The sequence below is a fragment of the Kogia breviceps genome, chromosome 3 (genome assembly GCF_026419965.1).
Source record: "Kogia breviceps isolate mKogBre1 chromosome 3, mKogBre1 haplotype 1, whole genome shotgun sequence".
Lineage (NCBI taxonomy): Eukaryota > Metazoa > Chordata > Mammalia > Artiodactyla > Physeteridae > Kogia > Kogia breviceps.
The window spans coordinates 79,381,094-79,957,809 of NC_081312.1; the positions used below are offsets into that span (position 1 = coordinate 79,381,094).

Here is a 576,716-nt window from a genome sequence, read left to right on the forward strand (position 1 = left end):
AGAAAAAGCTCAAATAAACAACCGAACCATACACGTAAAGCAATTAGAGAAAGAAGCACAAATAAAAACCCAAAGTTAGCAGAATGAAAGAAATCATAAAGATCACATCACAAATAAATGAAAGAGAAATGAAGGAAACAATAGCAAAAATCAAAAAACCTAAAAGCTGGTTCTTTGAGAAGACAAACAAAATTGATAAACCATTAGCCAGATTCATCAGGAAAAAAGGGAGGAGACTCAAATCAACAGAATTAGAAATGAAAAAGGAGAAGTAGCTGACACGGCAGAAATACAAAGGATCATGAGAGATTACTACAAACAATTATATGCCAATAAAATGGACAACCTGGAAGAAATGGACAAATTCTTAGAAAAGTATAACCATCCAAGACTGAACCAGGAAGAAATAGAAACCATGAACAGACCAATCACAAGTACTGAAATTGAGACTGTGATTATAAATCTTCCAACAAGCAAAAGCCCAGGACCAGATGGCTTCACAGGTGAATTCTATCAAACATTTAGAGAAGAGCTAACACTTATCCTTCTCAAACTCTTCCAAAATATAGCAGAGGGAGGGGCACTCCCAAACTCATTCTATAAAGCTACCATCACCCTGATACCAAAACCAGACAAAGATGTCACAAAGACAGAAAACTACAGGCCAATATCACTGATGAACATAGATGCAAAAATCCTCAACAAAATAATAGCAAACAGAATCCAACAGAACATTAGAAGGATCATACACCATGATCAAGTGGGTTTTATCCCAGGGATGCAAGGATCCTTCAATATACACAAATCAATCAGTGTTATACACCATATTAACAAACTGAAGGATAAAAACCATGTGATAATCTCAAAAGATGCAGAAAAAGCTTTTGACAAAATTCAACACCGATTTATGATAAAAATTGTCCAGAAAGTGGGCACAGAGGGAACCTACCTCAACATAGTAAAAGCCATATATGACACCCACAGTCAATATCATTCTTTTTTTTTTTTTTTTTTTTTTTGCTATACGCAGGCCTCTCACTGTTGTGGCCTCTCCCGCCGCGGAGCACAGGCTCCGGACGCATAGGCTCAGTGGCCATGGCTCACAGGCCCAGCTGCTCCGCGGCATGTAGGCTCCACCCAGACCGGGACATGAACCTGCATCCCCTGCATCGGCAGGCAGACTCTCAACCACTGTGCCACCAGGGAAGCCCCAACATCATTCTTAATGGTGAAAAACTGAAACCATTTCCTCTAAGATCAGGAACGAGGCAAGGGTGCCCACTCTCACCACTATTATTCAACACTGTTTTGGAAGTTTTAGCCATGGCAATCAGGGAATAAAAAGTAATAAAAGCAATCTAAATTGGAAAAGAAGAAGTAAAAGTGTCACTGTGTGCAGATGACATGATACTATACATAGAAAATCCTAAAGATGCCACCAGAAAACTACTAGAGCTAATCACTGAATCTGGTAAAATAGCAGGATACAAAATTAATGCACCAAAATCTCTTGCATTCCTATACTCTAACAACAAAAACCAGAAAGAGAAATTAAGGAAACGCTCCCATTTACCATTGCAACAAAAGAATAAAATACGTAGGAATAAACGTACCTAAGGAGGCAAAAGACCTGTATGCAGAAGACTATAAGACACTGATGAAATAAAGACAATACAAACAGATGGAAAGATATACCATGTTCTTAGATTGGAAGAATCAACATTGTGAAAATGACTCTACTATCCAAAGCAATCTACAGATTCAATGCAATCCCTATCAAACTACCAATGGCATGTTTCACAGAACTAGAACTAAAAACTTCACAATTTGTTTGGAAACACAAAAGACCCCGAATAGCCAAAGCAATATTTAGTAAGAAAAATGGAGCTGGAAGCTCCCTGACTTCAGACTATACTACAAAGCTACAGTAATCAAGACAGTATGGTACTGGCACAAAAACAGAAATATAGATCAATGGAACAGGATAGAAAGCCCAGAGATAAACCCATTCACATATGGTCACCTTATCTTTGACAAAGAAGGCAAGAATATACTATGGAGAAAAGAAAGCCTCTTCAATAAGTGGTGCTGGGAAAACTAGACAGCTACATGTAAAAGAATGAAATTAGAACACTTCCTAACACCATACATAAAAATAAACTCAAAATGGATTAAAGACCTAAATGTAAGGCCAGATACTATCAAACTCTTAGAGGAAAACATAGGCAGAACACTCTATGACATAAATCACAGCAAGATCCTTTTTGACCCATCTCAGAGAAAAATGGAAATAAAAACAAAAATAAACAAAGGGGAGCTAATGAAACTTAAAAGCTTTTGCACAGAAAAGGAAACGATAAACAAGATGAAAAGACAACCCTCAGAATGGGAGAAAACATTTGTGAATGAAACAACGGACAAAGGATTAATCTCCAAAATTTACAAGCAGCTCATGTAGCTCAATTAAAAAAAAAAAAAAAAAAAAAAAAAACCAATCTAAAAATGGGTGGAAGACCTAAATAGACATTTCTCCAAGTACACATACAGATTGCCAACAAACACATGAAAGAATGCTCAACATCACTAATCATTAGAGAAACTCAAATCAAAACCACAATGAGGTGTCACCTCACACCGGTCAGAATGCCATCATCAAAAATCTAGAAACAATAAATTCTGGAGAGGTGTGGAGAAAAGTGAACCCTCCACTGATGGCAGGAATGTAAATTGATACAACCACTATAGAGAACAGTATGGAGGTTCCTTAAAAAACTAAAAATAGAACTACCATATGACCCAGCAATTCCCAGTACTGGGCATATACCCTGAGAAAACCATAATTCCAGAAGAGACATGTACCACAGTATTCACTGAAGCACTATTTACAGTAGCTAGGACATGGAAGCAACCTAAGTGTCCATCAACAGATGAATGGATAAAGAAGATGTGGCACATATATACAATGGAATATTACTCAGCCATAAAAAGGAATGAAATTGAGTTTTTTGTAGTGAGGTGGATGGACCTAGAGTCTGTCATACAGAGTGAAGTAAGTTAGAAAGAGAAAAACAAATACCATATGCTAACGCACATGTATGGAATCTAAAAAAGCAGTAGTGATAAACCTAGTGGCAGGGCAGGAATAAAGAGGCAGATGTAGAGAATGGACTTGAGATCACGGGGAGGGGGAAGGTGAAGCTGGGAGAAAATGAGAGAGTAGCATTGACATATATATATACTATGAAATGTAAAATGGATGGCTAGTGGGAAGCTGTTGCATAGCACAGGGAGATCAGATCTATGCTTTCTGATGACCTAGAGGGGTGGGATAGGGAGAGTGGGAGGTGGGGTCAAGAGGGAGGGGATATGGTGATATATGTATACATATAGCTGATTCACTTTGTTGTACAGCAGAAACTAACACAACATTGTAAAGCAATTATACTCCAATAAAGATATTAAAATAAATAAATAATCTGATGTCTAAGGGTCTGGCTTTTAGTCAGCCTGAATCTAGGTGCTGAGATCCTCCCCTTTGGTGTACCGACAGTAACTGGCACATCCTCAACTTCTGGGAGTTACTGACCATGTAGTAGGCTGCTTGGACAAAGACAGAGGTTTGAGAGACAACCAAGACCTGAGGCAGGACTCAGTGTCAAGCTTTAACTACTACACAAGGCCATTCCTTTAAGACTGGGAGAGGTGGTTGTTTCATCTACTATATAGAAATCAACATAGAGGGTCAAGCAAAATGAAGCAACAGAGGAATATGTTCCAAATAAAAGAACAACCTAAGAAAACACCTTAATGAAATGGAGATAATTTACCTGATGAAGAATTTAAAGAAATGGTCATAAAGGTGCTCAATAAACTGGGGACAAGAATGGATGGACACAGTGAGAACTTCAACAAAGAGATGGAAAATATAAGAAAGTATCGAATAGAAGTCACAGAGCTGAAGTATACAAACACTGAACTAAAAAGTACACTACGTGTGTTCAACAGCAGATGAGATGAAGCAGAGGAACGATCAATCAACTTGAAGACAAGGCAGTGGAACTCACCCAATCAGAGCAGTAAAAAGAAAAAAGAATGAAAAAACAAATGAAGATAGCTTGAGGGACTTATGGGATAATATCAAATGGTTTCATATTCGCATAATAGGGCTCCCAGAAAGAGAAGACAGAGAGATAGGGGCATAAATCTTATTTGAAGAAATAATGGCTGAAAACTTCCCTAACCTGGGGAAGGAAACTGATATACAGATCCAGGAAGTCCAGAGGGTGCAAATAAGAGGAACCAAAAGAGAACCATGCCATGGTACATTATAATTAAAATGTCAAAATTTAAAGATTAGGTGAGAATCGTAAAAACAGCAAGAGAAAAACAACTTATTATACACAAGGGAACCCCCACAGAAGTCTATCAACAGATTTTTCGGAGGAAACTTTGCAGGCCAGAAGGGAGTAGCATGATATATCAAAATGCTTAAAGAAAAAAAATCTTCCAACCAAGAATATCCTACCTGGCAATGTTATCATTAGAAGTAAAAGAGAGATAAAGTTTTCTAGACAAGCAAAAGCTAACTGAGTTCATCACCAATAAACTAGCATTACAAGAAGTGTTATAAAGGGACTTCTTTAAGCTGAAAAGAAAGGGCACTAATTAGTAACAAGAACACAATAACAAATCTCACTGGAAAGGTAAATATATAGTAAAGCTAGTGGATTAATCACTTATAAAGCTATTATAAAAGTTGAGACAAAAGTAGTAAAAAAAATAACTATGATAACAATTAGTTAAGGGATACACAATATAAAAAGATGTAAAAAGTGACATCAAAAACATAAATGTTGTGGGGGAGAGTAATGATGTTGAGCTTTACAATGGGATCAAACTTCAGTTGTCATCAATTTAGAATAGGCTGTTATAGATAAAAGTTGTTATATGTAAGCCTCATAGTAACCACAAAGCAAAAACCTATAGCAGATACATGAAAAATAAACGGAAAGTAATATAAGTATACCACTGGAGAAAGTCAAACCACAAAGAGCAAGTGAAGAAGAAACAGAGAGGAACTATAAAAACAGCCAGAAAACAATTAATAATATGGCAATAAGCACATACCTACCAATAATTACTTTAAATATAAATGGACTAAATTCTTTAGTCAAAAGGCAGGTTGGCTGAATGGATAAAAAACAACACCCATCTTTATGCTGCCTACAGCATACATATACAGACTCACTTTAGATGTAAGGACACACACAGACAGAAAGTGAAGAGATGGAAAAAGATATTCCATGCCAATGGAAACCAAAAAAAGCTGATACTTAGACAAAATAGACTTTAAAACAAGGACTGTAATAAAAGACAGATAAGGGCATTACATAATGATAAAGGGGTCAATTAGCAAGAAGTTTTATTTGTAAATATTTATGTACCCAACTTAGATGCATCTAAATATATAGAGCAAATTTTAACAGGCCTGTAGGGAGAAATAACAATACAATAATAGGAGGGGACTTTAATAACCCACTTACATCAATGGATAGATCATCCAGAAAGAAAATCAATAAGGGAACATGGGCCTGAAGCTACACATTAGACCAGATGGAGTTAACAGATATTTACTGAACATTCCATCCAAAGGCAACAGAATACACTTTCTTCTGAAGTGCATATGAAACCTTTTCCAAGGTAGATCATATATTAGGCCACAAAACAAATCTTCATAAATTTAAGAGCACTGAAATCATGTTAAGCACCTTTTCTGACCACAATAGTATGAAAATAGAAATTAATTACATGAAAAAACTAGAAAATTTACTATATGTGGAGATTACATAACGTGTCTGAATACCGATGTGTCAAAGATGAAATCAAGAAAAAAAAAAACTTGAGACAAATAAAAATGGAAATGCAACATATCAAAATATAAGGGATGCAGCAAAAATAGTTCCTAAGAGGGAAGTTCATAGCGATATATGCCTACCTCAAGAAACAAGAAAAATCTCAAACAACCTAACTTTACACCTCAAGGAACTAGAAAAAGAAGAAAATCAAAGCCCAAAGTTAGAAGGAAGTGAAACAACAAAGATTAGAGCACAGATAAGTGAAATAGAGACTGAAAAGACAATAGAAAAGATCAATGAAACTAAGAGCTTGTTCTTTGAAAAGATAAACAAATTTACAACCTGTAGCTAGAATCACCAAGAAAAGAAGAGAGAGGACTCAAACAAATGAAATCAGAAATGAAAGAGGAGACATTACAACTGATACTACTGAAATACAAAGGGTCATAAGAGACTACTGTGAACACCTATATGCTAACAAATTGGACAACCTAGAAGAAATAGATACATTGGTAGAAACATGCAACTTACCAAGACTGAATCATGATGCAACAGAAAATCTGAACAGACCAATTGTTAGCAAGGAAATTGAATTAGTAATCAAAAATCTCTCACAAACAAAAATCTAGAACCAGACGGCTTCACTAGCACCAAACATTCAAGAAAGAATTAATACCAATCTTCTCAAACTCTTACAATAAAAACAGAAAATGAGAGAAGTCTTCCACACTTTTTTTTTACAAAGCCAATATTACCCTGATTACCAAACCAGGTAAGGAAGCCACAAGGAAAGAAAATTACAAGCCAGTATCCCTGATGAACATAGATACAAAAAACCTCAACAAAGTATTAAGCAAACTGAATTCAATAATAAGCATTAAAAAAGGATCATAAACCACGATCAAGTGGGATTTACTCCAGAAATGTGAGAATGGTTCATCATACACCAATCAGTCAATGTGATACACCACACTGACAAAATGAAAGATAAAAATTATACAATCACTTCAACAGATGTATAAGTGTAAAAGCACTTGACAAAATTCAACATCCATTTATGATTTAAAATCCCAACAAAGAAAGTATAGAGGGAATGTACTTCAACATAATAAAGGTCATATATGACAAGGCCACAGTTAACATCATACTCAATGGTGAAAAGCTGAAAGCTTTTCCACTAAGATCAGGAACAAGAAAGGGGTGAATATTCTCACCACTCTTCTTCAACATAGTACTGGAAGTCCTAGCTAGAGCAACCAGGCAAGAAAAGTAATAAAAGACATCCAAATTGGAAAGAGAAAAAAAAAAAAGAACTGTCACTACTTACATATGACATGATATTATATATAGAAAACCCTAAAGACTCCATCAAAAAACTGTTAGAATAAATGAATTCACTAAAGGTACAGGATACAAAAAAATCAATACACAAAAATCTGTTGTGTTTCTATACACTAACAATGAACTATCAGAAAGAGAAATTCAGGAAGAATCCTATTTATAATCATAACTAAAAGAATAAAATACCTAGGGATAAATTTAACCATGAAGGTAAGATACCTGTATATTGAAAACTACAAGATTAATGAAAGGTATTGAAGAAGACACAAATAAATGGATAGATATTCACTGCTCATGGATTGGAATAATCCATGTTGTTAAAATGGCCATACTACCGCAAACAATCTAGGGTCAATGCAATCCCTATCAAAATTCCAATGGTATTTTTCACATAAATAGAACAAAATCCTAAAGTTTGTATGGAACCGTAAAATACCCCAAATAACCAAAGCAATCTTGAGAAAAAGAACAAAGGTGAAAGCATCACATGCCCTGATTTCAAACTATATTTCAAAGCTACAGTAATGAAAACAGTATGGTATTGGCATAAAAACAGACACACAGATCAATGGAACAGACTAGAGAGCCTAAAGATGCTCTACATCATTAATCATCAGGGAAATGCAAATCAAAACCACAATGAGATATCATCTCACACCCGTTAGAATGGCTATTATCAAAAATACCAGCCATTACAAGTGTTGGTGAGGATATGGAGAAAGGTGAACACTTGTGCAGTGTTGGTGGGAATGTAAATTGGTGCAGGTTCTATCCAAAACAGTATGGAGGTTACTCAAAAAATAAAGAATAAAACTACCATATGATCCAGTATTTCCACATCTCAGTATTTATTTGAAGAAAACAAAAGGACTAACTTGAAAAGATATATGCACTATGTTCACTGCAGCATAATTTACAATAGCAATATTTGGAAGAAACTTCAGTGTCCAAAGATGGATAAGTGAATAAAGAAATTGTGGTATATACATACAATAGAATATTACTCAGCCATAAAAAGAATAAAATCTTGCATTTGTGACAACATGTATGGACCTTTAGGGCATTATGCTAAGAAAAAGACAAATGCTGTATAATCTCCCTTACACGTGGAATCTAAAATATGTATTTATATAGATCAAGGTCACAGATATAGAGAACAGACTGGCCGTTGCCAGAGGTGGGGGATGGAGAGTGGGAGAAATGGGTGAACTGTTTTTGGTTTAGTTTAAATAAATTGAATTAAAAAGTCAACATGGGTCACATGTTAGCCCTTTAAGAACTTGCGGTCTAATTCAAATTTGTTACCTATTACTTGAATAACTAGTTATTGACTATTTTGGAATCATCAAATATGATCTAAAGGTTTCAGTTTTACAGGAATCTTAGGCTGATACATTTGAGCACATGAGTTTTATAACAACTGAAAGCCTTAAACATCAGGGAATGTACACAAGAACAAGCCTCACTTTAGTATCCTGCAGGAGAGAACAGCCAGGGTCAACTGTTCACAGGCTTATCATTGCATTAGAGTTGTGTTGAAGAATTATTGCCAGAGTTAGGGTCTTTTCAGTGCCACTACCGCAGGGTGAGTGCAGAAATATTTTGATTACATGTATCCATCCATGTTAGCTACATATGTGATCCAGATGCTTGTTCTGCTCCATGGCCCACGTATCTCTTTAATGCAGAATACTCTCAATGGCTTTCTCTGAGGATAATGAGGATCCAGTCCTCTGGGAGTCTTCTGACTTTTTAATCTTATATGCTGAATCATTTTACAAAAGGGACCAACAAATTGGAAACTGGAAAGATTTTTACAAATAGAGACAATGTGAATGTTATTTTCAGTTGTGCCTCATTTCCACCTTTTAAAATCAGATTACTCTTTCTGAAGTGTCAGAGAGAGAGAGAGAGAGAGAGAGAGAGAGAGAGAGAGAGAGAGAGAGAGAGAGAGAGAATGACAGATCCAGAGCTGTAACTGGAGAATAAAATCAGGAACACATTTCTTATCATATGGTACAATTTAATAACAGTAACAACAAAAGGGGGGCTTGAGAATAGCAACAGAGAAGTTCCTTAGCTATCTGAACTAGTGGTACACAATGAAAATTTATATGAACCCATTTAAGAGCCTCATTTGATTTCCAAACAGTATCTGCCAATAGTGAAGTACAGAACAACTTCACAGCTGTTATTCATAACAAGCACTTAGCAAATATAAGAAAACTATTTGCCCATGGATCACGGGGGTTTTAAACAGATATATGTCTGGAAGGCAGAGTTTGTGCTGTAAATTTTATACAAGGCCATTAGAAATCTGCAGTAAACATCAGTCAGATTTAGCTGTTACTCCTACCTACATACGCAGCCTTGTGGTGAAGAACATGTGTTAGGACTTTTACCTGGAAAATCATTGTATTCACTCAAAGTAATAGAAATAATAAAGATTCAGATGCTCCTTGAGAGAACTGTGGATATATTGAAAGATGATGATGATTAGTGTTTCTATTAAGAATCAGGAACAAAAATAGAGGCTTATTTCTATTTTACATTTCTAGCTCCACGATGATGATTTTTGTTTAAGGCTTTGAAGACATTCAGAACATGGAGTCAATTATTGTATCTTTTGTTAAGTTGTATTTTTCAATTGCCTTGTCTCTCTCTTGCTCTCCCAACCCCACAAAAACAAGAGAAATAAAAGCAAACATCAGAATATGATGAGAAAGGAAGAAGTAAAAAATGTAAGTAGCAAGTCCGAGGTACTGAACTTTAACCCATGGAAGTGGATTTTATGTTCATAGTAGCCAAAATTTCTAGTAATTCTTGTAATGTATTTTAGCTTCTGGATCTATGCTATTATTTTAGCTTAAAGTATTGTTTACAAAAGTATGGTCTGTAGCATTGTTTAAAAAATTTAATGTACATTCAAAACACCTGTGTGTTATATTAAAATGAAGATTCTGATTCAGAAGATTCTGATCTGGGGTGTGGCCTGAGAGTATTTTTAACAAGTTCCAAGGTATACCTGGTGCTGCTGGTCCAGAGACTACATTTTGAGTATCAGACCTCTAGATCTGAGACTATTAGTTCCTTGAAAGCTTCAAGAAAGAAGAGTTTTATGGCTAGTAGACAGGAATCACTGAATATATCATCCTCTTGATGAGTCATAATTGACATTAGTTACAATTAATAGTAAAAGCTCTGAAAAACTTAAGGGTCTGTAAAAAAGAAAACATGTTTAGCTTTACTCCTGTGAGCATTTACTTAACTTAAATGGTAAATACCATAGCATCTCCCCGTCCACTCTTTTTTTTCTAACACATTAAAATCTAGGGGAGTTTGAGTTCTATGGTATACACTTTAGGAAATACTAGCCCAAAGAAGAGTACACCCATCTTAACTCATTACTCCAAAATCTATTTCTTGAGAAAAATTATTACATTGCATTTTTGAGATGAGAGGAAGGGGTAAGAAATGATGGGCTTATTGTACTTAGTGGGAAGAGTATCATTTTTTTCTAGAATGTATATTAACTCTTCTGAGATTTAGCTAGGGCAGGGCAGAAAAAAATGTAACAATGGTTAGTATGCTCTTTTCACAACTATAAAAGATATGATATAGGGGTTGGCAAACTGTAGTCCTCATGGTCATTTTTTGGTATGAAGCTAAAATGGCTTTTAATTTAAATTTTACATTTAAATATAAATAAATTTTATATTTAAAAAATTGATGTTTCACATGGAGAAAACCAAAAGAAGAATATTTAATGACATGTAAAGATTATGTGACATTCAAATTTCAGTGTTCATAAGTAAAATTTTATCCACACACAAGCCTGTCCATCTGTTAATGTGTGTCGATGGCTGCTGCCTTTGTAGGAAAGGGTAAGTTGTTGCAACTGAGACTGTGGCCTGAAAGTAAAAATCTATTTACTATTTGTCCCTTTACAGGAAAATAATGTGCCAGCTACTGCCATAATGGACCTGAAGGACATACATTTACAAAGAGGAAAGGGTAGAGGGTACATGGGCTTTTGATATATTATTCTTCCCCTTCCTCCCAATTTTTAAATTTAAAAATGTATTATCTGAGAATCAGTAGAATTAGGCCCTGTCTTATTTAGTAATGTTGTTGAACTAAAAAAAAAAATGTATAACAGGTATTTGTATGTAACTATTTCTCATGGTTAATACCCAATAGGAATTTATGTCAGGAATCCACATTTTTGTGTAATTACATCTTTCTGAAGAAGTATAGAGCTTGTGAAATGGAAGACCTCTGGTTCTGCAGAGCATCATAGTGGGTTTAGAATGTAAGTTTGACCCAGGAATTGTGGAGACTGAAAGACCTCTCTGAAAGAAAGAAAGAAAGAAGAATTTGGGCAGTCCTGCAGGAAAAGATGGAAGAGAGAGAACAAATGAATGAATGAATGAATAGAACATTATGAGTAACGTGAGCCCTTCAGAAGGGTCCTCAAAACCTACCAAAAGTCAGCGAATGACACGAATGCTTGGCAGGGGATTTATTGTGAAAAGCTGCAAAGGATGGAGCTTCCTAATGGGGGTGAGGCATAGCTAGAACCCAAGAGACAAAGGGAGATAGGGGAATTAGCAGGAAGTTTGGGAAGACACTGGGAGTCAAAAGCTGCATAAATGAGTGGTTCAAGACAGTCTCACCTATATCTCCAGAGGAAGGAAGGCGCAGCTGATATCTGACTTGCACAATCAGTCAATATCTGTTGAATGGTGAGCTTGCACAAGTTTTTTTAACTTTGATAAGTCTCATTTCTTCAACTGGTACATGGGGCCAAGAATACTTGTGAGGCTTAAACGAGATCATTCATATAAAGCTTGTAGCCCTGTATCTGGCACATAGCAGGGTCTCAACTAATGCTTAATATTGTTACCATTACTCTTATTTCATTGTTCTCAGCATACTGTCAAGCACATAGTAGGTGTTCAAACAGTATCTGTTGCATATAAATAGAAAAGTTATTTCACCATGACAAATGTTAACGCACTGTGAAATAACGTATACCTTTTAAAAAGTGCTGCGCTTTTACATTTTGATTGTGACTTAAAGGAATACCAGTAAGACAAATTGCCTGAACTGTTATGAAATTAGGATTATTAGAGTGGTAAGTTCCTTTTTCTTACAGTAGCCTTAACATTATCAAACCTATGAGGCCCTGGAGACACATTGGCCCTCCACTTCTGTAAGATATCACTCAGAAATATCACAGACCATTGATGACTATAATCAGGCACTCACAAGTTTGACTGAGACAAAGAGGCAAAGAAGATAGCAGAAAAAAAATCTATTCATTTAAGAAAAATGTAAATAAAGGAGCCACGTGAGGAAAATGTTCCTTTCTCCTCAGAGTATTTCAGAAAACTGAATATTCTACAACAGCTACTTCTTCCCTTTACATTTGAAGGCATGACAAGATCAAAAAGGAAAATGGACCTTTAGCTCTGGTATGTCTGTGACCTTCAGCAGAGGTTAATTGAGATGGAAAAGAAGTGCCAGCTCTTCTCCTGCATGACTGTAGCACACATTCTCAACCCTTTTTTGCATCATTATAAAGTGTTGGAGCTAACCATAAAAAAGACTGGACTTATGAAACTCCTCATAACTCAAATAAGAGCCAGAGAACTATAAAAGTTTGAATCCAGATTTTTTTTTACCTCGTTGTGTGTAGTGTGATTTTTGAAGTATGTTCGCTTACATTATCTCATTTGATTCTCTTAACAACTCTGAGGCAGGCAGGCGTAACTGCCCTCCATTTTATAGAGAAGCATATTGAAACTGAGAAATTAAGGGTTTCATCTACTTTCCCATTATTAGAAAGTGCTGAGATGGGATGGGGTCTTTCATCTCCAGGTCCACTGCTCTTTCTACCACATTTCCCTGTCTTGGTCCATGAATCCCCAGGGTAAAGGGCAAAGGGAGACTACACATCTCCAGGCCTGCATTGTGTTAGCCAAGGGCTTGGCCATCCTTATGTGAAACACATGCCAAGATGACATTTACCATGTTTGAATGTGCGTGTAAAAGTGACACTCAGCTTGAGGGAGACTGGGTCACATTTATGAAAAAGGTAACCACAGATGAAGTTTAATCTTGTTTGAATCATGTGTTCTTCCATGATTAGGGCACTATTTTATGAGATGCTACTATTTTTACTTTGAATCATATATTTGTTTCACTGAAAATAAACGTGTACCAGTTTTTAAATGTTTATATTTTCTGGGCATAGTTTGAAGTATTTTAAATAAAACTTATCTTGAAAATTATTATATTACAGAGTCATCTATCTTTTCTAAAGATCTGGAGCAAACTTGGTGTCTGACCAAGGTGCCCTCCACAGATAGCACTTAAATGACTTTATCTTCTTTCATCTCTATTGAGATTCACATTTGAGAAGTTAAGGGAATCCTGACTACTTAATGACTCTTGGATTCTCTCTTACAGAAATCCAGCCCAGATTTAAGGAAATCATTACGTTTTTTCTCATATTAAATATGAAATACATGGCCTATATCTAGATTTTTTGACAATTAAAAACCCAAATTGATTTGGAATTCATAAACTACATTTCCTTTTTTAAACATCTGGAATGTTAACATTTAAATCCTCTTATTTGAAGTAGCATGATATGTGAGAAAAGCATTGTACTAATACCTTCTTTTTAGTTTAAGGTTAAAACAGCATTCCTGAACTTTCTACATGCATGTGTGTGAGGCTCTGGAAGAAGGGGTACAGGAGGGAATGGGGACCAAAAGGTGGCCATAAAGACCAGGGAATGCAAATTCACTCAAGCTATTTGAGAAAAGCTGTTTTTACTTTTCTTTTGATTTGGAGACATGGATTACCTGCCTTCCTCTGATTATTCACTTCTCCCTTTGCCCCAGCAATCCTATTGCTATTTGAAGTCTGATGCACAGGAAAGCCCCACTGGGCCATGAAGAGAGAAATACAGTTTGCAGGTGCTCTATGTTGAAAGTAGGTGTTAACCTAAGCATTTATGAGGGAGATGTCCATCACAGAGAACTTTCTGAGCATCACAGTTTAGAAATTAGAGCCAGTTTACAGAATCTGAATAGGTACATCCCAGTGGAGAAAATGCTTCTTTTAACTATATTTTGGAGATTTAAAAAACATTACCGTCTGAAGCACTTGACAACACTGCTATAATTTTGAGTTTGTCGATTGTGTAATAATTCTGGTAATCAAGATCCAATCTATTTCAGAAAAGCAGTTTCTATAGCATGAGATGGGACTGAGGCTGAGAAGGGTGAATATAGATTGTCAGGCCTTAAGAATATCCGGGAATGTCTCTGATGGTATTTCTTTTACATTCTATAAACTTTTCAGTTAGTGGTTGTGCTAACTTTTCTGTTTCAGCATACCTTTCAAATTAATGAAGAAAATAAAAGTAATTCACAAAAAAACATGCCCCCAAGATATCATTATACCCACACATCAAATTCAGAACATCGCATCATAAATAACTTAATTGCTGCTTGCATTTTTAAGATTGTATAATGCAGGTATCCCTACTCTTGGGTTCATGAACTTTTGACATTGTTTTCTAAGCTTTATGTATATGTATACAATTTTGGGATTGCATATGTGTTTGGACTATAGCCTTTATTGGATTCTCAAAGGAATCCACCACCACCTGTACCCCCCAGAAGTTAAGAATCACTGATAATAAATAAGCAGATGAGTTTATCTGAGACTATTAAAACAGAAGTTCTTAAAGACTGTTTAAATACTCCTTCCCCTTATTTCCTGGCTCTTCTTTCAATCCTCTCCACTATGCCTAGTGTTGAGGTTCATTCTTGTTCTTATGCTCCTACGCAGGCATAATCAAGTTAATAATGAGAGACATACAGAATGGCTGCTTCTATTGGATGCCCACTTTTTAATTCTGAATAAGGTATCCACCTGAATTGTAACTCTCCTTCCTGATTTTGATAAATTAGTTGGACAACGAAGAAAGGAATTGAAGTTTTCTTCTTCACTCTCCTTCTTCAGCTAAGAGCCTAGAGCAAGCCAGTTTTCTGAATTTTAGGCCTGGACATGAAGCTATAGCAATCAAAAGTCAAAAGCACTTACTAACAGGAGCAAAAATCTATCCAACAAAAACCTCTTTATCGAGTATTCTAGATTTATAATCTCTTTGGCTTTTCCTATTAAAAAAAACTTCACTTTCTTAGGATCCCTATATAATACTAAAATAACACCATATTCCAAGCAGGCAGGAAGGGGAGGAAATATCTGCCATTGCCTGGGCTCCAATTGTGACACTTCCTATCTTTTGTATTTCTATAGTGTCCAATTTCTTTATATGTGCTCAGTGTGCATCCTGGCCCCTCTCTAGAGGGGATGGAAGGGCAGAAAAAAAAAAAAAAAAAAAAGAGGTGAGACCAAAAGGCTACATTTCAAATGAACGAAGATCTCTGCTTTTATATCTTGGTTAGGCTACATGGCCATCTCCCCTGCCACCCCCAGAAGTTGCTTGATCAGTTTTGAATTGCTGCCTTCATCTTGGTGCTAAGTGAAACTAAATTCACTTAAGGTTTTTGTGGAATTACGGAGTTGCATGCATTCACTTAGTGTAATCGGAATAATTTTAAATAAACCTCCTTGTATGAATAGCATATTTTTCTGAACATTCTTATAACAAGTTGTTTTGAAACTCAAAAGTACCAATGTTAATAACATCCATAATTATTTCTCTACAGCTTACGCTGTTATGTATTATGTAAGAAAAACTGGTAAAAAGAATTTAAAAATAGAGTCCTCAATTTGAATTAAATAAGTGACAGAGAAAATTATAGTGCTTATGTTGGGAAAGATGTTTTTCAGTTTTTTAGTAATGGCATGACTAAGAAAAAAATTGAACGCCTACATACCAGCATACACCATGGGTTTTAGTTAGGGAAATTTGTTTTAGCAAAAGACAACTAGAAATGATTTTTTAAAAATCCATCCTCTCTTCCATCTTACCCGCTTGGCAATACCTTAATTCTCTTAAAACCCAACATTCTACCTACTCCTGCCTGCACCAAACAGTAAAGATGGTTAGGAAAAAACACAGGTAACCTTATTTTAAATAGAGAAATTCTCATTGGCCTCATCTTAGATTTACATTTACTGGTTTTAAATGGGCCTTCAATAATCCTATTACATTTACCTGGTCAATTTATTCTTCTATTTTCTAATCTAAGTTTCACACCCACACTCTTTCCTTTTTCCTCCAACTTCTAACACGTGTCTCTCCTCCTCACTCTCAGCTAGTGATCTTACCAGTTATTTCAATTCAAAATTGAGAAATAAGAAAATTACTTCATCTTCTCACTATCAAATCTGCCTCCATATACCCCGCATTTTCTTCCTTTACACTGGGGGACCATGTTCCTATGTAAGGCTGACCCCTCCATTTGTACAAGGATCACATTCCCTCTAGACCATTCTAGGACTTCACTCCTAACAATTATCTGACCTTTCTCTTGTATCCTAAATTTCTGCTTTTCTACTGGATTATTCCTGATCAGCATAAATACAGGCTGTAATAGCTCCCGCTTAAAAAAAAAAAAGTACTTCTCTTTAGGCCTCACACCACCTCTAAATATTGTCCCATTTCTTCGCTTTCCCTTGCAGTAAAATCTTCAAAAGGCTTCTGTGTCTATACTCTCCATATCCATCGCTTCACGTCCTTTTCTCCTCAACCCACTCCATTCAGCCTTTTTTACTCAGCTGCTTCACAGAAACCATTCTTATCAGGATCCCCAGCATTCTCCTTCTAGCTAAATTCAATGGTCAGTTCTTAGTTCTCATCTTACTGGACTGATCAACAGAATTTGACACAGTTAAGCTGTCTCTCTTGAAACACATTCTTCTTTCTTTGGTTTCTGAGATACCATGCATTGCTAGCATTCCTGTTACCTCAGAGAGACCTCTCCTTTTTAGTCTCCTTTGCTGAATCCTACAACTCTTTCACCTCCAAAAGGTGCCCTAGTTCTTAACATTTTTCCTTAGCTTCCAACTCCCTAGATGTTTCATCCCTTTTGTGGTTTAAAATCTAAATGCTGATGCCTTCCTTATTTATATTTCCAGCCTCATAGTCTCCCTAAGTTTCATACTCATGTACCTCTCTACTCATTTTGACTTAAATGGTTGATATGTATGTCAGCATCTGCAGTAAAGAAAAGCAGAAAAATGGCCAAAACTGTATCTCCCAGTTAAGGACTGAATTTTCACCCAAATTAGTATGTCAAAGCCCTAAACCCCAAGATGATGGTATTTGGAGATGGGCTTTTTGGAGGTAATTAAGGTTAAATGAGGTCATGAGGCTCGTCATGATGGGATTAGTGCCCTTATAAGAAGGGACATGAGACAGCTTGCACTTTCTCTCTCTACCATGTGAGAACACAATGAGAAAGTGGCCATCTATCAGCCAGGAAGAGAGCTCTTCCCAGAAACCAAAGTGACCAGCACCTTGATCTCAGACTTTCCAGCCTCTAGAAGCATGAGAAATAATGTTCTGTTGTTTAAGCTCAGGATATAGTATCCTGTTATGGAAGTCTGTGCTGATTAACACATTTCCCTTTGCCTTCCAACCTGCTCCTCTCCAGGCTATCCCATTTTGATAAGCAGCACCAGTATGTATCCACTTTCTTAGGCCAGAGAGCCAGGAGGCATCCTTGACTCTTTACATGCCACCACACATTCCTCATCCACATTCACCAACAAATCCTATCAGGTCTTCCTTCAAAACATATCCTGAATCTTGACCATTTCTTACCACCTCAACTGCTACCAACCTAGCCCAAGATACTTACATCTTTACCATCAACTATTGCAAAGTCTCCTAGTGGGTCTTCTGCTCCCACACTCTTTCATATCTCCATCCCCCAAACGAACCCAATATTCTCCACACAGCAGGCAGAGGTATTTTTTTTAGAAAGGATAAATCAGAAAGTGTTACTTCTGCCTGAAAACTTCTGTGGTACCTTAGGATGTTCAGAATGAAATCCAACCTACCTGTTGGACTTTAAAATCATACCAAAGTGTGAGCTCGAAGGTCCTCCATAATCTGACCACTGTTTTTCTCTCCATCCTTATTTCCTTCTACTTTTTGATTATTTGCTTAGCTCTTGCTACATTTGCTGCTTCTAAATATGCCAGTCTTGTTCTTGCCTTGGGACCTTTGCGGGAGCTCTTTATTCCTTTTGACTCGCTCTTCTCTCAGAGCTTTGCAACACTCATGCTCTCACTTCTTTTAGGTCTCTGTTCAAATGGCACCTTTCACAAAGGTGTCTCTTGAGTGTTGAATCTAAAATAGACACTCCCCTGTCTTTCTCTCTCCCTTTCTCTGCTCTACTTATCTCCATTGCACTTATAATAATATCTTTATCAACTTTCTCTTCACCAAGGTAAGCTCCATGAGGGCAAGATCTTTGTCTTGTTTATCACTGAATTCCCAGTGCCTAGAAGAGCATCCAGGAAAGAGCAGACATTCAATAGATGTGTTGAATGAAAGAAGTTTTCAAATGTGTTTCCAAAGATACTGACATTGCTAATTACAAATTTTAAGGTCTGAAATCTGTTTTCAAAAATGTGTTCTTTGAATGAGAAGAAAAAAAATACAAATGGCACAACAGCCAGGACTAGTTCTTTGTAAGACAAGAAGATTCAGAGTGGCAAAGGTAGAGGTATCAGCAGAGCTTTACAACCATGCTCACAAAAAACGTGAGAAAGTAAGTATAGAAAACAAAATCACATGTGCTTTTTGGATCCTTAAGTGAGCAGTAGAGTGAAAGAGGTTGGTTCTACTGTGCAACCACAATTTCTCATTCCCACATCTTTTGAACTAGAGTTATTACACCTCGTTTGAGCTTTACTGAAGACTCTATTGAGGCTGCTAATGACTCCAGCAGAGAAGACCAGTTTGCTTCCTTCCCTCTTGCCTTTTAGCTTTCCATAGAGCCCCAGCTTTCCTGCCATTTATCTTCCTCCATCCTAAATTCCAATACTGATATCACCTCCCAGTAAGATCACACACCATCTCCAAAATGTAACTTCATATTTCTTACCAGGTTTTTATATTCGAAACTGAATACAATGGCATCCAAGAAATAAAACAGTAAGTTTAAAATACTGACTTGAAGAAACAACCAGGACTTTTCACTCAGGTGTGAAAATGTACTAATGCAAATAGAATAAACTAAAGCACATTTGACTTAATAAGCAGTGGATCCAAATGTTATGCTAAGTAATTTATCCAATCACAGTCTTCAATACATCTCTGGGCACTGTCTGGATATAACTGCGAATAAGAATAAAGAGAGAACAAGTACCAAAATATTAACTCTAAATTAGTCAGCCGTTCAAATGAGCGAACACTTTGTGGACTGTATTGACCATGAAACTGCACATCACCACCTTCCAATGACATCCTAGGTCAAGTGCTCAGAGGAACTAATTCTTTCCATGGTTGCTAGGTTGGCCTTGAGCAGCAAAAGGCAACTGGATTTATTTTATTCTGGTGGCAGCTCAGTGGGAACATAAACTAGCAATGCTAGGGAAGAGCAGGTCTACACAGAAAAGGAAGCTCCACTCATATACTATACTAAACCCTCAAATGCCAACTAGGCTTAACCCAGAAGCAATGAAAGTGGTAAACACTAACATTTTCAAAGAACTGTCTAATATTCATGGCAGAATCTATAAAAGGTGACTTTGAATAATTCCTTCCCAGCAAACCTGTAAAAGTTTTATAAAATATGCTGCAAAAATGACTCACAGTAGATGTAATTACTGTGCAACCTTGGAAACTGATGTAAAAAATTCAGCTGCCAGCTGAATTCAGCTGCATGTTAACAGCTACCTAATATATGGGTTGTTTGATTGGACTCTTTGGGCAAAACTGCAAAATTCCTAACCCATTGCTGCTATATATTTTATCAGGGCCAAATTTAGCTACTTTCATTTTTTAAAATGCCATTTTAGACATCACAGTGAATCAAGTCTGTGTTGCTTAATTGCTTGCATACATTACACTCTAATCCATTTCCCCAAACACTAATTTAACTAGTTATTATTTATTTTTATTTTTTGGAACAGCAGCAGAGTTCTGATGCTGGAACTATGAAACTTGGCAAAATCATTGCTTTCTTAACAAAAAACTAAGAATCAGCTGTGAAATTTCCTCCTCTATGCAATCAGCAACGGTTTCCCAGTTTTTTATTTTAAATGCATTCATCTTAAATTAACAGTTTGGTATTAAAAAAAGGTTCATTGCCCATATTGTTTTCAATCATAACATAGTATTTTTTTGTGGGTGGGGAGAAAAGCCAAACTGTACAAGGGTCACATGCCATATTTTCACCCCGTGCTTTATAGCTATCCTTTGGCTTTGGCTGAGGTGATCAGGTATATTGTCAGTTTAAGAGTTAATAATACCAACCAAATATGTCAACTTTTGAAAGATGTCCTCTTAATACAAAATGTTCACCCTATAACCATCACCATCCTAGGCTTTGGTCTTATGGGCTGTCACCTTTGGAAAATTGAATTAAGTTGAATTTCTGCAAAATTGTTTCTATGCTATTGTCACCACAGACGTTTGCTACTTAAATGACCTTAACAATACATGTTTTAGAAAAGAGCTTGACCCCCCCTACTTTATAATGGAATAAGTCTACCTCTTCTCCCCCTCCAAAATTACCTGTTTGCTAAGTTTACATATGTAACATTTTCTCTTAAGTGAGGCCTATCCCAATTGTGAGGGTTGATGAAGCCAACCTGAGGATTATAATCCAGGAGAGTCTTTTAGAAAGCTCCGAGAACTATTCTGAAGAGGTAAGTGGGGAGGGCAGTATATATGAGATTTTGGAGAAGGGGTACGTGCAATTAAGCACACATCTTGGTAGAAGATTACTGCTATTCATGAGGGACAGGTATCTTAGTTAATGGTTTTTAGTGCTTCACTATGTATGGGAAGATACAAGAAACTGGGTTCATAAAATTTTCTCCTGAAGATATCTAACTACTACAGGCCAGTTCTGCCAGTTTTCCCAGAGCACAGAAACCTCATACAGATCTTCACCCTGAATTCCTTTCAGGGTGTATTGTAGGTCAGCAACTGCAGTGGCCAATGACTTGATTCGTATAGAACAGGATGGTGGGCAACATTCTTTATTTTACAATCCCCTCCCCTTTTGGACATAATTTTGACCAAGATTTGGGAGGCATTTCATGACCAATTGGTCCCATAGCACTAGGAATGCTCATTCCCAGATCAGGGGAGGATTTTGTTGATAGGCCACTCAATGTGCTATTACTGGACTAGGCCCTGTTAACAGTAATCCAAAGCCTCTGGACCGCCTGTCTTACTAGTCTGTTATGGTCCAGGAAATGGTTCCCTCTTGTTGCTTCTTCCCATATCTAGAGTTACACTCTTACAATCATTGATCTTATAGAACTGTATTATTTGGTCAATCGTTTCAAGTTGCTAGTCATCATTATTTTTATCAGAGGCTCAGCCACACATTTAGTAATGCAAGAAACAATAATCTTGTAAAATAGGCAGGATACAGTAATATAGCTAGTAATATTAGTAAGGTCATAAGTAAGTATTTAAGCTAAGAACTTCCATTAGGTGCAGCCCAATATTTCTCCAGGTTATCTGACCTGGTCTGTTCCACACCAATTACTATCTTTACAGGAGATGATGCACTGGCATTGTACATAAAGTTCTGCATGTAAAAGGTGAGTGGTATGTCATCGTGACCCCTTACAGGACTGGGAAAAGAATGTTATCTTCTATGGAGGTACATGGCCAGTGCCAGAAAAAGAAATTGATCTTTATGGTTGAGGAGGTGTTTCTGCCATTGGCGAGGTCTGGTTAATGCTGCACAACTGTTGGGCTGCACCCTGCAGGCCTGCAAAGCCTTGTAGTTGTCCAGCCTCAAAACCAAGAAAGAGCCCAGAGATAGCAAGAGAGACATCAATGGAGACAGCAACAGAGACTTCAGTGGTTTATTGTAAGATTTCCTATCCACGTCAGAGGCAAAGGTCTTGGAGAGACACCCCATGGTGTACTGCACAGAGCAGGCAGGATGTGGCAGCAATCTTTGCTACTTGGGGGAGAAGAAGGCTACCATTTATAGGGGTAAATGACCTCAGGTGGGCTCGTTAGTTACCAGGGAAACCAGCAGCTGGGGCAGGGGGCAAGCACCTAGGCAGTTACTAATTAAGCCCTATGATTAAGAGGATTGCATAGTCATGTGAGTGAAGCAGAGCCTGGTCGAGCGCGAGATGTAAAGACCAAGAGAACAGCCACCTTGAAGGCCTCCCTACTTACCCTGCACAGCCCTTACAATCTTGGTCTGCCCCTTTCTGTGATACCCATGGGGTCAGGCATGTAGGGGTGCACTGCAACCAGATACCACACATGCACTACAGACACCAGCAGCTAGAGAGTAACAAGAGTAAAAACCTATTTGCAAAGCAGAAATAGAGACACAAACATAGAGAACAAATGTATGGACACCAAGGGGGGAAGCGGGGTGGGTGGGATGAATTGGATGATTGGGGTTGACACATATACACTACTATGTATAAAATAGATAACTAATGAGAACTACTTACTGCATAGCACAGGGCACTCAGTGCTCTGTGGTGACCTATATGGGAAGGAAATCCAAAAAAGAGGGGATATATGTATACGTATAGCTGATTCACTTTGCGGTACAGCAGAAACTAACACAACATTGTAAAGCAACTATACTCCAATAAAAATGTTAAAAAAAGAGTAAGCCAGGAGCTTATCGGGTCAATTTTTCATGGAAGTCCAGAGGAGTATGACAATGGCATCTCACTGTAGACATCACTGTAGCAATCAGACTGATTTCTCAGTGAGGCCACCATTGTCGCCCAGTCCGTGAACAGATTCCCTTGGCTCAGACAACGGACAATGTGTAAGATGTTTAAGAGGCACGATATAGGAAGACCATGACCATTCAGGTACTGTACCGCCTGTCCACCCTCAGTCTCCTCAACCAGGGCCAAATACTGGAGAGGTGGGCTAACAACAGTCCACAGGGTTAACATAATGGTGCCTTTCTCCACTAGGGCCCCTGATTAATTACCTTAGTTGTCTTAAGTGGGGCCTGGTAGAAGACAGTCTCTAAATCATTTTCTAATCCTATTCCTCGTGGGGTGGCAAACCCAAACCACCAGGGACTTACCTGCCAGTCACAGGGCCATTTTATAGTGTGCTCCCCTGGGTGTAGATCCTGAGGCAGGGCCCAAAGTGAGTTCTCGTCCTGGCATAGTTGGCAACAGTTCTTCGGTGGTCAGCCGTTGAACTTGGATGGTGTTGATCAGTTGCCTCTGGGTGAACATGACGTAGGCACTAGGAAAGTTGCTCCTGGGATGTTCAGTTATAGTTCAGATGGCTTGAGTTAGCCTCTGGTCCACAGAGGAGAGATCGGGTTTCCATCTCAATTGTTGCTAAGTAGTCCATTCATCCTTTCCATTAGCCCATCTGTAATTGTTTAGGGGTGGTGGGCCGGGAGTATATGAGTCTCACTCAACCAGATAACAGTCAAGTATATGATAGATAATCCAGGTCCTTGTGTTTTGTCTGTATTCACCAGTCATCCCCGAGCAGCCAGATGAGCCACGAGTGTGGGGCTGCTTCTTTTAAACTGGAAAGAGATTCTGAGACTCACAGGATATCATCATTATAAGGAAAAAGAAAGACATCTCTCATGGTAGTCAGCTGCCACTGGCTGCCGCATGCTAGCGGTCAGCCACCTCGGGATCAGCTCCCAACTTTCTGTTTCCCATCCTTATTTCCTGACATCTTGTCACTCACGGGAGTTTCCTCGGCCTCCTAGCTGGCTTGCTAATTTTCGGGCTGCACCCCGCAGGCCTGCAAGCCCTGTAGTTGCTCAGCCTCACGACTGAAGAAAGAGTCCAGAGACAGGAAGGGAGACATCACTGGCTTATTGGACAGGGGTCTTACATGCCAGAGGCAAAGGTCCTGGAGCGACATCCCACTGGGTACGGCGGAAAACAGACAGGACATGGCAGCAACCTTCGCTACTCTGGGGAGGAGGCTACCTTTTATAGGGGGAATTGTCTTCAGGTTGGCTCATTAGTTACCAGGGAAACCAGCAGCTGGGGTAGGGGGCAAGCACATAGGCAGTTACTAATTAAGCCCTATGATTAAGAGGATTGGATAGTCCTGTGAGTGAAGCAGAGCCTGGTTGAGCAGGGGATATGCACAGAGAGCAAGGGAACAGCCACCTTGAGTGGCCTGACTCTACAACAATGCACACTTGAGGAGAGGAAGGAGGCTCAAATGGGTAAAGAAAAAGACTTTATGTTTAAATTTTTCTTCTTTGGCCTTGAAATATGAATTTTATTTCATCATGAGTAAAAGAGTGGGTGGTAAAGAAATGCTTTCTAGGCCGTCTTCCAGACTGGTATTTAGGACTACTAGGCTTACCCACATAGAGTAGCCACATAAACTGAGCCCTCAGCCTAACACCTTCATTGCATATCCCTGCTTTATTCTAAGACTTAAATTGCAAGTGGGCAGGGGCTATTAATCTCTGTACCCCAATAAATGTTTCTCAAGTTGAATTTTGAGTTTTGTGTAGTTGAAACAATACCTCACCTTATATGGTTCACTCTGGTAGAAAACACCCTTTGATTTATTTATAGGAAACTAAAATTAATTTTGGAGAGAAGAATTTTTTTTAAACCATCTAAGAATTTGCCAAAGAGGGTAGGATCAATGGGGAACCCTTCAAGTATATTGATAACAATAAATGCTCTCTGCTTTTTACAGTTTCAAGTTTTATAACTCCAGGTATTGAAACTCAAATTGTTCTACAGATTAATTTCAGTTCTATATAAATATACTTGTAGATTCTGTATTAAATTGAATATGCCAGCATCAACTTAACCTATTTTGAGGATTATTTTAACATGCCCCTAGTATGGTAAAATAAAATGAATGCTGAGCTCAGAAGTTATTTTAACTGCAAACATAGCTTTAAAACCTTTAATTAGGGCTTCCCTGGTGGCGCAGTGGTTGAGAGTCCGCCTGCCAATGCAGGGAACACGGGTTCGTGCCCCGGTCCGGGAAGATCCCACATGCCGCGGAGCGGCTGGGCCCGTGATTCATGGCCGCTGAGCCTGCGCGTCCGGAGCCTGTGCTCCGTAACGGGAGAGGCCACAACAGTGAGAGGCCCGCGTACCGCAAAAACAAACAAACAAAAAACACCGTTAATTAGCTTAACCCTGTTTAGTTAAGTCACTGTGATCAGTAATTCGAAGACCCAAGTCTACCTAGCCAGGTAATCTTAGTCTAAAATTCTGAACAACCTAAACTGCAGAACTGCAACTTTACTTCAGAGGTCTGTAGAGTATACAAGATTTAGAAAGTTTTGAATTGTTCAGAAACTCCCAGAGTTCAGTAAAATTCTATGTCTACAAAGTCTAACTATCATACATCTCATCTCAAATAACTCTGGGTCTTACAGTAAAAAAAATAATCCAATTACTGTCAAAACACCATTAAGAGGACTTCTATATACTGGATTCTTAACATACACACTAAAATTGATGACAACGCAGAGCATTATTTAACTTTTGAAACCAATAATTGAGAATAATTTTACCAGCCCCAAACTATTAATCACAGAAATACGACATCTCACTTAGGCCCCCATTAACATTTTATAGAATTAAAAAAGATGCCCAGGCTAATGCCTGGGTTTCAGCACCAAAAAAACCAATCACGCAAACAAACATAACAAAACACAAAAAAAGATGATAATGATGCTCCAGTGTAACAAGGAAGAATGCAAAAAGAAGCCCTCCCTCCACTTCATTCAAAGTTCTTTTAAAAAATGAGGAAATGCTTGGATTCTGATGTTAAGGAGCACAACAAAAAGAATATTGAAAAACATCAAATTGTAGGACTCTTTTCCCATAGGGGATCCCATTATAAGTCTGCTGCTTGGGACAAGGCACTGGCCCATCTGCTCTGGTAAGGGAAGCTGGGCATGCTAGACATTGAAAAGCCTATCACTCTCAGCCATGAGAAAGAGGAGTTTAAGGGAAATAAACATTTTGCAAAAGGCAAGAGAGGGAAAGGTCCTGATCAAGGAAGGAAATATTTTCCATTTTTTAGAAGTACTAAGGAGCCAGAAGAATTAGGAGCGTGAATGGATGTGAAATCCCCTTGAGAGCCTCTATTTCCATATATGCCTGGATTAAGAAAATGTATAAAGATCAACAATAAAACTAAATGTATCTTTAAACTATGCTTTTAAATATGGGGGCAAACAAAAGCCTATTTATTAAAGAATGTGATACAGAGTGAAACCCCAATTATACTCTTTTTAAAACCACTAGGAATCTCAGAAGAGTAGCCGCAGACACAACAAGCAACGATTTACACTGGCACAACACTTAACAATGAACAAGAACACTTTTACATCCATTGCCTCAGTTGATCACTGTTAGCACCCTGAGTGTGCACAAGGTTAAGTTAGCATTTCCATTTTATGGAAAAGGACATTGAGGCTTTGAAGAAATTGCCAGTTGCTTTCAAAAAGATACCTGTCCCTCTTGATAAAAAAATGTTTGATCAAATTAAAAAAGAACCACATTCGTAGAGATGGAAAATTTATCAACAGTAGCCCGTACTAAAAGTTACATTTTACATTATAAGGTACTTCTTTTGTTTCATAATGGGGCTCTATGTCTTGTTTTTGTTTTTATAAAGCAGAAAGTTCAAATGCCTGACCATCTGCTTCCAAATCAGAAATGTGGCAACCCCTAAGTTTAGGGAGTTAAAGGGACTGGATCATATATAGCAGAGAATGATCTCAAACAGTCTTGCTCCAAATTCAGAACACTTTGCACTCACCTACAAGGTTTCCACAAAGCAATGAAGTCATCTTCTCTGGTCTGCTCTTTTCATGGTAACTTTCTGAACTGCATCAACTGCCCACATTGTGATGGAATTGTGGGTAAGGGAAGGAGGAGGGGACTGATAAGCATCACGACACTCTGGATTGATCACAAGGTATTAACTTTCCCTGTTTTTCGATGACACACTAAGTTCATACCCAAATGAGTGGAATTTGACCCTTTGAATCTAGTTCTCATTCTTTTGCTGGAGATTACACAGAGAAGTAAAGCCTCTATTATGTTTGCCGAATGACAATGGAATATTTAAAATACCTCTGAGACAGAAAGGACTTACCAAGGTTTAGTTCAAAACACTTCTCACTGATTTTTTTCACTCACTGGACAGTGTTTATCTAATACATGCAAAGAACTATAGTGGGTAGGGGAAATGCTCGAAATAAAGTTTTGATACTGATAATTCTTAAAATTTTATTTATAATTAAGAACCTTCTTATGACATACCTTTGACTTCCAATGTTTGACTCTGGAGCATAGGAACTGGCCTATACTTAATTTTCTCCTGAGCTAAATATCATTGCCTTGTAAAGGAGAAGAGAACATCTTAATCTCAGACTTTATAAAGAAGAGTGCCTGACTGGTGCTGTATAAACTTTCAGTATATTGTGTCCTGGAATATGCGTGTAGTACTATTTCAAGTCCTCTTTACTGATAATTTAACGCTGCCTCTAAATTTAATGCCTATTGCCTTTTCACCAGAAAGCAGTTTTTACTGATGATAATGATGATGGTCATTAGGGCCTTGGAGACTTTTTAAAGGATCTAAGGATGAATGAATAAATAAAAACCATGATGACTCATTCTGCACCCTAGGCCATTAGTATAACGCATAGCTCAGCAAAGTTCTTCCCCACCACAAAACTGCTCTATTTAAGTATGTGCTAAATTTCTTTTTCAAACAAAATGAGTATAATTTGCTCAGAAATGAGATTGTGGATTGTCAGCAAGCAAGTAGGCATGCTGCAGAAAGGAAATACATTTAACCTGGTTGATTTTTTTTTTTTTTTTCCTCTAAAACTAGTCCTCATAGAACAACCACAGATTCTGTCAGGCTCTATGTTTACTCCTTCCTTCCTGAATGAGAGGAGCTTGTTCTCTGCTACATTTTCATTGCTTTATCTTTTTAAATATATTAAAGAATGTCAAGTTGAATTTCCTTCTAATATTGCTTCAGGTTACGTAGGGAAAAAATAGGATACTGGGGCTTTGGAGCACCATCTTTTACATGATTAAATTAATACAGATTAATATTTCATATCATATTCATATTCATAAAAATGTGAATGCATAGACCCTGCCCTTAAATGCTAGCATACAGGTACAAAGAGATATGTCCAGAATTATTTTTTATGAAGATATATGTAGTAAGTATTTCTCCAAAACTAAAGTTGTTCCAAGGTGGTTTGTGATGGCCATTATGGTGTATTTTATTTCACAAAGGATTAAACTATGAAAATCCCAAGGCTGCAAAAAGATTTAGATTCAGGCACTGAGTTTCTTAGTATAGTCTCTGTTTTTCCCTTTATGAGCCAATTTCAAAGCCATTGATAGGCTTTCTAATGACATGTGGAAGCAGCTACTTCTTTAATTTCCATACACCTGTTTCCCCTTTCTTCTTGTAGCAGACCCTGGAGTAGTGAAAAGGACATGGACTCAGAACACAGATAACGAGGATTCTATACCTTACCATCCTCTAAGGAGCCAGGTGACCAATCTTGGGATGGTGATCAGAACCACCTGGGACTTAATCTCTTCCCCATATTATAAAGATAATAATACCACAGGATTGGTGTGATGTAATTGTTATTATTCTGTTTAGTCTGCAAAGAAACAGTCGCCAAAAGACTAAAGAGAAGCTACAGAAAGGTTCTTGCTTTAGACAGATTCTACATATTAAAATCTGTATTTAAACAAAATGAGCAGGGAGTTATTCACCTTATGAAATACCTAATATAAGAAATAATGCATTTTAAAAGCTAACTTCCATACAATGTTCAAAACACAATTCAATTTGCAAATATTGAATTCAGATTCACTTGTGTCAAGGCCTGAGGTACAACTGCATTTGAAAACCCACTGAGGGACTCTGCACACAATTTAGGCTAATACGATAAAGGAATAGTATATCAAATTTGGATTGATCATTCAGTTAAGTCTTATTTACATTACACTGGTCCAATGAAAACCAAAACTTCCATATGGGCCTGGGAAGAGTGGGAACTTCCCACTGCTATTCAAGTTGGAAATTAACCAGTTGGTAGGTTATGAGTTCTGACTCTTGACCATGACTCACTTAATGAGAATGAAGTGTGTCTTTTGGTTCAGACCTCTTGTTTTAATAGCCAGCCACATGGGGAAATATGCCAAGTGCACGTTGGTTGTTTCTGTCTCTTGGAAGGATGACTCAAAGCCATATTGGTAAAATGCCTTTGGAACATGAACAGTGGGGCTGTTCTTTGAGTCAGACCTGATTTGGGGGATGAGACTCTGGCTCACTCTGTATGTGTATCATGGAGTCAGATTTACATGTGGTTGGTCTGAATCCCATGAGTCATCTGTAAAGGATAGTATATTCATGGTACTGTGTACACAAACCTATTCTCTCATATGTATGTACAAATGTTTAATGTGTACAATATGGTCTGGAATATAATAAAGAGGGTTACAGAGCAGGAAAAATATCTTTAAACGCTAGAATCATTCATAGGGCAGTGAGAGGTTCACACAAAAGGCACAAGAGAGTGGAGATCAACACAGGAAGCAGTGGATTCACATCTCCCGCCTCACATTCACTCTGACTAACTGGACTGGGAGCAAATGTCTCCCACACTACTTATGTTATTCTCTCCCTCTCTCTCTCAAACTCTCTGTGACCAGCCTATATGATGTGATTCCACAGTCTGTACTTTCACCTCTCTGATAGTTCTCATACCTGCTTGCAGTACATGGGCACTAATGCTGTCTTTTTCGTAGAATATTCTAAACACAATGGTGCACCTTGGTTGTCTTTGGAGAGTCTTCTCCTTGCTTGTACAAGCACAGTCATCAGGTCTTCTAGAGTCCTGTTTAAATCAGGTGAGGACATAGATGGTGACATCCATCTTAAAGAAATGGAGATAGATAGATGCACTGGAAGTGGAACTGGAAGTCACAGCTTCACATTCAATTTGAAAATCCTCAGATATTTTTTACAAGGCAAAATGCTTCCTTCTAGATGGCTTATCTGCCACTGCAATGATGTGCCACTCAATAGCAGCATCTCTGGGGAGATGGGGAACTACCACTACCACCAGGATGCTTGCTACCTGTGTCCTTGGCATTGCCATGACACTCGTGTTCTTCCTGGAAATAAAAGAAAATAATCAGGATGTTGATGTCAGAATGGATCTGCTATAATTCAGAAACCGTATTAGGTTTACATATACACACCTGAGTAAGAATTTAGTCAATTAACTAATTATGTAATAAATGGAAACAGGTTAAATACAGGAGCTGTATAAAGTATTTTGGTTTACAGCTCTTAATTAATTAATTAATTAATAATTATTGCCCATAATTACCAATATGAACTACGAGTCCTATTATGTATGTTTGCATTTTGAATCTTTCTTTTAATGTCTTTGATAGAACCAAGAAAGAGAAAAGCTTAAAAATCATATTATATTCAAATATATATGTGGGCATAGACATTCAACTCAATTTATAACTTTACTCCCTGCATGTCATACAACTATAAATGCAAAAATATTGAAGAATTTTTACCTGTACAGATACACTCAGAATTAACCCCTTAAGGGAACAGTATATCATTTGTGGTGCCTTAGTTTGTGCTGTCATGCTTTTCATTGACTAGTCACAATTGAGGATAGTTAGAATAATTAACTGTTAGAAATAGTTTACTCTTTGTATTCCTTTGCATTTGAAAAAGACTTATGAGGAAAGAAGAATATTTTTATATTGAAAAATGCAATTTGTGTTGTATGTAAGAAATGTATGCTCATAACTACTATGATAGGTCCTTAGGTTTATTTTATCTATTTGCAATGGATTTTTGCAACTCTAGATTGGGAGTGTAGGAAAAAAGAGAATCAGTATAGAAACCTGGGATGCAACAACTTGATGCTTTAAATATCTCAGCATATCTAATTATAAACTTGCCACCTTCTCTACCAAATACATTTTCTTTGCCTTGGGAAATGTCATCTATCCACTCCATTGTCCAAGGCTGGAGAGCAGAGTCTTGTCCTTGTCTCTTCTGTCTTCCTTAGCAACTTCTCCCTACTTCATTTGAAGGAGCCCCAAGTCTTGTCATTTTTAACTCCTTAAATCACTTAAAATATGCCTATTCATTTCTGTCCCCTTACTTTTATTTTAATATAGGTCACTGTCATTTATATGTTGCTTGGATTTCTGTGAAGCCTCCTAACTGGTCTCCCCAATTCCAATCTTCAGTCTATTTGCTACACTTCAGCCAGAGTAATCTTTTTCTAAGATATATCTGCCTTTTTTAAAGAAAAGCCCCTGCATGCTTAACATCATTTAGTGACTTTTGACCTAACTTCAGACTCCTTAGCATGGTTTCCAAGGCCTTTCAGGTCTGGCCCCCGTGTACTTCAACCAACTCTGTCTGTCCCACCCCTCACTCATTGCTGAGCCATGTAGAATTAACAGCAGTTCGTCCACTCTCTGCTAACTTCAGTTTTGGAATTCTTTGCTCCCTTGATACAGAAGGCCCTGCTCCAACTTTGTCTACTTTAATCATGTCAACATTCCTGGATGTTAGGCCTCTGTTTCCCTGGGAATGTCTTCCCTGACCCTCTCATAGCCTCTTAAGCATGCTGTACATGCTCCAGTCACATCCATTCAGCGCTCAGCAAGTATCTGTCAGGTGTTTGCTGTGTGCCAGGCACTGGTTTAGGTGGTTAGGATATGTTGCTGAACAGAAAGAGATAAAGACCATTGCCTCCATGAAGCTTGCATTCTTCTAGTAACTTCATGGCAACTTATCTCACTGTTTTCCTGACTCTCTTCCTCACTAGATGAAGGCAAGGACTCTCCTGAGTTTACTGTATTACCATGATTGGTACAATGTCCAACTAGCAAACATTTGTTTAAAGAAATGAATAAATTGAGCAAATGCAAAGCAATATATTTCTTTTATCTTAGGTCATTAAAATTATTTTGAAGCCAGGGAAAACTTGTTTAGAAGTAAAAGAACCCAAACCTTTGACATTATTTGGGGAAATTTGCCAAATAGGCATATGAACATGTCTCTAAAATTAAATGTAATACTTTTTCCCCCTAAATTTGGTTTCAGTCATTGAGTCCTTCTATAACCTCTTTTAATTTCTAGGTCAATCTGCTCACTTTCTGACCAACAGAGTCTATAATGGAAAAATCAGTATCAAAGACAAAAACACTAGATGGTCTTCTGAAATAGAAAAATTAAACTGTTTGAACAATAGTATTAAATGTACACTTTCCATGGGCCTGAGATTACTTGGAGAAAAGATGTTTTTCCTGCAAACCTAAAACAGCCATGCTAAATTCTTAAGCTGTTCTTCAGAATTAGAAATAAAAATTTAGAAGACAAGGAAAGGGTTTTTGGTGTTTTGAAGCCTCATTGAGTTCTGTTTTTCCTAGATGAAAAGGAAAACCACAGCAATATTTTGCTTTTGATAAGAATATATCAGATGGACTTGAAAAATTCAGCAGTTAATTACTTATAAGATGATCTGAGGCAGGAAAAAATTTTAAGGTGACATAGAGTTGGCGTGTTTAACACTCAGGATTCAGGTCCCGTAATTCCTTAGCAAAAGAAGTGAGATTAATATGTGATTTTAAAAAATGGTCACTGCCTTCTAAACATATGTCTTTTTATCTAAACAGGTTAATATTTTCTGCCTCCAAGGTGCTTTACACTTACATACCTTCGCTATTCTTTTTCAAAGCACTGTTGGTTATTTCGTTTTTGCAGGGATCACGAGTCCACTTGATATTAGTGACTTACACTTTCCTCTGCTTTGTGAGTGTGGGTACTAGCCTTTTTGTATACCAATTTGCTTACACTGCAGTCTATGCTGGTAATACTGTACATTGCCTGACCTCTGAATGGAAAAATAATAATAAGTTAAAACAGTCATTTTACCTGAAGTCGGTAAGGCCATAACACTCACCCTGCTTTCAATTCACAGGCTCAATTTTCATCCACTCACTCTCGACTTTGAGAGGAAGGAATAATGACAGGTTACAGGCACTTTATTTCAAAATTCACTCACAAAGTTATTGACAAGCATCTTTCACAGAAACAGCTCTTCTCTCTGACCCTTGTGAGCTGTTTACATGAAAAATGCTCTTCGTTGTAGATTAATGAGAGTGGAACCTAATTCCACACCAAACATGTAGCAATTGCTTTAGCATCTCTGTTTTTGGTATGGGAACAAACATAGGGATAATTTGCCTCAAACTGCAGTCACTTCAGTCATAATAAAATCTCAGAGAATACTGTTTGCTTTCAACTTTCATTAGGTAAGCTGGGGCTGTTATTAAGGTACCAACACATAAATGTTATATTAGCACTTAACAGAAGCACAGCATTCTCCTCTAGGAGATAAATTCTACCCTTGTCGATATAATTCCACACTGAGTGCAGTAAAAGAGTTTGAAAAGATGAAATAGTGAGGCTTTGCACTTACAGGAAAAGAAATACCTTGTTCATTCAAGCTTAAAGGCCATTTTGCTGGCCCAAGGTGCTAGGGTACTGTTCAGAAAAAAAGTCTGAGAAACTCTCCTAGGTCAAGTCAAACATTGAGACAAACTTTCAGACATGTTCTCTTTGTCCAAGGTTGTTAAATCGGTCACTTTAAATTTCTGAATGCCTTCAACTGGCATTTCAACTCTGGGAAGAAATGTAAGAATTTAAGGCCAAGATGGAGTTCATTTCCAGAGAGCAAATGATAATCATTCTGTCTAAGCCACTGTACACACAACACCCACATACTTCTTTTCTTTTTTTTTTCCTTTTGAGTATGGTAAGCCCTTTTAAAATGTAAGGTATTGTGTATATCATTATGGTAGAGCTGTTTAAATTAAAACTGCCTTTATCCTTACTCTTACTACTATGCTTTTTGGGTCCTCTTAAAATAACTATCTCCAATTCAGGCCTAAGAAAAGTGCTGTCACACTTAGAAAAATAAAGACCATTTAGTCATCTAAAATGGAAAAAAAGGAAGGAGAGGGGCATCTAAAAGCATGGCTATTGCTAGGCCTACCTTTGCCATCATTTTTCTTCTTTCCTAGCCTTTCAAATTTCTTTAGCATACCATCATTCAATCATTTTAAGGTCTTTAAAGGAGTCTATTGTCATTTAGATTATTTAGCAACCTTAATTGCACAAAATAGTCTATTTTAACTACCAAATTCAGACCATCATGTTTTTCAGATGCCATGTGAAATGTAAATGTGACTATGTCCCTCTACATTTGTAAGAGACAATTAGAGACAACATATAACACGATTCTGCCTAAAAATGTTGGCAATAAGGACTGTTTGGCTTAAAGTTCTTTTCATAAGTTTAAATGTAATTATATTTGCCAATTTACATTACTATTCTACTAATCTGGGAAATCACTGTTATTCAGCCTTTCCCAGAAGGTTAATGCATTTCTGTCCACCCCTCCTTATATCCCTTGCATTCTGGTAATCCCCAAAATGGCCTGTGAATGTTTACTGTGTCCAGACTTGAGAAAACAAGTATTAAGTACATTTCTGCTGAAACTTCAAAGTCCATGGGTTTAACATATGTCCATTCATTTGTAACCAAGTTTTAAAGTGGTAGTTTTCATATATAATATTTACATGACCAAAACAATGGTTTCTTTTCAAGATCAAATTAAAATAATTTTCAATCCATAAATAAACAGTAATACATTTTTTAAAAAAACATAATTTGGGGGATAAAGTGAGAACTATTTTATATGCCCACAGTTTTAGATGCTGGCAAACATTGCATATGAAAGTTTATTTGGCTTCAAGAATTAGAGTGGGGTTTTTTTGATATATATATATTTAAGCAATAAATTTAGGACCAGAGCCAGCAGCTTCTCAACCATTTCATTGAGTGGAAATTCAGATAGACTTTTTAGAGAAAGTAGCAGAGGCCTAACATCTAATTAAAACACATAGTCAACTGCAAGCTCTTCACTAACAGAGAATACATTTTACATATTTCTGAATCCTCAGCAGGTAGCATGGTGCCTGGTACTCAATAAGTCCTCAACGAATGTTTCATGCTAACACTTTTCTGGAAGGCAATTTATATCGAATTTCCCAATGCTCATTCAATTTGACTCAAATTCCAAGTTTAGAAATGTAATAAAATAGAGATGTGCACAAAGGAAATAATTAGAGATATACAGGATGTTTACTGTAATGTTATGTATAATAGCAAAAATGGTTAACAACCAAAATATCCAACAGTGGAGTACTGGTCAAATAGATTATAGTATATCAGATAGTGAAATCTTTTTATAGATAACCTATTAAAAACCATGTTTGGAAAGAAAATTTAATTATAAGGGAAAATAAAATATATTGTGTGGGAGAGAAAGCAGATCAAAGAAGAGCAGGTACAATTTTTAAAAATGCATACACAATATGTGCGTGCATATATACATGCATACATATCTGAATGAGACAGAAAAAAATGATCTGTTATAAGGAAAAAAGACCAAGCCAACAAATGCATGTTTCTTGCAAACCCCTGCTGGCTTATAAAGATAGGTTTTGAGATGAGTCCTTATTTACTGAGTGGAGAGATCTGTGTGAGGATGCAAAGAGAAGAGAGGCTGGAGCTGAGGACAAGCCTGGCTCTGTGCAGCAGGACTAAATATGGGAAGGGATCTGTGGCAGTCGGCAGTTAATAGGAATTAGGGGCATGGCAAAGAACCCAGATGTCTAATGCAGATTCTCTATTGAGTTTTTCTGTGCAGTACATATTGTGTCCTTCTCCTCTGCCTCCTCCCGAAAACTTCAGCAAAATTTAATTTTTCTCTTATACTTTGTAAAGGTAGATTTTCTTTGAGGGGTGGCGACCAGGTGCTGAGTCCTGCTGAGGGACAAGAAGCAAGGCTGCCTGAGGGGCCCGCCCACATTGGGGATATCTTTATGAAGGAAAAGGCACCAAAATATGAGACAGTCATTAGCTGTGGGTACAGAAATAAGAAGGGGATTTTCATTTCCCTCTTTGTACTTTAATGGATTTTCCAAATTTCTGTAATGAATGTGCTTTACTATTATAATCAGAAAAAAGGTTTTTTTTAAAAAAATGTCAAATGAATAAGTAAACAAGTCAATAAATGAATGACTTTAAAAAGTGGTAGTTCTGGACTTCCCTGGTGGCGCAGTGGTTAAGAATCCGCCTGCCAATGCAGGGGACACGGGTTTGAGCTCTGGTCTGGGAAGATCCCACATGCTGCAGGGCAACTAAGCCCGCCAGCCACAACTACTATGCCTGCGCTCTAGAGCCCGCCAGCCACAACTACCGAGCCTGCGTGCAATAACTACTGAAGTCCCCATGCCTAGAGCCCGTGCTCCACAACAAGAGAAGCCACAACAATGAGAAGCCCGTGCACCACAATGAAGAGTAGCCCGCTCGCCACAACTAGAGAAAACCCGTGCGCAGCAATGAAGACCCAACGCAGCCAAGATAAATAAATTTTTAAATTTTTAAATTTACAAATAAATAAATTTATTTTTAAAAAGTGGTAGTTCTGAGAAAGACTCTGAAGTATACTCTCAAATGGAAATTGCTGTATTTACAATCAATATAAGAAACCCCAGAGCCTCTTTTCAGTTTTGGGTTGCCTTTGGAAATAAGACACTTGATTTTAGAATATACACACACACATATATTTTTGCCCAATGAGTTCTCCAAAGCCTGATTAGTCAAAAAATAAATTTGCTTACTTTATTTTCTTGAAAGAAGAAAAAGTTGGATCTTATTTTAGTAAAAAAATAATATATTAGTTGTGCCCACAGTTGAAAGTAATTTTTAAAATTCTATTTCTACGTATTTTCCATTAAAAAAGGGAACATAGCAAAATAAGCATGTGCATTTAATGAACTAATGAGTGCAGTTGTGCTGACATTACTGTTCTTCCAACTGTCACCTCCAATGCCTAAGAACATCGATACTCACCAGACAACTAGGGCTTGAATCCTGGCTCCACCATTTAACTGGCTGTGTGATCTTAGGACAGTTATTTACCTTCTCAATTTCCTCACTTGTAAAATGGGGATAACACCAATTCCCATCTCAGCATCATTATGAGAGTAATAGAAGCATTTTTAGATTCATCTACATGATCACCTTATATTTGGATACTGCCACATATATTTATGACTATGTTTACATTTGTGTTGATGCCAGTGAACACTGAAAGTACCAACAGTTACATGTTGCTTTTAGAATCCTTGCTCCAGTCTGTATTCCCCCCAGACAGTGTTAATTGCTCTGGGATTCTGGGTATCACTTAATTCCTACCTCTCTTATAGCTTGCCGGCATTGCCCTACCATTGTTTGTTTACATGTCTATCTACCTTACTAGACTCCACCCTTTGAAAGTGATGTTTGTGTCTTCTCTCCTTTTATATCCCTGACAGCAAACAGAGGCTTGAGCACCCAATCAATGTTTGCACTCAGTAAATTAAAAAAAAAAAAAGTACCAACGGTTAAAATGCTCATTTGCCACTAACATATACAAACATGGGCACTGACTATTGCAGTCATTCTTGTTCACTATTATTGCTCTCAGAGTCTTTTGTCAATTATAAGGACAAAACTCTGCTTTGTAGTAAAATTTCACCATTAAAAACATTTTAATAGAATAAAACTTTAGCTTCCTAACATTTAGTAAGTTGAGATTATGATTTGACATCAAGAAATTAATATTGCAGTACAGTAATGTACTACTGGGTCTTACACTAACAGGAAGAGAACTTAGGTGGACTAAACACATAAATGATGCCCTAGTGCCAAGTAGAGGCCAAATGATATCATGATATTCTGCTCAAAAGAAGGTTTTATAGTGGTTCACAAAGAAATAGTGGGAGAAATGAGTCCTTACCTGTCACATTGCAGTATAGCTATACCAGCCGGAAAAGAAGTCCAACCATAGGAGTCAGCACTTATTTGCTTAGGAGATACATTACGAGTCCTACTTTTTAAGTATTAATTTGCAGTAGTTCATTAGCAGTGTGTAGAAATAAATATATAATAGGATATCTGTTTAAATATATTTTTATTAATCCGTTAGGATTATTAAAATAATTGTTCTAAATAAAGATGTATATATTTGTGTAAATTATATAATTTTAAAATTAACTACAGCATATGTCACAATAAAGTTATGCCTTAATTATAGTTGTACTGGTTTTGTAGGTTTATTTTTATTTACCCTTTATGTTTTTGTTGTTGTATAGCTGATAAAAAGCTACAGGTAAAGGAGTTCATAGCTAGTTTTATAGTGTTACATGTACAAGTAACACTATAATAAAAAGAATACAGGCCACAACTGGACATCTGCAAGAACTTTCTCTTACTTTCTTTTTTTTTTTTAACATCTTTATTGGAATGTAACTGTTTTACATTTCTTACTTTCAAGAGTAAAAAGTTTGAGAAATGCTGTAGTAGAATAACCTGCTTTTCTTTGCAGAATGTTTCAAACCATGTTATTACCAAAAATAATGTGCAGATTTGGCTGAAAAGCTAATACTTTTGGCTTCTATTCAAGAAGTAGGATAGCTTTGTGGATGATTATTGACAAAGACAATAATAAGAGTGGTGAGGATGATTCTGCAAATCTAAAGATGAACATCCTACTCCCCATCGATAGGATGTGTGCTGATGTATACAGACCCATTGAGAATTTTCATCCACTTATGATAAATAAGATGCATTTTCAAGTTTCCAGTTCTACCTCTATAAAATGAACAATACCTATGTGATTGCTTTAGAAAGTTAAGGTGAGGAGCAAAGGAATGTGTGAAAGTTGAAATAGCAAGAGTCTGTAGCTATAAAAATGACATTATTATTTCATTAACAATCATCTCAGGGCCTATTTACTCTCTGAGTTCTTGTTGCTTTTGTTTGGGTGATCAGGCATAGGTTACGAGAGTTGGGCATAGGTAGTTCATTAGTTCTTGACTATAATAAAATACTATTGCTGAAACCTGATTGTTTGCAGAGGCTACACATCACTAAAACTCTGGGACTTTTTAGAGGACCAAAGAAGATTTCAAAGTAAAAAAAATACTGTTAAATCTCTTTAATAAATGTAAAGCATATTGGTGTAGATGCACAATGCAAAATGAAGACTATACCTCCTGAAGCTGGAGCCTACATTACAGAAACTGAGAAACAATTCCAGTGTTACCACCTGAGCTTCTGCCCTTGAATTGATATTAAGTAACCATATCACTCATTATGGCCTCTAATCTCCCTTGCTGATACCTTTTAATTTTTAAACAGTCCTACTTTATAAATCATATCCTGTTTCATGTGTTCTCTCAGCTAAAGAATTAATTTTGCAAGCAAAATATCTAAACAGTAAGCATAACAAGAATGAAACAGGTTAAAGCTCATTAGCAGCAGGGAGCAGATGTAGTAAGACTCTGCCAGTTCCCCTACATTTCCTTCTCAGCAGGGACTGGGCACCAAGCTGTGAGTTAGTTCTATAGCACAATGCTTGGCTGCTGTTTCAGCAATTGCACCTTATTGCTTCAATTATAATACTAAGAATTCACTTTGATTTTTGATTTCTCTTTGCAATAATAATGTCTAAAAGGACCCTGCAGAGCTAAAATGTAAAGTTAAGTACCAAGTGCCAGCTAATTAGGAGATTATAAAATTGTAATTGATAAGAAAATAATTATAGATTATAAAGTCATTTTATCTTTAAAAAAACATTAACTTCTTGACAAACAGAGGCACCAGACTCTGGATGAAATCAATAATTGCTCAAGTTAAATTTCCTTGAAATATCACGCAATATCTAACATTCAGTATAATGTTTTACACAGCTGGTAAAAGATAACTGTGTAAGGACCAAAGCAATAAATACAGTGATAAATATATAAACTAAAAGCAAATGAATTCTGTCAGAAAAAACACAATCTCAAATTATTAAACTAGGATTTCTTCCTTCATGTGCAATGTTAAAATAGAATCATCTTTTAGGAAACAGAAATATCAGCCTAATTGAAGTGCCTACAGAGGTGAATATTAGCAAGGCTTTATTTAAAAATCTTTTCTAGAGACTGGAATCCTTTCCTGGGGCTAAAAGTAGTACTTAGATGTGCCAAAACACTGTTGGAGAGACAAACCATCAGCATAAATTCACCTGCTAGATTCTGGATATCCAGAATAGATTGCTGGGACACAATTTGTTCAGCAAAATAAACACATGCTGTAGAATCCAATTCATGTAATTTCCAACAAATCAAACTGCAACAGATGTAAATGTAACAACTGATAAATTTATCTGTATATTCTTACAATTCTGTAAATTACTCTCAAAGCTGATGCTCTATGTTTGTTTGCTGTTTTTGTGTAGGTTTAGTTTTTGCAATGGATTCATTCAGCCACATCTGATAGACAAGATGCTTTTAGAAGAATGACATTAACAGTATTCTAGGAAAGCTACTCTAAACCTTTCAAAGAAAGAAAAAGAAACTAAGAAGTACAATACCTGGGGGAGTGGAACCCATATTCTGAATCTTCTAGGCTATGAAAATAAATTCATAATCCTTCTTCTGCAAAATAACAGGACTGGCATCAAAGCCTGGAGCAGATCTAAGCCTACAAGCAAGGTTAATTAAACTTGCCTCATTTCATGGAAATTAAAATGGCAAGGTGATGAGGATCATTATAGTATGAAAAGTTGACCTAAAAAGTAAGTCACCTATGTACTAAGGCTGACTGACTGCTTTGAATTGCTTGACCCATTTTCCATTGGAAAAGGAGAGAAATTGTGTTTCCTGACACGTCTTCTTTAATACAAACATTTTTGTGTATCTTCAGATACAACTGAGTCCTATGAGTTTATATCAGTTAGAACACACCTTTGGGAATGTGGGTTATTCTTCAAACTCAATAGGTTGTAGGTAACATTTGAAGTTGTGGTAACAGTCACCTAGGACTTGTGTGTCCTTAAAGGGTACTCAGACAATAGGTCACTTTGTGGTATTAGCATTTTGGTGTTCAGTTTCAGTAGCTCTAAACACAACTGAGCTCCTTTAGCCATCGCCAGCATAGATCGTGTGGGCAGTTTAAGGTTCTCCACTGGAGGTATGAAATTGAAAACTTCCAGGGATTTCTGCTTTAAGGTGTCACTAGATATTGACTAAGGGTAATGGAATTGAATTGAAAGAGATACATATGTAGAATAAATTGACAGAAAATACAGCTCTAATGTGGCAGAGAAACCCAATCCACAGCAAATCACACACAAAAACAACCAGTGCTGTCTGATATTCAACAGGTATGTAAACATGAACAACTGCTGACATTATTATCTACCTTTTGAAATAATTTCATCCCATCTGAAAAATCAAATGACAAGAAAAGAGTAATAACTACAAAGTCCTTGAAAGCTGCCTGACCACCAGGACTGAAGGGATGCTCACTGAAACACAGTTCTGCTGATTGGACTTGTATGAGGAGGAGACAACGGCAGGATACTCAAGGAACTGGAGTATAGCGTTCTAATGTGTGACACTGCCAAACAGAGAGGGCAGAGAAATGCTCTAAATTACTATTGAAGCAGAAACTAGGGCAATCTGGATTTCATTGTAGGTGACTATGACACTGGTGACAGAGCAGCCTGGTATGTAGCTACAAGGAATGGAGTTGTTGATCTTCAGTAAAAGAACAAAAAATTTCAGGCTGATTACTGCCTAGAAGACAGAGTTGCAAAAAGTGATAAACCTTTCAGGTGGTAGCTGCTACCAAATACATGACAATTTTCACATCAAAATTTCTGAGTGCAGAAAGTATTAAAAATCATAGAATTATTAAACTGTAGGATTGGACAAAGCCATAGTCATCATCTCTTAATCCTCTCATTTTGTAAGGGAAACAGAACTGCAGACAAATCTGCCTTGCTCACCAGTCAGAAGCAGAGTTAGCACTTGAAGCCACATCTCTGTATACTTGATCTAGCCATAAACCCTACTCAGAGTACATTTTAGATGCATCAGCTTTCAAATAGAGGTGTAACCTCTTAAACTAGAAGACAGCCTGTACACTTCCTTTGTATCTTCAAAGAAAATGTGGGGAGGGGTCAGTTTGCAAGGTATGAAATCTGTATACTCAATTAAAACCTTCAAGGGCTTATTAAATATATGACCCTGATGATAGCTTTGAAATTCTAATCCAGTTCTATCATTTTTAGTCTACCACAAAGGCTTATTTTGATCTTGAAGGACCCTTGGAGGTCATCTTGTCCAGCCCTTTCATTTCAAGGAGTAGGCTCTCTCTTAACTCACCTTCACAAGAGTAATCCTTTCTACTCTCTTTATAAACACTTCATTGATACTCATGGAAAGATGAATTATTTAGGCTTCTGGCTCTTCTCTAGATTCCCACCACTCTGTCCCTACCAGTTGAGTTGTTCATTTACAAATGATCAGTTGTCTTTATTCCAAACCTGAATATGCTACTTGCAATTGTTATTGGCATTTTGTACTTTCTCTTAAGTATTACATATTCCTCTAGAATATGAATGTAAAACAAAGCAGAGTTGTTTCTATAAAAATTAAGTTAAATATTCTGGGTAGGCTTTATAAAAGTGAGCTGTTATTTATAACGTTGTAAGTGTTGGTGAGGATATAGTGAAACTGGAACTCCTTTTCGCTGTTGGTGGGAATGTAAAACAGTGCAGCTGCTATGGAGAACTGTACGAAGGTTCCTCAAAAAGTTAAAGAGAAATACCATATGATCCAGAAATCCCACCTTTGGGTATTTATCCAAAAGAACTGAAATCAGAATCTCAAAGAGATACTGCATTTTCGTTTTCATTGCATCATTTTGACAATAGCCAAGAGGTAAGAACAACCTAAGTGTCCATCAAGGGATTAATGGATAAAGAAAACATGGTATATACATACAATGGAATATTATTCACTTATAGAAAAGAAGAAAATTCTGTCATATGCTACAATATGGATGAACCTTGGGGACATCATGAGAAGTGAAATAAGCCATTCACAGAAGGACAAATACTGCATGATTTCACTTATATGAGGTATCTAAAGTAGTCAAACTAATGGAAGCAGAAAGTAGAATGGTGGTTGCCAGAGGCTGGAGGAGTTGTTGTTCAATGGGTATAAAGTGTTAGTTATGCAAAATGAAAAAATCCTAGACTCTGGTGTGTACAACATTGTACACGACAGGCATCTTATTACAAGGTGTGGAAGGCACATGAAATTTAAACTAAGATTTGGGTTCAAAGCCTGACTCTAATATCTGCCTCATTAAGTTGCCTAGAAGATTAAATAGTAGGCTACCTGACTCATGGGAGGTGCTCAGTTTCCTTAAAAATATCATTGCATTGATTTACCATGATAACTGACAAGGAGGTACTATTATCCTTATTTTATAATTACACAGCTAATAATTTGGAAAGCCTGCATACAAGCCCACGTCTGTCTTTAAAGCCTGAGCCTTTCCACTATAAGACACTGTTTAATCATGGGGTAATTTTGAGTGGGATTTCAGTCTGAATGATTTAGCCACGTTAAGTTGTAAATGCACTGTCAATAGCTGAAAGCATTGATATTAACTGCTGAAGACGAACTGGACAGAATTGCCTAGTGGTCCATTTATAAGTTGGGGAATAGCTGACAGATGCAATGGTTTAAATTTCATTAGTGTTAAGTGTTTGTGCCTAGCTGTTTTTTGGGGGAGGTGGTCTATAATTACTTATGTCCTACTGCTTCTTGGGTCTACTTTTTTATTATTATTGATTTATTATATTTTATGATTTAAAAAGTAGTCATACAAAGTAATTTAATTTAAGGGAGTGTCATGGGCACAGTTCTACTTTTCACCAGTTAGAATTAGAATTCATGATTTCTGTCCACTATGATTTCAGAAAAATTGCTCTGGGATTTGAAGAAGCATTAAAAGCATGGTGTCAATAACAAAGTACTATTGTTATTAGTGTTGTTATTGTTCTGCTTTTCCAATTTGAAGATCATCATGGGTTGGAGATGACAGAAACAGAATAGGAAGTGAATGATGATGACTTTTTCTTTCAACTTTTAACTTTACGGTATGCTTCCCAACCAGTGAGATGATCACTTCTTTGTTTTAATTCTCACTCTAAAAGTTGCATTTAAATGACTTGTCGTGATTAAATTTTAGCATTGTCACCAGCTTTAGTTTATACTACATTTTAGTTTTTCTGTCACTATTCTTATGTTTGTACCACATAGGAAGGTAACTGTCTTGGTGTCCCTTTATCTATTTTTCTCATATTCCTTTAGCTTCTGAGATTCCATTCCAATGATTTAAGACCCAGAAAACCCCAAATCTAGAATTATCTTCTAAACTTGGAATTATCTTTCCCTGTTTTGACTTCTCCCTTGCATTTATTATGGCACTGATTATAATTTACAGTATATTTGCAAATTCCTTGAGGTACCTTTGTAATATTTTTCTCAAAAATAGTTTGCTCAAAATTTTGATGAATTTCAAGATGTATTATCAATTACTTTTTTTAAAAATTATTTATTTCTTTATTTTTGGCTGCATAGGGTCTTTGTTGTTGTGTGCGGGCTTTCTCTAGTTGTGGCAAGCACAGGCTTCTCATTGCAGTGGCTTCTCTTGTTGAGGAGCACGGGCTCTAGGTGCGTGGGCTTCAGTAGTTGTGGCGTGCGGGTTCAGTAGTTGTGGCTCATGGGCTGTACAGTGCAGGCTCAGTAGTTGTGGCTCGTGGGCTTAGCTGTTCTGTAGCATGTGGGATCTTCCCGGACCAGGGCTTGAACCCGTGTCCCCTGCATAGGCAGGCAGATTTTTAACCACTGTGCCACCAGGGAAGTCCTATCAATCACTTTTTAATGAAGCAAATGACAAGGAAAAATATAAATTCCATATAATAAGCCAGATTTCACTGTGTGTCAAAGGCATTTTACATCAAGCTGACCCATACCTTGAGGTATATCTCTTTGTCATAAAACCAACTAAGCCCTCCCTGGAGATAGCCCTTTTCTTTTTCTGTGCTGCTCTAATGGCAAGTCCTTCTTTAAGTAGCATCCCCAGAAAGAAGAATGAATTACTATTTTGCTTAAATAGTGATTGAAACAACCACCAGTTTTGAAGGACTTCTCTGATTCAGGCATTGTGCTTGTCAATTTGGAAATTCTATGAACATCTTCATTTCATAAATGATACAATCAAAGATGAGCATGGTTAACTAACTTGCTCAAGAAAGAGGCAGAACAGGGATACATATCAAAGTCCATTTCAAGTCAAAGTCTGTGCTCTTCCACCATGAAGAACCTCCTTGACACTCACTTTTCCCACTGCTAAGATGGATGTAACTTCTAATAAAGCTGGTGGGAATAATTTGTATAATTGATTTGTGCCCTGCCTTATTCTAGAAAGGATTTAAGACAGGAGTGAAACACAATCATGTACTCTGCTATGGTGAAAAAAAAAAGAGTTTTAGATTTTACAGCCCCAGTTTAGATTCCAGGACTCCTACTTGGTAGCTGTGAGAAATCTGTTTCCTCATTAATAAAAGAGAATAATACTACCTAACTCCTATTGTTGTTGTGAGAACTATAGGAAGTAACATGTAAAGCTCCTGGCTTAGTTGCTGGTACAAAGTAGATCATACATACTAGTTCCCTCTTCATTCTACCCTGTCCATTGACCATGACTTGCCTCCCTCTAAGAGGTGGTCCAATTTGAAAGCAGACTAGCTCTATTTTTCCCTATCAACAATTAATTTAAGTTTAATCATTATTTCCCAACAAGTGTCAACAGCTGGAAGTATCACTCCAAACTTTAGGGAAGGTCTTTAGTGACCACATCCTTCTTGCTACATAGGATAGAGCCATATAACCTGCCTGGGATTAAGTTTGAGTATTGGTCTTTACAGGGTTCTTTGCTGCTTCTTGATGTACACTAAGATACAGATAACTAATTGACAGTTTTATAAGACTATTGAATTTGAACATTTATAGCAACTCTACACAATTTTTATGCCTCTATAACACCAATATCATTCATTTATTTAATGACAGCATTTATTGAGCACCCACTATTTGCCAGGCACCATGACAAGAACCTGTATGATGATAAGGAATGAACATAAGGCAGGCAAGGTATTTCTATCCAGAAACCATCAACCTTGAAGGGGAGGGTGATGAAACAGATATATAAGTTAATACTGTAGCTCAAAATGATGTGCTATATTGAATTATATGAACAGTTTTCATATATAAAAGAGAGTGTTTCACACATTTGTAGCACTAAATGTTTATCTTCCATCTCAACACCAGTAACAAATACCAGTAGCAAATATAATGTAAGTGTTAAGAAAGTAAACATAATATCTATGATTAATTTCCAAATAGTAAAATATTTACATAAATTTGTATTATTGGGGGAGACCTTCAAGACGGCAGAGCAGTAAGACGTGGAGATCACCTTCCTCCCCACAAATATATCAAAAATATATCTCCATGTGGAACAACTCCTACAGAACACCTACTGAACACTGGCAGAAGACCTCAGACTTCCCAAAATGCAAGAAAATTCCCACGTACCTGGGTAGGGCAAAAGAAAAAAGAAAAAAAAGAGACAAAAGAATAGGGACTGGACCTGCACCAGTGGGAGGGAGCCGTGAAGGAGGAAAGGTTTCCACACACTAGGAGCCCCTTCACTGGTGGGGACGAGTGGGGGTGGAAGGGGGGGAAACTTCAGACCTACAGAGGAGAGCACAGCAAGAGGGGTGCAGTAGAGAGATTCCCACACAGAGCATCAGTGCGGACCAGCACTCACCAATCTGATACGCTTGTCTGCTCACTGGCTGGGGCAGGGGGCGGGGCTGGGAGCTGAGGCTCGGGTTTCAGGGGTCAGACGCCAGGGAGAGGACTGGGGTTGGCTGTGTGAACACAGCCTTCAGGGGGCTAGTGCACCAGAGCTAGCTGGGAGGGAGTCCAGGAAAAAGTCTGGAACTGCCTAAGAGGCAAGAGACCATTGTTTCGGGGTGCATGAGAGGGGATTCCTGCTCCATGTGCCCACAGAAAGCAGAGCACCGCCTAAACGAGCACCAGAGTTGGGTGTGAGCTGCAGCTATCAGCTCAGAACCCAGAGATTGGCACGAAACGCTAACGCTGCTGCCGCTGCCACCAAGAATCCTGTGTGCAAACACAGGTCACTATCCACACACCCCCAGGAGCCCGTGCAGCCTGCCACTGCCAGGGTCCCAAGATCCAGGGAAAACTTCCCCAGGAAAACACATGGCACACTCTCAGGCTGTTAAAATGTCATGTTGGCCTCTGCTGCCACAGGCCTGCCCCGCATTCCAATTGTGACTACCATACCTCTCCCTCTCCCTGGGCCTGAGTGAGCAAGAGAGCCCTAATCAGCTGCTGCTTTAACCCCCTCCTGTTTGGGCAGGGACCAGATGCCTGATGGTGGCCTACCCTCAGAGGCGGAGCCAAAACCAAAGCTGAATGCCAGGAACTGTGCCAACAAAGAGAAAGAGAAATTTCTCCATGCAGCCTCAGGAGCAGCGGAGTAAGTCTCCACAATCAACTTGATGAACCCTGCCTCTGTGAAATACCTGAATAGAAAATGAATGTTCCCAAAATTGAGGTTGTGGATTTTGGGAGCAACTGTAGACTTGGGGTTTGCTTTCTACATCTGATTTGTCTCTGGTTTTGTTTTTGTTTTTGTTTGTGGTATGCGGGCCTCTCACTGTTGTGGCCTCTCCCTGTTGCGGAGCACAGGCTCCAGACGTGCAGGCTCAGCGGCCATGGCTCACGGGCCCAGCCGCTCTGCAGCATGTGGGATCTTCCCGGACCGGAGCATGAACCTGTGTGCCCTGCATCGCCAGGCGGACTCTCAACCGCTGCACCACCAGGGAAGCCCTGTCTCTGGTTTTTATGTTTATCTTAGTTTAGATTTTAGTGCTTGTTATCATTGGTGGATTGTTTATTGGTCTGGTTGCTCTCTTTTTTAAAAAAATTATTATTTATTATTATTTTTAATTAAAATTATTTTTTTCCTTTTTTCTCTTTTTCTTTTGTGAGCGTGTATGTGTATGTTTCTCTGTGTGATTATGCCTGTTTATGTTTGCTTATACCATTTGTCCTAGAGTTCTGTTTGGTTTATTTGGTTTTGTTTTTGTTTGTTTGTTTTCTTTATATGAGTGTGTGTGTGTATGTTTCTTTGTGTGATTTTGCCTCTTTAGTTTTGCTTTTCCCACTTGGTATGGGGTTTTCTATCTGTTCATTTTTTGTTTTTTTTTTCTTCCGAGCCATGTGGCTGGCAGGGTCTTGGTGCTCTGGCTGGGTGTCAGGCCTGAGCCTCTGAGGTGGGAGAGCCGAGTCCAGGACACTGGACTACCAGGGACGTCCCAGCCCCATGTAATACCAATTGGCAAGAGCTCTCCCACAGATCTCCCTCTGAACATTAAGACTCAGCTCCACCCAACAGCCAGCAAGGTCCAGTGCTGGATGCCCCATGCCAAACAACTAGCAAGACAGGAACACAACCCCACCCATTAGCAGAGAGGCTACCTAAAATCATACTAAGTTCACAGACACCCTAAAAGACACCATCAGACGTGGCCCTGCACACCAGAAGGACAAGATCCAGCCCCACCCACCAGAACATAGGCACCAGTCCCCTCTACCAGGAACCCTACACAAGCCACTGAACCAACCTCAGCCACTGGTGGCAGACACCAAAAATGACAGGAACTATGAACAGGCAGCCTGTGAAAAGGAGAGCCCAAACACAGTAAGATAAACAGAATGAGAAGACTAAAAAATATGCAGCAGATGAAGGAGCAAGGTAAAAACCCACTAGACCAAACAAATGAAGAGGAAATAGACAGTCTACCTAAAAAAGAATTCAGAGTAATGATAGGAAAGATGATCCAAAATCTTGGAAATAGAATGGAGAAAATACAAGAAACATTTAACAGGAACCTAGAAAACTAAAGAGCAAACCAACAATGATGAACAACATAAAAAATGAAATTAAAAATTCTCTAGAAGGACTCAATAGCAGAATAACTGGGGCAGAAGAGTGGATAAGTGACCTGGAAGATAAAATAGTGAAAATATCTGCCACAGAGTAAAATAAAGAAAAAAGAATGAAAAGAATTGAGGAAGAATTGAAGACAGCCTCAGAGACCTCTGGGACAATAAATGCACCAACATTTGAATAACAGGGGTCCCAGAAGAAGAAGAGAAAAAGAAAGGGTCTGAGAAAATATTTGAAGAGACTATAGTTGAAAACTTCTCTAACATGGGAAAGGAAATAGTCAATCAAGCCCAGGAAATGCAGAGAGTCCCATACAGGATAAACACAAGGAGAAACACACCAGGACACATATTAATCAAATGATCAAAAATTAAATACAAAGAAAAAAATATTAAAAGCAGCAAGGGAAAAGCAACAAATAACATACAAGGGAATCCCCATTAGGTTAACAGCTGATCTTTCAGCAGAACCTCTGCAAGCCAGAACAGAGTGACAGGACATATTTAAAGTGAAGAAAGGGAAAAACCTGTGACCAAGATAACTACCCAGCCAGTATCTCATTCAGAGTTGACAGAGAAATTAAAACCTTTATAGACAGGCAAAAGCTAAGAGAATTCAGCACCACCAAACCAGCTTTACAACAATTGCTAAAGGAACTTCTCTAGACAGAAAACATAAGAGAAGGAAGAGACCTACAAAAACAAACCCAAAACGATTAAGTAAATGGTAATAGGAATATACATATCGATAATTACCTTAAATGCAAGTTGATTAAATGCTTCAACCAAAAGACACAGACTGGCTGAATGGATACAAAAACAAGACCTGTATATATGCTGTTTATAAGAGACCCACGTCAGGCCTACGGATACATACAGACTGAAAGTGAGGTGATGGAAAAAGATATTCCATGCAAATGGAAATCAGAAGAAAGCTGGAGTAGCAATACTCATATCAGACAAAACAGACTTTAAAATAAAGACTATTACAAGAGACAAAGAGGACACTACATAATGATCAAGGGATCAATCCAAGAAGAGATATAACAATTGTAAATATTTATGCATCCAATATAGGAGCACCTCAATACATAAGGTAAAAGCTAACAGCCATAAAAGGGGAAATTGACAGTAACACAATAATAGTAGGGGACTTTAACAACCCACTTTCACCAATAGACAGATCATCCAAAATGACAATAAATAAGGAAACACAAGCTTTAAATGACACATTACACAAGATGGACTTAATTGATATTTATAGGACATTCCAGCCAAAAACAACAGAATACACTTTTTTCTCAAGTGTTCATGGAACATTCTGCAGGATAGATCACATCTTAGGTCACAAATCAAGCCTTGGTAAATTTAAGAATATTGAAATCATATCAAGTATCTTTTCTGACCACAATGCTATGAGACTAGATATCAATTAAAGGAAAAAAACAACTGTAAAAACTACAAAAACACGTAGGCTAAACAATATGCTACAAAATAACCATGAGATCAAGGAAGAAATAAAAGAGGAAATAAAAAAATACCTAGAAACAAATGACAATGAAAACACGATGACCCCAAATCTATGGGATGCAGCAAAAGCAGTTCTAAGAGGGAAGTTTATAGCAATACAATCCTATTTCAAGAAACAAGAAAAAGCTCAAATAAACAACCTAACCTTATACCTAAGGCAATTAGAGAAAGAAGAACAAAAAAACCCCCAAAGTTAGCAGAAGGAAAGAAATCATAAAGATCACATCAGAAATAAATGAAAAAGAAATGAAGGAAACGATAGCAAAGATCAATAAACTAAAAGCTGGTCTTTGATAAGATAAACAAAATTGATAAAGCATTAGCCAGACTCATCAAGAAAAAAAGGGACAAGACTCAAATCAACAGAATTAGAAACGAAAAAGGAGAAGTAACAGCTGACACTGCAGAAAGCTAAAGGATCATGAGAGATTACTAAAAGCAACTATATGCCAATAAAACGACAACCTGGAAGAAACAGATAAATTCTTAGGAAAGCACAACGTTCCAAGACTGAACCGGGAAGAAATAGAAAATATGAAGAGACCAATCACAAGCACTGAAATTGAGACTGTGATTAAAAATCTTCAAACGAAAAAAACCCAGGGCCAGATGGCTTCACAGGTGAATTCTATCAAACATTTAGAGAAAAGCTAACACTATCCTTCTCAAACTCTTCCAAAATATAGCAGAGGGAGGAGCACTCCCAAACTCATTCTATGGGGCCACCATCTCCCTGATACCAAAACCAAAGATGTCACAAAAAAAGAAAACTACAGGCCAATATCACTGATGAACATAGATGCAAAAATCCTCAACCAAATACTAGCAAACAGAATCCAACAGCACATAAAAAAGATCATACACTATGAACAAGTGGGGTTTATCCCAGAAATGCAAGGATTCTTCAATATATGCAAATCAACCACTGTGATACACCATATTAACAAACTGAAGGAGAAAAACCATACGATAATCTCAATGGAAGCAGAAAAAGCTTTCAACAAAATTCAGCACCCATTTATGACAATAACTCTCCAGAAAGTAGGCATAAAGGGAACCTACCTCAACATAATGAAGGCCATATATGACAAACCCTCAGCCAACATCATTCTCAATGGTGAAAAACTGAAACCATTTCCTCTAAGATCAGGAACAAACCAAGGTTGCCCACTCTCACCACTATCATTCAACATAATTTTGGAAGTTTTAGCCATGACAGAGAAGAAAAAGAAATAAAAGGAATCCAAATTGGAAAAGAAGAAGTAAAAGTGTTACTGTTTGCAGATGACATGATACTATACATAGATAATCCTAAAGATGCTACCAGAAAACTACTAGAGCTCATCAATTAATTTGGTGAAGTAGCAGGATACAAAATTAATGCACAGAAATGTCTTGTATTCCTATACACTAACAATGAAAAATCTGAAAGAGAAATTAAGGAAACATTCCCTTTTACCATCGCCAACAAAAAAAATAATATACCTAAGAATAAACCTACCTAAGGAGACAAAGGACCTGTATGCAGAAACCTATAAGACACTGATGAAGGAAATTAAAGACGATACAAACAGATGGAGAGATATACCATGCTCTTGGATTGGAAGAATCAACACTGAGAAAACGACTGTACTACTCAAAGCAATCTAAAGATTCAATGCAATCCCTTTCTAACTACCAATGGCATGTTTCACAGAACTAGAACAAAAAAATTTTACAATTTGTATGGAAACACAAAACTCCGATTAGCCAAAGCAATGTTGAGAACGAAAAATGGAGCTGGAGGAATCAGGCTCCCTGACTTCAGACTATACTACAAAGTTACAGTAATCAAGACAGTACGGTACTGGCACAAAAACAGAAATATAGAGCAATGGAACAGGATAGAAAGCCCAGAGATAAACCCATGCACATATGGTCACCTTATCTTTGATAAAGGAGGGAAGAATATACAGTGGAGAAAAGACAGCCTCTTCAATAAGTGGTGCTGGGAAAACTGGACAGCTATGTGTAAAAGTATGAAATTAGAACACTCCCTAACACCATACACAAAAAAATAAACTCAAAATGTGTTAAAGACCTAAATGTAAGGCCAGACACTATGAAACTCTTAGAGGAAAACATAGGAAGAACACTCTATGACATAAATCACAGCAAGATCCTTTTTGACCTACCTCCTAGAGAAATGGAATAAAAACAAAACTAAACAAATGGGACCTAATGAAACTTAAAAGCTTTTGCTCAGCAAAGGATACCATAAACAAGACCAAAATACAACCCTCAGAATGGGAGAAAATATTTGCTAATGAAGCAACTGACAAAGGATTAATCTCCAAAATTTATAAGCAACTCATGCAGCTCAATAACAAAAAAACAAACAACCCATTTTCAATCCAAAAATGGGCAGAAGACCTAAATAGACATTTCTCCAAAGAAGATATACAGATTGCCAACAAACACATGAAAGAATGCTCAACATCATTAATCATTAGAGACATGCAAATCAAAACTACAATGAGATATCATCTCACACCAGTCAGAATGGCCATCATCAAAAAATCTACAAACAATAAATGCTGGAGAGGGTGTGGAGAGAAGGGAACCCTCTTGCACTGCTGGTGGGAATGTAAATTGATATAGCCACTATGGAGAACAGTATGGAGGTTCCTTAAAAAACTAAAAATAGAACTACCATATGACTCAGCAATCCCACTACTGGGCATATACCCTGGGAAAACTATAATTTAAAAAGAGACAAGTACCACAATGTTCACTGCAGCACTATTTACAATAGCCAGGACATGGAAGCAACCTAAATGTCCATCAACAGATGAATGGATAAAGAAGATGTGACACATATATACAATGGAATATTACTGAGCCATAAAAAGAAATGAGGGCTTCCCTGGTGGCGCAGCGGTTGGGAGTCTGCTTGCCAATACAGGGGACACGGGTTCGTGCCCCGGTCTGGGAGGATCCCACGTGCCGTGGAGCGGCTGGGCCCATGGGCCATGGCCACTGGGCCTGTGCGTCCAGAGCCTGTGCTCCGCAACGGTAGAGGCCACAGCAGTGAGAGGCCTGCATACCGCAAAAAAAAAAAAAAAAAAAAAAAGAAATGAAATTGAGTTATTTGTAGTGAGGTGGATGGACCTACAGGCTGTCATACAGAGTGAAGTAAGTCAGAAAGAGAAAAACAAATACCGTATGCTAACACATATATATATATGGAATTTAAAAAAATGGTTCTGAAGAACCTAGGGGCAGGACAGGAATAAAGACACAGACTTAGAGAATGGACTTGAGGACACAGGAATGGGGAAGGGTAAGCTGGGACGAAGTGAGAGGCTGGCATTGACATATATACACTACCAAATGTAAAACAGATAGTGGGAAGCAGCTGCATAGCACAGGGAGATCAGTTTGGTGCTTTGTGACCACCTAGAGGGGTGGGATAGGGAGGATGGGAGGGAGACGCAAGAGGGAGGGGATATGGGGATATATGTCTACATATAGCTGATTCACTTTGTTATACAGCAGAAACTAACACAACATTGTAAAGCAATTATACTCTAATAAAGATTAAAAAAAATAAACTTGTATGATTAAAACAAAAGGGGGGGGGTTTCAGATCTTTCCTCTTTCTAACAACAATGCAAGGACAGAGAAATTGGGACATTCACTAAATCTGACTTTGCTAAATGATCCCAACTTTACAAAAAAGACAGGGATTTTTTTCAGTTAACAAAGAAAATCATATCAACAGACATGCAAACCTAAGATGAATCAATAATATTTGGATACTCTTTAACGTCTGCAATTATGGTTTAATAATTTCTCATATATAAGTCCAGCTTTACATTTTTCTTTCTTTTATTTTTGGCTTTCACTTATTAATCTTGATGGTCATGGCAGTTGTTCCTTGGCAGTAATGAAGATAGTTGCATGGAAAGAACAGGAGGAAAGTGGTTTAAATAAGACTGCTTCAAAGAAGGACCATCATCATATACATATTTTTCAGACTAAGAAATTTTAGAGTTAGAATAATGCAAACAGTTTTGGTATAGAAATCACTAGAGAATTAGCTGGGAGTTTTTGAAAGGCTTCTGAGGAATTTTTCCACCTCATGGATGATGAAGAAAACATCAAGAAAAGTTAATTAGTCAATGCTAAACCAATATGTGACTGGGACAATGACACATACTTGTGAACAAGACTTTTGAGAAGGGAAGTCCGAAAACAAAACCCCTATATTGTGAATATGACCAAGGGGGGAAGAGGAAGCAAATAGACATGGTTCAAAGAAGCTCTCAGCAAATGGCATGCCACAGTGCTTCCTTCCAACTCTTACTTTGATGTTTCATCTTCATGAGGTCTCTAGAATATAATTGACTTTTGCTCAGAGCACCTAATGTGACATGGTTCAAATGAATACTCAATGCCAGTCTAAGAGGATGACAAGAAAACCTTGTTAAAAAGACTCATTTACTTGTTAACAGAGTTTTTCTATACACTTTTTTATGCTGCCCTCTAGGATTCATTTTTATTTATTTCCTCCTAAGGTTCCATATCTTTTATGACAGTCTTCTTATTCATGTTGCCCAGAAACAAAAGAGCCTGGGGTTTCCTGACACTGGTGCTTTTAAGATATGCTCTATTCCCCAGTTTTAAGCAAAAGTCAAAGGAAAAAGATAATATATGAGTACAGGGAGACCCGAAGCTTGACAAAGGATCCCCCTCTTTCTAGAGAGAGAGAAGAGCTCTTCCTCATTAGGAATAGAAGCCCAGAAGCCACAAGCTGACATCAGTCCCTGCAGCCCTTGGCTTCTTCAAGTCATCAGAGTATACAATAACAGCCCTATAGTGTCTGAAAGCATGAAAACCTCTCATACCCAATAATGACCTATTTTTCTGGCCATCTTTTTGTTCTAACACTATGCACAGCATGTGTTCGTGTAACCAAATATACTGATTTGCTATGAACCTGCATATAGGATTATAAAATTCATTAACTGAAGATCCTGTGAAAAGTAGATAATAGCTAACACTAACTGTATTCTATGTTTTGTACTAAGAATTTTCCTTGCATTGTTTCATTTAAGCCTCACAGTAACAGTACGTTGAAATGCTATTAATTTAATTGTTTTACAGAAAAGGAAACCGAGGCTTAGAAGGAAAAAGTCAAAAGTTTGGGTAAACAGGTATCAAAAGTCTTGCAGGCATTAAACCCACATTCAAAGCAGAAGGTCTGATTCAAATATGGAAGACAAGGAAACATTTAGATAGGTGGCCAAAATGCTTGTTTATCCTCACTGCCTTAAGTTTGGAGATTCAAATTCTTATGATGAGTTCTGAGGAGGTCTGATACTCGGCCAATATTTATAGGTAAATCTCCACAGATTATACAGATTATTAAAATATTTTTCAAACATCCCCTACAGGTTGGTAAAAGTGCCTGGGCCACACTGGCTTCTCATCCAGGATACTCTTGATATAACAACTAATGAGTTAATATGCCCAGTTAACCAGGTTCCGGAAACCTACTCTGACTAACTGATGCTGAGCCAGTCTCTCAAAGCCTTGCCTCCTGGTTACTGCTAGTGGCTCCCACGGGGATCCCCACAGGCTCGCTGGCCCTTGTCCTTGTCGCTGTAGGAACTTCAGTCCCCATAGGAATTTGAGGGAGCCAGGGAGAGACAGAAGAATCTGGAAGTCTGGGCTGGCTGGTGGGCTGGGGTGGGTACTATTGTAGATGTAAATATTTAAGATATCATCTCTGATTGGGAGACCAGGAGAAAAATGCAAGTATTGATAAAATGAGGTATTCTCCATTTAATAGAATAGGGTTCTCAATCACATTTCAATGGGATCTACAGGAAAAAGGAAAACTGGTCTCCAAATGCAGACACGAAATTTAAGGTACCACTGGGTATATATCTAAAAAACCAAAAACAAAAACACTGATTGGAAGATACATGCACCCCAATGTTCATAGCAGCATTATTTACAATTTCCAGGAATGGGAGCAACCTAAGTGTCCATCAACGGATGAATGGATAAAGAAGATGTGATATATATATATATATACACAGAATAGAATACTACTCAGACATAAAAAAGAATGAAATTTTGCCATTTGCAGCAGCATGAATGGACTTGGAGGGCATTATGCTAAGTGAAATAAGTCAGACTGAGAAGACAAATACTGTATGATATCACTTATGTGCGGAATCTAAAAAATACAACAAGCTAGTGAATATGACAGAAAAGAAGCAGACTTACAGATATAGAGAACAAACTGGTGGTTACCAGTGGGGAGAGGGGAGCGGGAGGGGTAAGATAGGGGTAGGGGATTAACAGGTACAAACTATTAGCTATAAAATAAGCTATAAGAATATATTGTACAGGAGGAGCGAGAAGATGGCGGAAGAGTAAGACGCGGGGATCACCTTCCTCCTCACAGAGACATCAGAAATAAATCTACACGTGGAACTTCTCCTATAGAACACCCACCGAACGCTGGCAGAAGACCTCAGACCTCCCAAAAGGCAAGAAACTCCCCACGTACCTGGGTAGGGCAAAAGAAAAAAGAAAAACCAGAGATAAAAGAATAGGGACGGGACCTGCACCAGTGGTAGGGAGCTGTGAAGGAGGAAAGGTTTCCACACACTAGAAGCCCCTTTGCAGGTGGAGACTGCGGGTGGCAGAGCGCGGAAGCTTTGAAGCCACGGAGGAGAGCGCAGCAACCGGGGTGCAGAAGGCAAAGCAGAGAGATTCCCGCACAGAGGATCGGTGCCGACCAGCACTCACCAGCCCGAGAGGCTTGTCTGCTCCCTCGCCGGGGTGGGTGTGGGCTGGGAGCTGAGGCTCGGGCTTTGGTCGGATCCCAGCGAGAGGACTGGGGTTGGCGGCGTGAACACAGCCTGAAGGGGCTAGTGCACCACAGCTGGCCGGGAGGGAGTCCGGGAAAAGGTCTGGAGCTGCCGAAGAGACAAGAGACTTTTTCCTGCCTCTTTGTTTCCTGGGGCACGAGGAGAGGGGATTAAGCGCGCCGTGTAAAGGAGCTCCAGAGAAGGGCGCAAGCCATGGCTATCAGCGCGGACCCCAGAGATGGGCATGAGACGCTAAGGCCGCTGCTGCCTCCACCAAGAAGCCTGTGTGTGAGCACAGGTGACTCTCTACACCTCCCCTCCCGAGAGCCTCTGCGGCCCTCGACTGCCAGGGTCCCAGGATCCAGGGACAACTTCTCCTGGAGAACGCACGGCGCTCCTCAGGCTGGTGCAACGTCACACCGGCCTCTGCCGCTGCAGGATCGCCCCGCATCCGTACCCTTCCCTCCCCCTGGCCTGAGCCAGAGCCCCCGAATCAGCTGCTCCTTTAAACCCCGTCCTGTCTGAGGGAAGAGCAGACGCCCTCGGGTGACCTACGCACAGAGGCGGGGCCAAGTCCAAAGCTGAACCCCAGGAGCTGTGCGAACAAAGAGGAGAGGGGGAGTTCTCTCCCAACAGCCTCAGAAGCAGTGGATTAAAGCTCCACAATCAACTTGAAGTGCCCTGCATCTGTGGAATACCTGAATAGACAGCGAATCATCCCAAGTTGAGGAGGTGGACTTTGGTAGCAAGATATATTATTTTTTCCCCCTTTTTCTCTTTTTCTGAGTGTGTATGTGTGTGCTTCTGTGTGAGATTTTGTCTGTATAGCTTTGCTTTCACCATTTGTCCTAGGGTTCGGACCATCCCGTTTTTTTTCTTTTTTTTAATTAAAAAATTTTTTCTTCTTAATAATTATTTTTTAATAACTTTATTTTATCCTACTTTATTTTATCTTCTTCCTTCCTTCCTCCCTCCCTCCTTCCCTTCCTTTCTTCCTTTCTTTCCTTTCTATTTTTTTCTCCCTTTTATTCTGAGCCGTGTGAATTAAAGGCTCTTGGTGCTCCACCAGGCATCAGGGCTGTGTCTCTGAGGTGGGAGACCAACTTCAGGACACTAATTCACAAGGGACCTCCCAGCTCCATGTAATATCTAACAGCAAAAATCTCCGAGAGATCTCCATCTCAACACCAAAACCCAGCTTCACTCAACGACCAGCAAGCTACAGTGCTGGACACCCTATGCCCAACAACTAGCAAGAAAGGACCACAGCCCCATCCAATAGCAGAGAGGCTGCCGAAAATCATAATAAGACTACAGACACCCAAAAACACACCACCAGACGTGGACCTGCCCACCAGAAAGACAAGATCCAGCCTCATCCACCAGAACACAGGCATTAGTCCCCTCAACCAGGAAACCTACTCAATCCACTGAACTAACCTTAGCCACTGGGGACAGACACCAAAAACAATGGGAACTACGAACCTGCAGCCTGCAAAAAGTAGACCCCAAACACAGTAAGATAAACAAAATGAAAAAACAGACAAACACACAGCAGATTAAAGAGAAAGGTAAAAACCCACCAGACCTAACAAATGAAGAGGAAATAGGCAGTCTACGTGAAAAAGAATTCAGAATAATGATAGTAAAGATGATCCAAAATCTTGGAAATAGAATAGAGAAAATGCAAGAAACATTTAACAAGGACCTAGAAGAACTAAAGAGGAAGCAAGCAATGATGAACAACACAATAAATGAAATTAAAGATACCCTAGATGGGATCAATAGCAGAATAACTGAGGCAGAAGAACGGATAAGAGACCTGGAAGATAAAATAGTGGAAATAACTACTGCAGAGCAGAATAAAGAAAAAAGAATTAAAAGAACTGAGGACAGTCTCAGAGACCTCTGGGACAACACTGAACACACCAACATTCAAATTATAGGGGTCCCAGAAGAAGAAGAGAAAAAGAAAGGGACTGTGAAAATATTTGAAGAGATTATAGTTGAAAACTTCACTAATATGGAAAAGGAAATAGTTAATCAAGTCCAGGAAGCACATAGAGTCCCATACAGGATAAATCCAAGGAGAAACATGCCAAGACACATATTAACCAAACTGTCAAAAATTAAATACAAAGAAATCAAATTAAAAGCAGCAAGGGAAAAACAACAAATAACACATAAGGGAATCCCCATAAGGTTAACAGCTGATCTTTCAGCAGAAACTCTGCAAGCCAGAAGGCAGTGGCAGGACATATTTAAAGTGATGAAGGAGACAAACCTACAACCAAGATTACTCTACCCAGCAAGGATATCATTCAGATTTGATGGAGAAATTAAAACCGTTACAGACAAGCAAAAGCTGAGAGAGGTCAGCACCACCAAACCAGCTTTACAACAAAGGCTAAAGGAACTTCTCTAGGCAAGAAACACAAGAGAAGGAAAAGACCTACAAAAACAAACCCAAAACAATTAAGTAAATGGTAATACGAACATACATATTGATGATTACCTTAAATGTAAATGGATTAAATGCTCCCACCAAAAGACACAGACTGGCTGAATGGATACAAAAACAAGACCCATACATATGCTGTCTACAAGAGACCCACTTCAGATCTAGGGACACATACAGACTGAAAGTGAGGGGATGGAAAAAGATATTCCATGCAAATGGAAATCAGAAGAAAGCTGGAGTAGCAATTCTCATATCAGACAAAACAGACTTTAAAATAAAGACTATTACAAGAGACAAAGAAGGACACTACATAATGATCAAGGGATCAATCCATGAAGAAGATATAACCATTGTAAATATTTATGCACCCAACATAGGAGCACCTCAATACATAAGGCAAATACTAACAGCCATAAAAGGGGAAATTGACAGTAACACAATCATAGTAGGGGATATTAACACCCCACTGTCACCAATGGGCAGATCATCCAAAATGAAAATAAATAAGGAAACACAAGTTTTAAATGATACATTATACAAGATGGACTTAATTGATATTTATAGGACATTCCATCCAAAAACAACAGAATACACATTTTTCTCAAGTGCTCATGGAACATTCTCCAGGATAGATCATATCTCGGGTCACAAATCTAACTTTGGTAAATTTAAGAAAACTGAAATCATATTAAGTATCTTTTCTGACCACAACACTATGAGACTAGATATCAATTACAGGAAAAGATCTGTAAAAAATACAAACACATGGAGGCTAAACAATACACTACTTTATAACGAAGTGATCACTGAAGAAATCAAAGAGGAAATCAAAAAATACTTAGAAACAAATGACAATGGAGATACGAAGACCCAAAACCTATGGGATGCAGCAAAAGCAGCTCTAAGAGGGAAGTTTATAGCAATACAATCCTACCTTAAGAAACAGGAAACATCTTGAATAAACAACCTAACCTTGCACTTAAAGCAATTAGAGAAAGAAGAACAAAAAATCCCCAAATTTAGCAGAAGGAAAGAAATCATAAAGATCAGATCAGAAATAAATGAAAAAGAAATGAAGGAAAAGATAGCAAAGATCAATAAAACTAAAAGCTGGTTCTTTGAGAAGATAAACAAAATTGATAAACTGTTAGCCAGACTCATCAAGAAAAAAAGGGAGAAGACTCAAATCAACAGAATTAGAAATGAAAAAGAAGTAACAATGGAAAGTGCAGAAGTATAAAAGATTATTAGAGATTACTACAAGCAACTGTATGCCAATAAAATGGACAACCTGGAAGAAATGGACAAATTCTTAGAAATGCACAACCTGCCGAGACTGAACCAGGAAGAAATAGAAAACATGAACAGACCAATCACAAGCACTGAAATTGAAACTATGATTAAAAATCTTCCAACAAACAAAAGCGGAGGACCAGATGGTTTCACAGGTGAATTCTATCAAACATTTAGAGAAGAGCTAACACCTATCCTTCTCAAACTCTTCCAAAATAGAGCAGAGGGAGGAACACTCCCAAACTCATTCTATGAGGTCACCATAACCCTGATATCAAAACCAGACAAACACGTCACAAAGAAAGAAAACTACAGGCCAATATCACTGATGAACATAAATGCAAAAATCCTCAACAAAATACTAGAAAACAGAATCCAATAGCACATTAAAAGGATCATACACCATGATCAAGTGGGGTTTATTCCAGGAATGCAAGGATTCTTCAATATACACAAATCAATCAACGTGATACACCAGATCAACAAACTGAAGGAGAAAAACCATATGATCATCTCAATAGATGCAGAGGAAGCTTTTGACAAAATTCAACACCCATTTATGATAAAAACCCTGCAGAAAGTAGGCATAGAGGGAACTTTCCTCAACATAGTAAAGGCCATATATGACAAACCCACAGCCAACATGGTCCTCAATGGTGAAAAACTGAAACCATTTCCACTAAGATCAGGAACAAGACAAGGTTGCCCACTCTCACCACTCTTATTCAACATAGTTTTGGAAGTTCTAGCCACAGCAATCAGAGAATTAAAAGAAATAAAAGGAATACAAATTGGAAAGGAAGAAGTAAAGCTGTCACTGTTTGCTGATGACATGATACTATACATAGAGAATCCTAAGGATGCTACCAGAAAACTACTAGAGCTAATCAATTAATTTGGTAAAGTAGCAGGATACAAAGTTAATGCACAGAAATCTCTGGCATTCTTATACACTAATGATGAAAAATCTGAGAGTGAAATTAAGAAAGCACTCCCATTTACCATTGCAACAAAAAGAATAAAATACCTAGGAATAAACCTACCTAGGGAGACAAAAGACCTGTATGCAGAAAACTATAAGATACTGATGAAAGAAATTAAAGATGATACCAACAGATGGAGAGATATACCATGTTCTTGGATTGGAAGAATCAACACTGTGAAAATGACTATACTACCCAAAGCAATCTAAAGATACAATGCAATCCCTATCAAAGTACCACTGGCATTTTTCACAGAACTAGAACAAAAAAATTTACAATTTGTATGGAAACACAAAAGACCCTGAATAGCCAAAGCAATCTTGAGAAAGAAAAATGGAGCTGGAGGAATCAGGCTCCCTGACTTCAGACTATACTACAAAGCTACAGTAATCAAGACAGTATGGTACTGGCACAAAAACAGAAATATAGAGCAATGGAACAGGATAGAAAGCCCAGAGATAAACCCACACACATATGGTCACCTTATCTTTGATAAAGGAGGGAAGAATATACAGTGGAGAAAAGACAGCCTCTTCAATAAGTGGTGCTGGGAAAACTGGACAGCTATGTGTAAAAGTATGAAATTAGAACACTCCCTAACACCATACACAAAAAAATAAACTCAAAATGTGTTAAAGACCTAAATGTAAGGCCAGACACTATGAAACTCTTAGAGGAAAACATAGGAAGAACACTCTATGACATAAATCACAGCAAGATCCTTTTTGACCTACCTCCTAGAGAAATGGAATAAAAACAAAACTAAACAAATGGGACCTAATGAAACTTAAAAGCTTTTGCTCAGCAAAGGATACCATAAACAAGACCAAAATACAACCCTCAGAATGGGAGAAAATATTTGCTAATGAAGCAACTGACAAAGGATTAATCTCCAAAATTTATAAGCAACTCATGCAGCTCAATAACAAAAAAACAAACAACCCATTTTCAATCCAAAAATGGGCAGAAGACCTAAATAGACATTTCTCCAAAGAAGATATACAGATTGCCAACAAACACATGAAAGAATGCTCAACATCATTAATCATTAGAGACATGCAAATCAAAACTACAATGAGATATCATCTCACACCAGTCAGAATGGCCATCATCAAAAAATCTACAAACAATAAATGCTGGAGAGGGTGTGGAGAGAAGGGAACCCTCTTGCACTGCTGGTGGGAATGTAAATTGATATAGCCACTATGGAGAACAGTATGGAGGTTCCTTAAAAAACTAAAAATAGAACTACCATACGACCCAGCAATCCCACTATTGTGCATATACCCTGAGAAAAACATAATTCAAAAAGAGTCATGTACCAAAATGTTCACTGCAGCTTTATTTACAATAGCCAGGACATGGAAGCAACCTAAATGTCCATCAACAGATGAATGGATAAAGAAGATATGGCACATATATACAATGGAATATTACTCAGCCATAAAAAGAAATGAAACTGAGTTATTTGTAGTGAGGTGGATGGACCTGGAGTGTGTCATACAGAGTGAAGTAAGTCAGAAGAAGAAAAACAAATACCATATGCTAACACATATATATGGAATCTAAGAAAAAAAATGTCAAGAAGAGACTACGGGTAGGACGGGAATAAAACACAGACCTACTAGAGCATGGACTTGAGGATATGGGGAGGGGGAAGGGGAAGCTGTGACGAAGTGAGAGATGGGCATGGACATACATACACTATCAAACGTAGGGTGGATAGCTAGTGGGAAGCAGCCGCATGGCACAGGGAGATCAGCTAGTTGGTTTGTGACCACCTGGAGGGGTGGGATAGGGAGGGTGGGAGGGAGGGAGACGCAAGAGGGAAGAGATATGGGAACATATGTATACGTATAACTGATTCAGTTTGTTGTAAACAGAAAGTAACACACCATTGTAAAGCAATTGTACTCCAATAAAGATGTTAAAAAAAAAGAATATATTGTACAACATGGGAAACATAGCCAATATTTTAAAATAAGCTATAAGTATATATTGTACAACATGGGGAATATAGCCAATATTTTGTAATAACTATAAATGGAGTATAACCTTTAAAAATTGTGAATCACTATATTGTACACCTGTAACATATAATATATACATCAACTATACTTCAATTTAAAAAATTTAAGGTAAAACAGTATAAACAATTCTCAAAATATTAACAAGTATATTGTGCTATGCTAAATAGATCACAAAATTATCACAAGTGAAAATCGATTATGGTTCAGAAACTCTGCCACTTGTAGTGAAGGGATAAAAGTCTCTAAAGCGGGGCTTCCCTGGTGGCGCAGTGCTTGAGAGTCCGCCTGCCGATGCAGAGAATACGGGTTCGTGCCCCGGTCCGGGAAGATCCCACATGCCGCGGAGCGGCTGGGCCTGTGAGCCATGGCCGCTGAGCCTGCGCGTCCGGAGCCTGTGCTCCGCAACGGGAGAGGCCACAGCAATGAGAGGCCTGCATACCGGAAAAAAAAAAAATCTCTAAAGCTTTGTCAATTTGTCAATTTTTGGATCAATATTAATCATTTACTTAAGCAAGAGCAGAGTCCTTGGTAGAGATTCTAAGGTTAATAAAAAGAGTAAAGTTCTGAAATCCAGTAAAGTTCCAATGATCATATCAGCTGGAATATTAGTTGGAACAGGTTTATACGTGTCCCATCGTTTTGGGGGAGTAGGTGGGCAGTGAGTTACTTATGCTGGGAGAAGAAGAAATGACAAGCAGGGGTTGAGAGTAAGGTACTAGCACAAACCTCCCAAATTCTGGGTAGTTGATCTATAGGATAAGCTTGTAACAATTTATGCATTCTTCTACTCTGAAATTCAGTGGTGGCTTTCTGCCATGTTTGAGCTTGCTTTATAAGGCACTTGACAATGTGTTGAAAAGAGGTTTGCTGAGTTATTTGTGTCCTTGCCTTATTTTTTCCACATCACCAGCAAGCAAGTTCTTAAGGGTAGAGATAGCACTGGCAATGAAGTATCCATTTAGGATGGACCTGAATTTTTAGCATTGTTTCTAAGAAAACTGCATTTTGAGCTAAATCAGCTAAGTTATAAGCGAAGTCCTGAGAATCTATATTTAGGTGAATTGTTTATTACTTGAATATTTTACCATTTTCAACTGGGTACCTCCTTTAAATCAAACATTTCTTTGGGATTCTTGAATGAATTATCCATTGTTTTTTGTACTTTCAAATTTTTTGTAATTGTAAATACAATAAATTCATAACCTAGTTACTTCTAAAGATTAAATTGCATTGGACTTTTCTCTTCAAAGGCCCAAACAAAGAATTCCTGGCCCCAGTCATAATGCTTGTGAGCACAGTCCTCTAAAATACAGGGAATGTTAATACTGTAATTCACAGTAGAGCTCTGCAATCTTTATCGTAATAAAACGCAACAAAAAACTCATATGACTGGAAGAATATTGCTGTCTAGTGTTGAAATGGATCATTTAAAAAATTGGAACTAAGTGCTGAACAGGGAAATCCACAATAAAAATGGCAGCAGTAAAGGGAAAAAACAGCTTTCATAAAGAATGTCAACATTTCCTTTCATATGGATGTTTCTGCTAAAATATGTTAATCTGATCATTTTGATTTACTGGTTTTGCTTAATATTTACAAAAGGCCAATCATGTAGAATTTTACATCTTGTAGTAGACATTCCATGGATTTTTAGTATAATCTCCACCACCCCCAAAAGAAAAAAATGATTAATGCTGTGGCCAGGGATATGAATGCTATAAAAATGAGACAAGATGGTAACACACTCCTTTTGTAAAGTGCAACTAGAGCTTCAAAATGTGGCCATGAATCTTACTTAACACATGGAAAATATATACATGCCTGAAGTATATGCAATTGATCTACCTCTGCTTCTGGATTTCTAGGTATTTCAGAATATTGTTTGAATTAAGGCATATTATCAGGCTGTGACTGTGTTTCACTTCCATAATAGCAGTTTTCCTGAACAACTCTTAGGCAATGATCTGAAAAATAGCCACGTGAAGTTCTTGGCTATTTGCTGGAAAAATGGTGAAGAGCCAAGTGAACTCCTAAAAATGCACATTGGGAGAAATTTTTCTCAGCTGTCAGCATCATTCATTCATTCTGGAAATAGTTATTAAATATCTGAAATAGTTGGGCTTCTCCTGAGCAGCCAGTTTGTTTTTATCTCATTGACATTACAGATTCCTTCACTGATGGCATTTCCCTTTTTGCATAGACTGCTAGAAAGCTCAGAGCCAAATCTGGCAAGGACATAAGACCTCATGGCACATATTTTATATTAAAAAAACCCTAATCTCACCCTTGCTGGTTTCATTTCACTGTAAGTTAACAAACATGTAGTGAGCATGCAACATGAATCAGGTACTCTACTTGGGTTTTCTCTCTCCAATTTCTGTATTTATTAAAGACAAAACTTTTACATTTTATGTGCCTTTCTAAGCTATTGAATATAGAATTCTAGGTTCCTAATTTTTAAGGGTACAGATTGCAGCCATAAGACCACACTTCTCCAAACTAGAGAATTAACTCGCCTCAATTCCTGGCAAGAAAGATGGTTTTCTATAAATTCCAATCACATCATATGGTTTGGTGCAAAATGAACTATCTATATGCATGAAGCTAATTGCTTAATAGCCCTACTAACATATGCTTTCTGAAAAAAATGTACACACACATACACATACAACAAATGTAATTGGTGGAATCCTTTGCTTAAAGGTCTCTGGAGTCTTAGCAGAAAGTTGTAAGCAAACCAAGAAACTTGCATACAGAATTATTCATTTATTCTACCCTTTGAGTCAAGTGAAAATCAGGAAGCACTATTCGTCTTGAAAAGCTATCTGGGTATTTTCTTTTAAAAGCAATTTCCTCAGGTGAACAAAAATGAAATGTGTTAAGTTTTTCTTGAGAGATAGTAATAGCAAGCATAACAGGATCAGAAGTATTTATCTGAAAAGTCATCATGCAAGAAAGTTGCCAGCTCAATAATTTTAAAAAGCTGAGTATAGGTAGTACACTACTCTAAGTATAACTAAGAAGTGATTATAAAAATATAAATGCATTCTTATAAAATAACATTCCAAATACTTTTAAATACAGAAATTATTTTAAAAATAATGTATTGTCCTCTTGATAGAATGGTATCAGAACATTTAATGCTCTCATTTCAAAAGTCCTTGCCTAGGAAGCTCAATCAGAAATCAAGATTCAACATCTCAATTACAGAATAATCATCTCCCTCACAGTTTCATAAAGAAAGCAATGTAACTGTATCATGGAGGTGAGAATTATCTCTTAATCATTTCTGTGTCCCAAATAAATACCTGGCACAGTGCTGAGGAATTATCAAGAATTCAATAAATGGCATTGGTTGAAAAAATAAATCAATGAAATGGTCAAAGACTGTTAGCGATAAAAGGCGATATTTAGATTTTTTTTAAGAAAGTTGAAGCCACAGTTGATTTAACTGCCATTTATTTAACTTGTGACTCAGAGAAAAACAATAAAGACTAGAGTCCAAATTTCTTGACTTCTAGACCAATTCTTTTTCATGTCATTATTTTTTTAATATAAATCAAGGATGACATTATCAGGCTTTTATCTGGAGAGTCCTTGTGTCATAAAAAAGGATGCAGTAATTCACTTACAACACAATGGCTTAATATAATTCAGCAAAATAGCTGAACATAAATGACTCTGGGGGAAGAAGAGCCTCTCGGAACAGAACAAGACAATGCTCAGTGGAAGGCAAAAGGAGAGTGGGTATATAAGAGAAGAAAGAGAAAAAAAATGTCTCTCAAGATGAGGGCACAAGGACTGGGAGAAAGGTAAGGGTCCAGTATTGTGATGTCATTATAATGTACACTCCAGGTAGTTGTTTTAATGCAAAATGGTTTTCTAAGAATTAAAAATTGAGCTCTTTAAAGAAGAGGTGCAGGTGAGTGGTTTCTCTTCCCACAGAAGTCTTGGCCTATCCAAAAGAAATGTTAGATCCCCAGGATGATTAACAAATTCTAGGGTTAGCATGTCAAAATGTAAGGTGGTAAGATGTTTCTTTGGTCATCTCAGTTCTTGCCTTGTGTACTAAACCACATCTAAATAGATTAAATAAAAACAGGAAAAATTTTTACTAGTCCAAATTAGATACTAGATAATAAAATGATTGGAATTTCTTGATTAGATTGTATCCTAACAAATGACAACATAAAAAAGATTATCTGAAAGAGGTAATTCATTAATACTTTTTGGAAATAGGTGAGTTTTGTATTGATTTGTTATTTCTTTAGTCAAATACTTATTGCATGCCCTCTATGTGTCAGCCATTATGCTAGGTGTTGGAAATATAAAGGTAAGCGTTGCTGTATGTTCCCTGCTTATAGATCTTATTCTAACTGTACATCATCGCAAAAGGAAAAGAAAATAAAAGAGTGCTGATTTTAGAGACTAAAACAACAACAAAACAGTATCTTCCTGAAGAAAGTCTGTGTTTTATGCTAGAAAATGTATAATATTTATTATGTACAATTGGCCCTCCATGTTTGCAGGTGCAGCATCCATGGATTCAACCAACTGCAAATCAAAAATATCTCCCCCTAAAATTCCAGAAAGTTCCAAAAAGCAAATCTTGAATTTGCCTGGACAGCAACTATTTACATATCATTTGCATTTTATTTACAAGTATTTACATAGAATTTACATTCTATTAGGTATTAAGTAATCTAGAGATGATTAATCCCCACCAGGGATTGATTCCAGGACCTTCTGCAGATAACAAAACCCATGGATGCTCAAGTCCCTTATATAAAATGGTGTAGTACAATGAGTACAGTGAACCCTCCATATTCGCGGGTTTCACATCCACAGATTCAACCAACCACAGATGGAAAACTTGACCTGCAGTTTGTTGAATCTGCGATGCAGAGAGCTGACTCTATGTTTATTGAAAAAAAAAATCACATAGAAGTGGACCCATGCAATTCAAACCCATGTTGTTCAAGGATCAACTGTATACGGGCAGATGTACATAGGTTATAAGTGAATTCGACCACATTTTATATAAGGGACTTGAGCATCCTAGAATTTTGTCAGCTGCAAAAGGTCCTGGAACCAATAACCCATGGATATCAAGGGATAACTGTACTTAGATAACATGAGGCTGCTTTAAATAACAAAGGCGAAAATTTTTATCTTTCTGATTATGTAATATATTATAATTGAAGGAAAAAGTTGGAAATAACAAAAAAGTATAAAGAAGAAAACTAAAATCACCTGCAGTCATACCAACATCTCCCCCCCTTTTTTCATATGTATATATATATATATATAAATATATATATGTATGTATTTTACAAGTCTCGGCTCATATTGTATAAATATTTTCATATTTTCTCTATTTTATGAACATTTCTATGTAACTAAAATTCTTCAAAACTTATATATTGTGTCTGAATTCCACTGTATCACTCTTTTTTTTCTCACCAAATTCTGGCCACATCTCTTACTATCCTTCACTGAATAACCTATCCTATCTACATTATTAGGAGCTTCTGTCATATTTGATTCACAGAAATGCTAGGGTTAATTTTATGCTTATCTGTTCCATTTTACTAATATAAGTGTAGATTCTGGCTGTAGTCATATCATGCCACTTAAAATATGGTGTTACAAAATATTTTCATATTTAATATATGATATTAATATATTTAATATATACTTCACCTTTGCTATTCTGAATCCTGACCATTTTAGAATAATTTCTGGATGTTCCTAAAATAATCCCACTAGGACTTTGATTGATGTGCTAACGTTACACCTATACATTAATTGCTATCTTTACAATATTCCCATTCAGAAGCATAATTCTTTACATTTATTTGTCTTTTTATATGTTGCTAGGAAAGTTTTGTAATTCTTTCCAGATAGAAGTCTTGTGCAATTTGTATTAAGGATATTACCAGATATCTTATAATTGTGATTGTTACCATGAATTTATTTTCCCTTTTCCTTACCCCCAAATCAAGATACTATTGACGGATAGGCATTTTTAAAGTATATTATTTATTTTGTATCTTGCCATCTTAATTAATTCTCTTTTTAGTTCAAGTAGTTTTCCAGTGGATTCACTTGGGTTTCTCCATGTTATAATGTGAGCAACATAAGTATATGTTTACTTAAGGTAGGAGTCTGAAAATGTATTAGAAAAGTCGTATTATGTCAGCCCATTCCCATTATCCCAATTTATCACATTCTTCTGAAACAGGATGAATAAGCCCTGGGCAATTTTAGGTATGTTTGATGTAAATTATATTGTATGTGATTAAATATTTCATGAAAATGAAAATTTGCTCTCCTTTTTTCTAATAAATCCTGTATCATTTCATTATATTACTGAATTGTCTAGAACTTTCAGAATAATTTTAAATTATAGTGCTATACTAGGCATCTTTGCCTTGTTCCAGATTTTGATGAGGATTGTCTCTACTATGCACAATATAGTGGCTGTTTTCTAGGCACATTTGAAAGGCTTTCATCAAGCATAAACAATGAATAGTAACTGTATTAATATATTTACTTCCAGTGGTATTGGGAAGACCAAGGATGATGGTCATACAGCAGAACTTTCATGTTACCTTAGGGAGTTTACCGAATGGAACACTTTCCCTTCTTTAATAATTCTTGGGTAAGCAATACTTCTTTGTGTCCTGAAGTAGTGACTGGATTTATTGGGACATTCAAACAAGTTTCCATCCTAGAATGTGCTCAACATAAATACATTTCCACTTAGGGGAAAAGGCTGTAACTCTCTAAGAAAATACTGTATTATTTTAGCTTGTTACAGTGACCTAACATCATTTTCTTTTGAGACAGAATAATCTAGCCCTAAGCAATCACTGGTATATTTTAGCACTAAAACAGCTGCTGAATACTGTGTAGAGCTTAATGAATTTTATTAACATTTGCATTGTTTCATAAAGGAACATTCTTTAAGATCTGTGATACTATCCAATCTAATATAATTTTTACATGGTTTTCAGTAGCTGGTCATTCAGTGACAGGCCAGTTTTTGCTCACAGGCTGATCCAGTTTAGCACTCACAGACAAGCAGCACAAAAAAATAGTTTATTTCCTCTTGGCTTTAACAAAGTCAAGGTCCTGAGAGGGAGAGTGGTGCTAATATATCTGAGCACTTTAGTGAGAAAGATGGAAAATTACTTATGGTGCTCAAATAAAGACTGCTTCAGGGTAAAAAAGGAGTCTGGAAAAAATCTGTTTGGTTACATAGCTTTGCTGGGTAATTCTTTCCCATGTCTGTGGGCAAATAAAATACAATTTTCCCCCACTTTCCATTATGGGAATAAAAAGGAAACATTAAGAGTTTAAAAATATATATACATATCTCTGACTTTCTGTAGGTAAAGATTGTTAACAGTATCTCATGTATTTCAAATGTATAATTATTTGATTCAGATGCCTTCTTATTTTCTAAAATCCATTTGAGAAATTTGTGCTCTTTTCTGCCAAAGATTTCATTAGATTCACAGATAGAGCAATATAACATTGTTAAACAAGGAGTGGTAATCTTTTTTAACCCTACTGTGGAACAATGTATAAAAAAGGCAAATGATTTCTAAGCACTTCCAGGGTGCCACTATTCTCCATTTGACCCATGTTAAAGGTTTTCATTACAATTATACTTCAAATGAATACAAAATCTCAATTTAATCCCAAGCTTAGGAAAATGAAACATATGCTCGGAGGTGAAAGGCCTAACGTTACCTAGTTATTTGAATGCACTGCATGTTCTTAACATGGATCATAAGCGAGCTGTCTTTTAATAAATCATTGCACATTCAAAACAATACCTAGCTACCAAATAAATGTCATAAACCTGATAACGCAGAAGAAATAAACAGAAACCTGTGTATTTAAACTATTGAATTCATGATGAAGTCTCACATGGTTCATGTCGATATTTTTCAGAACTCCTACTTTTCTTTTAAAACATAACCGATTACATTAATTAATCTGTAGGCGATCATTGACAATGAAATCTTGGGCATAGCTTTTTGATAATCTAACAGCACAATTTTTGTCAATGTCAGCCATCATTTTGTATCTTTAAAAATTCTACTTTTGCATTAATTGTCAGACTCCTGAGTAGTCTTTTGGTGGAAATTTTACATTATGTTTTTCAAAAAGGAGACCTGATTTCAATTAACATTTCCTTGACAAGGTAAAACAATAAATATTGTACATCTAAATTTTTATTTATTTTCCCTTTCATTGTTGGTAATCTAAGCTTGAAAACATTTTTCTTCTCTCTGATTTGACATTTGGCAAACATCAATCGTTCCTGTACTTAAACGTACTGTAGTTTACAGGTTGCTTTTGTTCAAGAACTTCAGCTTATATATTGCCTTAGTATGCCAACATTTATTTCTTTATTCACTAGCATGATCAGTTACTTAATAGTAACTGTCTTCAGAAATTAAGTGGGTTGCCTGGAAAAATTTTTTTCTGATACATTTGATTAAATCAAAGTTTGAATGCTCAGGACTAAGTTTAGAAATTTATTATTGAGCACCTTTATTTTATTTCCTCTGTAAGAGCATTACATTTTTAAAGATTAGTTGGATAAATATTCTGGTGCTCTTAAAACATTATTAAAAAAATTTGCTTCCACACAGGCCTTGCTTTTTTAAAACATAATTGTAATATCATTTGTTTGTCTCTAAATAACTTGGGGTCATATGAAATTACAGGAACACAAATTAAATTCTGAGGTTTAGTCTTCATGTCTTACTTTTAGGAATGTGTAATCTTTTTTGGGGGGCTGGGGGAGGATGGGTCATACCCAAAAGTCTAGATAAGAACTTTTATGAGAAAAATCTGTAGCAAAATACAGTGAAGAGAGTCATTCATTCACTATAAATGTAATTAGATTTTCCATCAATAGAAAGATATAACAAAATTTCTCCAAATATATAAAATTTAAAATAAGAAGAGAAAAATAAAATCTTCCTAGAATAACAATAATCACATAACAATATGACTATATTTTGCAGTGTTGCCCGAGAGGAAGTTTTCCTGTTTGGAGATTCAAAGTAATAGCTGATTTGCCTGTCAGTTTTTAATTCTGTCTCTCAATGCCTAAAAGAGTATAAAGGGAGAAAGGAGAGAGGGAGAGAAACAAACACTAATAATGAGAAAAGTGAGAAAAGATCAGCAAAGTTTCAAGGCTGCAAATATGATACAAAGTTCAGATTAAAAATTATTCCCAAATTTTACTGGAAAGCACTCATATATTTTATTCCATAAATAAAGGAAATAGAAGGCTTTAGTGACAACAAAATATTCATGCATTTTATTTTACTTAGACTTTGACTTTTTTTAAAGGAACAGTAAATATATGTAGAATATTTAAAATTCCATATCACTTCAGTTAGTGCTAGCCTTTTCCTTGGTTTATTTTTGGTCCTGAGATTTATATCAGAATACTATCTATGCCATTTCATCAATGCTTCTGAAATTGTCCTAGAGCGTTGGAGAAATCTGGGATCATCAGGGTGTATTTGGTCCACTTGTACTTGCCAGGGCAGTAAGAATGCAAGAAGTTTTGTCCTAAATCATACATAGACAGTCTGTTTGAATGGGATGTCTCTGGATAGGTCTAAGTTGTTTTGTCCTCTTGACCCACTGCACACTATTAGATATTTTGACTAAATAAAGCTTGGTCAACTTACTCTTCCAATATAATTACATTGTCTATTTCTATAAGAACTTTTAAAAAAGATTGATCTTATCAAAATTTAGTATAAAGTTTCTATTTCTTTAGTGGGATCACACTATCATTTTGAAAGCATATAATTAAACTCTATTTCCAATCATCTTTATGGATGTAAACTATCCTATCTTGTTTATCACTATGCAATGAACAAACATTGAATTTGACATGTGCAAGGCAGTGAGCTAGATACTGGGAATTTAGTGGTGTCAGTCAGTATTGGAGGTAACTTGATAAATTTATAACTTAAATGTAAATAATCTATTTTTTATAAAAACTTATTTTATTTATTTTTGGCTGCATTGGGTCTTCATTGCTGTGCGCAGACTTTCTCTAGTTGTGGAGAGCAGAGGCTACCCTTTGAAGCCTTCACGGTGCACGGGCTTCTCATTCTGGTGGCTTCTCTGGTTGCGAAGCACAGGCTCTAGAGCACAGGCTCAGTAGTTGTGGTGCACGGGCTCAGTTGCTCCGTGGCATGTGGGATCTTCCTGGACCAGGGGTCGAACCCGTGTCTCCTGCATTGGCAGGCGGATTCTTAACCACTGTACCACCAGGGAAGCCCAAATGTAAATAATCTTTAGTTCTTAATACCATTGTAATTTTTTTCACAGTAACAAATTCACAAATTGAAAAAACAAAACACTGCTGGACAATGTGTCCTAATTTTTAATTTGGAGAAAAGGTCACTACTCAAGGAATTTATATTACTTCCTAAGTAAAATAGTAAGTAACCTGGAGGTAATATCAGAGAGCTCCCAGCAGTGTTTAAATGCATAGTAGGTCTTCAATACTAGGGGTTCATAGTATTTTAAAAATAAAACAATGGCAACAGAAGTTTTAGAATGACTCAAACTATCATTTTTAACTTAGCAATTGCAAAAGTAAGGCATGACTATATGCATTCAGTATGCACTTAAAGAATACAAAAATATAAAATACAAAAGTAAAAAGTGAAGATCTCTTTTTCACTGGCTTTCATTTATTTCTAATAGTGCAAATGTGATTCTGGAATGGTGTCAAACATTTAAGAGGATGGTGTATTAACCATCCAGCAGTAACCCTTCCTGGAATAACTCAATTTCAAATTGAGGTAATAAAATATAAGTAGATGAATTATATCATTATGTCCTTTTGTCTATGGTTATATTAGAACATAATTTAAAGAAATCTATTGAGGGTAAAAACTTATGCAAGAGGCAAATGTAAAGATTCTTTAAGGGTACCTTTTTCCTTTGGCCTCCCATATGACAGAGGTGATATTGGGAGAGAACCATTACTGAATCTTCACTTTGTTCACTTCTGCATCCTATCTTTATGTACTGTCTGCTCCAAATATTGTTTTTAACTTTAAAATCCTCAAGACCAAACTGATAGCTTGGTCAGAAGTCAGATAAGTAAACACAAAGGCTTAGAAAAAGAAATACCCATCATATAAAATACAGCATTAACTGAAAGGTAATTAATGCTACAATTCACACATTGATATCACTAAATGGATACGTGGTAACTGAATAAATTACTTACTTTGCCAGTTACTGTAGAAATTAAAGCATTAAAATTCAGAAGTCAGAGTCCTTGTGATATCATTATACAATAAATATTTGGAATATTTCCATCTATCAATAATGCCATCTGTCCTATCCAATACAAATGGACTACAACCCACATGGCTCCTTTCCTCATTGATTACTCTGATGAATGAGATACCAAAACCACTTATAAAACCATCATATTATATGACACTGTCATTAAAAAGATATGTAGAAAGGAAAAACACAAGATGATACTTAATTTGAAACTGTCAAGTCAATTTAGTAAAGTTTTAACAACCAACATTATGATCTTAAGAAGTATCAGTATGTTGAATAATATTATGTCAGTCTGTATATATATATTTTTTTCCTAGCACCTTCAAAGAAAACCAAAGAACCAAAAAATGTCTGGAAAGAATATAATAGCTTATTATGATATGTTCAAATTACTAATTATTCCAATAAGAATATACTCAAATATCCTTTCAGGCATGGGTAATTAAATTAAAAACACCTTTCTTTCACTTTATAGAAAATTATAAAATGATCACTTAACTTCTGATAGCAAGTCATTGTTAAAGCAAAACTAGACATATTCCTCATACCTTACAGCCCTGGCCATAAATTTCAACTTGGCAAAATGATCTTTTCCAAACTCATTTCCTTCTTAGCTAAAAATGTAATCTCTTCCAACAGCAAAATAAAGACATACAATGTTTCTGTAGCAAATTACTCTAAGCAGCTCCTAAATTGACATTAATAAGCAGGAAACTAAATACTACTAATTGGAACACTCAAATTTTCTGTTTGATATGGTAATTTGCATTACATTTAGCTGTAAGGTGGGTATGGTTGGCTTGCCTAGAAATTACTTTATTTTTCAAAATCTATAAAGATGACCAGTATTTATTTTGCCCCTTAGCCACACTGAAAATATTCTACAGACTTTCCTTAGTGAAACTCTTTCCAAATTGGAACCCACATCTGTGGATATGTAAGAAGAAATACGTTATTAATAAATGTGTTCACTCTATATCAAAACTTAAGTTTAGCTTAAATAATATAGAAGTTTATATTGTCTTATTTTTAACTGGTATTGAATCCCAAATGAAGCCACTGAGGGTGGAGAGGGGAGGGAATCTGTGCAATAGCTCAAATTCACTTATGTCAGCCACAGCAAAAATTAAACAAAGCACAAAGAAAGCAACGTTCATAAGAATTCTACAGATCCTATGAGTCATGGGGAGAGGAAAGGCTCTCAGATATGCAAGCCTTAGACCCTACTGGATTTGGAGAAACTTCAAGTCATAACCAAAGTAAGAGGCAGCTCATGGGGATGGCTAGCAAACTCCACCTTGTTAGTAGAGGCAGCAATGAGCAGGCTCATTCAGTGAAAATGAGGCATCGCCAAACCAATCTTTGCCAAATCAGCAACAGGCAACATGACCTCTGTGTTCCTGTTGGAGCTAAAGAAACACTCCCACCTCTACAATTGTGAAAGCACATAATTTTAAGAGAAATTTCCAGTTTGAGACACTGATTATTATCTGTTACTGTACCAATGCTACATGATGCTAATTGGATCTTTACGTTATATTTTAATATCTGGCAGTGTAAGGTTTTCTTATTCTTGCTCTTCCTCTGTACTCTTTCCCTTTCAGTTTCTTCTTTTGGTAAAAATTTCCAGTCTATTTTTGCCTGCTTTATTTCTCTATATCTATTTCAGAATCATTATGTTAGATACATTCCCTATGAGACTTGATTTTAATGAAATTAAATTTATTTTTAAAATAAAAATATATAAAAACAGGTATCTTTAAATCATTTCCATTCATAACTATGGTATACCTTTCCAATTTTTTAAAGCTTCATCTTGCCGTAAAGATTTATGGTTTTCTTTATCGAGGTCTTGAAATTTCTTATAGGTTTTGATGCTACTGTACATTGTGTCTTTTTCTCCCATTATCTTTTTAAATTGGTAATTGCTGATGTTTAGAAAGTAAAAGATTTTTAGAATTTTCTTCATACCTAGCGATCTTACTAAACTCTAAACTTACTAAAACTCTTACTAGTTTTACTGGTTCTCGTGTCCCATGCATATACTAGGTAGATAATGTCACCTGCAAATAATGATTGTATTGCCAATGTAACTTTTAACGTTAAGAAAGAACAGATCCTTGTAAGTTCTTCCTAGAATAAATTCCAGTCACCAGCTTAATCAATTTTTCATTTAAACAGCCCATTACTTTCTGATGACACAATTGTATGAATAACGCTTTGATCTAAATTCAATATATTTCAGAAATGGCTTTTGATGTCTGTGGGATAACTAGGAATTACAACCCCAAACCAGGGTACAGATCTCACGCTGAAAAATAGAATTTCTGTTAAATATTTTAGAAGAATGGATAGATAAGGCCCTTTTAAAACGTCCTTGGAGACACAAGATAAAACTTACCCTAAGTGAGCAAAATATCAGAAAAATAAATGCCCATCCCCAGAAAGTACAGTGTGACATATGGGCAGAAATGTTTCTAAACAGAGTATTTTTCAACATTTTCTAAGAGCTCTAAGCTGCTCTTATAGAACTCTTAACTTATTGCTTTGGAGAATTAGGATAAAGTTAGTGATGACTATAACTTTCTATTAAGCAATTTTCTTTCTCAGTTGTGCACTGCCACTTGCGAGGGAGAACATAACAGCTCAATCAAACCTTATTATGCCGGATTTAGTTCAAACCCTTATGAAATACACTGAGAAAGACTTGATATTGTCTGGGGGAAACCTCTTCATAAATTGCTCTTCTGTAGACTAGAAATAAAATAGGTACTCTAGGTACCTCTTTATGTGTCCTTAAGTTCTTCTGCCAGGTATCCAGAGCAGTCATAATGAACTTGCTGCTCGTTATGTTAACAGTGAGCCATGAGAATGTGGGGAAGTCCAGTGCCTCTACGCAGAGCTTCCAGAATTTTCAGGGTGTGGCTCAAGGACACGGGAGCTTCTGTTTGTGTTCTGCCACTCACAAGTTTCATTGTGTTTACGTATTAGTGCAATTTGCCCAGCAGGGTACATGACTTCTCTAACCTAAAACAGGAAAAGGAAATTAAAGTGTGAAACCAGAAAATATACTTCTATCCTCATTCAAGCTGTTTCTGAGTTCTAACTTAACTGGGAAGAAGGAGATAATAATAACACCTACTTTGGTGTGTTATTCTGAGGACTAGGAGTAATGTATGTAAAACATCTGTTTTATAGAGTTTAGTCTCAGAGAGGCAAATCAATATATGGTAGCCATCATTAATATTTCTGAATTAAGACTGAAGCAAATAAAGATGCAGCTCTGAATAATTAACCATTGTATTTGTTTTACAGGGTGAAATTAATACAAGTATATGTGATTAATGCTTTTATAATATTATATGTCTTCATTCACTGGATGCAGATATCACTAGGACATTGTTCATTCTTGAAAAGTATTTGAAATAAGATAAGGAGAAAGACCTTGTTGTAAGGCTGTGTGTCCCTCAAGGGTTGCAATAGTTCAATGGGATGAAGGACTGTGGTGTTGGGGTCCTGAAAGAGGGTTTTCAATATGTGTGTATAAAGTTATCTGCACCTTACCATTTCAGAGACTAAAGACATAGGATTTTTGGCTCCTAACAGCTGATAGATCACATTTTCCTACAAATCATCCTCTATAATTGGACATGAATTATATAAGACCATTTTACAAAGCATCTGCTTTCTTTTCTGTCGAGACATCTACTAGATCTTGCTCCAAAAGAGCAAGGAGGATAATAAAGGCTCTTAACGCTCTGATTTTCATAAAAATTCTGCGAATTTTTTTCACTGCTGTAAAAAGTAAACATAGGAACTGTTAAGTATATATATATATATAGATGCCAAATACAGAGTGGTGATGAGTAAAAACTTTTTTTTTCTTCTCCATTCTTGAGGTGTGTAAATAATTTAATAGAGACTTTGCTGAACTTTTATCATAACTAAAAATTCCTCAATATTAAAGCTCAGTGAAAAATCTCAGTGCCTGGAAGACAAGGCAATCAAACCATGTGACAGTCCCATATGCAACTCCAAATCTGTCCTCATAACTGTCTGTTGAGCTCACAAAAGAGTCACACATGTAGCTATTGGAAGAATATCTTACACAATTTGGCACACAAGTTCTAAGATTAGCAGCTGAAGAGGGGGAGGAGGAAAAGATGAACATAATAGATTAACTGACACCCATCCACCAGCTTTCTAAATTGTTTGGAATGTTAAAAATATTGTTTTGATCAATCTATATATACACCCTCAAATTTGAAAGAGAAATGCAAAGCATGTTGTGGTTGAAAGAACAAATGGGTTTAAAAAAAAAACACTATGAAATATATGTCACTGAACAAGGGAGTCCAGCCAGCTCCCAAGTGGCATGTTAACATGATGAAAAGCAAATCCAGGATGCTGTGAATCAAAGAGGCATTGGGTCTATTTTTAAAGGGGCCTGTGTCTCCCCATCCTGTTTGCCAAGTCTGGTTTCTCTGGAGAGGTCCAGCCTCCAAAACAGGTAAGCTTCTAAATGTTCCAAGAGTTACCTACCCAACATTTGACTGCTTCCTGCCTTAAAAGGTCTTCAGCACTACATACATCATCCATGTTAATCACTAGACAAACAGAAGAGCTGTTCAACTAGTTCACTTCCCCTATTCGTGAACAGATTGTTTGAGACATAATATGAATACTAATTAATGATAAAATATCTGTGAGTGTTTTGAAATATGGACGAAGATAGCACTTTTAGAAAGGCGTCCAGAGAGAGCTTTTGTAACAAGCCCCACTGGTCATACGAAGGGTCAGGGTACAACTTGGAGATATGAGAGCAAAATTGGCAGGGATTTTGGCTCCAATTCAGTGGGAAACTGTGGATGATTTTTTTTTTTTTGGAATGGGGGGTGTAGGTTGACTTTCTTTTTAACCTTTTCCCTCTGTTAAATTGGAAGAGTTTAAAATGAAAATTCTCTTCACAAATGGAGAGAAAAACAGCCAGAATTCTGTCAGAGGTCAACTTGAGTAGATGGAGGAGTGAGATGTCTAAATGTTTAATCAGGATTATGGGTCTGTGCTCTGCAGCAAAAGAAATACAAGCAGGTAGGGTCTGTCCCGGTGCTGAGTGCCCTGGGCTGACTCATACTCTCTGATAAAAGGGCTGAGGAAAGTTATTTAAAAGAATGTGATCCTCTTCAATTCAGTTCCTGTTTTACAAAGTTTGCTTAGTCTCAGAGAAGTGTAGTCATATACATATGGGAAATATGATTTTATGTTAAAGGGCAAAGTGTTTTATTATATTCAATTACAAAAACCAAATAATATCCTTTGTACTAAAAGCCTAAGTTACTGCTAAAATATGTTATCTCCCCTCCTTTCCGTCTAAAATTGATTATTGTGTTTTCTCCCTAAAACCTTTTAAAACTTGCCCCATCTGGTCTCAGAAACTTTATCCTCTAATGCTAGTCTTTGTATTTTCCTTTAATCTTGATATCAAACATGAATGCTTAGATAGTGCTTTATAATCTTTGGGCTTCAGTAACTGCAATTTGTTCTAATGCCAAAGAAAGGAGAAGAGGATTATCTAAAATTAAACATAACAAAGTAATTTATATTTGACTGTAGACTTGTTTTTACTTGAATTTTAACAATGGATTACAAAATATTAGAAAAATTCATTTGTCTCACTCAAAGAAATGAAAATGTTTCATGAAAATCTGATTTGGGAAAATTAAAGTTGGCCACAGTTTGTGTTTCATGTCCAGCTAGTCCTTATCTGTCTGAGGATCAGACTTGGGATTCCTATACTTTACTGGAATTAGACGATTCTTTCCAAGACTGATTCAAGATTTGCCATGTCCCAAACCTTCTTGGAGACCCGAGAAATGATTAATTATTTGCACTTCAAAGGTTTTCTTTGCATTCAACTAAATTTAGAAAAAAGATATCAACAAATTTGAAATTATCAAAAGAGATGCTGTTAATAGTTGTTGCCTAAAGTGACAGTAAAGTCCAAAAAATAAAAAAGGAGGACGCATAATAAAGACAATTCACTGTAGATATGAATTTTGTGATACCACATATTTTATGCTTATTGACATCTATTCATATTTCTCTTTCTATGTATTCCCCTTTCCCCCACCTCCCAGTAAACTTGCTGTTAGTGTTTGAAGGCTAGAGCAAGGCTTTTCCTAAATACTTAGAAAAAAAGAGAAAGAATGCCTTCTGAGGTAACTGGACAAATATACACAGTGTCCTGGGGCAGGTCTTTTCTTGCTGATTGGTTTTTAGGGTTAGCCTGACCTCTTGATTTGGGACTTTTTATAGTGGTTCCCACTTCCCTAAAGCCGTCTTACCTGGAACTTCTCACCTGGACCACCCTTTACATCACAGAGACCAACTGAAAGCACCTACCCCTACATCCAGGCCCTGTGCCTAAGATCCAAACCCAGGCACAGAGTTGGAATTCTGTTTGCCAAGATGGTAAGACAGACAGTACACTTAAAGAAGACAGGGGCCATGTCATCTAGGTCTTCTGTGTGTTCCGAGTATCCTCATGTTGATGTTATGTTGTCCAGTAAATACTAGAGGTGGTGATGTTCTCAGAAGAGACAGCTAGTGTACCGATTTACATATAGCTACCTCAGATTTACCAAGAGCACTCAAAGTGCTGTTAGAACGTTTGAGTTGGCTGATTTCTACTTTCTACATATCAGAGGGTAAAATAGAAGTTAAAATTGTTTTATAAATAAAGTGGACATATAGAATCATTAGGAGCACAGAGTGTGTAGGATTTTCACCCTTTTTATGTTCTTCTGTTGTTCAGGCCTCAAACATTGGAATCGTCCTTGAATCCTTTCTTTCTTTTTATTTTTTACTCCTCACTTTCTATCTGCCAAGAAATCCTGTCAGTTGTACCTTCAAAATATATCCAGAATCCAGCCACTTCTCATGAAGTTCAATGTTACTTTCTTGATCCAAGTCACTATCATTTTTCATGTGGATTAATGAAATAACTTCTTAACTGGTCCACTGGTAGGACCTATGCTCAAGCCAGTGCCTAAGTGACACTCTTAACATATAAATCACATCAAGTCAGTCTTCTGCTCGAAACCCTCTTCGCTCCCCACAGTACTCAGAGGGAAACCCAAATCTCCCCCACAACCCCGCCTCCCTGCTTGTAAGGCCCAGCAAAATCCGACCCTCTCCTCTTACCTCTATGGCATTGCCTATTAGTCTCCTTGCTATTTCTCAAACAAGCCTCAAACCTTGACCACTTCTGCTTTATCGCATTTCCACTGGCTGTTTCTTCTGCCTGAATTGCCATGTTCCAGTAATATGCTTGGCTAAATCCTTCGCTTCCTTCAGGTCTCTGCTCAAAAGACACTTTTCAATGAGCCCATCTGTGACGACCTTATTTAATTGTAACTTCCTTCTCCCCCTACATCATTATCTCCATTCTCAATCTCCCTTATCCTGTTTATTTTTTGTCTCCCCTCTATGAGCATGCAAGTTCCATGAGAGCAACAGCATAGAACCCAGCACATAGTGAGTGTTCAATAAATATTTGCTGAAAAGAATCCATTTCAGAAGCAACACAATGAATGATAAGGAAGGGGTTTAGCCAAGAACATATACTGCAAGTCATGGGAAACACTGTAAAAACCAAAAAAAAAGAATAAGGAATATCCTTTTTCCAATTAATGTATACAATGTCTTAGTTTAAAATAAACTAAAAGATTAAGAAAAAAAGCAATCCATACTGTCATGCTTTATTTTAGATGAGCATAGAGAAAATAGGTAACAACTAGGCAAGCAACCATATTCGTTATTATAGAATAAGAAATGGTTGACGAGAAAAAAGTTTAGAATAACTATCTAATAGGATACAGTAAAGGATTGAGCTAGGTATGCTAAAAATAGTAAAATCCAAAAATTTCATTCCTTTAAGATTACATACCAAATATTAAATGCAAACTGTGGTCATTCCAAAGATATCCTAACAAGAGATTAACCTGATATTAATGGCTGAATTTTATTTTAAAATTTTGAAATTTTCTCTTAAGTAAGAGTATAAATCAGTGTTGCATTTCTACTTAAATCTGAGTGAAAATGAGCTCTGTAGAGTCAGGTATATTATCTCCAACATCTAGCACAGCAGCTATTCAATAAATGCTTATTAATTAGTAGACAAAGCACAAGTCAACATACTATCAGTATGGTGAATTCACCTTGTTTCTTCTTTCTCTGCTTAACTATAGAGCCTCCAATAACACATCATTAAATGAGGAAAAAGCAATAAAACATCTGCTTTATTTGCCTGTCTTTTATATAACTAAAAGAAATAAAACAGTAAGAACTGTTTTAAGTAAAAACTGTGCTAAGCATTTTATCTGCATAATCTCATTTGATCTTCACAAATTAATTGGCAGTTACTGTTATTATATCTCTTTTAGAGATTAATGAACTGAAACTTGGAGCTTGGAGGTCAAGTCACTCACTCAAGGTCATGCAGGTAGTACAAGGCAGACCTGGGACTCAAGTGTAGCGCTGTATGATGTCAAAGCCCATGCAGTCTTTACTAAGTCATATTACCTTCCATTTCCACTGTAATTTTTCTCATCTTTGACTCTGATTATCTCCCCCATACTCCCCAACCCAACCCAACCTAACAATGGATATGAAACATTTCTAAACAACATTTAGTAAAGTTTTTGAATAATGTGATATAGGTTGTCCAAAGTTCCAAAGAAGGATGCAAACTTTAGTGTGGTAGATAGAACTTGGGCTTTGGAGCAAGCAAGACCTGGATTATGTGCCTTTGGATAAGTTACCCTGTGAAACCAGTTTTCTTATCTGTAAAACGACAATTATGATATCTACATTACATGGTCCTTGAGAGGACAATAGCTAATGTATAAGAAGTGCACAATATATAAATAGTAACTGTTATTTAATATGATACCACAGACAAAGCACATGTTTTTTTTGTTTTTTGTTTCTGTTTTTTTAAAAAAATATCTTTATTGGAGTATAATTGCTTTACAAGGATGTGTTAGTTTCTGCTTTATAACAAAGTGAATCAGTTATACATATACATATGTTCCCATATCTCTTCCCTCTTGTGTCTGCCTCCCTCCTGCCCTCCCTATCCCACCCCAAAGCATATGTTTTGATAGTATATGGATTTGTTTTCTGTATATACTTGGTAGCTTAATTACTCAAGAATTATGGTAGTAACTTTTTCCTTTGATTTGGGCTCTCACTCTGTCTTCATAGTCAATGCTGTTGGTTTACCCATATGGGTGAATTTATTGCTTCTTATAATAGTCTGAGAAAGTATTAATAATTTAATACTAGTGAAAAGTTTGATTTAATGAGTGCTTAAATCATAGCAAATTATTATTCTATCAAGGTTTACATTTATATGTAGCATAAAGCTAATTGTGGTCATTCATTTATTTATTCAGCAAATTTTTACTGAATGCCTGTATGTGCCAGGCACTAACTGTTCGTTGGGGATACAATAAAAATATATCACCCTACTCTGAAGGAGACCCAGTCTAGTGAGAAGACCACTAGAGGGTCACTGAATCACTGGGAAGACCCATCAAAATGTATCACAGCAATTTAATAAAGAGACAACAAGTTGAGGCAGTGGCAGTGGGTTGAAGTACTTATATCTATTGATGCTATTCAGTAACTAGAACTGATGGAATGTGATGCTTGATGAGATACATATTTGGAGAGGGAAGAGTGTAAAGGGGGGAATCTAGGCTGACTCATGGGTTTCTAATTTGATAAGTTGTAAAAGTGATGTGCTAAACAAAAATACTTTCTCCTTAAAATCTAACTTATGGAATCATCAGTGATATTTCATTCAATAATAGAACAATGTAAGGGAGAATGATGTTAAATTTAAGTAGAAGAGAATAGAAAAAATAAAATGCTAGCAAATGCAACTCGTATCATCACTATATAAATTAGGTGTAATGATTTATGATGACAAAAATCACTGGGACTATAGGTAGAAATTTTAGATTACTGGTTCATGAATAACCTTGAATTTTTATTTCTCTTTCATTCTGTAGCAAATATCCAATATCTATGGCAGCACCAGTGCATTTAAAAAGCATACCAATGTCCTCATTAAGGTGAGACTCAAATGTGGTTCTAACCTTCAACTTTGAGACTGGTGCCCCAGAGGCATTTCAGCACCTGTGTGTCCAACTTGTTTCAACTTGCTGCAGTCACTTAGCAGGAGAACAGTCTATATCGCAAAGGATTATAATCATCGAATGGGTTTGGTCTTTAAAAAAGCTATTTAGAGTTTCAAGTGCAAGCTGCTTGCTGAACAAAAATCTTCACACATAATCAACCATAGGATTTCAACTGGACCTCAAGCATTTCACAAAGAAATGATATATCATTTGTCCAAAGAGAATAGAACACCTGTTTCTAAGAGTGATTTAAGTCAATAAGTAATAAACTAAATATTTGTTATGAATGCTTTATCGTGTCTAAATGACTGTTGCCCTTTTGGAGGGCAAAGTGTACAAAAGATTCAGTGACCTTCTGACTTGACAGTCAAATAACTACCATTATGTTCAGTCAATATAAATAATCGCGGTTGACAATGTGCTAATTGGCCATCTCTGGGCAGCTAAGTGTACTTTTGACCTTAATGAGAATCTAATCAATTAATACTTAAGGCAATAAAGACCTCTTGCTGATTAAATTGGACAGAAATTATCTTTTTTTTCAACAGGATTAGAGCTGCAAAGTGACAAACTTTTAATTTATGAAACTTCTTTCCTTTAATACCCCCTTATTCAGCTAACACGGTGAAACTGAACTATGAAATGTGACATCTTTGATTCAACTATTTATATTTAAAAGCCTTAAAACAAACTGTAATTCAGATACTAAAATGAGAACTTCTCATGTGCATCTGAATTATATATTAATCAACTGAATATGGTCAGAGTTGAAAGAATATACATGTTTTCCTAAAACCTTTAGGTACATATTAAAATTATAGAGAACATAATGAAATTTGATAGAATCATTTTTCAGTTTGGGACTCTTTTTCTGGGAACTACAAGATGATAGTAGCTAGCATTCCAGGGGCATAGTTTCCTTTTTTTTGTGTGTGTGTGGTACGCGGGCTTCTCACTGTTGTGGCCTCTCCCGTTGCGGAGCACAGGCTCCGGAAGCACAGGCTCAGCGGCTGGGCGGCATGTGGGATCTTCCCAGACCGGGGGCACGAACCTGTGTCCCCTGCATCGGCAGACAGACTCTCAACCACTGCGCCACCAGGGAAACCCTCCTTTTTAATTAAAAAGAAAAATGCTACTATTGGCTTTTATGAAGATATGGGAATGCTATTAAAAGGAAAAGTTCTTTACATTACAACAGAATTTGCCACTTTTAAGTCACAAAGTGGAGACTTCTCTTCTGTAATTTGATCGATATAAAGCAGCATCTCTTTATGTGCTCTGTAGACTAGGTAAACAGTCTCCGTGCTGAAATATGGCCATAATTTGTAGAAGCATCCAGAATTACTTTCTGTTTACAATGTATAATATCTGACTTGGCAAAGGGACAAGTTCATCATTTTAGGTTAAAAATTTGTCATTTGGCCACACTGACTAAAAATTTACAATTCCTCTCTTTTAACATTCTTTTCCTATGAGAGCATGTTTTCCTGTTTAAAGCTTTGAAACTCTTAGGCTCAGATGGTATATTTGAAAATGCATATAATTTATATAGGAGAGGAGATATAGTTCCTTTAAAAGATACCTAAAAAGCAACAGCTGTGTATCTGCAATAACTGTTTCATGGGGGTTTTAATACAGATAAATATGCAAATACATCATACTATTTTTAATATACCGGTTTTACACCATGTAGTGACTGAGAATAGAGCAAACATTCTGTGTATTTAGATTCATAGTGAGAAATATGCACCATTCAAAACTGTTATTGTCATACTGTAGCGAGTAATAAAAATGTATGTCTTAGGATAGTAAATAAAATAGTGCTAAATCATAACAAGGACACTGACAAAGTCCAGCACAGTAGTCGTGCAGATTACACTACCATGTCATCAGTACTGTTTCAAAAACTACAAAGCACTGCTCATTTTTCTCTACTGATGAGATGACATACAGTTAACATCTAGTTGTATTTCTCAAAATGTATTAACTAGCTGTATTTCTCAAACACTATTAACTAGCTGTACTTCTCAAACTAGTTAATATCTAGTTGTATTTCTCAAACAATAAGGCAGTTTAATCTAGACTCTGGTCTTTGAAGGCAGGATAAACTGGGATTCAAAATTTAGATGAATAATTCAGGTCATTAAATCAAGTTACCTATTTTGTACAGAAACATATGAGAAATCCATGATGGAGTTAAATTAAATCCCACAGGCTTATTTTGACCTTTCTCTGCTAAGCTTTCTCCTAATATTAACCACAATGACTTTTCCCCCATATTTATTATGAAAAATGTCAAACAGCACAAAGTAGCGTTATATAGTGAACATCCATATACATCATCACTATTAGCATTTCACTACACCTGCTGTATCATATATCTTTCCATCTACCACCAATTGTTTTTCTTTTAGATTTTGACTGCTTGTATTTTTTAAAAAAGAGTTTATTTTTGGGAGGCAGTTGTAGGTTTACAAAAGAATCGTGCAGAAAGTGCACAGTTCCCACATCTCCCACTCAAGCCCTCCTCCTTAGTTTCCACTACTAACATTTTGGATTAGTGTGTTACACTTGTTACAATTGATGAACCAATATTGATATATTATTATTAACCAATGTCTGTAGTTTAGTGTTCACTCTTGGTGGTATACATTCTATGGGTTTTGACAAATGTAAAATGACATGTACCCACCATTACAGTATCTTACAGAGTAGTTTCACTGCCCTAAAAATCCCCTGTGCTCCACCTATTCATCTCTTCCTCCCTAGGAACTCCTGGAAACCACTGATCTTTTTACTTTGAGGTTTTGCCTTTTCCAGAATGTCATATAGTTGGAATCACACAGTATGTAGCCTTTTCAGATTGGTTTTTTTCACTTAGTAATATGCATTTAAAGTTGATCAATGTCTTTCCGTGGCTTGATAGTGCATTTCGTTTTTTAATTTTTAATTTTATTTATTTTTGGCTGCATTGGGTCTTTGTTGTTGCGCACGGGCTTTCTCTAGTTGCAGCGAGCGGGGGCTACTCTTCGTTGCGGTGTGTGGGCTTCTCATTGAGGTGGCTTCTCTTGTTGTGGAGCACGGGCTCTAGGCGCACGGGCTTCAGTAGTTGTGGCGTACGGGCTCAGTAGTTGTGGCTCGCGGGCTCTAGAGCGCAGGCTCAGTAGTTGTGGCGCATGGACTTAGTTGCTCCGCGGCATGTAGGATCTTCCCGCCCAAACCCATGTCCCCTGCATTGGCAGGCAGATTTTTATCCACTGCACCACCAGGGAAGCCCTCATTTCTTTTTAGTGCTGAAAAATATTCACCTAAGGACATTTTGGTGGCTTCTAATTTTTAGCAATGACAAATGAAGTGGCTATAAACATCCATGTGCAGGTTTTTGTGTGGATGTAAATTTTCAACTCATTTGGGTGAATGCTAAGGAGCATGATTGCTGGATTATATGGTAAGAGTACATTTAATTTTTAAAGACACTGCCAAACTATTTTCTGAAGTGGCTGTACCATTTTGCATTCCCATTAATAATAAATGAGAATTCCTGTTGTTCCACATCTGCACGAGCATTTGGTGTTGGTGTTTTGGATTTAAGTTATTCTGATAGTTGTGAAGTGGATTTCATTTATTTTTAAAGCAAATTTTTATCTTGGGATAATTTTAGATTTAGAGAAAAGTTGCAAAGATAATACAGAGACTTCCTGTATATACCTCACCCCGTCTTTCCCAATGTTAACACCTTAAATTACCAGGTACACTCATCAAAATGAAGATAGATACCAACATTGATACATTGATAGCAAGTAAACTCCAGACTTTATTCAGATTTTAGCAGTCTTTCCATCAATGTCACCCTTTTGTTGCAAGATCCATACAGGATTGCAGTCAGTTCATCATATCTCCTTAATCTCCTCTAGTCTGTGATAGTTTCTCAGTCTTTTCTAGTTTTCTATAACCTTTACAGCTCTGAGGAGTATGGGTCATTTTGTGAAATTCCTCTCAATTTGGGTTTAACTGATGTTTACCTGGGATTAGACTGAAGTTATGAGTTTTGAGGAAGAATACCACACAGGTGAGGTGTCCTTCTCATTACATCACACAATGGGGTACGTGCAATGAACATAACTTATCAATGGTGATATTCCTTGATCTTTTGATAAAGGTAGTGTTTGCCAGATTTCTTCACTGTAAAGTTACTATTCTTCCCTTTTCATACTCTGGTCTTTGGAAGGGAGTTACTAAGATCAGTGCATACTTGAGGGTTGGGAATTACTTATATCAGTATGGACTCATGTATATTTATTTTATACTTTGGTGCTAAATTTTTTTTCCAGCTTTGACCATTGGAGGCTTGTTCGGGATGGCTCCCCGTCTACTTGATATGTCTCCATCCTGTTGTTTTTTGAGCACTTCCTTACTTTCTGATGCTATAAGACTCTCCAGGCTCATTTTGTATCCTCCCTGTTTCAGCTATAGAGTCACCCATTTCTTCAAGGAGTCCTGGTTCTTATTTGGGAGTGGTATTTAGAAAGCAAGATCCAGATGCCAGTGTGCTCACTGCCATTGGGGGTTCTACCACAATGATTTTTTTAAACTTAATAATCACTAAGAATGTAACATGAAGAAGCACTCTTTGAAAATTCAACTTTTCTTAGACACGTGAGAAAAGAAAAAAACTACCATTAATTGTTCCATTTTATCTAATGTCTTAGAAAAAAACTATACTACCTTCAATAATATTTTTATTTGTGATTTCACTCAGCCCTATTTGGACCTTTATAAAAATAATTTATTAAAAAATGACAGAAACATCAGAAATAGTTGTAAATGCTCATATATCCATTCAGTTTTATTAGTGTAGTGTTGTAGTCATTGTTTTGGTTTTTTTTAGCTAAAGAAACACTATGGTCTTTTGGTATAATTATCTGAACTTTTTTTTTTTTTTTTTTTTGCGGTACACGGGCCTCTCACTGCTGCGGCCTCTTCCGTTGCAGAGCACAGGCTCCAGACGCGTAGGCTCAGCGGCCATGGCTCACGGGCCCAGCTGCTCCGCGGCATGCGGGATCCTCCCGGACCGGGGCACGAACCCGTGTCCCCTGCATCGGCAGGCAGACTCTCAACCACTGCGCCACCAGGGAAGCCCTGTACTTCTTATTTAAAAAAATTAATTTTTGGCTGCATTGGGTCTTCATTGCTGCGTGCGGACTTTCTCTAGTTGTCGCGAATGGGGGCTATTCTTTGTTGCGGTGCGTGGGCTTCTCATTGTGGTGGCTTCTCTTGTTGTGGAGCATGGGCTCTAGGCACACAGACTTCAGTTGTGGCTCGCAGGCTCTAGAGCGTAGGCTCATTAGTTGTGGCTTAGTTGTTCACGGCATGTTGGATCTTCCCAGACCAGGGCTCAAACCCGTGTCCTCTGCATTGGCAGGCGATTCTTAACCACTGTGCACCAGGGAAGTCCCGTGTACTTCTCTTCTTAAACTTCTGAATACATTTCCTTAGTCTTTACCTACATAAGGTAACCAAAATGAATTCATTTACTAGTTACCTGACATTTGGGAGTGGTAATGGAGGATGATTCCTATATATAAAGACATTAAAAAACATACAGGCAAGTGTAGCATAATTATAGTTATATGGATAGCCCTATCCATAACAGTCAAATGGTATATCATCAAAATGGTCTTGTGTTTTGAGGAAAGAAAACTATACTGGGAATTAAGAAATGTGGAATATTCCCTATGTAGATGTATGTATGTTTAACCATGCTTCCTAAGAAAAAATAAACACTGAAGAATTATATGAAGGAAAACTCAAATTCCCTGAAATCCCACTACTCAGAGATAACCACTTTCAATCTTTTAGACCATTCCAATGTCCATTTAGACCTTTTTTTATTTATATATACCCACATTGGGCAATACACCAAGACAACTTAAATATAAACAAAAATATATATGTAACCTTACATGAGTGGGACCACATGATATTTGCTGTTCTGCTGCTTTATTTATTGTTAAGAATGGAGATCTGTCCTTATCAATAAATGTAGATATACACATATACCAGGCATTCTAATGCTGTATAACATCCCAAGGAACTATTATGCTATAATTCATTTATTAGCTTTCCTATTGCTGGATATTTAAATTGTACCCAAAGTATTGTTGTTATAAAATATATGGAGATCAACATCCTTGTTGTCAGAGTATAACCTTAGGATAAACTTCTAGGAGGAGGATTACAAGGTAAAAAGATATGAACACTTTAATCATGGATAAATATTGTTAAACTGTCCTTTGAAAAGGGTGATAAATGTACACTCTCATCAGGAGAATATTCTCTTAAAATCTTGTTATCTTTGTTTCTGAGTTTAAAACACCATATGGTTAAGTGAGGATTTCTTACTTGTCCTGCATCAGAAGTCTTTCCTCAATTCTGAAACCTCTTCACTCATGATCTCTTTGAGTACTGATTTTACCTTATTTCCCCTATTCTCTTCTTCCTGAGCATAATTGGACATGTTAGACCCCTCTTTCTATCTTCCATGTTTTTAACCCCTGCCTCATATTATCCATGACTATGTCTTGCTGTGCTGCATATGGGATAACTGCTTCAGCTCTATATTCAATTTACTATGTCTCTCTTTCAGCTGTGTCTAATCTTCTGCTTAATTCATTCCCAGAATTTTAAATTTTAATGATTATAGTTTTTTCTAAATGTTCAGTTTTTTTAAATTTTCAAACATATGCCCACTTTTAGTAGTCTCTTGTTGTTTCCAAATACTTCATATTATGTATCCAACAATAATGTATCCAACAAAATTCCTAGGGTTCTAAATCTGTTATCTTTTTTTGGTATTTATTTTTTGTTTGTTCATTTTTTGTCCTGATGACTCTTCTTTGTAGTAGTCTGTTCTTTGATGCATTCTGTTGTTATGGATGGTGAACTAATGTTTGGCATGGCTTTATCCATGCAATGCCTGCAAAGCCTGGGTTCAGTGCGCATTTCTTCAGAGGAATTTGTGTGTGATTCTGCCAGTTGCTCCACATTACCAGTTTACTAACTTGGGACTACTTGAAACTAATTTATCTGCTTGGGGTCTCCAGGACCTCACTGATCATGCAATTTCAAGTCCAAATTTGTTTCAGGGAAAACCTGTGTGCTTGAATTCACAGGGGAATGTATTTTGTTTTCTACTTAGAGCCAAAGCCAAGACACACAAGTTTCCTGTTGTCTCCTTTTTCTGGTGAGTGTATTTTCTCAGATCATCCTTTCAGAAATTATAGCCCTCGAAGAATGCTGGTTTATAGAGAGGCCTCAGATCCTACTCTTCATTTTATGGAGCACTAAAGGACTGTTTTCTGTCCTAAATGGCCATTCAAACACAAGCATTTTGGTCACTATGCTTAGCAAATAATTCTCATCATTTCAGGTTTAGCTTACCAATTTCTTTCCCATTTGTTCCCTTAGAGATTTATTTTACTTTCTTATGAGATCAGTCACAAAATTTACGGGATACTTTTGTCTGTTTTTTTAAAAAAAATATCCACCATTTTTAGTTGTATATTTTGGTTTATTTTTCAAACTACCTAGGGTTGCAAGAAACTCAGGATGTACAAAGTGTGGATTTAGAGATAAATAAGGAATACTCTTTTAGTATAAGTATATCCCAAATAGCACATGAGCCATACTTATACTAAGAGTATTCCTTGTTTATCTGAAATTTAAATTTGACTGGGCATTCTGTGTTTTTTTTTTTTTTTTTGCTATATCTGGCAGCTCTAGAATTTAATCCATCATATTGTCAGAAATGGAAGTCTGGGTTATGTTTTAATTACAACTGTGAGAAATCAGACATGGGTGACACATTTACTAAGTCATTACACATTTGAGAATATAATTTTTTCTCAAATATATCCATTTGGCTGACGGTCATAGTTTTTAACCTGAAAATTCTATAGACAATGTTCCAGCATCTTCACATTTGTAATTTGAAAAAATCTGAGTCCCTAAGTCTCCATCACCCTTTTAAGTGATCTTCTTTCTAAATGCATTTTTTATCCTTGCAGTTTAATAACTTAAAAAATGTCTTGATATTGGCCATTCTTTATAAGCATTTTCTAAAACAAATTGAATCTTTTTGATCTATAGTTTCAAGGTATTTTTTTTTCACTCATGGAGACTTTTCTTTGTATTTTTGAGGGTTTCATTTATTCTGTCCCCTCAGCATATAATAACCACATGTTAGCTTTCCACTTTTCTTCATATCTATTGATACTTTGGTATTTTTGAGTGCTTGACTCGTTATGACTTCTTATTGTTGTGTGAATTTTCACAATCCTGTCCTCAATCCTGTCTGGGTTTTCTACATTGCTGAGTCTCTTTGCTTTTTTAAATATATTGATTTTTTTTCTTTTGTTGTTACTTTCCTCCCAATTTCTTTCTTTTATTCTACGACCTTCCTTTTCACCTTATTCCTTGTCTTATCCCATATTTGATCTATTACTTCATAAAATCCAAGTTCTCAATTTTCTTGAGTATGCAAAGCAGTTGCAAGATTTTTATACTATTTTTGAACTGCATTTTCTTCCAAACTATCAGCTCTATCTGAATTTTATATGTTGTAGTTCTTTGCTTCCTTTTTTTTTTTCTTTTTGGTGGGAGTAAAATTTATTTGATAGCTCTCACTTCTGAGTGGGCCATTTTATCCAACCCTCTGTTATTCCAGAATAGTGTGGTTGTATTCCCCAAGCTGTTTCTTTTTTGAATGCCTAGGTACTCAGTAAATTCTTTGTTAGCATGTATGCAGTGGCCATATACCAATGTTCAGTATTATTTGTTTTGTGTCTCAGATATCAGAGGGGATGGCAGGAAGAGCGAGAGGATTCTATTTTTGATAGCCCTTCCTTCTTTCTCCTCATACATTAGTGGAGTTTGTAGGTGGGTAAATACTATGGGCTTCACTTTATTTTCCTATATAATTTAGATATTTTCCTGGTCTGTATGGTTGAACACCATACAGGTGGTCTGTATGGTTGAACAACACATTTTTTTCCACTGCCTCCCTGACTTTGTTGGCTTCTGTTTGCTGGTCTTGACCAAGCCAACTGCTCAGTAGAGATTATTCCCCATTTCACTCCTTCTCTCCTTTTGGACCGAGAACAGAAATGGCCAAACTCAGTGGCTCTTCAAGTCAGGGTTCCAGCTTATTTTATTGAAATAATAAGGGACTGGTACTCCTAAAGGGAATAGTCAACATATTTTTATTTGCCCTATTTTTACCCCTAATTTCTATCCCTCTAAATTTAGGATAAAATTGGAAGGGTATCAGTGAGTTTTCTAAAAACAATTTTAGGGCTTCCCTGGTGGCACAGTCGTTGAGAGTCCGCCTGCTGATGCAGGGGACACAGGTTCGTGTCCCGGTCCGGGAGGATCCCACATGCCGCGGAGCAGCTAGGCCCGTGACCCATGGCCGCTGAACCTGTGCGTCCGGATCCTGTGCTCCGCAACGGGAGAGGCCACAACAGTGACAGGCCCGCGTAACGCAAAAAAATTTAAAAAATAAAAACAATTTTATTCTCATATTATCTCCTCATTACACTACTCCCTAGAAGAGGAACTCTGTGTAGAAAGATCTTATTCTAATTTGACTTAAATTGTTCCGTATTTGGATAATGCATTTTTTTTTTTGATAATGCATTTTTATCCTTCCCTAGTTATAGCGGCGCTGGTCATACAATTTTTTGTTTTTACTTCTTTGGTTAATTTTTGGTAAGTTCTACAGAAACAAATTTTGTGAAACTACCTTTATGTTGCTTGCCATTTTTCCTCTAGTGGTCCATTGAAAAAAGCTATAATCTTGGGAAAGTCATTTTACTTCTTTACGTCTCAACTTGTAAAATGGAGGGGTAGCCAACTGACTTATGGGGTCTTGTACATTTCCATGGAGACATGAATCATTAGAGTATATTCACTATGATGTCAACATACAGAAAGAGCTGAACAACAAATCTAGCACTCTCTCCCTTAACTATTCCATATACAATTTACTCCATTGTTAGTATTCCTCCAATACTAACAATTTACTCCATTGTTAGTATTCTTATTTATAACTTCAAGTTTTCTTGCCTCAAAATTGGCCTTAGAGGGGGCTTCCCTGGTGGCGCAGTGGTTGAGAATCCGCCTGCCGATGCAGGGTACACGGGTTCGTGCCCCAGTCCGGGAAGATCCCACATGCCGCGGAGCGGCTGGGCCCGTGAGCCATGGCCGCTGAGCCTGCGCGTCCGGAGCCTGTGCTCCGCAACGGGAGAGGCCACAACAGTGAGAGGCCCGCGTACCACAAAAAACAAAACAAACAAACAAACAAAAAATTGGCCTTAGATATGTGCACAGACAGTTCATCTGCAGTAACAGGAGGAAGTCAGATATAAATAGAATATTAAATGTGGAGCAGGAGGGTGTGGGAATTTTCCTCTGATTGCTTCCATTATCTCTGTGAATTAAGATCATCATCAAAGAGTCAAGAGGAAGAAGAAATTGTTGGAGGTCTGGGATGAGAGGAGAAATTGTGAACTAGTGATCAAGGAGTTGACAGAGAGTGAATGGATTAGAGAATATAGTAAGATTTCTGGGTTAGCAGAAAGTGCTCAGTAATGGTGAATGCTCACAGATTTAAAGTATACCAGTCAGCATGACTGTGGTTTTTCTTTAGCTATGTTTAGGTGCTCAGGGGCAGGTAAAGAGTGGGCAGTAAACTGTATTAAACCAGGGCTGGTATTTGTCAGGTGAGCATAATGGGGGTGGGGAAAGTGCAAGGAATATGAGGGTAAGTTCATGGAGTGATCACAAAGATGGGTCATTACATCTATCCAGGGAAACAAAGGAAGGACAGCAGGGAGCTATGAAGGAAGGACAAGGAGGGACTGAGAAGAATTAAGAGATGTAGGATTAATGATTATATGTCCTGCAGTGGATTAGAATACTACAGGTAGTGGATTAGAATACTACAGGTAGTAAACTGGAAAGAGAGGAAGGGGCAATCAGTGTTAGATGCTTGAAATGAGACTATGGAGGGTTTGCTGTTATTGGTAAAATGACAAGGCTCAGTGTATAACCATGAGATTTAGTGTCTGTCAATGAAGAAGAGCAGGTAGGTACTGGAAGTACTATCTTGTCTACCTTGGAAGGATAGTGTAGTCACCAAGACTTGACAGAGAAACTGGAGTCAAAATACGTAAGGAATGAGGGGAAATAATCTGAGGGTTTGTAGATGACTAAAATAAGAACTTCTGTATAGATCAGTGGAACAGAATAGAAAGCCCAGAAATAAACCCATGCACCCATGGTCAATTAATCTATGACAAAGGAGGCAGGAACATACAATGGAGAAAAGACAGTCTCTTCAACAAGTGGTGTTGGGAAAGTTGGAGAGTTACATGTAAATCAATGAAATTAGAACATGCCCTCACACCATATACAAAAATAAACTCAAAATGGTTTAAAGGCCTAAATGTTTGACATGACACCATAAAACTCCTAGAAGAGAACATAGGTGAAATATTCTTTGATCCAAATCATAGCAATATATTCTCAGATCAGTTTCCCAAGGCAGAAGAAATAAAAGCAAAAATAAACATATGGGACCTAATCAAACTTAAATGTTTTTGCACAGCAAAGGAGCACATCAACAAAATGAAAGGAGAACCTACTGAATGGGAGAAAATGTTTGTAAATGATGCAACAAATAAGGGGTTAATATCCAAAATATACAAACAGCAGATACAACTCAATACCAAAAAAACAAACAACCCAATCAAAAAATGGGCAGAAGACCTAAATAGACATCTTTCCAAAGAAGACATACAGATGGCCAACAGGCACATGAAAAGATGCTCAACATCGCTAATTATTAGAGAAATGCAAATCAAAACCACAATGAGATATCACCACACACTGGTCAGAATGGCTATCATCAAAATGCCTATAAATAATAAATGCTAGGGCTTCCCTGGTGGCGCAGTGGTTGAGAGTCCGCCTGCCAATGCAGGGGACACGGGTTCGTGCCCCGGTCAGGGAAGATCCCACATGCTGTGGAGCGGCTGGGCCCGTGAGCCATGGCCGCTGAGCCTGCGCGTCCGGAGCCTGTGCTCCGCAACGGGAGAGGCCACAACAGTGAGAAGCTCACATACCGCAAACAAACAAACAAACAAAAATAATAATAAATGCTGAAGAGGGTGTGAAGTAAAGGGAACCCTCATACCCTGTTGGCAGGAATGTACATTGGTGCAGCCACTATGGAAAACAGTATGGAGGTTCCTTAAAAAACTAAAAATAGAGCTACCATATGATCCAGCAATCCCACTCCTGTGTATATATCTGGAAAAAGTGTAAACGCTCACTTGAAAAGATACGTGCACCTCAATGTTCATAGCAGCACTATTTCCAATAGCCAAGACATGGAAACAACCCAAGTGCCCATCAACAGATGACTGACCTAAGTAGATGTGTTTTATATATATAATATATACAATGGAATATTGCTCAGCCATAATAAAGAATGAAATATTGCCATGTGCAGTAAAATGGATGTTATGCTTAGTGAAATAAGTTAGTCAGGGAAGGACAAATACTGTATGATACCACTTATATGTGGAATCTAAAAAATAATACAAGTGAACCTATATACAAAACAGAAACAAACTCACAGACATAGAAAGCAAACTTATGGTTACCAAAGGGAAGGGGGGGAGGGGAGGGACAAATTAGGAGTATGGGATTAACAGATACAAACTATTATACATAAAATAGATAAGCAACAAGGATTTATTGTATACCACAGGGAATTATACCCAATATCTTATAATAACCTATAGTGGAATATAATCTGCAAAAAAACACGTGAATCACTATGCTGTACACCTGAAACTAATGCAATATTGTAAATCAATTATACTTCAATAAAAAAATAAAAATAAATAAAATAAGAACTTCTGCAACATTTTCCTTCTATCAGATTTGCAAAGACAAAATGTATTGATAGGTTCCAGTACTGGCCAAGTGTGGGAAGTGTATGGTACAATACTTTCATAGGCAGTCTGGCAATATTTGCTTTGATTCTCATACTTTCACTCAGCAATTTCATTATGGGGAATTTATCCTACTTAAATAGTTGTACAAGAATGTAAAGACATTTGTTAAAGAGTGTTCAACTGCAGAAGTGTTTACAATAGAAAAGAACTGTAAATAACCTAGATGTCCATCAATAGACAATCGGTGAAATAAATTATCATACACTCATCAATGAAATATCATGCAACCACGAAAAAGAATGAAGGGGGTGGTGTATGTAAAGATATGAGATAGTGCCCATGGTATCTCATTAAGTGTGTGGGTGGGGTAAGGTATGCACAAGGTAAGTTCTTTTTGTTGTTAAAAATTTTTTGTTTAAATTCCTGGATTTTATAAGCTTCTACAGGTTCTAAAATAAAAAAAGTAAAGATATTTTAGTACAAAATCAATAAAAGATAAAGACATTGGCTAAAATGAACCATTAAGATTTCATTAGGGTTTTGTGGAATACTCAAGTGACTTGGGAGCAGAGCTGAAGAATGAAGGCCATTGGAATTTGAAGTTCATCTCTAGCTGAACACCAACTGCCCTTCGAGACAGACACAGAGGACTCATGCATGGGTCTGGCCATAGGTCCACCCTAACTGCACCCACCTCTCTCCACATCACTCACCATGTTTCAGCCACCATTTTTTCCCTTGTTTTCTAATAGCACCAAATTTATTCCTACTTCTTGCCTTTGTGCTATTTCCACTGCCTTTAATGCTCTTAGAGATCTTTGCATGGTTGGCTTCTTCTTATCAATCAAGTCTCAGATCAAATATCACCTTTTCAGATAAATGCTCCACTTACCTGACCTCAAATTCATTCCTTTTATTTTCTTCATAGTATTTATCACTCTCTAAAGATATCTTATTGCCTATTTGTAATTGTCTGTAAGCCCCTGCTGACAGTAGGTACCTACTATGTTTTGTTCACCACTATACTTCCAGTATTCAGAATAGTACTTGGTGTATAGTAGGTGTTTAATATTTATTGAGTGAATAAATGATGGAACAGTTAAGAGATAGTCATATGTCTAATTGACTAAGCCTCATTCTTCTGTCTTGGTCCAGATTGGGCCTATAGGAAATTCCTAGGATATCAATTTCAAAAGCTGAATTTAATGGCAAACCTCTGTTCCAACTGAGTAAATATGGTAGGAAGGCTTGTTTTCTTGTTTGCAGAGGTAGGGTGATGAGGTGATGGTGGTGGTAGTGATAACAGAGGCGGTATATCCCATGCTTCACATACCATAGCCTAACTTCTGGGAATTTTCTGTCTCTCCTTCCACTCAACCCAATTCTAATTCCAACTGGGTTCACAACTTGGCTGAAACACTGTCATGTCTACAGCTTGAAATTACTTAGGCTCAGATCACAGCGAATTCAAATTTACAGTAAAAACAAGAGACCAGTGGCTATTTATTAATTTCTTTCCTAGCATGTACTTTCCTCTTCTTCCTTTCTAATATTCTGAATATCCAAACTATGACATTTGAATAATATTGACTCAGCTAATGAACTGAAGCTAAATTTAGGAATGGGCATGTAACATTGGCTTAAGCCAATGAATCCATACATTTCTATGGCCTTATCAATTGGAATAGAATTGAACATGTGATCTACACTGGATCAGTGCAAGTAATCCAGTATTTTTGATGTGAAAAAGAGATATGGATTCCCTCATTTCTACCTGTGCTTTGTGTATGGAGATATAAAGCTTGGAACTGCAACGGCAATGAGGAGAGAGATAGGAGCTGCTAGGAGATCACATCAGGATGGAGTAAACCCAGAGAAAGTAGAGCTGAGAGATGGAAACTGATGATATTGTGTGAATATAGGATCAAGCTACATCTGGAGTGAGATCTATTCATTTCTATATCCTGAAGACAAAATACTCTTAATGGACATCAAGGAAAACATAGATCTTAAGTTGGGTTCTATTTCCACGTCTGGGCATCTGGGGTACAACCTGTTGCAATGTCAATGCTCTGCCCAGAAACCCTTTTACTGTTTTTGTTTCTGTGCACTCACCCTTTGGCGTAATAGCCACATCCTCTTGGGCTACTAGAGTCACTTGGCCCACAAGTAGCAGAGACTGTGTAGTCCAGGGGTAGGGAAGTCTACTTCCCTTGCCTCGGTTGGGACAACTCTGCGGCATAATGTGTACTCTAGAGTTCCCCTGAGGCTGCACTGTGCCAGCCTTCCTCCTGTTCCCTGCCTGTGCTTCCCTCATAGATCACTTGCATACGAATTTTCATCTAAGGGTCTGGTCTAAGACACCTCAATGTGTGTGCCAGGGTCGATCACTGGCAGAAAAGTGTGCAATAAGAATATTAGAGGGCTTCCCTGGTGGCGCAGTGGTTGAGAGTCCGCCTGCCGATGCAGGGGACACGAGTTCGTGCCCCGGTCCGGGAAGATCCCACATGCCGCGGAGCGGCTGGGCCCGTGAGCCATGGCCGCTGAGCCTGCGCGTCCCGAGCCTGTGCTCCGTGTAACGGGAGAGGCCACAACAGTGAGAGGCTCAAGTAACGCAAAAAAAAAAAAAAAAAAAGAAAAGAATATTAGAACCATGATAAGTTTCTCTTTTGCCTAATTTGAATTGGCTCCAGAGAGAACAGAGAGAGCCTGACTGCAAGACAATTTCACAGACTCTTATCAAAAATTCAATGTTGAGTGTATTTCCCAGAATATCCAATGTTTTAAAACTTCAAATTTGTAAAAAACTGATAAGATTTTAGCTTTTTTAAAATAAAGAATTATTTTTTAAATACTTGAATTCTTATGTACCAAGGTCAGTGCTTACAGCATGATTCTTTCCCACAGTGTGCTGTACTCACCGTGGGGGATTTGCTATCTGAGTTGTAGGAAAATATACTGCTGTTGTAAGATATTCAACTTAGAAATTACTGACTGTGCCTTCAAAATTTAATTTGTGCTATGAATATTTTCTTAGTGAAAAACGAAAGAACCAGAAAAACCCCTGTGACTAATAGTTTACTGAGATAACACTCACATATGCTGATTTTAATGTGTGATTAGATGGAATTTAAAAACTAAGGGCTTTCTAATCTACTATTTATATAGAACCATGAAGGTTTTTTGGTTTAGGTTTTATATTCTTAGTCTCATTATATGTATAAATATGAGATGTCACGTAGCTGACATATTAAATCAGCATTACACTATTCATGGAAAACTAATCATTTCATTTTATAAAGTTGACTTATAGGTCAATGTAAGTTGTCAAAAAGTAAGAAATTTCAAGTTGGATTTTGGTGAAATTTTTCAAATAGGAGTAATTTTGGATAGTTAAAAAAGTAATAATGATGGGCCATGGAAACTCTTAAAGGCATTTGCCTTACTGTAATCATATGCTAGAAAACTTTGTGCTATTGATATTGAGGTATTTACTATTTATATGTATTATATATGTATTATAATGGTAATCTACCCAGGATTTTGATGTTCTTTCTGTAGACCATCACTACCTATAAACTGGTATAATTTGATTAGCTTAGATAAATAATCAGTAATAGGAATAGCTGCTTTAATTAAATAATATAATCTGGAAGTCATTTAGTTACTCAATGTCTTCAAGACCTGGATTCTTACATACTGCTTTCCATGACAAACTTAATATATTCTGTTAATAAACACTATTTGAAGTTCACAGTGGACAAAACTGATGGGTAAATAATAAGTGCTTCACCCAAGTTATATCATCTGGTGAGCTGTTGAGGGCACTGGACCTGAGAATTCTCAAATGAATATTAAGTGGTTAAGAAAGTCTTAGGGACATTTGAATAAAATGCTACTTGTAAGCAATATAAAAATTATACTCACCTGTCAATTTCACTAGTGGATATCATACTTTCAATAAAATACAATTAGGAAATTAGTCTTCAATCTAAGACTCATAATGTTGCAAATATCAATATAAAGAAATGTAAGAAAAAACACTGGCCTTTAGGGTTAGACTTAAGTAAAAATCCAGTTTTTTTTTTCCTACTGTCAAGTTGTGTGACCTTGGACCACCTAGTTAACATCCTTCTGAGTCTTATTTTGATTATATTAAAAAGGGGAGTAAAATATCTTCTATGGAAAGTGACTGTGAAGACTATGTGAGCTAAGGTATGGGAAAACACCAAATTTATAATTGACTCTCAATAAATGATAGCTATTATTGTTATTTTTATTATTGGTAGAAAACTCTTGAGTTAGAAAACTACTTATGGGTTGAATGCTATTCTTAATCCACAGTGATACCAGTGAAACTGGAATGGTTATTCGGATTTATGGATTGTTCACATGGCCTTACATGCAGTTGGCTACACTGTCATCTTCCATAAATTTTTCAGTGCCTCTTATGTGTATGGTACTATTTAGGCACTAACAGAATTCAAGAGATCCTTACCCCCAAATAGTTCACAAGCAAGCAGGGCAACAGATGAGCCTACAGCAACCTATATAATATAAGACAAAGTATGATAAGTACTCATGTTTTAAAATAAATGGTTGTTCTCTGTTTTAGGAGTCATAAAGGGGGAAAATGAAGGAAAACAGCAACCACTACCATTTTTTATTGTGATGTTAATACAGATGAGAAAGGGAAATCTTTGGCCATGCAGCTAACAAATGGAAGAGGCAGAATTAAAACCCTGTCCGTCCAATCCCCAAGTTGGTGCTTTCAACTTCTATACTAAACTGTACACTGTCTCAGATGCTGTTGTTTTCATACTGTATATCACAATTAATACTGGTTTCCTTGGTTTGGAATGGATACACTTCATTATTGTTTGGCTGCTTGCATTTTCCTCTGCAATTACACTTTGATGGTAATCCTTACACTGAATTTCTACCAGTTTCTGACTTGAAAAGCCAGCATAGAAAGAGTGACTGCGAGCAGTAAATGAAGCCATGCTGTCAGGACTGTGTGGCGAGAATTACTTCCTGTTCACGAAATCACTTTATTGGCAGTAGCTGCCTTTCCTCACTAATGGGCAACATTTTATTAAGATATTTCAATATGTTTCCTGCATTAATTAACTATGGAAATGGTACACCACCTTCAGGAGCAAGTATAATATTACTGAGAACTGAGTTCCTTGGGAAGAAAATTCCCAGATCTGCAATACAATAGACTATCTTGGACAAACTTTTTGTATCTCTGTGGTTCTCTTTATCTTCTTTGAAATTTGGGAATAGACAGTGTTGCTTAAACAATTCTGTCATTTAATTCCTTCTCTTTTGCATCATAATTACTCACATACTAATTTTATTTGCCTTATCAATGTAAGCTACTTCAAGGCAGTAGCTAAATTAGTATCTTGCATGTGACCAACAATTATTGGATGAATGACCCATAAAACTGAAATATTTCCAATGAATGTTTGTATGTTTAATGTTCAAGGAAAACAGCAGTATTGGATTATAATTCAGTACAGTGATGGAAGGTTTGAGGAGAAAACACTGTTTTCAGTTTCTCAGCTTTCCTTGAAGGCAGAAGTGTCAATATTTTTATGCTCAGATAAGAGTGGAATATACCACATGATGTTTAATTAGTGCCTTTGAGTCGGTATAAAATGAGAATGATTCATGATACAATCAGCATTTAAAAAAATTCCAAACTATAGGCTTTCTATGGCATTTTGCTCCCTACCCTCTTTTTCCTCCCCTCTGGGAACTTGAAGAGTCCCTAGAATGACCTCTTTAGATGCTAAGCTTTCTCTATAGCACTTTACTGTGAAATCTTTTTTCTCCTGAAAGCTGGAGGGAGCTTCCTGAATGATCGATTGGTGAGGTGTTCCCTGGACACACTGGTGCAAACACCATGCAACCACTGATTGATGTGCTCACTCTTTCACAAACACATTCATTTTCTCTTCTCTAACTCACACAATTTATCCATCCCATGATGCATTTATGCATCCATTATCACTGTCTTTCCATTTTTAAGCAGGTGAGAAGATGAAAAGTTAACACTTATAAGGTTATAAGGCTTATAAGGCAGGCCTCTCTTAAGTAAAATAACTGATCTTCACATATATCTAGAAGAATATTTCCCTAAGGGTTTCTTCTACTCTGATTAATCACAAATTTAAGACAACTTTGAATTATGAAAGAAGGTAGCGTGTGATGGGGGAGTGAAGCTAAACTTCTACTCTATACTTGGGTTGAGTCAGCTACTAACACCAGGGCTACATTGGGGGTAAGGGGACCAAAATTCTAGTTAGGGTCCTATCATTGCCTACGAGCTTGGGAAAGTAAATTTAACTTCTTGGAGTTCAGCTTCCTTATGTGTAAAATGTGAGGACTGAACTAAATGGCTCTGAAAGCTCCATCTAGCTACAATACTCTATGATTCCTTAACTGCCACCGACAGGTAGTAACATTATGAAGAAATCTGACACTAATGAGAAATTTAGACCAAAGTCAGTACACTTTTGGGAGGAGGTTAATCATGGTACAAATCATTAACGTGATTTAAATATGAACAACATGCCCACTCAGGAAAAATATAGACAATTTATAAAGTAATCTATCATATAACTCAAGATTCTATAAAACCAGAAAAAAGTCTACAATCCACATATAGTTTAGGGGCAAACATTAATCTTGTGAATATTTCTGGGTCACTGTTTACATTGGGGTAAGGAAGAGAAATTATGAGGGAAAGTAGAAATTCAGTTTAAAAACTGGCTAGCTTTGGGGTTTATAAACGAGAGAAAGCCTAATCTGATGCAAGGGAAGGTTGCTTTTGTTTTCCAAGGAGACTTATTTCCATATGGCTTATCACTTCAATGAACTGCAGAACAGCTCTTTCAAATCAACCAAATCAACACATTTTAACTTTTCATGAAATTAAGCATTTTGAAATGTTTTAACTCAAGGGCCTCCCACAATAAAATAACTTACAGTGTTATCTATAAGAAATTAAAATCACATAAGAAGGCTTAAAGAATGTGATCTAGGACATTCTGAAGCAAATGCTAAGAGTCTGAGAGATAAGTTTCTTCAGCGGGTTAAAACATACTGGTGAACATTATTTCTTCAATCATTAACTCAGGTAGTATTTGTTGAGCACTTAGTTGTCAGGCACAATCTATTGTTAATTTTGTTCACCCATATATCCTTACTAGAGATGACACAGATTCAGACAATAATTTGCATATTGTGGTATCAGTTCCCATGCTCCACCCATTTCCCTGTCAGAATCTCCCTTTTGAATAGTATTTTCTTCAAAGCTCTGCCTGACTTTTACTGAGCAATGGGATTAGTGCCATACTGCAGTAAGAAATTTGTTCATCCTTGGAGAGCACATTTGCACTACCCCATGATACAGGCATTTAAACGATTTTATTTGTTCACCTGTGTTGAACATTAAGGGGGTACATTTTCAGTCCAGGGATTTGGCTTTAAAACTCCAATTGATGTTAATGAGAATTGGTAATGAGCCCCTTTTTCTTAATTAGTGGCATCATACCTATGACTGTAGGAGGCATGGCTCAGATTTGGGGAGCTTAACGAGGTGATAACAAGGAGAAAATGTTTAAGCCTGGATTTTGGCCTGGTCCATACTTTACTATGCAAACATACTTTAGGAACTGATGCTTTAAAGTAAATTTATTACCTGGCTTTTATGGCCCTGTAGACCTTCCCTAAGAACAATCTGTCTTTTCTATACTCTTGTTCCATAGAGGAAGAGTGACACAGAAGAAGGTAAATCAAAGGAGCAAGAATATGATCCAATTTTCTCTCCTTGTTCATGCAAAGCAATTTTCATGTTGAAACAAACTATCTCTTTCTGTTCTGTTTGCCTCAATTAAAGAATACCACAGCTTATAAACCTCATTCCACACTGAGGGGCAAAATTCCTTTCTTTAGGTAAACTGAACCTCTAAATATCATTCAGGGTATTACAGGGATGATTTAAGGAAATAAGAGTCTGACTTTTATAGCATCTTTCCTTGAATATTATATGAGCATTCTGGTACGTGGGTAAAAACACAAGTTTTGATCTTGCATATTATATCTAATTGAGATGCTTCTTACTGCTACAGAACATGACCTAATCCAGGAAGAAGAAAATGATCACAGAATAATAAAATTTTCACTGTACCTAGCAAAGGACATAAAAGTTGGATTATTGATTTTGTTTGAATGATGGGCTGTAATTTCGTATGCCAACAGAGTGGAGCACAAATCCTGGCCTGCCAGCTTTCATTACTGGAACTCACTTTCTTGCCACCAAGTAACTTCTACCAAGTCACAAAATAAATCTGGATTTCTTAAATTACTAAAAATGAATCTCTTTAACCCCAAATATTTAATAGGAACTTCAGAACTATAGTAGATCTGCTTCAATTGGGAGAGGAAGGGAAATACCCAAATGCAGATCTGTTGCTATTTCTCTAGTTTGAAGTTATTCCATGCCAAAGATAAAGTAACATGCATGAGATTTCTAAATCTTTATCTCTTTGCTCCCTTGACATATTTGTTTCTGGTTCTTCAAACTAGTTTCATTGTGCTAGTTTAAAAATATTAATAATAAAAGTAAAAAGCTGTGCATCAAAACAAGAAATAAAAAGCAGGTAAAGGTCAAAATGGCCAGGTGTGATCACTGCAACTACTGTTTTGCTTCAGCTGTCATACATTGATAGACCCAAATCTGAAACCTGGATTAACTGTCTAACAATTAAATTTGACTGACTTTTAAGGGGAAATGTGTGGATGACAGTATAAAATCAATGGTAAACAGTGCAAAGGGCATAACACATCAGTTTGTCCATGATGCAATCCTTATGTACAAAAAATATATATTAGAAATCCACATGTTACTAAAGGCATATGGTATGCAAGTCACAAACTATCTCTGACTTATTTAAATGGCAAGACTTTTATCACACAAATGTACATACCAACAAAATTAGAATTTTACCCAATCAAGAGGAGCTGTTTGTATAATTCCCAATAATGGTCATATCATTAAAGGGCAAGTAAGTCTTAAATTTTCATGCATTGTAATTTTTCTCCCTTGCTCTAGTAATAACTAATGAAAACGTATCTAAAGTATAAGAATTAACAATGACTAAAGATGGTGAGCTTGCAGGACTACAGGAAACTGTAGAATTATATTATGAAATTCCAGATCTTTGGAATATTTTATACTCACTTGAAGAAGAAGTGGTCCCTATCATACAGAGGTTAATATAGTGGCTGAACAAATTAGAACTGTGCTCCATTTACTGAACAACAGGATGGCCCACGTACTTGCAGGGACTACAGTCTCTAATGTTGTCCCTCGAGAAAGCAGCTTCTTACAGAACCATATTCATTACTGTGGATGAAATTACTCCACTACCTGGACAAAATCTGGCATATTACAGGGAGTTAGGAAAGACTTAGAGAAAAATATCTAGATTGAAAAAGTTGAGTATTTAGGTTAAAAGAGGTTTGGGAATGAGAGAAATTTTCATGGTCACATTCCCTTTTCAAAGCATAAATTCCTTTCCTCAAAATAAAAAGAAATCTTAAAAATACTTAAAGAGATACATGGTATATACATCTACATTCCTGGGGGTAACAAAGGCATGGATAAATTATTTTATGTAAAAATTCTTTATGGTGGAATGAATAATTATTAAAACTTTTAAGACCTTCCACAGTTTTTATATTGGTTATTTTTTACTTCTCGTCTCTTTGCAGGACAGATTTATAATCTTGGTACTGCTTAAACAGAGTGGAGAGTAGAAAGTAATATGCTGCTCCAATTTGGGAGTTAAGAACAACATTAAAAATAGCTTATTAGTTCTGAATTTGGAGCTGATGATGTCTTTTCTACTATCATTTAAGTTTGTGTGATGTGTTAGGGAATGGGTAAAACTGGCACAACATAAAATTAGATGAAAATACTTACAAGCACAGCATGAGCTAATAGGAACAGCAGTCAACCAACTTCTGATAAAATTGTATAAGATATAACCTAATGGCTTAACATCTCCAGAAGACTAGAGCTTCCTGTGTCTTCAAACAGAAGGCCATGCCAACAAGGAGTCCCACAAAAGGGAAGACAGGCTTATTGTTAAAATAGATGACTCAAAATGTCAGTTTCTTTGATATTTAACAAACATCAAACTATGAGTTTGGGCTTATTTTTCCACTAATATTTATGTAACATGGTGGCCCAAATTTATGCTACATGCCAATACAGTCTCAAGGTTTTGAAGGTACAAGAAACACATTATGCAAAAGTTCCTATATGATATTTTATAACTAATATTGCTGAATATTTTTTACATTTCTCTTTTTAGAATGAAATTAGAGTAATGGTCTTTCAAGTATTATGTATTTAAACCTTTCATTAAGCACTTACTATGTATCATTTGTGGATGAATCTGTAAATATAAAGACAAGCAAGGTCCAGGATCCAAGAAGCTCAGAATAAGAAAGGAGAAGAGGAGAGTGGAGGAAAGCATTGAAATAATAAATATAATAAATATATTAGAAGTGCTTTAGCTGAGCCATTTGTAAAACTTTGTAATCATGCAGATAAGGAAGAAATTTTTCACTATGATTTTTAATTTTGCATATGGCATTTTACACTTAATTTTTAAATATGTGTTCCAATGTATTTCCAGTAAGTCACTTACTGTGGTGAGTTAGTCACTTTTGATTTGTATTACCAGTAGTTTTCATGAGTAGTATCAAGCAACCCACACATATATTCCATTAATCCCTCTTGAGAAGAAGGTCATTGTCATAAAACTGATGGCAGGCTGTGGACACCTGAAGGTTTCTTTTTGAGAAACGATTTTGAAAAATAGTGTCTCTATTTATAAAACTAAATTGAATCACCATTTACACAACCTCCCATACTAGACATACCAGCCCTATCTTTGGTTTCTCTATCTTTTTATTCCTCTTCCCCCAATTAATTGGTCATGGGTTCTTGTCAATTCTCCCTCAGACATGTCTCTTTCATCTGTCAATGTCCTTTCAGTTCCCACTGCCACTGCCTCAGTCCAGACTCCCACCATGTTTCCCTGCCTCTCTTGTCTCATGTCCTCCCAAACCCAGCTGTCAAGTTTTCTTTCCAAAAAACAAGGCCGATCATGTCACGTTCATATGTAAGAATTCTCTACTCGCTTTGTTGTCTGGAGGATAAAACTCAAACTTCTGAGGTTGGATACAAAGGCCTTCACACTTGGGCTCCAATCTACCCTGCCAGTACACTATGTGCCCTTGCCACATCCAAGACCCTGTACTTATTATCCTCATCCCCCAGATACACTAGTCTCTTTCACAGAAAGCAAAATTGTTCTCTCTCTTTGGAATTTCCCTATTTCTTCCTCTGGAAGTTTCTGAGACATCCAGTAGCTTGTCAGCTACTAGGTATAATCTTTGGTGTCTCTTTGAGCTGTCAATAGACTCTTGTCATCAGCATTCCCATAGTGCTTTGGAGCTTATTTTGTAGCTGCCTTTACCATTTTGCTCAGTAATTTATCAGCTTACTTGTCTGCTTCCCTTTATTTCTGCCTTATCTTACTCAAAATCTCTAGCTCCAACCCAATGCCTTGTGCACAGTTTTATACATATATACATCCATAAAACCAAATGAAACTATGGCATTGGTCTCAATGGTAGCACTAACAATATTACTATTAATAATACCAATCGCAAATACTTACATAACACAGTGTGACAGACACTGTTCTAAGTGCTCTACATATATTAGCTCATTTAATCCTCATGCCAATAGATACTATTATTACCTCCATTTATAGAAAGAGGAAATTGAACCATAGGGAAATTATTTGCCCAGGGACATTCAGGTACCCCCAAATTTCCATGAATAATGTTCACTGGTTTTAAAAGAAATAAACATATAAACAAACAAATGAAGATTTTGTGTCCAATTTTTTTTTTTGGAAATCCTGGGTTAAATAAACAAGTTTCTTTCTTGCAGACTTACAGTCTTTATTCTGCCAACAAGCATTGTGATAATGTAGAACTCCACTAAGGGTATGTGTGTGTGTATATATATATATATATATATATATATATATATATATATATATATACCCAGATTCTTTAGACACAGAACATTTTGGTGGCCAAGCATCTTGTGGACCTAGAGATCCATGAAACACACTTTGAAAAACACTGCTGGAGGGTTAGTTAAGTTGACATAATAAAATCTGTTATCAATTAATACTTGCATGCCTCTTTCTCTTCCTCTCCTCCCCCAGTCCTGAGCTAGGTCACAAGTTCTGTGGTTCTGCCTAAGGGCAGAGGTAAACAAACTGTCAAAGACAGTAGTTAGTTTCCTTTCTTCCTTCTTTCACTCAGATTTACAGAAACTTTAATTACATGTTAAGAAATACATACTCTTGATAATTTTTTTTTACTGATATCAAGTATAGTTCTTAATCTTAAATTATAGTATAAAGGTTTTTATGTTATAGCTAGAAAACTGCAGGAACTTTCTATGTCCAGTTGAGAAATGTATGTTAGAATTGTATCAATCTTCGATTGAGCTTCTATGTGTTTCTAAAGGCAGCAAGCGGGATGTGTACAGGGTTAGGAATAAAGAGACTTGGGTATGCACCAACTAGCTGCGAGGTCTTACTATATGCCTCAGTTTCTTTACCTGTATGCTAAGAATTTTTGAGTAGCAATCTCTCAATCTAATTCTAAAATTCAAATACATGCAAATTGCTCCTCCAAATTCACTGAAGCATAGAATAGAAAAATATTAACTAAATATCTAAACTACATTGGTGGGAGTTCTTTCTCCATGCTATAAAGAAACTTCTACCGAAGAAATTAAATATAAATAGTAGGTCGTGGAGAGCATCATCAAGAGAAGTGAAGAACAGGAGGAAAAATAAAATAAAATTTGTACTGCTTCCTTGGTAAAGACAATTTTTTTTAGGCTAGGGAAATGGCAGATTCTTATATTCTGGTGTAGAGGAACTATATGAATAAAACATGGCTGTGCAAATGAACTCGCAACCTTATTCCAAAGCACCATTCGGGAATAATACGTTTAATGTCTCATCAACTTCCCCAGAAAAGTGAGAGTAAACCTGTGCACACAGACAAAACAACCATAACAAAAACCAAGGTAGAAATAAATCTGCTATGGGGAACAGATTTGATCGACATTTGAAGGTTTTCAAAACTCTAAGTAATATGCTAGTCACTTAAAAATATTCCCACATTTCTGCTTTCTCCCATCAGTCTATGCCTTAAGATTCATCTGTCAACTTTGATGCATCGTTTTAAGTATCCCTCCAAGCCTAAAAATCCAGACCACAGAAGGGCCCTCTTTGCTTTGAAACTATCTGATCAATTCATAGATCATTTACCTGCAAGGATTATTTGGTGAAGGTAAAGCGGCACATCAACCAGCAGCATCTGAGGGCTTAGGCGGCAGAACGTCAACAACAAATTGTCATTGGCATTCCATTTATGAACCTTCAAACGGCATCAGATCTTTTCCATGGGAAACCAGATCAGGTCAGACTAGAGCTGAATATTTCTTAACAAGCTAACCATCAAAAGAATTTACGTTTTGAATAAAAAGGCTATCATTTGTTGATTTGAATATCAAAGGGATCCACTGCAAACTCCCAGTCTAGAAAAACCTCCCTAAGCTACACTAGACAGGTGTTTAATAATCTATTATTAAGGCACTATTTCAGGTTACTCAGAATTACAAAAAATAGCTGTAACTATGAAGCTGCAAATGGGACTGCACAAAGAAATGAACGCTATTAACATACTATTAACAATTCAAAAGAATGAGTTGACATACCAATCAAACTTGTTAATTGACTGTCAATGGCCTGTCCCTGAATATACAACATGACTGCATTATAGATTTCAAATGCTGACAGGAAGACAGTTCCATTTGCATTAACTTCATAAACTGATCAACAACCAAACTGCCACATACATTTATAATGGGAAGCTGAATCATTTCAATATTCATGGAGCTCTGTAATTGTAAATTAGGTACTGGCAAACAATACAATACTGTACATATTCTAAAATATCCTAAATTTCATTGACCTACTTTCATCCCAATTTCAAAAGACAGAAAAAAGTTTCATCTTGAAGTGATCATTACTTTAATTTATGGTTTGTGCTTCAAGCAAAATTTGTTTGCAACCCAATTTGCAACTATGGTTTACAGTTGCAGTCTAGAAGCATCAATGGTCTAGAAAATAGGAGGTATAAAAGGTGATGCAAAAGTGTTCCTGCCTTACTTGGGGTTTTTGAAAACAGAAACATGAAACAAGACGGTATCATACTTCCTTAGGTGACAGTCAAATGATCCATTATGACAAGATATCTAGCAAATAAACATTAACATAATGAAAAGGAGGCTGCATGTTAGTCCTGCACTGGGGCTTCCTCAAATCTACTTAAATAGACCTGCTGCTCTGAAACCATACTTCAAAATCTTCAATCATCCATCAGTTTGAGAATCAATAGAGTATAAGTGAAGATAAATGAGGGTTAAAGATTATGCCTAACAGAAGGCTTCATGAGAAATGATCTGAAATTCAGTAGTTATCAGGATGGAAATATTCCTTTCAAATGCTTTATGACCTCTTCAAAAATTAACACTGATTTTTTTTAAAAAAGCTGTTTCCCCAAGAGGTAACTGTTACTTTTGTCTCAGATATTTTTCTCTAATCATTATATAGGCATCACTTCTTCACCCACTAGAAGTCGCTCAAACTTTGTTGAGTAATCTTGGAGAATTTGAATGTCTCCTCATGATTTTGTATGCACCAGTTTACTCCCACTGGCTTCAGTAAAACCTGTATTAAAATTTTTTTTGACTTTTCAAATCATTGACTGTTGCTAAATAGTTAACCAAATGAGTTTATTAGTTAAGGGAAGGTACTGCTAAATAATTTGAATGTTATTCTTAGATAATTATTCATCCTATCAACTAGGTTGAATTTTGCCCAACTAAGCAATAAAAATTATAAACAATATTAAAAAGTAAATATTTTATTTATATTATATTTATATAATATGCATTATATTTATATATATTTATATTACATTACATTTATATTATTTATATTTTATATTTTTATATTTATGATATAAAAAGTAAATGATATAATGATATACATGTACATATAAATGAATAAATGTAAATAAATATATATGTATGTGTATATATACACATATTATATATCTGTGTGTATATATAATAAAATTTTAATTTTAGAATAATTTTAGATTTCCAGAAAAGTTGCAAAGTTAGTACAGAGAGTTCTTGAATAACCCGCATCCAGTTCCCCTTATTGTTAACATCTTACATTATCATGATACATTTGTCACAATGAGTGGACCAATATTGATACATTATTATTAAGTAAAGTTCATATTTTGGGGGAGTTCTTTAGTTTTCACCTAATGTTCTTTTTTCTTTTTATGCTGCAAGATCCCATCCAGGATACCACTTTTAGTCATAATATCTCCATAGGCTCCTTTGACTGTGACAGTTCCTCAGACTTACCTTGTTTTTGATGACCTTGACAGTTTTGAGTAGTACTTGTCAAGTACTTTATAAATTGTTCTTCGATTTGGGTTTGCCTGATGTTTTTCTCATGGTTAGACCGCAATTATGGATTTTTGCAAGGAAGACCACAGAAGTAAACTGCCATTCTCATAAGTAATATATTTTTATCTTTGAAAGTTCTCAGGATACTCAATGTACTTAAAATATAATATTTTGTTTATTTAGAAATAAAAGGCAAGTTATTTACATCAGTAATAATCTACAAAAGAGGTTGTGTGGATGTAACAGAAAGGCCACCATTACTAATTAGTGGAGTAGATGTCAAGATCTGTATTCACTGTAGGATTTAGCTATGTCTGGGCATGTCTACAGGACTGGTAGTTTGGGTTCAATACGGATCCATTTGCAAAAGTGGGAGTCAGGAGGTTACAGATGGGAGCGGAAGTACATCTGACCTAAGGGAAAACAGAGAAATTTACAAACATGTGTGTGTACGTGTGTGCGCACACACACACACACACACACACACACATACACACAGACAAGCTTGCCCATTGACCCTGGGCAAGCGTGTGTGTGTGTGTGTGTGTGTGTGTGTGCATGCACATGTTTGTGTGGCAGGGGGTGAATAGGGGTAGTGGTGATTTCAACCATATCATTTCTAAATTTTATGGCAATAAATATGCAAAAAGAGCATAAAGAAAAATTTAAAAGAGTCTGTTGATAGACATTAGAGGCTGTGGGCCTGCTACTTCACCACTGATAGAACGCTAGTAGTTTGGTAGCGATTCAGGAGAGTGTTGGTGACTTGGGAAAAGAATGGGTACCATTAGCATAAAATTCTGTGCCCTCATTTAGTGTCAGTAATGACACGAGCAGGTATCATCACCCTCTTGAGACAACATCTGTATAGCAAACCAGGAAAGGAGGAGAAAAAATAGTAGAAGCTCCATCAATAGCCAAGGGTATTAGTTTTTCATGTTTATGTAAGCTATTTCTTAGGAACATGTAACATCTTTGGGAAAAAAGTTACAGGGTGGGATTTTTCTCAGAGAGGGTAAAGGATCTAGTCAGAGATATACCAGATTAGACAACTGCTTATCTATAGGCCTGAAAAATATAGGCTAGAGCCAAAAGGCCCTGAAAGATCATTTATATTCTCTGAGTTTCCATAACCATGAAATAGGATCCAACATACCTCAAGAGGTTGTTGTGAGACTGTGTAGATGTGGGAATTATTTGGAAAGTATACGACTTCTTAAGTAGGTTCTTTGGGTTATATTCAACTCAGGTTTAAGAAATAGGGATTTACATAGGGATACAAGGGGCATTATAGGAAAAGAACTGCAGAGAAACGCCTCATGAGTACAGGAACTAAAGTCTTGTTTTGGATTGAAGGCAGTTTTAAGAACCTCTATAGCTGCTGTTCAGGAATTTTCTATTCATTCAAACAAATATACAGTTATTTACTTGGTCTCAGTTTTTCTGAGTGTGTATTTTCTCACTTCTCCTATAATTACAATACTTCTATGGATTGACTGGTGGTACTCCTAAATAATTTAAATGTGTTATTTAAATGCAAGCAATAAAGGGAACTTCTCCAAACAGCCATGTAACCCACCATTCCAGAGAGCTTCTCTTCCTGTTAGGTTCTGGTTTCTCATGGATTACAACTTTAGCTCTCCTATGCAACATTACGCTTCCCCCTATTTTATGACATCTTTTTATGCATTCTACCTTAGCAGTCTGATACTAGCCCAACCCATATCTTTTGGGGCAGGAGATTATTCTTGTAGCCTTTTAGTTTGTGCCAAGCCATTTGATAAGGTCACTGGATGGCGGATGGAATAACTAACATTGAGCCTTGGAAAAAAGTCACTGATAGTGTGAGAGATAGGGGTGGGGCTCATACTCTGCACAAGGAGCAGGTTAGAACTTTCTCTATAAAAGATGGACAGGACAGTGTCTCTTCGAAGGGAACTATGGACAAGGCAGCTTCCAAAAGAGTAAAAGACTAGTAGTGTAAGACATGAAAAAAGACACTGTGATAGTGATATCAGTTGGTTATACAAATTCTAAGCCAATACTCTAAAATCTCCTCCTCAGAAAATCACAGAATTTTAGAGTTGGAAAGGATATTAGAAATCATCTGGTCTAACCTTTTCATTTCATAATTTTTCATTATGTAAATGTATAATGAAGTATTCAGTTATATAATATGTAAAATTTTCACTATATAAACTTTTCATTTCATTTTTTAGTGAGAAAACTGAAGTCTGGGTTAAGTGTCTGCTAAGTGTCTGTTAAAGGCCAGAAGGTTTTTTAGAACAGAGCTAGGCTTAGAGCATAATGTCCCTCTTCTATCCCAAGCTGTCTCAGGAAGCTTAGAGATATGCTAATGTAGCAATAAACCCTTATCAAGATAGAAATTCAGTTTTCTATGAACCTTCTCACTCTTTTCTTCCTCCCATACTTGGACTTTTATCTTTCTCAGGGTTTCACAAAGATTTTGTTTTCACTAGTTGATGATATACATACCTACCCTTTATTTACCTCCCAAATCCTTTCACCTTCCCTTATACATTTACTGCCCCTAGTACTCCATAGTCTTCTTTTCCTTAAGGTTCCTCCTATGTGGTCATCCTTCTGTCCCTTTCCCTGCTTGAAATCTATTAGGCTGTGTTCTAATTTCTATCATATCTTTGTAGAGGGGCAAGCTTAAGCCAGTACTTTTTGTCCCACTTCTCTCAAAATCTATGGGGCAACTGACAGAAGAGAATTATTGGCTTAAGTGTGAATTATTCAAAGTGGAGATTTTGCTACAAATATAACTATGACTATGCATGTATACTGCACTTCCCATAAGGAGGTGCTGTTTTTTTTTTTTTTTTTTTTGGTATGCGGGCCTCTCACTGTTGTGGCCTCTCCTTTTGTGGAGCACAGGCTCCGGATGAGCAGGCTCAGCGGCCATGGCTCACGGGCCCAGCCGCTCCATGGCATGTGGGATCTTCCCAGACTGGGGCATGAACCCATGTCCCCTGCATCGGCAGGCGGACTCTCAACCACTGCGCCACCAGGGAAGCCCGAGGTGCTGTCTTTGACACATAACCTATCATATAAAGAAAGGATAAGTTCCTGTAATTAATGATACTAATTAATTACACAAGTAATATAACATAGATAATAAGATTTCAGTTATGAAGCACTGCTTCACAGGATCTCTTCTAGAATATGCTCTACAGCTCCCTTTTACATTTGCAATTGTGAATACAGTGACAATTTCGAACAGTTAGCTGATATACAGAAATAAGTAATGCCACGATGTTTACTATGCAGAATGCAGTCAAGAGCCTTGAAGCAAGGTCCTTCCCTCCTTCCTCCCCCACCCCCCTGCTAAAAAAAGGCAATAAGCAGCCAATTTCAGTCCTAAAAGAGCCACATGCTTAAGTTTACACAATCTTAGTATAGTTTCTCAGATGTTTCCTCAAAACTCACTCTACTTTAGTTATGGTTACACCAAGCTTCTTGTCTGTTTTTCTGCCCATAACAAGTTAGATGCAACAAATTGTAAAGAAGCAGGGAGGAAGTCACTAGACTCAGGCTCATGATAACAAGAAACGACAGCAGGTAAACTAGTAGCCAGGGAGGGGATATATGGGCTACATAAAGCAAGTACAAATACTCAGAAATCCAAGCAGGGATAAATAATCCTATTAACCTCAACCGCTTTTGGGAGAACTGCTTTAGAATAAAATAATTAATATTCTTCATGTGACCACAAATCTTTAAGAACAAATAAAATCTTCAGGAAATTCTTTTTATCATGCAGGGTAAAGCGAAATGTATTTTTAAAAGATTTCTTATTTAAAATATTTAATTAACATAAGTAATAAAAATACTTCATTTACATGGAATATTTTTTCCTCTGAATTTAGGATAAATGAAGTAGCTTTGTACAGTGGTTCCTCAACTCACTTTTGCTTTGATGATACAAATTTTCATTTATTTTACCTAGTTCCTTTTTTCTCCTTTCCTACCTCAAGAGGAGACTTCCTTACAACTGCATTATCTTCTAGTTCTTATTGTTTAGCCTCTGACTTCAGGCTACTCATTTGAGAAAGCCTCTCAATTCCTTCAGAGTATCCTTTTTTGTTTGTTTGTTTGTTTTTGTTTCTGGATGCACTGGGCCTAAGGATATCAATATGATCTGTAGAGGACTCCAGCAAAACTGTTACTTAGCAATATTCACATTTTTTCTGGAAGAACTCTAAGTCATTCTTTTCACTTTATATATTTTCTTTTTTTTTTTTTTTTTTTTTTTTTTTTTTGCGGTATGCGGGCCTCTCACTGCTGTGGCCTCTCCCGTTGCGGAGCACAGGCTCCGGACGCGCAGGCCCAGCGGCCATGGCTCACGGGCTTAGTTGCTCCGCGGCATGTGGGATCTTCCCGGACCGGGGCACGAACCCGTGTCTCCTGCATCGGCAGGCGGACTCCCAACCACTGCGCCACCAGGGAAGCCCTATATATTTTCTATATACATAATATTTTAACACCTACCCACCCTTATAGTTATTCACAGGTTAACTACTGATTTATGAAAAGAAATCCAGAAACCAAAGCCCACATTCTATTAAATCATTTCCTCTTGGAAGTCACTTCTGCATACCTTCTTGCCCCATCTCCTACCCACATGACTTAGTTTTTTTCTAGAATGGGATGCCCAAAATACATTCCTTATGCAGTTTAACTAGGCTTTTATAGAGAAATTTTATTCTTCCTGATGCAGCTCAGCGATAAAGCGTGCCTCCGAGCATGGTGCCCATAACCACACCACTGTCTTTGCTGTCATGCAGAACTAGAAACATTCAGCTAATCTGAAATCCGGTATTACCACGAAGTCTTTGTTGGCTTTAAGCACTTTTTCCCTCCTCTCAAATCTTGTTTTGCCCTGTATTCATGATGACTGTTTCTCATGTTGACTATCTTTTGCAGAGGCCACTGCATAATTTCTCAGTATTCTGTAGTTCCACCTTGATAGTCACAGATATAGATTTAATTACTCCAAATTATTAGGCATAAACTTTACATATATAATTGAAGGGCTTAAGTAAACCGATATCCGGATGAAGTAGAAAAGTAAATCTAGAAAGTTAGGGAAAAAGAAAACTCCTCCTTTGCACTACAGAAAAGAATGAAAATTTTAAGTTAAAGTGACCCAAAACATGGATTAAAAAAGTTTTCATTGGGGCTTCCCTGGTGGCGCAGTGGTTGAGAGTCTGCCTGCCAATGTAGGGGACACGGGTTCGTGCCTCGGTCTGGGAAGATCCCACATGCCGCGGAGTGGCTGGGCCCGTGAGCCATGGCCGCTGAGCCTGTGCGTCCGGAGCCTGTGCTCTGCAATGTGAGAGGCCACAACAGTGAGAGGCCCGGGTACCGCAAAAAAAAAAAAAAAAAAAAAAAAAAGGTTTCATTGAACTTACTGTAGTGAAAGAGAAGTGAATACCATGTATGTATAAAAGGTGATATAGGGTGGAGTCATATAATAAAGGGTACTCTTGAGAACTACTGTGTATGGCCCTTGCATTTATCTGTGTTCACTATCCTGGGAGTTTTATGTAAAATGACTAATAAATATGTTAGAAAGACTGCTTACAACTCAAGATTCTACAACAGTCAATAAGTTTATATACATTTGTACCATTTTTTCATTTCATTAGATACTTAAATTAGATTTGTTACTAGAGCCCCTTGCCAACTAAAGAATGTCACTCACTTGCCATCTGGCTCTACAAGAACTAGGTCACTAGCCACTGCAGATGTTGACTCCAACATATCCAGAAAGGAATTCAGGATGCAGATCAGGAATGAGGCACTCTGTGCTCTGGGAAAAACTGGCAGAACAGGCCTTCAGATAGTTAGATAGTTTCAGGAGGGAATTTTATGAACCTTGTTTTTTGCATCTTCTCATACCTAGGAAAGCACTAAAATCATTAACGAAGACATCTGCTCCTTGTGAGTAGTAGCAACTTTCTACTGAGATGTGTGCTTGATTGCACACATCCCCTTTGCCAAATCATATATACACTGACCTCGCTGCTACCTCCCTGGATCAGTTCCTCGGGATTATTTGAGAGGCTGTCTCCCAGGCTACAGTCCTCAATAAGTCCCCAAATAAAACTGAACTCACAGTTCTCAGGTTGTGCATTTTTTTTCAGTCAACACCCTTAAAATTTCCTATTTGAAAAGTGATACCAAATTTTTTCATGTAATCTCCAAAGTGCTTCAAAAATAAGATGAACACATTTCATACAAATTTCTAATTCTAATAGTGACTCAGAATACATTTAATCAACATTAACTTTTCCTAGTAATTTTGGAAAAATTGGAAAAATAGAAAAAATATTCCCATAATTTTTCCTAATTCTTTAAAAATTTTTCTAAGTGATTTTTTAGAAATCTTGATGAATAGCCACTTATGCAAAATTTTCTTTACTTCCTAATTGTACAAATATCTCTTTGTTTTCTTGCCAACCTCTAGAGAGATCTTTACCAAGATATTTTCCAGGAGTCTGCCACTAGATTACTCTCATGCCTACATGTCTTAAAGAAGAAAACTAAAATTGGAAAACCATGCAAAATTTTGCCCTCACAAATAATTAGAAAATTAAAATTTTACCCTTGAATAAGGAATACCCCTTTAAAAATATCTGAGTCTTGGGGAATTTCAGCTCAGGGTGGATAATTAAGTGCCCAAAGTAAGATCTCTATTTGACATGATAAGGAAAAAAGACACGAAAACTTTCTAATGAAGAGAGACAGCTCAATGGATTTGAACTCATTACTTTTGTAACTAAGGAAAATATTTTATTCGCTAGTTTATCATACCAACTACTAATAATACTCTACCTATATATCACAGTTCATCCAGCAATCTCAGACTTCTTATAAACATTTCATTACTCTTCACAAACCCCCACTGAGACTACGGTACCTGGGGATATTAAAGGTATAAATTGACTCTAGAAAGATTGTTTCATACTTTCTCTAAATTCATAAGAGGATAATACCAAGAAAATATTTTAAATGGAACATAACAGTTCATAATTTTTTAATGACCTTTTTTCTAGTCCATTCTGACTTTTCACTCATATGGATCAAGTCTCATTTTATAATTCAAGATTAAAGGAAGGATACGAGTATTAAAATAAGTATTTCTTATAGTTTTCCTTTTTCCTCTAGAGCAAGGAGAAAAAAATCTACTTCAAGAACTTATGTAGTATGTTTCTCCAATGCTTTATAAAAATAAAGAATAAAGCTTTGTTTGTTTTCTTTAGTACTATCTGCTCATTAGAAATTAGATTTCATTTGACATTTATTTCACCTAAATTTTTCTTTTTTCTACTACAGGCAATGCCACTCTTCCCTTTCAATACTTTCAAAGCTTTGCTCAAAATAGCATTTAAAGTTTCCACTCTGACCTAACCCAATACTTTAATATCTTTTTAATATTACCCTGTGGCCATGCATAAACTGTAATGGACTCTCTTTTACTCTCAGGAAATACAGGTATACAAGTGTTGCTTGAAAAATAAAAAGGTTTGCTATTTTTAACTTTAATTGTAGATAACAAAGAAATAAAGTAGCTTAAGCAGCTCCTGCATTTCCCAGTCATGTTGCTGAACTTACCCTCAGAGTCAGTGGGTGGGAACAGAGCAATAGTCATGTGGAGTGGCCTTTACACAAGGTATCAGTTTAACAAAACAAAGCACAACACACATATTCATTTGTGCATGTATTCATTCAATGAACATTTACTGAGCTAGGTACTGAGAACACAGAGATAAATACAACATAGTCAGGACCGTAATGGGACCCCAATATAATGCCAATACTGTGTGCAAAGGGTTCTTAGAGCAGAAAGGCAGAGTATCTAGCTCTTTGGGGGGTCAGGGAAGACTTCCTTGATGAGATATTTGGCCTCTATCATCTGATTATGAGCATAACATGAAAAGAAGGGTTTGGAGAATCCTCCTGAACATTCAGAAATGATTGAAAGTATATGTCAATGTTTATAATTATTACTGAGAGAAACAATTATGCTCTTCTAGACTGGGTCATGTTGTCTGTAGTCCACACAGTGAAAAATAATCCATCATGGTTACTAGAAAAATGACCAAACCTATGCTACAGGCTCTAGTGGTCAGAAAATACAAAATACAAAAACAGTACTGTTTTTTATGATAAACATGATAACTTTAAATTAAATGTAGAATATAATGAGAATCAAATAAGATACTTAATTCTAAAGTATTTTAAAAAAGGAAAAAGCACAATACAAATGTGAGAAGCCATTATTATGAAAAAGCAGTAAACTTTCAAGCCAGTCATAAAAAGCCAAAAAACTTCTTTTTGGTAATCCTTAAATTAAATTACATTTTTCAGAATGTGTCTCTTTCTTGAAGGCATCCACAATCTTCCACATGATGCCTAAGTGTAGCCAGACTGAAGTGACATTCTTTAGGCATTTCTTCAAAGAAAGGAATAAGAGCTGACAGATTCCTTTGCACAGGGGAAAAGGCATAGAAGGACAAGGTCTGGTGGGAATCTTAACATTACTCTCTCCATCTGCAAGATAGTCCTTCTCTGCTACACTGTGATAATAGCTTCTGAAGGTGTTAGCACCCATAAAGACATCTCTCTGTCTTTAAAAAAATTACATAGCTTTCACTTTTGGATTGAGACTAATCTGTTGTCTTTAAAAGCATACACACTTATCCCCATACTATGTTAGAGTTCAGTTTACAAATACTAACTTTCACCACTTGACAGGTTAAAAAAAACCTACATAGTCTTTCTTTAATGTTGCTGTCATATGACAGGTGTGGTGGCATTATCAGTATTTTGAAATAATTTAACAGAACACCTAAATTGCTTTGTTAATGTTGAAGAGTGTAGATGGCTACCTCAATAGTCCATGTTTATAGTTTCAACTGGTTGACTCTGAATACAAGTACTTCAGGACACATGTAAGGAATATATTTTTGTAAAAGTATGTGTAATATAAAAACATCTAGGCCCCAAATAATTTCTACATAAAAAGTAATCCAAAAGCATTTCATTATATCATGAAAGGCATGGACTGCTGTTCAGTGGTGTTTGCTATTGCACCAAATGCATAGTTATGAGAGTAGCCAATGGAGATGCTTATTATATACTGTGGACCACAACACCCCAAATATGATGCTTATGGGTCTACAAAAGTTTGAAATAGACAGTGTATGGAATAGGCAATCATACTATAGTATACATACACAGGAGAGCTATGGTTGTGGGAGGGAGAAAAAAAAGTATGGTGAGATTAAGTATGAAATTAGCTTGATTGGCTTTCATTGGTTTATAGGTAGATATAATGAAAAAATCGTTAAGATATATAAGGTATGGCTACAGACCCACTTTTAATCTGTGACAAAGCAGGAATTAAACTTTATTTTAGTTCTGAACTATCTGGATTTTGTACTTTCAATCTATTAATATAAATTTGATACTGTACCAGTCAAAAATCCATTCTGATCGGTCAGTTCCTGTTCAATAATGATTGCTATATTTTGAATATTATTCTTTGTTGGTGTTAAATACCTAAAAGAGGTAGACTGGACTACATACTTTCATTATGATTTTATTTAACAGTATCATATAAATATACCTTAAGAATTTGCTTATATAGAGAAGGCTGTATTAAAAAAAATCTTGTTACTTTACTAATTTACTCCAAACCCAAACTTCTTTGTCTCACTAGTTCTTGACAAATTTGTTTCTTTGTCTAAAATCTGCCTGCTTTGTTCGTTTCTTTAGGCCTTATTTCTATGAGACCTCTGTATGTATGAATTAAATTTGTTTTTTTTTCTCCCACGAATCTGTCCGTGTCTATTTCTTATTTGACCAACCAAGAAAACTCAAGAAAGGTAGCGGGGGGAATTTCCCCCTCCCTGGCAGGTTCATGCACTCAAGGGGTTTACTAAGATATATAAAATGGTTAGAGGACAGTTAAATGCTAAACTGGGTAGAAATAATTATGAAAATCAAAGATATTCAGAGGAATTTATAACCACTGTGGGGAGAGGTAGTAGAATATTTGAATGAAGAGGCCAGTCGCAAACTGGTCTTGAAAGAATGTAAGGATCTGGATAAAGAAAAGATGAAAAGTTAACAATCCAGGAAGTGGAAATGTTCATGGATGGTATAAAGGGCAGTGAAAACAAAACAAAACAGATAGCAATGAAAAATAAGGCTTCCAGGGGCTTGATTCAAAAAGCTTTGTAAACCGTGGTGAGTGGGCAGGGAGGAGATGCTGATCGGATTGGGTCAGATGCCCTGACCTGGACTGGGCCACTTTTACTTATGTGTGCCAAAAGTCACACACAAGGTACAGATGCTCTTTGCTGCTTTTCTTCTACCCTTGAAACTACATCTGTAAAAGAATTAAGGCCTTCCTCTTGGGTCAGCTAGCACTCTCTCTCTGTCACTCTGCTAGTTTTCTCACCCATCAGGCTGAAGGATAAGCCCTTCTCAAGAAAGGTACTTATTCCTGCCTCTCAGTCTGTCTGTCTGTCTCTGTCTTCCCCAATCCTACCAGCACTTAGCTTCCCAGGAGTTCTTATTACCTCAGGCTTTATTCTGGGATTTGTTTATGGCAATATCTGGCCTTTGCAGTGTGGAGAAGCTGGGTTTAGGCCTAAACCTCCAATTGCTCATCAGTGTTCTAGAATAATCTAGAAGTTCTGCATACCTTGCCAGTATTACATATAACTCATGTTCTCATTTGCCATTGCTCTTTGTATATTTATTTCCCTTGAGAATCTCTCGAGGGCAAGGTGTGAATGGAAGGACAGGATATGGGAACTCCTGGGTCTCTTAGGGCAATGCTCTCACAGGATCTTAATGCTACCAATTCAATCTAACAGAAGCTAGGCAAAATAATTTGAACTTGATGTAGTGTGTTAAAGGAAACTGAAGAGATTTTGAACAGTAGAGTATCAATAATAAAATAGTTTTGTAGTCATATTTGCAGGAAGAATTAGGAAGAAGGGAGATGGAGACAGGTGGACCAGATGGAACACAATTGCAGTAGTATAGATCTAAGGTAATAAGGATGGCAGTGGAAGGAAGGATGATGAAATGCAGATCTGAGAGGCATGATTAAGGAAAAAATGGCAGAACGTGGTGACAAATATGATACAGATGTGATGACGAAATATGCAGAAATGACTTGAAGGCTCCTATTTTGGAAGCCTGGAAGACTGGTGATTTTATAGCATTAAAGAGAACACTGGGGGGACTTCCCTGGGTGTCTAGTGGATAGGACTCCGTGCTCCCAATGCAGGGGGCCCACGTTTGATCCCTGGTTGGAGAACTAGATCCCACATGCATGCTACAACTGAGCCCGCATGCTGCAACGAAGACCCGGTGCAGCCTAAATAAATAAATATTTTAAAAAAATAAAATAAAACAATGTTTTTTTTTTTTTTTTTTGCGGTACGCGGGCCTCTCACTATTGTGGCCCCTCCCGTTGTGGAGCACAGGCTCAGCGGCCGTGGCTCACGGGCCCAGTCGCTCCGCGGCATGTGGGATCTTCCCGGACCGGGGCACGAACCCGTGTGCCCTGCATCAGCAGGCGGACTCTCAACCACTGCGCCACCAGGGAAGCCCAAAACAATGATTTTTTAAAAATAAAGAGAACACAATAAAGAGGAGAGTCTTTTTCTCTTTTTTTCCCCCCTTTTTTAAAGGGAGATGTAGAAAAAACTTAGTGAAGATGACTACAGGATATCTTCTAATACTGTATTTTTCTGAAATACAAGATTAGAAGGCACAAAGTTATACATGAAGTCATGCTACAGAACCATAAGGACAGATAGGCTAATTAATAGAGGGTATAAAAAAATAAATAGAAGGTCTAAAAAGGAACACAGGGCCAGTACCTGGACTTTGTGGGAGTAACAACAGGTAGGGTACATGAGGAGGAAAAGATAGAAAAAGCCAGGCTGGTAAGGTAGGAGGAGACCAAGGAAAGGCCATTAGTTAGGTAAAGGAGAATGATATACAATTAAAATAAGGAATATTAAGTAGGTTACATGTGAGACAATGCCAAGGTGGATGTTATCAACATGAAAACCACTTTTTGATTATATAAATCACTAAGCAAATGATTATATTGATGCATCATTTAAAATAATTCCTTCATATCAACCTCAAAGTCCTTTGCTGCTATTCAGACTCATTCCCTGTAGCCTATGAAAGTAGAGAGCACGTTGTAAGGATCACCTGAATGAAACCCCTTCATATGTTTGAAGACTATTAATTACTCTTGAAGTCATTCCTAAGTTAAACGATTTCAATTCCTTAAGACCTATACTCCTTTTTTTTTCACTGCTGTCCTATGAACTCTCCCAAATTTATTAGCTATTGATTGTTCTGATTATAGGGTCTGCCTAAATCTATAGGAGTAGGGAGAACCTACGCGATCCCTGAAATCTTTCAACACAGTGAGCTGTTTAGACTTATTAGTCAGTAAGGATAAACTTATTTCATTGAGTTTCAGCACTTCATTTTCTGTATTTTTTTTAAACATTATCAAGGGTATGTTGTTAAATTCTTAAAAATGTTAACTGGGATACAAGGTGTAATAATCCATACAGCTGTTAGCAATCCAAAGAATTCTATTCACTGGCACCAACTAGAAAAATAATAGATATGCAATAAAAAGAAACAATGGAAATAAAACCTTGTTATAATCTCACTATAATCTTCAGTCTAGGCTATGTTGAAGTGGAAAGTCATTTTCAGAGAAACAATATTGTTGACAGAGTGCACCCAGTCCTGCTAGTCTTGTTAGCTATTTTGTTATTTGTATAGTAAGGTAAAGGCAAAATAATTTCAAAGGTGAACAGAAACATCTGGGCTTTGGTTTCCAAATCCTGGAAGGAAGTAGGCGAGGTTGAATGCTACAGATTTTTTCCAGCCTTCAAAAACTGTACTTCAAGTAGTAGTATGCTGATAATACAGTTATGGCTATTTTTCAATAGTTATTTTTATACAGTTTTTAGACAATGCATTTGGTCCACAATAGTGGAAACTTTGTCTATTTTATTTCTTTAAGGCCATCGAGGAAAAGTTTCAATTATTTCTCAAATACCCTTTGATATCCTGAGGTACTAACTGTTCCTTCAAAATGCTCTTGCATATGTAGGGAAGAGCAACTGCCTAGAAGGATCCAGTTCACCACATATTTTTATTACGGTCAACTTTTCTCAATAAAGAAACTGGGAAACAAAGCCACTATTGTTGAGCTTCTAACACAGACAAAATACTTAGATATATTTTCATTTAATTCCCATAGCAGTTTTATGATATATGGATCATTTCCATGTTACAGCTCAGTAAACAGACTCAGAGAAGTTCAGTAACTTGTCAAAGATCACATCGCCTGTAAAATTGCAGAAGTGGGGGTTGAAGCCAAGACTATCTACCAACAAATCTCTGTTCTTTTGTTTTTATCTGATCAGACAGAGAGAAGGAGTGAAAGTTGAGATGGGGTATGAACATGCCTATGAAACCACTATCAGCCAAATATCAGGCCTTGCTGAAAAGGGTTAGTTCAGACAAACTTCGTTCACATGGTGGAGCTAACCCTTATCCCCACAAAGCTGCCCAAACCACAGACAGTTCCCTTAGGAGCAGAGGGAATTCAAACAGAGGTAAGTTGAGCCAAACAAACAACTAAGCATTAGCCATCCTTCCTGTTTTTTCTTTTTCCAGTTGGCTCCCTTGCTTTTCACAATTTGAAGACAAGCAGAAGGAAAACATATCTTTTGCAAATATTTCCTTAGGCAAGAAGATAAAAGGAGCATCCGATGAAAACACCTTCAACAATTAAACTCACTTCAAAGGAAAGCATCTGAATCAAGGTGCCATTTCAGGGGGGGAACAACAGTAAAAGAAGATGAGTGAACCCAGGCAGAGCATGACTCACCCATCTTGACCACTAGTGCAACACATATTGAGTATAACAGCAATGCATAGTGACTGTTTTTCTACTTCTTTAATCAATACTGTTAGGTACTTTGCAGGGCAAAGCTGATCTACCTTGGTAGTAGAATTCTCTTGCTCAGACATATGGGATGGGGCCTGGAAGAACTATATAATGGAAACTCTGGGGCTGAGGGCTGCCTATATTCCTCTCTGTGGACTGAAGAAGCAGAGGAAGCTATGTTGCAAGATGAACAAATACTGAGATAGAAGGACAGATGACAGAAGGAGTCCTGTTGGCTTCCAGAGGGGAAGTTTAGCTCAGTGTTCAAGGGCATGGACTCTATAGCCAGACAGCTATGTTTAAATGTGGCTTCATCATTTATAAACTACGTGACCTTGGGCAAGTTACTTAACCTTTTTCTGCTTATCTATTTATACTAGTACCTACTTCATAGAATCCCTGTGAGCATTACATAACCTAATATATGTAAAGTGCTTATAATAAGGCCTGGTACCTAGGGAGTAAGATGCTATGGACTGACTTGTGTTCTCCCAAAATTCATGTGTTGTGGTCTTAATCCCCAATGTGACTGTATCTAAGAGTTAAAGCTTTTAACAGGTAATTAAGGTTAAACAAGGCCATAAAGATGGAGTCCTTGACTGATAGGACTGGTGGCCTTACAAGGAGATCTCTCTCTCCCTCTTTCTCTCTCTCTCTCTCTCTCTCTCTCTCTCTCCCTTCATATATATACACTGAGGAAAGGCATGTGAGGACATAGAAAGAAAGCAGCTATTTGCAAGCTGCTTCTGGTCAGGAAGAGAGACTTCACCAGAAGCCACATTGGCTGGTATTAAGATCTTGGACTTCCCAGCCTCCATAACTGTGAGAAATTTCTGTTGTTTAAGCTGCCCTGTCTATGGTATTTTACTCTAGCAGCCTAAGCAGACCAATACACAAGACATAAATCTTTGCTCTCATTATTTTTCTGGTTTCAGTTCCTCGTTCTCGTTCCAGTTCCTAGTGATTTTCAGAGGGCTAGCCGATTCCTACCTTGAGGTTCTAGGAGATAGTACAGCATCATCATAGTATATTTCCTACTGTTTGCTTAAATAGTCTCAGTAGGCTTCTGTAATTGATAACCAAAGAGTCTTACCAATAAACGACACTGTAGGGTAGGGTAGACAAAAGTCACTTGTAGTTCATGGCTGGGATGAAAGTATCACGGAAGAGATGGAATTTAAGCTGGAACTTAAAAATGACTGAACTTTTAAAAGGTAGAGAGAGTGAAAATGCACTGATAACAGAGACCAGAGCACAGAGTTGAGTGCGCTGTGCACACCACAGCAGGTACACATCAGGCTCAATGGTAATAATCCAAATATGAAATTTGGATTATTCTATATTTTTCATAGCTATGGAGAACTATTTTCCAATGTATCTTAAACATATTAAATAAAGGCACAAGTCTCAAATTTAAATATCTAGATGCTGTAATAAAACCTAAGGCATTGTTAAATAGGTAAGGTAAAAATTATTTTTCTCTTTTGTGTTATGTTCAGTGAGGATGCAAATCCCATGAGTTCTCTCAATTTTATTCATAATTCTCATTGCAAAGCATCAGTTTTTTAAAAAGTTCAAGTCCTCTCAGATATCACAGAAAATTTGTTAGCTCTTCTGAGTCTTTGTTGGATAATTCTATGCCTTCTACTGATGAATGCTTCTTCAAATGTAATATTAAAATAGACAAACAATTGCCTATCTGTACCACTTCATTTACAATTCTGAGTGAAAAGGGCATCATAAGTCTTGTTCCCTTAAGCAAACTCTTATTTACAGATCTCAATGGTGAATTTCATCACTACTTTCTTTTAAAACTTTAAAGATAGTCAATCCATTGTAAAACAACTTATCAGTTATATTCCTCCAAATAGCTCATAAGACCCAAGAAAGACACTGCCTGAAAACTATTATTTAAATAGTGTCATTTAAATATGCATTAACATACTTTGACCCCAAATAGTTTTTTTAAATTCAGAAAACATGTGCTAATAATACATTTGTTAGTGTCATTTAAAATGTCCTAGAGGAGACATGCCTTTTGACCTGAGCAGGCGGCTGGCAGGCAGGGAAGTCATTTTCTTTTCTACGGCTTTTAGCAAAGTCATGACCTCTCAATTTTCATTCTTCTTTCCAAAAAATCGGCCCACTGTTCAGGTATCATCCCTTTTAGGAAGGCATTCATGAATTCCCAGCCTGGGTAGGAAAAGTTCTCATTCATTCAGTTATCTGTTCGTTCTTAAAACACTTATTTGCCTGTATGTGTCAGGCAAAGATTCTAAGCAAATAATCTCAAAGAGCTGATACAGTTTAAGGAGGAAAGCACAGTAGAGACATATACTGTAGATATTTCGGGTAGCCTATGTCAGCCTTTCAATACCCTTTGGTTAAGATATTGTCACATGCCACAAACTGTTTTTTTATTGTTTGTTTTCACTTAAATTCATTTCCTTGTATATTGTCTTCAATTAATAAAAGAACAACTTTGGTATTATTTTCTTGAAAATGCTTCAGGATTTAGAGAATATTCAAGAGTATAATATTATTCAATTCATCTTACTAGTCCTTGCTTCTCCAAGACAATCCCCAAATCTTCTGTTCTGTCTTCATAAAAAACGAATATTCCAGATCTTTACTTGCTTTTGTTATTCCTAAGGCATGATGCAATTTCTGCACATAGATTTTAAAAGGGCTTAGTCTTTACTTTTTTATTGGTTTCCTTCTTTCCCAAACTTGAAAAATAATGTATGATAATAACATAGATTTGACGTCAGCTAAAATTGAGATTCACACCCTTATTCCACCAGTTACTAGCTATGTGCTTCTGGACAAAATACACAACCTCTCTGAAACTCAGTTTCCATACGTGAAAATGGGAACAATAACATTCATCTGAAAGAATGGCTGTGAGGATTAAATGATAAATGTTTAGCTTAGCATGAAGAATATACTGAGTCTCTAAGGCTTTGCCCCTGGCCCCTGACCAGTTTCCTTATTAGGTCTGAACTACCTTGCAGTTAAGAATGGTCCAGCTATCCAGTGGAGCCAGCCTTCTTCACTCATTGTTCTCATTTACATTCTGGATGTTCTCTCCTAGTAGCCGTATGGCCTTTAAGGGGCATGTCATCTTTTTCCTGGCCTTGACATTATCACATTAACTCCCTTTCCTGGCCAGAAGCAAGCTTCATGTATCTTCCTTTTACTAGTCCAGTTCTCTCCACTTTTCTTGGTGCTCCTAAATGACTCATGACTCCTAGGGTCCATCCATCCCCTCCAACTCCAGGGTAAGATCCTATGGAACCCCATCATCAACACCAAAACACTTTCAACCTAAAGTACAACTAGTGGCCACCATTTCTGGCAAGAAAGGTTTACCTATATTCATCGGGCATATAGCATTGTGCACATGCATGCGCTCGAGCACACGGTCCAGACAACTTCTAATGCCTTGGAAAGCTAGTTTTGACACCTGTATATAAGATATATGCCACAGCAATATAAATTGATGGTGGGGAGAATTGGTTCTCCAAGAGTTACATTAGTGATTCTTCAGGCTCTATCTGTGCTGTGGTAATTTCAGATGCTTTAGTCTTTCATCAAGCATACATTTTAGAATCCATGAGTTTTAATCCAGTTCCAAGGGGCTAACAGGACCTAGGGACACTGTTTCTTTTCTGGACACAGTTCTGTTCTGTCAACAGGGAAGCTTTCCATTGTAAGAGTGATCTGATTACTAGTGGCTCTTTTTTCTTTTGTCATCTATTGTCACTCATCAACTGCCATGCACTTTCAGACATTTTGAGAGCTTGATGACATCCCACCCTAAAAATTGTTCACTGTGATCTTACTAGATATTTACAAATAATATATTTCCCACATAGTATACGTAAGAAGACATCCTCTGAATCATCTGTGAGGGATAAAATTACTGTGTGTGAAGGAAATGAAGTGATGCTTTTTTTTTTTAATTCCTAAGGTAAAATGACGATCATTCTGCTAAATTCTTATCTGAAATGCTCTAAGGAGCCTGTCTACATCATGGACTAATAGACTGCAAAAACTGTCTGGGCAATAAAGATGGTGGTTTAAAAATTAATGAAGAAAAAAAAAGAGAGAACACATTGCTTTATTTTATAACTTCAGAAACATTTTAGAATATAAATTATACATACATTATATAAATTATTTTATAACAGGTAATAGACCCTTACTTTTTTTGGGTGGGGTGGATGGTGAAGGTGGAAAAGTAAGAATAACTGAGGGAAGGAACACTTTCTTTTCCCCATAATCTTAGTAAAAGGACTTCAGAGCTTATATGGCAAGTTTGAGCCAGAAGCAAGTATAATGACTTTTGTATTAAAACTTATGACAGATATAAAAGGAACATTCTTGGGTGAGCCTTCAAAACCTATATACATTGAAGTGTATTAGAGATATCTACCCTGGTGGTGAAAAGAAAACTCTATTTAAAATAAGCATACTTTATTCCTTGCCTTGATTATTTTTTTAGTTGTTTCCCATTACTAACAACTTTTAAAGAATTTAGAGTAACCAAATATTTTTCTTTAAACCATAACTTTTATATAAAAATCCAATAAATATTAAGTAGTTACTTAATCTGTTTCCTTTATATTTAGAAATGAATACTTAGCCTCAAATTCTATGGATAGTGGTTTAGTTAACATTCTCATTTATTCAAGGAAGTTACCTATCTACCTTGAAATATCTACAATAGACCTCTCTATGACACAGGCTCAATGACATTTTTGGCTGACTCAATCATCATTTTATCTCTGATTTTCTTCCTTGAGACATCTTGCCCACCATAGAGAATCCTAAAGAACAACTCTAAAATGATTGAAGTTAATAGGGGCAGCTATTGAAGCTAGGGCAAAATGGAAAAAGCATCCAAACACCATTAATAATCTTTGAGGCATTAAGTGTATTAGAGAAGACAGGTCAATGAAAGTAGAATGGAAAATGAATGTAGTTATTTTCCTTAAGTCAATTGTACCAGGAAGAATATCACTTCATTCTCAAATAAACCATTGATTTGGGCTGCATCACAGAATAGGTGGACAGAGAACCATAGACTAGATATCCTTTTGTTAACTTGAAGATTACCATATCCTTTGATAATACAATGCATTTTCCAGGCAAGCACCAAGAACTGGATTGAGTCCAGGTGTAATGACGGTGCATTAATAAGCTAATTCCTTTAGCTTCCTCTTCATTTTCCGAGGCTCATTCGCAGAGTGGCAACGCCATTAACTCTGGATGCAGTGCTTTGCTCAGTAAATTCTTCTCGGTTAAATTCACTGATTGGGCCTTCTCTGCTCACTCTATCTCTCTGGAAAATAAATTCTAGTATGGTATCCTTCATAGGACACAGAAGAGGCACCATAAATAGTAGGAGAATATACTGACTGAGTGAACGAATGACTGAATAAACAGTTCATAAGACAGTGGAGTTAAACTAGCACTGCTAGGTTAGTGGTCACTAGGTAGAGCAACAGAATAAGCTTAAAAATACTGCAAAATTTGATCTGTCTATTGCATTACGCTGGTTAGTCAATTTAGAAAACTTTATATGAAAAATATAAAACTCTTATTAAAAATTTTGGGAGGTGGGTGGTGAAACATACATATTTTTAAAAGTTTTTCATCATTTGTCATAATATTCTGCAAAGAAAGCTAATAATTTCTTTGATTTTTGTTTGTTGGTTTCTCCTCTGAAGGTTATGTAAGAGTACTATGGCTTTGACATTTAGGGGAAAATGCTGAAGAAGTTCTAATCTAGGCAAACTATTGGGCACTGCAAGCACATTTCCTGCAAGGAAAGAAATTTCGCAGAAGCAACAGGTGCCTTTTTTTTTTTTTTCACAGTAGTCTCCATAGAAAAGACGATGATGGAAAAAGTAGTTAAAATGTGGCATCGACAATAAAAATGGAGTCTACAATCCCAACTCTAAATGCACCAAATATTGTACAGGATATCTACTTATGGGCACAATGCTGAAATTTGAGCTGAAATGTTACAACCCAGCAAACAGGCTTCATTAAAAAAATCTTTTTATGAGTCAAGAGATGATATATTAGAGAAACAAATGTTCACGAAAAACCTACCTTTGGACAGTTGGAACCATAAAGCAGTTATTATCTCTGATTATTAAAACAGTTTGTTTGAAAGCAATCAGTTTTGAAGAATACAGACAGGAGGGCAAGCTTCAAAACATATGAAGGCTATATAGAGGGCTATTATTTTACAAACAACAAATGATTTAAAATGTCTGAACTAACAATTATTCAGAGTCACTTTCATGTTATAGAACTCAATAAATAATACTTTTTAAAAACTTCACACAGTTCTTGATCTACTTATAATTGTAAGGCATTATTAGTTTCATGTGTATCATGTTTCCCGATACTGGGTGTTGAAAGATTTATTCATGTTGAGCTGTGCCCTAAGGTAATTTTAGTTTTCGTAAAACCAAATTCCACAATTATAACCATCTGAGAAAATGAGTATTCTCTCTATCTAACACTGTAGTAAGAAGAAACATTTTTATTATAAGCCTGATCCTCACAAGTGATTTTTTTTCATTTTCCTTAAACTCCTTACTTAAAAATATTTTTTCTTATTAGACCCTCAACGCACAAATGTTCAACTGTCATAAAAGGTCAGTGTTACTGAACTGCCAGCATTAATCTTTTGTTTGAAATGTATAAAGAAAGACAAATAAAGGAGACACTGCAAAATGTCTCTGTGAAGTAGAAGCAGATATTGAAATGATAAACAATATAACCTGCAAACACTAGTTAAAATGTTCTTGGGTAGAAGAAATTCCTAAATATCAAAGACAGTGGCATCACTGTCAGGTGCTCCATAAATAAACCATGGACAATTCCTGACATTGGACCTTTGCCTTCTTGCATTGCTATGCTAAATAAGCATGCTCTCCTTGCCTGTCTGAATTCTACATGCCCATTTCCAGAAATTCTGCTGCAGATAAGTAACACTGTCATGTTCATTTTGTCAACTACATGCCGATTATCCTTTCCTATCTGCAGTTTGGGAACATTATCAAGGTCAGAAGCAATCTCTCAGAAAACCTTTCCTAATGTGGCTGTATTTGATAATTTCTGTAAGGGGCTTCCATCAATAAACTTTGCAGAAACACACAGGTATTTTCCAAGATCTGACTCCTAGACCAGGGAGAAAGGAAAGACTTACCAGTAAGGCTTTAGAAATTTCAAACTAAAAAAAGAGTGAAGTCAATCATTCTGCGTCTTTTCATTTATTCACTGAAAATGCCTGCCGATACCAGAGGATGGCATATCCAGTTCTTTGAGATGCTTCTGCAATGACCCTACTTTCTCTACCTTTCTAACCTCTTCCTATTTATTTTATTTTGACAAATCGGTTATGAAGCTTTTGCAACTGATGCACATATCACAAAATTATTTCTGCCAAGCGTCCTCTGTGACCTGCCCGTGGGACATGACATGCTCCAAGATGCGTCACTCTATCAACCCGCATTTTTCCAGGACAATGCAAATTATGACAAATTCCATCATCCTGCATTATGTGCTTCATGCTAATCTCACTAATTCTAAAGAATCAGGAGGGCTTGCTGTTCTGCTGAAGGGCATACTGTCTGATTGAATGATAGGAAAACAACATTTGCCGTCCCCTTCTCACAACCCCAGCTGTGGCCACCACTGCCTCACTTCTGCCAGGCAACTGCTCTTGCTGTGTAACTTCCATACGAGAATTATTAACTTCATATCAACTGAGCTGTCTTACAGGAAAAATACATAATCACCAATCAAGATAGTTCTCAAGTCCAGAAAATAAAAGGCATTTGGTGGTAAAATGAAAAGAGAAAACATTTTTATGGACTGTTGGATACTCTATTCATTTTTAGCTATTTAAAATGAAGAGTTAAGATCAAACTTATCATTTAAAAAAAGCAGACAGTTTCTAGACTGGAATGCTTTTGATTGGAAGTTTTTTTGCTGCTGGGTCACTGCAAATGGCCACCTGAGAAGTCTTGAGTCAGACAGCTAACCTTGAGGACAATCCCTCTGTACTTCAGAAGGTGGCAGTATTACTACATGAAAGAAGTCTAAAGTCTATGTGATATTCTATGGCCACATTGCTGAAATAAACATGTTTAATTCCCAAAGAAACATATATTTTACCCGGTGGCATAATTTACTTATAACATTAAAACTCAAACATGGAGCAATTTGTAGCAATAACCATGATTATGCTGTTACTGGCCCAAATGTCACTGTCTAGATTAGGCTAAATGATACCTAGCACAGAAGAGCTTCTATGATTTATTTTTTATGATCATGGGTAGAACTTGCATGTTTAAAAGGCTCACCAGAAAACTGTCTTCAATAAATAAAAAAGGATGAAAAGATTGAAAGAATCTCATATTATTGTTTGGAGATGTGATTGTAAAAAATTGTCACAGGAATGAGGTAAATTTTAAATCTCAGACACTTCCCCCACCCTGCCAAAAAAAAAAAAAAGGTAAATATCTTGAGCATTTCTAATATTATGTTTCAGATTTAAAAGTATTTCACTGCATATAGCTCACCTTATAGAACAGTAAATTAAAATACATCTAAGCTGTTTTGCCATTTATGAGTATCTTCTGAAAATGTCAGAACAAAATAAAGACTATTAAATACATGTAATGCACTAAAATTGATAATTTTAACTAATTCTAGAAAATGCAGTAAATAGAAATCTGTTGATAAGTGTAAGGAGTAAAATATCCTATTCAAACCTTCAATAATTTACTTTTGGGGAATTATGGTCTCATGTGTAATTCCACCTGGAAACTACATAATATTATAGACCTATTTTGGCCATTATCAAGTATCAAATTGAAATTGCTATGCATAATCAAGGAAAAAAGAATGTAAACTGTACTATCTAAGGTAGAAAACGGATTTTACAATAAACACACATTTTACTAGTTTCTGAAGTAAGGGCAAATTTAAGTCAGCATTTATATTTCTGCTTTAATAAAATGCTGCCTTATTGGTTTAATGTTTTAGTGGGTCATTATAGAAGCTTCATAGCACACAGCACAAAATGACAGGAAAATATTACTAAGAAGAGACAGGAGGATCTTTAGCTTTCTACTTTACTCCCAGTGAGACCCAGACTCCTCAGAGGAATAGACAATGTGAGCGTGACTTCAGCAAAGGCACTGGGCACACCCTGTGCATGCTGTGGCTTGTTGACATGAACCAGGGCAGGCAGACACCAATAATACATGAAGTGCGGTTCAGAGGCAATTAGGATCAGTTGTCAAGGCCAGGCCATTAATGAAAGAACATGTCAGAGGAGCTGGAGACTTCAATGGTTGAGGGCAAGAAGGCGATTTAGTGTGACAGATCGAGTCCTTCCAATGTCCTCAGTGGTACATGCTAATACCAGCCTTAACAACCTTTTGTGGCAGTGTATAATGCGACTAACATGGACTTTGATTCAGCAAAATGACTGCTGCCACTGTTAGTCTGTCTCATTCGAACAACAGTAAAAGCATTGCTGCAAATAATTATCCACTTCCGTCCCTCCCTCCACCACCTAATGCATCGCCCTTTGTGCATGCCATAGTGTTGGTCACTAGAAGGTTGGGGTGTTTTTCACTTCTGGTTTATATGATACATGGTATTTTTTATTTGTTTCTTTGGTAGCAGTATAATCCTAACTAATAAATTACAATGGATTTCAGAAGGCAAAAGAAATAACTAAACTCATCCCATTCTCAGGTAATTTTCATTAAAAGTTCCCAACACAAGTCAAATGTGTCTAAAAGAAACAATGTCCACTATGTAAGTTACTTACAGGCAATAGGGGAAGTTGCTTACCTAGGCTCCAAAACCATTAGCAGAAAATTAACTTATTCCTCAAAGAAGTGAAACCAGGAGCGTTACAGAAAATCACCTCGCTGACATTTTGTTTTGTCTTTACAATTTGATAGTAATTTAAAATAAAAACCTACATGCCTATGACCTGACAATCAACAATGAGTAGGAAAAATTTTAAACACTGATTAGGTAAACAATAACAAGGGAAGCACAATATTCGAACACGGTTTAGCCTATAGATTTTTATGTTATGATAAAACTCCACAATATCACACTCTTAAATTGTTTTTATGTACAAATCCTGTAATTTTTAAATTTTTGGCTCTTCTTTCATATTTTCTGCTTATTTGGATAAGATATTCTTATGACTTAATGGAGGGTAAGTGGCAGAAGTTTTCTTATAAACTCTTAATGTTAGCAGTCCCTCCCAATTTTCCAGGATTTACTTCCAGCATCCCAGCTACAAAAGATGATGTTGTAATACCTTAGGGCTTAAGGCAGATAGCTCAGCCTTGTCTGTTTATGAATGACCAGACAGATAATAAGAAAAAAGGTGTTTAGGTAGAGATTAATGGGAATCATGCTGTCAGGGTGGTAACTTTTTGTGATATGTACATTTTTTTTCCTGGGTCTTATTTTTTCTTTTCTTCTGAGATAGTTTTCACTTCTTTATTTCTGATCTCATATACCACTGTTGTCTTTCTTGTGATTTTGCTCAATTCTCTTTGCTCACTCTTTTTTTCCAACCTCAGCAATTGCCACCCCTTTCCCCTACTTCTTGATTTGTTACCAGCTTATGTGCTTCCTCATATAAGCACTTTTTCCCTTTCTCAGAAAGCTTTCAGAACTAAGCCTTCAAAGGAGTACTAGGGTTTCCCTGGTGGTGCAGTGGTTAAGAATCCGCCTGCCAATGCAGGGGACATGGGTTCGAGCCCTGGTCCGGGAAGATCCCACATGCTGCAGAGCAACTAAGCCCATGCGCCACAACTACTGAGCCTGCGCGTCTGGAGCCCATGAGCCACAACTACTGAGCCTGCACACCTAGAGACTATGCTCTGCAACAAGAGAAGTCACCACAATGAGAAGCTCGCACACCACAACAGAGTGGCCCCCGCTCCCCAGAACTAGAGAAAGCCCATGCGTAGCAATGAAGACCCAATGCAGCCAAAAAAAAAGGAGTACTAGTGTTAAAAGTTCAAACATTCAAATGTTCATGCAATCCCAAAACACATTTGTATAAATAAATAATTATTTTAATAAAAATATACTTAGGCAAAAAGGTTACTGTGCTAAAAATATATTTCCTTTTAGTTGTATCCAAAGTAAACACACTTTGCAAACATCTGGCAGTGTTATTAAGCCATTATTACATTAAAAATATACTGCGAATGTAAATTGTCTACCTGGTCCTAAACAATAATGAATATATCCCCTTCTAGAGAAATTCAGTAGATGAATGATCAACTCTTGGTCAGTCTATGGGACATTTAGCTTAAGCTCAGCCCTCCATGTCTGGGTCTCTTTTGTGAGACAAGATCTTTCTGCAGCCTGATATGAGAGTATTTGATACCTGTTTTTCTCCCTGAACTGTTAGCACTATTATGATAATGGAACTGATTCAGCTGGTGACAGGAATGAGTTTTCATTATTTTTTCAGGCTCCTAGCCTTCATGACACAGAAATAGACCTACTGGGCTAAAAGTTAATAGCACAAAGCTAGGAATGACACTCCCCAGTGGCAGGACTTCAGATTTTGTTGAAATAACAATGACTATATTTATTCATTTGTATAATAAAACATTTCAAATCTATCAAAAGAAAATTCTGGGAAACCTCCTATTAAAAAAGTACAGTTTTTTTGAAGCGAGCAAATTTTTTGAGATGGCCTTTGATACTGTGTTCAGTCTCTCTCCTTCTTTTTTGAAAACCTGGTATTTGTCATCTGTCATAATGTGTTTACTTTGAGTACAACATTTTAAAGGTATTATTTTGCTTTCTAAAAACTCCTAGAAGATTTGTTTTCCTTACAAGCATAATTATATCTAGTTTCTTCAATCAGTGCTTCATATTTTAATAATATGTTGCCATTTGGGTACAGCTATAACCATAATAATGAACATGGGGTTCAAAGATCACTAAATATATAGATGGCATGAACCATTAGCAAGAAATATTCTACACCATAGAAATCACACATTAAAAAACCCTGAAATTCACTATAGAATTTGCTGTTAAGCAAGGCATCTTTCTTTGTAATTAACATAAATCTCTTTATAAAACATGCTAGTTTTAATAACAAATAGGGACATATTACAGGAAAAATAAGGAATAGAATACAAATAAAATTATAATATGAATAATTTAGTTCTCTCCTTCTCATATCTCATAATGATATTGTATAGCTATAATGGACCTAAACTGGAATTATTTCCCTTAAAAAATAGGTTTATCTTTTTTGTTTTCTATATGCCATTGAAATTCATATCATCTCTTCCACACAAAAACACATAATTAATCCTAATTGTTTCCAACACTCTGAAGAGAAGAAATGGAATTTGTGGTTTCTCTCTTTTATGTGTGTTAAGCCTTTCTGGCCACAAAGGCACCATTTAGTAAATTACTTCCTCCAAAATGCTGGCCAGTGGCCTCTTGGCCTGAAGGAGTTAATGCAGTTGCAAAAGGTGAGTCACTGAATTCCTCTGTGACAGAAAGATGAAACTCAGTGATTGCTCAGAGATGTCCTACTCTGCTATTGAATGATGATCCAGTAAGGAAAAAAAAAATCACTTCTCACACACAGGTCGTAACAAGAAAAATGAAGAGTATGCACTATGAATGCACAGAGGGGGTGGGTGTGAAAGGAATGTAATGGTGTTCCTGAGCGGTACAAAATTAAAATGAAAACAGAATGAAATCTTCCCTAGAGGTGATTTTCCAACTTTGTTATGACTTTTGTCAAAGATGAGCTAACTCTGTACTACTGTCTTATGATATTTGTCTTGGGTGACACTTGGTAGCATAAGGGAAGAGTACAGTTCCCACAAACCTTTGGCATTCCAATCTCCAGACTCCAAGTCCTACTCAGGTAGGAGAGAGCCCCACATCCCAGGTAGTTAAATCATTTGCTCCAACTTTGACCAACTCTGTCTTTCCCAAATAACTGTCTTTAGCATGGCCACACTGCCTAAATTTCCCCAGTTCCTGAATCTATTCCAAATATGGTCCACTGCTTCACTGCTTCAGAATGTTGCAATGCTACTTTCTATCCTATTCTCTCATTCTTCTCACCCCGCTCCACCCCATGCCAAAAGCACCTCTTCTCTCCTAGCTCCACCCTGTCCCCTCAGACACTTACAGAACTGTAACAGTTGTTACTTCCTTAGTCAGGACTAGGTTCTTACAGGAGTTATCTTTGAAGTTGTCTCTAGATTTTTGTTTTCCCCCCAACTTTCCATCTAACAACTCCTCTGGTGATTATTGGTGATTAATATAGTCTTTAGACAGTTCTCTGCTTTCAGACACTAGGTTCACAGTATTGTCCCTTCAAGATCGGCTAGGTTATGTCCATGAGGATTGAGCTGTAAACCTTCAAAAGGAGCCTCACTAATTGCAGCAAGATGTCCTCCTTGCAAATTCAACAGTATCTCCTGTTGGTTCTCTTTAGCTCCCTTTGTACTGCTTCACTCCTATCCCCCAGCCTTTTTTGGTCATCAACATCTTCTAGCTCTGATTTCATTAATTCAATTTATCATTGCTGAGTACCTACTATATGCCATACACTGTGCTTGAGATACAATAGTGAACAAAAGCAGGTATACTCCCTTTTGTATGGAGCTTAGTCTAGTAAAGGAGTCAAGTTTGACACAACAATCCCACAGATAAGCGTAAAACTGCAGTTGTGACACATGGATAAATAGATTAAAGGTGAGGTGCAAGGTGCTGTAAGAGTCTGGTCAGGAAGGTCATATACACTGACCTCCCACCTCTCCCTACATTATCATCAAGAATAATCAGATCCATGTTCATTTCAGTCCAAGCCTCCCAAGTCATTTTCATCTGACTCCATCTCCTACCCATCTCTGACCTCCCAAAGCCTTCCCTTGGGCCCTACAGAAGGCCCAAACCATCTCACAGCAATAAAATTCCCCATATCCACTATCCCTTCTCTCAAATTTCTCTTCACCTTATTGCTCACAGTGAAACCAGGCTATATTCCAAGTCCACATCTTCCCCTGAGGCTTTCAAAATGGAGCTCTTTTTTTCTTTCCCACCCCACACTCTAGGACTTGGGGCTGGTGTGTCCCTTCCAGTTCCTTAAAACCTATGGCCTCTTAGAAGCACAAACCACCAGCAGACTGTATCACCACTTCCCCTACTTTATATCGTCAAGCACCTATCACCTTATCACCGAACTCATTCATGGACTAAGAGAGCATCTATCTCACGGTCTTCCACTGTGCCATTACTGCTGTCATCCTTGGTGGCTTCCATGTTGAGACAGATAATCCACCTGCCTGTGGACTCTCAGAGGTCTGAATCATACACTTCCAACAACCTTTGTCCCCACTCCACCTTAACTACCCATTCCCGGGGTCATCAGAGTACAAACTCTAATGTAGACTCTAACGTGTTTATAAAACTACAAGTTTTGGTCCATTAGTAATCATAAAAATAAATAATCTTTGATTTGATTTAATGAGTTATAAACAGTTTTTTTTCTTTTAAGTATAACATAGATTAGATTTAAAAATATTAGCTTATTATGTTAAGTAAGGTAAACATTGTTTCATAAACATTTCTTTCAGTTACATGTCATATACGTATGAGCATTCTAAGTTGTTTTGAAAATCATATTATTTACTGTGTCCAGTCCAAAAAGTGTGAAAAACACTGACCAACTTCGTCATCACCAAAAACCAAATTACTTTCAAAATCATGATTTTAAACATCCCATTTGCTAACTACCACCTTCTAATTTTAGAGCTTACTTGTTCCAGTCTACTCCTTCTAGATTTTTTAGAAGACTTCCAATTCACTGACTCTACCATTTTTTACTGTACTCCTACCTCCCCCTTCATATGTTCTCATCCCTCCTTGCCTGTCTCAGATTCCAGGCTCTATTACTTTCATCATACCTTTAACTCCTTTGCCCTTTGCTACTCAGTTTTACTTTTTTGTCAAAACCCCAAAAGCTATACCCAACTCTCCAACTGCTTTGTGCCACCAGCCAAGCTGCTGAATGTTGCTGAAGAAAAACACATGATTGTGCAGGCAGGTACCACAATAAATTTATGATCACAGATTTCAAGCAGGCCTTTCTTGTTGTCCAGTCCTACTACATTTCCCTAGTATTTTAACTTTCCCATTCTCCTGGCAACAATTTTATTCCTCATCTTCTCTAAGCTGATCACCTGGCTTCTTATTTCATGTTCCCAGTACCAAATCTACAAACAGATGAGCCCACATATTGCACCTTACCTTAGATCACAATAGAATCATCCCTGCTTCTATTTAAGATTAACCACTCGACTTAAAGTTCCCATCCATCTTGCCAACACAAAGGCTTGGATTCTGAAAATACCATTTATCTGTCTTATGTGTTCAGTTTTATCCTCTCATTTGGATTATACCCATTAACATAAAAATACGCTGCAGTGACTTCCACCTGAAAAACAGTAATCTCTTGGCCCCAATTTGCAACTGCCCTATTTCTGTTCCTCTATATGGCAAAAATCTTTGAAAGTGTCGTCTATAACCACTGTCTCTCCTCCCACTTGCACTTTAACCAATAGCTATCAGGCTTTTCTCTCCACCAGTCTGTTGAATTCAGTCTTGTCTAAGTTCTCAACAACCCCCATTCTGCCAAATCCAGAAGTCAGTTCCCCATCCTCACCTTATTCTATTCAGAGTAGCATCTGTCCTGCTGCCTAATTCTTTTTTATTGTTCCCCACCGCCTCATTCTTTAAGTACTTCCTTCACTTCTGAGATACCATACTTGGGTTTTCTTTTTATCTCTAACAGATAGAGATCCATAAAAGGAGGTTAACTGATCTTATTAAGAATGTTGCAGGATTTGATCCCTCTCCTTTTTACTTTTCTGTCTTTTCTCTGTAGGTAACTTTATTCAGTTTCTAGATTTTAATCTCCATCTAAATGTTATGACTTTCAGTTTTATATCTATAGCCCTGCCCTCTCCCTTGAGTTCCCGGCTCATATAATTATTTACCTGCTTGATACAGCCACTTGGATGTGTACCAGATATTGTAAAGTTAACCTGCCCCAGCCAAAAAAGAAACAAAAACTCAGTTTTCCCTCACCCCCGCCAAACCTGCTCCTTCTCTACTCTTCCCTATCTCAATTTATAGGACTACCATTCATTTGATGGTCAAGCCAAATATCTAGGCATCATCCTTAATTCCTACCTTTCTTTTACCAACCATTAGCAAATTCTGTTAGCTGTACCTCCAGAATATGTGCTAGATCATCCCTTTTTCTTCATCCCTTAACCCCACCTCCTACCTCTTCAACCTTATCTCTGACTATTTTCTTTCTCACTCACTATTCTCTCCCCACGCCAGCTCCCTCCTGCCTCTTTCTCCAGATCTTCACACAGCTAATCCTTGGGGAAAAGACTTTCCCGACTCTCTAACCCCAAAGTGACACCTCTCCTAATTATCTATCTCTGTGTCCTAATTTATTTTCCTCACAGTACTTAGTAGAATTGGAAATTATTCTATTTGTTTGTATATTTAATGTCTGCTTCTCCACTAAAATATAAATCTATAAGACCAGGGCTGCATATTCAGCTCCTAGAATGTAGCTGAATGAATGAATGGGAGCTGACAGTGTGGTTGAGGTGGAAAGAGTAGTGATGGAGAAGGAATAAAGGGGTCAACACTATCGATTATGCACTTCTAAGAAAATATCACTCTGGTTGGAGAGCCAGAGTGATACCACGACCAATGAGGAAGCTGCTAGCATAATCTGGGTGAGTAATGATGGGAGCTTGTACTAAGACTCTGGGAAGAAATGGCAAGAAGTGAATGGATTGCAGAGATATTTAGGAAGAAGATCATTTGATATCCTATCACATTTGGATACGAAAAATGAGAGTAAGGAAAAGGGAGATTTGAAGAGTGTCACAGATTTTGTGTTTATGTGTCACCGACTTAGGGACATTGGGAGAGGCCAAGGTTTAAGGGAAAAATCATGAATTGTGGTTTGGGCATGCTAAGTTTGATTTCTCTTGACACATGTGGGAAGAGATGACAAAATGGCATTAGATATAAAAGTCTGGGGCTTGCCTGATGGTGCAGTGGTTAGGAATCCACCTGCCAATGCAGGGGATATGGGTTCAAGCCCTGGTCTGGGAAGATCTCACATGCTGCGGAGCAACTAAGCCCGTGCACTACAACTACTGAGCCTGTGCTCTAGAGCCCCCAAGCCACAACTGCTGAGCCCGTGTGCCTAGAGCCTGTGCTCTCCAACAAGAGAAGCCACCGCAATGAGAAGCCCGCTTGCTGCAACTAGAGAAAGCCCACGTGCAGCAACAAAGACCCAATGCAGCCACACACACACACACACACAAAAAAAAAGTCTGGAGCTTTCCATAGGATCCAGCAATCCCACTCCTAGGCATATACCCAGACAAAACTATAAATAGAAAAGATGCATGAACCTCTATGTTCTTAGCAGCACTATTTACAATAGCCAAGGCACGGAAACAGCCTAAATGTCCATCAACAGATGCATGGATAAAGAAGATGTGGTGGAATACTACTCAGTCATTAAAAAGAATGAAGTAATGCCATTTGCAGCAACATGGATGGTTCTAGAGATTGTCATATTAAGCAAAGTAAGTCAGAAAGAGACAAATACCATAAGATATCACTTACATGTGGAATCTAAAATACAACACAAATCAATATATCTACAAAACAAAACCAGACTCACAGATATAGAGAACAGACTTGTGATTGCCAAGGGGGAGGGAGGGTAGGGAAGGAAAGGGAAGGATTGGGACTTTGGAATTAGCAGAGGCAAACTATTATATATAGGATGGATAAATAACAAGGTCCTACTGTATAGCACAGGGAACTATATTTAATATCCTGTGATAAACCATAATGGAAAAGAATATGAAAAAGAATATACATATGTATAACCGAGTCACTTTGCTGTACAGAAATTAACACAACATTGTAAATCAACTATACTTCAATAAAAATGTCTGGAGCTCTAAGGAATGATCTAGACTAAGGAGATAAATTTGTGAGTCATTTGTATATACATAAGTGGTAACTGAAGTCATATGTATGGATGAGATTATCTAGAAAGGAAGTACAGCATGAAAAGAGAGCCTAGAGCTGAACTCACACACAAGAGCTCAGCATGCCCGGCAGCCTTCATGCCTGCCTCTGCTTTCATTCTTCTATCTGCACTTGACTTATCACCAGTTGACCTACCTTTTCATCTTGGCACCTCCTGACTACATGGCATCGTTCACACTATTACACAGAAAGCAGCACAGGGTAGTGGTAAAGAGCCAGAAAACCTATGTTCAAAATTTGGTTTCGCCAGATCCTAGTTAGTTACTTATCGTTTCTGTGCTTTGGTTTTCTCATCTATAAAGAGAGAATAATAATAGCATCTGTCTCATAGGATTATTGTGGGAAGTAGAATTCATGTGAAACCTTAAGAATAGTTTTGGCACATACCTCGTAAGAACTCAATAAATGTTAGCTACTATGATGATATGTGCCAAGGCAACTACCAAAGCTAGCTTCAAGTCATCATCACTGGCCTAGAACCAGGGTGGGTAAGAAAGGAGCTGGAGTGAGGGGTGAGTTGAAATAGTATTCAATAAGATAGTCAGGGATGGCCTCATAAAAGATAATCTGATGAAAAAGAAGCCAGACATTCAGAGGCAACATCAAACACAAATAAGCTTGGTATGCTGGATGGACATAAGTAAAAAATAGTCTGGCTGGAGAATGGGGAAAAGGGAGAGAATGACAGGAGAAGAAGGAGATGGGTTCTATCATATAGTGCTCATAGACCACAGTGAAGAGCTTGGATTTTATCCTCAACTTAATGTAAAGTACTGAATTATGTAATCAGATTTACATTAAAAATTTTTTATAGTATTATGGTAAGACCATGTAGCATGAGATCTACCCTCTTAACAGTACTGTTAAGTGTACAATTTTTAAGTGTACAATATAGCATTGTTATCAATAGGCACAATGTTGTACAGCAGATCTATAGAAGTTATTTATCTTGTATAGCTGGAACTTTTTATCTGTTGATTAGCAACACCTCATTTCTCCTTCCTGCCAGCCTCTGGCAACCAACATTCTCCTTTCTGCTTCTATGAGTTTGACTATTTTAGATACTTCATATAACTGGAATCACGCAATATTTGACCTTCTATGAATGACTTATTTCACTTAGCATAATGTCTTCAAGGTTCATCCATATTGTGTTGCATATTGCAGGATTTTCTTTTTTTAAAAGGCTGAATAATATGCTATTGTATGTATACACCACATGTTTGTTATCCATTCAGCCATCAATGGACATTTAGGTTGATTCCACATATTGGCTACTGTGGAACATGAGAGTGCTACTATCTCTTCAAGATTTCCATTCTTATGGATAAATACCCAGAGTGGGATTGCTGAACCATATGGTATTTCTATTTTTATTTTTTTGAGGAACCTTCATATGTTTTCCATATGAATACCATTTTGCATTCCCACTAACAGTGTACAAGGGTTCCAACTTTTCCACATTCTTGTCAACATTTGTCATCCTTTTCTTTAAATGGCCATCTTAATAGGCATGAAGTGGTATCTCACCGTGACTTTGATTTGCATTTCCTTGATGATTAGTGACATTACCTGCTGGTCATTTGTGTATCTTCCTTGAAGAAATGTCTATTTTAGTCTTTAGACCTATTAAATTCAGGTTACTAGTTTCTTTGCCTTTGAGTTGTAGGAATTCCTTATATATTTTGGAAATGTACCCATTATTAGATATATGGTTTGCAAAAATTTTCTGCTATTCCATAGTTTGCCTTTTCACTATGTTGATTGTTTCCTATGCTGTGTAGTAGCTTTTTAGTTTGATGAAATCTCACTTATCTTTGCAGATTTATATTCTTAAAAGTTCATCTTAACATTGTAAAGCAACTATACGCTAATAAAAATTTTAAAATAAATATGTCAAAAATTTCTTAGAAAAAATGTCAACTTGAGTACTATGTGGAGAATGAATGTTGGGGGAAAAAGGCAAGAGGAGAAGTGGGGAAATCAGATAACACAGCTGTTGTAAAACCACGGAGAAAGATGAAGATAGCTTGGAATAGGATTGTGAGGGTGGGGAAGAAAAACAGACTCTGACTCAGTTCTAGGAGTAGAAGGGGCAGGATTTGTTGGTGCATACAGTGGATGAAAGAGGAGACATGGAAAATCCCCAGGTTTTTGGCTTGAACAACTGGGTGAATATTTATGATGTGAGGAGGAAGACTGAAAAAAATGAGTTTGGGACATGGGTGGAAATTAGGTCAAGTTAGTAAACTGTTATGTTGCTTACTGTCTTTTACCCTACATGGTAAGTCTGGATATTACTCACATAATTCTGGTGACTGTTTCCTTACATTAGTACTGAGGATCAGCGTTCTAAAATATTCTTTGCAACATTTGAAGACTACAAAATCTTGATCATGATTTCCTGTGCCCCTGTAAGATCACAGGAGCATACAGCATCATTATGCTGGGTCCTATTCAATTACATTGCCTGCTTCATAGAGTACCACTAGTACAATGCAACAACATATTCTATCACTATCTCTCAGATTGAGAAAAACCATCTACTTTCCCAGTGTTAGAATTGAATGATCACAATGGAGTTAGTCTAGCCTATTTCTTGACCTGAGCAACAACAAAATAGTCTTGTTTCCAAGTCAAAACATTTTTGAAAGTGAGAGAAGGAGTTATTGATAATTACAGGTAAAGAATATGCCTGGGATTGTCCAGGCATATTGGGACCTATGGCCACTCATTTCATAAAGCATGATATTTTAAAAATGAAAGTCCAGAACAGCATATGGTTTCATTTAGCTAAATCAGGTGGTAAAATATAAAGAATAATATGAAAGGAAAATCAGGAATTCTGCATCTACTTAATGTTCCTTCTTTTCTTTGTCTTCTGTTTGATTGATTTAAATATATTTATTTGATTGATTTAATAACTGATGTTTTGAAATGTCTGGTTACATATCTGTGACTTAGATTTGTGGCACAAATCCAGATAAGGTACTCATTTCATTATATCATCCTAGGTCAGATACTAGTGCTTTAAAAATATAAAGAGAAAAATAAAATAAAGAGGATGCTACAGACATATCATCTATACATTCAAAAGAAAAACTAAAAGTATTTCAAAAACCAAAATAATAAAATTATAAAGATTAAAAAAACTAATTCTAACATTTATTGTAGTTAATAGATAACATACATATATTAATAGGTTTATTAAATATATGCATACAAAGGAAATATTGTTTACAATTAGAATAAGACATCATGCCTAAGCTAAATCAGGCTGAATACCAAATCTTTAGTAACCAAAGGGAAAAGGTTCCCCATAATGTAAACATATACTTGGGGGTGTTTATTTTCTCATTTCAGTTTCATTTTCAAAATATGCTGTATTTTCTGTGAAACCCATTTTTCATCTGCCCAATTACTAGCAATCTTTTTTCTACTATCAAAAATGATCATTTGTTTCTTTATTATAGTAGATAAAACATCCTTTCATTGTTTCAGCTCACAAGCTGCGCAGATCCTACCCACTGTTCTTGCCTCCAGCACTTCACATTATTGGTGTATTATTTCATGCATGCCCTACTCTTTTATCAATTGCTTTTGAAGTAATGTTAATAGACTAGAAAATTGAGACATTTATGAAGTATAGGCAGTGTTTATGAAAAAATCCATAAAATATGACACAGGCAAGACAAGATAAAAGCAGCATTTTAATAGATTATGGCAAAGGGATCCTGTCAGAGTTGACAACTGACTCCTTCGAGATCACTAATTTTCATGGGATTAATTCTGTGGTATAAAAAATGAAGTTAAATGTCCTAATTAATCTGTAAATAGCATACCCACAATTAAACCTTGTGGCCCCTTCTTGGATTAGGGCTGCAATTTTTGAAAAGTAATTATCTCATATTCATAATGAAGAAAGTTTTGCTGTTTTCATTTTTTTTTTTTTCTCATGGCATTGCAACTAAAAAATCCACCTGGATTTCAACTCGAACAGCAATCTTCTGATAAGAAAATCAGTTCACAGCTTGGTGTGCAGCCACATCCATTAGACTTGTAGGCGATATGATTATGAATGGTTTATAGATTAAGAAAATAAAATTTGGAGAAATGGTACAGGAGTGAGGTAGTGGAAGAAAACCTAGAGTTTCTCCATATTCGAGCAATTGTTCTTTATTCCACAACTTATAGCACCCAGAAAGGTATTTAGTTCCCTTCTGTTATGGAGGTGATAATATGTAAGGCCCTGTCTCTAACACAGGAGTTAGAAAGTACATTATGTAGGAGTTAGAGATAAAGCTGTTGTCCAGCTTTTCCTGACACTGTGGCAGGGTGCTCAAGAAACGTTGGTTCCATTTCCCTTCCTTTCTTCCCCTTTAATATTTGAGTTTTAATAATATGTAGTCAGATGGAAATAAAAATTTATGAAATATTATTTTTGAATATTTTAAAAAACAATGTTAACAATGCATACTAGCCTTTATGATTCACATTCATTATTTCATTGCATCCAGACAACAGCTCCAGAGACAAGCATTACTGCTACCACTTTGTTAAAAATAAGGAAACTGAGGCTCAAAGATTTTAAAAGAATTACCCTAATCATATGTATATGGTAGGTGATAGAACATATTCTTGCATCTAGTTCTCCTGACTTGAAATTCTATGCTTTTTTCATTATAAGAATACTGTGAGTTTATGTCTTTGCAATCAGAAATAATCTGTTGATACAGTAAAATATTCTATCAGTTCTGGTGAAGAGAAAATTATTCAAATCAGTGAGCTACCAAGTTAAAAAAGGGTTTAATGACTACTTACTTTCCATTTGGACATTCAGCTTTTTGGAGGAATGGGAATATATGGAACCATCTTTTTTTTAAGGAGGACAGATATTTTCTTCTTTGAATCCCATGAGAAAGTAGGATTGTGAAAGTTAATCACTTTTTTCATTGATCGTCTATGACCCTGGCAGTAGGTAAACTGTGGTTGTATTCTTTTAGAAAATAGTGCAGCAACATGGTATAATACTATTGTATTTGAGAGAAAGATCTTTTAAATTGCTATTACTTGGCAAAGTAGTACCAATATTAGGAAAGCAGATACTGACATTCTCAAGATGTAACAATGTCATTTTCTGATTGTTTGTAGTCTTAGTATAAATGGTTTAAATATTTTGGCTGAACTGATCAGTTGATGTGGTTAACATGATTAAATGACTTATTTATTTGATGCTTAACTGATGGAATCCATTTCACACCAGAGGAATCTTGCAGTCTACCCAAAATCTTTTGCATTTCTTATGAGAAAATAAGGAACCGAGAGACAGGAAGTGATTTGCTCAAGATCAATACAAGTTATGTTGCAGATTCCTGACTAGAACTCACTTATGATTCCAAGTCCAGGTTCCCTTCCAATAAATCATCTTATCTGATTTTATCGGACTATTATTCAGTCGAAACCTTGGCTATACATTGAATGGAACATTCTTCAACAGGTAAAACATTTAAGAACAGTTAGGCCCAGTATTATAAACGTGATTGCAAAGAGAAGTCCTAAGCTGACAGAAAGAGAAAATAAAATATGGCACCTTTTTCATCTCTAAACTCTCTAATACCAAGAAAACACCTTAAAGCCCTTGCCTTGGGTAAAAAATATTTGAAATGCCAAATCTGGTTATTAATTCATCTCGATGTGTGTCGGGAAGGATTACTAAAGTTAAGTATATTCTAAGCCTGTTTATACCCAGCATTACTCCTAAAGTTCCAGTAAGAGTGCCTATTTTTATTTTTATTTTTGAAGTGACACTAACCTGAGAAGAAAGAAAAAAACAGTATGTTTCAGCCATTCTTCAAAGCTCATCCATGAAGCTATTTTGATGTTTTTTTTTTTTTTAAAAAGGAGGCAAGCTGCAGCTAAATTAGATAGCTTCACTCTCACATTCTCTGAATACAAATAACAAAAGAACGTGATGTACTTACAGAGTTTAATAATCAAATTTGAAATCCTGCTTATTTATGCAGTTACTATGTCCTAGAATTGAAAATAGACAACCAGTCACAGAGGATCACTTTTAACATTATTGTCTTCACATCTTTATTTAAGTGCAAATGGGGAAGCCTCCCTGTATGGCATGGCACACGCGACAAGGAATTTTCACATGGCCAGCCCATGTGGTCAGTAATGCCACAGAGATAGGCATAAAGGTTTTTTATTTTTAAGTACTTAATACTCCTTGCTAAATAAATAAAGTTGGGTATCTCCGAGTCAAAGAGTTGATTCTACTATATATGGTGGGTGATTCATTTTAAATATCTTTAAATGGTACACAGTGACTCTTTTCTAGGGTATGTAATGCCTCCATGTAATTATCAGTAACATTTCTTATACTCACAAAGTGTTCAATATCACTGATAGAAGACGATGACCACAGTCTTAAAGAAAGTAGAAATATCTTTCATGACTTTAACTGCAACATACTCTGCACTAGCAAAATGAATATTTTCCAAACCACTTTTGTTTTAAGTTCCTGATTACTCCCATGACTCAAACCACTTAGATTTTATGTTTTAGATTACTCCCTTTTACATTCGATTACCACATCAGAAAGGTCATAATTGATTTGAGATCTACCATCTCTCTGCTTGCCACAAAACCACCTGTGTTAAGAGTTTGAGGAATTTTGATGCAAGCACAGAGGAAATTATAGATTCCTCGTTATTGTGCTTAGGCCATTTTTAAAACCTACTTAAATATCTCACATCAACAGGATTCTATATATATTTCTAAGAAAGATCAGTTACCTTTTATTTTTCAACTTTTATAAGAAATTCTGTCCTTTCTTACAGCCATCAACCAGAAGACACAAAGTAAAATAACATCAAAGTAGAAATAGAAAATTAGTATGGTGGAACAGAAACACATATATTGTTAGATCTCAAGGGTCAACGTGGTAAATCAAGTTGTGTAATTTTTTTGATGGTTATTCTGTAACTCTTGTGTTAGGTAATGGTATTGTTGGAACAGTAAGCCTTTAACATCTGTGCACTTTGGATCACCTTAAGCCAGCTGGTTCCTCTCAAAATTGCTCATCTTTTGTTCTTATTAAGTTCTGACCTCGGCCCCCAGCCTTAAGACAGCTATGTGCTTTCTGCAGCCAGGATATCCTCTTCAAAACTGTCAGACAATTTCAAATGATTGATGTGCTAGTCTGGTGCTCTGGTATTTTTCCCTTTTGTAAGTCTCCAGTAAATCTACAGCTCATTCTATAAGAATGCTAATTAGGTCTACTCTTACTTAACTTCATGCACATTTTTCTTGTTTTCCTGTATCTTTGGAGGCAAGCTTGAAATTTATAACACAGTGTGTTTCTAAAAAATTTTTTTTACAATATTACATACAAATAAAACACATTTTCCACCAAAGGAAACAATTAAAGCAGTAAACTTAGTTGACTCCCTTCCCTCCGGAACTGTGCTGCATCCACTGGACAAATCTGAAGCATATTTCCTAGGTCCACTCTGAAAATTAGAAATCATTTACTCACTTGCCTTTTACTCCTTTTCCCTGTTACTTCTTACTATTTTTACTCTTATTTGGATGGTGCTCTACCCCTTCCCTCATGATCAGAGGCAACTAGTACAGGAGGTCTTGGACTCCTTTATCTCTGAAGCCATTTTGGTTCTGCTCCAGAGGATCACTGAGGGAATCTCATCTCACAAAAGCCATGTGATTAACTGAGTCACAGTCTTCTATCAGGCAAAGCCCAAGCAAGGCAGAATCTGGCTCTTTTAGGTTGTTAAGCTTGCTTCCTTACCATAGAGATGTTTTCACATAAAGACAGACTTCCATCAGTCTCAGGGCATTAATTCTAAATCTCTTGGCTTAACACATATTGTACCACATTTCCCAAACAATCTCATGATTGATTGTCCTTTCTGGGCCTTGCATAACCCCTCATTTTGAGGCTTAGAACTGAATTTCTGGCTTAAACTTTTTGCTTTCATTCTTGACCATATTTGGATTTTTTCCTCTAAATAAGTTACCTCCCTAGTAAACTGCTGGGCAACTAAGGTTCCCAGAGCCCTATAACTATAAGGAACACATCCAACATATGCAACCTGAGTCCAAAAGTAAGACCCGGGTATCTTACAATGGATACCACTGGGTTAACAAACACAATTGGAATACAGATGGACAATTAGGAAAAAAAATATCTATTTAAAATTTACTTGTATGTAAGACAATATTCTTATTCTTAGAAAAAATACACACTGAAGTATATGAGTAAAAGATCATGCAACTAACTTTTAAAAGGTTCAGAAAAAAATGTGTGTGTACACGTATACACACATACATAAACACATTCATAATATATACATGGCATATATATATACACATATATATAAACACATACATACACATATGCAAAGAGAGAGGGAGAGAGAGCGAGTGAGCACACTCATCTGATAAAGGAAATGGGGCAAAATGTCAACAACAGGTGAATCTGGCAAGAAGATATATAAGTGTTCTATGTACCATTCTTATTTTCACAGTTCTTCAGTGAGTTTGAAATAACTGCAAAATAAAACCAAAAAGAAGCAAAAATTGTGCTTCAGAATGCCAATAGCTTTTACATATCAAGACAGAGTCAACTATGGTGAGGGGATGGAAAAGACCTGAGGAAGGCAGGGGAATTTGTGCAGGAGACAGAAATCTCTTAATTGAAGTGCATGGTGGTCAAAAAGAGAAAGAAAATACTTGGAAAACTAATAATTGGAAGGGTAATTCCTAAAAAGATGAGAGTACATTCATATGCCCAGAGAAGATTTCTTTATTCTTTATATACCATAAACATTAAGGAACTGAAATATTTGTATTTTATGGGGACGTGTAAAAAATGACTGTGTATTAATGTCTATGCTATTTGTACTTCTACACACTAAATGTAATACATCTAACTTGAATGTAACAATAAGAGGATCAACACTATGCATAGAGTTAATATGTGCTTATCTGAAACTTAGCAGATAAAGAAAGAGTGCCAAAATAAACAAGCTGAAATGAGAAGGGACGTTCAAAGTACATTATTGTGTTACTGGAACATCTGGTACTAACACTGTCAAGTTTACATATGTTCTCAAATACTTATTTATGTAACAATCAAATGCTAAGCATTCCAGCTGCACTTGTAAACTTTTTATGAACTGAAGTCATACGCACAAGCTCAGCTAAACATACTTGACAGAGGGAGGAGCGTGAGGAAACTGTTAACTCTCGGAACTGAAGTTTCATTGCAGTACGACCTTCTGGCAGTGTTATGGACCAGTGTTTGGTGTGACAACTAAGCTGCTGGCTCATGTGAGATTCATTTCATTCTAGTAAGTAGAATCAGAAATATCCAATCAATGGGTCAAAATCATGATTTAGCAGCTACCTTTTTTGGACATAAGTTAGTCAGGAAAGAAAATTGTATACAGATTAAAAAAATAAAGCAACATGATGATATTGAGTCATTAAGAAAAAACATATTTGATACTAAAGTGAAAAAATATTTTCCTCAACACATCCTAGAGCTAGCACAGGTAGGCTGATGGATTGTGGCAATGTATAAATTAGAAAAGACAGCATAAAAAGAGGAGGTGCTTTTGTATGGTAATCATCTGATATTGCTCCTAATGAAAATTAATGTGTGAAACTTGCCTCCTTAGCGACAGGATAAACAGTAACTATCTTAAACCCATTTTAAAGAGTACAAAGGCAAGAACAGAGGGAAATAAGTATTTCTACGCTGTTTTTCTCTTCTACTAACAAAAGAAACTGTATAGACATATTTCCCTAATCACTGTTTTGATCCAATTTCTAGAGTATGCAATATTGCAAAAAGGAACACACATAGTTCTTTATTTTATGAACAGAAGATCTAAAGTGATTTCTGCCAGGTTGAGGTTAAAAGGACATATTTTGTGGGAAAAATATGAATCTCCTCCCCCCTTGATCTGGCCAGCAAGATTCTGAAAGTTTCCTTTAGAATCAACCAGATGTTTCAGAGTGATGCGATCTTGAGGTGTGAAAATCTGGAATCTATGTGATCTTCCTGCATGTACTTTACTTATGCCAGCACTTGCAATCACAAATCTTGGGCCTAGAAAAAATCCTTTCTTTCCCCCATGTAGCTTTAGAATAGTGGCTTTCAACCTTATATATATATAAAAATCTCAAACCTACGCCCCTCCCTAGACCAATTAAGTCACAGTGAATCACACTCAGGAATCAGTCCCATGTGATGGTGCCAAGACTGAGAACACTGCTTAGAATGAGGATGGGCATTCTTTAGGGATCATGGGATTAGTTTTGCAAATATAGCATTTTTTTTTTTTTTTTTTTTTTTTTTTTTTGTGGTAGGCGGGCCTCTCACTGTTGTGGTCTCTCCCTTTGCGGAGCACAGGCACCGGACGCGCAGGCTCAGCAGCCATGGCTCACGGGCCCAGCCGCTCCGCAGCATGTGGGATCTTCCCGGACCGGGGCACGAACCCATGTCTCCTGCATCGGCAGGCGGATTCTCAACCACTGCGCCACCAGGGAAGCCCTTTGGTTTTTTTTTTTTTTTTTTTTTTTTTTTTTGCAAATATAGCATTTTTGAAAAATCATTTGGAAGCACTAGGTGCTCTCCATGCTCTGACTTTTAATAAGGTCTGGAATCTGGGATTATTAACACAACAGCTCCGATTCTTCAAAATATACCTCTTCTCCCATTTTGAGAATACCTTAAGGGCTGGCAGGGGAGGATAGGCAGTCTAGACTTCTAAGCCCTACTGTTTCCTCCATTTTAGCTGAAGAAGAATGGTAAAAGAACAATGGATTCTTTTCATGTTTGAAAAATTATGAAAAAAAGTAGTAAATTTTGCCTATAAAACTACATTGTTCAATCATAAAGGTGATGGAGAGGGTGGGGTTTAAGTGGGATCTTAAATCATAAGGAGAACAGGACTTAATAATGTTTTAAAAATGCCTTTTAGAACTTTTTGAAACAATGTGGCATATATATGCAAATTTCTGGGCAAACACTATCAGCCAATGGAATAACTAGAAATCAACTTCAAGAAGAGTGACTCTAAGTCCCCCTCTGCCTGGACAGTTCCAGGTTATACCTATTGTCTCAGAGTAGTTACTAATAGTACCTTCTTTGACGCTCAAAGCATCTTTTTTGGATCATAATTTACATTATAAGGAATTAGAGAGTTTTTATTGAGCAGAGAACTCAGTCTAAAAGTAGAACCAAGATACATGAATTACATATAGTAAGTACTTAACAAATATTAGCTGCTATAAGATTATTGTCATTATTATTAATTCACAAGCAACAGGTTTTAAAGACAGTCTATGTATGAAAAGGAAACAAAAATGCACACCGCAAGATTTCAATCATATCTACAATTGAATAGTTTTTCTCTACATTCTCACATGTGGTCATGTAGTGTCATCTTTGAAAATAGATGGCAGTCTTCTTACTCTTTTTTTGTATACAAAAATGTAATTCAAGATAATTACAAAAGGCTTTTTGTCTTCAAAATGTCAGAGGGATTTGTATAATGTAAAGATAGCTTTTAAATTATTACCAAATATGGCCTTCCTTACGATTATTATTATCCAAGTTTAGCAAATTACCTTCAATGCTTTGGGACAAGAAGGCAAAAAAAAAAAAAAAAAAAAAAAAAAGACAGGAATGGCATTTAGATCTGCTTTAAATACAGCTATCTGAAGTGTTCTCTTGTTTTGACTCATTCCAGAAGGAAAACTTAAAACAATGAGTAAATGAGTATAAGTTACAAAGAGACATATTTTAGCTCAACATAAGGATTTTTAAAATAGAGTTGTCCAACAGAATGGTTTGTTTCAGGAAATGATGAGCTCCTTTGCTGAAGATATCCAAATTGAGACTGGATAAGCATATGCCAAGGATGCTGCAGGAAACATTTCTGCACTGTGTGGGAGATTAGCCAACAGAAGATGATGTCTTAGGTTTCTTCCAATGCTAAATTTGATAATCTTATGTCTATTCCAAACATTAATAACTACTTTAATGATACAAACTCTGAGGGCCTGGTTAAGAAAATGAAAAAGAAGAAAAACAAACAAATAAACTTCTCTTGGGTTCCAGGGAAAGGAGGCTATATGAAGAAGCTTTTTTTTTAATGCTAAGATAAGAAAAGCTAGTACATTTAAAAAGTATATGCTTTATGATGCATGCAATTATTTTATAAGATTTAGTACAAACAATAAAGCATGCATTTCTACAAGTAAATGAACTGAAGAATAAGAAATCATTTGCTGAATTATTAAGTTACACCAAACAAGAGAATAAGAAGCTAGGCAGAAAGCCACTGAAGGACTTGCTGAGAAAGATTTTCTACAGTCTTACAGTCCTAGGGGGACAAAAACTATAGTTCAGAAACTTCCAAGTGGGAGAGATCTTGATTAAAAACTCCAGGATCTCAGTTAGAAACCCAGGTGTCCACAAACTAGAAAAGCAGAGACAAACAAAAGGTAGATTGAGCATCACCAAATCTGCAATTGAGTCCTAGAATTAGAATATGGTAATCTGTCAAGATTCTATTGGAAAACCATAGATCCATAGAGAAAGATAACATTATCCAGAGCCACTACAGTTTAGCAAACATAATATTTGATACAAATAAAAAAATAAGAAAACAGACATGACACAAAATAGGACAGGAGAAAAAATCAGATCAATTGATGATCTGTTTATTGGAATTATCAGGTTGGATAAAGAGAGCTATAATTAGGTTCAAAAAATAAATAACATGAAGAATTTATAAATTCTAAAAAATCAAATAGAAATTCTGGGACTAAAAATGTAATAACTGAAATTTAAAACTCAATAGGTGGGCTAAAGAGAATATTGGAAGATGAAGAGAGGATAAGTGATCTGAAAGAAATACCAGAAAGTATTTGGGTTGAAGTTTGGTGAATAAAAGAGGTGAAATACTAAAAAGTTTATAGCTTTAATATAAGATGAGTAAAAAAGTATACCTAATTGGCATCCTAGAGGAAAAACAGGACAGGAAAAAAAACTGAAGAAATAAAGGCCAAGAATTTCCAAAATGAAAGACATCAAGTCAAAGAAAACTGCAACAAGTCACATCACAGCAAAACTGCTGAAAAAAGACAAAGAAAAAAAATTCCAAATTACAGAAATAAGAATGATAGTTGACTTTTCAATGGTAATAATGAAAGACAGATGATGGAATGACATTTTCAAGTTGCTGAAAGAAAACCGTCATCCTAAGACTTCATACCCACCAAAAATATCCTCCAAAAGTGTAAGTGAAATAAAGACATTAGCAAACAAACAAAAAAGCAAGTGAAATTGTTGCCAACATATGCCCACTAAAATAAATACAAAAATGAGTTCTTCTGGAAAAAGAAAAATAATTCCAAGGAAACATAGAAATTCAACAGGGAGAGTAAAAACTGTGGGTAAATATAAATGAATACTGACCATACAAAATAGAAACTATGATGTGTTCTGAGGAATAAAACATAGATAGGACTAAAATGTTTGATAACAATAACGCAAAGAATGGTGATATATGGACTTAAATATTCTAAGGTCCTAGCATTTTCCAAGAAGTTTTATTAAATGTACGAAACTATATTAGGTTGTAATAAGTACAAGTTGTATGGTGTATTCTTTGGGATATGCACTAAAACATATAAAAGAATGTATACTTAACATGAAGAAAGTCTGATTAACCTTAAATAATGTAAAGAAGGAAAAAAAAGAAACACGAAACCAGTGAGAAAAGGAGAAAATATTGGGTTGCCCAAAAAGTTTGTTCTTTTTTTTCTGTAACATCTTACGGAAAGACCCAAACAAACTTTTTGGCCAACCCGATAATTAGATGATAAGTATAAACACAAATCCATGACTAATTAAAAGTAACTGCTCCAATTAAGTGGCAAATAGTTTCAAACTGGATTAAAATTACAGCTAGATGCTTCTTATAATGGATATTCTTTAAATATAAGAATAGAGAAAATTTGGAAGTAAAAGGATGAAAAAGTACATACCGTGGAAACACTAACCAAAAAAGTCAGTGCAGTGCATTTATTCTACTTTGAAAGTGGATGTATAGTAAAATGATATCCATCAGAAAGGGAAAACAATTCTAAACTTGCTTTCACATATCTTCAACTATCTAAAGCAAAATTGACAAAACTTAAAGGAGAACATAAGCCCATACAACCACCTCTCTCAATTACTGGTGAAGAAAGGAAAGAAAAAAAAAATCAGCAAAGCTATAGAAGATCTAAAGAATATTAAAAAAAAAATTAAAGTATAGTTGATTTACAATATTGTGTTAATTTCAGGTATACAGCCTAATGATTCAGGTTTTTGCAGACTGTATTTCAATGTTACATTCAATGTTACAAGTAATTATAAGATATAGGATTTAATTCCCTGTGCTATACAGTAAATCCTTATTGCTTATCTATTTTATGTATACTAATTTGTATCTGTTAATCCCATACTCCTCATTTGTCCACCCTTCTTCCCTCTCCCCTGTGGTAACCATAAGTTTGTCTTCTACACCTGTGAGTCTGTTTGTGTTTTGCATATGGATTCATTTGTGTTATTTTTTTAGATTCCACATATATGAGGTATCATATGGTATTTGTCTTTCTCTGACTTATTTCACAAAGCATAATATTCTCTAGGTCCATCCACATTGCTGTAAATGGCAATATTTCATTTTTTATGGCTGAGTAATTCCATTTTATATATATATATATATATATATATATATATATATATATATATATATATATATATATAAAACAACTTCTTAAGCCAGTCATCTGTTTACAGGTACTTGTGTTGCTTCTGTGTCTTGGTTATTGTAAATAGTGCTGCTATGAACACTGGGGTGCATGTACTAAAGAATACTTTTAATAAACCTTCCTTAATTGGCATACGTACAACCCTGCACCAAATAATAAAAGAATACATATATATATGAATCATTTACCAAAACTGATCATGTGCTCGGCCATAAAGCAAGCCTCAACAAATTGCAAGAGACTAAAATTATCTAGGGTACATTCTTTGACTATGTTAAGCTAGAAATCAATAACCAAAAAATTACAAATATATTTGTTTCATATTCCAAACTAAGACTATAACAAATTGGAATTAATTCATATTTAGTTTTAGTTAATTGCCAAAAAAATTTAAATAGTGTTTTAACTTTTCATAGATGAAATAATATATAGAATTGCTTTTTAATTATTTTTGCCTATATATCAGGTTCCCCTTTTAAAGATGTCACTATATATACTTGGGATCACTAACATGATAAAGATTATAGTTGAATTGAAAACTTTGTTATTACAAAAGAGCCAATTTGTCAACTTCCTTCACATATTTAGTTGATTGCCACAAAAACAAGAAAACATGTCTGCTAACTTTGATAGACTGACTATATGGTCCAATGCTAGCAGGTGCCCAATGAGAAATATTCTGAACATGCAGAATCTCTTTAGGATGAAAGAGACCATCATCAATCTTTATGTCACTCTGGTGGATAAGGCAATCTATTGAGAAAAGTACTTCTTCTGGCAACATAGTTTCTACACATACTTTGAAAAATAAACCAAATTTAAAGGAACAACATAAAACAAAAAACCAAACCAAACCATAAAACCAAAACCAAGAAAATCAATGTGGAAAGGATCTTCTCTTGTTGTAGTTCAAGGTCACTGATGGAACCTAAACATTAATTTCTTGTCCGTCTAAAAATTCTACTGAAGTGACAGTAGAAATATAAATCTAAAAATATATCTGTAGCAATGCTGCAAAGTTAGAGAGTACTACCAGCATGCAAGAATAGGAAGGAATTTATGGAAGGTATAAAACAAAATTGGGAAAGAAAGATTAAGAAAGAATTGCAACAAAGATGAGAATTTGCAGATCCAAAAAGGGAACAGGAAGGACATTATGGGCAATAAATTCTTATACTTTTCACCTCTTTGCCATTTTACCTGGGATTATGTGAGAATTAGTCCATTCACCCTTTCAGTTCAGTAAGCTGATCTTTGGCTGTTAAGTCTACTATATAGCCTGAGTGATTTTTTAAAAAAAATCACTAATCATTTCATTTTCATAGCAGCTTTTTTTAAAAAATTAATTTATTTATTTTTGGTTGCGTTGGGTCTTCGTTGCTGTGCACGGACTTTCTCTAGTTGTGGCGAGCGAGAGCTACTCTTTGTTGAGGTGCGCAGGCTTCTCATTGCTGTGGCTTCTCTTGTTGTGGCTCATGGGCTCTACAGCGCAGGCTCAGTAGCTGTAGCGCATGCGCTTAGTTGCTCCGCGGCATGTGGGATCCTCCCAGACCAGGGCTCAAACCCGTGTCCCTTTCATTGGCAGGCAGATTCTTAACTACTGCACCACCAGGGAAGTCTCTCGGGTTGGTTATTCTTGAATGTTTGCTTCTTGGTTATCTATTTATATTTGTAAGCAAGGATCTTGATTACTGAGCATTGTTACCGGGAGTGAATTTCAAGTGACAACATTCACCTGATTCTGAGAGTGACAATGACTACGTGGTGCTGGCCACATTGTCAGGCTGGTTTGTGTACACTGTATATCTTTGGAGTGGGTGTACTTCCTTGTCTTTTGGGGCCCATTAATCAGGGGAGACCCTACCTCATCAAAATCTCCTTTGGGACTCTCATATCTTATTTGGATTTCCAAATTTGTGGCTTCATCCTGTACACAGTAGAATCATCCTGAAGGCAGGACACTGGTGCAACTGTTCTACCACCCTAGCCAACCAGACATAACCTATTCTTCTCAGTTCCCTGCAGCCTTTTATCTTGGGCTTATTTATAGACTCCTTTTGTTCTGAAGGATATTTTCCATCTCTATGGAGTTGCAGGCTCCCTTTTGCTGGTATATGCCATTAATCTTATCCTATTTGCTTTATACCTCCCAGAAATTTGCACTTCTGATGGCACCCTTACCTGCTTTCTAAAGTTGCTATGGATTTATTATTGTTTTACATTTCTTCTGTCATTTCAATGAAATTTTGGTAGGATAGAAAGATAAAAGCTGTCAAAATGTGAGTCATCTCTCTTGAACCAATATATACATTTCTATGTCAGTTCACCTGAATTATCTGAGCAATTAAATAAATGTAATCTGATAGCACTTCCTAGTTACTGAAATGGGAGCCATCTGTCTTAATTCCAACTCTCCACTAATGTTTTAGTAAATTCATCCAGACTCTACTTTTTCAATCTTCAGCATAAGAAGCATACCCCATCCCTTCTCTACTCCTACCCTCTTTTGTATCTCCAATCTTTCTCCTGTGGGCTCTTCTTTTCTCTTAAAACAGATTTTAAATTTCCCTATTCCAAAAATATCTCTTCCATTTCACCTCCCTCCTATCTTTCACAGCCCTCACATTAACTCCTAAGCCCAAAGAGCAATAAACATTGCCAAACACTCACCCTTGAGGAAGGCTTCCTGGGAGTTCCCTGATCCTAACGCTACTATGGTCCTTGTCCTACCTCTATATCAACTCTTTAGTCTGAAGGTAGTGGGACAGTGGGGATTCTCTCAATGTTGTGTGGAAAGGGTACTAATGCCAAAGATAGAGAAGAATCATGGAAAATGATCAGAAATAGGAAGAAAAGAATGAAAAACAATGTTGAGGCCCTCATAAAGCAAACCTATGTTCTTTTCTTAGTCTTCATTTGCAGTAATGAATACTACTGAACCCTGACTCTCGTTAAAGGTATCTTCCCTAGGATTCCATGGTCCTACTTGAACTCTGTCCTCTTCCTACCTCTTGGATATTTCCTTCTTAGTCTGATGGGAGTCATATAGTGGGGAAGGTTTCTACAATAGGGAGGGAAATCTGTAGGAGTGTCAAAATATATATATATATTTTTAAAATTCATCAAAACTTTGAAGGAATAGATGGAAAACAGGACAAAGCGTGAGAAAACAGGGTTGGAAGCAATATGAATTGAAAGGTGGATTTAACCAGTTAGTTGGGAAACAAAGCAGAAATAACACTTGGTTTCAGAGCCAATGAGGTCTGAATAGGAAGTTGTAATCTTAGTGCTGCCTACGTGGTGGAATGGCTGGCAGATGTCAGGCTCTTAAGCCCTTAAGTGTAGCAAATCAGATGGACATTTCCAATCTTATCTGCCTAATGGGAAAAGAGCTTCTCATACATTGAGTCACTGTCCTCCACTGGTTCTGGGGGCAGATGGGTTAGCCTGCTCATGGCTGGATGCTGCTCACTGTGGCTACCTGGAATGGGCCTAGAGCAAGGCAGAGATCTTGGAGAAAGTACCAATTTCACTGCTTAATGCCACAATACTCTATTCTTTTATCCCAGGTCTACTAAGTCTTAAAGCATTCTCTCATCAGTAAATTCTTTTCTGCTTATTTACTTCTAGTGGGACTTGGGTTGTTCTATTGAAAAATTATTTTTATCTCAAAGCATGCCATGGAAAAAGTCTTTTAACTTTCTTTTGTTTTTAAAATATATGTCCCTAGTATAGTGTTCTGCATCAAAGTTAAATAAATACCTATTTCTAGAAAACTTCCTATAAAAAATTAACTTTTCTGTCAAACAACTGGAATTTCTTGAAGCATTTTATATTGTACAATCAAAACCATTTTTATTTTCTTTTTTCACTTTTAAAAAATAATTAATTAATTAATTATATTTTTGACTTGTTGGGTTTTTGTTGCTGTGCATGGGCTTTCTCTAGTTGCAGTGAGTGGGGGCTACTCTTCATTGCGGTGCGTGGGCTTCTCATTGTTGTGGCTTCTCTTGTTGCGGATCACGGGCTCTAGGCACGCAGGTTTCAGTAGTCGTGTGGCTCACGGGCTTAGTTGCTCCGTGGCATGTGGGGTCTTCCTGGGCCAGGGATTGCACCCATGTTCCCTGCATTGGCAGGTGGATTCTTAACCACTGCACCATCAGGGAAGCCCTTCTTTCACTTTTTAATTTGAAAGTTATATATTCCAAAATAATTGGAAAAGATAATTAAATATTAGCAAATTGTCCTGATTAGTCTTGTGCAGGCAAAACAACAACAAAACATCTGATGTTTGGTTGTTTAAGATTATGTCTGAAACCATTTATTTTAAGGATAATTAAAACAAGGCCAAATTAGAGAATTTGAAAATGACCATACACTGGAGGTATAGAGATGAGTTAAGGGAGTAAAAGGAAGAGTGTACTAGTTCCACGAAGATTCACTCTTTACCTCACTGCCAATGCCACTTTCTAATATTAATTTTTCTCTCCTCATATCCCAGAATCCCTTTATTTCTTAAGCCTTGCCATGAATGTATATCTCCATTTGTGAATTACTGACAATTGTTGTTAAGAAAGAGTAAGAATTGGTAAATAAGAGAGGGAAATAAAAGAAACCTGTGATAATAAACCATGCTAGAAAACATGAAAGCCACATAAATTTGAAAAACAACACAATCACTGTACCAATGGGAGAGAGAATGATAACGAACAGGTTTCAAATGCAGGGATATCAGAGCATGAACCTTGAATGAGGATTAAAGGAGATAACCAGAGAAGTGCCTGGTATCAGGCATTCAGGCAACTTTCCCTTCATGTAACAGTAGCAGTTACATACCTTGCAGGCAGGCAATGCTTGAAGGTAGTCACATATGCTGAGTTAATAGATGAGAAATCTTTCATGTTTTTCAGATAGAGATGGACCAAAATAATATATTTCAATTCCAATCTCTTAGATTTAATAGTAGCTGCAGAAGGAAACACATATCCATAAGTTTAGGAAAACTATGAAAATTATTAGTGATATCTTGAGTAGATTTTTTACAAAATACTTGCCATTTATAATATTTATATTCTTGACAATGGATTAGTGTGATTGCAGTGTCTGGTGATGGTATAATGCAGAGGTTAGCAAACTTTTTCTATAAAGGACCAGATAGTAAATATTTTAAATTTTTCAGGCCAAGAGGCAAAAATGAGGATATCATCTGGAACATAACAAATTATAGAAAATCTAACAAAATGTAGAAAACAAATTGCTTTGTTAACAAAATTCAAAATGGAATAATAGTAATTGAGATCATTAAAAAATACATGTCTACTAATAAGAAGAATGAAGTTCTCTTTTTTTTTTTCCTTTGGGATAACATTTCACTTAATAAGGGTTCAAAGTTAGTATTCCTTGGCATCAGTTGCAAATGTTCATTTGTAAAAATCCTTCTTAGCTTGTAGATGGTATCAAAATGGCAGCAAGCTGGCTTTGGCCTGTGGGCCTTAGTTTATTGACTTCTACACTAATGGTCTTTAAAGCTACCATAATTTGGCCTTTTATAAAAAATGAAATGTGACTTTAAACTTTAGGTTTTATGAAATAAAGCATCTGCAACTTACCAAGGTTTTTTTCCTGTATAAACTTCATGTTAATAAGATTAAATCAGTGAATATATTTTAAAGTGTTATCTTATGCAAAAAAAAAAAACCCATTGATTTTTATTTCAGAATACTTCCAATGAGTAATATCAATGATTTTAATACCTTATGTCTTAGCAAATGATAGCCAGGGTAAGGAAATAAACCATTACTGAAATTTCAATTAAAACAAATTGACCTAATTTCTGACCTCTTAAATTGCTTGTAATGTCCTCTACACTAGATCTGAGCTTTGTACACTTCCCAGTTAGATCCACTGAAATGAGATAAATCTTGATTGAACCAAGAAACTAAGAGGATTTAAGAAGATAAAGAGTAAGAAACCAGAATCACCATCTGTTGAGACTGAAGATTACTAATAAAACAGAAAAGGGCAGTAAAATTCTTGGGATGAACTGAATCCTGGGATGATCATTGACTTTATGGGACTTAATTATTAAGGAACTTGAGGGAAAGTACCTCTCTTTAAGGACGTTCCAGTTAGAACTTCTAATTTCAGGCAAAGAATGCTTAGAAGATAACTGAGCAGCTAATTATCCATAAAGCAGATAAAAGAAGTAGGATTTAATATATATTATATATTTTGAATAGAAGAAAATAGAAAACAAAATAACCTTCAAAGAGCCCCATATGAAGATCTTAAGCTGCTTTTAAAATTAATATTATTTCATTCTTATACAATGAAACATTAAGTCAAATATAATAATCAATTTGCTTCATGTACCAGCAAACAGCCATTCTTAGGATTCCGTATTTCCTTTTTTTATTTTTGTGGGCCACTAAGTTCACTTATTCAACATTCACTGGCTATATTCTTTCTTGAAGTACTAAGAAAAATGAATGTAAATTATTCTGAAGTGTTATAGCTTAACATGCAAGTTAATACTTAAAAGTGAACCAAAGTTTAAAAAAGGTAAAGGAAAATCCCTAAGCAAATATTAAAGATTTAGTATCAAAAGCTAAAAAAAGAAAATTCAATTTTTGAGGAATTTCTTGCTTCAAGAATTATGAAACATTTGACTATTGGAAGATTTTCATTTTTTGTACATTTCAAAGAAAAACAGACTGCTATTTTTCTGAGTTCAAGTAAAATTCTGTGGAAGAGTAGAGATTCAGCCCAGATGAGCTTTTCCCATTCCTTTCTGTTTGGTGATCCTTTGATAAATATGACACCCAACAGCATTTATACCTGGGAGACAGAGGATACCACTAACAGGCAAAGGATTTAAAGTTCCCACGTCAGAATCCTTCTACAACGTCTCTTAGTCTAGAAGTAAAGAGAATTAGGAACTTTCCTCACTCACATCTTTGGTTTAAACAGTGTCTGATAGCTGCAGAGAGATTTTGAATTGGAACTCATGTTACACAAAATGTATCTACATTTGGGATTGGGGCTCCCAACCCAAACCTATTCCTTGAGGAAGATGTGCAGGTTATAAGGGTTTCCTGCCCCATTTTCTGGCAACACCTGGCTGGTTTGCTTGCCTAATAATAACCCTTGGGATGGAGCTGCTTCCACTTGTGGTGTGTTTGGAGACACATATGTCTTTGCACTGCCATGTGGGAAAAACTAGGTGTCCTGCTAACATGCAGCTACTCTCAAACTACAGTAGATAACAGATAGGCCAAAAGGCCCACTATTATACACAGCTTCCCAGAAGTTGAAGCTCATCTGTTACTGTGGCCAATCTCTTTTTTCTGATCAAGTCTATACTGGGTAAATGTGCCAAGGAATGCAACTTTGGGACCATCAAGATACTCTATTGCTTTTTAATCCTTTGGAGATGATCCTTCCCATTATTCCCTTGTACTATCTAGGTTCATGACATTTTAATGCCAAGAGTTTTAAACTGAGGGATTTCCACATAGAAACCTAATTTTCATCCTAAAAATTAATTCATAAGAAAAAATTTTATTTATTTATGCACCTGTAAACCTCTCATTCCCAAAATGATTTGAGAAAGCCACTTGTGAAAATTTACCTTGCTGGTAACTTTGTTAGAATCTCTTGTCACACTAATGTTATAAACAAGAGATAATTGACCAAGACTCTGAAAGTGCTTAGTCTCTTGAATTTAGAAGACTATTTCAACTAGCCTATACTAAAACAAACAAACAAAAAACTGGGTTATGGATATTTGAGTGTGTTTTTAATATAATATTTTTGATCATTTTTGTATGTCTTGAACATCCCATAAATTTCAATAACAGTTAAAAGGCACACCATATTTCCCATATTGGTAAAAATAAGAGACATTAATAATAGCCAGTTTGGGCAAGTTTTAGCAAGTGTGAGTAAGCTTGAACTCATTAATAATAGCCAGTTTGGGCAAGTTTTAGCAAGTGTGAGTAAGCTGGAACTCTTATGCACATTTTAGTAGGCATATAAATTGGTTCAAACTTTTTGAATAGCAATTTAACAAAGTGTTCATAGTCCATATGTGTAATATGAAACATAAAATACAGCTTTTGGAAGACAACATGGTCTTCATGATCTTGAGATAAGGAAAGAATTTTCTTAAATGACACACAGAAAGCATAAACCTTAAAAGACAAGAAAAGGAATGAACTGTTCATCAAAAGACATCACAAATAGAGTAAAATGGGAAGCCAAAGTATCTGACACAGCTCACATCTAAAATAGAAAAAGAATTCTTACCAATTAATTAAAAACTATGACAGATAATCCTGTAGGAGAATGTACAAGAGACCTAAACAGACAAGTTACAAAAGAAGATATCCAAATGGCTAGAAAACATGATCAGAGAACTACAGATTAGAAATATATTGACATACCACTATGTACTCACTAGGACGGCAAATATTAAAAAGACTGACAACACAAAGTGTTGGTGAGGCTATGGAGCTAATGGAACCCTCATACACTGCTGGTGGGAGTTCAAATTGTTTTAAACACTTTAGAAAAACCAGCAATTCTACTCAATAAAAATGAATACACATTTGAACCAAAGATATGTACTAGAATATTCATAGCACTATTATTTGTAAACCCATAAAATACCCAAATGTCCATCTTGGAATGGATAAATATAGTACATCCACACAATATGAATACTTTTCAGAAAAAAAAAGAAAAAGGAAAGTAAAACCCTGACCATTTATACAACAATATGGATGAATTTTATAGCCACAATGTTGAGTGAAATGAAGTGGAAGAAGCCAGGCACAAAGAACACATAAGAATAAATAATAAATATTTACTTTATATAGAGCTCAAAAACAAGCAAAGCTAATTATCTGTGGTATTAATTGTGAGAATGGTGTTCACTGTCAGGAAAGGGAGAAGGAATAGTGACTGAGAAGGGCACAAAGCTGTGAGGAGGACTTCTGCAGTCTTCATAATGTTTTATATTTTGACCTGGGTAGCAGTTACACAGGTGTGATCACTTTGTAAATATTAACTAAATTGTATATTTGAATTGTGCTCTTTTTTGTGTGCTAATACTTCAACGAGAATGTAAGAAAAAAAGCAGTTTACGGATTTCCTAACAGAGATCCTCTCAATATCATTTAATTCATCCTGAGGCGAATGAACAGACGCATTTCTTCTTGCTTCTCAATCTGTACTGCCACCATCTTCTAATAAGTTTTGGTTGTATTATACCTGTGTTACTTAATATTTTATCTCACTGCCATTTCTGTATTACTGCATTTCTCTTTTTCCTTAGAGTGGAGAATGTAAGTCTGATAGCATCCAAGAGTCATTTTGGGTTGAAGTTTTTTCTGAATAATTTTATCCTTATTAACTGAAAACAATTTCCTTCTACTTTTCAAAAACTATTTCTCCTCTATACCACCTATTTCTATTCTGTTTATTTGAAACTGGGACTGCCCAGATTTTTCTTCCATGTCTCTCAATTTTTCTCCCATATTTTCCAAACTTTTTGTTATATATTCTGGGACATATCCTTGACAGGTAGGAAGTTATCAGATTATTAACTTATTCTTGTGGTTTTTTGTTGTTGTTGTTGTTGTTGTTGTTTTTTTGTGGTACGTGGGCCTCTCACTGTTGTGGCCTCTCCCGTTGCGGAGCACAGGCTCCGGACGCGCAGGCTCAGTGGCCATGTCTCACGGGCCTAGCCGCTCCGTGGCATGTGGGATCTTCCCAGACCGGGGCACGAACCCCGGTAGGCGGATTCTCAATCACTGCGCCACCAGGGAAGCCCCTATTCTTGTGTTTTGAACTATATTATATGCCTCTGAACATCACGTTAACCTCAGGTTAAATATACTTACTTGTAGGAATCCAAATAATTTTTGAATGAATTTATCAATATGTTTGGAAACATCTTAACTTTCACTGATTTTTAAAAAATTTCACTCAAATATGTTATTTAAACATAGTTAGTGAAAGAATAAAGGAAAAATAATGAAGACACTGCTTCTGGATAGTTAGAAAGGATTTTAAACTCTCCCTCCTCAAATCTTGTATAATGAAGACATAAAGTAATTAAATTGGATTTTTAAAAAATCAGTATGTCAATTTCTGAACATGACATTTAAAAGACATTCTATTTAAGGATGATGTTATTAATGTGTAACACACTTTAGACATGTCATTTTCCTATGAATGCCTTTAAATCAGCTTTCTTACAGAGAATTTTTGTTTTATGTCTGGATTGAAACATTTTTTGATTGTGTTAAAATGAACATATTTGTGGGACAAAAGCCAAGAAAATGTGTCACTTGGGGAAAGAGAGGAAAATATTTTGTTTTCTTTTTTTCTTGGGATATTTTTGTTTACAGAGTGAGCATAGGTTGCTATCAAACTTCCACATCTGAACAGTAGAGGTGACTTTGTCAGCATCACTTTGTTCCCAAAGTCAGTAGCTTTCCAAAACAGTGCAGTTGCCAGCTCACCTCTTTACTTACTGCTAAATTTAGACACTTTAACAAAAGTCTATTGTTCACTTTAAGTGGTATCATTTCATTTTTATGTACCGTTTGTCTAAGGTGAATTTATTTATAAGTAAGAATTAATGTTTTAAAGTGATTCTACTACTGAATTGCTTTAACAACAGTGAGAAATTATTTTCACAGTCACTAATTAAAAACTAAATGCAGCACCAGAATCCATCCAGTAAGTATTTGTTTTGCTTCAGCACTGAGAAACTATTATTAGAAATCCACTGGAAGTAATTTATTTTATAACCTATGACAAATGTCTACACTTAAATTTCTCACTTAAAAATTTAAAGCTAAGTAGCTTGAGAAAAATACCTGTATGTTTACTTAATCCTTCAATAACAGAATTAAAACATAGGTATATCACTGACTTCGGGAGAGGCCATATAGAACAGAGGCTAAAAGCAGAAGCATAAGGACCAGTTGCTTATGTGTATCCCACCAACTGACTAGTAGTATAAACTTGGCCTAGATAACTTCTAGTTAACCCAGTTTCATCATCTGTAAGATGGGGATAACAGTACCTAACTCACAGGATTGTTGTGATAATTGAGTTAATACAGGATCAGGCATATAGTAAATACTAAATAAAATTTAGCTAATTATTCACTCTTTATAGTGAGGAGATAATAGAAAATTGTCAGAAGATGCTAAATCAATAGAGATATTATTGTATTGTATAAAGTCATGTCATCTTCCAAAAGACCTATAAATAGAAATTCATAGGAGTAAGGGGAATATGAGGAAAAGATAGACACCCCACTTTTCCTTAAATCCAACAAAAATAGGATGAAGAATATAATAAAGATACGTATCAGTTAAATACAAAGCCATTCCTTCTTCTCACCATGCCTTCTGTTATTCTCAAAGCTTTCCAACAATTCCCTTTATGACTTCAAACATTTCCTGTGTCCTATCTCCCAAAGACTAAACATATACATGCAATCACATGAAGCTGAGGAACCTGTAAACCCTAAAAAGAGAAATAAAGGGTACCAAATGTAACAAACTCCTATACTTTTTCATCCCCTTGTGATTTTGCACTGGGTTATGTAAAAATTCCTCAGGTTAAGCTTCTAGTTCCCTAAGCTGATGTTTAGACCTGTTCTTTTTACAATTCATCCCAAACTAATATTTTTAATTTTTTAATTGAGGTATAGTTGAGTTATAATATTATATCAGTTTCAAGTATACAACATAGTGATTCAGTATTTTTATAGATTATATACCATATAAAGTTGTTATAAAATATTGGCTATATTCCCTGTGTTGTACATTACATCCTTGTATCTTATTTATTTTACATCTAGTGGTTTCTGTGTCTTAATCCCCTTACTCTATCTTGTTCCAGTCCAATCCTTCTTCCCAATGGTAATGACTAGTTTGTTCTCTGTACTGTGAGTCTGTTTCTGTTTTGTTATATTCGTTCTTTTGTTTTGTTTTTTGGATACCACATATAAGTAAAAAGACAGAATTTTGCCTTTCTGTGTTTGACTTATTTCACTAAACATAATACCTTCCAGGTCCATACCCGTTGTTGTAAATGGCAAAATTGCATTCTTTTTTATGGCTAAGTAATATTCCATTGTGTATATATATTACATATATAGGTATATATATCTCGCATTATCTCTATGCATTCATCTGTTCATGAACACTTAGTTGCTCCCATGTTTTGTCTTGGCTATTGTAAATAATGCTATGAACACTGGGGTTCAATGTTTTCAAATTTGTGTTTTTGTTTCCTTCAGATATATACCTAGGAGTGAATATTTCTGGATCATATGGTAATTTTATTTTTAATTTTTTAATATAAATGGTAAGAGTGGGCATCCTCGTCTTGTTCCTGATTTTAGAGGAAAAGCATTCAGCTGAAAAAAGAAAATCTAGGTTAAATGTATTTCTCTCTTTCTCTCCCCTATCTTTTTTGTATAATTATGGGTATTATTTCCACTAGACTCTAAATTCTGTGAGTGCAGAATAAACCTACTTCACTCTCTGTAGTAAACCCGGAACGTAGCATGGTACTTGGCACAGAATAGGCACTAAAAAGTGTTTGCTGAATACATGTTATGGAAAGAAGGAATCCTAGAGTTGGTCTGGACAAAAGAAGAAAAGGTGATGAAATAAAAAGGTGATAAGAGGAATCAAAGACTTAAAATTATTTATCAAGAAAGATAAATCAAATAAAAAATCATTTGCTGGACATACTACCCAAAGCAATCTACAGATTTAATGTGATCCCTATCAAATTACCCATGGCATTTTTCACAGAACTAGAACAAATAATCTAAAATTCATATGGAACCACAGAAGACCCAGAATTGCCAAAGCAATCCTGAAGAAAAAGAACAAAGCAGGAGGCATAACCCTCCCAGACTTCAGACAATACTACAAAGCTAACTAATCAAAACAGTGTGGTACTGGCACAAAAACAAGACATATGGATCAATGGAACAGGATAGAGAGCCCAGAAATAAACCCACACACTGATGGTCAGTTAATCTTCAACAAAAGAGGCAAGAATATACAATTGGAAAAAGACAGTCTCTTCAGCAAGTGGTGTTGGGAAAGTCGAACAGCCACATGTAAATCAATGAAGTTAGAACATGCCCTCACACCATATACAAAAATAAACTAAAAATAGCTCAAAGACTTAAACATAAGACATGACAGCATAAAACGCCTAAAAGAGCTCATAGGCAAAACATTCTCTGACATGAATCATACCAATGTTTTCTTAGGTCAGTCTCCCAAGGCAATAGAAATAAAAACAAAAATAAACAAATGGGACCTAATCAAACTTACAAGCTTTTGAACAGCAAAGGAACCACAAACAAAACAAAAAGACAACCTACAGAATGGGAGAAAATATTTGCAAACGATGTGAGCAATAAGGGCTTAATTTCTATAATATAGAAACAGCTCATACAACTCAACAACAAAAAAACAAAAAATCCAATCGAAAAATGGGCAGAGACCTAAATAGACATTTCTCCAAAGAAGACATACAGATGGCCAATAGGCACATGAAAAGATGTTCAACATCACTAATTATTAGAGAAATGCAAATCAAAACTACAATGAGGTACCACCTCACCCAGGTCAGGATGGCCATCATTAAAAAGTCTACAAATAACAAATGCTGGAGAGGCTGTGGAGAAAAGGGAACCCTCCCACACTGTTGATGGGAATGTAGCTTGGTCCAGCCACTATGAAAAACAGTATGGAGGTTCCTCAGAAAACTAAAAATAGAATTACCATATGATCCAACAATCCCACTCCTGGGCATATATCCAGACAAAACTATAATTCAAAAAGATACATGTACCCCTATGTTCATAGCAACACTATTCACAGTAGCCAAGACATGGAAACAACCTAAATGTCCACTGACAGCTGAATGGATAAAGAAGATGTGGTACATATATACAATGGAATACTACTCAGCCATAAAAAGGAACAAAATAATGCCATTTGCAGCAACGTGGATGCAACTAGAGATTATCATACTAAGTGAAGTTAAGTCAGAAAGAGAAAACAAATACCATATGATATCACTTATATGTGGAATCTAAAATATGACACAAATGAACCTATCTATCTATGAAACAGAATCATGGAAGAGAACTGACTGGGGGTTGCCAAGGGGGAGGGCATTGGGGGAGGGATGGAGTAGAAGGCGGGGGTTAGCAGATGTAAGAATTTATACATAGAATGGATAAACAACTAAGTTCTACTGTATAGCAGAGAGAACTATATACAATATCCTATGATAAGCCATAATGGAAAAGAATGTATTAAAAAAAAGAACATGTATGTATGTATAACTGAATTACTTTGCTGTACAGCAGTAATTAACACAATATTGTAAATGAACAATTAAAAAAATCACCTGAAACTAGTGCTACAAAATGATTGCTAAAAAATGAAATTGAAGAATCCTCATAGATAACAATCTTTAATATTGAGATTTTTTTCCTATGAATTGTTCCAAATGGGTAGGAACTAAATTCCATTAGTCCAAGCAAGGATACTTCCTTAGGAGTCAGTAGAAGATATTGAATGTATAAATTAATGGTTTTGAGGAGCACTTAAGCATGGCAAACTATACTATCAGATGATTACAATATATATTAACTATATTCACATTCAGAATGTGTTGATTTCAAAGAGTATAACACACAAATGTTATCTGGTAATATTTACCATTCTTTAAAATCTAGGGAAATAGAGTTGTGAAGGATGAGAAGAGTGTCAGCTTTCAAAAAAATTAATACAAGACACATGCATTCTGCATAAACTATTTATGTTAAGAAGCAACTCAGTCTTAATTTTAATATTACTTAAGCTCAGCTGTGAAATTTTAAATTCCTAAATTTAGATTTCTAAACTCTTCTGGCAAAATTTGTCTTCTTTGGGGGTTATTAAATCCATTAACCTTGCAAAGGGAAGGTTAAAAGGACTTCTGTAGGCTACAATCTCACAGCATGAAAGTGAACAGGCAGAAGCCTGAGTGAACTGCTGGTGGGGTTCAAGGAAAGGCTTACACTAGCAGATGATCAGTTCTGTTCTTGCTAAAATTTGGCAAAGAATTACACCGTGATTTCTTCAGATGACAGCATCATAATTCATTTAGCTCTCCCCCTACTTTTTCACAAAAAGGCCAAAACCCCACAGGAAATGTGAGCACTGACATTTTCTACCCAGGATCAAAAACTGACTATTTTGCCAGAAATTGAAAACAATATAGCTAAAACAGTAAATACATAGCAATGTGTTGAAAGAAATAGGCTGCTGGACTGGCCAGTGACACAATCCATCATTTCTATTTTAACTTGTGATACATAGAAAGGTTAAAAAAAAACAAAGATAAATATACGTTTGGACTGGCAGATTTCCATGCAAATATAATGAAAACCAAATAAATTTTAAAGAATCTCTTTGCATTAATTTACGGATTATGACCTAAAGATTTACACTAAAACACTGTGCCTTTAAGGCAAGTTTGATTATACATTTCTATCTGATTTCCAGGCAGTTAAAAGCTAGCTTAAGGGCCATCTAGAAGGCATGATTTCTTTTCTTTCCACAAAATGCTAAAGCTTCTTTATCATTCTGTATTCAGTCATGAATTCAGCTGCACAAGCCAAATGTAAAGATTTTATGGGGTGATCTATCATGCGAATTCGTGAACAAGAATACAAACCTACTCATGCAGTCACTAAGAGTGATTTCCATTTTTATGAATGAAAAAGAATCTTGTATAAACATTGTTTATTTAAAGTTTTAAATAAAGAAAGATGCAAAACAAAATGGGAGCATTTTGTTTTATATGTCAATATCTTACAAGAGGGCAAAGTAAGGAATCTGGCTCACATGATTCCCAAGACAGCAGTATCTCCTTTGCATTAAGTACGTAAATGAGATTTACGGCCACTGACCTAATCTTAGATGCCAAAATGTACAGTAGGAACAGCCTTCTGAAAAGCTTAATTTAAAATTATGATGTTAACAAAAGCACTTTAGGAAGCAGACAACACACCCGGCATACATGCACACAATCTAAGATACATGACTACAGAAAGAAGCCATGGTTATGTGCACAAAGCTTTAGAATACATTTCAGAGATAATTCAAACACACAGGTTTTACTTTTTTTCCCTATCACCTTGATGTTTATGAATTTCCAAATAAATACATTATCACTAGACAGTTGATTTTCATCACTAAAGATCACTTAATACCAGATATTCACTGATTCTGGTTTGGGGAAGGCTTAGAATTTAAATAAATAAATAAACCTGTTAATTGTTTTTCTGAATTTTAAAAGCAGTTTCTTTACTCACTAAGTACTAACTAAATTAGCACCTTGTAGAGAAGAAAAGGCTTGAGCTGCTGCAACTATAACACTTTCTTCACTGAATGAGAGAAAGGTGGCTATGATGCCGCTAATCCACTGGTAACCACTTGGAGATTTTCCTGAACTCATTGATTTTTGACCTGAAAAAGACAAAAAAGAAAGAATAAGAAAGAAAGAAAAAAAAAACAGTAAATGAAACCTATAATGACAGATGTCAAATCAACACTTTCCTAATATAGTTCCATAAAACAGAACTCCTGGGAGGAAAATAACATCCTGCAGAATAAAAGTTAAGTTAAAGAAACACATTCTTTCCCTTATCACTGGGTTTTAACAAGTGAATTATGCATAGTTAGAGGAGGTAAACATATAGTAACAAATGTTTTTCAAATGATTTCAAAAGTTTTTAACTTTTAAATATAGAGTTGAAGCTCTGAAATGTATTAATACATTTCAGGTATACATAAATATATCATCCCTGAAACAGATAAATTATGCTACTATGTAACTTGTGCATAGGGTTAAAAAGATTTTTAAAGAGTACCATTAAAAAATTGAAGTTAAAATGCAGGATTAAAAAGAACACTGGGTTTTATAATTTATCTGTACGTTCAATTCTAAATTCCTGTCTTAGTTCAGACTGTCCCAAAAGAGGGTCTAAAATAAGAACTTGGATGTAGGTAACTTATTTGGGAGGTAAATCACAAAAAGCTGACTGAGAAGGCATGGAGAGCAAGACAGGAGAGGAAAAGCCAACAATGCTATTGAGTGGGTTAATGATCTGAACAACCAAGGATCAATTCTACTGGGAATTCTCTGAGGAGCTCTGTAGAAGGTGGCTCAGATTGCTCATCTGAAGGATATCAGGCTGGTGTATTTATTCACAATATCCTGTCCCCCATTAGTTGAACGCTGCTGCAAGTGCCAATATCTCCCTCACTCTTCCACGCTTCCTTGGCACAAGGGCTGAGTAAGCTCCCTTGGCTTCAGAGGCAGCCCTGAGGCAGAAGAATGGAGAAATGCATATCCCAAGTTTTGGTAGAACATCGTTAGTGTGCCCAGAACTATTTGGCAGTGCGCGACAGCATGTGACAAGGGCACCAAAAACCTGTGCCTCAGATGCCAGGTCACCTACAAAAGTTATCACTGCATTACTTTGAATCAGCTCACAAGATGGAGATTAGTAAGACTCTTCATAAATCTAAAGTTGTTTTTGTTTTTGTTTGTTTGTTTGTTTGTTTTTGCGGAGCACAGGCTCCGGACGCGCAGGCTCAGCGGCCATGGCTCACGGGCCCAGCCACTCCGCAGCATGCGGGATCCTCCCGGCCCCGGGCACGAACCAGTGTTCCCTGCATCGGCAGGCGGACTCTCAACCACTGCGCCACAGGGGAAGCCCCAAATCTAAAGTTTTTACATTCTAAAATACATTATTATTCCTAATTTTAGAAATCTGAAAACAATCTAATTTATAAAAATGATTTATGTGTTCGTATAACCAATACAATTTCCTTTTTTTTGGTGTGTGAGTGTGTGTGTGCTTTCAGAAGAAATTCATGTTTAAACTAGGCAAAAGGATAAATTTGAAGTTTAAAGAAAAAGAAGCCAGTGATGCTAAAAGACAGAAAAAGAAAGTATCACCTAAATAGGTATTATGACAACTAATTTTCACATTGTTTCTATACTACTAAATTATTTAAATGTAAAATAATATAATTTGATCAGTTTTATTCTTTTTTATCTCAGTAAAGAACAATCTGGTTTGGATTAACTCCACATTTTTCAACTAGCTGCTTCAGCATCATGAACAAACACATTGTCTTAATTGTAGTTTTTTTTTTAAAGGCCATATATCATAGTGGTTAAAATTGCTCAGGCCTTGGGGTCAGATGCTTATGTTTGAATTGTCTCCCTGCAACTTACCAGCTGTGCAAGATGATAATAGTTATATATTTAGAGTTATATATTTAGTAATTAGTATATAGTATAATTGGCATATAGTTATATATTTAGTAATTAGTAATTTAGGGTTAAATTATATGATACGTATGAAGCCCTCCGAAAAGTGTCCATCTCATAATAACTGCTCCGTTACATTACAGATTATTATTATTATGTATTGCTAATAATCTACAAAAGTTAGGAGGTAAAAAGTCATTAACAGTAAGTTTGTAATTATGTGTGCATTCATATACAATTATACTACAAAGCAATACAGGAGAAAAAGACTGAGTAAAACATAAACTCACTATTTTGTAGAAGGGGAGTCAATGATTTCCAGATGAGAGGTGGAGTTTCATTTTGGTCTTCTTCCTCTTTGAGAGCAAGGATGTTATCCTCATTACAGTTCACCTCACATGAGCAGTTACCCATAAACAGCCTGTCTGAGGATGTCAAATGCTAAGAATAAAATTAGTGAGCAGAATAAGAAATGATGAATCAGGAAGCTAAAAAAAAAGATGAAATTGGATAGATAAATGCAGCTTACATTTACTCAAGAAAAAAGGAAAAGCAAGAAGTTTATCCATTAATAGGAAAACGCAATATCTGAAAATGGCAAACAGTAGATATTGGTGACACAATGTGGTCAATGACCAATGTGGAATAATAGATTACAATCACACAAATGACTGGTGTATTACAATCATGCAAAGGAGCAAAAGCATTATAATAAAATAGCATAGAGTTAGGTTGTGAATTGCTCAAAGAAAAGGAAAAAACATAATGAAGCTATTAAAGGCAAAAGGGAGGAAGTAAAAAAGCATCAATTAAAAACATTTAAAAAGTTTTAAATTCCAGTAGGAAAAAAGGTTGATCATGCAGTGGCAGGCCAGCATTAGAAAGTCATATGTTAGCACAATTACTATATAAGTTCAATTAAATAAATAAACATATAAACTAATACCATAGTCTAAAGTAGGACACAGTAATACAAATAAAAAAGCACTGAGCATACCTTTAGGAAACTAAATTTATGTTCAATCTGGGATAAATTTGTTATTGCATATTGGCACAATGGATCTAAATTACTATAGGTATCTAATGGGCATCAAATAGGTTTCTTCAAGTTTCCTAATTTTGAATCTAAAAATAGAATAGAGAGGAATACTTTTTTGAGATTCTGTAATTGCAGCTCGAAAAGAAACATCACTTTTTTTTAAAGATGAGAACTAAGGTTACATTAAAGAACAACTTTCATCAACTAATCCCAACAAACTATGCATTGAATTTCTAGTTTGGTTTAAAATAGGGAGACATACATAAAATATATCTTGAAGGTAAATTTGTATTTCACAATAGAAAATAAAGTACATTTTCTCCCAGTTTTTTTTTTTTTTTTTTTTTTTTTTTTTTTTTTTTTTTTTTTTTTTTTTTTTTTTTTTTTTTTTTGCGGTATGCGGGCCTCTCACTGTTGTGGCCTCTCCCATTGCGGGGCACAGGCTCCGGACGCACAGGCCCAGCGGCCATGGCTCACGGGCTTAGTTGCTCCGCGGCATGTGGGATCTTCCCGGACCAGGGCACGAACCCGTGTCTCCTGCATCGGCAGGCGGATTCTCAACCACTGCGCCACCAGGGAAGCCCTCTCCCAGTTTTTAAAAGTTGTTTCCAAGCGGTTTTTAAAACTGAGTTTTCATATTAAAACACAGTGTTCTTATGTGGGTTTTCATAATATGAACCTGAGAAAAAATGTTGAATGTTTTTCTGTAAAACTAACCAATAAACTTTAGAAAAGTCAAATTATTCATGCTCATCTGGTCTGTTTTTTTTTCAATAATTTTAAATGGAGGTTCAGTAATTCCATGGTTTATCTGATTTCTTTCCTTCAGATACAGGCAGATGAGAGGGCAACTTAGTCCAGTATTCCTGCCAGCCAGCTTTAACATTTATCTACTCAAGGCTAATCTCATTCACCTATACTTTCACCCACTTCTTATCCTCACTGGATAATACTGAAGAAAATTCCAGATATCATAACATCTCATCTGTATGTATTTCAGTAAGTAAATATGCAGAACTATTTTTTTCTTTATAAATATAAGTACTATACAATTATCACACCTAAAAGATAATTCTTCAATATCATCAATTATTTGGTCAATGTTCCTATCAAAATTTGATGAAATACAACAAAATGTAAGATATCTTAACAAATAGTACAATAAATGGTCAAAGCAAAATCCATACCCAATCTGTAGATGTGTCTTAATTTTTAAAATACATTTGGTAATTAACTGAATGTTGTTTTCACATGAATTATTATCAAGTAAAATTCTTAAGTATCCATTATTATTTAATTTAAAGTCTCCATTAAGCACTACAGGATTTTGACCTTAAGATTCAGTACTTGCCAATGAGTTATCTCCAATGTGTTCACTTTTTTTTTTTTTGAACAATCACCCTAACTTTTATTTGTACATGCACACAAACTGACATGGGATAATGCTACTTCTATGCCCACCACACAAAAGTACATGACGTCTTTCTGGATATATTGCTGCCTCATTTTCTATTATATACTGCCTTATGTTCCAACAACTACTTTATCTATAGTAGCAATGAATAGGTAAGGCCCTGGACTACTTTAAATCAATCACTCATCCTTTGACAGATTTAAAAAGTTGGCTAATTCACTTCAACTTAATAAATATTTATTGAGTGCCTAATAAATGCTAGGCTTCACGATGTTATACGTACTGTTATGTGAGCAATCAATAGGCAAGAAATGATCTCCCCTCTCATCAAGTTTACAATCTAGTCTAGTAGGAAAACTGTAAAAATATGCCAAAGCAATGCCCGTGTAACCTATTTCTAAAATTAGGAAATGTGATATTAAAAAAAATCCCTAACAACATTTGTTTCTCATCTGAAAAATGTGATTTTACTAAGAAAAAAAATGAGGAGAGGCAAAAAGCTTTGCATATAGGAGGCCGTTCAATTAATAGTAATGGGACTAAACTAATTAACCTAGGTTTTTTCTGGATAAGGCATTCATTACTTTTCCTGTTTAATAACAGTTAGCTGTGTTAAAGATGGGTTAAACAACTCCAGTAATTAAACCTGAAGTAATCTATTAAGATAAGTTTGAAACATCAAGTCTATGTTTTCTTATTAGATAAGCAAGATTAGATAGAGGTTTATGATTACTACTGATGATAAAGAGAAGCCAACTGAAGGCAGAACTGTAAGCATATACACTAAGCTCAAAGAGGATATATAAATTGCCAATCCTAAACTCATTAAAAATTGCTCTCTTTCTTTAGAAAAATATTTGCTCCAGGCTGAAAGCCCCATTATATGCAATGGAACTGAACCTTCACTTATAATTAAGGTTGGGTCAAAAGTCTAAACCAGAAATTCAAAATACACATAAATACTTGACCCGAATAAGGAAAATAAGTCTCCAGTTAAGTGAAAGCTGTATGTTTGAAAGTTCTCAGGAGACTCAATTACTACCCCCCATTCTTTTAGGAAACATAATTCAGGAGAGGCTTAAAAGGAAGTTAAAAACATGCTAGATTCCTAAAGAATTTATATTCTCTCCTTAGATATTCACTTATTTAGGCAAATAAATGACCAAGTGATAGAAACTGAATTGACGAAAAGAAGCAATTAAATAGTATATGAAAGAATACATTGTATAATATTTTCCTACATGTGGACCATGGTCTAAATTATAAATGAAATAAGAAGGATATTACTGGAGTATATAATTCTGTTCTGAACTTTATTTGGTTACAAAAAAGGTGTGAAATTATTTATGTATTATGTCACAGTTAAAGAATGTGCAAAAATATAGGCAGATATCAGTTCCTATTTTATTTCAAACTGAACTTGAACTACCTTTGGACCTAATCCAGGGAAACTACTTTTAAAACAGAGAAGCTTATTTTTGAAGTGACTTTAATCTTTTGTCTTTAGTAAATTATTAGAAAAAAGAGCCGTTTTTGAGAAGAAAATGTTTTTTTATATGGTTGACTTGGATCAACCACCCATACACTCACACACACATATAAGACAATCAACAGAGACTGTCAAATATGTAGCTGCAAAGTATCATACTAGATAGCATCTGCTTAATAAGGATAGATTTCTTGATATAATGTGGCACCTAACATACTAACATTCATTGTGAAAATACTATCAGTCAAATAACAATTTAAACATTTTCTATGATTAAACTAGCCATTTTCTAATTGATATTATTAAATATTACTATGATTATTTAATATTACCATTATTAAATATTAGCTAATTTCCAATATTTGAGACTGACCTACTTTTGGGGGGTACTGCATTAACCATTATTTCTTCTTGAGACATTTTTTTTCCTATTCTGTCCACAACTACTTTACTGCTTCCAAGGACTTACTTTGATTCCTCATCCCACTTTTAATATATTGAAAAGGACAAATATAACAATTAAAGCATCATACTAAAAAAAATATTCTTCTGTTTTCTCACAAAAATTCTGTATTTGCAACAGATTGAGAAGTTTCCCTCTACCTTTAACATGGAAGTAAAAACTGTATCTTTAGATTATAAACTATTAACATATTTTTAAAAGATTATTATGTAATTTTAGCACAAATAAGGAAAATTTAGAAGCAAAAAATATAGAATTCCTTCCTAACAAATTATTTTCCATGTTTCTTCTTGTCCTTTTTTACAGGTGCATAAATTTTACACATCTACATTCATATTATAGGCACAATTATACTTTTATCATTTAAAGATATATAATATGCAATTATCAATGTCATATACCCTGTAAAATAAATACTGTCAATGGATATATACTATTCCAATGAGTTAATGTGTTATAATTTAACTACTCTAGTACACAGAAAAAAGGCAAGTGTGTTCATACTTAAAATACTTAGAAGTGTACTTGGTATATAGTAAGTTCTACTTAGTGCTGGCTTTCATTATCATTATTATGTTATCATGCTATTATTATTGTAATTATCATTTTTCTTAGAGTACAGGAAAAAAATGAAACTTGAAAAGAATAAAGTGAGATATAAAATATTCAAATTAAATTGATATGTATATATTCTTATGAAATCCAAGGGAATCAACTAAAAAGATACTAGAAATAATAAAACTTTTGTAAGCTAGCTCTACAAAAAGAATCTATAAAGAAAACAGAAGCTTTCTTTATGCAAAAAATAACTCATTAAAAAACATAGTGGAATAAAATCATAATTATATCTAACATTTGTTAAGTGCCAGGCACTGTTGTGAATATTTTAAATTTACTGTATTTACTAATCTAACCTTCAAGACCACATTATGAGGTATATGATACCATATTTCATCAAATCTAAGACATCACTGTTAAGACTTACATCATAATTTCAAAGATGTTAAAAAATGGAAAAAAATGTGCCCTAGAATCACTAAGATACAGTATTATCATTCCTATTTTATAGAAGAAACTGAAAGGAGAGGTTAGAAAATTTGCTCAAGGTTACTCAACATAAAAGTGGAAGCACTTGAACTTTTTCTTGTTATACATAAATAAAACCATTTTTCTAAATTTACCTTGTATCCAGAAACCTTACAAAACTTAATTCTAAGGATGTGTCTATAGATCTGCTCTACATTTTCTACTTATAAAGTCATAATCTGCAAACAGTGATAACTTTATTTCTCCCTTTCCCTAACTTATACATTTATTTATTTTTCTTACCTTCCCCACTGGCTGAACAAAAGTGGTGATTTTAGGCACCCTTATCCTGTCCTTAAACTCAAATGAAAAGATTTCATCATTTCACACTTAGGTATGATGTTTTCTCTATCTATTGCAGATGATCATATGTTTTTGTCTTTGTTATTCTTTTAATATGGTGAATTCATTAACTGATTTTCAGCTGTTAAATCAGCCTTGCATTCATGGAATAACCCAACTTGGTCATGGTGTATTATTCATTTTATATATCACAAGTTTAATTTGATAATATTTTGTGAAGGATTTTTAAACCTATGTTCATGACGGAGATTGATTTACAATTTTCCTACCTCTTAATTTCAGTATCATTTTATTATTTCCAAGTATATTTAAAAAAAATTAGACTCATGAGTCTAATGCAAACCAGTATTAAATATCAAAACTGGTTAATGTCCTACAGGGCAGTAATACTGTAACTTTTGGGGTTATCTTTTTCTATTTCACAGAAATAATTCACATCCCTACTGGACAAAAATCTATATATTAATTAGTAACTTCATAGATTCTAGGCTTTAATCAGTAAATAGTAAGTTTATAAGTAATAAGTAATAAATTAAAGTTTATTTCCTAGAGAATAAATGCTCCTTGAGTGGGCTTTTCAGCAACACTCCAGAATAACATTGAAAGGACATATAGTCAGTCATCCTTCCCAAAACATTTTCAAAAAAAATGTCAATTATATGTAACAGAATGTAGATACTAACCTCATAAAATGAGTCCCCTCTTCTGTTTTCTTGAAAGGTTTCTGTATGAAGGAATCATAATGATGTCTTCCTGTTAAGATTTCTGGGACTGATTATTTGTGCCTTCATTCCTTTTATCTCTATCAGTGTTGCCACAGATTATCAAGTTTAATCATTTCTGAGAACCACTTCTCTGTGTTATGTTCATATTCTATTTAATTAATTTCTTTTTAAACTTTATTATTTGTTTCTTTGGGTTAAATTTCTATTCTTTAACTTATGATTATTGCTTAACTCATTGATTTTTTTGCCATTCTTCTTATACTATATATGTACATATTTGAGGCTATAAATTTCATTGGAAACACTGCTTTAATGTTATTTCACAATTTTGATATGTCAAATTTTTCATTAGCAATTTGTTCAAAACATTACTAATTTCACTTGGGGTTTATTCTTTGTGCCATGAGTTATTTAGAAATCTGTTTAATTTCCACATATTTATAAATTTTCTAGCTATCTTTTTTATTGTGATTAAAGACAAGTAACATAAAATTTACCATCTTCACCATCTTTAAATGTGTTGTACAGTAGTGTTAAATACATGCACCTTGTTGTGTAACATATCTCTAGAACCTTTTCACTTTGCAAAATGGAAACTCTGTACCCACTGAACAATTCTGCTTTCCTCCCCTACCCCCAGTCCCTGACATCCAACATTCTACTTCTTGTTTCTATAAGTTTGTGTACTTTAGATAGTTCACATAAGTGGAATCATGCAGCATTTGTCTTTTTGTGACTAGCTTATTTCATGTAGTATAATGTCCTCAAGGCTCATCTATGTTATTCATATGACGGAATTTCCTTCTTTTTTAAAGAAGATAAATATTCCATCATATGTATATACCAATTTTTGTTATCTGTTCATCTGTTGATGAACATTTAGGTTGTTCCCACATCTCAACTACTGTGAATAATGCTACAATGAATGCAGGAGTGCAAATTTCTTTTTAAGATCCTGATTTTAATTATTTTGGATAGATACCCAGATGTTGGATTGCTGGGCATATGGTAGGTCTATTTTTAATACTTTGAGGAAACTCAATACTTTCTTACATAGCTGCTGCACCATTTTACATGCCCAGCAAGAGTGCACAAAAGTTACAATTTCCTTGCATCTTCACCAACATTTGGTATTTTTTTGATAGTGGCTATCCTAATGGATGTGAATTGATATCTCATTGCAGTTTTTATTTGCATATCTTTGATAACTAGTGATGAGGAGCATTTTTTCTTCTGTTTGCCATTTGTAGATCTTCTTTGGAGAGATGTCTATTCAAGTCCTTTGCCCATATTTAAATTGGATTATTCTTATTGTTACTGTTGAGTTGTAGGTGTTTTTATATATTCTGAATACTGGTATGGTTTGCAAATATTTTCCCTCATACTGTAGCTTGTATTCTGTTGACTGATTCCATTGCTGTGCAGAAGTTTTTAAGTCTGATGTTGTCCTATTTGTTTCATATTCTTGCTTTTGTTGCCTGTGCTTTTGGTATCATATCCAAGAAATCACTGCCAAATGCAATGTGATGAAGCTTTTCCCCTATGTTTTCTCTAGGAATTTTATAGTTTCAGGTCTTATGTTTAGGCATTTAATCCATTTTGAGTTCATTTTTGCATATGGTATAAGGTAAGGGTCCAAATTCATTCTTTGGCACGTGGATATCTAGTTTTCCTAGCACCATTTGTTGAAATACCATGCTATCCTCATTGAGTAGCCTTATCATTCATGTTGAAGATCATTTAACCATGTATATGAGGGTTTATTTCTGGGCTCTCTATTCTGTTCCATTGGTTTACATGTCTGTCTTTATGACAGCACCATACTGTTTTAATTACTGTAGTTTCGTAATATGTCTTGAAAGCAGGAAGTGTAAAGCCTCCAGCATTGTTTTGCATTCTCAAGATTGCTTTGGCTATTGGAGTTCTTTGAGATTCCATAGGAAGAGTACTTTCCATTTCTGAAAAATAAATGCCATTGGGATTTTGATAGGAATTGCACTGAATCTGTGCATTGCCCTGGGTAGTAAGGGTAATTTAACAATATTAGTTTTCTAACCTATGAACATGAGATGTTTTTCCATTTATTTGTGTGTAATTTTTTTTAGCACTGCTTTGTAGTTCTCAGTTACGTTTATCTACTTGTTACGTTTATTCCTAAGTATTGGGTTGGCCAAAAAGTTCGTTCGGGCTTTTTCTGTAACATCTTAAGGAAAAACCTGAAAGAAGTTTTTGGCTAATCCAATATTTTATTCTTTTTGAGGCTATTGTAAACAGGACTGTTTTCTTAATTTCCTTTTCAGATTGTTTGTTGTTGGTGTTTAAAAGTGCAACTGAATTCGTGTGTTGATTTTGTATCTTGCAACTTTGCTGAATTTGTTCATTAGTTCTAATAATATTTTTGTGGAATCAAGGTTTTCTGCATATAAGATCATATTATCTGCCAATAGAGAAAATTTTACTTCTTCCTTTCTGAGTTGAATGCCTTTTATTTTTTATTGACTAACTGCTCTGTTTAGGACTTCTAGTACCATGTTGAATAGAAGCAGTGAGAGAGGGCATCCTTGTCTTTTTCCTAATCTTAGAGGGAAAGCTTTCTGGTTTCTTTTTATTATTGAGTATGAAGAAAGCTGTGGGCTTTCACCTACGGGCTTTATTATGTTGAGGTAATTTCCTTCTCTTCCTAGTTTGTTGAGTGCCTTCATCATGAAAAGGGTTGAATTTTGTCAAATGTTTTTTCTGCATCAATTAAGATAATCGTGGTTTTTGTCCTCCTTCTGTTAATGTGGTATATTATATTGACTGATTTTCATGTACTGAGCCACTTTTGCATTCCATGAATAAATCTCACTTGGTCATGGTATATAATTCTTTTAATGTATTATTGAGTTCAGTTTGCTTGTAGTTTGTTGAGGATTTTTGCATCAACATTTATCAGGGATATTGACTTATAGTCTCCTTTTCTTACAGTATCATTACCTGATTTTCTTTTCTTGCAGCATCTTTGCCAGGGTATTCCTAGCCTCATAAAATAAGCTTGGAAATATTCCCTCCTGTTCACTTTTTTGGAAGAATTTGAGAAAAATTGGTGTTAATTCTTTAAATGTTTGGCATAATTCTTCAATGACATCACTAGTCCTGTGCTTTTCTTTGTTGGGAAGTTTTTGATTACTGATCCAATATCCTTACTAGTTACAGATGTGCTTAGATTTTAAATTTCTTCATGATTCAGTCCTGATAGGTCGTATATTTCTAGAAATTTATTTATTATTTGTAGATTTTCCAATTTTTTGGCATGTGATTGTTCATAGTAGTCTCATACTTATTATTTCTGTGATACCAGTTGCAATGTACTTCTATTATTTTTGATGTTTGTTATTTCAGTCTTCTATTTTTCTTAGTCTAAAGATTTGTCATTTTTGTTGATCTTTTCCAATAATGAACTTAGTTTTGCTGTTTTTTTCTATCATTCTTCTGTTCTTTACTGTGTTTATTTCTGCTTTAACCTTTATTATTTCCTTCCATTAACTTTGGGTTTAGTGTATTCTTTTTCTAGTTCCTTGAGGTGTAAAGTTAGGTTGTTGATTTGAGATCTTTCTTTTTTTTTTTCCCCTAATCATCTAAAAACTTTCTTTAGGTAACATCAGTTTAAAACATTATATAAGTTTCATGTGTACAATATTATATTTCTACTTCTGTATACAATACCGTGTGCTCACCAGCAAAAATTTAGTTTCCATCCCTCACCATACAGTTAAGCTACTTCACCCATTTCACCCTCTCCCCCAACTCTTTCCCCTCTGGTTCCCACCACTCTTCTCTGTATCTAGCTGTTTGTTTCTGTTTAATTTGTTCATTTATTTTATTTTACTATTGAAAAAATATATTTCACCTATGAGTGAAATCATATGGTATTTGTCTTTTTACATCTGACTTAATTCACTTAGCATGATACCCACAAGGCCCACCCATGTTGTTGTAAGTGGCAATGTTAAAGCAGGCAGTTACCTAGATATGAGCATAGAAAGTGGGGCACAGGCCAAATGGCAGGAAACCATACAACCTGTAAACAATGGGGGTCCTTGGGCAGAAAAAGAAAATCAGAAACCTCCAGACTGACAGGAAACCACATATTTTGGGATGACAGTGTCCTAGAGGCAAAGAAAGGTGGGAAAAGTTGGGACTCTCCAGTGTCTGAATGTAACATTTTGCTCATTATGCTCTCATTATAATAAAATTAGCCTTGCAGATAAGAAGCTTCCATCATGCATCGATATCATGACATCCCTCCTCCCCTTGGAAGATGGAGCTGGGATGAAAATCAGGGAGTATGACCCCCACACCCCTCCCCACAATGAATATTCCACCCCTTCATTTCTATGGCCCACATAACTGGCTTGCCAAAGAAACTTGGGGCTGCTACTGACCTGAAACTGTCTGCTCTCCCCTTGAGAGTGTACTATCACTTAAATTAATCCTCGCTTTATTTTCTTGACCTCCCTGTGATGAGACAAGAACCTACACTCCAGTGTCAGCAAGATGTAGTATATATACCACATCTTCTTTATCCATTCATCCACTGATAAGCACTTAGACTGTTTCCATATCTTGGCTGTCGTAAATAATGCTGCTATGAACATACAAATGTGTATATCTTTTTGAATTACTGTTTTTGTATTCTTTGGGTAAATATCAGTATAGAATAGCTGGATCATAAGATAGATCTATTCTTAATTTTTGGAGAAATCTCCATACTGTTTTCCATGGTGACTGTACCAATTTACATTTTTACCTATCGTGTATGAGGAGACCCTTTTCTTTACATCCTTGCCAAGACTTGTTATTTCTTGCCTTTATGATAATAGCTATTCTAACAAGTGTGAGATGATATCTCACTGTGGATTTGATTTGCATTTCCCTAATAATTAGTGACATTAAACATCTTTTCATGTTCCTGTTGGACATCTGTATGTCTTCTTTGGAAAAACATTCAGCTCCACTGCCCATTTTTTTTTTTTTTTTTTTTTTTTTTTTCGGTACGCGGGCCTCTCACTGTTGTGTCCTCTCACGTTGCGGAGCGCAGGCTCCGGACACGCAGGCTCAGCGGCCATGGTTCACAGGCCCAGCCGCTCCGCGGCATGTGGGATCTTCCAGGACCGGGGCACGAACCTGTGTCCCCTGCATCGGCAGGCGGATTCTCAACCACTGCGCCACCAGGGAAGCCCCTCCACTGCCCATTTTTTGATTGGATTGTTTTGTTGTTGAGAACTATATGAGTTCTTTATATATTTTTTGGATATTAATGGCTCATCACATATATGATTTGCAAATATCTTCTCCCATTCAGTAGGTTGTCCTTTTGTTTTGTTCAACGTTTCCTTTACCATGCAGGAGCCTTTTAATTTGCAGTCCCATTTGTTTATTTTTGCTTTGGTTTTCCTTGCCTGAGGAGATATATCCAGAAAAATATTTTTCAGACTGATGTAAAAAAGCACACTGCCTCTGTTTACTTCGAGTTTTATGTTTTCAGGTCTTACCTTCAAGTTTTAAACACATTTTGAGTTGATTTTTGTGTATGGTGTGAGATAATATTCTATTTTCATTTTTTGCATGTGGCTGTCCAATTTTCCCAACACCATTTATTAAAAAGACTATCCTTTCAACACTGTTCTTTGCTTCTTTGTTATAAATTAGTTGTCCATATACATGTGGATTTTATTTCTGGGTTCTCAATTCTGTTCCACTGATCTGTATATCTGTTTTTCTCTGCTAACCCCATGTTGTTTTGATTACTACAACTTTGTAATATAGTTTGAAAACAGGGAGTGTGATACATTCAGCTTTGTTCTTTTTTCTCAGTATTGCTTTGGTTATTCAGGGCCTTTTGTGGTTCCATTCAAATTTTAGAATTTTTTGTTTTGTTTTTGTGAAAAATGTCCTTGGGATTTTGATAGGGATTGCACTGAATCTGTATACCATTTTAAGTAATATAGACATTTTAAGAAGTTAATTCTTCCACACCATGAACATGGAATATTGTTCCATTTCTTTGTCTTCTTCAGTTTCTTTGAACAATGTCTTACAGTTTGCAGTGTGCAGGTCTTTTACCTCCCTGATTAAATTTATTCCTAGGTAATTTATTCTTTTTGTTGAAATTATAAATGAGATTTTCATAATTTCTCTTTCTGCTAGCTCACTGTTAGCATATAGAAACAACAGACTTTGCACATTAATTTGTATCCTGCAGCTTTACTGTATCTGTTACTATTTCTAATAGTTGTTTGGTATAGAATTTTCTATATATAAAGATCATGTTATCCACAAATAATGACAGTTTTGTTTCTTCCTTTTCAATTTAGATGACTTTCATTTCTTTTTCCCATCTAATTGCTCTAGCTAAGACTTCCAATACTATGTTGAATAAGAGTGGTGAGAGTGGGCATCCTTGTTTTATTCTTTTTTTTTTTTTTGCGGGCCTCTCACTGTTGTGGCCTCTCCCATTGCGGAGCACAGGCTCCGGATGCGCAGGCTCAGCGGCCATGGCTCATGGGCCCAGCCGCTCCGCAGCATGTGAGATCTTCCCGGACTGGGGCACGAACCCGTGTCCCCTGCATTGGCAGGCAGATTCTCAACCACTGTGCCACCAGGGAAGCCCTTCCACTCTAATCTTTATTTTCTTCCTTCTACTGAATTTGGGTTTCATTTGTTCTTCTTTTTCTATTTCCTTTAGGTGAAAGATTAGATTGTTTTATTTGAGATTTTTCTTGTTTCTTGATGTAGGCTTGTATTGCTAGAAACTTCTCTCTTACAATTGTTATTGCTACATACCATGTAAGCAGCTGTTGTATTTTTATTTTCATTTGTCTTCAGATTTTAAAAAAATTTCTCCTTTGATTTCTTAATTGACACAATAGTTGTTCAGTAGTATATTTAGTCTTCATATAGTTGTGATTTTTCCAGCTCTCTTCTTGTGGTTGATTTCAGTTTCATATCATTGTGACCAAAAAGGATGCCTGATATGACTTCAGTCTTCTTTAATGTATTGAGATTTGTTTTATGTCAAACATATGGTCTATTCTTGAGAACGTTCCATGTGCACTTAGGAATGTGTATTTTGCTGCATTTGGATCCAATGTTCTGTACAAATCTATCAAATCTATCCAGCCTAATGTTTCATTTAAGGCCACTGTTTCCTTGTTGACTTTCTTTCTGGATGATCTATCCATTGATGTATGTGGGGTGTTAATATCCCATACTATTATTGCGATGTCAGTTTCTCCCTTTAGGTCTGTTACTAATTGCTTTATATATCTTAGTGTTCTTATGCTTTTTTTTGGTCTCAAATTACCCCTTTTTATGTTGTGAATTTGTTACCAAATTTAAGTAGTATAGTTATTTTTACTGCTTGTTTCGCCCTTCAACCTTTATGCTATATTAAACTGCTTAAAAACCTATTTTGATACAGAGTCACAATTTTCTGACTCTATCACTTTACTCAAAGTTTTGTGTACTTTTGCCTTTTTGTTTCTGGTAGAAGAGCTTCTTCCAACATTTCTTGTAAGGCAGATCTAATGTTGATGAACTTCCTCAGCTTTTATTTGTCTGAGAAAGACTATTTCTTCTTCATATCTGAATTATAACTGCAAGATAGAGTATTCCTGGTGGACCAATTTTTATTTTTCAGTATTTTGAGAATGTCATTCCACTCCCTCCTGGCCTGTAGAGTTTCTGCTGACATATGTGCTAACCTTACAGGAGTTCCTTTGTAAGTTACCATCTTTTTCCCCTGGCTGCCTTTAAAATTCTTTCTCATTGACTTCTGACAATTTTAATATACTGTATCTTAGAGAATGTCTTTTTGTGTTGAGGTAATTAGGTATTTTCTTAGCTTCATGGACTTTTATATCCAGTTCCTTTTCCAGGTTTGGGAATTTCTCAGTTATTAAAAAATAGCAACAACAAAAACTCTCTTCTCCTTCTGGGATGCCTATGACCTTATGGTGCCCTTCCTAGAAGAGTCAGATAGCTTTTGTAGAATTTCCTCACTTTTTAAAAGATCTTAATTGTCTTTCCTCTTCTACTTGTATCATTTCTGTAGTTCTGCCACTGATCTCACTAATTCTCACTTGCATGGTCTGCTCTACTTCTTTCTAATGCATTCTTCATCTTGTTTATTGAGTTTTCCAGCTCCAGAATTTCGTTTTGGTTTTTTTTTAGACTTTCAATCTCTTCGGTAAACTATTTATTCTGTTCATTAATTTTATTCCTACACTCATGGAACTGCCTTTCTGAGTTTTCTTATAGCTTGTTGAGCTTCTTCATGACAGCTATTTTGAATTCTCTATCAGTTAGCTTGTAATATTCCATGACTTTACTTTTGGTTTCTGGAGAAGTGTCATTTTCATTTTGTGATACAGTGTTACTGTGATGCTTTATGATGTTTGATGATTTGTTCCTCATATGAAGTAGTGAATACTTTTCTTCTTTAAATAAAGTTTTTTTTTTTTTTTTTTTTTTTTTTCCAATAACGGATTCAACAGGTTGGATATTAGAGGTCTTTCTTTCCTTGGTAGGCAGTGCTATAGCACAAGTTTTGGTCTTCCTTACTTGGGCTGCGTCTGGTTGTGCTTTAGAGATGTCACTTTCCATCCTCCACTGCCTCCGTCATTCAGCAGTGTAGCTTAGTGCCCTTTGTTACTGATTGTTGTTGGCGCCAGCATCTGTGGTACTGGGGTGGCAGGTGCTACTCCTGTGTTGGGGATCTCCTGAGTCACAGACTCCACTGCTGCAGAGGGAGGGGGTTAGATGGGGGTTGCTGGGGTTGTCAGTGCCTCTGCTGTGTCTGGATTTGCTGAGTTTGTGGCTGCCACTGTTGCAGGTGGGGAGCAGGAGGGCCTAAGTCGTGGTTGTATTGGCTGGAGAGATGGGGTCACAGGCCCTGAACCACTTTTGCCCAATTACCTGTGGCCACGAGTACTGCTGTGGCCAGGAGGACAGAGTTGTGTGTGCTACTCCTCTGTTGCTACTGGGTTCTCTAGGGCTGCAGTTTCAGCTGTAGTGGCTGAGGATCCAGGATAAGAGTCATTGCCTCTGCTGTTCCCTTGATTTTGCCTCCCCCATGTGCAGGAGCCCACCCACCTTTAAATGTACAGATGTGTGAAAATTCTGCAGTGTTCTGGTATGTTAGGCAGAACCACCTTTGCTGACTTGTGTATGTTTTACTGGTTGCAGATTAAAGGGGAGCAACAAAGGGGGTGTCTCACCTGACCATGATGCTAACAGCACTCTGTCTTTGTTTTTAATGTTTGTGTTTACCACTATACATTTCCCTCTTGGTACTGCTTTTGTTGCAGTTCATAATTTTTGGTATGTTCTGTTTTCACTCTGTCGCAAGATATTTTCTAATTTCTCTTGAGTGTGTGTGTGTGTGTGTGTGTATGTGTGTATGTTTTGACCCATGGGTTGTTCAAGAGTGTATTGTTTAATTTCAACATATTTGTGCATTTTCCAGTTTTGTTATTGATCTCAAGTTTCATACCATTCTGGTTGGAAAAGATATTTGGTATGATTTCAATCTTCTTAAATTTGTTAAGTAGTGTTTTGTGGCCTAACAAATGATCTATCCTGGAGAATGTTCCTTGTATGTTTGAGAAGCATGTATATTTTATTGTTGTTGGGTGGAGTGTTATTTTAATGTCTATTAGGTCCAATTAGTCTACAGTATAGGTCAAGTCCTCCGTTTCTGACAGTATAGGTCAAGACCTTTAATCTGGTTGATTTCTACATTATTGAAAGTGAGATACTGAAATCTCTACCATCATTGTGTTACTGTCTATTTCTCATTTCAATTCTGTCAGTTTGCTTCATATATTTGGGTGCTCTGCTGTTAGGTGTATATATATTTATAGTTGTTATAACGTCCTGGTGAGCTGCTGTTTTATCATTATAAAATGTTCTTTGTCTCTTTTGACAGTTTTTGACTTAAAAATCTATTTACCTGATATAAGTATGGCAACTCCTGCTCTCTTTTAGTTATCATTTTCATTGAATACCTTTTTTCATCCTTTCACATTCAGCCTATGGATAACCTTATATTTAAAGTGTATCTCTTATAAAGGACATATTGCTGTTGTTGTTGTTTTCAATACATTCAACCACTCTGTGTCATTTGGTTTTCCATGAGAATTGTTCCACATGTAGATGTAATTTTTGGTGTTTTGTAGATGGTGAGCTCCACATCCTCCTACTCCACCATCTTGATCTCCACCCTCCTCAATGTCATTTGGAGTTTAATCTATTTACATTTAAGGCAATTAGTGGTAGAGAGGATTCACTATTGTCATCTTGTTAATTGTTTATGTCTTCTAGTCTTCTAGTTATTTTGTCACCCTTTCCTCTTTTGCAGTTGTCCTTTGTATTTTGATTTTTTTTTTTTTTTTTTTTTTTTTTTTTGTAGTGACACATTTTGATTCCTTTCTCCATTTGTTTTTTCTTTTTCAGTACACGGGCCTCTTACTGTCGTGGCTTCTCCTGCTGCGGAGCACAGGCTCCGGACGTGCAAGCTCAGCGGCCATGGCTCACGGGCCTAGCCGCTCTGTGGCATGTGGGATCCTCCCGGACCGGGACACAAACCCGTGTCCCCTGCATTGGCAGGCGGACTCTCAACCACTGTGCCACCAGGGAAGCCCTCTTTCTCCATTTCTTTTGTGCATTCTCTATAGTTATTTTCTTAGTGGTTACTATGGGGACTGCATCAAATATCTATAACAATCTATTTTAAACTGATAACATTAATCACATATAAAACTCCACTACTTTATACTTCCTCTCTCTTACCTTATGTTATTGATGTCACAACTTATATCTTTGTATATTCTGTATCCTCTAACATAGTTTTATAGTTATAGTTACTTTTCATGATTTTACTTATAATATTCTATGCCAGAATTAGAAATAATTTACACACCACCATTACAATATTATAAAACTTTGTATACGTCTATATATTTACCTTTTATTCAAGAGCTTTACATTTTCAAATTCTTTAGTGTTGCTATCTAGTGTCTTTTTTTTCTCAACTTGAAGAACTCCCTTTAGCAATATTCATAAGAAAGGCAAGTCTAGAACTCTCAGTTTTTCTTTAACTGGGAAGGTCTTTATTTCTTCTTCCTTTAGACTTTTCTGTATGTTTAAAATTTTCCTTAATAAAATGTTGGAGTAAAATAAAGTTAAGAAATTTTCAAACAAAAACTTAGAAAAATTATTACTAGCAGACACACCAAAGCATAATAAAGTATGTTAAGGTTTTAACATAAATGTTATTAACTAGAGTTAAAATATTTATTTCTTAAGGATAAAAATTACAGTGAAATGGAAAATCCATAAGTGCACTACCAATGAGTTTTGACAAATGCATAACCATCATCCTGAAAGTATCTTCACTTTAATTTATGAAGGATATTTTTGCTGGCTACAGATTCTAGGATGATGGTTATTTTCACTTAGCACTACCAAGAATGTGACTCCATTGTTTTGGATTCCCTTTTTTTCTGTTTAAAAGTTAGGTTTCATTCTAATAGTTGCTTCTTTGAATGTAGCCTTTAAAAAAATGCATTTTGATTATTTTTCTATTTTTTTCTTTGATTTTTGTTTCCAGCAGTTTTATTATCACACACCTAAATATGGATCTCTCTTTATTCCATCTGTGGTTCATAAGACTTCTTGAATCTGTACCTTAGTGTGTTTAATTAATTTTGGAAAGTTTGGAACCATTATCTTCTCAATTTGTGCACTTTACCCATTATACCTCTCTTCTCTGACACTTTAATTACATTTTAGACCTTTCCACTGTTTTTATTTCTCAACCTCTAATGCGTATTTACCTTTGTTTCTCTCCATGCTTCATTCTGAATCTTTTCTTTTGACTTCTAATTCACTGAATCACTGTTTGGATGTGTCTACAGGCGTCTGGCAAGACTCTTAGCTTTTCCCTACCCAAATCCAACCACTCACAGCTCACCACCACTCTCTGGTATATGACCAAAAGAACCAGTCTTGCTACCCTAAATCTGGGTTTGAACCTGTCACCAGAGCAGCCTAAGATTCTCAGATCATGTTTATTTCATAAACTCCAATCTTCATTTCTATGGGCAATGAGGCAACTTCCCCCATCCCCTCTATTTTATATATTTGATTTGTTTATCTGTCTCATTCCATAGGATAAAAGCTCCATGAAGGAAATGAGTTTTGGTTGTCCAATTCACTATTGTATCCCCACTGAATGAACAGTGTCAAGCAAATAAATGTTAAGCACCAAATAAATATATTAAATGAATAAGTGGTATGCCACATCTCTTTTATGAGAAATCATCAAAGTGAAACTTTGTGAAAACACCAATCAGAAACTTTATTTTTTAAAACAACACCAAGAACAAAAAGCTACACGGAAGAACACAACTAAGTAAATATTAAAGAAAAAAAGTTAGTCAATTAGAATTTGAAGGGAGAGAAGGAAGTCAACTGATTGGTTATTTTTATGATCCTGCCCCAAACTGATTAAATCTATCATGATTTGGGTTCAAAATCTCTTCTACTGCCCAGTTTGATTCACGACTTCCTGACACACTGATAAACTGTTGGTACTACTGAAATCTATGCATTAGGGGCAGAAATGCGTTAAGTAGCTCTCTAAACTTGGGTGAATCTGACGCTTGATTTATTAATCTGCTCCAATGATCATTCACGGCAGCATTGGCACAGCGGTACCTAAGGCCAAAATCTACCTGAATCCCAAGTTACATCAATAAGGTTTATAGAATAAGGTTTTAAAACCTGCTGAATGCCTTGCTCCCTCCTACCAGATCAGTTTTCTCCTCTTTAGCTTGAGGGCAAAAGATGGGGAAAGGGTGGGGTGTGGTAGGAAAGTTGTGCTGAACCATATGTTGACTAATAAAAGTCATCCTTTATCTTTCTCCTTCTTTCGTCCCTCTGTAAGGAAATATTTTTGAGGTGGTATAGAGACTGTGGCAGCATATCTCCACGGCAGGGATCTTAAAATTTATACATGCGTCTATGAGCTGTGAGAGTAAATTCCCATGTACAATATAATCAAGAGGCCAACTATCCAAATACGTTTAGTCCTCCTTCCTTTCTTTCTTCCTTCCTTCCTTCCTTCCTCCCTCTCTCCCTCCCTCTCTTTCTCTTTCTTTCTTTCCTTCTATCTTTCTTTCTCTCTCTCTTTCTTTTTCTTTCTTTCTTTCCCCAAGATTCACTGCTTAGACTTTACTATAGGATCAACTAGATTTCAACCCACATCGTGGGTACTGCTTTCCCTTAAGTTATATGGAAAGTTTTAAAGGGCTCTAGTGCATCTCTTTCTACCGAGACTACTAAAACGCTGTAGAATAACATTTAAATACTCATTTAGCACTGATGAACTCATTTGCCTCATTTTCTAAATCAAATATTTTTAAATTAAAAAATATATGCTCATTGTAAGAAGTCACAATTACAGATATATAAAGAATTAAGCTTCTCTCTGTTTTTCCCCTTCATGCTCCCTTTCCCCAAAGAAACCAATATTATCAGTCTGGTTATTATGTGCTTACATCTTACTATCCTTAATCAAATATAATTGAATATATAAGCTCCTTGTCTCCACCACTATATTTTAGAAAACCAAGATCATATCCTACACATTACTTTTCACCTTGAATCAACAATATATTATGGCCATAACTTCAGTTCAGATTAGCCAAGCTAGTGAACTGTTATTGTAATCATAATGCTGGGAATAATGATTACTCATAATAACTTCAATTTAAAATCAGAATTAGAATTATGCTGTATTCTGTCCATAATTATAGTCAATTCCATGTAGGCCTAACAGTTTTTTAAATAGAGTAGGTGCTCACAGATATTTGTTGGATTGAAGAGAAAAATAAAAGCACAGAGATGATTTAATGTTATAATTTTTTTCAAGATATTTGATGAGGTTTCTAAAAAAAACCAAAATAAAATGAAAGACCAAGAATGGTCCATGAAATTATGATGCCTTTAAAAGTTACAACTAGTAGGAATATGAGCTTTTATAGTTATATAAAATATATAATTATCCCATGGGTTATTTCAACAAAAAACAAAATTAAGTACTAAGTGATAGTAGGGTACGTTAGTAAAATTGGGGCTAAATTTCCATGAACGTTGTCTCTTAATAAATGCAATGGCTTTGCCAATAATTAATTTGAAATATTATTTCTCATACAGCTGTTTGAAAAATCTAAAACAACTACATAAGGAAGGAAGAGCTTCTGAATTGTTAAAAGTCTTTATTCTTCTGTTAAAGGTTATGCATTTTAATATGATCTGTTGGCTGATTTATGTAAAGCTTTGTATTTTTCATTTTCTCAAGCCTGTCAGAGTAGTGATGTATGGTTCATTTTAGCATCAAGTTTGCCATAAGGAATAAAGTCAGAGCCCCGAAATTTTAATATATTTCCCCATTTTTAACCTGGAGCTTTTCATTATTCAGTTATTTTGTTTGGGATCCCATGTTTAGTTGATATAATTTTTACACTCGCATAAATATTTTTTTTTTTTTTTTTTTTTTTTTGCGGTATGCGGGCCTCTCACTGTTGTGGCCTCTCCCGCTGCGGAGCACAGGCTCCGGACGCGCAGGCCCAGCGGCCATGGCTCACGGGCTTAGTTGCTCCGCGGCATGTGGGATCTTCCCGGACCAGGGCACGAACCCGTGTCTCCTGCATCGGCAGGCGGATTCTCAACCACTGCGCCACCAGGGAAGCCCTCGCATAAATATTTTAACGTAAAGGTAACATTTAGATATTAATTATTATTTAATTATTTATTTAATTATTCAATAGAAATTATTCAATAGAAAAGTTTAAGGGTCATTATATATAAAGTGAAAATCTTAGTGATAAATTTTATACTAACAACCTGTGTAAAGGCTGTATTTTATGTTCCAGTTTGCTTGGAGCATTTTTGTCTAACAGGATAAAAGAAAAAGAAACAAGAAAGTGACTTTCATTAAATGGTATGCAACATGAAATGGAAGCAGGTGTATAAAATTCTGTAAGAAGAAAAAATGAAATATGAAAATAACAATCAGTTAAATTAAAAAATTCTTATTGCATAATTAGTTGCTGTTCTGGGGGTATGAAGATGAAAAAAGAAGAGTCCTTAAGAAATTTTTACAATCTAGTAGAAAAAGTAAGTCCTTAAACAACTATAACATAAGCTGCTTAAATTAATGGTCACAAGAGAGGAACAAAGTATTAGGGCAGTTCATCTGGTGTGGCTAAGTGCATAAGAGTATTTGAATTCAGTCATACATCATGGACAGGACGTAAACAGTTAAAAATGACAGATAGAATAAGCAAAGGCAAGGGAGGAGAGAAGCAGAAGGCATGGTAAGGGACTTTTCCAATGGTTCTGTATTACAAGAGCAAAGGTACATGTGGGGGAGTCCTGGGAGAAAGACTGAAAAAGGATGTTATGGCAACATGTCATAGCTAAACATCTTATTTATTGAGAAAACAATGTAGTGCCATTACGGATTTTGGGGCAGAGAAACAAAAACTAGAAAGAAAAATCTAATATGGCAATGAAGTAGAGTATGGGGAGAATAAAAGCAAGGAGTCCATTTAAAGAAGTTCTATCTTGTCCAAGAGTTTGGGCAAGATACAACTTTAACTAGAGAGATGGGCATGGAGACAGAATAGTATACAACAGGAGTCTCCAACCCCTGGGCCACGGACCAGCACCGGTCCGTGGCCTGTTAGGAACTGGGCCACACAGTAGGAGGTGAGCCGTGTGCGAGTGAGTGAAGCTTCATCTGCCTCTCCCCACTGCTTGCCATTGCTCACATTACTGCCTGAACCATCACCCACAACCCCAACTGTGGAAAAATTGTCTTCCACGAAAATGGCCCTTGGTGCCAAAAAGGTTGGGGGCCGCTGGTGTACAAGACATTAAAACTAACTTATAAAAGATTAGATAACCAATTGAATGTTCATGGTAAAGAAAAGATGATTTGTTTTTTCTGTGCCTGAGTTACTAGGGGGAAAAGAGTTGTGTTAAATAACAAAAAACAAGGAAAAGGTGAACTTGGAGGGGAAAATGATATCAAAGTTTGTTCATAATGAGCTTGATACTTACTGGCAGTCATGTCCAGCAGGCAGTCAGAAATAAGGATGTAGAGTTAAGGGGGAAAAAAAGATAGTAGTAGGAAGTCCAGAAAGAGAGTGCTTGAGAATTATCTGCATAGAGGTAAAAAGTAAACTGTGGGAAAAGACACAGTCTTTGTCAGAGAAAATACTGACAAAGAATAAAATGGAGCCATAAAAGGAACTTGAGGTATATATATATATGTGTGTGTGTATCGAATGTAAGAAGCAAAGAAGCTATTGAAGAAGACAGAAGAAATCTTGAGAGACTGGAAGGAAAGTCAGAATAGTACAATGACATATATATATATTATAGGCAAAAATTTCAAGGAGATGGTAGTCAATATTATCGGGGAAAATGATTAACAATTATGAAGACAGAAAAGACCAACATCAAAGTAATTGAGGTCAAGGTAGATTGCAAATGTATTATAAAGTGAATAGAAACTAAAGGAATTTAGGGAACAGATATGGACGGATTTTCAAAGTGGTATTCAAAGTATACATCTGAGGTCTCACTATTATTTGGGGTAGAGTGTTAATTAATTTGTTAATATGAGTTTAAGATAACAATGTGAATTTGATAAAACGTGGAAGAGTATCTGTCATTTTTTCCCTCTAGCATTTATTCATCTTTCTTTTGTTAATTATACTTTGTTTTCCCTCTACAGAAACCCCTTCTCTACTACCTGGGTGGGCTCAAGAGTAAAGCTGGTGACTTGCCCAATGCTTTACCCAATCCATTGAGATGTAATACAATTTCTGGGAAAGGAACTCTTACTTATTTCTTTCCTGATTCACCCTAAGAATGCCATCTCACAGCCTGATATTAAAAAAAAAAAAAAGTCCTAAAGGAGGCAACATTTAACTGATTAAGTTAGAACGATGAACCTGAAAAAGGATGTCTAAGCACATATACATATATACATAAAACTCTGATGAAAGAAATCAAAGAAGAATTAAATAAATAGATATTCCATGATCTTGGATAGTAGGATTCAATATTGTTAAGACGTCAGTTCTTTCCAACTTGATCTATAGATTCAATGTGGCCCCATTCAAAATCTTAGCAAGTTATTTTGTGGGTATCAAAAAACTGACTCTAATGTTTATATGGAAAGGTAAAAGACCTAGAATAGTCAACACAGTATTTGAAGGAGAAGAACAAAGTCAGAATCTGACATTATCTGACTTGAAGACATACTATAAGGCTACAGTAATTAAGGCTTTGCAGTACTGGCAAGAGAATAGGCAAACAAATCAATGGAACAGAATAGAGAGCTCAAAAATAGGTCCACACAAATACAGTCAACTGATCTTTGACAAAGGAGCGAGGCAATATAATGGAGAAAATATAGTCTTTTCAACAAATGGTGCTAGAACCATTAGATATGCACACATTAAAAAAATGAATTCAGATGCAAACCTTATACCCCTTCACAAAAATTAAGTCAAAATGGATAACAGACCAAATTGTAAAATGCAAAGCCATAAAACTCCTAGAAGATAAAATAGGAGAAAACCTAGATGACCTTGGGTTTGGTGATGACTTTTAGATACAACACCAAAGGCATGATCCAGGAAAAAAATAATTAATAAGCTGGGCTTCATTAAAATTAAAAACTTCTGCTCTGTGAAAGACACTGGCAAAATAATGAGTAGACAAGCCATAGACTCGGAGAAAATATTTGCAAAAGACATAGCTGATAAAGAACTATTTCTAAAATATATAGAAAATTGTTAAAACTCAATAATAAAAAACAGAGTTTGAATAAAAAATTGGCAAAAGATCTAAACAGACATCTCACCAAACATGATGTAGAGATAGCAAATAAATACATGAAAGACGTTCCATGTCATACGTCATGAGGGAAATGCAAATTAAAACAGCAATGAGGGGATTTCTCTGGCGGTCCAGTGGCTAAGACTCCACACTCCCAACGCAGGGGGCCGGGTCTGATCCCTGGTCAGGGAACTAGATCTCACATGCCGCAACTAAGAGCTCACATGCTACAACTCAAGATCCTGCACACCGCAACTAAAAGATCCCGCAGGCAGCAACAAAGATCCTGAGTGCCAAATAAATAAATAAATATTAAAAAAATAAAATAAAACAGCAATGAGATACCATTACACACCTATTAGAATGATGAAAGTCCAAAATACTGACAAAGCTGGCAAGGATGTGGAGCAACAAGAACTCTCATTCACTGCTGGTGGGAATGCAAAATAGTACAGCCACTTTGGAAGACAGTTTGGTGGTTTCTTGTAAAATTAAATATACTCTTACCATATAATCCAGCAATCACGCTCCTTGGTATTTACCCAACAGAGTTGAAAACTTATGTCCACACAAAAACTTGCACATGGATGTTTTACAAAAGTTTTATTCACAATTGCCAGAACTTCAAGCAACCAAGATGTCCTTCAGCAGGTGAAAGGATAAATACATTATGGTATGTCCAGACAATGGAATATTATTAAGCATTTAAAAACTTACGAAAAGACATGCAGGATCCTTAAATGCATATTATCAGTCAAAGAAGCCAATCTAAAAATGGCACATACCATATTATTCTAACTATACGACGTTCTGGAAAAGGCAAAACTATGGAGATAATAAAAAGATCAGTGGTTGCCAGGGGTTGGAGGTAGTTAAGTGATGAAAGGTGGAGCATGGAGGATTTTTAGGGCAGTGAAAATATTCTGTATGATACCATAATGATGGATACATGTCATCTATAGAATGTACAACGCCAAGAGTGAACTGTAATGTAAACTATGAACTTTGAGTGATTACGATGTGCAATGTAGGCTCATTAATTGTAACAAATGTACCCCTCTGGGGAGGGATGTTGATAATGAGGAAGACTATGCATATGTGGGTGCAGGGGGTAAATGGGAAATTTCTGTACTTGCCCTCCAATTTTTCTGTGAACCAAAAACTGCTCTAAAAAATTGTCTTAGGAAAAAAAAAAAGAAACGAGCTGTTAAGCCATGAAAAGACACAATGGAATCCAAATGCATATTAGTAAGTGAAAGAAGCCAATCTGAAATGGCTACATACTAAATGATTCCAACTACATGATATTGTGGAAAAGGCAAAACTATAGCAAGAGTAAACACATCAGAGGTTACCAGGGGTTAGAGGAAAAGGAAGGATGAACAGGCAGAGCTATTCTGTATTATATTATAATGGTAGATACAAGTCATTATGCATTTGTCCAAACCCACAGAACGTACAACACCAAGAGTGACTCATCATGTAACTATGGTCTTTGGGTAATACTGATGTGTCCGTGTAAATTCCTTGATTGTAACAAATGTACTGTTGTGGTGTGGGATGTTGACAGCTGGGGGTGCTGTGCATGTGTGGGAACTCTCTGTACCTTCTGCTCAATTTTTCTGCAAACTCTAAAAGTAGTCTGAAGTCAGCATAGGTAATACCGAAAAACTGCATTTTTTAATCAGTTATAAAACAACCAGTAAGAGTTAATGGTATTCTTCTTGATTGTCCAATAATGTTGAAACAATGAATATATTCAAAACAAAAATGGTGACGCCCGGTAGAATAAACTTGATTAGCTGAATACAGTGACTGCCTTTTCATCCTCATTTTCAAATTCCTTTGCATTAGGATACTATAGGCAGAGATGAAAGCAGGAACAAGAAAGAAGAAAATAAACCAGTGTGATGAAAGCGAAGAAATGTTACAGAAATGAGGATTTCAGATGAAGTAAAAGGGGAAAAAAGAAGGTACCAATCACAGAGATCATGGATTGGATGTGTTAACCAATTAATCAATGGTTCTATCAACTTCTGATAAAGATAAATATTTCTAAGAATAAAAAATGTAATGAAAAAAGTGGGACATAATAATTGAGAAAATGCTATGTGATTTTTAAAATATAAAAATACCAGCTTAGTAACAAAAATACTTTTCAAGAGTTATGTATATAATTAGATGTTCTGCAGTTGTCAGGTACTGGGGACACCTAAAGAAAAAAAAAAGGAAATACACCATATTTATTCAGCGTCAGTGAGTACTGCACCTTAAAGAAGTAACATTCTTTTCTGCAAGAGGGCAAATGGACAGAGAAGACCAAAGCAATACCAAAATAGTGTGAATATTGAGCTATTTAGGTAGAGATGAACATATAATGGCTAATGTATTTAAACAGAATTTGGTGGTTTTGATTTTTTTGTGTGTGCCCATGGCAGCAAAAGTAGCAGAGACCTAGAAGTAAGAGGCTCCTTTCAGTGGGTCTGAAAGATGTCTGGATAGATTAGCTTCATTCTCTTGAGGTTTACCAGTCTTTTGGTAAAAGGTCACCAATAGTCATCTTTCAGCCCAATTCAATCATCTCTTTTCAACCTTGTCTTTTCTAGTTTTTCTAGAAAAATGGCACCAAATATTATTCTCTACTTTTGGAAACTCTTGCTGATTGAGAGATTACTGGGGTTCCCATTTTTCTCCTTCCTTTGCCAATCATTGATTCTCTTGGTTCTTCAGATTCTCTATCATATATATGACTGGGGGTGTGTCTCAAGACTTGATGACAGAACACGAAAGATGCAGACTTCTTCCAATCATTTATGCCTCAAGGAGCAAAGCTTTTAATCACAGGGTATAATCTAGACCTTAACTATTCCACAAAACATTTTAAAATTGACTTCTGCTGTATTTTGACAATGTATTTAAAATAAAACTATCACACTTTTTGCTTCATTTTCCATCTTTCATTTGTACGTTTGTTCCCCTGTATATTTTTAGAAAAGCTTTAATTTGTCCTTTTCTTCTCCTCTTAAACTTTGTATAATGAAGATCCAATTTATCCTCAAACCTTCCCCCTAAGGCTGATGCTCAATAACCTAATTCTTAATTTTCTAGATGATTTAATATTTGGTTATACACCGTCCTGTCTTCTCCTTGATTAACGTATATATGATTCCCTTTTCAAGTGAACTGCAAACTCTTCAGCAATGTAATATCTTTTATATAATATAGAGCTCTTAAAACTATAAACATCTGCAGAGTTCTTAGTTACTGATTGAGGATTTGAAAAAAATCACTTTTTTTACCCTTTCATTTGTTGTTATAGAATTACATCTATAGAGACAATGCACATATATCAATTTTCTCTTTAAATCACTGTGAATCTTAGATTTACTTGCCTTGTCCTCCAAGTGCAATTCTAAAAAGCGTAGGTAAGCCACAGGTGCAAAGGCATCAGCTGAATGTGTGACTACTTCTGATGAATCCCTGAAATAAAAAAAATTTATAATACATTTATCTACTATGCAAAATCTGTTTTGTGGCAAGTTGCTCCTACTAGTGACTAGAAAAGACCCAAAATTCTCATTTATTTCCACTAGTATACTATTGTATACATATTTACTACATAATTAGTGATTAACATCTACTTTAAAAAATCCAATATTTAATCAGGGAAAAGATTGAGAATATTAAACTTTCAAAAATAAGTAAATAACTTTTCATATTTATGAGGACACACAGTTCAACTTTCAGGTTCACTCAAAGCTCTCCAAACAGTTTTACAACTTGCAACTTCTATTCGATTTCATTTTTACAAATTTGGTTGGTATGGGCTACCATTAAACAGTAGTGCTTTATCTTCATTATTCTTTTCATTTTCAAGAGGTAATTCATCCAGTGTTTCACACAAAATCTCAATTATCCTTCACAAAGGCAGTATTGGTGATGGTTTTAATCTCTAGATGAACTCTTCACACTGCAATATCATTGTTATTAAAATTGATTGTCTGACATAGCAATTACCACATTCAGGTAAAATAATATGAACTGCTTGCTGGCACCATATGGATACATGTAAATTAACTCAACTTTTATCAACGATACCCTGTAAAGCACACATGAATAACTAAGATTATGTGTGAAGTTCTAATAACTTATTATTTTTATTGTTATTTATTAAGAAAGCAAGTGTTTTTTGTATTTTAACTCAAATTCTAAAAGCAGAAATTTCTCATATCTCTTTAATGCCTTAGGAACTAGTCCCAATGTTTATATTAGTACATTGTTAGCACTTTAACCATTGTTGTTCAGCAAAATAAATTCTTACTTTGATTCTTTTCCACTAATGTAAAATATTTTTGAATTAACTTTTGTAGTGCAACATTATTTAGCGACAATAGAAGAAATCCCAAAAGACTAGGATCGTTATATTAAATTTTCATGAGCAAAATCTGTTTATTTTTCACTTGAAAGATCAGAGATAGAGAAAAAACAGTTTGTTGGTAAAAAAAAAAAAAAAAAATCAACTACCATTCATGAACCGGTAGTATAAAATACATATCTTGTTAGTGCTTTAAAAAATTTCATTAAAACAGACTTCTATGACTTTAAAAGAAAAATATAATAGAAATAAAACCATTAAAGAGTCGGGATCATGAAAGAAAGTAATAACCTGCCTTCACAGACTACCTAACCAAAAGATGCCTCAATGTATAATGAGCAAGAGGAGAAAGAGAAAGAAAAGAGGAGACCCTCTTGCTTTCTACCACCTGTCTCTCTGCCTTGTTAACTCTAGTCTAGTCGTCTTGTCTATTTACTTCAGAGTTGTCTCTTCTGGTCCCATCTTGGTTCCTCAATAGATTCAAGTTCTAGTTCCTGTGTATAACCTCATTCTTACATTAAATTTCCATCTCTATGCTCCCAATCCCAGCTTTGGAAACTGACCCTGAGCCTGAATAATGCCTGATGTAGGCAGCTTGGTCTTGATATCCTTGACAATGGGTACACCAAAACCATGATTAACCTGAACCAGTGATGTGTCAGTGGAAAGGGTTTTGGGCCCTCCTTTCTCTTGACAGTTATTCCCACTAGAAACAGAAGATTGACAGCAAATAGCTCACTTAATTGATACAATTACTGCATTCTGAATCAAGATTGTTATCCAGAGAAAATATATAACATTCTGAACACTAAATGAAGAGGAATATGGTTTTTATGGATTCTATTAAATCCATAATTTCTAATTGACTAACATCATTTCATTCAGTTATACAAAGCCAGAATCAACTGGGAGACAGATAATAGATTCAAATCAATGGCTTTTAGCTTCAAAACAGAATAATGCCACTATTGCTCTGCTTTTCTTTCATAAACTATCACCTGAAACTCAACTTTCAAGGGTCTCTGGTTTCTGTCTGCTTCATGGATTTCTCTGAAACCTAGAGCAGAATCTGCTGGAATATCCTCAGAGAGACCCAGAAAATTAAGAACCTCTACAACAGCAAAAATGCTTTCCAGTTGGCTACACTCCTACTCTTTCCCGATTAATATAATCAGAGCAGTCCCTTCCTCTTACACAACTGAGGTTTCTCGGTAACCGAGAGCTGGATCCCATGGTCCCTTTCACTGCTGCGTTAGGCTTATACCTAGTTCCGACTTCAAAAGGGCAGCTAGCTGAGTCAGGTCTGAGTCTCTCTTCCCTGACGACAGGCTCTCTCTCAAGTTAAGAGATCAGGCCCTAACACTCTCACTTCAAAACACTGAATTTTCTCTTGAGGCTCAGCCATGGTCTTGGTTCCTACTTCCCCTCTGAGAAGACAATGCACGCAGATATTTCCCGTGGGCTCACACTTATCCTCACAAGACATTTCCAACATCATTTCTGTGAAGGCTTGCCTGACATCTTCAAACAGTGCTAGTTTTCTGCTTTATGTGCTTTGGTAATGCATTTACAGACCTTTCATAACACATCCACTATATTATAATTATGTGTGTGTGCTTGTCTTCCTTCTTAGAGAGGGACCGGGTTTTGTTTATCTTTGTCTGCCTGTCTCCCCACACTCCACCTCTGGCTCAGTGCAGAATACACTGCCTTATTTTCAATTATTTGTTGAATAAACAAATAACTGTATAGTTTAAGTATCTTTACATTTACACAGTAACTACTGACACTATCAAAAACCCACACTGATTTTTCAATTATCTATCTTCACACGAATACGTACATTTTCATACATGCATACTGCATATATATGGATACATATACTTATATAAACATAAGCATACATGTATACCAACAATATATAGTTATCTCTAGCATAATAAAAATAATTATATAAATTTAAATACAAGGAAAATGGTTCATAAATTCTAATAAATTCCCAAGTGATACAGAATAGATATGAGAAGGCAGATAAGGAAAGTACTTGATTAATCCTCATGGCTAAATGCCATATTATGATGCTCTGGGCTGAGTTCTGCCTTGAATAGGTAGAAACGAGGGATAAGTGGGGAAAATTAGTGCATAGTGTTTTAATGATAGAATTTAGTTCTTCTTTTCATCACTCCTTCCTTCCCATTGTTTCTTCTATCCATCCATCCATCCCATACACAGCAACTCTGTAGCAGTAGTATATTGACAATTCAAAGGAAATATGGGGTTGTATCAAAGATTGACATTAAAATTGTGTTCATTAACAGTGAGAAGAAAATTATCACCTTCATTAATACATTGGGATTTTAGTTCTTACGGTTTTTTTTTTTTTTTTTCAAAATACTGGCTATATTCCCCGTGTTTTAGTTCTTACTTTTGATATGCATACACATATATTTCAAAGTAAGAAATAATAAGAAAGTAGGGTATTTTTAAAAAAAATTATTTATTTTAGGCTGTGTTGTGTCTTCATTGCTGTGCACAGGCTTCTCTCTAGTTGCAGCGAGCGGGAGGGGGGCACTCTTTGTTGTGGTGCACGAGCTTCTCACTGCGGTGACTTGTAGAGCATAGGTTCTAGGTGCGCAGGCTCAGTAGTCGTGGCTCGCGGGCTGTAGAGCGCAGGCTCAGCAGTTGTGGCTCATGGGCTTAGCTGCTCCGCAGCATGTGGGATCTTCCTAGACCAGGGCTTGAACCCGTGTACCCTGCATTGGAAGGTGGCTTCTTAACCACTGCGCCATCAGGGACGCTGAGAAAGTAGGTTTTTTATTTGAGGACCTACAATTGTCCTCTTTTCTTAAAGACTAGGCTGTAATTCTTTTTGTCAAGGCTCCTCAGGAAAAACCCCTCATTTTCTGATCTAAAAATTTGCATCTATAGAGGTGAGTAGTCACATCCTAGTTGATGTGAAAAGTAAATTGTAAAATGTTCTAGTCAAAAATTTAAAAGATTACTTCCACACAAAGACTGTTATACCAGTGTTTCCCAGAAGATTTTAAAAATGTTAGTTGGAATTTGGGGCAAAATGTATCTCATAATAAACTTCTAGAACCACCCTAATTTGTGTAAATTATTTCATTATACAAGAGATTCTATCTGTGTTTTTGAAAAAAAAAAAACACACCTAATTATAATCAAATCCCTTTGCATGCAAACGTTTATTTTTTCTCCTCACAGAGGTAGTCTCCTTTTTTAACATAAAATTTTGAAGTAGACATTTAAAAGGGGATTCCTAATAATCAACTTGCTGTATGCTAACTGTGGAAGATCGCTACTATGTCAAATATAACTGGAGAAATTATTAACTTTGTCCTCCCAAATACACTCTAACTGACAGGATCCAGTATGATTAATTGTCAATTGTTAACAAGTAGTTACCAGGTCTAAACTTATCTTTTAATTGTGTCACATGGAAAACTATCTCTAAATAAAATAACTTTAATTTATATACAGTTTTAGAATGTGCAATGCATATTCATTCACATCATCACATTTAGTGCTTATCAGATAGGTATGATAAGGACATTTTCTATTTTAAAGAGAAGGAAAGATTTTGTATATAGTAGGTGACATTCTTTTTCCATACAACTACTACAACCTCTAGTTACAACCTAAGAAAGGAATACATAAAAGTGAAATAGGATATTTAAAACTAAACAATAAATGAAAAATTAATTCCAAGATATTTAACATTTATCAGTGCCTACTACTGTGTGTTCTGAGAGTTCAGATATGAGGACAAGCACTGGAAGCAGTAACAACCAAAGCTTTTAAAAATGGAAGGATTTAGCAAAGTGGGGATAAATGGGAAGGCAATCTAGCAAAAAGAAATCGAATAAGAAAGTTATGAAACTGAGGTGAGGCAGAGCCTATGAAGAAAAAAATCGAAGAACACGCTTAAGCATAAGAATCAGATTAGTGATTAGCTGATAACTGAGTAAGAAATAAATGTCAGTTCTTCCCCTTCTGTTCTCAAGGTACATACTCATATGTTAGCACTTACAGTACTGCTGATTTGCCTCTCCATTCTTACAGAAGAACTTTTACAGAACAGGTTGGCAGCTTGCAGCATTCCCACATAATTATCCTCAACAAATGATTATCCAGTTCAATTGTACAGCTCATTTTGGCACTAGAGGGTTCTAATACACCTTCCCTGACATCCTTCTCTTCAATAGCATGATTAATGCCCATCATGTCATTGTCTCAGTCAGGTTGAGGTTTCTCTATCTACACAATGATGCGGTGAAAGATTCATTTTTCAGGTCTAAAGTACAATGATAAATAAACCTTATGGTTATGTAGTGTATAGCAGTACATTTCTTACAATTCTATGTTGTCCATAAAGACTTCTGGGTGTTCCAGGACCTCAAGTTGTCCAATAAACAGGAAGAGTATTATTCTTTGGCCTTCTTTCTCTTATTGTGCTTTTTATTTTTTTCTAATTTGGTTAGTCTAATAAGTATATTGCAAGTTTCCTATTATACTATAATTTCACCCTAGCATGGAAATATTTTTCTTGAATAACCAAACAGTATTATTTCATAGAAGTAATACCTAAGGCACAGTTCATTCAGTGAATTGTTTTGTGATCACTGAAGCAAGAAGAAATACCTCCCGTTTATGAACTTATTCTTCTGACTCTTATCCTCTACCATTTTGTGTCATAATTTTATGCAGATGTGTCTTCCTTCCACCCTTCTGGAGACAGGAACTATGTTTCAACATCAGTGGTGCCCAGTAGAATGCTTTTTAGACATAATAGGTACTTGATATATACTTGCCAAATATATTATTATTATGTTTGATGATTATTAATGGAAAAGAAGTTAGAAGAAATGAGAGAAGCAAGAGTGGGTGAATATTGCATAGGGTGATGAAAAGGTCTTGGCTATGTTTCCCAAGATAAATGTAATTTTTAGAAAATTCACCTGGAGTTGTCTTAACTTCTTAGAACATTCTTTCCCTCATTATTAATATGTATAAAGAAGTCACCTTTCAGTGTTGAAAATATTAAAGCTGTCCATTCGATACAATATTCTAGTCTTTCATCAGATGAGGTTTCTGAAATCAAGCATAATTCTGACAACATTTTCAAGAAGTTGAAGAGCTTAGGAAAAGCAAATAAAGTGCTCTCTTAGCATATGAGAAGAGTGATAAAAATTAGAGTATGGATAATAATGTTAACAAACTGAAGAAAGTTCCTATTTTTTGCTACATGAATTTTAACAATTTATGGCAAAGAAATCGCACTATTCACCATAAAACAGAATTCATTTAAAAACAAAGTTTATATGTAAAAGTAACCCCAAATAATTGAAGAGAAATGTTTAGTATTACCATTCTAAGTTATTAAAGCCAAGAAAAAGGAAAAAGAGAACGGAGTTAATGGAACCCACAGGGTACTGATGTGGCAGTTTATCAAATGTAGCTGTAATGAAAGATAAATAATACAGGCAATTCACACTTCATGAAAGGATAAAAGTGTCAGTGTGTAGGTACCAGTTTTACTGCAGGCCATAATCAGCAAGTAAATGAAAGTGCAATGTCTAAAAAGTTTATAGGCTTCTATGAAGGCCTCGTCTTGTCATGTATTGATTTAGGTATTCAGACGACTTCACTGGTATTAAACAAATTGAGTGTTTGTGAACTTGGAGGACATGTTCTATTTCTCTTAACAAAAGTTGCCTCCAGCTTAATGTTACATTGCTTCCATCACTTAAATTTGAGGAAGGGGAAGAAAATGCTGAAATGATATCTTACACAATTATTTTCTTCTTAAATAGAGGGCAATCCAAAGTGAACGTTTCATACTCTCCACCTTCTCCACAAACATGGACTCCGTACTTCTTAGAAAGCTGAAAATAGGAGAAAAAAAGAAAAAGAAAAAGAAAGAAAGAAACAGGAATCTTAAAATTAGTTAACAAAAATGCTGACTTAACTTATTTTGTCCTAAAAAATATCCACGCCAGAAACTTTAATTCCAAAATAGATTGTGAGCTACAGGAAAATAACTATATATTTCTGCTTAAAATATGTGTTTAAAACCATATGAAAAATGTTATCATAAAGCATAGCATTTTTAATAATCACCAAACCCTTATAAAAAGATGTAAGGGACCAACATTTTTGTGTATAATGAGAAAGCTTAAAGATTACTATAAAGTTTAGGAATGCCACTAGCTTTAGCTTCAAAGGGAGGCTAAGGAGGAAAGATACTAAGTAATTATGTAGTAAATGAGAATATATGCAGCCAAACTGTGCTTTCCCCTGCCCTTTGACCTATATGTAGAAGGGAAAAAATGTGTTTAGAGCATTTCTCAGAGACACAGAGAATGTAATCTAAGGCCTTTACTTGGGCCTGCGAGAAGTCATAAACATGGTTATTATGCTTAAGGTTATTATTAATAGTAAAGTTCCAAGGGTATCAAGAACTAATGAAGTTCCAACGCTGCAGACAAGCCCTAGGAAAGTATAACTCCCAGAAAGGTTGGGATAGCTTATAATGTTGTCTGATTAAACCTGAAATTAAAACACACAAAAAATAAGCAAAGAAACAAAAAAATTCCCTGTGCTTTGCATTGAATATAAGCTGTGTTATTTAAATGATCCTGATACTGAGAGTAAAATCATCTCTTATCTGGTTGGTACATGGCTGGAATCAGTGCTGGGGAGCACTCTCACTGGCTGTGCCATAGAATCTTTCTGCTCTTGTGCGGAGGCTTAATTACTATGATTCCATCTCCTTCATTCTGAATTTCATAGCTTTCCCTGCTTACAGTCTCTCCCAGCCCAAAGTCCTCATAGTCCAAAGGAAGAGCGATTCCACTGACGTTCTCTGTTACTGCCAGTGCTGGGACTGTGGCCTAAGTCTTCGGTTTTACCTGCATAGTTACACATTTATTTATTTGGTTATTTTTGTGGTCGTGCTACCATTCCAAATCCATTACATTTCAACTATTGACTACGTGCCCTTCGGGATTTAAAGCACACATCTATGAAAATTCTACGACTCCCTCTAAGGATCAATAGTAACGTGGATGACCTGTAAAGCCAAACAGCAAGAAAAATGAAGGAAAGAAAATGGAGTGGCATTTTCTATAAGAACTCACAAGAGCAAAGTAGATAAATGAAGTAGGGAATCAGCAAGGCAGAATTACGGCAGCTGGTCCTTATGAGAGCAGATAACAGGAATACATTACCGTAGTAAACCAAATTAAATTAATGTCTGCTTTGCAATAAAAAATGTAGGAATAATAATGAGATGTGGATTTCAGGGGTGTTTCCTTGTTCTGTCAGCTGGTGCCCGACCCCTTCTGTGCTGATCGCTCTTCACTGGTCTTCCCATTCTAGCAACTGTCTACCAAGTGAACCTTCTACCTTCACCTTTATGGACAGTCTTCTTTTGTGGGAGTATACCTTAACAATCACTGGCTTCCTTTTATTAGAAAATGTTTCACTGAAGCTTTGCAAAATTTCTATAATCTATCACCAAAGAATAACTAGATTTTTTAAAATTAAAGTTGGCATGGCTGTTATCCTACTGATATCCTTCTATTAGTCCCTAGTAAAAATAATGCAAGCTGTTATGTTAATCCAACAAGTACTAGGAAATCTAAAATATGAATGCATCCAGTGATATTTCCAGTTCATGTAAAATATTTCCATAATATTCATCCAATCAGTTCTTCAACAAATATTTATTGAACAGTGATTATTTGGCAGGCCTTGCTAGATGAAAAAGATCCAAAAGTAAACAAGACAATGTCCCTGGTCTCTGGAAGCTTCCTAAATATACTGCGCCTTATATTTTAATACCACAATATGATGAAACAGTGATGTCGCTTCTATATATAATATGTGCAATCTCTTCTCCCCACTATTACTGGTTCACCAGCATGGACACAGACTCCAAGTCAAGAAATTTGGGTAAAGAGCCCAGTGGTTTTTATGGCTGATGAACCAAGAAGTAGTCTGAATCCTTAGGATGTCTTTTGCAGCCCCTCTAAACTCTACTAGCTTCAAGCTCTAGCAGACGTAAGTATTTAGAAAATTCGATCTTTACTGGCTGACTTTTAGCCAGTTCCAAGTCTCTTTGATGTCCTGAGAGACCTCAAGAAGCAAAGTTTATGCTAGCCACTTTCTTTAAGCCACTTTCTTTATCTAAGACATAGCATCCTGTTAGAAATCAACATCCTGGTAGCACAAAAGCATGATGCATGCATGTGATTAAAAAAAGGGTCAGTTTAGGTAAGTAGAGAGAGAATCCAGATGTGTACATTCCAGAGACATATTTGTGGTACACAACATTCAATTTACTTTTCTAAAACATGTAGGCCAGTGTTATATCTACACTATTCACAGAAAGTTTCAGGTCTGTGTTTGGGTTTCAACTCAAAATTAGCATTATTGTATGCCAGCACTTAATCACTCCAAATACAGTTTTTACAGTTCACTTTGATAAGTTTCTCTGTCAATTTCATTGTAATTGCAAATACTAAATAGGTAACAGTTTTTCTAAGGTTTAGTTTCTCACTGAATTATCATGATTCTTTCCATAATTTAAGTACAAACGATAGTAATCTACATTGAAAAATAAAAAATATTTTTCATATCGCTATTTGACCATTAAGGTCTAATGTCCATTAATGATTAAACCATTGTTAAATAGTTTCAGTTAGTATGTAAAAAGTGGAAGTAGACAGTTGTTATCACTGTGACACCAAAAATATGCCAGATAGGGTACAAAACCATGCCTTTGTGTTTTACCTACAGAGATCCCAGAATGCAAAGAAGTTGGGATAAACTAACTGCAGATCAGAGTAAGCCTTTCCTAGATGAGTGTAGATCCATGGTAACTTTCCTAATGGGGGAACAGACAGAGTAGAAGCAAACCTCCATAGATGAGGGATGTCTATCAGCGTATACAAAAAGCCAAACTCTTATGGCCATCTGTGGACCTCTGTGATGGATTATTACAGTCCTGAGGAGACCCAGGGAGTGTGTATAGCCTGCCAGTTCTTTTTCACAGTCTTAACTAAGTGTACACAGTAGCTACATGCAGAGAGCTAGAGCCAGGGCAGAAAGGGGGAGAGAGATCCCTTTGAGAACACCTGCCCATCAAGTCTTTTTTACTGAACTTTCACTATACCAAGGATGGGTGACAGGGCAGGAAGACAGAGAGATTTCAGCCAAGACTTGGAAAGCCAGAGAGGAGGCAGGGAAAGGCCAAGAGTAGTAAGCCCTTGAAAAGACAAAAAAAAAAACCCCAAACTGGTAGCAGGACTTTAAAGCAGGGGGACAGGGTAAGGGGGAGAAGGAGAGAGAGATCTCTAGACTCACTGGAGCACAGATCACATGCCCTGATAAAGGGAGAAGACCTTATCCTGCTTTCAAAACATTTCAAACAAGTAGCAAACTGAAACAACTCAAACCAGACCCAGCTCAACTGGAGATTAGACTAAAGAGAATAAACACCACAAACTAGCTGTCAGACAGAGGAAGGGGTGTGACTTTTCTGGAGTGAATATTTACTTCAGTCTCTACTGTTCTTTTTTATTCAATATCTACCATAATATATATAAAACAAATTAGATAAACAGTGAAAAAGTTAAAAATGTGACCTGTAATCAAGAGAAAAACAAACAAAACAGAAACAGACCCACACATTAACCAAATATTGAACCCAGCAGATAAGGACTTTAAACATAACTACTAAAAATACATTAAAGATTTACTGGAAAAGATAGACAAAATTTTTGAACAGAGAGTAATTTTAGCACAGTTGGAAAACTAGGGATAGACAGCTGTAGGTTCATATTCTAGCTCCAGCACTTACTGAGTACTGGACCCAGGATGAATTGATTAAGTTCTCTGAATTTCCATTTCCCTAAGTAATACCTGCCCTTCAGGGGATGTTGTTATTAGAAAATATAATACACAAAAGCTTTTAACCCAGTGCCTAGTGCACAGGAAGCAGTCGACATATGTTATCTTTTCTCTATTAATTTGCCATTCCCTTGGACCTTCTGCTCTTTATCTATATACTCCCATCTTTGAGGACCATGACCCCTACTATATCTATTACCTCTACTGCAAATGGCTCTCGAAGTGAAAACCCTAGCCATCAATATTCGCTCCCCCATAACAAACGTTTATTAAGTGTTTTACTTGGAAGCATTGTTGTCTTACTTCAACGTGAGTAAAACACAGTTCTTTATTTTTTCCTCAAAACCTTCTCTCCCTGCTCAATTTCTGTTCAATCAAGCTTAAAATACTGGAGTAGAACTTAATTCCCTCCTTTCCTTCTGCCACCCAGCCTACATTTTAAAATTTTCATGAATTCATTTATTGAATCTACAAATATTCACTCAGTACTTATTAAGTGCCAGATGTTCTTCTATACACTAGGCCTATGGCAGTGAACGAGAAAATGTACGGCACTCCCTTCCATTCTAACATCCTTACTGATCACTTTGCACTTGAACTATTACAATAATCTCTTGTCTTCCTGCTTTATATTCACCCCTCCCAATCTACCCTACATGTTATCAACACACTAACTTTCCTTAACAATATGAGATGGCATTCAACCATTCAAAAACTTTTGGTGTTTGACAATTGCCTATTCAATGGAAATCAAGTTCTGTAAACTGAGAGTCAAAGACTTCAGCCGTTTGGTCCCATCATTCACAAGAATACCAAAACATAAAGCTAATACACTGAACGGGAAAATAAAGTAAAATAAAGGTTCAAAAGGATCTTGCACACTATTGTAAAACAGTTATACTCAAATAAAGATGTTAAAAAAATAAAAAAGAATCTTGACTGGTTGAAAAAAAAACCCAAAAGATTAAATCTTAAAAAGTGAAATATAATGTGATAAACATAAACCCCAACAGGCAATTTCCTTCTCTTCAACTTATAGAAATCACTCTTATTACTGCCTGTGGGATTGTCCTATGCTGCCTGGTGACATATTTCTGTATTGCATTACTATGCACCCCTTGAATTTAAAAGTTTCTCATGAGACTATAAGTTTCTAAATTTCTTAAACCCTCTCATAATTTTTTTCCTAGCAGTGTGTAGCACATAGTACACAATCACCAAATGGCTGTCTTCTCCATGGTCCAGATACCCTGTATACTCCCAGAAAATAGTCCAACTGGCATGTACTGACAGGTCTAGTTTCAGACAGAAAGTAAGCCATTCCCAAACAGAATTATCAAGTAAAAGGGAGGAGTGATACCGAGCAGGGCCCTATGGGCCTTCTGGGCACAAAGCCTTCCTGTGTCTCCCATTTCTGTGATCACAGGAAATAGCCTTCATTCAGCCTCCATGACCTTCCCTGAGTTCCAACCTGCAGATTCAAGCAGTTGTTAATTAGGGAAGGGAGGGGATATGAGACAAGGGAGAAACAAAACAGTCAAGAGAAACAATAGTGCAGCCTTGGCACAAGGTCCTGGTTCCCCATCAAAGGATACACACAATAATATCTTTGAGCTGTTTTGCAGATACTGAAACCCCCTCCAGGTGGGAGAAGTTAACGGTTAACGGTGGTATGCTGCCCACAAGCATGTATACCCCAGACCAGTTGGAACCTGAAGGTTGATGAGGCTGACTCCTACTTACCTTACCACCAACCCATGAGAAGAATGTCCATGAGCTGATCATGCCCTCTTTGAACCATTACTATAAAACTTCTCACTATCCTCTCCAAGTTGGGACACATAGTTTTTCGAGGCAGGAGCCCGCTGTGTCTCCCTTTATCTGGCAAAGTAATAAAGCTATCCTTTTCTACTTCACCCAAATCTCTGTCTCCAAGATTTGATTAGGCACCAGTGTAAAGAGAAGCTGAGCTTTTGGCATCAGGAAAAAGTTACTAATTGCTTTTTCTATATCGTTAGAAATAGGATAAAAATTTTCTATTTTTGGAACTCTAAAACTGAATAAAATTTACACATGGTTGTCAATGTTTTTCTTATTTCATTACCCACTGAATCAGGGATGTCACTCTTTTTCCCCCTGTTTTTAACCATTTGGGGAATGTTATATAGAAAAAGATTCAGATCAGATGGCCATTGGATATGATTAATACACCTGTTATTTTGTCTGACATCAGTCAAACTGGTCCCATCCTTTGTATAAATACAAAGGTATAAAGCTAACACAATCAATAAAATAAAATAAAATTTCAAAAGGATCACCAGCTGAAAAGAAATATGTTGCTGTTTTCTAACCAGTTAAATTATTTTTGATAAAATAATAAGATCATTTTTTACTTATTTCACATTATAATTTCCATTGTATATGAGTATATTCCTTGCTTCACATATATCTAAATTGTGCTGTGTTCTCTTTTGGATAAAATTTTTATGGAAGGTGAACATAAATTTTCTAACTAACTATTGTTAAGATAAGCGTTCTAAAACACATTTTGAACAGATGTGGCTGACTTGGGTCATTTCATGGCTTATAAGAATGCCCTGGAGTCTGAGCATTTAAAAAGTGAATTCCTGGGCTTCCCTGGTGGCGCAGTGGTTGAGAGTCTGCCTGCCGATGCAGGGGACACGGATTCGTGCCCCGGTCCGGGAAGATCCCGCATGCCGTGGAGCGGCTGGGCCCGTGAGCCATGGCTGCTGAGCCTGTGCGTCCGGAGCCTGTGCTCCGCAACGGGAGAGGCCACAACAGTGAGAGGCCCGCGTACCCCGCCCCCCCCAAAAAAAGTGAATTCCTAGTAAATGAAAAGGAAATTACTTATATGATTCTATTTTTTCTGGCACATTTATTCATACAGATAAATATTCATATTCATAATAACTCCATTTGAACTCTACTAATTATTGAACTGAAAAGGTTATGGGTATCATGATTTCCCTGTTTAATTTTTTTTATCCCTTTAAAAGACTGTAATAACCATAAAAAATTGTGAGAATTTCTTGTTAAATCAAGATATTTCTTCTTTTAAACCTACCTCATTTGCTGTTACTAATCTTAAAACTGACAAAAAAGAAAAGGCCAAATGAAATTGCACTTCCCTCATCCCTCCTACCACCTAGAGAAAACCATGAGGTTTAAAAAACTCACTACAATTTCATTTTATAAATGATGTATTTAACATAAAAAATAATTTCATGCTACATATTTTCATTCATAGCACTTATTAAAGAAGTATTTATTGAATGTCTACGGTAGGTCTGGCATTGTTTTAAGTGCTGGGGATAACAACAGGAGCAGACATAAATTCTGCATAAATCAGCTTCCTGTCTGGAGGTACAGACATGAAGTTAAACAAGCAATTACAATAAAGGGTAGGGATTGCTTTGGTGGATGCATGAGATGCAGTGGGAGTATAAAGCAGGGGACCTAACTGGAAGGAACTCAAAAGGCTTCTCAAAGAATATGAAGGATGAGTTAACCAGGAAGGTCTGGAGAGAGAGAGGGAAAGAGAAAGAGGGAGAGGGAGAGGGGAGAGAGAGAGAGAAGGTAGGAGAGAAGAAAACTGTTCCAGAAGGAACAGCATGTGTTAAGTCCCAGAGCACACGATGGATACTAGAAATTGAAGTAAGTTTGGCATAGCTGAAACATAACTAGACAAGTAATAGTGGAGAGGTGCGGCTGAAAAACTAGAAAGAGGACAGATGTTATGAGGCTTCATATGCCATACTAAGTTATTCTCCTCAGGTCATTGAGAACCCATGAGGATGTTTTAAACAGAAAACTGACCTGATCTCATTTGTCTTTCAGAAACATCATTCTGGCTGCACAGTGGAGAATGGGCTGGAGGGCAGTAAGTCAAGAAGCAGAACGAACTGAGAAGTTGCTGGAGGAATCTAGGCAGGAGGTAAAGCTTTCCTGAACTGGAGAAGTAGCAGTGAGGATGGAGAAGAGAGGGCAGATACTTTGAGAGAGATTTTCTAGGCTGAAATAAGTGACTGAAGAAGTGAAGAAAGTTTAAAAAAAGTAAGAAAAATTCCCAGCTTTCTGCATTGGGAAACTGGATGGATGGTGGTCCTGTTTACTGGTTTTTAGTATAAGTAGCAATGTGCTGGGACAGTGTCTAATGACCTTATCTTTTTCAAATTTTATGTAGCATGTGATACAACTGATGTCTCAAATCTTTGTGATTATTTTCCTTAGGCTTCCATGTTACTGTATTTTCTAAGTTATTGCTAGGCTTCTCCAACTCCTTTCCCTCCTGCTGCTCCTAAATTATAAATAGCCCTCATGATTCTCTCTATAGTCTTCTTTATCAATTTATTCCCTCAGATAGCTTTTGCAGTCCATGGGTTCAACCATCACCTTTATGTTATTCTGCTGCTGCAAATACGAACACTGTCACTACTAATTAAAGACAATTTGCTTTATGCCTTAAAGTTAAGAAAATGATGAAATTATCTTATTTAATCTTCAAAATGACTTTTAAGAATAAAAAAGAGCATAGGCTCTGAAATCAGATAGACTTAAAGCATAAATTCCAGTTCTGCAACTTCCCAGCTCTGTGACTTTGGAAAAATAACTCACCCTCTAAGTGATTCCTCATCTGTAAAATGTAAACACATTAGTAGTAGCAACACCATAGGCTTGTTAGATGGTTAAATAAAATAATGCATAAAAAGCACTTAGTACAGAGTATGGCACTTAGTAAGCACTTAGAAAATACACAGCTTAACTATAAAAGTAGGTAAAGCACATATTGTAGTGAGGCACGGTGAAAGCAGCATTGCATAACTGATTAAAAGCTGTAGCTTTGGAGACACACTGCCCTTGGTTCAAATCCTAGCTCTGTCACTTTGTAGCTACGTGATCTTAGGTCATGCAAACTCTCGGAGCCTCAGATTACTGATCTGTACAATGGAGATGACAACAGCATCTACCTCATAGGAGTGCTATTTTCAGCAATAAAACCATTTGGAAAAAAAAGTCTAATATACTACACAGCACATAATATATACTCAATGAAATGGCTACTAATTTTATTTTTCCCCTTTTCCAGAGGTGAAAACTAGGTTGATTTGCAAAGGTTATGTAGCTTAGAACTAAACAAACCCAGAATTTAAAGTTGTGTCCTGACTCTGATAAATAACAAAACCTTAGTCTTTAGCCCGAACATCTCAATTGTGTGCCAACCCCATAGTTTAAAAACATATGCCTTGGGCTTCCCTGGTGGTGCAGTCGTTGAGAGTCTGCCTGCCGATGATGCAGGGGACACGGGTTCATGCCCCGGTCCAGGAAGATCCCACATGCCATGGAGCGGCTAGGCCCGTGAGCCATGGCCGCTGAGCCTGTGCATCCAGAGCCTGTGCTCCACAACGGGAGAGGCCACAACAGTGAGAGGCCCGTGTACCACAAAACAAACAAACAACAAAAAAACCCCATATGCCTTTGGTGTATATGTTATAATTTAAAACTCAGTATGTTTAAGACCAAGCTTGTCATGTTCTTTCTCAACCCTGTTCTCCTCTGCAAAAATGTGTGCTTCTAATTTCCCCAATCATTACATGTGGATTAATCTTTGATTCTTCCTTTTCCAACTTCTGGCCATTTGGTGCTAATTTCTTTTCCATTCTTCCATCAAAATCTTTCTTTTAGTTTTGTTCTCTCTCTCCATCCCTACTGTCAGCAGTTTCATGCTCTAAGCCCTCACACCTGTTTCCTATAAGAGCACCTTAGACTCTTTTTTATTTCCAATTTCTTCTACTCCCAATCCAAGAATACTAAATTTAAATACTAAATACTAAATGCCAGACTAAATTTCCTGAGATATATTTTAATAATATAAATCCCTGTTGATGAGCCTTCTATATCTTGCTATTTCTTATCCCAAATCGCTTGGTCCATCTCTCAAGGCCCTTTATGATTGGGTCCTAAATTCCCACCTCACTTTTTTCTTATTAATCTACCAATACCAGCTCTTAGTTTCATTTAAACCAAGTTCCTCATTGTCCCTGCATGTCTTCTTGCCAAGGAATCTTCTTCATATTGATTCACTTTGTTGCCACCACCCATGTAAATTTCATCCATCCTTCAGACCAGTTTAAGTGCTGAGGCTTCCATGACATCGCCTTCAGCTACTCTAGGTCATGTGGTCATCTTCCATCTCTTAGGTCCCAATTACATTTATAGTAAATACCAATTTGGTTTTACCTGATCCAAGTTATTAGGGTCTTCCCCTCATTTATAAAATTATAAGTTCCATGAAAAATAACTCTTTGACTTATTTGTACCCCTTATAGAAGCCAGCATAGAACTGAGCACATAAGAAGTCTTTACAGGGCTTCCCTGGTGGCGCAGTGGTTGAGAGTCCGCCTGCCGATGCAGGAGACACGGGTTCGTGCCCTGGTCCGGGAGGATCCCACATGCCGCGGAGCAGCTAAGCCCGTGAGCCATGGCCGCTGGGCCTGTGCGTCCGGAGCCTGTGCTCCACAATGGGAGAGGCCACGACAGTGAGAGGCCCGCATACCGCAAAAAAAAAAAAAAAAAAAAAAAAAAAAAGAAAAAAAAAGAAGTCTTTACAAATACTTATCACTCAATTCTATTAGTACCACATGACACTGGCAGTTAAGAGTTCTTCTATAAAACACAATCAGAGAAATGTGAAGGACAGGTTCAAGGTCATATATTAGAACAGCCACTAACTATGGAGGACCTTCACCTCTTCTCTTTAACTACAGCTATTAAAGGGCACTACTGCCAGGTCAAATTCCTTAAACTAATCCTTTCAGAATTTTAGTCCCTTCCTCTAAATCCTGCAGTTAGTCCTCATTGTTTAGATAATTAAATCTGCACTTCAGTATTCAAAATCTCTCAGGATATGGCTTTGACTTCTTTTTTCAGCTTCCTCTCCCAGTACTCAAAATATACTCCAAACAGTTAAGCCAGTCAAAAATCCTATCCATTCTTAAAGTCCAGTATGGCTGTCAATTTATCTCTGAATTTACTCAGAATTCTCTCAACAACATATAATTTTATTTGAAATTCTATGGTACATATTTTTTACTTTTTTTAGCAAACATTTTGATACACCTTGTAATTTATATTTATAATAGTCACTGGATTCAATCATAGAATTCCACATATCCTTCCAACTCAGTTATGTTCAAAATTCAAAATATCCCCTCAAGGAAGTTCTACCTCCTCTTGACTTTCAAGGTCAGCTAAAGGTGTTCTTTCCCATAGTTAGCAGTGCAGGGAACAAGGTTTAAAATTCTGTCTCTCTCACCCACACTATCAAATCAACTTTAGTGAAATTCTCTTTATCTTTTGCTTTTTAAGTGATAGGTAGCTGGGATTGTAAATTGCTCTTTTGTCAAACCTGTAAGGAAGACAAGCTAACTCATATAAAACAGAACTTGAAATAGAGCTTTAAGCTTGAAATCAGCATTGCACATATCTGGCTTTAGCTCTTACAGCACCTAGCTGAGTGGTATACTCTTTAGTCAGTACGTATCTACTTACCTTTGACTCAAGGCTAGAAGTGCAATTTTCCAATTCGATGTGAATAGTTCTGGAAAAAGCAACCAGTTCTATATATTCACAATCTTTATATAATATGGTTTCATTCTTCCATTTAGCAGACAACTTTTACTTGGATGATCTTAAGAAATCTCCTGATTAAAGAGTAGCTGATTCTGGTAAAGACAGTGGATTGAATCCATCTACTCCCACCCCCTTCTAAAACCTTCATGGGAGGTATTTCATAAAATGGCATAAACTCAAAAAGATGCAGAAAAGCAGAGAGCAAGTGACAGGATCAATAAATTTAATAGAACCAAGAACACTGAATCCTAGGCCGACCAACAGTGGAGAATGCAGAGGACCAAACCAATTTACACAGTAAAATAACTCCTTCCTCTAAAACAATAAGGTAATGAGTTGGTGGCAGTGGGTACCTCTGGAAGTAAAGGGAAAATGTGAAAAGGACACCAAAATAAGAAGGGTTAATTGGCAATGTGTTTAACAAGCAGTCAGATCCTCAGATCCTTTCGCTCTAGGCTGGCAACTGACTGTCCTCCACCCTGGCAGAACATTGAAGGTTTATTCTCTGCAGAGGGTGAGACAGAGGAACTAGCCTGGAAGAAAGACACAGAAGAGGGCAGAAGTACTATAATAAAAACAGAAGGATTCAGTTAATGTATGCATACAAGATTCTGAGACCTCTAGCCATTTTCCTTGTTCAACTCCCAGAAAACAAAACAAACAAACAAAAATCCTGCAGCATGCGTTCACTTCAAGAGCAGACTAGAGAATCCTTTTCTTTGAAATCTAACTAGCTCAGATTAAATGACTTAGATATACTTCCCTATAGTGAAACTCAAGACCACAAAGCTCCATCCACACACTTAGTGCTTACCACAAAAATTTTAGGTCCCTACTCTTAAATATGAGTAGAACACCAAAGATTAGCAGAAACATCTCTAAAATGAAAGTTAGAGACCAAAGTAATCAATGGAGAAAAAGGACTATGCAGGAGAGAAGAAAAATTATAATAAGGATAAAGTATTATAGATTAAAAAAAGAACATTCAGAGAACAAAAATAAGCATTTAGAAATTAAAAATAAGATATGAAAAAACTCAATTAAAAAATTTGAAGGTAAAATTGAGAAAGTCTCCCAGAAAGGGGAAAAATCATGTAGGTAAAAATTAAAAGACAACTAAATAATAGGAACTCAAAGAAGCAAAAACAAAGGGGAGGTAAACACCAGTGAAGTAATTCGAGGAAATTTCCCAGAACTGAAATTTTCAAGCTGAAAATTCTACCTGTCTCAGCACAATGGATAAAAATATGCACACCCAAGACACAGCACATAAGACTTTACGATTCTTGGGGCAATAGAAATATCTTACATACTCTTACAGAGAGATGGAGAGAGAAATAAATAAGGTTGCATACAAATAGTCAGGAATTAGAATGACTTTAGGCTTCTCAACAGCATATACCAAGCTGCAAGGGAATGAAGCAATACTATCAAGATCCAGAGGGAAAATATTCCAAAAATAGAATTTATGACCTGCTGAAGAACCAATCAAATGCAAGGAAAGAATGAAGACATTTATAGATATGCACAGTGTCTCAAAACACTTACCTCCTGTGGACCATTTATTAAAATCTTACAGAGGTGCTTCACAAAAATGAGAATAAAACAAAGAAAAAGGAAGACGCTGGATCCAGGAAATGATGGATTCAACAAAGAAGAAAGGTAAAGGAGTCTCCAGGATTATGAGGAGATGATAGGATGACAGCCTTGTAACATACAAGGAAACTGGCCCAGATTACATACAGGTTAGAGGGCCCTGGAAACAACTTCAGGAGGAGGAAACTGAAAAACTACTTAACATGTCTGAACATCTGGCTAAGAGACTAGAAAATTGGCAGTGAGTACAGCACTGAATTAGTGATTGGTACATGGAATATTAAATAAGTGAATAAAACAAGGCAATTATTAATTCAAATAAAAAAATAAAAAGTTGTACAGGAAAGGTTTATTACCAGAGTTTATTATCTAACTCAATTGTGCTTTGAATTTTCATAGTTATCGTAATTTAAACACTGACAATTCATCCAACTGGAACTGGAATATAACTGTATGGGAAGATGGAATGAGGGAAAGAGTACACATATGTGATGGAGGCAAAGGGAGTAAAGATAGCTAAATCTGTATAATCTAGAGTGAGAAGTCAACAAAGAGTTCTAGAATTGGGGGAAATCATGAAGTAATACATAGACATGGAGGTAAAAATCAACTATAAGAGATGAAAGTAAGATGGTGAAATGAATGAGAGGCAGGAAAGACTCAGAGGGTTGCTTCCCATAGCAAAGTCTGAAGGACCATTTGAGAGTATTAACTTTGACAAACATTGTAAAATATCACAAAATAGGAATACTCTTAACAAACATTTAAATAACAGTCCAAAACCTTTAAAATTTGATGTAATTTTCATATTAAAATTCATCTCATTTTTTTGAACAGTGAGAAAATAATCGTGGGGGAGAAAAGCACAAAAGATAAAATGATTTTTGACTCCATTGTTCAGATGATAATTTTAGGAACCTGTAGAAATTTAAGAATCAATAACTAAAATGATTCCATAGTTAATTTAGAATAATAAATGTATAAGCCTTGAAGTTGTTGTATTTTCTGACCCAGAAATTACATTCCTAGGGATTTGTCTAAAGAAAGTAATAATCAGAAATGAACATGAAGATTTATTAGGAAAGATAATAATCACAAAATTATTTATAATAATTTAAAAATAAATAACATTATTTATAATAATTTAGAAAGAAATATTCCCAACAAGAGATAACTTGTTAAATTCACTATGCTATATTCATATGTAGAATATAAATATGATGGAATCTACACAGCCATTAATTAATGTATTTTCAGACAGATTTAGTTATGTGGGAAAATAAACACAGCATAATATTAGGAGAAAAAAAGGAAACAAATTATATGTATAGTTGAACCAAATTATGTAAATACAATATGTACAACTATTTAATGACATGAGCTTGTGTGTACAATGAACACTGTGTGTACAATAAAACAACATGGAATACACCAACATGTTAGCAGTGTGCATCATCGGGCAGAAGAACTATGCTTTTTATTTGCTACCCTATACTTCATCATATCTCAAATTTTCAGCAATAGTCAGGTATTGTTATATTGTTTTTTTAAAATTCCCATTTATTTACCAGTGGGAAGAGGGACGGGGGAGGGGCAACATAGGGGTAGGGAATTAAGAGCTACAAACTATTACATATAAACTAAGCTATGAGAATATATTGTACAGCATAGGAAATATAGCCAATATTTCATAATAACTATAAATGGAGTGTAACCTTTAAAAATTGTAAGTAACTATACTGCACACCTGTAACTTACATAATATTGTACATCAACTATACTTCAATAAGAAATAGAAAATAAAAATTCCTGTTTATCTCTATTCTTTATCCCCATTTTTTCCTTATCGCAGGCAAATATTTTAAAGTATTCCATGTGTATCTCTTGTCCTTGCAAATGTATTATTTAAATGTATTTAAATGTATACTATATTTTTAATTTATCTCAATGTTGCTTTTATTCATTCAGCACTTTGCTGCCATTCGCACATTGAATATATTTGTTTAACTGTAAATCTGTAGTTTGTAAGGTGTGCCTATCACATTTTAACTAAAAGCTCTCCTGGGAATGGACATCCATGTTGCCTCCAACAACCCCAACCCAACACCATCAAAACTAACCCTGCAAAGGACTAGTCTCACTCATGTCCCCTTAGGGACTGATAGGAGAATTGCTTCATCAAGGAGCATAGGGACATTTAACCTAGGTATTACAATATTTCCCTCTAGAATGGTAGTACCTGTCCACATTCTTAGAGGGGTTCTATAAATACCCACCTGCCAACAACTGGCATTATCCAGCTTCGCATTTTTGCCAAACTGGTACAAGTAACATCCCACTGTTGCTTTAATTTGCATTTCTCTGATACTAAATCAGTTTGAGCATCTCTTCTATCTGTATTAGGTTTTAAGACATTCTCTTCTGTATAGTGGTTCTCCATAGCTTTTGCCATTTTTCTATTAGGATTGCTGCCTCACAAGTTGATATACTCCAGTTAAAAATCCCTTGAGAGTTTTAAATATGACTCTAATTATAGTGTCTACCCAGTTCTCTGTGAATTTTGTAAGGCAGAAAAGTTTCCAAATTATTCTTTAGTAATGGCAAATTTTACTCATAATAGTAAACACTGCTAACATTTTTTTTTTTTTTTTGTCTTGTGGTACGTGGGCCTCTCACTGCTGTGGCCTCTCCCGTTGCGGAGCTCAGGCTCCGGACGCGCAGGCTCAGCGGCCATGGCTCACGGTCCCAGCCGCTCCGCGGCATGTGGGATCTTCCCGGACTGGGGCACGAACCCGTGACCCCTGCATCAGCAGGCGGATTCTCAACCACTGCGCCACCAGGGAAGCCCACTGCTAACATTTAATAGTAAACATTGTTAACATTCTTTAGTAATGGCAATTTTTACTCGTAATAGTAAATAAACACTGCTAACATTGCTAACATTTAACATTATAAATTTTACTCATAATAGTAAACATTGCTACCATTTAACATTGCCAGATGCTGAGCTAAGCACTTTATATATAATTTCATTGTTGTTACTTCCATTTTATATATGGGAAACTAACTAGATCAACGTTTCAGGTAAGCAGTAGAGTCAGGGGTAGGATTCACACCTGAGCTCCTAGGTACAGAGGTAACATGTTGATTGCTATCCCACACTGCCTCTTACCCTATGGGATCTGAAGGAACTATGAAAGGACTCTTGCCCAAAGGTATCATCTTCTCTCCACAACTCCTGCCACCAACTTCTCTGTAATTCTCACAATTAAATATTAATTCCTGCATGGGAAATCATTATAATATGCAAAAATTCCCTAACTTAAAAATATGAACCCTTGAATATAGCAATATATTCAAAGATTAATATATATTAGCAAAATTGACATTACGGTTAATAAGTCATGTCAACCCACATTACACAGTACATAAAAAGTGGCTCAGGGGATCTGAGGCAGGTAAACACACTGGGTTCCTCTAACTAACCTCCTTCTCCCCCACCCCTGCAAGTTCAAAGGTTGTCTGTTTTCTCCCCTTCTTTTGGACTCCTTCACTATTCATGAGAGTTGTGCCAACAAGTTGAAAAATGAACATGTGGTTGATCTTTAAAATCACTTAATGAGGTTAATCACATTATTCATAAAGATAAGGAGATACAGGCATTCCTTAAAATCTGATTTGTCGGGGCTTCCCTGGTGGCGCAGCGGTTGAGAGTCCGCCTGCCGATGCAGGGGACGCGGGTTCGGTGTCCCGGTCCGGGAAGATCCCACATGCCGCGGAGCGGCTGGGCCCGTGAGCCGTGGCCGCTGAGCCTGCGCGTCTGGGAGCCTGTGCTCCGCAGCGGGAGAGGCCACAACAGTGAGAGGCCCGCGTATCGCAAAAAAAAAAAAAAAAGAAAAAAAAAATCTGATTTGTCTTAGACAATGATGCAGAAGATGGGAGTCCTAGATAATAAGTTAAAAAATACTTTATAAATTCAGAAAGAAGATAGAGCTTGACAAATGACTCATTCACTTTTGTATTAGAATCACTGTACTATGTGTACATCAGGCAACTGATTGAGTCTCCTTTATGAGCATATGCAAAAATGAAAGGAAACAAAAAGAGAGCAAAAAACCTGGGCAGCCTGAATTAAAATGTGGATTGTGTCAGATAACTGTTGTAAATGAGCTGAGAAACAAATCTCTAACTGTATAAATATTAAGTACTCACTTTACAGAAAATTCACATACACAGATTAGACTATGCAGAAGCCAGAGAAAAAGACACTCAGATTGCTTTGCATAATTTTCTATAACTATCAGGGAAAAGAATTCCTGTTCAAAGTGTACAACTATCCATTTATATTCACCCCTCACTTTTAGAGCAATTTTAAACCATCCTGAAAAGCTACTTGTCAAAATCAGCAAAAATAATCACAGCAAAGCCCTAAAATCTCTTCAAACGCTGCTTCTGTTCTTTCCTTTCTCTCTTCCACTCCTGCAACTCCAATTACATTTATGATAAACTTCTCTTCCTTACATCTCATATTCTAGTCTCTATTTCCATTCTATTCTCTCTGTGCTTCAGGTTGGATATTTTACATTGCCCTATCTTCCAGTTCTTTAATTGTCTAAACAATTGTATCTAATCTACAGGTAAACTCATGTATTGTGTTCTTAGTTTTAGGTATTGCATTATTAAGTTCCAGAATTCTATTTGATTATTTTATATACCTTTCAAATATCCCCTCAAATAGTTCATCTTCCCACCCAGTGCCATAGTCATTGTCCCCAGGTCTGAAAACAACAATAGCAGATTGTAAACTCCTCAAGAACAAGGATCTTATTTACTTAATTTGTCATGTATATTTAGTGCTCACCACAGCATCTGTCACATAACAGGTCCTCAATAAATGCTAAATAATTTAAAGATGAGAGCGATGAATGGACAGACAGAACAAACAAATGAATGAAAGAACTAAAGAACTCATGTTTTTGCCAAAATCTTGGTAATATTATTGGAGCTTCCATTCTAGTGGAGTAAGGAGAGAGGCAACAGAAAATATACATGTAGACAGATAAATAAAATAATTTGAGGAGAACTACTTTAGCTGGGGTAGTCAGGAAGAGCTTTTGAGCTGAGGAAGTAGCATTTGAGCTGTCACATTATGAGAAAGCATTAACCATGTGATGGTCTGAGGAAAAAAAACCCTCAAGCAGAGGAAGGTCTTAAGGAGAAAAAGGGTAAATAAAGTGTGCTTAAGTATTAAAAGAGGCATATGTGGCTATGGCTCAGTGAGTGAGTTAGATACTAGGAGAAAACGAGACTGAAAAGATTGATAAAATGCTCATCATACAGGGTCTCAGTGGTTGTGATCTCACAGGAGTTTGGATGTTATTCTAATTGAAATGAAAAACCACTGAAACTTTAAGCAAAATAGTGATATATCTGATTTACACTTAAAAAAATCACTCTGGCATCTGTATGAATAATGGATCATAGCAGGGCAATGACAGAAGTAAGCAGACCAGTTGGGGGTTGATGGATTATTCCAGGTAAGAGATGATTATGGTCTGGTGGTAGCAGCAGAGGCAGTTAGAAATGCTTGGATTTGGAATATATTCTGGAGATAGAATAGACAAGATCATGTTAATGGGCTGGATAGAGTAGGTGAGGGAGAGGAGTGTAAAGAATTTGGATTTTAGCCTGTAGGCAATGGGGACTCATTTAAAGTTTTGAAGTGAGTGACACAATTACAGTAGAATATATTTGAACAATGATTTGAGGCAGTAGCAAAATAAATTCTTTGAGAAACAAAATGGAAAATAGAGGCAAATTTGGAGGTATCAGTAATACTCTAGGCTTGAAGTGACAGGCATCTGAATTAAGGCGATGACAAAGGGAATGGCAAAAAGTGATGGATATAAAGGCCACAATCAAGTTTGTAGAGATTTAATTTGCAGTGCCTTTGGGCACTAGAATTTAGCAGAGAAATATAGGCTAGAAATATTTGGGAGTTAATCAGAATAGAGCTAGTAATGAAAGCCATGTGAGTGACTGAGATCACCCAGGAAAAGTCTGTAGACTGAAAATGGAGACTAGAATAGGAACTAGCAAAAGAGACTAAGAGTGTCCAGAAGCAAAGGAGAAAACCTAGGAAAGTGTGGCATCATGAATGCTGGTATAAGCATTTCAAGAAGAAATGTTTATACCTGTCAAATAAGGACTGAGAAGTGTCTGTTGGGTTTGGTAAAACTGGAGATCATGGGTGACCTTGATCAGAGCTGTACCCATTTAGAGGTGGAAAAAGAAGTAAGATGCTAGGTATATGAGGCATCTGAGATGTGAAGAAGTACTATGAATACAGATAACACTTCTGAAATTTTTGGTTTTGAAGCAAAGAATAAAGAGAAGTGGCTAGAGAAATAACTAGACTAGAGGGAGGGAATCTTTAGGATGGGAGAGATGGTGGCATGTTTCAACAGTGATGTGAAGGAGGCCATAAAGAGAGAGAGGAGGAAGATACTGGAGGGGGAGGGTTGATTGCAAGGTCTCTAAGAAGGCAGATGCTAATGGGATCTAGAGCACAGAGAGTGGATTAGCCATAGACAGGATGAAGGACACTTCTCCCCATCACAGCAAGCAAGGATAGGTGTAAGTGAGCATCAGTTAGGAGTGGTGCTCAGAGGTGGAGGGATTCCCAGGATGATGATTTCTATTTTTTCTGTGAAGGAAGAAACAAGTCATCCTCTCACTGTGAGGAGAAAATATGAAGGGATTTGAAATTTAAGGAGCGGAGAAGGAATAAAATGACCATTATAGAGAATGGGTAGATTATTTTTCTGATGAAATGTAAGATTGCCAGGTCATGTGAGGAACTTGCTGAAGTTGAATAAAATAATTTCTGCATTTTTTTGTTTAAACATATATGATAACATACAGGTTAATTCACAATCAACATCATGGCAATCCTAAAACTTTACTTAACCTTTTCTACAAAGAATCTCTACATGCTTGAAACCAGAACTCACTTCAAATTTTAGAAGCAGCTTACAAAAGCTCTTTTGCCAAAGCTCCAGTCTCCCATTTCCAAAGTTCTCTTTCTTTCACCCTCATAAATTTAATTTCATTATTTATCTACACATTGTTTTTGCAGAAATAAAATTTAGTCTGATGGTAGTGAATAGATGTGAGCATAGATACGTTGGCCACAGAACAAACTGCTGGGAGAAGAGTCCTATCAGAAGGGCATGGAAAGCAATCATGTCCATTAGATAGACTTAAATAAATGACACCAAATTATCTAGAAATCAAATATAATTTGTCAGAATTATATAAGCATTACATTTTCATTTTAATCATTACTATTTCCCTGGCACATATTAGATGCTTAATAATGCTTAATAAAAGAAGGAATTAGCATTTTAGGGATTTCTAAGCATTTGGTACATATTGATAAGCCATAAAATAATCAAATACAAATAAGTCTGAAAGAAAATGTGAAACCTATACAGTTAGTGAAGAGTACACCTGCTAACAGTTCATATCACAGCAATGGTATTAACAATGTCCAGAGACAATTTTGATGAAGAACACGGGAGGGAAAAATGATAATAGAGGAGTTCACTTCTGTCACAGAAGTAGGGTGATTTTCTTTTTTCTACCATGATTGTAAAATAAAAAAAAATTCTAATAATTACACTATTCTAGCTAATTTAGCATTGCCATACTAATCATAACATTTGACCCCAATTCTAATAAAATATAATACAGTTAATAGAAAAGAATAAAAATAACAAAACCTTTCTTTAATATTTAGAACACATTCAGGATTTGACAATGATAAGGGCTAAACAATTGTAATTTGAAGCCTTGGGATAATTTATTTACTACTCTGCAAATTAATTTCCTAATTGGTAAAAAAGAAGAGGTTAGATTAGATAATCTCTAAAGGAAGTTTCCACTCACATTTCTGATGGAAATGCACCTGATCAGGTACCGATGGAGACTATCAGGTACTGTATAGTACTGAACAATGTCGATTTTAATAAAAGTAAACTTCTTGACAGAACAATTTCCTTTTAGGTATAGCTTACTTACTCTTTCAGTGAGCTCAACGAGCTGATATAACTTTTGTAATTAATTTTAAACATACTTTCATATCCACTAGAGGTTTAATATTTTTCATAAAACTGTATCATCAATGTATCTGAGTTTTTCTAAAAATTGACTGTATAATCATTATATCATGGCATTGTTTATTTTCCTGCTTTAGATGCCTATATTTTGAGAAATAGTATAAATTCTTACCTCTAAGAGATAAGGCTCCATTTGGTCCAGGGTTTTTCCAAGATGCTTATCTGGATCTAAACCTGCCAAGAAAGGTTAAATTTTTTTTTAGATAATGATTAAAATGGAGGTTTAAAGACACGTTTCCCTTCCTTTGGCTCCTCCTTGCCTAGGAAACCAGTGTATGTGTATTTTAAGGCAAAATGTACCTTACTAGTATTTACTTTTCTATTCCCCTTGGGTAACTGGTTTTCTTGCTCCTGAAAAATAAGTTTCATTCCAATTCATTTCAATTGCACTTCATCAACTACCAGACGCATTGTTTCAATCCCTTTTTCATTTTTCAGGAACTGTATAATTAGGATGGAAAAAAGAAGTATCATTTCAAAGATATGAAATTTAAATCCTTGGTATTTTTATTATTATTATTATTTTTTACTCATGGACAACAGCAAGAATTTTCCGACATTTCTATTTTATCTGTTTCAAACTTCTTATTTGGAGAATAAAAGTAGAAAATAAAAGAGTGGTAAACTGTATGCCTATATAATTAATTCACTTAGTAGCATATGGACACAAATAATTGTATTACCAAATTAAATGACAGCTCATTTCAACGACCACTTGTGTGACAGCGTTTTCCAAGAAAAAATAGAAACACTCTGAAAAATCATTATAGTACCAATAGCATTTGCATAATCTCTGATAAAGATGTTCAACTGATATAATAGCAGAGTTTATGTGGGTGATGGGGTATCAGGTAGACTACTGTGGACAACAGGAACTCTTCCCACATTCCAAAACTAACCTGCCAGGAAAAAAGTCACATGCCACAAGTCAGCTATGAAAGGAATGAATTCATTTTAGATATTTACATCCATAATACATGTATTAGCTTAGGTTCATTTAAATAGGCTATTTTTATTTATTATTGGTTTAAACCAATCAGTTTATTAATTATACAAACTGAGTAATATTTTTCTTTTTCTAGTCAAATGCCTTCTTTGTAACATGGTATTTCTTATAATCACATACAGAATAATAAAAAGGGAAGTCAGATAAAGATGAAGGATTCTTCTCCTACTGATATTAAATTACATTAATCCCAAAGGAAACAACTCAGACTACTAGCACTAGATGGATTATTTGACTCCTTTCACAGCAATCTTATTCTCAAGATGCATTCATTAAAAATCAAAATTTCAATTGGCTAGGTAAACACTTGATGACATAATTGTTGACTTTGTCCAGTTCCTTTATTCCTGTCAACCCTTGCAACCTTTGCAATTCAATGTTTAAAATGAGTAAGTAAATAAAATATTTGAGACAAGCACCTATGTAATCATCACCCAGATTTAATAAGCATTAACATCTTGCCCTATTTCCTCCACAACTTTTCTTTAAACACCACCAACATAATAGAATCTCATAGTATATCTACCCTTAATCAATCTATTTTCCTTAGCCTTCAGTCTTTTGAAGTTGGTATGTTATTTCCCAACTATGCTTTTATAATTTTATTACAAATGTACATATCCAAAACAATATTTGTTATTGTTCATGTATATCAAATTTTAACACGAATGATAACTTTTTACTTGTTTTTTTCAATTCACATTGTTAATGAGGTTTACTTAGAGTAATTACTATGGCTCTGGTCCATCCATTTTTACTGCTGTATTGTATTCCATTGTATGGATATATCAGAATTTACTTATCCATCTTCCAATAGATGCACAGTTGGGCACTGACTTATTTCTAATGTCTGTTTTGCCACTAGTAAGTACTTTCTATGCTGCAGTAAATATGCTTTTATGTGAAATTACTATTGCAATATATAGAGGAGAAAAAATATATTTAATTGCTGTTTTATATATACATATAATCTTCAAGTCCATTATATATTGCCAAATTGCTCTCCAAAGCAGTATTGTCATCAAGGAAATAGAATTCTTATTTCCCATAAGGTGAAAATAATTAATGTTGCCAGATTTTTCATCTTTGCCAATCTGAGTTATATAGACATATAAAAAATGTTTTGGATACTTGTTTTAATTTTCATCTTCTGATTACTATTAAAAGTAAACACTTTTTCATATTTCATTGCCCATTCATTCAGGGTTTCACTTCTGTGAATTGCTTATTAAAATCATTTGCCTATTTTTAATGCTGTGTTTTGATGATTCATAGCTCTTGATATATTCCTAATGCTAATCCTTCATCATTATGGGCACGGTAAATATCTTCCTAATCAGTGGCTTGTCATTACACTTTTTTTTATTGAGGGAGGGTCTCTTGATAAACATAAACTTTTTAACCTTACAGTAGTCAAAAGAATTGTTATTTAAAAATGTTTTTCCTTTGTATTTTAATAAACGAAGCCCATGGTCATAATGTTAATCTCTTATATTTTCATTTCAAAGTTTTAAAATTTTGCTATTCACATTTAGATATTCAATCCATGTAGAATTTACTTTCAGTTATCACAGATGTAGTGTTATAACTGTATCTCTTATTTACGGGTAGGTACTGTTTATGGAATCCCTTCCTTATTGATGTATATGTCACCTCTGCCAAACAACATTTCCATACATATGGAAATCTGTGTCATGTTGCCTACAACTTACTTTAAAATATTTCAGCATAACCAGTGACATATACAAGTGTCTGTTTTAATCTACACTCCGAGATGGTTATTTGGCAATTAAAGGACTCTAATCAGAACCCATAACTCCAATGGCTATAACTTCTAGTGGTACAATTATCTTTATCTTAGACCAGTAAGAGAAAGTTTGCTAATTAACATGTCTGTTAGGGCTTCCCTGGTGGTGCAGTGGTTGCGAGTCCGCCTGCCGATGCAGGGGACGCGGGTTCGTGCCCCGGTCCAGGAGGACCCCACATGCCGTGGAGAGGCTGGGCCCGTGAGCCATGGCCGCTGAGCCTGCGCGTCCGGAGCCTGTGCTCTGCAACGGGAGAGACCACAACAGTGAGAGGCCCGCGTAACGCAAAAAAAAAAAAAAAAAAAAAAAGTCTGTTAGAAATGACTTTTCCTTGTGAAATTTATTTAAAATATATATAGATTATGTAGTACTATGTGCAAGGCACTGTTATAAGTGCTCTGCAAATATTAACTGAATTCTCATAATAATCCAATGAGTGGTATTATAATTATCCCTATTTAATATATGAGAAAATTGAGGCACAGAGAAGTTTAGCGACTCTCTAAGATCACCCACTACCAAGAGATAAAAATGAAAATTCAAACCTAGGCAGTCTGGCTACACAGTCCAGGCTTTCAACTGCCAGACTATGTTGCTTCTCTATGATGGATTAAGGATGTTTCCATCTATACTTAATTTGCTAAGATTTCTTCGCTGTTCTCATGATCATACTTGCTAATTCTGCTGTTTTATAACATGAACAGACACCAAATTTTATACATACTTTGTCTATATCTACTGAGATGTGTTCTCTAACATCTTCACCAATACTAGATATTATTAAATTTAAAACTTTTGATAGGAAAAAATGATATTTATCTCCTTGGTATTTTTATTTGCATATCTTTACTCTTGTATGATTGAGGTGGAACATATTCTTCAGAAATTTGTTGCCAGATTTGTAGCTTTTTTTTTTTAAACTGTGAAAATGACTATTTTTCTAATAGACCACTCATCTTCTTTTCTTAATAATACTGAAACTTCTAAATCAAGGCCATTTATTTTATGAATTCACATAAGGCAGAATACTTTATTGGTGATTAGTCTTTTATTTTTGATGGATCTTGTCATGTATCTGGCAACTTGGGGAGTCTCATCAAGGTGCCAGCTTTTTGTTGTTTTCAATATTTTCTCCACTTTTCAATTTCATAAATTTTACTCTTACTTTTGTCACACTTCCTTACTTCTGCTTTCTTTGTGTTCATTCAATAGCTTATTTATTTCTAGCTTCTTGATTTGAATGCTTGACTCATTTATATTTACACATTTTTTACTTTTTCTTTTGGTCCAAATTATTTAATTTATTTTTTAACATCTTTATTGGAGTATAATTGCTTTACAATGGTGTGTTAGTTTCTGCTTTATAACAAAGTGAATCAGTTATACATATACAAATGTTCCCATATCTCTTCCCTCTTGCGTCTCCCTCCCACCCTCCCTATCCCACCCCTCTAGGTGGTCACAAAGCTCCAAGCTGATCTCCCTGTGCTATGCAGCTGCTTCCCACTAGCTATCTATTTTACGTTTGGTAGTGTATATATGTCCATGGCACTCTCTCACTTTGTCACAACTTACCCTTCCCTCTCCCCATATCCTCAAGTCCATTTTCTAGTAGGTCTGTGTCTTTATTCCCATCTTACCCCTAGGTTCTTCATGACATTTTTCTTTTTCTTAGATTCCATATATACACATTTCTTACTTTTTAAATAGAAAGATTTTAAGTACCAATTTACCTGCATCCCAGAAGATTTGAAAGTGACACATCTATTGTCATTCTGTTTTTAATATCTTGTCATTTTTATTGTTATTTAAGATTACTCTTGTAAGTGTCAAAACATGTTTGTTTACTTTCACTATTTTGTTGTCTTCTAATTTAATTGCTTATGGTCAAGACTGTAGACTTTATATGATAATTCTTCAAAATTTGGTGAAGCTTGTTTGTGACTTATAGATGATTAAATTTTATAAATGCCCCATTTGTGCTTGGAAAGTGGATCTGCTGAAAACAAAGTAAGATTTTATACCTAAACATAAAAAATCATGATCTTGTTAATTCTGCTGTTCATATCTTCTATGACCTTACTAATATTTGGTTTCCATGAACCATCAGTTTCAAATAAAGTGGTGGTTAAAACCTCCCATTATGATTTTGGTTTTAATAATTTCTTATAATTGAAAGTTTTGTTTTATACATTTGAGAGGTGTGTTGTTATGGACACAAATTCATAATTTCTAAAACTTCTTGGGAGGATTATTCCTTTATCAAGTACTGAGTGGGAGCCTGAGACGTTGTGCCGTTGTCTGAAGATTCTTCAATCACTATGTCAAGTGACACAGATGTTTCTCTTTCTTCATATGATGAAGATCAGGGATCTAAACTTATCCGAAAAGCTTGAGAGGCACCATTTGTCCCCATTCGAATGGCAGGTTTTGCAGCAGTCATTGCATATGGATTATATAAATTGAAGAGCAGGGGCAATACTAAAGTGTCTGTTCACCTGATCCACATAAGCGTGGTAGCCCAAGTCTTTGTTGTGGGAGCAATGACTCTTGGTGTGGGCTATTCCATGTATCAAGAATTCTCGGCAAAACCTAAACCTTAGAAGAGGAGATGCTGTCTTGGTCTTGGTGGTGCTTGCTTTAGTTAGACATCTCATATTGAGGTTACATGTTTATGTTGAAAATAAATTCTGTGGGTCGGACTATAATATGGTAATTTGAATATTGGCTTCCTTTCTTGCAGGCTTGATTTGCCTAGTGACTAGTGTACTAGCTAGGTCATTCAGGGGAGTCAGATTAGCACAAAAACATGTCACTTTTAAATGCACTTGATAGTGGTACAATGTCCACCTTCTTAAACTCTTCTGATAAAATTAGTTGTAAAGAGGAAAACATGCCAAACCTGAAGATGCTCCCAGTTGTTGCAGAATATCATATGCTTTTGATGTAATGTAGGAATCCTATTTACCTCAGTTAATTTAACTCTTTCTGACTGCCTTGTGGACTGAGTACTGTTTTTAAGGTCTCGCTGGCTCTTGAAGAACCCTTTCAGAACAGTGCACAGAATACAACATTATAAACCTCCCAGCAACTATGTGTGTGTTTTTAAACCAAACCTAAAGAGCTGGTAACAGCTGCTTTGAAGTAGTATCTGTTTTAGAATCATAGTTGTAAACATGAGAATAACTTAACTGTAGATCCCCGTTTAGCTGTTTTGTAATTGCAGAATTATAGTTTGCTGCTGTTATATTAGAATAATTTTTAAATGGCATTTTGAAATAGAAGTGTGTATTTTAAGTGCTAATGCAAAGGTAAATGAAAAATACTTTTTAAATGTGTGCAGTCTGCTTATTTTCTCTGAAAGAATCATAAATGTTAAACTAAATAAATTGCCTATAATGGAAGTGGAAAAAAAAAGTAGTGAGCTTTTCATCTCCACATATGACTTTTATCATATATTCTATTTATCAACATTACAACACCAGCATTCTTTTGTTAACATTTTCCTGATATACATATAACTGGGTTTTGAAAATTTTTATCCTATCTTATAAATACAAATTCAAAGAATTGATTTTAAATATTTTATATTTTTTATATTTTACAATTTTATTTTGTCTGGACCTGTTTCCATCACCTTATTATGCACTTTTTGTTACATTAAACTTTATATATAGATTTTTTCCTTTGCCACTTTCTGCCTCATACTGGATCAAAAAGGATATTTTGTCTGTTTGTTTTCTCTGCTGATTAGAAAGCTGTAGACTATATATGACAATCCCAATCTCCCAGTATATATACACTATTGATACTATGTATAAAATAGATAACTAATGAGAACCTACTGTACAGCACAGGGAACTCTACTCAGTGCTCTGTGGTGACCTAAAGGAGAAGGAAATCCAAAAAAGAGGGGATATATGTATACGTATAGCTGATTCACTTTACTGCACAGCACAAACCAATACAACATTGTAAAGCAACGTTACTCCAATAAAAAATTTTTTTAAAATGTGATCCTTTTCATCGGTCTCATATTAGTACAGTGCCTGGAACACTTTCAAGTGTAAGCTTTCAAGAAATGTTTAGTGAATAAATGCATGTTAATCTGAAAAATAAAAAAAAAAGAAAGCTGTAGACTGAATTTCTACTCTTCCAGTAATCACTTGTAATTTTTAACATTCATTCAAAACCACAGTATTTAAGTCTAAAGTATTAGAATATAAATCTAAGAATTTATTTTTTAATTTTTTTAATCTAAGAATTTATGTTTAGCTTTTTTTTTTTTTTTTTTTTTTTTTAGCCACGCCACGCGGCTTACAAGATCTTCGTTTCCCCACCAGGGATTGAACCCACATCCTCAGCAGTGAAAGCCCAGTGGCCTGACCACTGGACCACCAGGGAATTCCATTTAGCAACTTTTTGACCAAAACAAATTAGCATGTTTTTAACTAGACACTAAATAAGTTTTACCATTTAAGTTGTTATCACTGTGTTAAATTTTAGTTCCATCATTTTGGGCAAGAAAATGTAAGCTTAAACACATTTTACAGTGTCTATGCTCACCATTGTTTGTCATTCACTTCTCCTGGAATTCAATTTATTTCTGACTTAAGTCCATTCTTTATTTTTTCACTGAAGATTTGTGAGTGGTAAACTCTCCTAGTTTTTACCTGTCTGATAATGTCCTACTTTGCTATCTCCACCACATAACAGTTTAGTTGTAATATATTATTACTTCTTTAGGCTTTAGTTGCTCTTAATGAGATTTACGCTGTCAAACAGTGGTTCCCATATAAGGAATCTTCATTTTCTCTGTGCTAGACAGTACAATTTTCAGTTTACCTATGACATTCGATAATTTTAACACAAGGTATCTATTTTTATTTACACTGCACAGCACCTAATATGCACTTTCAATTCCAAAACTCATCTTTCTTCGAACCTAAAAAGTTTTCAGCCATTATATCTGTAAATACTGTTTTTCTGCCTTCTATTTTTTTCTGAAACATCTATTACACAAATATTGCTATTTTCCTATCTATCCTCCATATTTTAAAATTGCTCTTTCTTTCAGTGTTGTCTTCTGGGTGAATTATTTTTTTCTGCTTCACTCATTCTGTCTTTGACTTGGTTCATCTAGAGTTTATTCTGCCCACTATTTTGTTTTTTAAATGACTCTGTTTCACCCCAAATTTCTAATTGTTTATTTTTCACATCATACTGTTGCTATTTCATTTTGAGTGATTTATTTTTCTAATTGACTGCTTTTTCTTTCTTTTTTTTTTTTTTTGCGGTATGCGGGCCTCTCACTGTTGTGGCCTCTCCCGTTGCGGAGCACAGGCTCCGGACACGCAGGCCTAGCAGCCATGGCTCACGGGCTTAGTTGCTCCGCGGCATGTGGGATCTTCCCGGACCAGGGCACGAACCCGTGTCTCCTGCATCGGCAGGCGGATTCTCAACCACTGCGCCACCAGGGAAGCCCCGACTGCTTTTTCTTTAATGGATGTTTTATTTTTATCTCTTTGAGGTTCTCCCTCAGAGGGGGCACTTTCAGTCTGTTTCCCCACAGGACTGTGATCTCCCAATTGCTTTTGCCCATTTCCTGACCCTCTGTATTACAGCCCCACAGCTTCATTTCTGAATTATTTTGTATGTCTATTCATTCTTAATTCACAGAGATGTTTATAATGCTTTCCAGCACAGCTCTTTCATACTTTTCCTTCATATATTCATCTATTACTGCCATGGTTTGGGATGGAAATTTGGAAAACTCAAAGCAAGAATGTACAAGGCCAGCATGGCAGGAAGTCATTTTTTTAGCCACCCTTCCAATTCCTTGATTCTCATATATACTGGTCACATAGCACATACATATCACCTTAGCACTTACCATCAGGCTACATATTATTAAAATCATTTTAAAAGTCTCTCATGATTGAACCTAAGAATTTTATGTTTTGTGTTCTCTATAAGGGTTTGGGAGTAAATAAATGCCTATCTAAAAGGCATGAAAAGGAATTTAAGAGCATGTGATTTTATACAGGTGGGCAATGAAAGATCAAGCCAACAATCTTCCCATTTTCCTTGCAGCCTTTTAATTCATTGCAAAATCATCATGCCCCAGTTCTGAACTGTTAAAGTAGAGAAATAGCTGTAATACCTCATTTCAAAGACGACTGCATTCCATGATGTACCAGTAATTTGGCTTGCCTTTAGATAAGACAGTCAGTAAAATAAGTAAACATAAGTCACATTGGGCACATTTTTTCCACATGAATCTGTATTCATCACAGAAGTACACCCTGGTAAAATTATTTCAAGATTTTTGTGTATTCATAGAAATATTTTCAATTTATTTATTCCTAGGATAAGCACTGAAAATTCTATGGAGCTAAAACAATTAGAATAAATAGAAATTTAAAACTTTAAGGAAGATTTTCAAATATTTTTCTGAAATACATTATAGATTTCACTAGGAGATTATTGTAAAACTATAAAATAGCTAAAATAAAAGAGTTACATTTTTTTCTCAGGGTTAATAATGAAATAAGCTGCATGTATGAGTCATTATAGTTTGGTAATATGGTCTGCACCATGTTTGGTGAGGATGAGATGCTGTTACGAGTCGTGGTCTGACGATTTAGATCTTTCACACAGGGCAGACCAATCAGTAAGGATACTTCACATACACACATCAATAGATGATTCCAATGGACATGTAAAACCAAGGAAATGCAGGAGATGAGAAATAAACAATTTTGACACATTGTAAATTTATTAGAGGTTATGCCTGGTGATTTTGGTAGGCATCTTCCCATAAACAACGATTTAGGAGTTCTTATCTCAAGAGGTGATACTATTTAAATAGACTATAATTATTTTCCAAAAAATGTCTAAGTTTTAATAATGAAACTGCTTGTCTAGATTCCATATAATAATGTACATATTGTTCTGAATGAATCTTTCTACATGTTCTACTGTAGTTGGTAATGACTACTCAAGTGCTTTTCTCCTGATGCTGGTTACCCTGTGCAAGTGCAATCTGTCTTTGCTTCCATTTTTCTGTTCATTAGAAAGTGACAAGTCATTGGGGACCTCACGATCACTGCCCATAAGACGTGCATTTTCAAATTGTTTTTATAAAATATTTCCTTGGATAAGATCCAGAGACTCCAAGCATTTCAAGCTCCTGTCCTTAAGAAATCAATGGCCTGAAGCCACTCTGATCTCTGAGATCTCTTCTAAATTGGTATACTATTACATGTGGGATGATATTAGTCAGGAATGCAGTAGGAAGATTATTCATCCTACCCTAGAATACACTCAGATATGGAACTTTTTTCAAGAAGTTTTTTACTGCCTAAAACACTGATGTTTGCATAAATATTAAATGATATGCAAATGAAAACTGTAACTTATTTTTATAAATATAATGGATGATTGAATATTTAATTTTATTACACTTACACATTTTTTCACAAGTTTCTTCATTTAGAAACATCTTAGCATTGTATGTACAATTTGTATGATATTTAATTTCTCTAAATGGAATAAGACAATTATTAAGATAATTTTAAAACAAGCATCTGGAGAAACAGATCAGTTTAACATAAAAAAAAAAAAACCTGTTAGCTTATCTATAATTATGAAGCCCAAAGATGTTAATCTTTACCTCATGTATTTTGGCTTTGATATTTTCTAACTAGATGATATGCACAGAGAATTCTGACACTGAAGATCCTTCATGATTGAGAATGGAAAGTCAGGGTCAGATCAGTATCAATAAAATATATTTATCATTGGATTTATGCTTTAAGTGCTTTAGAGAGAAATATTTTACATAATAAAGTCAATGTTTGAGTTAAAATTTAACACAAAGCTTAGACAAAATAAATAACTTCTCAGTTTAATTTACTTGTTTTATCAACAAGTATCTACTTATATTTTTAAACTCAACTAAAGAAAGATGCTAATATACCAACATATTTGCTCTCAAATGATTCTACTGTATGGAACCACTTTAGAGTACATGAATATATAACACACCTCAGTAATTTTAAAATCCATCTTATATATTCATTTTATTTTCAATTTTTAAACAGTAGCTATTTAACTGGTAAATGCAGCCAGTCCAAAGGCATACTCTTCTTTTTCTTTGAATAAATGCTAGTATCTACACCCAATACAATTTGAAAATCTCTATCCTAATCTTTGTAATGTCTTCATTCCCATTTTATATAAAACTATATTATGTAAAAACCCTTTGAGGGACTGTGAAAAGCCTATGAAAAAGCCACAATGGTTCATGGGCTTTTCCCATGCAATTCAACTTTATCTAAAAGCTTCCATTTATCCTAGTCCTTGAAAAAGATGTTTCTTTTTTAGATTCATTCAATTTAGGTGTCTCTTCTCTAGTGAAGCCTGGGTCATGAATGGACATAAACCGTGCTTCACCAAAACCCTAACAGTCTGTTCAGTTTACCTCCTGAATCAGTCAGGTGTGGAATGTGAGTCTCAATGTGTCTAGCTCCCTTATGTAAACCTTTATAATCATTGAGATGGTAACATTTAATAATGTTTATATAAATATAAAGTATATTTAAAGTATATTTAACTCAAATACCTAGATAAGCTACTTCAAGTTACTAACAAAATTTTCTTCAAAGTGCAGAAAAATTTACTACAAATCCTGACACCTAATCATTTAATCATGACTTATAGACATTCCTTGATGGAAGCTGGGTGGATGAATAAACCCACAACAAGACCTAGGCACTGGATAACTCCATGCAGAATTAAGAAATTAATTAGGAGGAAGAACCATAATCTGCAGAGCTGACATCTACTTTACTTTACTTGCATGTATCAATGGGAAGCAATTACAATTCAATTAAAATATTCAATTTTATTACTTTACTGACTGACCTTGAAGTTAATGCCTGTTCTATTTAATTGTATCATCTATGAATAAATGTTAACCCTACAATGTTATGCCCCATTATTTTCAATGCATTTTTCAACTTCTCAACTGAATTATGTCAGTCAATTTATTGTCTACTATCATGAAAGCAAGTGGAGGTTTATTTCTTCAGGACAGCCCAATATATGATATGAGAGAAACATCACGAAATGTTTGATAACGCAACTTTTAACAGAATCAAGTAAAATGAATTGTGTTCTCAACTTTTGTAGCCTAGACTTTTACTGTAAAATCAGTAGGTGATATTAGAAAAGGTATAATCACTCTGAGAAAAAATTTAGTCTGCCTATAAATCTTGATAAATTTCAGTGCAGACAGGAATGGAGCATTCTGTGTATCTTCAAAAGTTAAACACAACCCCTCCCCGCCCCTCCTATTTTTACCAGGCTCACTGGCCATCAAAACAAGTGAATTTCATTTAAAAAGCTCTAATGTTTTTGTTGGTAAGTATAACCTTTCTGTTCCCAGACTTCAACTGAGCACACCATTATTCTACAATTGAGCACTTTATAAACATAACCACTATATTTGTGTCAAAAGAACAAAGAAGAAAGACTGATTATGTGATCTCTAAGGTAAAAATTAGCTCACATGTTTTGAAAGTTGACTATTGGGGAAGGATCTTATTTGAATTTCCAGGTTTTCCATTTCTACAATTAGATCACTAAAAGCTTAGCTATCTTAGAGGTTGTGTTAGGACTCATCTCAACATGTAACTTCTTTCTGAAATCTATGAACTGGTATTGTACTTCAGTGTATGTAACATAAAGGAGACTCAGACACTTCATGGATTCACTTTTGAGATCCATGGCACCCATGAAATGAATGACCAATAAATCATATTAAATATAATTATGCAGTTAATGATAATCAATACTTGCTGATGATAGCTCAAATGGTCCTTCTTCTACCTTTAAAATACTACACAGTTTTAATATAAAAAAATGAATAAGAAGTGAAAGATATGCGAGTCAAAGCAATTTTTAAAAGGGGGATTTGAAATATTTATTATAGAAATATCTTCCTAATTTTTCATATTAGTTTTCAACATAATGAGGACTGGAAAGTGAAAGAAGCTTGATATGAGTAGGGAGTGTTTAGAGCGGTGAAAGCTGAGGTTAAAAAAAGTAGACGGAGGGCTTCCCTGGTGGCACAGTGGTTAAGAATCCACCTGCCAAGACAGGGGACACAGGTTCGAGCCCTAGTCCGGGAAGATCCCACATGCCACGGAGCAGCTAAGCTCACGCGCCACAACTACGCTAGAGCCTGCGCTCTAGAGCCTGTGAGCCACAACTACCGAAGCCCATGTACCTACAGCCCGTGCTCCACAACAAGAGAAGCCACCGCAATGAGAAGCCCACGCACCGCAACGAAGGGTAGCCCCTGCTCGCCACAACTATAGAGAAGCCCACACGCAGCAACAAAGACCCAACACAGCCAAATATAAATAGATAAATTTTTTTTTAAAGTAGACAAAAGCCAAATCCTATAGGACCTTGCGTTTCATTTTAAAGAGTTTGTACTTGAATGCAAGGTCACAGAGAAATTCTAAGCAGAGGATGACATGATCCAATTAGATCTTTAGTGATCCAATTAGATCCAATTATTGATCTTTCTTTAGAAAGATCACTCTAGCTTCAGTTGAATTCCTTGGCAGGAAACAAGACTGATGGTAAGAAGGCAAATAAAGGGATTGCTGCAATAATTAGTGAGACAGGATGTAACAGACAAGCAATAGGTATGGAAGGAAGAGAACAGATTTGAGAGCAACATACAGTAGGTAGGATATATAGTACTTGCTGATAAACTGGGTATCGTGAATACAAGAAAAAGAAAAGGCAAGGATGATTTGCAGGTTTCTGATTTGCTCAAATTAAAAGATGGTGGCACCAAACACCATTTACTTCAGATATAGAGCAGAACACAAGAAAGTTTGGGAAGGAAATAAGGGGCAAATTCAATTTTAGACATGTGTTTGAGGTTTAAGGGAATCACCCAAGAAGAGATATTTAATTGACAATTAGGTATATGGGGTTAGAGCCCAGCATGGAAGTCTGAGCTGTGGATACTGATATAGAAATAGAAACCACAAGATGAACACTCAAGGAGAACTTGTAAAGTGAGAAGATAAAGTACAGGCAAGAGCTTTGAGGAATATCAAACTTTAATGGGCACTACAGTCAGAGAGATGTGCAAAATGGAAATGTGATCTGGTCATCTTCATTTTTAAATCCTTCATTTATACTTCTGGGCAAGATGGTTACATGAGCACTGGCATCCAATTCTTTCCTTTTCTTCCTGTGAAGGTTAATTTTATGTGTTAACCTGAGTGGGCCATGGGATGCCCGGATGAAACACTGTTTCTGAGTGTGTCTGTAAGAGTGTTTGTGGATGACAGTGGCATTTGAATCAGTGGTCTCAGTAAAGTAAATTGCCCTCTCCAATGTAGGTGGGCATTACTCAGTCTGTTAAGGGCCTAAACAGAACAAAGGGCAGAGGAAAGAGGAACTCACCCCTTTTTTCTTGCCTCATTGCTTGAACTGTGACATCTCACCTCATCTTCTCCTGCTTTCGGACTGGGATGTACATCATTGGCTCCCCTGGTTCTGAAGCCTTTGAACTTGGACTGAAATACACTACTGGCTTTCCTGGGTCTCCAATTTACAGACAGCAATTGTGGGACTTCTTAGCCTCCATAATCATGTGAGCCAGCTCCTCATAATACACTTCTTGTGTATCATGTTGGTTCTGTTTTTCTGGAGAACCTGCTTATTAACACATGTACTCTCTCCACTCCAAACTCCACTGAAAAGACCGCTGAATAAAGGAAGAGGAAAATATCAGGACTGAAACTGCCCAAAACTTGAACTAAATTTTGCTTGCTTGAGTGAAGTCGGAATCAAATTCAGAAGGAAGTCTATCCTAAGACTTTTCCAGTGAAACAATAACTTTCTAGAAAAAGAAGTACAAGCAACTTCAGAGAACCCTGATTATTGTCCATACCTTAGGTCTTGCACTGTGAGATGCCTACCTCACCTGGTTTTTATGTAACTTTACACTAACTGTGACCTATAACCATTTCTACATATTTACCTACATATGTTTGAGACATCAACCAATACAATATTAACTTTCTGAAAGAGATTTTGTCAGAAGACAAGCCCTACAAACTTTATAACATATTCTTGTTCCAAGCAGTTTTAATATGTAAATGTTGGGACCTCAGCTAAAACAGGAAAATCCCACTTTCCAACCATGGCAAATATAGAATGATACTGGTATTTTCTACACACAAATATCTGCTTGGGCAATATAGTTATTAAATAGTCTTACTACTAAATGGATAAACAGAAAAAGACTCAGACTTACCTTTCCAGAAGGAGTTTTCAGTGAATTGTTACATATTACCATGAAAGTTGTTTTAGTGTAAACTGCCTGACACAGCCATAAAGGTTACTTACTACAGAGGGATAACTTTTATAATAGCAGGCACTAAAATAAGATCTTATTTATTTGTGAATATTACATTTTGTATATGTTAAAGAATAAAGGGAATTGGTAGGGATGAAGGTAGAAAGACAGGTTTTAGAATTATAACATGGTAGATATTTCTTGGAAGGCTATAAATATATATATATACACACAAACACACACACATATATGTATACATACAAAGTAGCTTGGGATGGATAGAATCTTAATGTATTCAAAAATTCAAAGAACATATCCATACTAGCACCAAATAGGTATATGTCTAACTTATTTTTAGAACAGCCTACCTTACCTGGCAAAGGAAAAGATGTGCTAGACATAAAATGAACAAAATCAGCATTCATTTCCTCTGCTGTTATAATCTGTTACTTCACTTTACAGACTGAGCAAAAGGCACTCTATTCAGAGATGGGTAGCTGTGGGACTGGTAGTATTTGTATTCGAACCTTAAGGAAAGATTATATTGCATATACTCAGAATTTGATATTTAAGACTTGATTTTTTTTTCCTTCAGTTTAAAATGGTAAATATTTACAACACATTTGGGAGATGTTAAAAGTTTCAACTTTTGATGTTTCAACACTTGAGTTTAAAAATTCTGTGCTACAGTACTTTGTATAAAGGTAAAAATATATTTCTAGTAGCAATTTACACTTGAATGCACATTAAGTAACTTTTTTAAACAAAATATTTGAACAAAGTTCAGGTGTAAAAAAAAGTTACGTTAACCATAGAATATGACAGAATAATACAAATTGCTATTTTTTTTTTTTTTTTTTTTAGCCGTACGCGAGCCTCTCACTGTTGTGGTCTCTCCCGTTGCGGAGCACAGGCTCCGGACGCGCAGGCTCAGCGGCCATGGCTCACGGGCCCAGCCGCTCCGCGGCACCTGGGATCCTCCCGGACGGGGGCACGAACCCATGTCCCCTGCATCGGCAGGCGGACTCTCAACCACTGCGCCACCAGGGAAGCCCTGCAAATTTCTTTTAACCTTTACTGTTCAGCAATCTTTTCTAGGAAGACTATTGCAATGAATGATTTTAATTATGTCCATTATTATCCAAATGAATGACAGAAGAGTGCAAGGTGTGGAAGCAATAATTAATACGCCGTACCTTGGCTTATTTGGGCAGTTATAGAAGAAGAAACAGATTAATATAACATATAGGAATTACCGCAGGTGAGTATGTGTAGGAGTGGAACTCAGCAATTGGGATGTTGGCACAATTAAAGCTGCTTTCTAATTAGAATAGACATCTCTTAATGTTAATCCAAAGGGTGAAACTTTAAAAAGTACATGTTAAAAATTTGAAGAAAAAAAATGGTTGGCATCTCACCAAGAGGCAAGTAAGGGAGTTTAAAAACTATCCAGGCTGCTTGGAAGACAGAAAAGGACAGTGGCAATGAGAGACATATACAGAGTGCTCATTATTCGACAGGTCAAAAGAGAAATCTGTGGATAGTTTGGAAAAAAAAAACCAAAAACTGGAAATAATTCCAGAGTCACTTATGAACACATTGAAAGTATCTAGAATATCTTTTAACACTTGCCTTTTTTTCTGAATTAAATTCCAAAAATACATTGTCAGGGGAAAAAAAAGAATTTGAAAATTAAAAGGACAAAAGGGACCATGAGGACTAAGCAGACAACATGAGTGGCTGGACTAACTGCTGAGTTTCTCCCCATCAGTGAGGACTTGAAATGAGGACAAATAAAAGGATGAGAAGCAGCAGAGAAGTTTAATTCAGTTTTATTTGGCATTGACCTTTGCTGTACATGATAGTGGGGAAACGACTATTCCAAGGGCACTTTCTGAGAAAATCAGTGGGGCAGTAGCAGAGAGCAATCTCCTAGGAGGAAATAATAGAGCAACTTGAGAAATTCCACAGTAATAAATTACCATGACCAGATGGTATTCAACTGAGAGTTTCTGAAGGAAATAAAGTGTGAAATGGCTCAGCTACAGATGAGGATATGCAATGTATTCAGAAAACCAGCAACTGTTTCCAAATACTGCAATTTTTCTAATACGGTAGCTCTTCTGTAAGAAAGAAAAACAATCAAATTAAGATTTATAGAATTACAGACCAGTGGCTCTCTTGGTGATAATGGAGAAACTGATAGAGTCTAATTAAGAATACCTTCCTTCAACATCAGGATAAGGTTAACCTGCTAAGGTCAAATCACCCACTGAGTCTATAAAGAGAACACTGTTTCTCTCCATCCTATTAAACTTATCTGGAAATGTCAATAAAATACTAGATAGAAGTAAACCAGTAATGTAATTTATTTGGGAATTACATGAAGCTTTTAACAAGGTCACATGAAACTACTGGAGAAAAATAAGCACAGTCTTTGGGAGGAGAGGCCACAAGAGAAACTTCTGTCATTAACTGTAAAACCTGCTAAGTAATGAAAACAAGTTTCAGGGACAATTTTCTTCCCTAACACCGTGTTACCTTTTCCAGACACATATAGATCAACTTCAATTAAAAAAAAAAAAAAGAATTTCACTATACACAAGATGCAGAGTAACAGTAGGGAAGGAAGATGTGCTTCCAAATCAAGAAAAAAACAGTAAGAGACCAACATGCAATGGCAAAATAAGCACGTAACAAAATTTTTACCTAGCAAATGGAATCTGAATGCCATAACTTAAATTTCTCATCACTGTGCTCTGTGTAAGCATCAGATTTTAATGAAAACTAAGAAGTAATAAAGTAATGAGACTGATTTTTACATAGTCAAATGAGGGCTGTACCTTCAAAGTGGTCACCTTTGCACATGACATATGTTTATTCCGGTAGTATATATTTGCCCTTAATCAATCCATTTCCAAAATTCTCTCTACAGAACTGCCCTCAGAGCCAGTGGCATATTGTTCTGAAGTTATCCAATGGTGGCAAACCTCCACCCTTCAAGAGTGGAGCCAGAAGCCATTAGAGTAGGATGGAATTTCCTCCCCAAAGCAACCTTAGCTAGCCCCATTCTACAACCTCAGATGACTTCTGTTTCAGCATGAAGGAGCAGTATTATATTGGAAAGGGCAAGGGCATGCAGTAGAAGCTTGAAGAAATCCACACAACGGCCTGTGGCAACTTCCTATGAAACTATTTGAGAGCTCCAAATGTAGGAACGTTCTGATACCAAATCAAGACTTGTTTCACTACATAACTTCCACTTCCTCTTAGAATTGTTCTCTGAAGTCACGAAAGTACCAGCAGCCTTTCAAATACTGTGGATTGCTGTAAAAATCCCCATTTTCCTTGACCCAGTAACCTGCTGCCTTCACTTCAGGCTAAATATACAGCTCCTTTAAATAGTCCTCCTATGGCACCATTTCTCATCCTTTCAAAGTTCTGGTCACTCGCTACCCACTGAATTATAGCTGTTTCTGTGTCCCATCTTCATCCAATCTTTACCTTGTTTAAAGAAGCAATTTCTGGGACTTCCCTGGTGGTGCAGTGGTTAAGAATCCACCTGCCAATGCAGGGGACACGGGTTCAAGCCCTGGTCCGGGAAGTTCCCACATGCCGTGGAGCAACTAGGCCCGTGGGCCACAACTACTGAGCCTGCACTCTAGAGCCCGTGAGCCTCGGTGTCATCTCTAGATATTCTGATTTAATTCCTCTGGGGTGAAGCTTGGGCAAAGGGATTTCTAAAACCCCAACAGGTGACTCTGATGTGCAGCCGAGGCTGAAAACAATTGTTCTAGAAGTCTGACCTGGGTCCCTGATATAAGTGTCTATGGAGAGGAAAAAAGAAGAGGGGTAAAGATGTCTTTATTTGGCTGTAACATTCCCAAATGTACTGCACCAGGCTGTCCTGTATGATATATAAATTAACTGTCAGGATACCAGAGCATCGTGCACTGAAAATGTTTCTATTTGTCTTTATTATCAGCTTACAAACTAGCACATGAGGCTCAACATGTTAAGCACACTTCTGAAAAAATACAGCAAGTCATTTTGAATCAAAGGTCAATCCTTTGTATCACTGGGATATAAGGATCCCAAATAGGACTATGTTTCTTTTCCTTTAAAAAAATTTTTAACATCTTTATTGGAGTATAATTGCTTTACAATGGTGTGTTAGTTTCTGCTTTATAACAAAGTGAATCAGCTATACATATACATATATCCCCATATCTCCTCCCTCTTGCGTCTCCCTCCCACCCTCCCTCTATCCCACCCCTCTAGGTGGTCACAGAGCACCGAGCTGATCTCCCTGTGCTATGTGGCAGGACTATGTTTCTGTCCTGCCTATGCACTAGCCCCTTAAATTCCTTATATTGATTAGGAAGTATTATAAAAATGATATTGCATTTTTGATATTAATATTTTAAAATTTTTAAGTTGAAAAATATAACTTTGAAAAGATTAAAGCTAATTACTAGTAGAATGAATCCCTCCCAGAGCAACAGAGAACACTAAAATATCACACACAGCAAAAGGCAGAAAATAAAGGAAAACACAATAAATCATGAAAAATAGATAACATCAAATGGATAAAATTAGAAGAAAAATTAAGAAATAACTTATTGATTACACTATATGCTAGGTTATAAAGCATCCCCTTAAATTTTTAAAAAATTGATATAATCCTGAGTATGTTATCTGACTAAAATGTGATTGAGTCAGAAATCAATAATATAAAGACAAATAGGAAGCCATCATGTTTGGAAACTAAGCTATACTTGAAACTAAATCACACATTTCTAAATAACCAATGGATTAGAGAAGGAATTTCAATGAAAATTGGAAAGCATTTTGAACTAACTGATAATGAAAATACAACTAGAGCTACAATTACAGGAAAAATTATAGCATAAATATATATATATATTAGAAAACAAGGGTGAAATTTAGTGTATATGTATATATCAAGAAATTAGAGAGCACTTCACAATATATACAAATATATAATCATTATGTTATATACTTTAAACTAATAATGTTATATGTCAATTATACTAAACAGCAAATTAAACCCAAAGAAAGTATAAGGGAAGGAATAATAAAGACAGCAGTAGAAATTAAGGATCTAAAGAAACCAACATGTAATTTAGAAAATCAACAAAATCAAAGCTTGTCAATAATACAATCAATAAACCCCTACAAGACTGATAAAGTAAGGAAAAGAACAAATTACCAATTGGAATGAAAGAAATGACATCACTACCAATCTCACAGATGGTAAGAAGACAATAAGAAATAATAAAAGATTTATATTTATAATTTTCAAAACTCTGGACAAATTCAGAGAAAAACACAACTTACCAAACTGAAATAAGAAATAGAAAATCTGAACAGTCTTAACCTAACAAAGCAATGGAATCACTAATTGAAAACGTTCCCCAAAAGAAATCACCATGTCCAGATGGCTTAAGCAATAAGTGCTTCAAAACGCTGAAGAAAGAATTAATACCAATCTTACAGAAAATCGTTCAGAGAATAGAAAAAGAGGAAACGCTTCTAAGCTTTATGAGGCCAGGGTAACCTTATCACCCACATCTGTCATTACTAGGAAAGAAAATTATGGGTCAATCCTTCTTATTAACATACATGCAAAATTCCTAAACAGAGTATGAGCAAACTAAATTAAGCAATTAAAAAAAGGGACAATTCCCTGTGCAATGTTACACACCAATATATATAAATAAATACTGATCCAGGCTATAATATAGATAAACCTTGAAAACACTATTCCAAATGAAAGAAGCCAGTCATGAATGACCACATAGTATAGTATTCCATTCATAGGAAATATCCAGAACAGCAAATATATAAAGACATAAAGATGCAAAGCAGCTCTGTGGGGCTTAGGACTTGGAGTAGAAGGCTGGGAGGAAATGGGGAATGTAATGGGTATGGGTTTCTTATGGGGGAGCGGGTACAAAAATGTTCTAAAATTTGATTATGATAATTGCTGTACAACTCTGTGAATATACTAATAAACACTGAATTGTACACTTTAAATGGGTGAATTGTATGGCATGTTAATTGTATCTCCATAAAACTGTTAAAAATAGTTAAGTAAATAGTTAAAATAATGGTTATATGCTCAGACAAAACAGATGTAGAACTCATAAAAAATGGGAAGTGAAATGCAGGAAACCACGTGTAAAAAATTATTTTTAACTGTTCTCAACAATCACATTAATGGTGGTGGTATTAGCATGGTTATTCTGAGACTGTATCATACATTGTTAAAATTTTAATACCTATATTTATTACTAATGCCGAGTGCCAACATGAGTCTCTTGCAGTAGAACAGATTATTATTACTACTTACATACGGTAAGTAGGTAATACCATTCTGGCTCTTCTGGGCCCCAGGTCTTATCCCAGGAGCAAGGTGATGAGAATGAGATGGAATTTTTCAAGTAATTCCATCTTCTGTAGGTAAGGTATAAATCTGTATATTTACTTAGGTAAAAAGAGACAGTTGTTTTCCTTCTCCTTCTGAGAGCTTCTTTGGAAAACTAAAGGGAAAGACTTGTGTCTTCATTTTGCAACGTAAAAAAAATCTCTCTGGGGAGGAATAAACTAGTGTCTGCAGCTTTACAACCCAGGAGATGTCTCTTAAGGTCCTGGTCTCAACCCCCACCCCTGAAATGTAAACACAGACCTCCAGAGAAGTAAATCTCTCTGCAGTCCACTCTGTCTACTCCAACATACATTAAATTCTAATGCTTGTCTTTTAGCCGAGGTCCCAAGTTTCTGCAAAATTTGCTCAGAAAGCCCTAATTATGCAGAAACATAAGCCTATTTTCTCTACAACCCTACATATACAATGTGGTACAAAATAAATGAGAAATTGAGTTAAACCAAAAGACTGGACTGTCAAGTCAGATTCAAACAAATCCAAGACCTTATTCAGCATCAATCTTTACTGATAATTTAAAGAACAGAAATAAACAACACAGCAAATCAGGGAGAGGTCCAGGACTATCAGAACACACATCTTTCCAAGTCCTTCACTGTCACACTGGTTATGCTCTGGCCCAGGTTGGCATAAAGGGTCAATTAGAATTATAGCACCATTCTCCATTTCTTGCCCCCCAAAACCAACGTTTTCTCATTCACATTCAGTGCCCAGGGTAGTGACCAGAGATTACTGTTCAATTAAGTTGTGGATTCCATCTGGTTTGAGAATTTAACTATATCCCAGATATCACAGTGTAGGTTTTAACAGTCATTGGCTTCCAGATATCACTGTGCAAAATGCTCTCTTCAGGTCAACACAGTGTCACTCCTTTATCTGGCCAATCTCAATCAATGCACCATGGAAAGATAAATCCCCTTTAGATCTATCTGTGGTACCTGGGCCATTAGAAAACAAATATAGGGGTCACACTGTCCAGTAATGTCCTACCACAATCTAGGCTAATGGTAGTATTCCTGTATACTGGCATCCTTAGCTTGGCTTCTGATACTCCTTTGCTATTTAAAAGTAGCAACTTCCGGGGCTTCCCTGGTGGCGCAGTGGTTTAGAATCTGCCTGCCAATGCAGGGGACACGGCTTTGAGCCCTGGTCCAGGAAGATCCCACATGCCACGGAGGAACCAAGCCCATGGGCCACAACTACTGAGGCTGTGCTCTACAGCCCGCGAGCCACAACTACTGAGCCCACACTACACAACTACTGAAGCCCGCGCGCCTAGAGCCCGTGTTCTGCAATAAGAGAAGTCACCCAATGAGAAGCCCGTGCACCACAACAAAGAGTAGCCCCCACTCTCTGCAACTAGAGAAAGCCTGCGTGCAGCAACGAAGACCCAACGCAGCCAAAAATAAAATAAATACAATTAAGTAAATTTAAAAAAAAATAGCAACTTCCATAATGAGTAGAATATTCAATAGTCTTTTCTGGTTAAGTATTCAGGCCCTCTTCCTATACCGTTGACTGACACAATGTTCCATGAAAGTAAATATTCCATTAGTCCAGTCATTTAAAGCTTTGCTCTCCCTTCAGGGCCGTTTCTAGATATAGTCAGTCTCCTGGAAAAGAGCTCCCTCTAGTGTCTATATTTGGACTAGCAGGTTCTTTTCAACATGAAGAACTTCCAGGAACACTCCATATTTTGGTCTGATGTAGTATCGCAAGACCAGGATCAAAAATCCCTACAGAACATCTTGCACAGCAGAGGCAATAGTAATCAACCCACAACATGTGTTATGACCATGGTACATTAGTGGCATTTGTACAATTTAGGAAAATGGCTTGTACACAAAAATAACGTTAAGCCCCATAAGATTATCAATTGGTGTATTATACCAAATACACCTCTGCCTGGGTGTCACAGGTTTTCCATACTGTACTTTGCATAACTCCAGAGAGAAGTGATATCAATTCATTATATCTCTACCAAATCCATCTCCCTCAAGGGTCATGTTCCAATTTCCTTAAATGAAGTCCATTACAACATTCACATATTCTGTATTTGAAGGACTAGATCAAGCTACCGCAGGCAGTAAAAATCTGCTCTCCATTATACCTAGGTAGCTGTCTTAGCAACATATTGTTTTGCTTTATGCCCACAAAGAGTGCAAAAGCTCTACAGTTCAGAATCCTCCACCTACATAATTCATTAGCAATAATCACCAGAAAAATGATCAGAATGGTAGCTATAGACAATAAACCAATAACTGAATGGTAACTGTAGTAAACTACCCCTACTCTGAACCATCAATTGGAACACTGTCATTTTGTTGCTTCAAATTATCTAGGTAAAATCTTCACGTAGAGTTCATATATCAGCAACTTCCCTTCTCTGCAGAAAAGAGGTCGAGTTTTCTCTCAACATAAGTTAAGTAGTCAGCATCAGATCTGAGAGGGATGCCTAAGAATGTTACTCTCTAGCTCAGAGGCTCTGGCACAGAATTGAGTGCCAGAGTGCATGACTGCACTCTGCCACAGAATTGTAATCTACTTATAAGTGCTTTTCCATCTCCTCTGATCCCCTCCATTTCCATTTATTACCTGTTTTGACCCATACACTTTCCCCTATGATTGGCCTTTCTGGCTCAGTAGATGTATTATAAACTCACAGGGGCAGTAAAAACAGCAGCCTTGTTAGCACTTCTCCTTGGACTGACTCGCAGGCTGATGTTACAGGATTTGACAGATAAAGAATCACAGGACACATGGCCCTGTGTTTAGAGATAAGCCTTAATTTATCTCTATGGGTGAAGCTATGACATACCCCTAAAAGTCTTTAAGAATATGCACTGTCAAATTTAGTAGTATTGATATTGTGTTTTGTGCATTGATAACACTTTATTTTGGTACATGTAACTTTTTTTTTTTTTTTTTGCGGTACGCGGGCCTCTCACTGTTGTGGCCTCTCCCGTTGCAGAGCACAGGCTCCGGACGCGCAGGCCTAGCGGCCATGGCTCACGGGCTTAGTTGCTCCGCGGCATGTGGGATCTTCCCGGACCAGGGCACGAACCCGTGTCTCCTGCATCGGCAGGCGGATTCTCAACCACTGCGCCACCAGGGAAGCCCGGTACATGTAACTTTAAACTCAGGCCTGGGACCAGTATAGATCAGGCAAAAAAAAAAAGAAAAAATTTGTGAAATAGGAAAAATATATAGTTGTGTACTTGCATCATCTCCCATCACCTCATTCCTACCTCCCAATCTTAGAACCCTTGCCAGTAGAGTCTTGGCATTACTTCCTATCATAATCAATATTAGTACAAAATAATTTAACTAGTTAAGCTAACCATAAATCTTTTCTTTTCCTTACCAGCCATTTTAATTAACGAGTGCATCAATTCCCCATTCCAATTTTCAATTACATCGCTGCTCTAAGGATGCTAACAAATGTAGTAGGTCCATGAGATATTTCTTGTCCATTTCTGTGTATTTATAGCAGTGAAATGTATACAGTGGTCAGAATATACTGAAGTGGACCAAAAGATAGGGAATTGGCTGCTCCAAACTTTAACTGTACTTCCCAATGTTGCTTAAGTTGAGTAAGGCTTAGTGTTGAATAGGCATCATCTTAGTTAACACTCATTTGCAGTCTCTTGGGGCTTCTGGTAAAGGTCCAATATAATCTACTTGACAGCTAATATGCCAGTCCTTGTCTTTGGGAAATTTTATTCACTGCCCTGTTTATTTTCATTTTAAAAATTCGCTTTAAAATAGAATTCACCAATTTTAAGTTTCAGGAAATATATACAGGCATGTAGCCACCATCATAATGATATGGAATATTTCCACCACTCTAAAAAGTTCATGAGAGAAGTTGTAGGCTGTTCTTTCCCTGCTTTGCAGTTAGTCTTTCCCCCAACTCCCAGCATCTGGCAACCAGTTATTTACCATGTGTCTGTATGATTTTCTATTTTCAAAATGTCATATAAATGAATAATTATAATACGAAGCTTTACTTGTATCCAACTATTGTGATGCGTTGCAGTTTTATTTTCATTCAATTCAAATACTTTCTTCTTTGACTAGTGGGTTATTTAGAAGTATATTGGTTAATTTCAAAGTGTGGGGGATTTTCCAGATATATTTGTTAATTTTTGTATATTCAGAGAACATACTTTGTCTGATTTCAGTATGATGACATATACTGAGACTTCTTTTATGATCCACAATATGGTTTATCTGGTTTATCTTGATGAATGGTCCATGTGTGCTTAAATGTGTATTTTGCTGCTAATGCATGAAGTGTTTTATGAGGGGCAAGTAGGGTGAGTTGGTTGGTAGTGTTGTTCAAACTTTCTATATCCTAATAATTTTCTGTCTACTGTACCTGGTTTAGCTATTACTGAAAAAAAATGTTGAAAGCTCTGTGTATAACCGTGGATTTGTCCAATTCTCCTTATATCAGTTTCGTGTTGTGTATCTTAAGGCACTGTTATGGGTGCACAGATCTTTTAGACTGCTGTGCTCTCTTGATAAATTGACCACTTTATCACTATGAAATGTCCCTCTGTATCCCTAATAACACTCCTTGTTCTAAAGACTACTTTGTCTGATATTAATATAACCATCTCAGCTTTCTTTGAATTAGTGTTACCATGGAGTATCTTTTTCCATCGATCACTTTTAACCTATTTATGTCTTTAAAATTAAGGCAAGTTTCTTATAGAAAGCATATAGTTGAGCCTTCTTTTTCATTTTTTAATTGAATCTGCAAATCCCTCCCTTTAATTGGAGGTGTTTGAATAATTTACATTTAGTATAATTATTGAAATGATTAAGTTTAAATCTACCATCTTACTTTTTGTCTTCTATTTTTCTCATCTGTTCTGTTTGTTTTTTCCCTTTCTTGACTTCTTTTGGATTATTTTATAATATTCAATTTACTCTCCTATATACCTGTTTTAATTTTTAGTGGTTCTTTATGGTTTACATTTTACATCTGTAAGTTATCAGTCCACAATCAAATAGTATTATATAATTAAGTATAATTTAAGAATCTTACACATTGTACCTTCATTTCACTGTACTTTCCCCCTTTATTATTTGTGCTACTATAATTATATATCTACTTCCCATATAAACCCCACGACTCACTACCATCATTTTTTCTTTAAATAATCTAGCTTATCTTTTTAAAAGTTAGGAGACTAGACTTAAAATTTATCTACTCTATTATTTCATTGCTCTTTATAACCTTGTAAGATTCAAATTTCATCAATTATTATTTCCTTCTGTCCAAAAAACTTCCTTTAATATTACTTGAAATGCAGATCTAAAGGTGATGAATCCCCCAGTTTTTGTACATCTGAGAATGTCTTTATATGCTCTTCATTTAGAAATTTATTTTTACTGGGTATAAAATTCTTGGTGACTTTTATTGATTTTCAGTACCTTAAGATATAAATTCATTGTATTCCATTTTGGACAGCTTTTGAGGGAAAGCCTGTTGATTTTTTTTATCTTTGCTTTCTGTATAGAATTAATTTTTTCACATTCATTGCTTTTAAGATTTTCTCTTGACCACTGGTTTTCAGCAATTTGATGATAATGTGCCTTGTGATTTTCCTCATGTTTCTTCTGCTTGGGTTCACTGAAATTTTGGATCTGTAGATGTAGAGTTTTCATCAAACTGGAAAAATCTTTTGCCCATTATTTCTTCAAATATTCTCCCCATCCTATTTCCTAGGACACTACACCTAAGTTAGTCTGCTTGTTGTAGTCCCACAGCTCACTGACACAGTGTTATTTTCAGTCCTTTTTTTCCTCTATGCTTCATTTTTGACAGATACTATTTGTCTTCAGATTCACTCATCTTTTCTGCAATGTCTAATTGCTGTGCGTTGTTCATTTCAGATAAGGTATTTTTGAAGTAGTATTTGGGCCTTTTTATATTTTTTATTTCTTATCATAATCATGTTTTCCTCTAGTTTTTAGAGCATTATGATCATATTTATAAGAACTGTTGGGCTTCCCTGGTGGCGAAGTGGTTGAGAGTTTGCCTGCCGATGCAGGGGACATGGGTTCATGCCCCGGTCTGGGAAGATCCCACATGCCACGGAGCGGCTGGGCCCGTGAGCCATGGCCGTTGGGCCTGTGCGTCCGGAGCCTGTGCTCTGCAATGGGAGAGGCCACAACAGTGAGAGGCCCACGTACCGCAAATAAAAAAAAAAGAGCTGTTATAACTTCCTTGCCTGCCAGTTCCAAATCTGGGTGTACTTTGATCGATTTTCTCAGTATTAATCACATGTTCTTGCTTCTTTGCATGCCTGGTAACTAAGATGCAAGGCATTATGAATTTTATACTATGTGTTGGATTTTATTATTTTCCTTTAAATAGTTTTAGATTTTGTTCTGGCATAAGTTAAGTTATTTGAAATCAGTTTGATCCTTTTGAGGCTTGCTTTTAAATTTTGCTAGATCAGGTTCGTAGCAGCCTTTAGTCTAAGGCTCATGACTACTAAGGTGACACCTGTTTGAGGACTCTACCTGATATCTCATGTATGATGAAGTCTTTCCACTGGTGGAAACATGGATGTTTCCAGTTTTATGTGAACTCTGGAAATTGTTCAGCCTACTGTTTTTTGATGATTCTTTCTTCAGCTGGAGGTAGCTCCCTTTCACACATATGCAGATCCATACTCTGCCAAAGACTGAGGGAAGCTTTCTATAGGTCTACAGAGGTTTCTCTCCATGAAGATCCATTCTGCCTGGTATTCTGTCCCACAAAATCTCAGCTCTTGGTCTCTGAATTGTGATCTCTGTCTCCTCAGTTCAGTGAAAACTGCCTGAGCTCTCTTTGGGTTCTTTTCCCTTATGCTGCAGTGTAGAAATTACCTCTAGGCAGTTAGCTAAGACAATTGTAGCACTCACCTCACTCATTTTCCTTCTCTTAGGGATTACAATTTGCTTGTTTTAGCTCAGGTCTCCACTCAAATTCAGATTTCTTTATGGTGGTTCTGTGAATAGGGATGAACAGGATCCCTAAATGATGAACATGTTTTTGCCTAAATCCAAAAAGCCCTTCTAGTCTTAGATTCTTGTTTATTAGTGAATTCTGTGGGATATATCAACTTAATTCTCACATTTTGAGGAACGTCCCATGGTTGCTCCAGCCCATATAATTCTCAGGAAACTCAAAGACTGAGCTAGCCCTTGAATTTCAGCTGGATTTGTCAGCCAGCCTCTATTTTTCATATGTATAATATAGTTCTTAACTCCTCCTGAGTTTCTTCCTCTGAAGAGGCAATTCTCACGATTTTATCAATGCAATGCACTAACTTGGTTGGTATTAATGTTTTTCAAGTCCAAGTCTTACCTCACTGGATTGTGATGATGAATTTAAACATTACAGTGGCAGCACAGTAAATGTATATTGAGTTCCAGTCCATGAGAATGGAACATATTGAACATGGATAAACTCTGAAACTGGTATTGTAAAGTAGATGTTGGTCAGGGCTATAATGGCATACTAGTCTCCCTGGTCCTTTTGCACTTCCTGTTTATAGTCTTTTTATATCAGGTACAGCTATAGCAATAAGAACTACCTTGTATAATCCTTGATTGCATATTGTTAACCTCCAGGAACTAGCCAGACTAGATGATTAAAAATGAGCAGTGATCTTCTATTGACCTCCTGGAATCCTTATTGCTTAGTGTTTACTACTAAGAAGGGCCTGGGCAATTCCAAAGGTTTCCATTTAGCATGTCCAGTTAAAACAAAATGAAGGGACAGACTTAGTACACATCCCCTGTAAAAAAGGGAAGGGCCACATATACTATTCACACATAATATCCATACCAATTATGCATTCGGGTAAACATGAAATGACCACAGGAGAAGCTCAAGAGTTATATTTTCCAATTTTTAACCTTAGCCCTACTTTGGTTTTCTCCACTACAGCATTCCTATATACCACAAATTTCACCCTCAGCCTTTCAGTGCACAATTCCTATCTTTCATAGGGATTACATAGGATACTGAGCCCAGTATCTAACTAAAAAGTTCTGCATTCCACCCCAACAGTGTATGTAGCCTAAGATTCCCTGCTAGGGACTGGGCAAACAGATCTGACTTCTCAGTGTTTTTCAGATTCTACGGCTTTCTGAGAGAATAAATTCAGTGCCCTTTATATTTTCCATTGTAAATCATGATCCTCATAATTGGGCTAAATTTCTCCAGAATAGATAGAATGAATTTGCTGAAGCATTTTAAAAGGTGGTGCCAGAATGCCTCTCCCATTTCCTAAAACTTAATAGTGCTTTACTAGATCCTTAGTAAAAACTCCATCAATTTCCTACTTTGTCAACCCATTTTTCAGAAGTCATCTAAACAACTCCACCTGGTTGAGCCAGTTACTGTTCTCCTATCTTTTCATTTCTCCCCTTTTTGCCTCCTTTCTTTTGGATAGCTTGGCAGTTTTTTCACAATGCAGCCCTATGCATGGTAACTAAGCCAGCAGATTAGTTACTGCCCTGAATAGTCTCTTGGCTTCCCAAGAGCAATGTTTGCATGATGACCTACTCGCATGACTTCATCATTTGTGCCAACGGCATCAAATTATGTGTCTCCCTCTTGTCTTAATAAAGCCAGTCTAGGGTTAATTGTAACTCATACCATTTATATTATTGCTTTGGAAGGAGTATTCCATTTGTAGTTCAGGGAAGGGGTGAGGCACCTACTCTTCTCAGGGTAAGATTGCCAAATCCCAACCATAATGCACTATAGCGAGTTAGTTGTCATATTGTTCAGAAGTATACAGAATGGACTGTCATATCAACCATCTGCTCAACCTAGATATTCCTTTCCATTCAAAAATGTCTAGAATAGTGATATGGCTTCCTGATTGTTAATTCTAAAAATCCATGTCAATAATCACTCCCCAGGCTTCTGCTGCTATTTTCTGTAAAGAGTACTAACTCTTAAACAGAATACTCTTAGCATTGAGTAGTCACCTGACTTTGGTGTCCAACTACCTGTATGGTATTTCTACTGATCAATTTAGTTACTTTGTTAGCAAATATATATGGAAGCAGAAGGTTTTCCAGTGATGGATAAAGACAGTCTCAAGTTTTTTCTCCAACTACTATCTCTTTGCAAATATATATGGAAGCAGAAGGTTTTCCAGTGATGGATAAAGACAGTCTCAAGTTTTTTCTCCAACTACTATCTCTTTTTGTGTTGTTTTTAAACTGTCCTGCTTTTACCAGGGCTGCTAACAATAGTTAAGTCCTCATCACCATTTTCTACCCTTTTTTTCCTTGCCAAAAGGTATCTTATATATCTGTGGGTCTGAAAAACAAAATCCCACTGACTAGGCCAATTTGCAATAACAAAAGTCTGTACTGTGAAATCAGACTCATGCAAACCAGAGACCTTACCTAGTATCAAGCTTTACTAATAATTCCAAGGATACAAGCAATCAAAGGGCCAGGTGAAGCAGGGAGAGGGCCAGAACTATGAGTGAAGCCCTCCAGGTGTTTTCTGGTCACACTGAACCTGCCGTGAACCAGGTCAACAGGTAAGGTCTCTAAGCAATGCATGTAGCTTACATCACTTACACAGAAAATAGCTACCTCAGTCATGAAACATCTTGATTGATTTCCTATTCATATAGTTACATACCTTACATGACATGTTCCAGGGAGCCATGCCCCCAAACCCAAAGATTCCAGGTTTGCTTACCAAAACCAACCATAGCAACCAGATACATCCTGCTAAAGGCAGTTTAAAGATAAGGACTCCTCCCCACTAGTAAATATCATTAGTGATTTTGTTTTCTTTGTTTAATTTTGCCATGACATCTGTAATTAATGTTTATAAGGAGATTATATGAGTCCTTCCTTTTTTTCCAGGGGACTTACCCCAGTTACTGGAAAGAGTGGGTTACAGACCTACTACTTGATCTTTTGTTCCCAGTAATTATGGGATCTTCTAATCAATAACATCTCCTATGTCCCTGAGAATCAAGAACATTTTTCACTGTGGAAGCACAGATGGAAGACAGAATAATTACAGTCCTTATATAGCCCTAAATTTGATTTCAAATATCATGAACTCCTGAGGTTATACATATACACACACACACACACACACACACACACACACATATATATATATATAATTTCCCATTTAAAAAAAAAACTCAAGGCCTTCTTAAAGAAATGAATGTTCTAGGTCTGGGGCAGAAATTGTGCAAAATGACACTATATGTTCATAGCAGTACTATTTATAATGGTACCAAACTAGAAACTACCCACAGGCTATCAAAGATAGAATGGACAATTCAACTGTGGTTTACTCCTACAATGGAACACTACACTATAAGGAGAAATGAGCAAACTATTGCATCATTCAATAACGTGGATGAATCTCATAAGCATAATGTTGAGCCAAAGAAGCTAGACACAATGGAGCCTATACTCTATGATTCAGCCATATAAAATTCAAAAACAGGAAAAACAAATCTACGGTATTAAGTATCAGAAGAGCTATTTACCTCCAGGATGGCAAGGCAAGTATTGACTAGGGAGATATTAGCAATATTCTATATCTAGATTTGGGTGTTGATTACATAGATATGTTCACTTTTTGAAAATTCATCAAGATGGACACAAGTATTTGTGCAATTTTTTGTATTTATGTTATACTTCAATAAAAGGTTAATTAAAAACAAAACAAAACATGAAGTAAAACTACATTTATTGACATGGAAAAAAAAAATCTCCAAAACTTATTGTTGAGTGAAAAAAGGCAAGTTGCCCATCAATACGGAGAGTAAGATACTCTTCATATAATATTTCTATGTAGAAGTACTATGATTGTTTTATGGATTTTTAAATATTACATATACACATACCAAAAAAGTGATTAAAAAATGATCAGCATCACTCTGGTGGGTATCTCTGGGAAAGGGAATCAGTGGCAACAGAGGAGCAGATAGAAAACACAACAAATCTTTTCTGTAACCATGAAAATTTAACATTACATGACAAGAATGTTTTCATGTAATACTCATACAATTAAAAATAAATATTTCTAAAAGGCAGGATTGTTCTTAAATCCAATGTGGAAACACTTCTTTAAATAAGTCTAAAAACCAGAAACTTCTTTAAGCACTAAGCCGTTAATGTGAAAATTTCACGAGTTCACTCACACCTGCAAGACACCAAGGTTGTGTAACACAATTATTTGATATTTGTTTTTTATAGTCCATATAGAATCAACCCTTTTATAAGACCACTCCATAATCTCACGGGCCACAAAACTTTGCTGACCCCCTCTGTGAATGAAAAGGTCCTACTGTTCCATTTTTTGTTTAAAACTTTTTCTGAAAATTTTAAAGTGTGTGTGTGTGTAAGCTTGGAAACCTATTTGCATCATTTATGTTTGTGTCTTTAGAAGGAATGTGCCTCTCAACACATCTTTCTTTAATAGTGTTCTTGAGAATAACTTTCATCTTTGCACACCTATAGGCAATCAATAGAAACTATGTGCTGTAAATGTTCAAATCGGATCTATATTTTTGTCATTGGGATGTCAAGGACAAATTATCTCAGTTTTATATTTTACCCAAAAGTTTAATACAGTTAATCACCATCCCCAACCTTTACAGAGAGGCACACACACATCCACACACACAAATGAAAAGACAAGCAATATCAGCCACATACTATAATAAAGGTGGCAGTAAGGTCATATTCTATTGCTCTGTCTTTCTAACGGGGCAGGATCTCTCAGGGTTCTAGTCCATTCCATTTTCTAGTAGTAAAAGGGAAAGAATATGTACTGTCCAGTGAGGTGTCACATGAACTTCATTACAGTACTATGCAATCTGAGAAAATCCAAAAGAGAGCGAGCAACAAAGAAAGTGAGAGAGCATATTCTGTATACATTCATATAGAAACTCATATGACAAATATATCTGTAGTGAGAACTTCAATCGTAAGAGTTATTGAGCAACATTTTCTCAAAAATGATAACATAACACCACCTCAATGTTTTTCTTTTTAACAGCTAAGGAGATCAACTGCATGTTCTCTAAATAAGGCTTTCCACTAAAGATAACACCTCTACTTCCATAGAATAGAGTAGCTTTGTGTTTACCAAGAAGAAATATTATGGAATCTTCCTTTTAATGCTGTTTAAAATGTGAATTTATCTGTGAAATCTTCCACAGCTTTGGACCTTGTTATTTTAGAGATCAGCAAGGTGAACACTCTCAAATGAGGTACATGTTTTAGGCTTTGAGAACCCTGAGGCTCCAGGGCATTTACTGTAATAGGTTCATGAAATAAATGAATTGGGCTCAAATCCCATGGTTTCTTGAAAATGAATGTAATTATAAAAATTCAAAGCAACAAATTAAATGTGTTCATATGTAATATCCATTTTTGAATCAGATTACCACCTGCCTGTTGTGTCTATGCTAACTGATCAAACGACATTTTCTCAAACATGAATTTCTCATCATACTCAACAAAAACCCACTAGCGCGGCTTATTTCTGATACCACAAAGACAATCCTTCTATTTCAGCATTATTCAAAGTATGTTGAAAAAAATACAAGGAAAATATCATGTGTTGTACCAGATACAGATTTTTTAAAGCTTCAAAAATCAAACTATATTTTCTGTTTCCTATGAATATGAATTCCATATCTTATAAAAAGAACTTAAATTGAAGGACCACAATATAATACCAGTTTTAGAGGTAGTTATATACTAAAAAAAAGAAATGAGGCTCATTATTAATCACTTTGGTTAATAATCAAAAGACCATTTTAAAACTTCCCCTTACTCAATTTCTTCAGCTCGTGACTCCACATTTTTATATTCTAAGTCATTCTTCCTTTTTACTTGTAATTGCTTATTAGTGAATTCAGATTATCTGTGTGGTAACAGACAGCTCCCTTGGAATTCTGGTTACATACCTAGAGCTGCTACTTTGATGATGATTGCTTGAACGTTAGATGATATCATCTCTCGGAGCAAATCTTCCTGGTTTCTTTGCCAAAGGTAAGCTAAAGGCTGGAGATTAAGCCTTTTACACCTGTAACATAATTTTTAAAAAATCAAAAGATATCTTAATGTTCTATACTTGGATCCATAGCAATTACTTTGATTTTAAACATACTGCTTCTCTCAAGGATTTTAGCATATAAAATACTTTTAAAAACACATTTTGCATAATGAAGTTTATATATACAACATAAATATATTTAATTTCCATGGGCTATGCATAAACAGATAAAAATGAAATCTCCAGGCAGATTAGAAATATTAATTTTAGTAAGACTCTAAGTTTAGATATCTATGCAAAAAAGCTTCCAAATGCTAATGGATGTTTATTCTTGTTTTAGAACTTTCTTGGGTATCAAAATTGTGAAGCACAGGCAAATACATTTATCCTAATAAAATAATTATATACTGATTACATTTATAATACCTATGGTTATATGAATTATTCTTATCTAATAACTGAAATTTTTTTTAAAGAATTTGACTCTGAGAGGGAGAGGGATAAATTAGAAATATGGGAGTTAACAGATAAAAATTACTATACATAAAATAAACAAGGGTTTACTGTCAGGGAACTATATTCAGTATCTTGTAATAACCTATAATGGAAAAGAATCTGAAAAAAATATAAACCTGAATCACTTTGCTGTACACTTGAAACTAACATATTGCAAATCAACTATACTTCAATAAAAAAAGAAAGGTAAAATAAAGATATGCTAATACAAACAAAAAGAATTAAGAAAAAGCATAATCATAATGACAGCCAAAAAAAAAAAAAAAAAAAGAATTTGACCAAGTGTAAAGAAAATAGTAAGAACAAAAAACAAAACGTACATTCTTTGAATACCTAGTATGCTGCAGGTATTGTACTACATATTTTACATTATGTTGCTGTAGAAAGAATGCAGATTTTGGATTCCAGACAAATCTGAGTTTGAAACCTCCTTCTACACTCACTAGCTGCATGACTTTGACAAATCAGAGCTAAGCTCCAGGCCTTTAGTTTCCTAGTTCATACGTACGGACAAAAATATTTCCTTCCAAAGTTCTTGAGAAGATTAAAATATTAGAAAGTGAAGTCATTCATTATTCCTCTTTTCTTCACATTCCACATCCAATCTACCACAATGCAGAATATGACCACTCCTCACCAACACCACTGCTAACATGCTGGTCTGAACCAACAGTATCTCTCCTAACTTCTTCCCATTTCCATTCTTGCCCTTTTAAAATCAGTTTTCAATATAGTAACCAGTGTGACCCTTTAAAAACATAAACGGATCATGGGATTTCTCTGCTCAGAACTCTCCCCATTACTCCTAGTAAATTACACCTACATGGATCTCACCCTGGTTGGCTCTCATACCTCACCTCTCACTACTCTCCTCTCACTCCAACCCGCCACCCCTGGCCTGCTCACTCTTGCCTAACACACTTGCCATGTTCCCTACCTTCCTCACTTGCTTTATGCCTTTGCTTAAATGTCACTTTCTCAGGGAGGACCAAATGATTAAAATTAATGTAGATTAATTGATTGATTGAAAGTAATGTAGATAAAAAATGTAGTACAATACCTGGATAAAATAGGTCTTCAGTAAATGGTAGTCAGAGCCAAGTGCCTTGCTCAAGTCATAGAGTTAAGTGGCTGAGATCAGATTTCAAATTAAAAAAACATAGCTCTAAACCCCATCATCCCTAGTGTCAGTAAGATTTCCTGGCTGACTACTCCAGCACACACTGAACTCTTTCTCAGGTAATCCCAGTACCTATTAAATGTACCACACGTTTAGTCATTTACTCATATATGGTCTTAGAAATACCACTCTTTTTTCATGCCCATATACCCTGACCTTCAAAGAAATCAAAATCTTCCTGAATGTAGAGACTTTTATCAGTATATAATTTACCTTTGTAAAATGTCCTGAGCATCTAAAGCAATGTGGAGGCAGTTAATACATACAAAAATAATAAAACTGTAACTATCCATGTAACAAAAGCATTACAGTTTTTGCTGTCCTATCACCAATCTTTAATGCCTACTAATCAAACTTCTCTCCACCTTTTTCAGCTAAAAGGTTTTTTTTTTTTTGAAAAAAATTTTATTCCTTCCAGGCCTTATTGCAAAATTCTTGATTGTTTCTTCAGTATCCCTGATCTTTTGGCTATTTTTAGACTTAACTCATACTTCTTTACCTATTTAAATTCTTTAACAGTTTAAAATATCATGGCTGAAATAAGCTTCCTCTGTAAATCACTGTTGCATTTGAGCTTGTGACATCTACTAAGTGCTTTATACCTTGAAAATATAATGATGTAACACTAACTACAAATTGAAGATCAGCTAATTCAAAACTGAGTTTGTAGACTAACAGACTCCCAATAACACTGCTTTACAATTTTCAAGGATTAAATTATTACAGATGTGCTTTATGGTATATAATCTGGGCATCTTAAACCATGTGTTGAAGTGTACCTGAGACTGCATTTTGAGAAATAGCTTGCCTCTACCTATGAGTAATCAATGGGCCCTTCTCCCATTTAGATATTGCTATAAGGCAGCTTCACCTCAGGAACGTATTTTCATTCAGCTCCTTAAAGCTTTCATAAATAGATGTCAGCCCTATCTGCACCTTGGCTACCCAGTGAACCATGTAGGTTTGAACTTATTCAAAAACAAAGATTTTTAAACAAAATAGTTCTCAGAGAACATGACTTAAAACTTGATGAGAATAATATTATTTTTAACATATGGCTAAGGGATATGCAATCCATCTCCATTTATAAATCAGCTGTTCTCAAATGTAGGCAGACAGAATGTAAGGAAAACTTTTTCCAAATACACGTTTGACCTCCTCCCCCACTTCCACCTCTGCTCTCCGTTCTCCAGAGATTCTGATAGCCCCCCAAATATGAGATCATCATACTTCTTTTTGTTTATTTATTCTTTGCCCTGTTTTCCCTTCACTTACTTTAAAAATTCTATATATTTAACTGCCTTAAATTCATTGTGGAATTAGAGAGAAAATAAATAAAATAGAAAATAAAACAAGTTTTCAAGTCTATTAATATGAGAGTTTTTAATGAGATAGTCACTATGAATGTTTCTTTGTCAAGAACATGAAACTATTACATAAATACAGCCCTTATCTTATTTTCATTTACCCTTTTAAATGGCAAAATCATTTATTTCTACATCAAATTGTGCTCAAGATTAATAGTGAAGTCCTTATTTTCTGTTTTGCTAATATAATGACATGTAAAGTCTCTACACAATACTTTATTTATCCAAATAAATTAAAAATGATAATTAAATTTATTCGGGGGTGTTTTGCCAAACCAACATTTAATAATCATTATTTTCATCTGACCTTATGTTTTTTGAGTAGATCAAAGGAGTTGACTATTTTGGTACTTGTACAGACAATGTTTTACTAGTACTACATTGCTTGGGAGGTGGGGGAGATGGGAGGAGCAACAATCTAAAAATTCTTTTAAAGTTGAATGTTTTTTTTTTTTTATTGAATGGCTTTTTATAGAAATATTTCAATCTCATGAATATTTTTAGTCAAGAACTGAATTCTAAGGACCAAAGAAAAAGAGATTTCTTAATACATTAAAAAAAAATATTACTGCACTTTTATTACAAATGATAAGTTATTAAAAGGGTGTACTAATTCAAATAAGGAAAAATTGAAAATAATACTTTGACTTCAAAAAAAAATCTTTGTTTCAATTTTTTATTATAAATAATTTATTTTTCCTTATGGTAAGTAAGTGAGTTTTCTCATGTGTTGATATAAGGATAGAAAAAAAGTAAAAGTGCAACTTTTGCTACTTAGGGCAATACATTTAGTTTCATGGGGCATGTAGAATACCTTATCTATTTATAATTTGGATGCAATTATCTATTTATTTATTATTGGAGTATAGTTGTTTTACAATGTTGTGTTAGTTTCTACTGTACAGCGAAATGGGAGTTCCCTGGGCTATACAGAAGGTTCTCATTATTTATCTATTTTATACATATTAGTGTATATATGTCAATCCCATATTGATTTTTTAATTTATTCACATTCTTAAAATACATAAACTTTAAAAATATAGGACATATTAACGTTTTCTTACACATTTTCTACTCGAACATGCTGATAGTCAGAGAGTATAGCACCTACTGATATTCCCTCTACTTCTTCTTTTTCCTGAAAATAAAGAAAAGAATATGATTAAAAAATAAATAACATGTGGCTCTGCATCATGTTCTAAAAATTATAAATGAACTGTGTTTCATTTAGAAGACCACCTTGAAACAGAATGACTTACTGGAAATGCAATCCACATTCAGAGAAAAAGAAAGTATATTAAAAATATATATATTTAAGTCACCCTCTCAGCTCTGGGGGGAAATAATTATTCTTTTTATCTAAAATCCAAATAACTGGAGACCATTTTCCATGGAGAAGATAAAGGCAGCACTTCCAAAATGTTTTCTCACTTGATATATTTTTAAAGGTTCACTGATGTTCGATAGAAATTTCCAAGAAATTTCTATTTAAGGACAATGTATTCTCAGGTTGAGGAACTTTTTAAAAAAAAATTAAGCAATGGTATAAGTAGATAAAGGAATACAACGATTTTAATCCATATCTTAAAATGATTGACATAGGAGCATCCAGGAAGCAGAGATGATAGAGGCATTGCCTGTATAACAGTACAGAATAGTGGATAAAGAAATCTAGGATGAGAAGGAAGCAATGAATTATTATCAGTAGAGCTGAGAACATCTAGCAGTATATCTAGCAGAGTCCCCCAGGGATGAGGACTAGTCTATCCAACATAGCTATTAATGACATGGAGGAGAATGTAAATTCAAATATGATCAAGTTTACAGATGATACAAAGCTAGGATGGATTAAAAAGAAAAGAAAATCAATCAAGTACCTGGATGGATATGGACAACTTGGGGATTTGAAAGGACAGGTCTAGGATGAGATTTAATGTAAAGAAGAATAAAATAATACCCTTAAGGAAGAATCACACACAACACAGGTATAAACTAGGGAAATGTTATCTAGAAAACAGATATGAAGAAAGTGACTGGGGGGTGATTACTAATAACAAACTGAATAGAAATTCTCTGAATAGGCATAAAAGAAAAGTCATCCTAGCCTATGGAGTACAGAAGAAACTACTTCAGAGAGATGACTTCATTATTAACACTGGTCTTTCCAAACTTGGACACCTACAAAAAAGAAGAATAGTGTTTCACGTAAAAATAAATGTAATACTTGGAGACATTCTAAAATAACTCCGAATGTCCTAAAATGATGCCATAATAAATAAACAAAAATGCACAACAGGAATTTCTCATGTCTTTGAAGATAAAGCCAATTTAAAATTTCCCCTCTAAAATGATAGAGGAACATCTTCCCAAACCTCCCCAAAATAAAATGATTCTTTCTGTTAGATAAGGATTCCAGGAAAAGAGCTATTTCCTTTGCTTTCCTATTTCAGCAACTTTGTGAGAACATTTGCTTGTAACCTTTCTCTAACCTTCCTAGCCATCTTCTTTTCATAAAAGTCATTGTATTACTAGAAAAAACCAAGGCATAGTGATCCTCGTTAAATGCAAATATGGCATAGGATAATAGAATAGTGAATAATGTTATCAAAAATCAACATTTTAGTTATATTCTTTTACCATATATTGTTTAACTGCCAAAAGAAAATATAAGGTACTGAATAGTATGTGTGTGTGTGTGTGTTTCTCTATAGATCATGAAAACAAACACAAGTCATTGGTGTTTTTCTTTCTAAACTAAGTCAAGCCACTGTTAAAATAATAATTGGCATTTACTCTCCACTTAAAATGTGTTAATGTTCTATAATTCTCATTTAATGTTCACTACAACCTTAAAATAATTATTTAATTCTTAGTCTACATGCATTGTTAACACTGAGTAATATAATACAGGTAAGTAACAGTGACTAGCATCTAGTGAGCAGTCAGTAAATATTTTCTTTTGTCATTATCATAATCTTTGTTATCACTAATACTACTTTTATAACTACTTCTGTTACTACTTCTACTATTACTACTACTGACCACCACCACCACCACTACAACTAGATAAAGGCCTAACTTGACAAACAAAACCCTTCATTCTTGGGCTTTAATCTCTTGCTCATTATCACTTTTTAACTAGCTTACTAACCCATGATAGTTAATTTTATGTGTCAACTTGACTAGGCTAAGGGGTACCCATTGCTGGTAAAACATTATTTCTCTGAGGAAGTTTCTGGAAGAGATTACGATTTGAATTTGTAGACTGGGTAAAAAAGATTGCCCTAACCAACGCAGGTGAGCATCATCCAACCTGTTGAGGACCTGAATAGAACAAAAAGGTAGAGAAGGTGCACATTTACTCTCTGCTTGAGCTGGGACATCCATTTTCTTCTGTCCTCAGACAACAGTGTTCCTGGTTCTTGGGCCTTTGTACTCAGAGTGGAATTTACAACACTGGCCCCCTTGTTCTCAGGCTTTTGGGTTTAGACTGGAACTATATACTACCAGCATTTTAGGTGTCCAGCCTGCAAATGGAGAGTGTGGGACTTCTTAGCTTCCATAATCAGATGAGTTAATCCCTCAAAATAAATCTCTTTCTATATATCTTTATATATCATATTGGTTCTGTTTCTCTGGAGAACCCTAATACATAACCCTTGACAACCAACTCTACAGTCCAGTCACAAATGTTTCCAACCTAGTGAGCCCTGAATAATCCAAGGATAAATAAGACTTCTGTTGAATCCTTAATCATTCAGAACATACTACTAATTTTGAAGAAAGACCTATAAAAGATAAAAATCTATCACACAGTCAATCTACTCTGCAGAAAATACAAAGCTAAGCTCAGGTCCCACCTGAGCTACGAGACTACCAGAATAAAAGGTGTTATACCGAGGCAGCATAAAGACATAGCCAAATAAATCACCCTGTGACATAACTTAAATAAAAATAAATGTGCTGCAGGGACTTCCTTGGTGGTCCAGTGGGTAAGACTCCACACTCCCGAGCAGGGGGCCCAGGTTTGATCCCTAGTTGGGGAACTAGATCCCACAGGCATGCCACAGTGAAGATCCCGTGTGCCACAACTAAGACCCTGTGCAGCCTAAATAAATAAATAAACCCTTCCCCTTTACTCCTGGCTTTATACAATTACTGATTCGTTTTATGTCAGTATACATTAGTTTACATTTTCTGTAATGTTATATAAATAGCATCCTACAATACGTATTCTTTGTTTCTAGCTTCTTTCACTCAGTGTGATTTTTGAGGTTCATCCATGTTGTATGTGTACCCATAGTTCATTCCTTCTATTCTATTTTAATCCACTGTATGGATATGCCACGTTTGTTTATCCATTCACTTGTTGACGGATATTTGAGTTTAAGGTTCTTATGAATAAAGGTATGAATCTTACTTTATGGCTTTGTGTTAATATATGTTTTCACTTTTCTTGACTCACTAAAGAACTTAACAAGTGAGATATGATATTTATAAATAAAAATATAAATGTGGCGACAGTGTGAAGGATTGACTAGAGAGTAGAGAAATAGAAGAAGAAGCCTAATCTGAGAGAACTGAAGAAAGGAGATAAGAGGGCAAACTCCAAAAATGATTTAGAGACAAAATTAGTAGGACTTGTGAACAGTGACAAGAAGCACACATAAAGCATGGGGCTAATAACTGTAATTTAAGTGACGATTAACTGAGAAAGGAAATATATGTGTTAAAAGAAAATACTGAGTTTATTTAGCAACGTACGTGTTGTGTTCAATTTGTTTGCTAGGTATCCAAAGTAGATAAGACCATTAGGTATACTGAGTACAGTCATCCCTCCATATCCATGGGTTCTGCATACATGGATTCAACCAACAGTGGATCAAAAATATTAAAAAAAAATTTCTAGAAAGTTTCAAAAAGTAAAACTTGAGTTTGTCGCACACTGGCAACTATTCATAGAGCATTTACATTGTATTAGGTATTGCAAGTAATCCAGAAAGGATTTAAAGTATGGTAGAATGTGCATAGGTTATACGCAAGTACTGTGCCATTTTATATAAGAGACTTCGGCATCCTCAGATTTTGGCATCCACAATGGGGTCCTGGAACCAATCCTCTGTGGATACCGAGGGATGACTATACTCTTGTGCTCAAGAGATTATAGAGAAAGATGGGGTTTCTGTCAGCATGTAGGAGAACTTGAAGCCACAGGAACAAACAAGAATCTCAAGAAGCAGGACTTAGAGTGAGAAGAGGGTGAGAAGAGGGCTCAATGTATGACCCTGAGGGTGTACTAACTTGTAAGAAAAGAAGGAAAATTCAGTGAAGACGTTGAGAAAGAGTGGCCAGGGTAATAAGAGACACCACCGGGATAGAGTAATGGTGTGTGCACAGAATTTTGTTGAAATTTCTTAGCATCCCTTATAATGCGGTACGCGGGCCTCTCACTGTTGTGGCCTCTCCCGTTGTGGAGCACAGGCTCCAGACGCGCAGGCTCAGCGGCCATGGCTCACGGGCCCAGCCGCTCCGCGGCATGTGGGATCTTCCTGGACCGGGACACGAACCGTGTCCCCTGCATTGGCAGGCGGATTCTCAACCACTGCGCCACCAGGGAAGCCCCCCTTATAATGTTTATCTACCTTGGAGCAGGGTTGAGGGTAGTAAGGAATATAAATGATTAATGACATTATGTGCTGCTGTTTCTGGTAGTCAGTGATGCTACTGTTGATTTTATTATTTCCTGAGTTGAACTTACACATCCATCATCGATAGTGATAATGGCCTCAGCTAAACAGTTTCCACTTGTGTCTGGGAGTCCCTGTCGCTTAGTAATGTGCCAGACTATTTAGGGCCCAGGCCCTCGTCTCTAACTTCTCTATTACTGACATTACTAATTTTTGTTTTTATTTTTGCCTTCTTTGTTCTTAACTACTTTATGACAGGAATATAATTTAATACGTGTTCAACTCTCCAAATACTCTGAATTGTGTTGAATTTAGCAATAGATACTCATTAATTGATTAACCATATTTATTTTACTGAGGGTCTGAAATTTATTCTTTGAAGAATTTGGCAATAATATGTGTCAAGTATTGTGTTCTTGCTTTCATTAAACATCGACAACTTTCCCCTCAGTGGTCATAACCAATTTTCTAACTGTAAAATATTGTAAAATACAGTGGTTCTGTTGAACTTTCTACAGAATTTGGTACTATGTATACAAGAAAGAACACAAGTATGGTTGGCAGACAGGCCTTTAAGGCTGGTTATTCTACTTACCAGCTATGACAACCTGAATAGGTTAATGTCTGTGTTCTCACATATAAAATCAGATTAATAATATTTTGGGTTGTTATAAGGAATAACTGAGATAATATATACAAAGCACCTAGAACAAATCTTGGTATATAATAGGAACTTGGTAATATTGTTACTTTATCTTACCTTTTCATCAAAATTCTTTTTCTGTGCACACACCATTATTCTATCCGCGGTGTGTCTCTCATTATCACGGCAACTCTTTCTCAACATCTTTACTGAATTTTTCTTCTCCTCCCCTCTCTTCTTACAAGTCACTGAACCCTGAGGGTCATATACTGAGCCCTCTTCTCACTCTATGTCCTGCTTCTTGAGGTTCTTGTTTGCTCCTGTGGCTTCAAGTTCTCCTACATGCTGACAGCATCCCCATCTTTCTCTATTCTCTCTTGAGCATCAAAGTACAGTTGTCCCTTGGTATCCACAGGGATTGGTTCCAGGATCCCACTGTGGATGCCAGAATCCAAGGATGCTCAAAAACCTTTTACATAAAATGGTGCAGTATTTGCATATAACATATGCACATTCTCTCACATACTTTAAATCTTCTCTAGATTACTGAAAATACCTAATACAATGTAAATGCTATGTAATAGTTGTAAATACAATGATCAGATTAGCTAAGCAGACATCACAAGTTTATTTGTTGCTTAGATCACTCTTGTTTCCCAATTCTGTCAATGTGAAACACACTTGCAAGACTGCTGGGGAGCTAGTCCAGGCAGCTACTGACCTACCTCACCAATCATAACAATAGAGAGTTCACTTGCAAAAACAGACACATACTCATAAACTGGTACAAAACACAACTTCATTATTACTATTTCTACACCTACTTGTGTGCAAAAGGGCAGTTATACCAAGGATTTATTTAGAAAGAGCAAATATATCAATATATCAACACTCTGTTTAAGAATCCAAGGTCTGAATACAGAGGGTCAGCCATGCTTCTCAGAATACATTTTAACTTCGGGAGACCAGAAATAGACCAAATTGTACAATGCTTACTTCTGAATAGTAATTCATTTTTCAAAACTATTTCATTTCCAACTTTATACTTCCTCAAATATTTTTACAACACGTGTATTACTTTTCAACTAGGGGAAAAGTTATTAAAATCCACACATGCATATACATACTCATCTCTTATCCTATGTGCTGGTAAGCTAGCAGACAAAATTATTCATGTATTTATTATACAGTAATTTATGAAGGCCTATTGTGACAGGTCCTATACTAGGAAGGATGAAACATTTGAAAACAGCATAGTTGCTAACCTTAAGAAGTTAAAATCTAGTGGTGAGGGATGCGGCAGAATGGACACATTAAGAAATTAAGTAAAATAAGTGACATAAGTCCATATAGAGCATAATGGATCACAACGGAAAGAATTCTTGCTGGGGGAATGATATTAGAAAATACTTCTTAAAAAAATTATACTGCAAATACTAAACAGTCAAAAATATTGATTCTTTGCCCTTCTTGAGCATAAGAAAATAGATAACAGCTCCTACTACTGTCTTCCTCTACCCTCCTTCATATCACATTTATGTACAAAATCCACCAAGTATTTTCTCTTCAAAGAAATAAATCTGGATCTAAAAAGAAATACATACAATTTATCAGCTAGCGAATCTACATAATACTAATCGTTTATCTCCATTTGGTATCCGATTGTGTGGTTCCATTTTCCATAGAAAACAGCAATCAATAATCATCAAAAAAATATGACCATGTCTCTCAGTCAAGGCTGCGGGCAGGTCCTGTGCCAGCCTGGCACCTTTCTTCTGTGGCTCCTGGGATGCTCACTGCTTTTGGCCTGGGCCTAGATCCTCAGAAAGCCAGAGTCCTCTGCTGGGTGGACAGCTGCCCTGAGGGCTCCACGAAGCTCCTGTGAGCCCAGCCCAGGCCTGGCCCTAGAAGTCCAAGCCTTTGCACCAGGCAGGGAGCTTTATCAAATTATGAGGACCTGCCCATATAAGTTTATAACCTAGTCCTAAAGCCTTATTAACTACTAAATCTTATTGACTACTCTTAAAATCAATACCCTAAGGTATCAGGAACACAGACACACAAGGATAGAAATGGGCTTCCACTCTGAAATGTACTGAAGTGTCCTTATGCAAAACTCTACCATGTTAACAGTTAAAAGGCACCCAATATAGAGATTGGGATGATGAAGACATTCAGTCATATGGTAATAGTGATAATTACTAGTTTTAAAGGTAGAAATCTAGACCCAAATTAGATTTATTCACTCAATATTCACTTATTTTCATCATGAAAAGTTGATTCACAAAGCCAACAACATAAACTTTTTAAACAACTTTTAAATTGCAACTTATATAAATGAGGATTATTATTTTTTATGGTTTTTAAACAATTCCAGCTCTATTGAGTATAACTGACAAATAAAATTGTAAGATGTTTAAAATGTGCAATGTGATGAAAACAAGCTGTCCCTTTTTACAGATGAAAACTAGGCCTACTTATTCCAAAGATGAGAAGATATGCAGCTTGCATTTATTGGGGATATTATTTTCTTTGAAAAATGCCTCGGTTACCAGTATTATTCTGTTAATGAGTTCCTGCCTGTTGAGAAAAAAATAAACTGCTGAATTCAAAATGTTTTTCATCTGAAAGGCATTCTAACATTTTTAATATGAACCATTCATTAAAGAAGCACACTTGTATTATAGCTCTGAGTGGCGATACTTGGACTTCTGGCAGCATGACATTATTAAATAAGAAACATTTGTGAATGTCAATGATATTCTGGGGACTGGATAACTAAACAAGAAATTTAAACTAGATGATTTTTCCTTAAACTTCTAATTCTTCACTTTAGTAGAATTAGACCAGTCCAGGTTAGTAAAAATAACCACAGAAATGAATATTCTTTTATATGAAATATTTCTGAAAGTAACACTGAGAATTTCCAAGTGATATATTCAGGCATCTGACTAAAATTTTTGTTTGACTTGTTACTGCTTTTCTTAGCATCATCAATATAAAATATTTCCAAAATGGGAAACGATCACCATCTGGAGTTCTTCCATTAAACAGTGAGCTCATGACAGAGTATGAGGTCACTAATTGGTAGCATTACTGTTTCCCTTTGTGAACTTTCTCAGTTAAATAGGGAAAAATTTGTTAAGGCTGGAAATTAAATGACAAAGAAACTGCAGAAAATCATAATAATTTGTCATTTATTTCCATTTTAAAACTAATGTGTATTCCTTTACTTTTGAGTCTCCATCTGAGTTGCAACAGTATGACACTCCTAGTTTGTAATAAATCAGTCGTTTGCTACAGAGAGTGTGTTCCAACCTCAATGGACTTAAGAGATTGTGGGTCATCCTAGACCAAATTCAACCTGAAATGAAACTGAACAGAAGTCTAGAACTACAATTATTTATTATTTTTCCTTGAGTTTCCCAAGAATATTCATCTTGCTAACAAGACAAGGTAACATTTTGAGGACTTCTGTGAAACTCTAACAACAACAACATAAATAAATAAAGAATTAAATTGTTAATCTTTGTTGGAAGAATAAAGAATCAAGAAGTATTCATTTCTAAACAAACAAGTTTGGTAGGAGGTGTTTAATCTGTTTAAAAGCTGCTTTCTGAACTCATTTTCTAAGCTCTTAAGAAAACTTCCTTTGATTAGAGATAACTTTTAAAATGCAACTTATATAAATGGGGATTATTATATTTTATATGTTTTTTAATTATTCCAGCTTTATTGAGGAATAATTGACAGGTAAAATTATAAGATACTTAAAATGTTCAATATAATGATCCATATTATTGTGAAAGGATTCTGACTTAACATATCTATCACCTCACATATTTAACTTTTTTCTTTCTTTCTTTTCATTTTGGTGAGAATATTTAAATCCTACCCTCAAAGCAAACTTCAACTTTACAATACAGTATTATCAACTATAGCCACCATGTTATATATTAAATTCTCTGACCTTATTCATATTATAACTGAAACTTTGCACCATTTTGCCAACCTGTCCCTGTTTCCCACATCACCCACCCTTCGGCAACCACCTTTCCACTCTCTGTTTCTATGAGTTCATCTTAAAAAAAAAATTTTTTTTTAGATTCCATATATAAGTGATACCATGTAGTACTTGTTGTCTTTATCTGGCTTATTTTATTTAGCATTTAGCACACCTTCCAAGTTCATCCATGTTGTTGCAAAATGTCAGGATTTCCTTCTTTTTATAAGGCTGAATAATATTCCATTATGTACATATAACATACTTTCTTTATCCATTCATCTATCAACAATACTTAGGTTGTTTCCATACCTTGGCTATTCTGAATAAAGCTGCAATGAACACGAGAGTACAGATATCTTTCAGAGATAATGATTTCACTTCCTTTGGCTATATGCCCAGAAGCGGGATGGCTGGATCATATGGTAGTTATATATTTAATTTCTTGAGATACCTCCATACTGTTTTTCCTAGTGGCTGTCCAACTTACATTCCCATCAACACTGTAAAAGGTTTCCCTATTCTCCACATCCTTGCCAGCATTTGTTACCTTTTGTCTTTTTGATAACAGGCATCCTAACAGGTGTGAAGTAATATTTCATAGTGGTTTTGGTTTGTATTTCCCTGATAATTAGTTATTTTGGGTACCTTTTCACAAACCTACTCACCATTCATATGTCTTCTTTGCAAAAATGTCTATTCAGGTCCTTTGCCCATTTTTTAAATTGGGTTACTTGGGTTTTTTTTCTTTTCTTTTCTTTTCTTTTCTTTTCTTTTTGTTATTGAGTTGTCTGAGTTCCTTGTATATTTTGGATATTAACCCCCTATCATACATGTAGTTTGCATATATTTTTTCCCATTTTCATAGAATGCCTTTTTATTTTCTTGATGGTTTCTGAGGCTGTACAGAGCTTTTTAGTTTTATGTAGTCCCACTTGTCTATTTTTGCTTTTGTTGCCTTTGCTTTCAGTGTCAAGTCCAAAAAATCATTGCCAAGACCAATGTCTAGGAGTTTATCCCCTATGTTTTCATCTAGTAATTTAAAAGTTTCAGATCTTATATTCAGGCCTTTAACCCATTTTGAGTTGATTTTTATCTATGGTGTGAGACAGGGATCCACTTTCACTCTTCTGCATGTGGCTAACTGGTTTTCCCATCACCATTTATTGAAGAGACTATTCTTTGCCCATTGTATATTCTTGGCTCCTTTGTCAAAAATTAATTGACCATATATACATGGGTTTATTTCTGGGCTCTGTATTCTGTTCCAGTGATCTATGTGTCTATTTTGTCAATACCATACTGTTTTGATTACTATAGCTTTGTAATATAGTTTGCCTCCATCTTTGTTCTTTCTCAAGATTGCTTTGGCTATTGGGGATTTTTTGTGGTTCCATAAAAATTTTAGGATTTCTTTTTTTACTTCTATAAAAAAATGTCACTGGAATTTTGATAGGATTGCACTGAATCTATAAATTGCTTTGAGTAGTATGGTCATTTTAACAATATTACCTTTCCAGTTGAGCACTGAATGTTAAGTACATTAACACTGTCATGCAACTGGCTTTGAAGTTTTTTTTTTTTTTTTTTTTTTGCGGTACGCGGGCCTCTCACTGTTGTGTCCTCTCCTGTTGTCGAGCACAGGCTATGGACACTCAGGATCAGCAGCCATGGCTCACGGGCCCAGCCGCTCCACAGCATGTGGGATCTTCCCAGACCGGGGCACAAACCCGTGTCCCCTGCATCGGCAGGCGTACTCTCAACCACTGTGCCACCAGGGAAGCCCTGGCTTTGCATTTTTAAATGATTATGTAGGAATATTGATCAGAAAAGTGTACAGAAGCAGAATAAGTACTTAGGGAACCCTAAAGATATCTAAGTAAGAAATGATGAGGGTCTAAAGTAAGGCAGTGGTTATGCTGATGACAAGGAAAAGGCAGATTTATGATACAAGAAAAGATCAACAGATTTTGGTGGCATGTGGCTGAGAAAGAAATCCAGAATGCTCTCAAGTTTTTAGCTTGGTCACTTGATGGAGAGCAATGACATTAATTTTATAAGAAATACCCAAATTTGGAGAGTATGATGAGTACTATTTTGGACAACTATTTTAGACATTAAGCCTTACGTGTCTTTGGTCATTCAGTGAGAGTTGTCCAGTAGACAATTGAGTATGGAGCTCAAAAAAAAGATATAATTGGGTGGTAACTGAAGCCATAAGAAGAGATGGGGTCAAACGGCAAGGAAGTGTAGACTAAAAGAGGGTGAAAATGAACCACGAGGAACTATAACATTATAAATTGGGTAGAGAAAGAAGGGTCTTGAAAGAAAGCAAAGGACAGAAAAACAGATGGAAAATTAGGAGGGGAGACACATAGAAGACAAGGTCAAAGAAGAAAAGTTTACAAGTTCCCAAAGATTGGGAGTGAAAAAGAATAAAACGTGTCCACTGGATTTAGTTGTTACTGACCTTAAGAAGAGAAGTTTTAATGCATTGCTGTTGATGGGAACTAAGTTGAAGCAGGATAATAGAATGGGCAATGAGAAAGAAAATAAATATATATAAATATTCCAAAACGATCTGTTGTAGAGAGATGGTGCAATTGCTAGAAGAGAATGTAGGATTAAGGAGGGACACATAGTGTTTAGTATTACAAGTTCACAAAACATAGTGGTGGCACCACCATGAAAATCAGAATTTGAAATAACATTTCCGAGTTCAGTCTTACTTCTACTAACATACAGAAATGCTATCCCGGTCAAGAATGACACGACCATAAGAAAATGTATGTAGCTTCATAATCTCTAAAAGTATGAGTGTCCTCCAAAAAGTTTCTCCAAAATGAGAAAACTTACTTTTACCTCAATAATTGTATTCTCAGAAGAAAAACTTGTTTTAAAGTTTCTAACTTTCCTTTAAAAACATGTCCAAAATTAACCTTATTATAATTACTACAGAAGCTGTGATTTATGGTCAAAAGAATATATGATTTTAAATGTGATCAAGGAAGCTAATAAAGTCCATTATTAAAAAAATAAAACAGGGAAAGAGAAGACCTGAGTTAAAATACTCAGCTTTACAACATACCAAATAACAAAATCTTGTACTAATCTCAACTCTTATAAGCATAGTTTCTTCATAAAATAAAGATGGTAATCTAGTTCATAGGGTTGTGTGAGGCAAATAGTATAACATATGGGAAAGTGCTCAAATAATCATAGAGCAGTACAAATATTTCCTCATTAACCTCCTTTATGTTCTCATTTCTCTGTATTTGTCACTAACATCACCCAGCTTCAAAATGTACAAGTGACCTTAGACTCTCCACCCTCTGTGGGTGCTTACCTGGAGCCAGACACACATTGAGACTAGAAAGACTCCCCATATCCAGCCACTAGGTACAGCAAATTAGGCATTTCACTGCGTTAGTACTAGTTCAGATCCTCTCAGCTCTCCCTAGTATAACAGCAATGGAGACATCACTGCTCACTCCACCTCTAATTTCTTCTCCCTCCAGTTGACCCAACTAACGGATTTATCTTCCTAAAAGCAATCCCTTCACACTTACACTTCCTTATCGGCCAAATACATTTATCTCTCTAATCTACGCTTATTTACATAAATCCTTTATGTATCTTCTATTTAGACTGAATGTACTAATTTCCTATCTTACTCTTCTTTCCATTTGCAATTTTCTACCAATCCTCTGGCCCCAATCTCCACTAAGTGCAATCCTACTCATTCTTCACAAACCATGAAGCCTTGCCTGATCCCTCTGATAGTGATCTCTTCTGCCTTTCACCCCTTTATACCTCTTATTCTGTACACTTCTTGAGGCATTTTACATATGTCATATATATATATATATATATATATATATATATATATATAAAATAACAAAAAACTCTATTTGAATCTGTTGGCATCCACAGGCACAGCTACTGGGAACTCTGGAATCTAAGCCCACTAAGTCCCCTTGGGATACCAAGCAGGGTCTGGAAGGAGCAAAAAAAACAGATATGAAGGCAGAGGCCCAGGACCTGTACAATGACCTTAACAGTATGTAATCATTTAAGAAAATGTTTTTTAAAAGAAAAAAACTACTTATGAAAGTAAAATGTCTAAAAATCAGCAAGAGACAAATCCCAACACACTATTTTTTTTCACTCAGTAGATTATTCAACAAATAATCGAGCTCCTACATGCTCTGCACTACAGACAGAACATTATACAGACAGACATCATCTTTACCTTAATGACCTTACTGTCTAGCAAAGTCTTGCTAGAATAATCAACCTTAATAAATAAGACACAGTAATATATCATAAACGTTGGTGGTTTCCAGCATCTCCATATAAATGGTTAAGAACGGTGGGCTACCAGCTCTATTTGAAATGTTCTTTTCTTCTGATTCTCTTAGATACTAATCCCGAAATTGAGAGAAGCAACTTTAACTGATTATACCCAACACAGAAATTTAGGAGGAACAGTCTTTAAGATGGTCAATTTCAACTATAGAATGCTTTGCCAGAAGTCAGGAATACAAAGAGAATCCATGTTTATATATGCTAATTAATAAACACCATGTAGGTCACTCAGCAAACAGGAGTTGTCTCATTTTACATAAAGTTTGGTAACAATCCTGGTAAAGAAAACTCATGGTGCCAGCTTTAAAAATGAAGCAAGTGCTTTGATTTACATAAGTTCACCAAATAAATCATTATCAGGCAAAGGACTCGGGTCTCCCAACAGTTATGTTTTCTTTTCATTAAGGAAATGAAAATAAAAGCCTTGCTCAGTAATAACATAATCATTATGTTAGAAAAAACCCAGTTCCTCCTGTGTTTCTCCTTTACTCTCACACTACTATCACACTCACAACACTTCTGACACCAGTGTCAGGGGAGGGTTGTCCCACATCAAGCAATTCTGCAACACCTGCTGAGTATCCTACAATTTAACTCAACTCTGACACTATCTGCCTGGAAATAGCATTAGATCCCACAGGTTAAGGGTTCAGTCCTACAAGACTGCCCCCACACCTCCTTCAGATGCCAATTGCAAGTAGTAGGTCCCCAGGTTACTCACAATTTCTGTCCCATTTGGCTACAAATCGGAGATCCCCATGAACATTTTGAACATTCTGAATTTTGAACCAGGCGAATGCATTGCCTATTCAATAAATAAACAAGATTAAGAGCAACTTCAACAGTAAAATCCTCTGAATCTTTTTGCCCTTAGCAAATTTGGCAGGAAACTGATTTCCAAACCAAGTTAATTTTTTCCCCTCTTTAAGAGAGAGAAAAATTCAAGGGAAAAATTCCAATTAGCCCTGATCTACATATTATTGCCTGAAGTGCTGTTACAACTATAGAGTCACTAGGTTTAGAACTCTAACAGAATGTTGCCACATAAACATATGGTATTACACAAAGGAGAAGCAAATACTGAAGACCAGTTACATTCTTAACTCTTCTTTGCCCTTGATAAACTCAAAAAAAAAAAAAAAAAAAAGCCACCAACAGACAAAACATTAAAGTTTCAAGGCAGAGACTGTAGTTTTCAGAATTCTTTTAAGGTTAACCCGCCAATGGTCTGCACATGGTTAGGCTAATTAAGTCAAAGCACAGATCTATTTGCCAATTTTTCTTGGTAGATAATCTTTTAGTTATTCATTTTAGCATCTCTGAGGAAAAAGAATGCTGACCACCAGCCAAACAGGGATTCTCTCAAACCATACTGGAATACTATATAAATGTAAAGAGTTAAATAATTAAAGATTTTATTAAATGTTATTAGTCATCAATAAGCCAGCATTCTCTAATTAATGAATATTAGCTCCATAACTGCATCAGAAGAGAATGCATAAATAAATAATAAAAAATAAATGCAAAAATAAAATAATGAAGGTCTTCATTCAGAAGATCTTTGATATCAAAAGTTGGGACATCAAGGCCCAGTCTTATGAGGGGAAGAGTTAGAATACTGCCCCTCGTGCTACCTGATCACACTTGGGAGAAAAAACTTAAACAGCTACCACCATTCTTGATATTTTCTCTCCTTCCAGCTTCATCCCTGCATCTAGATAATGAAGTACTGCAACAACAGACTTAGTAAAGTATATTATCCTGGTTCTAGCTGCCAAACATTAAATATTGCATAGAATAGGGATGGGATGAGAATGAGAGTTAAACAAAACATGGAAACAGTCTTTTATAAGTCTTCTTTCCATACATACATCCAAGAAATTGGCGGTGTGATTTTCGAGTTTCAGGGTCAGTATCAGCTGTTGGGCAGATCTGGAAATAAACCTTAAGATCAGCAATGGTTTCAGAATCTATAAACATCCATGTTTATTTAGTTTCCCTGAACTCTCTGCAATCGAAGGCCCTTGGGAATTACAAAACTGGAGAACCTAATCAGAAACAGTATCCCAAACTTGTCAAGGTCTTTCTAGACCGAGTATTGACTAAGATGACACGCAGTTACAATTAAAGAGACTGCAATGCTATTGGGGACATGTTGATTAAGTCGAATTATATATTTCTTAGGTCAAGTCTTTGATATTCTGAGGTCAATTACAGAAAAGCAAAAATTTTTGATGCATTTGGTGAAAAACGGAATTTTAATGTTGCTTTGAAGCATTTTGTATTTTGCCAGAACTGCAGACATGTTAACTTTTTTTTTTTTTGTAATATTTATTTATTTATTTTTGGCTGCATTGGACCTTTGTTGTTGTGCACTGGCTTTCTCTAGTTGTGGCGAGCAGGGGCTACTCTTCGTTGCAGTCCACAGGCTTCTCATTGCGGTGGCTTCTCTTGTTGTGGAGCACGGGCTCTAGGGTGCGCGGGCTTCAATAGTTGTGGCTCACAGGCTCTAGAGCGCAGGCTCAGTAGTTGTGGCGCATGGGCTTAGTCGCTCCGCAGCATGTGGGATCTTCCCAGACCAGGGCTTGAACCCATGTCCCCTGTATTGGCAGGAGGATTCTCAACCACTGCGCCACCAGGGAAGCCCCATGTTAAGATTTTAATAGTGTTAATTTCTGCACATAAAGCATCAGAGTAACCTGAAATTAACACAGAAAATACTGGATAAAAAAGACAGTCAAGAAGAGGGGTAGGAGTGGCAGAGCAAAAATAATAATAAATTATAACATGAACCAAAAGAAACCTGGAAAGAATATTAAAAAGCAAGGTAAGCCACAGTCTCTGCCCTCAAGAAGCTTACATGTAGCTGGAGAAAAAGATATAAGATATATGAATAATACAAAATAGTAAATGAAAAGAACAAAATAAAAAATCTTATACAAACAAAACAGCAAAATGTTGCAAATGGCAACGAAGGGTGCATAAGACGTGAAAAGAAAAGATGTGGGACAAGAGAAGGCTTATTAATTTTTAATAAAAGGCATTTTTTAACTTTAAAAATTATTAGATGATTTATAAAAGAAACATTCCTAACCGTTGAGTTCCTATGATAGAAATAGTATTTTACCAGGTATATATTTTTGATAATCACTAACTATGTGTCTTTAGCCAAGACTCCTAATTTCTCTACATCTCAGGTCCGTCATTGGTAAGTAACAACTTTAGACTTGGTGTGTCTATTACCCTGATACTGAGCAGATGAACTAATAAATATGGTTGTGCATAAAGTTAGGATGATGGAATAACAGATGATCTGAGAATATAGAATGTGACTTGGTCCTGCTGTGTTGAATCAAATAAATAAACCAAATAAATAAAATAAATAAATAAATGAAACATGGCTTCATTTTTCCAAAGCAGGTTATCAAAGAAATTAGTACAAATAAATGACAGGAAAGATATTTAATTCTCAAACACCAGAAAACTAAACACTATCAATGTACACACAATCTAAAAATCTTAGTTTTTTAAAAGTCTACACAGAAGCACAAAGATTGGGCTATTCTACTTGATGATTTTAGTTTATTGCTACTACTGGATTGGCCAAAAAGTTCCTTCAGTTTTAAAGTAAAACGAAAAGACACATTTTTCATTTTTGCCAAGAACTTTATTGAACAACGTATTCACCCTTTTGTTTTACTAACTTCTGCCATTTTTCAGGCAACTTCATAATTCCATCTTCCCAAAACTTTTTATCTTTTTGAGTGAAGAACGGCTCCAGGTGCCTTTTACAGTCTTCCAGGGAACTGAAATTTTTCCCATTAAGAGAATTTTGTAAAGACAGAAGTAAACGGAAATCCAAAGTGCAATGTCTGGTGAATACAGTGGATGACTCAGAACTTCCCAGCCAAGCTGTAACAGTTTTTGCCTGGTCCTCAAAGAAACACGCGGTCTTGTGTTATCTTGATGTAAGATTATGTGTTTTCTGTTGACTAATTCTGTATGCTTTTCATCGAGTGCTGCTTTCAGTTGGTCTAACTGGGAGCAGTACTTGTTGAAATTAATCATTTGGTTTGCCAGAAGGAGCTCATAATAGAGGACTTCCTTCCAATCCCACCATATACACAACATAACCTTCTTTGGATGAAGACCGGCCTTTGGTATGGTTGTTGGTGGTTCATTTCCCTTGCCCCACGATCTCTTCTATTCCACATTATTGTACAGTATCCACTTTTCATCAATTGTGTACAATTTGTTTTAAAAATGGAATATTTTCATTACATTTCAGTAGAGAATTGTGCATGGAAATATGGTCAAGAAGGTTTTTTTCACTTAACTTACGTGGAACCCAAACATCAAAGCGATTAACATGACCAAGCTGGTGCAAATGATTTTCAACATTTGCTTTGGATATTTTGAGTATGTCAGCTATCTCCCACGTGGTATAACGTTGATTGTTCTCAGTTAATGTCTAGATTTGATAACTATCAACTTCAACTTGTCTACTCAACCGTGGAGCATCAGCCAGCGAGAAATCTCCAGCATGAAACTTCACAAAACACTTTTGACATGTTCGATGAGTCATAGCACCTTCTCCTTACACTGCACAAATCTTTTTCTGTGTTTCAGTTGCATTTTTACCTCTCTTGAAATAATACAGAATAATATGCTGAAAATGTTCTTTTCTTTCTTCTATCTTCAATATTAAAATGGTTACACAAAGATTCACCAATTTTGATAAGGTTTTTTAAAAATGCATACTGAGGGGCTTCCCTGGTGGCGCAGTGGTTGAGAGACCGCCTGCTGATGCAGAGGACGCGGGCTCGTGCCCCGGTGCGGGAAGATCCCACATGCCGCGGAGTGGCTGGGCCTGTGAGCCATGGCCGCTGAGCCTGCACGTCCGGAGCCTGTGCTCCGCAATGGGAGAGGCCACAATAGTGAGAGGGCCGCATACTGCAGAAAAAAAAATATATATATAAATATATATATATATATATATATATATACATACATATAAATATATATATAAAATGCACACTGATATGACAGCTGTCATAATACAATCTAACAAAATTGTTTTGAATGATGTTAAAGACAGCTAAGTAAGCACTACTAGAACCATCTTATGTAAAAAACTTAATGAACCTTTTGGCCAACCCAATATATTATATTCGATGCACAGAAGAAAAACTGAATTAAAGGAAACAATCCCACTTACCATCACTTCAAAGAGAATAAAATACCTAGGAATAAACCTACCTAAGAAGGCAAAAGACCTGTACTCTGAAAACTATAAGATGCTGATGAAAGAAATCAAAGATTATACAGATGGAAAGATATACCATGTTCTTGGATCAGAAGAATCAATATTGTCAAAATGACTATACTACCTAAGGCAATCTACAGATTCAGTGCAATCCCTGTCAAATTACCAATGCCATTTTTCACAGAACTAGAACAAAAAAATGCACAATTTGTATGGAAACACAAAAGACCCCAAATAGCTGAAGCAATCCTGAGAAAGAAAAACAGCTGGAGGAATCAGCCTTCTGACTTCAAACTATATTACAAATATACAGTCATCAAAACAGTATGGCACTGGCACAAAAACAGAAATATAGATCAATGGGACAGGATAGAAAGCTCAGAAATAAACCTATGCACCTATGGTCACCTAATCTATGACAAAGGAGGCAAGAATACACAATTCAGAAAATACAGTCTCTTTAAGAAGTGGTGCTGGGAAAACTGGACAGCTACATGTAAAAGAATGAAATTAGAACATTCTCTAACACCATACACAAAAATAAACTCAAAATGAATTAAAGACCTAAATGTAAGACTGAATACTATAAAACTCTTAGAGGAAAACATAGAACACTCTTTGACATAAATCACAGCAATATCTTTTTGGATCCACCTCCAAGAGAAATGAAAACAAATGGGACCTAATTAAACTTAAAATCTTTTCCACTGCAAAGGAAATCACAAACAAAATGAAAAGACAACCCTCAGAATGGGAAAAAATATTTGCAAATGAAGCAACAGACAAGGGATTAATCTCCAAAATATACAAACAGTTCATGCAGCTCAATATCAAAAAAAACAAACAACACAATAAAAAATGCACAGAAGATCTAAACAGACTTTTCTCCAGAGACATACAGATGGCCAACAAACACATGTAAAGATGCTCAACATCGTTAATTACTAGAGAAATGCAAATCAAAACTACAATGAGGTATCACCTCATACCAGTCAGAATGGCCATCATCAAAAAGTCTACAAACAATAAATGCTGCAGAGGGTGTAAAGAAAAGGGAACCCTCCTACACTGTTGTTGGGAATATAAATTGGTACAACCACTATGGAGAACAGTATGGAGGTTCCTTAAAAAACTAAAACTAGAACTACCATATGATCCAGCAATCCCACTCCTGGGCATATATCTGGAAAAAACCATAATTTGAAAAGATACATGCACCCCAATGTTCACTGCAGCACTATTTACAATATAGCCAAGACATGGATGCAGCCTAAATGTCCACTGACAGATGAATGGATAAAGAAGATGTGGTACATATATACAATGGAATATTAGTCAGCCATTAACAAGAATGAAATAATGCCATTTGCAGCAAGATGGATGGACCTAGAAATTATCATACTAAGTGAATCAATCAGAGAAAGACAAATATAATATGATATCACTTACATGTGAAATCTAAAAAGATGAAACAAGTGAACTTATTTAAAAATCAGAAATAGACTCACAAACTTTGAAAACAAATTTATGGTTACCAAAGGGGAAAGGTGGGGGAGAGGGATAAATTAGAAGTTTGGGATTAACATATACACACTCCTATATATACAATAGATAATCAACAAGAACCTACTGTATAGCACAGGAAACTCTGTTCAGTATTCTGTAATAACCTATGTGGGAAAAGAAACTGAAAAAAATTGATATATGTATATGTATAACTGAATCACTTTGCTGTAACAGAAACCAACACAACATTGTAAATCAACTATATCCCAATATAAAATATAAACTAAATTTAAAAAAAAAATTGTGATTACAAAGTTTTCAAGATCTATCCTATGGTATCATTTAAAGGTGAAATTTCTTTAAAACACAGTCTTGATTAATCAGGTACAAGAGAGACTGACTTTAGATTGAGTTCCACTTACTAGTTACATTGTGTATTATAGAGAAATCCCAATGCATTACTTAGCCTTCAGAGCATTCATTATAGAACAGTTATAGAACATTAAGTGTTAAGAAAAATAATCTAGGAAATATAGGTAGCAGAAGACTATGCAGACTTCCACTAACATAGCTTTTCATTTTTTTACAACATTTTCTTTCCACGGAAACTACTAAACTTTTCTGTTCTAAAAATGAACACAACATGAGACTTTCAAAAACCAAACCAAACCAAACAAAACAAAATAAAAACAAATACACTTGTGAATTGTGAAAAAAGACATTTAGAGGTAGCATAATACTTTATTATAGCTACAAAGATAAGACTTCCTAATTATAGGTTTTATTTTTCATACAAGCTGAAATGATTATGTTATTTTCATTTTTAATATACCCTATGCATAACAGTAATGAAAATGGGGAAAAACCCTGGAGGCTTATTGCTAGATTAAAATGTACAATTATACCATAACTATATATCAAAGTATAACATTTATTGTCTGAATTACATAAAATGTTAAATAAATCTTTTTTTAGTTTTTTTTGTTGTTTTGTTAAGGGATCTTAGGTGGGGGGTAGGTTTTCTCTTAAATATTAATGTGGAGTTACTGTACTTTGTTATACAGCATGAAATGTTTTTCCAAGTAAAAAATGACTCATATTATTAAGTGTTAAGAGCTATATAACAAACAAAGGCACTGCAAAGGCCCCATAGCATCAGTGTACTCCATCAGTGCAGCATATTCATTCATTAGAGTAGTGCCATCATACACATGGATAGTAGTGATGCACTTGTTCCTGGTAATGTATTACTCTAACAGGTTAGACCAGTGCAATATTTTATAAACTTACAGTACATAGTAATTTCATTCATTTAGAAATTTCATTTCCTTGTCACAGCCTAAAATGAGTTTTCTGAACACTCATGATAATTTCATTGTCTATCTCCAAAATGTTTTAACTGGCCAACTAACCAATTGTTTAAATTGGTGTGACTATATGGGTTTTCTTCAATTTCACATTCTCACTTCTTATCTAGCCATCTTAGGGCTCAGCAAAAAGAAAATTAGTGATAATGCTTTCAATTTAATTAGTATATTACATGCACTGTAATTATTAGCAGGAAATTTTATATTAATGAATGTAAAAGTTAGCAGTAAATTACCTTGTAGCTATTATTAATTTCCCAAGCTACTGCTCCTTAAGATAACCCTCTCCCTTTGGTCCTTCCGGTAATTTTTCTTTTCCTGATAAACACGATGATTAAATAGCACACAGAGCAAACCTTTGATACTTTTAAAATTAAATCCATGCCCAGCCTAAGGGCTGTGTCTGATTTCAACTAAATGTGTCAGTTAATCAGATAAAAAATTATCAGTAACTCAAAGAAACAGCAGCCTTAGGCTTCATCAGAGCCAGGGAAAGCTGAACAAAATAAGACATTCAGACAATATCACATTATGTGTAAAGGTTACTGATAAGCCTATAAGTAAACAGAACTGCTTACCACTGTAACAATGTCTGTCTGGAAAGAAATGTTATAGTCAACATTCAAATTACTCTAAATGTTTTTAAGAAAAAAAAGTAATTTAGAGAAAAGACTAGGGATATTTTACCCACACATAAAAACAAACGTATGCACACTTATATATAAACGAACCCACAAAAAGATAGTAAAAACATGCAGTGGAGTAGGGAAATGGAATTCTGAAAACTAGATTCTCTGAGACATTTTATTGAAAAAGTGCTTATTATCACCAAGACTACTTCTAGGACACTTGAAAAATTATACCAAGTAAACCAAATATTTAATGGCTAAGGGAAAGTGTATGTAAATTCAAGATCATTCATCCACAGAGTTCTACCTAGGGCCTGGAATGATAAAATTTCACCAATTTAAAAAAAAATCTGGGGTAGATTAAACTATAGCAAGATCCTAAATTAATTAAGAAGGCAGACAATTTTTACCTGTAACAATGAGTACCAACAGTCATTTGCAGTATTACCAATTAAAATAATATATATCATCAGGGGCCTGGTTATTAATAAGAGGATTTTAAAGCTCCTACAATTATTATTATATACAGAGGCTGGCAAACCTTTACACTTTCAGAGCATATTATGACTTTCAAAGCATTCTCAGATTCCTATTTAAGATTGCTTTAACTATAGAAGAGGGCTATCTTATAAACTGATATATCAGTAACAAGTACCAGAAAGAAACTAAATGTGAAAAGAATGGAAAATTATCTTTGAAAGACATAATAGGCAGTAGTTATGAAAAATTCATTTATAAATCAGAGCAGGAGTCCCAAACCCTCTGACAAAGAAAATTTCAAATTAATACTCCATCATCTTTATTCTTCTCTTCTACCATGATCAGATAATATATTCAACTTCAACAAGATTCTCATACTCTTTATCAAATGTAACTTCTTAGTAAGTAGACCGCTGACAGAAGAACTGGGCCAATTCTGCTCAAATACAAACACTAAACATCAGAGGCCCATAGTACAAATTAAAGTTATTCAACAGAATTTCAAACTTGTTACCCACATATGGATAGAGGATCACTGTATCTTAAAGTTTTACTTCTCAATATATTAAAAAGCTTAATACAGACTCTCTGAAATCACTGTTTTTGTCAAGAATTACCTGAAGTGCAGAGGAAGTGGTTTTGCTTTCCTAACTGCTACAAGCAGCAATATACACCTTTCAGGAAACACTTGGGACGATGGGAGTCCATCAAGGACTAACACTGCTTAAACCAGGTTAAAGCTTCTCCAAGACGTCCACACATTTCAGAGTTCACCAAAGAGCAGCTGAAAAATTATCTTAGGGTTATAGAATGAAATTCCAACCGGTCACCAAGAGGTGACTCAATATAGCTGCTTCTAGCAATCCCCAGGGCTTTTTGGTCTCCTCTCATACCACAGGGTTTAATTAATGCACACTCCCTCTGACCTCTGCAAGTCTCACATTAATGGTCACCACACTGTCCCTCTGAACGCTCCACAACTTCAAATCCATGCAAGAGTATTACTTAACATCTTGCTTAAATAAAAAGAGTAATGATATACAAGAAGTAAAAATTCTAATTGAAAAGAAAATTATCCACAGTTTTATTTGAAACTACAATTACAATACTAGGTCCATCCTCTAAAAGTAATTGCAAGGAAAATAAGAATAACATCATTTATTAAGATAATGTATTTATTATGGTTCTAAACACAATTTGCTATATTTTCAAATGTATTTTCCTGAATAGTGAAAATGCTACTCTTTAAAAAATTACTCTAGCACTAGCACCAGTGTCCACATGGTAGAAAGAGCTCCCAAGAATGGCTGCTGCCAGTGATTATATGCCCAGGGTGAGCCACAGCTGTCCCTGCTGCCTCTTGAGGAGAGTCTCCAAGACCAGCAGATGCACATGTTGCGATCATGCTTCACAGAGAGACCTGCAGTGTCAGACATGTTAAGAGAAATCCTTCTAGCAGAGGTAAATTATATCACATGGAAACCTGGATCTACACAAAGAAAAAGAAAACAGCAGAAACAGCATCTACATAGGTTATTACATGACACTGAGTATACTTCCCTGTGCTACACACCAGGTGGCTGACAGAGTCTTGGTACTCCAGCCAGGTGTCAGGCCTCCTGAGCCTCTGAGGTGGGAGAGCCAAGTTCAGAGATCGATCCACCACAGACCTCCTGGCTCCATGTAATATCAAATGGTGAAAGCTCTCTCAGAGATCTCCATCTCAATGCTAAGACCCAGCTCCACTCAACAGCCAGCAAGGTACAGTTATGGACACCCTATGCCAAACAACTAGCAAGACAGGAACACAATACCGCCCATTAGCAGAAAGGCTGCCTAAGATCATAATAAGGTCACAGACACCCCAAAACACACCACCAGATGCGGTCCTGCCAGCCAGAAAGACAAGATCCAGCCTCATTCACTAGAACACAGGCACCAGTCCCCTCCACCAGGAAGCCTACACAACACACTGAACCAACCTTACCCACTGGGGACACGCACCAAAAAAATGGGAACTACAAACCTGCAGCCTGCGAAAAAGAGACCCCAACCACAGTAAGTTAAGCAAAATGAGAAGACAGAGAAACACACAGCAGATGAAGGAACAAGGTAAAAACCCACCAGACGAAACAAATGAAGAGAAAATAGGCGGTCTACCTGAAAAAGAATTCAGAGTAATGAGTGTAAAGATGATCCAAAATCTTGTAAATAGAATGGAGAAAATACACGAAACGTTTAACAAGGACCTACAAGAACTAAAGAGCAAACAAACAATGATGAACAACACAATAAATGAAATTAAAATTTCTCTAGAACAATCAATAGCAGAATAACTGACGCAGAAGAACAGATAAGTGACCTGGAAGATAAAACAATGGAAGTAACTACTGCAGAGCAGAATAAAGAAAAAAGAATGAAAAGATTTGAGGACACTCTCAGAGACCTCTGGGACAACATTAAATGCACCAACATTCGAATTATAGGGGTCCCAGAAGAGGAAGAGAAAAAGAAAGGGACTGAGAAAGTATTTGAAGAGATTATAGTTGAAAACTTCCCTAATATGGGAAAGGAAATAGTCAATCAAGTCCAGGAAGCACAGAGAGTCCCATACAAGATAAATCCAAGGAGAAAGACACCAAGTCACATATTAATCAAATTATCAAAAATTAAATACAAATAAAAATATTAAAGGCAGCAAGGGAAAAGCAACAAATAACATACAAGGGAATCCCCATAAGGTTAACAGTGGACCTTTCAGTAGAAACTCTCCAAGCCAGAAGGGAGTGGCAGGACATAGTTAAAGTGATGAAATGGAAAAACCTACAACCAAGATTACTCTACCCAGCAAGGATCTCATTCAGATTTGACGGAGAAATTAAAATCTTTACAGACAAGAGAAAGCTAAGAGAACTGAGCACCACCAAACAAACATTACAACAAATCCTAAGGGAACTTCTTTAGGCAGGAAACACAAGAGACCGAAAAGACCTACAATAACAAACCCAAAACAATTAAGAAAATGGTAATAGGAATACACATATCGATAACTACCTTAAATGTAAATGGATTAAATGCTCCAACCAAAAGACACAGACTGGCTGAATGGATACAAAAACAAGACCAGTACATATGTTGTCTACAAGAAACTTACTTCAGAGCTAGGGACACATACAGACTGAAAGTGAGGGGATGGATAAAGATATTCCATGTAAATGGAAATCAAAAGGAAGCTGAGTAGCAATTCTCATATCAGACAAAATAGACTTTAAAACAAAGACTATTATGAGACAAAGAATGACGCTACATAATGATCAAGGGATCAATCCAAGAAGAAGATATAACAATTGTAAATATTTATGCACCCAACACAGGAGCACCTCAATACATAAGGCAAATGCAAACAGCCATAAAAGGGGAAATTGACAGTAACACAATCATAGTAGGGGACTTTAACACCCCACTTTCACCAATGGACAGATCGCCCAAAATGAAAATCAATAAGGAAACACAAGCTTTCAATGATACATCAAACAAGATGGACTTAATTTATATTTATAGGACATTCCATTCAAAAATAACAGAATACACTTTCTTCTCACGTGCTCATGGAACATTCTCCAGGACAGATCATATCTTGGGTCACAAATCAAGCCTCAGTAAATTTAAGAAAACTGAAATCGTATCAAGTATCTTTTCCGACCACAACGCTATGAGACTAGATATCAATTACAGGAAAAAAATCTGTAAAAAAAATACAAACACATGGACGTTAAACAATACACTACTAAATAATCAAGAGATCACTGAAAAAATCAAAGAGGAAATCAAAAAATACCTAGAAACAAATGACAATGAAAACAAGACAACACAAAACCTATGGGATGCAGCAAAAGCAGTTCTCAGAGGGAGGTTTATAGCAGTACAATCCTACCTCAAGAGATAAGAAACATCTCAAATAAACAACCTAACCTTACACCTAAAGCAATTAGAGAAAGAAGCACAAAAGAAACCCAAAGTTAGCAGAAGGAAAGAAATCATGAAGATCAGATCAGAAATAAATGAAAAAGAAATGAAGGAAACAACAGCTAACATCAATAAATCTAAAAGCTGTTTATTTGAGAAGATAAAATTGATAAACCATGAGCCAGGCTCAACAAGAAAAAAAGAGAGAAGACTCAAGTTAAGAGAATTAGAAATGAAAAAGGAGACGTAACAACTGACATTGCAGAAATACAAAGGATAATGAGAGATTACTATAAGCAATTATATGCAATAAAATGGACGATGTGGAAGAAATGAACAAATTCTTAGAAAAGCACAACCTCCCGAGACTGAAACAGGAAGAAATAGAAAATATAAGCAAACCAATCACAAGCATTGAAATTGAAACTTTGATTAAAAATCTTCCAACAAACAAAAGCTCAGGATGAGATGGATTTACAGGTGAACTCTATCAAACATTTAGAGAAGATCTAACAGCTATCCTTCTCAAACTCTTCCAAAATAAAGCAAAGGGAAGAACACTCCCAAACTCATTATATGAGGTCACCATCACCCTGAAACCAAAACCAGACAAAGATGTCACAAAAAAAGAAAACTACAGACCAATATCACTGATGAACATAGATACAAAAATCCTCAACAAAATACTAGCAAACAGAATCCAACAGCACATTACAAGGAACATACACTATGATCAAGTGGGATTTATCCCACGAATGCAAGGATTCTTCAATATACGCAAATCAATCAATGTGATAAACCATATTAACAAATTGAATGAGAAAAACCATATGATCATCTCCATAGATGCAGAAAAAGCTTTTGGCAAAACTCAACACCCATTTATGATAAAAACTCTCCAGAAAGACCTAGAGGGAAATGACCTCAACATTATAAAGGCCATATATGACAAACCCACAGCCGACATCATCCTCAATGGTGAAAAACTGAAACCATTTCCACGAAGATCAGAAAGAAGACAAGGTTGCCCACTCTCACCACTATTATTCAATATAATTTTGGAAGTTATAGCCACAGCAATCAGAGAAGAAAAAGAAATAAAAGGAATCCAAATCAGAAAAGAAGAAGTAAAATTGTCACTGTTCGCAGTTGACATGATACTATACATAGAGAATCCTAAAGATGCTACCAGAAAACTACTAGAGCTAATCAATGAATTTGGTAAAGTAGCACGATATAAAAATAATGCACAGAAATCTCTTGTATTCCTATACACTAATGATGAAAAATCTGAAAGAGAAATTAAGGAAACACTCCCATTTACCACTGCAACAAAAAAAAATAAAATACCTAGGAATAAACCTACCTAAGGAGACAAAAGACCTGTAGGCAGAAAACTGTTAAGACATTGCTGAAAGAAATTTAAAATGATACAAAGAGATGGAAAGATAAACTATGCTTTTGGATTGGAAGAATCAACGTTGTGAAAATGACTATATTACTGAAAGCAATCTACATATTCAATGCAATCCCTATCAAACTACCAATGGCATTTTTCACACAACTAGAAAATTTTTTTTCACAATTTGTATGGAAACACAAAACACCCTGAAACGCCACAGCAATCTTGAGAAAGAAAAATGGAGCTAGAGGGATCAAGTTCCCTGACGTCAGACTATACTACAAAGCAACAGTAATTAAGAGAGTATGGTACTAGCACAAAAACAGAAGTACACATTAATAGAATAGGACAGAAAGCCCAGAGATAAACCCATGCACATATGGTCACCTTATCTTTGACAAAGGAGGCAAGAATATACAATGGAGAAAAGACAGAGAGCTCTTCAATAAGTGGTGCTGGGAAAGCTGGACAGCTACATGTAAAAGAATGAAATATAACACTCCCTAACACCATACACAAAATAAACTCAAAATGGATTAAAGACTTAAATGTAAGGCCATACACTATAAAACTCTTAGAAGAAAACATAGGCAGAACACTCCATGACATAAATCACAGCAAGACACTTTTTGACCTACCTCCTAGAGAAATGGAAATAAAAACAAAAATAAACAAATGGGACCTAATGAAACTTAGAAGCCCTTGTACAGCAAAGTAAACCATAAACAAGATGAAAAGACAACCCTCAGAATGGGATAAAATATTTGCAAACGAAGCAACTGTCAAAGGAATAATCTCCAAAATATACAGGCAGATCATGCAGCTCAGTATCAGAAAAACAAACAACCCAATCCAAAAAATGGGCAGAAGATCTAAACAGACATTTCTCCAAAGAAGATATACAGATTGCCAAAAAACAAATGAAAGAATGCTCAATAACCCTAATCATTAGAGAAATGCAAATCAAAACTACAATGAGGTATCACCTCACACCAGTCAGAATGGCCATCATCAAAAAATCTACAAGCAATAAATGCTGGAAAGGGTGTGGAGAAAAGGGAACCCTTTTGCACTGTTGGTGGGAATGTAAACTGATACAACCACTATGGAGAATAGCATGGAGGTTCCTTAAAAAACTAAAAATAAAACTATCATATGACCCAGCAATCCCACTCCTGCGCATATACCCTGAGAAAAGCATAATTCAAAAAGCGTCATGTACCACAATGTTCATTGCAGCTCTATTTACAATAGCCAGGACATGGTAGCAACCTTAACGTCCATTGACAGATGAATGGATAAAGAAGATGTGGCACATATATACAATGGAATGTTACTCAGCCATAAAAAGAAATGAAATTGAGTTATTTGTAGTGAGGTGGATGGACCTAGAGACTGTCATACAGAGTGAAGTAAGTCAGAAAGAGAAAAACAAATACCATATGCTAACACATATACATGGAATTGAAAAAAAAAAAAACAAAAAAAACATGGTTCTGAAGAACCTAGGAGCAGGACAGGAATAAGACACAGACATACAGAATGGACTTGAGGAGATGGGGAGGGGGAAGGGTAAACTGGGACGAAGTGAGGGAGTGGCATGGACATATATACACTACCAAATGTAAAAGAGATAGCTAGTGGGAAGCAGCCACATAGCGCAGGGAGATCAGCTCAGTGCTTTGTGTCCACCTAGAGGGGTGGGATAGGGAGCGTGAGACGGAGATGCAAGAGCGGGGAGATATGTGGGTATATGTTTATGTATAGCTGATTAACTTTGTGATACAGCAGAAACTAACACACCATTGTAAAGCAATTATACTCCAATGAAGATGTTAAAAATTATTCTAATGATAAAATTTATTTGGATTTGCGATTACTGATATAGACCTGATATAAATATAAATATGTAAGATATAAATATGACCTATTAAACTTTGAAGAAAACAAAATAAAAATTAATCTTGAATTTAAAAAATTTATAGTAATAATACAAATTTGCTCCTGGGATGAGTTCAAGTCAACCAGAAGACTTTATAACAATATTAGCTAAAAAAAAAAGCTAATATTAGGTAGATGCTTATTTGCAGTGAAATATGTATGAATTTTGTGGTTTCTCCCTTTAAAACGTCAAATATTTACACAGCATTCTCCTACAGACAATTCCTTCAGGAAATCCTATATATAAGAATGACCACCATTAGAAGCCTGATGATGAGTTATATTTAAAACTGAACTTGACATAAACAGGCTTCCCAAACTTTAATACGCTAAAGTTATTCTTCAGTGATGAAGTGCCAGTGAACAACCAACCACAACAATTAAGTCTAAAGGCTACGTAGTTCTCTATCCAATACCTACCACCTATATATCAAATACATTTGTGGGATTTTACATAGGATGCCTGTAAAACTTACAGCAGTTTTACGTTTTTATCCTTAAATGAAATGTTCAACATTTAAAGCAAGCATTATAATATTTCACATATGGCATGCTGATATTTAACCTAAAAATTCCATTAAAATAATTTAACAAGAGAAATTAAACTACTTTAATATTTAAGGTTGGGTATTATCTTTAAGAAAATATTATTTTCAAGTAAGTTAAGAATTAAGAATTTGTCCTGTCTTTCTTATATGAACTCTATTACTGGGTAGCTGCTGAGTAACCAAATAATAGGTGAAGGGAAGTCTTTTTTTATAGAATATTCCAACTAATAAATGAAGCAAGAATGGTAGAATCATTAATATTAACATTTTGCAATGTCGTTTTTTTGTTTGTTTGTTTGTTTTGGGTTTTTTTTTTTTTTTTGCAGTACGTGGGCCTCTCACTGTTGTGGCCTCTCCCGTTGCGGAGCACAGGCTCCGGACGCGCAGGCTCAGCGGTCATGGCTCACAGGCCCAGCCGCTCCGCGGCATGTGGGATCTTCCCGAACTGGGGCACAAACCCATGTCCCCTACATCGGCAGGCAGACTCTCAACTACTGTGCCACCAGGGAAGCCCTGCGACCTCCTTTTAAATAATAAATCTAAGCAACAATCATCAACAGCTGATGATGTTAGCATCATAAAAAAGAGAGAGAATTAAACGTTATGTCTCCTAATGGAAGAACATAAAATCATTTGTGAGTTGTAATTAAAAAAAATTCAAACCTGAATTTAATGAAACTTCTAGATTAGTGCTTTTCAACTGAGCTTTCAGCAATGATGGAAATGTTCTTTCTGTACCATCCAATATGGTAACCACACGTGGCTATTGAGCATTTGAAATGTGGCTAGTGAGACTGAGGAAGTAATTTTTAAATTTTACTTAGATTTAATTAATTAAAAATTTGATGTACTTAATGACATGTAGCTCATAGTTACCATATTGGCCAGCAAAGCTTTAGATTGAACTATGAATTTACAGGAAATCAGAGAACAAAGAAACATACTGCACTACACTGTGGGGATTTTGTCAGTCTGTGGGAACCCTAATGGACAACTAACCTAGTTTTTTCATCAGAGAAGTTAAAAGAGAGAGAAAATATAGATTACAAGAGACTTAAAAGATATACCAACCAATTACAATGCAAAAAACTGATTTGGAAACTGATTTAAACAAGGCAAAACAATGTAAGGCATTTATGAAACAACTGAAAACTTGAACACTGACTGGATATATAATGAATTAAGAAATTACTATGCATTATTTTAATCTGTGATTATGGTATTACCATTATACCTAAAAGGAAAATCTTATCTCTTATAGATGCTGAAATATTTGCAAATGATACATGATATCTGGTGTCTGCTTCAAAATAATAATTGATGGAGGTAAGTAAGCAGATATATAGATGAAAGAAGATGGGTTATTGGCTACACTGTTGTTGAAGCTCTCTAATAGGTGCTGTCATATTTATTACCTTATATTACTTTGTCTTTTTTTTTTTACTGTTATCTGAAATTTTTTTTCTTTAATACATCTTTATTGTGAAGCATAATTGCTTCACAATACTATGTTAGTTTCCGTTGTACACCCAAGTGAATCAGCCATATGCATACATATCTCCCCATATCCCCTCCCTCTTGAGCCTCCCTCCCGTCCTCCCTATCCCATCCCTCTAGGTCATTGAAAAGCACCAAACTGATCTCCCTGTGCTATGCTGCTGCTTCCCACTAGCTAACTAAACTACATTCGGTAGTGTATATATGTCGATGCTACTCTCACTTTGCCAAGCTTCCCCCTCCCACTCCGTGTCCTCAAGTCCATTCTCTATGTCGACATCTTTACTCCTGCAATGCAACTAAGTTCATCAGTACCACTTTTTCTTTTTTTAAGATTTCATATATAGGCATTAGCATATAGTATTTGTTTTTCTCTTTCTGACTTACTTCACTCTGTATGAAGTAAGGTGGATGGATCTAATTCACCAGTGAGGTCCATCCACCTCACTACAGATAACTCAGTTTCGTTTCTTTTCATGGCTGAGTAATATTCCATTGTATATATGTGCCATATCTTCTTTATCCACTCAAATGTTGATGGACACTTAGGTTGGTTCCATGTCCTGGCTATTGTAAATAGTGCTGCAATGAACACTGTGGTACATGTCTCTTTTTGAATTATGCTTTTCTCAGGGTATATGCCCAGTAGTGGGATTGCTGGGTCATATGGTAGTTTTATTTTTAGTTTTTTAAGGAACCTCCATACTGTTTTCCATAGTGGTTGTATCAATTTACATTCCCACCAACAGTGCAGGAGCATTTCCTTTTCACCACACCCTTTCCAGCATTTACTGTTTCTAGATTTTTTGATAATGGCCATTCTGACCAGCATGAGGTGATACGTCACTGCAGTTTTGATTTGCATTTCTCTAATAATTAGTGATGTTGAGCATCTTTTCATGTGCCTCTTGGCCATCTGTATGTCTTCCTTGGTGAAATGTCTATTTAGGTCTTCCTAAAAATAGACATTTTTTAATTGGATTGTTTGTTTCTTTGATATTGAGCTACATGAGCTGGCTGTGTATTTTGGAGATTAATCCTTTGTCATTTCATTTGAAAATTTTTTCTCCCATTCTGAGGGTTGTCTTTTTGTCTTGCTTATGGTTTCCTTTGCTGTGCAAAAGCTTTTAAGTTTAATTAAGTCCCATTTTGTAATTTTTGTTTTTATTTCCGTTACTCTCGGAGGTGGGTCAAAAAAGATCTTGCTGTGGTTTATGCCAAAGAGTGTTTTTCCTCTAAGAGTTTTATATTATCTGGTCTTACATTTAGGTCTTTAATCCATTTGGAGTTTATTTTTGTGTATGGTGTTAGGTAGTGTTCTAATTTCATTCTTTTACATGTAGCTGTCCAATTTTCCCAGCACCACATTATTAAAGAGGCTGTCTTTTCTCCATTGCATGTTCTTGTCTCCTTTGTCATAAATTAGGTGACCATATGGGCGTGGGTTTATCGCTGGGCCTTCTATCCTGTACCACTGATCTACATTTCTGTTTCTGTGCCAGTACCATACTGTCTTGATTACTGTACTTTGTGCTATAATTTGAAGTCAGGGAGCCTGATTCCTCCAACTCCATTTATCTTTCTCAAGATTGCTTTGGCTATTTGGGATCTTTTGTGTTTCCATACGAATTATAAAATTTTTTGTTCTAATTCTGTGGAGAATGTCATTGGTAGTTTGATAGGGATTGCACTGACTCTGTAGATTGCTTTGGGTAGTATAGTCAGTTTCACAATATTGATTCTTCCAGCCCAAGAACATGGTATATTTCTCCATCTGTTATGTCATCTTTGATTTCTTTCATCAATGTTTTATAGTTTTTTGAGTACAAGTCTTGCCCCTCCTTAGGCAGGTTTATTCCTAGGTGTTTTATTCTTCTTGTTGCGATGGTAAATGGGAGTGTTTCCTTAATTTCTCTTTCTGATTTTTTGTTGTTGGGGTATAGGAATGCCAGAGATTTCTGTGCATTAACTTTGTATCCTGCAACCTTACCAAATTCATTGATTAGTTCTAGTAGTTTCTGGTGGCATCTTTAGGATTTTCTATGTATAGTATCAAGTCATCTGCAAACAGTGACAGTTTTACTTCTTCTTTTCCAATCTGTATTTCTTTTATTTCTTTTTCTTCTCTGACTGCTGTGGCTAGAACTTCCAAAAATATGTTGAATAAGAGTGGTGAGAGTGGACATCCTTGTCTTGTTCCTGATCTTAGTGAAAATGCTCTGTTTTTCACCATGGAGTATGAAGCTTGCTGTGGGTTTGTCATATATGGTCTTTATTATGTTGAGGTAGGTTCCCCTCTATCCCCATTTTCTGGAGAGTTTTTATCATAAATGGGTGTTGAATTTTGCCAAAAGCTTTTTCTGCATCTATTGAGATGATCATATGGTTTTTAGTCCTTAATTTGTTAATGTGGTGTATCACATTGATTTATTTACATATATTGAAAAATATTTGTATCCCTGGGATAAATCCCACTTGATCATGGTGTATGATCTTTTTAATGTGTTGTTGGACTCTGTTTGCTAGTATTTTGTTCAGGATTTTTGCATCTATGTTTATCAGTGACATGGGTCTATAATTTTCTTTTTTTGTTATATCTTTGTCTGGTTTTGGTATCAAGGTGATGGTGGCTTTGTAGAATGAATTTGGGAATGTATCTCCCTCTGCAATTTTTTGGAAGAATTTAAGAAGCATCAGTGTTAGCCCTTCTCTAAATGTTTGACAGAATTTGCCTGTGAAGCCATCTGGTCCTGGACTTTTGTTTGTTGGAAGATTTTTAAATACAGTTTCAATTTCATTACTTGTGATTGGTCTGCTTATATTTTCTAATTCTTCTTGGTTCAGTCATGGAAAACTGTACCTTTCCAAGAATTTGTCCATTTATTCGTGGTTGCCTATTTTATTGGCATATAGTTGTTTGTAGTAGTCTCTTACAATCCTTTGTATTTCTGCCACATCAGTTGTGACTTCCCCTTTTTCATTTCTAATTTTATTGATTTGCATCCTCTCCCTTTTTTCCTTGATGAGTCAAGCTAAGGTTTCTCAATTTTGTTTATCTCCTCAAAGAACCATCTCTTAGTTTTACTGATCTTTGCTATTGTTTTCTTTGTTTCTATTTCATTTATTTCTGCTCTGATTTTTATGATTTCTTTCCTTCTACTGACTTTGGGTTTTTTGTTCTTCTTTCTCTAGTTGTTGTAAGCATATGGTTAGATTGTTTATTTGAGATGTTTCTTGTTTCTTGAGGTAGGATTGTGTTGCTATAAACTTCCCTCTTAGAACTGCTTTTGCTGCATCTCATAGGTTTTGGGTCATCGTATTTTCATTGTCATTTGTGTCTATGTATTTTTAATTTCTTCTTTGATTTCTTCAGTGATCTCTTGGTTATTTAGTAGTGCACTGTTTAGCCTCCATGTATTTGTGTTTTTTACAGGTTTTTTCCTGTAATTTATTTCCAATCTCATAGCACTGTGGTCAAAAAAGATGCTTGATACAACTTCCATTTTCTTAAATTTTCTGAGGCTTGATTTGTTACCAAACATGTGATCTATCCTGGAGAATGTTCTGTGTGCACTTGAGAAGTGTATTCTGCCACTTTTGGGTGGAATTTTCTATAAATATCAATGAAATATACCTGGTCTATTGTTTCATTTAAAGCTTGTATTTCCTTTTTATTTTCTCTTTGTATGATCTGTCCATTGGTGTAAGTGGGGTGTTAACGTCTCCAACTATTATCCTGTTACTGTCGATTTCTCCTTTCATGGTTGTTAGCATTTGCCTTATGTAGTGAGGGGCTCCAATGTTGGGTGAATAAACATTTATAATTGTTATATCTTTTTCTTGGATTGATCCTTTGATCATTATGTAGTGGCCCTCCTCATCTCTTGTAACTGTCTTTATTTTAAAGTCTATTTTATCTAATACGAGTATTGCTACTGCAGCTTTCTTCTGATTTCCATTTGCATGGAATATCTTTTCCCATCCCTTCACTTTCAGTCTGTATGTGTCCCTAGGTCTGAAGTGGGTCTCTTGTAGACAGCATATATATGGGTCTTGTTTTTGTATCCATTCAGCCAGTCTGTGTCTTTTGGTTGGGGCATTTAATCCATTTACATTCAAGGTTATTATGGATATGTATGTTCCTATTACCATTTTCTTAATTGTTTTGGGGTCTTTTTCTTCTCTCATGTTTTCCGCCTAGAGAAGTTTCTTTAGCATTTGTTATAAAGCTGGTTTGTTGGTGTGGAATTCTCTTAACTCTTGCTTGTCTGAATAGTTTTGATTTCTCTGTCAAATCTGAATGAGATCCTTGCTGGGTAGAGTAATCTTGATTGTAGGTTTTTCTCTTTCATCACTTTAAGTATATCCTGCCACTCCCTTCTGGCCTGCAGAGTTTCTGCTGAAAAATCAGCTGATAACCTTATGGGGATTCCTTTGTATGTTTTTGTTTGTTTTTCCCTTGCTGTTTTAAATCTTTTTTCTTTGAATTTAATTTGTGTTAGTTTGATTAATATGTCTTGGTGTGTTTTTCTTAGGTTTTATCCTGTATGGGGCTCCCTGTGCTTCCTGGATTTAGGTGACTATTTCCTTTCCCACGTTAGGGAAGTTTTGAACTATAATCTCTTCAAATATTTTTTCAGATCCTTTCTTTTTCTCTTCTTCCTCTGGGACCTCTATAATTCAAATGCTGGTGTGTTTAGTGTTGTCCCAGAGGTCTCTGAGATTGTCTTCAATTCTTTTCATTCTTTTTTCTTTATTCTGCTTCTCGGCAGTTATTTCCACCATTTTGTCTTCCAGTTCACTTATTCGTTCTTCTGCCTCAGTTATTCTGTTATTGATTCCTCTAGTGTATTTTTCATTTCAGTTATTCTGTTGTTCATCTCTGTTTGCTTGGTCTTTAGTTCTTCTAGATCTTTGTTAAACATTTCTTGCATTTTCTCAATCCATGCCTCCATTCTATTTCTGAGATTCTGCATCATCTTTATTATCATTACTCTGAATTCTTTTTCAAGTAGATTGCCTCTTTCCTCTTCATTTATTTGGTCTTGTAGGTTTTTACCTTGCTCCTTCATCTGTGACATATTGTTTTGCCATCTCTTTTTTTTTTTTTTTATGAGTGGGATTGTGTTCCTGTCTTACTGGTTGTTTGGCCTGAGGCATCCAACACTGGAGTTTGTAGGCTGTTGGGTAGAGCTGGGTCTTGATGCTGAGATGAGGACTTCCATGAGACCTCACCCTGATGAATATTCCCTGGGGTCTGAGGTTCTCTGTTAGTCTAGTGGTTCCGACACACAGCTCCCACTGCAGGAACTTCAGCCCAATCCCCGGCTCGTGAGCCAAGATCCCACAAGCCACATGGGTGGCAAAAAAAGAAAAAAAGAACAATAACAAAGTGAAACATAAAATTAGACTAGGAAACTAACAGATATGTTAGAAAGAATATAAAAATTAAAATATTTATGAATCAACAACCAGAAGGTACAATAGTACCACAATAGTAAAAAAGAGGCGGGAAAAGAGAAAAAAAAAAGGGGGGCGGGGAAGTCCTTGGCTGTGGAGGGTGGGGCCTAAGCAAGGGTGAGGTTTGATCAGTGGGTATGGCCTATGCTTAGGACCCACAGGGCTGGAAAAGGCCCTGGGGGCTGTCAGCAGTGGGGCTTAGGCTCAACAGAACAGAAGGGGTCCAGGCATGCCCTCCAACCCTGGTCTCAGAGGATGGGGGACCTCACCTGGCAATGCAGCAGGCTTGCTGGGCTTGAGTGGGTAGGGCAAATGCCCTCCTCTCCTCTCCTGCTCCTCTGTTCCCAGAGGACCCCTCCCACCTGCCTCTCCTGATTTCCCCTTGGCCTCCTTCCTATGCCCCCAAGGACCTACATGGCCTGGAAGGGGCTTTTCAGGGCAGGGGATCTGCCTGGGAGGTCAGCCTGCTCCCCGTGGCCCAAGTGGGTGGGGCAATCATCCTCTTCTCCTCTCCTGCTCCTCGTGGAGGGTCTTTCCCACCTGCCTCTCCTGATCTTCCTGGCCTCAGTGGCACCAATCCTGTCTGGCCTCTACTTCTCCTACCCCCAGTCCCTCCACATCCTACCGGTTCACTTGGGGGTACCTTCCATCTCCTTGGGCGTCAGCATCCCCCACCAGTGGCCAGCAGGCACCCTAGTTGTGGGGAGATGCTAACTCAGCATCTTCCCCCATCACCATCTTGGTTCCGTCCCCCCTTTACCTTCTTTTTAAATGTTTAAAATTTTTTGAAAAAAAAATAACAAAAAGGTTAAAGAAAAAGAAAATAAGGCCTGGTGGATTTACTCTCAGCAAATCCTATCCCCACAAAAGCAATGATAAACCTGGAGAAACTGTCAGAAACAACTATCTCAGGGATCTGGAAATTGATCAAAGGTATGTACCAAATTAGGAAGTGGTTACATTGAATACATGAAAAACCACTGAACTTTGGGAGTCTGTGGCATTCTTGCCTGGAGCTGCTCCCATTTCGAGGCAGAGGAAGCTGAAAAAATCACCAGTTTTATTGCTAGAGGAGGCTGACTAGATTTGGAATGAGCCATGGAAAAAATCTCCACATCCAGTGGCATCATCAGTACCAACTGTGATTTCCCCGGCAAATGAAGTGAGAAGACCAGGGACTCAGATAGCCTGAGGCTGCGGTCCTGGTTGGGTGAAGCAATGGACTGTCAGACTAGCCAGACATATAATAGGAGACCCAGAAAATGAAACAGCATAGAACCAACTGATAAATTCTACACACATATTTGCAGGAGACACCAGAGAGGGCCCAAGTTAGCTATACATTCCTGACAATGGTAAGCCTATGCAGACAGAAAACAAAAGGGACTAGTACCTGATTATTAAATAGTTTATATTTACTATAAAATCAAATAATCAAGATAATGGTACTGGAGTAAGAATAGTCATATAGGTCATTTAAACTGTTAGAATTAAGAGTCTAGAAATAAACCTTCACATTTATGGCCAACTGAATTTTGACAAAGTTCTGAAGGCAATTAAATGGAGGAAAGAATAGTTTTCAACAAATGGTACTGAAATAATTGATTATCTATGTGCAAATGATTAATTCCAATCCTTTCCTCACACCATATACAAAAAAATAACTAAAATTATATTACACCACGGACTTAAAGTAGGAGCTGAAACGATAAAACACTTAAGAGAAAATACAAAAGAATACCCAAATGGCCTTAGCTTAAAAGCACCACCAAAAGCACAGTTCATAAAAGAAAAAAATTGACAATTGGACTTCTTCAAACTTAAAAAATTCACATTTCAAAAAATACCATGAAGAAGATTAAAAGATAAGCCATGGACTAAGAGAAAGTATTTGCAAATAATATATCTGATAAAAGACTGGCATACAGAATATATGAAGAATTCTTGTAACTGAATAATAAAAATTCAAACAACATAACTAAAAAGTATTACCAAAGAGAACATGAATGGCTAATAAGTACATAAAAGATGCTTAGCATCTTTAGTCAATAGCAAAATGGAAATTAAAACAATGAGATTCCAATACACACTCACTAGGATACCTAAAATCAAAATGTCTACAAGTGAGGTGAGAATGTAGAGAAAGGGAAACCCTCATTCACTGCAGATGGGGATTTTAAATTGTGTAGTCATATTGAAAACAGTTTGGTAACTTCTTTAAAAGTTAAGGATAAATTTATCATATGACCCAGCAATTCCATTCCTAGTACTTATGCATGAGAAATGAAAACACATGTCCACACAACTTACATGTGAATATTCATAGTAGCATTACATATACTAGTCAAAAACTGAAAACAACTTAATTTTCCATTAATTGGTGAATGGATAAACAAAATGTGAGATACCTATATAATGGAATACTATTCAGCAATGAAAAGGAATAAAACACTGATACATGTACAACACAGATAAACCTAGAAAACACATTATGCTAAGAGAAAGAAATCACACAGAAGACTACATATTAGATGATTTCATTTATATTAAATGTTTAGAAGAAGCAAATCCATAGAGACAGAAAGCAAGTTAATGGTTGCCTTGGGTTGGGGTATGGGAACAAGGACAAATGGCACAGCAAAACTGGTGGAGGTAAAAATGTTCTAAAGCTAGATGGTGGTTGACTGTCCAACTCTATGAATTTACTAAAGTCACTGAATTGTATACTTACAATGAGTATTATATAGCACACTGCCATTTATACCTCAATAAAACTATAAAATACAAATAATTAACAAGGAATTCCCTAGTTGGGGAACCATCCTGCATGCTGTGCAGTGCAGCCAAACTACAAAAATAAATAAATATCAATAAACAAATTTTAAAAATTAAAAAAAAAGTCATTAGGTCCAGCCCACATGCAAAGGGAGAAGATTACAAAAGGGAAGGAACACTAGAAAGCAGAGATCATTGGGGACCATCTTAGAGGCTGTCAAACGCAATAGGTAATGGGTAATTGAGTTAGTTACACTATTCCTTCTACTTTTCTGCATGTTTGAAGTTTTTCCTAATAAAAATTTCAAGAGAGAGGAAGTATTATTTTCAGAAACTAAATGCAAGTAAACATTTCTTATTTTTAACAAAATTCCAGAAATTTCTACAAAGTAGCAAAATAATGAAAATGTCGTTAAATGAAAAAACAATAAAATGGTTATTTTAACATTTTTTGACCACTTACTACATGCCAGATACTGTTCTAAACATTTAACATGTATTAGTGTAATTTAATTTTCACAACAATCCTCTGCAGTAGGTATTACTCATATCCTTCAGATGAAAAAACTAAGATACAAAGAGTTAAATAACTTGTCCAAGGTCACATAGCTAGTAAGTAGTAGAGCCAAAAGTTCCATGGGTGGCAGGAAGGGGGATGGGGGTTGAATGACACATGGGGAACACATCAAAAGTTCAGAATTAGGAATTCTTGGAGAAGGGGATTAAGACGTTTTGTGTTGCCATGTGTTGTCTTATTGTTTACATTATTACTACACAGTTTGGGTGTCAAGATATGTTATTATGTCAAAATAACTAAATGGTCTTATTCTCCCTTGTCAACTCCATTACAGGATCAGGTCATTACAAAGACAAGTTTATTCTATGGTTCACCCTCTGTTCAAAAGATCAGCATGGATTATTTTTAGATGTAAGCAATATTTAATAGCTAATGTAATTTCTCATTTATACATATCATAAATGTGGCCAGCTGTTCTTTTCAACTCTCCTTTGTTCTTCTAACAAATCACATGCCTTCATCGGTCTCTGATCCGTTGGCAGGGCAAGGCTTCCTTTTCTCATGCTTCACTCTCCCTCTGTCCAAGTCAAATGTCTAAAAACTGTTTGGAAAGAATATTTCTGAATTTATGAAGTAATTTCATATATATTATCTTATTTGATCCTTCTCACACTAGCTTGTAATTAAATTGACAGTTTATAGTATTGCTCTATTTGGATTACAGTAGTATGGTAAGTAAGTGGGGAATTCAAAACTCACACTGGAACTCCTGCTTCTGAGTCCAGGGCCCTTCCTAATACCCACTATTCTTCCCTAAATGGTTCTGGAGTTTAGGAGACCACAAATCACTAGTTAGTTTAAGTATTAAATATTAGTTTGAAAAGAACAAAAAAAGAATAAATTGTACATTATATAAAATAAAGTTCTACAGGGCTATGAAAGAGATAAAAGTGATGAGGAAAGGAAATTATAATCAGGCAAATGGAATTTAAAACTCTGGTTGAGGGCCATAGAGATTTTAATTCAGAAAAAAATGAGACTCTGAATTTTATTAATATTAAATTCCCTAAAAATACAAGATTGATACTGCAACTTTGTGCATAGCAAGCTATAAAATCACCTAGCATCTTGTAATTTCAGTCAATGAATACAGTAAATACATACTTAGTTGTCTGTCCAGCATCTCTTTTGTGCAAAACACCCACCTACCATCCATGTGGTAACCACAACTATTTTTTACAAGATGATTTTGGTCCCTGTGAAAATAACTAATTGGTTCAAAACTGGGCACTCCAAGCTGGCCAACAGTTGTTCCTCAGAAATTTGAAATTGAAACTAATAGATTTCAATCTCAGGCTAAGACAGACTCTTGAAAAGGGAGTTATAACTTTGAAAACTAGGAGCAACCATGTTTTCTACCACGTAATCTGGGGATCTGAGAAAACCAGTCTTTTCAGAGAAAATAGAATGGAGTTTTAAAGAGAAGCAGAAATTAGAGAGAAGAGTTTTGAAAGTACTCCAGTCCCTTGCTCTAGAGTTTTATGACATTGGCTTCCCTTCTGTCCTTAAAACATTTTTTTCTAGATTAAAACAGACCCAACTAATATATCATAAATAGAATAAGATGCATACTAATAAATATTAACTAGAATTACAACCAAAACTTATTCATCAAACTTTTGCAGGAAAGGGCCCATATCTTTCTCATGTTCATATTACAGTGTACACAGAATAAGATGCTTTTCGGAATGTCAGCAAAGGTTATCTGGGAATGGGATTACAAGATTTTTAAAACATTTTTCTTAATTTAACAACCTAATAATGATTACTTTTAAAAAGTAGCAAAAAGCAATAAACTATTTTTGGCAAGCAAACAATTAGACAAAATTAATGAAAATGCATAAGCCCTGAAGCAATGCTCTTCATGCAGGAGGTGCACCTAAACTTAAAACACTCAAGGCTAAAAGAAGACTGAGCATTTATCTTTGTAGTTGGACAAAATCTACTCTAGGATCACTGGCCCTTTTTCAACTGCACCTCAATCCTTGGGTGAATCTGCACTTCACTAAGTAAAGTCTGAGATTTCTGTGGCTCTCACTTAGTCCCTCTTATAGGAAAATATATACCCCGAAACCAGAAAAGAAAGCAGCCTGAATTGTCAGTTATAAAGAGAGATTTGTAGTGGATCAAGTGAATGTGGAATATAGTTAATAAATGAACTATGTTCCATCATTGTAAAACAAAATACCTTCAGTCTATATGACTAGAAAAGGAAAACTATTATAAATTATTATGTGTACGTGACCACAAAGAGCCATATAATGATAGAAATCTGTTGTGCCAACCTTTCACTTTCTTTAGGTCCAGGAATGTACAAAAAGAATATTTTCTTATAATAAATTCTTGTGTGCCTCTTCACTCATGCTATTTTATTTAGAATTTTTCTTTTCTGAGATAGCCTCCTGGGACACGCATCTCATTTTCATGAGGGTTCCTGAGAGACTTGAGCATACAGTATTTACTTCAGTACAATGTCAACAACATATTGCAGAACATTTCATCTAAAATAATAATAGAAAATGTTGAGCCATCTTTCCATTTGGAAAAATATATCTGGAAGAATGTGATGTCTGACGAAATCCACAATGCTTAAACACACTGTGCCATCTCAGCTTGCTTTGGGAATTTAAAGATACATATATATGTATATATATTCTTTTTTAAAGAATAGAAAAATGAAGACAGATAAAAGGCTGAGCAACATTAGGGAAGATAAAATTAATGGATATCGATATATAGTGCCTGGCACAGAGTCAACAAGAATGCCATAACGTTAGCTGACTACCTTGCTTGGTCAAAAGTGAAATGACTGGATTCGTAGATAAAGAAAATTTTTCTACAAAGTAAACTGTTACTGAAATTAATGTCCTAAACCAAGTTCTTCCTATAATCACTTTCTCAGTGGCATTTTCAATTAATCATCTGAACTTCCATGGTCAACATCAAACATGAGGCCAATGAAGGAAGACAATTAAATTCACCTATTATGTTATTCAAGTTTTTCACTCAGAAATAAGAATATTTGCCAACTAACAAATGAAAATTGTTTATCACGTGGGTGCTAGAAGGTAATCCACAAATTTCCCTCCCTCTTTATCAATAATAGTAATCTATAGGAATAAGATTTCCTAAGATTCAGAAACATTTTCTCACTAAGGATTATTTCCCATGGACTTCGCTGACTGAGATTTTCAAGTCTGAGAGTATTGCTAACGATCACTGAGGTGTTAAATAAGTGCATGCTCTTTGCTAAGGGTTTCACATGTATTATCTTATTCCATCTTCATTATAACTTTATAAGGTATGTTCCTTTACTTTTGATTTTACTAATAAGAAAACTGAAGCACAAAAGGATTAAGTAATTTATTCAAGAACATATGACTACTAGGGCAGGTTGGCTCCAGAGTCTGGGCTTGTAACCACTACACTGAAACATCAGGGCAAAGGTATAGAAAAAAATGAATAATGAAGTCCACTATTTTGGTTTACTAGACACAAGACAGAACTTGACATAGATCCAAATGTGTGAACTACTTTTATCTGATTTTTAGTGTCGTCTTTAACATGGTTCTATTTTCTGCCTTAGGAAGGTCACTAACTTTTAAGTTCTTTATTCAAAAGTAGTAGATTCATGCTGATCTACCAACGTTCTCTCATCCGTAGTCACAAATAAAACATGCGAAGTGGCTTCATGTAGGAAGGGAAGTAATTAGGCAGAGAGTTAGACAAATGGTTTAAGAATAACAGGAGGAAGAGGAACCATGTACCTAGTAAATGCACAGGGACAAATAATGAAGTCATAATGTGGAGAACTCTTATATTTCAGATGAGTGTATTTTAATAGCATTTTTATTGCTCCTGCTGTATTTTTTGAGTCTGAGATTAAAATGTACTACTACCTTATCTATTTTAAGATTCTATTTTAAAATTGAAGATTTCTAACCCAGCCTAACATAGCCTTCTAGAGAAAGCTCTGGAGCCAACTGCCTAGGTTCAAATTATGATTCAATCATTTATTAGCTGTGTGGCCTGGCAAAGTTACTTATCTTTCTGTGCCTCAGTCTCCTTATCTGTAAAAAGGAAAGATAAAATGGTAGTATGGAGTTAATGTAAGGAGTATATTAATACATGTAAATCACTTAGAACAGTGCCTGCTCAAAAGTAGGCAATTTTTATTTGTTCAAAAAATATTACCTTTAGTTATTATTACTATTACTACCTTTAGTTATTGTTACTAATAATTACTATTATTATTACAATTACTATTATCATCATTACTACTCCTTGTCATCCATCTATTTCTGAATGACATACTTTTTAATGATTTTCAGATTTCTCTAAAATGATAGCTATTTGTGCAATGCACAGTTTAACTTTTGCACATACTCACTATTTTGGAGCACCAAACTCCAAAATACCAAAGCAAAGAAACCGGAGCAGTGATTTCCATTATTAACTGAAAATAAGCTGGATAACAACATTAGTTGGCAAGAACTAAAAAAAATAAAAATCATGTTAAAATACTCAAGTGTTGATGATTATAAATACCTGTATCTTTAGAAATATTAGATGGCTGAATTCTTAACTTTTTCAACAAAACTTCATACTTCAAGAAATTTATCTTTTCCACCATTCTCCATATCCAAATTATCCACCAATAAATTCTACCAACTTGTCTCAGTTACAGCAACAATTAACATTCATACAGTCTAAGATCTTCAAAGTCAGTTCATGATTAAAAACAAACAAACAAACAAGAAACATGAGCAATAGAAAGAAAGCTACCGTAATCTGATAAAAGTATCTACAAAAAGCCCATGGCAAGTATCTTCTTAACGGTGAAATAACTAAAGGCTTTCATTCTGAGATCAGGAATAAAACTTCCATTATTCACAGGTGATGTAATTATGCACAAAAATGCAAAACAGTTAACAGAAACACTATTAGATTAATAAGTGAGTTTAGCAAGATCACTATATAAGACAAGGTCAATATGCAAAATTAAAATTGTATGTCTATATTTCAGCAACAAATAATTTGATATCACTGTATTATGCGCTGAACTGTGTCTCCACAAAATTCGAATGTTGAAGTCTTAAACCCCCAGTACCTCAGAATGTGACTGTATTTGGAGATGAGTCCTTGAAAGAAGTAAATATGGTAAAATGAGGTCATATGTGTGGGCCCTACTCCACTATGACTATGCCTTTATAAGAAGAGTAGGCCTTCTATACCTTACGTTAGGTCACAGATATACTCACAGACACAGGAAGACCATATGACGACATAGGGAAAAGGTGATTTGTAAGCCAATGAAAGAGGCCTCAGAATGACATCAATCCTACTGACACCTTGATCTTGGACTTCTAGCCTCTAAACTGTGAGGAAATAAATTTCTATTGTTTAAGCCACTCACTCTGCAGTACTTTGTTATGGCAGCCCTAACAAACTAATACACATTGGCATTAGCATCAAAAACACTCAGACATAAATCTAAAAAAATATGTGAATGACTTCTACACAAAAAACTTCAAAACATTAAGAGGAATTAAAGAAGACTCAAATAAATGGAGGGATATACTACATTCATGGATTAAAGATTCAATATTGTAATGATGCTGGATCTCTTCTAATTAATTTATAGATTCACTATAATCCCAATCAAAATGTCAGTGGATAATTTTTGTAGAAACTGGCAACCTGATCTAAAATAGCTGAAAAAAAGCACAGCACTCTTAAAAAAGAAAAAAGTTGGAGAAATTATCCTACCAGATAGCAAACTTATTATAAAGCTGCAGTAATTTAAAAAGTGTTCTAATGGCACAAGAAGCAACAAATGAACCAACAGAAGAAAATAGGGAATTCAGAAACAGATCCACATGTATAAGACCACTTAATTTACATCAAAGATGACAATGTGGTATAGTGAAGTCTTTTCAATATATAATACTGGGACAAATGGATATCCATTTGGGACCAAAAAAATGAATCTTTACCCCTAGTTCACACTATACTCCAATCAATTTAACGTGCACATCTAAATGTGTAAGTGAATAATAGCTTCTAAAAGACTGTATAGGAGAATACTTTTCTGACTTTTGGGTAGGTAAAGATTCCAAAACCAAGGTATAGAAATGCCTTATCTAATGATAAAGGAAAAAATTGATAATTTAAAATTTTTAAGCAGAGTAGAAGATATTTTTCTACCACAGAATAAAAAATATTTGCAACTCATCTATCTAACAAAGGACTTACAATATCAGAAACATAAAGAACTCCTAAGTCAATATGAGAGAAAGAGAGGATCAAACAGAAAAACTGTTAACAGATTTGACAGGGCACTACCAAAAAAGAATATCGAAATGGTGCCTTCCCTGGTAGCACAGTGGTTAAGAATCCACCTGCCAATGCAGGGGACACGGGTTTGAGCCCTGGTCCAGGAAGATCCCACATGCTATGGAGCAACTAAGCCCGTGCACCACAACTGCTGAGCCTGGGCTCTAGAGCCCGTGAGCCACAACTACTGAAGCCCGTGCGCCGAGAGCCCGTGCTCTGCAACGAGAAGCCACTGCAATGAGAAGCCCGTGCGCCCCAACGAAGAGTGGCCCCCGCTCACCACAACTAGAGAAAGCCCGCGTGCAGCAACAAAGGCCCAATGTAGCCAAAAAGGAAATAAATTACATAAATTTTTTTAAAAAATCGAAATGGCCAAAAGACATATAAAAACTTTTCAATCTCTGCAGAGAAATGCAAATCAAAATCATAATGCATAACATTATATACCACCAGAATGACTAAGTTTTTTTATTTTTTTAAAGTGGCAATGACATGTGCTGACAAGGACATGGACAACTGGACCTCTCACATATTACTGGTGGGAGTATAAACTGGAACAACCATTTTGGAAAACTATATGGTAATATCTACTAAAGCTGAACATATCCATACCCTATAACCTAGCAATCTGACTCCTATACACATTTCTAACGGAAATGAGTCTACAAGTACACCAAAAGATATATACAAAATATTCTGTAACAGCCCCAAACTAGAAAGAGCCCAAATGACCATCCATAGTAGAATGAATAAACAAAATATGGTATATTTATACATTGGGATACTATGCTACAATAAAAGTGCACCAAGTTATACTGCTGTGTGCAAACACAGAAGTATCTCATAGACATAAAACAGATCAACAGAAGCCAGATATAAACTCATAAATATTATGATTCCAATTATTTTATGTTTAACAATAGACAAAAATAACCCATGGTGATTGAAGCCAGGATAGTGCCTGCCTTTAGTGAAGGGAGAGTGGTAACCAGGAGTGGATATAAGAGAATTACTAAGGTGCTCTTTTGTATAAAACTTTGGACCCTTCTAAAATATTCTCTGAAGTGAACCCAAACAAATTTTTTTTTTTTTTTTTGCGGTATGCGGGCCTCTCACTGTTGTGGCCTCTCCCATTGCAGAGCACAGGCTCCGGACGCGCAGGCTCAGCGGCCATGGCTCACGGGCCTAGCCGCTCCGTGGCATGTGGGATCTTCCTGGACCAGGGCACGAACCCATGTCCCCTGCATCGGCAGGCGGACTTTCAACCACTGCGCCACCAGGGAAGCCCCAAACAAATTTTAAGCAAACTTTTTAATTGAGGTAGAATGCACATATAGAAAAGTGTACCAAAGTGGACACCTTGATGAGTACTTACAAATAAAACCACCTAAGGAAATTCTACCCAAATCTACCTACTTCAGCCTCTTCACATATCACTCTCAACTTTCACTCTCAGCACTGCAGCCACACTAGCTTTCTCTCAGCCTCATACTACGCACCAGGCTGCTCTCCTGCCTGCTAGAGGCCTTTGCTCACAGCCATCGGTGGGATGGAAGCACTCTTCCTTCACAGCACTTAATCAGATACTGTTCAGTTGGAGAAATTTCTTACACTCTTTCATAATCTTTGACCAGTTTAAATTCCTCCTCATGGCCTCATGTACTTCTCCTTTGTAGTACTTGTCGTAGCTGCAATTTTATGTTTTAGACGGTTTATTTGATTAATATCTGTAGACACTAACAACTATGTAATTAATTAGTAATTAACATAGACATTAATTACTAGACTCTAAGCAGATGCTCCCCATTATACTCCTAGCAGTAAGCATAGGGCCTGACACACAGTAAGTACTCAATGAATATTTGTAAAATAAATGAATGAAATTTAATGAAATTGAAAAATAAAATATTATGGAATCAAGAAACAGATATTAGTGAGTTCTTCCTTATACAGCAGTTTTTATTTTTGCTGTTGTTCAGGAGTGAATTTACAAATATTTACACATTTTGGAAACCGTCAATGATACCAAGATACAAAGTTGTCTAGTAGAGTTGGAATCAACTCTATTCTCTAAAATGTGTTCCTTTGTCACATAGCAAGTTTTCTTGTCCTGGGAAGGGTACTCCTAAATTTTTTGTAACCATATCCATAGTCAGAAGTTGAGAAAGTAGAGCTCAATAATATGGTTAACTACTGACAGTAAAACCGAAACCAAAACAAACCTCAAAAAACCTCTTTTCGGGCTTCCCTGGTGGCGCAGAGGTTGAGAGTCCGCCTGCCGATGCAGGAGACACGGGTTCGTGCCCTGGTCCGGGAAGATCCCACATGCCGCGGAGCAACTGAGCCCGTGAGCCATGGCCGCTGGGCCTGCGCGTCCAGAGACAAAAAAAAAAAAAAAAACCTCTTTTCTATATTTTGGGGGTGGGGGTCGGGGGGAGGAGAGAAAAGAAAAAGAATACTAACCCTGCCAGTCTATCAAAATTTTAATCAACTCTCAATACAATGGAGAGAAAAAGATAACTCAAAATCATAGTTAAAAGTAACAAAACCAAGACACAAAACTGATCTTCAAACTTATTTAGTTAATATTATCCACTGTCATTCCAAAGCTATTACTGCAAGTATGAGGTATTTAAAAAAACAATTATTATTCTACTAACATTACCCAATAGTGTAAAAATCATATAACAGTTTAGAAACACCAAATACCACATGAATGGAAGACCACAGAACAAAAGATTGCCATCTGTTAAAATGGCCTATTAATGTTGACTGTACAGAGCTGTATTCCTTTCTCAATACTAGAAGGAAGCCTATGCAACATGAGTTCATCACTCTGCAAACCATCCTCTTCACCTGCTATAGGTTGAGCAGATACAAGACTCTTAAGCCCAGTACCACACAAGATCATGGTTTAATAGTACTTTCTCTCTCTCGAGTTTAGAGATGTCCCTTAGTTCAGAAGTTAAAAAGCCCCTACCCCTAATATTATCTCAAATGTCTTTCTAACCATGCTCTTGGATGTTTATAAGTTCAGAGACAGGCTTGTCCCAAATAGATCTAGAATGATAAAATGTTTAAAATACAAAACAACAACAACAACAAAAATCCCCTTTTAGTCTCAGGTCCCTCATTTTTTTTTTTTTTTTTTTTTGTGGTACGCGGGCCTCTCACTGTCGTGGTCTCTCCCACTGCGGAGCACAGGCTCCGGACGCGCAGGCTCAGCGGCCATGGCTCACGGGCCCAGCCGCTCCGCGGCACGTGGGATCCTCCCGGACCCGGGCACGAACCCGTGTTCCCTGCATCGGCAGGCGGATTCTCAACCACTGCGCCACCAGGGAAGCCCCATCAGGTCCCTCATTTTTAACAGCAAAGTCATGAGCTTATATGAGTACTAGAGTCTCTCTTCCCCACCCCTCATTCACTCCTTTCTCCCAACTCTCACTTTTAAAAATAAAATCACCTCTTGGGAGAAAATGAGAGAATCCTCTCATTCCTTATCTACCATAAGACACAGATATTTTGCACAGGTTGTCACGTGGTTATCAAAGCATAATGTTAAAGTTATTTAGAAATTTTCTACTCATTCCGCTCACCCCATCCCACATTTCCCCACTTCCCAGAAGTACAGTTAAGAAATGGCCACCAGTGGGAAGTACAGGCTTCGCTGTTGATAGGAATGGGCCAGCCTACTGTGGGAGTCAATACAATTTGATCTTTTGGTCTTTTGATCTTCCCTTTTAGTCTCAATTCATACAGTTGTTTCTACATAGATGGTGTCAAAGTACACGTGTAATTTTCTATCTTGTTAAATCATATGCATTTTTACGTTAATACATAGGCTTTAGCACTGAAATATCCCATTGGGATATTTAATGGGATATCCCATAGGAATAATTTATTTAACCATTCCCACAATGTTGTAGCTCTCAGAGTAGCAAGTTCCAGTAGTTTGCTCTTCCCTGAGAAAGCCACTCTATACTTTTCTATTTTCCTAAATTTGTCTCTTGCCAGTTCTAGAACACTAAATATAGAATGACCTTGTTCTTCCTTCTCATACTCCTTTCCAATTCCCTTTGCTCTTGACAAAATTTCTCTTGAGATACTACAACCAGAACCAAATGAAACAGTCTAAGTGCAGGACTTATAGAACTTACACCAAGGCAGAATCCTCTCTCCCCTCCTCCCTTCCTCCCTCTCTTTCTTTCTCTCCCCATCTCTCCTTCCCTCCCTCCCTTCCCTTCCTTTCCCCCCCCCCAGTTATTTTTCTGATGATTATGAGACTTAACTTACCTTTTGATTACAAATGCATTTTAGGCTGATAGGTGTACCTCCTCTGTTCCAACCTACCAAATTTTACTAATGACACAGAATACAAGAATATCTCTGGCCCCGAACCTACGCCCATGGAAATCTGGGAAAAGGTTTAGATGTGAAATAGTAATTTTTCCACTGTGTGTATTAGGAGGAAAGGGAAGATAAAGAGGGAAGAGTTAAGAGAGATGGTCTGCTGGCTACTGCTATAGGGATAGAGACGCCAGGGTCCTAATATGTATAGCATGCTTGTCATAGCCAAAATCATTTTATCAATAACTGAACTTGTTTAAGTATTAAAGAGAATAACTAGTCACAGCAGCAAAGGGAAATCACAGGTTCGTGGGTCTAGCAGATGCTTGCTCCATTACCTTCTGGCCACTGTGTATTTGACAGGTGTGCCTGGTGGGCATAGGTGCAGAGGTGTCATGATGGTGAGCTTCCCATTTAACTCAGAAAGTACCTTGCCAACAGGTGCAGCACTGTAAATAGAAAGAAGCAGGAATAAGGTTCCTGCAATAACATACCCATAACAACCAGCTTGCTAAAGCAACCAGTCTTCTGAATGTCAACAAGGTCACAGACTGTGATTTGGCTTGTTTTCCACTGTGCAAAGAGATTAAGAAGTTGATGAGATAAGAGGTGAAGTTAATAATTTTAAGGAAGTTGTCATATTTTTCTAGGTTCACCCCTATCATGAATATGAGGACATTTTGGTCCTATCCTTTAAGTTAAGTCCTCTATTTTCCAGGATAATGAATGTATCAGTGTATGGCACAACATAATCAGTATCATAACCACTCCATATAATGCTGATGGTTAGGAAGTCAGTGATGGGCTCTCCCTTGATTAGCTTCCTATTCTCAGTCCTGAATCTTACACCTTTTATGAGTCAAATCATATTGTTACAGTCAATGAATAGATCACTGATGGCTGTACTCTCCACCTTGCAAATGTTTTCAGAGTACTAACAAGAAGCTCAATATGATCCAAGTCAATTTAATTTGATATTCGTTACCTTTTCTCAGAACTGCATCTGCTGGCAGTGTAATCTAGTGATCAAGGAGAATGAGAGTGCTAGGGCTATTTTTATTAACAAGCATATATTGAGTTGGGGGTCCTTGTCGTGATTTAAATAATAACTCAACCTACCATCATTCTACAAGCAGTGTAGGTTATTTTACTACATACCTGTTCACATGAAGGCTAAACTTCCACTGCTTTGTTCATTGGTATTTACTTATTCATTTAAAAAATAACTGGGGTACTCAAATATGAACAAGGTACCATGACTACTCAAATCTGGTATTGTCCAGCATTTTGTTTCTACTAGGAATAAACTGCAAGCCAGCAGATTTTAACATGTACTCTCTTTTCATGATAATTTTTTTTTTTGCGGTACGCGGGCCTCTCACTGTCGTGGCCTCTCCCGTTGCGGAGCACAGGCTCCGGACGCGCAGGCTCAGCGGCCACAGCTCACGGGCCTAGCCGCTCCGCGGCATGTGGGATCTTCCCAGACCGGGGCACGAACCCGTGTCCCCTGTATTGGCAGGCGGACTCTCAACCACTGCGCCACCAGGGAAGCCCTTTCATGATAATTTTTAATGTTAAATAAAATAGGGCTTAGTTCGATTTACGCATTATATGAATTTCTCCATTCAAACGACTGTCTGTGTATTTCTTCCCTTTTTTCCCTCTCTCATTGCTCGTCCTCTTTCCAAAAGATATTTCCCCTAAATTCATAATAACAATCAACGATAAAAATAATAACAACCTAAGATATGGAAAAACATTAGAAGCTTCCTTTCATGGTTATATCACTTTCTGTTGAAAAACATGGCCTCTTAGCTTGTTTTTTCACTTTTCAGCAAAGTGACTCTCACGAATGCCAGAGCAGCCTTCCTGTTAGCATGAGTATTTAGCTTAGTCAAAGACTCAGTTAGTCCTCTAAACTGCTAACATGGGTCAATTTCTAACAAGTGTAATTCTTCCTAGAAATATTCATCATGTTTCACATAAAAGATAAAAAACATAGAAAAGTTAGTTGCACATTACAACTTTTCTTCAACTTCCTAGTGAAAAACAAAGGCTTGGTCTCTGTTATACACAGAGAAAACATTTTAGGAACCATTGAGTTGATTTGTGTACTGCAGAGTCAGTCTAGTTGTTTGTTTCTTTTTTTTTTTTAATAAACACAATAAATATGTTCCTGAAAAGCTAACCCTAAAATAAGACTCTGATCATACGTTTGTTCCTTCATTAAGAAACTTCTGAAACTCAAGTTTTTACATTTATCTTCTACAGAAAAAGAAGGAAGTCATTCTGATTTTAATTTTGTTCATATTCTTTTAAGGGTGGCTATATTTTAAAATAGTTCTCAGAGATTTCCTAATCAAGGTAAAAAGGACTACACAATGGGTCAAAGACATTCTTAAGTCAGACCTTAACCCATCCAATTTAAGTTTAGCATGGAACATTCTCAAGGTCAGTTCAATCCTTACACCTAGGTGGCAAATATTCTTGACTTCAATCTCTCATTTGATAAATAACCTAGAATTATGCTTTAATTTTCCTAACTGGAAAACAATAAAAACAATGGCTTTAAAATGCTCATTCAGAGGAAAAACTTACTCCTTCAAAGTCTTTTAATGCAAATTGACAATTTTAAATGCTACTCTGCAGTTTTCTATATTTATAATTAAGATACAGCTAATTATACTGGCACCAAGACATCATATGAATCTGTATACTTTATATGAAGCATTCCATGAGTGGAAAATTACTGAATTTGGGAGACAGCTATATGGGGATTCATAATGCTATTTTCTCTACTTTTATACATGCTTAAAATTTTCCTCATTCTAAAGTTAAAAAAGAAAAAGAAAAATTAAGCATTAAATAGCCACTAGAGTGATAGGAAACAAAATACCACCAGAATCTCTACATTACTATTTCCAACCACTGTTCTCCTATTGACAAATAATTGCCCATTCAGTTTGTTTGTTTTCTTTTGGTGAATCCAAACTATAAACTGTCCATTTCTCAGCAGTTAAAGAACAGTAAGTAGTTGGCATTGGGATATTTATTCATCCTTTGTAGTATAAATTAATGTAAACTAAGTGACAATATTTTAAAGATTATTCTCAATTATTAAAAATAAGACTACTGTTTTATAAATTAGATATAGGATAAACATTTAAAGAGGAATATTTGAAAAATAAAGCTACTTGGAATAACTCTTGAAGCAATTTATACATAATACAGAAAAATTGCAACACTAGACTGTTATGCAGACATTTACTTAACTTATTTGTGGATATCTCACTTTGTTTTTAATTCACTTAAGAAGGCAGTTTAGGCACCTATCTCTATTTAGGATCATTATTCATACTAGAAAGGGAGGACTATATTTGTTTGAATCTATGAACTGTTTTCTGGTATGTGATTCTTTCATCACTGACATAGTTAAGTGACCATCATAAAGTGACTGTATCATCTGTTGTTTGTTGCCCAGAAAATATAATCTTTCAGCAGCTGTATTCATTTAAGTTCATACTAATGCTGTATTCTCCCTTCTGAAGTATGGAAGATTAATCTCATAGAATTTTACTTAGCAATTGCTATCTGCTATGGTTTCTGGAATGCTTTAGTTATATATTCCTTAATAAATTATATTTACTACTTACCTTTCATATAAGTACATAAGAAATCTGCTTCCTTAAAAGTGATCTTACTTACCAAACATCCCTAATTCTTTTCAATTTAAGTGAAAGTTAAATTTTAAAAACTATCTCCTTTTCAAATTTCTGATTTCTAACCACACATGGGCTCTGGGCAGTTTGGCAATCAGTCCCCTTTTCTTTTCTCCAAAGGGATCATTCCAAATGTTTAAAATTCTCCTCAAATCCCTTAATTACTTCCATCATCTCCACCCACTTGAGGTAAATGGTCTTGCCTCCAAGACCACAGAGAAAAATAGTAAAGGACACATAGTCCTTTATCATTCCATTTCTCCTTTCCAAACATATCTATATTCTTCTGTCCAGAGCCAACCCACGAACCTGTGCTCTTCACACCATCACCTCCGGATCTTCCTGGATCTCATTCAGTCACTTGACTTCAATAACTTCCTCTCTATTGACTACTTTTTCTTAACTTATAAAGACATCCCAATCTCTCTCATCTTATAAAATGCGTTCCTTCTACTGATTAGCCATTTTTTCCTCCTTATCAAAACACTTCATGGGGAAAAAAAAACCCCGCTCTCAATTCTAAATAATAGCATAACATTAATAATAATAATTAACACAACATTAACTTATTCAGTCCTCATCACAACTCTATAAGGTAGGCAGTATTTATTTCCATTTTATGGAAAAGTAAACTGAGGCACAAAGAGGCAAAGTGACTTGCCCAAAGTCACACAGCTAGTAAGTGGTAACTGAGAAACCAGGTACCAGAGCCCAGTTCCTGGGTAAGGATATTTACTCACATGACTTTGATTATTAATTATACACTAATAATCACTACCATCAATCTATCTAGTCTTGATTTTTCCTTATTTAGTTTCATTACTTCCTATTTTGAGATACCTTGATTTCAATATATTCGAAAGACCTAGCCTCCATCTCTTTTTTCCCTATGCTTCCTCTACACTGCTACAAAATCAAATCTATCCATTATGCTTTTTAACTTACAAACCTTCAATGACTCTCCATCACCTGCAAAATAGGGTCCCCAAACTCTTCTGCAAGGCACACAAGACTCTTCATAACCTGCTCCAAAATTACCTTCTCACTTCTACTCCTGCAATTACTTACACATATCCTCTAATCATCAAACTCTGAGAAGTATGTACCATGCTTTGTCACATCTTCTGCTGCACATAGAATGTTCTCTCAGTTTGGGAAGTCATTTTTCATTCTCTTGATGCATCATTACTCATCTGTATTTTCCAAACCACCCATCCTGCACCTTCCCCAGGTAAAGCTAATCTCTCTCTCCTACTTCTACATTCCCAAAATATTTGTTTAAAAAAAACCCAACTCTATCATCACAATATAATATTGTTCTGTCATTAGTAATATAGACTATGAGCTCTTAGAGAACTGAGACATTCTCTTACTGATACTTGTATCCAGTGCCCAGAACACAGCAGTCACTCAGAACACATTTGATAAATGAATAAGATGTAGCTCTTCTTTACTATTCAAAATCAATGTGCTCAAGACATGGGGAGATAAATGAATATATCATAAGAGACATCATAATCTTAATTAGTAATTATTTCCCTATAAAATGGCTAAAAACCTAGCAATATGCAGAGAATATTTTTGTTTAAATAGTAATACAAGTATAGACTCTTCCTTGAAGTTCCAGTGAACAAAGAACTCTACCATCTACACAAGCAATCTTTAAGTAAACAGTAAAATACATAAAGGCAATAAGAAGTCAGAAATGTTAGGCCTGTCTCCAAGCCACAAAAGTTGATCATGAATAGCCAACAGATTATAAATATTACAAGATATCCACATGAACCAAACAAACACTGAAGTTTTAGTCTCAATAGCTTTTCCCGCTACTCTAATTCCTACATGTATAAAATATTTTGGCACTGCTATGACACACCATGGCATTTACTGAATAGTTTACTAAATTACATTTATAAATCACAAAGGCATCAGCTTACATGCCCAACTGCATATAAGTGTGAGGTAGATTGAAGCTGTCTCACTCAGCCTTAAGTGGGGGAAACTCATAGTACAGTTTTTGCTTGTAAGAGTACAGGTAAACTGCCTTAAGTAGATCTTCAAAGAAAAATGCAACCAGAAAGCAATGTGGTTTCCACCATGTTTTAAATGGTGGTTTCCTCTGCAGGCGGTTCCTCTTAATTCTACTGAGAAAAAGAAAAAAAAAATGCATAGGTTACAAAATAAGGTGATGAGAGAAATGCAAAGTAGCACAAACAGAGCAATGATGAAATACTCAGAACAGTTTAGTTACTTAAGCTACAATGAAGTCAATTAAATGTGTCTTATTTCTTTAAAAACTATTGAGTATCTCACTGAGAGTTTTTTCCTAATTTATATTAAATTCTAATGTCAACATTCTTGGATTGCATTTAATAATATGAGTGGTCTTGAGTGATTCTGATCCTGAAGTTACTGCCTTGTTTATACACTAAGGTTCACACATGGGCTGGTCTAAAGTTCAAAGTTCAAAATAATTCAACTTTTAATACATATAATGAAAAATTACACCTAAGTCACTCACCAGAACACAAAAGCAACATTAATATTGCTGTTGTAGACTAAACAAAAGCAGGAGTCGGCAGTCTTTAAAACTTTTACTGTTTTTCTAGCCTCCAACAGGAAGAGCATTTTGGAAATATAGGGCTCATTAAAGAAGCCCTTTAAACTACTGTTGGAACTTAGATTTTTGCCTTATAGGTGGAACTCTAAGCAGAGATTTAATGATCATTCTTATTTATACTTGTCAGTATTTTAAAATTTGATACTCTGCAAAGAACAGCTGATGTTTGACATCGCAAGTTCATTATTAAAACCATAGTATGTCAAGCCCAAAGCACAAAAAGAGAAATAAAACTAATTTGTTAAGGAAAAGCCTTATCATGTACAGTTTACTTTCCTTCCTGAATCACCAAGTCTGTATTTTTATCTTACCTGCAATTTATGGCCTAAAAATTAAATGAATTAAAATTAATTAATTAAAAATAATCTAATGCAAATATTAAATCACCAAAATACTAGAACAAAAACAATCTCTAGGAATGCTTAAACAAAAATTCTGAAGCTTAAAAAAGAGCTATTTGCAAGCTTTCCTGCATTAACAAAAGGGCAGGTAATAATGATGGCTTGTATGACAATATTGTCTTTGTTAGTTTAGCCCCAACAGAACTAAAGATTTCCTGATTACGACTTGGTAATCTAAGTCAACTGAAAAGATTTCTGGGGAAGGGAAACAAAGAGGAGTCTGAATGTTAGCATTTAAGTGGAATATATTACCTAAGTTTACTCTTCAGTGTGGGACACTGTAAATAAGAGGGGCTCCTACTTTGACAGCCCATGCTAGGTCACGACCTAAACTCACTGTACTGGTGTAAAAGAGAAAGTTCTGCTGGAGTCTCAGATATGCATGCTTCTCTGCTTCACCTTCAGGATCTTGTAATCACATAGGGCCTTACAATGAAGTGTTCACTCTGTACTGTATCTCACTGTCAAGATTTTTAAACAGTGGCTTTTTTATTGTAATGAGCCAATTATGAGCTAGTCACTCAAGCAGTCATTAACAATAGATTTTTCTAATTGCATTTTTAATGAATTTTATTTTGGATAAAAGCCCTTAAAAGTACCTATGGCAAAGGGTAATCATACATTGAATTAACAGAAAAATCTGTTTAATAATGACTTGTCTTTTATTTACTACAACAAAATAAATTCCAGTGAGAACGCTAAAAAATTGACAGTGTCAGGGAAAAAAGGTTGCAGGGCGGGAGAGGGAGTCGTATTCTACACAGCTAAAAAATAAAAATGAAAACATGTCTTATTCTTTCCTAACTTTAAGGTACAAATGAAACATTATCTTATCAACATAGACCTTGCTCTATATTTAGAAAATAATTAGTTATTAATATTTGACCAATAAGCTATTAATGTTTAATATAATTATAAAACAAGCTAAATGGACAAGGGAAAAAAAGGCTAATTTCAAATTTAATGTACTCATTTCTATAGATGAATATACAGATAAGATGTTAAAAGTTATTTTTAAAACTGTGTTGTGTAGACAAAACACTACAGTGTAAAAATCTTCATTCACCTCAAAATACTTTCTATGCGTGTATGAATGGAAATGTCCTTGCTGAAGATAAAAAATGGTCTTAATGAAAATGTGAATGTATATAGTTTGTGATCAGTCAGATATATAAATGTATTTTTTTTAGGGTGACTCTATTGAAACTTCATAAGTCTTAATCATAATTAAGAGCTCACTACTCACTGCGATTTAATAAATCATTAATTAGGAAGTTTTAAAGATGCACAGTGACATTAGAAAAATCCTCTCCTTGGAGACTATACACGTCATCCTCTGCATGGATTAAAAAAAAAATTTAATCCATTTAAATTACTCATTGGTGCAAAGAGACAAAAATTATAAATATGTATATATCCATATATATATATACACATATATATTTATATATGTATAGTAAAACTATTCCCAGAAAAACTGTCACTATACACTCTGATTTTGTTAAGAAAATAAAAACTTTTTTGAATGTTCAAGGTTTTAAAAACCTTGTATTTTCTGCCTCAAGAATGGACTGACTGAAAGCATGAGGCTCTGCAGCCTCTGGTTAATTAATCTGCGGCTGAATGACAGCGTGCCTAGGGGCATGGCACTGGCATCCCACACAGGGTCCCAACATGCTTTAAGCCTTGGATAGCTACATTCTGCATGCCAAGACTTTACCCAACAAATAGCAGAGAAGCCTTCAGAGCCTTTCTTCTGTCTGAGACATTCCATTTAATTAATGTAATCCCTCTTTATCTTAAAGGTTTAATAAATTTAGGTGAGACAAAACCAACATATCTATGGCACTGAATGCTGTAACTAGTTGCTCTAACACTTTTCTTATGTACCCCAAAGGCTTCTTCACAAGGCATAAAGAAAATGAAAGCAAAAAAATGTTCTAACAGGTTGAGAAATTTTCAAACATGCTTCTTGATCTATTAAAAATATGTATATTTGTACAACCCAACGTTTAAGAATTCAATTAAATGAATCTGGTGATTTCCATTTCACTAGACTTATTTTATGTTATAAAAATATAAATCATACACCCACACCAAAATACTTTGAAAATCACTAATACCTAATCTTGAGCAAGGTAAGACTATTTTTTTAGCAACAGGATACAAAGGACATTCTTCTAATCCCTTTCACTGCCAGAACAAAACATCTTTCAAATCAAGATAAAATCGCTACATCATTAATGTTAATATCATTCTGAAAAAAATAATACCTTACAACTAGAAAAGACCATCCCTTTAGGGAGAAATGTTGTGTTAAAGTGGATTATTCTTTTAGTAGTGTAATAGAAAGGCTTCTACCTACTCCCAGAAGGAAAATCAAAATCTGCATTTAAATGGAAATATTTTAAAACAGATAGGACAAAAGGCTAAAACCATAAGGAATATCTCCATCCTTACATTTTAAAAATCCAAAATGCTTCATAAGAACTTTTCTGTATGGTACGGCTTTAAGATTTTGTTTGTATGTTTGTTTCATTTTTATGAAGAGCTTGCAGTGCACCATAATTTCAGTTTTGTGATTAACACATACTATTTGTGGCTATAATATCAAATTCACAAACTGGATGAAGAAGTAGGGTTGCAAAATTTTTACTACTACAAGAAACACATTTACTGTTTAGGCTTGTGCAGAGTTAAGAATGAGTCCTGTATTTTCTTCCTATTTTTAACTATGCTATTTTATATGTAATTCTTAGAAGGCAAGAGCAGTTTGCTGAAATAAATAAAATCTGAGTTTCTTCAGCATTGACTCAAATCACCACCATGGTTAGAGTAAAAAGAAAGCAAAATGCTAGGCAATATTATAACAACTGCTCTTTGCAACCTGAAAGATTATTTTCAGTTCTTCAATAGTTGCGGCAATTTTCTTAAATCCTGAAGGAGCCTGACAGCACTGCACATTTCTTAATGCTTGCATTTACTTTTACATTATAAAACAATAAAACAGCAGGATAATGTTCATGCAGTTTAGAGACTTGTAACATTACCACAAATAATTCTACTGTATTATGGCAAAACATAAGCTTTTTAAATGTAGGCTGACTAAAGAAAGGGCAATCTATATGAAAGTACACAGACAAGTAAGGTTGAAAATATAACTTAAATGTTGTACCTAGTTCTAAAATAATGTTTGAAAAGGGCTGTAAAAGCAAAATCCATGCTGGATGAAATCTTTTTGCTATATATTAAAATACAATTAATTTCAAGTGCAGTGCTTATTGGCAAGGGAAAGACTTCCCACCTTTCTTCCTTGGAGTTTATAATAGAGTACATGGCTTCTGTCACCTCAGAAACCAACCGCATTATGTAATTTGATCATTTTCCTCAACAATGTTGTAAACCAAGATACTCGACAATTACCAGCTTCAAAGATGCAGGTGTTTTGATGGTAGTCACATTTGACTACTGGACTGCAAATAATGGGCCAATCTGAAAAACTTGGCCATATCATCTCCTTTGTAAAATCAGCCCATCAGTTTTGAAACATCTTTATTGCTAGAAGCTGCTGGCTTTTGTACAGGAAGCTGTGTGGATCTCTTTATTTAAAAGACATCTTATTCAAAAGTGTAATGGGAAAAAAACTCTTGTGTATGTACTGGGTGGTTTTCTCACTTTCAACAGGTAATTCATTTCAATCCAGTTGTCCGTGATTCTCCTAGTGATAACCATAGGGATGAAAAAGAATAAAAGCATTTCCCTACAGTAACCTAATTCTCATTTACACTAGAGCCTCCATGCCTGCTCCCAATTCCCCACCCCAACCTTCACTCCCAAACTTCCCAGCAGAAAAAATTTCAAATATCAGTGGGAGATGATATACCGTAAAATCTAATCATCAAAAGTAAACCTTGATACATATCTTCATTAGTCTACACTAAGTAGCAAACTAAACTAGGGAAGCTGTATATGAAACATCACAGAAGATCCAAGACTCACGGATATTTTAAATCACCTGCTTTACAACTGCCTAAATTAGAGAACAACTGTAGAAACACGGCAAATTATGATTTAAAAGAAAGTACCTCCCTATCCTTGTAGATATTAGACTTTTATAGCTAATGTGTGAAGAAACTGACTTTTAAAACTCAAATATTCCTGTTCTAAATGAATGGTACTCTCAGCAGAGAACCCGTCTAAAACCTCACATTTCTAAGTGTGGCCTCAGACCAGTAGCAATGGCCATCACCTGGGCACTTGTTAGAAAAATCTCAGGATCTACCCAGGCCAACTGAATCAGAACGTGAATTTTTAATAAGACTCCCAGATGATTGATTCATCTACACTGAGAAGCTCTGATCTAAGTTTTTCTACTTCCACCATGTATTCTTCATTGAGAGACATAAAACAGTGAAGAACAGAACAGCTTGTACTCATAAAAACACATAATATTACAGATGACCACAATTTAAATAATGAAAGAGAAAACAGGGAGAAAATGTTAGCAAAAACTAAGTAATTAAATTAGATCTAGATCCTGCAATCTTTGTTTTTAATACTTGAAAATTCACTTACTTGAAAATTCACTTATGTGTGTATGTGCATGCACAGACATGTGTGAGAAGTGAAAAGAGGAAGACAGAAAGGAAAGGTAGAATAAGAGTGAGAGAAAAAATAAAAGGGAGAGAATGGAACTGTAAGAGTGTGCATAGGGTGTATATGTAGATATATTTAGGGCCGAAAAGTAGAAGAAACACAGTGAGAACCCAGCAGCTTGGAGAAGAGCAGCAATGCCCCTTCTCAACCACATTCCCACACACTCCCTCTTTTACATGCCCAAGACAGTGTGATGGGAATACTTTTCATCTCAGTAACAAGAAACTACCAAGAAATAAGCATTAAAAGCAAAATATGTGACAGAAACCAGTATTCCCTAATTGTATTAAACAATACAAGTAAACATGGAAAGATTACTTCTGAAAAAGTAAATAGACCAACAGCACAAGGTAATTATAACACTAAAAAGGTGATTTAATATTCTTCTTCCAAAGTCTAATCATTTAGAAATAGTTACTATAAAATAAACATTATTTGTTTTATTCTTACAAATGAACGTACTATTCTTACTGTTATTATTACTATACTAAGAGACTAAATTCAAAATAGTAGCACTATAGTTTTGATTGTTCTTAATGACATCATAAAATATCTAACATTAATAACACGAGCTCAAAAAAAAGAGAAACAGATATTTTCTATTGGACATAAAGTAATGGTTTAAACCTGCAGTAGTAATTTGCAGAGTGTAAAGTTTACCTAAAATGCTACATTTGACTTTTAAATATATACATATATATATATATACACACCTAAAATGATTAATCTACCATGATTAATCCAATATTTTATCATTTATTTAATGAGAGAAAATTAGAAATCATTTCTAAATACTGCCAAACTTAATGATACCAATAGAAAATATACCAGTTGATATCCAGGAGAACATAATGGTTAATCAGAAAACAGAACTTATTGAAAAGAAATGAATTATAATTAATGTTATATTGTACCTGTTTAAAAAATAATATATATGTGCATATATATATATCATATATATATCTGTATATATATATCTGTATCTGTATTCATCCACATGGCACATTAATAGTATAGAGTGTAGTAAAATTCAGCTCACTTTGCAGCTGACCATCTATGGAATATAGCTCCATTAAATCAATGGAGACTGACTTCTCACAATAATAGGGGGAAAAAAATCACCCTATATCTTGCATTTCATGACTGAGCTTCCCTAATACATATCTCTTTGGTTTTGCTCCAAGAAAGAAATGCAGTCAAAGATGGGCAGAATGCTACTCCCAGCTTGTATTCACCAAATGCCAGGGAACAGTAAAAATAGGATTCCAAGTTGAGGTTTCAGATACTTATTAAACAAAGACTTAAAATTTCCAAATATAAATAATATTTGCATAAACAGGTTTATTATTTATGGACGTCAATTAGGCAATATATATCAATGGCTTCAGAAATCATCATACACTTTGATCCATTAACTCCTTAGGATAGATTTGTCTGAAAGTCTATCCTAAGGAATTAATTTTTTTTTAATGTAGACAATAATTGATGTACCCACATCAAAGTGCTATTATTTATAGTAAAAATTAGATTCAACCTAATTTACAAAATTAGGCAATCATTAAGGAAATTATTATACAGCCACATGATGGAATATTAAGTAGCCATTAAATTATATTCATAAAGACGTTTTAGTGACATGAAAAACGCTCCTGATATTTTAAGCTAAAAAAATAAGCAGTGTAAAAAGTTATACACACAAAGTGTGTGTGTATATCTATGTATGTGTGTTAAATATATGGGTGTGGAAAATATGTCAAAATGTTAACTCTGAATGAATTTTGAGCAAGATCTTTTCTTATACTTTTATATATTTTCTTTAAGAATCAATTGTTTTAAGTATCAAAGAAAATTAGGTAATAATTTAGGTAAAAGACAAGGTATGAAGAACAAGGGTGAGGATACTGCAAGGTTACACTGAAGCTATTCCACTGAATAAAGAAATTGTGTGCGTGTCTGCAAGAGTAGTACCAAGAACCTAGTGTCAGAAAAAAGCTCTTTCTTCTGACTACCTGAGAGGTAAAAGACAGATGAAACAGTAAGCAAAAAAACAATAAAAAATAGAAAAAAAGAATATAGAAAAGTCAGATCTGTTAGAATCTAATAATTGGACAAAGAAAGCAAAGGGGATATCATCAATGCCAATATGATTTTTTACTCTACAAAAGTACCAAATAGTTTCAGTAAATAAGTTAAGAAAATAAATTATAATAATGCTTAGTTTTAGAATGTTTATTCCAAGTCTTGGACTGAATACAAGGAAAGAAACTAGTTACTATTAAATAATAACAAAACAAATTTCTAGAACCTCATTTTGTTTTCTATGAAGTTGACAGATACAAAGACTGCTGTTTTCATTTCTTTTACAAAACACAGTTAAAACACAACTTTAAACTGTCCAGGTGATAAAAATTATATACTGAAATGTGTACATTCCACAAGCTATGACTTTTAAAAAACTGTATTTTAGGGCTTCCCTGGTGGCGCAGTGGTTGGGAGTCCTCCTGCCGATGCAGGGGACACGGGTTCGTGCCCCGGTCCAGGAGAATTCCACATGCCGCGGAGCGGCTGGGCCCGTGAGCCATGGCCGCTGAGCCTGCGCGTCTGGAGCCTGTGCTCCGCAGCGGGAGAGGCCACAGCGGTGAGAGGCCTGCGTACCGCAAAAAAAAAAAAAAAAAAAAAAAAAAATTAGCTACTATGTTAATTAGTAACAGTAAGTAGTAACTTTCTGTGTTTTCCCTTAAACTTTTCTTGACTGTAAATGCTTCATAATCATTTTCATTTCAGATTGCTTGATTGATCTGTTGATTCCAAATCAATAAAAACATGGAGTAAAGAGCAGTCACACTAAATCCATTATACAAAACAGGGAATTCAGTGAATGCACTGATTTTATACACAGTAGGGAATCAGTAATTATCAAATAACCATAAAGTATACAGAAAGCATCAACCTAAGTTTGGCATATTATAACTGTGAAATCTTCACAAACTAGATTAGTTTTACCTATTATACATCACTGTTTTGTCTAAAATATACACAAGTGACAGTCTGAGAAGAAACTATATATGCTCAATAGCATGAAGGAGAAATCGAGCTACTCAAAGCTGAAGACAAAATTTCTACATGAGCATAAATGTTCAAGAATTCCATCTGAAAACAAGGCCCCTTGATATTAACCTAAAATTAATGTTTAAATTACCTAGTCTTTGACAGAAACTAGTCTATGACAACCCTAAAGAATATTTGAAATTAATGTGATGATGCTTCCATAAATACAGGGGAGAGGTGGTTTCTGGCTTTCCAAAGCAACTAATTTAAAACAGTAAGAAGTGTCTAATTAATGACCTCAGGATACACTGAATTGGAAGTCTGACCTAATTTAGTACAAAATCACACTTCACTTTGGCAAACTAGTACTGTGGTGGAAGCACTGAAAAACTGTTAACATGTAATTATCCACTTTCCACTGTGGAGGACCAGGACAAGGAAGAAACTTAGAAACTCTAAGACTAAATTGGTTAAAAACAAACTACTAAGTTATTTGAAGGTATTAATCAAAATTATGAGATAAATCAAGATTTGTAAGTATAATCCACAAACAGGCTCGGATGGAGCAATACTGAGCCTTAAAGACCACAGGACTCTTGGGAGAAACTCAGCGACAATGGCCAGACAAGGAAGGATGAATGCAAACTCATGGAACAAAGGTACACTACAAGAAACATGGAATATTTTTAAAAGAGCAAAGATTTCATCACAAATAATAATTTTGATGAATACATAGCAGTAACTTTTTCCCTTAAAACTCAAAGTGCTAAGTCCTTGAGACAGGCACTGTGCCTTAAATCATCTACATCTCTAGCAACTAGAAAAAAAAAAAACTAGAAAAAATAAACGTATGTTAATGTTCCACAACTCACAGAGCATGTGTAAACATTATGAATAATAGTTATATAGTATGTGACTTCCTATCTTTGCACCTCTTGCATCACCTTATTGAAGCTCAAAGAAAAAAAGCATACAGAATAAAATCATCTGAAGAATTCCTCCTCACACTGTTTTCTCATATAAACTTTTCTACTAATGTGACCATTTTCTGTCTACAAAGCTTTTCCAGTTAATAAGATTTTAGTGGGTGGGCACCTGCAAGACCCTTTAGAAAAACTGAACCCTGGAAAATATTCAATTAATTCCAGCAATATCAAGCTAAAGCAAAGTCAAAAACACACACAGTGAAATGCATAAGCTTTGACATCATATTCACCAACGTCAAAGAAACTGATACCTGAAGCACAAAGAGGAAAGACAATTAAAGACAAAATAAGGAGTAGCAGAATTTCTACTACACTATGCCTGAAGACACAGAAGAGCATGGTTAACCGCTCTAAGAACCAGATCAACAGATAAACCAGGACAAGTAACAATGATCTTAAGTTAGTTAACTATGAGCAGTGCTCTACTGCTCTAATGCAAAAGAAACAATACTTAGTGACTAAAAACAATAAATAATAATCATAATAATGTAATAGTTAACATTTATTGAGGCTTCCTTTATGATCTATTTTACTGTCCCATTAATGCTCATGACAATCCTATGATGTAGGTACTATCACTAGCCCCACTTTACAAATGTGAAAGCTAGAGAAAATAACTAAACCAAGGTCATACAGATAGCATGTAGTAGAGCCTGGAACATAGACAAGGCTGACTCCAGAGTCCCCACTCAGCCCTTGGAAACAAAAAAAGAAATCCCCAACATTTCTTGTTACATACGACCTTGGTTTTCTAAAATATATGTAATTATGAAGATATCATTGGTCATAATTAAAGTAAAAGGTGAAAATATACGGTGTAAAAAGGGCTATCAACCTCTTTTCGTTCTCCAAACACTGACAACATATTATTCCTCATCACAACCCAGTGATGGAGCTGAGGAGGAAATACCACCCAGCTAATCCTGATATACCCACCTTGAGAATTCCACAGTATACATACACACATCTTTTTTTGTAAGTAATACTACTTATGGCTCCACCCAAATCTTGCTTGTGGCTCCAAAAGATTTTTAAATAAAATGTATGTTCAAAGATTTTTGCCACATTTCTCTCATGCAAGACTCACATTAAAAAAAAAATTCATCACATATTTCAATATCAACTTATAATAAAGAAAACTGAATTAGTAAAAAAATAATAAAATTCTATTTTTTTCTCAGGTTTCATTCTTCTTCATTCAGCAGTGGTAATGATCTCGTCTCACATTCTACCACCTTGGAGAAATTTAAAGAAAGATTTTTTTTTAGAGGACTGCTATAAAATTATCATTGACATTTTAATTAAAAAAAGACATGTATGTAGAATAAACAGGACATTTCCTCTAACAGTCTGCAGTGGCTGCTCCATTGCTTCTTTGTACAGTCTGGGTAAATCATGCAGGCTCTAACTAGACAGAGCAGCTGTATTTCACTATCTTCAGTAATGTAATCTACATTTATCACTATTTTAATTAAGCGGATTCCTAATTTGGTACTTCCATTGCAAAGAAAAAATACCTTATTCGTTTTTTTGGTAGACAGCATCTTGTCAGTCTTGTAAACCAGAATTTAATTTTAAACATGTTTCCTACTGCAACTGGCCATTATTTTAAAAAGAACTACCATATCTGGTTTATTAAGAGCTTGTTCATTTTCAATCTAAAGGTTTAAACATTGGTTGCTTCTTTAAAATGATTTAAAAAGAAGCTTTTGCAGTTCTCAATGTTAACCCAAGTGATATACTAAAAGCAATATGTGCTTTATTATAATATTAAATTCAAGGTTATTCAAAATCAACATGAAGCACAAGTAAGAACCTTACAAGAAAAACAATGCTTTACAGAATGTTGAGAGAATTAAATTCAGTAGTTCTTAGAGAAAGATTATGTTTATCATCGGGTTATGTGAAATGCCTGAATATTTAGCTAAATCCACCACTGTGGAATAAAGCAGCTTTTATGTTTTGAAGACAAGTTCTGAATTTTTAAAAATTCATTTCCCATTATTATCTGTAGTTAGAACAATTTGACTTTAAAGAATAAGTATATGAATTACTCTGAAGGTGTGCTTGTTTTAAATGGTTCACAGAGAAACAGTTACTGTAATATTACATCACTGCATTAAACTGTGCATTTTAATACATATGATATCTTGAATCTTATATATCAATAAAAAAGGCCTGATGTTAAAAAAATTTTGTATTCAGCACACATTAATTGAGCATCTTTTATGTGCCAGGTAAAGAATTAAGTTCTTTGTATTCAAACCAAAGTAGAACAAAGAGTTTGCACAAAAGAGGGTGTGTGTGTGTGTGTGTGTGTGTGTGTGTGTGTGTGTGTGTGTGTGTGTGTGTGTGTGTGTGTGTGTGTGTGTGTGTCTGTGCCTGTGTCCACACATATACATTTACAGTACAGTACCAAGTGATTTTTAAACTTTGTTCCTTTGAAGGGCAGGGTCTTTAGTGACCCAAGTCCACTTCGACCAGAAAAGCTCCACCTTCATCTATTTTTACACGTCTTTTTTGCAGCCAGGTGAAGAAAGCAAAAGCCGCTTACCTAGAAAGTAGAATAAGGGCTCTAGACTACCTCTAAGAACACAGGTAAATGAAAAGTATCCTAACTGTTCCCAGATATACTGAGGGAAAAAAAATAAAAGACTCCCTTTTTTTTGAGTTTCATTTATTATCAGTTTCACATGTTGCCAAATATTGGTTTGTGGGTAAATGTCTACTAAAGTAAAGTTAATAAACAAGGCCTATTTAAGAAGTTTGGGAATGAGGTCTACAGGGAATTGAAAGTTAATGCACCATCTCACTTTGTCAGTCCACACTACCAAGGAATGCCATGCCAGCTTTCAGATTCATCAGAAGTTATGAGATCAGAATTTTTAAAGAAATCTATAGTGCATTAAATGTTTTCTAGATTTATATTAAAACTTCCCATGTAAAACAATACCACTTACCTTCACACTGATTTTTGGACGGAAGTTACCATGTGAGCATCTATAATAACTTGGCCAATTAATACACATTATCTCTTATCCCTTACAAAACCTCAAAAGATAATTAAGCTATTTTCATGCCCGTCTGACAGATGAGAAATCAGGCTTAGAGGTTAAGAAATGTGTTCAATATTACATAGTGAATACAAGGAGAAGCTAGGATTTGGGCCCATGCTTTTTTTATTAAAATACTTTCAGAAGCAAAATAAACTTAGCACATGAAATTTTTCTCTTCTAATCACAGCTAAATATGATGCCTTCTATTACTATCATTTAACAGCTGTACATAAAGTTGTTTTACAATGAAAAATTTAGCTATCGACATATATGATCAAATAGGTTCCCAAAAAAGAGAAAGGAAAATCTAAAATTTAAATCAATGCTAATTAATGACAAATACTTTAGTCATTGTGTAACTCCCTTAGTTTGAATTTAAATAATGTCATGTATAAAGCCTGGGTTACCCAATTCAGGAACAAGTAAAAGTTAAGTTCTAGGCAGCCCACTCAGGCTCTAATTAAATAGAAGAAATGAGTACAAAGGAACTAAATTATTTTTTGAAATACTCCTATTGGAACTCAACTTCAAAAAGATATTTCATGAAGAGACAGTAAAGCTTGTAAGATTCCTTCTATCTCAAATTACTCTGATGAATGTCTGATAAAACTTGAGATTTACCACTGGATAACAACAAGAGGTAGCCAATAATTCTAAATGAAAACTCAGAATGGTCTTTTGTTCCCTTTGTTTAAAGTAAAGCCGCTAGTGAAAAACAAGAATGTCTGCTTAGGAAAAAGGAGTCTCTTGTCTGAGCAAAACTTAAATTTAAATATCCTGCTTCTTACCTGAATATTCCAAATCATCTACATTTATCTACTGTTCACTAAAAGACTATAGAGGGCACTGTTGCATTAGCTTTGAAGCTTTACAATAGAAGCTGAGAAAAACGTCGAGAATGTGTAATTTCTTTAAAGAGTCAAATGCATGGTAATCTACTAAGCCTAATAAAGGGAAAAAACCGAAATGTATGTTTTTCTAAAATAGGCTGAACTTCAATGGGGCAAAAAACTTAACAAAAACAACTGTCAAATTGAGAACACTGCATTGCACACATTTTGCATTTCCCTTTGTAGTGCTTTCATGAGAAAGGTAACTAATCATAGCACCTCCTTATCCAATGGAAACAGCACCCCATTGCAAAATCCTCTTCACAATCAATAGTAAAACGAATGTGGCACCTCATGCAATCCTTCCATAATTCTATCAACAGAAAGAATGCAGTCTGTTTGCATACTTTTGTCTAAAAGGCCAATTCCATTTGTCCCCTCTTTGGGAAAAATGACAGCTACAGATCCATCACTCTCACATGAAAGTAAACACACTGCAAAAAAACAAAACGAAAAAAGGATCAAAATTGAAATCACCTTTTTTAAACAGAATTCTATTACATGTAAAAACTCAAACTCAAAGCAAAATAGAAAAAACAAGTTTTTCTTCAGAGATATGAATTTTATGCTATTGTGCAACAGTTCTTGGATATAAAAGAAATAAGTTATATACAACAATATTCACTAATCATATAATTACATACGGAGAGCATTCCAGCTTTCCATGTATTTTCTGTCCTCTCACATCATTCCTGTTACAATTCTTTGCAACTAAATTCGATTAAGTACAGTGCCAAAGATCTTTTTTAATATATATGTTTGCAATGTATTACAATGAGGCTAGTATATAAAATACAAAGCTTCTTATTACCCTACCATTTAATTTTTTTCCACTTGTTTATTTGCCAAAAATTAAAAATTTTGACACAAATAATATAAATGGGAAAGGAAAATTAAATTATTTATTTTGGTAATTTAAAAATAATGTCCTGAATTGCTGAAACACTATATAGCTATAAGAATTAAAACATCATGACCAGACTACTAGAGATAATATATAAAATGAGAAATGCACTAATATATACCAAATCATAACACCACATTAGAAGTTAGATGAATCAACATTAATAAAGGTACCACCATAAAACTAAGGCCTTGGGAATTCCCTGGTGGTACAGTGGTTAGGACTCTGCGCTTTCTACTGCCGAAGCCGAGGGCCTGGGTTCAATCCCTGGTCAGGGAACTAAGATCCCACAAGCCGCACAGAGTGGCTCAAAAAAATAATAATAAAATAAAATAAAACTAAGGCCTCTAATAATAAAGACTCCCAAATTCCCTAGAAAAACAGTATACAACTCATCTTGTTACTCTCAGACTTCCAGAGAGATTAGCACGTTCTCTGAAATCAAAGTGCAGAACTGTGAAAGTGATAAAAATTCTTCAATAATATGTCAACCTACTCATAAATCAAAAAGAGGGGACAGGGCTTCAGATGGTATGTAAATTTCATTTTATTACAAAAGCCCCAGTTTAACAAGTTATTTTCAGCCAATAAAAGTCAAAAGTAAAGCATTGTTGAAGTGGCCAGCACTGACTCTAAGGCTTTAACTTATTAACTTAACCAAAATGCTACTTGAGTATTGCTCCCTTAAATTATTAATTTATGAGTTTTGCTTAGTCTCCTCCTGAGGCAAGGCAGTTTGTAGGTATATTGAGTGCATGTAAATAAACAGAAAGCTTTTATAATAGTCTAATAATACACTAAACATAATAAAACAACCTCTTTTAATGAACATTGAATGCGCAATCCTGTAAACCAAGTTTATATAAATGGGCCATGTAATTTAAAGAAACTGTAAGATCCTCTAGGAAGTAAATGCACAAAACCAGAAAAATTAAACATAAGCCTATGCTTTTCACTGATCTGATAAAATGCATACAACAGAATCAAAGTGCTGCTGTGACTATGAAGAGTATGTCACAGGCAATTTCAAAGAAATCTAAGAGAAATGTCGTGAACTATTCATCTACCATAAGGATGATTGAAGAAAGAAAGAAAGAAAGAAAGAACAAAGAAAGAAAAGCAGGTAATGTCTTTAATATTCAGGATATTTAAATAGATATTTTAGTTTCCTATTATAAAAAGAATGTAGCATACTAAAATCAATTTCAGTTAACTCTAATTTATGCAAAGCTTGACTGTGAGCAATAGCTGCTAAAAGGATGCAGCATTGTTGATTCATATACAAGCATTTTACTTAACTACACTGGATAATAGCAGTGCTCCTAAAGGAGTATAAAAAGCAAAGTGATTAGCAGTCATTACTGTTAATTAGTGCTCACATTACATTCCTTGGGATGAATCTCCTTTAAGCTGAATACACGGAAAGTTTATTTTTGAAGGACTGCCAAACCTTGCCTAGGTAAGTAGTGGAATAAGCCGTCAACTACCAGTAAGCAAAATAAAAAACAGGGACAGATCAGCATCCAATTAGTATGTCTAAGTTTTTAAACAGGAAAAGGGTTGAGGAGAATGAGTAAAACTGGAAACTCATACTTCACATTCTGCAATCTCACTGATAAAAGGAGGAAATGGTGTGTTTATCAAACTTGCTGTGAGCGCACAGTTCATTCAGAGTCCTGTAAACAATCGCCCGGCTGCCCACTTCCAAATGCACGTGAAAATCTTTGAGATTCACAGCGTCATATTCAGCAAGCAAGGTCACTCTAGTGATGCCCTGGAAATGGGAAATTAGGAAAACGTGGCAATCAGAGGTCTAGGGCTGACCAGAAAAAGCCCTGAGGCTGGCTCCATCTTTCACCACCAGTCAGGCTGTCTCTGCCTATTCAGTATTAACACAACAGGGCTGCAAGTGAATGAAAAGAACCCCACACACCTAACTGGGACATTGGCTTTCTTGTTTAGAAAATGATAGGCATTTATCACAGAAGGAAAAACAAACAAACAAACAAACAAAAACCCCTCAAACACAGCTTTCAAGAACCAGCTCTAAAAAGAAAAGAAAAACAGGCTCCTGATGAACCTTCAGTAAAGGACCTGGGGAATGGCAACATCCTGTTGATTATCAGGTTTCCTTGACTCCTATACTATTCTGTGCATTTTAAGATGGAAGCCAAATCTTCAACAAAGAAGCTTCAAAAGCAATGCATGCTCATTAGAGGAAAGAATCAAAAATTCCAATGTGCAAAAATTACACCAATGCTCTTAATACTTTCCATATACAGACTTAAAAATTTATCCTTCAGATCTTTTTCTATGCATATATTTGTACAAATACTTTTACAAAAATGTAATTATACCATACAGAGTTTTTGGTACTCCATTTCCGTCTCCTAATAATATATATAGATATATTTCTGCAACTTCAGTTTTGATCTTATACAGTATTCCACTGTATGGATACACTATAATTTAGTTTGCCAGTCATTTCTAAATCTTTCAGTACAACTTTATTTCCTTAGAATATATCCCCCAAAGTGGAAGGGCTGGATAAAGAGACAGTCTATTTTTTGTTGTCTGATGAGTTCTGCCAAATTACCCTCAGAAAGGCTGAACCAATTTCTAGGGCTGCTGGCAGCACATAAGACTACTCACTTCTCCAAAAGCAGTATCATTTCTTAATCCTGCCCAAGTGATAGCTGCATTTTTGAGTTAGTGAGGTTGAACATTTTTTGGCTATTTGAATTTCTTTCTCTGTGAAATGCCTGTTCATATCCTTAGCCCATTTCTCTATTTGCAGACCAGATTTTAAACGTCCAAAAAAAAAGTGATGAAAAGAACTCATCAAATGCTACTTTACAGGATCACCAAAAATAGATTATTTTAAAGACAAGATGGCAATTGTATGGACACTAAAACACCCTATTAGGATTGGTAACTGAACACGTAGTTATTTTACAACATATTATATTATAGAAGAAGACTTCCCAACCCACCTAGAAAGAAAAAGAAAAATTAAAAACTGAACTGGTTTAACAGATAACTAATAAGAACCTGCTGTATTAAAATAAAATTCAAAAAAAATAAAAACTGAACTGGTTTTGCAAATATTATTTCAATGAAAATATTTTTGCTTTCCATAAATGTAGAAGCTATCACACCAAGGTGGCATCATCAGCAATGTTCTGTTGCTGTTGTTATCTTTTTGCTTTTCTGTTATTCCAGGAAAAAATTTGAACACAAAAAAATTTGAAGTACCTTATTAGCTACTTTGATAAGTCAAGGAAGGAGGCTGTAACTATAAATGATAGACAAGTTCCTCATGCTATTATCCTGGATTAAGTAATCAATAAAATGTGTCATTCTTGAGAAAAGTACTAAATATAAGAAAAAAAATGAAAACTGCCCTCCTTCCCTAAAAAGTCCATTCAATTTAGGGCCTTTTCTCATAGAATCACGAAACTGACAATGCAGCCAAATATACCAATTTCTAATTCATCTTCAGAACCAGGTTTAGATTAGAATGTAATTTCAAGCTACAGATCATGTCTTTTCTTTTTGCAACAATAGCCTAAAAACTTGAAAAGCTGTTACCTAGACCAGTGCTTCTCAAACCAAGTTAAGGACCACTTTTAAAAAAAAGATTTCCAAACCTTCAAAGACCAACAGTTTTGTAAAATACAATTAAAATGAATTACAAAAGAAAAAATTAAAAAGATAATACATGGCCAAATTTTTATTATTAGATTCAATATAAAATTATTCTCAAATTACTATAAAAGTTTCTAAATACTTATCTTCAATTTCTATAAATAGCTGACCTTGCACCAACAGCAAACACTTCTTGGACTAGCACCAGCCCCTAGACCACACTCTGAGTAGCAATAATCTAAAACTATTCTGAGAGCTTTGAAATGAGATGAGATCGCAGATAATAGATCATTTTAATCCAAGACATAATAACTCCACTTCCCCTTATCAAACCACATACCTGTCCCTCTGTCTCACTGCTAATTCACACATGCCTTATTGGTCTATATATGTATTATGTATGTATCATTATATGGTAATATCTGCATGAATTAACACATATGTAATGCTGGGAGACAGCAGAACACAGTGATTAAAAGTACATGTTCTACTTTCTAGCTGTGTAACCGTGGACAAGTTACTTAACCTCTGTATCTCAATGACATATCTGTAACACAGGGATAATAAACCAGGGTTGAGGTAAGGATAAATTAGAATATAATGTATAGAGATTAGGACAGTACCTGGCAGGTAGTGCTACATGAACAATAGCAACTATAATTACAATAAGACAAAAATAATTGAAAAAAAATCACATGGCTCTGAGCTTTCTAACAATCAATATAAAGAGGAAAATAAAATGAGTTGTGTGATTTAGTGTTCATACAATAAAAACCGTCTTAATAGTTATAGTAAGGCAAACCGTTATAAAGACTAAGTCCTGAGAGAAATTTCACTTGGATCGTTATAAAGTTGAACATGTAATATGGTGAAAACCTTCAACAGCATCCCTAGGGCAAATACACAATGACAAATTCTGCACACCTCTTACGGACAAGGCACCATGATGAACACTGCAGAGTATCCAAAGTTGAAAACCACAAAGTTGTGCCTTCAAGAGGCTATAAACTGACAAACAAGATATAATACATATGCAAATAATGATGTAAAACAAGGCATAATGTAATAACAACCCAAAAGAGTAACTAAACACAACGGAAATTCAAAAAGAGAATGCTACATTTGAGAAAATCAGGAACACTGCTTTTTGTATCCCTATCCTTTTCTCTTTCAACATAAAATCCAAAGGCTTATTAAAAACCATCCAGAACACACACAAGGTCCAAGCCTGTTGGCCCTTCTCTGGTCATCATTTCCTTCCTGAAATTATAAGATGCCACTTTTCACTCTACTATTTTTGAGATCTTAATATTTTTCTTGAGAAATGCCTGACATCCCCATCTGCTCTCAGGTGCTACCTCCATGGTACTTTCCTCTTCACTCTTTGGAAGCCACAGAAGCTCCCTCTGATCTCATAGCACATAGCTCAGTGGACAATAGATTCCTAATCTGAGTAGTCATGTGTACCCCTAGGCTGCAAGGCTTTCTGAAATTGATGGTTAAAATAGTAGTTCTTAAACTTTTGAAAAGAACAGATCGCTGTGAGTCTATGATAAAAATTTGGACCTCTCCCCAGAAAAATTTACATTCACAAAAAATTTGCACAAAATTTCAGGGTTCAAAAACATCTCTCCCCTCTAAATTAAGAAATCCTGTCTTAAAGCATCAAGTTATCTTGCACTGAAGTCCACTAAACTGATTTTTACTAGCTTTCTGTGATAAAGCCCAGGTTATATGACCACTCAAAATCAGTACAACTTGAGTGAGGGTTAAGAAGTCACAAAAATGACTGTGAAACCAATAAAAATCATTAAAGGAGGGAAATTGTGAAAGACTCAAAAGGGAAGAAGACCATGGGTTATGTACCAAGTGATGATGATTCTTCCTCCTCTCCTCACCACCTTGCAAAATTAGTATGTAGGAAAGAATCCACAAGGGAACTGGTTTTAAAAGAGACCACAGACCATTTCAATGCCTCTAGAACTAATCTTATAGTAGGCAGCAAAGTATTTTGCACAAGGAAGGGAAAATAAATGTCTGATAAATAGTTCTGCCTCTTCTGATTTGTCTCTATTTTAATAGAAATCTATAGGGATCAATATTAGCTAAATTTTGTTAGATAGGTTAGATAGACTCAGATTAGTAAGTCTAATTTAACAACTGCTCATTGAGCACCTACTCTGTGCAAGTACACAAAGTGTCCACATGCCTCAACACCATAGATTCTATGAATAAGGGTAGGAAAATTCTGCTGGCATTGAGATGTAATTGCTCTTAGATACAGGAGTGCACATAATTGTCCCATTTTACTGCCTCTGGACATACTAAGAGCCATTTTTTAAATCTGTTAATTCTTTACATACTATTTCAAAAGTCAAAATTCTCTAAATTTAGTTCATTAACCCTCAATGAAAGTCCTTGCTTGAGGCTTTTTACAAATGAGTTTATAGCAAATATACTGCTTCAATTTTAAAAATAAGCATAGTTTAACCCTCAAAGAACACACTAAAATAATTTTTAATGGAAAAAAAAGCATCTATGAATAAGAACCTTTGTCATCTTTGGATTCACTTCTTTATCTTCTTTTGAAACAATCCATGCCTCAGTTTACTCATATAGGAAACTAGACAGAAAACATTATTTCCACACATCTCTTGGAAGGTTGAGTTATCTGACTGAAAGAGTCTAAAAAAGACTCAGAGGGCCAAAAATTAAGGCAACAAATGTAGTAGAATAAATTCAATCCAATATATAATAAAAATTTGCCCCCATTAAAACCTCTTTCACAATTTGAACGATTACCATTCTTTTTCTTCTCTGCATTAATGTACTAATAAAGTCAAGAGGAATTACACTCATCTCCATGCCAACTTGCAGCTCCTACTTAATATTAATATACTAATGGAAATTTGTATGCAATGAAAAAAATTGACTTTATTTAGCTGTACTGGATTATTTTGGAAGCTAGGGAATAAAGGAGAAAGAAAATCTGAGACTGACATGAAGTTGACAGGCTTTAAAAAAAAACTAACTTATACAGCATCTTTTTTTTCTAGAAACTTAAAGAGGCTCTCATATATTTTCTCATTTATTCTCAAAACAGATAAAAAGGATAAAAGGAAGATATATCCAAATTTTACAGATGGAAAAACTGAATTCCAGAGGAGAATAGTTGAACACAATGCCTGTATAGTCCATAAGAAGTAAAAAAGAATGAAATACAATCCTTGCCCCTTGAAGTAATTATAACCTTTAAACAAAAACCCACAACAAAAACAAATTACACAACAAAACAGAGCCAGTAGCTCTGGATATCAAATATTAAGTATCAAGTATTAAGTATCAAATATTAAGTATTATAAGAGAAATACAATGTTACATGAAAGGTCCAGAGAGGAAGATATTACATTCAGTGGGGGCATATCAAGAAAGACATCAAGAAGGAGATGCCATGTTAAAGAAGGAATTGGAGAGGAAAGGTTATTTCTGAATAAAACATAGCACTCAGCAGGAAAGACAAGGACTATACGGGGAAGAATGAGTTCTGACAATAGTCTAGTGCAGGTGGAACACAGGTTCTATGTGGGGGAATACTGGGAAAATATGAAAGATAAGATGAAGTCATATTGCAGAGCACCTAGGGCGTCAATGGTAAACAGCAAAGGTTTTTGATGAGGAGACAAATGTGACTGGATCTACACTCTAGAAAGACTAACCTGGCAGGAGTTTGCAGGATACATTATAGAGTGGAGAAAGACCATGGTAATTTGAATCCCATGTACATGCATGACTATTATGTTAAAAGCATTAATATCATACACTGCACTTCCCTGTAGGTGCTTTTATTTAGAGTCAAGAAATATGATGGACTATTTTAGCTGATGTGTACTACTTATAACCCTATGAAGAAAATATAAAAGGACCATCAAGACTGACATTTATTAAGAGTTAATTTTGATTAAATGAACCCAGATTGATATGAAGCACCTTCTATACCATCCTATACAAGATTAAAGAGATGACAAAGATAGGGTGCTGCAAAATTGAGGATCACAATATTTGTAATAGATAGCTATTGTAATTCATTTGATTATCAACAGTGCCCAGAGAAAGCTGAGTAGATTAGCCATGGAACTGTCAGTTTACAAGGTACCTTACATAGACTCCTTGTCACTTTTTATTTAAATATTACCATCAAGCCCTATCAACCCACCTCTTCAATGTCCTCTCTTCAACTTTCCCACTGGTACTCCCCCAGTTCAGGTCCTCAGAACCTTTCAGCTAGCTGAGTATCTCAGTTTTCAATTTGAACTCCTCGTCTCCAGAATTCCATTTCCCTAATCCATTTCTTACATTATTAGTGGTTCAACCTAATGGCCTTCAACCATAAAATTCTATGTCATTTCTTTTGCAAAATCCTTCAAGGTAGTGGCTTTCAAACTTGTTTGACCATGACAATTTGTTTAACAGTAAGAAACACATATATACATGTAATGTTAACAGCCTAGCATGAACACACACACGCACGCATGTTTCCCAAAATAATAATTAACCTTACTACATACACTTCATTTTGGTATTTTCTATTTTATTCTAGCCTCTTTCATTTAAAGGAAAAAAATGTGACCACTAAACTGAGTTTGGAAAATACCGCCTTAGGGACTCTTCACTGCCTGAACTTGGTCTAAAATTTAAGACACTCTTTTTTGTGGCTTCAACCTACCTTTCCAGACTTATTTCCCACTACTCCTTGAACTCTTGAGCTCTAGCCAAATTGAACTACTATTTCCCTAATATATCTCATGATTTACTGCTTCCATGACTGTGGCTAAACTATGCCCTTAATTTGCAACATTGTCTTAGTCATTTTCCAATGTCTGCCTTAGTCAAAATTGAAACAACCTTTATGGATATCAAATGTAACTTCCCCCTTAAAGCTTCTCCTGATCCCCCAACACAGGGGACTTTTTTCTCCTCTGAATCCCCAAGCCTATTAAATACACACTCTAATGGCAACTCTACATTATATTAGTTTCTTTGTGTACGTGTCTTATCTCATTAGGGTTGTGAAGGCAGAGACTATGTCTTGTACATTTTTTTACTCTACAGTAGTGGTACATTATAATTATCCAATTAATGTTTGCAAAATGAAAGACAAGAAAAGTCTCTAAATGGTAGTAGTATAGGTTAAAGTTAACAGGAAAAGTCAAGGTCAACTAACACATCCCTTTGATTCACTCAATTTTTTCTCACATGTCACAGAACAAGCCCCTATTATTTCTTACCAATAAAAAAGATAAGCTCTAAATATTTATTGACATTATCATTGATCTCATGGCTACTTTATGATTTAGGCACTACAAACTTGCTGAATGAAGATATTCCCTACTTAAAAGGGAAAGTTGACATAAAAAGTTCAGTTCAAGACCTATCATATTATTGTGTGACCACCAATTAAGTCCCATGTAACAAAAAATGTAAAGATAACAATAAAGGAATAAAGTAATTTATACTTATAAATCTTTGTAATGTGTTCTCAGTCATTTAATAGAGAACATAACAAAGACATGGTAAACACTAGGTTTAGAAATGAAATAATAGACTGTAGGACAGAAACATACATGTAGCATCTTAGACAACACAACTCCAGAAGTAGACACCAACAAAAGGTTTCTTAAAAAATAAATAGTAGCACAGTCCAAAAAGTTAACAGGACACAAACATCAGAGGTTGAAAAGCATAAAAGCAAGAAATTTTAAAGACAAGACAAACATACCCAACATACTTAAAAATATATAGAGTAGATGATAAGATAGAAAGAAATCTATAATTCGTAGAAGAAAGGAATACAAGGACATAAAAGTTAGTCAGTTGGTAAATTTATAGAGAGGCAATGAATCTGGCAAAAGATAAAAGGAGAGTATATAAGTGCATCTGTAATATACACACACATTCATTGATACTAAGTGGAGAAAGTTCAAAGTTGAGGAGACAGAACAGTAGTTTTGCTAGAATGAAGGAGTCACGTTTTCCAGACTTTAAGGGAAAACTATAGATGAAGACCCTAGACCTGTGATAAGTTTACAAACTGTAATAATTGATGAGTATGATCCAACATTTTATTTCCAGACAGATCATCCATCATGTACTTTCCCATGCATAGTTGACTTTATCATTAAAAGGGCCAGAGATGGCACAGCCTCAATAAAGCCACAGCTGGGAGTCAAAATGACACTGGCCTGTGCTAATTCAGAGTTTTCCTATTTGGAGTCCAGAATCAATACTAGCAAAGCATTTCTTGTGCCAAGGGACTAGGCTTAATGTCCCAAATCTTGGGAACCGACAGGGCTTGAGGCAAGCTGTGCAACGTTGAAGAGCCAGAAGCAATCTGTACAGGACTATGGGCCTGTTTAATTAGCACTATGGGTTCTCCCTGACAATCTTAAGGCCATCTTATATGTGCCTCCCGCTCTAAACCCTCTGTATTTGCCTCAAGCCACCCAATTATCCAGGGTTTTTCCCTGAGATCCAAAGTGAAAAGAGATCCACAAAGTAATTTTCCACCATAATAAGCAGGTTTTCTAAGATATATATACCAAAAATAACTTGAAAAAGTGTCTGCTTAGCATTTTTATAAAACATTCTGCAGCTGGAAATTATTCTTGGTACACTTAGTGGTGACACTGCCAAATCTGATAGGACACCCTATTTTGAAAAGTTTCACTATGATGAATAAAAGTTTCACTTCTATTTAAGCTTCTAAATGAAAAAAACAAAAATAAAATGAATTTGCCAATGGTTTTACATCATATTTTTAAACAATGTTGTGGCTCCCCTGCATTAGATAAATTATTATATAAAAAATAATTTGTGTAAAAAATACAAACACATGGAGGCTAAACAATACACTACTTAATAACAAAGTGATCACTGAAGAAATCAAAGAGGAAATCAAAAAATACCTAGAAACAAATGACAATGGAGACACGATGGCCCAAAACCTATGGGATGCAGCAAAAGCAGTTCTAAGAGGGAAGTTTATAGCAATACAATCCTATATTAAGAAACAGGAAACATCTTGAATAAACAACCTAAACTTGTAGCTAAAGCAATTAGAGAAAGAAGAACAAAAAAAATCCCAAATTTAGCAGAAGGAAACAAATCATAAAGATCAGATTAGAAATAAATGAAAAAGAAATGAAGGAAATGACAGCAAAGATCAATAAAACTAAAAGCTGGTTCTTTGAGAAGATAAACAAAATTGATAAACCATTAGCCAGACTCATCAAGAAAAAAAGGGAGAAGACTCAAATCAATAGAATTAGAAATGAAAAAGGAGAAGTAAGAATGGACACTGCAGAACTACAAAAGATTATTAGAGATTACTACAAGCAACTCTATGCCAATAAAATGGACAACCTGGGAGAAATGGACAAATTCTTAGACATGCACAACCTGCCAAGATTGAACCAAGAAGAAATAGAAAATATGAACAGACCAATCACAAGCACTGAAATTGAAAATGTGATTAAAAATCTTCCAACAAACAAAAGCCCAGGACCAGATGGCTTCACAGGCAAATTCTATCAAATATTTAGAGAAGAGCTAACACCTATCCTTCTCAAACTCTTCCAAAATAGAGCAGAGGGAGGAACACTCCCAAACTCATTCTATGAGGCCACCATCACCCTGATACCAAAACCAGACAAAGATGTCACAAAGAAAGAAAACTACAGACCAATATCACTGATGAACATAGATGCAAAAATCCTCAACAAAATACTAGCAAACAGAATCCAACAGCACATTAAAAGGATCATACACCATGATCAAGTGGGGTTTATTCCAGGAATGCAAGGATTCTTCAATATATGCAAATCAATCAACGTGATACACCATATTAACAAACTGAAGGAGAAAAACCACATGATCATCTCAATAGATGCAGAGAAAGCTTTTGACAAAATTCAACACCCACTTATGATAAAAACCCTGCAGAAAGTAGGCATAGAGGGAACTTTCCTCAACATAATAAAGGCAATATATGACAAACCCACAGCCAACATCATCCTCAATGGTGAAAAACTGAAACCATTTCCACTAAGATCAGGAACAAGACAAGGTTGCCCACTCTCACCACTCTTATTCAACATAGTTTTGGAAGTTCTAGCCACAGCAATCAGAGAAGAAAAAGAAATAAAAGGAATCCAAATTGGAAAAGAAGAAGTAAAGCTGTCATTGTTTGCAGATGACATGATACTATACATAGAGAATCCTAAGGATGTGACCAGAAAACTACTAGAGCTAATCAATGAATTTGGTAAAGTAGCAGGATACAAAAATAATGCACAGAAACCTCTGGCATTCTTACACACTAATGATGAAAAATCTGAGGGTGAAATTAAGAAAACACTCCCATTTACCACTGCAACAAAAATAATAAAATATCTAGGAATAAACCTACTTAAGGAGACAAAAGACCTGTATGCAGAAAATTATAAGATACTGATGAAAGAAATTAAAGATTATACAAATAGATGGAGAGATATACCATGTTCTTGGATTGGAAGAATCAACATTGTGAAAATGACTCTACTACCCAAAGCAATCTACAGATTCAATGCAATCCCTATCAAACTACCACTGGCAGTTTTTACAGAACTAGAACAAAAAATTTCACAATTTGTATGGAAACACAAAAGACCCCAAATAGCCAAAGCAATCCTGAGAACGAAAAATGGAGCTGGAGGAATCAGGCTCCCTGACTTCAGACTATACTACAAAGCTACAGTAATCAAGACAGTATGGTACTGGCACAAAAACAGAAATATAGATCAATGGAACAGGATAGAAAGCCCAGAGATAAACCCACACACATATGGTCACCTTATCTTTGATAAAGGAGGCAAGAATATACAGTGGAGAAAAGACAGTCTCTTCAGTAAGTGGTGCTAGGGCTTCCCTGGTGGCGCAGTGGTTGAGAGTCCGCCTGCTGATGCAGGGGACATGGGTTCATGTCCCGGTCCGGGAGGATCCCACACGCAGCGGAGTGGCTGGGCCCGTGAGCCATGGCCGCTGAGCCTGCGCGTCCAGAGCCTGTGCTCCGCAACGGGACGGGAGAGGCCACAACAGTGAGAAGCCTGCGCACCTAAAAAAAAAAAAAAAAGTGGTGCTGGGAAAACTGGACAGGTACATGTTAAGGTATGAAATTAGAACACTCCCTAAAACCATACACAAAAATAAACTCAAACTGGGTTAAAGACCTAAATGTAAGGCCACACACTATCAAACTCTTAGAGGAAAACATAGGCCGAACGCTCTATGACATAAATCACAGCAAGATCCTTTTTGACCCACCTCCTAGAGAAATGGAAATAAAAACAAAAATATACAAATGGGACCTAATGAAACTTAAAAGCTTTTGCACAGCAAAGGGAACCATAAACAAGATCAAAAGACAACCCTCAGAATGGGATAAAATAGTTGCAAATGAAGCAACTGACAAAGGATTAATCTCCAAAATTTATAAGCAACTCATGCAGCTCAATAACAAAAAAACAAACAACCGAATCCAAAAAGGGCAGAAGACCTAAATAGACATTTCTCCAAAGAAGATATACAGATTGCCAACAAACACATGAAAGAATGCTCAACATCATTAATCATTAGAGAAATGCAAATCAAAACTACAATGAGATATCATCTCACACCAGTCAGAATGGCCATCATCAAAAAATCTACAAACAATAAATGCTGGAGAGGGTGTGGAGAAAAGGGAACCCTCTTGCACTGCTGTTGGGAATGTAAATTGATACAGCCGCTATGGAGAACAGTATGGAGGTTCCTTAAAAAACTACAAATAGAACTGCCATACAACCCAGCAATCCCACTACTGGGCATATACCCTGAGAAAACCATAATTCAAAAAGAGTCAAGTACCAAAATGTTCATTGTACCTCTATTTACAACAGCCAGGACATGGAAGCAACCTAAGTGTCCATCAACAGATGAATGGATAAAGAAGATATGGCACATATATACAATGGAATATTACTCAGCCATAAAAAGAAATGAAACTGAGTTATTTGTAGTGAGGTGGATGGACCTGGAGTCTGTCATACAGAGTGAAGTAAGTCAGAAGGAGAAAAACAAATACTGTATGCTAACACATATATATGGAATCTAAGAAAAAAGAATGTCACGAAGAGCCTAGGGGTAGGATGGGAATAAAACACAGACCTACTAGAGCATGGACTTGAGGAGATGGGGAGGGGGAAGGGTAAGCTGTGACGAAGTGAGAGAGGGGCATGGACATATATACACTACCAAACGTAGGGTGGATAGCTAGTGGGAAGCAGCCGCATGGCACAGGGAGATCAGTTAGGTGGTTTGTGACCACCTAGAGGGGTGGGATAGGAAGGGTGGGAGGGAGGGAGGTGCAAGAGGGAAGAGATATGGGAACATATGTATATGTATAACTGATTCACTTTGTTGTAAAGCAGAAACTAACACACCATTGTAAAGCAATTATACTCCAATAAAGATGTTAAAAAAATAATAACAAATAAATAAAATAAATTAGTTGTTTTAAGCCAATAATAATAATAATAATAATTTGTTAAATTTTGGACTAATTTGTTCAACTATCCTTTAAAAGTCATCCATATGCCAGGAACATAGCTGGACACTAGAGATATAAAAGTGAAGAGTACTGAGATTGTCTGTGAGGGCTTCACAGTCTAGCAAGAGACAATCAGATAAACAATCCTAGTACTGATAAAATCCTAAGAAGCACAGTAGAGGTATGGACAAGCTGCCAAGGAAGAGACAGGAAGGTGAATTAGAGCCAATTCCACAGAAGGGTATGAAACAACAAGAGATTCTTCAGGAGAACAAACAGATAAAGACGTAGAAAAGCATAGGCAAAGACTCAGATATGAAAAAGCAATCTCCAGGAAACCTAATTAGTTCATTATAACTCAAACCCAGAAGCTTGCATGGGAATGGCAGGATCAGACAGGTATGCTTGCAAGGGCCTCTTCCTAGAGTCTTTTCTTGCCAGGCTAATGTGTTTGGACTTTATCTGAAGTATGGGTTATTTAAGTATGTATGCAGATCAGCTGATGACAATGTGGTAGCAAGGCTGGAGGGTACACAAGGCAATATTGAAGGCAAGTGGGCCAGTTAGAAGACTTGCACAGTATAGATAAAGAGACCATTTATGGTGGGAATGAAGTCAAAGGGTCAACTTCAGAAGTCATAGAAGTAATATCAAAAGGTCTTGTAGATCAAATGGTTATGGTTGGGGTGGGAGACAACTGAGAGAAAGTGGAAGTCTGGTAGTGAGGGCCCAGGTTAGACTTAGGTGATGGGGTAAATGACGATGTTTTCAACTAAGAGGGAAATACAGAAAAGGGAGCAAGTTTGTGCAGAAAGATAATGAATAAGTTTTGTATTTGTTGAGTTTACTATGCCTACAGGATATTAAGGTAGAGAAATCATAAGCGACTGAATATATAGGTCCTAGAGTATAAGCTTACTGTTGTAGCTCCAATGGTCAACTATTTTTGAAAGAAGCCAAGAAAGAAGGAAGAGAGGGAGGGAGGAAAGAAAAGAAGGAGGGAGGGGTAGGGAGAAAGGGAGGATGATCTCGAAAGAAGAACCATTTAGAATGGTTCTCAAGTTTGTAAGCAGTTGGAACCTGTTTATTCTCAGGAGACTTGTTACTCTTTACCCCCTGCCACAGTTCAGCCTTCTACCAGCAACAGCCTGCTTTATATTTGGAGACCTACCCTTCCAACAGTGGGTTCTGTTCTTCCCACAGAACCACAGTAGATGTGGTTACAGCAATCACGACTCAGTCTCTTGATCCACGAATGGCACAGGATCTAGGCCTGTCCAATCAAATGAAATCATTTTCTCCCAACAACAACGTGTTGATGGATGATACATGTCAGGCCACTGAGTGACAATGAAACATAAGTGGATTTTCCCTCTAGCTATTTAAGAAGATTAGAGCTTTTCCTACTAGGTAGGAACTAGAAAGAATGTAACTATGAACCATCTTCTAACTACAAGGGTCCAGACTGAGAATAGAATCAAAAGAAAAGAAAGGCAAGAGATAAAAACAGCCCAGCAGGTGGGTTGGTCACATAGTTTGTATCCTGTTTCTAATCTACTTGAAGCTAAACTTATCTTTAGGTCATTGTCAGTAAATTCTCTTTGTATTTAAACTAGGTTGAACATTACTTTCTGCTCCTTATAATCAAAAGAATTCTGACCAATACAAAGAGTAAAGTAGCAACTGATGATTTTCTAAATTAAAATCCAGTTTTAAAAAATAAGTTTTTCACAAGCCTGTCTATCAATAGTAAATATTCTACCTAAAAAAGAAAAAAGATCATTATTCACTTATTGTTGTATTCAAATTACAATACAAGTGTCCACTAGGTAACGTAACATCATATTTAACATCATCAATACCAAGATAAAATGCCTAATGCAAAAAGGAACGTGAAAGAAGAAAAGTACCAAAGATTAGAAGAGGAAGACTGAAATTGAATACTCAACTTAGGGAAGAATATTAAATGAATTCCATTAGAATGAAATTAAGACAGATTTCTGGATGAAGAGATTCCATTAAAATGAAAACAAAGTTATAATCTCCAAAAAATAATCTCTCGGGGGGAGACACCAATGGAAAAGGAATTTCATTTAGTTTTCTTGAGTCAGAAAGCAGAAGAATAAGGAATAACAACTGATAAATCAGCAGCGGAAGCTGTAACCTACTGTTTGTATGGAAGAGAAGAAAGCCAAGAAAGGAACCAAACGAGGCCACATTATTCTGAACTCTAGGTATAACAAGGATGAAATGTGAGGCTGGAAAAACTCTAATGTCAAAAGCATTCAGTCAGCTTTCCTCTTGCCTTATGCTTAGATATGAACAAGCAACCGAGACATTTGAGAAAAGCCTACAACATGAGAAAGAAAGAAACATGAGAAAAAAAACCCCAAAGAAAACATGAATATTTCAGGGAATGAAAGATCATGTTTAAAATCTCTAATCTGTATTTTAAAATGATTGTAGGGACGTTATATCTACAGAAGAAAAAACAGATTGTTATTTAAAAAGGAACAACCAATAAATAAGTTCTTGGCTACTGAAAATATGATTGCTAAAATGGAAAGAAAATTTCAACAAGAAAGTAGGACATTTAAAGCGGAAACCTCACAGAATGTACAACAAAAAGATACAGAGATGGAAGGTATGTGAGAAAAGACAAGAGACATGAAAATTCAATCTGGGAGATTTAAAGTCTGACCAGTGAGGGTACCAGCAAAAGGGAATAAAGAAAGTCAAGGGGGGTAAATCATCAAACAAATAATGGAAGAGCATTTTGCAGAGCCATCCTCACACTGAAATTCTATTCACTCTGCCATTTTTTGTGTGTCATATTTGACAGCACGTTCTCTTCCCTGCCCCCCCCCCCGCAAAAAAGCCACAACAGTTCTAGGTCTCACATCCACACATGCCTCTGCACAGGAGAAAAGACCTTATCTTCTGCCAACAATCCATCATCTTAGGCTTCATTCTATTTGGTACAATGCAGGTTAACAAAACCATCCCTGACCTAATGGCTATGGCCAGAATGCCATGTTGTGACTGGCTTTCACCTGCATTAATGCCACCCTAAACTATCATTAAGAGAAAGAGGACAGAGATATGCTGCTACTCAATAGGAAGTTGCAGAAGGGATACAGGGGAAACAACCTTCAATGTCCAGTGCACTGTTGTGACATTTCAGCACCTCAAACATAAAGACACAATCATAAAAGATAACAGAGAAGAAAAACAGGTTAGCTGGGTCTTCCCTGGCGGTGCAGTGGTTAAGAATCTGCCTGCCAATGCAGGGGACACGGGTTCGAGTCCTGGTCCGGGAAGAACTCACGTGCCGCAGAGCAACTGAGCCCATGCGCCACAACTACTAAGCCTGTGCTCTAGAGCCCGCGAGCCACAACTACTGAGCCCACGTGCCACAACTACTGAAGCCCACATGCCTAGAGCCTGTGCTCTGCAACAAGAGAAGCCACCACAATGAGAAGCCCGCACACCACAATGAAGAGTAGCCCTTGCTCAATGCAACTAAAGAAAACCTGCGTGCAGCAACGAAGACACAACACAGCCAAAAATAAATAAATAAATTAATTAATTAATTTTTAAAAAGAGTCAGCTAAAAAGGAACAAATATCATATTAGCATCAAACTTCTCACTGGCAAAATGCTAGGGGACAATGGAGCAATGCCTTCAATGACCTGAGGAAAAATGACCTTCATTCTAAAATATTAAATTCAACCAATTTATCAATCAAATATGATGGCAGAATAAGAACATTTTCAAAATGCAAGGATTTGAAAGTAACTTCTCTAAGGAAGTCTCTTCATGATGGATTCCACTGAAATTAGGGAATAAACCAAGAAAGAGGACGATATGAGATCCGGTAAGAAGTGGCTCCCAACAGGTGGAGAAAGAAAGAATACATGATCCCTAAACATATTCTCTATAGAGATATGATGTTTAGATGTATCCTTCAGCAACTATTTCATTGCTTTATGTGACTTAAAAGGAAAACACCCACACAATTTGAAAATTACTATATTTTCAGGAAATAATGCAAGTTATCTATATACCAAACTAATCCAGATGAGAACCAAAATGACATTTTAATATTAAAGAAATTCTAAAGAATAAAAGACTAGCTATATGATAACCAGAAATTTTGAAAACAGCTTGATATAAACATATATATATTATATATATATATAATATATATATATATATATATATATATATATACCTGTCATAATCACCTGACAATCTATGAGACATAAAGGCTTATTGCATTTCTATTAGTTTTCATGATTTCTAGAAAGTAGTTAGGAAACTTTTAATTCTGTAAATTCTTCCAAGTCTTTCTACTTATTTTCAGCAAGTAGTCAATTAAACTCTTTGCAAAAAGTACCTCCTACTCAAAAATTAGCTCTAATATTTGGGGAGGAAAAAGAGTTTACAAAAACAAAAGACTGACATACATATGAAAGTCACAAAACTGCAACCTGTTATAAATGAATGTTTAAAATGAAAATGAATCTAAATGCTTTCAATTCTTCATTAATATTCAAAGGATTAAAAAATGCAATTCCATCTTTTCCTTAGAACAAGTGAAGTCTAACTTGAAGAATTATAGCTCCTCTCAATTCATTTTTCCATAATTACTCAATTATTCATTAGAATATGTAAGACCTCTATTGGAATCTTTGCACCGTGTTTTATAAATGGATTTAACTATAAAAGCCTGGTTATACAATCTCTTCCATAAAAGCAATATATTTCCAATATTTATGTCCTTAAAATATCCTATAGTAAAATTAATATTTTTGCACAGGAAAAGAAGGAACTATTTAGTCCCAGACAACCTGGTAACATCTCTTTCAGCTATAGTTATAATTATCATGTACGAACTTCCAAAGCAGAAGTTGTCAAGATTTAACATTAGCATTAATTTATGTCATAACTGACGGTTACTATAAAGATAATGGCAAAGCATCCATTTCTCCAAAGACAGCATGGACTGAAAGGGAAATTTCTTCTTAATTACTACTAATCAGCCCATTTTTAATTAAATTGATTAGTAATTTATTATCTTTCCCTTTCTCAGAAGCCTGTTATTATCACGTAGTTTCTCCAAAGTTATCAGTTACCAGTAATTTTTAAGCAATCCAATTACCTCTAGTGTTGAGTCCCACCATTCTGTAATATTGGTTTATGCTAAAAATTTAATACACAGTTTCTCTGTACCCTGAGAAAGAAATTTTGAAAATGCACAATGTGTGGTCAGTATTTCACACCTCCAAGTGAATGCTGTCAAGGTCTTAGTTGTGCACATGGGAAGAAGAGAAAACTTCTTTTATGCCTTCCCCTTTGTTTGATAATCAAAATAGTTGTTATTAGCATGTACATCCCCAGAGGGAAGAAATCAGGTCCCTGTGATTTCCTTTGAAAAGTATCTACTTCTTATGCCATCCATAATGAGACAGTAAATTATGTAACAATTCTAAGTGTTTTCCCTACCAGTTTCTTTTTTAAGTAATTGACTATCAATGAGAATGAAAAGATAAGAGATAACTGCTTAATATAAAAGGATCTCTATTAATTAACATTTACTAAGTATAGTACTTACTAGAAATATGAGTCCCATACTTTCTCTCCTAAATTTTCTGTCTAGAGAAATTAATAATGAATGCACATTGACTGCCAAACTCTTATATACAAGGACTTAAGTATTTAATTCATACCTCTTACTAACTTAAAGTAAGGGTCGGTCTCTCCCTTTCTTTAGGTCTATTTAAATTTCACCGTATCAGAAAGGTCTTGCTTAACCACACCCTGCCATCACTAGTGATCACCTTGACTCTGCTTCATACTTCTTCATAGTACTCTTCACCACCAAGTATATAATTTGTTTTTATTGTCTGCCTCCTTCTACTGGAAAGCAAGCCGCAACAAAACAGGCCTTAGTCTGATCTGTTCATTACCCTATCCTCAGTGCCTAGAACTATGTATAACAAGCACATAGTAGGCATTCAAAAAGTACTTGCTAAAAACATGACTGAAAGGTCATCAGCTCCAAAATCCTAAGGAGAACTTAATTAAATATCATTTGATAGTTACGGGTGCCGGACTACACCAAAAGTTCTATTTTTAAATACTATGTAATATAAAGGCATAGTAATAGTTTTCTAACCAAAAAGACAAAATATCCTTTCAAAGGACAGCTGGGTTACTAGCAGTTGTAAATTATTTATTACTAAATAATTGAGTAAATGTAATTTACTAAATTACACACTAAATTCAGTAAAGGTAATTAGTCACTCTGCATACCTTAACAAGTTTCAAAAGCTCATAAAGATCTTCAACCTCATCACCTTCACATTTGGTGTACACTCCTCCTGTATCCATGCTCTTTCCTCTTATGGTGCGGCGATAGAGGGGAAGAGCCATTGCTTCTGCATACAAATCAATGGCGTGATGACCCACTGTCTGATACATGTAGCTATCCAGTTCATCTGACCCCACTGCAACAATTAAAGTGGAAATAATCAGTCAAACAGAGTGAAAGAGAGTGGATTTGAAAGTCCACTGAAGTTTTACTGCTTGGAGAGCAGTCAACACAATTTAAAAGCTTACTACACTATATCTCTCTTCAGTTATTAAATGAAATAAAATATATAAGAGTTGCACATTTGTTCAAGCTGCATCCAGTTCACATCAGCTGTGGTCATTTCTATCACAATTAGAAATACAAGTATACATAAATTTTTAAAACTATATACAGAATGTTTAAAGAGAAGAGCAATGTATCCAGCAAATTTTGAATAGTTTACTCGATTAAAGATTTTATTACATAAATATTTTTTCAAATCATTCAAAGCTATTCATGAAGTCACCGAGAGCTGTAGAAGAAACTTAATTAAATATGTACTTAGTTAATAAGTGACAAATATTTGTAAGAAAAAAAATTAGATGCTCTTGATATATTCTATTTTCTTACTTCAATAAAACATATAAATATATATAAATTCAGTATTGTTAGAGCAGTTACAAATGTGTATAGAAACATAACTTAAGATAATAAGTAATCACTGGTTGTCACAAGATTCCAAAAATTTCAATATGAGTAAAATATTCAAAACAGATGAGTCACATCAGACTTTTCGGTGATACAAATAAACTTAGAAATATATTGGAATATGCTTTCTCATTTCTTAACACTTTTTTTTAGAAAAAAGAATCATGAATATACACAAAGATTATTTGCAAAGCTGTTCATCACAGCGCTGTTTATAACAGATTAAAATTATAGTATATTCACATAATAAAATATTATGCAGCCATTAATATAATTTTGAAGAGGAGTATTTTCTAAAGTATGTTCTGCAGAATAGAAATTCCATGAGATATTAATAGGTATTGGATGAAAAAAAAGGACTCTGTGGTCAAACAAATTTATAAAAAATGAGGATAAACCATATTAAACAGGTGTTTTAACTGCAGTTCTTCCTAGGCTAATCTGCTTTAAGGTGCTCTAACAAGGGAAGAGTGTATGAATTATCTCTCAAAGTTATCTATCCACAGAACACTTATATTTTCATAGGGTATTTGTGTTCCAAATACAATATCTAGAAAATGCTATGGTAGAATACTACTTAATAACAGGGAAAATGTTCACAATACATTATTAAGTTTTCAAAAAGTTACAAAACAATGTTTGACATATATGTGTTTCTATATGCATATATGCCAAGCAGGTCTAGGCTTTCCACTGAATGTGAAAGAATTCTATCAAAAGGCATGAAAAATGATATTGTAAGGGCCCTTCAATAATCAAAACTGCCACCATATGCTATCAGATTTTGGCTCACCAGATTTCTGAACCCACATAACAGACTGGCTTCCATGTACTCACATTTTTATTATAAATCTGTCTAGTCTTGGTCCCAGTAGGAAGGAGAGATATAGCCAAAGTTATATAAAAACCTTTCAGATTACCTTCATCTCAAGTTTAAACTAGATCTTTAAATGTATTAGTTTTAAAGGCAATTAATACAATCAAATTATTATATTTAAATAACTGAGCTACTTAGCAAGAAACTTCTTGATGTTAGCCTAATAATTAAAACACTTTACTGACTTCAAAAACCTAGAAGACAATTTTCCTTTAAGGCTCCATTTAGTCCCAACCACAATGTAACTTTTATTAATGGAAGCTACATAGCAACAATGGTATGAGAGCAAATAAAACCAAAAGGCTCCACTGTTGCCTGAAGCACCTCAATTAACACAGCCACAAAAGTTCCTATTACAAATTTAAAGAGATGGCTTTGTGAATTTTATGACAAGTTCACATTTATCCCCATTAATGGGGATAAAGTCTTTTCCAGACTACCCATTGAAAACTCAGTGCTGTGATTTACTTTAACCAACTTTGTACTGGAGTCACCTCTACCAGTCAGTCCTCATTAAGATTCCTTTTACATGGTTAGGGGAAAGTCAGTCAATGATTCATTCAATAATCATCAACTTCCTGCTGACTTTAAATCACGATTAGCTAAACCCTCTCCATCTACCAACCCACAGCCATCTATTCTCTTCCATTACAATGAGAGTTGCAGCTGATTTTTTCCAGCTTTTACTGTGTAATATTCCAATTCCATTTACTACTAAATTTTTTCTCACTAACAATATTCTAAATAAATAGCTCCATTTACGGCATGAGGCGTAATTTAAAGATATACTTTGCATGTCATCTTACCACTCTGCTAGTGAACCCCGAGCACATGGAAGGTTATAAAGACAGTCCTTAACTTGGTTAAGGTTAGGATTTTTGGTTAAATGGTTAAATGTAGGATTTTTTAACTTTACAATGGTACAAAAGCAATACGCATTCAGTAAACACTGTACTTTGACTTTTGAATTCTCATCTTTTCCCAGGCTAGTGATACGTGTTCGATACTCTGTGTGAAGCCCAGCAGAAAGCCACAGCTCCCAGTCAGTCACACGATCACAAGGGTTAACAACCAATACACTTAGAACCATTCTGTACCCATACAACCATACTGTTTTTCACTTTCACACACTACAGAATTCAATAAACTACATAAGATATTCAACACTTTATTATAAAATACGCTTTGTGTTAGATGATTTTGCCCAGTGGTAGCCTAATTTAAGTGTTCTAAGCACAGTTAAGGTAGGCTAGACTAAGCTATGATGATCAGTAGGTTAGGTGTATTAAATGAATTTTTGACAGGATATTTTCAACTTATGTATTTCAACACAACTACTGTAAGTCAAGGAAGCTCTGTATGTTAATGATTCAGTACAAGGTAACTGTAATAATTCATATAGAAAAGCTGAAGATAGAAACTCCAGGGAATGAAATTATATCATGTACATATTATATATTATACAATACAATCTGCTTTTTAAATACCAACACCTCTAAAGATAGAAAGCTTAAAAAACTCACTTGCCTGACTGGCCACAGGGGATATGAAAATTCTTTCCTTTGGTAACTGAACACAACCTGCAAGGAAATTCTGCTTCTTCTATTATAATATAGAAATTAGAGTACAGTTCCCACTCACCCTTAGTCAAAGAATTTTCTCTTTATTATTTAAAGTCAGAAATAGGAGGTTATTTTCTAAACATATTACTTCGAAAAAGCTATTATTATTAATCATCAGAAGCCCAGTACAAAATCCTAAGGTGTATGTTTACCCCTGACCCTCTACAGGACCTCCACATGACCTGTTCTATTTCTTCCTATAAAGTATTTCTAATCTCTATGTTCCCCACTTCACTTCCAGCATTACTTGTGTCTTAATCAGAGAAGGAAAGAAAATTCAAATATCTGACTGAAATAAGTGCTCGCTCTTGCAGGGCTAATTCTAGTTAGTTCATTATTCATCTGTCCATCAATAAACCTCGAGTGAATGCTTATCAGAGGCACAGAGCTGTCCCAAGTGCTGAGGAACAATTAAAGGAACAAAAAAGATATGACCTCTCCTCTCAGGAAGCTTACAAACAACCTATTTGGGCATAAAGAAAAAAAAAGAAAAAGACAAAATAAATAGAAAACAACTATAAAATGATATAAAAACAAAAATTCAATATACTGGCAGCACTTAGGAAGGAAGGAAGGAAGGAAGGAAATATTTAGTGCTAGATCCAGATTCAACTAAATTTATTGGGTGCCTACTTCATGCCAGGAACTATGATTAGGATTTTCACTAATAATTCATCCTAAAATAATAGTAGAGCAAAAGCATGGAATCTTGAAATAAGTTGAGTAAAGGGGATGATAAAAAGATCTTACTAGAAAAGTAGTAATACAGTTAGACAAGTGTTAATCTTGCCCTATTACATTTTAGCAGTTAATATCTATGGTTGTACGGTATAATAAAAAGCAAATCAGTGAATATTTTTCTTTTTTTAAAAGTCTGATTGGGAAAAAAATTATAATTATGTGTGGTGATGGATGTTAAGTAAACTTATTGTGGTAATCATTTCACTATCTCTCTCTCTCTCTCTCTCTCTCTCTCTATATATATATATATATATATATATATATATACACCAAATCATTATGTTATACACCTAAAACGAATACAGTGTTATACATCAATTATATCTCAATTAAAAAAAAGATATTGTTGCTGTTTGAATTGTGTCACTCCCAAATTCTTGTGTTAAAGTCCTAACATCTAATACCTCAAAATGTGACCTTACTTGGGAATAGGGTCATTGAAGATGTAATTAGTTAAGATGATAATTAGGGTAAGGCATTTCTCCAGTATGATTGGTGTCCTTATTAAAAGAGGAAATCTGGACACTGACATGAACACAGAGAAAAAAACAGTTCTAAATTGGGAAATTTCATTGGAGAAAAACTGAAAAAAGTAGCTAAAATAAGGTCTATGGATTATTTGTAGATGTCCTTATTACCACAAATAAAAAGTAGAAATACATTGCTCTATGGGTCTCTCAAGTCTCACACATTTAGCTTACATCTAAGGTGGCTAAACTAGACGCTTTTAATAACAAAATTCATATATTATCATTTATTAATATATGTCTTACTTCCCAAGCCCCAAGAAGCTGTATCTTATTTAACTGTGCAAACAACACTTGGAAAAGTGTTGTAGCGGAACAGCAGTGCACTCTGAAGTAAGAGGATTCAAGTCTCAGCTCTCCAAGTTTATTCTAGCTATTTCACCTTGGGACAAATTTATAAAACTCTAAGCTTCAGTATCTTTGTCTAATAAAACTTTCTAGGAGTTCTTACAAGGAGTAAAGGATATGTAATTGAAAACAGCATAGAACACAGCAGGTAATCAGTGCTAAAGATATATGAGTTCCTTTTATTGTTTGTATACTGCATACAATAGAATGCGATTATAAGGTTGGAGTTTCAGTCATTTAGAGAACTTTCGGATAGTTATAAACTTACCTTGGTTTTCAGGGGGTCTTAGATTTGCTAAAGCAACAATCTGATGCCCAGCAGCAATGCACTGCATCATATTATAACAGCTGTCCTTCCCACCACTAAAAAATAAATAGATGAGACAAATATCAGGTTACTGACCATTACTCGACATAGACTCATTAGATATAGAAATAGAACACATTTTTTCAGCTTTTCAGAATATTTGAGGGACTATTTTACATTAGAATGCAAAAAACACATGTAATTTCCATAGCATACACAACTGATCAAACGAATCTGATTATCTAAGGCTGCTACTCACAAGGGCTTATGAAATTATATGCCATTATAACAAAGACTATGCTAAACAAAAAATGGCAAGTCTTTGGTTTGCGACAGTGGCTTTGCTTAATATATAAAGTGTTTTGCAAATAAAATATGATTTAATTTTACATTTCAGTTAAACTATTATATATACTTCTCATGAAATTTTCTATGAAAAAGTAGAAAAAAAAATCTGTTCTGTTCCACTTTAAGAACTCTAACAATGGTCACCATCACCAATTAAAGGATCAAATTAAAGATCTGAGATCCAATCAAATGACAAAGTTTGATGTACTTGGTGGGTTCAAATTCTGTAGAGGTTGAAAGCAAAATGCTGAATTACACTGATAAAGTTAAACATCAGTACTATCAGTACTTTATCTTTCAGCCATCACTACATATGATGGCAGGATAAGTCCTGAATCATAAATCTAATAAACAGATGGACAGGAAATTCTAAATTATGGTACCAAATCTACCTACCTGGCAAATCACTTATTCAAGACCAAAAGTCATTCATCTATAACAAAGTTGAATGGCAACCTCTATACGACTTCAGTTTAGTACTCTCGCATGTTTCTTCCTTTCTTTTATCTTTGTCTCTCTTCCTTTGTTTTATTCCTGTTTCCCTTCATTCTAACCTTTGCTAAAATCTGCAAATGTACCCCCAGATAATGTTTAGATCTATTTATAAGCAAAGAAACCAAGAGACTGATTACCCTAGAAGTTGGCCCTTTTGCCATTTATTTTAGTTCCCAGCATTTGTCAGCCTCTACCATATTCTGATCAGTAACAAATGTTATTCCAGAACTTCTCAAGGGGAGGGAGATTGCAAGGGGCAAAGTGAAGTTACACATCATGCTCTCTCTCCTCAGCTTCTGATGTTTCCCCCAAGTACATCTTTCACAACTTCTCCTATTGAACCTCACTGTTTTATTTCCCCAAGACAAGATGATCTAATTCTTTAGAATATTTAGAATATTAAAGATTAAAGGGTATACATCCACAATCAGAACTTGTCCTTTTATTTTAAAATATGCTAAGATTTCAAATGTGATTTTAAAATAGTATTTCCCAAATTGTGTTCTGTGGAACACTAGTGTCCAAAAAATACTCTAAGAAGAAAAGGTTTTCAAGGTCAAATTAAGTTTGGAAAATGCTGAGTACCTTACTCACTTCTTAGAAATCACAAAGTACATCAGCATATGTTAGGGGAGACATCCTTCACAAGATCAGAATTTCAGTTCCCAATTCTGGAATACCAAACTAAGTTACTCAATGTGCTTGGGTTCACATGCTTCATTATAAAATTAGAGAATGGTCTAACTAATCCCCAAGGTGTCATTCAACTGTAAAATTCAATGATGCAATCTTTTGTGTATTAGGAAAATATGCTCCTCATGGTCTAAAGATAATGTAAGAATCTTGGTTTCACTTATTCCCTAGAACACACACACATATCCCATCTCTTAGTGCACACACTAAATATATTTATTGCAAGCACATTCACTGTATTAAGTTTAAATACAAATACATTCAAGTGTATAGGCATACAAATGTATATATGTATTATGTATGCATTCGTATTTGTATGTACATATTATGTTCTGTACTCCTACTTACGTCTTCCAACATTTATACAGATCTTACATTTTAGCAACAATTTTCCAACATTGCCTTTTTTTAAAAGTAATTTGCTTTTTTATTATGAAAGTAACATATGCACATTGCAGAATATTTAGTGTAATGGATTATACCAATCTTCTTCTCTCCTTCCCTTCAACATTTCTAAGACTTTAGTTAAATGTCTCACTTTAATGGTTAAACTTTTGGTAAACTGCATGTGGATATGAATTACTCATTTCCTGGACTGCTTTTTGTTCTTACATATCTAGATCAAATGAAGTCCATAATGTTGGAAGCTTAATCACATTGTTTACAGAAGAAATTCATTGAAAAAAATTATTTTGGCATTATAGTCCAGTATCCTAACAATGACATTGAAGTAAAAGATGTTATATCGAGTCCTTAATAGGTCACACTACTGTCAGCCAGTATTAATTTCGTAGGTCACTGAACAAAAACTTTCATGAAATCTTCAATGGGCTTTGCATGGTTGCCCTCTATTCACCTCACTCTATACAGATCCAAAACTCATCAAACAAATGTTCAAGTAGTCTGAATTCCCTTTTGCATTTTGTTGGTTTTTTTTCCCTTTTGCTTCAGTTTACAGATTAAGCATGGAGACATTTAAGCTGACCAATCTTTGGTCGTCATAGGACTTAATTTAGACACCTAAAAACATGATGGGTTACTAGATTTCAAACTCCTTTTGGAATATGGAGTATGTTACCGTTAAGGTCACTTTTCTAAAAGCAATCATGAGTATCCAAGGCAATGGCAACTGGATCTAAGATAAAACAGGATAATTCCATCTCTATCCTTGAACACCAAAGTAAAACACATCTATGCCATTAACAGTCCAATCACTAATGGGACGGCAGGCGAGGGAGAGATGGTCTTTTGCGGGTGGGGGCGGGGCTGGCAACAACCTAGGGAACCAGGGAGGGCCGGAGGACCGGCACAAAGACTGAAGGGAACTATAAAAGAGGATGAAGAAAGAGAGAAAAGGGCGGGAGAAACGAAGTGGCGTCAAGCAGTGCCCCTCAAACTTCAGTTTTTGAGAATCCGACCCCAAGTCGGGTCGGAGTAATTTAACCAGCCCTCGGGCGGTGAGACCTAGGCATCCGTAGTTTTAAAGTGAAACCAATCTAAACCCAAGTTTGGGGCCCAGAAGACCAGGGAGGCGGCGACGGACAGAAAGGAGGAGCGCCAGCTCGGGACCAGGGAGTAGCCCGGCCGGGCGGTTGCCCGAAGGCTCCGCCTCTTCCTGCTACCGGGAGGAGCCGCCGAGCCCCCGACACGCGGCTCCTGCAGGGACACCATCAGTTCGGCGGCGGCGGCAAGTCCCGCCGCTTAGCAGAAAGGGACTGGAGGCTGGCAGGGAGGAGGAAGGCGGCACCGGAGCGGTTACCTGATTAGAGCTGCGACCCTCATGTTGGGGGCAGTGCGCATGCGTACGGCGGGCGCGGGCCGCCGCCGCAGTGACGCGCGCAGGTCCTCGCCCGGGTGTTCGTTCCGCCGCCTGTCAGGCGACCGGTGTTGCGGCCCCTGCGGCAGCCCACGGGGCACCTGGGCGCGGAGTACGCGCCACCTTGGCTCCTAGTCCCTGAGGCAGGGACGTCTCGGCCCGGAAAAGAACGCTGTTTAGGCGCGGCCTAACCACCTAAGTGAGGGCACTGAAGCTACCTGGAGAAGGGCAGGGCCCACGTCGCCGCGCTCGGGCTCGGAGCCCTGGATTTGTTTGGGTAGGAGAATGTTCAAAGTCGTTTATGCCACCCATTGAAACACTTGTGGACATGCAAAGGGAAAGCAAGTTTGTCTTTACTTCCTCAGCCACCCACCCACCCCTTCCCCAGAAATAGCTGCACCCTTTAGTTTTTTAGCTTTTGTCTCCTCAGTGCTTCCAACTTACCTCTGGGGCCACGCCCAGGACCGCTAGGCTCCCTGTGGTTTGGGCCCTTTGTGTAATAAAGAAGCTCAGAAGCTGATTAAGGCTCATCGCCAAAGAGCAGTGTCCTTGCAGAAAGAAAATCTAATTTCTAAATTTTATTCACCAAGTGTTTATTGAGTGCCTTTTATTTACCTGGCGCTGTTTTAGGCTCTTGGGATACATCCGTGAATAAAACAATCACCTCCGGTGGGAGATGGCCAGGTGTGCTTTGCAAGGATAGAGCGGCAAAAACAAACAAAAAAACCCACCAATCACCTCCCTCCTAGAGTTTACATGGGGGTGGGAAAAGCAGACAGTATACTGCCAAAAGGTTACATAGCACGTTGAAACATGTTAAGTGCTATGAAAAAGAATATAGAGCTTGAGAGGAATCAGGAAGGAGGTTGTCGGCAACTGGTCCGCGGCCTGTTGGGAACTGGGATGTACAGCGGGAGGTGAGCGGTGGGTGAGAGAGCCAGCCAGCAGAGCAAAGCTCCATCTGCCGCTCCCCTGTTGCTCGCATTACCGCCAGAGCCATCCCCCCACCCCCAATCCTTGGAAAAATTGTCTTCCACAAAAACCAGTCCCTGGTCCCAAAAAGGTTGGGGACTGCTGCTCTAGGCAGAAGAAAAAAACCAGAGCCGAGACCCTAGATGCATTATGTGTTTGTGGAAAAACAAGGCTGGCCAGTGTGGCTGAAGCCTCAGAGTAGTGGGAGATGAGGTTCCAGTGATGGAGCGAGGGAGATCATATAGGTGTTATTGATACCAACCATGGTTCTTGACCTTGCCCAATCAGTAGAAGGTGACAAGAGGCCAGACAAGAAATTCAGGCAAGCAGGGAGGAGCAAAAACAAGTAATAGTTTCCCTTGATAACAAGTAACGGTTTCCCTTGCTCGCTCCCCGAGGGGGTGGGGGGGCAGCTGGTTCCGTATATGGGGTGAGGGTAGGGGGGTGTCCAGGGGTTGGACGGGAGTGGTGGCATAGGTGGTTTGCCCACCCCTTTGGTGGTGTTGCGTGCAAGAGGCATGCAGAGCACCCTGCTTTGGCTCCTGACACCCTGTTTTTGCTCCCAGCTCTTTTTTTGGTCCTTTTGTATCTTGTTTTGTATAATTTGCCCCAACTGAGCATGCACACAGTTATTTTTGGTCCCTTATAGTTTCTTTGTATTTTGTTGCTCAAGGAGCCGTTTGTCCTTGTGAAAGTATTGCAGCAAAGTGTACCACATCCCAGGTCCCAACCTGTCTTATTATTACCAACCCTTTCAAGTTGGTCTCCAACAAGAGTCCTCCTGCCTGGTTGGTTCAGAAGCAAAGCAAAGCTTTATTCTACAAGAACATAGGTTCTTGTAGGCCGCTAAGGACCTCATCTTTTCCTTTGAAATGAGTGACCGTTGCGGGTTTTGAACAGATGTATGACTTAAAACTTTGAAAGAATGACACTGGGCTGTGTTGCGAATACACCTATTAGGAGGCTTTTACAATAATCCAGGAGAGAAATGATGGGGCCTGGAATCAGGATGGTACTGGTGACTTCAGTGAGAAGTGGGAACGTACCAGATCTATTTTGAAGGCAGAGCCAAAGAGTCACATGGATTAAACATTGGATGCGAGAGGAAGAAAACCATGAAGGAAGATGTCACCATCATGAATTAAATAAATAAATATATGTAAGGGACTCGTACCCAGTAAGCGTTCAATTTTATTATACTATAATGTTTTCATTAACTCTGCTATTCTTAGTATGGGTGACTAGAGAAGTGACAGTATGCATACCAATTTCAGCAACTAAAATGCAGTTTTAAAGTTTTGTGTTTGTGGATATTTATGAAATGAGTCAAATATTTAAGGAGCTTGCAGTCTAGTTGGGGAGATAAGACAAATGCATGAAACAAATATTCAGAATACAAGAGGGCATATTTTGAAAGTAACAAGTTATGTGATGCATATGGCAAGAGTCCCATGAGTTGAATCCACAGGATAAATTCTAGAAAAAAAAACAGGACTTGAATGATGGGCCGAAATGAACAGGAGGAATAGGTGGACCTTACAAATAAGACAGATAAAGGAATTCAGAGCATGTCACCCCCAAAATACCACTTTGGCATATTGATTATTTTAAGTTAAGGGCACTTGAGAAATAGCAGGTGCAATAAGGGCATTCTGAACTCCTTTGTATTTCTGAAAGTAAGAGATAAAAGCCCAATGTAAAAGGTGCCTTCTCTGTACTTGGGAGAAAAAAAGATACTCTTGTTGCCAGAGATGGGAAATGGGGAATCAAGGCCAAAAGAAATCTGTGCAAACAGAACTTGTTAAAAATATGGATTCTTATCTTCCTTTTGCCTCTCCATATAGTTTAGTTACTTTTCTACAATTACCTCTCTTTGTTCAACCTACTATAAAATCATGTAGGTTCTGCCATCTTTTGGGGGCTGGTGGGGAGGATCTTCATTCTGTTGTGAAGGCTCCCATGTCCATGTAAGAAATTTTAGTAAAACTTGTATGTCTTTTTTGCCAGTTAATCTGCCATAGGCGAGTTTAATTCTTAGCCAGAGAACCTAAGAGGGTAGAAGAGAATTTTTCCTCCCCTACAGGAATGAGTATGGTGTGTTCAGCAGTAGTAGGCAAACCTGCCTGATAAGTTGTAAGAGTATATAAGAGAGAAGGGAAAATAAGTTGGATGGATAAAATCATGCCAGATTATCCAGTGTCATGGAAAGCCAAAATGAGGAATTTCAACACCAGTATTTTGAAGGAAATACTTTAATTTACTTTGAAACAAATATACTAATCCTGAACATAGTAACATACTAATATTGAAACTTCACAAAGTATTTTTTAAAAGACTCACAAGTTAATAAGGAGAACTCATTTTTAAGTAATCAATCCATTCGTCGATAAGTAATTTGACCAAACTTCAAGAAAAGTTGGCTTAGCAGGACCCCTATATGCATAACGTTCTACATGGATAGTGTAAAGGTAACTGCAGCCCAATCAATGTCAACAAGATAACAGATTTTATATCAGCACAGTCTAAAGTAATTCTTTTTATAATATATTGAAATGACTTGCCCAAGATTCACCTTTCAAAGGCATTGTGAACTCACTTCCTACAATCTCAAACTGTTATAAATGACTATGTATTAGTTTATAAAGCCAACAGAATAGGTGAATGGAAAATCAGCCTCAAAAAATCTCAGTTCCTTGCCAGTTTACTTAGGGGAGACTCTTCATAGCCAAATACTGTTGCTGGTAATAAAAAGTTGCAAGCTGTCACTGAATTCTGCTTCCTTGGCAGCACATCTCAGTGATGTACTGATTGATAAAGATTCGGATAATCAAATAAAAAAACCTATAGGTAGTTACTCCTCAGAGATCTTAGAGGATTTATCAATACAGCTCAAGCCACTGCATCTCTCTGAAGTCGTGCCATACAGGGAATCATTGGAAGATTTCCTGGTGAGGATTTAGGAAAAAAGGAATTAAGTGATTATTTGGAAGATTTAAGGGCATCATTACGTGAGTGTCTGATGCATTTATATTAATAATGACAACTTATATGGGCCACGCACTCTCCTAAGTGTTTTAGTTGTAGTGACGTAACTATAGCAGCAAATATATGAAGTAGGATACATTGTTATTGCCATTTGCAGATGAGAAAACTGAGCACAAAGAAGTTAAATAAGCTGCCTATTTTAGTCAGTTTGGACTGCTTTAACGAAATACCATAGTGTAGGTGTCTTAAATAACAGACTTTCTTACAGTTCTGGAGGCTGAGATCAGAATGTCAACATGATCTGGTTCTGATGAGAGCTCTCTTCCTGGTCTGTGGATGAATGTACCTTCATGTGGTGGAGAGAGCCTTTTCTTATAAGAGCACCAATCCCATTCACGAGGGTCTAATGTCATGACTTAATTACCTCCAAAAGGCCCCACCTCCAAACACCATCATATTGGGGATTAGAGCTTTAACATACGAATTTTGGAGTAACACAAACATTCAGTATGTAGCACTGCCTTGAATCCTAGAGCTAATAAGTGGCAAAATCAAGATTCAAACCCAGGCAGCCTCACTCTAAATTCTATGCTCTTAACCACTGTACTATATCTGCAACTGAAAAGGCCAGTTTGTTATTTTGGCAAATATATCCTATTTCCAAAATATGTTTGGAAGGACATTGCCATCATTCACTTCTTGAATTTCCTTTTTCTATGCTTCCAAGCTGACCAATACTTTTTCTGAAAGACACAAATTTTTTTTAATTGGAGTATAGTTGCTTTACAATGTTGTGTTAGTTTCTTCCGTACAGCAAAGTGAATCAGCTTTATGCATACATATATCCCCTCTTTTTTGGATTTCCTTCCCATTTCGGTTACCACAGAGCATTGAGTAGAGTTCCCTGTGCTACACAGTCAGTTCTCATTAGTTATCTATTTTATACATAATGTATATATGTCAATCCCAATCTCCCAATCCATCCCACCTCCTCCCTTGCCCCCTTGGTATTCATACATTTGTTCTCTATGTCTGTGTCTCTATTTCTGCTTTGCAAATAAGTTCATCTATACCATTTTTCTAGATTCCATATATATGCATTAATATACGATATTTGTTTTTCTCTTTCTGAATTACTTCACTCTGTATGACAGTCTCTAGGTCCATCCATGTCTCTGCAAATGGCACAATTTTGTTCCTTTTTATGGCTGAGTAATATTCCATTGCATATATTTACTACATCTTCTTTATCCATTCCTCTGTTAATGGACACTTAGGTTGCTTCCATGTCCTGGCTATTGTAAATAGTGCTGCAGTGAACATTGGGGTGCATGTATCTTTTTATATTATGGTTTTGTCTGGGTATATGCCCAAGAGTGGGATTGCTGGATCATATGATAGTTCTATTTTTCATTTTTTAAGGACCCTCCATACTGTTTTCCATAGTGACTGTATCAATTTACATTTCTACCAACAGTGTAAGATGGTTCCCTTTTCTCCACACCCTTGCCAGTATTTATTGTTTGTAGATTTTTTTGATGATGGCCATTCTGACCAGTGTGAGATTATCCCTCATTGTAGTTTTGATTTGCCTTTATCGAATAATTAGTGATGTTGAGCATCTTTTCATGTGTTAGTTGGCCATCTGTATGTCTTCTTTGGAGAAATGTCTATTTAGGTCTTCTGCCCATTTTTTGATTGGACTGTTTGTTTTTTTGATATTGAGCTGCATGAGTTGTTTGTATATTTGGAGACTAATCCCTTGTCAGTTGCTTCATTTGCAAATATTTTCTCTCATTCTGAGGGTTGTCTTTTCATCTTGTTTATGGTTTCCTTGGCTGTGCAAAAGGTTTTAAGTTTCATTAGGTCCCATTTGTTTATTTTTGGTTTTGTTTCATTACTCTAGGAGGTGGGTCAGAAAAGGTCTTGCTGTGATTTATGTCAAAGAGTGTTCTTCCTATATTTTCCTCTAAGAGTTTGATAGTGTCTGGTCTTACATTTAGGTCTCTAATCCATTTTGAGTTTACTTTTGTGTATGGTGTTAGGGAGTGTTCTAATTTCATTCTTTCACATGTAGCTGTCCAGTTTTCCTAGTACCACTTATTGAAGAGACTGTCTTTTCTCCATTGTATATTCTTGCGTCCTTTGTCATAGATTAGGTGACCATAGATGCATGGGTTTTTCTCTGGGCTTTCTATCCTGTTCCATTGCTCTATATTTCTGTTTTTGTGCCAGTACCATACTGTCTTGATTACTGTAGCTTTGTAGTATAGTCTGAAGTCAGGGAGCCTGGTTCCCCCATCTCCGTTTTTCTTTCTCAAGATTGCTTTGGCTATTCGGGGTCATTTGTGTTTCCATACAAATTGTAAAATTTTTTGTTCTGATTCTGTGAAAAATGCCATTGTAATTTGATAAGGATTGCATTGAAGGTGTAGATTGCTTTGGGTAGTATAGTCATTTTCACAATATTGATTCTTCCAATCCAAGAACATGGTATATATCTCCATCTGCTTGTGTCATCTTTGATTTCTTTCATCAGTATCTTATAGTTTTCTGAGTACAGGTCTTTTGTTTCTTTAGGTAGGTTTATTCCTAGTTATTTTATTCTTTTTGTTGCAATGGTAAATGGCATTGTCTCCTTAATTTCTCTTTCTGATCTTTCATCATTAGTGTATAGGAATGCAAGAGATTTCTGTGATTAATTTTGTATCCTGCAACTTTACCAAATTCATTGATGAGCTCTAGTAGTTTCCTGGTGGCATGTTTAGGATTTTCTATGTATAGTATCATGTCATCTGCAAACAGTGACAGTTTTACTTCTTCTTTTCCAATTTGGATTCCTTTTATTTATTTTTCTTCTCTGATCGCTGTGGCTAGGGCTTCCAAAACTATGTTGAATAATAGTGGTGAGAGTGGACATCCTTGTCTCGTTCCTGTTCTTAGAGGAAATGCTTTCAGTTTTTCACCATTGAGAATGATGTTGGCTGTGGGTTTCTCATATATGGCCTTTATTATGTTGAGGTAGGTTTCCTCTATGTCCACTTTCCAGAGAGTTTTTATATAAATGGGTGTTGAGTTTTGTCAAAAGCTTTTTCTGCATTTATTGAGAAGATCAGATGGTTTTTATTCTTCAGTTTGTTAATACGGTGTATCACATTGATTGATTTGCAAATATAGAAAAATCCTTGCGTCCCTGGGATAAGTCCCACTTGATCGTGGTGTATGATCCTGTTAATGTGTTGTTGGAGTCTGTTTGCTAGTATTTTGTTGAGGATTTTATTGTTTATGTTCATCAGTGATATCAGTCTGTAATTTTCTTTTTCTGTGATATCTTTGTCTGGTTTGGGTATCAGGGTGATGGTGGCCTTGTAGAATGAGCTTGGGAGTGTTCCTCCCTCTGCAGTTTTTTGGAAGAGTTTGAGAAGGATAGGTTTTAGGTTTTCTCTAAAATGTTTGATAGAATTCACCTGTGAGGCCATCTGGTCCTGGACTTTTCTTTGTTGGAAAATTTTTAATCACAGTTTTGATTTCATTACTTGTTATTGATCTGTTCATATTTTCTATTTCTTCCTGGTTCAGTCTTAGAGGGTTGTACCTTTCTGAGAATTTGTCCAGTTATTCCAGGTTGTGCATTTTATTGGCATATAGTTGGTTGTAATAGTCTCTTATGATCCTTTGTATTTATGCGGTGTCAGTTGTAACTTCTACTTTTTCATTGCTAATTTTATTGATTTGATTCCTCTCCCTTTTTTTCTTGATGTGTCTGGCTAAAGATTTTACAATTTTCTTTATCTTCTCAAAGAACCAGCTTTCAGTTTCATTGATGCTTGCTATTGTTTGAAAGACACAAATTGTATTACATGAATTAACATATTGCATGAGGTCATGGGTAAGCATTATAGGCCTGAGACTCATTCTGTCTCTTTTAGATATCTTTTTTCTTTATTCCATAATGGAGAATGGCAAATTCAGAAGCTATAGGAGCCAGTCAGATAACATAGATGAGTGCAGTAGGTTGGTATAACAAAATTTGGAATGTTGAAAACTGTGGCAAACCACTACTCACTCATCACTTTGCTGTAGCTGCCCTGTGCAAATGTGAACCCAATGTTACCAGATCTTCCAATTTTCCAAGAGATGATAGAAATCTCCATTTTAGTTAACTCCTTTTTTCAGTGTTGGAAACTAATTTTAAATGTTTTAATCACTATGCACAGCAAATAAAACATATCTGCTTATTATTAATTTTTAATTTAACTTTAGAGAACAATCTTTATTCCTTTACTCAACTACTATTTATTGATGGCCTATTATATGTTTATTTATCAAACTTTTAAATGTTTACATGGCTACAGAAATATTTTGCCCTTGTATATGTGCAAAAATGTATAAGAATGTCCACTGCGGCAAAATGAAAATCTCATCAGGACAGGGATCTTTAAATTATTATATATTTATATATAATATTATTATATTTATTAATTGATATTATTATTTATTATTCATTTATTGAGCAATCCTTGTATATAGTAGGTACTTACTATATATTTATTCACATACATATATATGCAATTAACCTAAATTTCATCAACAGAACTAGTTAAATAAATTATGGTACCTCCACACAGTGAAATAATATGTAACAGTTAAAGAAAAATGAAAAATTATTTAGGACATATTTTCAAGTGTAAAAAACAAGTTGCATAAGATGTTTTCATTTATATCAAAGGAAAATTAAGCATATATATGCATAAATATATAAGTAAATATTAAAGCCTCTACAAAGTTATATACTAAACTGTTACAATGATACTTCTATGAGAAAAATGGAGGGTGGGTCTTCTACTTTCACTTCATATAATTATGTATTGTTTGACTATTTTTGATGAATATATATGCATTACTTGTATATTTTAAAAGACTAACAATTTAGCTCCAATAACAAGTAAATGAAATAAAATAACATGTGATATAATTTCTTAACTTTCAGGTTAGCGGAGATTATAAAAAAGACAAAACTGGTGAGGATAGAGACCAGTGCTATCAGGAATACAGGGAAAGGGAAAATCTCATGCTCAGTTGCCGAAGAAGTAAGTACAACTTTTCTGGAGGGCAATTTGGGACTACATATTAAATCTTTAATGTGCGTACACTCTGACTAAGCATTCCCATCAGTAGGAATTATCTTAAGGAGATAATTGAACAATAGTACAGAGAATGTTCTTTGCAGTGTTGTTTATAATATTGAAAAACAGAAAACAACTAAATATCGATAATTAGGGATTGGTTAAATAAATGTACCATGTAAATATAACCATTAGATATAATATGATTGCATTAACATACAAAGAATATACACACACATATACATAGGCACATATATGAGAGACAGTACAGAAGCATGGTTAAGTACTTGCAGTCTGGATTCAGACTGCCTTAATTTGAATGTCAGTACTGCCACTTACTAAGCTTTGTAATTTGAGACAAAGTACTGAAACCTTTTTTTCTTTAGTTTTATTATCTGTATGGTGGTGTTAAAATGTGATCTACTACACATAGTTGTTGTAAGAATTAAATTAAATAGTTCATTATAATAACAAAGTCTTTTAATTTTACATAAAGAGAGATCTGGAAAAAATTCATTAACATGTTGATGGTGGTAGTCTTTGGGTGGTAAAACTGAATGGATGTTTTTTCTTTCTTATATATACCTTTCTATATCATTTTAATTTTCTAAAATTAACACCTATCTTTGTAAATAGAGGAGATATTCGGAAGAATGGATGATTAGGAGAGTGGAAGGAAGGAAGGAAGAGAGGCAGGATACCCGACTGCTTCAGGCTAGGTCTCACAGGTTAGGCAATACTCTGATGAAATTACAGAAAAGCATAGGAACTAGTTTTCAGCTCCATAGATTCAAAAAGTCTTTACCATTCATCCAGTGTAGATAAGACTGTAGGGAACTGATAGAAGCTACACAGCTTCATGGATGACTCAATAATAAACCAGAATGTACGTAAGTCAGTTGTTTTTTTGCCAACAGGAAAACACAAATTGGAAATATAGCTCTTTCATTGAAACATTGCCTAACATATTAAAACCACAATGAGATACTAATACATACCCACTAAAATAGCTAATGTAATAAAGACTGACAGTAATAAGTGTTGACAAGGTTATGGAGCAACTAAAACTCTAGTGCATTGTTAGTAGGAATGCAAAAATGGTACAGCCTCTTTATAAAACAGTTTGGCAGTGTCTTATAAAATTGAATACATTTTACCTTATGATCCAGGAATTCTACTCCTTGTATTTGCTTCAGAGAAATAAACACATATATCCATGTAAAAATGTGTAGTTGAATATTCATAGCAGCATTATTTATAATTGCTAAAAACATAAAGCAACCTCAATTTTCAAATGAATAAATAAATTATGGTATATTCATACCATAGAATACTTCTCAGCAACACACACAGCAACATGGATGAATTTTAAAAGCATGCTAAGAAAGAAGTCAAACACAAAGGACTATATTTCATGCAACTCCATTTTTTATGAAATGCTAGAAAAGGCAAAGCTACCAGTAATAGAAAGAGTATCAGCATTGTTTGGAGGCAGGAATGAGGAGAGGTCATCAAGGGCAAAAGGCCTGAAGGAGACTTTTTTATGGTGAAGGAATTGTTCTAATACATCTTGATAGAAGACGTTGTTACACAATTATATGCAATTATCAGAATACATCAAACTGTACACTTAAAATTGGTAATATTTATTGTATGCAATTAATATCTTAATTAACAAAACAGTTATTGGAAAGGATAGAGTCCATTTTTATTATCTGATAAATGGTATCATTCCATTAAGTCTCTTTCTCAATATATATATATATTATATGTATAAGTATATGTACCATAAGAATTAAAATTTGAAGGAGACCGGAATATCTACATTCATTGGTGGGGCATCCTTTTCCCTTTTCCTTTCATTCTTTTTCCCAAACAATAGGAGTTCTAGAATCTCTATATAAAAAATATTTTAGGAGTGGCTATGCAGTTAAAAATGGAGGTAAGAGATTATAAGGGGGCTAAAGCCTCCAAAACCATCATTAGTGGCAGCTGCATTTTCAAATACTATAGTGATTTCAATCAGGCACTAGTCAGTTATAAATATATGAAAGGAAATTTTCACTACACATTAATATTATCAGTGACATATATTAAAACTTTGCCTTAAGGGTAAGGTTTACTTCTGCAGATAGCTAACTTCTTCATTGTTCTGTTTTACTATAGTTAGCTTCAAAGAGAGAGAGATAACAGTACCATATTCTTGAATTTATTTCCAAATTCTGGCAATCCATTATGTTTAGACCCTATATCTCTTTGCAATCTTCACGTATATATTCAATAATTTAAAATGTAATAACAATTCAGTTTTTAGCCTATGTGTTTTTTTATAGACTTCTGATTATATCAAGGTTGAAAGTTATTATAATATTTTCCTGATATTACAATGTATGTTTTGGAGTCAGGAAAACCTGGGTTTGAATTCTGGTTCTGAGGCATTCATTTGTAATTTCAACAATATGTTTTTCCTTCATCTGTGAAATTGGGATATTCACGTTTACCTTATGAGGTTAGGATTTTATACATATACATACACACACACAGTGGTCACAGTATCTGTCACATGTAAACCCTGAAGCAAACACTAAAAGATTATGAAGCAAAGATTTATAGCTAAAAAGCCAAAAAAGAGTCAGGATGGAATCATATAAAAATACTGTATTAGTCCAAAAGAAGGCAAAAAAAAAGAGGAAAGGGGGGGAAAAATGAGACAGAAAACAAATATCAAGATGGTAGGTTTAAATCCAATAATATCAATAATCACATTAAATATCAATGTTTAAATACCTAAAATGCAGGTTGAAAGATTAGACAAGGAAGCAAGACCCAAATATATCATGTTTGCAAGAAACTCACTTTAAATATGAAGACACAGACAGGGTAAAAGTAAAAGAATGAGAAATATAAATATGTACTATGCAAACGCTATTCAAAAAAAATCTGGGGTGACTATATACATATCAGATGATGTAGATTTCAGAGCAAGGAATAAAATTAGTCTCTCTCCTTCTTCAGACCCCCAGTCCTCCAGATCATTCCTGTGAGGCAACATATTACCCACTGTTCTGTATCTTTCTAGAATGAGTTTATGAATATATAAGCATATATCACTTATTTTTCACCAAAGGGAGCATACTATATTCACTGTTGTGTACTTTGTTTTTCCACATATATCTAGGGCATTATCTTGTACTGTTATATAAAGATCTATCTCATTATTTTTATCAACTACGTAGTAAAGAATAAAGTTTATTTTTTAACATCTTTAATGGGGTATAATTGCTTTACAATGTGGTGTTAGTTTCTGCTGAATCACAAAGTGAATCAGTTATACACATACATATATCCCCATATCCCCTCCCTCTTGCGTCTCCCTCCCACCAAGAATAAAGTATTCTTTTCTTAAGATCTCCATAAAAAAAAAAACCACGGTGTCCAAATTCTAGCTAATGTGGCTAGGTGAAGCCCCTCTAAAATAAGACTGGAATGTAACTAATTTAAAGAATGCTGGACACCTGCATCTCCAGCACATTCAAAACTAAAGTCAATATCTTAACATGTCACACTCCTACACCATTACACCAACTCACACTTCTACCAATTTATTGTTTTTTGAAGACATAAGCTTCCACCAATTTAGTCTCCAAGGTAATTCTTAACTTCTTCTCCCTTATCCTTCCCCAAACTGTAATCAAGTCTTACAGATTACACTCTCAAGATGTCCCAGTAAGTTAGAGATGGATGATGAAATTCTTTTTGAAGTTCATTGCTACTGATTCAATGTACTGCCAATAAGACTAATATGTGCATCCAATTTCAGTCTCCATTGCCAGACGTTTTGCCCGTAAACTCGCATCGTAGAAGAAACTTAGAGTTATTTAGTGACAAACTGATATTTCTAATATTCCATATTCAAAAAGTTTCTTTCCAGATTCCTTCTTTATAATTTTATACATTGTTCTTATTTATGAAAATGTTTCTTGTCTGGTGGAATATACAGTGTTGTATAACTATAATGGGGATTTGTGGATCATCTTTCTTTTGACAAGTGCCAAGTACTTTAACAAGTTCTGTTTCATATGTCCTAATAATATCCCCTTGAAATAGGAAGAAAATATTGTCTTTTTACTTTATTAACGAAAGAACAGAAACATAGATATATCAGGTAATTAGTGTTTGCCTACAAAGTGTGCTAGTGACAGATCTGGGACTGGAATCCAGGTTTCCTCATGTTCAAGCCAGATTATAAGTTTCAGAATCATAAAATTTTCACCTCTGCAGTTTTGCAAAAGTAATAGCATATACTCTCACACATTCTGAATTTCTAGAGCTTAATAATAATCCATTAAAAAAAATCTTCCTTCTAATCTCGTTGGAAAAGAACATTTCTCAAGAAATGTAGAGAATACGTATTCAACCACTGATTCTCTTCATCAAGAACTTTGCTGTAAAATGAGCTTAAAATGTGATGACATCAGGCTCAATGTTACACCTATTTTTATTCTTCTAAATTATTGTCCAAATGTATAAATGCCCTAGACTCTAAATCAATCATTTGAAACTGGTTGACTACAGCTTTGAAAATATTGGGAGCATCATAAACATCATGCCCATCTCTCACTTCTCTTTCATCATGGAACATATATAGTCTGTACTCATTCATAGCAATATCTCATGGCTCTGGTAAAAGCTTATGAATAAACTTCTCTGTCCAGCTGTGTATTTCTGAGTAATTAGACGAATTAAATAATCCAGCAAACTAAATTCTAAACAGTGACTCAATGGCAACAGGAATAGTTGAATAAACGTGTTTTTTTAAATGGAAAACCTATATTTCTCTGAAGTAGAGCAATTTGCAAGAAAAACTGAAAAAAAACCAGTCTATAAAAAGAGAATTTAAACTTGGAAAATTTTCATTGCAATTATAGTAATATGTTAGAATTTGACTGAACAACATTTTAATTATGGTCATTTTCTCTTTGAGCTTTCATTTCATAGATTTCTGTACATTGGCTTTGCTCTTTTTGTAGAACTCAATAGATTGAATTTTTATTGTGTTTAGCAATGTGTATTTTGGATTATGTGTGTACATAATTCTAATATTGTTTTTCATTTCTCATCTCTGTATCTGAGCATGTGCACATGCTTGGAGAATAAGTGATATCTGAGAACTATTCGGCTGTGAGGAAGGAGAGCATATAGTTGACATGATTTAATTTATCTACAGTAAAAAACATGACAGAAATGAAATAGGTAGGATTTTTAAGCAAGCAAAATATACTATGTAAGCATTAATGTAATGAAAATAATGGGAGATTTTGATGATAAATAATAAGCAATGAACACTTTAAATTATTCATCACACAATTGGTATTATAATTCTAGAAATTAAACAAAAAAATTCTGTATCTCCTTACCAATATTAATTTTAATTTTACACATTTAATTTTTGTTTGTACCTATATACAAACATAATTTTAATATAATTGTTATTTTGAGTGGATGTAATTTTGTGTTCTGACTTGGGAAAATGAATACTTTTTATAGTTAAGAAATTCTTTGAAAAAGTGCAGTGGATATTAATTTCATTTGATATTTTAAAATTTTGAAAATAAAAATAATGAGGAAGAATCATTCTCTAAAATCTCCTCCAATTTTTTTTAAATAAAAGGTAGAGATATAAATCAATAAAGACCAAATAATTAACATACCTGATTTGTTTATAGGATTTTCTTTGTTTTTCTTCATCACTGACTCCTTTTTCTCTCTCAGGCAAAAGGAAATTTATACACCCTTAATTATGCTTTCTTTTGAAATGCACAATAATTGTTGTCCAATCAGTTGAAATATTCTAATGTCATTAGTGCAGAACACTGATGTGTGGATGGCTGGGAACATTTTGCCCATATCAGTCCTAGTTAAAAACTCAACATTAACTTTGTATCTTATGGAAAAAACTTTTGCTTCCTAAGACTTATCAAGACTTTTCAATCATTAGTGGATGATTTCCTATCCATTGTCAAGCTCCCATCTGGTAAATGTAGTAGCTTTTATTACTGTTCACCAAATATTCTGTTTTTCTTCCCTTTGAAGTCCCTTGCTGAGAGACCATTAATCTCTGCCCAAAGATCATGTGCTTTGTTTTGACCAATTGAATGAGCAGAGGTGACAGAAGTCACTTCTGGCAAGAACTTTTAAGAACTAGTACATGGTTCACTGGTTGTCTTTTTCTTCTGCCAAGGGACTGGTAATCAGACTACTCATTGCTCTGCTAAGCTTAAGTCCTAAAACAAAGCCCCTGGCTGTCTTGGGATGGATACTTAGAATGATTAAGAAGTAAACTTTTTGGGCTTCCTGGGCTTCCCTGGTGGCGCAGTGGTTAAGAACCCGCTTGACAAGGCAGGGGACACGGGTTCGAGCCCTGGTCCAGGAAGATCCCACATGCCGCGGAGCAACTAAGCCCGTGAGCCACAACTTATGAGCCTGTGCTCTAGAGCCCACAAGCCACAACTACTAAGCCCATGTGCCACAACTACTGAAGCCCGCACACTTAGAGCCCGTGCTCCACAGCAAGAGAAGCCACCACAATGAGAAGCCCGTGCACCACAATGAAGAGTGGGCCCCGCTAGCCACAACTATAGAAAGCCCACCCTCAGCACAAGACCCAATGCAACCAAAAATAAATAATAAATAAATAAATATTTTAAAAAAAGAAGTAAACTTTTGTTGTTGCAAACTACTGAGATTTTAGAGGTCACGGAAATTCGAAGTCCACCAAGTTATCTCAGGGAGGAGATAATCCTGCCAATTTGCATGAGCAGCAAACTCTAAAGAGGCAAAGGAAGAAAATGGTGTCATTGGATCTTTTTAGATACTGGAGTGATGGAAGAGGGGTCAGTCACTCAATAGGAGCCATAGTGATAGAGGAATCCGGTCATTACCATAATAGTGCACCAAGAAAGAGAAATCACTGATCTCTTTCTGCATCTGCTTTGCCATCTCCTACCAGTGCCTCCCACTGGCTGAATTTCACAGGAAGAGGATAAGGAAGCATGTGGATACAGTTCACAGAGATCAGCCCTTTGGGGTTGGCAGAGAAGGCAGAGTAGGATGAAGGGTTGGTCTTGGAAGGGCAAACAGAAGAACCTATACACCTCCTTATTGCTATATTCCCAATTCCTGTTTGTTTACCTGGTGCATAGGGAATACTTAAAGATATCTAATGGATGAAAGAATGAAGAACATAGACATTAAAAGCAAAGTAATTAATCTGGATGCTAAGATCAGGCTGCATTTCTTGGCTTTTTTAGGAAATTAGTTTATTTCAATAAGTTGTCTTGTCACTGAATATTGTCATGAGAGGGTTTTAGCTATTGATATTAGATACTTTTAAACCACATTTTGAACTCCTATGAAGAATACTGAAAAGTAAAGTAATGGGAAGGAATTGTGAAAGAGATCGTATTGGTATGCAAAATTGAGGTGACTCAACTTGAAGAAGTTTATTGAGTAGATAATTAAGTGAAGAAGGTGAGTCAGAAAATGTAATTCATGGCATGCAGTTACACACAATTACTCAAATTATCACTTGTATTGATATTTGGTGAAGTGTCAGCTGGGGCAAGGCATTTAAGAGATCATGTGGTTGTGGTATTTGATCACTATGGCAACAATGATGATTAAGAGACTGTGGGATGGGCTGATTACCTCTGTGTTGTAAAACTTATAAAAAAGAAAAAAATAAGCTTAGTGCTTGAACTCTTAAACCAAAGACATGAAGAGAATATCAGAAAGCTTCTATGGAAGCTTTAAGCAAGATTTCCTAACCTAGAATCCACGTTAAGAATTCATGTTTCTGGGCTTCCCTGGTGGCACAGTGGTTGAGAGTCCGCCTGCCGATTCAGGGGACACAGGTTCGTGCCCCGGTCCGGGAAGATCCCACATGCTGCGGAGCGGCTAGGACTGTGAGCCATGGCCACTGAGCCTGTGTGTCCAAAGCCTGTGCTCCACAGCGGGAGAGGCCACAACAGTGAGAGGCCCGCGTATCGCAAAAAAAAAAAAGAAAGAATTCATGTTTCTTATCTAAGGTAGGGGCACTTGTTGGGAAGAAGTGAAAACTATTATTTGAAATAGGGACATTTGGGCAGGCATAGATGAGGCTGAGAACTTAGAAACTCAAATTCCTTTGGAGCTGCCTTGACAATGGAAGATGCTTTCTCCCACTGTCTAATGAAACCAGTCTTTCCTTCCAGAAGAAATTTTCAATAACTTCGCTTGGGGCAGTTGCCTCTCAAGGGGGTACCTGTTCTCCTCAAGACACCCCTGCCCCATTCACCATGCCTTATTTCCTCCAGGACCATAATGAGATTAAATCCCATCATAACCATGAGACCCAGCATAATCCTGAGAGAAAATTGCAAGGTCTTCTCTGTGAGATCCTCTTGCCAATTTATATAAACAAGAATCTGGCAAACATGAATTAGATTGAATGCTAAAGAGATTAGGTCAAGGTGAATGAATTGTAAGATTTAATTGGCCAGTGATTCTCAAAATGTGGTCATTGGACCAGCCAGCATCAGCATCACCTGAGAACTTGTTAGGAATGCAGATTTCCTAGACTCCATCCTAGACCTAATGAATCAGAAATTCTAGGGCATGGAGCCTGGAAATCTGTTTTAACAAATCATCCAGGTGATCTGGTACATGTTAAAATTTGAGAACCATTGGAACATGCTAAATGTATGTATGTGGCCTCTACTAGAATATGAGATTTTAGTATTTTAGCTAGAGAAATTGGGAGTGAGTCAAACAGTTGGCTGGTAAATGAAAGCCTGATCTCAACAGTTTCCTGTAGTTAGTGAGTTTAAGATTACAGGACTACCTTGACATAATGTAGAAAAGGAAGCTTGATGGCTTAGAGAAATAAGAATGTTAGAACAGATTTAAAATATGCAATTTGCTCCACACTCTCTCAGCTTCCTTACTCCAGAACATCCTGGAGGACACCTCCTTCATTCAAAACATACTAAAATACAATGGGTTAAGGAAGAGAGCACCCTTGAAAACCTCTGTGGTGGCATCCCTAACAGCTGAGGATGGACATGAGAATGTTGCCATGAAAATGAACTCCCTGAGTATCAGGGCCAAGTGGCTGCTTTTAATTGTCAGAGACAAGGACAATAAGGATATTATCCCAATATCCTTATTAATAATACCTTATTATTAACAATAATATATTTTATTATTAATAATAATATCTTATTAGACACGTTTACAGAGTGGTAATCAGAGTGTTTTGACCAACATGGACATGTGCCAGTGACTAACTGATCACAAGGTCACTGGCAATTAAATATATGGGCAATCTTGTAAGGTGTTTCTTGACTTATATAAAATAAAAACCAATTTAAGTTGTCAATGAGAATTAGCCTCATGCCCAGTTCCCAATTCACAGATCTGAAGTCCTTTAATTAAGGAGCAGGCCAGGTCCCTTTGAGGAAGAATGTAGCCTGAAATATGGCCACAAATGGCATCCATGGCTTTTCCAGATTAACCTATGGTCATTTACCAGGATGATTTTTACTGGGGAAGGGAAATCCCCAGTCCTTCTGGGGGTTTTTAGATAGTGAATTTGAAATAATGCTAGTCCTTAGGAGACAAAACACTATTATGGCCCAGTGGTCAGAGTATGGACTTAACAGAGGTCAAGTGATAAATGAAGCCTTGACTTCATTTAATCTGACAATGGATTCAATAAGTCCACAGACCCATCCTGTAGTTATTTCCACAGTTTCTGAATATATTAAAAAATAGACTTTTTTTATCAGCTGAGGCATCAACTTAGAAACAACAACTGGTGAGTTTAGGTTGCTATGCTATAGAATGTAGTATATGCCTTAAACTAACATTAGATATATAGTGCCCTTTTAGCCAGAATGCAGAGATTCAGGAACCAAAGAATGGAGGTGGGCGTTACCTGTCTTAATATCTCATATTTCAGTTAAGTATTCAGAAGATTTAGAAATCCTAATTTCCAAGGTAGAGCAATTTCTGCCAGGAAACATAGTCGTTGTTCCATTAAATTAAGAGCTGAGTCAATCTTTTGGCTATTTTGGGACTTCTCATGCTGAAGAACCAACAGGAAGATCTTACTCTATTGGCTAAGGTAATTGCTATGTGGAAATTGGGTTACTGTGATATGGTAGAGACAAGAAAATCGCGTGTGGAACTCAGGGGTTTCACTGAGGAACTTCTTCCTGTTCCATAAGAATGGTCCGTGGGAAACTGTGAAATCTCAATAAAGTCAGAACCACTAAGAATTTTAAATTGTGGAAATAAAGGTTTAGGTCACCCTTCCAAGTAAATAACCCCAATCAGAAAAATACATGGAAGAAGTGATAGATATAATTTTAGGCCTCATGACCAGCTACAAAAGCATATATTATAGTGGCTGTATCTTATGTTAATTTCATTTTCCCCCCTTTTCTGCTACTGAATATAAAAAGTTCTGATGGGAGGTTAATTATAATTTAAGTTTCAGGAAGGGGCATGAATGAAATGAAATCACTCCATATTTATGGAATAGCTGATGTCACTTTTGTGTGAGGGGTAAGAGTTTTTTCATGTGATGGAGAGACAAAAATTAATGCTATGAGGCAAAAATTGTCAACTAAGCTGTTTATGCTCTGTCCTGCCCCCCTTCCCATCTATTATGGCATAACAAATTACTTCCCAAACCTCGTGTCTTAAAAGAACAATGTTTTATTATCCCATAATTTCTGTGGGTCAGAAATCCAGGCATAGCTTAGCTAGACACTCTGACTCAGGTTCTCTTGGAGGGCTGAAGCCCATCCAAAGACTTGTCTTTTAAAGGATCTACTTCCGAGCTCACTCACATGGCTATTGGCAGGATTCTGTTCCTCAGGGATTTTGGACTGAGGGTCTCAGTTCCTTGTTGGGCTGGAGACTTTTCTCATTTTTTTGCCATGTAGGACTCTCTATAGGGCAGCTCATAAGATGGCAGCTGGCTTCCCATAGAGCAAGGAAGTGAGAGAGCAAGGGATGGTGTCCAATATGGAAGCCCATGATGGAAGTCAGGATGGAATCATATCATGGAAGTAACTTTTCAACACTTTTATCATATTCTATTCATCAGAAATATACGACTTTTCCAGCCTCACTTCAGGGAGAGGATACACAAGAGAATAAATACCAGGAGGCAATGATCATTGGGAGCCACTTGGAGGCTGCTTCTCATACCGTCAATTCGTTCTCTGCCTGATTCTGCCCTGATATGGATCTCAGTTGGACTGCATCACTCAGGCTCATACCGTCTGGCTTTCTGTTTGGTTTTACCAATGTCAAGTCCAGACAGAAGAGTAAAAGATGAAAGAGAAATAGAAATATAGTAGAAATATTTCTTTTCCTGCTTTTTTTCTGTTTTCATGCTGTGTTTCTGGCAGTAGCTATGCTCTTCTGCCTCATAATTCTGCTCACCTAGCTCCAGACTTCACTAGGTGCTGGTAACACCATTTCCTCCTCTTCCCTCTTCAGGCTTAGGAATGATTTAGGCTTCCCACAATTGCCAGTTCCTGAATACCTCCACATCTCTTGCTGATTCTTTATTTCTTCACACACATCTACAAATGTTTCTTTCATTAAATTCTTTGGTTTCCCTAATAGCACCTTGAATAGTACACATTTTTTAAGGGAAGAGATTATGAATTATTATTTCTTTAGTCCTAGTGCCTAACATGGTAAGCATTTAATCAGTGTTGGATGATTAAGTGGATGGGTGCGTGGGTAGATAGGTGAACCTAGTTTGAGTAATACAAAAGAAAGGAAAGATAAAATATTTTAAATTATACGAAAATTCTTCACTGACACAGAGACATTAGGCCTCTATGTTTTGTCTGAGACAAAATAGAGAAAAGAATTAAATCTCTAGTGAAAAATGGCTATTTTAAAGAAGTAATTTTCTTTTGATAGAGAAGGAAAAAAAGAAACTTATTTAAATCAAGCCAACAAGTCCACAGTAGTGTAAGAAGAGATTTTTCAGAGGGTTACCCAGGTTATGGAAGCAAAATGCATACTGAATTGGCTTAATATTAAATAACCATAACCAAAGGGTGTGGTTGTTTTTATACCATTTCTAAACAATTAAGTTTGTTCCAGCTATGTGTGTCATGAAAAAACTTTTGTCAGTGATTTTTAAATATATGTTAATGATCAAGGGAAATTAAGCTGATGTTTGAAAGTATTTGAGTTTTAGGCATAAAATGCTCCACATAAAATAAACCATACTGTGTTCTAAATATTAATGTACAATTAGTAAAGAACTCTGACCCCTTGAAGAAAGACAACTAAAAGTATTTACTGTTAGATAACTTCATTTTGCAAGATGTAATATTGCAGAAATATGGCATTTTCACAATTTACTTTGTCAGGGCAAGGTACCATATTCTCTGAGATTTTGACTTCTATCATTTTGCCACCATACTAAGAAATGGCCTTAGTGTTCTAGGTTAGAATTGCCCTGTCAGTATAAGGCAAACTCTAAGGACCATCTCTTTTCTCTCTGTAAAGTGTGTTATAGCAGCCTTGCAAATAATTTTCAAACTTGTTCATTACTTTCCCTACCTGCCCTCACTTCCGGAGAAATATATTTGAACAGTAAATTCATAGTCTTTATTACTCCTGAAGCCCCCATGGTCACTTGCAATGGACAAGTGAATAAGGGAATATTTGCAAGGCTGGTATAGAGACTATGAGGAAGAGTAGAGTTTATATGTAGAATCCATTTGACTCAAAAGCATTTTATTCGTGAGAAATTTATTTTTTAATGTATTTTTTAATGTATTTTTATACAGCCCAACTACGTAGCTAATTTATGTTTTAAAAAATCTCTAGGCGTACCTTTTCTTGTCTTAATTGGCAGTTTTATTGGCATAGCATTGACAACAGTCCTCATTAATACAACATTCATCGCACTTAAAGAAACCTAAGATGGTGTGCTGCAGGGGGTAAAAATATCTCAAATACCTCTGTACCTTCTTCCCAACATTTGCAATCAGTATAATCAAAAAGTTGAGAGAAATTAATAAAGTGACAGAAACCAATCATGTTCAAAAAGGAGCTCTAACACTAAAAGCCTCAACTTCTTAATTACATCCTCTCTTCCATTTCAAACACACACATGCACAGACCTACATATATCTTAATATCAGCATATTCAAAAATATACTCACTTTTTCAGGCTTGAACTACCTTACAGATCCCCAGAGAGGTGCAAGGTCTAGGAAATTTTTCAGTTAATAGAGAACCAAGAATTCTTTTAAATAAAAATATTTGTAATCAACCTCCCAAGTGGTTAATAAAACATGTGACTGAATGTGAAGCAGGCCAAAGAAAAAAGTGACAAATCCATTTATTTCTTAAAAATCAAAACATTATATTGAGAAATCTGTTACTCACTCACCTGCCAAGTTCTAAGATTAGAAATCTTTGTTTTCACTGCAACAGTTGATGCTACTGCAAACTGCTAAGTCACTTGAGGAACCTGCTCCCTGTTCTATTTCAGATGTTTCTTCTTCAATAACTTTTTAATTAAAAAGCTTTACAGATAACCCTAAACTTAGAGTCATAAGAACAATGCTTTTAGATTTCTCCCTCTCTTATATGTGTATATATGTCTATAATTCTCCAGATTTATTAAAATAAGTGCTGTCCTACAGGCTGAAATAAAGCTACAAATACAACATCTGTCTCATTTCTCTAATTATCTCATGGATATCTACCAATGTATTAATTAACTTCTAAATTTCATGACTCTGTCAAACATACAGTTTCTTCTCTCAGTATCATCTGTTCTCAGTATTGTTCATAGTTTTAAAAATTAAATCAACCTTTTTCTATAGATTTCATTTGAGTATGACTTGACCAATCACTATAGAGCTATTTAGTCCACCATTTTATTAAGACACTACCTCTTCATGCATAATAGTATCATGGTATATTTATTCCTTTGTTTGCAGTAGAGAGAAATGTAATAAACCACTAATAGTATCATGGGTTAAGAGATGCTAAAAGGCCAGAGTCTACTGTAAACGATTCGTCTCCCTACGTGGTGTGGTGTGTGAAACTCTCACCATTAGTGTCACTGTTTTTAGTTAAGTTGAATAGGTCATGACAATTATATAATCTAATAATGTTACAAGGAAGTACTCTAATATCACAACAATAACATGCTTGATGTAACTTGAAACCTATCTAAACAAAATAAAACCCATAATCCTTGTCAGTGGGTTTGGGACCAAACGTAACTTTTCACTGAGTCTTCAAATTCTACAACTTTTCCACTATTTAAGACGGATTCTTCAAAACTCCAGAAGAAAGTTAAAGAAAAAAAAAAGAATCTTCTTTTTCCCCACACACTATTACATAGCTAATGTTTAGAGAAATCTCCAAAAGTTGAGGAATGTGTATAAAAGATCTTGAACGACAGAGCTGTTTTTGTTCACTCTCCCTCCTTTGCTACAAAGGAAAACAAGAACATGGGTGACCTATAAGGATAAGGGAAACAGATTTCCATCTGTAAGCCTATAAGGGGCCATTGAAAACAAGGGTATGAAAAGAAGTTTTAAAAGTTATAAGGAACACATTCAGAGAAGAGTTTCAAATGAAAACAAGCAATTAATGAGGTGGGTAACAACAGGAATTGAGCATATGCCAAGGCCTGCCCCCTATCTCATGCCTCTTTGGTGAGAGAAATTGCTTTTTTTCCCTTTACTATGTAACCCTATCCTGAATTTTGTGACCTTTAGAAGAAAGAAAGATACTCAGGAAATAAAATTAGGATTATCATTGCTGGTACCAAAATGAGAGACTAGTGGGTTTATTGTTTAGAAACCATTCTAAGAAAGAATACCAAAGCAAGGAAATTAACATTTGTCTGAAAATGATACAAAGAACATTGTGGCTGCAAGTCTATAAACTGCATAGTGTTCTAGAATAACTACATGGGCAATATGAAATGATAGTTTAAGGAGTTTGCTTATATATGCAGATACTTAATCTGGATAATTTAAAGAAGTAGTTGTGACCTTGGGCAAATTTGATAATCTCGCTTTGTGTGCCTCAGTTTCCCCATCCTTAAAATAGAAATAACAAAGAACCCATCTCATAATTTGTTTTGTTACTACTAACCTATATAATATATCTAAAATATTTAGAGCTGTGCCTGACACAAAGTAAGCACTCAATAAATATTACTACTCTGCCATTAAAAGCATAGACTTTTGTTAAAATATCTGAATAAATACTTCAGTTCTCCAGTATACCTTAAAAAGAGGTTTTGTATGAATGCCTGTAATAGGCTGAATAATATACCCCAAAGAGATCCAGGTAAATCCTAATCTCTGGAACCTGTGAATGTTACTTTATATGTCAAAAGCATCTTTACTGATATGATTACATTAAGGATCTTCAGATAGTGAGATTCTCCTGAATTATCTGGATGGGCTTTAAATGAACCACACGTGTCCTTATAAAAGAGAGGCAGGGGAGATCTGCATACAGAAGAAGGCCATGTGATGCCTATAGCAAAATGATTACTTTGCTGGCTTCGAAGATAGAGGAAGGAGCCACAAGCCAAGGAATGTAAGGAATGCATCTCTTGAAGCAGAAAAAGGCAAGGAAACAGATTCCCCCCTAGAGACTCCAGAGGGAGCAAGTCCCTCCTGACATCTTGACTTTAGCCCAGTGAAACTGATTTTAGACATCTGTACTCTAGAACTGTAAAAGAATAAATTTCCATTAAGTCACTAAGTTTGGGGTAATTTGTTACATCAGCAATAGGAAATTAATGTAATGTCACATGTTAATTAATTAAATTAACCATGTGCTATGGCATGAAATGGTTATGGGAAAGTATTATCTGGTTTAGTCAAAATAGGGATCTGTTTGCTTAACTTTTACAAGTTGATAAGGTTTCTCCACCCTTCCCCTCCCCATCCCAGTGTCCAAAACTGATTTACTGCTCCATTCTCAGGCAGTGAGTAGAGACTTGAATTCAGACAGAGCTATGGGCATTTAGTGGGAGACCCTTTTAGCTTTCTTTCTATGCTTAATTTTCCACTTCAGACATGTACACTTTAATTTGCTAATCTGAGGTAAGATGATACTACTTTTTAGGTAGCTGTCTTAAATACAAGCATAGAGACCTGCCACATTTTACAAAGCAAAAAGTGGATGGATCAGGCAGGGAAACTCTTGGTGTTGTGGAAAAGTACTGGCTTTGGAGCCAGGGAAATCCAAGTTTGAATCCTAGATCTACTATAAACTTTGAGACCTTTATCCTCTTTGGATTACAGTTTCCTCCTGCATAAAATAAGAATTTTTTAAAAGGGCCATTTGTGACAAAAATGGTCTCATTTTATTTATAACCAGATTACAGTGCTCCAAGTCCACATTGCCTTTAGAATCAGGAATTCCAATCCTTTTTTTAGAGGCTCCCCTCATAGAATGTTTCTGAGAATTCATCTTCACTCACGGCCTGAGAATGGAGCAGCAAATCAGATGGTGCCTCTATCTGGATTTCAACACTGCTGGTCCCTTATAAAATGTTGGTATCTACTAGTCCCAGAGGCCCTGGTGCTACCTCCGCTGCCTGCAGTACTTCTGAGGCAGGCTGCAACATGCTCTGGTGCTCTCTGAGCATATCTACACTGGGTCTTCAAGAAAAAAAAAAAAATGGCAAGAATGGATTCTTGAGGTGAATGGCCAGGCAGAAGGTGAAAGATGTCCTTCCTTCTATGTTACACATAGTTAGGGTGTGTTCCATAGCAGATAGCTGGCCACAAAGAGGCATCCTGAAGATTTTATGTTTTTAAGCTCTTTTGATTCTCCCACATGATTATTTTCCCCTGGGCATTATCACCAGTACTGAATTTGATAAATCCAGAAGGATAGTGCCAAGTAAAATTTGAATAAACCCACAGTTGAAAAATCCAAGTATTAATTGGGAGATGTCAGCTCTATTTAGAAGAGCTTCTTAATCTCTTGCAGATTATATCAAGAAAGAACTGTGACCTTCTAAGAACTATCCAACAGTGTCACTAAGACACAGCACTTGGCCCAGATCAGAAATGTAATATCAATGCTCCTCTCAGCATAAAATAGAATTCACCAAATTTGCAGACGTTTTCCTTAGAACCTACGATACTGCAGATTCTTTAGAATTTATGTGATCCTTATGAGCCCAGAAGCTACAAACCAGTAAACGGTCTTAGAAAGCATTTGGTTACCAGAAAACAATGGTTTATCTTGTCCTCTGACAAAATTTGCACATGACTTATTCACTGAGTCAAGCATCTCACTGTGGACCAGTGAGATCATTCATTTGATGGTAAATGATTGTCCATCTAAACCTGTTAATTAAAATATACAGCATTAGATTTTTTTTTTCCATTAGAGAACATCTCTATTGCCTACTGATTGGTCAAATAGAAACAATACCCCAGTTCTTAAATTCTGGAGATGACACACTCCTTCCCATGACAGTGAATGTATGCAAAGCCCACAAAATGTGGTGTATAAGAAATATCAAGAGGCTTTTGTGGTCTGTGGACCCCAGGTTAAAAACTATTGAGACACAAAGAATTTCAAATATGAAGCAAGATTTTCAGACATTTGTGTGACAACACAGAGCTTAGGGCGTCACATTGGATTTTTGTTGATAACTTATAACACTGAGTTGATAATAATTAGTTGTATTGTGTGTCTTTAATGCATCTGAGTGGTAGAATTGGACAAAATAAATATTATATTTGATTTGGTGTTGCAAATAGATTTTTATTAAAATTTTCTGTGTATATAGGATAGCATATTAGTTGTCTAGGGCTGCCTTAAGAAAATACCACAGACTGGGTGGCTTAAACAACAGAAATTTATTTTCTCACTATTATGGAGGCTGGAAGTCCAAGATCAAGGTGACTGCAGGGTTGGTTTCTTCTGAAGTCTCTCTTTGGTTTGCAGATAGCTGCCTTTTTGCAGCCTCTTCTTATGATTGTCCCTCTGTGGGTTCACACTCCTAGTGTCTTTTCATACGTCCAAATTTTTTCTTCTTAGGACACTAGTCAGATTGGATTAGGATCCACCATGTGACCTTATTTAATCTTTATGACTTCTTTAAAGACCCTATTTCCCCTACAGTCACATTCCTAGGCATGGGGGTGTGGGCGGATGGGGGAGGTAGGGCTTCAACATATGAATTTAGGGGGAGACATAGTTCAGGCCATAACACATAGTATATGAATTTACTTGCCTTTATTTGCCCCTAAAAGTGTTATTTCAAATTCCAAATTTTCATACTTGAATTATCCTTAAGAAACATTACATTGTATAGAAATTGTACCTCATTTTCTTATGTTAACCTGATGTCAGTAAAACTGGCAATGGTTAATTTGTGGCCCAAAGAAAACAACCACAGACAAAAGGCTTTATAAAGAGAAAATAGTAATAACTGTAGTTTGAAGAGCTTTTCTTGGTCTTAAATGTCATCATGGAATAAGTAATATAAATAATTAATATGTAGTTTTGAAAATATTTATAATATTTAATTGTCATGTTTGCTTTTAATGTAGAAGAATTGGTGTACAACTTATTCTTGGCAAAGGAAAGACTATACAAATTATATTTTAATTCTCACCACACTACTGAGTTTGCTATGTTACAAACATATCAATAATATATTTGCAAATCTGCCAGCTGAGGTTGGAAATTTCAAGGGAGAAAGAATTGGTGGGTTTATATTACAATAGGCTAAAAGAGCAAACATTAGACATTTATTTAGAAATAGTACACTTATTGTTAACTTTCACTGTTAAACTACACTTCCCAAATAAAATATCTTATATTGGTGTGCATGTAGAAATGACGAAAGGTGAATACAAAGAGGTAAAAATTATACAGCTGAAGCATGGACACAAATCCAAAGCAAATGAAATTAATATTGTATATTAAAATGGTAAATATTTAGGCAATAAATCTTACAATATCAAGGTTATCAGTAGGTCAACTTCCACATTTGTAAAAAAGGCGTCAAAAAGAGACCAGTCTACTTAGTTCTTCTCCCTTACCAAAAGTCTTTTTTACAAAGAGGAAATCAGTATTTTATGAGAATTGGATCTTTTTTTTTCATTTTCCAATGAGCAACCAGTTTTAAGTAATATTAAAGGCATTTGAACCCAGAAAATATGCAAAATATAAACAAAATTTTAACCCTATTGCATGGTGCGTCAGATGAACAACAGAAATAATTGCTGTCAGTTTGTGCTTTTTTGACCAATAATTCTCTGTATTTCCTGCAAGTAACTTGAGTGATGCAAATGACCTTATTTTTACAGCATGCTTTTATTAAATAGTTTATTATTTTGGCAGACTAATAAAGATTTTGGTATTTGCTTTTATTTGCAATAATATTACCACCACATAAAAAAGGATTTTATGTTCTTTTTGAGGAACAAGGAGGATAAAAGTGGTGATGGATAGCGCAACTGAGGCATCAGCAATGAGCTGGAAATGAGACACATAAATATGAAAGCAGAGCTAAGAAAATAGAACTGCACCCTTGGCCTTTCTTAAAAGAACATGCACACTTCATGGTTCATTCACACTGTTACAGAAACTCCTTTTGTTTCCAGTGAATCAGGGAATGCATGTAAAGTCTGAAACACTATTCTTACTCATAGCTGACTGATTTCTTCTATTTAATTAGACTCATTCCAGGGAAATATTTCCAAGCTTTCTGAGGATGTTTAGATTTGAGGAAAAAAAATACTCAATTGACTAAAAAGTTGGTGGCTAGAGGGACGGAAGGGGAATCAAAACAGATTTACTATTTTTATCATTAATTAGCACAGTGCACAGAAATGAAAGCATTCCACACTGTAGCATCTTAGAGTCAATAGAGCAATTGTGTAGTATTTAAGAATATTTGATGTAGGTGGCTAGGCAATTGAATGTGTCATTAAGGACAAATAATACTATATATGTATATAAACATTGGTTAGACCACATTAGATGGAGGTTTTGGGAATTATAGCATTATATCTTGCCAGTGATGGTACGCGTTTATTCAAAAATTATAATTGTTTTTGTGTTGCGTGTTTTCTGACAATGTCAGTATGTAAGTTTTACATGTCAAATATTATATATTTATTGTCACCAGAGTATGCTTAGTATTAATTTTATCTTTTTCCATTAATAACATGTTTCCTTGTAGCAGCATTTAATTGTTACCATGAATGAAAGCAGATTGTGATGAAGAAATGAAGGGAAGGTAAATCTTTTATTCAGGGCCAGAACCTGAATTGGCAGCTCTTAGCTCAGTAATATTCAAACGTGGAACTATTTTTCTTTGCACATGAAAGTGCAGCCAATAGATGAAAGTAGGAAGAAGTAATATGTTGTGAGCTGAGAAATCCACTGCTTTCATTATTGACATAATTCTTCAGATCTTACAGAGGGAGAGAGCTCTACCATTTGGACTCTTGCTGCAAAGACTTACAATAGACATGATTCTGACAAGAGGTTGGTGGTAGCTGAACAGACTTAACAATTAATGGTATGCCAAGGCTGAGTTCAGAGAATTGCTTTACCCAATGCCAATCATTCATTCCTGGCAGTAGCACTTCACATCTTTCCTGGGATGCCGTCCAACCACAGTGGCATCTAAAATACATCGAGCAGTGTTACAGTTGGAGGTGAAATTGAAACTTGCGCCAAACAGAAGTGACAAATTCACATGGCTGAGTGTTGCCTAGCAATCAGGTCCAAGGGGGATGTGGCAATTCTGCGTTTACCCATGGGGGTGTGTAAAGGGGGAAAGAAGTATTTACATTAGAGCTTAGGTGGTCTCACAAGTAGAGCCAGGTGTATGAGAGACTCATTTCACTTCCAGAGTGTTAGGAGGTAGGAATTGAAGTGGCATAGGGAAAGGAGGGCAGCAGCTGAAGTTGGTAGGATAAGCAGCTTTCAAGTCGGAGGTTCTCAGCAATTAACCTGGGGGAGGGGGAGAGCAGCAAGATGCCAAGATGCCAGACTTGCTTCAGAAATTCATGGCAATTGGCCATCCTGCTGCCTTTTGACTGCAGGCCTCTGATGCACCTCTGTTCAGCTGACACTTGGCAGCTGGGTGGCCCCAGGGTAAAGCAAGCAAATGGTGGCCTTCTCTTCCCAGAAAGCCACTTGGGAGCAAAGCTCCCACTGGGCAGCCAGACTCAAGAGATTAGTGGAAGGAATGGAACACTCAAACTGAAATTCTAACCTTGTGCCCTCATTTACTGTTTCTTTTGGGGGTTTCCCATTCCACCTATTTTTTATTGGTCTTTTCTTTATCTTGGAGAATGCTACTGAAACTCCCCCTACCCTATACTCTATAGTGCAAAGTGACTCTCAGAATCAACGATCAGCATGAAACAGCAAGTGGATACATCAAAATACCAACTCTGGGGAAAGAGACACAGCGCTTGCCCTATAAAATTTTCTCAGGTCACAACCTGAGAAATTTTGTGCAAATAATTTTGTCGTGGGTTTTCCACCCCTCCTTATCTGGAAGAAGAATAAAACTGGAAATTTGTAGTGTAGAGTTAACTATTTAGTGGAGGAACTCATGGAGGTATCACAGCCACCACACCGTAGATTGTTTTCTTCTTTGCCTACTTTTTTGTTGTTGTCTTTCTTTTGAACTGTTAGGGCCTCATTAACCTGATGAGTCTAGACTTCACAGCCCTGTGTAGAAAACAGCCCAATCTAGACTGAGACGGTGGACATTGTCATTTCCCCATGTGGTGCTCACTAATCCATAGACTTACTCTTAATGAATCTCAGGCCTGAGTGAGTGCCCATTCCCAACGGTGCAAAACTTCAATACTATGTCTAGGGTGTTTGGCTAAATTTGTATGTAATCTGTTGTTTTCTCAAGGAGACTATAACTTCTAAGGGCAGGAACTTCTAAGTAGGGTCAGATAAGATAAAAAGGTGAAAATGTAAAGTGCTATGTAATTGTAAGGTATTTTTGTTATTTCTGTTATGTGTAGTATGCTGCTCATTTCACAATAGATGTTTAATAAATGCTGGTGGATCAACGGACAGACTAGATTCATGGAAGAATTGATAATGACTGATGAATGTATAAAACCACACATACATTTAAGAGATTCAATAGATCATAAAGCTGGCTAATAATAATAACAACTAAATTTATGGACTGCTCATTTTATGTCAGTCCAAATTAGTTACACTAATTAACTCATTTAATTCTTACAACAACAATATGAGGTAGATATTATGATTCTCATTTAAAATGAGAGGGTTGGGCTTCCCTGGTAGTGCAGTGGTTGAGAATCCACCTGCGGATGCAGGGGACAAGGGTTCGTGCCCCGGTCCGGGAAGATCCCACATGCCGCGGAGCGGCTGGGCCCGTGAGCCATGGCCTCTGGGCCTGTGCGTCCGGAGCCTGTGCTCCGCAACGGGAGAGGCCACAGCAGTGAGAGGCCCGCGTACCACCAAAAACAACAACAACAACAACAAAAAAAACCCAATAAAACAAGAAGGTTGTTGCACAGAAAGGTGAATCAGTTGTCCCAAATTGTTAGTAAGTGAGAACTTCTTTCTAACTGGACTTCAGAGGTAACCTCCATTAATGGTATTAATTACCCATATATATTAAAATTTGGATCTATTCTATTTAATTTCTGTAAGCATGAAAAGCTAAAGCAGAATGCAGTCAGTACACTCTTGTGGTAGGCAGTATAGGACACTTCAAAAATTACCATATCTAGGGCTTCCCTGGTGGCGCAGTGGTTGAGAATCCACCTGCCGATGCAGGGGACACGGGTTCGTGCCCCGGTCCAGGAAGATCCCACATGCCGCGGAGCGGCTGGGCCCGTGAGCCATGGCTGCTGAGCCTGTGCATCCGGAGCCTGTGCTCCGCAACGGGAGAGGCCACAACAGAGGCCCGCGTACCACACACACACAAAAATTACCATATCCAAATCCCTGGATCCCCTGAATATATTAAGTTACATGGCAAAAGGGAATTAAGGTTGCAGATGGGATTATGGTTGCATATCAGATGACGTGGATCTAAGGAGAGGTTATCCTGGATTAATCAGGTGGGTCCTATGTAATCATAAGAAAATGCAGAAATAATGAAGAGAGAGGCAGAAGAGTCAGTGTCAGAGGAATGCACTGTGAGAAAGACTTGACCACCATTATTATCTTTGAAGATGGAAGGGGACCATGATCCAAGGAATGCATACAGTCTCTAGAAGCTGGAAAAGGCAAGAAAATGGACTTTCCTCTGGGCCCTGCCCATACCTTGATTTTAACACAGTGAGACCCATTTTAGACTTCTGACCCCCTGTAGGATAATAAATTCATGTTGTTTGAAGTCATTAGGTTTGTGGTAATTTGTTACAGCAGAAACAGGAGACTAATACAGCTTTCAAATTCCAAGATTACAGAATGAATTTTGATTTCTCACTAATCCAATGCTGGAGTTTATTGACATAACTTCAAGAGTCAAAAATTGGATGTCTTGGCTTGATTTAGATTCATTATTAATCTTATTTTCATTTGAACTATGTACGAGGAAAATCTCTCTACATAATCTATAATTTCTGAACACTTTTTCTCTAAAGCAAGCAATGTCTATTTTTATTCCATTTTAAGTATATTATGATCGTTAAAATTATAGACATATGCACCCAAAATTACCTGGAAAAGAGAGACACCAAGTTCCATGGTCTATGATTTAAGCTTTTCTGCCCTGTTACTTCACTTTCCTTGCTCTTTGTCTCTTCTCTTCTTTCCCATCTTCCTTCACCTGTCCTTTGTTTAACTCTCAAAACAATCATCTCCTCAAACCTGATACTTCTCTGGCTAAAGATCCATTAAGAATGCATCCATTTTTTAAAGCCTCAGTATCCTAATATTTCTATTTCTCTTCTTTTCCCCTTTAGTAATAGTAGTATTAATAATGGTAATAGATGGAATCCATTAAGCACTTCCTATGTGCTAATATAGTGATAAATGCTTTACATACATTGTATCATTTAATCCTCATAAAAAATAAGAGGTAAGTACTCTTATTATTTCTGTCTTTCAGATAAGAAAAGGGAGGCATAAAGAGGGTTAGAAACTTGCTCTAATTCCGTTAGCTCAAAAGTGGAAGAGCTGGGATTCAAATCCAGAGAAGTGTCTACTTCAGGTGAGTGATCTTAACCTCACATTCTGCTGCCTTCTGGTTTAGTTTCTCCCTGGAAGCAGCTACTAGACTGCCTCCTATGCAAAAAGTACCTAAATTATGCATAGTGCTTAAGATAACAAAAGATAAAAGTGTTAAGTGCTCTGTCCTGAGGAGAGCCCTAGGTGGTTAAGAAATAAACAGAGTAAAAATGGGGGAAGTTAGAAATCCAGGCAGGTGTTGTGCACGCAAAAACCAGTTATCCACAATGGAAAGTAGACCCTGAGAGTATCAAGGCAGGGCCCTTGGCTTATTTAGTTTCATATTTTGAGCACTTAGCACCAAGCTCAGTGTACAGTGAGTGTTCCACCAGTGATTTTAAACCTGGGTTTGCTAGACCACCAGGGATGTGATGATAATATTGGAGAATCCATGTGTTTTACAGTCTGTATTCTAAAATGTGAAAGAAAATGATCCATCTATAATGATAAGACTACACAGACTGTTTAAAGAGATGAGTTTCTTGGCTGTTGGCTAGCATCCTACCAGTTCAGTAAGATCATATCCTGGTTACTTCATGATGACCGGAAACTTTGATTAACAGATATGTATGTGTAATAAAACAGGAAACCAAATATTGCTTAAAATAAATTTTGTTTGCTAAACAAATATATCAAAACATAAGGACTGTAGAGTCTAATGAATTAAAAAGCTTTACTTAATGGTGAAAAATTTGAGAACCATAATGTGTACTCAAATATTAATTAAAAGTTGAGTGAATAGGTTCAAATTTTGTGTCTCCAAATATCCCCAGTTATAATCTAATGCTTCTATTAATAAATTAATGAACTACTTCTTGTAGTCATCATACTTTAGTGCTAGTTGGCTTATCAGCTGAACTTCTGTGACAGGTGACATGTAGCTGAGATCTGAGCACAGAAGGAATGTGAGTTTTAATCAGAGGGAAGACAAATTTTCTGGAAAGGGCTACATAATTTTATCTAGTAGGAAGTATTAAGGGGCTAATTTCTTTTGGGCTGGGGGGTGTAGGTGTAGAAGAGAGTAATATAAAAGAGGAGAAAACGTATGGAAAGAAGACATAATACAGCCAGAGACAAACTACCTATTACACAATTTGCCTACTCCTGGTACTTTCAACCAAAACAGAAGCAATTAATAAATAACTTCTGGGCCTCTACATTAAAGGACTGTGACATTCAAAATATGATTCAAACAAACAAACAAAAAAACCAAAATATGATTCTTTTTTTTTTTAAGGGATGACATGTATTCCTTTTTCAAGTGTTTCAGTAAAACCAGGTGGAAGAGAATGTTTTTAGCAGTTAGAAAAAAAAAATTACAAATCTGGGGTTTAGCCATTAAAAGTTATTTACAACAATGGGAGGGGGAAAAAAAGACAACAAGAAGTTGTTTCACATTACATACCTCTCCCCAACCCCAAAGCTTAATACTTGCTTACCAAGTCAAAAAAGAGACACAGTTGATTCACAAGCTGGAGGTTTGAACTTGAGTAAGACATTTATAAAAACCTTAACGGGGGCAGTGTCCTCCCCAGCCCAGGGACCACTAGGCACAGCACAAGAGACTAAAAACTCAACAGGGGAAGGCTGGACACTCGGGGTTTGGGAGTGTAGGCACCCCCAGATTTGGCTCAGGGATTTGGGTAGTAAACAAAACCTACCTGGAAAAGAATTGGGGAAGAAAACCAGCAATTGTCTTCTGCACAGGTGGGGACAGGGAAGGAGGCAGGGACAGGGGTAGGAACACTTCCCATCACTAACCTAACTTGGGAAACTGCAAGGGACCATCTTCAACTGGCCTTAAGAGGAAGACCAGATGGATGAGTGGGGAATACACAGGAGGAAGAGGACGAGAGGGAACGTGGCTAGGGGGCAACAGCCCCTTGCCTTCTGGGCACAGGAAGGTAGCCAGGGCACCAGGTCCAGGCATGGACCTCACAAGGACAGCACAGTTTTTGCAGCTTAAGATCACCCACCTGCCCCCACCCAGCTACTCATTCTGCCCACCTGCTGGTGTAGGGCCCCTCTCCTCCCAGAGCGGTGGATGGCTCTGCGCCCGGGGCCCTGCCTCTTCTGTGTCTCCTCCCTTGGAGGCAGCACCAGCCTCTGCCCCTGTGGCCTGGGGCTCCTGGCTCTCAGGGGTGGCACATGCCTTCCCTTCCTGGGCAGTGCCTTCCTCGCTGCAGGCACCAACCCCCTCGGCTCCTGCCCTTCCTGTGGGTGAGGAAGCAGACGGATCCCCCCACCCCCGCTTCCGATTTCTCTTGAAGGACAGGCCACTCAATTTGGACGCCTTCTTGAAAGAGAATTTCTTCTTCTTCTTGGGGGTCTCCCTGGGGGAGACCTCCCCCTTGCCCTCAGCGCCCTGACTAGGGGGTGCCGGCTCGGTGACATCGCCAGTGGCCCCGGCTGCCTCCTCTGTTCCGTTCACGGGGGCCGACTCCCTTCACCTTTGGGGGATAAGTCTGTATTGCTTTTAACGTGGCCGTTCTCCTGTCCGTTGATCTTAGCGGGGGAAGCGCCTGCTGCCTCCTCCGCGTTCACGTCGCCCGGGGAGACTTGGAGCTCTGGCTTCCCATGGCGGGGGTTCTGCTGGGGGGCGCCCGCAGCCGCCCCGGGCTCGCGCCGCAGGGGATAATTCGGTCGGGGTGGGCCTGGCCGGCGGAGGCGGGGGGGGGGGCGGGGGGGGCTTGCGCCTGAGTGGGAGGGGTGTGTGTGGGGAACCGAGCTCCACCCCCGCTCAGCGCCAGACCCGCTAGCTGCGCGCCAGAATGCCTAAAATGTGATTCTTGTTCTTTGTCCTCAAGGGGAAATGAGTTTTAAGCACCGGGCTGGCACTAGGATGAGGAGAGTAGGGCACTTCATTTAAGCATATGAAAATGTATATAGTGACATAAAGTAAATCATTATTTCATTTAACAATACAGAGATATCATCAGGTAGTACAAGAAGAATTAACCAGGAAATGATAAAAATTTGGGGGGAGGGAGCCATCATTATGGCCTGGAATCAAGAGGTATTGAGCCAATGTACTGGGGTCTGGAGGGGCATCTGTCTGACTTGTCCTATATTCCTAGACATGTACCACACTGGATTACTCTTACTAAAATAGATTTTTTCACTCTCTCTTCTCCTAATAAATAGAAGAGAGCAACTGAAGCTCAAGGCACCCCTTTTTCTTCTCATGACAGCCCTAAGATTCTCAACCTAGGTGGCAAATGCTATAGCACTAATCAGAGTGCTGGGTCCATAGAGCCACTCAATAAATACCTTCTAATTATATGGTAAGGAATAACAAACATTTAACTTGGAGAAGATCTCACCAAATGGCAACCCTACCACTTCCTAGCAGTATGAACTTGGGTTAATTACATATTGATTTTATTTTCCTTATCTGTGTAACAGGATTGCTAACTTCTACCAAAAAGGTTAACCAATCTATAAGCGTAACTGAAATAACATGTAGACATATCTGATGCTTATTAGACAAATGTTGACTATAAATTTGAAAGGTGACCATATTGCTATAGACAGATGGAGGCTAACACCTTTCATTGAGGGAAGTTGTGTGGTATTTAGAAATTGGGCCCTGCTGGTCCTTGATTTTTTTTACCTACAAAATGAAGGCCTTAAAACAGGTAGATCTGGAAGATCACTGAAATTCTAATGGTCTCTGTTTCTGAGAAGCAACCATCTAGTCAAATTCTTTCTAGGCCCTAAAGCACTGATACAATGTTGAATATAAAAAGAATAATGGAAAACTTAGCACTAATTAAAGAGACAGCATATCATCTCTTTCCTCATTTCTTATATCTTGGATATATATCAGTTGGGGTTAGTGGGTGATGATATTATTAGGCTGGCAAAAACAAAAACAAAAATAAAAAGTAGTGAGAATTTTGTTTAGCCAAATTTATTCAATTTAATAAGAAACTACATTTTATTCAGGGGTTCTTCCTACAATTTTGATATCAAATTGTCTTTTCTTTATACAATGGTGATAAAAGATAGTACTTATTTATTCAAATTACCTTTCATAGGAAATGAAAAGTTGGCAGCTTTATATCACTTTCCCAGTTTTTTCTATTGTTGTTTAATTTTTAGGTTCATAAAATTTGAAAATCTAGAAATCCCTGACCTATAGCACCAACCAATAAATAGTTTTTATTTTTATCATTAACATTGGCATTGTCATGAACAATGTTAAGAGGAAACTTTCTGAAAGGAATATCTGATTGTTTATTGAAAAACACCAAGTTTTTAAAGCCTCACTGGCCTTTCTCAGAATCAAAGCCTAACCAGCCCTTCCCCCAGCTTCCCACCACCACTCTGAGGAGGAAAATATGTGAGAAGAAAGAAAAAGCAAGAGCCAGATTTTTTTCTGCTCCTGTGGGATCCTACTATCTGAAATATTTACAAGTGTGGAAATGGCACAGAGGAAGCCCACTTACTGCTGGAAAAGAAAGGTCGGAATTGGGCTTGCAGCATCCTCAGTGAGCCAGCTCAGAAGGCTTCTCTGCCCTGACCTAGCTCCAGGCAAGTAGCTATCAGGCCTGTTTGGGGTAAGTGATGCAAGGAAGATAAAACACCAACAGCAGTTTTAATGTCAGAACTGCTGCTTGAGTTGCCACACTCCCAGCAGAATAATACAGCCACATTTTAGAGGATTTTCATGGGATGAAATTTTAACAGGTATATTAGAAAAACTGAGGGGAGTAACTCTATAAAAGTTTAAAGTCCATGCATAGTGGACTTGGTGGTAGATTTTTAAATCCACAGTAAAGGCTTGGTTTTGACTACCTTCTGACTAACTTTCAAAGACATTTCTACTGTAAATTAACAATAAACAAACTTTTATAATGACTGGAGATATTTTCTGACTTAAGAACTTAATCATGAAATTGTCAATCTATAAATGATTTGCAAATGTAAAAAACTGCTATTGTTGCTACTATTTTTTCTATTTACCAGCAATATTTTTCATACTCTTATCATTGTCTCTCCATTGAATTTGACTTGAAAAGTAATATTTATTTGCATATGTCAACTTTGAGTGTTATGGTGAGTTGTATCAGACCTGCTGTTCAGACATATTGACATTAAGTAAAGAGGAACAAAGGAACCTAGGAACTGACTCTGAGAGCTCACCAGATCAATCTGTTATCAGAATCAAGAACATATATTTAGAAGTTTGGTTTGCTCAAACTATATCAAGCCCCGTACATAGTCCCAGATACTTATTTAGTCTGAACAGAGATTCATGTATAAGGAAGTATGCCAAACAACCTCATGTCAATCAGTGACAGGAATAGTTACAATAATACAAATAGACTCAACAACAACAATGATAATGTATATTCCCTAGAGAACGAATATGCTCTCCAACATGGTGGCATTACCTGGTCCTCAGTTAAGATTTGATATTTTCCTGCTCCGGAGAGCATCCCACCCTTTGACCTCTTCTTCTGAGTTGAGAATTATTAATTGCTCTTGTTGTGATTCTATTTATCTCTTAGAGAAGACGGGAAGGAGTTTCATCTCTTTCCCATTATTATGCATCATTTGTGACTGGATAACCTATATTAAAATGATTACAATGTGTACCAGAACGCCATTCATGCATGCACCTGTCTTCTTCAGGTTTATTCTGACAGAGTACGTGTGTGTTTGGTAGTGTTGGAAGGGAAGATAATAAGTACAGCCAGGTATATTTTGACAAAACACTTGAATGTCATAAAACAAAATTTACTATTTTTCTTTTTTAAGTCAAAAAAAAGACCATTCATCAGTTAATCTATTAAAGCTGAATTGCCTAGAGAAATGTTTATTTTCTTTAACTGTTTTATTTTGTATATTGATTTTGAAAATTATTCTTAAATTCTTCCCCAATCATCATATGTCTGTAATTTTTAAAGATAGTCTCAACAGTCAGAGTGGGTCTCCGGGTATATGAGTGTGAAATCTGGGGAAAGGTGGCACACACAACTTTAATATCTCTCCTGTCTTTAGACTTATGGCAAAATCCTTTAAACATAATGTTGTGTTTTAATCACATCATTGAAAAAAAGATCAAAAATAGAAATTTAAAAATATTTTTTGTCAAAACTAGAGCACTATGGTCTAAAGAATATTTATGAACTCATGCTACCTCAAGATTGCAGGTCAGGCATGGTTATTCAGGTGTGGCTCCCTGACCAAGTCATGCAGGGTAGGATTTTTACCTCTAGACTTTCAGACAAGAAGTTTTAGAGAATGAACCTGTAGCTTACCTCTAAATTAATTTCCTTTGAAATCAATATGTGTTATTCTGGGAAAGTAAAGGAATATATAGACTACATTAATGTGTAGGATTTGAATGGACCACTCTAAGAACAAGCTATATATTTGTATGTAAGGATGTGTGTGTATGTACACACACATGTCTAATAGTCTAGTAAAAAAGAACCCATAGACCTATATTCAAACATAAGTACACATATTCATACTTCATGCTCAAGCACAATTTTGACATCATTGACACTTTGCATTGGAATAGGACAAGCTGGTATCACCAAACAGGAAAATTAATTCACTCAATCCTTAGTATGCTCATGGAAGCCGTACAATTCATTATAAGCATATTGCCAATAGAAATACAAGCAAACAGCATGTGTATCCTATTAGATCTAAATCATAACAGGGAGCCAAGCTGGTGGAAATATAATGCATCCAGCCTTAAGCATTCTGAGATGTACTCATGAGTGACTTACTGTATGCCTGGATTCTACTCCAGTTCCTTATAATTTACACTGGGTTATTATATGTTGTGCCTCTTCCCAAATCAGCTGTCTCCATAAGGGACTCATGCATTATGGAGTCAGGGGAACACTCAGGACCAGTCCAAGAATGCTTTGTCCATTGGGGAAAAGTCAAAGTAAAAACTAGTCCCTATGTAAATGCACAAAAAATGCATTTGATGTTCCTAAACATCAGATGCTCCTGAAACCCCGCCTAAGTAAAGTCTAATAGCTGGTCTCAAGAAGAGTGTGGCTGACAGTTTGGAGTAGATAATTTAAGCTGTCATGAAGTTGGGGGGCCTGGCTGGTTAAATCTTTTGCAAGCCTATTGCTTCTCCAAGCACTCCCCACAGTATCTAACACACAAACATACTTTATTGAGCATCAGCAAAAGTTGTTTTTCACCCACCCCTACTAAATTATCCAGAAGAATATAAGAATTAAGACCAATGAAAAGAAAAAAAGTAAAACCATAAGTGTCTAAAAGTCCATTGTTCAGACAAGATTTTTTTTTAATTTGGAAATTGCAGCACTCATTCATTGATACCCTGCTTTTAAATTTCAATATAACATCAGTAATACTTTCCACTTTAAACACTATATTCTTGAACCTATATAGAAGGGATGTTTTTAGTTCTATATGTTACCAGGCTAACCAGTTAAAAAGTGGAATATTCAGTTAATGCTATTCCAATCAATGAGCATGTTTCTTAGAAAATAAGATATTTTTTATGGAAACTAGATATATGCTCTAATAACAGACAGATTTTATATATTTTGCTCACTATTGTATTGCTAGTGACTAGACCATAGGAGGCATTCAATACATATTTGTTGAATGGGAGAAAGAAATCAATGGTTTGTGACATGTCAGAGAGAGAACACAGCTCTGAACAGGTGATGTGTTTATCACAGTGAAGTTTATTTCTCTATGTTTGTATGCTCAGAAATCCAGAGGATAAGACTTGAAGCAAGTTTTAATAAAGGGTGTACTAATATCTGTTCTGATCTGATATTTGTCTATGGTCAGAACAGGGTCAAAGGGGTCTGTTAGAGAAGTATTTGGCTACAAATAACAGAAAACTACCACAGTGGCCCTAAGAGACCAGGTTTTGTCTTCTGCATCAAGACATTTGGGAGTAGGTAGTACAGGGTAGGTGTGGCAGCTCAGTAATTCTACTAGGAACCTCAATTCTTTCCATCTTTTTGTTCTGCCAAACATAGTTTGCAGGCTCTTGCTTTCAAGCTTGGCATCTTATGATTGCAAGAAAGATGCTTGCTGCCATGTATTATGCTAATATTTTATCAGACAAAAAGGAAAGATAAAGTGAAGAGGGAGTTAGGCATGGATGGTAACTGCATCAAGAAGCAACAGACTTCCCATCAATCCCAGCAGATGTCTGCTTACGTTTCATAGAGCAGGAATGTGCCACATGATTAGATTGCCATGGAGTATGGGAAAGCAAATGACTTTAGCTAGACAGTTTGTTACGTCTCCAAAAAGCCAGGGTCCTATTAGACAAAGCAGAAGTGAAGAAAGACATTGGGTAGGCATCTAGCCATGTCTGCCCCAGGACTGAAGTGAAGAAATTAGTCTGTCATAACATAAAATCTGAACAGCGCTCCTCTGATTTCATCCTTCTAAAAGTAAATTCAGACTAAAGTAGTTCTATGGGGCAACAGTTTTAGTGCACATTTTCTCATGATTGAGTTAATACAGACCTTGTTGTTTTCATAAATAGCTTAATAGTTGATGACTTCTTGATGAATTTTCATCCTGTATTTGTGGCTTAGGGGAAAAAAATTCCTTTCTACTGCCCTGAGCTGAAAGTCTTCTATTATCTGGACCAACTTCTTCCTTATTTCTCCTTTCAAAACCATTTTCTCTAAATAGCTCTCTGAGAAGGAGTATTATAAAGAAATTCATACCCAAATGTTAATGTTTGACAGTGTCTTTCTATATTGTCCTGTATGGGGGCTATTTGAGGTTTAATGGGATAATTGCCTAAAAGTCTATCTCTAATTTCAGAAAGAGTGGCCAAGAGAGATATTTTTGAATTCAGGAAACTTAACCTAGTTATGTAGTCACCCATCTGGGCAGTTGTCTTTCTTATCTAAGAACTGAACTTTGTTTTTATTTACCAAGAGTGGTATAAAAGTAATAATAATCTTTCTCTCTTTAATACTTGACAATGTGTCAATGGAACAATGATTCCTTTAGCAGATGACCTACATGAATCATGTAATTCTATGACTCCTTGCTCATAGAAATATAAGCAATTTAATACTTGTTAGGAGTTGGAGATGCTCAAATCTTTGTTAAGATTCTGGCCCTTTCCTTGGTTTCATTACTTTTATATTAGGCCAAGCTTTTTATTAATATAATGTAGGGAGATGTTTGGCAGAAAGGTATAATGTAAGCTGATCCTTTGTAAATTTAAGAAAACTAGAAAGAGGGGGGGAATAAGCTGTTCATGACTAAAACAGTGGAGGCTGTCATTGCAGGTGTTCATGAATGTTGTATGTGCACCCAGAAAGTCTTTATAGTCTTTAAAACAATTTGTCTTCACCTACAAACCACACAACCTTATTATGTATTTACTGCTCACCACCCCGCTTGGTCCTGTAATTTTCCTTTTTTGCCTGTGGGCTTAACATTCTTGGCAAAGAAGAAGGCTTATGGGAAATATTCATTGACTTCTTATTGAAGCAGTGTTGTTTCTGCATGGGAGCCAGGCTCAAGGAGTGTAGCTACAGATCCCAGAACAACTTCCTTGATTTTACAAGAAGGGCTCTGAGGGACCCTTATACTGCAATAATATGAACAGAACTCTTATTCTAAAGTTTCACAGAAATGCATACCACCCTCTCCTTACTCATATTGCTAGAAGACCTTGCCCTTAGAGAATGAGAACCTGGGCTGTAGGTGTATCTGTACAAGAGACATCTGAATAGGCATTGTCTCTTCTGTTATTTGGTCTAGGACACCCTCTCATTTCTGTCCTATTATCTCCCATGCAGGCCTCCTTCTGAGGCTGTGTGGGGTCTTCGTCTCTGTTGGACTATGTAATAGCCCCAAACTTTCTGCCCTAGGGTGGAAGTGGGGGATGAGGATGTGTAGAATAAATGTAAATGGATCTTTTCTAATAATTGTGAAAGAACAAGAAACATTAGAGAAGAATTTCTTTGCCCCTACATGGAGCACATTGTCCCTGACTGTTCAAAATAAGTCTGTCAGTTTCAGAGAATCCCATCCCTCAGGAATGCCACAAGAGTAGCCCCAATTAGCAGAATGTAATTACTTGAGTCGGAATCATATACTTAATGATGAACCTTTCTTCCCAAATGGCATGAAGTCTTGAATAATTTAGAAGGAAAAAACAATTAAATATAAGGGGACCCTCCTTAGAGTTCTGGATGCTTGTGACCATGCTCATGCATATGCATGCTTTAAGGGAGGGCTAGTACTGGAGAAGTTTAACCAGCTTTAAAGTGGAACAGAGTTGATATTTTCAACCTATAAAAAGCTCATTTAAGTACATAGAATGACATCAAGATCCCATATAGATAAAGCGACAAAAGTTACTGAGATAATTATTCAGGAGAAAATAAAACCAGGAAATAAAGAAAATGTTCACCTTCAGGAGGAATCCAAAACATGCAGATTAAAACAGCAATAAAAGCCCATTTTATATCCATTAAACTAAGTAAAACTTTAAAAAGTGATATTATGTAATGCTAGTGAGATTGTGGAGAAGCCAGTATCTGTATTTATTGCTGGCTGCAATGTAAAACTTTTGGAAACAAATTTGATCATTTTATTATATCAAAAGCCTTGAGACAAGTTTATGACCAGTGATCCTAAGAAATAACTAAATAAAATCTTAAAAGCTACATGAACTAAGAGTAACTACTATATTTTCTATAGTAGCAAAACTTAGAAACTAATATAAAAAAGCACAATAGTTACAAATTATAAAATAATAGTTCAATGGAATGTAATATGTCTTTTACAATGGATGATTAAAATATGCTAGCATGTGATACAGGAAATAAAAAGATTCAAAATTTAAATTACACTGTGGATATAGCTATGTAAAATATGTAACTATATGTGTAAACACTAAAAGGATATTTATAAAATTGTATCAATGTATTAATGTAGTATGATTTTGAGGGATTTATTTTTATTCTAAGATTTGTTTTAATATGATAAAATTTTAAATCTGTAATGAGTTTATTGAGGAGCTTCAACTTGTTATGGATAAACAAGAATTAGATTTATTTCTCTGATAACTCTGTACTATGCTGACCTCTATTTTTTGCCGAGATACTACTTCCAATTCTATGACTTAACAGTCTTTTCACTTATCAGAACAGTCTTTCTAGTTTTTTAAAACTCAGTCCTGTGTGTTTTGCAACTTCAATCTCACATTCAATTCAAAACTTCCCCATTTCCCCCATAGCTCTAGTTAAATTTATGACTTGGTATGGACTACCTGTTTGTGCTTCACCAGAATTCATGTGCTGAAACCCAAACCCCCAATGAAATGGTATCTGGAGGTGGAGCCTTTGAGAGGTAATTAGGTTTAAATGAGGTCATGAGGGTGGAGTCTTCACGATGGGATTAGTGCCCTTATAAGAAGAGGCCTGCTCCATGCAAGATTATGGTGAGAAGGTGGCTGTCTGTAAATCAGGAAAAGGGGCCTCACCAGAACCCAACCTTACTTGCACCTTGAAGTTGGATTCCTCACAGTTCAGAACTATGAGGAATAAATTTTTGTTGTTTAAGCCACCCATCTATAGTATTCTGTTATAGCAGCACCAAATGACCAAGACAAGACTCATTTCCCTTCCCTCTTTCCTGCATTTCTATTCTGATGGACATGGTTTCTTATTTGTTTCTTTTCAACAGGCTAATCTCCATCTAATGCTGATTGGCCATCATTCTCCTTTGGTTTCTTGGAGGGCCCTAGGAATGCCCCCTCTATAATCTCCAGGAATGGGAGATCCAAGTTGGCTTTAATATTTTCCTCCCAGGTCAACCCTTCTCACAAGCCACCCACTCTATATCTTCTTACTGCTGGGATCCTCTTAGTTAATAGACAGCCTTCTTGGGGTTAATACCAGCAAGTCAGCTCAAGCCAGCCATCCTACTCAGTGTCTACATAGGAAATCATGGATCGTAGTCCACATTTAACAGTGGAATGCAGGCTGTTTCACTGACCTCTCTTACATGCCATCTTCTTCTTGCCCTTTGTCCACACTCAGTATAAGACATTCTGCTGGCTAGTAGCCTGGAAATTTTAAAATAAGGACTGTTCAGACAGTCACTGAGAGTAATTCTCCTGGAGCCCTTCTCTCTCTGTTTTGGTAAGAAGTATGCCATTTCTATTCTTCCTTGGGAAAGCAATAGCTTTGATTTTCAAATTTATAACTCTTGCACTGTCCATAAAAGCCATGCCTCATTTCCCAAACCCAGTCTTTCTCTTATATTGGTAGTGATGGTGGTGGAGGTGATCTTTATGGTAATGTTGAAAGAGTGCCTCTCTACAGGCCCTATGTGGAAGATGATGCTGGCTCCAATTACTGGCATTCCTTTGAACTTAGAAGGTGGAGTATTTAGATGCCAGTTCTGGCACTCAGTGTCGAACACCACTTAAAAACAGGGAATTATCATTAAATGATAGTTTGAATGTAATTAATTTATAGAATCAGGGGAATAAAAAAGACACCCTCTTACTAGTAAATATAGTTATGCCATTGATATTTATCGACTGAATTATTAAATGCTTTTTGAAAAAGGTCACGGCAATAATTCAAAATGTTTTAGAAAGGATTCCTGAAGCATCCTAACACAATCACATAGATGTTTTGTTTTCAGAGTTACTGTCATAGAGTCCTATCTGCTGAAAATCCCTTCTCTCTCCAAAATACTTGTCTTGTATACATCTTCTTCTACAGAAGATGAGTTAAAGTTGTCAGTATTATGGGTAGAGGAAGGAGAGTGGAGTGAAGAGAACTGGAGTGATGGAGCCGATGGGGAGATGGTACTTCTAAAGCAAACTTTACTTGCTTTATGTTTTACTAGGGTTAGCACCAGCACTCACATGATAATCAGCAGGAATTTTGTGTTTCCTTCTCAAATCTATTTATAAATACTTATTAGCTCACAGGCAATTAAAGAGCTTGAGGGCACAAATTCTCTGTCTTGTTAGTAAAATGCCCAGGTATTACCTAACACTAAATAATATGGACACTAATATTTTGAATCTTTCCTTGAATTAGAAGAAAATGGTACAACTTCAGATACATCAATTTTTCAGAGCTAAAAATGGAAATACTAGTTAGAGTTGACGAGAGAGAGAGAGAGAGAGAGAGAGAGAGAGAGAGAGAGAGAGAGAAAGGGAGAGTATCTTACATTGTTCCTGTTTATGAACTTTTGAAAGTTAGATAAATGTCATGGAAATTTAAGTCTTTGGGATGCTTTTGAATTTAAGCCAAAATATTGTTCTAGTGGAGTTATTTATCTAGATTCCAACAAACACTGTCCATTTTTTTCTTATGGATTTTACTTGAGATGTGCATCATAGATATATTTTTAAATTGATCAATTTGACATAGTAGTTTAAAATACATGTCCCTTAAGACCCAACATCTTTGAAAATGGGAAGCTTGAAGTTGAATAGCTTAAGGCAGAGTTTGAAAAATGGGCTATATTAATATCAGTAAGCTTGTTTTGCTTTTGATCACACACAGACAGAAAATCACATCTCAGAGGTGAAATTGTTGAGTATTATCAACATGCCTCTCCATTGTTCTTACATTCTGCAGTGAAAGCTGCTAATGTTTCTTTATTTAGAGCTATGCGTTCAGTTTTATTAGACTATCTTTAAGATAACATTTAATTGGTTATAATAGACACAGTAAAATGTAAAAAATTACTAGATGAATCTATAGTAGCTGCTATGGTAAATTGACTTTGGAAAGACAAGAGCTAAAGGGTCTGTTGATTGTGATTTTGGTCTATACATGATGCCTGCCTCCCAACAAACAATAGCCAAACAGCATATTTAAACGTAAGCTTCAAATGAGCCAAGTAAACAAACATTTGACCTTTCTTGAAAATTATTTAGGCTCAGTCTTATATGTTATCACTATTTAGCATTTAACTGCAAACTGTTTTGTTTTCTGTTTAACTTTATATGTATAAATATATGTATATGCAAAGCTTTTCTATTTCTTTTCTATTTCTACCCTGTGACCACTTTGCATCTTATCAGAAAGATAAAGAATATGGAAGATAAATCCCCTTAAAGTACAAGATCAGTCTTTTCTTGTGTTGTTCTGCCTATCTGTGTTGTACTTCTAACTTGATACAATATTTGGATGCTTGACTTTTCCTTCCTGCAAACTTGTGATATCTCATTACAACTTTGCTAAACTTCTGGTACTCAGGCCTCTCTCCTAGTTTCAGCCTCACTTGCATTGTATTGCTCACCCCATACCTTGGAGTAACAAGTAACAATTTAGTAGCTAATTGATTAGGGATAAATACTGGTAGTCTCACTCATGCTTCTTTTACTAGGAGTCAGGAGTCTAGAAGTAACAGGCAGAAGGCTAGAAGTAGCTCAGTTTTGTTAAATGATTTGAGTTGATTCATGGTAAATGAAATCTGATATTTTCCCACTTCCTACATGGTTAGGAATTTTGGTTCTCAAAAGGTATTGAATTTAAATAGTAAACTAGTGGAAGCCACATCTATGCCTCTGAGAACAATGATTAATTATCTAGGTTCTTGAAAATCCAGTTCCAATCTTTGTTACTAAAGAAAGCTGCTAAAATTAGATTTTTTCCTACTTCAAGAAATTAGTCCTGAAATTCCAAACTTTTATAAGTCATGTCTTCTTTGAACCACATTTCCCACATGTTTTACATTGTCACTGCATGAATTCTCTGTTCCTTTGATGTAGTAAATAATTTATTACATTTGCATTTTTCTTGTGACACAGATCAAAGAGCTATAAGAAACTGACCATTCATTTCACATGATTTGGGCTTAAAATATGATTAAAAAAGGTAAAAATAGTCATTGTATCAAATTACTTTACAAAAGGTGTTCTGTATAACAAAGCTTATTCCATTCAATGAGCTTCTCTATAAAAGAATGATCTTGTTATAACAAATTTTATTTAATGAATACTTGTTCTACAATAAAAATTCTGCTTATCTCGATTACATAATCACTGTCACTAAGCAACAGACTTACTTACTGCTTATAATAATGAGCTATGGATGAATTCATTTCAATTGCTTCATCCTTCCATCAAACACCAATTACACATCACCTTTCCTGAAGTTTTCACTCCTTTCTTACCAAAGCCAGTTTAGCTAGAGAAAAAGACCCCAAATATTTAAAGTTTGATAGCGGCCATCACTAAACGCAAACAATTATGGTAACTAAAGCTCAAAATTGTGGATATAACATAGCATCTCCCACTTTTCCTGACCACAATACATTTTTTTTAAACTCACAAGCTAACTCAGACTAGGAAACCTATCAGATTCTTTTCATCTTTATCACCTGTGGATGACAAATTAAATTTCAAGTAAGATGCCATTATGAAGCAATTGGAAAGCCTCATGCAGTTTTTGTTTTGTGTGTTTTTAAGCTACAGAACCTAGCAACATAGGTAAAAGCCCATTATAATTCAATGTGTGATGTGTGTGTGTGTGTGTGTGTGTGTGTGTGTGTGCATGTGTGTGTAATTTTGTGGTCTATGGAGAGAAGTGGACAAAGATACTATGTACTTCTCCCCACCAAAAGTCAGAAATATAACACCTCTCTGCAATCTCAAGACTACTCATACTTCCTATGAATCGTTAAAATACAATCACTCATCTGGATTGATATAAAACATTTTAAAAGACTAATACTGGAAAACATATCAGACCGTATTCTCTTTCAACACTTAAAATAAATAGGATGGAGGGAATATACCAAGGCACACAAAAATTGTATTTTATCAAAGGTAACCACAGCTATCTACTTGGAGATAGGCATGAATCTATCACTCTTGAATGCTTTTTCACTCTTAATATTTTCTAATACTGAAATCCTGAACAACAGAAGGCAACCATGATAAGGGTCTTAGCATTCTTTAATTACTGTTAGATATTCTCTCCTTTTTGTTAGGACATTTAAATTTTTTTATTTTTGCCTTTTAAATATAAATTACTAGTTATTGTTACTTTTCTATGGACAAGAGTTACTTTTTGTTACTATAATTTTATTGGTTTTTGTCCTCACACATTTTTTAGCGCATATATTCCTGTGGGGTTCACCTTCCTTTTTGCTGAAGTACATGTCTTACCATGTTTATGGTGAGGATCTGTGGGTGGCAAACTCTAAGCCTTTGTAGGTCTGATGATGTGTTTACTTTGCCCTCATTCTGAAGTAACACTTTAAGCAGATATAAAATTCTAAAGTGGCAACTTTTTTCCTCAACATTTTGAAGGTGTTTTTCCATTGTTTTCTGATTTCTGTTGCCTTAGATGAGGTATCATTGTTAATCTATTTTCATTCCTTTGTAGATTTTCAGATGGCTTTTAATTTTTTTGATATTTTACATTTAATATAGGTTTTGGTGTGGGCTTAATCTTCTTGTTATTTTGGACACATTCCCTATTTCATGTCTGTCTTCAATTCTGGAAAATTTCCTTCAAATATTTCTTCAAATATTGCTTCTCTTTCATACTGTCTGTATTACTCTTCTGTGACTTTTATTAGATGAATGTGAGAGTTTCTCAATTTGTCTTACATTCTCAAAATTGCTCTTCCTATTTAAAAAAGCTCATTGTCTCTGGCATACTGGATGGCTTCCTTGCTCCTTTTTCCTACTGTCACTAATTCTCTCTTCAATTATATATAATTCAGTTTAATCTAACCATTGCATTTTTAATTTTAATGGCTATATTTCTGATGTTTCTAATTGGTCATTTTTGATATAAATAATTCTTCCTTTTACATAATTAATTTCTAAGTAGAAGTTATTAACTCACATATCTCTATGGGCATTCAAAATATACTTATTCTGAAGTCTGTCAATCTTTTCTAAGAAATTAATTTCCTATAAAGCAACTTCATGTTCTGATTGTTGTTTTATGTTTTTTTCTTATTGGTAAATTTCTTCATACGTTTAGAAACATTGGTCTGCATATGTGGGATAGCCACATTTTCTATCTTATTGATGGATTTAAAGAGCACTGAATTGGCATAGATACTAGATGGAATCATCCCAGATTCCCATATCATTGTTGGAGGACAGCTGTCAAGGAGAATCATCTGACCTCATGGATGGTGATATGAACATGGAATAAATTTTTTTCCATGTCATCTAAATCTGGTTATATTTTGGTTAAATTTTTTACTGCAACATAACTTAGCCCTAGCTGATATACATATGCCAACCTACCCTTTTTCCCAACCTCTATTCCAGAACGAGGTTATAAAATGATGGTTCAAAGTTCCTACCCTATTATGATATTTGAGATATTGAAGATTAATCCAACAAGCCAGGAGTCAGGCTTCAGTTCGTATTAGAAGGCTGGTCCCTATACTCCCAATTCCATAGGCCTGAGGCCTTCTTTAGTCCCAGATAGCAATCACCATAAGTTCTCCAACCTCTGGCTACAAGTTGTGAAGCTGACCCTTGTTCTTCATCTAGACTACCTTATGCTTCTGAGGCTGAACTACCTCCTGCCCATCTCTTCTGGACCTGATACCCAGCAAGTCAGGAGCTTCAGCCCCATGTACCATTATGAATTCTGGTTCACAGAGATGCTTATCTTTTGAAAAAAATGCCTATTTGTTTTCCTTTTCAAACTTGCTATATGTTTGTAGTAGGGGGGTGTGTCAAGTCGTGAATTTACTAGCTTGACTAAGAAAACGTTCGAATGCAGTTCTCCAATCTGGAGTTTAAAGATTGGAATTCATGAAAAACCATAGTGGTTCATGTAGGCCTTCTCAGAGTGCTGTGGGGGTAGGAGAATGCGCAGTTGGTTCCAGCTATGGCTTCTGGAGTCATAACGGACTTTATGAAGTTCTTGGCTTTTGGTACGCATTCACTATCAATTGTCCATTTCACACTCTGACAATTTTTATGATGCTTTTAAGAGATGTTTTGGAAAATGTGGTAGAAGCAATGAGCTAGGCTAGTGAGTCTCAGATCTGAATGATATATGGCCTTCTTTTGAAGGAGAAAAAAATTCAAGGACCTCCTTAGTGTTGATTGACATTATTATTATTATTTATTAATTTACTTAAATAACATACAAACATGAAACTAAGTATACACTTCTTATGATTAGAGCTTAGATACAACCATAAACAAAAATAACTTTATAAATTAAATAAAATGAAGCTATAAAACCAATCAAATTCAGAGTAATATATTTATTTCAATGTGACAGATGTTTTGCTGAAACCAAATTGATGCTTGTAATACGAACATAGTACTGATCATTGAGATTCATTGTATCAGATGAATCATGGTGGAAAATGAAAGGCATTTATTTTAGCTGTATTTGAAGAGGATTTAATAAAAGAAATATATACAAAGGTGTAGACAGGCTCAGAAGAAACTAAAGAGTATTGAGTCTTTTAGTAGTGAAGAGCCACTAACACTGTGAGACTGTAAAGGCAAATGAAGAAGTGATCATCAGAGCTTGGAGAGAGTGGCTGCAATTTTAGGAGAACAATGTAGAGAAGCTATGCTCTTTGTTAGAGGGATACAATGAATTTGCAGGAATCCAGCAGGGAGGAAGACATCAAAATAAATACCTTGATCTTACCCTTCTCATTCTTCAGCCTCCTGCTACTAACTCCCATTTGCTGAGCCCAGTCAGAAACCAGAGATCAAGGAAACCCCTTGATGAAGGTTATGGGTACAGAATAGAATGGAGAAGGGTAGAGAGAGTTGTCTAGAGAGGTAAAGAAAAATATTTATTCAAATTCTTTGGAGTTCAGTATGTACTATCAGGTACTTTGTGATGACATAGTTCTCTCATAACATTTTTTAAAAAATTCAAATGAATAAAAAATATTTGTCTTTCCCTTGGCATGAATACAAATTTACATTTGCAGTCCTGTTCTTTTTTTTCTTAGTAGTCCATGACAATTTAAATTGTAATTAGTGCTAACATGATGATAAACAGAAGGAAGACATAAGCACTGAAATTTGTGGCATATTTAATTATGATATGTTCATCTAGCTGAACATAAATTGTATTTTAAAATTATCATCAGTGGAGAAAACGGAACCCTCCTACACTGTTGGTGGGAATGTAAGTTGGTGCAGCCACTATGGAAAACAGTATGGAGGTTCCTCACAAAACTAAAAATAGAATTACCATTTGATCCAGCAATCCCACTCCTGGGCATATACCCGGATAAAACTATATTTCAAAAAGATACATGCACCACTATGTTCATTCACCCCTATGTTCACTCACACAAATCATAGCTTTTACCCATAGCACTATTCACAATAGCCAAAACATGGAAACAACCTAAATGTCCATTGACAGATGAATGGATAAAGAAATGTGGTACATATATATATAATGGAATACTACTCAGCCATAAAAAGTAACAAAATAATGCCATTTGCCGCAACAAGGATGCAACTAGAGATTATCATACCAAGTGAAGTAAGTCAGAAAAAGACAAATACCATATGGTATCACTTATGTGTGGAATCTAAAATGTGGCACAAATGAACCTATTTACAAAGCAGAAACAGACTCACAGACATAGAGATCAGACTTGTGGTTGCCAAGGGGGAGAGTGGGAGAGACTGGAAGTTTGGGATTGGTAGATGCAAACTGTTACATTTAGAATGGATAAACAACAAGATCCTACTGTAGAGCACAAGGAACTATATCCAATCTCCTGGAATAAACCATAATGGAAAAGAATATTAAAAAAGAATGTCTCTATGTATATAACTGAGTCACTTTGCTCTACAGCAGAGACTGCCACACTGTAAATCAGCTATACTTCAATTTTTTAAAAAAGGCCACTTCATGGTATGCAGTATTACATGAATCAAAAAAATTATAATCAAAATAAATAAATATTCAATATTTTTAAATGGTAAAAAAACAAATAAGCAAATAATAACAACACCAAAATCCTCAAAAAGAACTTAAAATTGTTCCTAGACATCCACTGAGTTCATAGACCTCATTTGAGAATCATTGAGCTAAGCCATTTCAAGCTTCAATCTGGAAAATTTTTCCACCTTCCAAAGCAACCTGCACAGATCTGCTGGAAAAATCTACTGAAGCTCTGCTGTGATACTGTTATTCTCTTTGTAAAAATCCTTTAATGGCTCCTCATTTGCTACAGAATTAAGTACAAAGTCCTCAGCCTGGAATTCAAAGCCTCCACTTACTTTTCAAGCTTTATGTTCATGATTGTTCCCTTAGATATAGCATATACTCTAGCTAAACTAGGATGTGTATTGTAGCCTGAATATATCCTATGTTTTTCTACTTTATTTTCTCAGTGTCTCTGCTTGGAATGCCATTTGCTTCATTTCTTTCTTTTAAAATCCTAAACACCTCTCTAAACTCATTTCAAATTCTGCCTCTTCCATGAAGACTGAGTTAACACCAAGGATCAGATTGTCAAACAAGACTCACACAGATCATAACTCTTACCCAGTATCAAGCTTTTGACACAGTTTCAAGAATAAAAGCACTCAAAAGACAGAAGCAGGGCAGAGAGAAGGTTGAGACATCCCACAAGATTCCCCACGTCCCTTTTTTGGTAGATGTGCTCTCCAGCCCAGAATAATAGATGAGGTCTCTAATGCAGACTGCAGGTCACCTCACACAGTGGGAAACATTTAAGTTAGGAAACATCTCCATGTTATGCTCCAGAGAGGTGTTTAGCTTATATCACATTCTACAGGGAACCAAGCATGGTAAATCCATAGATTATAGGGTTTTTCATCCTAAGCTTTCCTAAACCAGAAACATTCTACATCATTAGTCTATTTCCCCAGAATTCCAGTAATCATATTTGCAAGAATATTAGACTGAGTCACTGCCTTCTTTCTTTTTCTAGAGGCATCCCTATGGTAATTGAGAAAGAAATGGATCACTGGTCAACTGCTTTTAACTTCCTTTCTCCAAAACTACTTTCCTGATTGCTTCAATCTTATATAATCTTTCCCTTCGATCTCTTTGTGACTCTATCATAAAATTATTTTTCTGCTTTGCATTATACTTATATAAATTATGTCCTCCCCTCTTGCAACTCAGCAGAAGGGACATGATTTATTCATTTTGAGATCACTAACAGCACTTTACAAAGTGCCTTGCATATAACTGTTTTACATTTCATAAATGTTGGAAGAAATTAGGAGAAAGATAATTTTCTATTCTCATTATTTCCCACAAATACCACTGTTGAGTTCAGGACAGTGGAGAGGAAGAAGACCAAGTTCAACTGAGTCTAAATATCTGCTTGTGTAGATAACTTAATAACAACACCACAGAATTATGCAAAAGTCTTCAGTAGGTGAAGTTGTTTTCATCGTCTTTCCTTCTTCCTGAGCACTATTTCCCTCTCTACTCAGGTGCCTATATCTGGATCTTGTTTGGGGGATGGACTTTGCTCAGGTGAGATGCTGGCTAGGAGAGTGCTTCAGTATTACCAGGGAAAGTCCTAGGGGATGTTATCTGGAAATTCACCCTTGGAGTACCAGAATAAATGGTAGGAAAAATAAGAGCAATAATGAATCCATGCTCAGAGGTGGGGAAATTGGAAGGTAATCAATCAACACATCAACTGGAAGGATAAGGCAGAGACATTAACCAGGAAAACACAATGAGGAAGAGAGAGGACAGGGAAATGTGCTAGCTGTTGAAGTGAGTGATTCAATATCCAGGTCTGAAAACCTGTAGTATCTTTGGCGGTGTTGCTTTTATGCAGGTCTTAGAAAGCTTTGCTAGGTTAAGAGCATAGTCTTAAAAGGATAGAGCTGACCTGACTAACAGGGTTCTTATGCTCTTCTTGATTCATATAAAATTTCATTCTCAATAAGTGAAAATGATTGACAATAGTTTAAAATATTTTTCTTCTGAGGAATATATACATATGCCTAGAACCTGAAGTCTTAGGCTAAAATGATGAAGGGTGTATTTCTGTTATTGGGTTGAGGAGAATTAGTGCCATAGGAACTTTCCTAATGCTGCTTAAATTGCTTTGTTGGATGTCATGATGTGATACCTCTTTTTTATTTGGCTCCCTAACATTGAGAACTTATATACATTTCTAAGCCTCACTTCTCTAATCGGTAATAAAATAAGTTTCATGCTGTTTCTTTTTCCCTGCAGAGAGAGTAAAAAGGCCCACAGCTATACTTACTTAATTCACATTTTTGTTGTTTGCATAACGGTGTTTTCTCTTATCTGTTTTAAACAGTGTACTTCTTGGAGGTTTTATTATTTTTCTATTACTGCATAAAAAATTACCACAAACTTAATGGTTTAAAGCAACACACATTTTTATCTCCCACAGTTTCTGTGGGCTGAGAGTCTGAACATGACTTAACAGGGTCCTTTATTTTAGGTTCTCACGAGGCGGCAATCAAGGTGTTAGATAGGGTTGGGTTCTCACCAGAGGCTTCACTGGAGAAAGATCTATTTTCATACTCCTTAGGTTGTCGGTGGATTCATTTCCTAGCAGCTGTAGGATTCGTGGCAGCTTGTTTCTTCAAAATCTGCAACAGAGAGAGAGAGACTTGAGCAAGTTGGGTGCTATGCTAGTATGTAATCACATACATTCCATCACTTTTTCCATAGTCCATGGGCTAGAAGCAAGTCACAGGGCCTATCCATACTCTAGGGGAGGAGATTACACAAAGATGTGAATACCAGGAGGCAAGGATCTTGGAGGGCTGTCTTAGGATCTTTCTGCCCCAGAGGTATAATGCTGTTTATATAAATTCAAAGTGCAAATCAGTCTAAACTCATGTAGATTCTCCATGGCTATGTAGTGACAATGACTCTAATAATGATGAAGATCATGAAGATGCAGGGCCAGATACCAGAGATTTGTGTACAGGCTCTAAGGAAGAAAGAACAGCTTAAGGTTACAGACCTTCTCCAGCAATGGTGACATGTATCCTGATAAAATGTTTTATAACCAGGAGCTAAATTTCCATCCTATGCATCTCATAAGCTTGCAGTTTTTAAATATTTTATTCCCTCCACAATGTTTTTGTGACTTAAGGTGTCCATGTCCTCTGCTGTGATATAGATATATAAAGTAAATGGTTAAAATATCTTGGCCTTTTTATATTCTGAAATCATGGAAAGGAAAATAATCACTCTGGTAACTTGTGGCTGTTTGGGGTTTTGTAACTAACAAAGCTACAACAGGAAGGCTGTCACTTCTTGTCAATGTTTAAGAATTTTCTACCCTGCAAAGGACCACTTGAGAAGACAGACAGTTGTTTCTTCACTGCATCAAGAACTTTTCATGATTAATTGTCTTGTTTATCCTAAGTCTATTCAAGATAAAAAAGAAATATGGGGAGGAAGGACACAGATAAAACTTCCAATTTAGACATTTACTATGAGAATCATTTCAAGGATCTGTCATTTCAGGACATTCAAGAATGTCCTGTCACAGCTCATTGCCAAGAGGAAATGTGTCCTGTAGAAGGAAAGAGCAGCACCTGATTTTCCAAACTTCGTGGGCCCCAATGTTTTCTTTTACTACTACCTTTTACCTATCATGATTGCTAAGCAGGGCTGTCAACTGCTATCTGCGCATGACCTACGTTTTCCTGCCCTTTCTTGCCCCACTGAAAGTGTTCTCTGCTTCTACTGCTATTCTTCTCTAGTCTGTCCTTAAGGCCTAGATCAAACACCATTATCTTCTTTAGTGTTCTGATTGCTCTGATCCTCACAGTGCTTGGCAATTTTCTTATGGCTCATCACATTGTATTGCACACACTTTTTTTAAGTAAAATTAACATAACATAAAATTGACCATTTTAAAGTGTACAATTCAGTGACTTTAGTACATTCACAATGTGTAACTATCACCACTTTCAAATTCCAGAATATTTTCATCATTCCCCCCTGAAAAAAACCCTGTACCCATTAAGCTGTCACTCCCAATTCTCCTATCCCCCAGCTCCTAGCAACCACTAACATGCTTTCTATCTCTATGGATTTGCCTATTCTGGTTATTTCATATAAATGGCATCATATAATATGTGGCCTTTTGTCTGAATTCTTTCAGTTAGCACAGTGTTTTCAATGTTCATTCAAGTTGTAGCATGTATCAATACTTTATATGGCTGAATAATATTCCATTGTATGGATATACCACATTTTGTTTATCTACTTATTAGTTGGTGGACATTTGGGTTGATTCCACTTTTTGGCTGTGATGAATGATGCTACTGCTATAAGCATTCATGTACAAGTTTTTATTTGAATACCTGTTTTCCGTTCTCTTAGGCATATACTTAGAAGTGTAATTCCTAGGTCATATGGTAACTCTATGTTTAACATTTTGAGAAACTGTCAAACTGTTTTCCATAGCAGCTGCACTACTTTACACTCCCACCAGCAGTGTTTGAGGGCTCCGATTTCTCTGCATTCTCACCAACATTTGTTATTTTCTGTGTGTGTATATGTGTGTGTGTTTTAATTGTAGCCATTCTAGTGGTTGTGAAGTAACATCTCTTGTGGGTTTGATTTGCATTTCCCAAATGACTAATGATGTTGAGCATCTTTTCATGTGCTTGTTGGCCGTTTGTGTATCTTTGGAGTTATTCCATAGACTTTTATGTTCATTTCTTATCTCTCCTCTGAGACTACAAGTTTCTTCAGGATGGAACTGTTATTAATCTTTTAATCTCTCAGGGGACCTGTTAAATTGATTTGGGCACACTGACTGCTCAACAAATGCTTATTGACCTGAATTTAGGAGTCATAACAAAAGACTGTATTGCCTGAGTCAACCCTGAGATGAAGTCCTCATATCATGTAATTTCAGTGTTAAAACATTCTTACTCAGAACATCAGTAAACTGTTTGTTAATAAATCTATTGGATCTTTCAGTGGAATCTGAACTGTTGACCATGTATTCCTTGAAATATTTTCTCTCCTTCCTTCTAGGATACCACACTTCCCTGGCTTTGCTTCCTGATTCTCTATTAGAAGCAGTCTCCTTTGTGGGTTCCTCTCCTCTGATGAACCCTTAAAGATGAGTGTTCCCTGGGCATATGTCCTTGGTGTTCCTTTTCACCAGTATCAGTGTTTCCCAAATGCTGGCTTGTAAATGATATCATTTCATGAGAGAGTCATTTTGTGATGAAGGACAATGTAGTGAGCATTTTATGTGCCTTAATTGGTTAATTAGAAAAATTATCCTTCTTTTTAAGACTATGTTATCCATATTTTTAAAAGCTGAAATGTCTTCTTCTTCTATGAAATAATAGTGATAGTACATGGCTACTTATGTATACTTTTAATGTCCTCAAAAACGTAAAAATTTAACAACCATTTATTGGCTGTCCCTTCCAACCATTTAAAATTATACTGGACATTGGTAAACTATTCTACAGTTATTCCTGGTTTATTTCATTTATGGATATAACTTCAGTTATCACTTACATGATGGTGAGCTCCAAGTAAAAAATGTCTATATTAAGCTCAAATCTATATATCCAGTTTCCTACTGAATGAATCTCCTTGATGTTCACAAATCTTTTGATTTAGCACATCTAATCTTGAACTCATTACACAACAACTCACCTACTTCCCCCTTAACTGTGTTTCTTATCTTATTGAATGACATTATCTGGTCACGTAGGTCAGAAACCAGGAAATCTCTCTATTCTCCCCTCTTCAACATATTTTCTACATCCATTTACCAACTTAAAAAATTTTTATCTTTATAATAGTTCTGTAGACCATCCACTTTCATCAATTCCCCATCTTCTTGCTAACTTATTTAAGACTACCACCAACCATTCAGCATACATTTGCAAAGTCCATACTATGTACCAAGCACTGGGAGTACAACATGAGCACTTATTTTGAGGGAACAGTTTTTGGCATTATAACCTAGTTTAGGTTATTGCTGATTTTCAAATAATGAGTATTTTGAGATTTTATTTCCCATGCATGGTGGGTGCTCTGTATACGTTAGAGATGCATATTGGAAATCTTTTGACTTGGGGAAATTTAAAGTGAATTACTTACGTTGAGCAAAGAAGTTATTCCCTGAACCTGAACTGTAGCCTAAGGAAATTCCCTTAACCTCTGTTCCAGTTTCCCATTTGGAAAATGGTATAGTTGTGTAGGAGGCTAAGATAAGTTGGTTGTTTGCTGTGGTTCAAGAGCTCTATGGATCAAAATTTAAAGTACAGATTTCTTATTTATTCATTAACGAAAGTTTTAGCTGTGAGTTTCACGTTCTGGGCACAATGTGTTATAATCATGAATGCATATTTAAGTGCATTCAAATGTTGCCACTTATTATCTTACCAATGAAAGGAAAATCAAAACATGACACTAGGAGTTGGTTAAAGGGATTTGGCCCGGGTAGCATATCAGGCTCATAAAAAATTGGGACCAGAATCTCCATCTTCTTTACTGTGATTCAAAGCATGGGCTATTGGAAGATGCTGCTTATCCTATAAGCAGGGCTTGCAAAAAGTGGAGGTTCCAGACACTAAGGGGAAGGGTCAATGTCCTGAAGAAAAAAGGAAAGCATTTGACTGGGTTCCAAGGAGGCGATCAGAAAAAAAAGCAGAACTGACTATCTGGAATGGATGATGACAACATCTGCCTTCATAGTCTTACCTTGGGCAGTGTCCAGTACTTGATGTTTCAGGAGAAAAAAAATCCCACTACCTTTTATATTCTTCACTTGGTAAATTATTAAAGTCTGGAAGTTATCCTTCCTACTACCATTATTTTGGCATTTTTCCCCCCTTTGATACTTGGTTCTTTCAGATTTATTAAGTGGACTAGAACTTGAAAAATATTAATGATGATATTTCTCTTGCTAAAAGGCTGGGATGCATTAGTATTATAGCTGCTTTGCCAAATTCAGTGTTGTAGAGAGTGCCTAGTGGGTCTAGGAAGGTTTTCAGAAAGAACAAGCACTTCACATGCCCTAGGGTCCTGCAATGTACCACTAGGACTTAACATTTTTAGTTGCTTCTTGATTTTTATTAGCTATTTCAGCTATATTCTGGGTAAAGAAGTGGACAGAAGAAATCAAGAAGTGGAATAAAAGAAATGTGTGGAACAGCTTTGTTTATAATCCTTAACTCTTGGAGTGGGCATGAGGGAAATTGCCATTATGATAACTAAGATGTTATAGATTCAGAAAGTTACCCTTAGCATTTCTTAAGGGTCCCCAAGCTAATGTTTTATTTCTGAGTTGACAGTCTGGGACAGCATGCTTTTGAAAGACATTCTCCAGCCTGGATCAAAAGAGCAGAGTTCATTGTCAATAGTTGTTAGAACATTTTCAGGTATACCTCCTCCATCACTTTTGGGACATTTTATAGAATCATAGAATTTTTGTACTGAAAGAGACTAAGAGATAATAAAATCAAAACTCTTCAATTTTGAGTCCAATCTTTGACCTCAGAGGTTTCAATTCCATAACTTGTTCATGATTACTAAGTTGCTAATGGCACAACTGTGACTAGAACAAGATACCCCCTCATTTTCTAGTGTTCTTTCCTTTTACCTGATGCCTAATGTTCTTCTTTCTTCTCTGATAATTTTCTCCAAAACCTGCTCTGAAGAAACTGAACAAAGCCAGTTTAGAATGGCTGCTTGCCAAGTTTTTTCTCATGTGAGCTCCATTTTTATTCTTTCACAAGAGTAACCTCCTCTGATGAAAAGAATTATAAAATATTAGAATTGAAAGGAGTATTTATGGATTCTAATCTCCTTATTTACAAATATAAAAACCAAGGCTGAGGGAGGCAACTTGCCTGAGGTGACACAGATATTGGTAACACTGGGATCTGAACTCAGCATTTCTCTTAGGTTAGTGACTTGCAGAGAGCTTCACTACCTTGGAAGAGCCATCTCTTCTTCTGAGCCACATTCATAATGGTTGAACACATTATGGCTATTAATTTAAATGAAAGACAAGGAAGGCTTAGGACTCCAGATTCCATGAGACACAGCTGTTCTAGTATACCATGTGTCTTAGAGAATTAGTGAGGAAAGAAAATAGCAAAAATTTAAACAAAATTATAAATAAAAATCAATATTTAAAATAGAACTTAAAATGAAATTTCATAGATAATAGTGATTTGTGCTTTTAACAATTATGGGTTCATTAATTAGCAGCTTTCCTGATGTTAAAGACTAGTGTCCAATATTTTTTCTTCTGGAAAATACCAAGATACCAGCTTGTTCTAAGGCTCCAAGCCATTCCCTATGGACTGTTCTTGGCCTCTGCTGTCACAGACTATAACTAGAAAAAGAAAATTGACAGACAGAAAGAAAAAAACCTTAACAGCTGGAGCTTTAATTTACCTACATGGGAAAAAATATTTCATTTTCTGAGATTTCTCCTGGGTTGCCTGATTTGAAGGTAGAAAGAGAAGCCAGAAGAAAAATCACCAAAAAAGCTTTTAAAAGAAACACTATGAAAAGAGCAAATCCTGAGAATTGTGTTTAATAACAGCAAGGATGAATTTCCTGGCAGTCTGTACTGAGCAGTTAAAGACCAACCAGCATGTGAGAGAGGCTGAATTAGGATGGTCTAGAGCAGCCTAATAAAGAGTGCCAGAAGATTTATTCTCTCATATGTATAATTTTGAGATATGAATGACTCTATATTTAAGAAATGTGTTATAACCATCACATTAATTTTTACTAAGAGCTTCTAGTTTGACTCAAATCAGGGTCTGAAAAATGGAAGAACAGTGCTTTGAGCCACCAAGTTAGTGCCCCACAGAATATTTTAAAATTATTTAACACATCATCTCAGTGTCAACAACTCATCACAGATAAACTATCTAATTAACAGAACCCTTCATAGTATTTGATAACTGAGTCTTGGCTCAGTTTTTATACCAGAAGGGCAATCCTTGATAAGCAGAAATTATAAAAGCAGATTTTAAAAGCATTAATTCAGAAATAAAATCAAATTGGGTCCAAATTAACCCCCTATTGGTATTTAAACTTATTTAAAACCACTTGGCTTAAAGATAACACTTAGAGAGGGCGCCTTTGACCAGAGTCAGGCTTTGTCTAGATTGTCAGCCTCTGTATTTTGATTCCTTTTGTTGTGTACCAGCCTCCCCATGCCCAGGGTAATTGATATGGGTCCTGTGCTAGGGACAGATGAGTTTATCCTGTCATTGAAGCCCTTCACAAGATGCCTTAATTATTAGAGTTAATTCGAGGATTTGTGCTCTTAGGAAGCTCGATTGTTTTCTCTTTCTAATTCCACGTTGGCAACATTTCCAGTGACAAATCCAATAAAGAATTAGTAATTTGGCTCCCTGTGGTTGTGGAAAAAGGACAGTAAGAATGAGCAACAATAATAATTTCTGTTGGTGTAGTATTTTTTTTTTTAATATGAGAAAGTTATTACTGCCACAGTTTAGGGACAAAGACTCATGAAAAAGTAGGAAGGAATTTGAATTTCTGTAAGGATGGTAAATTTTGATCTCTGCTGATAATTAATATCCATTTTGCAACTAAGTGGGAAATTGTAGTTTCCAATGTAGAGAATTGGAGATAAAGAAAAAGTAAGACATTGCCATTAAAAATGGTATCCCTATGGAGGAGGAAGAGATAGTTCAGTTGTGGTTGTTGTAATCAGATAAATCAGGTTACCAAACTCTCAACATACATATTTGGTGTAAGTGAACTCTTTTTGGCTAGGAATCTACTCTGACATTTCTTTGGGACCACATGTTTAATTAAGGCTTGCTGAATTTTGTCCTGCATAATAGCTGGAACAGCAGAGGCATCCATATATTACCAAGAGAATGTACTTCTCAAGATCACAAACAATATGTACTGTTTGCTTCCATTTTGGTGTTATGTATGGGTCAGCACATAGATGGTTGATACCCAATTATCTCTGGGTGGTGGAACTATGAAAATTTTTATTTTCTTTATGTGTGTGTGTGTGTGTGTGTGTGTGTGTGTGTAACTCTATTTTCTAAAATGAACGTGCATTACTTTTGTAATAATAAATGAGTTATATTCAAAGTGTCTGCTTTGTGATTTTCCTTCAGATGCAATACATCCTGATTTCCAGCATTCAGTTGGGGAAAATCAGGGTATACAATAAAAACAAACACTCAGCTATTTCATTCTTGCTATCTCACTGGTTTCTAGGGTTGATTATTAACTAGATTTTACCCTGGCACATACACTTGCTACCTGGAGGGATCTTGTTTCTGACACACATAAATTCAAACAGTTTAACAACTTTTCCTCATCTTCCTTCTTACCCACTACTCTTTGCTTATAAGTAGACTGACAAAGAGGAAACTATCACGTTGTAGTTTTTCAATATTACATTAACATTTTACAACTTAGCACAGGGACAGAAGGATATAGATTGTTTGTGTAGGAATTTTCTGGACACCCAATTTGTGAATGGGCACTTCTTGGCAAATGGACGTTGATGTCACTATTTGAGCTTCATAGAGTGGGCCCCTTGAGTCTAAAGGGGTCCCCAGCCCCTGGACCATGGACAAGTACCAGTCAGTGACCTGTTACGAACTGGGCCACACAGCAGGAGGTGAGTGGAGGGCAGGCGAGCGAAGCTTCATCTGTATTTACAGCTGCTCCCCATTGCTTGTGTTACTGCCTGAGCTCCGCCTCCTATCAGATCAGTGGCACATTAGATTCTCATAGGAGTGTGAACCCTACTGTGAATTATGCATGCAAGGGATCTAGGTTGCACACTCCTTATGAGAATCTAATGTCTGATGATCTGAGGTGGAGCTGAGGCGGTGATTCTAGCACTGGGGAGCGGCTGCAAATAGAGATTGTCATTAGCAGAGAGGTTTGACTGCACAGAGACCATAATAAATCAGTTGCTTGCAGACTCATATCAAAACCCTACCAGGGAGTGGCAAGTGAAAACAAGCTCAGGGCTCCCACTGATTCTGCATTATGGTGAGTTGTATAATTATTTCATTATATATTACAATGTAATAATAATAGAAATAAAGTGCACAATAAATGTAATGTGCTTGAATCATCCCGAAACCATCCCCCCCCAACCCCAGTCTGGAAAAATTGTCTTCCATGAAACTGGTTCCTGATGCCAAAAAGGTTGGGGACCACTGGTCTAATCCAGTGGTAATCCTTTTTCTCCCTTGGAGAAAAATTTAAATTCTCTAGATTATCTTCTTGTGGTTAGGATAATTTTACCTATTGAGTGACAGTTTATCTTAATGAGCATTTGAGAAGATTTCACAACCTCATTTGGAAGCTGACTATCAAACACGAGGGTTTTTTTTTTTAGCCTAAAATTCTCATATTTATTTTTCCATTCTTTTGATTTACTGCATCTGTGTCCAGATCTCTGCATAGAGATCATTCATATACTTGCAGGCCAATATTAATAGATCCCTCTAGGTCTAATTTCCTTTAGAAAATATATGTCTTTTAAAAATTGAAATATATTTGATGTACAATACTATATAAGGTATAGGTGTACAATATAGTCACAATTTTTAAAGGTTATACTCCATTTATAGTTATTATAAAATGTTGGCTATATTCCCTGTGTTGTACAATATATTATTGTAGCTTATTTTATACATAATAGTTTGTACCTCTTAGTCTTACTACCCCTGTGTTGTCCCCCCCAACTTCCCTCTCCACACTGGTAATGACTAGTTTGTTCTCTATATCGGTGAGTCTGCTTCTTTTTTGTTATATTCACTAGTTTGTTACATTTTTTAGATTCCACATAAAAGTGATATCATACGGTATTTATTGTTCTCTGTCTGACTTATTTCACTTAGCATAATGCCCTCCAAGTCCATCCATGTTGCTGCAAATGGCAAAATTTTATTCTTTTTAATGGCTGAGTAGTATTCCATTGTATGTATATACCATATCTTTTTTATCCATTCATCTGTTGAATAACAGTTTGCATCCATATCTTGGAAATTGTAAATAATGCTGTTATGACATTATGGTGCATGTATCTTTTCAAATTAGTGTTTTTATTTTTTTTGGATACATACCCAGGAGTGAAATCTCTCGGTCATATAGTAGTCCTATTTTTTGTTTACTGAGAAATCTCCATAGTGTTTTCCACAGTGGCTGCACCAATTTACATTCCTACCAACAGTGTACAAGGGCCTAAGGAGGTAAAAGACCTGTACTTGGAAAACTATAAGACACTGATGAAAGAAATTGAAAACGACACAAACAGATGGAAAGATATACAGTGTTCTTGGATTGGAAGAATTAATATTGTTAAAATGACCATACTACCCAAGGCAACCTACAGTTTCAGTGCAATCCCTATCAAAATACCAATGGTGTTTTTCACAGAACTAGAACAAATAATCCTAAAGTTTATATGGAAATACAAAAGACCCTGAATGGTCAAAACAATCTTGAGAAAGAAGAACACAGCTGGAGGAATCATGCACTCTGACTTCAGACTATACTGCAAAACTACAGTAATCAAAACTGTATGGTATTGACACAAAAAGAGACACATAGATCAATGGAAGAGAATAGATAGCCCAGAAATAAACTCATACACCTATGGTCAATTAATCTACAACAAAGGAGGCAAGAAAATACAATGGAGAAAAGAAAGTCTCTTTAATAAGTGGTGCTGGAAAACTGGACGGCTACATGTAAAAGAATGAAAATAGAACATTCCCTAACACCATATACAAAAATAAACACAAAATGAATTAAAGACCTAAATATAAGGCCAGAAACCATAAAACTCCTTGAGGAAAACATAAGCAGAACACTCTGACATAAATCGTAGCGGTATTTTTTTGGATCTGTCGCCTAAAGCAAAGGAAATAAAACTGAAAATAAACAAATGGGACCTAATTAATCTTAAAAGCTTTTGCACAGCAAAGGAACCACCAACAAAACAAAAAGACCACCTATGGAATGGGAGAAAATACTTGCAAATGATATGACCAGTAAGGGATTTTTATCCAAGATATATAAACAGCTCATACAACTTAACATCAAAAAACCAAAAAATCCAATTAAAAAATGGGCAGAAGACCTGAATAGACATTTTTCCAAAGAGGAAATGCAGATGGCCAACAGGCACATGAAAAGATGCTCAACATTGCTGATCAGGGAAATACAAATCAAAACCACAATGAGACATCACCTCACACTTGTCAGCATGGCTATCAGCAAAAAGAACATAGATAACAAATGTTGGTGAGGATGTGGAGAAAAGAAAATATAGGTCTTTTATTTCTCCATATGACTCTTCTACGGTTCATTGTGGAGGCCATGAATACAGTATAATAAAATTCTCAAGTTTTTGTTTTTGAGAACTTAAGGCAGTAATTCTCATTAGTCATGGTTCAGAATGACATGTGGAACCCCATCTTTGGAGATACTAATTTTGTAGCTCTCGAGTAAGATATAAGCTTGCCTTTACATTTTTTAAACACTGTATTTCAAAGAAGAAATTTTTAATTTTAACAAAATATGATTTACCAGTTTTTATAGTCTGTAATTTTTGAGTCATTTAGGAAAACTGCTTGATCTAAGATGACTGAAATTTTCTTCTATACGTTTTATAATTTTAGCTTTTAAATTTGGGTCTATGATTGATTTTGGATCAATTTTTGTATATAAAGGTAAGGGTCCAGAGTTGTGGTCTTTTTTTTTTTTTTTGACATGTGTATATTGTCCTAGCACATTGTTCTAGCACATTGGAAATCAATTTTCTACACTGAATTGCCTTAGCACCTTTATCAAATATCAACAGACCACATATATATTGGTCTATTTCTGGACTTCTGTTCCATTTGTCTGTATATTAATTTTTGTACCAATGTCTTGATTATTGTAGCTTTATTATGCCTTAAAATCAGGTATGTAAATCTCACAAATTTTTGTTTTCAACATTTTTATGGACATTCTAGGTCCTTTGCATTTCCATATACATTTTAGAGTTAATTTATCAATTTCCGGAAAAAAATCTGTTGGATTTTGAATGGGGTTGCATTGAATCTATAGATTAATTTGGGGAAAACTGACATTTTAACAATATTGAGTATTTCAATCCATGAGTACAGTATATATTTATGACATCTTTAATATCTTTTAATAATGTTTTGTAGTTTTCAGTATAAAAGTCTTACATGTATTTTATTTTATTTTTTAAATTTAATTTATTTTTTTATACAGCAGGTCCTTATTAGTCATCAATTTTATACACATCAGTGTATACATGTCAATCCCAATGTCCCAATTCATCACACCCCCACCCCGACTCCCCACCCCCCACCGCTTTCCCCCCTTGGTGTCCATATGTTTGTTCTCTACATCTGTGTCTCAATTTCCGCCCTGCAAACCAGTTCATCTGTACCATTTTTCTGGGTTCCACATATATGCATTAATGTACGATATTTGTTTTTCTCTTTCTGACTTACTTCACTCTGTATGACAGTCTCTAGATTCATCTACGTCTCTACAAATGACCCAATTTCGTTCCTTTATATGGCTGAGTAATATTCCATTGTATATATGTACCACAACTTCTTTATCCATTCATCTGTCAATGGGCATTTAGGTTGCTTCCATGACCTGGCTATTGTAAATAGTGCTGCAATGAACATTGGGGTGCATGTGTCTTTTTGAATTATGGTTTTCTCTGGGTATATGCCCAGTCGTGGGATTGCTGGGTCATATGGTAATTCTATTTTTAGTTTTTTAAGGAACCTCCATACTGTTCTCCATAGTGACTATATCAATTTACATTCCTACCAATAGTGCAAGAGGGTTCCCTTTTCTCCACACCCTCTCCAGCATTTGTTGTTTGTAGATTTTCTGATGATGCCCATTCTAACTGGTTTGAGGTGATGCCACATTGTAGTTTTGATTTGCATTTCTCTAATAATTAGTAATGTTGAGCAGCTTTTCATGTACTTCTTGGCCATCTGTATGTATTCTTTTGAGAAATGCCTATTTAGGTCCTCTGCCCATTTTTGTACTGGGTCATTTGTTTTTTTAATATTGAGCTGCATGAGCTGTTTATACATTTTGGAGATTAATGCTTTGTCCATTGATTCATTTGAAAATATTTTCTCCCATTCTGAGGGTTGTCTTTCGTGTTGTTTGTGGTTTCCTTTGCTGTTCAAAAGCTTTGAAATTTCATAGGTCCCATTTGTTTATTTTTATTTCCATTACTCTAGGATTTTTTTTCAAAACTTGTCCCTTTTGTATTTCATATTTTAAAGTCTACTTTAAATTGAATTATCATCTGTGTTTTTATATCTCTTTTAGTTTTTTTTTTCCACCCATTTATTGAGGTATAATTGAAGTACAACAAAATGCACATATGTAATGTATGCAATTTTATCAGTTTTGACTTATGCACTTATGAAACAGTCATCACAATCAAGACAAAAAACATTACCATCACCTTTCAAAATTTCTTCATGCCCTTTGCAGTTGATCCTTTTCCCCACCCATAGCCAGACAATCACTAACCTACCTTCTGTAATTGTAGATTAGTCTGTATGCTCTAGAATTTTATGTAAATTGAATCATCTAATAGTATCTCTTTTGGCTGCTTTCATAAAACATAATGATATCAAGATTTATCTATGTTGTTGCAAGTATGAATAATTCATTTCATTTTATTGCTCAGTAGTATTCTATTGTAAGGCTACACCAGGATTTGTTTCTTTCTTCACTCATTGATGGACATTGGGTTGTTTCCAGTGGTTACAAATAAAGCTGTGAATTACATTGGTGTACAAGTCTCTGTGAAGACATATGCCTTTGTTTCTCTTGGGTAAGTACCTAGAAGTGGAATGGCTTGGTTGTATGGCATGTGAATGTTCAATTTTTAAAGAAACATTTTTTGTGATTTCAGATTCTGATTGTTCAATCCTAGTGTATAGAAATGCAATTGATTTTGTTTTCAATTTGCTAGTATGTAGAACTACAACTTATTTTGCATTGTATCCTATGGCTTTGCTATACTCATTTATTCCATAGCTTTTTTTGGTAGATTCCTTAGGGTTTTCAATGAAGATGATTGTGCTGTCAGCAAATATAGACAGCTTTACTTCATTTTCAATTTGTAAGCCTTTTATTTCTTTTTCTGGCCTGATTGCCCTGGCTAGGATCTCCACTATATTACTGAATTAAAGTGATAAGAGTGGTCATTCTTTTCATTTCTTTTTCTCATTTTTGTATCAAGGTAGGATGGTCTCCTTGTTTGAGTTAGAAATAATTCTCTCCTCTTTTACTTTTAGGAAGAGTTTGTGCAGAATTGGTTTTATTTCCTTTTTACATATTTTGTAGAATTCACCAGTGAAGTAATCTGGGCCTGAAGTTTTCTTTGTAGGATGTTTTAAAGTAATAATTTAATTTTTCTAATTGATATATAAGAACATTCAGCTTATCTATTTCTACTTTAGTGGGTTTTTGTTGTTCATGTCATTCAAGGAAACTGCCCATTTTGTCTTTGTTATCAAATTATTTAGCATATAGTTGTTCATAAAATGACCTTATTAATCTCTTAATGACTATAGAATCAGTAGTGATGTCCTGTTTCTCATTCATGATAATGGTAAATTGTCCTCTCTTTTTTTCCTGATTAGCATGACTAAAGGTTTATTAATTTTCTTGTTCTTTTCAAAGAAGCAGCTCTGATTTTCTCTAGTGTTTTTCCATTTATATTTTATTGTCTTCTGCTCTGATCATTATGATATCAATTCTTCTCCTTCAGTTTAATTTTCTATTCTTTTTCTAATTACTTAAGGTGGAAGCTTAGATCGTTGATTGGATTCTTCCCAACATAAGTATTTAATGCTGTAAACTTTCCTCTAAGCACTGCTTCAGAAATATTGTTATATTGTATATTAATTTTCATAGTTACAAATATTTTCTAATTAATGTTGTGATTTCTTCTGTGACTTAGGATTTACTGAGCTGTGTGTCATTTAACTTTAAATATTTTAGGATTGTCCAGATATTATTTTTAAAATTTGATTTCTAACGTAAATCAGTGTGATCAGAGAACATACTGTGTATTTTTTCAATCTTTTAAGTTTTATTGAGTCTTGTTTGAAGACAAAAAATGGTCTATCCTTCCTAAATGATTCACGTGCACTTGAAAAAAATATGCATTTTACTATTGCTTTAGAGTATTGTATAAACATACACTTGGTTAAGTTGGTTGATAGTGTTGTTCATGTCTTATATAGCCATACTGATATTCTCTGTAACTTATTTATCAATTATTGAGAGTATTAAAATCTCTAACTATAATTATGGATTTGTCTAATTCTGCCTTTAGTTTTATCAGCTTTTGCTCCATGTACTTTGTATCTCTGATATTAAGTACAAAAACATAATAATTAATCCCTCTTGAAAAATTGACTCAATCATCATCATGAATTTCCCTCTCTATCCCTGGTAATATTCATTATTCTGAAGTCCACTCTGTTCAATATTAGTATAGTCACTTCTGCTTTCTTTGACAAGTGTTTTCATGGTATATCTTTTTGGTATGCTTTTGCTTTTAACATATTATAACTTTATATATCAAGTGAATTTCCTTAATACAGTATAAAGTTGGCATTGTTTATTTTTCATGTAATTTAATAATGTATGCCTTTTACTTGGAATATTTGGAAGTTTATTTCTAAGTATTTTATATTTTTGAGACTTTTAAAAATGGCATTATTTTCTTTCTTTTTCAATCTTCTTTCATTACCTATTTTACAAATTTATTGGAGTATAATTGAAGCACAGTAAACTGTACATATTTAATGTATACAATTAGATCTTTTTTGACTTATATATTCACCCATGAAAACATCACAACAGTCAAATAATAAAATTTTCCATCACTGAGCTATTGTGAGCTATATGAGTATAAACTATTATATGAGTATTGGTACAGTCAGGTTTAAATCTGCCACCTTGCTATTTAGGATTTATTTATCCTATCTTTGTTTCTTTTTTTCTATGTTACTTTTTCTAGTCAGATTACTTTTTTTTTTCTAATAAATCTATTTTATTCCACTATTATCATGTTAGCTATGTGTCTTTATTTCATTTTCTATATGGTCAGTGTAGAGTTTACATTATATACTTTTAATTTATCACAGTCTATTTTCAAATAATGTCATATCATTTGGCATATGATGTAAGAAACTTGTAATCATGTATTTTCATTTTGTTTCTCCCAGCCCTTGTGCTATATTTATAATACGTTGTACTTCCAAATCTACCAGCCCCAAAATATGTGATCATTACTTTTGCTTTAAGGACAGAAAAAAAAATATTTTATATTTCATCACATACTTACCTCTCCTGTGATCTTCACTTCTTTGGGTAGATATACATTTCCATCTAGATTTATTTTCCTTCTGCCTGAAGAACTTCCTTCAGTATTTTCTGTAGTTCTAGTCTGCTGGGGATAAATTATTTCAGCTTTGGTAAGCCTTAATAGCTATTTATTTCATCCTCATTTTAAAAATATATTTTGCTGGGTATAGAATTCTAGGTTGACAGGTTTTTTAATTGTTTGTTTTGTTTTTTGGTAATTTAAAGATATTCCATTGTCTTCTACATTGCTTTGCATGGTTTCTTATGAGAAGTGCATTCTTTTCCCTTTATACACAATGTGTCTTTTTTTCCCTCTGGCTGCCTTTGTGACTGACCCCCCCTCCACACACCTAAAGTTTATATTAATTTTATTATGATATGCCTTTGTATAGTTTTCTTTTTTTTCTTCTGCTTGACTTTTGCTGAGCTTATTGGATTTCTGGATTTATGGTTTCTACCAAATTTGGATTTTTTTCAGCCACTATTACTTCAAATATTTTTTCTGCCCTCCCAGACCCCATTCTGGAATGTCAATTACCCTTATGTTAAGTTTCTTGTTATTTTCCAACAATCCACTGGTGCTCTTTTTTATTTTAATTTCACTCTTTTTTTTCTCTATGTGTTTCATTTTGTGTAATTTACATTGCTCTGTTTATAAGTTCACTGACTTTTTCTTCTGTAAAGCTTATTCTATTCTTAATCTCATTTGGTGTAGTTTTTATTTCATATATTTTATTTCTCATTCCTAGAAATTTAATTTTTCTTTTTGATTTTCCATTTCCCTCTCCAAAATATTCATGATTTCCTATAGCTTCTTTAACATATGGAGTATATATATTTTAACATTCTATTTTTTTAAACTAATTCTATTCTCTGTGTAATTTTTGTTATGTTTCTAATAATTTTCTCTTGGTTTTAGGTCATATTTTCTTGCTTCTTTGCATGTTTGGTAAATTTTGATTGGAAGCTAGCTAGGATTTTAGGTTGTTGTTTTGTGGATTTTTTTTGGGGGGTGATACTTTGAATATTTGGGTGCTTGGTTCTGGGATAAAGTTAAGTTACTTGTATCCAATTTTATCCTTTGCGGTTTCCTTTCAAGATTTGTTAACATGAGTGCAGACATTCTTTAGTCTAGTTTAATTTGCTATCATTATTTAGGTAGTATACTTCTGAAGACTCTACCCCCTTTATGTATTAGGAAGTTTTTCTACTATGTTGAGAATGGAACCTATTTCTGGGCCAATTTAGCCTTCAAGGATTTGATTTGCTTCTTATTTTCTGGTGGTTTCTTTCCTGGCCTCACACTCATGTGCAGATCAGTACCCAGCCAATGACTCAAGAGGAATTTTTCTGGAGCTCTCCTGTGTTCTTTCCATTAGTGGCAACCTCCTCCTTATTTGGTTCTTTGCTTTGAAAATTATACCCACTTTGGCCTCCCCAAACTCTGAATTATTTCTCTGAAACTCAGCAAGACTGCAGTCTCTTTTTTGTGTCCCCTCCTTGTGCGGTGACCTGGAAAATCTCTTCAAATAGTGAGCTAAGGCATTTATTGGGATCAAATATTTGTTTCTGCTCTCTCAGGGATCACTGTCTAGTGCTTCCTGTTGTCTAGTGTGTGTGTGTGTGTGTGTGTGTGTGTGTGTGTTTTCTATCTCTTTTGTCTGTTTTTTTTTTAAGTTGTTTACTGATATTGGGTAAATTGAGTACCTAATATTTTATCATGACTGGGCATAATATGTTTTAAATGAAAAATAAAAGGGAGGGGGGAATTTATTGTATAGAAGGGCATATAAAAAAACTCAAGGAAAAGAATACAACCAAGATTTAGGAATAAGGAATTTATAACCTTCAGCATCCCAGGCAATACTTTCTTTCCCTATCTCTTATCTCTGCTTCTCTCTGTAAGTCTCTGTGGACTGGCTTTCTCTGTTTCTCCATTATGTATGGTTAAATGTGTCCACTCCACAGTTGCCAGATTTACATATTATTGTTCCATTGACTTGTTGAAACTTCTTTTTTTTGTAGTATTTTCCTTTACAAAATGAATTTATTTGCAAAACACTTTGAGATTACTAGAAAATATATTATTAAATATTATTGAAACAATATTATTTTACCTGTTTTCAAAATATGCTTAATGCTATTAAATCTTGATGAACTTAGATAGTGCTTGGTAGGTAAGAATACTAATTTGAATTCACTATTTGATATGGCAATATAGTTAGTATCAAAATATTCTCCACATTATTTTTTTTACCTTGCACAATCTAAAGTCTCACTCACTTTTAAAGACCACAGTTATTATTGTTTTATTGATTGACTTGTAATGATGTCTATTTGCTCTTGTGATTAAAATTGATTTAGAACCCACATGTGTACAGATATAATTAAAAATTTCCTGCCATTGTGTATTACTTTATGTTCATCTGGTCTCCATTTTGTTTCATTCCATTGTCTAATTGACATTATTAAGGCTTTTCTGGAAGCCATCATATCTTCTCAACTTTGTCTCAACTAAATTGCTTGGTGCTGTCAATAATTTTTACATTTGAACAGTTTATTAAATATATAACATATCAGTTGTCTTTGTCGTAAATTATGCCATCACTTGACACCTACTACTGACCTTTTTCCATCACAAAACAGCTACTGCTCCTTTACCTCTAACAAATTACAATTGCTTTGGAACAAAACTGAAAGTTTTTAACTTTACATCTTCTGCGGACTTAATGCAATGTAAAAGAAATACCATTGGTTTAAGATAGATGTAAAACTACATCATTAATGGTTTTGGAGTTAAAGTGAGACAAGTTATGCCCAGCATGTAGTAATTGTTCAAAATATTGGTTGAATGAATAAATGAATAAATATTGAATGCAATGTGAGCTATCCCCATTCATAAGTTAACCATGAATCTCATTGAATTGGAAAGAAATAGATCATCTGCAAACATTCTGTAATAAAATATGGGATTATATTCACTGTTGTACAAACTGGCTGTCTTTTATAATTTTTTCACTCTGTAAAGCTTCCTGCTTTTTGATTTGAAAATAATTTGTATATGCTCCATAAAAACACATACATTGTTGATTTTATACCTTGCAGGACTGTTTGAATTTTATTTTTACCTTGTATGTATACTAACTTGTAAAAGGTAAGATAAAATTCTTATTACACATTCAAAAAGAAAATAAAGTCATAATGAAAAATGGTTTCTCAGACACCAAAAGCACAATCCATTAAAACCAAAATTGATAAATTGGACCTTATCAAAATTTAAAACTTTTGCTCTGCCAAATACTATGTTAAGAGAATGAAAAGACAAACTCTAGACTAGGAGAAAATATCTGCAAACCACATTTATGGCAAAGAACTTGTATCTAGAATCTATAAAGAACTTTCAAAACTCAACTGTAATAATGCAAATAATCCCATTAGAAAATGGGCAAAATACATAAGCAGACATTTCACTGAGGAGGATAAACAGATGGGCAAATAAGCAGATGAAAAGATGTTCACCATTATTAGCTGTGAGGGAAGGACAAATTAAAACCACAATGAGATATCATGCACCCCTTTCAGAATGGCTACAATAAAAAATAATGATAACACCAAATCTTGGCAATGGTGTAGAGAAACTGGTTCACTCACTCCTGGTGCAGATTTAAAATGGTACAGCCACTCTGGTAAAGAGTGTGGCAATTTCTTACAAAGCTAAACATGTGCTTACTATATGACTGAGTGAATGCACTCTTGGGCATTTGTCCAAGAGATATGAAAATGTACATTCACACAAAAACCTATACACAAATATTCAAAGTAGATTTATCTTAATAACCAAAAAAGTAGAAATAACCCAAATGTTCTTCAGTGGATGAATGGTTAAACAAACTGTGGTACATGCTTCCTATGGAACACTGTTCAACAATCAAGAGAACTATTGCTACATCCTTTGGATGGATTTCAAAGGAGTTATACTGAGTGAAAAATAATCACTCTCAGAAGGTTATATACTGGATGACTTCATTTATATAACAGTCTTGAAATGACAAAATTATAGAAATGGAGAATATATTAGTGGTTTGCAGGGTTTAGGGAGGAGAATTGGAAGAAACACTGCTGTGGTTATAAATGGTAGCACCAGGAAGCCTTGGGATGGAACTGTTCTGTATCTTCACTGTTAGGGTGATCACACCAATCTATATATGTGATAAAATCATATAGAATACATACATACACAGACACAAATGAATGCATATAAAACTAATGAAATCTGAACAAGATCAGTGAATTTTATCAACCTTAATTTAGTGGTTGTAACATTGTACTCTAGTTATGCAAGATGTTACCATTAAGGGAAACTGGCTGAAGGGTATTTGGGACCTCTCTGAATTACTTCTTAAAAGTGCATGTGAATCTACAATTATCTCAAAATAAAAACTTAGAAAATGATTATTCACTACCATTATGAATCCACTACGGGAGTTTGTATTACCATTTCTACAGACACTAGCCTGAGAATGATATCAAGTGACTGATTGGATCAGGTCATAAAGTGTTGGGAACTCTGCTGAAAGGAGTGATTTACTGTGAATCCTGAATGGATGCCAAGATTAGAGGCTGGAGTATTCAGTCCAGTTGGAGGACATGATCAAGTGGTAGCATTCGTGTCATAGGTCCAGGTTGAGCAGAAGGTCACTGACATGAGCAGAAGCTTGACTGTAGGCTAGGCTTTCTGGAAGCAGATGAGGAGATGGAATTTAGGGTGTTTGTTAAGGATTGACATCTATGAAAGAAAAGTGAAGGATTGAGTAGACTCAAGCTCTGGATGGAGTATTGCTTTGCAGAGTCATCCTGAGCTCTACCCAATGGCCTTACTCAGTCATCAAATGTAGACAGCCCTCAGAGAGCATGACCTCAGGTGAAGTGGCTCTCTGTAACCGAGACAGATCCTGAAAAAGCTGGCAGCTTCAGGCTCTCTGCTGACTGCATTCCCCACAGCTGGACAGCAAGTCCTGCCTGGAAGGAGTATTCCGGCAGTGTATCTCTGTGTTGACACAGTTGACATACAAAGACTCAGGTCAGTGCCTGAGCTAATATTGAACTCAAGTAAGTAGTCAAAAAATGTAATTTGGAGAATGAGACTGAGAACACACATGCAGTTCTTTTTAACAACATGATTGGATGTAATTTCATCTAAGAACAAGAGTGATGCTGGAAGGCATTGGCTTCTCTCCACAAGTTGAAAAAGATATGCAGGGAATATGGCATAGACTTTGGTCTTTTAGGTCTTGCCTTTTAAAAAATACCTCATTCTAGATAGTGTTTGTAATTGTTGGATTACTAAGCAATACCAATTGAAGTCATGCAAGGGCTTTTATTTTAATGGATATTTTGGCTTTGCAGGAAAAAAGTTTCAACCCACCCACTTCCAAATTTAAGAGACAGCCTGCTACCAATCAGTTAGTAGCATAAAATATTGACAAGGCCTCACTCACTGAGGGTGAACTTATTTCACCCTCCATTTGAGCAACATGATATTTTACAAATATGAGTGTTTATCATCCACTTAGAACTCTTCCAGTGCTTTCATAAGAAGATGGTTAGAACTGGCATGTAACACAGGACACCTCTTCAGAGGAGCCTCTTAGGATTTCCTTATTCCTGCTGAATGGAACCTGAAAAAATCTATTGTTACATTTCTTATGGAGTTCCCCAATGCCTCTTATAAATGAGCCATATTTGGTTTTAAACAAATTTCCTGAAGTAAACAGTATATTTCCCTGATTTTCATCTCTCTTGGTGAGCTTCCAAAAAACTTGGAAGTGAATTAGTGTGCAATTTGCATCCAAATCTTAGCCAAGGGGATGTGGTTTATTATAATACATGGTCCTCCTAATTATTGAACAGCCCAAGAAAACTCGGCCCAGTGTGCATCTGTTCTTGCTTGACCACACTGCCAAACATAATTTGGCAAGCACAGAAATGTACATTGAGCAGACTTACAGTCTACTTTGCATTAGAGTTTGTGGTAATTATATGAAAACTATAACTGAATGAACTTGTCCTCTCTTTTTAGATCACTTCATTTCTGAAAAATAAACAATAAGCAAACTCCCAAAGAATTTCCCTTTTTATGTGTCTTTGAGGTTTCTCAATGTGATTTAATCATTGCCCAAGTGTTAGTTCTACTTATACGTGAAGAGAAAACCTCTTTCCCACATATTTCACGCAGACTTTCTTCTATTATCCCTGATATCTCTGGGTTGACTGTGCATGTTTCAATATATATTTGATATCATTGCTCAAGAGAGAGAGTTAGGCTACTGATGACCAGATGTCTGCATTATTTGGGAATTTGCATCCAAGAATCAGTAAATAGATTCATCCTCTAATTGTTTAAGGAGTAATAAGGAATTGTAGAAACAGCTGTAAACTAGAAATCACAAACTTCCCCTTGAATTGTTATCTTTGCTGGGCTACCTTAAATAAATCACTAAGTTTCTCTGAGTCTCAGTTTCCTTATCTATAAAATGGGGATATTCATGCCTGCTTTATCTACATCACATAGTTGATGTGGGTGCCAATTGGAAGAAAAAAAGATTTAAAAATGTTTTGGTGTGAAACTTATAAAAGACAAAGTTGTTTAAAATGAGATTATTATTAGGTACATACCAATGCATACATGGAACCTCTAGCCAATAATGTGGCGTACTCTAAGAACTACCCTCAGAGACCATTAGGTAATCTGAAGCTCCAGCCAGGGTGGGAGTTCTGGGAGTTGAGAGTGATTATGACCTAAGTGCTCTATAGCTTGCATGGTCCAATATGGTAGCTACTAGCCACATGTAGCCACTGAACACTTGAAATGTAGCTAGTCCAAAATGAGATATATTATAAGTGTAAAAGATGCACAAGATTTCCAACAGTATTGAAAAAAATGTAAAAAAAAAATCTCATTAATATTTTTATGATGATTGTTTTCAGTATATTGGGCTAAATACAATGCATTACAAAGTTAATTGTCTCTGTTTCTTTTTAAATGTAGTCACTGGAAATTGGAAATTTTGTATGTGGCTCACATTGTATTTCTCTTAGACAGTGCTATTCTGGGGCATGCAGCTATGGGATATCTGAATTACATCCAGGGCTAAAGCCAGAGTTGGGAACTAAATAAGCAATTGAAACACAAAGCAGGAACAAGGCAACAGGGTAGTGACTAGGGACACCAAGCCAGAGCTAGTGGATTTGGAAGGGTGGGTAGGAAATAGAGCTTAGAAATATTTTTTGGAACATGTATTGGAATTGTGGTTATAGAAAGCACTTGGCCTTGTTTGTGGGTAGAGAGGGAGCTGTTAAGGGCACCAACCAGTTCAGACATACCAGTATTATTCTTCAAAAACAATTATATTTAATAAAACCACAATAGTCTAGAGCCTTCAGGGAATGCATGATTTTTTTGCATTTGAGTATTCTGGTTATTTTAGTGTTTATCCTTTAAATATCAAAACTAAGCCAATATGTGGAGCATTTTGTATGGAAATATTTCTTTAAATATATTAAAAACGTTTTGCCTTCTTTTAAAGAATATACTGAACATATTTTTTTTTGTGACATCCTATTCACACAAGATAATCATCATGGATGTAAATTATAGTTTTCTATAATATATTAATGATCCACATAATACTGTGGGGTTTGAATTTCAAGTAGCTGCTTTCTCCAACATTAAATGGCCCCAGGTGGGAATATGGTTCAAGTTGTTCCTAAATTTCTTTACATTCCCTCTTGTTATCAGACCACTAACTAGCACATTCTTGTACTTTCAATGTGTCTGCAGATAGCAACCATCACCCATTAATTTGTTGTATTTAATCGACTGTGGGACTGGAAATGGGGAAAAAAAGGCTCTTTTGAACTTTAGAAAAAGCAAGTGTAAATATGTTCCGAGGATTCTCATCTATGCATAAGTTACGATGATGGATTTGGGGACATTTTGTTTAATCACAGGCATTTTTTTTTTTTTTTTTGGTTTTTGTTTTTTGATTTCAATGTTATAAGCTGTGACCTAAGATTGTTTGCCTGATAACTAAAGTTTCAAATATCTGAGATCTAAATATGATAAATTTCACTGTGATAACAGAGTCAGAAATAATGGACCTGTTCTGGCTTGCCAAACAGGAATTCATCTCTTTGTATTGGGAAGAGGCATAATGCTTTCAGCTTGTTGAGAATTCAACACTAAACTATCTCTTCCAGAGCATCAAGCTCATGAATCAATTTAGAACTCAGGTGTCTTCCATTATTTTACACACTATTTCTTAACATGGCAGTCTGTGCAAAGTAAGGGGACGGGAGTGGAAATAATGACAAAATAACTTTGCCAAGTGCTTAGTAATGTTACTTTATAAACTTATTTAGACTATAGCACTCTGTTAAGCATAACCATGTGGATTACAAAAAATACCCATGTTAAACATGAGTTAATAAATTTAAAAGTAGAGAGTCAGATTTCTGGTTAGGTCAGTGGTCTTGGATGGATATTTTAATCTATTTTATCATATTTTATTGTTAATTATATGTTTATTGAGGCATTTCATCCAAACTTTATAACCAAAAATATAGGTTCAACTACTGAAGATTAACTCACAACATGTACAAAAAAATGTTCCAATGCGCTGCTTTATCTCTCTCTGTAACACTTGAACTTGTTGGAGCTGCACATGCCACAAATTACAGTCACTAATCGTTGAGTCTGAAAGGGCAGTTTGTTATCTCTAGGAGATGCCCATTTATTGTTTAGCCACTGAGGATTCTGATTCCTGTGAGGTGACAGTTCAGACATAGTCCCAGGAGGCAGTACAACTGGGGTTAAGGGCTTGAGAGATTGGAGCTAATCTTGTTTTGGCTGTGTAACAGCTGTATGATGCTTCCTTTCTATTCTACACTCCTCCCTACTCATCTGTGATGTAGAGATGGTAATAATACCTACTCCCTGGCACTAAGTTAGTGTAGCTATTATTATTGTTGTATTTTGGCCCAGTGACACTTTTTAAACAAAATTGAGAAAACAAAACATGAATCTTTATCTATAGATTTTCCTTCTGAAAAAGAGCAACATACAGGTTTATTTAATATTGGGTTTTAAAGTAATTCAACCAAGGATAAGGTGGCCAGCTTTACAGAAAGGCATCTATGGCTTGTGAGGAAAAGCAGTGACAGCATACATAGTGAGAAACCCTGCAAAGAGCTGATAATATTTCACTCCAGAAAGAAAGACTATTAATTTGGTCAATATGAAGTACTACATATTCATGTACCAGAAAAGATACATGTAGGAGGACAGATACGATGTAAGTACAATGAATCTAGGACTTTTAAAAGGAATACTATTCGATTAGTAGAAATGATCAATAAACTTTCTGCCATCATTCTTTATTTTTTCCTAACATTACCATCAACATTAAAGAAATAGAGGTTCCAAAATTGAAAAAGAAACAATTCACTACAAATCTAGTGAAACAATTATTGAATTGCTTTAGATATGTTGTTAGAATAGTCCTTAAATTAAAACTTATTATCATTATTAGCATTGTTATTTTAATATATGTCCAGTGCCTTCTACAAGTGTTGTTTGTTTAATATTTACAGCACCTCCTTTAGTATTCCCATTTTATAGATGAAGAAATTGAGGCACAAAATGGCTTATTAAATTGTGTTAGGTTACCTAGCTAAAAAGAGGCAGAGGCAATATTTGAACACAGGTAGGTTGCTCTTTGTGTGTGTATGTGTGTTTTATTGAAGCATAGTTGATTTACAATGTTTCAGGTGTACAGCAAAGTGATTCAGTTTATACATATACATATATATATTCTTTTCAGATTCTTTTCCATTATAGGTTATTACAAAATATTGAATATAGTTCTCTGTGCTGTACAGTAGGTCTTTGTTATTTATCTATTTTATGTTTGGTAGTGTGTATCTGTTAATCCCAAATTCCCTATTTATCCCTCCCCACCACCTTTCCCCTTTGGTAACCATAGGTTTGTTTTATATGTCTGTGTGTTTGTTTCTGTTTTGGAAATAAGTTCATTTGTATCATTTTTTTAGATTTCACATGTAAATTATATCATGTGATATTTGTCTTTCTCTTTCTGACTTACTTCACTTAGTATGATAATCTCTAGGTCCGTCCATGTTGCTGCAAATGGCATTATTTCATCCTTTTTTTATGGATGAGTAATATTCCAGTGTACATATATACCACATCTTCTTTATCCATTCATCTGTTGATGGACATTTAGGTTGCTTCCAAGTCTTGGCTATAGTAAATAGTGCTGCTATGAACATAGGGGTTCATGTGTCTTTTTGAATTAGAGTTTTTATCTTTTCCAGATATATGCCCAGGAGTGGAATTGAGGGATCATAACTATTTTTAGTTTTCTAAGGAACATCCATACTGTTCTCCATAGTGGCTGCACCAATTTACATTCTCACCAACAGTGTAGAAGGGTGCACAGGCAGGTTGCTCTTAATTTTCAAGTGAGGGCAGAATGATTTTGATAGCTATTTTAGCTTAAACAATCAGCAGGGATCAGTGTATATGACAAAGACTTGGAAATATCATTGTATTAATTGTTCTTCCTTACAGAACACATAGACTAATTGGTTTTACCCAAATTGTCCTTAAAATATTTCATAAAGTCATCTAATACCTATAGATAGAAGAATTCAAATCATTTTTTATTGTTATTGATATTCATAGGAAGTATACCCCTGGATCTAAAGAACAAATCCTGTCTAAAGCTAGGGAACTTCCTGAAGATCTTCATTTTTTTAATGAGCAATCTGTGGGGTCTACACTAATCATGCCAGATCTTTCTTTTAGTTTGATGTCTTTGTCTATTCAGGCTGCTATAATAAACTACCATAGACTGAGTGTCTTATAAACAACAGATACTCATTTCTCACAGTTCTGGAGCCTGGAAGTCTGAGATCAGGGTGCCAGCATGGTTGGGTTCTGGTGAGGACCCTCTTCCAGGCTGCAGACTGCCAGCTTCCCATTGTATCCTCACATGGCAGAGAGCAGAGAGGGGAAGCAAACTCTCTGGTGACTCCTATAATTGCACTAATCCCATTCATGAAGGCTCCACCCTCATGACTTCATCTAATTCTAATTATCTCCCAAAGGCACCACATCCTAATATCATCAACTTGGGGTGGGTAAGGTTTCAACATATGATTTTTGGGGGGTACAAAAATATTCAGCCCATAACAGTTGAGTATAACTATAATCCATCTATCAGATCCTAATTCTAACTGTCCCATCAAATGGCCAAATTCTTTGACATTATCACAGTAAATTACCTATGTGAAAGCATTTTGAAAACAACCACTATACAATTAGTTATATTTTTATTTTGCACCCCTATTTTCCTTAGCCATGTAATCCATAGGTAAGGGTTACTGTTTTAATTTTAGGCTTCCATATCTGTCCACTTAGACTCTCTGAGACTCTAGGTCCATCAAATCCCTATTAGGAAATGTTTATCCCTCTGTTCAGTGAGGCATACAATATGCCACCAGGTAGCATAAGCTCTGATGGTGGCGTGAGGGCTTGAGATTTGGAGAAAGTAAGAGTTGTCCTTGCCTGGAACTCTGTAAATTATGTTAAACTTCTTGAGAGTAAAGACTAGGATCTTATTTAACTTGTATTCCCAGCATAAATGTCTGTGGAACTGAACTCCTTGTGGTGACTCCATTGGTGTGGTGGTGGCAGGGAGGGAGAGAAGCTGTGTGTTCAACACCGTGTTCCAGCCTGGCCACTGCCGCAGCTTTCATCCTTATATCCTGCATAGGGTACAGGCTAAGGGATTCTGTTTTGGTTTAGAGTGAGGTGTTTATGCTCCATAATTCTATAAAAATCCTGTAACCCACTATCTGAATGCAGGTAACTAGGGGGCAGTGGGCTTGGTAAACAATTCCAGTTGTTCTTTACATGTAATTCCTCAGAACCCCCAGTCCTCCTGACCTTCAGCAATATGGGGCAAAGAAGCATCAAGGCCTATCCAGTCCCAAGGAGTATTAAGTAAGGATCTCATAGCTGTATGAGATAAATGTGCATAACAAAATTCTAATCTGCACTGTTATTCCTATCAATAATAATACTTTCCATTTCTCTTTTAAAATTTAAAGATGTATATGCTTAAATTAATAGGAGTTCTGAATTTATTCATGGTGTATTAATATGCTTCCTTTGACACCATTTTGATATTTAATCTTTGTCTCATATGCACAGTATTTTATGGTGCCATAAAATCTATATCAGAGAAACACAGTGAAGTCTAGATTACTTAAGGTCAAATTTTATTTTTAACCCCATAAGTGTTTAGAAAATTGAGATGAAAGAGGCTGAAATTTTGGATTTGATATCACTCAGCAATACCCGGCAATAAAATCAACTTTCCTTTGTGAAGCCCAAAAGTAAACACTAATATCTGAATCTTCTACTGAATCTAATATCAAAGTAATACTTAGACTGGGCTTGAGGCTGGAGGGGATGGAGAAAGAGGAACTCTTCTTTGTACACAGACTGTAACACTCTAGCATTTCTCACATTCCTAGAAAGATTTATTTAATCCACCTTGTCATGTGCTGACATTTAATAAACACCTCATTCCTCCCCAGGTGTTCTTAACAGTGAGCTGCAGAATGCTAAATCCCTGGCCAGTTAACAAACATTGAAATAACCAAACATTCTTTCTTGAAAAATAAAGTTAATGGAAAAAATTTCTATTTTAGTATGATTTTTTTTCATTCTGTCAACTGTATACATGTGCATACCTGCAGTGTACGTTGCTTGCTATGAGGGAACCATACTCTTTTTGTGATGGTAATGATGCTTCTGTTATATTATGCATATAGTTCCATTTGAATGACATATAATTCATTACTGTCTTTCATTGGTTAATATTTTTATGAGAATTTTTTCTCCCTAGACCAGTGTAAAATGTGCCTCCCTAAGCATTGTACACATCTTCAAAGAATGCTAATACTGTATAAATTTGCTGGCTAATGTGTAATCTGCAGATAATATCTGCCTCATCTGACAAACCCCATCTCAGCTCAGGAAGCCACGTTCAATCAGTCTATCAGATCTGACACTGGTGGTATCCACACAGCCCTTCCCAGCACACACCCTGCCTTTAAAGGCCTTCCCATCCCTGTTATTGGTCTCACAGATGATAGAGTATGACACTCCATAAACAATGAGCTAGGCCTTTTGTAGGCTGCTTTGCTTTTCTTGGCTTCAAACTGCCACTGAATGTCAAATCAATTTGGCTCTCATTAGAACAGCTTTATATGTGCAAATGTATTTGGGTCTGGTTGCCACTTTTTTTTCCTATTTTTTCCCTCCTTTCCATTTCTCCTCTTCTCTTCAAGATGATGTAATTTTTCTCTAATCCATGCCAACACCTGTTTCTTTAAAAGAGAGAGGAGAAAAAAATGAGAGAAGAGAAAGAGTGAGAGAAAAAGCTGCGTGCTGCTCTTTATCACAATAAGCATGAACACCAGGCTGGCACATTATGGCTCAAGTTTCCCCAGAACAAAGAGAAAAGGCCTTGTTGCCATGATATTGTACATCACAGGGCCCAGATAAAGTCCAGAGTCTATGTAAACCTTGGTGCCTGATGTCTGGAGAGACGGCTGTCAAGATAGAGCAAGGTGTGTAAGCCGGTTTTATTGATGAGTGATGAAGCCAGCAATAAATCTGATGCGGTGCTTAAGGAAGTCTGAGCCTGAGCACCATGTTTGATGGAAGACTGTTTTCCTCTTGAGCTGGGAGACATAGAGGACTACACCTTAGAAAAGAGCATAGATTTAAAGAGGCAGCGGGAAGCTGAACGATGAGCAGACAGCCAGAGAGAGACAGATGAAAATACAAACTAGAGTCTGACCAGTCTTTATATGTTGACCTGCATATACTTTTCAGTTTATGTGAGAGTGTTTCCCTCCCCATACATGGACTTTAAGTCTCTGATTCAAATAAGTCATTTTACTACTGAAAAGAAAATGTTCAGTGTTACTGAGTGCCTTTTAAAGGAATGTATGCAGATGGATCTATTTTTTCACTGCTAACATACTCTTGTTGAATTTATTGATTTAAAAGAACTATAAAGTAGGGTGGGTTGAATCTAAACTCATAACTCAGGTAATTATTATAATTCTTAATATTGTGTGATACTCCTGAGAGATTCAGGTGTTTAAGAGTTCACAAATGGGGCTTCCCTGGTGGCGCAGTGGTTGAGAATCCGCCTACCGATGCAGGGGACATGGGTTTGTGTCCCGGTCCAGGAAGATCCCATATGCTGCGGAGCGTCTGGGCCAGTGAGCCATGGTCTGCTGAGCCTGTGCATCCGGAGCCTGTGCTCCGCAACAGAAGAGGCCACAACAGTGAGAGGCCCGCGTACCACACACACAAAAAAGAGTTCACAAATGTATGTGTGTTTACATGCATATTTATTCATTTATTGAGCATCTCTTATATACACTGTTTCCAGGTGCTTGGGATACATCCATGCATGAAATTGAAAATAATCCCTGTCCTTGTGGAACTTATATTCTAGTGGAGGGAAACACACAGTAAATAATGAGCCTAAAAACCAGTTGAAATATAGTTTGTTAGAAAGTGATAAATGTTACCTAAAAATCCTGAGTAGTATAAAGAAGACTGAGAATTCTTGACTGTTTGATTATAATTTTTAATAGAGGGATCAAGGTAGAAATCACTGAGGAGGTGACTTTTGAACAAAAACTTGAAGAAGGTAAGGGAGTAAACTGTCTTCAAATCTGGGGAAGAAGGCACTAGGCAGAGGAAATAGCCAATGGAAAGGCTGTGATATGCGTGCAAGACTGGAAGGCATGAAGGGCAGTGTGGCCAGAGAACATGAGCCATGAAGAAAACAGTAGAAGGGAGGTAAGGGAGGTGGCCCATCTTGTACTTTGAGCAAGATAGAGATTTATTAGAGAGTTTTGAGCAGAGGAATTATATGATGTGTATGCCATACACTTGTTTCTACAAAAACATGTTTGCTCAGATTGTGACCAGTTTGGAGTTTGTAGAATTTCTCAGGAAGCCTGGCAGATGAAGAAGAGTAAGATCAGCACACTTTAGACCTTTTGTGGATTTCTATGAAGGACTGCTATGAGGATGAAAACCAAACCCATATCAGAACTCTATTAGGATGTCATAGCCAAAATCTTGCTGAGTAAGTTACTGAACAGTTAACTGAGAAATTATAAGTAATGACCTATTTATGATCTTAGAAGTAGGAGCACAGAATTTGTATAGATTCAAGAAAATTAAAGTAAAATTAATATTCATTCCTGTGCAATAGACATTGCAACTAGACAGACTTAGGTTTCTACCCCAGCTATGCTACGATCTGTGTGATGTTAGGCTACTTAATTAATATCTTTGAACCTGTGTCTCCTCATTATAAAATAGGAAGATCAGTAACAGCACCCTCACACAATTGTTTTGAGGGTTAAATTATATATCCTATGTGTGCTTGGCATAAAGCATTGTATATGTTCGACACATTGTAGTTTTCTTCCTCTGTATCCTCTATGGAAGTCATACTCAACAAATATTTTCAAATTATGTGAGAGATGTTAGTGACCAATTTAAGCAGTGGGGAGAAAAAGCACAATGAAATAGAATACACCTGATTAAATCAGGCTCCCATAGTTGCCTAGGCAGGTGATACATAAAGGTTCACTCACCTCCACATTTCTTAGGCATCCCAAACCCTAAAAGTCACAATGCAAATCAAATATACTAGAGATACATAAACAAAGGGGGCTTCTTTTGGTGGACATCTATCTCTCTGGCCAGTTCATGGACTGCTGTAGATTCAGCTCAGCAAATATTTGTTAAAAATGGCTATGTGGGCTCTGAGGTAGAATAAAACATTGTCTTTGCCCTTCAGAAGTTTCTGGTCTGGGGGAGAAGTTCCTAGTTGGACGTGATTATCTGATTCTTTCTCCTCAGACATAGAGTTTCAACTCGTTAATATTTTGTATTCTGGATAATAATGTTATCATTTACTCCTTCCAGAAATATTCTTTTTTTTAAAGGGTCTGTGTATTTATTTATTTATTTTTGGCTGCGTTTGGTCTTCATTGCTGCATGCAGGCTTTCTCTAGTTGCAGCGAGTGGGGGCTACTTGTAGCCATGCGTGGGCTTCTCATTGCTGTGGCTTCCCTTGTTGTGGAGCATGGGTTCTAGGTGTACGGCTTCAGAAGTTGTGGCACGCAGGCTCAGTAGTTGTGGCTCATGGGCTCTAGAGCGCGGGCTCAGTAGGTGTGGCGCACGGTCTTTGTTGCTCCTTAGCAGGTGGGTTCTTCCCAGACCAGGGATCAAACCCATATGCCCTGCGTTGGCAGGTGGATTCTTAACCACTGCAACACCAGGGAAGTTCCTCCTTTTATTTTCTTGTTTGACAAGCAGTTGCTATTATGTAAATGAAGCAGAAATGAAGGGATGGGGAGAAACATTTCTGTTGTTATGTCAATGCACAATTACAGAACTCATCATTCTCCAGAAGATCAGTTTTTCAAGGTTAGGGTAGCTGTACTCAAGGGTGGTGTCTGGATGGAAGGGGGCAAGAGTTAAGACACTATTCTGTCACTGATGGTAAAGAACAAAATACTTGAATTCACTATTTTCTCTTAGCTACAAGCCAAAACCCATCTAGAATTGACTTAATAAACTGAAGAGGAAAAATGAAGTAAAACTTTTAAGCGCTGAAGATTCTTTAAAATAGTCTTTAAAGGATAGAGAAAAAAGCCAGAAAAATTCCTTTAAATTCCTGGGTCCCTCAAATGAGATTTTAGTAGTGGCAAGTAAAACATATTGATTGGCACCAAAGTATAAGATCTTTGTCACCATCTGTTTCCTGATTGTGTCAGCAAGTATTTTTTCCCCATGAGAGTGTGAGAATACACCATAGCCTAAAAGTATCAAAGTGTCAATTATGCACCACATTTAAAAGTTGGAAGCCCAGTTCATGAAAGTCAGTGACAAAAGTCCTGATTCCTGTTTCTTCCTAAAGTGAAATCCTTGTACTTCATTATTTTGTGACCTACAATAAAACCAATGTCTCCATGGCTCAGTGGGATGGGGAGCTATGACAAAAGAAGAGTGGAAAAAAGTCATCTTAAATGAATATTTATTGAAAACCTCCCCCATGCAAGTCACTTTGCTAGGGTATGAAGTTATTATGAATGTTATATGCAAATAATTTTAACAAGTATGGGTGACACAGTGGAACAAAGAAATGAAAGGAAAGAGGATCTGGAAAGGGAGAAGAGAAGTATGGATAAACAGGCAAGCATTTGGGAGTTTGGGCTAGAAAATTGAAAATAAGAAGCACTGATGGAACTAGTTGAAAAATTAGGCCACAGACGATGGAAGTTGGAAAATCTTTCAGAAAGATTCAAAATCCAGCATTTTCAGGCCAAAATTAAGATTATCTCTACCTGTCTTCTCTTTTATCTAGTAATTTTCCTGTTGTTGTTTAAATTTTCCCTCCTATTATGATCACTGCTATTGCTAATCATCGTAGTGGCTAACTATGCTGATTTTCTTTGAGTTCCTGCACGTGTCTCTCTGTGTTCTGGGTAGGGAGAGGACTTCCCTTCCTTTATCTGCTCCGATTATTTTTTGATGTGTCTATAGCCAATAATCAGTGGGGCTATCAGCTTCTATGCATTCTTTTACCCAAGAGTATTGCAATAATGTGGTGAGACCATTCCTGCACCAATAGAGGAATGACCCATGCTCAGGTCAGGTGGTCACAGATATCATCTGTCTACTCAAGAGTTTCTTCCTTTTGTGGTAAATCGTGGGGAGTTGTTTCTCTGGGTTGGTGTACATCCTTTCTTAATTTTAGAGATGGGAGACTTGGGTTCCCATAGCACACTCAATTTTGTTAAAAGATAAACTGAGACATATAAAGATTTTTAAGAGTTTAAGCAAAAATCAATTTAAATCAGGCAGTGCCAAAGCAGAATCAATTAGGACACTTCATTGACAGGAGCTGGGGATTTATACAGAGAAGGTATGGAAGCAAAGAGAAGAAATTATTTAATTGGCTATAGTTGGCTGTTTGTGATTTGTTGTCCTTGGGTTTTGCTTTCATAACCTTGAGACATTTACAGGCTTAGATTTTGGTTTGCTTAAGCAGGCCACCTCAGTCTAATGGCCTTCTTATTAATGCCTAAAATTAAAAGTCAACATTAAAACACAGGAATTTGTGTTCTCACCAAGGGGTGTGTAGACTTATAAAGACGGAGGCCTGGATGGAACAATCAAAAGCTTGTGCCAGTCACAACAAAAGCATGCCACTCTGCTTTCTTGTACTCACCTGGGTTAACCTGTGATGTGGTAGGAACCCCTTACCTGGTGGAAGGACCAGCTCCGCATTGCAACCAGCCATGCCCTCAAATCTGGGGCTTCAGATGTAACAGGAGAGTAAACAGTCAAGTTCTCTGTTCAGATTTGATTAAATAAAGTTTTAGAGCCTGCTAGATAGGTCTTTGGTACACTCTCAAATCATATGTAACCATAGTTCAAGTTAAATTTGTTTGCGTGAGTCTAGAAACCATGGGATACATTACGTGTTGTGAGTTTGATTTGTGTTTGAATACACTGATTCTACTAGGAGAGGAGAAAGTGAAGAGTCTTTTGTCAGAGAAATATCAGATAAAGTATCAGAGCCATCAAAAAACACGTCATTCATTCATTTATTCAACAAAACTTAAATTGAGTACCTACTATTTGCAGGATGCCATAAAAAACATTGGATACATAATATTAAATGGGTTATCTGACAGCTTACTTTTTACTGAGGGAGAAAAAAATAAGTACAGAAATTAATAAAACCAACATAGTATTATAATAATGCTATAAAGGAAAAAAACAAAGAACCTAGATAGAGAGGGATAAGGACAGTAATATAAAGGGGTAAAAGTAGTGTACCTGAACTGATAGCAAACTGAGACATGAAAGATAAGATATCACTGTTTTTTTTTCAAATATTTTCAATGGCTTACCATTGCTTTCTTTATAAACTACTTAGATTTAGAATCAATTATCTGACAATATCCTTTCCAAAATTTATTTATTTATTTATTTATTGGCTGCCTCCTGTCTTAGTTGTGGCATGTGGGATCTTCATTGTGGTGCATGGGCTTCTCTCTAGCTGTGGCCTGCGTGTTTTCTCTCTCTAGTTGTGGCGCGCAGGCTCCAGGGAGCATGGGCTCTGTAGTTTGCGGCACACAGGCTCTCTTGTTGGGGCGCATGAGCGCAGTAGTTATGGCACGTGGGCTTAGTTGCCCCACGGCATGTGTGATCTTAGTTCCCCGACCAGGGATCGAACCCATGTCCCTGGCATTTGAAGGCAGATTCTTTACCACTGGACCACCAGGGAAGTGCCATCTGACAATATCCTTTTTTTCCATCTTTACCTTTCTCTACTTGCCCTTATTACGTATTGTACTTGAAACAGATGGAACTACCTCTTGTTTCTCATATACACCCTTTACGCTCCTGACTCCGTGTCTTCACTCATCATTCCCTCTGCTAATTAAGCACTTCTTCAGGGCTTCAGATGCCCAAATCTGGTTGCACTTCAAGGTCCAGCTCCAATGTTACCTTCTCCAGTTCTTCTGTCCTAGTCCTCTGAGATCCCTCTTTTGCCTCTCACATTTGTAACTTTTTTATTACTCCAATTGTATATAATCTAGTACAACTTTTTACTTGCAGCTCTTATTTCTCTTTCTAACCTAAGAATTCCATGGTAATATAAAATTGCTGGTATTCAATGAATATTCTCTCAGTAAAAATAAATCGAATCCAATCGGCAGAAAGCCTGGCAGTTGAAATCACAGAAATTTTGTGTATGAGTAAAAGACAGGGTCTTAAATTAGGTCTCCTCCCCGCAACCCCAAAGCAAATGTTATGACAATGATTGGGTATAAGGAGTTTTGTTTGGAAAGTTACCTTAAGAAGCACTGTGAGTGAGGAAGTGAGAGATGGAAGAAAGGGAAGTCAATAAAGAGTACAGTTTTCCCCTGATGTTTGAAAGTAGAGCATTCCTATGAAACATTTCTAAGCTGAAATGACATAAGGCAAAGAAGATGCAAGTACCCTAGGACACATCTTGCTAATGGATGTATAAAATAAATCCAGATAAAGCACAGTTGCTCACAGAAACAGTTCAAAGCTATGGGAGCCTGATGCTGAGATGCTGAGTGTAGTTCCCGGGGAAGGAGCTTGGGGGTGCCACTCTAGCTGCTGCTCAAGGAGCCTGATGCCTCTATCAGGGCTCACTGCAAAAAAAGGCTGAATGCTATTTTTACTTTTTGCTTTTTTTTGCAAAAGTTAAAATCCTTTTCGTATTTCTTTCAGTTAGCAAAGAAAGGTACTAATGTAGGTCTTTTGTAAAAGTGAAGTGGTGTAAAGCAAATTTTTAGAAAGTCGGGGTAGGAGGGTGGGGAGGCCTGTTTATTAATAAGTGAGTTTTCACTGTGGGCAGCTGGGCTTAGCGTTGCTGGGGAACTCTGAGAGGTGATATGAAATATGATTCAGAATTTTCCCTATGAAGTGTGAGGAAGGGTAAGGAACCATCCTTTGCTGGTTAGAGCTTGTTTTGGTGATATTTAGCATTACATTTACCCTAATTTTGTCTATTAAATACACTTCCTCGTCTATGACTTGTGCTTATTCTCTAACAGCTGGGCCAGGGAGGTGCTATCTGACCACTTAGGGGTCCATTTTCCTATGGGTGGTGGGGCTCTAAGAATAATACCAAAGTTGTGCAAGAGCCTGTGCTCTCTGGCTTAGTGGTTTTTTGCTCTATGTTTACAAAAAAAATTCTTTAAAAGGGTCGTATAGCCTGCCAGTGGTTACAGAACCTGCTAAACTCCCTAAAGGATGTGCCTGAAGGTAGCTAAGTAAACCTTCCTCACGTGACACAGAGTTCTTTAAGAAAATGGTTTTGAGATAGTGCCCATATGAATGTGGCAATAGTGCTTGAAGTAGAGGGGATAGGTAGTAATGATATAGTGGGCCTCTTTGACATCATGGCAATCCAGCCCAAAGCCCTGGGATGAGGCATTCTATAAGTGTTAGAGTTCTTCCCTATTGAACCCAGTGTCTATAAAGGAGTTTATGCTCAAGTCCTCTTTTTGCTCCTGGAAAGGAAGCATTTGAACCTTGAATAGCATGCTTGGATGAGATGCTTCAGGAAGGGCAAGTATCCATCACTTAATATCTGAAATGTCCCACAGAGAACCTGGGGCCATCGCAGTAGATGTTATATGAACTCTTATGCTTGATCCAGTCTTCCTAAAGGAGCAGTGTTTCAAGGCCTCTGAAGAGATAACTGGGAGCATTGAGAGTATCAAAGCTATTATGGCGCTAATTATATTTCAATAAGAAAGTTTCCAGCTGTGAATGGCAATAAAAGAAATTGCTGTAGACAACCTTAGCAAAAGGAACTGCTTCTAGCTTTAAGATATATCAGTCAAGCCTGTAGTCGAGGGTTCTGCTTAACGAAGTGTGTGGAAGTCTTAGCTACCTGCAAAGAGAGCATGGTCCCTCAGATGGTAACTTTTGGTTGATGAAGATTATAAGGGACTAGGAAAGTCTTTCCAAAGAATGAAGATTGTTGGTAAGACTCATCCAGAATCAAGAAGTTAGCCATGAATGTAGCATCAGAAGGGAGTCACAGATGATATATTCCCCCTTGCTCCCCACTGTATCCCAAATTTCAGAAGGAGAAACATTTATAACTAAGAAACTTGATAATTTTGTCAAAAATACATGCAGGTCAGCTGCATAAATTGTGAAATGGGTCATATTTGTTCTTTGGTTGTGTAAAAATATAATTGTTTCCATCAAGATAGGAAATGAAAACACAGAGAAGCTATGGAATCTAGATGAAATTGGACTCTTTACTAGTTATTAATGACCTAGGGTTAAGGGAAAGAATTATGACGTGGATGCCTTCTAAGTTCTATCAATCACCCTCAGAGTTAATACTTTGTGCCTATGTCTTAGACCTTAGCTTTTTACTGTCATGTTCACTCATAGCTGCAATCCATGAGAAGATATTTTGGGACGCCTTGCCTTTGCTTATTTGCTACATTGGCTGAGTGACACTTAGTGTAAAACCTTAATTTACTTCGTGCTTCCTTTTCATATTTATGGCTAATCCACATGTGTTCATGCTCTCATCATGGAAGCATGCATAACCCAAAATATTAATCTGATTTTTGAAAGCTTTATCCACAGGCCAGCTCTACTCTTTTCATAGCCTTTCTATTCTGAAGTTTTCAAAATGTAAAAGAAATGGAAAGTTACTCATATCCCTAAGTCATTTTTAAGTTTTTTAAGTTTTTTTCAAATGATCATACAGTAAAATTGACTTTTTTTCGGTATGAAGTTCTGCGAATTTTAACACATGGATAGATTTATGTAACAACCACTACTATTAGGAAACAGAACAGGTCCATCACCACCAAAAGTCCTCTGTGCTATCCCTTTATAGTCACATCCTCCCCTTCCTTTAGCAGCCACTGATCTGTTTACTATAACTATAGGTTTGTCTTTTTGGAAATATCATATGAATGGAATCATACAGTATGTTATCTTTTGAGACTGATGATCTAGATAGACTAGATAATAAAAGGCAACAGAAAGTACATTCTAGATTGTGTGACATAGAAAAGAGGTAGAAAAGCTTCATTAAGGCAGTATTATTATTGAAATAGAATTGGCCTGGATATGTCTCATGGAAGATGTCAAGCGTGGAGATTGGGTCTCAGAATCCAGGCACCTTTGTTACTCTCAAAATGGAGAGCAACATGAACAAAACAATAGTTTTTGAAGATTAATTAGCAGAGATACATGAGAAGTGTTACCTGGCATGTAACATTTGGAAGACAAAAATGATGGTTGAAGCCTCAAGAACTCTATGAAGATGAGAAAGCAGAGGGCAGTTAGCATAGGGGCAAAGACTAAAACTTGAGTGACAGCTGGGGGATGGGGAGGGAAGGGAGACCTCTAGAACTATTAAATGAGGAACAGAGAAAGAGCAGTTATAGAGGTTAGATGAGAACCAATTTTTTTAAAGGGAGGCGGGTGATCAAAACATTAAATGTCATACAGAATTTGAAAGAGTATAATGTAGAAGAAACTATTGATAAGGTTGGAGAAATTTAGTTGCAGTGGAATTATGGGGATAAAAGCCAGATTGCAATGGAGTTAAGTGGTTACACTGAAGGTGAAGAAGAAGAAATTAAGGCAGATTGATTATGAATATGTCCCATATTTAGAAGGAATGGCAGGACCAAGGCAAAGGTTTACAAGTTGAGTGATAAGCATAAGCATTGATGGCAGAGAGGAGATGTAGTAAGTAAAAACAACAGAGCCAAGAAATTTCCCTCAGAATCCAGAGTTTATGAGGAGCGACTTTAGTCAAACTACCTTTATGCGTATTTTATCTCATCAGGTTCACAGGCCAAATGGACTGCCAATAGCTTTCATCTGCTTCTCTCATCACTACCAAAAGCAGTCCTATTACAATTGCTATGTTACTTAAGCTTTCCAGTTGTCACAGAATTTACTCTCATCTATCACAAACTCAGATCGATTGAAAAAGATGACTCTACTAATTCTGAGCAAATGAATTAATTTTGAAGTAAACTGATAGCAACTATTTACAAATGTAAGCACTTTAATTTATGAAGACTTTCATAAAGGTTTTTATTTCCCCTACTAGTAATATTTAGAGTGATAATAAAATGACTACTGTGCTATAGCAGTATGTGAAGCTTTTCCAAACCTCATTATAAAGACAACACAGTCCTCTCCTGGAACTCAACTATGTCAATCACACAGTCATATCCCAAAGCATTTACCTCCAATTTTCTTGAATTGAAGAATGTCTCATAGTTGTTAGTATCTAGCAAGCTGAAATTTTAAACAAGGCTTCGCTTGCAACCCAAATTGATTTCTGTTATTCTCTCTAGCATGGCTTTTCTGACAAAGCTATTTCTAGATTAGCCAGCATTTGGACTTAGTTCATGCTGCTTATGCAACTTTAATTCTTGGCTCTAAGCTGCAACCTGGGTTTTCTGCCAATCACAGCTGGAAGCATCCTCCCAAGTTATGGACCTTTTCATCAACTGGGCTCTACCAATCACTGCTATCGATCCTCTGCTCCTCATAAAATAAAAACAGAGATTTCGAGGGTTTTTTGACATTTTGCTGTGGTTCCCTGAAGACCCATCTAGGACACCTCCATGGATCTGCTTTACTCTGTAAGGATGATGTATTTCACAAAGACCTTACCATAACTCAAAGTAATCTTTAAAATAAACCTTGCAGAATAGGCTAGGGCATATTGATTACCTCACCTCTACACTCTTGTCCTGGATAGAAGCCAGCTAGACTCCTGTGAATTCTGGAAACTTATAACTTTCTATTAAAGAAAGATAGTGCTGTGGTAGAGCTAGCACCTGGGGTTCAACCAGAGTTTAAAACTGTTCATTCCTGAGGCTCTTCAGGTGCCATTTTCTCTTAGGCTGAAGAGCAGGTAAATTTGGCTCTTAATATTTACAAAGGGCAAGGGTTTTGCAAAAACCTTATAAATCTTTATTATATTCTACCTGGAATTCACACCCTTTCTACTTTAGTATATCTTTCTAAATTTATTGAACATCAAAATGTGGCAGAGTTACTAATTGAGAACTATGTTAGTCAATTCTCTGTAGTTAATTATTGTCCACATTCCATAGAGCTCAAGGTATACAGTGATTGAAACTGGGCTCTGCTTTTATTTTTGCAGAGGTAATAATGAGCAATGGGAAATGGGCTGCTTTTCCCTGACAGATGTGAACTCCTTAGAAGATGAATGTCTCTTTAGAAACAAAGTGAAACAAGGCCTTTTCCAAATTGGCCTCTGGGTTAAATCTCTTTGAAGATGCAAAAATCAGTCACCTACATGGCACAATTGCCAGTCACCTCTGCTTCCAGTTCTTCTCCTGAAACACATTTAAGGGAGCCTGAATTTCCCAATGAAAGTAATATATTTGAATAAAATATTACCTTCCTTAAGCAAGTTATCTTACAACAGGTAACACTATAAGTCAATAACATATTAATACAAGTTAGGTTATCAGATTTATCTTTTGCCATATTAAGAGTGATCTTAGGTACATGGGAATGTTGGGTTTGAGGGAATGGCACATGGGCAAAGGGGAAACAGAGTTCATTCAGAAAGAGGGGAAAAGTGAGAGTTAAACAGTTTGATAAAATCTGCTTTGGGCTGCTTTTGCTAAACTGGTGGTGATTGATTCTGTGCTGAAATGTCTCTGACCCCTTTGCAGACATGGCCATTGCAGTACTATGTGCCATGTCCCAGTGAGCAATGGAAAAGAGAGCAATACTCTGCTTTGTGAGGGAAGGGAAGGAGGGACAGACCTTCAAAGTCATCAACATTGTTTGCCTTACGTAAAGGAGAAAATGATAATTGAAAAATTCATCAAATTTGAATAAATTGTCCTACAATTTATTATTATAGTGAGAGAATGCATGTTTATTACACAGTGACTCCCTTGCTTATTACTTTGTAAAAAGTGAAATAACTGCAGGGAAAGTATCTAATATTTCAGGAAATAGAGAAAACCGTCTTCACAAAAGGCCTACTTAAGCTAGGTCACCATTTTTGGAAGCAAAGTTGTCAGGAGAGAATAATGTCAAGAGAAAAACTGTTTAGTCTATACTGAAATCTGACGGGACCGTTATGCAGGGAATAACTACAGGGCTTTAGTGCTCAAATTGAATTGAAGAATAAAGAATCATGCATGGATGCCAAGGAGAAAGGTCAAGCGAAGCAGGAGAAAATGAAGGATTTACCCAAAGGCCAAGAGCGTCTCTGAGAACTAAGAGGCAGTGGACATTTGAAAAATAAATCAGACCAGAGGTCAGTGAAGAATAAAGCAGTACTGCTGTGGTAAGAGATCTGTTCTAGCAACGAGGGTAGGATACAACCAAGGGAAAATAAATGTTGGGAAAGTTGAATTCAAGGCTGCTTCCTGAAGGACCCTAAAATAGATGGTTAACAATAAGTGAAACAATCTGCTGGTATGAAATTGTAAATGACAGACAGGAAAAGGGGAGACAGCTAAATAATTTACTGTTACTGCATAGGAGATCTCAAATGAATCCATCCTTCCAAAAATCATTAGCCAAAAAAAAATTACATGACTAGGAATCAATATAGAGTTTGGCACAAATCAGTTAGAATGAAATAATATATTTTTTAAAAATTAGAACGGGATCAGAAAACTAAAAGCAGAGGGGTGGAGTCAGGTAGGAATGCTGGTGACCAAAGAGCTTGGTTTCAGTTATGTTCAGAACAAGAAAACTAAAAAGGCGTTGATCTTCCGCTAGGAGCAAATGAAAGAAGGATAACAGATAAAACAGAGCAAATTAATCCCAATTTTGTTTCCTCTCTGTCAAGAAGGGATGAACCTACCACAATTAAGAGAGAAATGTTTCTGTGAAAATGGTTAGAAAATAGTAAGATGCTCTCAAGATCTACCTAGTATCCTTAAGAAGAAATGAGTTTTTGTGGATGTGATGTTATGCTATGATCACAATGAATGCTAATAGCTACTTTATTTTGACATGACTTTACACGTTTTCTTTACGATAACTGCATTTCAGTTATTTTTAAACTTCTTTACCCTGACCTACAGTAAAAAATAACTTTAATTGTACTCCAATATATACAAACACACGCAACTAAAAATTTTCATAAATATCTGTCTTTACTACTTGAGTTATATTTGGATCTGTTCTATTCTATTCCTTTTCTCAACAATGCAACCCTGTGACCCTCTAAACTGATGTCATGGCTCACCAATTGGGTGGCATTCACAGTTTGAAAATCACTGGTCTAGATTATGGACAGTTTATTGGCTAAATGGATTCAGTCCTGTCATTTGTTCCTTTGTTACTCAAATACATTTTGCCTTGTTCTTCTTATTGAAAAGAGTAGTTAAAAAGTAGTCCTTTTTCCTTTGGTAAGATAAGTAGCTTCATGAGACTCAATATCATGTATAATAGCTTGATTGCAAATATCTGAGCTAAACCCCTTGACTTCCAACAAAGTACTGACTTGCTTTAGGGTTAATTACAGATGAAGCTGAACAATGTTTCCAGGGATAACTTGCGAGGAAGTGCTTTGCAAACTACTTTTAGAGACTTTAAGTGAACGATTTAAACATAGAACTATATTTAAATATATCAGGAAAAAACATTTAAAGGAAATAGTTGCTAAATGTTTGTAAATTGAACCACCACTCCTATGGTTCAATTTTCTTGTAAATTTGGCTTTTTTTTTTTAAACAAGCTTTCTAAAGAGAATCACTAAGACACCCACAAAAGTCCAATTATCTATATTCATTCCCTCTCCAAAAGAAATGTTTTCAATATAATCATAAATAAGTTATAAATATGTATAAATTATTTTTCTAACTAATTAGAAAATATATCCTGTTTGTCTAATGCACCCAACCCAACTCTAAGTTCCTTTCATATCTTTGAGTTATTTGTCATTCATAGATGCCTAGAGCTCACAAGATTGGCCGAAGTTTGCTATACCAATTTCATGGTCTATACCTTTTAGTCTATATAGTTTGACATTGCCATAATGTTGGGGCACTTATTTTACAGTGGTTTAGTGCAGGAATTTATACTTTGTATTTACCCTCCTGATTTATTTTGAGACAGGACTTTCACTCAAGATCTATATCTAGAGTAGGCTTGAGTACAGCATCAGGAGCCAAAATTACCTCTGTGACCTCTAGGTTGCTACTCTTTGTTCAAAACTTTTATCTTGTAGGTTGCAGATAGTCATTTAAGTTTAAATTTCTGAATCTTTTGCTCCAAACTTCTCTCACAGTAACTTTCCTAGATTGATCTTCTTGTCCTACCAGGTTGTTTGACCTAGTGATTCTCAAACACATTTTGCATTTGTCTATTTGTATGTATTTGATCACAAAGGTCTCTATCAGACATGACCTATTTCACTGTCCAAATCTTAACTGTTTCTTCAACTAAATTCCACCACCTTAAAATAAAATTAAATTAAATTAAACAAAACAACATAATTGCCTATGCCAGTACAAGGTGGTTGCTTCCATCTGTTAAGTATGTATGATCTGTATAATTTACTTGTCAGTTATGTGCAATATAAAATGGTATAGTGGTTTATTTTTGTATTTTAAAGTAACTTTTCATTTATGCATTTTTTTATATTTGTGTAAATCATTAGTTCCACTAGCATCGTTTATTCTTTGCTATATTTCTCAAAAATTTATTGAGTGTCTGCTATGTATTAGACTTTGTGCTGGGAATTAGCTTATATGTGAACATTAATATTCTACATTTCAAATATGAAGTAATACATTATAGGACAATATCTTTGATGAACATAGATGCAAAATTCCTCGACAAAATATTAGCAAATGAAATCCAGCAATACACTAAAAGAATCATACACCACGATCAAGTGAAATTTACTCCAGTGATTCAAGGATGGTTCAACATTTGCAAATCAATCAATGTGGTATGTAACATTAACAAAATGAAGGAGAAAAATCACATGATCATCTCAATAGATGCAGAAAAAGAAATTTATAAAATTCAACATCCATTTATGATAAAAACTCTCAACAAAATGGGTATAGAAGGAATGTACCTCAACATAATAAAGGCCATATATGACAAACCAACAGCTAACATCACTCTTAACAGTGAAAAGCTGAAAGATTTTCCTCTAAGATCAGGAACAAGACAAGAATGCCCACTCTTTCCACTTTTATTCAACATAGGATTGGAAGTCCTAGCCACAGCAGTTAGGCGAGAAAAAAGACTAAAAGGAATCCAAAATTGTAAAGGAAGTAGTAAAACTGTCACTATTTGCAGATGACATCATACTATATAGATAGAACCCTAAAGAATCCACCAAAAAACTGTTAGAACTAATTAATAAATTCAGTAAAGTCACAGGATACAAAATCAATACACAGAAATCTTTGGCATTTCTATACACTAATAGTGAACTATCAGAAAGCAAAAATAAGAAGATAATCCCATTTACAACTGCATTGCAAAGAATAAAATACCTAGGAATAAATTTAACCATGGAGGTGAAACACCTGTACACTAAAAACTATAATACACTGATGAAAGACATTGAAGAAGATACAAATGAATGGAAAGATATTCCATGTTTATGGATTGGAAAAATTAACATTATTAAAATTTCCAAACTACAGAGTCAATACAATCCCTATCAAAATTCTAATGGTAAATTTCACAGAACTAAAAGAAGTAATTCTAAAATTTGTATGAAACCACAAAAAAGATCCTGAATAACCCACCAAAACAATCTTGAGGAAGAAGAACAAAGTTGGAGTTATCACACTCCTGACTTCAGACTATACTACAAAACTACAGTAATCAAACAGTATGGAACTGGCACAGAATTATACACATAGATAAGTGGAACAAACAGACAGCCCAGAAATAAACCCACACATATATGGTCAATTAATCTATGACAATGTGGCAAGAATATACAATGAAGAAAAGACAACCTCTTCAATAAGTGGTGTTGGGAAAACTGGACAGCTACGTGTATGATGATGGATGGTAACTAGTCTTGTGGTGGTTATCACTTTAAAAAAAGAAAAAAAATGAAGTAATATGCTCACTCATATATCTCTTAGAAGACTGTCAGGGATTACTTACTCACACCATATACAAAAATAAACACAAAATGGATTAAAGACTTAACTGTAAGATCTGAAACTATAAAACTCATAGAAGAGGGGCTTCCCTGGTGGCGCGGTGGTTGAGAGTCCGCCTGCCGATGCAGGGGATACGGGTTCATGCCCCGGTCCGGGAGGATCCCACATGCCGCAGAGCGGCTGGGCCCGTGGGCCATGGCCGCTGGGCCTGTGCGTCCGGAGCCTGCGCTCCGCGATGGGAGAGGCCGCAGCAGTGAGAGGCCCGCGTACCACAGATAAAAAAAAAAAAAAAAACTCATAGAAGAAAACATAGACAGTTTGCTCTTTGATGTTGGTCTTGGCAATATTTTTTTGGATATGTCTTCTCAGTCAAGGGAAACAAAAATGAAAGCGGATATAAACAAATGGGACCACATCAGACTAAGAAGGAAACTATCAACAAAAATAGGAAGACTATTAAATGGCAGACGGTATTTGCAAATGATATATTCTATAAGGGATTTATATCCGAAATAGACAAAGAACTCACAACTCAACATCAAAGAAACAAATGGACAAATTGAAAAATGGGCAGAGGATCTGAATAGACATTTTTACAAGAAAACATACAAGTGGCCAACAGGCATATGAAAAGATGTTCAACATCACTAATTATTAGGAAAATGCAAACAAAACCACAATAAGATATCACCTCACACCTGTTAAAATGACTGTAATCAAAAAGACAAGAAATAATGAATGTTGGAGAGGAGGTGGAGAAAAGGGAACTCTTATACACTGTTTGTAGGCCTGTAAATTGGTACAGCTACTATGAAAAATAGTATGGAATTTCCTCAAAAATGAACTACCATATGATTCAGCTATTACACTTTTGCTTATTTATCCAAAGAATACAAAAACACTTAATTCGGGCTTCCCTGGTGGCGCAGTGGTTGAGAGTCTGCCTGCCGATGCAGGGGACGCGGGTTCGTGCCCCTGTCCAGGAAGATCCCACATGCCGCGGAGCGGCTGGGCCCGTGAGCCATGGCCGCTGAGCCTGTGCATCCGGAGCCTGTGCTCTGCGACGGGAGAGGCCACAACAGTGAGAGGCCCGCGTACCGCAAAAAAAAAAAAAAAAAAAAAAACCACTTAATTCGAAAAGACATATGCACCCCTTTGTTCATTGCAGCGTTATTTACAGTAGCCAAGATATGGAAACAACCTAAATGTCCATTGATGGATGGATGAATAAAGAAATTGTGGTATATATACACAGTGGAATATTAGCCATAAAAAATGAAATCTTGCCACTTGTGACAACATGGATGGACCTCAAGGGGATTATACTAAGTGAAATAAGTCAGACAGAGAAATACAAATATCATATGATTTCACTCATATGTGGAATCTAAAAACACAAAACAAATGAACATACAAAATAAAGCAAAAACAAACTCATAGATACAGGGATCAGATTAGTGTTTACCAGAGGGGGATTTGTCGGTGGGTGAAATGGATGAAGGATGTCAAATGTATGATGATGGATGGTAACTAGACTTGTGGTGGTGATCACTTTTAAAAAAGGAAAAAAAATGAAGTAATATGCTTATTCATATATTTCTTAGAGGACTGTCAGGGAATATTGGTATTTACCAAAACTTCATTTACTCCTCAGTATTTCCCAGTTCCCGTGCATCTGGATGGGGTGTTTGACTAATTCTCACTAATAGAGAGAATTCTGGTTGGAGGCAGGAGAGAGTAAGGGATACATTTAATCTCTGGGGCTGGAATTGAAAGACTTTGAGATGGCAGTTTTAAGTTGGAAGCATCCTAGTGCTCTGAATTTCCACTGTAGAGACCAACACAGAATAGGCATGCAACCTGTTTCAGACTGTAGTATGAATAAGAAATACATCTCCATTATGTTAAGCCACTGAAATTTGGGGGGTTATTTGTTACTAAAGCATAGCCTGTTCTATCCTGATTACTAGAGTAATGATTTTATTTATGTGTTTTGATGATCAGATCATTAAAGATGATTGAATGATATTAACCCTGACTCAATTATACTGTCCTTGAGAGTAGATTAAAGATGTTTGAATGATAATAACCTTGACTCAATTATACGATCCTTAAGAGTAGAGATTTTGTGTTCATGTATACATTTTTAGTGTCCAGACCAGTGCTAGGTATATGGCAGGCTTTCAATAAATATTCATTGGATAGATTAATACACAAACTCAGTGTAGTTATAAGGAGAAAACATTAGGACAGAGCCAGAGGAAAGAATTAGTGATAAAATCCAGAAATATCTAATATACATATCTAGAGTTAGAATCAGAATTTAGCAAAGAGGAGATTAAATATTATCAAATGAAAATTGCTATTGAATTTGCAGAATTTGTACATTTTGAACTCCCTTAGTAGTGTCCAGTGGTAAACTGCTTTTTGTGATTTATTGGGAGCAGGAAATTGGTATGGGCTAATGAGGAAATTTTGTCAGCTTCTCAGTTATCTCTTGGGGAGTCTCTATCTAGCTGATACTTCCTGACTCAAAGGACATCTTCTCCATGGAGTTGGTAGGATCATAATAAACAAAGTACAAGGAAGGGGCACATTCTCCCTATTGAAAAAGCAGAAATTATTTCTCTAGTCATTATTACCTTCCATTCTCTGTTATGTGACCAAGGCCAATTCTTTCTATTTGCTCTAGGGCAAACCAACATTCCAGATCCTTGATGGAGGATGGGTATTATGGCTAGTAGATGTTTAGATAGGACATCAGACTGTGAAATTGTGAATACATTAATTAATTAGTTTTCTTTTAAGGATGTAAAATGACAGGAGTTATCTATCTATAGTTACCTAGATATCTATAGATAGATCTATGTATAGATATCTCCTGTCATATCAGGACTTTTACCTCAATACTGTTCATGAATGTTGAAGTTAGTATGCAGAATAAATTAAGAACAGTACATTGAAATTACAGAAAAGGCATCTATGTGCCTGGTATATAGACTGAAAAAAGAAAAAGAAAGAAAGAAAAGAAAAAGACAATCCTTGAGTATATATTTACTACAAAAAAGAAACTAGTATTATTGAATGATGTGCCTCTTATACAAGAATAAATAAGCCAGACACAAAAATGTAACAGAATTGATAAAGTACATTCAGCCTCAAAACAATTTCACTCTGCATTTTACATAGTCTGTTTATTATAAAGTGTTATCTCTTTAAATCTTTTTGGCAGTTTCAGAGAGGAAGAGAACTAGGTTTTATCATCTGCAGATTGGAGACAAGGAATTTTCAACCCAAATCCATGATCTGCTTGCTCAGGGCCAATCGGCTCCTCTGTGGTCAGGCTGACCCAAGCTCAGTTCTGCTGACTCCTAGTCTAGGGCTGTTTCCACTCTGTCACATTTTAAGATATAGGAAGATCGTTACTCTAAGGCCAGTCATAGATATGACAGCTAGGTGTGGGGAGGGGGACAAACCAGCAGACTTTGCCACTATGGTTCACTGACAGCCCGAGATGCCCTAATATCTCATTCAGGGCCCTGCACACTTGAGACACAAAGAAGCACAGTTCAGCTCCATCCCTTTGATGTCTTTGGCCTGGCCCTCCCAGACAATCAGGTATAGCACCCTCCCTTGCATAGTTGATGGCCTTTCCTGAAGGCTATCAAATATATCTGCTGAGATGGCATTAAATAAAATGGCTGTCACCAAGCCATCTGGTGCATTTGAGCTTTATCCCCCTCTAAGATGCAAGTTTTCAGTTCGCACAGCACTTCAAATTCTTAATACACTTGACTAAGTCATTAATATTTCACTTTCATTACCATGTCTTAATAACACAAGAATTTAGAATGATCTTGTTCATCTAACTCCTAGAAAGCAAATAATAACATTTGTGCATATTGATTGTCAGATAACTAAAGATGTTTAGCCTGGAGCTATGAGAAATCCACCAGCAGGCCCAGTTTTGGTTCTTAGCCATGTTCAAAGTATATCAAGCTGATATCTCTGAAACACTAGAGACAGCAGGAGAGGAGTTCTGGGAGTTATAAGATGACCCTTAATATTCCCCATATAGGTCCCCACAGTCCTTTATTAGGTGGTTTCTTCAGTAGGGAGTTGGAAATCCTAAAGGATACTCAAGGGATAGGCTAAAAATATTGTCCTGGGAGGTTTGTTTTGTCTTGTTTTATTTTTTGGTGTGCAGAGGTGGGGACTCATTATCTTCCCTTTCCTTCTCTTTGTCTTGATGGTAGGTTCTGATGGTGGGAAAGTGCTTTAGACATTATTCAGTGATTCAACATTCACTCAAATAAAGAGTTAGTGTATGTTTACCAAAAGTTGGGCTAGATCACTGGAAAGTTAATGTGGACCAAACTCCTATTTCCTGCTGCTTACTAGTGGGTGAGACAAACAATATGCAAGTGAGCTAACTTTAAAAAATTCCTTATGACTGTTTTTTTCCAGCTTTATTGAGGTATAATTTACATATAATATTGTATAAGCTTAAGGTGTACAATGCAGTAATTTGATATGCATTTATATTGTAAAATGATTACCATATTAAGATTTGTTAATATTCATTACCCCACGTAGTTACCTTGTTTGTGTGTGTGCGTGTGTGTGTGTGTGTGTGTGGTGAGAACATTTAAGATCTACTCTCTTAGTAACTTTCAAGTATATAATACAGTATTTTTAACTATAGTCATCATGCTATACATTAGGTCCCCAGAACTTATTCATATTATAACTGGAAGTTTGTATCCTTTGACCTTTATCTCCCATCCCCACCACCTCCAGGAAACTGGCAACCATCAGTCTACTTTCCTTTCTATCAGTTTGGCTTTTTTAGATTCTACATATAAGTGATATCATAAAGCATTTGTCTTTCTCTGTCTGACTTATTTCACTTAGCAGAATTCGCTTAAGTTCATCCATGTTGTTGCAAATGACAGAATTTCCTTCTTTCTTACGCCTGACTAATATTCCATTGCTTATATATACCACATCTTTATCCATTCATCCATTGATGGATACCACTTAGATTGTTTCCATGTCTTGTCTATTGTAAATAATGCTGCAGTGAACATAGGGTGCAGATATCTCTTCCAGATAGTGATTTCATTTCCTTTGGATATATCCCAGAACTGGGGTTGCTAGATCACCTGGTAGTTTTATTTATAATTTTTTGAGGAACCTCTGTATTGTTTTCCACAGAGGCTTTATGAGTTTACATTCCCACCAACAGTGTACAGGGTTCTCTTTTCTCCATATCCTCTTGTTCACTTATATTTTGTCTTTTTGATCAAAGCCATTCTAACTGGTATGAAGTGATATCTCATAGTGGTTTTGATTTGCATTTCACTGATGATAGCTGAAGCTGAACATCTTTTCTTTGGTCTGTTAGCCATTTGTATGTCTTCTTTGGAAAAATATCTAGCCAGGTCCTTTGCCCATTTTTAAGTGAGATTATTTGTTTTTTTGCTATTGAGTTTTATATATGTTCCTTGTAAATATTGGATATTAACCCCTTATCAGATATATTGCTTGCAAATATTTTCTACCATTCCATAGGTTGCCTTTTCATTTTGTTGATTGCTTTTTTGCTGTGCAGAAGCTTTTTAGTTTGAGGTAATCACATTTATTGATTTTTGCTTTTGTTGCTTGTGCTTTTGGTGTCATATCCAAAAAAAAAATCATTGCCAAAACCAACATCAAAGAGTTTTTTCCTACATTTTCTTTTAGGAGTTTTGTGGTTTTGTGTCTTACATTTAAGTCTTTAGTCCAGTTTGAGTTCATTTTTGTGAATTGTGTAAGATAAGGGTCCAATTTCATTCTTTTGCATGTAGTCATTCAGTTTTCCAAGCACCGTTTATTGAAGAGACTCTCATTTCCCATGAGTATTTTTGGTTCCTTTGTCAAACACTAGTTGACCGTATATGCATGGGTTTATTTCTGGGCTCTTGATTCTATTCCATTGGTCTATGGGTCTGTCTTTATGTAAGTGAGCTAACTTGATAAACAAGATAATTCCAGACTATGATAAATACTATAAAGAAAATAAAACAGGCTGCTCTGGTGTGTGTGTGTGTGTGTGTGTGTGTGTGTAGGGAAAGATACCCTTTTTTATTTTTATTTTTTTATTATTATTATTTTTTTATTTTTATTTTTTTTATTTTTTTTGATGATTGCAAGGCAAGTTTAATAACAAAGCATAGCCATCTATATACCCCTAAAGCAGGGAATTTGCTTAGTCATGCCTTATCGGCATCAGCTGGTTGATTGGCTTCTCGGCTTACTCACGCCTTATCGGCATCAGCTGGTTAATTGGCTTCTCCGCTTAGTCACGCCTTATCGGCATCAGCTGGTTGATTGGCTTCTCGGCTTCTCCCTCAAAGGCACCAATTTCCCCTCCAGGGTTGCTTTTCCTAGCTTTAGGGAACAACCAGGGACTCCCAGTAACTGAGCAGGTCCCTGGAGCGATTTGGCCAAAGGCCATCTCCTTTTTTACATTCATACCATAAAGTCCAGGATGCATACCAAGGAGAGTACAATCGGGCCCTGAGGCTTATGAGGGTCTTAATGGCGCCTTCCTCAGAGGGCAATGCTCGCCACATTTCCCCCTCTTTTATTTTTTAAAGCTTGATAATGCAATTTCAACCCATACACCTCCTGACGAAGAGCAGCGAGACGGCCAACAATAAAGCATAATAAACAAGGTAAGGCAATTAACATCAACAATACACATGACGCCACGGTAATCAATCCTGTGAGTCCATTTTGAAACCAGTGCATTGGGTTTAACCATTGAAGCTGATCCAAGAGTCCTTGAATTAATTGTTGGGGCCCGTCTTCTTGTAGATGAGCTTCTTGAATTGCTTGTATTTCTGCATTAAGTTTTTGTATGTCCAAACTAATGTGTCCATCAGTCCATACACTTAAAAAGTGCATTTTTACTTTGTTCCAATCCCAGTCAGTTTCATTATAAGCGTGTTGAGTCACACAAATCCAAGTATATTTAGCATGGCAAATCAAACGCATTTTCAATTTTAAAGCCATAATTTGGTCTCCTAAACCTATGAGAGCATTTTTTAACTCATCAACCTCAGTTTTTAGTTGAGTATCAATATGACTTTGTCATGCTAATGCAATACTGGTATTTTTAGACAATTGATTAACATAACGTGCTTGTTGTACAGTTTTACTTAATGCTAAACCGGCGGAAGCAGCTGTGGTTGTTAAAGCAGCTAAGGCTAATATGCTACATATTAATATTCCAATGAATCATTTAGGTCTTTTTAAAACTTCAGATAATTCTAGCCAAGCTTGCATGCTAGTACTATGATACCATGGTTCAGAAATATTTACAGGCAGCATTACATAGGAAGGTTGTTTTAACATCATAACAGAAAAAGTTCCTTCCATAGGCAGAATGCAAGTACTAAAAATACAATTCTGACAAGTTATATTATATCCTAAGGAACCAGAAGTAAACTCAATCTGTAAATCTCCTATTAGCAAGGCATATGAGGGTGTAACACAAGTAATAACCGGTTGATAAGAATAAGACAATGCAAACTTCCCAAAATCCCAATGCTTATAAAAAACCAAACTATTATTAGTAACAGAAACTGAAGAAATTAAAATGATACCATTATTATAATTTAAGGTGCACCAGATTTGAGAATTCAAAATCAGATTGGGGAAAATCAGAAGGAAAAAAGGAGGGAAACTTCAAACTTGTAACAGCTTTAACTAGCTTTAAACTATGGCCAGCCAGTAAAGTCCCTTGTCCTCCTACATATACTTCAACACACAAATAGTATCTTTGACTTTGCAGCTTCTATTAGAGCTCCACTTTCAGCTTTATGATTAGACCCATCTTTGTTGCTGTAATTACCAGTCTCATTCTTTCCATTTTTGTTATTGTTGTCCTGTGAAATCATTTTTTCTAGAACAGAAAGAAGATGTAAAGCTTTCTCAGCTTGGTAGGTTAATATATACAGGTCTACGATCAAAAAACACACTGCTTAGGCAAATTTTTCTTCAAAAGGTTCTATGAACTGATAAAGTTTTTCACCAGCAGATATGACTTCTGTATACTGTCGGACATGATACAGGATGACTGCTTGATTGTAATACAACATACTGTTTTCAAGATCATGTAGTCCATCCATTTCTTCAACAGCCGAGTGCACCCGATTCTTCAATTGGTTAAGTGTCTGTCTTAAACTATCTGTTGTTGTCTGGTTACTTTTGAAAAACTCAGCTACTGCCGTATTCAAAATTATTTTATAATCGTCTTTGTTTATATCTTGTAGGCAGGCAAGATGTTGCAGACAGACATCATAATTTCCAGCTGTAAAAGCCTGGAAAGCTTTTACAGGAGTTGTCTGGTGGACAACTCCTTCTCTTGATCAGTGATCTCTGGTCGCTTCTTGGATACTTCTTGTCCCATATGTTTTTACTTCTGACTATTGCCCCGAGTTACTATCAACTTTACTATGTGGCCACACTTTCACTCTTCACTCCGGGGATTCACCTACCGAGATTCAGATGTCCCTCTTGTCAGGTCCCTGTTCGGGCGCCACTTGCCGCCAGCCGCGCGGGTCCTCAAAGTGTAGCAACAATCGACGAGAGGGGGTAGGGAACTGAACGCACCAAGTTATGGGATCAGAAGGGCACAAGCAACTGACTCAAGATACCCTTTTTTAGATAGGGGTCAAGGAAGACCTGTTGTAGAAGAAGATGCTTGGGTTAAGGTGAAGGATGATAAGCCAGGCATATGAAGAACTAAGAGAAGTACATAATGGGCACAGGTAACAGCAGTAAAAGGTCACAAGGCAGAAGAGTGCTTAGCTGACTCTAGAAACAAAAAAAGACCACAAGGTAGAAAAACAACACAAAATAACATGAGGTGAGGTTCAAGAGATAGGCAAGGGGCAAGGTCATGCAAATTTGTGTAGGCCATGATAAGGAGTATGGATTTTCTTCTTTTAAGTGCAGATTATTAAGAAAGAGAGTAGCAGCATCTGAGGTGAGAGAAACGTGGGAACAATTTTCTGGCACAGTTACCTGGTAGATGGTGATACTAACCATTAAGTTGGCGAAGGCTGGGGGGAAGAGAGGGAAGCAGAGAACCCAGTGAAGAGAGATCAGTTAGGAGGCAGCCTTTTGTTGTTGTTGTTGTTGTTGTTGGGTATGCGGGCCTCTCACTGTTGTGGCCTCTCCCATTGCAGAGCACAGGCTCCAGAGGCTCAGGCTCAGCGGCCATGGCTCAAGGGCCCAGCCGCTCCGCGGCATGTGGGATCTTCCCGGATCGGGGCACGAACCCGTGTCCCCTGCATCGGCAGGCGGACTCGCAACCACTGCACCACCAGGGAAGCCCCAGGAGGCTGCCTTTTAAATGCTGGTGTCATTTAAGTAGTGTGATTATTTGTTTTTGCTGTTCCCAGAACAGTCTAATTTATGGCTATTGTCCTACAATTACTAATTATGCCATTTTTTACTCAAAAATATACGTTTAGGCACTAAAGCATCTGGGCATGTTAACTACCAATTCTTCTCCAGTTCCTTTCCTGGTTTCATTATGTCCTCGTGGCAGAGAGGAGAGCTCTTAATCCTAGCAGCTTGCTTTTCCTGCCATTTTCTGGACACTTCTCTCCTTCCAGAGTGGGAAGTTGGTAGTTTAGTCCAGAGGAGGTATACTTCCTCCTCTTGCCTTCCCATGCTGTTCACCACTGCCTGCTCCCCACTACTAACTCCCAATTAAGTTATGAAGTTTCTTCCATATACCAGTGGGCACTGCTTCACTGGGGGAAAGTTCACTATACCACACTATGAAACTTTCTTTCTCAACCCATTCTCTTCCAGGCAGTACAGAGTAAGGTTGTAGATAGCAGCTGTGGTTTGGGTGGAGAAGACTCCATGAGGCTGATGACAGCTGAGGTTTCTCAGGACTCTTGTGCTACTGGATACACAGCCCATATAAGGAGTTTGTGCCAAGATTACTCTCCTTTTTGAGTCTCCAAATCAAGGCAGCTGTGACAACTTTTCTTGCCCTTTCTTATTGTTTGAAGTGAGATCTTCCTCAAACCAAGGGCATCAAAATTGAACTTCAGGACTTACAATCCAAATCAGCCTTAAATAACTATGAGGTTTTTCATAGTCTATATTTTGTCTTCCTCCAGTTCTCTTTCATTTGTTTCTTGTTTCTTCTTCTTTTTTTTTTTTTTTTTTTTTTTTTTTTTTTTTTTTTTTTGCGGTACGCGGGCCTCTCACTGTTGTGGCCTTTCCCATCGCGGAGCACAGGCTCCGGACACGCAGGCTCAACGGCCATGGCTCACGGGCCCAGCCACTCCGCGACATGTGGGATCTTCCCGGACCGGGGCACGAACCCGTGTCCCCTGCATCAGCAGGCGGACTCTCAACCACTGCGCCACCAGGGAAGCCCCCTTGCTTCTTCTTTATTCATACCCTAAGCTTTAAAAATATCAAGCAATTTATCCTTCTAAAGGTCACACGCTCTTAAACTACCCCTGCATGTGGACTTTTTTTTCTCTGCCTGTAACTATCATCTGCCTGATCAATTCCTATGTATCTTTCAGAACTTTAAGTGTATTGTTTTCAGGGAAACCTCCATCTTATTATCATAATATCTGTATTGCTGAGATTGGGCAGAGATGCAAAGATGGAAAATAAAGTACCTAAATCTATAAGGTTAGGTGGTGGTGGTATAAGGGAGATAGGGCCTTCAAGATTTATCCACTGGCTACCTGGGCAGAAAAAGCAGCTGGAGGTCCTCAGGTGTGTGACACCTCTCTTTCTGTGAATCCACAGGAGCACCTTCCAGTCCTTCTACAAAGGCCACTCAAGTCCCAAACTGTCTCATTTGGAACTGGAAACCATAGCCTTTTCTCCTTCCCCTGAATCTGTGGAACTGGCATAGAGGATTCACTATGCAAAAAAGCTGGCTAAGAAGGGAGGAGAACACTCTTTTTAATAAGCAGATGGTCTCTATAGATGAGGGAGTGTTAACATTAAAAACATATGCTTAGTACTAGGCAGGGAGAAACACAAAAGAGGATCATGTGGCACATGGTCTCTGTAAACAAGTAGTCTTTGTGGAAGTTGCTTATGTGTGGGAAACAGCTTTACAGGGTGGTATGAAGAAACTTGCCTGAATAATTCTGACTTCATCTGCAAGACTGTTTACCTGACATGAATTATAATAGCACATTACCAAGAAATGACATCTGCAGAGATGATAGCTAGATGAGCTTGTGTTTACTTGTTTGGTTTTGTTTTCCAACCCATCTGATGAAATAAAAACATTAGGAAATAGTCACAATGATCTTGCACTCAATTTCTGTGTCTGCAGCAGAGAAACATAACTGACATTGTGTCAGCATTTGATATTTGCTGTGTAACTATCTAACATATATAGAAGAAAACAAAAGTAGGTATTGAGACAGTCCATATTTGTTATTACTTTAGTGATGTAATTCTAATTAATGTGCTACTTTGAGTTTAGAGAAGATGGAGACAACTGAGTAGACAATAAAACACCTTCATGTCAAAGATATTTTATTGCTTATGGATTAAATTTAGCCTGGTTTATCTTATTCTTATTTCACTGAGTTGAAATTGATACAGATGCATAACTTGTATTATGATCAGGTTAGTGTATTTTTTCCCCTTTTTACATTAAAAGATAACAGGACACATAGAAGTGATGAGAAAGATGATGAGCTAAAATTATTGTGTAATGAAATAAGCACTGGATCAAGAGTTAAAAGATTTTTGTTCTGCCATTAACTAGCTGGTGACCTTGGTTAAAGTCATGTTATTACTACTGGTTTCATTTCCTAGACTATAAAAAAAAGAGGTTAATCTAAGTAAATGGTAACAAATTCAAATTTCTACACAGTCCATGCTGGTATCATACATGAGTACATCTGCCCAGGTGTAAGCCTGTAGGTGGTGGTGGGGCTTGTGATGAACTGGAGAGAGCATGTTTCCTTTAAAGGGGCAGCTGCTACCAAGCTCCAAACAAATACTGCTATTTGGGAATGGAAGGACACCTGTTTCCAAAGCTTCTAATTTTTCAGTTTAGAAATCTAGATTTTGTGTAAAATAGCTCAGTTTTTCAAGGAGGGTAATTCATTCAAATTTTTTTAAAAAGAAAAGAAAACAATGTGTGGATCAAATAATCATGTCAGCAGGCTACATAATGCTCCATGAGCTAAAAGTGCAGACTCTAGACTAATGGATCTCCAGGGGGTCTTCTGGTTTTAAAATTTGAGGACTCGAGGACAGAAATTGCAGCAAGAAGAAATTTACTTCTGCTCAAAACACACTATGTCATTAATGATCTGAAAAGAGGAAGGCCTGCCAGAGATGTGGCATGTTAATTCAAGGATGGAGGTGCTAAAGGAGAGGTTAGATGGCCATTGCTGCAGATGTGGTAGAGGGGATTTTCATATCTGAGATGTGTGCGCGCGTGTGTGTGCGGGCATGAAAGTGTGTGGTATGTGTATGTGTGTGTATTTGTGTACTGGTGAAAAGAGTGGGAGCTAAACTAAATTATTCCATCAGTTCTTTGTGATTCTGTGAGTCTATGATATGATTCTTGCTTTGTACGCATTCTCACTTCTCTATTTTTTCTCTCTTGTTCTTCTCTTTTTGTCCTTATTCTTATTTATCTGTGATTTTTCAAGTAAGGGGTCTGGGTATTTAAAAGTCTGGGTAGGAATAGAAGAGGGGCAATGAGTTTGAAGGAAGGTGTAAAGAAGGAGGGGAAGGAGGTAAAGGGAGTTGAATTACCTGCAGATATTGTGGTTGGGAAAGTCTGTTATTTCAAGCTTGACTTATCTTTACTGTGGACATAAAATATGATCAGGGAGTGTGATGTCAGTGCATCTACTCTCAATAATTGATATGATGAATAATCTCAACCTTCCAACACCTCCTGTATCTCCCCACATCTCAAGAAACTTCATTCATCAGCCACATTTGAAATGTTTAAGTAATCTCAGTGATGTATGGAACCCTAACACTCCCTTGTTAGAAATTCGTGCTGCTAACATTCTATCAAATTAAAAAGCCACTGAGCTCTTGTGCATAAAATTATCATAAATTACCTTCTGAAGGTTCATTGCTGTTTGGAATGTTTAATTGCTCACTCAGCTGAACTTTAACAGCTCAGTATTATTAATCAACTTGTCAAATGTTTTTTCATTATGTAGTCTTTAGATAAAATTGGGCAAGGTACAAACTTGTGCTTAAGTTAGTCTGATTATAGCAAATCGCCAATAAATCTTGATAGGGTTGGCATCTTTTGTTCATTAATTATGATATTTTTACAAAAGATTCTTAGGTAAACTGGGTTCTCCTATAGTCTTCAATAAAGAAAATGAACTCCTTTTTAAAGTAGAGAATTGTATTGACTATTTAAGATGCAAAGAAGGCAGGTGAATAATTGATGACATCTATGAGTGATCTTATACATTCCTATTGAATTATGACAAGCATGATGGATAAACTTCAAAATGTTATCTACGTTTCTGTGATGGCATGTAATGTGATTTTATAGTAACCTCTTGATTAAAAACAGTGTTTGGAAGAATGGGGTGTTTTAGATCACTGAATTGTGTTCAGTACACCTTTAGAATGAGGCCAAGGTCTCATTTCCCAAAGGAATGGAGTTTTTTTCTTCATCTAAATTAGCAAAGCCACATCACAGATTAAGAATTCTTACTGAACTCTAGTTCCTTTGACTTTCAACTCCTAAAAAATTATTTATAGCTCAGTGGACATGGTCACTACTTTCATAAGCTCAGGAATATGAAAATACTTCAAGAAAACTAAAATAATTTGGCATTTACACTGTGCATAATTATTCCCTGTTCTTTTTCTTTCTCAATCTCTCTTTCTGTGTGTGTGTGTGTGTATGTGTGTGTAGTTTTTTAAGACAATTGTGCACACATCTGAAAAAATTAACATGGAATCATGTTTTTCCATTAACCATGTATTTTCACATCTATAAAGTATGTTTGTTCCTAGAAACCCAAGAAATAAATAGCATCCACCAAAGCAATTGGTGATGTTTATGGGTTATGCAGGGGTGGCATTCAGAAGGGTAATACTCTGAGCCTACTGATAATGTTGCTGTATATAAAATTTTTGCAAATGCCTGCTTCCCATGGCCACAAAAATAAAAACTGGAGTCTCATTTTGATGCTGTCACTGGAATTGAAGCTGTAGGACCACCCAGTGGATGGCTAAACCTACTAAAAAGACCTTTGGTATTGAAAATGAATCCTTGGTCGGGAAAGAAACTGCCTTTGTCAGACATTCTTCTTTAAAGAAATAATTTTGAGTGAGGTTTTATTATACTTGTCTCATTACTTTTCATGTGGCAAAGAATGGAAACAAGACACCCACAGAAAAATAATTCAGATGCAGCTGGATCCTGAGATGACTAAGGATTCTTTTCCCTACCCACATCCCTCTCCACCCACCCACCCAAAGCCAGAATGACATAATTTCATTCAAAATACCCGAGAGCAAAGAGAAGCCTGCGCACGGCAATGAAGAGTAGCCCCCGCTCGCCGCAACTAGAGAAAGCCCATGTACAGCAACGAAGACCCAATGCGGCCAAAAATAAATAAATAAATTTATAAAACAAACAAACAAACAAAAAACAAATGGCATTTATAACTTTGGATTGGGACCTCCCTGTGGAGGGACCAGGAAATGCCAGGTATGTTGCTGCATGTGAATTCTTAAAAAACAAAACAACAAAACAACCCCAAAAAACCAAAGACTCTGTAATTTACCGTATGCCTTCTCTCTTGCCATCACTGCTTTTGTAATTTTCTGTCCCCTCCTGGACTGAGAAGAGTGGTGCAGTTAGGGAGGGAAAACAACTTACAAATTTGAGAAATATTTTTCATTAATGAAAATGATATAAATGGATAATAGGTAGAGTACTGACTGAATATTTCCACTAAGATGGGAAGACTGGTGCTGGATATACCTCATTGATAGAAGTCCCACAGTAAATACCTCATTATAATGATCATGGTATCAATTATAATTGTGCTGGGCTGTAAGTAACAGAACACTTGATGAATGACTAAAACAAGGTTTCATTATTTTCATATAATGAGAAGTCAGGAGACAGGCTATTATAGGTGCTGGTGCTCTTGGTCAGTTGCTCAAAGATGCCATTGAGGACTCAAGCTCTTTTTCTATAGTTTCGGTCCACTGTCCTTGCTGTGTTGATTTTTTGTTCACTTGCTTGCTACTGCATGGTTGGGAATGGAGATTTTCATGAGCCAATCAACTGTTTCAGCCACAAATTAATCAACTTTGTTTAGTGATCATAAGATTAAATCTCACTGTTGACGGCTCTACTAATTTTTTTTCGGTCAAATTTTTACTCTAGCTCCTCTATATTTAACAGAAAGATTTAAACTTAGAAACAAGGTTGGAAAACAAGATCTAATGAAAGTTTAAAAGAAGCTTATTAAAGAAAAGTTGAAACAGTGTTTTCTCCAAGTATAGAAAAGATGATTAGAAATTTGTTGGCCAAATGCATTACTTATCCAATACAAAGGAAATGAAAAAAATCTATTATCACATGCAGAAGAATTTATTAACAATAAGGATTTTGGGATCCTGCAGTGGGTAACTTCTTTGAAAGCTGAAGAATACCTTACAAAATAATGTATTTGAAATAATTCAGACAAACTTGCTTTGAGTCAGGCAGCATGAAACGATCTCTTGGGGTCCTGTTCACTTTGATGTCTCTCTGATTCTGTGATGCTAAATTTTAGTATGATTGACTAGAATGCCTTAGGACTAAATTTCACTGAATGATCCCAGTATCACATAAGAAAAAAACCTAAAAATTACCTCTTTATGCACCATTGCAGCAGCTGGCTTTTTTCCCCCAAGCTTTGTAGTGATGCATATTGGAGAGTAGAGTGGAACTCATAGTGTAAATTTTCTTTAGTGCATGGATTATTGATTTAATAGATCATGACAATCTATTTTGTCAGAGCTGCTACCACATGGGTTCTGATTCAGCAGGAAGACAAGCCCTATAAAATATTTGCTGTAAAAAAGCCACTGCATAAGATGAAATTAAAGCTCAGTTATAGTCAGTTTTCAGATAAGTAAGGTGATCATAACCCAAGAGCCAGAACCATTAGAGGAAAATAAAGTAATAATTTTTCTTTTTTGCTTTTGCTTCTGTCACCTGAATGACAAATTCTGACCCAGAGGAAGAAAAAAACAAATTTTGGATCATTTAAGGATATATAGTATAAAGGATGGAATTATATATACAGTTGGATTCTTGGTAGTCAAAGACAAGGTTCCCTGGGAAACAGACTGATTTGGCTATTTGGTTGCAGGCAGTTTACTTAGTAGCAAAGGAAAGTGGGACTGGACAGAGGGAGGAATCAAACTGTGATGCAGTTTCAACAATAGCTTCAGCCAACTCAGAGGGAGCTCTGAAGCTAGAATATCCCTTCAGAGATGTCTCAAGTGGAGGCAAGGGGATTGAAATTTTGCCCCCGTGCAATGATCAGTCATTGGATGTGGTCTGTCTCTGGGTCAAGCAGCTCCCTTTGGCCAAGGGCAATTCTTGGGGAGGGTTACAGTTGAAAAAATAATGGCTTGGTCCTCGGGGAAATATGAAGGACACACTACAGAATCCAGTACAGTCCACTTCCTGTGCCACTCAAATCTGTTTGCTTCATATAGTAAATTCAACCCATCTGGGAAGACCTACTTCATTCTGTATGGTTTCTTTTCCTGGGGAAACCTTCAAGAGAAAGTTAAGAGGAATTCTAGCCGCAGCAGGACAGCTGGTCTCAAAGCTGTTCCTGATACTCACCATCTCTGTTCTTAACTATACGTTCTAGATTTCCCCTCACCCTTGATTAACAACCCTGCTGGTCCAGGTGGCTTACCTGAAAGGGTGACTAGACTCTCATCCATGAGCCTATGGTCACCATGTACTTCTTAGGCCATGACTGAGGTACTTGTCCATTTGCCATTAAAACTGGCCATTGGATTGCCAAGAGATGCCCCAGTAGATCACCTGGGCACAAAACTTATTCTTCCTTGTCCTTTTTGTGTGAAAATAGACCCACATCTTCCTGATGATCAAGGTCAATTGTCTCTGTTAGGATGGAGACTCCTTTCTCTATCTGCTAATCTCTTGTTCATAGGAACCCAAAGTAACCACGAGTCACCTGAAACTTAATGTTTAATGAGACTCTGGGTGTATCCAGAAATGAAAATCCCACTTTAGAATCTGTCCCACTGGACTCTTGTGCTAACCATCACAATTCAGGATCCTGGGGAAATAGACTTGAGATTTGGAGATTTGTATGCAGGAGATTTATTGAGGTGCCTTCTCAGGAACAACACCTGTGAGAGGGCAAAGATAGCAGGAATGGGCAGCTGAAGAAACTGAACTGTAATGTGGTTGCAGTAACAGCCTCAGATGATCCCACTGGGAGTGTTGAAGCTGGAATGATCCTTTGAAGAATTCCCAAATTGAAGCAAAGGGCCCAGGCTTTTTAACCTTGCATTGACCAGTCATTAGATACAGTTGGACTCCAGGAAGAAACATAATCTTGGGCCAAACAGTTTCCATTGGCCAAGGGCAATTTCTATAGGAGGATGCAGTTGTGATCTGCGAGTTGGGAGAAAGAATGCCTCAGCCCTGTAGGGGGACCTGGGTGCTGCACCACAGCATTCTCTACTTTCTGAATTTACTGCCTATACATTTAAGGTAAAACTCTGGTCTTAGAGTCAGATGCTGTTTATTCCTTCATTATGAATACACAGTATCACTTTTGAATAAATGAATAATCAAAATGATTACGTGTTTATGGTATGCCAGAACTCTTCTATATATGTTCTGGTAAAACAAATATGAGAGGCAGTCACAGTCTGCCTTGGAGTTATTGATGAGTGTCATTCCTCTCTGCCCCTTACTGAAAGAAGACATATTCAGGCAAGTTATTGAAAATCTTGTACCTGTTTTCTCATCTGTAAACTGGAAAAGAATGATGTTTGCCCTGTTCACCTCAAGATTATAATAATCAAAGCAGTGTGTGGAAGTTCTTGGAAGAAGTAAAAAGTGTTTCATGACTCTGTATATAGAATCATTATTATAAAAGTTGTAATATTTAACATATAATTGACAAGTGCTTCACTTTATGTTGGCTGGAGTTGCTCTGAAGTAGACCTTGAATGTCATTTGAATACTTTGGGAAGGATGCTGTTAGAGGTTCCCATTTGAGAATGAAAGTTGCAGTTTAATGCCCTTTACTTATAGCTTACTGGATTTCATTTCATTGTTACTATTGTATCAAAACAGTGAATCACAACAGGCATTTGGACAATTTAAACACTTGGAAAAAATATATAATTGACAAAATTCCACTGTATTACTATTTTGGTCTTTTTAAGAGTTAAATGTATTCAGTTTCTTACTATTATAATATTAATAATTATCTTCATTTTCCTCCATTTTTCTTTCTTAATAATTGTTTTTTGATATTTTTCAAATTTAATGATAGACAAATATATATTTATATCAGTATGATAAATTTAAGTTGAGAATTTCATCTGAAAACCGAAGTCTAAAAACTTATCAATATACAGAGAGAACTGATAGAGGTGCTTGGTAGTGCCATTGCAGACCACACCTGTCTCCATATCACAAGACTGATCAAATATGAAATCAATAACAATTACTGTACACTTAAAACATACAAAGCTCTGGGCCAGGTGATATGAAGACAAACAAAGATGAATAAGATATGATCCATGGTCTTCAGGGTCTCATGTTGTAGTGAAATATGTTCACATTTGATCAGGCATAAATAAGAAAAATGCATTTTCCCCATGTCAGTCCAGTGGAAGGAGGATGGAAATAAATAGCTTATTATTCTAACTAGAATAGCTATTTCAAGAAAATATTAAAAATGTGGATGTTAATTACTTATTGTGGTGATCATTCACTATACATACAATTATCAAATCATGTAGTATACCTGAAACTCATGTTATATGTTGCTTATACCTAAATTTAAAAAATCAAAAACATTATTTTTCTCTTCCAAATTTTAATCTTCTCAGGAGGAATTGGCTTCTTAGGGCTTAGTTTTCTACCTTTAAACTATTTATTATCTATCTATCTATCTATCTATCTATCTATCTATCTATCTATCATCTCCCAAAGTATTAATTGACACCAATTATAGACTAAGACAGAAGAATAAAATTAGAGCCCATCCTTCATCCTTTGTATCACACAATGGCCAACAACTCAAACACTTTATTGCCATGAAGATGGAACTTTTTGGGAGGAAGGGGTCAGGCCATAACTTTTTGATCTGGGTGCACAAAGCCATCCTGGTCCAGATGATTTGCAAATATCTGCTTTGGAAACAGTATACTTGGCCTAGATTTATTTTTTACCAGCTAAATTTCTCTATAGCTTGGAAGGTAGTTTGGTTTCTACATCACCTTGCCTGCTGAAGATTTGTGCATGTTCTCTTGCTGAGGCTGTTATACATATCCTAAGGCCAAACATGGCAGCAGAAACAAGAACTGCCGAGCCTACCCTCACTGTGTATGGTAAGTAACATGGTGATCCACAGGTTCTTTTCAGTTTCATAGACCTTACTGGGTTTGGGGGGGTGGGGAACTGTCTCAGAGGTGGTAGAAATGAATTAGTGCATAGGCAAAGGAAATGCCTGTCATGAATGCATGGCCCTCAGAGGACTAAGCAATATTCCAGGCTTGTCCTTAAGTAAGTCTTGTAAAGGTCAAAAGGCAATAAAGTAAAAATCTAGAAGCAAAGTCTTGGCCACCCATACCATTCATATTTCCCAGTGTTTCTATGTAGTTTAGTTATCTATTAAGCTGACAAGGAACAGGTTTTATTTTACCAGGCAGAAAAAGTTTTCTAAGGATATCAACAATGAAACATGCACTGCAGAATTAAATAGCTTAAAATGAGCAGTTGGAAGGCAATGTACAACACCTGGTAGATAGGTAAATCTGTGCGTAAAGAGGTATAAGGAATCTTAAGCATCTATTCTACCAAGCAAATCCAAAACCTGGACTGGAATGAGAACTTAAGGACAAAACTCAGATATTTCATGGGCTGTGGTGACAAGCATATTCAAATTAGAAAGCACAATATTTGTAGAACTAAGTATTGGTTACAGTTTACTGGCACTACATATTATTTAGCATTTATAAGTGAGAACCTGCCAACTCTGAATTGTTCACATGAATGCAATGGAAGCCTAGGCATTGATTTTAGACAACTGATTTAGAAAATCATGCTTAATTTTAACAAATATTTATTGAATTCTTACTTTGTTGAAGGAACTGTGCTTGGCCTGATAGGGTCTTTCTTCAAGGAGGGTGATAAGACAAAGTCAATCCACTAGTAGTACATTTACCAGGTAGAATGTAATGAATGCCACAAAATGGATGCAGAGGAGGGAGAGGGTTTATCTGGAAGGGCAAATTATAAAAGGCTTCATGGAGGAGACATTGGTAGCACTTCGACAATCAACTGGGGGTTGGAGTGGGGTGGTGTATGGTCAGGCCACTCAAGATGGCTGTTCTCTTGCTCTCTGTCCATCCCCTGCCAGATCAATGCCTGCTTCACCTATACCCAATGCACATGACTGACCTTCCTATGTACTTGCCCCAGGTCCCAGCTAGTGGTAGCTTATCAAAGGGGTAGTGAGGGGCATGACCCTCTGCTGGTTTCTCTGGTAACTAATGAGCCAACCTGAAGTCAACTCCCCTTATAACTGGCAATCTCCCTTCCACCTTGGGAGCAAAGACTGCCACCATGTCCTGCCCGCCGTGTGCTGCACATGGTGGGGTGTTGCTCCAGGACCTTGCTTCAGACGTGTAAGCTCCCCTGCTATCCATTAAACCATTGATGTCTCTGTTGCTGATTCTGGGCTCTTTCTTCAGTCTTGAAGCTGGGCAAGCACAGGACTTAAAGGCCTGTGGGGTGCAGCCCAACAGGTGGTGAGAAAATGTTCCTGGGTGAGAGAATAATATTAAAAGGAAGATTGGTTAGGTGGAAAGTGAGAGATATATTTGGGAAATCAGGAATAGGTTGTTTTTGCTTGGTCTATAGAAGACTTGCAGGGCTATAGGAATTTAGTCTGGAAATGAAGTTGAGCAATATTTTGAAGAGCCTTACATTTCAGGGTAAGAGATCCACTTGATGCTGCATAGCACAGTTGCTGAACCTTGCCACTATGGATATTTTGGCACTAAGAATAGAAACCAGATAATTCTTTGTTGCCAGGGCCTGTCCTGTGCCCCAGCCTAGTGGCATTCTTCTCTTTATCTCCCCTTTTCTGATGACCAACAATGTCTCCAGACTTTACCATATTCCCTGGGGGGGAAAATTGCCACGCCCCCACCTCTGCCTCCCAGGGCAATGTTTAAAGAATAGCATGTGTCAATTGATAAATACAAAATATTTTATGTTGAAATGGTTCATAGTAAATTATTACTTTAGTTTCTGGGTACTTAAAATCTCTACTGTAGACAGTGGGAATCAGGGCACGTTTCATCAAGCCTTCGTATAATCAAAGAAATGATTTTCCTTCTTTTCTACATACAAGCCATCACCAAGTAATCTAAACTCTTCCTAAATATCTCTTGAATATTTTCTTTGTATCATTATTGCTACTGACTTAGGAAAGGCCTGCATCATTCCCACAGAGATCTCTGCAATAGCATCTCACCATCTTTCTGCTTCAGGCCTTGCCACCTAAAAACCATTTTTCATATCTTTTCACACCCTTTTTCAAAATACAAATCTGATCTTGTCATCACTCTACATAAAGAGCTTCAAAGACTCTCCACTGCTTTCATGGTAGAATCTAAATTGTTAACGTGTTTTATGTGGCCCATCTTACCTGTATAACCTCATCCCTCCTATCTTAGAATCACATATTCCAGCCATAATGGACTACTGAAGTTTCTTGAAAATGTCACATTTTTTCTACTGCCATGTGTTTGTATATGGTATTCTTTCTGCCTGGAACTCCGGTCTCCCTGATTAATGGCCAACGCTGATCCAATTTAAAACTCAGTTCAGGTGTTATCTCATCCAAGCATCAGAATACCTTCCTACCACCATGACCCATGCCCCTAACATACTTCTGTAACCGCTGTATTTTGTGTTATTCTCTGGCCAAGGGCCAATTATATTCTTTTGTGCATATTTTTGCCTCCTCCACTGGAATGTACTTTTATTGAGGGCAAATATTAGTCCTACTGCTTTTGTATATCCATGGTAGACTCTCAATAAATGGTTAAATAGAAAAGGAATATGAATGTGACCATAATGTAGATGCAGTACAGTGGCAAAATACTAAAATTGGGGAAATGAATTCAAGGCTAATGCAATAATACAGGAAAGAGATGATGAGGATCTGAACTAGAGTACAGGAAAAGGGAAATGAAAGGAGGTAGTGGATGGGAAAATATTTAACAGATAAATATACAGGATTTAGTTAACTAATTTTAGGAATGTGAAATAAGGAAAAAAGAAATAAGAGGACAAATGCTGCTTTGCTATTTGGTGGTAGGTTGAGATGTCATTATGGGGTTTAATGAGTCCATTTCTGGCATAAGGCTCAGCTGGCAAATGGAAAAATTAGTCTTGAGTTAGAATAAATAGCAGTGTGGATTGGGGAGTCATTGGTAAAAATACTGATGTGGTAGGGTAAATGAAAATGCAAAGAAAGTTTGAAAGGATAAAGAATAGACAGGGTTGAGGACCAAAGATTGTCAAATACCCAAATTTAGGGGTGAGTGAAAGAAGAACAAATGGGTTAATGAACCAGAGTCAGACAGTTAAGGGCAAACCCCAAAATGCTGAATATCAATCTCATCACTTTGGCTTGCCTTAACTGCTAATAGCCCAAGAGTTCACTGAAGTGATATTGTGAAATCTAGTGGTAATTCTCATTACTTATTGTTTAGAAAATATTAGAAACTCAGATCCCACTGTCAGCCAGTGACCTGGCTGTAAAAGTTTGGGTACTTATAAGGTTGGCAGCTGAAATACAAGGAACCCAGTTAAATTTAATTTCAGATAAACAACGAATAATTTTTAGTATAAGCATATCCCATGCAATGTTTGGGACATACTTGTACTAAAAATTATTTCTCACTTATCTGGAATTCAAATTTAACTGGGTGCCCCTCATTTTGGTTGCTAAATCTGGCAAGCCTACTCATTATCACTCTGAGACTCTGTATTTCCTTAAGGAGAAACAAAGCAGTTTTTTTTTTTTAATTGAAGTATAGTTGATTTACAATATTGTGTTAATTACTGCTGTACAGCAAAGTGACTCAGTTATACATCTATACATTCTTTTCCATATTATTTCCATTATTGTTTATCACAGGATGTTGAATATAGTTCCCTGTGCTATACAGTAGGACCTTGTTGCTTATCCATTCTATATATACCAGTTTGCATCTGCTAATCCCAAACTCCCAATCTATCCCTCTCCCTGCCACTTCCCTCTTGGCAACCACCAGTCTATTCTCTATGTCCCCGATTCTGTTTCTGAAACAATGTAGTGTTCGGTTTTGTTTTTTTTTGCGGTACGCGGGCCTCTCACTGTTGTGGCCTCTCCCGTTGTGGAGCGCAGGCTCAGCGGCCATGGCTCACGGACCCAGGCACTTCGCGGCATGTGGGATCTTCCCGGACCGGGTCACGAACCCGGCAGGCGGACTCTCAACCACTGCGCCACCAGGGAAGCCCCAACAATGTAGTTTTGACTGACAGTCATTGGAAACCAATATATTCTCTAAGGACCTGGCCTTCTAAGGATACTTACACATAAGGACTTGCTGGCCTTTGGGATAACCTCTGCTTTTCCTTACTTTCCAGAATGAGAAGAATCTACCAACTGCCAACAGCTGCTTAAATTATATGGGCTCATTAATATTTATGTTTTGTGAAGGAACTCTATTCCTATCTACTAGTAAAAACTCAATCTGCCAGCTGTATGATTATTTCTGTCTTCACTTAGACAATGGTTCTTAACCTGAGGCCCTTGGAATTCTAGGTGTTCCACATAGGTTTGTGATCTTGCACAGTCGTTTTCTGAGAAAGAATGCATAGTTTTGACAGATTTTGAAAGGGCTCAGAATTCTAAAAACGTTAACAATCATAGAGAACTCCCTTTATAGAGAGCACCAGATCTCAAGTAAAATTTGAAATCTTTGCTTCTTGTAGAATCTATTTGCCAATTATCAAAAGGTTCTTTGACTACAAACACAAAGGAAATGTCTGAATGTGGTAAAAAAAAAAATCAGAAATGATTAAAGTGCTAGTTTAAAAATAAGGGCAAAATGCCTGGGTTCTTTTCTCTCTTTAAAAAAAAAAAAGAGCGAGAAAGAAAAAAAGATAAGCTGAGATGCTGAATTTTCTGGAAACAATTTCAGCATCTGTAAAAGTCTATATGGTTTTTGAGTGCTGGCTACTCCCAGGTCTGACATGTGCCACCTTAATCAACACTTTGGTGCAGGCGTAATGGAAAACATGTTTTCTCTGCCATAACTCTAGCATAAGTTTCTGACATCAGCCAAATGGGACAGACAGTCTAAGTCCTGCGATAGACAGGCCTTCTGACAGCTAAATAGAGGACACCCTGCTCATGAAAGATAGCCTTTATAGATACCACAGCCTCCAAGTGGAAAACCCTCTCTTGGAACAGAGAAATTTGGCACCACTTTTCCCAGAAACTATGTGAAAGATCTTTAATACTAGAGAAAGTGCTTATAATCACACACTCTATTGGTTGATCTACCGACACAAGTGCTTGGTGCTTTTCCACCTAATCAGACTTGAGCATGGAAACAGCCCAAGGTTTCCTTGGGTGTTTATATTATTTCAATGGCACTTCCTTTGATTTACCTAAGGGATGTTTTGTTTTAATTAAAGTTTATGACCAAAGACTGGCTGAAAAGTATTGAAGTCGATGTACATTGTTTATGGGTTTTGAATACAATTATATCAACCATAAAAATAGACCAAACAATTTTGCTTGTCTGCCCGCAAATTCCTGATCATGAGATTTCAGGTCTTCATTTTGTTTTCATTTAAAGTAATAAAAGGTGCTTGCTGATCATTAACTAGAGAAAACTGTAAAGTCAGTGAATCTGGAAACTAACATTTATTAAGTTTCAATGGGGAATGCAGTGGGGAGATCTGATGTTGGTTAAATTATGGACTCTTTCCAATTAGTTGGCTCTCCCTCCAAAGCAAATGTACTAAAAATAAAATGACTTCCTTTTTGATGTCAATTATAAAGTGTGTATTTTTCCTTCTCTTTTCGTGTTTTAGGTTTTGATAAGATTTGGCAAGATAGTTGCTTATGAACCTATCTGACACCTGCCTCAGAAATCATGCCAAATGTCATAAGGTCATGATCCATTTCCTTCACACTCTCTGTGCTTTTATGTACCAGATTCTTAAATTAGAAGCAAGAGAATTGATGCACTAGCTCATTCTTTTTTATTGAGGACTTTTATTAAAACCAAACAAGCTCTCCTGAGGCAAAATATTAGATAAAAATGGCTTCCAAAATATACACATCAACTTGTTGCCAGGTCGTAGTACTCCCTTGATACAGAACCTTGATTCTTAGAGCAAGATTTCCAGCTACTGGGGCTTTCCCCCGTGTTTGCAAAGATGTTGAGGAACACAATAGTCCTGCTTCAAGGTCACCAGATACATGTGGCCTCAGGTCTGCAGCTACTTTGTGTGCTCCTCACATTTAACAAATAGACAGTATGAATCAGGGTTGTGGTCCTCAGTCTTAAGACCCTCCTTGGGTACTAATGTGAGTGTTTCAAAGAAGATATTAACATAGTGATAATATCAATGTTTTATTTAATATATAAAAATGCCTTGCTTCAGGCATTTTTACTCCCCAAGATGAGTTTTGAAGTTGGGATTTAGGAAACAAAGGTATTATTTGTGAATATACAAATCTTATTGGGAAGATTTGATTTAATAAAACATTAAAATTTTCATTTTAACTAAGAACAAGGAATTTGAAGTAGAAAATCTGAATTCCATTTCTAGTTTCATTTTTTATTATTGTATGTTCTTAGTCAAGCCATTGACAACTATAAAGCGGGCATACTAATAATTCTTTGCAGGAGAAAGAAGCCGAGGGCTTTTTCCTTGGAGGATTGCTGCTGTGAATTGTTTGGTTTAATTTTGTTGGCACAGCACTAAGAGCTGTGCCAGGTTAAAGACTGGCTCACGCTTGAATATGGCCCTTTTCAGTCCCCTTTCCCTCTCCCCATGAGCTTGGATAAGTTATCTGTAGGGGGAACAGGCCATCTCTTGGGTTGTCACATGGATGATGAAATGAGAGTGACTTGGAAGACTGAGATCTAGGGCATCCACTCTCTTGATTTGAATTTCTACTATGGCCTAATGGCACATGCATTCTAGATTGGTCTTTTCTTCCATTGGAATGGTAAGATCTGATAGTCAGGCTTTGGATTGCAGTGGTAAGAAGCAGTATAGGCCTTTAGAATTGCTTTGACATTGCTCTACTTAAGTCTACTTTGCTAGGGCAAAAGAAGTCTTCCACATGGCCCATACCAGAAGGCTAGAGTCCATGTCAGTGTTGGGGTCAAAGCCCCAGATAGTAAGATAATAATAAATTGCTCTTTGTCTTCTTGGGCACTTTTTTTTTTTTTTAATTCAGGGAACTTGTGGAGAGATGACTGGTGTAGGACAGGACTTAGGAATTTAGAATCTTATTTCTCGGCCATTTATCTCTCAATAGATAAGTATCTACTGGCATTACATTTTGACATGATTTGAGCTTATCTCACAAGGTGGTTTACAAGATTAGTTGAAATAATATATGTCAAAATACACGCTTCAGGCACTATAAATAATTCTACAGATATTTGTTATTATTTATTGCAGGCATACTATACAGGTATAGTTCTGCTTATTATTTATTACAGTATATTGTACTAGGGAGTCAACAATTGTTTATTAGTCACAGGTGAGTTCTCTAGTTTCTTCCTTCTCTTTACTACATTCACATTTTCCATCTTACTTTTTTCTGCTTCCGTGCAGTTCATGTGTATATTTTATGGACTTTCAGATTCTCTTTACACTTACTCAATGACTAGTTATTATGTTTCAGGGGCTTTGTGGTCCCAACTACAAAAAGGTCTCTGGACTACATTTTTTGCTGTTTTTCTCTGAAGTATGATCATGTCTTTTCTCACTCTCTCTTTAACCTCTTTGTTCTTTTCACATTGCTGCATAGGGTACACATGTCTGACTGGTCTTTTCTCTGCCTTTAAGGTTAGCCTGCACTGCCAACACCACATTTTCTGGGGAAGGTAAAAACCAATGGGGAGCAATGCCCCATTTACTCAGGAATTTACTCAGCATAGCCCTCCTACTTCGTCTCCTCTTGCTGTCTCTGCTGTCATCTCCATGCCTCATTTTTCATTAGCTACTTCTGATTCCCTCAGTTTGGGATCTCATTCACATTTTTGCAGGATGAGTGTTGCAGAGCCTTTACCTGCTGGGCTAACTCCTACTCTTCCATTTATTCCCCACTTAAGAGTAAGTAGAGAATTCACTACATTTTGAACATTATACCTATCCTTAAAGGACCAGTTAAAAGCTCCCCTCCACATCAATGTTAATGTTTTCCTTTGCCTTCCTTCACATCTTGTTTGTATCTTCTTATGCCACCTACCACTGTTTTCCATGTATTTATGTATGGCTTTGTCTCTTTCACTGAATTGTTAGTTACTGAAGAGGTCACTTCACCTCACTCATCTTTGTATAATTCAGAATAATCACATCATTCCTTGTATATGAATAGTATGTGAATAGGGATGTATGGAGTTTGGTATTGAAATGCTTCTTCTGTCTTCACACACACACCACTACCTCTCCCTGGAAGACTCTTCATCTTCCTTTTATATACTTAATACTTGCTTATCCTTCCTCTTTCCATCTAAACACTGCTACCTCAGGTATCCCCTGGATTAGGTTAAAGTTCTTTGAGGAATGCTCTGTTAGCATATGTACTTAATAAGATTCAATACACTTTTTTTAATACATCTTTATTTGAGTATAACTGTTTTACAATAGTGTGTTAGTTTCTCCTTTACAACAACGTGAATCAGTTATACATATACATATGTTCCCATATCTCTTCCCTCTTGCGTCACCCTCCCTCTCACCCTCCCTATCCCACCCCTCTAGGTGGTCACAAAGCACAGAGGTGAACTCCCTGTGCTATGTGGCAGCTTCCCACTAGCTATCTAATTTACATTTGGTAGTGTGTATATGTCCCTGCCACTCTCTCACATCGTCACAGCTTACCCTTCCCCCTCCCCATATCCTCAAGTCCATGCTCTAGTAGGTCTGTGTTTTATTCCAGTCCTACCACTAATCTCTTCATGACATTTTTTTTTCTTAGATTCCATATATATGTGTTAGCATACGGTATTTGTCTTTCTCCTTCTGACTTACTTCACTCTGTATGACAGACTCCAGGTCTATCCACCTCATTACAAATAACTCAGTTTCATTTCTTTTTATGGCTGAGTAATATTCCATTGTATATATGTGCCACATCTTCTTTATCCATTCATCTGTTGATGGGCACTTAGGTTGCTTCCATGTCCTGGCTATCGTAAATAGAGCTGCAATAAACATTTTGGTACATGACTCTTTTTGAATTATGGTTTTCTCAGGGTATATGCCCAGTAGTGGGATTGCGGGGTCATATTGTAGTTCTAGTTGTAGTTTTTTAAGGAACCTCCATACTGTTCTCCATAGTGGCTGTATCAATTTACATTCCCACCAGCAGTGCAAGAGAGTTCCCTTTTCTCCACACCCTCTCCAGCATTTATTGTTTTGAGAGTTTTTGATGATGGCCAATCTGACTGGTGTTAGGTGATATCTCATTGTAGTTTTGATTTGCATTTCTCTAATGATTAATGATGTTGAGCATTCTTTCATGTGTTTGTTGGCGATCTGTATATCTTCTTTGGAGAAATGTCTATTTAGTTCTTCTGCCCATTTTTGGATTGGGTTGTTTGTTTTTTTGTTATTGAGCTGCATGAATTGCTTATAAATTTTGGATATTAATCCTTTGTCAGTTGCTTCATTTGCAAATATTTTCTCCCATTCTGAGGGTTGTCTTTTAGTCTTGTTTATGGTATCCTTTGCTGTGCAAAAGCTTTTAAGTTTCATTAGATCCCATTTGTTTATTTTTGTTTTTATTTCCATTTCTCTAGGAGATGGGTCAAAAAGGATCTTGCTGTGGTTTATGTCATAGAGTGTTCTGCCTATGTTTTCCTCTAAGAGTTTGATAGTGTGTGGCCTTACATTTAGGTCTTTAACCCATTTTCAGTTTATTTTTGTGTGTGGTGTTAGGGAGTGTTCTAATTTCATACTTTTACAGGTAGCTGTCCAGTTTTCCCAGCACCACTTATTGAAGAGGCTGTCTTTTCTCCACTGTATATCCTTCCCTCCTTTATCAAAGATAAGGTGACCATATGTGTGTGGGTTTATCTCTGGGCTCTCTATCCTGTTCCATTGATCTATATTTCTGTTTTTGTGCCAGTACCATACTGTCTTGATTACTGTGGCCTTGTAGTATAGTCTGAAGTCAGGGAGCCTGATTCCTCCAGCTCCATTTTTTGTTCTCAAGATTGCTTTGGCTATTTGGGGTCTTTTGTGTTTCCATACAAATTGTGAAATCTTTTGTTCTAGTTCTGTAAAAAATGCCAGTGGTAATTTGATAGGGATTGAAATGAATCTGTAGATTGCTTTGGGTAATAGAGTCATTTTCACAATGTTGATTCTTCCAATCCAAGAACATGGTATATTTCTCCACCTATTTGTTTCATCTTTAATTTCTTTCATCAGTGTCTTATAGTTTTCTGCATACAAGTCTTTTGTCTCCTTAGGTAGGTTTATTCCTAGATATTTTATTCTTTTTGTTGCAATGGTAAATGGGAGTGTTTTCTTAATTTCCCTCTCGGATTTTTCATCGTTAGTATATAAGAATGCAAGAGATTTCTGTGCATTAATTTTGTATCCTGCTACTTTACCAAATTCATTAATTAGTTCTAGTAGTTTTCTGGTAGCATCCTTAGTATTCTCTATGTATAGTATCATGTCATCTGCAAACAGTGACAGCTTTACTTCTTCTTTTCCAATTTGGATTCCTTTTATTTCTTTATTTTCTCTGATTTCTGTGGCTAGAACTTCCAAAACTATGTTGAATAAGAGTGGTGAGAGTGGGCAACCTTGTCTTGTTCCTGATCTTAGTGGAAATGGTTTCAGTTTTTCACCATTGAGAACAATGCTGGCTGTGGGTTTGTCATATATGGCCTTTATTATATTGAGGAAAGTTCCCTCTATGCCTACTTTCTGCAGGGTTTTTATCATAAATGGGTGTTGAATTTTGTCAAAAGCTTTCTCTGCATCTATTGAGATGATCATATGGTTTTTCTCCTTCAGTTTGTTGATATGGTGTATCACGTTGATTGATTTGCGTATATTGAAGAATCCTTGCATTCCTGGAATAAACCCCACTTGATCATGGTGTATCAGCCTTTTAATGTGCTGTTGGATTCTGTTTGCTAGTATTTTGTTGAGGATTTTTGCATGTACGTTCATCAGTGATATTGGCCTATAGTTTTCTTTCTTTGTGACGTCTTTGGTTTTGGTATCAGGGTGATGGTGGCCTCATAGAATGAGTTTGGGAGTGTTCCTCCTTCTGCTATCTTTTGGAAGAGTTTGAGAAGGATAGGTGTTAGGTCTTCTCTAAATGTTTGATAGAATTCACCTGTGAAGCCATCGGTCCTGGGCTTTTGTTTGTTGGAAGATTTTTGAATCACAGTTTCAATTTCAGTGCTTGTGATTGGTCTGTTCATATTTTCTATTTCTTCCTGGTTCAGTCTTGGCAGGTTGTGCATGTCTAAGAATTTGTCCATTTCTTCCAGGTTGTCCATTTTATTGGCATAGAGTTGCTTATAGTAATCTCTAATAATCTTTTGTATTTCTGCAGAGTCAGTTGTTACATCTCCTTTTTCATTTCTAATTCTATTGATTTGAGTCTTCTCCCTTTTTTTCTTGATGAGTCTGGCTAATGGTTTATCAATTTTATTTATCTTCTCAAAAACCAGCTTTTACTTTTATTGATCTTTGCTATTGTTTCCTTCATTTCTTTTTCATTTATTTCTGATCTGATCTTTATGATTTGTTTCCTTCTGCTAAATTTGGGGTTTTTTTGTTCTTCCTTCTCTAATTGATTTAGGTGCAAAGTTAGGTTGTTTATTCGAGATGCTTCCTGTTTCTTAAGGTATGATTGTATTGCTATAAACTTCCCTCTTAGAACTACTTTTGCTGTATCCCATAGGTTTTGGGTCATCGTGTCCCCATTGTCATTTGTTTCTAAGTACTTTTTGATTTCCTCTTTGATTTCTTCAGTGATCACTTCGTTATTAAGTAGTGTATTGTTTAGCCTCCATGTGTTTGTATTTTTTACAGATCTTTTCCTGTAATTGATATCTAGTCTCATAGCGTTGTGGTCAGAAAAGATACTTGATACGATTTCAATTTTCTTAAATTTGCCAAGGCTAGATTTGTGACCCAAGATATGATCTATCCTGGGGAATGTTCCATGGGCACTTGAGAAAAATGTGTATTCTGTTGTTTTTGGATGGAATGTCCTATAAATATCAAGTAAATCCATCTTGTATAATGTATCATTTAAAGCTTGTGTTTCCTTATTTATTTTCATTTTGGATGATCTGTCCATTGCTGACAGTGGGGTGTTAAAGTCCCCTACTATGAATGTGTTACTGTTGATTTCCCCTTTTATGGCTGTTAGTATTTGCCTTACGTATTGAGGTGCTCCTATGTTGGGGGCATAAATGTTTACAATTGTTATATCTTCTTCATGGATCGATCCCTTGATCATTATGTAGTGTCCTTCTTCGTCTCTTGTAATAGTTTTTATTTTAAAGTCTATTTTGTCTGATATGAGAATTGCTACTCCAGCTTTCTTCTGATCTCCATTTGCGTGGAATATCTTTTTCCATCCCCTCACTTTCAGCCTGTAAGTGTCCCTAGGTCTGAAGTGGGTCTCTTGTAGACAGCATATATATGGGTCTTGTTTTTGTATCCATTCAGCCAGTCTGTGTCTTTTGGTGGGAGCATTTAATCCATTTACATTTAAGGTAATTATTGATATGTGCGTTCCTATTACCATTTACTTAATTGTTTTGGGTTGTTCTTGTAGGTCTTTTCCTTCTCTTATGTTTCTTGCTTAGAGAAGTTCCTTTAGCATTTGCTGTAAAGCTGGTTTGGTGGTGCTGAACTCTCTTAGCTTTTGCTTGTCTGTAAAGGTTTTAATTTCTCCATCAAATCTGAATGAGATCCTTGCTGGGTAGAGTAATCTTGGTTGTAGGTTTTTTTCCTTCATCACTTTAAATATGTCCTGCCACTCCCTTCTGGCTTGTAGAGTTTCTGCTGAAAGATCAGATGTTAACCTTATGGGGATTCCCTTGTGTGTTATTTGTTGTTTTTCCCTTGCTGCTTTTAATATGTTTTCTTTGTATTTAATTTTTGACAGTTTGATTATTATGTGTCTTGGCGTGTTTATCCTTGGGTTTATCCTGTATGGGACTCTCTGTGCTTCCTGGACTTGATTGACTATTTCCTTTCCTATATTAGGGAAATTTTCAACTCTAATCTCTTCAAATATTTTCTCAGTCCCTTTCTTTTTCTCTTCTTCTTCTGGGACCCCTATGATTCGAATGTTGGTGCATTTAGTGTTGTCCCAGAGATCTCTGAGACTGTCCTCAGTTCTTTTCATTCTTTTTTCTTTATTCTGCTCTGCAGTAGTTATTTCCACTATTTTATCTTCCAGGTCACTTATCCGTCCTTCTGCCTCAGTTATTCTGCTACTGATCCCATCTAGAGTATTTTTCATTTCATTTATTGTGTTGCTCATCGTTACTTGCTTCCTCTTTATTTCTTCTAGGTCCTTGTTAACTGTTTATTGCAATTTGTCTATTCTATTTCCAAGATTTTGAATCATCTTTACTATCATTTTTCTGAATTCTCTTTCAGGTAGACTGGCTATTACCTCTTCATTTGTTAGGTCTGGTGTGCTTTTATCTTGCTCCTTCATCTGCTGTGTGTTTTTCTGTCTTCCCATTTTGCTTATCTTACTGTGTTTGGGGTCTCCTTTTTGTAGGCTGCAGGTTCGTAGTTCTATCTGTTTTTGGTGGCTGTCCCCAGTGGCTGAGGTTGATTCAGTGGGTTGAGCAGGTTTCCTGGTTGGGGGGACTAGTGCCTCTGTTCTGGTGGATGAGGCTGGATCTTGTCTTTCTGGTGGGCAGGTCCACGTCTGGTGGTGTGTATGGGGATGTTGGTAGCCTTATTATTATTTTAGGCAGCCTCTCTGCTAATGGATGGGGCTGTAGACCTGTCTTGCTCTTTGTTGGGTATAGGGTGTCCAGCACTGTTCGTTGCTGGTCCTTGAGTGAAGCTGGGTCTTGGTGTTGAGATGGAGATCTCTGAGAGATTTTCGCTGTTTGATATTGCGTGGAGCTGAGAGGTCTCTTGTGGACCAGTGTCCTGAGGTTGGTTCTCCCACCTCAGAGACACAGCCTTGACACCTGGCTGGAGTGCCAAGAGCCTTTAATCCACACGGCTCAAAATAAAAGGGAGAAAAAAATAGAAAGGCAAGAAAGGAAGGAAGGAAGGAGGAAGGGAGGGAAGGAAGGAAGAAAGGAATGGAGGGAGGAAGAAAGGAAGGGAGGAAGGAAGGAGGGAATAAAGAAAGGAAGGGAGGGAGGAAGAAAGGAAGGGAGGAAGGAAGGAGGGAATAAAGGAAGGAAGGAAGGAGGGAAATAGGAAAGAAAGGAGGGAAGAAAGGAAGAAAGAAGGGGAGAAGACAAAATAAAGTAGGGTAAAATACAGTTATTAAAATAAAAAATAATTATTAAGAAGAAAAATTTCTATTAAAGAAAAAAAAAAACGGGTCGGTCTAACCCTAGGACAAATGGTGAAAATAAAGCTATACAGACAAAATCTCACACAGCAGCACTCACATACACACTCACAAAAAGAAAAAAGGGGAAAATAATAGTATATCTTGCTCTCAAAGTCCACCTCCTCAACTTGGGATATTTCGCTGTCTATTCAGGTTTTCCACAGATGCAGGGCACTTCAAGTTGACTGTGGAGCTTTAACCCACTGCTTCTGAGGCTGCTGGGAGAGACCTCCCCCTGTCTTTGTTCGCAGAGCTCCTGGGGTTCAGCTTTGGACTTGGCCCCGCCTCTGTGCGTAGGTCGTCCGAGGGCATCTGCCCTTCGCTCAGACAAGGCGGGGTTAACGGAGCGGCTGATTCGTGGTCTCTGGCTCACTCAGGCTGGGCGGGGCGGGGGGGGGCATGGATGTGGGGCGAGTCCGCGGCGGCAGAGGCCGGCGTGACGCTGCACCGGCCCGAGGCGCACTGTGCGTTTTCCCGGGGAAGCAGTCCCTGGATCGCGGGACCCTGGCGGTGGCAGGCTGCATAGGCTCCCGGGAGGGGCGGTGTGGAGAGTGGCGGCAGTAGCAACCCTAGCGTCCCACACCTGTCTCTGGTGTCTGCGCCGACAGCCGCAGCTCGCGCCCGTTTCTGGAGCTCCTTTAAGCGGCGCGCTTAAACCCCTCTCCTCGCGCAGCAGGAGGCAATGAGGGAAGAAAAGGTCTCTTGCCTCTTCGGCAGCTCCAGACTTCAACCGGACTCCCTCCGGGCCAGCCGTGGCGCACTAACCCCTTCAGGCTGTGTTCACTCTGCCAACTCCAGACCTTTCCCTGGGATCCGCCCGAGGCTCATTTCCCAGCCCCGCCCGCCCCGGCGGCTGAGCAGACAAGCCTCTCGGGCTGGTGAGTGCTGGTCGGCACCGATCCTCCGTGCGGGAATCTCACCGCTTTGCCCTCCGCATCCTGTGGCTGCGCTCTCCTCCGGGGCTCCGAAGCTTCCCCCTCCGCCACCCGCAGTCTCCGCCCGCGAAGGGGCTTCTAGTGTGTGGGAACCTTTCCTCCTTCACGGCTCCCTCCCACTGGTGCAGGTCCCGTCCCTATTCTTTTGTCTCTGTTTATTCTTTTTTCTTTTGCCCTACCCAGGTACGTGGGGAGTTTCTTGCCTTTTGGGAGGTCTGAGGTCTTCTGCCAGCGTTCGGTGGGTGTTCTATAGGAGAAGTTCCACGTGTAGATGTATTTCTGATGTATCTGTGGGGAGGAAGGTGATCCCCACGTCTTACTCTTCCGCCATCTTCTCGCTCCGACGATTCAATACACTTAAAATTATCTGTTCAGTATCTGTTTTCCCTAGTACATAGTAAGTTACATGTTGACAGAGGCAAGACATGCCTGCCTTGTTTACCACTTTTTACCTAGCAGGCACAACTGTCTGTTGATTTGTGGATTGAAATAAACTCATTGTTTTTTTTTCTTCTATTTTGTTTTTTTTCAGAAGCTATCCCTTAATGTATAGAGTACGAGGGCTAAAATCTAGCTATAAGGATGTTTATCACAGCTCTCTCACTTATAGTTGTATACCCTTAACCTCTCTGTTCCTCAGATTCGTCATGCTTAAGATGGGTATTTTAATGGTGTCTATATACTGTGGTCAGGAGGGATGTGGTCAGGAATAAGAGAGAGAATGTGGATTGCTCGGCACGGTGCCTTACACATGGAGGTAGTCAATAAACATTAACTATTATCACCATCCAGCCATCCTTATTGAAGGGAGAACAGAAGCACATAATATAGAAAATTATTAAAAACTCTCTCCTTTCCAGCTCTGGATTCTCATCTATTCAAACCAAGCCAAGGAATCACTCAGAAATGAATGTGTTAATTCATTCATGCCAGCCTTCACTCCTGGGAGGGTCAGTATTCCCATGAGCTGCCTCTGTGGGATTGGGGCCTTGTGTGGGTGTGCAGGTGTGAGCAGGGGCCTCCCTAAGTCTGAGATCCCATGATAAAACCAATGAGTGTCCGTCCTGCTTTGTGCCTTCCCTCTGAGATCAGGTCTCCGTCAGAAGCACTGAACTAAAATGGGCTAATCAGCGTCTCTTTGTTTCCAGGGATGCATATTAGAGCTGATGTAGCAGCATCTTTGAGCAAATAACTATAGATACATAAAATTCTCTCCTATAGTACTTTTCAAGAACCTTCATCCAAGTTGTGCTGGGTTGTTTTCATAGCTGCAGCCAACACCAATACCCTTCTGTTTCTTCGTTTTCTTGACATTTTACCCAATCAATTATGAAGTAAATTGCTCTTTGCTCTCAAAATGGCATGGGTTTCTTTCTTTTGAACAAGCTTATGAAAATGTCAGAAATTGTTAAAGGAAGTGAAGTAACAAAAAGCCACAGAGGAGAAATGTGGCTTTTATGTTTAATTGACATACAGCCTGTTGTTTAGCCCTAGTGATTCGAAATTGTGTGCGTTAAGGGTAAGGGAAAATCCACGTTAATTATTCACACGCCTTTTCTCATTTGGTCCATGTAACAGCCCTGTGATGTGGAGGGGCAGTTATTTTTACACTCAAGTTATAGATGAGGAACCTGTAACTCAGGTGACTCACTCAAGGTCTTAGGCTCTAAATTTTCAAGTTCCCTGATTCTTAACCCCAGCCCCACCACTTACTATTTCTATGACTTTGGGAGAGATGCTTTGTCTTTTTGTGTCTTAGTTCTTTCATCTGTAAAAGTTGGGATAACACTTCCATCTTAGGGTTCTTGTTAGGATTAATTTAGTTTTCTAAAAACTGTGACATGTATGTAGTAAGTGGCCAGTGTCAGCTATTAACACAATAGTGTAAAATAATATCTACCTTTTAGGTTTAAATAAGATAGTTCATGAAAAATGCTTAGATATTTCCTGGCAAAAAAGAAGCAATTAGTGTTTGGAGTCCTTTCAATATTATTTTTATGTTTATTCTATGCCATCATGGTGATGAAATATACACTCAAATGAGTTATTGGTTGGAGACTGAAAGACAGTTTTAGTCCTTCCTTCACATGAATGCTGGTGACAACTCTCTCAAAGTACTTTTTAATGTCCTTTACTATCATATTTTTAAATAAACTGTTAAATAAACTGTGTGGATTAAAAATGTAAAAACTTATTAGTTAGATAAATTGGTAAAAGGTAATCATTTGGCCATGAATACTATTTACCAATTCAACAACTGCCATGAAGAAATAGAAGTGTTTATTATTTTCTATCATTGTTGGGCATTATTTTATATGTAGAAGTTTTAGAGAGCACTTGAGGACATATGAGGAGAAAGGCAGCTGGTGATAACAGACTTTGTGCTTGGCAGCATTGCTTTCAATGTATAGCCTTCTCCTCCTCCCTGCTACACTTTTCTGAGGTTTAGCTGCATAGGCATATCCTGACACTAGGCTTGTCCAGGAAGTAAAATGTTTTCAACCAAGTGAAATTATTGACAACATTATTAAATAAGCATTTTAACTTTGCCCATAATAAACCACCTAACTCTAAGAAACTGATTTCATAAAAGGATGCAAAAGCTAGTAACATTTTTTTCAAGTTTGGGTTAGGTTTTCAGAGCTTGAGCTCTTTGTCTTTTTAATATCAAGAAATTATTCTGATAAGTAAATATACATGAATGAGGTTTTTGACTGTCAGTCTTTTTTTTCTGGCTGCGTTGTGTCTTTGTTGCTGAGCGCGGGCTTTCTCTAGTTGTGGCGAGTGGGGGCCACTCTCCGTTGCTGTGCTCGAGCTTCTCATTGCAGTGGCTTCTCTTGTTGCAGAGCACGGGCTCTAGGTGCACAGGCTTCAGTAGTTGTGGCACGTGGGCTCAGTAGATGCGGCTTGCGGGCTCTAGAGCACGGGCGCGGTAGTTGTGGCACATGGGCTTAGTTGCTCCGCGGCATGTAGGATCTTCCCAGACCAGGGGTCGAACCTGTGACCCCTGCGTTGGCAGGTGGATTCTTAACCACTGCGCCACCAGGGAAGTCCCTTGACTGTCAGTCTTAAGCTTTCAGTAGTTCAGAAAGAACTATGAAAAGCCACACTGTCCTTGCCTGAGGTGTGAGGTGTGATTAAGCAGCAATATAACTTACCTCATCAGTCTTACTACCTAGCTCAAAGAACAGTGATTTTGAATATCTCTAGTAAGCCTAATCTGCTTGGGTGAACAAAATGGATTTAGCTGCTAATTTGGATGTGCAACTATAATATCCTCTGCCTCTCTAGTTTTAAATGTCTATGTCTTAAATTCTCAGGTTTGAAGAACATAAAATGATATCAAGTCTAGTTCTGCAGGATAACTAGAAAAGAGAACTTTCTGGCCTATGATATAATTTTAAATATCTTAGATTTGAGTCTGAAACATCTAGTGCAGTTGTCCATACAGGCCAAATTCTTCAGGTAATTGTCAAAACACAAGCACTATTTGTGGTATGTAGTAACCGTTTCCAATGCAATATCACCATATTTAGAGGGCATCTTTAGTATCTCAACCATGGCAGCCTATTTGTCTGAGAATCCAGCTGTTGAGTGGAAGTTTACATGGGTCTTCTCCCCAAGGGCTTTCAGAGTAGTCAGTATAAAGTCCAGAAAAAAATGAAGGGTAGATTGTTCTTGGCATGCAGGAAGGAAGTTGTCAGGCGGAAAGAGGATATAGGTCTGTTTGCATGCGAGGGTCAGTATTTGTGGGTTAGATATTTCCGTTGTGTCCACACGACAAGAAAATCCTCAGTTTCCTGTGCTGGACAAATAGCAGGAAAGGGTGTGAGGGTTATTGAATGACATTATCATGTTATAGCCTCATGGGTGAGGAAAGCCTGCTTATCAAACCTGATAGCAGTACAGGGTTTGTTTGGGGAGGAGACCCAAGGTGCTGGAGTCACTTTGGGCGTTTTTCCTCTTGGGTGCTTTGGATCATTTGGCTTTTTCAAACCTGACATTATTCCTCTCAGATAGAAGAGACTGTTCTTACTCACTGGAAAGTTACTGTCAGTTCCATTATTTGCCATCTCTTATTCAGCAAACAGTCCAGGTGCAAAGGAAATAAGAAACAGCCTGATTGGCAAAGTAGAAAATATCAAGACCTGAAACTTGCCCTGTGCCCCACAGCAACCTTCTTGTGTTTAGCCATAGATACTCATGCATACTCAGCTTTATTTAAGTTTAGATTTTTTGTTTAGTACAAAGCTCATTTCCAGTAACTGCTGGTACAATAGCTTAAATGAGCATGAGAATTAAAAGTACAATTCACTCTGCCACTTTAAAGAGTCCAGATGTAAAACTTGTTTCTTATTTTCTAACTCTTCCAGTTGGAGAAATACACAGGTAATGTCTACATTCCTGACCTCTAAATCTATTCAGATCATGATTTAGAAGTGTAATTGGGCATTTATTAATTTGCCCTACAATTAATTAGTATTTATCACTTTTAGTAATTACTGCCACCCCAAATCAAGCAATTTGATATAAAATGAGTAACTGTAGATGCTTTCTTATCAGCAATCTATTTTCTACAACAAGCAGTTTTAAAATTAGCATTCTGGAAATCTTCAAAATTGGAAAACACCATGAATAAAACAATTTGGTTAGAGTGATAATATTTGTATTTACTGAAAGGTATTCTGTTTTTTAATTCAAATTCAACTGCATACTCTCTCATTTCCAAGCAGAAATATTTAAGTCCAATAAGAAAGGAAAGGATCAAGGCCTATTTTCAAGGAAAAATCTTGTTCTAAAAATAAATAATGGGAAAAATTAATCTTCTGAGAAACACATTAAAGAGAATTGAATTAAATCTTTAAAGGAAATAATAAAATGACCAACAGAAAACATTGCGGAATAGGATAATGCCAATAGAAGAGACTTTCAAAAATATTCTTCAGAAAATATTATCAAGTCTTTAATGCTACCCTGGGGATGAGGGTTGTAGTTTATCTTGAAGTCAGGAAATCATTTATTCTTTTATGTTAATTTGGAGGTACCCTTTTCTCATATAGATTTATTAAGTAAAACATTCTACCTGGGCCATAAGTACTTCCTAAAAACTTACAGCCAAGTTACATAGTTTTTTAAAATTTATAATATGAAGAATAATCATGATTATAAATTTTTAAGGTAAAATTACTCATATTAAGTACTCATATTAAGTAAATGGTAAATTTCTCCATTTCACCACTGAAAACAGTGATGTCTTAGATACTAATGGTATGAAAAATACTATGTATGGTTATTTGTATATACTCTAAACTTAGCTGAGGCAACCAAAAGTCAAATAAATGTCTTTAGATTGCTTGTCTTCATTTTATTATTCTTCCTATTTGGGGAAAAAGGCTGGTTCAGGTTTTCAGTAAGTCAGTGAGATGTTTTCTCATCACCATATATCTACATGTTACTTTTCTGGGGCTTATGTCTTCTCATCAACATGTGGGGTTACAGATAACTCTATTTACATACTGGAATGTAGTGTGTTGTTGATATACTCTGCTGTTTCCTTGGGGATGGATCCTTCCTACTTCTAGGTCTGTGGGAATTCTGGGAAGGTGGTAAAGAAGAGGCATAATATGCTATAGAAGAAAAGGGCCTTCTACTGTTTCCAGTGTGTTTGTGCATTCAGTAACTGGTTCCAGAATGCACCAGAATGCTTAGGGTTTCTTGCTCTTGGAGTCACTGTCATCATTTTTTCTGTTTAGCTTGTTTCCCAACCTCCCAGGCTCTTTCCACTTCAAACATTTTCTACACACTTCTCAGAATTATTTCGCTTCCTGAGCACTCTGACCATGTCACTCTGCTTCTCACATGTCCCCAGAGGCTTCTCTTCGCTCTTTAGCTTGGATGTTGACTGCTGCCTTCAAAACTCTCTCACACTGCTCCCACATTACCTATCTGTCCTTCCCTCCCCAAAGTCACAGCAATATGTTGTGTGAAATGGCTAAAAGGACTCAGGGAAGAGGCTTTGGCTGTGCACTTCTTTGTAAATCCGGCCACGTCCTCCCTGCTTGTTTTCACCTATTCCCCAGGTAGTTGCAAGCTAAACGAGGAGCTCTGAGTCAGACTTGCTTGGGTTACAGGCCTTCATGTGATCCTAACCTTTGTACACAAGTAGAATGAATATACATGTTCGATAGACATTTTCATAAGCAATTTTTCTCTTTTTTAACTTTAATGTCTTCCCATATTGCATTCATCTGCATAACAGTAAACACATGCCCTGACAGAAAGTTGCAGGCAGGGATATTTATTTATAACAGATGGCACAAAGCAGGAGCATGATGAATTGGTGTGTGGCTCCTGAACTAGCAGGCCCATAAATAAAGTATCCTCAAAGCTACTTTGGGGATCTTGCTTTCTCAGATGGAAGAAAGGAAAGATGATGCTTACAGTTTTGTTGCCTTATATAATATAATCCCAAACATGTGCAATCCCACATGCAACCATAATTTTATAACTTTGAATTTTTTCATTCAAAAATCTGTTCATAGGTACAGTTTTAGACCAATGACATAATTATAGCAGTAAAAATTTTCCTTCCATTGTTCCTTCTATGCTTATTGATCTAATGACTTAATGCACTTTAAAAATCATACGATTGCAAACTGATAATGGTCTAAACAAGACATAGACCAATAACATTTATATAACCCTTTGCTTAAAACCCTATATATTGATAGCTAGAATAATGAGATTATTTCCAAGAATACAGTTATCAAAGACACAAATGTTATTCCTTGAATTTTAAATAATTTTGTTGATTTTTCAATATATAAGATATACTAGGATAGTAAATATATAGGCCAAGTTCAGCAGATCTTGTGAATGCAAATTACTCACTTAAAGGATTCAGAGACTAAGCATTTGAATTTGTGCATCAACTCTGGGGTTTCATTGATCTTGTCATTATTTGTAAAGTGTCTTGAGGTTGTAATTTACCACTTTTATCAATTCTGGAACACATGTAGTAAGCCAATATGTATAATACACACATGTAAGTTTATGTGTGTATATTATAAAGTAGTCCCCCTTTATCTGTGTGGCATACCTACACCTTCTAAGACCCGTAGTAAATGCCTAAAACTGTGGATAGTACTCAACCTTATACATACATACCTATGATAAAGTTTAATTCATAAATTAGGCACAGTTAAGAGATTAACAACAATAATTAATAATAAAATAGAAAAACTGTAACAATACACTCTAATAAAAGTTATGTGAATGTGGTCTTTCTCTCTCTTAAAATATCTTATTTTACTGTACTCGTCCTTATTCTTATAATGATATGAGATGATAAGATGCCTACCTGATGAGAGAAGCGAGGTGAATGACGTAGGCATTGTGAGGTAGTACTGGCTACTACAGACCTTCTGACATGTGACATATGAGAATTATCTGCAGATGAGTATCGTATGCTTCAGGTGATCCTGGATCATAGAGCCATGATGATGTTGATGGTTGGATGTCATGAGTGGATGACGTCAATGGTTGGAGATTTTGGGCTGGGTGGACAGAGTGGGACAGTGTGAGGTTTCAACACGCTACTCAGAATGGTGTGCAACTCAAAACATGAATAATTTCTGGAATTTTCCATTTAATAATTTTAGATCTTGGTTGACTGAGGGTAACTGAAACTGTAGAAATTGAAACCATGCATAAAGGGGGCTGCTGTGCACACACAAGCATGTATACATAGATAAATATACATATATGCTTACATGTATATATACATATGTGTATATCTGTACGTGTATGTATACATATATCTATAAATGCTTTTTTGTTTGTTTGTTTGTTTGTTTGTTTTGCGATACGCGGGCCTCTCACTGTTGTGACCTCTCCCGTTGCGGAGCACCGGCTCCGGACGCGCAGGCTCAGCGGCCATGGCTCACGGGCCCAGCCGCTTCGCGGCATGTGGGATCCTCCCGGACCGGGGCATGAGCCCGCGTCCCCTGCATTGGCAGGCGGACTCTCAACCACTGCGCCACCAGGGAAGCCCCGATTGTATATTTTAACATTGGAAAAACTACTGCTGTTATTTTGATAATGGAAAAAAAACAACTGATACAGATAAGTCTTAGCCAATGAGGAAATATTTTCCACTTTTTAGACATTTAATCTGGACTTAAGTTGTGTTTTATGAACAGATAATATTTACCATTGTGTTTGAATTGGCAATTCCTTAAGTGAAACTAGTAATGTGACTCAACATCAAATTTACTATTTTCGCTCTTTTTTTTCTTCAGTGAGGGGAAGGAACATCAGAGGCGCACCATCTTTGTAAATTAAACAAAATATGCTAACATCTTGGAGGTGAACCAGTCCCCACAATCACAAAGTCAAATTGCTGTTAAGCCCTTTTCAGATTTTTACTAGAAAAACTTTTACTAGAGACAGAAATTAAGGACAGTATAACCCAATGAAATAATTGAAGGGGAAGAACAAAGTTATTATAGAAAAAAAGTTGAAGACAATTTTTAAAAGGTTTCTTTGTTTAATGGACAAACATTTATTGGATACTTACAACGTTATATGAAGTATGCTAAGTACCTTTATTACAAAGATGCATAAGAAAATCTTGTTGGGGAAACAGACAGAGAGATAAGTTTAATAGAATGTGGCAAGACATATGATGGAGATGTTCAAAAGTTGTTCTGGGAGCACAGGAGCAATACCCAATCCAGCTCAGTGGGCAGGGTGGAAGGAAGAATGTCCTGACCTGAAAATACTACGTAGAACTGGAATATGGCTAACTGCCTCTTACTGACATTTCTTGGGAAAAACATTTTAAAAATGGCTAAGAATTATTTGCACTTTGAATTTGAATTTGATAAGTAGTTAAGAATGATTTGTGGTGTGTTTTTGAAACTAATAGTTTAAAAAACTCTTGGGTGCTTTAAAAAGACTAAGGTTCCTATTAGATAATGCCTTATAAAACACTAAGCATGGGGAGCAGAGACTACCTTGTCCCCAGGGGCTGCATCTCTCGTCTGAGGGCTTCCTGAGGGCGCCAGGCAGGAGCGATCCAGGAGCCACCAGTTGCCACCAGTGCATCCTTGCAGCCATGAGCAGCCAGCCATGAGCAGCCAGCAGGATAAATCACCCAGCAAAGAAAAATCCAAGACACCGGTAAGATTTTTACCACAGTTGTCTACACTGTGTGGCTGACAGGGTCTTGGTGCTCTGCCTGGGTGTCAGGCCAGAGGCTCTGAGGTGGGAGAGCTGAGTTCAGGACATTTGACCATCAGAGACCTCATGGCCCCACAATATACCAATCGGTCAGAGCTCTCCCAGAGATCTCCATCTCAACGCTAAGACCCAGCTCCACTCAATGACCAGCAAGCTCCAGGGCTGGACACCCCATACCAAACAACAAACAAGACAGGAACACAAACCCACCCATTAGCAGAGAGGCTGCCTAAAATCATATTAAGTTCACAGACACCCCAAAACACACCACTGGACACAGTCCTGCCCACCAGAAAGACAAGATCCAGCCTCATCCACCAGAACACAGTCACCAGTCCCCTCCACCAGGAAGTCAACACAACCTACTGAACCAACCTTAGCCACTGGTGGCAGACACCAAAAACAATGGGAACTACGAACCTGCAGCCAGTGAAAAGAAGACCCCCAAACACAGACAGTTAAGCAAAATGTGAAGGCAGAGAAATATACAGCACATGAAGGAACTGGGTAAAAACTCACCATACCAAACAAATGAAGAGGAAATAGGCAGTCTACATGAAAAAGAGTTCAGAGTAATGATAGAAAAGGTTTCCAAAATCTTGGAAATAGAATGGAGATTATACAAGAAACGTTTAACAAGGACCTAGAAGAAATAAAGAGTGAACAAACAATGATGAACAACACAATAAATAAACTTAAAAATTCTCTAGAAGGAATCAATAGCAGAATAACTGGGGCAGAAGAACGGATAATTGACCTGGAAGATAAAATAGTGGAAATAACTATCATAGAGCAGGATAAAGAAAAAAGAATGAAAAGAATTGAGGACAGTCTCAGAGACTTCTGGGACAACATTTAATGCACCAACATTCGAATTATAGGGGTCCCAGGAGAAGAAGAGAAAAAGAAACAGACTGAGAAAATATTTGAAGAGATTATAGTTGAAAACTTCCCTAATATGGGAAAGGAAATAATCAAGTCTAGGAAGCACAGAGAGTCCCATACAGAATAAATCCAAGGAGAAACACGCCAAGGCACATATTAATCAAACTATCAAAAATTAAATACAAAGAAAAAATATTAAAAGCATCAAGGGAAAAGCAACAAATAACACAGAAGGGAATCCCCATAAGGTTAACAGCTGATCTTTCGAAGAAACTCTGCAAGCCAGAAGGGAGTGGCAGGACATATTTGAAGTGATGAAAGGGAAAAAGCTATAACCAAGATTTCTCTACCCAGCAAGGATCTCATTCAGATTTGATGGAGAAGTTAAACCCTTTATAGACAAGCAAAAGCTAAGAGAATTCAGCACCACCAAACCAGCTATGCTAAAGGAATTTCTCTAGGCAGGAAACACAAGAAAAGGTAAAGACCTACAATAACAAACCCAAAACAATTAAGAAAATGGTAGTAGGAACATACATATCGATAACTACCTTAAATGTAACTGGATTAAATGCTCCAACCAAAAGACATAGGCTGAATGGATACAAAAATAAGACCCACATATAAGCTGTCTACAAGAGACCTATTTCAGACCTAAGGACACATACAGACTGAAAGTGAGGGGATGGAAAAAGACATTCCATGCAAATGGAAATCAAAAGAAAGCTGGAGTAGTAATTCTCATATCAGACAAAATAAACTTTAAAATAAAGACTATTACAAGAGACAAAGAAGGACACTATGTAATGATCAAGGGATCAATCCAAGAAGAAGATATAACAATTGTAAATATTTATGCACCCAATAGAGGAGTACCTCAATACATAATGCAAATGCTAAGAGCCATAAAAGGGGAAATCGACAGTAACACAATCATAGTAGGGGACTTTAACACCCCATTCTCACCAATGGACAGATCATCCAAAATGAAAATAAATAAGGAAACACAAGCTTTAAATGATACATTAAACAAGATGGACTTAATTGATATTTATAGGACATTCCACCCAAAAATGACAGAATACACTTTCTTCTAAAGAGTCATTGAACATTCTCCAGGATAGATCATATTCTGGGTCACAAATCAAGCCTTGGTAAATTTAAGAAAATTGAAATCATATTAAGTGTCTTTTCTGACCACAACACTATAAGACTAGATATCAATTACAGGAAAATAACTTTAAAAAATACAAACACATGGAGGCTAAACAATACGATACTAAATAACCAAGAGATCACTGAAGAAATCAAAGAGGAAATCAAAAAGTACCTAGGAACAAATGACACAGAAAACACGACGACTCAAAACCTATGGGATGCAGCAAAAGCAGTTCTAAGAGGGAAGTTTATAGCAATATGATCCTACCTCAAGAAACAAGAAACATCTCAAATAGACAACCTAACCTTACACCTAAAACAATTAGAGAAAGAAGAACAAAAATACCAAATACCCCAAAGTAAACAGAAGGAAAGGAATCACAAAGATCAGAACAGAAATAAATGAAAAAGAAAGGAAGGAAACAGTAACAAAGATCAATAAAACAAAAAGCTGGTTCTTTGAGAAGATAAACAAAACTGATAAACTATTAGCCAGACTCATCAAAAAAAAGGGAGAACACTCAAATCAATAGAATTAAAAATGAAAAAGGAGAAGTAACAACTGAAACTGCAGAAATACAAAGGATCATGAGAGATTACTACAAGCAACTATATGCCAATAAAATGGACAACCTGGAAGAAATGGACAAATTCGTAGAAAAGCACAAACTTCTGAGACTGAACCAGGAAGAAGTAGAAAATATAAACAGACCAATCACAAGCACTGAAATTGAAATTGTTATTAAAAATCTTCCAACAAACAAAAGCCCAGGACCAGATGGATTCACAGGCAAATTCTACCAAACATTCAGAGAAGAGCTACCAAAATATAGCAGAGGGAGGAACACTCCCAAACTCATTCTACGAGAACACCATCACCCTGATACCAAAACCAGACAAAGATGTCACAAAAAAAGAAAACTACAAGCTAATATCACTGATGATCACAGATGCAAAAATCCTCAACAAAATACTAACAAACAGAATCTAACAGCACATTAAAAGGATCATACACCATGATCAGGTGACGTTTATCGCAGGGATGCAAGGATTCTTCAATATTTTCAAATCAATCAATGTGATACACCATGTTAACAAATTGAAGGAGAAAAAGCATATGATCATCTCAATAGACGAAGAAAGAGCTTTTGACAATGTTCAACACCCATTTATGACAAAAACTCTCCAGAAAGTAGGCATAGAGGGAACTTACCTCAACATAATAAAGGCCATATATGACAAAAACCACAGCTAACATCATTCTCAATGGTGAAAAATTGAAACCATTTCCACTAAGATTAGGAACAAGATAAGTTTGCCCACTCTCACCACTATTATTCAAGTTTTAGCCCCAGGAATCAGAGAAGAAAAAGAAATAAAAGGAATCCAAATCAGAAAAGAAGAAGTAAAACTGTCACCGTTTGCAGATGACATGATACTATACATTGAGAATCCTAAAGATGCTACCAGAAAACTACTAGAGCTAATCAATGAATTTGGTAAAGTAGCAGGATATAAAATTAATGCACAGAAATCTCTTACATTCCTATACACTAATGATGAAAAATCTTAAAGAGAAATTAGGGAAACACTCCCATTTACCATTGCAACAAAAAGAATACAATACCTAGGAATAAACCTTCCTAAGGAGACAAAAGATCTCTATGCAGAAAACTGTATGACACTGATGAAAGAAAATAAAGATGATACCAACAGATGGAGAGATATACCCTGTCCTTGGATGGGAAGAATCAACATTGTGAAAATGACTATCCTACGCATAGTAATCTACAAATTCAATGCAATCCCTTTCAAACTACCAATGGCATTTTTCACAGAACTAGAATAAAAAATTTTGCAATTTGCATGGAAACACAAAAGACCCCAAATAGCCAAAGCAATCTTGAGAAAGAAAAACAGAGCTGGAGGAATCAGGCTCCCTGACTTCAGAGTATACTACAAAGCTACAGTAATCAAGACAGTATGGTACTGGCACAAAAACAGAAATATAGATCAATGGAACAGGATATAAAGCCCAGAGATTAACCCACACACATATGATCACCTTATCTTTGATAACGGAGGCAAGAATGTACAATGAAGAAAAGTCACCCTCTTCAATAAGTGGTGCCGGGAAAACTGGAAAGCTACATGTAAAAGAATGAAATTACAACACTCCCTAACACCATACACAAAAATAAACTCAAAATGGATTACAGATCTAAATATAAGGCCAGACACTCTAAAACTCTTAGAGAAAAACATAGGCAGAACACTCCATGACATAAATCACTGCAAAATCCTTTTTGACTCACTTCCTAGAGAAATGGAAATAAAAACAAAAATAAACAAATGGGACCTAATAAATCTTAAAAGCTTTTGCACAGCAAAGGAAACCATAAACAAGACAAAAAGACAACCCTCAGAATGGGAGAAAATATTTGCAAGTGAAGCAACTGACCAAGGATTAACCTTCAAAATATACAAGCAGCTCATGCAGCTCAATATCAAAAAAACAAACAACCCAATCAAAAAATGGACAGAAGACCTAAATAGACATTTTTCCAAAGAAGATATACAGATTGACAAGACATGAAAGGATACTCAACATCACTAATTATTAGAGAAATGCAAATCAAATCTACAATGAGGTATCACCTCACACTGGTTAGAATGGCCATCATCAAAAAAATCTACAAACAATAAATGCTGCAGAGGTGTGGAGGAAAGGGAACCATCTTGCACTGTTGGTGGGAATGTAAATTGATACAAACACTATGGAGAACAGTATGAAGTTTCCTTAAAAAGCTAAAAATAGAACTACCATATGACCTAGCAATCCCACTACTGGGCATATACCCAGAGAAAACCATAATTCAAAAAGAAACATGTACCACAATGTTCATTGCAGCACGATTTACAATAGCCGGGACATGGAAACAACCTAAGTGTCCATCGACAGATGAATGGATAAAGAAGATATGGCACATATATACAATGGAATATTACTCAGCCATAAAAAGAAACAAAATTGAGTTATTTGTAGTGAAGTGGATGGATCTCCAGTCTGTCATACACAGTGAAGTCAGAAAGAGAAAAACAAATACCGTATGCTAACACATATATATGGAATCTAAAAAAAAAAAAAAAAAGGTTTTGAAGAACCTAGGGGCAGGACAGGAATAAAGATGGAGATGTAGAGAATGGACTTGAGGACACGGTAAGGCAGAAGGGTAAGCTGAGACGAAATGAGAGAGTGACATGGACACATATATACTAACAAATGTAAAATAGATAGCTAGTGGGAAGCAGCTGCATCGCACAGGGAGATCAGCTCGGTGCTTTGTGACCACCTAGAGGGATGGGATAGGAAGAGTGGCAGGGAGATGCAAGAGGGAGGGGATATGGGGATATATGTATAAGTATAGCTGATTCACTTTGTTATACAGCAGCAACTAACACAAAAATGTAAAGCAACTATACTCCAATAAAGATGTTAAAAAACAAAACTAAACTAAACACTAAGCATACTGGAAGCACATGGTATTTCCTATAAATCTAAGCTATTATTATTTTCATCATTATTACTATTGTTACTATAATTGTTAATCTTGTTACTACTTCACTAATACTTAGCTTACTTTACAGGTTTGTGGTTAGAAACAATGAGGGGAAAGTGTGTAAAAATAGGAGACATTTTCATTAGTTAGGAGTGTGTTCGGCTTTAAGTACCAGAGTAAACAATATCTCAAAAAAAGGTTTTTTTTGTTTGTTTCTTGTTTTTTTGTCTTTCATACAACAAAAGTCACAAAGTGTTGCTTCTGGCAATGATGTAGTAGCTTTGAACTACCAGGGTCCACATCTCTGGGGTTTTCTTCACCTTTATCTTACTGTGTTAACTCATTGGTATGAGGATGACTATTGAACCTCCAGCCATCTGTATTTTCAACAGGAAAAAGGGGAAAACAGTACTTTGTGATGCTTTGCCGTTTTGTTCTATAAGGAAAGCCTTTTCAACAGAATTCTGCCTATCTCCCATGGTACAGAACTATCACATGGCCACCTTAGTTACAAGAGAGGCTGGGAAATGGAATATTCAGCTTTCCAATATTTAGAGTAGAGGAAGGCAAGGAAGAAAGTTTTGGGGGAAAAAGTTTTGAGTTGACTAATCTACACTGTCTGTCATGATGTTATAATTAATATTGCAATGTATCTAAAATGCCAGTTTATATTTTCATAGTCATGACTAGAGTCCAACATCTGGAGTAACTTCATTGACTCTGGTCAGGTCTCTATGAATGTTTTCTTTATACTTGTGAAATCTTTGTTAGATAAATTAACTAGGATCTTAGACAAACTGTAATCTCTTTGATATGCTTTATTTTTAAAGAAAATCTGGTAATAAAATAAACATTTTTCATAAAAGAAACAGAGTATGTCCATGCATTACATGCATTTATGGCAACCTGTTATAACTTCTTAATCTGCAGATCTATGTGAGGTTGCTGATATTCAGCTTGATAGCCTCAAGTCTTTACAAAATCCGGATTGAAAGATTAATGGAAGCAGTGTTGCCAAGTATTTGAAATGGGAGCTGTCCCAGAAAATCCAATATCCATGGTTACTGTAACTATATTTTACTTCTAGAACAGTAAAGGTCCAAAAGCACATTTTGGAAAGTTTTTAAATGATAGAAATGTGTGTGTGTGTGTGTGTGGGGGGGTGCTTTGCCATTCCCCATCCCCAAGCTAAACACATATGACTGAAAAACTGAAATTAATTTCCGTCCATGTTAATTGCCTAATGGTGCTGGTTAATGGAATTTTCGTGCATATTAGTTTACACTTGCTGATAATCCATCACACCAGATAAGTCAGTTCGTTTGTGTAGGTATTCTCCTCCCAATTAGATTATAACTCTGTGATTTCTTTCTCCTTTTCCTCCCCCACGCCTAGACTGATGATCCCAGCCCTCCTTAACCATTCTGCATGCTTCTTGCTCTTTTTTGTTTTTCATTGTCTCATAGTACTTTAGCTCAAGGTTAGCTTAATATAGAAATAGCAAATAGAAAAGTGCCAAGGGTCCCACGATATACTTTCCTGGGAAAAGCAAGCTGATGCTTTTATTTATATATATTTTTTGCTCAGTCTTATTTGCATTCCTTCATACCAGAAAATACCATAGTTTGTATACACAATTGCCATTTATAAATATTTAGCAGAGTCTCATCTTCCTTAGGCAGTAAAAGAGAGTATTGAGGTGATTAGATATTTACAACTAACAAATGACCTAAAGAACATGATTTACGGCCAAAGATTCAAGTCAGTGTATTGACACTTGTTCTCTCTTATCCCTTCAGCATATATTTCTCTCTTATTAGGAGCTAAATTTAAAAAAAAAAAAAAACAGTTCTCAAAAGAATAGCGTTATTGTAACATCTTTTAATCAGTGTGTTATTTTGGCTCTAGCCACAAATGCCTCTGTTACAAAACTCAGTAACTTTCAGATAATGTAAAAATATCCAATATAGATAAACAGTTTTCTTTCTTTGCCTCATACTTTGGGAATCCATTCAAGAAGAAGAGACCTAGTCTCAAGTGGATCTCCTTAATTGTAAACTTAGCAATCAAACCTGGGTAACTAGAGAAGACTCCTAAGGATGGAATTAAATTTGCAATTTGTCATCAAGACAGAGGGTCAGAAGGAACAGATTTATTGTTCTGTTTTTGCTAATAACAGAGGCATTGAATCCTAATGTGTGACCCTGATTAAGTCATTTTACTCTTTTGAATTTTTGTTTTCCTATCTAACATGAGGTATTTGTATTTCCTTTGCTATTCTAAAGTCTATTGAGAAAATAAAAGTGGAAATCCTTTTTAAATACAAAATACTCTGAAAAACACTTTGGTTAAAGTCACAAATTTCACCTCCTAAAACATGTCAAATATTTGCCATCTGTAATCTTTCAGATTATTTCTTCTAGTACCATTATTTGCCCAAACGGATTGTACAGGTTTTTAGAAATTTAATAAAGAAGACAGCATTTGTTTTTTCTTTGTGGTCCACATGTTAGTCTTCTGTACCTCAGTGGGTTAAGTACTTAGGATTTCAATCTAATTTGACATGCTCAGCTGTTTTTTCCTATTTCTCAGAAACTAGTCAATCCAGTGCTCTGATGGTCTGTAAGAACGTTACTCTGTCATGGACCCCCTAGGCATAACTGCTTAGAGAATTTGCCTGCCTGCTCTGTAATTGTCAGCTAAATTGGGAAGATTAAACCCCAAAGCAGCAAGAAAGTATGATAATAACAAGTTCAGAACAGGTTGAAATGCTTCTGACTTTGAAAACTGTTCTGATGGAGGGAAATTCACCATACCCCTTGGAATGCTTGTGTTGCAGCTATTTCTTGGAATATAAGCAAGGGTAGGACAAATGTTATAAGAAGGGGATTGTGAATGTGTGGTGGCAATAGAAAAAAGATTTTCATCATCTAAAAAGGGATGCATACAGGTGATTTCAGGGAAACACAACAAAACATGTCTCCAACCACCCTCCCCCTCCATTGTTTACGGCTCTTTTTATCTTTGCTAATTTTGCTTTGGATCTTCAGATACCTGCTTATTTTTTGCATTTTAAAATCAGTTCTGATTTCTCTTTTCTCCAGAAATCTTCTGTATTAGCCACTGATATCCTGACATCTAGTATTAAATATACAGCACAGAGATCCATCAAGTTCTACTAAACTCTAAGTTTCTTTAGGGAAATTACTATGATCTTAATTCATTGTTATATCCCAGAATCTAGAATAGTAATTGGTACACAGTTTTTATGTTAAATAAAGTAAGTCAATCTTGATATAATCAAGTCCTTTTTAGCTCTTTGAAGGCTATTTCAATGTGAGAATAATCCAAACCTGGAGAATAATCCAAACTTACTCCAAAGGGCAAATTGAAACTGTATGTATATAGAACATACACACACCTAGCACTGTTTCTCCAGACTACTAGTTTGAACAACTTGTTTGCTCTTACACGCATATATAATTGACCCTTGAACAATGTGGAAGCTAGCTAGGGGCACTGACCCCACAACAGTTGAAAATCCGAATATAACAGTACAGTCTGCCCTCCGTATATACAGTTCCACATCAGCAGATTGAACCAGCAGTGGATAGTGTAGTACTGTAACACATATTTCTTGAAAAAAAATATACCTGTAAGTGGGCCTGTGTAGTTCAAACCCGTGTTGTTCAAGGGTCAACTGTATATAGATTTTTGTGCATTTATATTTTAAAGTTTTTGCTCTATTTTTGAACTTTTTTCCAGCATGACTTTGAAATTTACAATTTCCCCTTCCACTCTGAATTAAGTATGCAAGTAATATATGAGTATATTCATAATATAAAAATACTCAGTGAGTACGTAGTCCAAAAGTTGAACATCCCCTCTTACCCTATGTTTTCCTCACTTCTATTCTTAATACTTAAGAAATAAAATATTTATTTACATAAATCTATACCTAGTCTTAGAATTTGATATTACATAAATGGGTTTATGCATAGGAATTACTAGAAATCTTGCTGTTTTACCTAAAAAATGCCTATTAGAGATCGTTTCATGACACTACATACATACATAGTTATATATCACTTAAGTGCATGAGCTGTGGTGTAAGAAGGCCTCAGTTTGAATCCTGTCTCTGTTACTTACTCTGTAACTTCGGGCAAATTAGTGAAGTTCTGAGATCCAATTTCCTCATTTGTAAAATCATGATAGTAGTCAACTCAGTGGGTTGATTGTTCTGAGATTAAATGAAGATATACAGAGCATTAATGTTGAATTAACATTACCTATTATATTTGTCTCATGATTTTTATTGCTAGTTGGTATTCCACAGACCATATAGTTTCTTCTACACCCTTCAATATTAATGTGCAATATATTCATTGTTCTTCAGGTTTAAATTTTGCTAATTACCATTACGACTTCAATTTTGATTCATTATGCGTGTGTTTTTAAATTTCCAAACTTAAGAGTTTTTTGTTTGTTTCTGTTGTTTGTTTTGGTGGAGGGACTATCTTTTAATACTAGGGAGTAGCTCTCTTATTGATATAAATTTCTGATTTTTCTCCTTTTGTGCTTTGTGGTCAGAGATATAAGATGGTAGGTATGGTATAATTTCTTCAGTACTCATTGGTACTTTGTTTTGGGCTAATTACATGGTCAGTTTTGTAAATGTTCCAATATAAGCTTAAAAGAAATGTGTATACATCAATGTTCAGATGCAGAACTCAATCTATGTTAATTAGATTAAATGTGATTATATTGCTGTTCACATCTTCTATATCCTTATTAATTTTCAGTCTTTTTGATCAATTTGTGTGCTCCCTTAATACCACTCATTGTAATTATGAACTTGTAAATTTTCTATGTAATTTAGTCAGATATTTTAGAGCTGTTTTTATTAAGTAGATATAGGTTTGACATTTTTATAGCTTTCTATGACATATTCACTTTTCATAAGATATACTGGTTCTGATTATCTTAATTGCTCTTAAACTTAAAATATATTTTCTATTATAGTGTAGTATTATTGGCTTTATTTTTGTGTGTACTTGATGAGTGTGGTAGTTTGATTATATTGATAATTCCAGTTGATGACCTCTGTAGATGTCCATGCTCTTTGCCATGACTTTGTAGTTCCTCTTGTGAAAAGGTAGAATCTATTTCACCACCCCGAGTTGGTTTGTGACTTGCTTTGGCCAAAAGAATGAAGTAGAAATGACAGAGTGCCATTTCTAAGTCTGGGCCTTGAGAGGCCTTTTGCGTTTCTTTTCTTTCTTAGAATCCTGCAACTGTTCAAGCTACCCTACTGGATGATGAGTGATATGGCCCATTTCCTTCCTTGCCTCATCCAAGAGCTAGCATGCAGTGAAGCCATCCTAGGCCAGCAGCCTCTGGCCAACTCCCTAGCTGAATATAGACGCATGGGTGAACCAAGTCACGTGCAGCTGAACCTGGTCCATATCAGCACAAGTTCCCAGCTGATTTGGGACTTGTGAGCAAGTATAAATACTTACATTTTTAAGTCACTGAATTTTGGGGTGGTTTGTTACAGAGCAATAGCTAATTGACACAAACAATATGCCTTTAAAATTTTTCCTTTTCCATATTAAAAAAGAATATTCTTTTTGAATATTCTTTTTTAATATGCCGTTTTACCATTAGTTTTCTATTTGTCTTACCTCTGCTATATTTTTGAGTTCCTTTAAAATATCCTATAACTGTAAATCCAATCTGAGCATCTCTAGGCTATATACTTTCATTGTGATTATGTTGTCTGTATGTGTGTATGTACATAGCGTCTTTTGTGATTTCTGTTGACTTTTTTTTTTTTTTTTTTTTGAGGTACGAGGGCCTGTCCCTGTTGTGGCCTCTCCCGTTGCAGAGCACAGGCTCCGGAAGGGAAGGCTCAGCGGCCATGGCTCACGGGCCCAGCCGCTCCGCGGCATGTGGGATCTCCCCAGACCGGGGCACGAACCCAGTCCCCGGGTTCCACAGGCGGACTCTCAACCACTGCGCCACCAGGGAAGCCCTCTGTTGACTTTTTTGTTGTAATCCATTGTTTATTCTTCTTTGCTTTATATTGAATTGACAGTTTTCTTATTTTCCTATTTTCCCCTCTATTAGTTCATTAGAAATACTTTCGATTTCTCTCAGTTGTTATCCTGACATTTTTTTTTTTTTTTTTTTTTTGCTGTATGCAGGCCTCTCACTGTTGTGGCCTCTCCCATTGCGGAGCACAGGCTCTGGACACGCAGGCCCAGAGGCCATGGCTCACGGGCCCAGCCGCTCTGCGGCATGTGGGATCTTCCCAGACTGAGGCACGAACCCGTGTCCCCTGCATTGGCAGGCGGACTCTCAACCACTGCGCCACCAGGGAAGCCCCATATCCTGACATTTTTAATGTGCATGTTTGACTTAAGAATCTCTAAAGATGATGAATAAATCTATGTTCCTTTTTAAGCAATGCAAGATCATTAGAGTATTTTAACTTCTATAACCGTCTCTATCTAGCATGCTTTTATTATCTAGTATTTTAGTACAACCTTGGCTTTAGTTCCTCCATCTAAATAAGTGATCATTACTTCTTTTATATATCCTGCTCAGGACTTGTGTTTCTTGAATCTTGGTATTCTTGACTTTCTTTGATTTTAGAAAAATCTAAGCTTTTGCATCTTTGAATACTATTTTTATTCCATTTATTTTATGTTATCCATTAGAGATATATTGGTAATTCTTGGTCTATCCCCTAAGCTTTTAACTGTTTTTAATATTTTCATCGATTTTTTTTCCTTTTACTGTCTGTGCTGTATTCTTAATAGTTTCCCAAGATTTATGCTTTTGTTTACTAATTAACTCATGTTTACGTCTAACCTTCTGGTTAACTCATTTACTAAAGTTTCAATGATGGCAATTTTTATTCTGTAACTTCTATTCATTTCTTTCTAAATATGCCTTTTCTTTTGCCCATAGGTATAGCTCTTGGCTTACAGTTTCTATCCCTTCTTTCATGTCTTTAATACTGTTAAATGTATTTGCTTTATATTCTTGTTCAAATTGTTGTTCTATTATTTTATTAACTCTGGTTTCTCCAGAAGTCAACCTTGAGAAAATTCAGGTGCAAGTGGTTTATTTGGGAGGTGAAGGAAATGTGTGGGAAACAGCTAGAATACTTCTCAGAGTTATCACACCTCCCTCCCTTGCACAGGAGCAAGGGTGCTGGGATATTTACATATTAGTCATTGGTTGAGGGCTGCTCTGAGGTTGTTAACTCCTTGGAACAAGTAGCCTGCTATGTGCAAGGATAGAGTGGCTTATGCTGCTTTTTTAAAAAAATCTTAATTAGAGTATAATTGCTATACAATGTTGTGTTAGTTTCTGCTGTACAACAAAGTGAATCAGCTATATGTATACATATATCCCCATATCCCCTCCCTCTTCAGCCCCCCCCCACCCTCCCCAACCCACCCCTCTAGGTCGTCAACAAAGCATTGAGCTGATCTCCCTGTGCTATGCAGCAGCTTCCTACTAACCATCCATTTTACATTTGGTAGTGTATATACTTGAATGCTACTCTCAGTTTATCCAGCTTCCCCTTCCCACCTGGGTCCTCAAGTCCATTCTCTATGTCTGCATCTTTATTGCTGCTGCTTTAGAGACAGCCCTCAGGCAGTCATGCCGGTAACTGCAGTTGGGAGTTGACAACAAACATGAAGTGGTAAAGTCCAAAGCCAAAAAGCATACTGGCAGGGCAATCAACATTTGCTACAGGCAGTTAATCCTCCCATTGGTTTGTTGCTGACTTTTGCTTATGTATGTTTTGTCAGTTTTAACTGTGAGCTCATCTTTAGTGGAGCTGTGTCATCAGGCGTGTGTGTGTGTGTGTGTGTGTGTGTGTGTGAATTCTCTGCCTTCGGATTTAAAACTTATCCCTCCAGAGTGGTTTTACTTTTACTTCTGCTTTGTGTCCCTAGGGAAAAATTAATTTTTAAATTAATTTCTCATTTTTAGGGGAATCTTGAACTATGAAGGTGATCTAAGTTCAGTCTCTAAATTTGTGCATGTTGCTTGAGATTTTTATCATTTTCTTTTCCCTAGAGTTCATAGACAAACTTCCTTGTAATCTCCCTTGGGTGATGGTCTATTTTCTTTCTGTTATCCTTTACTCTGAGGGTGTGGCTTTGAAAGTTCTGACTTTATGCTCAGTTTCAGTTCTAATACCTTGCATCATAAAGGCCCAAGGTTTTGTCTCCTGTGTTTTGTAACCCTAAGCCTCTGGCTGTTACCAAACTAAAGGACCCTACCTCAGGGCAACTGCAGAGTCAGCTCATGTGCTTACAATTAGAGCTTTTAGTTCCCTGGTTTCTACCACCTGGGACTTTCCTTTTTTTCCTTTCAAACTTAGACATGCATTAAAAATTTTGTTGTGTTTTTCCATAATTTCTAGATGTTGGTAGCAGGATGGTTTCAGATTTATCCAAGTTTGCTCTTCTTGCTGAAATTGACTATTTAGATTTAAAATATTTAAAACATGCATGGAGTATTTAAAAGTAACGTGAATATGTATGCTTTTAGTAAGGTATTGTGCTGTTCGAGTAAAAACATTCCTGGGAGTCTGGACACTCTGTCCTAATTGGGAATCTTCTATTAATGCACTGTAGTAGCCTTAGACAAGCTATTTAAACTTTTTATGACTTTGTTTTATCATGTAAAAAGGCAGTAGATATTTGCTATGGCCCCTTGAAGGAATAAAATTCCACCAGCTAATTTACAATCTGGCACACAATGCTGATGTAGCCAATTTAAGATAGTTAATAATTTATAAATTAAGTCTATTTGCTACCCTTTCCACTAGATGGTGAGTATTTTATGGGGCAGGAGAGGATGTGTTTACGTCTCTACATACCCAGTGCCTAGCACCGTGCCTGGCCCTAATTCCATCAAAGCTTGCTGGGAAATTTTTGGATGTGCTCCATACAGGGATTCCAGTGGTGCAAAAATGACTGTTTCTTTCTTTCTTTCTTTTTTTAAAAATACTTTCTCCCTTCCTGTTGCTTCCTCACTGTAACCGAAACCACCAAGTTTCTAACAAAACAAACAGTTGAGAGCTGCATCTTTTTTTTCTGCTACTGCCCTTTCTCCTTTCTTCATGGACAAGCTCCATGAAATCATAATCTTCCTCCTTTTATAAACTCTTCTCTATTTTCTTTTCTAACCTTGATTTCCCGTCCTACTTCCATCTCTCTGATTTTTCTTTCTCAGTCTGTTTCATGGGTTCTCTTTTAATTCTGCACCTAAATTTTAATATGATTGAGGGTTATGTTTCTTCTAATTCTACATACTCTTTCCAAGTAACATCATTTATTACCAGGGGTTCAATTACAACCCATGCTGACAATTTTAAAAACTGAAATAATATTTTAACTATATTTATATGTCTTAGTCTATTTAGGTTGCTGTAACAAAACACCATAAACTGGGTGGCTTCTAAACAACAAACATTTCTTTTTCATAATTCTGGTGGCCATAAAGTCCAAGATCATGGTGCCAGCAGATTTGGTGGCTGGTGAGGGACTGCTTCCTGGTTTATAGATAGCATCTCCTTGCTGTGTCCTCCATGGTGGAAGGGGCAAGGGAGCTCTCTGAGTCCTCTTTTATAAGGGCACTAAGCCCTTATAATCACTTCCCAAAGGCTCTACCTCCTAATACCATAATCTTGGAGATTAAGAATTCAACATATGAATTTTGGGGGACACAAACATTCAGACCATATCAATGTATTATTTATTTATTTTATTTGTTAGCCTGTCTCCCCTCTTGAATTTAAGCCACATGCAAGCAGGGACCTTATCTACCTTGTTCACCACTGCATCTCCAAAGCTTGGAACAGTACCTGGCATGTAGTAGGCACTCAAAAAATATTACTTGAAGGAATGACCAATTTTAGTATGTGATGCCTTACCAAAACACAATGTTTGATTCTTGTCAACAGAGAAAGAAAAGTATTCCTGAAAAAAAGGAATCTCAAAAATTCAAAAGAATGTCAACCAGGGATTTTAAGAAGATGGAGTGCAGTTTGGCAGTGCAGTTTTTGGAATTTCCTTTATAAAATCTGTATAAAAACAGAGAGAAAAAATAGCTAAATAAAAACCCCATAGATAACCCTTAAGATAAAACTAGGTGATAAGGTATCTTCATGAACCTCAAAAGACAAGTGGATAGGGGCAAACCATGTACAGCCATAAGTGCTGCATGCTATTGATGTGAGTGAGAGAGAAAGTGGAAAGAAGCAATGGGGTGAGAAGAATAGAGCCTCAAAGTAGACAAAAGGTGCTCCCTGCAATGTGGTGGATCAATTTAAGAAGGTGCTCAAACTGGCAGAGGTTTTGCTTACTCTAAGAGCTGAAAAGTTCAAGCAACCCATGGCCCTTGCCTAGCTTCCACACGCTTTCAAAACTGATGCCACGGCTCCCTTGCAGGACAGAGTTCCATAATGAGGAGGAGCTGCTGGAGGTAGAATTAAAATTTAATGGAAAAAGGAAAGAGAAAGTCAATTAAATGTAGGTGGCAGAAAACAGAGCAAAGAAGTCTCAAAAGGCAAGCCACTAGATTATTTTTATTGGGATATAATTGGCATATAATAAATTGCACATATTTAAAGTGTGCAACTGGACAAGCTGTGACATGTGACACCATCACCACACTCAAGATAGTGAACATATCCATCATCCCTGAAAGTTCCCTAGTGCTCTTTTGTGATCTCACCCTCCTGCCTAACTCAGCTCCCCTCCAGGCAATCACTGATCTGCTTTATATCACAGTAGATTAGTTTGCATTTTCTTAGAGTTTTATATAAATTGCATTATAAAGTTTGTTATCTTTTTCTATTTTTTTTACTTATATTTAACCATGTTGTTGAATGTATATAACATTAATTCATTCTTTTTTAATGCTCAGTAGTATTCTAGTGTGTGGGTATGTCACAAATTGTTTATCTGCTCACCTGTTGTTGGATATTTAGGTTGCTTCCAGTGTGAGAGTGTTATAAATAAAGCTGCTATGAACTTTTGCATACAAGTCTTTGCATGAACATATGCTTTAATGTCTCTTGTGTAAGCAGCAAGGGGTAGAAAGACTAGATCATAGGGTAGGTGTGGGTTAAGTTTTTCAGAAACTACCAAACTGTTTTCCAAAGAAGTTGTAATATTTTACATTCCTATCAGCAGTGTATGAAGAGTTCCAGTTCCTCCATGTCTTCTCCAATATTTGGCATGATCAGTGTTTTTAATTTTAGCCCTTCTAATAGGTATGTGAAACTATATCTCATGGTTTCAGTTTTGTATGTCTCTAATGACTAATGATATTGAGCATCTTTGTATCTTCTCTCTCTATGCATGGAATTTGCCATCTACGTATCTTCTTGGTGAAGTGAAACGTCTGTTCAGTCTTTTGCCATTTTTCAATTGGATTGCTTGTTTTCATGGTTTTGACTTTTAAGAGTTCTTTATATATTCTGGATGCAAGTTCATTATCAGATATAATATATATATAAATAAATATATATATATATATATATAAACCATACACAAAAATAATATAAGAGAATTCTCTGTGAAGGTAAAAAAGCTATGTAAGCTAAGCCTCCATCTAAAAGTTCAGGAAAACTAAATGCATAAATATGAGTGACAAAAAAGTATTGAGCTCAAATTTTATACAAAGTTACTATAAGAAAAAGAGGATTAAGGTGTTGCTAGGACCCTGCCTGAAACACAGGACAAATCTCTGTCCTAAACAGTATAGCTAGTTGCATTATAAAATCAAAAAAAATTCAGAAGGCCAGTTGCTGAAGCCTGCATTTCCATCTTATATTTATTTCTTTGCCTTAATAATACTAAAAAGAATATACTATCAAAGGGATGATGTATTAAGTTACCAACAGTTCAATAAATGTAATTTTATATGATCTTTTGAAATGTGATAGAGAACTGAAAGAAACTTCTCAGACAAATGATCCACCCAACAGAGGGAAAATAGAGAGGGCCATCTATCACGTAAGAAGATTTTAGTGAAGAGTATCTCAGGCTGCGGGTGTTGTACCCTGCCTAGTGGTAGTATTGGGGGCAGCATGAAGTCTAGTTTCCTGTAGAGGAATAGAAGAAAGGTCTTAAGTAAAAGGAGGCAGAGTAATAATTGCTCACAATTTCACTTGATGCAATCATGATTCTACCCTCCACGTGGAAAAATAAATAAGATAATACAAATGCTTGGCTCTGAGGAACGTAAGAAATAGGAAGACTTCTTATTGATAAAATGTTTATGACTCAGGAAAAAAAATACAAGGAAGAAGGCAGATGGAGAAATGGAAGCCAAAAAGTGGTGTGTATAGGGTGGGGGGAAGGGATGGCTAGAAAGAGAAGAGGGAAGAAAAAAGAACAGAGAAAATTAAAACAATCTTTTAAAGGTTTGCTCTCTCTTTCTGAAAAATTTAAAAATATTGTCAGCAAACAACATTGCTTCTTTCTTGGTTTTGTTTTGTTCGGTCTTCCTTTCTACACTGTTGTCTGTTCTTTGTTTTGCATCCTAGTTTTGCAGGGGGAATTCTGCCTAACCAGACACCAAGGGAACTGCCAGCTATGTCAATCAGCTGTCATAACTAGAGCCAGAGACCAAAAAAGAACAGCATAAGCCAAAGAGAAAGAAAAAAATAAAAAAGAGACAGAGATGGTGTGTGGGAGTATGTGGTGGGGGGCAGGGTGAGCTTGCCGTGCTGGGAAAATACATTTTACCCATTTCTCCCAAGTCACTTCAGCTATCCTTTTTTTTCCCCTCAGTTCTGTGGGAAATCAAGTGCAAAGGCTCAGCTTATCAGTGATTTCACTGAGCCAGGATTCAGAAAGCTGAAGGGACATCCTGTACCAAGCTCCGAAACACTGACCTCAATAGAATCCCCACCCTGAAGATCTAATGGGAAAATATCTGGCTTGTTGTTTGTGGTGGCTCTGTAAGATATGTAGGCTGGACAAGACAGTAGGAAAAATTTACAGTTAAATATTGACTTCAAATAAAATTTGGGCAAAGCAGTGGGCCTATTTCTTATATGAAACGTGGTATGCTGAAAACGTTACTAAAACCAGCCATTTGCCTGTGTTTGGATTAAGTCTTGGGAGGATCATTAGACCTGCATTTCTGCCAAACACAGTTAAGATTTGCCCATGCTGAAGCCCAAATATAGACGTGGAGTTCAGTGTTGTGTCTACCATGTGCCTTGTCTAATTCAGAATGGGCTTGTTTGTCATGCTCCTTCCAGACATAACATAAAACACCAGGACAACTGTAATTAACACTGAGAATACTGAATAGCCTTTGGCTAGAGTTATTTTGGCTCAACAGTTGAATAAGACATCTAGGTTCATAACCCTAGCTGAGGTCTGATGCCCTCTGTGACATGTTTTTTTGAAGCCAAATGAGTTCTATGTCCAAGAGTCCTGAGTTGCTTAATAAAAGTGCATTCAGATTTGCTCTTTTTGTGTGTAACTTATTCCGGTTGCTGGCTTCAATTTTCACTCATTAATTATGATGACGTGATGTGATATTAACCTAGATTTAAATATGCCAGGTTTGATGGAGAATAAGAATATATGAATTCCTGTTACATCCTTTTTAACATTCGATATCTGTACCAAAAGATAATCCAACTCAGCTAAATAATAGATTGGACTACAAGATCTTGTTATTAATGCTAGTAGATATTGGAAGTATAATATATATGCTTTGGGTAATCAATATATTAGAACCAATTATATACATAAACACTTATGAGGTTAGTTTGTAAGGTTCATAAAAAGATGAATAATATTTCTGATGCCCAGATTTATCTTTAAGACTTTGACTTAACTGAAATATAGGTAATAAATTAAAATAGCTACATGACTATCTGTACATCATTATTGAAGAGCGTGCATTTTAGCAGAGGTTGGCAGTAACACTCCTAATGTGTCTCCAGAGCCACATCCCTCATATACTTTATCTGAAATATTTTTATCAATTTCTGGCCAAAACTACTTTTGATCCAAATAAAATCCATTTTTTAAATTTGTGGCATCTCTTGGGGGAAATTCACATCTATTTGTGATTATTAGGTTCAGGGCAAGCTTTTTTAAACAGCTACTTCCAGAGCATTCAAAATCAAGCTAGAACAGATCAGAGGGAAGATTTCTCTTAATATGCCGTTCATCTTGAACAAAGTTGCATTCAATATATGCACCATAACAGGAAATTGTGTGCATGCAATAATATTTTTACAGGGAGTAACATCTTGTCATTTGTCAACATGTTTGTCTTTTATATCCCTCTGCAGCCAAATTTGATTAGAAAAGGCCTATGTAAAAAGACATCTATGTATTTATGTATTTCTAGTTCTCATCTCTGAAAAGTCAAAGCCCTTGACAACCTGGCTATTTTAACACAAAATGATAACAAAAGGAGCAGATACATGGGGAGAATATTAGCTTTTTTGTTAAATTCCAGGCTTCTCTGAAACTGAAAATTTTTCACCAGCTCAGGTCAAAGACCAATATGAAAAAAGAGTAACTTGCAGAGATACAGTGATGGCCAAGATCCATCTTTCTGCTCTGAGTTCTTAGTTGTATTTCTTGAGGTAAATTGATTTTTAAATAAATTATATTCACTTTCTTTGCAAGCAAGTAACAAAACTTATTTGATATTCAGAACCTAATACTGTGACTTGGTGTGCTGAATTCACAAAGTGGACACGGAAAGTTGTAGGGAGTAGTGGTAAGGAAAGATTATTATTGAAAATGTATAGAAGGAGGAAGATAGAGAAAAACCTTTTTTCTTTTTCTTTTTTTGGTGAATCCTGATTTCTGTAGTAGGATCATACTCAAATAAGAGATGAAGTTAACGATACCCATAATTAATATAGGTGGACATTTTTGGATAAGAAAGGAAAAAGGTGATTGCCCGACTTGAGTTATTTTTAGCACTTCCAAATTAAAACACACACACACACACACACACACAGAGAAATTAACTTCCCTAAGCCTAAAGTTGGAAAAGTTTGTGCCTTAACACGTCTGCCATAGTCCTCCATAGGAAGAGTTTTTACCTAAATTCCAAATATTTGACCCCTTTTGTCATTCCATAAAATATTTGGAAAAATTTTCCATAAGCTTTCTCAGAGGCCAGTTAAAAATGCCCTTTCAATGTCCCCTGTCTGTCACCCTCCCATTTCCTGTACACACCTACTTCTTGGACAGCTGCTTTTAATGCTAGGTTCATGTCCTGACTCAAAAACTATGATTTCCAAAGATAGGAAAATTTGTAGTGAGAGATGATTTTATTTGCATTCTTAGAAAAGAATTTTTTTCCTTGGAATGTTGGGTAAGAAGCTGGCAGATCAGCCTCCATGTCCAGAATGAGAAAATTTGATTCACTCTTAAATTTCCTTTGCTTGTTTTTGGAGTGAACATTCAATGACCATTCTTTTCAGAAATGCATTTCCTCCATACAAACAGGAACTAGGAAGAAAAATAATGACTTGCCTTAATCCTAGAGATAGCAGCATCTTTGATGAATGTTCAGAACATCCCTAGGCATATTTGACCTTATAATTCCTGGGATTTTCCATAAAGTAATATTGATAGAAGGGGACTCAGTGTTAAAATTTCAGCATTTCCCTATAACACAGCATCATTTTTTCTGATGAATCTGCTCTCTAGAGGTGATAGTTCTTGGAATAATATAAATTCGTTCCAGCAATTGTGTTGCGTGACAGGGTCAGTGTGCAGTCAAACATCTGACCTGATGTGCCTTCTGATGGCTCAGGTGTGTGTGTTGGGGGAAACTCTATTTAGAGCCACTCAAAATTTTCCAGGTTTCCCTAGCTTAACTGTTCTTTTCATTTCTCTTTAGCTATCTCTGGGCTTTGAAGTTTTGCATTATATTGTCCCTTGAGTACATCCAGCAGGACCTGAAGTTCATGGTTAATGTTAACAAGATGAACACTGTTAGCAAGGCACTCTACAGTAAATTCCTAGAGTCCATAGAGATGAATGGCATTCACAGGACAGTTATGAAGACATAAGATCAATTTCTGCTGAGCTATCTGATCAAGCATAGACAATTGTTCAGGTACTTGCCTAAGTTCTTTGGGCCACAGCTTTTAGTAATTTGTGAGGTTTATCATAATTTTTCCACATTTATTTATGGGAAAAATTCTGAAAGATAAGTAAAAATGATGCGTGTCTCTTTTGCATAACAGTTACAGAAATGTTGCTTATATTGTGATTTTATCATTAGTAAAACTACCTAGATTATAAAATTCCACTTTAGACTGCAGGCTTAAAAAAGGCAGAAAATATTAGCCATATTTGTGTCTTCCATAAGAGCTGACACTGCTTTGTGCACCATAGGTGGTCAATACATTTGTTTTAAAAAGTTAATAGACCATATTTAATTTTCTCTGACAGTTTTCCTGGAAGGCTCCTAAAGTGTTTTTACCAAAACAGAATGTTACCAAAAATTTCTAGGAGTAATAGATCAATAATAACCCCATTTCATTGAAGAGGAAATTGAGACAAAGTATGGCCAAATGACTTCAATGGGGCCATAATATTGAAACAAGCTATTAAATTCTAAATTTACTTTGTGGTTTTTACCTAGAGCCACATATAGTTTGACTAATATAATCTCTTCTGACATGAACGTATGGTTATGTGGGGAAGGAAAGGGAGATGGAAGGAAAGACATTGGGAAAAACCTAGAATGACTCAGCTGGTTTAATTCTTTTTAGGAATTCAATTCAAGTTTATATTTGGCACCTATTACCAGATCTATAACATGTTAGATGTTATAGGATGTGTAGAAAGGGTTAAGACATATTCCTGACCTTCTGGAGTATAAACATTGTCTCTAGAAGGCTTCTTAAAATGCAGACCTAGTTACCTGGACAAAGTAATGAATTAATTTATCAACACCACTAAATACTTATCATTTTATCAGCAAACAACAACAGGGCCCTACAGTAAAAAGACTTGGAAAGATAAATTATGATGTTGGAGGATAGTGAAGCCAAGCACACTGGGCTTTGTCCAGGAGAAATGTGGGAGGGGGGTGGAAGTGGGGTGAGCCACAGGGAGGATCCCTGGTCAGTAGAGGTGGTGTGAGGATTCTGAGAGCCTATCTTGGGAGAGGATACTAAAACAGAGCTCTGCTTCTCAACTTATCTTGGACTTGGTCCTGAGCTCATCTATGGTGATGATGGGGAATTGATGGAGAATTGGTAGGAAATAAGACATGGGAGGGGGAGGTGATGATTCGGTGTCTTTATGACCTTCTTGAAGAAACATGAAATAAGTGATTATTCAGAAAACATCAGTCTGATTGTAAGGATCAATGTCTCTAAAAGTGTTATTCCTGATGTATTTGCCTGACAAAGGGCAATGTACATTGATAGTCCAATGAAAATGTTCAGTCTTCTCATACATATTTTCTTCTCTTCAGACCTGTACATGAAATTAGTGAAATCAACTTTAACCATAGTTAGTTGTTTCTTTGCTCAGATTTACTTAGGAATTCTTATTATAAAACCAAATTTCTTTTATAAATATTTTATTTTAAATAATTGTCCCATGTAATTATATAAGCATATTTTTGCTTTACTAATTGTTTTAGAAAAGTAGACTGCCATATTAAATTATATAAATATTAGCTTGTAAAAACATGAAGTAACAATATTATTTCAAGTCTTACTTAAAGTGGGACTGCTCTGATAAGTCAATACACTAGGTGTTAGGCAGCACTGGAGATCCCAGTGGGTACTTCCTTAAATTTAATTATTATTTTAAAAGCTGCTAGGAGGAATCTGATTTTAGCTAACTGGTCTTAAATCCTGTTTGAACTTGACCATGCTATTCCATTGACAGATCCAGAGGGTGAAAATAGATATGGACAAGTTTGGATTCACTCTTAATGCTTGGGGATAGGTTGGTTCTGGAATTAGATGGTCAGGAAAAGGAGACATTTTTTTTTTTCACATGGAACTACTGGGAAAATATTCAAGTCCAGGACTTAAGTTTAGTTAAGACTCTTTGGTTACAAACAACAAAAAACAACTCAAACTACTTAGGAATTTATTATAGGGATACAGGGACATTGCTAAGTACCTGAGGGCAAGAGTGCAGCCAGTCTTTGGAAAGGGATTGAAGTAGTGCCTACGAAAGCCAGCTCCAGCTATCTTTCTGCTTCAGGTACAGATGGCCAGTACACAGCTCTCACAGGAATTTGTTATACTTCCAATCGCATGTTGAAACTAACTGAACTCTCTGATAATCTAATTCCAAATTCCTGGGAGAAGTGGATTGACCCAACTTGGATCAGCCATCGAACCTTGATCGAATAACCTCTTTGTGATAGAGATGGGTGGGGTGAGTGGGGAACTGAACTAACAAAGACTAGCCAAATGACCACCTGCTACTTTGAGCAATTTCCAAAGCGGGGTTAAGTCAGCTGAGTTGGATAGATGCCCAAGAGTGGTAGCGCAAAGTTTGAAACGGGGTTCAAACTTTACAACGGGGTAGGGAAAAGTGAAAGGAAGATGTAAAAGATAAAAGAAATAAAAGGCAGTAGAGATAAAAGTAACTTTCTATCAACCAGGATTACAGTCAGCCATTCTTACACTTCTGACTGAGAATATTTCCTCTCCTTTACCAGCATGGAGGTGGAGAGTGCTGTGAGAACTTCACCTCTTACTTAAAGCATTTTCTGACCAGTCATTTCTCACAAATGCCTTTAACCTCTAAAAGTCTATAATTCTTGTTGTACTCTTGCTAATATAATATCTCATTTTAAGTGTTGTGATATGCAGAGAAATGGTAAGAATATACATTTATACCTTCTTCAGAGTAGAATTCATGTTTTTGTTTCTTTATGACCCACCTTTTCCCAAGAGCACTGAAGGCAGTGATTCACCTGGAGATTGGGCTACTTAAGGGCTGTACCCTTTCTTTACTCCTCAGCATCTATTATTAACTGGAAAAATAAAAAAAAAATTGTACTTGGATGATCTCTCAAATGTCTCTAGCCCTAACATTCTCTGATTCCAGGGTCTAAGATATAACCTCTCCCCAGTGAATGGAAAATTTTGTGACAAATCACAACCATGGGGTGTTTGTAACAATTTTAGCCTGCAGGTGTTGCTGTGGTGTAAGAAGAATTAAGAGATGGAGAGGAACACATCAAACAATAGCGAGAAAAAGATGTTTTGAAGGATTCTGTTTACATCCCACATGCAGGAGTAGGTTTCCCTGCTTCAGCATCTCTCTATGAAAGGACTGGGGTCGGTTTCCCGAACTGGGCAAGAACTAGTGGGTGTGTGTTCTCACCAGCTGGACCTGGATATCTGAAAGGATGTCCTGTTTACATTTGGCACCAGAGCCTAGTGATTGCACTGCCTGAGTGCCCCAGAGATGAGATGAAACTCAAAATGGATTTTTCACACAAGTTTAAAAAATAACACTCAGCTGACCCTGTCATTATGCCACCTGGGATTGGTTTATCAAGGGCTTATATTTTAAAAGAATGCTTACTAAGAAGGGTGAGGCCATGGCATCCATGGAATGCAGTTTTTGGTGGAGTGGAGGATTTTCTTTATCCTTTCTCTTCCTTTTTTTTTCTCCCTCAATACTTTTTTTTTTTTTTTTGAACAAAGAGAAAAGGGAGAGGCAGAAGCTTGGCTGACAGCCAGACTCATTTCATGAAATGACCTGCATAGGTAACTGAACACTGTACAGTGTAATATTTTTATAACTAAGCATTCAGTAAAGAGAAAATGAACAGAGCAAGTATACTTTAAGGCCAGAAAAGTTTTCTTTCTCCTTTCTTTCCTTTCTTTCTCTCCTTCTTTCCTTCCTTTCTTTCCTTCTTTCTTTCTTTCTCTTCCCTTGTTTCCTTCCTTCATTTTTTCTCTCTCTCTCCCTCTCTTTCTAAAAACACAATTTAAGAGAAGGTGTGGGAGGTGATGGTGGGAAGCCAGAACTAAGTAGAAGAAAGGAATGAGAAACTAAAAAAAAAAATGTTACTTGTGAAAAATCATTGTAAAAAATGGACACTCTTAAATAACTCATAAATAACTGAGTTTGATTCCAATTCACAGTTGGAATTCTGTGACTGTGAGAGTTGTTGCATATTTGTTCATTGAAATCTTTATTAAGAGAAGACATTTTCTTATGACACCTTCTCAAAAGGCTCCTGTCCTTTCTGACAGCTTGCCTTTCTGACCTTCTGGCTTATAGTTAGTACTAAATACTGCCATCTTTTATTGTTGGTTACCATTCTGCCTTAAATGGTTCTGGCACTAAATGAGTGGGAAAATACATATATGGGTATGGTTTCAGGGGTATGAATTCTGTCTCCTCAATGAGATTGTAAGTGTCCTCAAGGTAGGTCGCCACAAAGTTCCATTTTTAAACATTATAGTGCCAACACAGAAATGAATCAGGGAAGAACAGTACATCTAGAGGTCTCTAACGTTTGGCCTTCCCCCCAAAATTTGTACCACATTTCATTATTTCTTTGTTTATTCTATATCAAGTATGCCTAACAAGCTTCAAATACCGATTTGTGTGTATTTGATGATGCCAAAGCTGCTCTTGCAATACATGGAGCCAGAATTAGCAATTGAATAGCCAAGTGAATAAAGACCAGGTACTCATAACCCACCATTTATCATGGGTTTGCCAGACAACTGCGCCAGACAACTGCATTTATTTCAATCTACATGTGAGAGAATGTGCCTAGCAATCAGGTCAGCACTATGAACATTGAACTGTATTTATCTTTAGTCCCTAAACATTGTGTGTAGTCAAGGAAGTGAGATGGAGTCATAAAAAACCATTATAGAGTTCTGAAAGCCCTCAATTTCATATTTAGATCTTGGAGCCAGCTCATTCTGACTTCATAACTCCTTAATTAGAGGCAAAGTCGTTTTCTTTTCTGTAGGGCATTTTTTTCACCCTCACAATACAAGCATACTTTTGGTAACTAATACCAGCAATTAGCCTCATCTGCTATGTAAATGAGTGTAATTGCAATTAAATACTTTAGTCGGCCCAGAGGGAAAACATGCAATCATTACAAAGTAAGTAGGAGAGCATGGCTAAGGGACATTTAGAAGTGTTAACAGAAGTGCCTTCTCCCTCTGGTGTCAGGAGCCTTTTCTATGGTGAATTATTTCAATGGGAGCCCTGGAACTTGACTTGCATTTCTTGTTCTATTTTCCTACAGAGAGCAGGAGAAAACTTCCCTTTTTTAGCATTTCTAAGGGTTGATTAGTTTTGGTAAAAATTAATTTAAGAAATAGTTTCTCCTCAGCATGGATTCAGGGCTTAAAAATATCAACTTTCAGCTACTTTTATTGTACAGGTTGGAAAAACAGCACTATACTCTCCAAAAAGATATCAATATTTACTTATTAGTAGACCTTATGGCTGAGAACTGTTGAAAGAATGTTAGCACACATAGGAGAGAAAGATGGCCTACTAGGGAGTCAAGCAGGACTGGCTTACAGCCCAGGCTCTGGAGCCAGAGTTTGGGTCTCCAGCTCTCACTAGCTGCATGCACTTTGTCAAGGCATGCACCTATTTCCCCCATCTGTAAAACTGGAAGACTTAGTATGTATCTCACAGGGTTGCTGAGGATGAGATTGGTTCATGCACATAAAGCTCCTAGAATACAGCCTGGCAAAGGGTAAGTGCTCAGTCAATAAATCTGTGTTGAAAGATCTTTAGTCCTTCCATTCCTTCATACAAATTTTCTCAGATAAAGCCAGACCTCAAGGCTATATACCTACATGGAATCATTTTGGTCTCTAATAGGAGTGAGCTTATTGAATTTTCAGTATTATGCCATAAGACTGTTTTGAGGGACATGATCCCCATGGAACTTACTAATGTAGGCATGCATTTACTCTAGGAGTGATTCACACTGCAATGCAGGGACTTCTTAATGAGAATCTGGGTAAAAACTGGTGTTTTAAAATCTATGGACAGTGAATATGTAACAAATAATTTTTTTGTTTGTTTTCATTGGTTGCTAGGAGTCTCAAAGGCAAATCTGTAACCAACGTATCTCTAGTTATCTACACAGGACTCTTGCATCATAGGCTTTTGTTTCTCCCTCCTTTAGTTTCATAAACTTCCATGTCCTTATTTGTAAAAATAATTTTACTGTATGTATATTGTAAACCACATCAATTATTCTTTTATAATTGTGCACCATTGAGCAAGTCATTTTGCTTCTTTGAGACACAGTTCCTTCTTAAAATGTAAAGCTGAGCTAGGTGATTTTTACATTTTTTTTCCAGCTTCAAAATGCAGATTCATAATTTAAGTAAGTTCTTCTTGTTGAAGATGATAGCATGGATAAATGAAGAGAAGACTCTTCAGGAAACTAGTGATGCCTAATATTATCAGAGCCAAAGGATATAGGAAAATCTTTCAGATCTTATCACTTCGGATATTTCTTTTCTCTCTCACTACAGATTTACCCAAAGAATTTAAAGAAATGATTATGAATATTTCAGTCAGTTCTTGGTTCCTTTCTAACAGTGAAGGAAAAGCCAGAAGGCTTTGTGTCTGGCTGTGGAGATGGGTAAAACATTTTACTGACTTTCTCTGTGTTTTGCTTATATCCTATTCAAGGGAAAGGGAATAATGAGACCTCAAAGAATAAAGAAAATAAGAGAAGACTGTAAACCTCTTTTGCCAATTTTGATAGAAGGGAAAGATCTAGAGTTCTTATCTCTTTCTCTTGTTCACCTACCACTTAAGAGTTACAGGGAGAGCTTCAAAGGCTTAGCATTGTCCACCCTATTGAACTACGTTATCAGAGAAAAGACTGCCAGATGTTTAGCAATCAAACTTGGTGCAGAACATAACTTTAATGGAAAACAGAAGGGCGTTTTGTTTCCTTCCCACTGTGCTATCTATCTGAGAGACTTTCAGGAGCCCACTTTCCTTAACCTCTTTGAAAAGCACACACACTTTCTGAAATGCTACAATTTGACCCAATCTGATATAATAATATGATGAATCTTTGCATATACCTGTGAAATAAGTAACTTTGCATCCTTAGGGAAGGGGTTTATAAAGCCTGCATTTTCTAGTGTTAAGACCCCTTTAGAGAGCAATTAATCAAACCTAAATAGGAACATTTGGTATTAAAACCACTCCAAAGGGATCAAATCCTATTTTCTCTGCTTATATCTGGTAAGCCCCCATGGGACATCAGATTTAATACCATATATATATATATATGTATATATATATATATTTTATACCATATATATATATATCTTTTTTTTTTAAGATCTGGTAACTTTTTAATGGGCTAATTGGGGTAGGAGTGTAGGAAGTGTGTTTCTTAGAAAGAAGGAGAAATTTAATTATTTTCCCTTCATTAAGATGCCTTTAAAAAAGAAAAGGAAATATCCATTACTTTTAGACTGATTTAAAAAGATATACTTTCAGTAGAAGATCATTTGCATCCTTTTGACAATGAAAGAGACACTGCCCAAAACACTAAGATATTATCTGAACTGACTGAGGTGTAAAGTCTCCTTATAGCTGAAGAAAACAGAAGGTGTTCAACTTATTCAAAACATTTATTTGCTTAAGGTGAGACTGCTTGTTTTTAAAGGGTTTGTCCCATACCCTAAAGTTTATTCTTTACAAACATCTCACAGTTAAGTGCCCATCTGTGGGTTGTAAAACAACTCTAAGACATCTAGCTATATAGTAAGGCCATGGATAAGTGTAATGAAAATTTGATTTCCATGGCTACTTCCTCTAGATGCTATGCATTCTGACCCTCTCTTATACACACAAAAACAACAAAAATATAAAATAAAGTAAATGGAAATTCAACTGTGTAATAAAATTATTTATAGATTTTGTTACTTTTTATTTTGTTAGATTTTAAGTTTCAGATATAGTGAATCTGGGAAGAAAAAACCTTGGTATGATTGCAATTTATAGAACTGATTCACTGAGCAAATGTTACTCCATTATTTATGACACAGTTCCCAGCCTCATCTCAGGTCTCTTGATACTCTCCTCCCTCACCCTGCTTGTCTTATTTTCCATTGAATTTCCAGTGTTTAGTAAGCAGAAGAGACTCAAAAAATAGGCACTGGGTATTGGACTGGATGCTACTCAAGCCTACATAGGGAAGTTTTCTTTCACAGACCTTTGAGTTTGCTCTGTATGCCCAACTTGATTGACAAATGGTGTTTGGAAAGGGAAATTGTTCAGAAGGGAATAAAAATATCTTTGTTTATAGTCTGACTGCAAAACAAAGTGAAAAGGTTCTCAGGCCCAATTTCAAGTTCTCTGGTCCAGAGAGATCACCCAGACTCTGTTGGGCCTCACTCTGTTTCCAGTTTGCCCCTTGAGAGGCAAGCTTAGGCTCTTGAGGTTAGGGTCACCAACCAGATGATTCTACCCTCCATTCCTCTGCATTCCTTTTTAATAACAATGCTTTTCCCTTGTTAGACTGCCTGTGAGGGTCCTTAGAGTAACCTCTGTGTAAACGAATCTTTTATTTTCACTCTTAAAAAACTGCCTCAAAGAGAAGTCAAACTTTTGGCCTGATCCCTTTTCCCAAGTTCACGGTCAGGATTCCAATTAAACAGAAGTTCCTAGATTGGATTCCAATCACCTATTTTAGGTATCACCTCTTTTAGACAGCCAAAGAAGGACTCGGCTTTTCAGGAAATGTTTAATATCAAATATATGTTATTTTGGAATTATTACTGTTAAATATTATGTATGCTTATTTTTCATGCTCATGTAAAACAAAATCATGAAAATTTCCTGAAATTATATTTTAAAAGGGGAGCAACTTAACGGAGGAAAAAAAGAGATTGGAAAGGGTGTTTTTTTTTTTCACTTTAAGGAGTGATTTATTAGATATTTATTTTTATAATCATTATCTTAAGAAAAAATAAATGTGGAATGGCATGAAAATGAGTTGACAGTGGAGAGCTGATCACTAAAGAAGGGATATTTGTCTGATGAAAGAAAACTGTATTTTAAGTCATCTCAGCTATATACTTTGGTATATGCTAGTTCACAGGTATAATTTTTTTTCTTTAGATTAACAGTTTACATTCCTTAAATGCATTAATCTATGACTGCTACTGGAATACTTCCTGTTTGTTAGGCATAGAAACCAAGACAAAACAAATTTCTTAAAAAATTGTTTTAAAAAAAAGAAAATTCTAAGCATACAACCCATGTTTTCAGGATTCTTTAGGTTTTTAAACAATAAATCTTGTTTCTTTGTTTGCTTTTTTGGTAATGATAATAAAAATGCTTGATTTATGACCAAGGGGAAACTGGAGGTAAACCAAGCTAAAATTTGAGAACTTAGGAATGTAGTCAACCGGAACTACCACTTTACAGTGGATTTCAAAGGTCTCCAAAGAGGATGAATTGAGAACATAGAACCAATACCAGTATTAGAAAAGAAAATCAAAAGCATCTTCCCCACTGATGGGCAGGTAGCATCATGTTTGTACTACAAACCACATAGAATCAGAGGCTTATTGTTTAAAAGAAAGGAGGTTGGGGTTATGGTACTAGAAGACTGTTGATTCAGGCTGTATGATCTTTTCCTGTAGTACTTAACTAAAAAGGTGATTCTTAGAGATTATATGTGCCCCAAACTACAATTAAAAGGTTAAAGCAAAGCAATACATATACTAAATACTTTAACAATTCAATAGTTGAGTCTTGAATGCCCATTGTGGCACTGCTTTGTCATAGGGTGTCACAGAGTTGGGCTTAAGCTCTATGAGTCCAGAGAACTTGTCTGATGTTTATGAAAGACCCTTGCTCTTACTGGAATATAGTAGGCACTTAGTAGATATTTGTTCAACAAATGCGGTGGAAAAAATAATGCAAAGATCTGTAAGATGAATTCTCTGCCCACAAGGAGCCTATTGATTCTAAAAGCATTCATGGAGTGCTTGACAGTTCATAAATCTATTGACCTACATTATTATTATTTTCTAAATAAATTTATTTATTTATTTTTGGCTGCATTGGGTCTTTGTTGCTGCAGGTGGGCTTTCTCTAGTTGCAGCTAGCGTGGGCTTCTCATTGTGGTGGCTTCTTTTGTTGCGCAGCGCTTGGGCTTCAGTAGTTGTGGCTCGCGGGCTCTAGAGCGCAAGCTCAGTAGTTGTGGAGCACGGGCTTAGTTGCTCCGTGGCATGTGGGGGTCTTCCAAGACCAGGACTCGAACCTGTGTCCCCTGCATTGGCAGGCAGATTCTTAACCACTGCGCCACCAGGGATGTCCCTGACCTACATTATTATCTATAGTAGTCAGTGGTTCCAACTCTGGTTTGTATCACCTGGGTAGACTTTTTTTGTTTGTTTTTAATGTGCAGATGTTTGCAACCCAACCTGGCTTAGAGAATGGAATCTTTCTGGGCATCAGTATTGATGGTGGGTGTACAGTATCAGAGTTCATCAGGTTATTCTAGCACACAGCCGTATGATAACAGAATGTGTCCCTAGTGAAGAGAAAAGCCTGCTGCCTCTCAACCAAGACTGGGTTTCAAACCTGGCTCTAGCCCTTTTTAGCTTTTTAACTTTAAGGTTAACTTCTCTGAGCCTCAGTTTTCTCATCTATAAAATGGGGAGAATAAAAATAACCACCATGATAGGACCATTGGGTGGATTCAAGGAGATAATCCATATAAAATCCAGGAACTCAGGTCTGAAGCAAACCATGCCAGGCTTCTGAATGCTGCCCTCTATGGGCAAGTGACACTAGACTCAGCACAAAGGGGAAAGAAAAAAAAAGTCCCTCAAAAAAAAAAAAAAAAAAAAAAGTGCACATCCTAGGATGTGGTGCAGAATAAGGATTCAATAAACTTTGCTATTGCTAACCATCAGGGACTGTGGCTTATTTTATTTTTAGTACTAGACCTAGGCTGAAGAACCGCATTCCCTGGTCTCTTGGATGAGGCTGTCATATCATTTTCTCTCATCTGTTTAACCACAAAATGGTCTGAGAAACTCGTTCCTTTTAAATCTCAGTAAGGACAAACTAGACATTTGGTGAAGTCAGAATAGAAGAGACTGGCATTTCCGATCCCCATTGGACTTCCCTCTAGGATGAACAAACATACTCATGTTGTTTCAGGATTTCCAGCTAGGCCTGTCCTGGAAACCAGAAGCTAAAGTTATCCCAAATCTGTAAGCTCAGGAACTCCATGAAATGTTGATTTGGATCTAGTTTCAAAGGTTATCCAAAGATTCAGGAGCTGAGAAAGGGATGGAAGTTTAGGTGTTGGTGGAAGGGCAGCTAGCATTTTACCCATAGGGGAAAATTATTCTGTAGAAAGGAAAACAAGTTTTGACTGAAATAGTGGCCAAGAAAGCAAGTAACTTTAAATTAATGATAAACTATAATCTGAGTTTCTAGGATAAACAAAATAAGCAGCTGTAATAGAATGAAGTTTATCAGAGTGCGATAGGAAGGTCAGGCGTGACAAATTGGGGGACTGGAATGTTGAGCTGGCTCTTGACTATTATGTAACTAACATCTCCGCTAAATTTAAACACGAGCAGCCTTCTCTGGATGTGTGTGGGTGGAGAGGTGAAGGGGCAGATTGAAAACAATGGTCTTTATTTTCATAATGTACTTTAATTTTAGGCCACTGTTGGAGGAGAAATTTCAGCTAACAGTATACTTTTGGGCAGTTCTGTGTTTTTCTCAACTGAGGCTACCTGTGGCCTCATGGAGCACCCCTATTTTTCTGTCAAACTACTATATCCAGTGCATTTTTCTCTGGCCTCCCTGGAAGTGGGATTGTCTGGGTCTTTCCCCTGCAGAGCGCAAAACATAAACACAAGGGCATTAAAATGGAAACAGGATCTTGGTTCTCACTGTTTCACCAGGCTCCTTAGCACTGACCTCTGACCCTCATTAAGATCCCATGGAAAGTCTGGGCATCTGGGGTGTGTAGCTCACTGTGGGAATTTTTTTGTTGTTATGATTGTTGTTTTCCTCCTCCTGGATTATTTTGGCTTAACCTGGGGCTATGATGTAAAATAAGCCACTTTCAAGAGCTTTTCCTGACCTTTGGGGATGGGGTTAGAGGATGGGATTTGACTACAGTTGCTGTCAACTCAAAGAATCCATTTTCAAGTCTTCACCTAAAATTCATGTGAGAAAATAAAGCATAGCATTTCTTACATTCTCTTGCATTAATGAGAGGTAAGTCCTTGTTTTTGAACACCCATGTAGAATTATAGAAGATACTGCAACTTCATGATTTTTTTACTCACTTGTTACTGTTTTTAAAGTAGGCCTCTGGATCAGATACCCTCTCCCACATTTTTTTTTGATTTATACTGTATCACATCATACTGTCATTAAAGAAGGCATCTTTCCTGATCATTTTATGGGAAAGATCTCAGAGAAGTTAGCTTTTTTTTTTTTTAATGGAATTCTTTGTTTTTCCTGACTAGTTTGAGAAGCTAAAGTCCAGTAATATAATTGGAAGGAAATTTTAACTATTCTGGTTGAGTGGCTAAGTTATGTATACATTTAACAGTAATTAGTAGAGGATTTAGAAATTTTTCAATAAAAGCAGAAAAGCAGTCATCCACGATGAGGTAGAATAATCCTTTCTTCTTTGGTTGGATACCTTTTTGCGCATCTCCGGGTCATAGACTTCTGTTCAACAAGGGCCAAGTTTCATCTTAAGCTTATCTTATCTATCGCAGACTTTCTTATGGCTCAGTTCCAGCTGACATAAGAGTTAACTATTATGAAAACGTTGTGCTCAAGGAAGGCTAAGTTTTTTTTACAAGTATTTTAGATTTTGTTTTTAAGAGAGTATTAACAGAAATAAATAAACCTTATAGTATTTTTTCTTTTATGAAGAATTCAGTATACTCTGTTGTAAAAATTCTGGCTAGCACAAAGAGTTTTTATTTTGAAATAGAAAAACTGAGATTCAGGAGGGTAAGTGACTTGCCCAAGGTCACCGATTCTCATTGTACACAAAACTCACATTTTCGACCTCTAGTGCTGGATTGTATCTATGAGTTAAAAAAAAAAAAAAAAAAAAAAAAAAAAAGCCCAACCCAACACTGTTCTCCCTTGGAAAGGAAAAGAAAAAGGAAAAACTAGGAACGTATATGTGTGTCCATTGAAACTCACTGTGTAAAAAAAAAAAATCGTCTTTTCCAAGAAGCCCTCTTTATTGGAAAGGCATATGTGGAATATTTTTAAATCTTCCTAATGGAGTTCATTTTTTGCTTTAATTTTATTTTAGGGTTTATGCTTCTAAAAGGCAGATATATATTTAATCTCTACAGCAGTCAAGACAAATGTCAGGAGGAGAAGCAAAGGGAGAATAGATGATTGCTAGATGAAATAGGCAACTGCAGGAGGCTATGGACTAGGTCCTTGCTGTCCGAACTATTCTTTCTCCCAGAAGATGCCATTCCCCCTTGAACTCTGCTATTCCAGGACCAGGCCTTTTAAAAAAGTTGCCTCTTTAATTAAGCCCCCTTTATTGACACAGTTCAGTAATCTATGAATACCTAGATAGCTTCATTTCACTTCATATATTTTTCACATCCCTTCTTTAGCTCTTTGATGTGTCTATTCAATTTTTAAATTACACTCCTCTTTTTAATAATTTTTTTTAAACTCCAAAGGGCCTAACATATAGCTCCACACAGAGCAGGCAATAGATATAAACTTGACTGATCATAATATGACATGAATCATGGGCACAATAAATTACTTCACAATGTATAAGATTAGTACAACTCTTTCTTCTCTGTGGAGATGGGATAGAACCAGAAGAGGAGTGCATCTAGTAGCTCATGTATCCTGTTCAGGGAGCGCCAAATGAGAGCATGATCTGACCCGGCAAAGTTGAGTTATCTTTATTAATAACAGTTCTTTGGAAATTCAAGTATTTTTAATATATATTATCTCATTTGATTCTCACAAGAAAACTGGGAGTCAATATATTGATTCCATTTTATGGCAGAGAAAACAGAAGCTCCCAAGGATTTAGTGATTTGTCCATATTCACATCTTACGAGTAGTCGAACCTTGAACCCAGTGTATTGTTTTGTTTTGTTTCTTTTTACCTCTGGGGTTCATGCTCTTTCCAACCCACCAGGCTGCTTCTCATTCCATAAAACTATCACTGCAATGCTCACAGTTTGTGACTCATCCTGAAGTACAACCCTGCCTCAAGTGATATTTGCAAATACTATTAACCAAGAGAGCCCCTTGACTACTACTATATGCTCGGTAGCTTCTAGCATAATAAAATTGTAATACTGAAATAAGAGGCCTTAAAGAACTGAAAGTTGCATGAAAAAGAGCCACATGTAGCTCAAACATTGCACTCTGAGCATATTGAGCTCTCATGCTTCATTTGACCAGCATGATTCTGGCTTTAGCTCAAAAGGAAGTTTAGTGTAAGCTTCTGGGCCAATTGACCCAACAGGGGGAAGATTAGAACATCCTTTACCTTTTTCTCAGATACCTATTTCTCAGAATGAGGAGGGTACATTTAGTAGCAACTTTCTTAAGGAGCAGAAAGTCCAATATGTACAAAATTGTCAAAGAAAGATGATCTGTTAATATAAAATAGTCATTTCCATAATATGCTTTCAGAACAATGTGAACAATCACAAAGCATTAGTAAAACTCCAATTAAGCAACATAGAGATACTGGTGGATTAACTCCTTCCCGCCTACCCCCAAACAACAACAACACCTCACCATCTGTGGTACTTCCTGTTTGTTTTGTTTTTAAGCCTTTGTTTGGTCTCAGCTAGTTTAGACTTCCTAGTCTCCAATCTCTTATGTAGCATAGCTGTTCTGGCTCAGATCTTTCCATTGAACCCCAATGCATTGGCCACCCCCAGCTGCACAGACCCAGTCTTCCAGATTTAGTAGAGATCATTACCATCCATAAATTTTATGTGCATTAAAGGTAGTTTCCCCCTCTTGTAATCATTATTAATATTTGATGGCCAAGGTATTACTCTTTATCGATAATTTTATAGATCATAGTTAATTTAGAAAGAAAAAAAATCAGAACTGTAATGCAGAGTAGTGCAGCTCCACTTTAAAAAGTGACCTTGTCAAAGAGATGCATTTTTGCTTCAATTAAATTCAAAGTCAGTCAGTCCCATATGTAATGTTAGCAATTATAAGAATACTTTGCAAAAGTAGTTTAAAAACACTCAGAGAACTTTTATGTGATGCTAGTTTTTAAAGCAAGAATGACTTTCTTCTAAAACTTCAATTCTTTATGAGATCATTTCGGAGTATACTGTTACATAAAACATGAGGTCAGTAACTAAGGCTAATTAAATTTTAGTAGGAGCAAAAGTCACCAAAAGGTTTTTGCATTCATCCTACCAATTCTAAAACAGTGATACAATACACCATTAATAGCCTTAGAATTGCTAATTATTTCAACATGAATAGCGATATCAGCGCTGTCAGTTTAATTTAATACACTCAGGAGAATTCCTGCAGAATGCATGATTTCTCTATTATTTCCTGGTTTTCACAACCATTAAAAGCTATAAATTCTCTTTCTTTTCTTCAGAGAGAGAGATTAGTAGTCTAGACCCTCTCACCCTTTTGAGGAATATTGTAGTTGTTATTTTTTAAAGAAATAGGAAGTAAAAACAAAATAGAAATTCAGGAATTGGAGTAGTCTAGGTTTAATTCTGTGATCTAGTATGAGGCAAAAATGTTCATAACTCTAAAAGAATTAAAAGACTCATGCCTTCTATTGGCTTAATGAAGTTCCTACTTAAGGAATGACCTTAGACTTGGTGTTGAAGTGTCTTCTTTTTGGAGACGAGCTAAAATGAGAGTCTGGAGGAGTGTAAGTGAAAAGAAATTATTTGATTGAAGAAATAAGTAGGTTTTATTCATTAGAAACTTCCAAGTTGAAAGAAAGGAGTAATCTACTCATTTCACAAAATACTTCATTTAGAAGGCAACAGAGAACAATCACAACTTTCTCATGGGGGAGGAGTGAGTTAAAATTTACACTACAAAACAATAATTCGATATTAACTAATTAAAAAGTACTAGATTAGTCCCTAAAATCATGGAATCTCAGGGTTGGGCAAAACCTTAAGGATAATCTATTCTAAGTTTTTAATGCATATGATCCCTCTACAATATCCCTTAAAAGTGATTAACCAATCTTAACTTACATATCTTTAGTGAGAGGAAACTTACTACCTAATTTTCAGAACATTCTAATTGTTTGAAAATTCTTCTTTCAAACAACCATCCTTGGATTTTTACTCATTTGCTGGTTTAGTGTCTTGCAAAATGTGATATTTGACATGGTTTTAGGTGACATACAGGAAATTATCTTTTAATTTTAATGGTACTATATATTTCAACATACATTCAAAAAATATACTAGTGTACCAAACTCATGATTTCACAGATTATTATTGCATAGGATGAAGTTAAGGAAAGAGAAAGTGAGTCTTTGTAAGGCTGAGTTGATAAACTATTAAGTAAATGTTAAATGTATGTAAATATGAATAAGACTGATGTTGTGAAGGTGATTACAAAATGACCAAGTATGAAAAACAATACCCTAGGTCTACATTGTGGGAACCAGAACAAATGCCATACTCCTGTATAATGGCAGACTGTACTGTCATAAGATTAGTCAGGAGGTATATATAGATAAACTGTGGTAGAGAGAAGAGGTAGAAGGCTACTGCAATAATGCAACAGATATAATGATGCCCTGAACCATGGTGGAGGCAGCAGAAATGTTGAGAAAGATGTCTATTAGTGAAGTGACAAGGAAAGAACACTGTCCTGCATCTCAGAGGATTCAGGTCTTAGTCCTACCTCTCCTCTAACTAGACGTCCCCTTACATCTCCAGGCCTCTGTTTTCCTCATCTGTGCAATGGGGATAGTTTCCTATGCGATCACCTAAATTCCTCCTAGCTTTGAAGACTTTAATTACATAAAAATTATTGTGAATGTATGGGCTGGGCAAAATAATAGAAATACAAGGAAGGGAGAAGAAAGAATCAAACATGGTTTGAAGAATGGGTGACTAGTGTCATTCACAGATAAGAGAGTCAAGCAGAGAGAATAATTTGGAATCAGTGGGCAAGGAGAGGTTTGGATCTGTTGCAACGGAGAGGCCAATGACATCTTTTTCTGATATCTGATAGCTCCTTGGAAACTTGAGAAAGAGCAAGACTCCAGTTTCTCGTTTGCAAAATAGAAATGAGGTGATCTATAGAGACTTAGGGTCACTTACATAGAGATAGTAGGTGAAATCATGAAATGGAAAAGACAAGACTTAATAAAAAAAGGAGAGAAAATTGGAGTTAAGGGAGTTAACATTTATTAAGAGGCTACTCTGTGCTAAGCATATTATTTACATCTCATTTAAACTTCACAAAAATCTTGTGACATATATATAATTCTCCCCATTTTACAAAATAGAAAAATGATGCATAGCAGGGTCCAAGATCACACAAGACTGAACACACAGCTCAGATTTGAACCTGTCTGTCTGACTTCCAAATCTATATGATGCAGGTCCTAAGAGGACAGAGATGTGTGAAACACAGACAATAAGGGGAAGGGATGAGCACACTGCATGGATGTTCTCCAAGGGATGGAGGGAGAAACTCCTCTATGTTGTATGAGGCAAGTACAGCCAAAGCTAAAGAGAAGGAAAGGAGGGAACAATTACATTAAATGTGGCAGAAAAGAGGGGTGAGAACTTAAAAATTTGGGATGAGTGGCAAGATGGCCCATGATGCCACCTCAGAGAGTTTTCTAATATGTTGATTGGGGTGGACCTCAGAATGTTAAGTATAATAGTAAATATATACTGAACTCTTACCATGTGCCAAACACTTTTCTAAGTGATTTACATGTATTAAGTCATTTAATCCTAACAACTGGCTTATTGAATGGACTGGGCTCAGTAGGGTTCAAGGCAGGAAATAATTTTTGTCTTCCTAACACAGCCTTTCAATCCCATTCCCTTAGTTCTCCATGACTACCCGTGGTCAATATATTGAGCAGATCCCCTAACTTCTCTTAATCACTTTTCAGGTACTGTATAAGAAATTGTAGTCCATGCATTAATATAATGGATACCATGTGGTGGCAAAAAGAATGAAGATGTTCCTTATGTACTGAAACAAAATATTAAGTGGGAAAAAAACAGGAGAGTGAACATAATAACCTACCAATATGTAATAAAGGGAAAACATACATATTTATATTTAATTATATGTGTATTAAATACTACTTTGAATATCACCAAGGAACTAATAAAAATAGGTGCCCATGGGAAGGTGAAGTTGTTGGCTGGGGTAACTGTAGAGGGAAGGAAACTTTTCACTGAATGTCTTTTTATTCTCTTTGACTTTTAATCTACTTGAATGTATTACTATTGAGCTCAGTCAGCTGTTTCCACAATAATGATGCATAATAACAATTACTCCCAAACTCAGGGCCATAAGCATTGACTCTTATGCTCATAGACAAGTGGTTCGGCTGAGTGGCTTGCTTCAGGCTGCAATTGTGCAGATTGCCTGTGGTGGCTCTACTTCATTTGTCTTATTTTGGGGCCCCAGCTGGAGGGGCAGAGACTTTCTGGACATGTTCTTTTTGTAGTGAGGCCAGAGGTCCCGGAGAGGTGACAAAAAACACTCATGCTTCTAACTAAAGGCCTAGGCTTGGAATGTTCACACAGTCACTTCCAGCCAACATATTTGAACAAGTAGAGATGTGTGCTCCTCCAGGAGGTAGAGAGGGTTGAATCATTGCTGGACAATCGTGTATATACTATTAAAAAAGTTAGATCCAGTTGAGTTTAATATCACTTTTTTTTTTTTTTTTTTTTGCGGTAAGCGGGCCTCTCACTGTTGTGGCCTCTCCCGTTGTGAAGCACAGGCTCCGGACGCGCAGGCCCAGCGGCCATGGCTCACGGGCCCAGCCGCTCCGCGGCATGTAGGATCTTCCCAGACTGGTGCACAAACCCGTGTCCCCTGCCTCGGCAGGCGGACTCTCAACCATTGCGCCACCAGGGAAGCCCTAATGTCACATTTTTAATATCCTATCTAATCCTAAATTTCTCCTTTCCCCACTGTAGTTTAGGCTTGATCTATATTCAGAAGTCTGTAGTGGGGAAAGGAAGCATGGCCAGTTTCTTTTCCTTCCTCCCTCACTCCCTTCCTTTCTTCTTTCCTTCCCTTTATGTTTTTCTTTCTTGCTGTTCTTCTCCTTTCTTTGCTTTACCTACTTTCTAACTTTACATGCTATTTCTGGCTTCTTCAAAATTGAATACCAGAAAGAAGGATGGTTAGAAGGAAAGAGCAAGTTCTAATGTGGCTAGTCTTCTGTAATATAAATTGGGGTCCTATGTATAGCACATGGCAAGGTACTGGTCCTTTGTATCATGAAATATTTTGTGGATTCTTTTGAGATCGCTGGCAGGGACCTCTTGCTTAATCATTCCTTGGAACAGATGATGTACCTTCTGCATGACCACTCCTGGCTTCTGCTTCTGGTGATACACTACTCACAGAGGTTTTCAGTCTATCAGATCTATTGGGTGGGATTCTTTCAAGTACTTAAGTTCTGCTACTATAAGCCACTTAAGAGAAATAAGCACCTTTACCTGTGGTTGATTAAAGTGTTGCATCTATTGTAGTCGTTATTCTCTGTTAATAGAGGCAGCTACTCATCATTAAACTTTTCCAGGTGAAGGTCAGTTCTAGTATCCTCAAGGTTTTCTTGAATCATTTTTGTCAACTTGGCTTGATCATAAGGAAGCACCTTTTCCCTTCAAATGTATAACTCTAATCAACTCTTTCCAAAGAAATCCTGACCTCTTTTCTCCTCAGTCTATACAAGCTTTCTATTACATAGGTTGGAAGAGGATGGTGCATTAAGGAAGTGAATGGCATTTAGAATCATGGATTCTAAACGCAGCTCTGCCACTACTGTAGAAGTGACATGAATGAGAATCTAGTTCAACATCATTTTTCTAAAGAAGAGGAAACTGGGGCTCATACACTTTATATAACTTGTGCTCTTCAATCTGATAGCTAGTGACAAAGCTCTGCCTAAATCTGTGTTTTGGGGATTGTAGTACAGTATTTTTTTCCCCGCTGCATCAAAGTAGGAAGTCTTTCCTTATGATTAAACAACCCTCTTTTTGTGATTTAGATCCTTTCTTCTTGTTCTGGTCTTGGCAAGGACCAGACCAGGAGAACAGCTTGTCACCATTTTTTGTATGTGAACCTTATAAATAAAAAGCCTTCCAAACCTGCCCCAAGAGTTAGGATTTATTTTAGAGTCTTAAGCCTCAGGGACTCATTTTAGTCCATTCAAACTACAAAACACTTTGGTTCTGAAGATCTTCTGAAAGGCCCCAGTAAAGATCTCTCCTCAGTCCATTCTTCAATTAGTCTCTCTGGAGCAGTAGGGGGAGATGTGCGAAGCCAGCTGAACTTGGAGCTCATTATTCCTAGAGTAAGGTATATTTTAAATATAATACTTAGATTCCAAACTCTTTCCTCTGTACAAGTTATTTTGCTTAAGTAAAATAACATTCTTAACTCTGAATATAGAGTTCTTTAATAGGAACATATATCTTCTTTTCCTCCCTTTTTTGGAAATTTAAAGTTCATTAAGTTATTAACCTTTGAAAGGTTAATAATATCCTCCTACTTCATTGTCTGTCATCCGAAGGTCTCCCCTCCTCCTTGTCATAGCCTCTCTCCCTATAAGGATGCATTCTCTTCCTTTAATGCTGCTTTTTTCACACTTCTCAACATTATTGCCCTTTCTCTGCCTATCTTTGAAGCCTTGTGAATATGTATGTGTGTACCCCACATTCACACACACAATGCAGATAAAAAATGAAATCTCCTGTCTTCTGAGAAAAGTTCTAACTCTCCTCAGGTACTGTAGATGTCTTGTTTCATATTATTGATTTAAAATATAAGAGGAGCCCTGAATTGTAATCTTGCATTATGCCTCAGAGCAGACCTTCTTAAAAGTACAATTCCTTCCCCAAAGGAAATGAGAGAGCTATTTAAAACAAGCAATCAATCCATTTAGAACTCACCACAATCTGAAGAACATTTCTCACAGTGATGAATTGAAGGAAGAGAGGCAAAGAATTTTTTAAAAATGGATTTAAAAGGAGATTTTGGACCCATCAGCATTCACTGAGTCCAAACATAGAAATTCAATTCAATTTATCATGTAGAGAAAAAGATTACTCACTGCAGATATCTTAAATCAGTGTGCTGCATTCAAAGTTGTTAAATGAGAATCATTTTTAATTACCACTATCTGCTCAGTATTAAACTTTTCTACATGATTTGATTGTCTTGCTGCAGCATGAGTTGCCTTTAGCTCCCCTCTCTTTCAATCCCCAAATTAGCTGCCCCCTGACATTTTTTTCAGAGGGTTCAGATTCATCCCTTCTTTTGAAAAGTCAGAACCTCCCAGGAAGTGACTACTTCACATGAATGCATACTATTCCAGTAATCGATTACCTCACTATTGGTTTTATCTTCTTTACTTTTTTGTCCGGTACACAGAGTAAGGATCATCTACTAGAAGTACATGGCATTTAGGGAATGCCATTTCCATGTGCAGTCTACCTACTATACCTTCTAGTTATTTGTTAAGCCAAATCTAAATTCAGTCTTATGATTACAGGATTACATTTCTATTGCTGGTTTTGATGGAACTTTTTTTTACCACACAACACTCATTTCTCCTGGTAACATTACCTCAATTTTGCTCTATTGTGTAAAATCTACTGAAACTGTCAATAAAGGTGCCCTGACCTCCTTTGTCCTAGGCAAAAGTCCATGATCCAAACCTTTGCCCTGAAATTTGGCAGAGCAGAATGACAAAAAGCCTGAAAATGATAGGAGCTCATTCACACCAAGGAGATTGCCCATCTGCCCCTGCTCCCTGCACTCCCAATGTTGCTGTACCTTTTATCCTTGCTGAGTCTGACTGTTCAGCTTTCTTCATGATGATGTGAACTACTCATTATCCTTCCAATAAACTTCTGTTTAGTGTTGGTTTTGTTGATTAAATTAGAGTTGGTTTTTGTTGATTACAAGCCAGAGACTTCCAACTGAGATATAATGGAATTGGCCTCAAATATCCTCCAGTGCAGTTGGTTTTCCCACTTCTGGTCAAGAGCAGAACAGGCTCTTTTGGGACTACAAATTTACTCTTTGGTTTTCCTAAAATTTCTTCCTTCTTCATGGTACTAAATTTTACCTTTTCATCCTTTATGGTGTTTATTCAAACTTCACTTTTTTTCATGAAAACTAACTTCATTCAGCATTCCTCCAGAATTTGCTTACCAGTCATTTGCTATTTGCCAAACATCAAAGGTGGCTCTCCCTGCACAGAGAAGATCTCTTAGCATTTGCATCAGAATAAGCCACCAAATGTTAAGCAAATAAAAAATTAAGCCACTACGCATCCACTCCTGTACTTTTTAATGAAGTAAACCAAAATAACTTACTGGTTAGACCAACCCTGAATCACTATTGTACAATGTAAATTATCCATAGGGAAACCATTATCAAAGTTCTGTCTCCCTCAAAGAGCAGGAGATAAAGTATAGCAGAGATATGGTCAAATCTAGGCAGATAGTTTATGCACAAAATTTACTTTTGATCCATAGCAGCAGAATAGGCTAGCAAATGATCCTAAAATGTCAATGACTTAACACAACAAAATTTTATTTCTTACTCATACTTCATATCTAAGATTGGTTACCAGAGATTCCTATATGTTATAGCCTCTCAAGGATCTAGTAAGTAAAAGTATCCTGCTGATGAACATGTTTTCTTTTGCTCATATTTCATTACGAAGCAAATAACATGGCCACAATATCTTTAGTTGGGCAAGGAAATGAAATCCCTCCATGTACTGGGGAAAGGAATAAATACTTGATAAATAGTACTATTGATTACCATAGATGCCTCACTCCTTCTCTTTACTTTTCTTTCCCTCACCATGATCAGCATTTATCAGCTTAGAACTACCCACCTCAGTCCAGACATTTTTCTACATTTTGCACTTGATTTAACTGAGCTATTAGTTGATTTTGATCAAGATATTAATTGATAATGATAACATATTGAATTGATAGAGACTTTATAGTTTACATAGCATTTCTACATAAATATCTCCTTTGACCCTCACAACCACCCAGGGACATACGTAGGACAAAGAGTATTAATTCCATTTTATACAGATGACTAAATTGAAGCATAAGGAAGCAAAGTGCCTGATCCTAATTCCCAGTGATAGAGCTAGGACTCAAAATCATATCTTTCCACACTAAACCCATTGCCATGTTTATTTTTTTCCCACACTATGCTTAATACAGTGAGCAAATAAAGCATGTAGCCCCTACCAATTTCATTACCATAAAAAAGAGGACCCCAAGAAGATAGAAATTTTTTTTCTAGAACCAAAGAAATGAAACTACAGTGATAGTAAGGGAAGCCCCTCTGGACTGCTGGAATGGAGTTATTCTAGAATTATGACTATTACTGGAAGAAGGGTTTTTTTTCCCTTTCCTTTTACACAGCACAGAGGTGGCTGCCTGCTTCTCTACCTACTTCTAGAAATAGCTTGAGGTAGGGGACCAGGGGGTATGAGTGTGTCTCATTGTCAGTTGATTAAAAAGATAGGAGATGGTCATGTATGTGAGAACTGCTTCAAAGAAAAGCAAAGAATCTCTCTATGTTGCTAGTGAAAATGAGTGGCTAAACTAATCTGAATGCATAGTAACATTTCTATCAAAATAATATCATCGTATACATTTTTAATATACACTTTTCAGGTTAGGAAATTGGCCTAATGTAGGTCAGTTTAATCACTGAGTCACTAAGAACTAGTTTATTGTAAAAAGTTATGGTCATTACATGTCCTGGAATTTCCTATTTCACACAGGCGTCAGTATATCTCAGTTTTTGGATTTGAACATATTTGTCGTCACCAGGGGAAAGGGAAACAGTGTGGCTGTGATCTTGGGTACCTCATGCCATTCACTTCTCTTGTCAACCTCTCAAAGGCATGAATGTATTACAGGAGCATGTTGTGGATAGTATAGGAACTTCAAGGTGACAGGAAAGGAACAGTTGACATGTAATTGAAAACTCCCCTAAAAAAGCCTATAAGATGGATGAAAATGTGAAAATGTCTAGCAACATTTGCCTCTGAATATCAATCACTGCCAATCACTGATAAACTTTTCCAGTAACTCAACCTCATATTACCCATTTCTCTAGGAGGGGTCATCATCTCCTGTGCATGCAGCACACCTGCAGGCAGGCCTCTTCTGGCTTGCCTATAGGAAGGTCATTAAAAGGCAGAACAAATTAGGACAGCTTCCCTAGCAGCAGCAACTAACCTTCAGGAACCTGGCAGGCATAGGTATATTTTAGGACTGCAGAAACCATTAACCTCTTGTTATTTAAAGAAGTGAACAGTTGGAAGAAAATCTAAGATCTTCTTCACCACCTCTCTTTTCACTTCCCCCTTCTTCATCCACCCTGGCCCCTTCCCATCCCACCCTACCATACTCTTCCCCTCGGTTTCATTTATGCTATAGCTGTCTTTGAGATGTGTAGAGTCCCCTACTTACATGTGGATGGTGGCAGTTGTAACGTGGTGCCCATCTGTAAGGTCTCAATATGGGCATCCCTCAAGGAGATCACTTACACATGGTTACATGACATCTTTTCTGCTCTGGATTGACCCTGAGGACCAGAGGACCTGAGGACCAAGTCTAGGGGGACTTGATGCAGGTCCTAAAGCCTTCTGGCCTGGTTCCATGTCGTGGAAGGTGTTACTGATGCCTGTTACACATTCAGCGCCCCTGCAGTTACCTTTTAAATGCCCATCCATCTCCTTCTCATCTTCTTCCCTCTGGCTCTCTAGAAAAAAAGGAAGCTCGCCCTCTCTACAGGGGAGAGCAAACAGCAAGTTGGCTCATTCGTCTTTGCCTATGTCAGGTGCAAGCTGTGGATGAATGTTCAGAGACTGACACTGGTGAGAACTTCCATAACAATGCCCCTTTTCCCCGTTAGCTAGGGGTTTCTGACTGGGAAGAAAATAATATCTACATCATTTTAAATGTTAACATTCAAGAAATAGCATCCCATTTTGAATAACTGCTAATCTGATGTCTATTAGCTAGGGTAACTTACATTTGGATTCTAATGTACAAAAAAATAGAATCTTTGGGGTTTAATTTCTATTTCAACTAATGATGCTTTATGCTAGAAAAGCCACAGTGAATATCAAAGCAAAAGCAAGGGACAATAGTCTTGAGTCTCTTATATCAAATATCATTTATGCACTTATATTTAAGAGACAGAGAGGAAAAAATTGATTTTATTAAAGAACTAGGTGCTATTATTTCATTTAAAAATAATCCCTAGGTTATTAGGCAACAATGTGAAAATCTAATTTGGCAACATATTTATGACTGTCACAAGAAGAACCTATGAAGAAATTCTAAGGAAACAACTGATTCAGTATTTGATGTGATCTCTGGCAAAGTGAAGAGATGCAAGGACTGCCTCAGCCTCTGAGAAAGCCTCTTTAATTTAAATGTGCATGCTGAGATGCAGCTGTGCTGATGAATGCATATTTATTGGACCTGGATAGGAAGCAAATGCATAACTAATTAAACTATCCTGGTGTCAGGTACTCTGGCCAATATCCACTTTAAAAAAAGAATCACTGTTTAAAGTGCATTTTGGAAGCAAAAATTTACCATTCAGAACTGGTTAACAAATAATATCTAAGAAAGAATGCTAAGGTGATTTTTTTTAACATCTTTATTGGAGTATAATTGCTTTACAATTGTGTGTTAGTTTCTGCTGTATAACAAAGTGAATCAGCTGTACATAAACATATATCCCCATATCTCCTCCCTCTGGCGTCTCCCTCCCACCCTCCCTATCCCACCCCTCTAGGAGGACACATAGCACCGAGCTGATCTCCCTGTGCTATGCAGCTGCTTCCCACTAGCTATCTATTTTACATTTAGTAGTGTATATATGTCCATGCCACTCTCTCACTTCACCCCAACTTACCCTTCCCCTTCCCCGTGTCCTCAAGTCCATTCTCTATGTCTGCAATTTTATTCCTGTACTGCCCCTAGGTTCTTCAGAACCATTTTTTTTAAGATTCCATATATATGTGTTAGCATATGGTACTTGTTTTTCTCTTTCTGACTTCACTCTGTATGACAGTCTCTAGGTCGATGCTCATCACTACAAATAATTCAGTTTTGTTTCTTTTTATGACTGGGTAATATTCCATTGTATATATGTGCCACATCTATACCCATTCATCTGTCAATGGACAATTAGGTTGCTTCCATGTCCTGGCTATTGTAAATACAGCTGCAGTGAACATTTTGGTACATGACTCTTTTTGAATTATGGTTTTCTCAGGGTATATGACCAGTAGTGGGATTGCTGGGTTGTACGGTAGTTCTATTTTTACTTTTCCTTTTTTTTTTTTTTTTTTTTGTGGTACGTGGGCCTCTCACTGTTGTGGTCTCTCCTGTTGTGGAGCACAGGCTCCGGACACGCAGGCGCAGCAGCCATGGCTCACGGGCCTAGCCGCTCTGTGGCATGTGGAATCTTCCCAGACCGAGGCACGAACCCGCTTTCCCTGCATTGGCAGGCGGACTCTCAACCACTGTGGCACCAGGGAAGCCCTATTTTTACTTTTTAAGGAACCTCCATACTGTTCTCCATAGTGGCTGTATCAATTTACATTCCCACCAGCAGTGCAGGAGGGTTCCGTTTTCTCCACACCCTTTCCAGCATTTATTATTTGTAGATTTTTTGATGATGGCCATTCTGACTGGTGTGAGGTGATACCTCATTGTAGTTTTGATTTGCATTTGTCTAATGATTAGTGATGTTGAGCATCCTTTCATGTGTTTGTTGGCAATCTGTATATCTTCTTTGGAGAAATGTCTATTTAGGTCTTCTGCCCATTTTTGGATTTGGGTTGTTTTTTTTTTTTTAATGCATGAGCTGCCTGCATATTTTGGAGATTAATCCTTTGTCAGTCTCTTCATTTGCAAATATTTTCTTCCATTCTGAGGGTTGCCTTTTGATCTTATTTATGGTTTCCTTTGCTGTACAAAAGCTTTTAAGTTTCATTAGGTCCCATCGGTTTATTTTTGTTTTTATTTCCATTTCTCTAGGAGGTGGGTCAAAAAGGATCTGACTTTGATGTATGTCATAGAGTGTTCTGCCTATGTTTTCCTCTAAGAGTTTGATAGTGTCTGGCCTTACATTTAGGTCTTTTTTTTTTTTTTTAATTTTTTAATTTTTTATTTTTTTTACATTTAGGTCTTTAGTCCATTTTGAGTTTATTTTTATGTTTGGTGTTAGGGAGTGTTCTAATCTCATACTTCTACAGGTACCTGTCCAGTTTTCCCAGCACCACTTATTGAAGAGGCTGTCTTTTCTCCATTGTATATTCTTGCCTCCTTTATCAAAGATAAGATGACCATATGTGTGTGGGTTTATCTCTGGGCTTTCTATCCTCTTCCATTGATCTATGTTTCTGTTTTTATGTCAGTACCATACTGTCTTGATGACTGTAGCTTTGTAATATAGTCTGAAGTCCGGGAGCCTAATTCTTCCAGCTCCATTTTTCTTTCTCAAGATTGCTTTGGCTATTTGGGGTCTTTTGTATTTCCATACAAATTGTGAAATTTTTTGTTCTAGTTCTGTGAAAAATGCCATTGCTAGTTTCATAGCGATTGCATTGAATCTGTAGATTTCTTTGGGTAGTATAGTCATTTTCACAATGTTGATTCTCCCAATCCAAGAACATGGTATATTTCTCCATCTATTTTGTATCATATTTAATTTCTTTCATCAGTGTCTTATAGTTTTCTGAATATAGGTCTTTTGTCTCCTTAAGTAAGTTTATTCCTAGGTATTTTATTCTTTTTGTTGCAGTGGTAAATGGGAGTGTTTCCTTAATTTCTCTTGAAGATTTTTCATCATTAGTGTATAGGAATGCAAGAGATTTTTGTGCCTTAATTTTATATCTTGCTACTTTACCAAATTCATTGATTAGCTCTAGTAGTTTTCTGGTAACATCTTTGGGATTCTTTATGTATAGAATCATGTCATCTGCAAACACTGACAGTTTTACTTTTTCATTTCCTATTTGGATTCCTTTTATTTATTTTTCTTCTCTGATTGCTGTGGCTAAAACTTCCAAAACTATGTTGAATTACAGTGGTGAGAGTGGGCAGCCTTGTCTTGTTCCTTATCTTAGAAGAAATGGTTTCAGTTTTTCACCATTGAGAAAAGTGTTGGCTCTGGGTTTGTCATATATGGCCTTTATTAGATTGAGGTAAGTTCCCTCTATGCCTACTTTTTGGAGAGTTTTTATCATAAATGGGTGTTGAATTTTGTCGAAATCTTTTTCTGCATCTATTGAGATGATCATATGGTTTTTCTCCTTCAATTTGTTAATATGGTTTATCACATTGGTTGATGTGTATATATTGAAGAATCCTTACATTCCTGGGATAAAACCTATTTGATCATGATGTATGATCCGTTTAATGTGCTGTTGGTTTCTGTTTCCTAGTATTTTGTTCGGAATTTTTGCATCTATGTTCATCAGTGATATTGGTCTGTAGTTTTCTTTTTTGTGACACCTTTGTCTGGTTTTGGTATCAGGGTGATGGTAGCCTCATAGAATGAGTTTGGGAGTGTTCCTCCCTCTGATATATTTTGAAAGAGTTTGAGAAGGATAGGTATTAGCTCTTCTCTAAATATTTGATAGAATTCTCCTGTGAACCCATCTGGTCCTGGGTTTTGGTTTGTTGGAAGATTTTTAATCACAGTTTCAATTGCAGTGCTTGTGATTGGTCTGTTTATGTTTTCTATTTCTTCCTGGTTCAGTCTTGGCAGGTTGTGCATGTCTAAGAATTTGTCAATTTCTTCCAGGTTGTCCATTTTATTGGCATATAGTCACTTGTAGAAATCTCTCACGATCCTTTGTATTTCTGCAGTGTCAGTTGTTACTTCTCCTTTTTCATTTCTAATTCTATTGATTTGAGTCTTCTCCCTTTTTTTCTTGATGAGTCTGGCTAGTGGTTTATCAATTTTGTTTATCTTCTCAAAGAACTAGCTTTTAGTTTTATTGATATTTGCTATCATTTCCTTAATTTCTTTTTCATTTACTTCTGATCTGATCTTTCTGATTTCTTTCCTTCTGCTAACTTTGGGATTTTTCTGTTTTTCTTTCTCTAATTGCTTTAGTTGTAAGGTATGTAGTTTATTTGAGATTTTTCTTGTTTCTTGAGGTAGGATTGTATTGCTATAAACTTCCATCTTAGAACTGCTTTTGCTGCATCCTGTAGGTTTTGGGCCATCATGTTTTCATTGTCATTTGTTTTTAGGTATTTTTTGGTTTCCTCTTTGATTTCTTCAGTGATCTCTTGGTTATTTAGTAGTATGTTGTTTAGCCTCTGTTTGTATTTTTTGCCATGTTTTTCCTGTATTTGATATCTAGTGTCATAGCATTGTGGTCAGAAAAATACTTAATACGATTTCAATTTTCTTAAATTTACCAAGGCTTGAGTTGTGACCCAAGATATGATCTATCCTGGAGAATGTTCCATGAGCACTTGAGAAAAATGTGTATTCTGTTGTTTTTGGATTGAATGTCCTATAAATATCAATTAAGTCCAACTTGCTTAATGTATTATTTAAAGCTTGTGTTTCCTTATTTATTTGCATTTTCGATGATCTGTCCATTGGTGAAAGTGGGGTGTTAACGTCCCCTACTATGATTGTGTTACTGTTAATTTCCCCTTTTATGGCTGTTAACATTTGCCTTATGTATTGAGGTGCTCCTATGTTGGGTGCATAAATATTTACAATTGTTATATCTTCTTGGATTGATCCCTTGATCATTATGTAGTGTGCTTCTTTGTCTCTTGTAATAGTCTTTATTTTAAAGTCTATTTTGTCTGATATGAGAATTGCTACTCCAGCTTTCTTTTGATTTCCATTTGTATGGAATATCTTTTTCCATCCCCTCACTTTCAGTATGTATGTTTCCCTACATCCTAAGTGGGTCTCTTGTAGACAACATATATATGGGTCTTGTTTTTGGATCCATGCAGCCAGTCTATGTCTTTTAGTTGGAGCATTTAATCCATTTACATTTAAGGTAATTATCGATATCTATGTTCCTATTACTATTTTCTTAATTGTTTTGGGATTGTAATTGTAGGTGTTTTTTCCTTCTCTTGTGTTTCCTGCCAAGAGAAGTTCCTTTAGCATTTGTTGTAAAGCTAGTTTTGTGGTGCTGAATTTTCTTAGCTTTTGCTTGTCTGTAAAGGTTTTAATTTCTCTGTTCAATCTGAATGAGATCCTTGCTGGGTAGAATAATCTTGGTTGTAGTTTTTTCCATTTCATCACTTTAAATATGTCCTGACACTCCCTCTGGCTTGCAGAAATTCTGCTGAAAAATCAGCTGTTAGCCTTATGGGGATTCCCTTGTATGTTATTTGTTGCTTTTCCCTTGCTGCTTTTAATATTTTTTTCTTTGTATATAGTTTCTGATAGTTTGATTAATATGTGTCTTGGCATGTTTCTCCTTTGATTTATCCTGTATGGGACAATCTGTGCTTCCTGGACTTGATGGACTATTTCCTTTCCCATATTAGGGAAGTTTTTAGCTATAATCTCTTCAAATATTTTCTCAGTCCTTTTATTTTTTTTGTCTTCTTCTTCTGGGACCCATATAATTCGAATGTTGGTATGTTAAATATTGTCCCAGGACTCTCTGAGAATGTCCTCAATTATTTTCATTCTTTTTTCTTTATTCTGATCTGTGGTAGTTATTTCCACTATTTTATCTTCCAGGTCACTTATCTATTCTTCTGCCTCAGTTATTCTGCTATTGATTCCTTCTAGAGAATTTTAAGTTTCATTTATTATGTTGTTCATCATTGTTTGTTTGCTCTTTAGTCTTCTAGGTCCTTGTTAAGCGTTTTTTTGTATTTTCTCCATTCTATTTACAAGATTTTGGATCATCTTTACTATCATTATTCTGAATTCTTTTTCTGGTAGACTGCCTATTTCCTCTTCATTTGTTTCATCTGGTGGGTTTTTACTTTCCTCCTTCATCTGCTGTGTCTTTTTCTGTCTTCTCATTTTGCTTACCTTACTGTGTTTGGGGTCTTCTTTTCAGTGGCTGCAGGTTTGTAGTTCCTGTTGTTTTTGGTGCCTGTCTCCATTGGCTAAGGTTGGTTTAGTGGGTTGTGTAGGCTTTCTGGTGGAGGGGACTAGTGCCTGTATTCTGGTGGATGAGGCTGGATCTTTTCTTTCTGGTGGGCAGGACCATGTCTGCTGTTGTGTTTTGGGGTGTCTGTGACTGTATTATGATTTTAGGCAGCCGCTCTGCTAATGGGTGGGTTTGTGTTCCTGTCTTGCTAGTTGTTTGGCATAGGGTGTCCAGCACTGTAGCTTGCTGGTTGTTGAGTGGATCTGTGTCTTCATGTTGACATCGAGATCTCTGTGACAGCTTTCACCATTTGAAATACGTGGGGCCAGGAGGTCTCTGGTGGACCAATGTCCTGACCTTGGCTCTCCCACCTCAGGGACTCAGGCCTGATACCTGGCTGGAACACCAAGACCCTGGCATCCACACGGCTCAGAAGAAACGAGAAAAGAAAGAAAGAAAGGAAGGAAAGAAGGAAGGAAGAAAGAGAGAAGTAATAAAATAAAATTTTAAAGTTATTAAAATAAAAAATATATTATTAAAAAGAAAAAAGTAATGAAAAAAAGGAAGAGAGCAACCAAACCAAAAAACAAATCCACAATGATAACAAGGGTTAAAAACTATACTAAAGGGCTTCCCTGGTGGCACAGTGGTTGAGAGTCCGCCTGCCGATGCAGGGGATACGGGTTCGTGCCCTGGTCTGGGAAGATCCCACATGCCGCGGAGCGGCTGGGACCGTGAGCCATGGCCGCTGAGCCTGCACGTCCGGAACCTGTGCTCCACAATGGTAGAGGCCACAACAGTGGCGTACCACACACACACACACACACACACACACACACAAAAAAAAAAAAAAAAAAAAAAAAAAACACCCTATACTAAAAAAAAAGAAAAACGGACAGACTGAACCCTAGGACAAATGGTAAAAGCAAAGCTATACAGACAAAGTCACA

The 576,716-nt window shown here is 36.3% G+C and overlaps 1 protein-coding gene and 2 pseudogenes across 6 annotated transcripts; 1 reads left to right on the forward strand and 2 right to left on the reverse strand.

The window, feature by feature from the left end:
- Window positions 1-30,258: 30,258 nt before the first annotated feature.
- On the reverse strand, window positions 30,259-376,750 carry DPH6 (diphthamine biosynthesis 6). Of its 6 annotated transcripts, none has more exons than XM_067028913.1 (12): window positions 376,638-376,678; window positions 373,304-373,398; window positions 368,173-368,366; window positions 275,571-275,644; window positions 271,355-271,473; window positions 236,810-236,871; window positions 215,147-215,241; window positions 208,353-208,440; window positions 180,768-180,918; window positions 178,530-178,661; window positions 166,921-167,050; window positions 30,259-30,569 (listed from the first exon to the last, which is right to left on the reverse strand). In XM_067028913.1, the coding sequence occupies exons 1-12, from the start codon at window positions 376,676-376,678 to the stop codon at window positions 30,416-30,418; spliced, it is 1,335 nt and encodes a 444-aa protein (XP_066885014.1). In that variant the 3' UTR covers window positions 30,259-30,415. The 6 variants fall into 6 exon arrangements, with proteins under 6 accessions (XP_066885014.1, XP_066885016.1, XP_066885015.1 ...); XM_067028915.1 differs by lacking the exon at window positions 30,259-30,569 and adding an exon at window positions 91,671-91,749; XM_067028914.1 differs by lacking the exon at window positions 30,259-30,569 and adding an exon at window positions 115,274-115,360.
- On the forward strand, window positions 241,787-242,210 carry LOC131752208 (HIG1 domain family member 1A, mitochondrial pseudogene; annotated as a pseudogene).
- A 35,305-nt stretch (window positions 376,751-412,055) lies between the features above and the next one.
- LOC131752846 (MARCKS-related protein-like) lies at window positions 412,056-412,644 on the reverse strand (annotated as a pseudogene).
- Window positions 412,645-576,716: the final 164,072 nt, after the last annotated feature.

Bases quoted from the DNA above. Each gene is read 5' to 3' on its own strand.
- DPH6 (XM_067028913.1), bottom strand. From the start codon at position 376,678: ATGCGCACTGCCCCCAACATGAGGGTCGCAGCTCTAATCAG. The intron at 275,645-368,172 runs GTATGCAGAGTG...CTTTATTTTCAG, and splicing joins AGCTTTTGAAACTTGTTAAG to GAAAAAGAAGAAGTAGAGGG. The intron at 236,872-271,354 runs GTATGTAACCAG...CTTTCTTGGCAG, and splicing joins CATCAAAGTAGCAGCTCTAG to GTTTAGATCCAGATAAGCAT.